Here is a 576,716-nt window from a genome sequence, read left to right on the forward strand (position 1 = left end):
TCTGGTTATCTGTTACTCTAGACTAAAAATTGTAAAATAAAACATCAAAAATACATTTAAAAGTACAGTTGCAATCATAATAACACTGTGTGATAAAAATTATTTAAAAAAATATTACATAAATAAGTTAAAAAGGGCTCAAAGATATGAGTTCAAAAGTATTAGAAAAAAGGACTTCAAAGGGCTTTAACCTAGAGATACATATATACATGTCTAAAATGTGTGTGTGTATATATATATATATATATATATATATCAAAGTCCAGAGTGATCTGCTCTCTCACTATACAATTGGCCAAATACCAGGGTGCTGAGTTAACAGAAATATAAAGCACAAAACAGAACTGCACTCACTGGATTTAGGGTGCACAGGCTTATGTAATCACCCTAGACATATACAAAACACAGAAGGCGACTGCACTCTCAGACTGGACTGGGTACACATCCCATGACCCTGCAACATGCTCAGCCCTGGGTGCTTAATGGCACTCACAGGAAGCTGTGTTGTCACAGGCAGTTATCCCAGACAGGTCTGGGTGCAAGGCCCATAGGAAAAATGACAAAACAAATTAATACAACACACAGAGAAAGTCTAGCACTCACTTACAAGCTCTCAGCTAAGATTAAAAGCAAAAATGGAAGGGTTAGTTACCGCATCTAGCCAAATGGAACAAGCCCAGGTACCACGTCAAGGTCCCTTCAAAAACCTTGGTCCCTAAACCAGCCAAATAATGCAAGCTCTCAATCAAACAAACTGGGAAAGAGTGAAGGGTGCACGGTTTGTTTGATCTAGCACTGCGGAACCTGTTGGCGCTCTACAAATACCTGATAATAATAATAATTTAGAGCTTACATTGTTTGGCTGGTTTAGGGACCCAGGTTTTGGAAGGGACCTTGACGTGGTACCTGGGCTTGTCCCATTTGGCCAGATGCGATAACTAACCCTTCCATTTTTGCTTTTAATCTCATCTGAGAGCTTGTAAGTGAGTGCTGGACTTTCTTTGTGTTGTATTAATTTTTTTTTTAATTTTCCCTATGGGCCTTGCACTCAGACCTGTCTGGGGTGAACTGCCTGTGACTCTGGGGACATCACAGCTTCCTGTGAGTGCCGCTGAGCATGTTGCAGGGTCATGGGATGTGTACCCAGTCCAGTCTGAGAGTGCAGTCCCCTTCCGGGTTTTGTCTGTGTGTATATATATATATATATATATATATATATATACTGTATTTGAGCCCTTTGCTGTCAAGTAGGTGAAAACATGTAAAAGCATATTTATGCAATATTCATATTGAATAAAGTGTTTAACTAAGGACATTGAAATGTTATTATTGCTGGGGAATCCGTTGGCGCTCTACAAATAATTGATAATAATAATAATGATGTCGGGTTAGCACGCGAGTATGGGTGTTAGTTTTTTTTCTACTTTTTGTGCTCCATTGAAGTCTATGGGGGAATATGTTAACGATATTGTTGCGATATTCGAATTTCGGCTTTTTGCACCCATCAGGTTAGTGTTTTACTTTCATCTTTTAATACGCACACTACCCGACACACGCTAAAAGCCTCCGTCTAGGGAAGTTAATGTCCGTGCTGGAGTGCAAATATTACCGCTCCACACGTAATCTAGCCCTAAATATAAAAGTGATTTTTTTAATGAATGTTTTTCATTGGAGCAGGTCATGTTTTATTGCCTAGCCTAATTTATAAGACATTAAATGGATTCACAAACACATTAGTTTGACCTAAATGCCCACTACACAGGTGTTTAGTGTGGCTTTGTCACCACCAATGGACATATACTTAATTAACATACCCTACAGACGACAGTGATGCATGTCTTTGCACTTTATTAAGTAGGTTGTTCAGTAAATTAATCTATCTTTTCATACTTAAGCCTATGATTTTATTTCATTGGGTTCAATGGAAGTCTGTGTACTTCTTTCACAAATTATTAATGCAAGTGATTATAGTGGCTTTAAAATTGTTTTGTATAAAAAAAACGGTAATTATTATTCATTGAATTAAGCAGATAAAAAGTACTTCCTGGTCCCCATTCCAATCCTATGCAAAAGCATTGGATAGTAGCTCAATTGATTTTTTTCTTTCTTTTTTTTTTCTTAGTCATTCCAAACCATTTGAAGAGTTGCAATTTAAATAAGAAAAACTTCTTGAATAAGTCAAAACAAAAGTAAAACATGGCAGTTGATTGGTTGAATAATAATAATGACTGCCTATTGTGTCTAAATGCAGTTTTTTTCCACTTAACCAAATATATCAGTCCATGACATCAACCTGTACAATTTAAAATGTGATTTATTTTGAGCAGTTTAATAATTAACATTTTTTAACATGCAAGCACTTCATTGCAATCATAAATTAACATTTTTATGATCACATTTTATTTGAGAACAAGTTTAAATGTGTGATTTGTTATATATTTTAACTGTTTATTAAACAGAAAAAAAAAATTGTAACACATGAACTGAGCTTGAGCACGAGCAAAACCTTTAGCAGTGAAAAAAGTAATGTGAAGAGCCAATATGTGCTGCGTTAAACAGGCCAAAATAGAATTTTAAAAGCTGAAAGCTGCTGAATTTGAAAAGCAAAAAAAAAAAAAATCCTGCCAAAGAGCTGCAGGAAAAGTGTTTTCTAATTGAACTGTCCACATGCAAATTATAGGGTTGTCTCATGCTACAAATGCATTTGAAAGTGTTTGATAAGTGAGTTTTCACATTGATTGTAGTGGGGCCAGTGTAAGGAATGGTTCCTAAGTATTATGTATATTTATCAACCCCTGCATTAACTATAAGGGCAGTACTCAGGAGAATTACATTTATGCTCATTTATTGAGAAATGAATTAACATTGTACTTGACACACAGTTTCTAAATACCAAATCCTTTTTTTTTTTTCTGCAAGTGTTCTGCATTAGAAACAGTATTGTTGGAAATACATTATATAAAAAATAAGCAATATTATATTGCCAACAGTATAGTATTTATCACTATCATTCAACAGATTACGCTTAATTTACTTTATCAATAATGGATTACTCATAATGCTAACTCAGGCACGTGCTGGAGGGATAGACATTTCGTTCATTTATTATGTAACAGCGTGTACAGTTGTTGTTTAGCAAGGCTAGGAAGAATTGATGATCAAATGGAAGCAGGTGTTTAAACATATACTTCGTAAATATCTTACTCAGAATTACAGTAGGTTTTGTGTTTTTTTAAAGACTTCCATTCAAGAAAAAAGAACAATGTAAGCATGAACAATAGCACATATTTGCTGAAAACATATGGTGACTGCAGTTAATTTTTACTTCAAGTAGTAAAATATACTTTTATTAAACAGACAATAAATGCTTTTGTAGTTAAAAGGTTGCAATGCTGACATCTCCCCATGGGGACTACACAGTGTGTTTTTTTATATAAATATTATTTTCTTAGTGACTAAGGAGATGTATGAAAGTAAATATAAAATGTCTTTTCATACAGAATATATCATTGTTTAATTGGAAGAAAGGTCAAAACTCTGTTTACTAAGCTATACTAGAGCAAAGTTATAGTAAAGATAGTTTGACAATCATGATATTAAAATCCTTATACTGAATATAATATATACCTGTGTTATTGTTGTTGTTTTTTAAATACAATGATTAAAAGCAAATTAGAATATTTTTATTTATTACCAGTAACCCCCTTCTGGTCTCTTTGTGCAAACAGACTTGTTTTCTCCAACATAGGTGTGTCCGGTCCACGGCGTCATCCTTACTTGTGGGATATTCTCTTCCCCAACAGGAAATGGCAAAGAGCCCAGCAAAGCTGGTCACATGATCCCTCCTAGGCTCCGCCTACCCCAGTCATTCTCTTTGCCGTTGTACAGGCAACATCTCCACGGAGATGGCTTAGAGTTTTTTAGTGTTTAACTGTAGTTTTTCATTATTCAATCAAGAGTTTGTTATTTTCAAATAGTGCTGGTACGTACTATTTACTCAGAAACAGAAAAGAGATGAAGAATTCTGTTTGTATGAGGAAAATGATTTTAGCAACCGTAACTAAAATCCATGGCTGTTCCACACAGGACTGTTGAGAGCAATTAACTTCAGTTGGGGGAACAGTTTGCAGTCCCTTGCTGCTTGAGGTATGACACATTCTAACAAGACGATGTAATGCTGGAAGCTGTCATTTTCCCTATGGGATCCGGTAAGCCATGTTTATTACGATTGTAAATAAGGGCTTCACAAGGGCTTATTTAAACTGTAGACTTTTTCTGGGCTAAATCGATTGATTATTAACACATATTTAGCCTTGAGGAATCATTTTATCTGGGTATTTTGATATAATAATATCGGCAGGCACTGTTTTAGACACCTTATTCTTTAGGGGCTTTCCCAAAGCATAGGCAGAGTCTCATTTTCGCGCCGGTGTTGCGCACTTGTTTTTGAGAGGCATGGCATGCAGTCGCATGTGAGAGGAGCTCTGATACTTATAAAAGACTTCTGAAGGCGTCATTTGGTATCGTATTCCCCTTTGGGTTTGGTTGGGTCTCAGCAAAGCAGATACCAGGGACTGTAAAGGGGTTTAAAGCTTAAAACGGCTCCGGTTCCGTTATTTTAAGGGTTAAAGCTTCCAAAATTGGTGTGCAATATTTTCAAGGCTTTAAGACGCTGTGGTGAAAATTTGGTGAATTTTGAACAATTCCTTCATGTTTTTTCGCAATTGCAGTAATAAAGTGTGTTCAGTTTAAAATTTAAAGTGACAGTAACGGTTTTATTTTAAAACGTTTTTTGTACTTTCTGATCAAGTTTATGCCTGTTTAACATGTCTGAACTACCAGATAGACTGTGTTCTGAATGTGGGGAAGCCAGAATTCCTATTCATTTAAATAAATGTGATTTATGTGATAATGACAATGATGCCCAAGATGATTCCTCAAGTGAGGGGAGTAAGCATGGTACTGCATCATTCCCTCCTTCGTCTACACGAGTCTTGCCCACTCAGGAGGCCCCTAGTACATCTAGCGCGCCAATACTCCTTACTATGCAACAATTAACGGCTGTAATGGATAATTCTGTCAAAAACATTTTAGCCAAAATGAACCCTTGTCAGCGTAAGCGTGGCTGCTCTGTTTTAGTTACTGAAGAGCATGACGACGCTGATATTAATATCTCTGAAGGGCCCCTAACCCAATCTGAGGGGGCCAGGGAGGTTTTGTCTGAGGGAGAAATTACTGATTTAGGGAACATTTCTCAGCAGGCTGAATCTGATGTGATTACATTTAAATTTAAATTGGAACATCTCCGCATTTTGCTTAAGGAGGTATTATCCACTCTGGATGATTGTGAAAATTTAGTCATCCCAGAGAAACTATGTAAAATGGACAAGTTCCTAGAGGTGCCGGGGCTCCCAGAAGCTTTTCCTATACCCAAGCGGGTGGCGGACATTGTTAATAAAGAATGGGAAAGGCCCGGTATTCCTTTCGTCCCTCCCCCCATATTTAAAAAATTGTTTCCTATGGTCGACCCCAGAAAGGACTTATGGCAGTCAGTCCCCAAGGTCGAGGGAGCGGTTTCTACTTTAAACAAACGCACCACTATTCCCATAGAGGATAGTTGTGCTTTCAAAGATCCTATGGATAAAAAATTAGAAGGTTTGCTTAAAAAGATGTTTGTTCAGCAGGGTTACCTTCTACAACCCATTTCATGCATTGTCCCTGTCACTACTGCCGCATATTTCTGGTTTGATGAACTGCTTAAGGTGCTCGATAGTGACTCTCCTCCTTATGAGGAGATTATGGACAGAATCAATGCTCTCAAATTGGCTAATTCTTTCACTCTAGACGCCTCTTTGCAATTGGCTAAGTTAGCGGCTAAGAACTCTGGGTTTGCTATTGTGGCGCGCAGAGCGCTTTGGTTGAAATCTTGGTCGGCTGATGCGTCTTCCAAGAACAAGCTACTAAACATTCCTTTCAAGGGGAAAACGTTGTTTGGTCCTGACTTGAAGGAGATTATCTCTGATATCACTGGGGGTAAGGGCCACGCCCTTCCTCAGGATCGGCCTTTCAAGGCAAAAAATAGACCTAATTTTCGTCCCTTTCGTAAAAACGGACCAGCCCAAGGTGCTACGTCCTCTAAGCAAGAGGGTAATACTTCTCAGGCCAAGCCAGCTTGGAGACCAATGCAAGGCTGGAACAAGGGAAAGCAGGCCAAGAAACCTGCCACTGCTACCAAGACAGCATGAAATATTGGCCCCCGATCCGGGACCGGATCTGGTGGGGGGCAGACTCTCTCTCTTCGCTCAGGCTTGGGCAAGAGATGTTCTGGATCCTTGGGCGCTAGAAATAGTCTCCCAGGGTTATCTTCTGGAATTCAAGGGACTTCCCCCAAGGGGGAGGTTCCACAGGTCGCAGTTGTCTTCAGACCACATAAAAAGACAGGCGTTCTTACATTGTGTAGAAGACCTGTTAAAAATGGGAGTGATTCATCCTGTTCCATTAAGAGAACAAGGGATGGGGTTCTACTCCAATCTGTTCATAGTTCCCAAAAAAGAGGGAACGTTCAGACCAATCCTAGATCTCAAGATCTTAAACAAATTTCTCAAGGTCCCATCGTTCAAGATGGAAACCATTCGAACTATCCTTCCTTCCATCCAGGAAGGTCAATTCATGACCACGGTGGATTTAAAGGATGCGTATCTACATATTCCTATCCACAAGGAACATCATCGGTTCCTAAGGTTTGCATTCCTGGACAAACATTACCAGTTCGTGGCGCTTCCTTTCGGATTAGCCACTGCTCCAAGGATTTTCACAAAGGTACTAGGGTCCCTTCTAGCGGTGCTAAGACCAAGGGGCATTGCAGTAGTACCTTACCTGGACGACATTCTGATTCAAGCGTCGTCCCTTCCTCAAGCAAAGGCTCACACGGACATTGTCCTGGCCTTTCTCAGATCTCACGGCTGGAAAGTGAACGTGGAAAAGAGTTCTCTATCCCCGTCAACAAGGGTTCCCTTCTTGGGAACAATTATAGACTCCTTAGAAATGAGGATCTTTCTAACAGAGGCCAGAAAAACAAAGCTTCTGGACTCTTGTCGGATACTTCATTCCGTTCCTCTTCCTTCCATAGCTCAGTGCATGGAAGTGATCGGGTTGATGGTGGCGGCGATGGACATAGTTCCTTTTGCGCGCATTCATCTAAGACCATTACAACTGTGCATGCTCAGTCAGTGGAATGGGGACTATACAGACTTGTCTCCGAAGATACAAGTAAATCAGAGAACCAGAGACTCACTCCGTTGGTGGCTGTCCCTGGACAATCTGTCTCAAGGGATGATGTTCCACAGACCAGAGTGGGTCATTGTCACGACCGACGCCAGTCTGATAGGCTGGGGCGCGGTCTGGGGATCCCTGAAAGCTCAGGGTCTTTGGTCTCGGGAAGAATCTCTTCTACCGATAAATATTCTGGAACTGAGAGCGATATTCAATGCTCTCCAGGCCTGGCCCCAGCTTGCGAGGACCAGGTTCATACGGTTTCAATCAGACAACATGACGACTGTTGCGTACAACCATCAGGGGGGAACAAGGAGTTCCCTAGCGATGGAAGAAGTAACCAAAATTATTCTTTGGGCGGAGTCTCACTCCTGCCACCTGTCTGCTATCCACATCCCAGGAGTGGAAAATTGGGAAGCGGATTTTCTGAGTCGGCAGACATTGCATCCGGGGGAGTGGGAACTCCATCCGGAAATCTTTGCCCAAGTCACTCACCTGTGGGGCATTCCAGACATGGATCTGATGGCCTCTCGTCAGAACTTCAAAGTTCCTTGCTACGGGGCCAGATCCAGGGATCCCAAGGCGGCTCTAGTGGATGCACTAGTAGCACCTTGGACCTTCAAACTAGCTTATGTGTTCCCGCCATTTCCTCTCATCCCCAGGCTGATAGCCAGGATCAAGCAGGAGAGGGCGTCGGTGATCTTGATAGCTCCTGCGTGGCCACGCAGGACTTGGTATGCAGATCTGGTGAATATGTCATCGGCTCCACCTTGGAAGCTACCTTTGAGACGAGACCTTCTTGTTCAGGGTCCGTTCGAACATCCGAATCTGGTTTCACTCCAGCTGACTGCTTGGAGATTGAACGCTTGATTTTATCGAAGCGAGGATTCTCAGATTCTGTTATCGATACTCTTGTTCAGGCCAGAAAGCCTGTGACTAGAAAGATTTACCACAAAATTTGGAAAAAATATATCTGTTGGTGTGAATCTAAAGGATTCCCTTGGGACAAGGTTAAGATTCCTAGGATTCTATCCTTCCTTCAAGAAGGATTGGAAAAAGGATTATCTGCAAGTTCCCTGAAGGGACAGATTTCTGCCTTGTCGGTATTACTTCACAAAAAGCTGGCAGCTGTGCCAGATGTTCAAGCCTTTGTTCAGGCTCTGGTTAGAATCAAGCCTGTTTACAAACCTTTGACTCCTCCTTGGAGTCTCAATTTAGTTCTTTCAGTTCTTCAGGGGGTTCCGTTTGAACCCTTACATTCCGTTGATATTAAGTTATTATCTTGGAAAGTTTTGTTTTTAGTTGCGATTTCTTCTGCTAGAAGAGTCTCAGAATTATCTGCTCTGCAGTGTTCTCCTCCTTATCTGGTGTTCCATGCAGATAAGGTGGTTTTACGTACTAAACCTGGTTTTCTTCCAAAAGTTGTTTCTAACAAAAACATTAACCAGGAGATTATCGTACCTTCTCTGTGTCCAAAACCAGTTTCAAAGAAGGAACGTTTGTTGCACAATTTGGATGTTGTTCGCGCTCTAAAATTCTATTTAGATGCTACAAAGGATTTTAGACAAACATCTTCCTTGTTTGTTGTTTATTCAGGTAAAAGGAGAGGTCAAAAAGCAACTTCTACCTCTCTCTCTTTTTGGATTAAAAGCATCATCAGATTGGCTTACGAGACTGCCGGACGGCAGCCTCCCGAAAGAATCACAGCTCATTCCACTAGGGCTGTGGCTTCCACATGGGCCTTCAAGAACGAGGCTTCTGTTGATCAGATATGTAGGGCAGCGACTTGGTCTTCACTGCACACTTTTACCAAATTTTACAAGTTTGATACTTTTGCTTCTTCTGAGGCTATTTTTGGGAGAAAGGTTTTGCAAGCCGTGGTGCCTTCCATTTAGGTGACCTGATTTGCTCCCTCCCTTCATCCGTGTCCTAAAGCTTTGGTATTGGTTCCCACAAGTAAGGATGACGCCGTGGACCGGACACACCTATGTTGGAGAAAACAGAATTTATGTTTACCTGATAAATTTCTTTCTCCAACGGTGTGTCCGGTCCACGGCCCGCCCTGGTTTTTTTAATCAGGTCTGATATTTTATTTTCTTTAACTACAGTCACCACGGTACCATATGGTTTCTCCTATGCAAATATTCCTCCTTAACGTCGGTCGAATGACTGGGGTAGGCGGAGCCTAGGAGGGATCATGTGACCAGCTTTGCTGGGCTCTTTGCCATTTCCTGTTGGGGAAGAGAATATCCCACAAGTAAGGATGACGCCGTGGACCGGACACACCGTTGGAGAAAGAAATTTATCAGGTAAACATAAATTCTGTTTTAAATGTGATAATGCTGGCTTGGATTGAAAGCATTTGAACAGACAGTAGAGCTTTGCATAGTCTGTAACACCTGTGACTAGGGCTGCCACCTCAGCCATGTTTTCCTGGACACTTATGAGTCACGCATACTCAGACATCCCAACCTGCAAAAACTAATTTCAGGGAGGTGGGTTCACCCGCTACTGCGCCGCCACCCCGACCCCCCCCCCCTCACAGTTATATATTGGACACCTTGAAACCCTAAGTAAGATACAGACGTATCATTAAAGTAGCTTCCCACTAAAGTCACATAAAAAAAAAAGTAGCTTTATTGCACAACCACATACAACAAACCTATTTTCCAGTGATCGTACGCTTGTTGAATGCTTAAATATTTTAGAATACGACGTTTAATTACGTGCAGTAAATAAGGTAGTATTTGTGTTTTTACTTTATTAGAATCAGTGGGGGCTTTTTGGTTACTGATGCATGCATTGAGGGTTCTATAACGTCCCAGCAACTAAAGGCATTCCTTAAAGAAGCACTTTTCTGGATTTGGGTCACATTGGATAATGGTACTTGGAGTTTCAGGGAGATTTCACTCCATTTTCTGGCATCAGGGAGCCGCTATTACAATCAGGGAGACTCCCTGAACTTCAAGGAGAGTTGGGATGTCTGCATACTGCAGGGTGGAATATGTATTGTACCTCTGGACATCACGTGAATAGTACTGAGGAACAGCACAATACGTGTTCCTCCCTGCACACCCTAGAGCATGTGTAACTCATAAGTGGCAACCCTACCTGTGAGTGCTCCCAATGCAAGTATGCACCCATGCCTCTTCACACAAAAAAGGCTGTGCACATGCAGTTTATCAGTCTTCTTCCAAGATAGGCGCAGGTTCTCTTAGATGGAAGAAAAGTCAGCATTGAAAATGATTATTTCTTTCATGTAATTAGCAAGAGTCCATGAGCTAGTGACGTATGGGATATACATTCCTACCAGGAGGGGCAAAGTTTCCCAAACCTCAAAATGCCTATAAATACACCCCTCACCACACCCACAATTCAGTTTTTACAAACTTTGCCTCCTAGGGAGGTGGTGAAGTAAGTTTGTGCTAGATTCTACGTTGATATGCGCTCCGCAGCAGGTTGGAGCCCGGTTTTCCTCTCAGCGTGCAGTGAATGTCAGAGGGATTTGAGGAGAGTATTGCCTATTTTGAATGCAGTGATCTCCTTCTACGGGGTCTATTTCATAGGTTCTCTGTTATTGGTCGTAGAGATTCATCTCTTACCTCCCTTTTCAGATCGACGATATACTCTTATATATATATACCATTACCTCTGCTGATTTTCGTTTCAGTACTGGTTTGGCTTTCTACAATCATGTAGATGAGTGTCCTGGGGTAAGTAAGTCTTATTTTCTGTGACACTCCTAGCTATGGTTGGGCACTTTGTTTATAAAGTTCTAAATATATGTATTCAAACATTTATTTGCCTTGTCTCAGGATGTTCAACATTCCTTATTTTCAGACCGTCAGTTTCATATTTGGGATAATGCACTTGAATCAATTATTTTTTCTTACCTTAAAAATTTGACTTTTTCCCTGTGGCCTGTTAGGCTCGCGGGGGCTGAAAATGCTTCATTTTATTGCGTCATTCTTGGCGCGGACTTTTTTGGCACAAAAAATCTTTTCTGTTTCCGGCGTCAAACGTGTCGCCGGAAGTTGCGTCATTTTTGACGTTCTTTTGCGCCAAAGATGTCGGCGTTCCGGATGTGGCGTCATTTTTGGCGCCAAAAAGCATATAGGCGCCAAATAATGTGGGCGTCTTATTTGGCGCTAAAAAATATGGGCGTCGCTTTTGTCTCCACATTATTTAAGTTCATTTTTTCTTTGCTTCTGGTTGCTAGAAGCTTGTTCATTGGCATTTTTTTCCCATTCCTGAAACTGTCATTTAAGGAATTTGATCTATTTTGCTTTATATGTTGTTTTTTTCTCTTACATATTGCAAGATGTCTCACGTTGCATCCGAGTCAGAAGATACTTCAGGAAAATCGCTGTCTAGTGCTGGAACTACCAAAGCTAAGTGTATCTGCTGTAAACTTTTGGTAGCTATTCCTCCAGCTGTTGTTTGTATTAATTGTCATGACAAACTTGTTAATGCAGATAATATTTCCTTTAGTAATGTACCTTTACCTGTTGCAGTTCCATCAACATCTAAGGTTCAGAATGTTCCTGATAACATAAGAGATTTTGTTTCTGAATCCATCAAGAAGGCTATGTCTGTTATTACTCCTTCTAGTAAACATAAAAAATCTTTTAAAACTTCTCTTTATACAGATGAATTTTTAAATGAACATCATCATTCTGATTCTGATGACTCTTCTGGTTCAGAGGATTCTGTCTCAGAGATTGATGCTGATAAATCTTCATATTTATTTAAGATGGAATTTATTCGTTCTTTACTTAAAGAAATACTAATTGCTTTAGAAATTGAGGATTCTGGTCCTCTTGATACTAATTCTAAACGTTTAGATAAGGTCTTTAAATCTCCTGCGGTTATTCCAGAAGTTTTTCCTGTTCCTAATGCTATTTCTGAAGTAATTTCCAGAGAATGGGATAAATTGGGTAATTCATTTACTCCTTCTAAACGTTTTAAGCAATTATATCCTGTGCCGTCTGACAGATTAGAATTTTGGGACAAAATCCCTAGAGTTGATGGGGCTATTTCTACGTAATTTGTGGAAAAACCAGCGAGACCTCCAGGCGTTAAATCAAAAATTGACTTTATTGGAGAAAACAATAAAACAGCATAAAAGCTTAATGCCCTTGCATAAGGGGTATACTGAACGGGTCCCGTTCAGTATACCCCTTATGCAAGGGCATTAAGCTTTTATGCTGTTTTATTGTTTTCTCCAATAAAGTCAATTTTTGATTTAACACCTGGAGGTCTCGCTGGTTTTTCCACAAATTACGTCTATATACCTTTCCCAGCTTGAGCCTTGGTGTACACCGGAGCAGCAGTGGTTGGATTGGTGTTGTTGATGTGACGTCATTACGCAAAGCAGGGAAGACCGCATCAGGAGGACAGCGTGTGCCACGGTTGGTAGCAAGAAATACGCTAACGCTGATACTCATCCGGCATTTGCATTGAAGAGGTTAGTGCACAGGAGGCCGGCGGAGATGGGATCCTCAGTACAGCTGGGATATACCGGATGATTACTCCGCAACCGCATAGTGGGGCCACGATTACGGCACGACCTGTATGCTGCCGGGTGAGTCACTTTACACATTCTTCCATCTTACCCACAACACTAAAGAGCCTGGAGCTGCAAAGGGAGACGCTACTGGGGCTATTTCTACCCTTGCTAAACGTACTACTATTCCTACGTCAGATGGTACTTCGTTTAAGGATCCTTTAGATAGGAAAATTGAATCCTTTCTAAGAAAAGCTTATCTGTGTTCAGGTAATCTTCTTAGACCTGCTATATCATTGGCTGATGTTGCTGCAGCTTCAACTTTTTGGTTGGAAACTTTAGCGCAACAAGTAACAGATCATGATTCTCATAATATTCTTCTTCTTCTTCAACATGCTAATAATTTTATCTGTGATGCCATTTTTGATATTATCAGAGTTGATGTCAGGTTTATGTCTCTAGCTATTTTAGCTAGAAGAGCTTTTTGGCTTAAAACTTGGAATGCTGATATGGCTTCTAAATCAACTCTACTTTCCATTTCTTTCCAGGGTAACAAATTATTTGGTTCTCAGTTGGATTCTATTATCTCAACTGTTACTGGTGGGAAAGGAACTTTTTTACCACAGGATAAAAAATCTAAGGGTAAAAACAGGGCTAATAATCGTTTTCGTTCCTTTCGTTTCAACAAAGAACAAAAGCCTGATCCTTCATCCTCAGGAGCAGTTTCAGTTTGGAAACCATCTCCAGTCTGGAATAAATCCAAGCCTTCTAGAAAAGCAAAGCCAGCTTCTAAGTCCACATGAAGGTGCGGCCCTCATTCCAGCTCAGCTGGTAGGGGGCAGGTTATGTTTTTTCAAAGAAATTTGGATCAATTCTGTTCACAATCTTTGGATTCAGAACATTGTTTCAGAAGGGTACAGAATTGGTTTCAAGATGAGACCTCCGGCAAAGAGATTTTTTTTTTCCCGTGTCCCAGTAAATCCAGTGAAAGCTCAAGCATTTATGAATTGTGTTTCAGATCTAGTGTTGACTGGAGTAATTATGCCAGTTCCAGTTCTGGAACAGGGGATGGGGTTTTATTCAAATCTCTTCATTGTACCAAAGAAGGAGAATTCCTTCAGACCAGTTCTGGATCTAAAAATATTGAATCGTTATGTAAGGATACCAACGTTCAAAATGGTAACTGTAAGGACTATTCTGCCTTTTGTTCAGCAAGGGCATTATATGTCCACGATAGATTTACAGGATGCATATCTGCATATTCCGATTCATCCAGATCATTATCAGTTCCTGAGATTCTCTTTTCTGGACAAGCATTACCAGTTTGTGGCTCTGCCGTTTGGCCTAGCTACAGCTCCAAGAATTTTTACAAAGGTTCTCGGTGCCCTTCTGTCTGTAATCAGAGAACAGGGTATTGTGGTATTTCCTTATTTGGACGATATCTTGGTACTTGCTCAGTCTTTACATTTAGCAGAATCTCATACGAATCGACTTGTGTTGTTTCTTCAAGATCATGGTTGGAGGATCAATTCACTAAAAAGTTCATTGATTCCTCAGACAAGGGTAACTTTTCTGGGTTTCCAGATAGATTCAGTGTCCATGACTCTGTCTTTGACAGACAAGAGACGTCTAAAATTGATTTCAGCTTGTCGAAACCTTCAGTCACAATCATTCCCTTCGGTAGCCTTATGCATGGAAATTCTAGGTCTTATGACTGCTGCATCGGACGCGATCCCCTTTGCTCGTTTTCACATGCGACCTCTTCAGCTCTGTATGCTGAATCAATGGTGCAGGGATTACACAAAGATATCTCAATTAATATCTTTAAAACCGATTGTACGACACTCTCTAACGTGGTGGACAGATCACCATCGTTTAATTCAGGGGGCTTCTTTTGTGCTTCCGACCTGGACTGTAATTTCAACAGATGCAAGTCTCACAGGTTGGGGAGCTGTGTGGGGATCTCTGACGGCACAAGGAGTTTGGGAATCTCAGGAGGTGAGATTACCGATCAATATTTTGGAACTCAGTGCAATTTTCAGAGCTCTTCAGTCCTGGCCTCTTCTGAAGAGAGAATCATTCATTTGTTTTCAGACAGACAATGTCACAACTGTGGCATACATCAATCATCAAGGAGGGACTCACAGTCCTCTGGCTATGAAAGAAGTATCTCGAATTTTGGTTTGGGCAGAATCCAGCTCCTGTCTAATCTCTGCGGTTCATATCCCAGGTATAGACAATTGGGAAGCGGATTATCTCAGTCGCCAAACGTTGCATCCGGGCGAATGGTCTCTTCACCCAGAGGTATTTCTTCAGATTGTTCAAATGTGGGAGCTTCCAGAAATAGATCTGATGGCGTCTCATCTAAACAAGAAACTTCCCAGGTATCTGTCCAGATCCCGGGATCCTCAGGCGGAAGCAGTGGATGCATTATCACTTCCTTGGAAGTATCATCCTGCCTATATCTTTCCGCCTCTAGTTCTTCTTCCAAGAGTAATTTCCAAGATTCTGAAGGAATGCTCGTTTGTTCTGCTGGTAGCTCCGGCATGGCCTCACAGGTTTTGGTATGCGGATCTTGTCCGGATGGCCTCTTGCCATCCGTGGACTCTTCAGCTAAGACCAGACCTTCTGTCGCAAGGTCCTTTTTTCCATCAGGATCTCAAATCCTTAAATTTAAAGGTATGGAGATTGAATGCTTGATTCTTGGTCAGAGAGGTTTCTCTGACTCTGTGATTACTACTATTTTACAGGCTCGTAAATCTGTATCCAGAGAGATATATTATAGAGTCTGGAAGACTTATATTTCTTGGTGTCTTTCTCATCATTTTTCTTGGCATTCTTTTAGAATTCCGAGAATTTTACAGTTTCTTCAGGATGGTTTAGATAAAGGTTTATCTGCAAGTTCTTTGAAAGGACAAATCTCTGCTCTTTCTGTTCTTTTTCACAGAAAGATTGCAAATCCTCCTGATATTCATTGTTTTGTACAAGCTTTGGTTCGTATAAAACCTGTCATTAAATCAATTTCTCCTCCTTGGAGTTTGAATTTGGTTCTGAGGGCTCTTCAAGCTCCTCCGTTTGAACCTATGCATTCATTGGACATTAAATTACTTTCTTGGAAAGTTTTGTTCCTTTTGGCGATCTCTTCTGCCAGAAGAGTCTCTGAATTATCTGCTCTTTCTTGTGAGTCTCCTTTTCTGATTTTTCATCAGGATAAGGCGGTGTTGCGAACTTCTTTTGAATTTTTACCTAAAGTTGTGAATTCCAACAACATTAGTAGGGAAATTGTGGTTCCTTCATTATGTCCTAATCCTAAGAATTTTAAGGAGAAATCGTTGCATTCTTTGGATGTTGTTAGAGCTTTGAAATATTATGTTGAAGCTACTAAGTCTTTCCGAAAGACTTCTAGTCTATTTGTTATCTTTTCCGGTTCTAGAAAAGGCCAGAAAGCTTCTGCCATTTCTTTGGCATCTTGGTTGAAATCTTTAATTCATCATGCCTATGTCGAGTCGGGTAAAACTCCGCCTCAAAGGATTACAGCTCATTCTACTAGGTCAGTTTCTACTTCCTGGGTGTTTAGGAATGAAGCTTCGATTGATCAGATTTGCAAAGCAGCAACTTGGTCCTCTTTGCATACTTTTACTAAATTCTACCATTTTGATGTATTTTCTTCTTCTGAAGCAGTTTTTGGTAGAAAAGTACTTCAGGCAGCGGTTTCAGTTTGAATCTTCTGCTTATGTTTTTCATTAAACTTTATTTTGGGTGTGGATTATTTTCAGCAGGAATTGGCTGTCTTTATTTTATCCCTCCCTCTCTAGTGACTCTTGCGTGGAAAGATCCACATCTTGGGTAATCATTATCCCATACGTCACTAGCTCATGGACTCTTGCTAATTACATGAAAGAAAACATAATTTATGTCAGAACTTACCTGATAAATTCATTTCTGTCATATTAGCAAGAGTCCATGAGGCCCGCCCTTTTTTGTGGTGGTTATGATTTTTTTGTATAAAGCACAATTATTCCAATTCCTTATTTTATATGCTTTCGCACTTTTTTTCTTATCACCCCACTTCTTGGCTATTCGTTAAACTGAATTGTGGGTGTGGTGAGGGGTGTATTTATAGGCATTTTGAGGTTTGGGAAACTTTGCCCCTCCTGGTAGGAATGTATATCCCATACGTCACTAGCTCATGGACTCTTGCTAATATGAAAGAAATGAATTTATCAGGTAAGTTCTTACATAAATTATGTTGTTCAAAAATATTTTATAGGACACTTACATATAGGGAATACAAATATTGTTTCATCATTTTATACATATTTTCATGGTTATCGGCTGGTAATAAAGACTTTACCCTAGCTTTCAGTTGGCATAAAGAAAAGTTAGCTAGAGATAACTTACCAGCAAATGGGAATTAACTGTAGTTTCTCTTTAACAAAGATTGCTAAATCACCTATATATTAATAGCTGTATATAATAATAACTAGCTGTGGGGAATCCTCTGCTACTAGCAGTTTCTGAATCTTTATTTAAATGACACTTGGCAGTCTATTGTAATGTCGTTGAATCGAAAATTTGAAGGAACTAGGTGAAATAGACTTTAGTCAGTACATTTAGGATCATGGTGAAAAAGTATCTTTTATTTGCTCCTTATTAGTCTCTCCAAGGTGACCTATAATTATGGGTCCCTTGGTTTTCAAACTTATTCTTCAAAACCAAGTTGAGTGTAGTTGTGCCAAAGATAATCCCTATATTTCCAAAAGAAACTGATTATGACTATTTTTTAGATATCCTTTATTGGTTTGTACTTTATATATGTATTTACTCTGCATTCAGATCCTCAGATAGTAACCGTAAAAAAATAAAGGGCCAGAATGCGGAAATGGAAACGGTATGGAGCATTAACATTACTAGAGCGTAGTCCATACTGCTTGCATTTTTGTGCTTCTATAACAAGTCCATAGTTAATATATGCAGCGTGTGTGGTAGTATAATGTGTGTTACAATATTCATGATGAATATATTTTAGGACAGCATAGAACATCCTAAGGATGTTAAGGGGTTACGTTTTTTGTTATACATCTTCCATGTTTTTAAATGCACAGTTAAAAAAGATAACCATTAATACTTGCCCAAGCGCATCACTTAAAGAACCAGTAAATACAGTAGCTTTGCATGATTAACAAATGCATAATAACAAGACAATGCAATACCTGCTTCTTAACTCCTGTTTCCGGCGAGCATGAAGGCGCACGCGGAAACAGGGGGATCAGGGGCCATTCGGCCCTTGATAATTCGGCCCCTCTATCTGAATCATGAAAGCTTAATTTTGACTTGAGTGTCCCTTTAACTGGCAACTTGTGATACAAGCGCAATGAGTGTGCTGCTACCGCTTCCCATTAAAAGTATATGGCACATTATTTATGTAAAAGGTTAAAATGCTGTGTTTAAAATACCTTTGTTTGCCCGAAACAGAGCTCAAAACAATGAGGCGCTTGTTGTAAACTGTGCTCAACTTGTAATCTAGCCTTCACCGCTATATGCACTAGTTTATTGAAATAATTGACTTTCTTTGGGAAATTCTTAAACATGTTCTGCATGTTTATTCTATTACATAAAAAAAAAGTTTTTAATGCAATATAAATGCATATCGTAATTTACATAAATATATAAAGTTAAGCCAAAGACATTGTTATAGTTTTTATTATTATTATTATTATTTATTATTTAATGCTCCAATATATTTATCAGTACTGTACAGGACTTCAATAATGAATTTACAGTTTAAAGAGTAATTTTTGATGACAAAGGGTTAGGAAGCAGCTTAAAGTGTGAGCCCTGAAAGAGAATTTAAAGCTTTGCAAACTGGATCAGAGCCTAACAAACTGAGAGTTACACAAGAGAAGTGCAGTGTAAGAGAATTCCTCAAGGTAGGAGTAAGAGGTGGTAGTTATTGGGCATGCTCGGAACCTGCCTTGGGAAATATATGGAGAGAATGTAAGAGATGTTAAAGGTTTTGGTGTTATCTAGGACTTTGTATGGGGACATTTGATTCTGGAAGGAAAACGGTTGGTTAGGTAGAAGATCCTGGTTGAGCTATTTAGAATAAATTGAAATAAAATGTTTAGCGATATACCGATAATAAGGGAGTTGCTGTAATCAACGCTAAATATGAAAAGTGCAGAATTTTTGTTGTGTCTGGCGGCAAAAAAGTGTTTTTGCAGCAATGTTTAGGTAGGGAGCAATAAGAGATGAACATGGGTGGTGATGGAAGGAGCACGATCACTAATTGATAAAAGATAGCAGACATTAGATGCTGGTGTGATGCTTCAAACTCCTGGCATTGATGACAGGAGGGATTCAATATCATTTCAATCTTTGATTTTGAGGTAATGGAACCATACAAAAAAGGTAAAGAGTGCTATGATTTGAATGGTAGGAGGATATACTTGTACAAGATGTAAAGATCTGAATGTCATCATCTTATTGGTAGTACTGAAATCCAAAGGGACTTATACAATTTCTAATAGATCTATAATTTAAAAAGTAGGACTCCAGGATTGAGCCTTAAAGGGACAGTCAACACCAGAATTGTTGTTGTTTAAAAAGAAAGATAATCCCTTTATTACCGATTCCCCAGTTTTGCATAACCAACACAGTTATATTAATATACTTTTTACCTCTGTGATTACCTTGTATCTACGCCCCTGCAAACTGCCCCCTTATTTCAGTTCTTTTGACAGACTTGCATTTTAGCCAATAAGTGCTATTTCCAGAGTAACTGCATGTGCATGAGCTCAATGTTATCTATATAAAACACGTGAACTAATGCCCTCTAGTGGTCAAAATGCATTCAGATTAGAGGCAGTCTTGAAAGTCTAAGAAATTAGCATATGCACCTCCTAGGTTTAGCTTTTAACTAAGAATACAAAGAGAACAAAGCAAAATTGGTAATAAAAGTAAATTGTTATTATCAAGGTCCAGACAACCAACCTTAAAGAGGAAATAATGAAACCTTTTTATACAGCAGGTTACATTAGTAACGAGGATACATAAATATGGAAGGATAGAGTTTTGTTCAAGTGTTGATAGAAGTGGGCAGGGTGTTATTTTTTTTTTATTGATTTTTTTTTTTATATATTGGAAAATACATGTTGTGGACCGAAGAAAAAGAGTAGAATACTGCATCTTTGTTACAGTTTAAAGACGAAGGGGAATTCCATTGATCGTAGACACACTATTATACTATTCCATATTATTATATTTTTGTATAATGTTGTGGTATATTGTTTGCTTGAACCAAAGAAGGTAATGGACAGGATGATTCATATTTTTGTATAGGAATAGGAATGAGATGAGTATCCTTATGGCATGTGTATTACAAAAACATACAATGTGGATATTGTATTTTTTTTCTTTTCTTTTTCCCTCTGTTGTCTTATGTCCCACAAATGTTTAATAAAAAGATTGAGAAAAAAAAAGTAAATTGGAAAGTTGTTTAAAATTACATTCCCTATTTAAATCATGAGTCGTTTTTTTTATGTGACTGCCCCTTTAAGGTTTCCTGCCAGACAGTTGCATATGGGGTGAAGTAGTATCAGAAAAATAGGTGCTGAAGGTGTGATTAGAAATATATGTTTAAAAAAATGACAGAGCAATATGGAAAATTGTTGAGAGTTTAGGTCAGTGTGGTTGTTTATTTGCATAAAAATTACATTTATACTCAGTTGGTTTTTCAGGACAGAGTGTTTAGGGTATTTTGCGATGAGGGAGGTTGCAGTCAACTTCATTTGTGGTTGGAGTATTGAGTGTGTATGACATTTTTCAGTAGGGGGGGTAACAACTAGGATTATGCGCCAAGGAGTGGTAGATGATTGATGAGTGCCTGTTACAGTTAAAGTGTGTTTGGGGGGGTTAAAGTTAGGATTAATGGGATATTAACATTGATTGGCTGAATCCAAAAAATAACAGTTGTCGCTCGCTGTTTAAATCTTTGCAGCTAACACAATTAATCTCCTCCCCAACTTCCATAAACATCGAAAGCCATAATCATTCCCTGCTCGACTGGATTATCTCCACTTCTCCCGACCGAATCCAGGAGGCAGGTGTTCTCCCTAACAATTTCAGTGACCACTGCTTAGTGTATTGCGTGCGCAAAATAAAGGCAACTAAATCATCTCCCAAGGTTAAAATCACCAGGTTCTTCAAAGTTTTTTTATATTCAATCATTTCTAAATGACGTCAAGAACCTCCCCTGGCACAGATTAAACCTAATCCCAGATCTAGACTCTGCAGTTGAATTCTTTCAGTCTGAACTCCTACAAGTTTGGAATTTTCATGCCCCGCTGCGTAAGGTGAGAGTAAAAGGAGCACACTTGAATTGGATCACAGCTGACCTCATTCAAATGCACCAATTTCGGGATTCATTGTGGTCAAAGTTCAAGCATACTGGCTCTATGAATAATCACTGTGTATATAGACCATGGCGAAATATATGCACTAAACAAACAAAATTGGCCAAGGCCCAATATTTCTGTGAAAATCTGAACATTAACATATCTAACCCTAGAAAGTTTTGGAAACTCGTAAATAACTTACAAAATCCACCAATCCACTCCCAACCCTCCACTGTCAATGTGGATAACCAAAACCTGCAACTCCCCTTAGAAGTAGCAAATGCCTTTAACAATTATTTTGTTGGATGCTCCACCATGCTGATTGACAAACTAATAAATGGCACGCATCCTGAAGCTACAAATGTGGATCAGGCCCCACTAAAACAGCAAAGACCCAATATAGAGAAGTTCCATTTTAGACCTGTACCTATCAATGTCATTAAGAAACACCTTAATAATCTAAAAATGAAAAACCAGTCTGGACCTGATCAAATCCCAGCAATGCTGTTGAAGCTCAGTGCGCCGCAATTGCTAAGCCTGTCACAACCCTAATTAACAAAACCTTGGTGTCTGGATACATACCCAAACTCTGGAAAACTGAAAGAGTAGTGCCTATTCATAAAAGTGGGGGGTTAACCTTGGTTTCTAACTATCGTCCTATATCATTGCTCCCGGTATTGTCAAAAATCTTAGAAAAATTCGTCCATACGCAATTATGCGAGTATTACCAACTTTCTAACTATCTAACCCCTGATCAATCAGGTTTTTGACCAAATCACTCCACTACAACTGCCCTCCTAAAAGTTTGCAACGACATCCAAACTGGCATGGAACAAGGAGACCTAACTGGAGCTATTTTCCTTGATTTTGCAAATGCTTTTGACACAGTAGACCACAACATACTACTGCTCAAACTAAAAAACTATGGTATTGCTGATCGTCCGTTAACCTGGTTTAGAAAATATGTATCGGATCAATCACAATATGTCTCTGTTTCTAATAGTGACTCCCTCCCTCTCCCAGTCACGTGTGGTGTTCCCCAAGGTTCCATTCTCGGCCCCCTACTGTTCACATTATTTATAAATGATCTGCCTTATGTCTGCATTACAAATCCTCAACTGTACACATGTACGCAGACGACACGGTAATCTATGCAAACAAATCTGATCCACCGCAGCTTGAAGCAGTGCTCTAAGACCAGTTCACAGAGGTAGAAAAGTGGATCTCAAAAAACAAACTCTTCATAAACACTGACAAAACTGTCACAATGATCTTTGGAACGGGGCCTAAATTACACAAATTACAAAATTCCCATCTACGCATCAAAACAAAATCCAATTGCACGCTTACCGCAGTGTTTTTGTATTTTATTGCACCCTATTGTATCAATGCAATGTTTTGTGGACCCAGGACATACTTGAAAATGAGAGAAATCTCAATGTATCCTTCCTGGTAAAATAATTTATAAATAAATATAACAACATGGTTCAGAAAGTCCTTGGCAGCTGGATTTAGTGACCAGCCTGCAGGAACCACATTTATTTAGTGACCCACAGCCAGCTGTGTTGTTATTAAACCTATACTTTATGCCAGTGCTGGGCAACAACGGTCATTTAAAGGTTATGTAGCACAAAACCCACACGATGCTTGCCCAGTGCGTGTATCCTTTTTGTTAGTAGTCAAACCCCTGCATATGAGAGAGTGAATTTAGGTGAAAAAGGAATGGATAGTAAGTGCAGCTGTTTTCTAGGTATAATAGAAAATATTTGTTATTAGCAAAGAAAATTGGGAAATATTTCCTGCTTCAGAAGAGCATATGAGGGTTGCAGGTAAAGTTTCTGAAGACTACAAGGACCACCAGATGTCCAGCATTCAGTTATGCTCTCATTAATTTAGTTTTTTTTTGTAGTTTAGAGTTCTAAACATATTCAAAATACAAAGCAATTTAATGTAAACTGAAATTATGTGAGTTTTGCTGTTTATCTATTGTTGGACCTGTGTAAAAGTTAAAAAGAAAAAAAAGATAAAAAAAAAGATGAAAAAAAAAAAGACAAGCAGTATGAGATTTGCCTTTTATAATCTATAATACATTCCAATAATGGACAGAAAATAGTCCTGAATTTTGCATCTAGTTTTGCACCTATTGTGACATTACATTATTGTTGATTGTTTAACTAGAAATATTTCTATTTTACTCTTATATTTGTGAACATATTGGTCTATTATAGAGTAGTGTTATTCACAATTATTAATTTTCAAAAGGTTCCTGTAGAGTAACTGCCTCACAAAAATCTTAAGTACTCCTCACTACATGAAATAAAATGTGCCTGCTTTCTGACCAGTTTCTGTTTGACTGCTTTACTAAAAGGGAGAAACAGTGGGACAAAAAGGAATGATAACAGCTTGCACTCTTAACACTAGTAATAAATGGTCTCTCAGTAAGGATTCAAACACTATAGGAGACAACTAATTAATATGAGTAAGTCAATATTCTGCCCATTTAAAATTGACCTTTCCTAATCTGCTGTGCCCTTTTCATCAGCATTTCTACACAAAAACTAAAAACAAACTAGACTAGATTCAAACGTTTTTGCAATTCCGAAACCCTAATGAATAAATTGAGCTGAAGAAAGACAAACTTATAAATAATATAAAATAAAAAATAAAATTGATTAAGACTGAGACAAAGAAGTCAATGATTATTTTTTCAGAATACAAATTTGGGACTTTTTAAAAAGTATGAGAAGCAAATGATAAATATTTCTTTTTACTTACATAAGGCTGGAAAAATATGGTGCTGAGTTATTTTAATAATTTCTTTTTTATAAAACTAGTGGAGAAAATGTTATTTATTTATTCAGATTTTTTTAAGAATATGGTTTAAATACAAATAAAGATATGAGAGGCATAGAAATCTGATTGTACTTGGTGTGTTCTCGATATGAGGGAGCATTCAGGCTTTATGTACATAACGCTCTACACCCACAAGTTATTTATTAGCTTATCAAGCTTTATGTTGAAACTATTCTGTTGAAATTTTCCTATGTACACATAAAATTTGTATAATGAGTCACTTAAAAGTGTACATAAGATAATAGCTGTAAAATTAGCCTGCTTTTTTCCAGATGAAGATCATAAAAAGTATACAAAAAACGTGCTGTGGTAGTTTTATTGCTTCTTACTTTTTAAATGCAAGGAACGACTGTTATTGTACAGCAACTATATATAATACATAATCATATAATAATTTAATAATAATAAAATATAATCACATATATAACTATGGGGTTGGTATAGTAGTGAACATTATTTAAGGCATGGTCTAGTTTTACCTATAAGCCTGGGAATTAGAGAAACATACATTATTTTACGTGCTTGATGTGGTTGACTGTAACCAATGGTAATTAGCAATTTAAAATAATTTCAGTGGCGTACTTAGGTTTTGTGCTGCCCTAGGCACTCAAAATTCTGCTGCACCCTACCCCCTAGGTTGTTCTTGGGCCACAACATTTTGTGGTCAGGGTATTGTGAGGTTTTTAAGGAAATGTTCACCAGGACTTGCATGTGTGTATGTACACTCAGTATATATTTATATATATATATATATATATATATATATATATATATATATATATATATATATATATATATATATATATATACAGGTGGCCCTCGGTTTACAACGGTTCAATTTGTACCGTTTTCAGAATAACAACCTTTTTTTTCAGTCATGTGACTGCTATTAAAAAGCATTGAGAAGCAGTGCATTGATTAAAATTGTGTTGTAGCAAAGATATGCAAGCCAAACAAGCTGAAATTAATCAGTTTAACAAGACCTGAGCTATTGAGCAGCTTGCAAAGGAACAAGATCTTCCTGTCTATAAATCAGTCCAGATGGGAATGCATAGAAAGAACTGTTTGCAGAAAAATGCTAGTAAAGTCTGTGTTGTGTGATTATTTTATTAGGTTTATAATGCTGTTTAGCAAATGTTTTTGTTCATTTAACTTAGTTTAATTATATATTCTGTGTTGTGTGATTATTTTATTAGGTTTATAATGCTGTTTAGCATTTAAAGTCTTTATTTCAAAGCTTTAAAAATAATGTATTAGGTGTTACTTATGCCAATTTTGAGAGGGGCCTGGAACCTAACTCCCTCACTTCCCATTGACTTACATTATAAACTGGGTTTCAATTTACAACAGTTTCAATTTACAACTATTCCTTCTGGAACCTAACCCCGGCGTAAACTGAGGACTACCTGTATATATAGTTAAAGTTACTGTCTTCACTTCACTGAATTCAAGACAGACTTATTTCTTAATCTAATGCCGCCCTTCTCCTCTGCTATTTTTTTGCCTACAGGCTACACAGTATACACACAAGTGTGTGTGTAACTGTCTGTAGGCAATAAAATAACAGAGGAGGAGGGCAGCATTAGATTAAGCCACACTGACACAGCTAGTACAGAACAGAAACTTGAACACAAGTACTGAGTGAGTCCTCTGACTCTGTCATGCATTCAGCGAACTGTTCAAATTACTGTCTCTTGTCTACAATTCACTCTTAGAGGCCAAATTATCAAGCTCCTAATGGAGCTTGATGTCCCTGTTTCCGCGCGAGCCTTCAGGTTGATTGACACCTCCTGCTAGCCTGCAAGGGGCGGCATTGCACAAGCAGTTCACAAGAACTTCTTGTGCAATGATAAATGCCTACAGCGTATGCTGTCAGCATTTATCAATGTGCGGCAAACATGATACGCTACATCGTATTATGTCCGCTTGCACTATGATAAATTGGCCCCTTAGTCTTTTAACAGTTCAAGACAGACTTAGTTCTTAATCTAATGCCACCCTCCTCTGCATTAGATTATATACGCACAGTCACACACACACAAGTGTGTGTGTAATTGTAGGCAATAAAATAGCAGAGGAGGAGGGCTGCATTAGATAAAGCCACACTGACACAGCTAGTACAGAAAAGAAACTTTAACACAGCTGCCAAATAAAAATAATAGATATGCACGGGACAGGTACTTGCCAAATGCCAACCCTACACATTAACAAAAACCACTCTGTTTAGATGGGAGAAACTTACAAAACTGGCACCGTGGGGGGCGTGACTAGCCGGCGGCCATGATAAGTCGCATATTTTAGCAGCTCTGGAAATACTATAAGAATTTTCTGTATTATTCCTCAAATACTACTAAGTACACTACTTCTGATAGATATAGGGACCGGTTAAACCCTAGCCGCTAAGAAGAGACCAGTGTCTAAAACGTCAGTGCTGTTCACGGAACTAATTTAGATGCAGAGAGTCGCTGGCCTTCTACTTCTATCTCTAATTTTGCTAAACCCCCCCCGGGCATCCGGGTTAAACAAAAACTTTTCACAGCTACTTCATGATGGAGACTTCTTATTGAAACATCTGTTTGCTACTGAGGGAACTCGATAGTAAGCTAGACAGCAGCTTTAATGATCTAAGGAATACTGTTAGAGACACCTTCAAGCAAGATGGCGCCTGGCATCGATCTGAGAACATCGCGAAAAATCCGGTGCTATCAGCAGAAGCACTCACCACTAATATGCGCTCATTATCCGAGAAGGGGAGATCTACACAGGACCTAGGTTTGGTCGCAGGCGGTAGCAGTGTGGGTGGATATGTGAAGTGCTCGGACGATACTTTACCCCTCTACAATGAAATCCCACGGAGACTGTCACAAATGAGCAGCGCGTTAATGGAGCACAAGAACTCTCTCTGGAACTCAAGCTTGCAGTGTCCGCAGCTCTCAGTCTCTGCTACTCCTGATCCTGTTGATGTTCCGATGTTCAACCACTCACCTCTAGACACAGATCAGGGAGAGGGTGTGAACCCCCTAAGGGACATACCACTGAAGATAAGGTCCGCTGGATATGGAGACAACGCTTCTTTGGCAAGATGTACCGTTCTTCTCTGGCTTGGGAGACCCTCCTTGCTTCCCAAGAAAAGCTAAACAAACATTATTATCCACTGTCTAGGCATCGCACTGGAGTTGGTTGATTTAACACACGCCATACCCTTACTCAGTGAGACTTTTTCTCCAATGTTTCCGGACTTGATTTTCAGGATGATGATAACTCTCCTTGCCACACTATAAACAGTATTTGTAACACCTTAGTCCATGTTCTCTTGTATAAGCCTGCTCAGTAAATGTGGATGTCGGTATAATACTATGCCCGGGACCGGCTGCTACAGGATACTTCTTATTGTTTATCTTTGTTAACATATTAAATTCCCTTGTCTTACAGCTGTAATATGTGCATTTTTAACTACTTTAGCCTTTCTAAGTTACAGGATATGCATTGTATTAACTACAGTAATTATATTTACTTCTATATCTAACTCAAACAAGTGGGTATTTAGCCTTCTCCAGAAAGTTTTTAGATCTTTAGACAGAGTGTTATCTCATATTAAGCAAACAAACTGCCATACTTATATAAGCTTTTGTCCCAATGATTATTCACTAGCCCTTAGACTTATTCTGCACTCATGTTCGTATGACCTAGTTTAGGGTGCTCATTTCCTGGGCTTTATGGTTTGTCTACCTGTATGTACTAGCTAATATTTAGATGTGCCCAGCCTATTTACCCCTTGTACAGTTCTACCCATATACGCAATTTGAAAAGTCCCTAAGGGCTCTACTCAATTCTATTTGGTTATCAAACAGTATAAATCTCAATATGGCTTGATATAATTCTTCCTTGGGAGAGCTCCACTCTTCCTTCAGGTTATGTATATATTCTATAGATCTTGCCCACGTACTTATATCCTGATACCTTGTGTGGATCTCACCTATTTTTATTATAAACTTAATTATGGAACCAGAAGTTGTCCTATTATACTGCCCCTTACAGCCTTAGTAATAAGTTGTCGCCTACTTATTATACAGTACTTCATACTTAGCACCTAGCTTTAGCAACCCATTTTCTACTTTTGACCTTTAAATTGCCTACGCTGCACACTCTTCCTTGCTCAGTAATTGTGGGTGCCTTTATAATACTATGTACGGGACAGGCTGCTACAGGATACATCTTATTGTTTACTTTATATATGCCAAACTTCCTTGTCCTCCAGCTGTAATATGTGTATATTTAACTGTTTTAGCCTTTTACTAAGTTACAGGATATGCATTGTATTAACTACAGTAATCATACTCAATTCTATACATAACTCACACAAATGGGTACAGTATTTAGCCTTTTCCTGAAAATATTTAGATCTTTAGATAGTGTTATCCCATATTAACAACCTGCCATACTTATATAAGCTCTTGTCCCAATGATTATTCACTAGCCCTTAGACTTATTCAGCACTCATGTTTGCATGACCTAGATTAGGGTGCTCATCTCCTGAGCTTTATGGTTTGTTCGCATGTGTCTACTAGCTAATGTTTAGATAAACTCAGCCTATTTGCCCCCTGTACAGCCCTACCCATATACGCCCATTTACGCAATTCGAAAAGTACCTAAGGGCTCTACTTAATTTTATTTGGTTACTAAACAACATAAATTTCAATATGTCTTGATATAACTCTTCCTTGGGAGAACCCCCCTCTACCTTCAGTTTAAGTATACATTCTATTGGTCTTGCCCATGTACTGCCTCATGTGGATTTCACCTATGTTCTTTATAGACCCAATTATGCAACCTGAAGTTATTTTACTATACTGCCCCTCACAGCCTTAGCAACGAGTTGTCACCTACTTATTTTACTCCATACTTAGAATCTAGCTTTAGCAACAAATTTTTTATCTTAGCCTTTAAATTCTTTACGCTGCACACTCTTCCTGCGACACCGCATATACTCTAGTCTGACCACCTTAAAGCATAGCGTCCTATTCAGTATCAGGTGTAACGTCACTGGACATTACCAATATTACCTGAGTTCTGCAAAGATTCTTCACCCCCGTGTTATCGTTGGAACCAAAAAATCACCGCTCACCACCTTTCAAAGGATATCCACAGTGAAGTAAACAAGATCCGGTCAGAGGTAACATTGAATTCAAACGCTGTAATTCCAAACAGTGTCGAAGTCGGCAGCAAGCCGATATTGACTGTTGCTACACGTGTTTCACCCTACGTCACAAAGGGCTTTCTCAAGCTGAATTAATCAATATACGGTCTAAAGATTCAGCTCCTATTTAAAGGGACAGTCAAGTATAAATTAAACTTTTAATTTTAATTGACTTTCCAATTTACTTTTATCATCAAATTTGCTTTTTTCTCTTGGTATTCTTATTGTTCTTGGTATTCTGTTGGCACAGGGGGTTATTTAAGATCTAGCACAATACAATGCTAAATTTAAGACAATAGATAATAAACAGCCACAGTCATGTGATCAGGGGGCTGGAAGAAGGTTCCTAGATACAAGGTAATCACAAAGGTAAAAAGTACATTAATATAACTGTGTTGGTTATGCAAAACTGGGGAATGAGTAATAAAGGGATTATCTATCTTTTAAAACAATAACAATTCTATGGTTGACTGTCCCTTTAAGCACAGACCCAACAGGGGAAATAAAACAGTATAAATAATTGCACATATTTTAACAAAACTCAAAAATTATAGCCTCCTTGGCAGAAACAGAATACATGAATTAATTAATATTACATATTGCTACATATGACAACCGTGATGGGCAAGAGTGATTCCAAGTGTATTTGACTTGCCTAATCTCATATATAATAACGGCAAGAAAATGCTTAAAGGTATATACAGTACACATTAATTTAATGACATCCAACCATAGGGATAATAGCCTATATAATTAGCAATAGAACATCAGTATAGTATTATAGCGAGGGGTTGTAAATCCTAACCACTTTTAACTCTATACAATAAATATGCCATATTTAATTTCTGAGTAAAGGGGCGAAATTTAATTCTTCATTATAACTATTGGGCTGCAACGAGTGTAGATTATATATCCATTTACACTCGGATTTTAGTAAAAGATTATCCCAATCACCCCCTCTATCACTGATGTCTATTAGTTCTAGACCCATAAATTTTAGATCATGCACTTTCCTTTGATTCACCTCAATAAAATGTCTTGCAACACCACTGTCTTTAATTTTTTTGTTGAGTATATCTCTCCTGTGTTCCTTCATGCGTTCCCTAAACTCACGATAGGGTTTACCTACGTGGAATCTTGGGCATGAACAGATGGCAACATAGATTACCCCCTCACTGCAGCAAGTGATATGGCTTTTAATTTTATGTGGGTGACCCCTAGTATCAATCATTACCTGGCCCTTAGAGATGTGTTTACACATTTTGCACTTGCCACATTTATGGCAACCATCTTTCTTTTGGTGTTTACCTAACCAATCAGTATTGCCTTTATAATGGCTGTGAACCAATTTATCTTGAATAGAGAGGGCTCGTCTGGCCGTCATCAAAGGGTGATCCCCTACAATTTATGCATGTCAGAGTCTGTGGTGAGAATGTTCCAGTGATAATACTTGAATAGCGAAAAAAGGCACCTTCACAGCTATGCGATTAAAAAAGTCTTGTGTTTATTTTTCGAACAGCAGACAAAATATTCAAATATTCAGATCAGGAAGGAAAGTATGGGATATTTCCAGTGACCCACTGACGCGTTTCAGCTAGCTGGCCATAATCGTAGTGTGGTCTATGTAGCCTCTTTCAGCTCTTTTTAAATCTATAGGCGTTTGCCTATTGGTTAAAACCAAAAACCTGGGAATTAACCCTTTACTTTCCAATTTCATTTATATACTTATGCAAAAATACTATTCTACTTTTACTTTCCATAGACATCAATTCATGTACATTATTAACATCTTTCTATATGACTTGATTTTCTAATTTTAACAATAAGGGATACATTACAGAAAGTAATTACATATACACATACCCTCATATCTAAATTGATATTTTTGTTTCATCAGGAATAATTTATTTATGTTAAAAGCTAATGATGGGCTAGAGGAGATTAATCCAAGAAAGTGTAGATTCGCATTCAGAAAGGGATTGTCTATTGGAAACAGGATTGCTCCCACACAATTGAAATCTGAGATTCCAAGAAGAAGCTCATGGTTAGAACATAGAGGGGTATTTAGATGTAGCAATTTACATTGTAAAGCGTGTGAGAAATTAGACCCTAGACAGGATTTCAAAAGTAGCGTAACAGGAGAGGTATTTGAATTTAAAGGACTTTGCTACATAAGGATACGTGACAGGTGCTAAGCAATTGGTGTATGTCTAGAGGAGCGGCGGATTGCCCGCAATAGCTGGAGCACTGTGGTTATCCCGGAGTATGCAAAATCACTTGAGTGGTGGATTTTTGTGGGAATAATATATCTTTTGTATTTGGAAATAAATGGAACAGCATCTAAGTATGGAGTTAGAAGTTAACAGTGAAGGAACTTTGCAATACTATTCACTAAAACCAACTATGGACAGAGTGAGTGATCGGAGTGATTTGGACTGTGTGTTTACTACGGACTGTTCTATGTTCTTATTAAGCAAGTTGTTTGAGACAATTGAAGATTTGATGATAAAAGAGACCAGGTTGAAATGGGACGTATGGACTCTAGAAAAATATTTGGATGCAGGGTTATTTCCTAGAGGTCTTAGAGTAAACAAATTCCCCACATTTACTGTGGATGATGCTGATTTTGTAAAAAATTGGAACGAGATATTGTCAGAATGTTCTATAAAATTAATGAGAATGTTATTAGAATTTAAACGTAAAGCTTTAAATGAAGTTTCCAATTAAATTTATATTTTACAAATTGAATGCAATCGCAGAAAAGGGGAATTACAATATCCCAAATTTGATAAAATACTACATGATTTTATAGCCGACACAAAACGTACGGTTATGGAAATCAAACATGACAAGTTTGTTAGAGATTCTATAGATTTTTAAACAAATAAGGTATACATTTGGAATAAGAAACAAAGATTCAGTTATTGAAGGGAGAATGATTTCTTTGGCAATAAAGGTAAAAAACAAGGAAAAGGAAAAAACAAGAATAAGAATAGGAAAAACAAAAAGGTCACTTTTTCAGACAGCGAGGGGGACTCTCAAGAGGAGGGACACACCTCAGGGGAAGGGTCTAATTCAGGAGATGAAGATAGACAGTGAATACTGTAGATATGGGAGCTAAACCTATTCTTAGACCCAATTTAACCCAGGAAGTTTCCAAATATCAGCATATATCACCAAATATCAGCAAGAAGGACCCTCTACATCAGGGACATTATCGACTATATCCAATAGAGAAATAGAACAGGAAGTATCGCAAGTTTTTCAGGTAAAAACAAAAGAATCAGAAGGGGGGGGGGGGAGGAGATGGAAAAATAAGGGAGAATCAGCTCCCACCACGGAGAGGGAGGTCACAAACTAAATACAAGTGAACTTGGTAATCAATTTATCCTCCTCAGAATTTTTTGCACATTATTTTCTAATTTCATAGCAATAAATTACTTTGTTGCATTATCGTTGACATCCGTGTATGTGTGTTTAGTTTTGAGATGCTCACATGACGTATATATACGTTTTATTGGGTTAAGTGGTTAAACTTAATACTAAAAAAATGACTAGATTACATGTGGCGATTTAATTATAGCAAGGAATGCGGAAAGCAGTATCGTTTGACCATGCTCACACTTAGGTCCTTGTGCAGATCTATTCCATTCAATCACTATTTTTAGTGAGCTTCTTGAAACTTAATATGGCTTGATTCTGTATACATAGATGTGTAGGGGAGAAATTACATTAAAGGGACAGAAAAGTCAAAATTAAACTTTCATGATTCAGAAAGAACATGCAAGTTTTAACAATGCTCCAAATTACTTCTCTTATCTAATTTGCTTCATTCTCTTGATATCTATTGTTAAAAAGCTTAAATAGGTAGACTCAGAAGCAATGCACTACTGTGAGCTAGCTGCTCTTCATGGTCTCACTCAATGTATTCATCTAGGTCCCAGAAGAGCAATACTTTCCTTCAACAAAGGATACCAAGAGAATAAAGCAAATTTGATAATAGAAATAAATCTGAAATCTGAAAATTGCATGTTATATCTGAAACCCAAAAGTTTTCTTTCATGATTATGTCTCTTTAAGGTCTATTTCTGAACTCTTTATGTTTATTTTATAACATTTTACCATGAAGAAGGGATATGTTTTTTTGCAGACACAAATTCACAGTTTGGAGAACTACAAAACCAATAATATGTGATAATATCTTAAAGATAGAAAAATTGCCCAAAGTAATCTTACAGGGAGAGCATGGCATTGTAAATGGATTAATGGAATTAATTTAACAAAAAATTTAAAACTTTAGATTATAATGTATCTTAAATATAAACTATCTTTAGAAAGATTTTTCGCCAAAAAGCATTTTATTTTTTTAAAAAAACAACCCTTTTTAAAGGACCACTAAATACAGTAGAACTGCATATTGCATTTTGTCACCTAGTGCTTTCTTGTGACGCCTCTGCTGATATGAAATTCCATTTTTATTGCCAAGCCTGTAAGGTCCTAAAGAACACACTTCATTGGTGATCGAACCCCAGTTGCATGATACCTAACAGTTTAGAAGCTGTTTGGGAAATAATCACATTTAGCAGTTTAAACTCATTCCAAGATGTTTGCCATTCAAGGGGCATTGTACACTAGATTTTTCTTTGCATAAATGTGTTGTAGATGATCCATTTATATAGTCCATACAGGGTTTTTATTTGTAAAAATGTTTTGCTTATTTTTAAATAACATTGTGCTGATTTATAGACCCCTAACCAAGCCCCACAGTTTTAGAAGTAGACTGTTGTCTACCTACTCCAGCTTTCTCCTGTTTGTGTAAAGGGTCTTTTTATATGCAGGGGAGGGGGGAGTGTCTGATATTTTTGCTTTCTAGCCCATTTCAGTGGGTGTCCCACCCTAACCTTTTAAACAGTGCTAAACTGGGAGCTTCTAAGTACGTTTTAAAAAAAGGTTTTATACTGGATTTTTAGATCAGTAGCTGTGCATATTCTTCTGTATAGTAGTGTCTATTACATGCAGTTATATGAAAATTGGTGTATACTGTCCCTTTAATTAACACCAGCATCAAATTAAGTACCAGGATAAAGCAAGTCAGATGCTAATTTGGGGTGTCAGAGCCAGAAAGTTTTTTAAAAAGAGAAGAGCAGCAAAGCATAAAAAAGAGAGAAATCATGAACCAGGATGAAGGCCAGGAGTCAGTATCCAGAGATCAGTTCTTACCTGCGCATTTATGGAAGATACTTCCATGGAACATGTTCAGACCAACATTGATCTCTTACATGACCTCAGCACAGAGATGCAGATGGACTTGCACTTGCTTACCTTCCAATGAACATATGTCTACAGCTGGCCAATGTCAGTGCTGCCTACACCTCATCAGTTCAGCCTTATCACTGCCAGCTAGGTAAGCTCAGACAGGGTGGTACTTGTACTGCTGTGTAGGAGACTGTCAACATCAAATCTAAAATTGCCTAATTTAATCGTTTTTTTCCGTAAATACCTTAAATACCCACCTAAAAACACAGTCGTAAAATGTGGAATTAATTAAAATTAATTTGAACTTGAACAGTATGAAGTTTCCTTGAAGTCAAATATCCATCCCAGTAATAAAACCTGCATTCAGATTGCAGACATGAGAAAAGTTCAATGGATCACTGCTAAAAGGTCAAGCAGAAAAATGTAAAACCTTTTACCTATTCACCATTTTCATCCTCCATGTCCTTTGCTGCCCTCTACACAATAGCAATAACTCATTTTGCTTTATTCTTTACATTTGTTTCAAAACAAAAAGAGCAACCCTTTCACAAATGTAAAAAAATAAAAATAAAAGTGCAGCAAAAATGAGTACCTTTGTTCATGTCTTTAAAAGGATATTAAACAGTCTATTTCATTGCTGTACGAAAAAAACGCGGTGGTGTATTCTTAATTTAAGTAATTGCAATAGGTATTTATTATCTATTTAAATGGATACCTTCTATTTTTTTTTTTTTAAGCTTCATTTGTGTAGTGTCCATTACTTCCTGTAATGGCCCTACAAGGAGACTTTGGCCTCCACAGAAAGCTTATCTTGAATGATGTCATAAAACTTCCAGAGGTAGTTTATTATTATGTGAATAGACTAGATAAACAGGGAGATTTGCTCATGCTCAGAATTGGCAGAATGAAACTTTTCACACATTTACAAATTTGTTTTAGTGAAATCAATTACCGTTTCTGGTCAGCAAACATAAAGCTAAATAAACAAGGTTTAGGCAGTTAGGCTAAAGCTGTTTGCTGCTATACTGTTTGTAAATGGTCTTCCATTGTTTCAATATGATGAGTCACAACTGTTTTAGTCCACCTTAAAAAGAAAAAAACGCAAGGAGAAAAATGAAGGTGGGGCCTGCAAGTGAATTTGACAAACAGATACAGGATTTGCTGATTTTGAAATTAAGATATGCGAGGTGAGGGGCTGCGCATGTGCTGTCAGTGTGTGCAAACACCACCGATTTCGAAAAATCCTACCACCTTAATTGTTATGCGCGCAGCATTCGCAAGGAATGCGGGTAGTAATCATCCTACCCTTCGAAATTTCTTACCACAAGGTCTGTACATGCTTCCATTTACGTAATCGCGTTCCACACATTCTTTAGAAGCATATGTGGAGTGGGATGACGTAATTTTCCACATACGCAGAGCGCAGTAGGAAATTTTGACATAACACCGACCCATTTCTGGAGCACTATATGGCACCAGTTTAGCAAGAATGTTATCTATTTCCAATCGCACTAGATGGCAGCACTATTTCCTGCCATGTAGTGCTCCAGATGTCTACCTAGGTATCTCATCAACACAGAATACCATCGGAACAAAGCAAATTTGATAATAGAAGTAAATTGGAAACTTTTTTAAAAGGGTGTGCTCTGTCTGAATCACAAACGAACATTTTTAGGTTTCATATTCCTTTAAAACTTAAATACTCCTCTTACTTTCTGAATTAATTGTAAATAGCCTAAATGTATTTATTCATAAAACTAGAATTGTTTTCCTAATCAAGCAAAAGAAACCGTAAGCTATATACATTTTTAACAATGTGTTTTAATTAGTGGCACTTTATGCTAATAGGTTACGTTGTGGGCTCCATTTTTCATGTGCTGGGCAGAAGAGGTTTTCTATCATGAACCTTGTTTGCCCGTCCTTGCAGCAAGATGGCAGCATCTGCTGCCCGCATTTAACATTGCACAATATTTTACTTGTGCAATGCTGTCCCCCTGCTCCCACGTGGCCAATAGTGTGCACAAGCAGGGGCTGTCAATCATCCTGATCAGATTGGGATGATTGAAATCAGCCACACGAGGAGGCGGATAGGTTAAGTAGCAGCCTGAAACACTGGGGTCCAAAGTTGCATTTGCAGCTTAATAAATGGAGCTTAGTGTCTGATTTTTAGGCTTGTGCATTCTTTTTGTTACAAATGTGAATTTGTAATGAAAATACGGATAGTGAATATACAAACAAATGCACTAAATAATTTGAATGAACAAATACTGATGAAATTAATTTGTATTCATTTGTTTCTTTTAAAGTAGCTAAATACCTCGCTAATCCCGACCCTTCTTTATAGGTCAGGATTAGCGCAGCTTTCCAGTATACTAGAGGGTAAGTTAAAGGCTACAGTTGAACTTTTTCACCTGTAACAAAGGAGCATTTACATTTCTTTAACGAAAATGAATGTAAATGTTTCTCAAATATTCAGTATTCATTTCATTTAAAACAAAAACGAATACCAAAAAGTGCAGCAAACAAATAAATATTCAGATATACAAATTTTTCCCAAATATTCGTTCGAAAGATTAGTTCAAAACAAATTTTTTCCTGTTGCACGTCTAGTCATTTTAGTTAGAGAAAGGATCCACCCAAACAAAGCAAACGATAATATAGAGAGATGCTAATGAACACACGTTTTCTCTACCACAAGATATATCAGTCTTAAAAATAAAGGAACAGTATTTAGTTATTATTTTTTCCAGTAACTTATAAAACCACTTTGCTATTACTCTATGGTTATATCGTTGTTTCAATTGCCTTTAACAAACAAACATTCCCACGTTATATAATAAATACATACATCTATACTATCATATTGCAAAGCAAGTAAAATAACAATCATTTGTATTTGTCTACTACAGTTTTGATCTAAAACTAATAGCTCTTCAATATTTTGGTGCTTTAAAAGAAATGATAAGAACAGTAAAACGTTAATAAACAGCTAAACGTGCCTGCTGCTAATATTGCTTAATTAAACTAAAATGTGTGTCTGCTATAGTTCTAATGACTTAAAGAGGCCAACTACAAAACGGTCAAAGGGATGCTAATTATAATAATTTAAGTTAAAGCAGAGCACTCGTTTGGCGTAACTAACATGCTGTCTTTAGGAAATGAACTTTTTACCTAGATAGTTGTTTTTTCTTGGGTAATGAAATTATCCCATTGGAACAGGCAATGTCTATTGTAAATAAGTAATGCTCATTCAGCTATTGTAAGCTTTGACTATTCATACATTGCAGAACTACAGATACACTTACGTAAGGCCTAACGAACAGTAATTATCTTTTGGCTAAAGAAAAAGCCCAAACAAATGCTAAGCTGCATTATCGCTTGGCTTCTGACATGAGCTGATAATCAGATTTTCGTGTTTAAAACCATGATCCTTAAACAATGCTACTCACTGTCTGTGCTTTCCGATATTACCCTTAATTACAAAGAACAGAAACACAAATCTGAATTATTTGAAAATCTGGTTTATCTGGTCAGTAGTTGAGAGGTTTAACTTTGTTACAAATGAGCCAGGCTTTGGGGAAGAGTGAAAACGGAACCAGAAAATGTAATTGTTGAGTTGTATTATACAAATATGTATCAAAACACAGCAATGCTGACTAAAACTTGTCTATAGTAGCCACATCCCTAGTTTAATGATCCTACATAAATATAATTTGAAAAGGTTCTACAAAATTTAGTAGACAGTAGACTTAGTTCAAAAGTGCTACACCAACAGAATATATTGAAAAAAAAAAATAACTTAAAGGGACAGTCTACTTGAAAATTGTTATTGTTTAAAAAGATAGATACTCCTTTTATTACCCATTCCCCAGTTCTGCATAATCAACACTGTTCTATTAATACACTTTCTACCTCTGTGATTACCTTGTATCTGCCCCCTTTATTTTAGTTCTTTGGACAGACTTGCATTTTAGCCAATCAGTGCTAACTATCTAACTGTGAAAAAAAATGTCAAAATGCACTGAGATAAGAGGCGGCCTTCAACGGTTTCAAAATCAGTTTGAGCCTACCTAGGTTTAGCTTTCAAAAAAGAATATCAAGAAAACATCAAATTTAATGATAAAAGTAAATTGGAAAGTTGTTTTATATTGCATGCCCTATCTGAATCATGAAAGTTTAATTTTGACTTGACTGCCCCTTTAACTGTGGATTGGATCCTACATTGGAGGAAAATGAAATGGTTTTCTCTGCTCAGGATGGGGTGCAGATATTATAGTTACATGAGGGCTTAAGCTTTCTGCATCACATTAGTTATTATTATTAGTTAATATTAGCATTTAATTGGCACATTTTTGTCATGTGCCATTTTGATGGTTTTATTCTAAAAGTCAGGCAATAAATGGGTTACATCAATTGAAAAACTTGCATGGTTGCTTCTTGAGAAAGAGCCTTAATGAGACAAAATGATGGTAGAAAGCTAAACATTTTATTATGGACTTTGCAAGGGATGTCAGTCTCACAGTAATATGTGAACAAGCAATGGTAATTCCTTTCTTTAAAATGAATATACAGTATACTTGATGTACTCTTATTTTAGCTCTTATGAGAACCTCTGTGAAAACATTTAATAAATTCTGCTGCTGCTGTGCAGAGCATCTACTTTAATGATAAATAGTGCTATACAATACTAATAAAATTGTTTCTTTAAAATTAATTTCACATGATATGCAGTGTATTTCCTAAAGAATGACATTCCTATATTTTTTCAAACTTATATTAGACTTATATTAGACATCTATATATGTGCAGTAAGGATGGGCGAATGTTTTGCAACATTCGAAAAATTAAAGGGACACTGTACCCAAATTTTTTTCTTCTGTGATTCAGATAGAACATGCAATTTTAAGCAACTTTCTAATGTACTCCTATTATCAAATTTTCTTCATTCTCTTGGTATGTTTATTTGAAAAGCAAGAATTTAAGTTTAGATGCCGGCCCATTTTTGGTGAACAACCTGGGTTGTCCTTGCTGATTGGACAGCACCAATAAACAAATGCTGTCCATGGTTCTGAACCACACATTTGCTGGCTCCTTAGCTTAGATGCCTTCTTTTTCAAATAAAGATATCAAGAGAACAAAGAAAAATTGATAACAGAAGTAAATTAGAAAGTTGCTTAAAATTGCATGCTCTGTCCAAATCATGAAAGAAAAAATTTGGGCTCAGTATCCCTTTAAATAAATATTAACACATTCATTAGTTTGTTTTAAATTTCGAATGCTTGTACAACATTCTAACATTATTTTAATCTAGTAGTATTTCTAAAGCTTTCTTTAAATGTAATATTCAATTAATTTTTTTCCAATAATTTGATTCGAATTATGCAATATTCTAATTTTAAAAATTTGAATCAATATATTTGTAATACTATTTCTAATGCAATATTCAAAATAGAAGCATTTGAATTTATATATTTGTATCTATTATGTATAAATTTACTAAATTCCTACCACATGACATATTGAACTTCTGAACAGTATTTTTTTAAATTGATTGTTACATTCCAAATTTCAATGTGGATATTCGATCTAATTATGAACATTTGAAAACCATAAATAACATTTGATTACCGAATTTCAATGGATTTTCAATCTTATCAACATTCAATTGCCCAAAACGAAAGTACACAGGGCTATTAGTTCTACATAACGAATTACACTTTCGCCCATCCCTAACGTACAGCCATCAATTGCCAGCTAGCTCCGAGTAGTACATTACTGCTCCTGAGCCTACCTAAAAGTATACTCTTCAACAAAGGGTATGAAAAGAACAAAGCACATTTGGCAATAGAAGAAAATTGGAAAGTTGTTCAAAATTGCTTGCTCCATATAAATCATGAAAGTTTAATTATGACTATACTGTCTTATTAAGGATAACATATGAATGCTCATGATGTACCCATGTTATAACACTGAATAACCATCCTAATATGTTAGTATAATGGATGCATATAGTTAACATTAGGCATCATTTTCAAAATCACATTTAATTATTAAACACATCAAACTAATCCAATATTAACTTTAATGCTAAATATATATATATATATATATATATATATATATATATATATATTTATTGTGGGTATTATTCTTTTGAGTGCTAAGCACTTTACCACCTGAGTGCTAAGATTTTTTAATTTCTTTTTTAATTTTTTTTAAAATTTTATTTTTTAACTTTCCAACGATGGGTCTTGGGGGTCTGTAGCTGCTTAGATGCCTGAGATACAGGCTTCAGTAAAACGTTCATCTAGGTAGTTGATCTATAGGCCTTTATTACTCTTCTTCTTTCTGAAAAGGTAATTTTTCAATTCAAAGTGAACACAATATCACATTTTTGGCTTTTTCCTGTACCCATAATTGAGATTTTGTTTTTTAGTGAAAAAATGCTAAATTTTTACTGTGGGTCCAAAAAGTTCTTGGCGATCACAATCCATTTTCAAGAAACTTTTCATAAATTTTTCATAAATTTTTCAAGACCAATTTTTCTTTATTTCCAAGACTTTTTGGAAACGTTCTGTTACATTGTATTTGTGCAAGACACTAAAATGACCACATGAGACATATTAGAGGTGTATTAGCATATATGGTCTCGACTCATAAAAACTCTATTCATGACTAGTGATTGTCAAGAATTAGTACATATGTCTTTGTAAACTGGTTTTAGAATGGGAATGCGCAATTGTAAGTTCAAAAGGAACATATTACAATCCGATTCTACCTTCACCACTGCAAAATCATCTGAATGCCAATTTTATGTAAGCATAATGGACATACTGGGCAAAATTGCTCCGTCATTATATTGTAACTTGAATATTTTGGAGGTATTGTTTTTAAATGATTGTCTGAAAACAAGAATACTAAAGGTTCCTATTTCATGGTCGTATGCCAGCTGTAAGGTAGCTTAGGGGGTCCCTCCGGTCCGGTTTCGGCTAACACAGAGAGTTCCTCTCTACAGCTACGTATGCTTTAGACTCAGAAGTAAGTTAGGTAAGTAATAACTCAGCTCAGAGGGATGGGCTGGGTGAGCTTTTAAAGGAAATCCCCTGCCTGAGTCCTCCAGGTGGGAGTTCCTATAATTAGTAGATGGCCCCTTTAAATCTAGGGATTGCACGGCCACGTACGCCAAGAGAGCTACAGCCACAGCTGAAAATAGACTGGAATTTCGGCGTCCATCCACATGGGACATTTTTTTTAACTCTTCTTTTGATAACACATTTGTGGCTTCAGGCTTTTAATGTACTGATCCATTATACATTGTGATAATTTGTAAAACACACCAACCAATACGGCCAGAGAGCAAAAAATAATTTATGGAGCAAATTGCAGATAGATTATGATCAACCCCTAAATTAGCCATTCAAGAAATGTCTCTATTTTACAGTGATTTAAAGGGATGTTAGACAGTATGAGATTGTAATATAAAATGTGTTTATGTGTGGTTACAAATCTTTGAAATATACTTTAATAATTATTTTATCCCCTTTTCTTAGAATTCAACTATCAAAATTGTTGGTTTTCTAAATTCCACGAAATCTCTGTAAAGTAATGGACTCTACCATGTTTAAAATAAGTTTCCCTTAACTATCATTCCTGGTGATGACAATTAGTGACAGGTAAAAAAAAAGCAATAAAAGAGGCTGTCCAAACAAGGCTGTATGCAACATAGGATTATATTTAAAGGTTTCCACACAGTCTTGTTTGCACAAACAGCGATAAATAGAAAACTATGGCTACGCCCATAACTTTATAGAAATTAAGTACTTTATAGAAACTAAACCTTTACATTTGTATTTTCAATATTTAAACAAAACAGATAGAGTTGTAAAAAATACATCTACATAATATTCTAAGGCTATCCTTTGCTTTGAATACATCATAATGTCTAGCATGTATTTACTGTTTAACATCCCTTTAAATATTCTACCACTTTTTAATATGTCCAGGAACATGTTCCATTACACTACATAAAAAAACAAAATACTACAATCTAGTGCATGTGAGCATAAATTCCTAAAGAGGTTTAAACATATTACTACCCTTTTTTTTGACACTGTTACCTAAAGTAAGAATTTACTAAAATAAGAGATTTCTAATTTTATACAGACTTAAAGGGCCATGATACCCAAATGTTGAAACACTTGAAAGTGATACAGCATAGCTGTAAAAAGCTGACTAGAAAATATCACCTGAACATCTCTATGTAAAAAAGAAAGATATTTTACCTCAAAAGTTCCTCAGTATCTACATCTCATCATAAAGGACTTCTAAGCAGCAAATAAGTATGTCTGTCCCGGGACAGCTAAGGGAGTGAGCTTTCATGCATACTCATCTTATTTCCCTATTCAGTTTAAGGAAGTTTACTATAAAATCTCATGAGAGTTAAGTGAAATCTCATGAGATCACAGTAAAAGAGTTCATGACCTCAGCACTGTTGATGCTGATTAGCTGCTGTTCATTTCTTCTTTTTTTTTTTACCTACAGCTGGGCAGCAGCTGAGTACAGGTGGCCCTCGTTTTACAACGGTTCAATTTACACCGTTTCAGAATAACAACCTTTTTTTTCCAGTCATGTGACTGCTATTGAAAAGCATTGAGAAGCAGTGCATGTATTAAAATAGCCAGTAGGTGGAGCTGCCCGCTTGTGTTGCAGCAAAGCCAAGCAAGCTGAAATTAATCAGTTTAACCAGACCTGAGCTATCGAGCAGATTTCAAAGGAACAAGATCTTCCTGTCTATAACTCAGTCTAGATTGGAATGCATAGAAAGAACTGTTTGCAGAAAAATGCAAGTGAAGTGTGTTGTGTAATTATTTTATTAGGTTTATAATGCTGTTTAGCATTTTTTTTGTTCATTTAACTTAGTTTAATTATATATTCTGTGTTGTGTGATTATTTTATTAGGTTTATAATGCTGTCTAGCATTTAAAGTCTTCATTTCAAAGCTTTTAAAATAATGTATTAGGTGTCACTTATGACAATTTTGAGAGGGGCCTGGAACCTATCTCCCTCACTTCCTATTGACTTACATTATAAACTGGGTTTCAATTTACAATGGTTTCAATTTACAACCATTCCTTCTGGAACCTAACCCTGGCGTAAACTGAGAGCTACCTGTATAACTTTTTACACAGAACTTACTAATACTTGCCAACTGTCCCGTTTTTGCCGGACAGTCCCGGAATTTGAGACCCAGTCCCGGCCATTTAAATGTCCCGGGCTGTCCTGGGAAGTACTAGCAGTAGAGGCTGCACTGAGTTAAGCTAGCTGCGCTAGTGCGATCATGTGTCAGTCCTCCTCCCAATCTGACAATGAACATGCTCGCTATAAAGGCTGCACTGAGCTAAGTTAACGCAATCATGTATCACTCCTCCTCCCAATCCGACAACATGCTAGCTTTAGAAGTTGCACTGAGCTAAGTTAGCGCGATTATGTGTCACTCCTCCTCCCTATCTAACAACCTCTATCTTGCGATCCGGTCGCACGGTCAAGCAGTGACGTCAGCACGGACGTCACCATCACGTGACCCCGCGTTGCCGCTCAGGCCCTTCTCACATGCTGCAAGTGCGACAGGAGGACACACACCGTAAACTAACTCTGCAGAGCCGATCAGTGGACGAGCCAGAGGTGAGAGTCAGATGCCGGTGTTTCCAGCCAGGAGGCAAGGTAGGACAATCATTGGTTGTTCTAATCTTTCAATATTACTGAACCGGCTCTGCTGCAAAATATGTGCTGCTCAGGTGACCGTGAAGGAATGAATTGCATCATTTTTTTTTTTTAAAGAAAAAAAAACAAACTGTGACTTTCTTGACTTTTTTGCTGCTAGTGTGAGAAGCATTTCTAATTAACAAAATACTTATTGCTTCTATCCCATAAACCATAAACTATAGATGCATGTGACTTCCAGTTCCAAATAGCTTCAAAATAAATAGCTTTACCTTTAAAGGGACAGTAAAGCATGTGAGGCTTATCACATCATTTATGCTTCAAGCATTAAACACCATTTACTAAATTGTAATAATTTATTCACACTAAAGAAAAGCTTGAGGATAATGGGCTCACATGTTTGTTTGTTTTTTTAATTATTTGCAGTTTATCTGAAGATATAGGTGTAAAGTTTTAGTTTAATGGGCACTGCAGGGGCGTATTTAGGTTTTGTGCTGCCCTAGGCACTCAAAATTCTGCTGCCCCCCCCCCACCCCACCCCTGGTTTAAGGCCTTTTTTTAGACATAATATTTTGGGGCAGGGTGTAAAAATTTAAAAAAATGTCTTTTTAAGTAGATGTTCACCAGGGCTTGCATTCACTTTGGTCACACACACACACACACACACATATATATATATAAAGACATTATTTTGCAAGTCAGATGATTAAAGTGTTTATATCGGAAAAAAATATCCTTCACTGTATGATAGTTTGTCAGTAGGTAGTTGTTTAACCTTAAACATCTTCTTTGATGATTGACAGTTATTTAAGCAAAATATCTGCTTGGATAAATATGTAATGAATATACAAACTGGCCTTTAAAAGTACTTAAAAAATACAACAGTAGTTATGATAGGTTTAGGAATTGTATCATAGGGGATAAAGTCACATGATACAATCATAATAAAGTATATACTTGTATTGTTTCTGAATGTATTAAATGCGTACAACATATTTTCAGTTGTGTTTTAAGTCACATAGTTGTATAGATTCAGCAATAAATACTTATTCTTTGCATGTATGACAGATAGACAAACAGTAAATGTACAAGTATTTAGTGACTAATCCGTTTAATTATTTTAATGCCTAATGAAGATGTATTGAAGGGAGAAAGGCATATGCTGTTTCACAGTGGTCACGTTGTAGTGCACACTGCACTGTGTAGTCTGTGTGAGTCTTAATCACGCGGTGGAGCCAGGAAGAATACCGCATTCCCTCTCAGTCCAGGCCAGGCTGCGCATGTGAGCTCCGCCTCCACTGTCACCACGTCATGCGCACCCACATACAATCCCATAGGATAGCAATAGCTGGGCCAGCCATTTAAGTCATTAGTAATTGGTTGATTTAGCCACCCGCCCCTGAGTTCAGTAGAGTGGCCCTAGGGACTCAAAATTCTGCTGCCCCTTAAAAATCTGCTGCCCTAGGCACCGGCCTTGTTGGCCTATGCCTTAATACGCCTTAATACGCCCCTGTAATACGCCCCTGGCCCTGGGGCACTTTACTGTCCCTTTAAAGGTAAAGCTATTTATTTTGAAGCTATTTGGAAGTCACATGTACCTATAGTTTATGGGATAGAAGCAAGAAGTATTTTGTTAATTAGAAATAATATTAACTATCAAAAGTCTTGCTTGACAACTGCTAGTAACATTCTTAGAGATTTGTTACTTCCAGTTTTACAGCTAGAATGTTATCTAATGATATATAGTGTAGAGTAGTATTCAAATTAAATATAATAATCGTGTGCCATGTTTGCACTACTTGCTGTAGGACTCTGTTTAATGGCCACAGTGGGTTAAACACATAGGTAAAATTACAATGGGCAGAGCAAATAGGCGGAGCTACATTATGCTCATTATGTGGGTTTGGCAAAGTGGGCGGGGCTTTAGGACAGGGAGTTTGGTAAAATTTTTCATGCAGGTAATTGATAGCTGCAAAGTGTCCCTGGAAAAAAAATTCAAATGTTGGCAACTATGCTTACTCTGCTGAACTGAGGAAGTTGTGAGGTAAAATATCTTACTTTTTTACATAGAGATGCTCAGGTGATATTTTCCTGTCAGCTTTTTACAGTTATACTGCATTAGTTTCAAGTGATTTAGCATATGATTATTATGTCCCTTTAAATATAACACTACAATTTAATATGTTTTATCACACATTTTTCCTTTTTAAAGAGACAGTTAAGGGATATAAAATTGTATAGGCTAGATTATAAGTGTTGCACTATTTATTGCTTTCGGTCAGATGCAAACACTGCCAGAAGTAAAGTTGTAACACACGCGGGTTAGTGTATAGCATATACCTTTTAAACGCTTAAATATTTACATACATAATTTGTATCAGATAGTGTTTATATGAGTGTAACTTTAATTTTAAATGCATTTATGTTGGGTTTTCTGCAACTTTTTTAATGCACTATCCTTTATGCAAGGGTTCCAGTTGCGCTAACCCAACGAGCGTAAAATGCGATTGTGCTCTTGTGATGACGTTTACTTTCAACTTGTAATACGCACACTATTTCCGACGGGCACAACAGTTAGCTAACCCTTAACTGGACAGATGGCAACCCTATGGTGATGGTTCAGTACGGATGTGGGACCATGTGATAAGCGTAAATTCAGGAAATCCAGGACACTTGAAAATTTTGGGACAGAATTCCCAAAATCTGGACTGTTCTTGAAAACTTGAGACAGATGATCAGCTTGGTGTTACTGTATACCAATAGTATATAGGAGCATATCTGAACGTAGAGGTCTGTTTTGTGTGATATGGTTGTATTTGAGTTTGAGTTGCGTAATGTACTTAGTAGAGGGAGGCTATATTGCTGCCATTTACCTATAGTATACAGTGTACTCATATTGCTTCTTAAATATGTATAATTTGCTGCCATAACATAAATGGTCTATTCCCCTTTTATATTTTCTTTTATGTAATTGGCAAGAGTCCATGAGCTAGTGACGTATGGTATATACTATACTACCAGGAGGGGCAAAGTTTCCCAAACCTCAAAATGCCTATAAATACACCCCTCACCAAACCCACAATTCAGTTTTACAAACTTTGCCTCCCTATGGAGGTGGTGAAGTAAGTTTGTGCTTGATTTTCTTCTGTGATATGCGCTTCGCAGCATTTTGAAGCCCGATTGCTCTCAGAGTACAGTGTTTGTCAGAGGGATGTGAAGAGAGTATCACCTATTGATTCTATGTTTTTTCCTCATGGGAAATATTTTCACAGGTTCTCTGTTATCGGTCGTAGAGATTCATCTCCTACCTCCCTTTTCAGATCGACGATATACTCTCATATTCCATTACTTCTACTGATACTGTTTCAGTACTGGTTTGGCTATCTGCTATATGTGGATGGGTGTCTTTCGGTAAGTATGCTTTCATTACTTAAGACACTCTCAGCTATGGTTTGGCACTTTATGTATTAATATAAAGTTTTAAATATATGTATTGTACTTATATTTGCCATGAGTCAGGTTTATGTATATTTACTTTTGCAGACTATCAGTTTCAAAATCGGAAAAACATATTTAGGAAGTTATTTTTTCTTACCTGGGGTATAGTTCTTCAAATTGATTGCTTTTTCATTAATTTTCGCGGGCAAAATTAGGCTCGCGAGGTCGCAAAATGCTGATATTTATTGCATCATTCTTGGAGCGAGAATTTTTTTGGCGTGAAGGTACGTTCGGTGACGCAAATTCGTCATTTCCGGCGTCTTAGTTGACGCCAGGTTTCTTTGCACAAGGTTGCGTCTGCCATGACGAGAGTTGCGTCATTTCCGGATGTTGTTAGCGCTAAAAAATTTCATTTTGCGTTATGCGTCATACTTGGCGCCAAATTTATTTATTTCAACCCCACTTCCTATATGCCTCTTGCTTTTTTTATGCTCAGAGGGCTATGCTGTTTGCATTTTTTTCCCATTCCTGAAACTGCCATATAAGGAAATTGATATTTTTGCTTTATATGTTGTTTTTTTCTCTTACATTTGCAAGATGTCTCAATCTGATCCTGTCTCAAAAACCACTGTTGGAACCCTGCTGCATGATAACAGTTCTACCAAAGCTAAGTGTGTCTGTTGTAAGTTAGCAGAGATTATATCTCCAGCTGTAGCATGTAACAGTTGTCATGATAAGCTTTTACTTGCAGAGAATGTATCCATCAGTACTAGTACAATGCCTGTTGTTTTTTCAACATCTAATGTACATGATATTCCTGTGAATATAAAAGATTTTATTGCTGGTGCGATTCAGAAGGCTTTGTCTGCTATTCCGCCTTCTAATAAACATAAAAAGTCTTTTAAAACTTCTCATAAGGTTGATGAAAATTGACCGACAACATACTGAATTATCCTCCTCTGATGAGGATCTATCTGGCTCAGAATATCCTACCTCAGATATTGACACTGACAAATCTATGTATCTCTTTAAGATGGAGTATTTGTTCCTTGTTAAAAGAGGTGTTGATTACTTTGGATATTGAGGAAACTAGTCCTCTTGATACTAAAACTAGTAAATGGTTAAATTCTGTTTATAAACCTCCTGTGGTTACTCCAGAGGTTTTTCCAGTTCCTGATGCTATTTCTGATATGATTTCAAAAGAATGGCATAGGCCTGGTACTTCTTTTATTCCTTCTTCTAGGTTTAAAAAGTTGTATCCTTTGCCAGCAGTTAGATTGGAGTTTTGCGAAAAAATCCCCAAAGTTGATGGGGCTATTTCTACTCTTGCCAGACATACTACTATTCCTATGGAAGATAGTACTTCTTTTAAGGACCCTTTAGATAGGAAACTTGAATCTTATCTAAGGAAAGCTTGTTTATTTTCTGGCTACATTCTTAGGCCTGCTATATCCTTGGCTGATGTTGCAGCTGCATCATCTTTTTGGTTGGAAAGTTTAGCGCAACAGGAAACAGATTCTGAATTGTCTAGCATTGTTCGCTTGCTTCAACATGCTAATCATTTTATCTGTGATGCTATTTTTGATATCATCAATATTGATGGTAAATCTATGTATTGAGCTATTTTAGCTAGAAGGGCTTTGTGGCTCAAATATTGGAATGCTGACATGGTATCTAAGTCTAGATTACTATCTCTTTCTTTCCAAGGTAACAATTTATTTGGTTCTCAGTTAGATTAAATTATTTCAACTGTCACTGGGGGAAAGGGAGTTTTTTTACCTCAGGATAAAAGATCTAAGGGTAAATCTAAAGCTTCTAATCATTTTCATTCTTTTTGACAGAATGAGGAACAGAAAGCCAATCCTTCCCCCAGAGAATCTGGTTCCAATTGGAAACCTTCTTCAAGTTGGAATAAATCCAAGCCTTTTAAGAAACCAAAGCCAGCCCCCAAGTCCGCATGAATGTTCTGCCCTCAATCCAGCTCAGCTGGTGGGGGGCAGATTCATTTTTTTCCAAAACATTTGGCCATATTCTGTCCAAAATCAATGGATTCAGAGCATTGTCTCTCAAGGGTATTGAATAGGTTTCAGAGTAAGACCTCCTGTGAGAAGATATTTTCCCTCACACGTTCCAGCAAATCCAGTGAAGGCTCAGGCTTTTCTGAAGTGTGTTTCAGATATAGAGCTTTCAGGGGTAATCATACCAGTTCCGTTTCAGGAACAGGGTTTGGGGTTTTATTCAAATCTATTCATTGTCCCAAAAAAAGAAAATTCATTCAGGCCATTTTCTGGATCTGAAAATTTTGAATCGTTTTGTAAGAGTGCCAACTTTCAAAATGGTGACTATAAGGACTATTCTGCCTTTTGTTCAGCAAGGTCATTATATGTACACGATAGACTTACAGGATGCATATCTTCATATTCCGATTCATCCAGACCACTATCGGTTTCTGAGATTCTGTTCTCTAGACAAGCATTACCAATTTGTCGCTTTTCCATTTGGCCTAGCGACAGCTTCAAGAATTTTTTCAAAGGTTCTCAGTGCCCTTCTCTCTGTAATCAGAGAACAGGGTATTGCAGTGTTTCCTTATTTGGACAATATCTTGGTACTAGCTCAGTCTTTACATTCTGCCAAATCTCACACAAATCAACTAGTGTTGTTTCTTCAAAGACATGGATGGAGGATCAATTTACCAAAAAGTTCCTTGATTCCTCAGAAAAGTGTTACCTTTTTAGGTTTCCAGATAGATTCAGTGTCCATGACTCTGTCTTTAACAGACAAGAGACAAATAAAAAAAATTTCAGCCTGTCGAAACCTTCAGTCTCAGTCATTCTCTTCAGTGGCTATGTGCATGGAAGTTTTAGGTCTCATGACTGCAGCATCGGACGCGATCCCCTTTGCTCATTTTCATATGAGACCTCTTCAGCTTTGTATGCTGAATAAGTGGTGCAGGGATTATACAAGGATATCACAATTAATATCCTTAAATCCCAATGTTCGACTCTCTCTAACTTGGTGGTTAGATTACCATTGTATAGCTCAAGGGGCCTCTTTTGTTCGTCCAACCTGGACTGTAATCACAAAAGATGCAAGTCTTTCAGGTTGGGGAGCTGTCTGGGGATCTGTGACAGCACAAGGGGTTTGGAAATCTCAAGAGGCGAGGTTACAAATCAATATTTTAGAACTCCGTGCTATTTTCAGGGCTCTTCAGGTTTGGCCTCTGTTGAAGAGAGAATAATTCATTTGTTTTCAGACAGACAATATCACAACTGTGACATATGTCAATCATCAGGGTGGGACTCACAGTCCTCTAACTATGAAAGAAGTATCTCGGATACTTTCTTGGGCAGAATCCAGCTCTTGTCTAATTTCTGCGGTACATATCCCAGGTGTAGACAATTGGGAAGCAGATTACCTCAGCCATCAGACTTTACATCCGGGGGAGTGGTCTCTCCATCCAGATGTGTTTTTTCAGATTGTTCAGATGTGGGGTCTTCCAGAAATAGATCTGATGACTTCCCATCTAAACAAGAAACTTCCCAGGTACTTGTCCAGATCCAGGGATCCTCAGGCGGAGTTGGTAGATGCGTTAGCAGTTCCTTGGTTTTACCAACCTTCTTATATCTTCCCGCCTCTAGTTCTTCTTCCAAGAGTGATCTCCAAGATCATCATGGAACAATCGTTTGTGTTTCTTGTAGCACCAGCATGGCCTCACAGGTTTGGGTATGCGGATCTTGTCTGGATGTCCAGTTGCCAACCTTGGCCACTTCCGTTAAGACCAGAGCTTCTGTCACAAGGACAGTTTTTCCATAAGGATCTCAAATTGTTAAATTTCAAGGTATGGAAATTGAACGCTTAGTGCTTATTCATAGAGGTTTCTCTGACTCAGTGTTTGATACTATGTTACAGGCTCGTAAATCTGTTTCTAGGAAGATTTATTATCGAGTTTGGAAGACTTATATTTCATGGTGTTCTTCTCATAAATTTTCCTGGCATTCTTTTAGAATTCCTAGAATGTTACAGTTTCTTCAGTATGGTTTGGATAAAGGTTTGTCTGCAAGTTCCTTGAAGGGACACATCTCTGCTCTTTCTGTTTTATTTCACAGAAAGATTGCTAAGCTTCCTGATATTCATTGTTTTGTGCAGGCTTTGGTCCATATCAAGCCTGTCATTAAATTAATCTCTCCTCCTTGGAGTCTCAATTTGTTATGAAGGCTTTACAGGCTCCTCCTTTTGAGCCTATGCATTCTTTGGATATTAAACAACTTTCTTGGAAAGTATTGTTCCTTTTGGCTATCTCTTCTGCTAGAAGAGTTTCTGAGTTATCTGCTCTTTCTTGTGAATCTCCTTTTCTGAATTTTCATCAGGATAAGGCAGTTTTGCGGATTTCATTTAAGTTTTTACCTAAAGTTGTGAATTCTAACAACATTAAAAGGGAAATTGTTGTTCCCTCTTTGTGTCCTACTCCTAAGAATTCTTTGGAGAGATCCTTACGTTCTCTGGATGTTGTAAGAGCTTTGAAATATCATGTTGAAGCTACTAAAGATTTCAGGAAGACTTCTAGTCTATTTGTTGTCTTTTCTGGTCCTAGAAAAGGTCAGAAAGCTTCTGCCATTTCCTTGGCATCCTGGTTAAAGCTTTTGATTCATCAGGCTTATTTGGAGTCAGGTCAGGCCCCACCTCAGAGAATCACAGATTATTCTACTAGATCAGTCTCCACTTTGTGGGATTTTAAGAATGAAGCTTCAGTTGATCAGATTTGCAAAGCAGCAACTTGGTCTTCTTTGCATACATTTACTAAATTCTACCGTTTTTATGTATTTGCCTCTTTGAAAGCAGTTTTTGGTAGAAAAGTTCTTCAGGCAGCTGTTTCAGTTTGATTCCTTTGCTTATGTTTTAAGTTTTTTTCTTTTCAATTATGAGAAAAACTTATTTTTTGGATGTGGATTTAATTTTTTTCAGCGGAAAATGGCTGTTTTTATTTTTATCCCTCCCTCTCTAGTGACTCTTCTGTGGAGTTCCACATCTTGGGTATTACTATCCCATATGTCACTAGCTCATGGACTCTTGCCAATTACATGAAAGAAAACATAATTTAAGTAAGAACTTACCTGATAAATTAATTTCTTTCATATTGGCAAGAGTCCATGAGACCCACCCTTTTTATGGTGGTTATGTTTTTTGTATAAAGCACAATTATATTTCCAGTTCCTTTTTTTTTATGCTTTGTACTCCTTTTTCTATCACCCCACTACTTGGCTATTCGTTAAACTGAATTGTGGGTGTGGTGAGGGGTGTATTTACAGGGAGTGCAGAATTATTAGGCAAATGAGTATTTTGACCACATCATCCTCTTTATGCATGTTGTCTTACTCCAAGCTGTATAGGCTCGAAAGCCTACTACCAATTAAGCATATTAGGTGATGTGCATCTCTGTAATGAGAAGGGGTGTGGTCTAATGACATCAACACCCTATATCAGGTGTGCATAATTATTAGGCAACTTCCTTTCCTTTGCCAAAATGGGTCAAAAGAAGGACTTGACAGGCTCAGAAAAGTAAAAAATAGTGAGATATCTTGCAGAGGGATGCAGCACTCTTAAAATTGCAAAGCTTCTGAAGCGTGATCATCGAACAATCAAGCGTTTCATTCAAAATAGTCAACAGGGTCGCAAGAAGCGTGTGGAAAAACCAAGGCGCAAAATAACTGCCCATGAACTGAGAAAAGTCAAGCGTGCAGCTGCCAAGATGCCACTTGCCACCAGTTTGGCCATATTTCAGAGCTGCAACGTCACTGGAGTGCCCAAAAGCACAAGGTGTGCAATACTCAGAGACATGGCCAAGGTAAGAAAGGCTGAAAGACGACCACCACTGAACAAGACACACAAGGTGAAACGTCAAGACTGGGCCAAGAAATATCTCAAGACTGATTTTTCTAAGGTTTTATGGACTGATAAAATGAGAGTGAGTCTTGATGGGCCAGATGGATGGGCCCGTGGCTGGATTGGTAAAGGGCAGAGAGCTCCAGTCCGACTCAGACGCCAGCAAGGTGGAGGTGGAGTACTGGTTTGGGCTGGTATCATCAAAGATGAGCTTGTGGGGCCTTTTCGGGTTGAGGATGGAGTCAAGCTCAACTCCCAGTCCTACTGCCAGTTTCTGGAAGACACCTTCAAGCAGTGGTACAGGAAGAAGTCTGCATCCTTCAAGAAAAACATGATTTTCATGCAGGACAATGCTCCATCACACGCGTCCAAGTACTCCACAGCGTGGCTGGCAAGAAAGGGTATAAAAGAAGAAAATCTAATGACATGGCCAACTTGTTCACCTGATCTGAACCCCATTGAGAACCTGTGGTCCATCATCAAATGTGAGATTTACAAGGAGGGAAAAAAGTACACCTCTCTGAACAGTGTCTGGGAGGTTGTGGTTGCTGCTGCACGCAATGTTGATGGTGAACAGATCAAAACACTGACAGAATCCATGGATGGCAGGCTTTTGAGTGTCCTTGCAAAGAAAGGTGGCTATATTGGTCACTGATTTGTTTTTGTTTTGTTTTTGAATGTCAGAAATGTATATTTGTGAATGTTGAGATGTTATATTGGTTTCACTGGTAAAAATAAATAATTGAAATGGGTATATATTTGTTTTTTGTTAAGTTGCCTAATAATTCTGCACAGTAATAGTCACCTGCACACACAGATATCCCCCTAAAATAGCTATAACTAAAAACAAACTAAAAACTACTTCCAAAACTATTCAGCTTTGATATTAATGAGTTTTTTGGGTTCATTGAGAACATGGTTGTTGTTCAATAATAAAATTAATCCTCAAAAATACAACTTGCCTAATAATTCTGCACTCCCTGTATAGGCATTTTGAGGTTTGGGAAACTTTGCCCCTCCTGGTAGGATTGTATATCGCATATGTCACTAGCTCATGTACTCTTGCCAATATGAAAGAAATTAATTTATCAGGTAAGTTCTTACATAAAATATGTTTTTCTTGTAATCTTTTCTAAACAGAAATTAGAACTATTTATTATTATTTTATTTGTAATTGATTTATTATTTTTAACAAAGCAGTACTCAAAATTCAAAGTGAGTCTGTACCAGCCTGAAATGTATTTTTCTTTTACAAGATATGACGAGTCCACGGATCCCTGTAGCTTCTGATGCTTTGATGGCTATCTCTGATGTACCCTCCCAGGCCTCTGAATTGGAGGGTAAGGAGATTTTGTCTGAGGGGGAGCAGTCTGACTCAGGTAGTGCATTGCCCCAAACAGATTCGGACGTCATGCCCTTTAGATTTAAACTGGAACACCTCCGCCTGTTACTTCGGGAGGTTTTAGCGACTCTGGATAATTGTGACTCTATTGTGATCCCTCCAGAAAAATTGTGTAAGATGGACAGATATCTAGAAGTCCCTGCTTACTCAGATACCTTTCAGGTTCCTAAGAGAATTTCAGAGATTGTCACCAAGGAATGGGAAACACCGGGTATCCCGTTCTCCCCTTCCTCTATGTTCAAGAAAATGTACCCTATAGTTGACACCGTGCGGGATTCGTGGCAAACAGTCCCTAATGTGGAGGGTGCTATTTCTACCCTAGCTAAGTGTACAACTATTACTATTGAAGACAGTTGTTCTTTCAAAGACCCTATGGATAAAAAATTGGAGGGTCTGCTAAAAAAGCTTTTTGTTCATCAAGGTTTCCTCTTGCAACCGACGGCCTGTATTGTACCAGTTACAACTGCAGCTGCTTTTTGGTTTGATGCTTTGGAAGAATCTCTGAAGACTGAGACTTCCTTAGAGTAAATAATGTATAGGATTAAGGCCCTAAAATTGGCTAATTCCTTTGTCACTGACGCCACTTTTCAGATTGCTAAATTAGCGGCTAAGAATGCAGGTTTTGCCATTCTAGCGCGCAGAGCCTTGTGGTTAAAGTCTTGGTTTGCTGATGTGTCCTCCAAATCCAACCTTTTGTCTATTCCTTTCAAGGGGAAGACTCTATTCAGACCTGACTTGAAAGAGATTATTTCTGACATTACAGGAGGTAAGGGCCATCTCTTACCTCAGGATAAAACATCTAAGCAGAGGGGTAGACAGAGTAATTTTTGTTCCTTTTGAAATTTCAAGGGAGTCCCTTCCTCCTCTTCCGCTAAACAGGAAGGGAACTTTGCACAAGCCAAGTCCGTCTGGAGACCCAACCAGGCTTGGAACAAGGGTAAACAACCCAAGAAGCCCGTTGCTGCTCCCAAGACAGCATGAAGGGACGACCCCCAATCCGGGACCGGAACTAGTAATGGGCAGACTTTCTCTCTTTGTCCAGATCCTTGGACACTGGAAATCATGTCTCAAGGGTATCAACTGGAGTTAAAAAATTCCTTCCCAAGGGGAAGGTTCCTTCTTTCACGATTGTCTGTAGACCCGATAAAAAGCGAGGCGTTCTTACGTTGTGTAAAAGACCTCTCCACTATGGGAGTAATTTGTCCTGTTCCAATTCTGGAACAGGGGCAGGGGTTTTACTCAAATCTTTTCGTGGTTCCCAAAAAAGAGGGAACGTTTTGACCCATTTTAGATCTCAAGAGTCTAAACAAGTTTCTCAGAGTCCCATCCTTCAAGATGGAGACTATTCGGAGAATTCTTCCATTGATCCAGGAGGGTCAATATATGACTACCATGGACTTAAAGGATGCATACCTTCACATTCCTATCCACAAGGATCATCACCAGTTCCTAAGATTTGCCTTTCTAGACAAACATTTTCAGTTTGTGGCTCTACCCTTCGGGCTGGCCACGGCACCCAGAATCTTCACGACGGTTCTAGGGTCTCTGCTGCCGGTTCTCAGACCGCGGGGCATTGCAGTGGCGGCGGTTCTCAGACCACGGGGCATTGCAGTGGCGCCTTATCTGGATGATATTCTGATCCAGGCGTCGTCTTATCATCTAACAAAGTCTCATACCAACATGGTTCTGTCCTTTCTAAGGACTCACGGGTGGAAGGTGAATGTAGAAAATAATTCACTAATTACACAGACAAGGGTTCCTTTCCTGGGAACTCTAATAGATTCTGTATCCATGAAAATATTCTTGACGGAGGTCAGGAAGTTAAAGATTTTGTATACATGCCGAGCCCTTCAGTCCAATCCTTGGCCTTCAGTGGCCCAGTGCATGGAGGTAATTGGATTGATGGTGGCTGCAATGGACATAATTCCGCTTGCTCGTTTTCATCTCAGACCTCTACAACTGAGCATGCTCAGACAGTGGAATGGAGATTATGCAAATTTGTCTCCTCAGATAGATCTGGATCAGGAGACAAGAGACTCTCTTCTTTGGTGGTTGTCCCAGGATCATCTGTCCCAAAGGACGTGCTTCCGCAGACCCTCATGGATGATAGTGACAACGGATGCCAGTCTTCTAGGTTGGGGTGCAGTCTGGAATTCCCTGAAGGCTCAGTGTGGACTCGGTTGGAGTCTCTACTTCCAATCAATATTCTGGAGTTAAGAGCGATATTCAATGTGCTTCAGGCTTGGCCTCAGTTGGCTTAGGCCAAATTCATCCGGTTTCAGTTGGACAACATTACGACTGTGGCTTACATCAATCATCAGGGAGGAACAAGGAGTTCCTTAGCGATGACAGAAGTATCCAAGATAATTCGGTGGGTGGAGGCTCACTCTTGTTATCTGTCAGCAATATACATCCCAGGAGTGGACAACTGGGAAGCGGACTTTCTGAGCAGGCAGATGTTTCATCCAGAGGAATGGGAACTTTATCCGGAGGTCATTGCCACTCTGATTCTCAGGTGGGCAGACCGGAATTGGACCTTGATGGCGTCTCATCAGAATGCCAAGCTCCCACGATATGGATCCAGATCAAGGGATCCTCAGGCCGAACTAATAGACGCCTTGGCAGTGCCTTGGTTGTTCAGCCTAGCTTATGTGTTTCTACGGTTTGCTCTTCTTCCCCGGTTAATTGCTCGGATCAAACAGGAGAGGGCTCCAGTAATTCTAATCGCTTCTGCATGGCCATGCAGGACTTGGTATGCGGATCTGGTGGACATGTCCTCTCTGCCACCGTGGAAGCTTCCATTGAGGCAGGACATTCTCTTTCAGGGACCCTTCCTTCACCCGAATCTAGTTTCTCTGCAGCTAACTGTTTGGAGATTGAACACTTGATTTTATCCAAGCGAGGGTTCTCTGATTCGGTCATTGATACTTTGATTCAGGCACGAAAGCCTGTTACTAGAAAGATTTACCATAAGATATGGCGTAAATATCTTTATTGGTGCGAATCCAAGGGCTACTCATGGAGTAGGGTTAGGAATCCCAGGATTTTAGCTTTTCTCTAAGAAGGATTGGAGAAAGGGTTGTCAGCAAGTTCCTTAAAGGGACATATTTCTGCTTTGTCTATTTTGTTACACAAACGTCTGTCAGATGTTCCAGACGTTCAAGCTTTATGTCAGGCTCTAACTAGAATTAAGCCTGTGTTTAGACCAATTGCTCCTCCTTGGAGTTTGAATTTAGTTCTTAAAGTTCTACAAGTTGTTCCGTTTGAACCTATCCATTCCATAGATATTAGGTTATTATCTTGGAAAGTTTTATTTTTGGTTGCTATTTCTTCTGCTCGCAGAGTTTCTGAGCTTTCGGCTTTACAATGTGATACACCTTATCTTATTTTCCATGCTGATAAGGTGGTGTTACGTACCAAACCTGGTTTTCTTCCTAAGGTTGTTTCCAACAAGAATATTAGTCAGGAAATTGTTGTTCCTTCATTATGTCCTAACCCTTCTTCTAAGAAGGAGCGTATGTTACATAACTTAGATGTAGTTCGCGCCTTAAAGTTTACTTGCAGGCGACTAAGGATTTTCGTCAAACATCTTCATTGTTTGTGGTTTTTGCTGGGAAACGTAGGGGTCAGAAGGCTATGGCTACCTCTCTTTCTTTTTGGCTGAAGGGTATCATCCGTTTGGCATATGAGACTGCTGGACAGCAGCCTCCTGAAAGAATTACGGCTCATTCCACTCGGGCTGTGGCTTCCTTATGGGCTTTTAAAAACGATGCTTCTGTTGAACAGATTTGCAAGGCTGCAACTTGGTCGTCCCTTCATACTTTTTCCAAATTTTCCAAATTTGATACTTTTGCTTCTTCTGAGGCTGTTTTTGGGAGAAAGGTTTTTCAAGCAGTGGTGCCTTCTGTTTAGGTCCCTGTCTTGTCCCTCCCTTTCATCCGTGTCCTATAGCTTTGGTATTGTATCCCACAAGTAAGGATGAAATCCGTGGACTCGTCATATCTTGTAAAAGAAAAGGAAATTTATTCTTACCTGATAAATGTATTTCTTTTACGATATGACGAGTCCACAGCCCACCCTGATATTTTGTTAAAGACAGGTTTTTATTTTTGTTAAACTTCAGTCACCTCTGCTCTTTGGCTTTTCCTTTCTCTTCCTAACTTTGGTTGAATGACTGGAGGGGGAGGGAAGGGAGGGGCTATATATGCAGCTCTGCTGTGGAGCTCTTTGCCACTTCCTGCTGACCAGGAGGCGATATCCCACAAGTAAGAATGAAATCCGTGGACTCGTCATATCGTAAAAGAAATAAATTTATCAGGTAAGCATAAATTTCCTTTTTGCTGCTTCACTGTGTGTCAACAAGACCCCTACATATATTTTTCCTACAGTATACCCCTCATTTAAGTAGTAGTTCAATTGCTTATTTTTGCTTATGCGATGTATAATTTACGACTGTGATAATTGCCACTTCTCAGGCTATTTTTCCTGTTTGTACAATTTTTTTTTTTAAAATAAGTATATGTTCATTATCTTAAGATGGATCCATCCCCTGGCAAAAAGAAAAAAAAACTCAAAACAACACATTAATAAAATAACTGTTAGCAAAAAGAAAAAAGTACTAGCTAAATATACAGTATATAAAAAATATCTTTTTAACCTTGGTATCCCCACCCATAATTGGATTTAAACTGCTACTTTCATTCAAATCAATTTAAAATAATGAAAACAAGCCATGCTAACGAGTTTACATTGTATTGTACATGTCTCAGTATCTGTATCCACAATAGTTGTATTTTTATAGTACTTAACAAGTATGGTGTTTTCTTTTTACCCAAAGAAAAAAAAAATCTTTAGTTGCTACTGTACTTAAAAAAAAAAAAAAAGATATAAAAAGCATTTTCTAAAACCACAGAAAATTTGGCAAACACACAATTGAAAAGTACAGGTGCGAGGAGTGTGCTAAGACTCAAAGCAAACACCACTGGCTTTTGTGCTTTTAAATGAAAGAAGTCACCTTTCTGTCTGAGAAATTTATTACCTTTAAATATTTGCAACCCTCAACCCACGGTGCAGAATGCCACTTTGCATTATTTCCGGACAAAAGGGTTGGCTTGTGGTAACAAGCAGATGCTTGAGTTGTCTGCATGGCATAAGGTATACCAATCAATCAAGAAAATCAATATTTGCTGTACTGGTATCTTTGTGGTGTACATTTGCTTTGCTTGTAAATTGGGCTGAGTACAATAACATATTAGACTTTTCTTACTGATATTACTTAATCGTTTTAAAAGTAGTGAATGATTGGAAGGTCCTAATTCTTTGTATTATGAATCACTTATGGCTAAAATGGCCCGTTTCTTTTACTGTTTATACTGATGAGTTTTTTTTTTGGTAAATTTGTATTATTGTATTATTTTCTCTGATAACAAACATTGAAATGATAACTTAAGTAATATACGGCTAGATTTGGAGTTTTGTCGGTAACGACCCGAAAAACTAACGCCGGCTTTTTTCTGGCCGCACCATAAAAATAACTCTGGTATTGAGAATCCACATAAAGGCTGCGTTAGGCTCCAAAAAAGGAGCGTAGAGCATTTTTAACACAGCTTCAACTCTCAATACCAGAGTTGCTTACAGACGCGGCCAGCCTCAAAAACGTGCTCGTGCACGATTCCCCTATAGGAAACAATGGGGCTGTTTGAGCTGAAAAAAAACCTAACACCTGCAAAAAAGCCGCGTTCAGCTCTTAACGCAGCCCCATTGTTTGCTATGGGGAAACACTTCCTACGTCTGCACCTAACACTCTAACATGTACCCCGAGTCTAAACACCCCTAACCTTACACTTATTAACCCCTAATATGCCGCCCCCTCTATCGCTGACACCTGCATTTTATTTTTAACCCCTAATCTGCCGCTCCGTAAACCGCCGCTACTTACATTATCCCTATGTACCCCTAATCTGCTGCCCCTAACACCGCCGACCCCTATATTATATTTATTAACCCCTAATCTGCCCCCCACAACGTCGCCTCCACCTGCCTACACTTATTAACCCCTAATCTGCCGAGCGGACCTGAGCGCAACTATAATAAAGTTATTAACCCCTAATCCGCCTCACTAACCCTATAATAAATAGTATTAACCCCTAATCTGCCCTCCCTAACATCGCCGACACCTAACTTCAATTATTAACCCCTAATCTGCCGCCTGGAGCTCACCGCTACTCTAATAAATGTATTAACCCCTAAAGCTAAGTCTAACCCTAACACTAACACCCCCCTAAGTTAAATATAATTTACATCTAACGAAATTAATTAACTCTTATTAAATAAATTATTCCTATTTAAAGATAAATACTTACCTGTAAAATAAATCCTAATATAGCTACAATATAATATAATAATTATATTATAGCTATTTTAGGATTAATATTTATTTTACAGGTAACTTTGTATTTATTTTAACCAGGTACAATAGCTATTAAATAGTTAAGAACTATTTAATAGCTAAAATAGTTAAAATAATTACAAAATTACCTGTAAAATAAATACTAACCTAAGTTACAATTAAACCTAACACTACACTATCAATAAATTAATTAAATAAACTACCTACAATTACCTACAATTAACCTAACACTACACTATCAATAAATTAATTAAATACAATTCCTACAAATAAATACAATTAAATAAACTAGCTAAAGTACAAAAAATAAAAAAGAACTAAGTTACAAAAAATAAAAAAATATTTACAAACATAAGAAAAATATTACAACAATTTTAAACTAATTTCACCTACTCTAAGCCCCCTAATAAAACAACAAAGCCCCCCAAAATAAAAAATGCCCTACCCTATTCTAAATTACTCAAGTTAAAAGCTCTTTTACCTTACCAGCCCTGAACAGGGCCCTTTGCGGGGCATGCCCCAAGAAGTTCAGCTCTTTTGCCTGTAAAAAAAAACATACAATATCCCCCCCAACATTACAACCCACCAACCACATACCCCTAATCTAACCCAAACCCCCCTTAAATAAACCTAACACTAAGCCCCTGAAGATCATCCTACCTTGTCTTCACCTCACCAGGTATCACCGATCCTTCCTGGCTCCAAAATCTTCATCCAACCCAAGCGGGGGTTGGCGATCCATCATCCGGTGGCTGAAGAGGTCCAGAAGAGGCTCCAAAGTCTTCATCCTATCCGGGAAGAAGAGGCGATCCGGACCGGCAACCATCTTGATCCAAGCGGCATCTTCTATCTTCATCCGATGACGACCAGCTCCATCCTGAAGACCTCCACCGCGGACCCATCTTCTTCCGGCGACGTCCAACTGAAGAATGACGGTTCCTTTAAGGGACGTCATCCAAGATGGCGTCCCTCGAATTCCGATTGGCTGATAGGATTCTATCAGCCAATCGGAATTAAGGTAGGAATATTCTGATTGGCTGATGGAATCAGCCAATCAGAATCAAGTTCAATCCGATTGGCTGATCCAATCAGCCAATCAGATTGAGCTTGCATTCTATTGGCTGTTCTATTCAGCCAATCAGAATATTCCTACCTTAATTCCGATTGGCTGATAGAATCCTATCAGCCAATCGGAATTCGAGGGACACCATCTTGGATGACGTCCCTTAAAGGAACCGTCATTCTTCAGTTGGACGTCGCCGGAAGAAGATGGGTCCGCGGTGGAGGTCTTCAGAATGGAGCCGGTCGTCATCGGATGAAGATAGAAGATGCTGCTTGGATCAAGATGGTTGCCGGTCCGGATCGCCTCTTCTTCCCGGATAGGATGAAGACTTTGGAGCCTCTTCTGGACCTCTTCAGCCACCGGATGATGGATCGCCAACCCCGCTTGGGTTGGATGAAGATTTTGGAGCCAGGACGGATCGGTAATACCTGGTGAGGTGAAGACAAGGTAGGATGATCTTCAGGGGCTTAGTGTTAGGTTTATTTAAGGGGGGTTTGGGTTAGATTAGGGGTATGTGGGTGGTGGGTTGTAATGTTGGGGGGGGTATTGTATGTTTTTTTTTACAGGCAAAAGAGCTGAACTTCTTGGGGCATGCCCCGCAAAGGGCCCTGTTCAGGGCTGGTAAGGTAAAAGAGCTTTTAGCTTGAGTAATTTAGAATAGGGTAGGGCATTTTTTATTTTGGGGGGCTTTGTTGTTTTATTAGGGGGCTTAGAGTAGGTGTAATTAGTTTAAAATTGTTGTAATATTTTTCTTATGTTTGTAAATATTTTTTTATTTTTTTGTAACTTAGTTCTTTTTTATTTTTTGTACTTTAGCTAGTTTATTTAATTATATTTATTTGTAGGAATTGTATTTAATTAATTTATTGATAGTGTAGTGTTAGGTTAATTGTAGGTAATTGTAGGTAGTTTATTTAATTAATCAATTTATTGATAGTGTAGTGTTAGGTTTAATTGTAACTTAGGTTAGGATTTATTTTACAGGTAAATTTGTAATTATTTTAACTATTTTAGCTATTAAATAGTTCTTAACTATTTAATAGCTATTGTACCTGGTTAAAATAAATACAAAGTTACCTGTAAAATAAATATAAATCCTAAAATAGCTATAATATAATTATTATATTATATTGTAGCTATATTAGGATTTATTTTACAGGTAAGTATTTATCTTTAAATAGGAATCATTTATTTAATAAGAGTTAATTAATTTCGTTAGATGTAAATTATATTTAACTTAGGGGGGTGTTAGTGTTAGGGTTAGACTTAGCTTTAGGGGTTAATACATTTATTAGAATAGCGGTGAGCTCCGGTCGGCAGATTAGGGGTTAATAAGTGTAGGCAGGTGGAGGCGACGTTGTGGGGGGCAGATTAGGGGTTAATAAATATAATATAGGGGTCGGCGGTGTTAGGGGCAGCAGATTAGGGGTACATAAGGATAACGTAGGTGGCGGCGCTTTGCGGTCGGCAGATTAGGGGTTAATAAGTGTAGGTAGGTGGAGGCGACGTTGTGGGGGGCAGGTTAGGGGTTAATAAATATAATATAGGGGTTGGTGGTGTTAGGGGCAGCAGATTAGGGGTACATAAGGATAACGTAGGTGGCGGTGCTTTGCGGTCGGCAGATTAGGGGTTAATAAGTGTAGGTAGGTGGAGGCGACGTGGTGGGGGGCAGGTTAGGGGTTAATAAATATAATATAGGGGTCGGCGGTGTTAGGGGCAGCAGATTAGGGGTACATAAGGATAACGTAGGTGGCGGTCGGCAGATTAGGGGTTAAAAAAAATATTCGAGTGTCGGCGATGTGGGGGGACCTCGGTTTAGAGGTGCATAGGTAGTTTATGGGTGTTAGTGTACTTTAGAGCACATTAGTTAAGAGCTTTATAAACCGGCGTTAGCCCAGAAAGCTCTTAACTACTGACTTTTTTCCTGCGGCTGGAGTTTTGTCGTTAGATGTCTAACGCTCACTTCAGAAACGACTCTAAATACCGGAGTTAGAAAGATCCCATTGAAAAGATAGGATACGCAATTGACGTAAGGGGATCTGCGGTATGGAAAAGTCGCGGCTGAAAAGTGAGCGTTAGACCCTATTTTGGGTGACTCCAAATACCGGCGGTAGCCTAAAACCAGCGTTAGGAGCCTCTAACGCTGGTTTTCACGGCTAACGCCAAACTCCAAATGTAGGTCATAGTGTCTTGAGATAAACAATATAACAGTTATTAACACAAAGGGCTAGATTACAAGTGGAGCTCTAATTTATCGTGCGCCTGCAAACGGGAAAATTTGCCAGTTTGCGGGCGCACAGTAGATAACCAGCCATTACAAGTGGCTGGTTATTGTTACTGTGAGCTTGCGGTAACAATTAGCGCTTACAAAATTAGCCAGAGATCAGTAGCATTTTAAAAAAAACAAAAACTGGACTTAGCAGTACAGTCGCGACTCCTGATAGTCAAGGCAGATTCTCAATATTTTTACAGAGCCGTTATTGCTTGTGTCCTGATGAACTGTATAGCCCTGGGAAAAAGACCACAGATTCCTCTGGTGTTATGCCGCTGCACACAGTCTGTAAAATGTTCCCGGGGCTGGATCTGTTATCACAGGTACTTAGAGGAATCCGCTGCCTTTTTCCCAGGGCTATACCGTTCATTAGGACACACGCAATAGCGGCTCTGGGAAAATACTCAGAATCTGCCTTGACTATCAGGAATGGCGACTGTACCCGGAATATTTCAGAATAACAACCTTTTTTTCCAGTACTGTGACTGCTATTGAAAAGCATTGAGAAGCAGTGCATTGATTAAAATAGCCAGTAGGTGGAGCTGTCTGCTTGTGTTGCAAATTAATTAATTTAACCAGACCGGAGCTATCGAGCAGATTTCAAAGGAACAAGATCCTCCTGTCTATAAATCAGTCCAGATTGGAATGCATAGAAAGAACTGTGTGCAGAAAAAATGCAAGTGAAGTCTGTGTTGTGTGATTATTTTATTAGGTTTATAATGCTGTTTAATAAATGTTTTTGTTCATTTAACTTAGTTTAATTATATATTCTGTGTTGTGTGATTATTTTATTAGGTTTATAATGCTGTTTAGCATTTAAAGTCTTCATTTCAAAGCTTTAATAAAATAATGTATTAGGTGTTACTTATGACAATTTTGAGAGGGGCCTGGAACCTAACTCCCTCACTTCCCATTGACTTACATTATGAACTGGGTTTCAATTTACAACGGTTTCGATTTACAACCATTCCTTCTGGAACCTAACCCCCGGCGAATACTTGCGTGTGTTTTTCTGTGCAGAATTAACCTGCTTAAACTTCACTTTTGCTGCCACATCATTTTGATTTCTTCATATTTTCATATTTAGAACATTTTGTTTTGTGGGCTCAAAGCTGAGTATAAATGAATATGCCGTTTTCCATTTCACAATAATAGTGCATAGCGAGCAAGCACTTGGTCTTTTTACACAGGTGATATGTGTTCACAAATGGCCTACCTATAAAAATAATGTCCCCTAAAGCACAAAAAAATAATAATAAATGTTAGCCCTGCATTTAGCTCTGCTGTGCATTAATGTACCTGTGTTTTTGTACCAAGACACACATACAGGATCGCACACTTTTTGAGTTTCCTACAATAATACAAGATTAAAATCGTCTCTGGTTCCATCACATCAGCATTTGAATTGGAGAGGCAAGTAAAATACATTATGGGATCGGCATTGAGACCCTCTCCTTGCATTCAGTTGGACAAATTTGGTTTCTCAAAAGGGAACAACAATATATGTAATGAAATTATTATCAATAGGGCTGACTTTCAATTCCTGGTTCTTATTTAGTTCAAGAACATACTGCAATTCTATACAAGGGGTTAGAGGTAATATATTTATGCCATAATGACTATTTTATTCTGTACATATTTGTGTACCTCCTACATTAGTTGAACAGTGGACACAGTGTCATAGAGCCAGTATATGATAAAGTCCAGAAAACACAATAGTGTAAATGATATATTATTGCATTAAGCAACATTTGAAGAATAGACTGATCCAACTTTAGAGCCTAATTTGATTACCTCTAAGCCTAGGTAAAGAAAGCAAGATGACAAATGTTTTGAAGCCAAAGATGATTTTCACCTCAAGCAAACAAGATGTAGTCTTTAAATGTATAATGCTATGAAAAAGGTCCTTTGGCTTTGAAGGTTCACCTTTGTGATGCTGTCATTTTCAAATAAATTGTCAAAATTCTAATCTATCTACTTAGTAATGCAAACAATTGCAAGTAGATCATCTAATATGTGTGTAGCTGTCAACGAACTGTATGATATTGTTAAATGACATGTTATATTAATGTTCCACAAAGCACTGTAGCAAATACAACAAAAGGATATTCATTTAGCAGGTACAATAAGAAAGTATTCCATACCTTTCACTTAAGTCCTTTTATATTTTAGCTAATTATAGATCATGTAAAGGGGAGCCTATGTTTATTTTGGACAATGCATTTAGAATGATAACTTGGTGTGTGATGGAAATTTACAATGTATTATAGTTACACACACACACAAAAATATATATATATATATATAAAGATTATTAATACTATGGGGTAAATTTATTATTGGCTGAATTGGGACAAATCACCCTGTTTCCGCGCGAGCCTTTAGGCTCGCCGGAAACAGGAGTTAAGAAGCAGCAGTCTATAGACCGCTGCAGCTGCTCCTTAACTCATACGCCACCTCTGAGGCTGCGTATAGCAATCTGCCCGATCCTATACGATGGGGCTGATTGACATCCCTTGCTAACGGCCGATTGGCTGCGAATCTGCAGGGGGCGGTATTGCACAAGCAATTCACTAGAACTGCTTGTGCAATGCTGAATACGGACAGCGTATGCTGTCTGCATTTAGCGACGTCTGGCGGACATGATACGCTACTACAGCATATCATGTCTGCCAGACTTTAATAAATTGACCCCTATGACTACACTTTTATGCCATTTACCCAGAAACATTTTCCTTTACTTGTAATTTTACTAGCATATTTGAACTTCAGTAAATTACAAATAAAACCTTGGATTATAGTTGAGTATTTTGGACTAAGGCACAAATATAAACTCTCTCCTTTCTCTCTTTCTCTCTCTCTCCCCCCCAGGCACAAATATAAACTCAAACAAAAATAAAAAAGATAATCAGTGCGCCAACGGTCAAATGACTGTTGTATATATAACAAAAATAATAATAACTGAAATAAGTGACTGTCAAAGAACACTTATTATATGGCAGGAACTAGATGCAATTGCTCCTATAAAGATGATTAAAAGTATAAAAAAGTGGGTTATAGAGAACTCATTACCAAATAAGTTGTAAATGGCAATGAAAAACAAAGTAAGAATCGTATAATGGACAAAGTGTTGTTATGGTATATAAATGAGACAGTCTCAAACACAAAGTCCTAGTATATTCGATGATATTATGGATAGTATCCAAATCACAGATGGCAAGCAGCTTCTTCAAACGAATCCTGTTGGTGACCCAGGGCGAATAACTAGATAGAAAGTGAGATAAAAGAAGGCGCCAACATAGTGCAGAAATCAATGGGGTAGGACACGCAATAAATGTAAGTCGATAATACTCACAAGATTTCAGACACTTGATAAGTGTCACAAGAGCCTCCTGGACCCTCAGAGTCGTCCAGCTAACTCCCACTCCAATGTGGTAAGATGAATCCGCTCGTATATACCGGCTGTGATGGCTCCAATAGTGGTCTCAGCTTCAGACAGTATTTCAAACTGACAAACCTGTGGCCAGCTCAGGATTCAAATATGCGGTCAGTGCTCACCCGTTGAGAGCCAATTAGCAAGACAACTCAACGATGGGTGATGAAGTAGTAAAATAAAGGTTACCAGTTAAGAATAAAAGTTTGTGGCTAAAATCTTAATAAAATAAATAAGACTTTATTAGGCACAACGTTTCTCGGTCTGTACGTGACCGTTTCCTCAGGTGCAAAAGTGTACTGAATAGCGATTTCGTATTGATGGCTACATTTAGTCACCAATAAGCAAGCGTAACCCAGGTTCTGAACCAAAAATGGGCCGGCTCATAAGCTTTACTTTCTTCTTTTTTTTTTATAAAGATAACAAGAGAACGAAGAAAAATCGATAATTGGAGTAAATTAGAAATTTGCTTAAAAATGCATGCTCTATCTGAATAATGAAAGAAAAAAATTTGGGTTTAGTATCCCTTTAAAGGGACAGTCAACACGAGAATTTTTGTTGTTTAAAAAGAAAGATAATCCCTTTATTACCCATTCCCCAGTTTTGCATAACCAACATTGTTTTAGAAATACACTTTTTACCTCTGTGATTACCTTGTATCTAAGCCTATGCAGACTGCCCCCTTATTTCAGTTCTTTTGACAGACATGCATTTTAGCCAATCAGTGCTGGCTCCAGGGTAACTTCACGTGCATGAGCTCAATGTTAGCTATATGAAACACATTAACTAATGCCCTCTTGTGGTCAAAATGCATTCAGATTAGAGGCAGTCTTCAATGTCTAAGAAATTAGCATATGAACTTTCAACTAAGAATACGAAGAGAACAAAGCAAAATTGGTGTTAAAAGTAAATTGGAAAGTTGTTTAAAATTACATTCCCTATTTAAATCATGAACGTTTTTTTGGACTTGACTGTCCCTTTTAGTTAAAGGAATATTATATCCAAATGTTGAAGCCCTTGAAAGTGAGGCAGCATAACTGTATAAATCTGACTATAAAATATTACCTGAAGTAAAAATGGAAGATATTTACCTCAAAATTTACTAAGTATTTACACCCCACTGTAAAGAAACTTTAGTACCAGGACTTCCAAGGAAGTGTGCATCTAGCATGTACAGGCACATTCGTGTTATTTTCCTATTCAGTTTAAAGAAGTTTACTGTGAAATTTCATGAGATTTAAGTGAAATATCAGGAGATCACAGCAAAGCAATGCAAGACCTAAGCACTGCTGATGCTGATTGGCTATTGTGTTTTGTTTTTGTTTGTTTTTTTACTTGCAGCTTTACAGCAGCTCTAATTGTTCACAGAGCACTTACTCTGGTGAGCTGAAAAATTTTGAGGTAAAATATCTTCCCTTTACACATAGAGATGTTCAGGTGATATTTTGATGTCAGCTTTTTGGATTTATACTGCATCACTTTCAAGTGATTTAGCATATGAGTATTATCTTCCTTTAAAGTTTTATATGTTGTAGAGAGATTTGGATGAAATATTTTTTGGTGGGAGTATATAATAAATCAAAAAGTTTTATTAAAGGTGAGACTGCCATGTTTTTGTTTGTTTTTTAAAGACTTTCTATTACATTCTTTAAAGTTTATGTTTAATATGGTGCAGACATTTGGATAAAATAATTGCTTAATAACATAATATATACATAATAATAATCATTGACCGCTAATGTTAAGCTAGCATTTTGCTCTTTCCTCCATGAGGTGTGTCACTGTTTTTAACCTAATCTACTTTACAAGACTACACCACTGTGATTCACCATTATGAAGCACCACAGAGAGTAAAGAGCTCTTGCATAACACAGGGCACCAAGCATGGACACCATCTTCAGTCCTATTCAATACTTTTTAAAAACCATAAACAGAACGCACATGGGTCTGCAAGGACCATGCCTCTGATCTCAGCTATAATTTGGCATTAGGTTTTCATGAGTAAACTATAGGGACCATAAATCTGATATATATATATATATGTTATAGAGTAGGTATAACATTACTATAAACATAGTTGCAAACACAGTAAACACTGCTTCCAGATGGCTAAAGTCACATGCAAGCTCCTGAGCTCACCCAGGATTACTCTTTAACAAAGGATACCAAGAGAACTAAGCAAAATTTATAATATAATTAAATTGTAAATTTGTTTAAAATTCATGCTCTATCCAGTCCATTTAAGTTTATTGTTGACTTTACTCTGCCATGTCTCTCCCTTTCTCCCAGTCTTTCTTCTACAAAGGCTAAGTAGTAGTAGTATTTTCAATATTTGATTGCTACTTCCTAGACCAAAGAAGCTCAACTTTGCAGTGTGCAGAACATTAATCAGTGTCTCCAGTGATGACTAAGTTCAAATGAAACAGAGGCAACAGTATATTCTTCAATAGAAATGTGACTAATACTAAATAAACTGATGGCACATGTGTTCATACTATTTTATTGTTTGTTCCCCTACAGCATAAGCATCATAATGACAGACCTGCAGCACCGTGCCCAAGATTTATTGCTCATATGATAACATCACCAGATGCTGTAGCGCACACAGAAGGACTTAGCAAGTGTGATTATCTTCCAGCGAAAGAAAAATATGAGCTCAAGAAGCCTTTCGCTAAACCTGCTCTCAAACGGAGTACACCAGGTAACATACAGTGAAAAGTATTCAAAGGCATAAAGTAAAATAGGATGTTACAAAATATTGCCCTGCAGATAATATTCCTTTGGCTTTGCTTGTATCTATCATCATTTGCATCTTAAGATAACATTACTATTGATTTTGTAGGCATTCTATGGAATTAAACATCTGTATGGAATCTAAACATTTATTTGCTCTAAGGACTGGCGGAAACTGATGGTACTTTGTAAAAAATAAGCAATATTGAAAGAAGTGCTCTACATATTGTAATATAAAAAAATATTATATTCTTGTTGAAACCAAGGCTTATGTTAATGTGCCTCTATGCATAGTCATACGGTCATGATTTACAGCAAACATAGCAAGCATATATGAACCCATAAAGAAATATGAAAGAGAGAGTATGTCTATTTTTTTTTTCTGCAATGTGTTAAAATAATTGTTTTCAAGGCCATTTTTTCATGATGTCACATGCTCCTTGACAGTCGACGCCACCAATCCTCCATAGCAAACCATTTTTTTTATTGTTTAACCCCTTAGTGACCAGAGCACTTTTCAATTTTCTAACCGTTTGGGACCAGGTTTTTTTTTTACCTTTCTGCTGTATTTGTGTTTAACTGTAATTTGACTCTTACTCATTTACTGTACCCACAAATAGTATATACCGTTTTTCTCGCCATTAAATGGACTTTCTAAAGATACCATTATTTTCATAATATCATATAATTTACTACAAAAGTTTTGATAAAATATGATGAAAAAATAACACACTTTTTCAATCTTTGACCCCCAAAATCTGTTACACATCTACAACCAGCGAAAAACACCCATGCTAAATAGTTTCTAAATTTTGTCCTGAGTTTAGAAATACCCAATGTTTACATGTTCTTTGCTTTTTTTTGCAAGTTATAGGGCAATAAGTGCAAGTAGCACTTTGCTATTTCCAAACCATTTTGTTTTCAAAATATATATATATTTTTTTAGTAAACAACCCAAAGTATTGGTTTATTTTGATGCCACCATTTCACCGCCAAATGCAATCAAATAAAAAGAATTGTTCACTTTTTCACAAACTTTAGGTTTCTCACTGAAATTATTTACAAACAGCTTGTGCAATTATGGCACAAATGGTTGTAAATGCTTCTCTGGGATCCCCTTTGTTAAAAAATAGCAGACATATATGGCTTTGACATAGCTTTTTGGTAATTGGAAGGCCGCTAAATGCCGCTGCGCACCACAAGTGTATTATGCCCAGCAGTGAAGGGGTTAATTAGGGAGCTTGTAGGGTTAATTTTAGCTTTAGTGTAGTAGACAACCCAAAGTATTGATCTAGGCCCATTTTGGTATATTTCCTGCCACCATTTCACAGCCAAATGCGATCAAATAAAAAAAATTGTTCACTTTTTCACGAACTTTAAGTTTACCACTGAAATTATTTACAAACAGCTTGTGCAATTATGGCACAAATGGTTGTAAATGCTTCTCTGGGATTCCCTTTGTTCAGAAATAACATATATATATATGGCTTTAGCATTGGTTTTTGGTAATTAGAAGGCCGCTAAATGCCGCTGCGTACCCCACGTGTATTATGCCCAGCAGTGAAGGGGTTAATTAGGTAGCTTGTAGGGTTAATTTTAGCTTTAGTTTAGAGATCAGCCTCCCACCTGACACATCCCACCCCCTGATCTGTCCCTGACCCCCCTCAAACAGCTATCTTCACTCCCCCACCTCACAACTGTCATCACCATCTTAAGTACTGGCAGAAAGTCTGCCAGTACTAAAATAAAAGGCTTTTTTTTAATATTTATTCTGCAGTGTTGGATCCTCCCTTAGCCCCCAACCTCCCTGATCCCCCCCCCCCCAAACAGTTCTCTAACCCTCCCCCTCTACCTATTTGCCGCCATCTTGGGTACTGGCTTCTGATGATGGCGTAAGCCGAAACGCATCAAGCCCTTTTTCTGACACTTGCAAGTGTGTATTTTATCCTGTGTCCATGCTGCTATATGTAATTAATAAAGTGTCTTTTTTTATTATCCTGAAGCACCGCACTCCAAGTTTTTTTTTACTGGCAGCTGTCTGCCAGTACCCAGTTTGTTAAAAAAATATGCCTTTTTAAAAATAAATAAATAAATAAAACCCCAATGTTCTGTAGTGTAGCTGCAACCCCTCAATACCCTCCCCCCCTCCCCGATCCCTTGCCCAACATTGATTCCCAACTTCCTCCTTTTTTATACAATTGAATACACACACACGTGTTTATATATATATATATATATATATATATATATATATAAATAATTAAATTTTCAAAAATTGTGGAAGAAAAACAAAAACCAGAACCTATCTTTATACAAAGACACAGGAATTTTTTCTCTGGTAAAATTATGTATATATATACCGAATGACTCAGGGTCAGCTGAAATCCAACGTGGTGCAGACCCCTCAAAAATGTATTTAATCCAGTACTTTATAGATAAGAGAAAATGGTAGAGCTATATGAGATACCATAGCTAAAGTAGGGGGTTTCAGCACTCAATTTTATAACCCATTTAAATCCAATTTCTTAGAAATGTAAGAATGCAGAACAGCACAAAATCCAAAAAATGAACTGCACATGCACAGACTTAACCACATGCAAACAGTTTATTGCAAAAAATTACTAACACAAAATAAACAGCTAGAAATTACTTATTATCTCTAGAATACACCACTGCAGTGGATTGTAAATAAAGCATATCAAACATATTGATAAGTCATCACAGATATATAAAAACATATGCAGCAAGCAAAGAGTGGAAACATGCAATTTATAAATTCGTAACTGACAATTGTACTTGAGTAAACATTCATAAAATTCCCCTATGATGAATAGAGAACAAAGTCCTTTTTACAGACCATATAAGTCCTTGATAGAGGAAATCAGATGTTTCAGTTAGTAGCAATTTGTATCAACTTTGTAATCCAACTGAATGAACCATTTTGCAAACATATGTTCAATGATTTATGTTAACCGAGGTAAAAGCGTCCTCTAATGTTAACTAAAACTTAAAACTTGTACAGCTTGATAGCAGATAAATCATCTCTCAGTGGTGAAAAACAGATACAATAAAGTAGACCTGTGTATAAGTATCGCAGCAACATCTGAGAAAACAAAGTCACAGGGCTATTAGCAAACCGACCGGGACATGAGCCTCCGACATCCTTATCTCACCTCTCACAACCGCGTCTCCCTGCTCACTGGGGACACAAACTTGCAGGTGAATTATTTCCCTCTGTGCATAAACCGTATCCAGGCGGTTTGTAGGAACCACTTGATTACCGCAAGATCCAGGCTTGGATTAATTCAATGGTTACCAATACATAAATTGATACAATTTGGCCTACAATATTGTGAAGAAACACTTTTGTTTAGCAACTTACTTACAAGAAACATTGATTGCATGCGAAAAAATCTAATGCACGTTGCAGCTCAGTCAAACTTTATTTCATTGGTTATCTATACCTAGACAAATGGACTTTACATAAATCCCATATTTACTTGAATTCTTCAAATCTGGAATAGTCTTAAAACTTTTAGAATAGTTACAAAGGTTACTGTGGAGGTAGACTTTGACATAAAGACCCATAGCTTTGAAACAAACTAAAGAGAAAATAGAGATTATAATTAATAAAAAAAAATTCTAAAAATAACTAATAGTGTTGCAGCTTCTGAGGAGGGCACACTTATTTATGTTTTATCTATTTACAAAGGAAATGGAGATTTGAATCTCCAGGTTTGTAAGTCATTCTGTGAACCTTTAATTTTATTTTAAAAAAGATGCATATTCAATCCTTTCGTTTAAACCAAAAGGTGACACCGTATTTAACATAAAGGTCCATCTTGCTTCCTTTTTTAATAAACAATTATCCTCATCTCCACCTCTTCCATTTGTTATTCCTCTATCAATCCCTACACATTTTAAAGAAACAGTACTACTATTATGAGCTTCCTTAAAATCACGAGCTACACTTGTATCTCTCCCATAGAGGATGTCATCTCTGTGCTCCTGTACCCTGTCCTTGAATAAACGTTTTGTTTTACCAACATAGAACAGGGGACAGGAGCACCCCAAAAGATAAACAACCCCCACTGAGTTACAATTTGAAAAGCATCTGATAGTATAATTTTTACCTGTATTGGCTGAAAATGTTTTGCTTTTAAGCAAATAGGGACAATAGACACAGTGCCCACAAGGAAAGCTTCCTTTCACTTGTTGTTTAGTTAACCAGTTTGTAACTGGTTCAGACCGAACAAATCTACTTCTAACTAACTTATCTTTAAGATTAGGAGATTTTTTTGCGGTCAATAGTGGTCTATTTCCTATTTTATCTGCAACTTTGTCATCTAGGGTTAGTAAATGCCAATTTTGAGATAGAATATTTCTAACACTTTGCCATTGGCAATTAAATGTAGTAATAAATCTGATATTGTTCTCAGATTTTGTTTCTTTTTGAAAATATAAAAGGTCTTGACGGTTTAACTTACTTACTTTGTTTAGAGTTTTTTTAACCAGGTTATGAGAATAGCCTCTTTCAATGAAGCGTTTACACATTTTCTCAGCATGGTAGTTAAATTTAGTATTTGAAGAACAGTTTCTTTTTAATCTCAACAGTTGACCATATGGAATGCCTTTTTTCAAGGGCTCTGGATGCCCACTCGAGGCTTCCAACAAATTATTGGTTGCCGTATCTTTGCGAAAATTTTCAGTTGAAATACGGCTACCTTCCTTTTTAATACAAATGTCTAAAAAGGGTAATTCCTTATTACTATAGGAATAAGTAAGAAAAATGTTACGATCATTCTTATTTAACTCAGAAATGAAATCATGTAGGCAGGTCAGGGGGCCATCCCATAGGATAAAAATGTCATCCACAAACCTAATCCATAGAGACACATGGGAGTAAAAAATCTTACTTTGCTGATCAAAGACATCCAACTCCCATGCTCCCAAATGGAGACACGCATAAGTTGGCTCACATACTGCACCCATAGCTGTCCCCCTGATCTGCCTATACACTGAGTTATCAAAATGAAAAACATTATTCTCAAGAATGAAATGAAGAAGTTTTATGACAAAGGCCGTATGCATGTCACTGCTTGATCCCCTACTTTCTAAAAAAAGTTTACAAGCACTAATTCCTTTCTCATGTGGTATAGATGAATAAAGACTTTCTACATCTAAAGAGACTAGGATAGTGTTAGGGGAAACAGTTAAGTCGTCTAATTTCCTCAAAAGGTCTGGAGTGTCTTTTACATAAGAGGGGAGAGATAGGAGGTAGGGTCTTAAAAAGAAGTCAACATATTGTCCAATGTGTTCGCTGATGCCGCCAATCCCAGACACAATGGGTCGCCCTGGGGGATGTGTCTTACTTTTGTGGATTTTAGGGATAATATAAAATGTTGGCATAACCGGACACACTGGATTCATAAATTTGAACTCATCTGGAGAGATTAGACCTTCCATCTTGGCCTCTTGTAAGATTCTACTTAATTGTGACTTCATTTGATTGATAGGATTTCTAGGGAGTTTCTCATATTGCAATTTATCTGATAACTGTCTTTTAACTTCGTTTAGGTAAAAAGACTCATCTAATAGAACCAGATTTCCGCCCTTATCGGCTGGCTTAAAAATAACCCCTTTTGCAGAATTCAGCTCCTTTAAAGCTTGTCTTTGTTTTGCTGTTAGATTATCTGCCCATATCCAATCATCTGGCAATTTATGAATTTGTTTTTCGACAGCTTTTACAAACAATGACACTGCTGGAACTTGTGCTATAGAGGGCATGAAAGTAGATTTCAATTTAAAATTGGTTCTAAAAGTAGGGTTAGATCCAATAATGGCCTCACTCTCTTCATTTTCTGACAAGAATGATGTTAATATCTTTAAAGTTTCCTCATCCTTTTGTTGCTCAGAATACTGGGACATAGTGTAATGTAACACTATTTTTCTGGCAAAAAGGTGAAGGTCCTTAATTAGATCAAACTTATTTAATTTGTTTGTGGGACAAAAGGATAAACCTTTCTTTAACACTTCAATGTGAGTCAAATTTAGCCTAAACGAAGAAAGATTAATTATCTGCAATTCATCTGTAACCGTATTTGGAACTAATAACCCTGATAGGGTCTTCTGCATGGTCTCCCTCTGCTCCTGTACCCTTGTCTCAAATTCTCTCCTCTTGCTCTCTGATTTTTGACTCCCATGTGTCTCTATGGATTAGGTTTGTGGATGACATTTTTATCCTATGGGATGGCCCCCTGACCTGCCTACATGATTTCATTTCTGAGTTAAATAAGAATGATCGTAACATTTTTCTTACTTATTCCTATAGTAATAAGGAATTACCCTTTTTAGACATTTGTATTAAAAAGGAAGGTAGCCGTATTTCAACTGAAAATTTTCGTAAAGATACGGCAACCAATAATTTGTTGGAAGCCTCGAGTGGGCATCCAGAGCCCTTGAAAAAAGGCATTCCATATGGTCAACTGTTGAGATTAAAAAGAAACTGTTCTTCAAATACTAAATTTAACTACCATGCTGAGAAAATGTGTAAACGCTTCATTGAAAGAGGTTATTCTCATAACCTGGTTAAAAAAACTCTAAACAAAGTAAGTAAGTTAAACCGTCAAGACCTTCTATATTCTCAAAAAGAAACAAAATCTGAGAACAATATCAGATTTATTACTACATTTAATTGCCAATGGCAAAGTGTTAGAAATATTCTATCTCAAAATTGGCATTTGCTAACCCTAGATGACAAAGTTGCAGATAAAGTAGGAAATAGACCACTATTGACCGCAAAAAAATCTCCTAATCTTAAAGATAAGTTAGTTAGAAGTAGATTTGTTCGGTCTGAACCAGTTACAAACTGGTTAACTAAACAACAAGTGAAAGGAAGCTTTCCTTGTGGGCACTGTGTCTATTGTCCCTATTTGCTTAAAAGCAAAACATTTTCAGCCAATACAGGTAAAAATTATACTATCAGATGCTTTTCAAATTGTAACTCAGTGGGGGTTGTTTATCTTTTGGGGTGCTCCTGTCCCCTGTTCTATGTTGGTAAAACAAAACGTTTATTCAAGGACAGGGTACAGGAGCACAGAGATGACATCCTCTACGGGAGAGATACAAGTGTAGCTCGTCATTTTAAGGAAGCTCATAATAGTAGTACTGTTTCTTTAAAATTTGTAGGGATTGATAGAGGAATAACAAATGGAAGAGGTGGAGATGAGGATAATTGTTTATTAAAAAAGGAAGCAAGATGGACCTTTATGTTAAATACGGTGTCACCTTTTGGTTTAAACGAAAGGATTGAATATGCATCTTTTTTAAAATAAAATTAAAGGTTCACAGAATGACTTACAAACCTGGAGATTCAAATCTCCATTTCCTTTGTAAATAGACAAAACATAAATAAGTGTGCCCTCCTCAGAAGCTGCAACACTATTAGTTATTTTTAGAATTTTTTTTTAATTATAATCTCTATTTTCTCTTTAGTTTGTTTCAAAGCTATGGGTCTTTATGTCAAAGTTTACCTCCACAGTAACCTTTGTAACTATTCTAAAAGTTTTAAGACTATTCCAGATTTGAAGAATTCAAGTAAATATGGGATTTATGTAAAGTCCATTTGTCTAGGTATAGATAACCAATGAAATAAAGTTTGACTGAGCTGCAACGTGCATTAGATTTTTTCGCATGCAATCAATGTTTCTTGTAAGTATGTTGCTAAACAAAAATGTTTCTTCACAATATTGTAGGCCAAATTGTATCAATTTATGTATTGGTAACTATTGAATTAATCTTTAAGATAGACAGGATTGTTCGGTCTAAAATTTTAAAGGGGTGTGTATAAATAGCTATTTTGATTGGCTAAGATAACACCTTCCAGTTCAATGGTGTTGCAATAAAAGCCGAAAATTGGAGGAGATTGACAGTCCTGACGAGGCCCCTGTTTCGCTCAGCATTATGGGGCGAAATGCGCGTCGACCTTTCTAAAAAGCAGCTATCATTGCACCTGTGAATCAAGCAGTTGGCCTGAGCCTGCCCGGGAAATTCAAATCCTAACTGAAGAAGCAAGCCTGGATCTTGCGGTAATCAAGTGGTTCCTACAAACCGCCTGGATACGGTTTATGCACAGAGGGAAAGAATTCACCTGCAAGTTTGTGTCCCCAGTGAGCAGGGAGACGCGGTTGTGAGAGGTGAGATAAGGATGTCGGAGGCTCATGTCCCGGTCCGTTTGCTAATAGCCCTGTGACTTTGTTTTCTCGGATGTTGCTGCGATACTTATACACAGGTCTACTTTATGGTATCTGTTTTTCACCACTGAGAGATGATTTATCTGCTATCAAGCTGTACAAGCTTTAAGTTTTAGTTAACATTAGAGGACGCTTTTACCTCAGTTAACATAAATCATTGAACATATGTTTGCAAAATGGTTCATTCAGTTGGATTACAAAGTTGATACAAATTGCTACTAACTGAAACATCTGATTTCCTCTATCAAGGACTTATATGGTCTGTAAAAAGGACTTTGTTCTCTATTCATCATAGGGGAATTTTATGAATGTTTACTCAAGTACAATTGTCAGTTACGAATTTATAAATTGCATGTTTCCACTCTTTGCTTGCTGCATATGTTTTTATATATCTGTGATGACTTATCAATATGTTTGATATGCTTTATTTACAATCCACTGCAGTGGTGTATTCTAGAGATAATAAGTAATTTCTAGCTGTTTATTTTGTGTTAGTAATTTTTTGCAATAAACTGTTTGCATGTGGTTAAGTCTGTGCATGTGCAGTTCATTTTTTGGATTTTGTGCTGTTCTGCAGTCTTACATTTCTAAGAAATTGGATTTAAATGGGTTATAAAATTGAGTGCTGAAACCCCCTACTTTAGCTATGGTATCTCATATAGCTCTACCATTTTCTCTTATCTATAAAGTACTGGATTAAATATATATAAATATATATATATATATATATATATATATATATATATATATATATATATATATATATATATATATATATATATATAGGTTAAAAAAGTTGCCCAAGAGCTAGTGGTCCCATGAAATTTCTTAGTGGTCCTATTTTTCATGCTTGTATTACACATTTAATTTCTATACACTCAAAATGAAGCTCTAAAAGTGCTTGAGAAAAGCTCCTCCAAGTCTTGCATACCTCTTCAACACCTTTGCTTCAGCACACCTCTATTTAAGCACACGTCTATTTATGCTTTTTTTAACAGTTCCCCTTAAATTAATACAATAAACTTGAATAACCTTTCACTTAATGCCCCTTCAAAGAATTGGAATCCTTCACATTTTTGTGACCCAATTTTGACAGAAAGAGAAAGAAAGAAAGATAGAAAGAAAAAAGAGAGAAAGAGAGAGAGAGAGAGAGAAAGAGAGAGAGAGAGAAATAGAGAAAGAGAGAGAAAAAAAAAAGAAAGAGAGAGAGAAAGAAAGAGAGAGAGAAAGAGATATAAAGAGAGATATAAAGAGAGAGATAAAGAGAGAGAGAAAAAGAGAGATAAAGAGAGAGAGAGAGAGAGAGAGAGAGAGAGGAAAACAATAGATAGAGAGAGGGTGGAAGATAGAGAGACAAATACACAGAGGAAGGGAGGGAGAGACAGACAGAGGAAGGGAGCGAGGGAGAGACATAAGAAGGGAGGAAGGAAGGGACAGAGGAAGGGAAGGAGAGACAGAGGGAGGGAGAGAGAGACAGAGGAAGGGAGGGAGAAAGAGAGACACAGAGGAAGGGAGGGAAGGAAAGATAGTGACAGAGGAAGGGAGATAGAGAGACAGAGGAAGAGAGGGAGAGACAGAGGAAGGGAGGGACAGACAGAGGGAGGGACAGACAGAGGGTGGGAGGGAGAGACAGAGGAAGCGAGGGAGGAAGAGGCAGAGGAAGAGACAGGGGAAGGGAGGGAGAGAGAGAGAGTAGAGGGAGTGATATAGAGAGAGAGCAAGAGAGTGAGAGAGAGAAATAGAGAGAGAGAGAGAGAGAGAGAAAGAAAGAGAGAGAGATAGAGAAAGAGAGGAAAAATAGAGAGAGAGAGACAGAGGGAGGAAGATAGAGAGTCAAACACACAGAGGAAGGGAGGGAGAGACAGACTAAGGAAGGGAGAGAGAGACAAAGGAAGGGAGGAATGAAGGGACAGAGGAAGGGAGGGAGAGAGACAGAGGAAGGGAGGGAGAGAGAGAGACTGAGGGAGGGAGAGAGAAAGAGACAGAGGGAGAGACAGAGGAAGGAAGGGAGGGAGGTAAAGACAGAGAGAGGGAGGGAGGGAGGTAAAGACAGAGAGAGGGAGGGAGGGACAGACAGAGGGCGGGAGGGAGAGACAGAGGAAGGGAGGGAGGAAGAGGCAGAGGAAGGGAGGGAGAAAGGGAGAGACAGAGGAAGGGAAGGAGGGAGAGACAGAGGAAGGGAGAGAGAGACAGAGGAAGGGAGGGAGTGACAGAGGAAGGGACGGAGAGACAGAGGGAGGGAGAGACTGAGGAAGGGAAGGAAAGAGAGAGACAGAGGAAGGGAGGGAGAGAGAGAGACAGAGGAGGCAGGAAGAGAGAGAGAGTGGAGGGAGTGAGGGAGGTAGATACAGTATGCAAAACCTGTTTTGACAGCCCCATTCATTGCTTATATTACTGTTTCCCCACTTCCTCCTTTTTTATACAATTGAATACACACATATGTATATATATATATATATATATATATATATATATATATATATATATATATGGGTTAAAAAGTTGCCCAAGAGCTAGTGGTCCCATGAAATTTCTTAGTGGTTCAATTTTTCACGCTTGTATTACACATTTAATTTCTATACACTCAAAATGAAGCTCTAAAAGTGCTTGAGAAAATCTCCTCCAACTCTTGCATACTTCTTCAACACCTTTGCTTCAGCACACATCTATTTATGCTTTTTTATGCTGGGCTAATCATTTAAAAAAAATAAAAATAAAAAACAAATTGCAATATGTGAAACTGGACGTAGGAAGTACTAATAAGTAAATAAATATATAAATTCCTCCACTGTGGGTTACTTTTAATATATTTATTTACTAATTAATTAATTAAATGTCGGTTTTTAATTTATTTCTATTTTATACAGTATATATTTTTTTAAGTACGTAATATTGAATGTGATGCACGGCATCGCATAGTAAAATTCAGTCACTACATATTTATTGTTTAGACAGCCACTGTACAGCAAAATTACCACTTTCATGAATACCAAGGGAATGCTTAACATAACAAACTCCCCTAACCCATATACACACACACTCTCCAGAGCATACACATGTACACATAAACACACACTCTCCAGAGCATACACATGTACACATAAACACACACTCTCCAGAGCATACACATGTACACATAAACACACACTCTCCAGAGCATACACATGTACACACAAGCACACACTCTCCAGAGCATACACATATACATGTACACACAAACACACACTACAGAGCATACACATATACATGTACACACAAACACACTCATTCCCTCTTACACACACATACTTTACAGCATGCATAATAATATAACCACACTTGGCATAACAAAAAGCACACGTTAAATAAATGACAACTAAATGGCATCTCACAGAATGAATTTAGATGGGGTGTTTTTTTATTTCCAATGAAAATGGAAAAGGCTCTAGTAATCTGTACAGGGGCCAATATTAAAAATACAAAGTATGTGTGCACTGTGCAGTATACTGATGTGTGTCTGACCTGTAAGGGGGGATCCTGACATTTGGGGAGAACAAGATCAGATATGGATCATCTAATCATCAAGCTGATGCTTTTGAATGTGATTCTGGTGTGAGGTTAGCTGGTTAAAGAGATTTAAGGCAGCCAACAGGAGCAAAGCAAGGTAAAGACTGAAGAAGAAGCATGGGGGTGTAGACAAATATATGTTTACTGACTGGAAAACCAGAACTACTATTGTAAGCTGTAAAATCTGAGACAGAGAGAAAACATCTATAAAAATAAACCTTACCTTAATGTGTGAAGTATCAGCATGATATTATACATCAGCCACAGCAGCACATGTCACTTCTCTGCTAGGAACAAGTTCCCTCTCACCCTGCACTAGATGATGCTGCATGGGGGAGGGGCATGTGTGCACTCACTTATTCTTCCCACTGACACATTTCTACAAAGCACTGTTCCCTTAACAAACTTCAGTTAGTTGAGTTGAGGGCCACAGCAGAAAGAGCAGGGCTAAGGGGACAAGCAGACTGGGCCTGTCTGTCCAAGGCTGCAGGGATACAGTGTGAGACGAGTCACACAGCCTCAAGACTGAAGAATGCAGTGTCTGCAGCTGCACAGATGTTCAAATCCTCATGTGCCTGCTGCTCCAGCTTTCTGCTGCATGTGCCTACAGTTAGCCCTACCCTGATCAATCCCCACCACCAGAGCAATTACCTGGTAACAGTGGTAACCCCAGCAGGACCTTTAGTGATACAGTGTGATTGGCTGGATGCAGAGTTAGGGCTTAGCATTCAGTGCTACACAGTGCACACCTAAAACAGTACATGGCACTAGTTTGGCATGTCACATGACACCGGCAAGGTCTGGCACAGTTTCTCATAAAAAATATAAGCAGAGAACTTTTGACTGTGACAGTATTAGGACTGACTGTGAGTGCCCCCCCCATGTCACATGACATCAGCAATCTGGCATGAACAAAAAAAAAATATTTTTTTTAGGACTCAGGCCCCACAACAAAGACTGGGTCCTGGGCAGCTGCCCCTTTTGCCCTGTGTTAAAGACTGCCCTGGCGGCATCCCCGGTCTAATGCTTTTCAGCTGAACCCAGCCTTACTCATAGACTTCTGGTTCAGTCCATGAGTACGGCTGGGTTCAGCTGAATAGCGTTAGACCAGGGATGCTGCTGCCTCTCTTTGTTGTGTTTTTTATGATTTTGCTGTTTTTAGATGTTTAAATAAACTTTCTGCTTTTATTTTAATTCCTGGTTGGAAACCACTCTTTTTTTGGACAGTTGCTCACATTCTCAGCTCAGTTTCACATTCGGCTAGAGATTCTGTTAAAGCTACTACAAGCTACATGGCAACTCAGCACTCCACCCACCACTGACCTCATCATTCAGAAGCCTGTGTGTAGTAATAAATAGTAGTACATACAGCCTGCATGTGGTAATAAATTCAAATAAAAATAATAATAAAAAAACTGTAATATTATTAAATTAGATATTATTAAAAGCTTCTTAGAGCCGCTCTTCCCAAGTCAGTCTCCCCGACCACCGGACATCTGGGTTTTTCAACCTCGGTATATATATATATATATATATATATATATATATATATGCACTTCAGATTTATGTGGATGAATGAAGTATGAAAGCAAACCTTAATAAAAAAAATCAGAAAAACTGTAATATATTTTTTAAATATTGTGCTTTTTATATATTTATTTCATAAATATTGAAAGCAAAGCTACAAAAAGCAAATAACAGCTTTTAAACATTTTATTTTCAACTTAAATAAAAATATACAATTCATACACATTGTAATCGATCGTAATTACAACAACAATAACAAAATAATTATTTAATTAGTTTAACATTTTGATTAATTATGTACTCTTATAAGCTTTACCTTCTTCAATGATAATTCCCAAAATCTTCTAATAAATTTAAAAATCGATTTCTTACATTTTCTTCTAACATTTCAGCATTCTTACTTAAATTTAAATAAAATTTGTTTCTGCTTATTAATATATTGTGCTCTAATATGACCTTCCCACTTTTACAGAAAATTCTAAATTTGTATTTTAACATTCATGAGATAATTAAGAATCACTTAATTGCTTGAACATACAGTGATATTTTTATATTTTTAAAATAATAAACTATACAGATAAATTCTGTATAAAAGCTTTTCCAACTGTAGTAGATTCTAAAATCTGTACAATTATTATAAGAAATAGAGAAGAATATTTGTAATATTGCTGTGTTAAATCCTGAATGTTGATCTTTCATACAAAAAGGGCTTAATCCTATACAAGAAATCTCACATTTTTTAATGTGTAGGTATTCACCCCAGCCCTCCTTCATTAATAAACATATTGATAGTGTCTGAAAAGTGCAGGCGCATTTTACTGGATGAGAGTGTGAAACAAATTATTCACCATATGTTTGCTGCCTCCACAACAATTGTTGGAGTCTCTATAAGAAAAGGGAAGTTCTTTGGCAAATTTCTTTGGGCCGTTTACTCAGTGATGACTCTCTTGACACATGCCATTCATGTGGCCCTTGCATAACAGATGGGCCAAGGCTGGGAACTGAAGGCGAAACATGGCAACCTCTGATATCAGCCCGAGTCTTTTATCCCTCTGAATGACTTTTAAGTCACATGGACCAAGAACATAACAAGTAAGGGATTGTACTCCTAGGATTTCCTTGCTTTTCAAACAGTCTAGGCGTAATTTTGCCTGCCTTTTTGCATTTTGTTTATTAAAGGGATCAGGGCTTTGCCTGAAAGAGATTACTTGGTAGTAGCATAGGCAGTTTTATGCCAATGACCCTATACTCTTTGTTTGCCAAGAGAAGTTAGTTGGCAGTTTGAGGACAGATCACAATATAACAGAGTTTAAATTAAAACTTAAACTCATTTTCTCTCCCTTTCACTTGTAAATTTTTCTGTGCGTGTAAAAAGGAGATCCCTGAGGAATTCATGTATTCAAACATAAAAAGTCTTAAATTAGTGGTTTTAACGTTCTTTAGCAAGTATCAGAGTAAAATATATATGCATTTAGAAAGGAATAAATCAAATGTGTGAAATATATTAAATTCAAAGCTTTTATTGCAATATTCTTCAAAAGGTAGTTTGTTTATACAACTGTAAGTTTGAATATTTGTATTTTACAAGCTGGTTTAGGGTAATATAATTGTTTGAAATTAAAATAAAGCTCTAACAATGTTGCCAAAGCTAACTAAATACAGGTTAGTAATTTTATATATTTATTGATTTGTTTGTTTATTTATTATTTTAACTTATAAAGTTACAAGTTTATGTGCCTATGCACTTAAGTAAAATTGTTATGTTAAATGTATAATACACTGTGGGCCAGATTACGAGAGGAGCACAATATTGCGCGTGATATTTGCGCTCCATGCAGTAATACCATTGCACGTAAATGTGCACTGGTATTACAGTTGCAGCGCAATGCGAACGCGAACTCGTGTTCGCATTGCCGAAAGCCAAGCACTCACAAGAGCGTGCTTCCATAGGCTCCAATGGGAGCCTCGTTTCATTCCAGCAGCCACGGCAAACCACCTAGCGCAGCGCAGGGGGCAAATTGCACAGCATTGGGCAGCAATAAATAAATATATATGTACAGTATATGCTTATATACAGTACATATATATTTATGTGTTTATATGTGTTTATATGCATATTAACACATAAATATATATGTATATAAGCATATACATATATATTTATAGAGAAAATACAGTCCCCTATTGACCTCCGTGTAAAGGACATTTTTTCTCTCAAACACCTCACATCCCCTCACTTTAACCCCTTATAACTGCTTTGTGTAGTTTTATTTTTTTAAATTTTCATATTTATGTTACTTGTTATGTACTGTCCTCTTTATTTTGGGGGCATTTGGGGCAACGTTTTATTTTTAACAAGAGGTCTGACCTCTGGTTAATTGCACTTAGCGCAAAATGAAACTCCGAGATCGCGGTCACATTAACCAGCCACTTGTAATGGCTGGTTATTTAACGTGCGCCCATAAACGGTAAATTTGCCCTTTACATCGAACGTTAAGATATCGCTCCACTCGTAATTTGGCCTTTTATCTCCTACTTTTAAGGCCACTGATTTATTAGAGTGTTTATATTTAAATGGCCATTCATAAGGTACCATTATTTAGGGGTAGATTTATGAAGCTGCATTAACATCTTTTTAGGCAATGTGGAGCAGGTTTGCATAAGCGAGCTTGTTGCCACTTATTTATTCTTCTACCTCTCCGCCACCTCAGAGGTGGCAAGATCAATCACCTTGATAATCTCTCATTCAGGGTGATTGACGTGAGCAGCATTGCAAAAGAAACCAATTGTGCAATGTTAAATTTTGTAGTACAATGCAGCATTGCAGGTGGCGATTGCAGGCGGACGGTTCACTACTTGCAAACCTGTCCGCCTGCAAGGATGATACATTTTGCCTTTAGTATCCTTGCGGAATTCAGCCCGTCATGGCTGAAGTAACTCCAAAGCAAAAAGTACACTGTGGTGACCAAGTGACAATGTATAGCACCACAACTCTATATTCTAAATAGGAACAATTACGAATTAAATTTATAAATAATAATCATAAACAAATCACAAAGTACAAAGTAACAGACAATGAATGTTGATTGCACATATGCTGATTCATTTTTGCATAATTGAAGACTCTTTATTATAGATAGAATACTAGGTATATAACAGCTTGGCTCTATCTTCTGGGAGTGATGCGTCACTCTTCTTTCTGAAGAGCCCAGTTTTTACTATATATAGCAGTATTTAATTGATCAATAAATATTGTGCGCGTTAAAAAGTGCAGCTAATAAATAATGTGGTAAACTACCCATAAGAAAACTAAAATGTCATTTTGTATGATCACTCATAGGGGCCTATCTATCAAGCTCCAAATGGAGCTTGAGGCCCCGTGTTTCTGGCGAGCCAAAGAACGCTGCTCCATAACCTGTCCGCCTGCTCTGAGTACAATCGGGTTGATTGACACCTCCCTGCTGGCGGCCCATTGGCCGCGAGTCAGCAGGGGGCGGCGTTGCACCAGCAGCTCTTGTGAGCTGCTGGTGCAATACTGAATACGGAGAGCGTATTGCTCTCCGCATTCAGCGAGGTCTGGCGCACCTGATCAGCACTGACAGATCAGGTCTGCCAGACCTTGATAAATAGAGGCCATAGTTTCAGGTGTAAAGATAATGAATATGTATACTTAATAGCAAAGCCAATGGAAACACCATGCAAAAATATGAGTCAAAAAACAAAACTTTAAAACTTGAAAATCAAATATTAGCCACCCTAAAAACACCATACAGAACACTAAATAATAACAACTGACTATGCTTTTTAGCATGCCCTCTACACCAACTTCTCACCACCTAATAATCCACAAACAATCTAGTATTATCCTCCCACAAACACAAAACCAATGCAACCTATACACCCCATTCCTTAAACCAACTAAAAAGGCAATGTATGTTAATCTACTCAATACTTCAGCAACCTCAACCCACTACTTCCTTTCCTATACATAAGCCCTTAATGTTCCTATATATAAAACTTTTCCTATCCAGCTCAGTTAGGAATGGAATACAGCTGCTAAAAAATCAGGACACCTTATAGCTAAAACGTTTTGCACTGAAAAGGGCATGAACCTCGTGAATAACCGCATTACATGTTGGCAGACAAGAGGAAGATAGCAAGCATAAAAGGATTACTTTCTTGATACTCTGCATAGGTACTCATGGCTTCCAAGCCTCCAGCATATAAACAAGATAAATAAAAACACGATTCTAAATAAGCCCGGAATGTTTATATGTACCTCTCTCCTCTTAAATATACCCAATGTCCTGTGGTCTTAATAAGCCAACCAACGGATCCCGTTCTCATCTGCTTTCCTTTAAAATCACTGAAAACGTCAGCCACAATCTCAGTTCTTCTGACACTCTGGTGATGTGTTCCTTCTGTCCCCTTCTAACTTGAATGATTTTACATGAAGACTTCCATAATAAATACAGCAGCTCCTGAAAAATTCTCTGGTCCAGCAGATTTGCTTTAGACCAGGAACATTCTGTTTAAACAACCTTAAGCCCAAGAAAACTTAAACAAGTGGTTTGTGTGTTTTTAACCAGCATCCCCAGCATATATTTAGCTAACTCAATGCAACCTTCAGAGGTAAAATGCTTAAAGGGACACTGAACCCAAAAATTTTCTTTCGTAATTCAGATTGAGCATGAAATTTTAAGCAACTTTCTAATTTACTCCTATTATCAAATTTTCTTCATTCTCTTGGTATCTTTATTTGAAATGCAAGAATGTAAGTTTAGATGCCGGCCCATTTTTGGTGAACAACCTGGATTGTCCTTGCTGATTGGTGGATAAATCCATCCACCAATAAAAAAGTGCTGTCCAGAGTACTAAAACAAAAAAAAAGCTTTGATGCCTTCTTTTTCAAATAATGCTAGCAAGAGAACGAAGAAAAATTGATAATAGGAGTAAATTAGAAAGTTGCTTAAAATTGCATGCTCTTTCTGAATTACAAAAGAAAAAATTTGGGTACAGTGTTCCTTTAAAGAAATATCTGTGATAGAACTTCAGGGGGCCCGAGGAACGTACTGTAAGAATATCTTACATTAGAGAAGGTACACTTTTACTTATTAGTATGATTTAAATATTGTTTTTCTATTTGTACTTTTCTGAAACTAAATTGTACATGAAATACATTGTTTACGGTGCACATGAAATACCACTTTTTTTTTTGCTGTGTACTTTTATCAATATCATTTTTAATGTGTACTTTGGCACTACATTGTGTGCTCCATTGTAAGTGATGTCTAACTTTGCTCTGTCTGATTTTCTTGCCATCCATGCATGTATTTACTAGCGTCTGCTTCTGCAGTTCTTTAAGAGGAGATTAAGCTTAATGTTTTGAGCAGCACCACAATACAGCAGATAACTGAAGCCTGTTGCTCTTCTAGGCAGCCTTGGCTTCTAGAGATTCCTAAGCAAATCATCATCTGGCGCTAGCTAGGAGCCAGTGCAGAGTACAGCATTTATAATAGGTGAGTTATGTGCTGTACTTTATATACTATACCTCTTTCCCTGTCTACACAGGCAGATTTAAAAGAAGAGTGGATTTATTGTGTTATACCTGCAGGCCGAGAGAGAAATTTACACTTTACACAGCATGCAGATCTATTTAACTCACTAACCTTGCTTAAAGGGGTAATAACCATTTGTGAATTAAATAGTTTAGAAACAGCTCCTTTACTTTTATTTGTAATTTAAAAGATGTGATTTTGCCTGTTGAAACCACCACATACACTGACATATTCAGTACTGCAGCATTGGCAATAGAAAGTCTATGTAAAGAAGAGGCAGTAAATGAAACCTTATAGTGTGTGGAGGAGGGGGGGGGGTTAAGAAACAGAGAGAGTCCAGCCCATTTGAAACGGTTTTCCCCCAACAACTTTAAATACAATAAAATCTTATCAGCTTCTTGATAGACTACACTTTCCATTTAGTCTCATAGCTGCAGATGATGGCTGCTTTAGACTTTAGTTAACTAGGATTTAACTATGTATGTATGGGGGCTGATTCATCAAGCTCCGTATGGAGCTGTATGCAGCTGTTTCCGTACGATCCTTCAGGTTAGCCAGAAAAAGGAGCTAAGAAGCAGCAGTCTAAGAGACCGCTGCTCCTTAACCCGTCCGCTACCTCTGAGGCGGTGGACAGCAATCCGCCCAATCGCATTCGATCGGGTTGATTGACACCCCCTGCTGGCTGCAGCAAATGTGCAGGGCGGCATTGCACAAGCATTTCTAGTGAAATGCTTGTGCAATGATAAATGCCAACAGCATATGCTGTCAGCATTTATCGATGTGCAGCTGACATTATCCGCTAAAGCGGATCATGTCCCCTTGCACTATAATAAATCGGCCCGTGGTGTTGACTGAAACTGCTGCTTTGAATAAGATGGTGGCTGTTGGTGAGTTGCTTTTCTTAAGGCTTAGCATTGTGACAAGATTTGTGTAAATTAAAGGAGCCCTTTTAAATATATTGCACACAACCTAATAAATATACCCATGTACCCCTAAACTGCCTAACCCCTTCAGAGAAATCGGCCTGAAAGCTCAATCTGAAGACATTTACCATATTGTGGGGGGAGTGCCAGGTCAATCCTGTTAGGTTCCAAAGAACCATCGGCACACCAACAACCCAGTTCTTGTCCACTGAAACATCACAAACCCTAGAAGAAACCAGAGCAGTTTTAATGTCATTCAAATTGTACCTGGACCCAAATGTAAATGCTATGAGGTATGGGAGTTTCTCAGTGGACTACTTGATCCTGATTACCTCCCTTAATAGCTGCCATGGATTGCAGGACCCCCTATTCATTGTCATCCCTCTAGGGGACTCCAGGTGTAAACATTTGCAAAAGATATGCTAAGGCTATAGCGCTGCGGAATCTGTTGGCGCTCTACAAATAACCGATAATAATAATAAGGCAGCAAAATATCTTCTTCAACAGATGCATCTTAATCCAGATCTTCTTGTACATTATGACTCTATCCATCCACCATGTGCAATGAATCTTCGTTAGTGGTTTAGTTGACTTACCTGTCTTATTGCTGATCAGGTCCAGAGCTTCCTGATGATATTACTGTCTGTCACCACTACTTCTTGACACCTGTACATTGTGCCTTCTTTGCTCTGCTACTCACAATAACCTCTGGATGTCTATCTACTCTCTGTCTGGATTACCATGGCGTTTCATCATGATTTATTTTATTCTGCTGGTATAAGTACTTCCCACACCTCAGATGTTCTGGTGGCTTTCTCCTCTGTACTAGGTTGGATCTCTGCTGGAAGCTTTACTCCTCTTCGAAACACAGAATCTCTTCATTGGTGAATCAATTCTGCCAATTATCCTTCAATCTTTGAAAGTGAACCTGCAGTCAGTCTGTCCCTTTCCTCTGATCTACAGATGCCACATTCAACAGTCAATAAGATCTGCCACCTTCATCTGTTAAGGGCAGTGTCTTGAACCTGCAGGAAAAAGATATAACTGTTTTAGTTCAAGGGAACATAAGTAGAAGTATCTATTTGCATGTTCTGGTCATGGGCATCAACAGAAATGTTTCTGGATGGGATTGGGGAAAAAATGCCCTTATCAAAATAATATCATTGGTATCATGTTGTAGGAGAGAGTTGTTTGTTGTACTCATGAGCTGCACATCATTTTAAAAATGATAATTCATTGCCATAAAAAGACTGACTTAATTGTGTGCTTATGCTTTGCTATAAAGAGCAATATTCTGGTGGGGGGGCATTTGCTTCCTCCAGATACCCATGGTTCTGGTCTACAATTAATTCTTAAGCAAAAAGGGATATACTAGGCGCTGCTTAATATTAGATATATAAAGTATCCTCTAATAATTATAAGTATTTACCTATACCTGATGGTGTAAGACTAGATATAGTACACAATAGACATAAATATGTATAAAAACATATAAAAAATAAAAATATAAATATATAAAAAATACGAAAATGTTCTTACAATGCTCAATGTCCATTAAAAGTCCATGTTTGTTGCAGAAATTTAAAAAACACAGGCAGCTCCTTGAAAAAGTCCCAAACGAACTTGATGTAGAAATCTATAAAAACAAAGAAAAAAGAGCGCCCATACGCATCTAAGTGCAGACTGTCTGTACAATATTTATTAACACAAAATACATATATCTCACAATAGGAAATACACTCACAATTTAAAAATTCAAAACACACGATGTATAAAATCACCCAGTGGATCTCTCCTTTCCTCCGGCTCCAGTAGCGTTGCACGTGACGTCAGTGTCACGGCTGTGTGTGGCTGAGTTGGCTTCTGACCAATCAGGCGATAACTTCAGTAAATTCCTTCTCCGCTATTGGTTAGTAGTTACTAATAGTGAGAATGTATTCCCAATATAGCGATTAGTCTCTTTCACACCAGAGTGTATATCATTAGACCATATATTGGCATATAGACACATAAAACATCTATCCTCAGCCCGCTAGGTATATTCCAAACTTGATAGACATACACAACAAATTGCGGCCTCACTGGATATAAGTTATACAACAACTGACAAGGGCAGTGTGAATGCCCCCTCACTCCACTCGACGTACGTTTCGTTCCGTGCTGGAACTTTTTCAAGAGTGTTGTTAATCTCTGACTTCCTGCCTTTTAAGGGGAATGTCAGTCTACTGTTTAACTGTTTCAGTGCATGTCATCAGACTTTGCTAAACTTGTAATACATGTTAAAAGTGCAGCAATATACTATTATTTATATCTGCTTATCATAAATACTGCATTATATACATTCATTTAAATACATGCATTTGAAAGTATAACATAAAATATTTATAAATGCTTACCTATGTACTTCATAAAAAACACACTAATAATGCTGTAAAATACATGGATCATCTAAAAACAAAAAAATATAAAAAACATTTCCATTTAAATATATAAATACATTAGATCGTTAAAAACATAAATATGTAATAAAAAATTATCATGATATTAACACCTACTAATACCCTAAATTAAAAAGGCTTGTATGTCTAAATCAATATTTAACCCTTGTGGGTAAAGACAATCCAACTTTTTTATCCAGAAGGTCTCTCGTTGGCGTAATTTGAGCAGCCTATTAGTGTCCCATATATTAGGAGGGACCCATTCTATAATTTTAATTTCTATCGGCTAGATTTAGAGTTTGGCGGTAGCCGTGAAAACCAGCGTTAGAGGCTCCTAACGCTGGTTTTAGGCTACCGCCGGTATTTGGAGTCAGTGATTAAAGGGTCTAACGCTCACTTTTCAGCCGCGACTTTTCCATACCGCAGATCCCCTTACGTCAATTGCGTATCCTATCTTTTCAATGGGATCTTTCTAACGCTGGTATTTAGAGTCGTTTCTGAAGTGAGCGTTAGAGCTCTAACGACAAAACTCCAGCTGCCTGAAAAAAGCAGGAGTTAAGAGCTTTCTGGGCTAACGCCGGTTCATAAAGCTCTTAACTACTATACCCTAAAGTACACTAACACCCATAAACTACCTATGTACCCCTAAACCGAGGTCCCCCCACATCGCCGCCACTCGATTAAAATTTTTTAACCCCTAATCTTCCGACCGCCACCTACGTTATACTTATGTACCCCTAATCTGCTGCCCCTAACACCGCCGACCCCTATATTATATTTACTAACCCCTAACCTGCCCCCCACAACGTCGCCGCCAGCTACTTACAATAATTAACCCCTAATCTGCCGACCGCAAAGCGCCGCCACCTACGTTATCCTTATGTACCCCTAATCTGCTGCCCCTAACACCGCCGACCCCTATATTATATTTATTAACCCCTAATCTGCCCCCCTCAACGTCGCCGACACCTGCCTACACTTATTAACCCCTAATCTGCTGAGCGGACCGCACCGATACTATAATAAAGTTATTAACCCCTAACCCGCCTCACTAACCCTATCATAAATAGTATTAACCCCTAATCTGCCCTCCCTAACATCGCCGACACCTAACTTCAATTATTAACCCCTAATCTGCCGACCGGACCTCACCGCTATTCTAATAAATGTATTAACCCCTAAAGCTAAGTCTAACCCTAACACTAACACCCCCCTAACTTAAATATAATTTACATCTAACGAAATTAATTAACTCTTATTAAATAACTTATTCCTATTTAAAGCTAAATACTTACCTGTAAAATAAATCCTAATATAGCTACAATATAAATTATAATTATATTATAGCTATTTTAGGATTAATATTTATTTTACAGGCAACTTTGTAATTATTTTAACCAGGTACAATAGCTATTAAATAGTTAAGAACTATTTAATAGTTACCTAGTTAAAATAATTACAAAATTACCTGTAAAATAAATCCTAACCTAAGTTATAATTAAACCTAACACTACCCTATCAATAAATTAATTAAATAAACTACCTACAATTACCTACAATTAACCTAACACTACACTATCAATAAATAAATTAAATACAATTGCTACAAATAACTACAATTACATAAACTAACTAAAGTACAAAAAATAAAAAAGAACTAAGTTACAAAAAATAAAAAAATATTTACAAACATAAGAAAAATATTACAACAATTTTAAACTAATTACACCTACTCTAAGCCCCCTAATAAAATAACAAAGACCTCCAAAATAATAAATTCCCTACCCTATTCTAAATTAATAAATGTAAAAGCTCTTTTACCTTACCAGCCCTGAACAGGGTCCTTTGCGGGGCATGCCCCAAGAAAATCAGCTCTTTTGCCTGTAAAAAAAAACATTCAATACCCCCCCCCCCAACATTACAACCCACCACCCACATACCCCTAATCTAACCCAAACCCCCCTTAAATAAACCTAACACTAAGCCCCTGAAGATCTTCCTACCTTGTCTTCACCATCCAGGTATCACCGATCCGTCCTGGCTCCAAAATCTTCATCCAACCCAAGCGGGGGTTGGCGATCCATCATCCGGTGGCTGAAGAGGTCCAGAAGAGGCTCCAAAGTCTTCCTCCTATCCGGCAAGAAGAGGACATCCGGACCGGCAAACATCTTCTCCAAGCGGCATCTTCGATCTTCTTGCATCCGGTGCGGAGCGGGTCCATCTTAAAGCAGGCGACGCGGATCCATCCTCTTCTTCCGTTGTCTCCCGACGAATGACGGTTCCTTTAAGGGACGTCATCCAAGATGGCGTCCCTTGAATTCCGATTGGCTGATAGGATTCTATCAGCCAATCGGAATTAAGGTAGGAAAATTCTGATTGGCTGATGGAATCAACCAATCAGAATCAAGTTCAATCCTATTGGCTGATCCAATCAGCCAATCAGATTGAGCTTGCATTCTATTGGCTGATCGGAACAGCCAATAGAATGCGAGCTCAATCTGATTGGCTGATTGGATCAGCCAATCGGATTGAACTTGATTCTGTTTGGCTGATTCCATCAGCCAATCAGAATTTTCCTACCTTAATTCCGATTGGCTGATAGAATCCTATCAGCCAATCGGAATTCAAGGGACGCCATCTTGGATGACGTCCCTTAAAGGAACCGTCATTCGTCGGGAGACAACGGAAGAAGAGGATGGGTCCGTGTCGCCTGCTTCAAGATGGACCCGCTCCGCACCGGATGCAAGAAGATCGAAGATGCCGCTTGGAGAAGATGTTTGCCGGTCCGGATGTCCTCTTCTTGCCGGATAGGAGGAAGACTTTGGAGCCTCTTCTGGACCTCTTCAGCCACCGGATGATGGATCGCCAACCCCCGCTTGGGTTGGATGAAGATTTTGGAGCCAGGACGGATCGATGATACCTGGATGGTGAAGACAAGGTAGGAAGATCTTCAGGGGCTTAGTGTTAGGTTTATTTAAGGGGGGTTTGGGTTAGATTAGGGGTATGTGGGTGGTGGGTTGTAATGTTGGGGGGGGGGGTATTGTATGTTTTTTTTTACAGGCAAAAGAGCTGATTTTCTTGGGGCATGCCCCGCAAAGGGCCCTGTTCAGGGCTGGTAAGGTAAAAGAGCTTTTACATTTATTAATTTAGAATAGGGTAGGGAATTTTTTATTTTGGGGGTCTTTGTTATTTTATTAGGGGGCTTAGAGTAGGTGTAATTAGTTTAAAATTGTTGTAATATTTTTCTTATGTTTGTAAATATTTTTTTATTTTTTGTAACTTAGTTCTTTTTTATTTTTTGTACTTTAGTTAGTTTATGTAATTGTAGTTATTTGTAGCAATTGTATTTAATTTATTTATTGATAGTGTAGTGTTAGGTTAATTGTAGGTAATTGTAGGTAGTTTATTTAATTAATTTATTGATAGGGTAGTGTTAGGTTTAATTATAACTTAGGTTAGGATTTATTTTACAGGTAATTTTGTAATTATTTTAACTAGGTAACTATTAAATAGTTCTTAACTATTTAATAGCTATTGTACCTGGTTAAAATAATTACAAAGTTGCCTGTAAAATAAATATTAATCCTAAAATAGCTATAATATAATTATAATTTATATTGTAGCTATATTAGGATTTATTTTTCAGGTAAGTATTTAGCTTTAAATAGGAATAAGTTATTTAATAAGAGTTAATTAATTTTGTTAGATGTAAATTATATTTAACTTAGGGGGGTGTTAGTGTTAGACTTAGCTTTAGGGGTTAATACATTTATTATAGTAGCGGTGAGGTCCGGTCGGCAGATTAGGGGTTAATAATTGAAGTTAGGTGTCGGCGATGTTAGGGAGGGCAGATTAGGGGTTAATACTATTTATGATAGGGTTACTGAGGCGGATTAGGGGTTAATAACTTTATTATAGTAGTGGTGCGGTCCGCTCAGCAGATTAGGGGTTAATAAGTGTAGGCAGGTGTCGGCGACGTTGAGGGGGGCAGATTAGGGGTTAATAAATATAATATAGGGGTCGGCGGTGTTAGGGGCAGCAGATTAGGGGTACATAAGGATAACGTAGGTGGCGGCGCTTTGCGGTCGGCAGATTAGGGGTTAATTATTGTAAGTAGCTGGCGGCGACGTTGTGGGGGGCAGGTTAGGGGTTAATAAATATAATACAGGGGTCGGCGGTGTTAGGGGCAGCAGATTAGGGGTACATAGGGATAATGTAAGTTGCGGCGGTGTACGGAGCGGAAGATTAGGGGTTAATAATATAATGCAGGGGTCAGCGATAGTGGGGGTGGCAGATTAGGGGTTAATACGTGTAAGGGTAGGGGTGTTTAGACTCGGGGTACATGTTAGGGTGTTAGGTGCAGACATAGGAAGTGTTTCCCCATAGGAAACAATGGGGCTGCGTTAGGAGCTGAACGCTGCTTTTTTGCAGGTGTTAGGTTTTTTTCAGCTCAAACAGCCCCATTGTTTCCTATGGGAGAATCGTGCACGAGCACGTTTTTGAGGCTGGCCGCGTCCGTAAGCAACTCTGGTATCGAGAGTTGCATTTGCGGTAAAAATGCTCTACGCTCCTTTTTTGGAGCCTAACGCAGCATTTGTTTGAACTCTCGATACCAGAGTTAATCTTATGGTGCGGCCAGAAAAAAGCCAGCGGATCGTTAACAGCCCTTCTACCGCCAAACTCCAAATCTAGGCCTAAGTCTTTAGGATCACAACTATGCACCTGTTTAAAATGCTGAGAAACACTATGAGTTTCAAGCCGTTTGTCAATATTATTTAGATGTTCCCTGAAACGATATTTTATTTTTCTCTTCGTTCTACCTACATAGATATAATTGCATTTACACTTGAGATGGTATACCACATGGGTACTCATACAGGTACACCTATCCTTATTAAAAAACTTTTTGGAATTGTCAAAATTTTCAATCACATTGTGGTTATTCGGTATATGGGGACACATTACACAATCTTTCTTTTTACATTTAAATGTACCTGTACTCATTCCCCAATCTGACATCTTTACTGGTGGTTTACTCCGGAGTTTACTAGGGGCTAGAATGTTTTTTAAATCCTTATTTTTCCTAAACACCATTTCTGGCTTTCACTCTTCTCACTTTCTACCTCTTTCTAGTCTGACATAACCTGTCCACAACTCCTTCACAAACCTCAGTTTGCTATGAAACAGATGTGTTTTAAATGTTCATAATTTGGTCTCGCTGCAGCCACAGATTGGCTGATCTGCTGGTATCCCTTTGTGGGCACGATTTGATACATAACAGGTGCACTCATTTTAGTTTTCTTTTCTAATATAAAGAAGTAACTCAGCAAACCAGGAAGGGGACTTTGAAAAAAATAAACTGCTATAGTGATATGAAACTCTTTATTTTTTGTTTTGTAATATAACTGAATAAAGGCATATGTCCATAGGATCTATTTATCAAAGCTACTTTACTTAGATTAGAAAATAAGAAAACATCCTATTTTTATCTTACAGATTTATATATCAGTGTCACTGTTTATGATTAATAATCTTCATAAAACAACATAAGAAGTTGTCTTGTTTATCTTAAATGAGGTGCATAAGAAGCTTTCATGATTATGCTACTTTTTTTTTCTTCAGATTTATATCCTGTCAGAAATGTGTCATCTCAGATGCTGACTATGACAAAAAATAAAAATAATATCTGCTTTTTTAACCATTTCTTCCCAGGCACTTGATTTTGGAGAGCACATTTGTAAAGAATATCAGTGTTATTGTCATTCTCATATGTTATGGAATATGACTAATGTATTGGTTACAACTGCGAGCACACAAATGATCTGTTATTTATATTGCAATACACTATTTATGTTGTTATCTAGGACAATGTTTAAAAAAGGAATAGCCCCATATCACTGCAAATATTCTTATATCTTACAGACATTCTATGTTTCTCTTGAAATTATTTTTAAATATTTTATTTTCTTATCAAACACCCTTCCACGCGAATCTTTGTACCAATGTATGCACTCATTTGCATAAAAATGTGATAGGCACGTTCGCTGCTTGGAGATTAGTCATTCTGTTTACACACAGAATTTGTACATTGATTAATATCTGATTGATAAATGAACATATGCAAAAATCACTGGATAAAATACAATGTAAAAACATTTATCTGAAGCTGGTATCTACATGTAAAGCTGAAAAGAGTGATAAGCTTAAAATGAGTTTCATTTATTATTTTGTTGGCAACCAAACAGCTTTATTACCAGTCATTAGGAAATGTCAAACAGACAATAGTTTGGAATAAGCATTTATTTCTATGAATACGTCTTGTTATAACTTTTATTTAGACTGTATATACAGATATAAATTAAACCTCTGATTAAGGGAGTGGTGGTAGGATTTGTGTATAGCTAAATCATTTTAAATGAATTAACATTTAAGAGATGTTGTTAGAACATTAATAAATATTATATAAATTATAAAAATGACAGAATTTTCTGTGTTTCTATTTACTTATTATCTATCTATCTATCTATCTATCTATCTATCTAGTTATCCATCTATCATCTATCTCTATCTCTACATTTACACATGTCTATTGGTTTCTTTGAATATAGCCTGCTAAATACAATGTGGTTTTAATTAAAGATTTAAAGGGATACTAAACCCACATTTTTTCTTTCATGATTCAGAAAGAGCATGCAATTTTAAGCAACTTTCAAATTTACTCCTATCATCAATTTTTATTTGTTCTCTTGCTATCTTTATTTTAAAATCAGGAATGTAAAGCTTAGGAGCCAGCCCATTTTAGGTTCAGCATCCTGAAGTGCTTAGTTATTAGTGGCTACATTTAGTCACCAATAAGCAAGCATAACCCAGGTTCTGAACCAAAAAAATCTGTTCTCTTGCTATCTTTATTTGAAAAAGCAGGAAAGTAAGCTTAAGAGCCTGCCCATTTTTGGTTCAGTACCTGGGTAGCGCTTGCCTATTGGCGGATAAATGTAGCTACCAATCAGCAAGTGCTACCCACGTGCTAAACCAAAAATGAGCCGGCTCCTAACCTTATAATTCTGCTTTTTCAAATAAAGATAGCAAGAGAACAAATAAAAATTGATAATAGGAGTAAATTAGAAATTTGCTTAAAATGACATGCTCTATCTGAATCACGAAAGAAAAAAAAATGGGTTTAGTGTCCCTTTTAGCATTTGGATTTGCAAGTGCAAGTTTTTGGCTTAAGCTGAGCTCTCACCCAAATATTATATTTTTTTACTTTCCACTGTGAATTGATTTCTAAAAAAGAATTCAGATTATGTACTATAGGGGGAATTTCCATGTGGCAGCCATGATAGGACACTAAATTGTGTGCTCTATTGTAAGTGATGACTAACTTTGATCTGTCTGATTTGCTAGCTATCCATGCATGTATTTACCAGTGTCTGATTTTCCAGTTCTTTAAAGGATTACTTTCTGTTATAATTTTTAAGCTAAACAACTAACATATTAAAGTTAATAAACATTAATTAAAACCTACTGACCTATATTTTCTCCAAAACGAAGTTTCATAACGTTCTAAAAGTTATATCTTTTATTCGCTGATGATGTCACGTTATCCTGCCAACTATTTTCATTACTGCATGTTCAAAATACTTAAACCAATAACTTTGTGTTTAAAGCGCCATTTTGAAACCTAGGTATTGTAAACGGATTGGTACAGAGCAAAGGATACCCACAGAGTGGGTTTGGAAAACAATTAAATTTGCAGACAAGATTTCTGATATACGGTAGAGATATGTTAATGAAATGCTATTGATAAAAAGCGTATTTGGGGTAGTTAGTAACAAGCATAGAAAATATTTACTTACAGTGGCCCTTTAAGCTTAAAGGGACACTGAACCCAAATTGTTTCTTTTGTGATTCAGATAGAGCTGCAATTTTAAGCAACTTTCTTATTTACTCCTATTATAAATTTTTCTTCGTTCTCTTGCTATCTTTATTTGAAAAAGAAGGCATCTAAGTTTTTTTGTTCAGCACTCTGGACAGCACTTTTTTATTGGGGGATGAATTTATCCACCAATCAGCAAGAACAACCCAGGTTGTTCACCAAAAATGTTATGCTCTATCTGACTCACGAAAGAAATAAAATTGGGTTCAGTGTCTCTTTAATGTTTTGAGCATCAAAAGAAGCTTGTTGCTTTCCTAGGCAGCATTGGCTTCTAGAGATTTAACCTTCTTAAGCAAATCATCATCTGGAGCTAGCTGGGAGCCAGTGCAGAGTACTGCTTAAATTATTGTGATTACGCTGCTTTACATCATTTATAATCGGTGAGTTGTGTGCTGTACTATATGTACCATATAGTACATATAGTATATATATATATATATATATATATATATATATATATACCAGATGCCTGATGAAACAGCCCATGCTGGGGCTGAGAAACGCGTTGCATCATTTGTAACCTTTGATTGTTACTGTTTTATATTTTGTTTTTAATGAACTAACTTGTTATATAAAAGCTCTGGTTTTCCCCTTCTTGAGCAGTGACCATTGCTGCTACTGACCTATTGTTCACACTGAGTGTGGCAGGATTCCCCTGCATCTATCACCCTGTGCCTGGATAGGGTTAGCTGGTACACCCTTAGTTACCAGCCTGCTTCTACCAGTACATAAGTGTACTCGGGCTAAATGTGAGTATCCATTTGGCTTATCCCATCTGATTGATATTATCTGACATACTGATACACACATGAGGCGCCCCTCTTTTCTCCTGTTTCTTTCATATGTGCTGTACTATATGTACTATAACTTAGGCCTCTCTTCCCCCAGATTTATAAAAGGAGTGGGTGTTCTATTGTGTTATACCTGCAAGCCACGAGAGACCTTTTGACTTAACGCAGCATACAGATATATTTAACTCACTAACCTAGCTTAAAGGGGTAAAACCATCTGTTTTGCCTCCTGAAGTGAATTAAATAGTTTACAAAGACTCTTTTACTTTTAGTTTGTTATTTAAAATAGTTGATTTTGCCCATTGAAACCACCATGTATACTGAAATTTTCAGTACTGTAGTATTGGCAATATAAACCCTATGTACATAAGAGGCAGTAAATTAAATCAACCTTATAGTGTGTGTGTGTGGGGAGAAACAGAGAGAGCCCAGCCCATTTGAAAGGGCTGGGCTCTCTCCGAATACAATAACATCTTATGGTGTCTTAGCTGAGTAAATTGTCCCTATACGTCTCATAGCCGCAGATGTGAAGATATGATGATGGCTGGACTTTAGTCAAGTAGAATTGAACTATGTCTGTATCGTTGGTGACTGAAGCTGCTGCTTTGAATGGAGGCTGTCTGTGAGGACCTTAAAATGCTTATAGGGACGCTGAACCCAAATTTTTTCTTTCGTGATTCAGAAAGAGCATGAAATTTTAAGCAACTTTCTAAATTTCTCCTAGTATCAAATGTTCTCTTGGTATCTTTTTTTGAAATGCAAGAATGTAAGTTAAGATGCCGGCCCATTTTTGGTGAACAACCTGGGTTGTTCTTGCTGATTGGTGGATACATTTATCCACCAATAAAATAGTGCTGTCCAGAGTTCTGATCTAATAAAAAAGCTTAGATGCTTTCTTTTTCAAATAAAGATAGCAAGAGAACGAAGAAAAATTGATAATCGGAGTAAATTAGAAAGTTGATTAAAATTGCATGCTCTATCTAAATCACAAAAGAAAAAAATTGGGTTCAGTGTCCCTTTAACACTGCTTTGCTTCAGGCTAAGCATTGCGGCAAGATTTGTGGACTCTGTTGAACTTTTGTTTGGAGCCTGCATAAGTTTGGACTGTCTGATGACCCTGGAAGTGGCTGAGGCAGGGAGTTGGCTTCACTGAATAAAGCTCATGATCCCTGTCTTTATTATTATTGCTTCCCAGGCCCCTGATCACTGTCATCAGTTTTTTTTACAATCTACTGCAGTGGTCATCTATGGAAATATCAAAGTTTGGTTATCTCCCATTAATCCAACCGTCTTTCATTCAGCCCTTCTTTAATTTCATGGTTTTCACTGCTGTTTGAAATATTGTGTTATCATTTATCATACGTGCCCCTCTGTATGTGGTAGTGATTTATACAGGTATAGGAGGACGACTTGGGGGATAATTGCCTTATAACAAATATATTTGTATAAATGGCTCCTGACTCACAGTTTTTTTGGCATAGGTGGTTATTTGAATCTTTCATTATCTTACAGCTGAATTGGGATTTTGGGGCTTCTTCCTATAATTTTGTAGTAGCAATTCTGTGCTTTTCCATGGTCTGATTATCATTCCCACAGTGCTCTTCTGTGCTCATATTAGAGCACTGGACCTTGTTCTTTTCTAGCTGTTGAGATATAATTAATGATGTTTTATTGTATTGGAATGCAGTGAAATCTAGATTTTGAACATTTTAGAACATTGCAGCATCCATGACTAAAGCGAGGTGGGGAATAACCTCCGTGATATGTTAATGAAATGTATACAGTGTTTTATGTCCCCTTAATGCTTGTTCACAACTGATATTGCTGAATTAGTGATCACTTACTGACAGGGAAAGCTTCTATAGCTCTCTTGATAAGAGAGGAACAAGGCTCCAAACACCTGATACGCAATAACCTTACGGCTACAATGCTCTGTTGGTGTAAAAGATAAGCTTCAACAAGCCTGCCATACAAAGGTTGCTTTCTTTAGCTCAGGAACATCAACCTTTGAGTACATTGTTCCTTTATAGGAATTAAAGGAGCAGTCTACTCCAAAATTGTGATTGTTTAAAAACATAGATAACCCCTTTATTACCCATTCCCCAGTTTTGTATAACTAACACAGTTATATGTGGTTACCATGTATCTAAGCCTCTGCAGAAGCCCTTATCTCAGGGCTGTTTGCGACTCAGCCAATCAGTCCAGTTTAATTTATAACTCCACAAGAGTGCGCACAATGTTATTTATATGACACACATTAACTAGCTCTGTCTTGCTGGGAAAATGTATGTAATTGACTGAGATAAAGGTGTCCTGCAGAGGCTTAGAGACAGGCAGAGATTTAGAGTTTTAGATGTTATAAAGTATATTAATATAACAATATTGGTTATGCAAACCTTGGGAACGGGTAGTAAAGGCGTTATTTGTCTTTTTAAATAATAAAAATGTTGGTGTAGACTGTCTACAGATACCATATCTGAATATGTTCAACAACTGTAAAAAAAGAAAAGAAGATATGTACTTTTGATCTTATTTAAATATATTTTAATGGCATTTTTCATTAAAGCTTTGTTGATTTAGCATAATAGTGCCAACAAAGGGCCAGATTACGAGTGGAGTGCAATATTGCGCTTACGCGAGCATGATATTTGCACTACTCTCGTAATACCAGCATACACAATTGCTAGGAAGCTATGTGCTCAATAGAGTGCGCTTCCATAGGCTCAGAGAGACAATGCATGAGAACTAGCACAGCGAAGGGGCTAAGTCGAGCAGGGATGGGCAGCTGATTGTAAATATATATGTATATGAATATATGAATATATACGTATATATTTATGTGTTAATAGTTGTATATACACATATTAACTCATAAATATATCTTTATATAAGCATATATATATATACTGTATATATTAACAGGGAACACACAGTTCCCATAGACCGCAATGTAAAGGCACTATTCAGTGCCTTTTTTTTTTTTTCAAACACCCCACACCTGACAATTTTAGCCACCAAAAACTGCTTAGTGCAGTAGTTTAAAAAAAAAAAAAAAAAAGCCACATTTTTTTTTAATAAAGAAACATTTTACCTAATTTTGGGGCCAATTGGGGGACACTTGTAAAATTAACCAGCGGTAGCAATAACCAGCTACTTGTAATAGCTGGTTATTTATCGCACAAATTTGTCCATTTGCAGCCGAGCGACAAATTAACACTCCACTTGTAATCTAGCCCAAAATATATACAAATAGTTATAACCACATTGATCTAAAGCTGTTGAAACAAAACTGAAGAAAAAAGAGTTAACAGTTCAGAAACAAAAAGGTGGTACTCATTACCGAACAAATAAAAAGGTATTTTAGCTCTGTAAATATGAGGCAAGTTCTACATAGAATAACAAGGACTTATATGTTATGGTCACAAAACATGGAATGTTCTGTAAATGGGTGTATAAGGAGGTAGTAAGTACGTAAAAGAGTAATGCATGCACAGAATGAATGGGTTAATTGGGAGAAAATTGCAGACAAGGCAGACTGGTGTCTTATTAAGAGTTTTGAGTCAGGGACAATATTTTAAATTTCATTCTGGAATATACAGGTGACAAAATGACAGAGCAATGTAGCAGATAATATAGAAAATGCGTCTAGCATGGTAGGATTATAATAAGTGAGCGTATTGTATCTGTGTCTCATGACTTATTTTTAGATGAAAAAATGTCAGATTTCAGCCAGGGACATAAAAATAGTACAAAGCGATGTGATGTGATCTGAAGTAAAGAGGGCCACAGTGAAGGTGGCTAAAGTAGTTGATATCTGAATGATTTTGATAATCGAAAGGGGGTTTTTAGTTTAGTTTTAGATATGTTGAGGCTTAGATAGCAAGAAGATGAAATGCTGACTTGTGAAACATACGTTTTATAGGGGTTCTTGTATTCAGGAACAGTTTATTGGTGACACATTAATAACAAACCATATGTTACAATATTTATCTAAGTAAAATAAATGAAATAATCAGGTACAAGTAATTATGCCCATTTCTGATTTTATTGCCTTTGTCTAAGAGCAATGCCTCCCCTTCATTTGCAAAGTTTTGCTAACATTTTGAATCCAAATCTAGAGGATTTCTTTTTTTAACATAAAATTACTGTATCATTTTATACTTGTGTGTGATCTTATTTCTAATGATTCATAGGTTGCACAATAATGGGGAACCTATTTTCATGCATTGTTTTGCCTCCATTTCTGGTCCATGAAAATTCATTTATATAGTGAAAGTGATTTATCAAAACTGCTTTCCCTTTCTGTGTCAGTAGACATCTGTATGCATATGACAATGGTAGATTTTGACAGAATGTTTGCTGCGTTTTTCCTATGATATTAGATATGATGAATGTACCATACGGATGACCTATATCTCAGACTGCATGTAAATATTCTGGACTTCCTTTTGTTCTTGTTGAACAAAAAAAACTCACTTTGCCAATATGCCCCTCTGTGAGGATGCTGGAATATTCCTGATTGGTCACCAGGAAGCATCCATGTGGTATTGATAGAAATGACATGGAAGATGTATGGTCAAAGTGCTGCACTCAGCACCACTGCTGTGACTTTAAGAAAACCACTGTGACCCAAGCAGACCTGTACTCAAACAATGTCGCACCAACCAAGACAACATATTGAGAAGAAAAATGCTTGTAAACGGGGTGTGCTGGAAGATGTATTGGTCAGACAGCCATAGGCCAATCTTTGAACTATTGAAATCTTTAGAAATATTGTCTAGTTCAGTAACAATACTTACAAACCTAATTAATCAAGCATAGATGGTTATTTTACAGCCTTACATACTGAATCATTTAAACACTACAATAGAGCTGTCAAACGGGACTTGCTGACCACTTTACAGGTGCAGAATAATCAAATGAAACGTTGAATAAATATTTATGTCTATAACTCAACTGGTTTGGTCTTTTGTAAATTGTAATCGTTATTCTGCTATTGCCGCTTGTATAAAATGATAAAAAGTATAACAGGCACGATAAACCAAACTGATTTTGACCTCATTAATATTAACTAATCTCAATAAACATATTTATTAAAACAAATATTTTCTGATCTTAATAAATATTATTTCATATATTGTTGTATTAGAAAACACTTAATTTATAACCACACATTGCACTCTTTAGAGTTTGGTTGGTCAATATATGAATAGTAAAGAACTATCTCATCTGGATTTCATTATTAAGCCCCAAATGTTTCTTTTGTGATTCAGACACAGCATTTAAAAAAAAAAAAAATGTGTTTACTTCTATTATCCAATTTGCTTTGTTCCCATGGTATTCTTTGTTGAAGAGATACCTAGGTAGGTATCTGGAGCACTACATGGCAGGAAATAGTGCTGCCACCTAGTGGTCTTGAAAATGTATAACATTCCTGCAAAACTGCTGCCATAAAGGGCTCCAAACACATGCACTCTCCTGAGCTTGCATCCCTGCTTTTCAACAAAGATACCAAGAGAACGAGGAAAATTTGATTATAGAAGTAAATTAGAAAGTTGTTTAACATTGCATGCTCTATCCGAATCAACTTACGAGTGTCATGCAAGTAATATGGGGTATTTTGCGGCTATTTGCATGCGACAGAAATAGCACTTATATTATGAGTTGAAAGTAAACGCACTCGCTAACACTCATCCGGTTAGCGTGACTGCAGAGCTTTGGTTAACTGTTACGAAAGAAAAAAGTGCCACATAATGCAGAGGTTTCTTCCAATAGTTCTTGTCATTTAAACTCATATAAACACAAACATAATGTTAGATGTTGTAGCCTTCATGGCAATACATAAGATCTTGCAGTGTAGAAACTTCATATTTAGCTCAGGAGATTTTTACCTTCCTCTTCTAGTGCATTCTGATTTATTAGATTTATTAGAAGCAGCTTTCATGTTTAAGACACCTGACTTACAGATGTGATTTAACCTGAATAATAGATTGTCTCACCCTTAAATTTACTCTTTATATAAGCATGCAAAACATTAAAAATCTAATTTATAAAATGTGAAAAATAGTGAAATTCACCAGCTATTTTAAATCACACATTATGCAATAAATATCACACGTGCTGCCATGTCGAGAATATCTCCCCAAACATATTAAAGGGACAGTCAAGTCCAAAAAAAACTTTCATGATTCAGATAGGGTGTGTAATTTTAAACAACTTCCCAATTTACTTTTATCACCAATTTTGCTTTGTTCTCTTGGTATTCTTAGTTGAAAGCTAAACCTAGGAGGTTCATATGCTAATTTCTTAGACCTTGAAGACTGCCTCTAATCTGAATGCATTTTGACCACTAGAGGGCATTAGTTCATGTGTTTCATATAGATAACTTAACATTGAGCTCATGCACGTAAAGTGACCTAGGAGTGAGCACTGATTGACTAAAATGCAAGTCTGTCAAAAGAACTGAACTAAGGGGGCAGTCGGCAGAAGCTTAGATACAAGGTTATTACAGAGGTAAAACGTGTATTATTAACTGTGTTGGTTGTGCAAAACTGGGGAATGGGTAATAAAGGGATTATCTTTCTTTTTAAACAACAAAAATTCTGGTGTTGACTGTCCCTTTTAATTGATGTATTTCTGCTGGTTTTAGGAAAGTTTAAGGCAATAGATTTTACATTTTCTCATGTTAAATCATAAAGATTATTGATGGGTGTGGTACTGTAGTTGTCTTCAGACATTCCCTCTAAGTACTGCTAAACCCCAGCAATAAAATGGTTTGCATTGGGATGTAGTCAGAGTTTGTACCTATATGACTTAAAGGGACAGTACACTGTAAAATTGTTTTTCCATAAATGTATTTTAAATGACTTGTTATACCAACTGCAGAGTATAAAATATTTGAGAAATTGCATTTTCGGGTTTATTTGTGTATCTGAAGTAGCTGGTTTTGTGCATTGAAACCACTGCCTATTACAATGGGTTGAGCTTCAGGTAATATCAGATCTCATTATGTTATCACTTTTATGTACACAGACTTGCTTCCTTATCTTATATTTGTCTGGAACACCAAAGCTCAAAACATAGAGAGAACAATGGAAAATTATCATTTTATTACTTAACTATCATGCCCCCCACTGAGGGTGTAATTTCTTCTGCTGGCTGTGTTTACTTAGGCTTGTCAATAGCGTATACGCCAGTATCAAAACTTTCAGTATAGGTTGGGAAACCACAAGCTAAATCAGCTATTTCAAATGCTGAAATATGAGTAAAGGAGCTACTTGCAACCAATTTAATACACTCTAGCAGGTAAAAAGGATCATTGGGAATAATTTAAAGAGGAGAAAGTTTTTGGGTGAACTGTCCCTTTAAGCTATACATGCTGAGGAATATACTTACTTATTTCTTAATCACACCTACCATGAGATTGATATTGTCTGATGCCTGCTGTCCTGTGGAAAGCCATCCCTCTTTGGTATAATCAGGATCTGTTCTACAATAAGATAATCCAGACAGTTGTCTTAATACATAACAGTAAAAGGTATCAAACTGCAGGCAGTAAACATGGATTTCATTAACAGAAAAAAAGTAATGCTGTTATTTCGTTCAGCTATGTTTATGATATCAGAAAAAAGAGATATAGAAAATAGGAAACATGACACATATGGGACAAGAAGGAATAAAATTGAAATAGGTGAAATGGATAATGAGGCAAGATGTAGCAAGTGGAGAAAAAGGAGACGGGGGGAAAGAGGAGACAAGGAGATATGTAAAGAAGTTGTAAGAAGATGAGAATTTAAACAGTATGTAAAAGAGGTTATAGAGTAGGTACTGTGTCTAAAGAGAAAGGGTAAAGATGATAAAAGTGGAGAGAGGGAGGAAAAATATGAAGATCCATGGGAAGTATTGAGAGAGAGTAATAGAAGGGAGATAGGCAAGGAGAATTAGTAAAGTGAAGAGCAGGAAAAAGAGTTAAAAAGGGTAACGAGAGCGGAGGAAGGAAAGAGAAGATAAACACTGCTAATAAGTCTCTCCCGTGCTGCAGAGTCCCTCAAAGAATTTGAGAAAAGCAAATTTTAGCTTGAGGGCTGTTTATCTTGCTGTGCAGAGTTCTGGATGTGAGACATACATTAAAAAACAATGCTCAAAAAAGCCCCCAATGATTTTGTGTGATTTTTCTCCATGGGCGAGATTACATACTGTATGTGGAATAAGTTTCAGCGTAACTGCTGAAACCCCCGTCACCCGTAAGTTCACCTTGCACATCGGGTGAATCACATAAACCGTGCCGGCAGACGCTATACTGCCGTAAGTCGGATAAACTGGCGAGGTTCAGAAATGAGCGCAACTACACATTTCCAGCGTTGCAAATGACTTACGCCAGTATAGCATGTTCAAATCAACCAATAGGATGTAAGCAGCTCTCACCCTATTGGCAGATTGGAAATTTTCAGCCAATAGGAATGCAAGGTACCCCAATATAAAAGGTGTACCTTGCATTCAATCTTCAGTGTGCGGCCGACGATCGCATGAAGAGGACCTCCACGTTGGATGTCCGCACCGCCTCCGCTTTGCCTCCGTGCCACCAGGATGAAGATGGAAGATGCTGCCACGCTGGAAGAAGACCTTTGCCACCTGGAATAAGACCTTCGCCGCCTGGAAGAAGATGGATGTCCGGGCTTCATCAATGGTTAGTACCAATTTCGGGGTTAGTGTTAGGTTTTTTTTAAATTTTTGGGGGTGTTTTTTTTTTTAGTTTAGAGATTTTTTTTTATTTTCATGTGTAGTAAAAGATCTGATTGCCCTTTTAAGGGCAATGCACATACACATGCACCTTCAGGGGCAATGGGTAGGCTAGAGATTTTTTAAGTTAGTTCTTTTTTTTTCCGGGGGGTTGAGTGGGTGGTTGTACTGTTAGGGGGCACTTTGTATTTTGTCTCCTAAAAGAGCTGTTATCCTTAGGGCAATGCCCTACAAAAGGCCCTTTTAAGGGATATTGGTAGTTTATAGTTAGATTCTGTTTTTTTTTATTTTTGGGGTGGCTTTTTTGTTTTTAAGGGGGTATTCGATTAGGAATAACTTTATTTATTTTGGATAATTTACTTCATTTTCTGTAATGTTAAGTTTTTTATTTTTTGTAATCTTAGCTTTTTTATTTTTAGTAAAAATGATTTTTTATTTTTCTGTAATGTTAGGATTTTTTATTTTGTGTAATGTTAGGTTTTTGTTAAAGTCGTTTAGGTTTTTTATTTTTTGTTATTATAATTTAATTGGGGTTAATTTAGGGGTTGTTAGCTTAGGGGGCTTAGTTATTAAATTAATACTTTGTGTTTTGGGGGGGATTGGCGATTTAGGGATTAATAGGTTAATTAGTTGTTTGCGTTGTGCGGGGTTGTTGGTTTAGGGGTTAATAGGTTAGTTGTTTGCATTGTGGGGCTTGGTAGTTTAGGGGTTAATAGTTTTATTAGATACTTTGCGTTGTGGGGGCTGGCAGTTTAGGGGTTAAAGGTTAATTAGTTGTTTGCATTGTGGGGGTTGGCAGTTTAGGGGTTAATAGGTTAATTAGGTACTTTACGTTGTGGGGGTTGGCGGTTTAGGGGTTAATAGGTCAATTAGGTACTTTGCATTGTGGGAGTTTGGTGGTTTAAGGGTTAATATGTTAGTTAGTTGTTTGCGTTGTGGGGGGTTGGCGGTTTAGGGGTTAATAATTTTATAAGATACTTTGTGTTGTAAGGGGGGTTGGTGGTTAATTGGTTAAAAGGTTAATTAGGTACTTTGCTTTGTGGTGGTTGGCGGTTTAGGGGTTAATAGGTTAATTAGGTACTTTGGGTTGTGGGGGTTTGTGGATTAGGGTTTAATACTTTTATTAGTTATTGTGATGTTGGGGGGATGTTGGTTTTAGAGGTAGATATTGCACATGCGTTAGGTGTTTGTTAAGGCTTCCAGGGAGTTACGGAAGTTCCATACTCAGCGCAAGGCTTGTGACGCCGGTTTTTGTTAGTTTATGGGAGTAAAAACTGCGGGCGACGGGTAAAATATACGCGCATAACTTGTATGCAGGTTTTGCGCCAGACAACGCATATGTAATCTCGCCCTATGACTGCAAGTATTTGATTATCAGGCCCAGAGGGCTAGATCTTATGCCCATTGCTTAAAGGGACATGCAACTTAAAAGTTTTATTTCCTGATCAGATAGATCATAAAAAAAATTTAAACAACTTTCCAATGTACTTCTAATATCTAATTTGCTTAATTTTCTTGATATCCTTTATTGAAGGATCTGCAATGTACTGCTGGGTACTTGCTGAACACATTGGTAAGCCAATGACAAGAGGCATATATGTGCAGCCACCAATAAGCAGTTAGCGCCCAGCTCCTGACTGAGCCTACCAATGTATGCTTTTAAACAAATGATACCAAAGGATAGATTTATCATATGTCGAGTGGACATGATTTGCTATAGCGAATCATGTCCGCTTGACATCGCTAAAAGCTAACAGCATATGCTGTCCGCATTTAATACTGCACAAACATTTCTGGTGAAATGCTTGTGCAATGCTGCCCCCTGCTCACTGGAGGCTGATCGGCCGCTAGCAGGGGCTGTCAATCATTCGGATCGGGATGATTTCAGGTGGACAGATTAAGTAGCAGCGGTCTTATGATGGGCCTGTGAAGCAGCATCCGCTGCTTAATAAATGGAGCCCCAAGAGTACAAAGAAAATTAGATAACAGAAGTAAATTGGAAAGTTGTTTAAAATTGTATTTTTGGGTTTCATGTCCCTTTAAATTGAGCTACAGTAAAAAAATCTATATGCAGAAATAGCAATCACACTCTGATTAGTATAATTTGGTGATGAATGCTATTCATGTGTTACTAATGTCAGCTCTTAAAGGGACACTAAATCCAAAATTTTCTTTCATTATTCAGGTATAGAATATAATTAAAAAAAAACATTCCAATTTACTTCTATTATCTAATTTGCCTTATTGTTTAGTTATCCTTTGTTGAATAAATAACAATGAACATGGGTGAGCCAATCACACAAGGCATCTATGTGCAGCCACCAATTAGCAGCTACTGTGCCTGTCTAAATGTGCTCTTCCGCAAAGGATATCAAAAGAATTAAGCAAATTAGATAGATAGTCGACTCTTAAAAAGCATCTGCAATTTATAAAAAGATATCTAAATACTTCCTCCTTGCTGTTTCCACTGTCCAAAATGTTATTAAGAAATGGAAATTAAGTGGAGCTGTTGAAGTCAAAACAAGAAGACTATGAACATTGTACAATCTCAGAGTCTCATAGGGAATTGTTCTTGATTCCATTCTCTTTTCTCTTTATACACCTCCTTAGTTTGAAAATAAATCCAACCATAATTCATATAGTACCACATTTATATTAATTATTGATGATGCACACATTAATATTAAAGGGACATTGAACCCAAATTTTTTCTTTCATGATTCAGATAGAGCATGCTATTTTAAGCATCTTTCTAATTTACTCCTATTTTCTAATTTACTCCGGAAGGTGATGCCCATTTTTGGTTGAGAACCTGGGTTATGCTTGCTTATTGGTGAGCAAATGTAAGCCTCCAATAAGCAAGCACTATCCATGGTGCTGAACCTAAAATGGGATTGCTGCTAAGATCTACATTCTTGATTTTCAAATAAAGATAGCAAGAGAACAAAGAAAAATTGATAATATGAGTAAATTAGAAAGTTGCTCTATCTGAATCATAAAGAAAAAAATGTAAGTTTAGTGTCCCTTTAATTGTTCTTTTCCCAAACTCTGATAATAATTACCAGACTTTATGCTATCTTATCCTGGATATTCCATTGTTACCTCCATCTTACACATGCAAAAACTTCCAAAATATCTTCTGTCCCAAACATACCAAACCTACTCACTAAACATCAGAACACAACAATTATATTTATTTTCAGTCTGCTGCATTTGACCTTTATGTATTTTCATACAATTACTAAGAATTAGTACCTCTGCTCTTTTGAATGCTCTCTTTTAGGGCAGGATTACATATGTGGCGCAAGCTTCAGCGTAACTGCTGAAACCCACGTCGCCCGTAATTTCCCCTTGCACATTGGGGAATCACATAAACCCCACCGGCAGTTCATAAACTGCCGTAAGTCGAATAAACTAGTGATGTCCAGAAATGTGAGTAAATACATATTTCTGGAGTTGCCAGAAACTGCCGGCACATTAATTTTTTTTTTTTTAAATATCCCGTAAAAGTCTAACACGCCTCCCAAAAATAAACCCGTCACGTCAAAACCCCTGTATCCGCAATCCCCCCCACATCGCAACTAATAATAAAAGTTTTAACCCCTAAACTGCCAACCCACCCACAACGCGTATACCTAATTAAACTATTAACCACTAATCCGCCATTCACCTACATCACAATAAACCTAATTAAGCTGTTAACCCTTAAACCGACAACCCCACACAACGCAATAAAGCTAATTACACTATTAACCCCTAAACCGCCAACCCCCCACATTGTAATAAACCTAATTAACACACTACATAGAATCATAATACAACTCATATGCTTTTACCATCTTCTAGACATGTGGCAATTGACAGATAAAAGATGGGAATGATACATCTACATTTACTACTGTTAATAATAGCCCCTTTTATGTTACTTTGTTACAAAATTCTGTTAAAAATGAAATAATATAGGGAACTATTTTATAATAACCAGAGCTAGTGGCATTTAATATGTGGATTATTTATATTGGCATGAAATTATTTGCATTTATCTTTTGAGTTAGCTGTGAAAATGTCTGTATGCGAAAAAGTCTTATTTGTTGAAATGATCTGAAAACCATTAAATGTATACCCCATGTATAACAATAAGTGATACCAATACAGACCAGATGAAACAATCATACACTTTATATAGTGCTATTAACACAGAAGAAGAAGCTATATATTCAGCTTGTAGTTTTATAGTGTATTACTTTGCTGGGTTTATATTACATTTGTTTGAATATCTTCACTCAGCGCCTAATTGTGTATTACTTATCAGCTGGGCTTGCTTGTCACTTTATCTATATTTTCTGGAGAAGGTGATTTGCAGAAAAAAACCCCAGCTGCATATACAACTGTCAACACATCTGACAATTACTCATATGTGGAGAATAAGCCTAAATGGTTTGAAGACACCATGTTTAAAAGCACCCATTGATACTTATATTAATTGAAAGAAATGTATTACATTTAGAAACAAATATAAAACAGATGCATACATAAATAGCAATCACATTGTGTATAGATCTTTCCATTGCATACTGTTATGAAAAAAGGTCAAAGATCAATGTTAAACAAACATTATGTGTTCTTACATACGTAACCAGAGGAGATGCTCATCTTGTATTAGTTGAAAAATTAATGTCAAAGATGAAAAGAATACTAAGAGCGTTAAATATCTGATGTATGCTGAGGAAATAAATACATGCAGTTGGGTACAAGTAAGGGCAGATGTTCATATGATGAAGAACAATAATGAACAGGTGAAACATAACATAGGAAGCACTTCTTTGTTTTTATATTAAAGGGACAGTATACTATAAAATTGTTTTTCCCTTAATTTGTTTCCAATAACTTTTTTTACCAGATGCAGAGTATAAAATGTATGAGATTTGCTTTTTTAAGGCTTATTTGTGTATATGAATTAACTGATTTTGTGTTTGAAGCCACAACCTAATAAAATGAGCTTGTAGGTATAATCAGATTTAATTACTTTAACACATTGTGTACATATACCTGCTTCTTTATCTTTTATCTGTCCATAAACCAATACTTGGAGAGAGCAATGGAAAATTAACAATTTTTTTTACCTTATCTCTTCTATAACCCACTGGGAGTGTAATTTTTTTCTACTGGCTGTGTTAACACAGCTTGGCCTTGAGGCCAAAAACTTTCAGTATGGGTGTGGATACCACAGGCTAAATAAACTATTTCAAATGCCAATATAAGGGTAATGGAAATACTTGTAAACAATTTAATACACTCCAGCAGGTAAAGTGGATTATTGGGAATAAATTAAAGGGGAGAACATTTTTGAGTAAACTGTCCCTTTAAGTTAAAGCAATGGTTTTCAAACCTGTCCTCAGGCCTCCCTAACAGGCCACATTTTGAGGATATCTGAACTGGAGCACAGGAGAAAAAAATCAGCTGATTAGTAAACATGGTTATTTTACCTGCTCTCATAAAAGGTAATCCTGAAAATCTTGCCTGTTGAGGAGGCCTGAGAACAGGTTTGGAAACAAGTAAGTTAAAGTGAGAAGGAATTGGTTATAGAATTAATTTTAATATGAATTGATATCATATGTATAAAAAAGTCTCTAATACAGTATGTATTTACAGTACTGATGCTCTCATAGATCTATTTCTACCAATAACTTGACAGTATACTATCCAATGCATATGCATGCCTGCAAAGAAAGCCATATACTATGCTGTATATCTCATCTTATGGTAATATTATGCCAGAGCTCAGTCACAGAGCCTCATCAACTAATAGGATGAATGCAGAGGTCATATATCCATCCTCCAGTGCTTTAATTATGTTTTTGTACTTAAAGGGACATGAAACACAAACATTTTCTTTAACGATTCAGATAGAGAATATGATTTAAAATAAGTTTCCAATTTACTTTTATTATCAAATTTGCTTCATTCTCTTTTTATTCTTTGTTGAATAGATATCTAGATAGGTAGCATGCACCTTTCTGGAGCACTACATGACAGGAAATAGTGCTGCCATCTAGTGCTCTTGCTAATATATAACATTGTTGCAAAACTGGTGCCAAAGAGTGCTGCAGACACGTGCACACTCCTGATCTTACCTTCTTGCTTTTCAAAAAAGGAAAATGCCTATAAATACAGCCCACACCACACCCACAACTCGGTTTTACAAACTTTGCCTCCTATGGAGGTGGTGAAGTAAGTTTGTGCTTGATTTTTTATGATTTCTTCTATGATAAGCGCTTCTAAGCATTCTGAAGCCCGGTTCCTCTCAGAGTACAGTGAATGTCAGAGGGATGTGAAGGAAGTATCACCTATTGATTTTATGGTTTCCCTCATGGAAAATCTTTTCATAGGTTCTCTGTTATCGGTCGTAGAGATTCATCTCCTACCTCCCTTTTCAGATCGACGATATACTCTTATATTCCATTACTACTGATAACCGTTTCAGTACTGGTTTGGCTATCTGCTATATGTGGATGGGTGTCTTCAGGTAAGTATGTTTTTTATTACTTAAGACACTCTCAGCTATGGTTTAGCACTTTATGTATTAATGTAATGTTTTAAATATACAGTATGTATTTTACTTGTATTTGCCATGAGTCAGGTCTATGTGTATTTCCCTTTGCAGTCTTAATAGTTTCAGTATAGGAATCATGTTGGGAAGTTTATTTAAACTTTTTTCTTACCTGGGGTTCAGTCTTTTTCTAATTTGACTTTCTTTTTTTCGCGGGCAAATCTAGGCTCGCGAGGGCGCAAAATGCTGTTTTTATTGCGTAATCCTACAAAAAAATTTGCCGCAAAGTTTGCGAGTTGTGTCATTTCCTGCTGTTTTGCGCCAATTTTTTTTTCTTTTTGTGTAATACGTCAGTTTTGGCACCACGTTTTAGTTATTGTATCCCTCTCCCTCTATTGCTCGCTGTTTTCATGAACTTTGAAAGCTATTATGCCTGCTTTTGTTTTTCTCTACTGAAACGGTTACATTGTGGAAATTGAATGTTTTGCCTAATGTTATTTTTCTTTTTCTGTTACATTTTGCGAGATGTCTCATTCTGATCCTGACTCTGATGTTACTCTAGAAACTATAATGCCCTGGAACACAATTCTACAAAGCTAAGTGTGTTCTTTTCATTTTTTAAGCTGTTGTTATTTCTTCAGCTCAATTATGTGGCATTTATTTGTTATGTTTTATGCTAGCAATGTTTCTACATGTACAATAACATTTACTGTTTTTTACATATTCAATTCATGTACTTGATTTCATCTGCAAACATCACATGTTGTTGCTTATATCATAAAAGGTTATGACTGCTATTATGCCTTTAAGTAAAGTAAAGTTCTGACCGACAGCATATTTAAGTTTATTCTACTGATGAAGGTTTCTTTGGCTCAAAGGTTCCTGTATCAGACAGTTTGTTAAAAATTCTCTTTATTTTTCATTTGAACATTTTTTGTTCTTTGTTAAAGAAATTTTTCTGTTTATAGCTTTTATTAGTCTAGTCCTCCTATTAACTATCGGCTAGATTTCGAGTTTTGCGTATGAGGGGTGTGTTGCTAACTTGCACGTTATTGTCACCGCTCACTTACCTACAGCGCTGGTATTACAGATTTTCAGAAACCCGGCATTATTAGGCAAGAAGTGAGCGTAGAGCAAAATTGTGCTCCATACCGCACTCCAATACCAGCACTGCTTAAGTCAGCGGTGAGCTGGTTGTACGTGCTCATGCACGATTTCCCCATAGACATCAATGGGGAGAGCCAGCTGAAAAGAAGCCTAACACCTGCAAAAAAGCAGCGTGAAGCTCAGTAACGTAGACCCATTGATTCCTATGGGGAAACAAAATTTATGTTTACATCTAACACCCTAACATGAACCCCGAGTCTAAACACCCCTAATCTTACACTTATTAACCCCTAATCTGCCGCCCCCGACATCGCCGACACCTACATTATATTTATTAACCCCTAATCTGCCGCTCCAGACATCGCCGACACCTACATTATACTGATTAACCCCTAATCTGCTGCCCCCAACATCGCCAACACCTACATTATATTTATTAACCCCTAATCTGCCACCCCCAATGTCGCCGCAACCTACTTACACTTATTAACCCCTAATCTGCCGCCCCCAACGTTGCTGCCACTATAATAAACATATTAATCCCTAAAATGCCGCACTCCTGCATTGCAAACACTAGTTAAATATTATTAAACCTTAATCTGCCGTCCCTAACATCGCCGCCACTTACCTACATTTATTTACCCCTAATCTGCCACTCCCAACCTCGCCGCCACTATAATAAATTTATTAACCCCTAAACCTAAGTCTAACCCTAACACCCCCTAACTTAAATATAATTAAAATAAATCTAAATAAAACCTACTATCATTCCCTAAATAATACCTATTTAAAACTAAATATTTACCTGTAAAATAAACCCTAAGCTAGCTACAATATAACTAATAGTTACATTGTAGCTAGCTTAGGGTTTATTTTCATTTTACAGGCAAGTTTGTATTTATTTTAACTAGGTAGAATAGTTATTAAATAGTTCTACTATTTACTAACTACCTAGTTAAAATAAATACAAATTTACCTGTAAAATAAAACCTAACCCGTCTTACAATAAAACCTAACCTTACACTACAATTATATAAATAAATTAAATGCAATTACCTAAATTACAAAAAAAACAAACACTAAATTACACAAAATAAAAAACAAATTATCAGATATTTAAACTAATTACACCTAATCTAATAGCCCTATCAAAATAAAAAAAAACAAAACCCTTAGGCTAAACTAAACTACCAATAGCCCTTAAAAGGGCCTTTTGCGGGGCATTGCCCCAAAGAAATCAGCTCTTTTACCTGTAAAAAAATGCAAACAACCCCCCAACAGTAAAACCCACCACCCACACAACCAAACCACCCAAATAAAATCCTAACTAAAAAAAAACTAAGCTCCTCATTGCCTTGAAAAGGGCATTTGGATCGGTATTGCCCTTAAAAGGGCATTTAGCTCTATTGCTGCCCAAACCCTAATCTAAAACTAAAACCCACCCAATAAACCCTTAAAAAAAACCTAACACTAACCACTGAAGATCCACTTACAGTTTTGAAGAGCCGACATCCATCCTCAACCAAGCCGCGAGAAGTCCTCAGCAAAGCGGCAAGAAGTCCTCAACGAAGCCGGGAGAAGTCTTCATCCAAGCCGGCAGAAGTGATCCTCCAGAGAGGCAGAAGTCTTCATCCAGATGGCATCTTCTATCTTCATCCATCCGGCGTGGAGCGGCTCCATCTTCAAGACATCCGGCGGGGAGCATCCTCTTCTTTCAATGTCTTCTTCCTGAATGAATGTTCCTTTAAATGACGTCATCCAAGATGGCGTCCCTTGAATTCCAATTGGCTGATAGAATTCAAAGGTGAAAAATTCCTATTGGCTGTTCCAATCAGCCAATAGAATGCAAGCTCAATTGCATTGCATCAGCCAATAGGAATTTTTCACCTTTAATTCCAATTGGCTGATAGAATTAAAATATATGGACTTTTCTTTTTGTGGAATCCCTCATGAATCAACAAAGTTTTGTTTCTTCAAGACGTGGTTAGGGGATTTTATTTACCAAATAGTTTTCCTCAGACAAGGGTCACTTCTTTTTGGGTTTCTAGATGGATTCTGTGTTCATGTTTTTGTCTTTATCAGACATAAGTCAATTGTAAGGGGCGTTAGCCTGTCTAACTTACAGTCTAGAACATTTCTTTCAGTGGCTATATGCATGAAAGTTTTAGGTCTCATAACTGCAGCATCGGGTGGGGTTCCCTTTGCTAGTTTTTCATCTGATATCTCTTTTTTTGCTTTGCATACTGAATCAATGATACAGGGATTGTTTTTAGATATCACAGTTGATATTTTTAAATCCTAACACTCTACTCTCTCTGTTTTGGTGATTAGTCTATCATCATTTTATTCAGGGGGCCTCCTTTTGTTCATCCTTCCTGGACTGTATTCTTAATGGATACAAGTCCTACAGGTTGGGGAGCATTCTGAGGGTCTTTTGACAGCACAAGGGGCTTGGAAACTTCAAGAGGCGAGGTTTCCAATCAATATTTTAGAACTCTGTGCTATTTTTTCAGAGCTCTTTCAGGCCTGGCCTCTTTTAGGTGAGAACTTTTTCATTTTTTTTATTTCAGACAGACAATATCACAAATGTGGCATATGTCAATCAACAATAGGGACTTGTAGTTCCTTAGCAATTAAGAAGTATCTTGAATATGTTCTTAGATGGAATTCATCTCCTGTCTATTTTCTATGACTTTAGATATTTGGGTGGTGGATTATTTCTAATTCCCAGGTACCTTTTCAGGTTCAGGTTTCCTCAGGTGGAGATGGTGGATGCATTTGCAGTGTCTTGGTTTTGCAACCTGTCTACATCTGATGTCCAAGATCATATTGGAACAGTGTCATGTGTTTCTGATAGAATCAGCGTGGCCTCACAAGTTTGGTACATGGATCTTGTTTGGATGTCCAGTTGCCATCTTTGGCCACTTTCTCTTTGGCTAGCCTTCTTGTTTTAGGAGCTATTTTTCCATCGGGATCTCAAATTACTAATTTGGGGGTATGGAAATTGATTAGTGTTGAGTCATAGAGGTTTCTTTGACTCAGTTTTTATCGCTATGTTGCAGGCTTTAAGTTTGTTTCAAGGAACCTGTATTATCAGGTTTGGAAAACCTATATTTTATAGTGTTCTTCTCATAAATTCTTTTGGCATTCTTTTAGAATTCCTAGGATTTTACAGTTTTTCATGATGGTTTGGATAAGTTTGTCTGCAATTTTTTTGCTGGGACAAATCTCTGTTCTTTTTGTTTTCATTTAAATAAAGCCTGTTTAACCTTCCTGATATTCACTGTTTTGTTCAGGCTTTGGATGGTTTCAAACCTGTTCATTTATTAATTTCTCCTTTTTGGAGTCTTATTTGGTTTTAAGATTTTACAGGCTCTTTTGTTTGGAGCCTATATTTTCTTTGAAGATTATCTACTTTCTTGGAAAGTGTTGTTTCTTTTGACTATCTCGTCTGCTACAAGAGTTTTCTGATTTATCAGCTCTCTCTTGTAAGTCTCTTTATCTGATTTTTTTCATCTAGATAAGTTGTTTTGTGGACTTCTTTTTTTCCTAAGGTTGTGAATTTGAACAACATTAGTAGAGAAATGGTTGTTCTTTCTTTCAGCTAGATTTAGAGTTTTGTTGGTAAAGACCCGCGTAGCTAACGCTGCTTTTTTTCCCAACGCACCCTTAAGACAACGCTGGTATTTAGAGTTGTCTGAGGGGCTGCGTTAGGCTCAAAAAAGGGTGCGTTGAGCCTAATTTAGCTCCACTTCAACTCTCAATACCAGCGTTGCCTAGGGTAGTGGTAAGATGGGAAAATGTGCTCGTGCACGATATCCCCATAGGAAACAATAGGGCTGAGCTGGCTGAAAAAAAACCCTGCAAAAAAGCAGCGTTCAGCTCCTAACGCAGCCCCATTGTTTCCTATGGGGAAACACTTTCTAAGTCTGCACCTAACACCCTAACATGAACCCTGAGTCTAAACACCCCTAACCTTACACTTATTAACCCCTAATCTGCCGCCCCCGCTATCGCTGACCCCTGCATATTATTATTAACCCCTAATCTGCTGCTCCGGACACCGCCACAACCTACATTATCCCTATGAACCCCTAATCTTCTGCCCCTAACACCGCCGACCCCCATATTGTATTTATTAACCCCTAATCTGCCCCCCCCCCATGTCGCCTCTACCTTACCTACACTTATTAACCCCTAATCTGCCGACTGGAACTCACTGCCACTATAATAAATGTATTAACCCCTAAACCGCTGCACTCCCGCCTCGCAAACAGTATAATAAATTGTATTAACCCCTAATCTGCCCTCCCTAACATCGCCGCCACCTACCTACAATTATTAACCCCTAATCTCCCGCCCGCACCGTCGCCGCTACTATAATAAAGTTATTAACCCCTAAACATAACCCTAACCCTAACACCCCCCTAACATAAATATAATTTATATTAAACAAAATAATATTCCTAAAATTAACTAAATTATTCCTATTTAAAAATAAATACTTACCTATCAAATAAACCCTAATATAGCTACAATATAATTAATAATTACATTGTAGCTATTTTAGGATTTATATTTATTTTACAGGCAACTTTGTATTTATTTTAACTATGTACAAAAGCTAATAAATAGTTAATAACTATTTAATAGCTACCTAGTTAAAATAAATACAAAATTACATGTAAAATAAATCCTAATCTAAGTTACAATTAAACCTAACACTACGCTATCATTAAATTAATTAAATTAATTATCTACAATTAAATATAATTAAATAAACTATACTATAATACAAAACAAACAAACACTAAATTACAAAAAATAAAAAAGAATTACAAGCAGTTTAAACTAATTACACCTAATCTAAGGTCCCTAATAAAATAAAAAATCCCCCCAAAATAAAAATAGTTTTCCTGCCCCAAAGTAATCAGCTCTTTTGCCTGTAAAAAAAAATACAACTCCCCCATCATTAAAACCCACCACCCACATACCCCTACTCTAACCCACCCAAACCCCCCTGAAATAAACCTAACACTACCCCCCTGAAGATCTCCCTACCTTGAGTCGTCTTCACCCAGTCGGGCCGAAGTCTTCATCCGATGGGGCAGAAGAGGACATCCAGACCGGCAGAAGTCTTCATCCTATCCGGGCAGAAGAGGACATCCGGACTGGCAGACATCTTCATCCAAGCGGCATCTTCTATCTTCATCCATCCGACGAGGAGCGGCTCCATCTTCAAGACCTCCGGCGCGGAACATCCTTCTTCACCGGCGATTACCCGACAAATGAAGATTCCTTTAAGGGACGTCATCCAAGATGGCGTCCCTTCAATTCCGATTGGCTGATAGGATTCTATTCTGATTTGCTGGTGCAATCAGCCAATCAGATTGAAGTTCAATCGTATTGAACTTGCATTCTTTTGGCTGATCTACCTTCATTCCGATTGGCTGATAGAATTCTATCAGCCAATCGGAATTGAAGGGACGCCATCTTGGATGACGCCCCTTAAAGGAACCTTCATTCGTCGTTAGTCCGTCGGTTGAAGAGGATGGCTCTGCGTCAGCTCCGTTGAAGATGGCTCCGCTCCACTCCGGATGGATGAAGATTGAAGACGCCGCCTGGATGAACACGTCTACCGGATGGAGGACCTCTTCTTAGCCACTTGGATGAAGACTTCTACTGGATCAAGGACCTCCTCTGCGCACCTTGGATGAAGAATTTGGCTCGGCTGGGTGAAGACGACTTAAGGTAGGATGATCTTCAGGGGGTTAGCGATAGGTTTATTTAAGGGGGGTTTGGGTGGGTTAGAGTAGGGGTGTGTGGGTGGTGGGTTGTAATGTTGGGGGGGTATTGTATTTTTCTTTTCAGGTAAAAGAGCTGATTACTTTGGGGCAATGCCCCGCAAAAAGCCCTTTTAAGGGCTGGTAAAAGAGCTGATTACTTTTGTATTTTAGAATAGGGTAGGGAATTTTTTATTTTGGGGGGCTTTTTTATTTTATTAGGGGGCTTAGATTAGGTGTAATTAGTTTAAACTGCTTGTAATTCTTTTTTATTTTTTGTAATTTAGTGTTTGTTTGTTTTTGTATTATAGTATAGTTTATTTTATTGTATTTTATTTTAGCTATTTGTATGTAATTTATTTTATTAATTTAATGATAGTGTAGTGTTAGGTGTATTTGTAACTTAGGTTAGGATTTATTTTACAGGTAATTTTGTAATTATTTTAACTAGGTAGCTATTAAATAGTTATTAACTATTTAATAGCTATTGTACCTAGTTAAAATAAATACAAAGTTGCCTGTAAAATAAATATAAATCCTAAAATAGCTACAATATAATTATTCGTTATATTGTAGCTATGTTAAGGTTTATTTTACAGGTAAGTATTTAGTTTTAAATAGGAAGACTTTAGTTAATAAGAGTTAATTTATTTCGTTAGATTAAAATTATATTTAATTTAGGGGGTGTTAGGGTTAGGGTTAGACTTAGCTTTAGGGGTTAATACATTTATTATAGTAGCGGCGAGGTCCGGTCGGCAGATTAGGGGTTAATACTTGAAGTTAGGTGGCGGGGACATTGGGGGGGGGCAGATTAGGGGTTAATAAATATTATGTAGGGGTCGGCGATGTTAGGGGCAGCAGATTAGGGGTTCATAGGGATAATGTAGGTGGCAGCGATGTGCGGTTTGCAGATTATTGGTTAAAAATATTTATTATAGTGGTGGCGATGTGGGGGGACCTCGGTTTAGGGGTACATAGGTAGTTTATGGGAGTTAGTGTACTTTAGAGCACTGTAGTTAAGAGCTTTATATACCAGCGTTAGCCCATAAAGCTCTTAACTACAGCCTTTCCATGGGCGTTAGGAGTCTTGTCGGTAGAGGGTCTACCGCTCACTTCAGCCAAGACTCTAAATACCAGCGTTAGGAAGATCCCATTGAAAAGATAGGATACGCAATTGGCATAAGGGGATCTGCGGTATGGAAAAGTCGCGGCTTGAAAGTGAGCATTAGACCCTTTCCTGCCTGACTCTAAATACCAGCGGGCGGCCAAAAGCAGCGTTAGGACCCCTTAACACTGCTTTTGACGGCTAACGCCAAACTCTAAATCTAGGCGTTTGTGTCCTGATCCTAAAGAATTCTTTGAGAGTTTTTTTACATACTTTGGATGTGATAAGAGCTTTATAATTCTATATCAAGGTTACTAGGATTTCAGTAGACTTCTATTCTATTTGCTATTTTTCTGGTTCCAGAAAAGATTAGAAGGCCTCTGCCATTTCTTTGGCATCCTGATTAAAGCTTTTGTTTTTCAAAGCTTATTTCGAGGCAGGGCAGTCTCTGCCTCAGAGATTTGCATCTCATTCTACTAAGTTCAGTCGGCATTTGTTGGTCGTTTTTAGAATGAAGCTTAGGTTGATCAAATTTGCAAATCAGTTATTTGGTCTTCTTTGCATACTTTTATTGTTTTTACTATTTTTATGTATTTGCTTCTTCTGAAGCAGTCTTTGGTAGAAAAGTTCTTCAGGTAGCTGTTTCAGTTTGATGCTACTGCTTTTGATTTAAGTTTTTTGAGAAAAACTTAATTATTGTGTGGATTTAATTTCTCAGTGGAAATAGCTGTTGTTATTTTATCCCTCCCTCTCTAGTGACTCTTCTGTGGTCTTCCACATCTTGGGTATTTCTATCCCATACGTCACTAGCTCATGGACTCTTGCCAATTACATGAAAGAAAAGATAATTTATGTAAGAACTTACCTGATAAATTAATTTCTTTCATATTGGCAAGAGTCCATGAGGCCCACCCTTTTTATGGTGGTTATGATTTTTGTATAAATTCACAATTATTTTTCCAGTTCCTCTTTTTGTATGCTTTTTTACTCCTTATTTTATCACCCCACTACTTGGCTATTCGTTAAACTGAATTGTGGGTGTGGTGAGGGGTGTATTTATAGGCATTCTGAGGTTTGGGAAACGTTGCCCCCTCCTGGTAGGAATGTATATCCCATAGGTCACTAGCTCATGGACTCTTGCCAATATGAAAGAAATGAATTTATCAGGTAAGTTCTTACATAAATTATTTTTTTTTTGGTTTTATGTCATTTCAATATTTGTTGTTTTCTTAATGAACTATATGAAGTTTTCTGTGGTCTGTGGTTTTCCAATGCCAGATCATTTAAATCCATAAGACAATACAGAGGCTCAGGATTCTCAGAGTTTTATAATTCCCATTACAATCTCCCTTCAAAACCTCTTATAAAACAAAGAAGTAGAATTGCATTAAGGCCAAATCACCTAACAAGTCATTTGAAATAAACCAGTAGATTCATGGGTGATTACATAGGATTTTTAGCTTGAGGCTGGATAATTATTTTTGGGAAGTATTATATAATGTATTCTTTGGACTCTAGTCTAGTCAATATCCTTGATTTCTACATTTCAAGAGTACCAAAACATACTTTAAAAACTATTGTAAGATAACTAGTCAAAAAGAGTTTTTGGTAGTTTGCCCTAAACTCTTTTATATTTCCAAAAAAAGGAAGGACAGTTCAGAACAGTTTTTTTTTTTCTCTCAAAGCCCTTAACAAATTTGTGAAATATTTTTGCTACATATCAAAACGAAATTTTAACTACTTATTTCAAGGTATTTTTTCCACCATTAGTATCTAAGAGTAGCATAGAGGAAAAACATTACCAGTTTACAGCAGCTATTTTTGTCTTGCTTGGTATTCAGGGTATTCACAAATTCCTGGGAGATTTCATTTTTCGAGTTCATTATGTAGACATTTCTGTTATTTCTTTCCTGGGTGGGGCAGTGGATGGACATTTAGTATTTTTGCTATAAGTGAGGTCTACTTTATTTACTAGAATGCAATTACACAGATCTTAATTTGAGCAAAATTATTTCAGTTATTTAAGCCATTTATATTCAATTAACCGTAGGGAAACAGAATCCCTTAGTGCCCAACAGCTACATCTGGGAGAATAAACTTTAAAAAGGGAGATTTTAGGGTGGATAAAAATCCAGGACTTCATAATAAGGAAAAAATGTGAATTTCTCTTCTTTTATAGAAACCAGGGCAATATCCTGGGTATTTAGATATAGTTATGCCAAAACATTAGCAAGACATGCAGAAAACAATCATGCTCCATCTTAGTCACACAGAATTGCTTTATTAAATATGATAAATTTGCTAAAACGCAGAAGTCTCAGAACCCCAGAATATAGGGTTTTATTGAATGCTGCAGTCTGTTATTAGCTTTGGCGAATAACAAATCTTGTTATAGGAGCCTTACACCATATAGTGAAATACATGTTATACATTATACTATAATGATCTCTGTTTTTGATCCTTTGAGATGTTTTCCTTGGAATATGACACTGTAGACAATCTTTCGGCTGTTGCAAAGAATCATTAATAATAATTGGGTTATTATCAGCATCATGTGATGCTGAGAACACTTCCCTGAAGCTATAATGGCTACAAAATGTAGGTACCATGTTTCTTTAGAAACTAGATATTTTATTTCATTTCTTTTGTCCAAATTCATTTTTTTAAAGGGACAAAGACTTCAAACTCTAGGCTTGGTACAATTGGACATATTTTTGCGAGCACTAATGTTTCTGCATAGTCAGCTTTGTTAATATAGATTGTAGTGTACATCATCAAGGCTTACCAAGTTCTAAATAAGCTGGTACTTCTGGACTTGAGAGCACACTATACAGAGGCAGTGTCTTCTTCATACCAGCAGAAACTAACCTCTACAGGTTGGTAAATACCACATAGCAAGATAAAATAGGTATCTGTGTTTACTCTTATGTAATTTATGGCTTTGAAAGCCTTAATTTTGTTTTGCAAATTAACATATGCTTCATGCATTATCTGGGGTGTTTCTCTTTATTTAATTATCTGGTATTTTTTTTTTTCTTTTGCAATGGTGACCCGAATGAAGGTTATTTGTGTTGTCTGTCTTTGAACTATCTGATAAATAATAATGGCAACAGGATCTTGTTGATAAATCTGCTGTATTAAGTTGACATAAAGGGCGAGATTTCATATGCAGCGTCGGGCGCAAAACCCGGCGTCGCCAATTTTTTATTGGATCTAGCGATCACATATACGCGTAACATAAAAGTTACGTGCTTATATTTTTTCCCGTCGTCCGCAGTTTTTACTCCCATAAACTAACATAGAACCAGCGTAGCGAGTCAGTATCACATTTTCAGCGCAAGGTCTTACACGCCAAGAACAGAGAAACTTTACTCCATATTCACCTCGCCAGACATAGGCAGGTGCAGCAAGCCTTGCGCTGAGTATGAAACTACCATGACTCCCTAGAAGCCTTAACAAACACCTAACACGCGCACAATATCCACCCCTAATCCACCACCACCCACATCGCAAAGTCTAATAAACTTATTAGCCCCTAATCCACCTTCCCCCACATCAGAAATTACCTAATAAACCTATTAACCCCTAATCCACCATACCCCCGAAACGCAAACTACATGATTAACATATTAACACCTAAACCGCCAAACTCCCACAATGCAAAGTATCTAATTAAACTATTTACCCCTAAACCAACAACCCCCACAACACAAAGTATTAAAGGGACACTCAAGTCAAAATTAAACTTTTATTATTTAGATAGAGCATGCAATTTTAAACAACTTTCCAATTTACTTCCATTAACAAAAAGTGCACAGTCTTTTTATATTTAAACTTTTTGAGTCATCAGCTCCTACTGAGCATGTGCAATAATTAGAATAAGTGTGTATGCATTTGTGATTGGCTGATCGCTGTCACATGGTACGTGTATGCATTTGTGATTGGCTGGGCTGATGGTTGTCACATGGAACAGGGGGAGTTGAAATAGACATAACTTTTAAAATTGGCAGAAAAAAAACTAATTTTTGTAAGAACTTACCTGATAAATTAATTTCTTTCATATTGGCAAGAGTCCATGAGTTAGTGACGTATGGGATATATAATCCTACCAGGAGGGACACAGTTTCCCAAACCTCAAAATGCCTATAAATACACCCCTCAACACACCCACAATTCAGTTTTAACAAATAGCCAAGTGGTGGGGTGAAAAAGAAAGGAGTAAAAAGCATCAACAAAGGAATTTGGAAATAATTGTGCTTTATACAAAAAAATCATAACCACCATAAAAAGGGTGGGTCTCATGGACTCTTGCCAATATGAAAGAAATGAATTTCTCAGGTAAGTTTTTACATAAATTATGTTTTCTTTCATGTAATTGGCAAGAGTCCATGAGCTAGTGACGTATGGGATAGAGATACCCAAGATGTCGAATTCCACACAAGAGTCACTAGAGAGGGAGGGATAAAACAATAACAGCCATTTTCTGCTGAGAAAATTAAATCCACAACCAGAAAAATAAGTTTTTCTCAAAAATGAAAGAAAAAAACTTAAAACATAAGCAGAGGAATCAAACGGAAACAGCTACCTGAAGAACTTTTCTACCAAAAACTGCTTCTGAAGAAGCAAATACATCAAAACAGTAGAATTTAGTAAATGTGTGCAAAGAAGACCAAGTTGCTGCTTTGCAAATCTGATCAACTGAAGCTTCATTCTTAAAAGCCCATGACGTAGAGACTGATCTAGTAGAATGAGCTGTAATTCTCTGAGGCTGGGCGTGACCCGACTCCAAATAAGCCTGATTAATCAAAAGCTTTAACCAAGATGCCAAGGAAATGGCAGAAGCCTTCTGACCTTTCCTAGAATCAGAAAAGATAACAAATAGACTAGAAGTCTTCCTGAAATCTTTAGTAGATTCAACATAATATTTCAAAGGTCTTACCACATCCAAAGAATGCAAGGATTTCTCCAAAGAATTCTTATGATTAGGACACAAAGAAGGGACAACAATTTCTTTATTAATGTTGTTAGAATTGACAACTTTGGATAAGAAGTCCGCAAAACTGCCTTATCCTGATGGAAAATCAGAAAAGGAGATTTACAAGAAAGAACAGATAATTCAGAAACTCTTCTAGCAGAAGAGATGGCCAAAAGGAACAACACTTTCCAAGAAAGTAGTTTAATGTCCAAAGAATGCATAGGCTCAAAAGGAGGAGCCTGTAAAGCTTTCAAAACCAAATTAAGACTCCAAGGAGGAGAGATTGATTTAATGACAGTCTTGATACGGACCAAAGCCTGTACAAAACAGTGAATATCAGGAAGCTTAGCAATCTTTCTGTGAAATAAAACAGAAAGAGCAGAGATTTGTCCCTTTAAGGAACTTGCAGACAAACCTTTATCCAAACCATCCTGAAGAAACTGTAAAATTCTAGGAATTCTAAAAGAATGCCAGGAGAATTTATGAGAAGAACACCATGAAATTTAAGTCTTCCAAACTCGATAATAAATCTTCCTAGAAACAGATTTACGAGCCTGTAACATAGTATTAATCACTGAATCAGAGAAACCTCTATGACTAAGCACTAGGCGTTCAATTTCCATACCTTCAAATGTAATGATTTGAGATCCTGATGGAAAAACGGACTTTGAGACAGAAGGTCTAGCCTTAATGGAAGTGGCCAAGGTTGGCAGCTGGACATCCGGACAAGATCCCGCATACCAAAACCTGTGAGGCCATGCTGGAGCTACCAGCAAAACAAACGATTGTTCCATGATGATTTTGGAAATCACTTTTGGAAGAAGAACTAGAGGCGGGAAAAGATATAAGCAGGTTGGTAACACCAAGGAACTGCTAACGCATCCACTGCTTCCGTCTGAGGATCCCTGGACCTGGACAGGTACCTGGGAAGTTTCTTGTTTAGATGGGAAGCCATCAGATCTATTTCTGGAAGTCCCCACATCTGAACAATCTGAGAAAACACATCCGGATGGAGCGACCACTCCCCTGAATCTAAAGTCTGACGGCTGAGATAATATGCTTCCCAATTGTCTATACCTGGGATATGAACAGCAGAAATTAGACAGGAGCTGGATTCCGCCCAAGCAAGTATCCGAGATACTACTTTAATGGCTTGGGGACTGCAATGTCCCATCCTGATGATTGACATATGCCACAGTTGTGATATTGTCTGTCTGAAAACAAATGAATGGTTCTCTCTTCAACAGAAGCCACACCTGAAGAGCCCTGAAGATAGCACGGCGTTCTAAAATATTGATTGGTAACCTCGCCTCTTGAGGTTTCCAAACCCCTTGTGCTGTCAGAGATCCCCAGACAGCTCCCCAACCTGAAAGACTTGCAACTGTTGTGATCACAGTCCAGGTTGGACAAACAAAAGAGGCCCCTTGAACTATACAATGGTGATCTAACTACCAAGTCAGAGAGAGTCGAACATTGGGATTTAAGGATATTAATTGTGATACCTTTGTATAATCAATGCACCATTGGTTCAGCATACAAAGCTGGAGAGGTCTCATATGAAAATGAGCAAAGGGGATCGCGTCTGAGGCTGCAGTCATGAGACCTAAAACTTCCATGCACATAGCCACTGAAGGTAATGACTGAGACTGAAGGTTCCGACAAGCTGAAACCAATTTAAATCATCTCTTGTCAGTTAGAGACAGAATCATGGACACTGAATCTATCTGGAAACCTAAAAAGGTGACCCTTGTCTGAGGAATCAAATAACTTTTTGGTAAATTGATCTTCCTACCATGTCTTTGAAGAAGCAACACTAGTTGATTTGTGTGAGATTCTGCAGAATACAAAGACTGAGCTAGTACCAAGATATCATCCAAATAATGAAATACAGCAATACCCAGTTCTATGATGACAGAGAGTAGGGCACCGAGAACCTTCAAAAAGATTCTTGGAGCTGTCGCTAGGCCAAATGGAAGAGCGACAAATTGGTAATGCTTGTCTATAAAAGAGAATCTCAGAAACTGAAAATGGTCTGGATGAATCGGAATATGAAGATATGCATCCTGTAAGTCTATTGTGGACATATAATGCCCTTGCTGAACAAAAGGCAGAATAGTCCTTATAGTCACCATTTTGAAAGTTGGCACTCTTACATAACGATTCATAATTTTCAGATCCAGAAATGGTCTGAAAGAATTTTCTTTCTTTGCGACAATGAATAGATTTGAATAAAACCCCAGACCCTGTTCTTGAAACGGAACTGGTATGATTACCCCTGAAAACTCCAGGTCTGAAACACACTTCAGAAAAGCTTGAGCCTTTACTGGATTTACTGGGATGCGTGAGAGAAAAAAACCTTCTCACAGGAGGTCTTACTCTGAATCCTATTCGGTACCCTTGAGAGACAATACTCTGAATCCAATGATTTTGGACAGAATCTGCCCAAATGTTTAGGAAGAATCTTAATCTGCCCCCTACCAGCTGAGCTGGAATGAGGGCCACACCTTCATGCAGACTTGGGGGCTGGATTTGGTTTCTTAAATGGTTTGGATTTACTCCAACTTGAAGAAGGTTTCCAATTGGAACCAGATTCTTTGGGGGAAGGATTAGGTTTCTGTTCCTTATTTTGTCGAAAGGAACAAAAGCGATTAGAAGCTTTAGATTTACCCTTAGGTCTTTTATCCTGAGGCAAAAAAACTCCCTTCCCCCCAGTGACAATTGAAATAATCGAATCCAACTGAGAACCAAATAACTTATTACCTTGGAAAGAAAGAGATAGTAATCTAGACTTAGATACCATGTCAGCATTTCAATATTTAAGCCACAAAGCTCTTCTAGCTAAAATAGCTAAAGACATAGATTTAACATAAATTTTGATGATATCAAAAATGGCATCACAAATAAAATGTTGAAGCAAGCGAACAATGCTAGACAAATCAGAATCCATTTCCTGTTGCGCTAAACTTTCCAACCAAAAAGTTGATGCAGCTGCAACATCAGCCATATAAATGGCAAACCTGAGGAGATGACCAGAATATAAATAAGTTTTCTTTAGATAAGATTCAAGTTTCCTATCTAAAGGGTCTTTGAAAGAAGTACTATCTTCTATATCAATAGTAGTACATTTAGCAAGAGTAGAAATAGCCCCATCAACTTTGGGGATCTTTTCCCAAAACTCCAATCTAACTGCTGGTAAAGGATACGATTTTTTAAACCTTGAAGAAGGAATAAAAGAAGTACCAGGCCTATTCCATTCCTTAGAAATCATATAAGAAATAACATCAGGAACTGGAAAAACCTCTGGAGTAACCACAGGAGGTTTATAAACAGAATTTAAATGTTTACTAGTTTTAATATCAAGAGGACTAGTTTCCTCAATATCCAATGTAATCAACACTTCTTTTAACAAGGAACAAATATACTCCATTTTAAATAAATAAGTAGATTTGTCTGTGTCAATATCTGAAGAAGGATCTTCTGAATCAGATAGATCCTCGTCAGAAGAGGATAATTCAGTATGTTGTCAGTCATTTAAAATTTCATCAACTTTATGAGAAGTTTTAAAAGACCTTTTACGTTTATTAGAAGACGGGATGGCAGACAAAGCCTTCTGAATCGCATCTGCAATAAAATCTTTTAAATTCACAGGTATATCTTGTACATTAGATGTTGAAGGAACAACAGGCATTGTACTATTACTGATGGACACATTCTCTGCATGTAAAAGCTTATCATGACAACTATTACATACCACAGCTGGAGATATCTCCACAAATTTAAAAACAAATGCACTTAGCTTTGGTAGAACTGTTATCATGCAGCAGGGTTCCAACAGTGGTTTCTGAAACAGTATCAGATAGAGACATCTTGCAAATGTAAGAGAAAAAAACAACATATAAAGCCAAATGATCAATTTCCTTATATGGCAGTTTCAGGAATGGGGAAAAAATGCAAATAGCATAGCCGTCTAACATAGAAAAAGGCAAGTGGCACATAGGAATGGGGTTTTAAATAATGAAATTTTTTGGCGCCAAGTATGACGCACAACGTAACTGAATTTTTTTTGGATCTAACAACATCCGGAAATGACACACTCGCATCATTGATGACGCAACCTTGTGCAAGAACTCAGCGTCAACTAAGACCCCAGAAATAATGAATTTGCGTCATCGGACGTAACTTCGCGCCAAAAAAATTCACACGCCAAGAATGACGCAATAAACTTCGGCATTTTGCGCCCTCACGAGCCTAATTTTGCCCGCAAAATTTAATAGAAAACAGTCAATAGAAAAAAGACTATACCCCTGGTAAGAAAAAATATTTTCCTAAATATGCTTTTCCCAAATATGAAACTGACAGTCTGCAAAAGGAAATATACATAAACCTGACTCATGGCAAATATAAATACAATACATATATTTAGAACTTTATATTAATACATAAAGTTCCAAACCATTGCTGAGAGTGTCTTAAAGGTACATGAAACTCAAAATTCTTCTTTCATGATTCAGAAAGAGAATACAATTTTAAACAACTTTATAATTTACTTCTATTATCTAATCTGTTTCATTCTCTTGGTATCATTTGTTGAAGGTGCAGCACTGCACTACTGGTTTCTAACTGAACACATGGTGAGCCAATCACAATCGATATATAAATGCAGCTACCAATCAACAGCTAGAACCTAGTTTATCTGCTGCTCCTGAGCTTGCTTAGATAAACCTTTCAGCAAATTAAATAATAGAAGTAAATTGGAAATTTGTTTAAAATTGTATTCTCTATCTAAATCATGAAAGAAAATTTTTGGGTTTCATGTCCCTTTAAGTAATGAAAACATACTTACCAAAAGACACCCATCCACATTTAGCAGATAGCCAAACCAGTACTGAAACAGTATATCGTCGATCTGAAAAGGGAGGTGGGAGATGAATCTCTACGACCGATAACAGAGAACCTATGAAATAGATCTCCCATGAGGAAAACCATTGCAATCAATAGGTATACTCCCTTCACAACCCTCTGACATTCACTGTACTCTGAGAGGAATCAGTCTTCAAAATGCTGAGAAGCGCATATCAACGTAGAATCTAGCACAAACTTACTTCACCACCTCCATAGGAGGCAAAGTTTGTAAAACTGAATTGTGGGTGTGGTGAGGGGTGTATTTATAGGCATTTTGAGGTTTGGGAAACTTTGCCCCTCCTGGTAGGATTGTATATCCCATACGTCACTAGCTCATGGACTCTTGCCAATTACATGAAAGAAAAAAATCTACTACTCATTTGAAGTTCAGACTAAGTGCTATTGCATTGTCTTGTTAGCTTGCATTTGTTGATTATGCAAATCTACTGTGTTGACTGGTCCTTTAACCTAATAACTAAGCCCCCTAACCTAACACCCCCTAGGTTAACCCCAATTACAATACACTAGCATAAAATACTAATTAAATTAAAAAATAATAAACATATATAAAAAATAAAAAAATAAAAATTGCTAAAAAAAACTAATATTACTGAAAATAAAAAACTACCCTTACTCGAAATAAAAAAACCTAACAGTACACAAACAAAAACACTAAAATAAAAAATAAAAAAGCTAACATTACAAAAAATAACAAATGAAATTATCCAAAATTAAAAAAAGTTATTCCTATTCTAATTCTCCCTTAAAAACAAAAAAGACATCGCAAAATAACCCCCCCCCCCATAATCTAACAATAAACTACCAATAGCCCTTACAAGGGCCTTTTGTAGGGCATTGCCCTAAGTTTAACAGCTCTTTTCCTAAAAAAATAAATAAAAAGTTCCCCTCTAACAGTACAAACCCCCACCCACCCGACCCCCAAAATAAAAAAGAGCTAACTAAAAAAAAAACAACTAATCTACCAAAAAAGACCCCTCTCTACATCGGTACCTCTGTCCGTCTATTATTGCACTGCCCCACTGCGGCATTGAGAGGCCCAGGACTGCAGCGTCCTTAAGGGCTTAAGGGTACGGCGCTAGTCGTTAAGGGGTTAAAGAGAGCATTAGAAATACTATTACAAATATATAGATTTTAATTTTTTAAATTAGAATATTGCACAATTTGAATATTACATTTATAGAGAGCTTAACAAATACTATTACAAATATAAGGATTCGAATTTTCGAATTTGAATATTGCGTAAATTGAATCAAATTATTAGAAAAATTCAAATAAAATATTACATTTAAAGAAAGCATTATATTTACTATTACATAAAACAAATGTTAAAATATTATGTAAACATTCGAAATTAATGTACAAATGTGTTAAAATTCGTTCACATTTTCGAATGATGCAAAACATTCGCCCATCCCTATTTATTTGATAAGGGATTTTTATTTCTTTTTTTTTAATATGGGAAGATATTGGGATCTGAATTTTGACAAAAAATATATTACCCAAATGCCATATTCCTAGTTTGATACATTTGGGCCTATATTCTATGCATGCTTATAAGGTTATGGAAATTTCTGAGCAATTCACAGCCAGTATCAGAGGTCTGAGAACCCCTTAAGTTAATGAATAAGTCAGAGAGACATTTGCTTACTTTAATACAATGCATATATTGATATAAAGGAACATTCTAATGCTAGAGCGGCATGCTCTAATTCAATAGAGTGTGTTATGTTTGTATTAGTGAGCCTGAAAAACTTAAATCCATTTAAGGTAGTAGTAAAAGCCCACTCCAAGGCTGTGCGCTTTGTAACCCCCGAGCAGAACATAACCAGTGATTAGTGGGGATTGCATGACTGCTGCTACTGACTGGCTCACAGCTCCAGAGCTGGACTTTACCTATGTTTTAAATCATTTTATGGTTGTAATTAAACCCATAGTTATCTGGCCTCACAAATGCATGAACTACAGGCTGTTGCAAATGTTGTATTACAATGTCCCTTTACTGTGTTAGTATCTATTTAAAAAAAAACAAAAAAAAAAAAAACAACAAAATAGCACACAGTAACAAACAGGATTGTGAAGTCATTACGCATTTAAAGGTGCAGATAAAACAAACAATCTTAACAACTTTCCAATTTACTTCTATTATCAAATTAGCTCTTGGTATCTTTTGTTGAAGGAGTATCAGTGCACCTGTGAGCACCAGCTGAGAACATTGGTTCAGCCAATTACAAGAATCATATATGTGCAGCCACCAATCAGCAACTAGCTCCCATCATCGCATTGATGCTTCTGAGCCTACCTAGGTTTGCTCTTCAACAAACAATACAGAGAGAACCAAACAAATCAGATAAAAGATCATTTGATAAATGGAAAGTTGTTTACAATTACATGCTCTATCTGAATTGTGAACATTTAATCATAAAAGTTTTAATCTGACTGCTGGTAATTCAATGTTTTATGTTAATATCTATATGATTACTGTAGTAATAATGGTATTTTCATATTTTTTTAGTTTTTATAAGAACAAGGAAAAGAGAACCAAAATGGACAACCTTCCATAGAAAGCCTTCACATCATTCTACAAGGAAGCATGTACCAAGTATCGCTTCCAGTGATGATGAACTGGATGACGTTGTTGTTTCTGAGAATGGTTCAACAATAAAAAGCAGAAAAACTCCTGTTCCTTTAATCCCTGCACAAAATGAAGAGAACGAATGGAAGAAGAAATCTACACATTTATTAAACAGTTCAGAAGCTGAAAGTTACTCTAAACCTGATGATATAAATATATTTGGAAACCAACCATCTCCCTGCAGTTTTGAAAATTTGGAATGTATAGATCTTTCAAAACCTTGTGTAAATGATGTTAGCAGCCAATATGGATGCAGTGAAGATTCAGGTATTCATAAATGAAGTAAAGATCAACTTGTGCCTTGGAAAATTAATATTTTGATGTACCAATATCAGTGTTAATGGATATTTGGATTTCTAGTTCTTCAAATAATTATACTTTTTAACAACTGCACACTCACTTAACTCTCATTATAATGAGAAAATAGGTAAAGGTTATCCTCCCAAGCATGTCACTACACATCTTTTTCCAGTTCTTAATACCTTGCCACCCTAATCGAAATACAATAAAATAAGTATGATGTGTAAATAAAAAAACATACTTAGTGTATATGTGATATTAAAGGGATTGTCTACTCCTAAATGTTTATTGTTTAAAAAGATAGATAACCCCTTTATTACCCATTCCCCGGTTGTGCATAACCAACACTGTTATATTAAAGGGACATTCAAGTATAAATTAAACTTTTAATAATTCAGATAGAGCATGCAATTTTAAACAACTTTCCAATTTATTTCCATTAACAAAATGTGCAGTCTTTTTATATTTACACTTTTTGAGTCACCAGCTCCTACTGAGCATGTGCAAGAATTCACAGAATGTATTTATATGCATTAGTTATTGGCTGATGGCTGTCACATGATACAAGAGGATTGGAAATATACATAACTTTGAAAGTCAGAAAACAAATCTATTACTCATTTAAGAGCTATTGCATTGTCTTTTTATCATGCATTTGTTGATTGTGTAAATCTACTGTATTTGCTGGTCCCTTAACACACTTTTTACCTCTGTGATTACCTTTTATCTAAGCCTCTGAAGACTGCTCCCTTTAATTAGTTATTTTGCCAGACTTGCAATTTAGTCACTCAGTGCTAACTTATAAATATCTCAAAGGCACATTGTTATCTATAAGGCACATATATGAACTTGCAGTGTCTAACTGTGAAAAACTGCCAACATAAGAGTCTAAGCCTACTTAGCTTTTAGCTTTCAACAAAGAATACCAAGTCAACAAAGCAAATTTGCTGATTAAAGTAAAATGCAAAGTTGTTCAAAATTGCATGCCCTATTTGAATCATGAAAGTTTAAGTTTGACTCGACTGTCCCTTAACTTTTTGCATGCGTCCGGTATCGCATGTACTAGAAGTTAAAAGTTAAACTTTTGTGCACAAATAAAGCTAAAAGCTTCAGATATCGGGACTGCGTTAATGTATTCTCCACATAGGCTTCAATGGACCACGCAAACGGAAAACAAAAATTAACACCTATACACTCACGCTGGACTCTACTGAGCTATTAATATTACACATACCAATGGTTCTTCACATTGAAATGTATGTTATATTTATATCTAAAATATATATTTCTATATACATCTGTATAAACACCTGTATATATTTATATAGATATCAAGGAGCCAATTTATCATCCCCCAAATGCATTTTAATGCATCTGTTTCTGAGCGAGTCTTCAGGCTCGCCGGAAACAGGAGTTAAGAAGCAGACCTCTGAGGCGGTGAACAGCAATCAGCCCGATCAGATAAGATCGGTTGATTGACACCCCCTGGTAGCGGCCGATTGGCTGTGAATCTGCAGGGGGCGGTATTGCACAAGCATTTCGCAAGAAATGTTTGCGCAATGATAAATGCTGACAGCAGACATGATCCACTACAGCGGATAATGTCCGTCTGCACAATGATAATTCGTCCCCCATAGTTTTATATATATATATTTAAAGAAATATTCATATATATACAGAAATATATTGAGAACTATAAATATTTCATTTATTGCAATGTGAAGAACACTGGAATGTACAATATTCAAATCGCGAATCAGGTTTAGCGCTGTAGGTCTAAAGCAGTCTTGGGTTAGAGCACTTAAAGACATCTTAAGACGCATCATGTAAATATTAAATATAAAAATAATGTAATAAATAATATTTTTTAATAATTATTAAAGAGATTCTAAAAGTTCATTATAATAACATTATTTTTATATTTAATATAAGATAAGATAACTGTTCAAGTGAGCTAAACCAGATTCACAATTTGCATATTTTACATATTTTACATTCCAATGTTCTTCACATAGAATAAAATGTTCCATTTATAAAAAAATATATATATATGATTATTATTTTGTAAAATATATATCTATACCTAAAAAACAATGTGATATACTTTCAAAAAAGTCCCAAATATTATTGCTGGCAGATCTAGGGGGTACCTCATTTAAGAAAGAAAGTTGCAAATAGTGAAGTCCTACAACACATTAAGAGGTGGTAATGAAGGGCTAATGTACTCACATATTCTAGAGCCTAACATCAAGCCCTAGATATAAAGGCTCTTTGAAACTCCAAATGGAGACACAGAAGTGGCACTCACAACAGATAAAGGAAAAACAATTTATTGTTAAAAAGTTATATTACCTGGCATTTACTAGAGAATGTTCCATAGCAAGAGCCTCTGCTATCACGGACCAATAAGATGTCTCTGAGATGCGAGTATTAGATTCAGAAGGATAGTCTCCGCCTATTTGGTGACATCACTGCGTTCCAGGTCACCAAATAGGAGCGAGCAAAAAGCAAGGAAAAAAAATGTTAGCGTGCCACTTGTAATCTAGCCCTATGGTTTAGATTTATTATGCTGCAAATGCAGCTGTTTCCCGCCGGGAACTTAAGTTAAGAAGCAGCGGTCATAAGAGTTAACTTAAGAAGCATACAATCAGAATGATTGACCCCCCCCCTGCTAGTGGCCGATTGGCCGTGAATGTGCAGGGGACGGCATTGCACAAGCATTCCACCAGAAATGCTTGTGCAATGTTAAATGCCGACAGTGTATGCAGAGATGATCTGTTACAGCGGGTCATGTCCTTTCGACATTTACTAAATCTACCCCCTTGAATCAGCTCATCTTTCCAAAACACAACATTTCTGATTTAATATTTATATTGCTAAATAACAATTGATCATTGAAAATCAGGGAATAAAAAGTGTTATATTATTTCCACTTTGCACCATCTTGCAATTTATGCAGAAAATGATGAGGTCTAAAATATCTAGCAATAAAATATTAGATACATTTTAAAATTTCACAAAATTCTGATTTTCAAGAGCGGTGGCTCTATCTATATTAACAATCTATGCATATAAAAAAAAATAATTAAAAAACAAATATAAAATTTTTGCATTCAATATATCCTATATAGGGCCAGGTTAAGAGTTGAGCGCAAAATATCGCTTACACTAAAGCGATATTTGCGGTCAACTGAGTAATACCAGCGCATGCGATGTGCGCTCGTATTACAAGTTAGGTGCAATGCGAAAGTAACCTCAAGTTCACATTGCACGGAAGCATTGCTTTTATAAGAGCGCACTTCCATTGGCTCCAAGTGGAGCCTCGTTCTGATGCCGTCGTGCAAGGAACCAAAGCGCAGCAAAGGGAGAAAGTAGCGCAGCAATTTTAAATATATATGTATATGAATAAATACATTTATGTGTTAATATGTGTATATACACATCTTAAAGGGCCAGTAAACCTACAAAATAATATATAATTCTGCACATAGTGCAGAATTAAATAACATTAGCTTAGGGGAAACTTTATAAATCAAAAGCTTTCAGAGATGTTTTATTCTTAAATTGAATTGACCTGAACTCCGGTCCAGGCTCTACTGAGTGGGTCTTGTTTTTCAAAAGTGCTTCATGGGCGCACTGTCTAGTCACAGCGTGCCAGATCGCGCCATTAAACTGAATGTAGCTCGCTCCCACTCTGGTCTGGTAGCGGGAGCGAGCTACATTCAGGTTAATGGCGTGACCAGGTGCAGCTAGATGAACATGTGCCCTCTCATTTGAAAGATGGGGACATCTGCATTCAAACTAAGGCGCAGTCATGCAATAATGCTACAGTAGGAAGCAATATGAAGCATTGATAGACTGTCCTAAAATTACCATGAAACTTGATATTACAAGTCCATAGTAAAACAGGTTTACCAGAGAAGGTTTAGTGTGGCCGACATCACTGTAGTGCACCTATTACTTTCAATGGATATTGTGACCGAGCTAAATAGTGCTGATATTACAAGTTGAAAGTTAAGGGTTGCATTTGAGTGAAAGCCCAAATAGCACTAGAAGAAATAATGCAACCTGAAGTAAAGTGTAAGGGTTAATACAAATGTTTTACAAAACACATGCAAAACCAAATCTGCATCTTATTGATTCATGCAACTCCTCATTTGAAAGAAAAGATTCTCTTCTTTGAAACATGTTTTTTTTGTCCTTGTACGTAGTATGGGTGCACAGATTTAAGTGGTTTTGGGGCTGGACGGCATAGACTCACTAAGTAACAAGCAATCCCTAATTCAGCATGGATTTCCTTGTATCCTGTGATGCAAACATGAACATGGTAGTGTCACAGGCAGTTCTGACTTCAGTTTCCAATGGGGAAGGAGACTGCAGGATGGGGAGGGGGGGTGATATAGATCAAAAGGGAGACCCCCAGGAAGATGATACATTGTCCTCTGCAGGGATGGCTTAGTTGTCATCTGCATTCTAGAGGTTAAAGTTAAACTTGCTTGTAAGAACTTACATACATTACTACTCATAAATACATGCCTAGGGGATCTGGTGGTAGTATCACCATTACATTTTCATGTACCACAATATTGCCATTATAATCTCATAGCAATAACCACAATATCACCTGGTAGTGTAGGTTACCATTATATATAGGTGTTAGGGCTCAGAGTTTGCTGTATGGGATTTACTATCAAAATGTTAGCAAAATGCCATCTGTGGTTTCTACAAATGTCAATATTGTGACAGGAAATATTGTAGACTATAATTCATAGATAGCAGCTCTTAAACATTTAGAATTATAAATACATAAGACAGACATTTACATTTACACCAAGATGTATTTTGAATCTATAAAATGGCCCATAAATTCTATGGAGATCCTGTAGGTAATTTTTTATGATAAGCTTTTCAGTAAGTATTAAATTTATGTCTTTTATTTCAACGTATTACCTAATTTTATTGTAGGCCTATCACAGTTTTGTCATAGGTATATTTTAACTGCAGTAACTTTAACTCTCCATATCCTTATGGTATTGAACATGAACTGTAGATGGAAAAAAAAATTAAAGTTTCATAATTTAGACAGAGGGCCGATTTATCTAAAGACCGCTGCTCTGAGGCAGCGGACAGAAATCAACCAGATCGAATACAATCGGGTTGCTTGACACCCCCTGCTAGTGGCCCCCTATATCCCCCTCTCTTTTGCGCTCTCTCCCCCCTCTCTTTTGCGCTCTCTCCCCCCTCTCTTTCTTTCATGTAATTAGCAAGAGTCCATGAGCTAGTGACGTATGGGATATACATTCCTACCAGGAGGGGCAAAGTTTCCCAAACCTCAAAATGCCTATAAATACACCCCTCACCACACCCACAAATCAGTTTTACAAACTTTGCCTCCTATGGAGGTGGTGAAGTAAGTTTGTGCTAGATTCTACGTTGATATGCGCTCCGCAGCAGGTTGGAGCCGGTTTTCCTCTCAGCGTGCAGTGAATGTCAGAGGGATGTGAGGAGAGTATTGCCTGTTTGAATTCAATGATCTCCTTCTACGGGGTCTATTTCATAGGTTCTCTGTTATCGGTCGTAGAGATTCATCTCTTACCTCCCTTTTCAGATCAACGATATACTCTTATATATATATACCATTACCTCTGCTGATTTTCGTTTCAGTACTGGTTTGGCTTTCTACAACATGTAGATGAGTGTCCTGGGGTAAGTAAGTCTTATTTTCTGTGACACTCTAAAGCTATGGTTGGGCACTTTTTTATAAAGTTCTAAATATATGTATTCAAACATTTATTTGCCTTGACTCAGGATGTTCAACATTTCCTTATTTCAGACAGTCAGTTTCATATTTGGGATAATGCATTTAAATATATCATTTTTATCTTACCTTCAAATTTGACTTCCCTGTGGGCTGTTAGGCTCGCGGGGGCTGAAAATGGTTCATTTTATTGCGTCATTCTTGGCGCGGACTTTCTTGGCGCGAATTTTTTTTTCTGTTTCCGGCGTCATACGTGTCGCCGGAAGTTGCGTCATTTTTGACGTTTTTCGCGCCAAAAATTTCGGCGTTCCGGATGTGGCGTCATTTTTGGCGCTAATAGCATTTAGGCGCCAAATAATGTGGGATTCAATTTTGTCTCCACTTTATTTAAGTCTCGTTATTTTTTGCTTCTGGTTGCTAGAAGCTTGTTCACTGGCATTTTTTCCCATTCCTGAAACTGTCATTTAAGGAATTTGATCAATTTTGCTTTATATGTTGTTTTTTCTATTACATATTGCAAGATGTCACACGTTGCAACTGAGTCAGAAGATACTACTGGAAAATCGCTGCCTGGTGCTGGAACTACCAAAGCTAAGTGTATCTGCTGTAAACTTTTGGTAGTTGTTCCTCCAGCTGTTGTTTGTATTAAATGTCATGACAAACTTGTTAATGCAGAAAATATTTCCTTTAGTAAAGTACCATTACCTGTTGCAGTTCCATCAACAGCTAATGTTCAGAGTGTTCCTGATAACATAAGAGATTTTGTTTCTGAATCCATTAAGAAGGCTATGTCTGTTATTCCTCCTTCTGGTAAACATAAAAAGTCTTTTAAAACTTCTCTTTATACAGATTAATTTTTAAATGAACATCATCATTCTGATTCTAATGATTCTTCTGATACAGAGGATTCTGTCTCAGAGGTTGATGCTGATAAATCGTCATATTTATTTAAAATGGAATTTATCCGTTCTTTACTTAAAGAAGTCCTAATTGCATTAGAAATTGAGGATTCTGGTCCTCTTGATACTAAATCTAAACGTTTAGGCAAGGTCTTTAGATCTCCTGTGGTTATTCCAGAAGTTTTTCCTGTTCCTGGTGCTATTTCTGAAGTAATTTCCAGAGAATGGAATAATTTGGGTAATTCATTTACTCCTTCTAAACGTTTTAAGCAATTATATCCTGTACCGTCCGACAGATTAGAGTTTTGGGACAAAATCCCTAAAGTTGATGGGGCTATTTCTACCCTTGCTAAACGTATTACTATTCCTACGGCAGATGGTACTTCCTTTAAGGATCCTTTAGACAGGAAAATTGAATCCTTTCTAAGAAAAGCTTATCTGTGTTCAGGTAATCTTCTTAGACCTGCTATATCATTGGCTGATGTTGCTGCAGCTTCAACTTTTTGGTTGGAAACTTTAGCGCAACAAGTAACAGATCATGATTCTCATAATATTATTCTTCTTCTTCAACATGCTAATAATTTTATCTGTGATGCCATTTTTGATATTATCAGAGTTGATGTCAGGTTTATGTCTCTAGCTATTTTAGCTAGAAGAGCTTTATGGCTTAAAACTTGGAATGCTGATATGTCTTCTAAATCGACTCTACTTTCCCTTTCTTTCCAGGGTAATAAATTATTTGGTTCTCAGTTGGATTCTATTATCTCAACTGTTACTGGAGGGAAAGGAACTTTTTTACCACAGGATAAAAAATCTAAGGGTAAAAACAGGGCTAATAATTGTTTTCGTTCCTTTCGTTTCAACAAAGAACAAAAGCCTGATCCTTCATCCTCAGGAGCAGTTTCAGTTTGGAAACCATCTCCAGTCTGGAATAAATCCAAGCCTTCTAGAAAAGCAAAGCCAGCTTCTAAGTCCACATGAAGGTGCGGCCCTCATTCCAGCCCAGCTGGTAGGGGGCAGATTACGTTTTTTCAAAGAAATTTGGATCAATACTGTTCACAATCTTTGGATTCAGAACATTGTTTTAGAAGGGTACAGAATTGGTTTCAAGATAAGACCTCCTGCAAAGAGATTTTTTCTTTCCGGTGTCCCAGTAAAGCCAGTGAAAGCTCAAGCATTTCTGAAATGTGTTTCAGATCTAGAGTTGGCTGGGGTAATTATGCCAGTTCCAGTTCTGGAACAGGGGCTGGGGTTTTATTCGAATCTCTTCATTGTAACAAAGAAGGAGAATTCCTTCAGTCCAGTTCTGGATCTAAAAATATTGAATCGTTATGTAAGGATACCAACATTCAAAATGGTAACTATAAGGACTATCCTGCCTTTAGTTCAGCAAGGGCATTATATGTCTACAATAGATTTACAGGATGCATATCTGCATATTCCGATTCATCCAGATCACTATCAGTTTCTGAGATTCTCTTTCCTGGACAAGCATTACCAGTTTGTGACTCTGCCGTTTGGCCTAGCTACAGCTCCAAGAATTTTTACAAAGGTTCTCGGTGCCCTTCTGTCTGTAATCAGAGAACAGGGTATTGTGGTATTTCCTTATTTGGACGATATCTTGGTACTTGCTCAGTCTTCACATTTAGCAGAATCTCATACGAATCGACTTGTGTTGGTTCTTCAAGATCATGGTTGGAGGATCAATTCACTAAAAAGTTAATTGATTCCTCAGACAAGGGTAACCTTTTTGGGTTTCCAGATAGATCCAGTGTCCATGACTCTGTCTTTGACAGACAAGAGACGTCTAAAATTGATTTCAGCTTGTCGAAACCTTCAGTCACAATCATTCCCTTCGGTAGCCTTATGCATGGAAATTCTAGGTCTTATGACTGCTGCATCGGACGCGATCCCCTTTGCTCGTTTTCACATGCGACCTCTTCAGCTCTGTATGCTGAACCAATGGTGCAGGGATTACACAAAGATATCTCAATTAATATCTTTAAAACCGATTGTAAGACATTCTCTGATGTGGTGGACAGATCACCATCGTTTAATTCAGGGGGCTTCTTTTGTTCTTCCGACCTGGACTATAATCTCAACAGATGCAAGTCTTACAGGTTGGGGAGCTGTGTGGGGGTCTGTGACGGCACAAGGGGTTTGGGAATCTCAGGAGGTGAGATTACCGATCAATATTTTGGAACTCCGTGCAATTTTCAGAGCTCTTCAGTCTTGGCCTCTTCTGAAGAGAGAGTCGTTCATTTGTTTTCAGACAGACAATGTCACAACTGTGGCATACATCAATCATCAAGGAGGGACTCACAGTCCTCTGGCTATGAAAGAAGTATCTCGAATTCTGGTTTGGGCGGAATCCAGCTCCTGTCTAATCTCTGCGGTTCATATCCAAGGTATAGACAATTGGGGAGCGGATTATCTCAGTCGCCAAACGTTGCATCCGGGCGAATGGTCTCTTCACCCAGAGGTATTTCTTCAGATTGTTCAAATGTGGGAACTCCCAGAAATAGATCTGATGGCTTCTCATCTAAACAAGAAACTTCCCAGTTATCTGTCCAGATCCCGGGATCCTCAAGCGGAAGCAGTGGATGCATTGTCACTTCCTTGGAAGTATCATCCTGCCTATATCTTTCTGCCTCTAGTTCTTCTTCCAAAAGTAATCTCCAAGATTCTGAAGGAATGCTCGTTTGTTGTGCTGGTAGCTCCAGCATCGCCTCACAGGTTTTGGTATGCGGATCTTGTCCGGATGGCCTCTTGCCAACCGTGGACTCTTCCGTTAAGACCAGACCTTCTGTCGCAAGGTCCTTTTTTCCATCAGGATCTCAAATCCTTAAATTTAAAGGTATGGAGATTAAACGCTTGATTCTTGGTCAAAGAGGTTTCTCTGACTCTGTGATTAATACTATGTTACAGGCTCGTCTGGAAGACTTATATTTCTTGGTGTCTTTCTCATCATTTTTCCTGGCATTCTTTTAGAATTCCGAGAATTTTACAGTTTCTTCAGGATGGTTTAGATAAAGGTTTGTCCGCAAGTTCCTTGAAAGGACAAATCTCTGCTCTTTCTGTTCTTTTTCACAGAAAGATTGCTAATCTTCCTGATATTCATTGTTTTGTACAAGCTTTGGTTCGTATAAAACCTGTCATTAAGTCGATTTCTCCTCCTTGGAGTTTGAATTTGGTTCTGGGGGCTCTTCAAGCTCCTCCTTTTGAACCCATGCATTCATTTGAGATTAAATTACTTTCTTGGAAAGTTTTGTTCCTTTTGGCCATCTCTTCTGCCAGAAGAGTCTCTGAATTATCTGCTCTTTCTTGTGAATCTCCTTTTCTGATTTTTCACCAGGATAAGGCGGTGTTGCGAACTTCTTTTGAATTTTTACCTAAGGTTGTGAATTCCAACAACATTAGTAGAGAAATTGTGGTTCCTTCATTATGTCCTAATCCTAAGAATTCTAAGGAGAAATCGTTGCATTCTTTGGATGTTGTTAGAGCTTTGAAATATTATGTTGAAGCTACTAAGTCTTTCCGAAAGACTTCTAGTCTATTTGTCATCTTTTCCGGTTCCAGAAAAGGCCAGAAAGCTTCTGCCATTTCTTTGGCATCTTGGTTGAAATCTTTAATTCATCATGCCTATGTCGAGTCGGGTAAAACTCCGCCTCAAAGGATTACAGCTCATTCTACTAGGTCAGTTTCTACTTCCTGGGCGTTTAGGAATGAGGCTTCGGTTGATCAAATTTGCAAAGCAGCAACTTGGTCCTCTTTGCATACTTTTACTAAATTCTACCATTTTGATGTGTTTTCTTCTTCTGAAGCAGTTTTCGGTAGAAAAGTACTTCAGGCAGCGGTTTCTATTTGAATCTTCTGCTTATGTTTTCATTAAACTTTATTTTGGTGTGGATTATTTTCAGCAGGAATTGGCTGTCTTTATTTTATCCCTCCCTCTCTAGTGACTCTTGCGTGGAAAGATCCACATCTTGGGTAGTCATTATCCCATACGTCACTAGCTCATGGACTCTTGCTAATTACATGAAAGAAAACATAATTTATGTAAGAACTTACCTGATAAATTCATTTCTTTCATATTAGCAAGAGTCCATGAGGCCCACCCTTTTTGTGGTGGTTATGATTTTTTTTTTTTTTTGTATAAAGCACAATTATTCCAATTCCTTATTTATATGCTTTCGCACTTTTTTTCTTATCACCCCACTTCTTGGCTATTCGTTAAACTGATTTGTGGGTGTGGTGAGGGGTGTATTTATAGGCATTTTGAGGTTTGGGAAACTTTGCCCCTCCTGGTAGGAATGTATATCCCATACGTCACTAGCTCATGGACTCTTGCTAATATGAAAGAAATGAATTTATCAGGTAAGTTCTTACATAAATTATGTTTTTGCTCTCCCTCTCCCCCTCTCTTATGCTCTCCCCCTCTCTTTTGCTCTCTCTCCCCCCTCTCTTTTGCTCTATTTCCCCTTTCCATTTAGGCGCTCTCTCCCCCTCTCTTTTGCTCTCTCTCCTCCCTCTCTTTTGCTCTCTCTCCTCCCTCTCTTTTGCTCTCTCTCCACCCTCTCTTTTGCTCTCTCCCCCTATCTCTTTTGCACTCTCTCTCCCCTCTCTTTTGCTCTCTCTCCCCCCTCTCTTTTGCTCTCTCACCCCCTCTCTTATGCTCTCTCTCCCCCCTCTCCTTTGCTCTCTCTCCCCCCTTTCTTTTACTTTCTCTCCCCTTCTCTTTTGCTCTCTCTCTCCCCTCTCTTTTGCTTTCTCTCCCCCTCTCTTATGCTCTCTCTGCCCCTCTATTTTGCTCTCTCTGCCCCCTCTAATTTGCTCTCTCTCTCCCCTCTCTTTTACTCTCTCATCCCCTCTCTTTTGCTCCTCCCCTCTCTTTTGCTCTCCCCCCCACTCTTTTGCTGTCTCTCCCCCCTCTCTTTTGCTCTCTCTCCCCCCTCTCTTTTGCTCTCTCTCTCCCCTCTCTTTTGCTCTCTCTCTCCCCTCTCTTTTTCTCTCTCTCCCCCCTCTCTTTTGCTCTCTCTCCCCCCTATATTTTGCTCTCTATCTCCCCCTCTTTTGCTCTCTCTCCCCCCTCTCATTTGCTCTCTCTCCCCTCTCATTTGCTCTCTCTCCCCTCTCATTTGCTCTCTCTCCCCTCTCATTTGCTCTCTCTCCCCCTCTCTTTTACACTCTCTCCCCCTCTCTTTTGCTCTCTCTCCCCCCCTCTCTTTTGCTCTCTCTTCCCCCTCTTGTTTGCTCTTTCTCTCCCCCTCTCTTTTGCTCTCCTTCTCCCTCCTCACTTTTGCGCTCTCTCTCTCCCTCTCTTTTGCGCTCTCTCTCCCCCCTCTCTTTGGCTCTCCCTCTCCCCTCTCTTTTGCTCTACCTCTCCCCTCTCTTTTGCTCTCTCTCTCTCCCCTATCATTTGCTCTCTCTCTCCCCTCTCATTTGCTCTTTCTCCCCCCCTCTCTTTTGCTCTCCCTCTCCCCTCTCTTTTGCTCTCTCGCACCCCTCTTTTGCTCTCTCCCCCTCTCATTTGCTCTCTCTCCCCTCTCATTTGCTTTCTCTCCCCCTCTCTTTTGCTCTCCCTCTCCCCCCTCTCTTATGCTCTCCCCCTCTCTTTTGCTCTCTCTCCCCCCTCTCTTTTGCTCTATTTCCCCTTTCCATTTAGGCGCTCTCTCCCCTCTCTTTTGCTCTCTCTCCTCCCTCTCTTTTGCTCTCTCTCCACCCTCTCTTTTGCTCTCTCCCCCTATCTCTTTTGCACTCTCTCCCCCTCTCTTTTGCACTCTCTCTCCCCTCTCTTTTGCTCTCTCTCCCCCCTCTCTTTTGCTCTCTCACCCCCCTCTCGTATGCTCTCTCTCCCCCTCTCTTTTGCTCTCTCTCCCCCCCTTTCTTTTGCTTTCTCTCCCCTTCTCTTTTGCTCTCTTTCTCCCCTCTCTTTTGCTTTCTCTCCCCCTCTCTTATGCTCTCTCTGCCCCTCTATTTTGCTCTCTCTGCCCCCTCTAATTTGCTCTCTCTCTCCCCTCTCTTTTACTCTCTCATTCCCTCTCTTTTGCTCCTCCCCTCTCTTTTGCTCTCCCCCCCACTCTTTTGCTGTCTCTCCCCCTCTCTTTCGCTCTCTCTCCCCCCTCTCTTTTGCTCTCTCTCTCCCCTCTCTTTTGCTCTCTCTCTCCCCTCTCTTTTTCTCTCTCTCCCCCCCTCTCTTTTGCTCTCTCTCCTCCTCTTTTTTGCCCCCACTCTTTTGCGCTTTCTCCCCCTCTCTTTTGCTCTCTCCCCCTCTCTTTTGCTCTCCCTCCCCCCTATCTTTTGCTCTCTATCTCCCCCTCTTTTGCTCTCTCTCCCCCTCTTTTGCTCTCCCTTCCCCCTCTCATTTGCTCTCTATCCCCTCTCATTTGCTCTCTCTCCCCTCTCATTTGCTCTCTCTCCCCCTCTCTTTTGCACTCTCTCCCCCTCTATTTTGCTCTCTCTCCCCCCCTCTCTTTTGCTCTCTCTTCCCCCTCTTGTTTGCTCTTTCTCTCCCCCTCTATTTTGCTCTCCCTCTCCCTCCTCACTTTTGCGCTCTCTCTCTCCCTCTCTTTTGCGCTCTCTCTCCCCTCTCTCTTTTGCTCTCCCTCTCCCTCCTCACTTTTGCTCTCTCTCTCCCCCCTCTCTTTGGCTCTCCCTCTCCCCTCTCTTTTGCTCTACCTCTCCCCTCTCTTTTGCTCTCTCTCTCTCTCCCCTATCATTTGCTCTCTCTCTCCCCTCTCATTTGCTCTGTCTCTCTCTCTCCCCCCTCTCATTTGCTCTCTCCCCTCTCATTTGCTCTTTCTCCCCCCTCTCTTTTGCTCTCCCTCTCCCCTCTCTTTTGCTCTCTCGCACCCCTCTTTTGCTCTCTCCCCCTCTCATTTGCTCTCTCTCCCCTCTCATTTGCTCTCTTACCCCCCTCTCTTTTGCTCTCTTTCCCCCCTCTCTTTTGCTCTATCTCCCCCTCTCTTTTACTCTCTCCCCTCTTTTGCTATCTCTCCCCTCTCTTTTGCTCTCTCTCCCCTCGTTTTTGCTCTCTCTCTCTCTCTCTCTCTTTCCCCTCTCGTTTGTTCTCCCTCTCCCCTCTCTTTTGCTCTCTCTCCCCCTCTCTTTCTCCCCTCTCTTTTGCTCTCTCTCCTCCTGTCCTTTTTTTTTTTTAATTAGGGCACTCTCACTGCCTCCCCCTCCCTGCTGAGCTGCCCACTCGCCACCTGCCCACACCTCCCACCTGCACCAGCAGAGGATTGCTACAAACGGTGACACACACAGTGTCGCCGTCTGTAATGATCAGGCATCTGGCCTCATATGAAGGCGGAGCACCGATCGCGCTCCGGCTCCATATGCGGCAGATGCCTGAAGCTTCAGAAGCTCCAAGTCTAAGCCGTTATATTACAGCTGAGAGTTTGAGCTCCTGAAGCTATCTCTTCGCTACGAGGTGGCTAAACTGCCGACGGCGACACACATTACAAACCAAATTATAGTATAGATATTATATAAATATGTATAATATACCTACAATCCACCAGATCATGTAGGTTTCTAACTAAGGTTTTTTTCTTTATTAACAATGGTGATCATGCATGTACTGTGAAACTTAGTTTACATCAAGATTATTTCAACAATTATAAAACAGAAATCACTTTTATATTTACATACTGCCCATCATATATTACAAGGTATTGGACTGGAAAGGGCTCATTTGTAGATATGTGTGTTTGTATGTATGTGCACATACATACATAAACATATATACATATAGACACACATATACACCTTGGAGCTTATCCCACAACAAAACCATGTCATATTCCATATAAACATTGAATGAAAAATATACACTGTATATTTCAATAGAAAATTAAATTTTAAATGTTAGTGAAGAACACCACTATTTAGAGTTGCCACCTCAGCCATGTTTTTCTGGACACTTATGAGTTACACATGCTGCATGGTGTGCAGGGAACAATATGTATTGTGTTTCTGGACAGCACTATTCATATTCCTCCCTGCACACCCTGCAGCATGTGTAACTTATACGTGTTCTGTATTTTAAGGGACGGGTGGCAACCCTACCACTATTTGACCTTTGACTTGATGCACCTTCAGGTTAGCACACCTTCCGCTAAGCACTCAAGTGATAGCTTAAATTAGTTTTTCAGCGCAAGCCCATAGAAGTTTATTTTGTGAGTGATTTAGTGCACTCATGCTATCCCACATTCAGATATTAATGCACCCTGGGATTTCACTCGAGCACTAATATTTTACTTTGACCTTGTAATGTGAAAGAAAAAATGGAAGTGCTTTGGATTGCGCTCTAGTGATGTTAGACCACCATAACATTTTTGCTCTCCACTGTAATCTAGGGCATGATATTTTACAATTTTACATCATATTTTGGGGCAGACAAAATGGTAGCATTAAAATGTTCCTGTTAATTAACTGACAAATTATCTGTCCAACAACTCAAAATGTATATAAAATAATATTAACATTGTAATAAAGTCAACTACTCTTTAAAGTATATGTAAACTGAGACATTTAGAAATAAAAAGTACCTATTTTTTTAAAATAACGTGAAAATAGTGACTTTGCAGTGTCCTGAAAGCTGATATGCTTGTTAAAATACTGCTGTGTAAGTAAATTCATCAGGTGCAGCAGGAAAAAATAATGCATCTTTAAAAAGAATATTAAACACTTTCTCCCTAGAAAAGCTAATTCAGTATCCTGGATTGTCCTCAGAAAGCTATGTGACTGTTAGAGCAGTGGACACATAAATTTACAGCTAGCCATAATTTGCCACAGTTAAAGGGACAGTCTAGTCAAAATTAAACTTTCATTATACAGATAGGGCATGTAATTTTCAACAACTTTCCAATTTACTTTTATCACCAAATTTGCTTGATTCTCTTGGTATTCTTAGTTGAAAGCTAAACCAAGGTAGGCTCATATGCTAATTTCTAAGCCCTTGAAGGCCGCTTCTAATCACATGCTTTTTTATTTGCTTTTCACAACAGAAGACTGCTAGTTCACGTGGGCCATATAGATAACTTTCACCTAGATTACGAGTTTTGCGTTAGAGGCTATGCGGTGCTAACGAGAAGTTTATGCTTACCGCTCACTTACAGACAGCGCTGGTATTACGGGTTTTTACAACCCAGACAAGAAGTGAGCATTGAGCAAAATTTTGCTCCTTACCGCACTCCAATACCAGCGCTGCTTACGTTAGCGGTGAGCTGGTGTAACGTGCTCGTGCACTATTTCCCCATAGGAATCAATGGGGAGAGCCGGCTGAAAAAAAGTCTAACACCTGCCAAAAAGCAGCATAAAGCTCCTTAACGCAGCCCCATTGATTCCTATGGGGAAATACATTTTATGTCTACACCTAACACCCTAACATGAACCCCGAGTCTAAACACTCCTAATCTTACACTTATTAACCTCTAATCTGCCGCCCCCGACATTGCCGACACCTAAATTATATTATTAACCTCTAATCTTCCGCTCCGGACACCGCCGCCACCTACATTATACTTATGAACCCCTAATCTGCTGCCCCCAACATCGCCGACACCTACATTATATTTATTAACCCCTAATCTGCTGCCCCCAATGTCGCCGCCACCTACCTACATTTATTAACCCCTAATCTGCTGCCCCCAACGTCGCCGCCACTATAATAAACATATTAACCCCTAAACTGCCGAACTCCCGCCTCGCAAACATTAGTTAAATATTATTAACCCCTAATCTGCAGGCCCTAATATCGACCCCACCTACCTACATTTATTAACCCCTAATCTGCCGCCCCCAACATCGCCGCCACTATATTAAAGTTATTAACCCCTAAACCTAAGTCTAACCCTAAACCTAACACCCCCTAACTTAAATATAATTAAATATAATTAAAAGAAATCTAAATAAAATTACTATAATTAACTAAATTATTCCTATTTAAAACTAACTAATTACCTATGAAATAAACCCTAAGCTAGCTACAATATAACTAATAGTTACATTGTAGCTAGCTTAGGGTTTATTTTTATTTTACAGGCAAGTTTATTTTAACTAGGTATAATAGTTACTAAATAGTTAATAACTATTTACTAACTACCTAGCTAAAATAAATACAAATGTACCTGTAAAATAAAACCTAACCTAAGTTACATTTACACCTAACACTACAATATAATTAAATGAATTCCCTAAATTAAATACAATTAAATAAAATTATCTAAAGTACAACCCCCCCCACTAAATTACAGAAAATAATAAACAAATTACAAGATTTTTAAACTAGTTACACCTAATCTAATCTCCCTAACAAAATAAAAAAGCCCCCCCAAAATAAAAAACCCTACCCTACACTAAATTACAAATAGCCCTTAAAAGGGCCTTTTGCGGAGCATTGCCCCAAAGTAATCAGCTCTCTTACCTGTAAAAAAAAATTACAAATCCCCCCCCCAACATTAAAACCCTTACCTTACCGGGAGAAGTCTTCACACAACCGGGCCGAAGTCCTCAACGAAGCCGGGAGAAGTCTTCATCCAAGACTGGCGAAGTGGTCCTCCAGACGGGCAGAAGTCTTCATCCAGACGGCATCTTCTATCTTCATCCATCCGGCACGGAGCGGGTCCATCTTCAAGACATCCGACGCGGAGCATCCTCTTCAATCGACGGCTAACACAGAATGAAGGTACCTTTAAGTGACGTCATCCAAGATGGCGTCCCTTCAATTCTGATTGGCTGATAGAATTCTATCAGCCAATCGGAATTAAGGTAGAATCAGCCAATAGGATTGAGCTCGCATTCGATTGGCTGATTGGATCAGCCAATAGGATTGAACTTCAATCCTATTGGCTGATTGCATCAGCCAATAGGATTTTTTCTATCTTAATTCCAATTGGCTGATAGAATTCTATCAGCCAATCGGAATTGAAGGGAAGCCATCTTGGATGATGTCACTTAAAGGTACCTTCATTCTGTGATAGCTGATGATTGAAGAGGATGCTCAGTGTCGGATGTCTTGAAAATGGGCCCGCTCCGCGCCAGATGGATGAAGATAGAAGATGCCGTCTGGATGAAGACTTCTGCCGTCTGGAGGACCACTTCACCCAGCTTGGATGAAGACTTCTCCTGGCTTCATTGAGGACTTCGGCCCGGTTGGGTGAAGACTTCTCTCGGTAAGGTGATCTTCAAGGGGTTAGTGTTAGTTTTTTTTAAGGGGGTATTGGGTGGGTTTTAGAGTAGGATTGGCTGTGTGGGTGGTGGGTTTTAATGTTGGGGGGGGGATTTGTCATTTTTTTTACAGGTAAGAGAGTTGATTACTTTTGGGTAATGCCCCGCAAAAGGCCCTTTTAAGGGCTATTTGTAATTTAGTGTAGGGTAGGGCTTTTTCATTTTGGGGGGGCTTTTTTATTTTGTTAGGGGGATTAGATTAGGTGTAATTAGTTTAAACATCTTGTAATTTGTTTATTATTTTCTATAATTTAGTGGGGGTTTTTTTGTACTTTCGATAATTTTATATAATTGCATTTAATTGTATTTAATTTAGGGAATTAATTTAATTATAGTGTAGTTCTAGGAGTAATTAAAACTTAGGTTAGGTTTTATTTTACAGGTAACTTTGTATTTATTTTAGCTAGGTAGTTATTAAATAGTTAATAACTATTTAATAACCATTCTACCTAGTTAAAATAAATACAAACTTGCCTGTAAAATAAAAATAAACCCTAAGATAGATACAATGTAACTATTAGTTATATTGTAGCTAGCTTAGGGTTTATTTTATAGGTAAGTATTTAGTTTTAAATAAGAATTATTTAGTTAATGATAGGGATTTTATTTAGATTTATTTAAATTATATTTAAGTTAGGGTGGGTTAGGGTTAGACTTAGATTTAAGGGTTCAAAACTTTAGTATAGTGGCGGCGACGTTGGGGGCGGCAAATTAGGGGTTAATAAATGTAGGTAGGTGTCGGCGATGTTAGGGATGGCAGATTAGGGGTTAATAATATTTAACTAATGTTTGCGAGGCGGGAGTGCGGCGGTTTAGGGGTTAATATATTTATTATAGTGGCGGCGATGTTCGGTTCGGCAGATTAGGGGTTCAAATTTAAATTTTAGTGTTTGCTATGCGGGAGGGCCTCGGTTTAGGGGTTAATAGGTAGTTTATGGGTGTTAGTGTACTTTTTAGCACTTTAGTTAAGAGTTTTATGCTACGGCGTTGTAGTGTTAAACTCTTAACTACTGACTTTAAAATGCGGTACCAGTGTTGAAAGGAGAGGGTCTACCGCTCACGTTTTGGCAGACTCGTAATACCGGCACTATGCAAGTCCCATTGAAAAAAGAGGATACACAATTGACGTAAGTGGATTTGCGGTATTTCCAAGTCTGGCCAAAAAAGTGAGCGGTAAACCTGTACCTGCAAGACTCGTAATACCAGCGGGCGTTAAAAAGCAGCGTTGGGACCGGCCAACCTTGCTTTTTAAGCCTAACGCAAGACTCGTAATCTAGCTAATTGTGATTACGCTCGTAGAGTTATCTAAGCGTTAGTACAACACACTACTAAATGCAAATCAATAGATAATAAAAAGTCATGTGATCAGGGGGCTGTCAGAAGATGCTTAGATACAAGGTAATCACAGAGGTAAAAAGTATATTAATATTACTGTGTTGGTTATGCAAAACTGGGGAATGGGTAATAAAGGGATTATCTATCTTTTAAAACAATAACAATTCTATGCTAGACTGTCCCTTTAAGGGAGAAATGATCAACATGATTAATAAAATACTTTTCAAATATGTATTTTATATCTACAGGGAGTGCAGAATTATTAGGCAAGTTGTATTTTTGAGGATTAATTTTATTATTGAACAACAACCATGTTCTCAATGAACCCAAAAAACTCATTAATATCAAAGCTGAATAGTTTTGGAAGTAGTTTTTAGTTTGTTTTTAGTTATAGCTATTTTAGGGGGATATCTGTGTGTGCAGGTGACTATTACTGTGCATAATTATTAGGCAACTTAACAAAAAACAAATATATACCCATTTCAATTATTTATTTTTACCAGTGAAACCAATATAACATCTCAACATTCACAAATATACATTTCTGACATTCAAAAACAAAACAAAAACAAATCAGTGACCAATATAGCCACCTTTCTTTGCAAGGACACTCAAAAGCCTGCCATCCATGGATTCTGTCAGTGTTTTGATCTGTTCACCATCAACATTGCGTGCAGCAGCAACCACAGCCTCCCAGACACTGTTCAGAGAGGTGTACTGTTTTCCCTCCTTGTAAATCTCACATTTGATGATGGACCACAGGTTCTCAATGGGGTTCAGATCAGGTGAACAAGGAGGCCATGTCATTAGATTTTCTTCTTTTATACCCTTTCTTGCCAGCCACGCTGTGGAGTACTTGGACGCGTGTGATGGAGCATTGTCCTGCATGAAAATCATGTTTTTCTTGAAGGATGCAGACTTCTTCCTGTACCACTGCTTGAAGAAGGTGTCTTCCAGAAACTGGCAGTAGGACTGGGAGTTGAGCTTGACTCCATCCTCAACCCGAAAAGGCCCCACAAGCTCATCTTTGATGATACCAGCCCAAACCAGTACTCCACCTCCACCTTGCTGGCATCTGAGTCGGACTGGAGCTCTCTGCCCTTTACCAATCTAGCCACGGGCCCATCCATCTGGCCCATCAAGACTCACTCTCATTTCATCAGTCCATAAAACCTTAGAAAAATCAGTCTTGAGATATTTCTTGGCCCAGTCTTGAAGTTTCAGCTTGTGTGTCTTGTTCAGTGGTGGTCGTCTTTCAGCCTTTCTTACCTTGGCCATGTCTCTGAGTATTGCACACCTTGTGCTTTTGGGCACTCCAGTGATGTTGCAGCTCTGAAATATGGCCAAACTGGTGGCAAGTGGCATCTTGGCAGCTGCACGCTTGACTTTTCTCAGTTCATGGGCAGTTATTTTGCGCCTTGGTTTTTCCACACATTCTTGCGACCCTGTTGACTATTTTGAATGAAACGCTTGATTGTTCGATGATCACACTTCAGAAGCTTTGCAATTTTAAGAGTGCTGCATCCCTCTGCAAGATATCTCACTATCTTTGACTTTTCTGAGCCTGTCAAGTCCTTCTTTTGACCCATTTTGCCAAAGGAAAGGAAGTTGCCTAATAATTATGCACACCTGATATAGGGTGTTGATGTCATTAGACCACACCCCTTCTCATTACAGAGATGCACATCACCTAATATGCTTAATTGGTAGTAGGCTTTCGAGCCTATACAGCTTGGAGTAAGACAACATGCATAAAGAGGATGATGTGGTCAAAATACTCATTTGCCTAATAATTCTGCACTCCCTGTATATAGACAGCCACGTTAACTTCCCAATAGTTGTCTTTGTATGTGAAAAACATTTATGTGTTTTTAACCTCAAACATTGCTTGTCAAGGTCTGGGGATGTAAATTATTTCTACTGTAAAAGTATGTGAATGCAGATGACAAAAAAAAAGGTTTTAGTAATAATGATTTGTTGAAATGTATAAACAAAAATGGCTAAAACTACAAAACAAGTCTCAGCAGACATCACAAATATATTTTATATTTTTAAAAAAGGTTTATTAGATATAAGTAATTCATGTTAACATGATTTTTTTTCTTTTTCTTTTAACAGATTTGTCTGGAAGAGTTTCTTTTTGCAGCACCATCTACAGATCTTGCGGTACACCTCTTTCACAACTGCGTTCATCATCCTTATCTCTGCCTGTGGGAGATTCTGCAGAATCTGAAGAAGAGTTTGGAAACTATTCCAGAAAAAACACAGAGCACAAAAGCTCTCTTTTGGCAGGCAGTGGATATTGCAGCAGTATTTTGAATCCTGTCCTATCCAGTTGCAGTAACTATGGTAATGCAGACCTTCCCCAGGCCTTATCAAATTCAATGAGAAAATGCTCAGAGGCCGCAGGGCTTGCATCTTCTTTCCTTGAAATTTGGCATGACCATCTTCGTCCCCATTGGCCTGTACTTCCACCGATCTCCCCACAAAGAGGTTAATAAATGTTTATTTTTTTCTACTCCTTCTTTCTGATTCCATATGGCTTGTTCACAGACCTTTGCTTGTGAGAGTTTGAATGCGCGCTTGCCTAGACTGCTGTGAGGGAATTGTTCCACTATTGCTGGCCATCCTCAAATCAATGCCTGCACACAACAACAGAAACTGACTCAGATGTAGTGGTTTCCACAGAACCATTGTTAGGCTTTTGTCAAACATTTTTGAACCTAATAAATAATGTCAAAAGCCTCTATCATGGCCAAAAATGTTCCTTTTCAAACATTTCTAATAGTATTTTTGTTCTGTCATGTCTCCCAGTGTTACAAAGAATTTGTGTTGCACAATAGGAATGTGCTGTATCGCGTGCCACGCGGGGAATTTGCCCTTTATCTTTATTCAAACAAAATAACTGCCATTGGCTGTATTTTTTTAGTATTAACTGCATTTATAAATTTGAGCAACTTTGTTTTGCTACCACAAAAAGAGTAATGAGAAATGTGAGTAGGTGTAAAATACAATTTGACAGAAAAAAGACATATAAATTACCAATTTTGTATTGAATATATGTATTTTTATATATCTATATATCAACCTTAAAAAGTTCAAAACTGCTGAACTTTGTCGCTAAAGAATTGGGGCACTTGCTTACCCCCACTGGGTAATTATTTTGTGCTGAAAAATAAATTTTCAGCTGCATATACATTCAGTTTCATGTAATACCTATTGAAACTGATTGCAAGTTCCTAAAATTGAAATCATTTTAAGATAATATTTAAAATTCATTAGTAGAATATTACAATTTCAATATATGGAGGTAGAGTAAAAAATTCCCAGAACCATGTATCATTTCTGTTCCTATTATACTGTAAAATGTATTTTTAATACATACACTAAAGTTATTGATCACTTACCAGTGATTACATTGCCTTACTATCTAGTCATGTGTGCTTTATGTTTTGTTTTTGTTTTCAACAAAAGGACAATTAAATATAGTAGAATTGCATAATCAACACATGCATAATAAACTACAATGCAATAGCACCTACTTTGACTTTCAAATGAACAGTAGATTTTTTTCTGACAAATTTCAAAGTTTATTTCAATTTCCCAGCCCATTGTAACATGTTGCAGCCATCAGTCAATCAAAGACTCATATACATATACAGGGGCCTATTTCTTAAAGCGTCAACTGAAAATACGCTTGAATTCCTCGTCGTATTTGTCGCGAGATTGATCCATCGTAGTTATCAAAGCGCCAAGATCGGCAAATGTTGAAATTTGTGACATGATATACGATCCTGCAATCTCAATCCGACGCAGATCGATGCTTGCGTCATTACAGATGTTTCGAATTCAGATTCGACTCTATTTGAGCCTTTTCCAAATTTATCAAACATTTAACAGGTGTGCTCGCGTGTATTCCGATGCAGCGTACCTAGTTTTCAATCCGCCACCCTTAAGGTCGCGGATGCCATAGAACTCAATGGGAGTCTGAAAACACAGAAAGCTTATGTTCAATGCTTCAAGAGAATGAAGTATATTACATAATAAAAGTAAATTAGAAACTCTATTAAAATTGTATACCCTTTCTAAATCAAACAATATTATTGCTCCACATTTGGTGCACTAGTAGATATAGGGATAAAAATGAGACATTACTACTTATGGATTATGCTACAAATTTGGCTCTCATTACAAAGCAAGGGTACAATATTATTTCTACAAATTTGTTGAAAAGTTTTGCCCCAAACTTGTCACACTAATAGATATAGAGATAAAAATGAAATAAATACACAACATAATATAGCTAACTTCCTTTTTATTTTTGTGAAACATCTATGTGCACCATGTTTAAACCATGTAATACAAGTCTCACTCTCCACTTTGCACCAATTTTGACGCAACACTTTTCGTACCAATTATGACACAAACTCCTAAACAACCCACACACTAGTAAAATTTTCAACCACTTTTGATTGGAATATGCATAATCACATGATTTATGACATCTGACAATCTGATTCAAATATACATTTTAAACTATCACTAACGAATCAAATTGCTTGATACTTGTGTCATTGATCACTCATCAGAATTTGTAAGTGCCATTTGTTACATTGTGTATTATACTTTGAAAGGATGTACTGTATATGTGAAATTAGTATTAAAGATAAACATTGATGCTGACATTAGGACACACAGTGTAATATTTTAGACAATGATTTTAAAAATCGATTGATGTTTTATTCAATATAATCTAAAGCTGATAGCTCAAAGGGATAGCCCACCTAGCATTAAACTGTCATGATTCAGATACATCAGAAATTAAAATCACTTCTTTACTGTCATGCTATTTTCAGTGTATTTCTTCCTTCTCTTGAATTTCTTTTTCAGTAAGAAATGTCATCTTATATGCCAGCCCATTTTATAACACCTGTGTAGGGTGCTTTTTAAAACTAAATTGCAATCAGGAGGGGTTGCACAGGTACAGAGAGAAAATTGGCCCAGCTCTTAAAATATCCATTAATTACAAATAAATACATATGATACCCTGATGACATGTTATATTTGAAATTATTCCTGCTCAGAATAATAATAAATGTGTACTATATACATATAGTGGTATAAATAAACACAGAAATATGATAGACAACATTGTTTAGAACAAAAAAAGGAACTTTGGGACATGTAAATATGTTTGCAGAAGATTTCTGTCATAACACACACACACACACACACACACATATATATATATATATATATATATATATATATATATATATATATACACAAGTATGTGCAAAGATATGTGTACAAATTCTAATATTCATTTATAAAAAAAAGCCTGAGATAAAAGCATATCATGACTTCTAGAAATACAAATACACATTAATTTATGTGAAAGTATCATATAACAGATTTTTTTGTATAACAAATAAATATAAAAATAACTTTCTATAAGATATTTTTTGTTGAGGTATAAATCTATCTATTTCTTGGACATTAACAGATGTGCTTTTTCACGGACAGTAATAAAATGGTATAAAGTTAGGAAAAACCCTAATAACCTCGTCATCGATGACTGTTTGTTATCAACAGTCCGATGCTTATCGCTCCCTACTAAGTGTTTTTGGTGGTATTTTTGATAAATAAGGGGATCTTATGTGGATCCGCGTCAGCGATGTCTGGCAAGTGTACTGATGCCGGCGAATGCACTGAGATTGACGCTTTGATAAATATGCCCCACACTGAACTCTTGCACATGTTGGTGCCTCAAAAAGTGTGTATATAAAAACAATGTGCACAATTTGATAATGAAAGAATATTGGAAATTTCCTAAAACTACACTCTCTATCGAAATCATGAAAATTTAATTTTGACTTTAGTATCCCTTTAAAGGGCCTCTAAGGTCAAATTAAAGTTTCATGATTCAAATAAAGCTTGCAATAAAAAAAAAAAAAAAACACATTTCAAATATACTTCCATTATCAAAATGTGCATATTATTTTTATAAGTAGACTTTCTGAGACTCCGGCTCCTACAGAGTATGTGCAAAGTGCACAGTATATATGTATATGCATTTTGTGATTGGCTAATCACTTTCACATGATATAGGGGAAGGGAAAATTGAATGAATTTCATAATTTGCTAGAAAATAATCTACTGCTCATTTCAAATTCAGAGTAAGTGCTATTGCATTGCCTTTTTATTGTGTATTTGTCAAGTATTCAATTCTACCCTATTTATTGGTCCTTTTAAAGACAAGCTAGGTATTTGTTTTTAGGCATCTTTGGAATATATCAGAGATTTAGCACTGCAGTGTACCGATCTGCCTGAAAAATAAATATTACATTCATTTGCAGTTATGACTGAACACAATTTGCAGATATTTCTAAATGTAAAGTAGGACATCTTCACATAGTGCAGAATTATGTAACATTATCTTAGCGATAGCTTTAAAAATTAAAAGATTTGATAGATTTTAGCCCTCAAAGTTGCACTTACCTGGTCCTATCTCCAGGCTCTTGTGATTATGTCTTCTTTTTCAAAAGCGGTTTGCGGGGGCGCTGTCTAATCACATTGCGCACAATCGCACTATTGAGCTAAATGTAGCTCACTACCAGACCAGAGTGGGAGCGAGCTATATTCAGTTCAATACCGCTTTTGAAAAAGAAGACATGATCAGAAGACCCTGGAGAGGAGACCAGGTAAGTGCTAATTTGAGGGCTAAAATCTATCAAATCTTTTCATTTTTAAAGCTGTCGCTAAGATAATGTTACATAATTCTGCACTATGTGCAGAATTAGGTAACATATTTACATATTTTTTCCCATATATTTTAAACTCTGCAACTGGCATAACAAGTCATTGGAAACACATTAGGGGAAAACCAAGTTCACAGTACACAGTCATTTTTAACTATTTCTGCAAAAAAAAAAAAAAAAAGGATCATCCAGAGCACTGTTGCTATTACAGTATTGTGGCTAACAGCTAGCTATGAATTTTAATGTAAATTACAGAAAAAGAATGCAATCTTTCTGACATAATGTATTCCAAATAAAATCAAACACTTTATGGAAAATGACTTAGGTATTTTGCTGTCAACACATTTGTAGATATTCATTTAGGTGAAAAACCAGAGCTACAGATCATCCTGCATTTTGTGAGAGTCCCTCAGGATTGCAGTAGAAGACAGTGATGAGATGTGCTGCCGGTAGTGTGTCCACTCTTTGGAATCCATTTCTGTTCAAACCTCAATCAGTATGAGGTAAGGTGCTGCGATCCTGAGGGACTCTCCATGCACTGTGCGGCACTTACCTCATACGATTGAGATTAAGGAGTGTAAGTAGATTTCCAAAGGGATCCGTTGTTTTATGCTTATTCACCTTCTGCTACTTCTCACAAGACTTTGTGGATTTAATCTACTATGAACTTTGTTAGCGACAAGTATTACTACTAATACAACGTCTGAATTACTATGTGTAGAACTTGAATGGACTTTGAATATTAATTTATTCTTTTATTAACACTGTACTTGACTAGTATAGTATCACTTTTAAGTTTTAGGTTTTAAGTTTAAATTGTAACTATTATATTACACTATTAGCATTATTACTGTAAGGTTATTTTTTATTTACATAGTTCTATATTGCAGTACAGTTATATTCTCTAGTGTAGACAAGTATTGACTTTTTTATCGTATCACTTGGCTGGTGTTTTTTATATATATCTTTGTACTAAGCCTCTAGATATATTACACTGATTTTCTGTGCGCTTCTAAGACGCACAGACTATACTAGGTATTTTTTACTTAAAGCTAGTACTGATTTTAAGGACAAAGTGAATGCAGGGATTTATCGATACTGGTTTATCTATCTCTTTTCACTGGCTTATCAATTTGAAATTGATCTTACACAGCTTTATCGATTTTTACAAAAATATTTTTTTTTATAAGTAATTTATTCTCAAAATATGGGGCATTAATTTATGATATAATGTTTGCGCCATTGGTTTTCAATCCCCCTTTTTTCCAATATATATATATATATATATATATATAAAAGTGCATTTGCAGTAAGGTCGATGAAAACATATTTATGCAATATTCATTTTTAATAAAAGTTTTAACTATGTATTTACTGTAAATATTTCACATTCCAATGTTCAGAATAGCAGAATATGTAGTATGTATTTTTAATAGATATTCCTATATATTCCTGTATATATATATACATACTTTATATATATATATATATATATATATATATATATATATATATATATATATATATATATATATATACCAATAGATTATCATCTATGTATATAGGTATAGATATATATTGTACCAAAATACCATCAGCTATATAGTGAAATATGTATTTTTGAATAAATAGAACGTATTCTTCTATGTGAAGAACATTGGAATGTGAAATACTCATATTTTCTTGTCTGGTTAGCGCTCATGAGAATATACAATCGGGTTTGCGCACGAGTTGGGTGTTGACTTTTTTGGGGAAATATGTGAATTTGAATGCAATATTCTAACTTTGGCTTTTTGTGCTTGTCGGGTTAACTCCATGCCCACAAAATGTGTGCTCCACTTGTAATCTGGCCCATTATGTATAATATTTTTCCTTACAACTCTCAAATTAAATGTGTACACTACTAATCATAAAGAGTTAAAGCCACTTTAATAGTACAATTATGAATTTAAAGTTAATTGTGAAAACCCAGATTACATGTTGTATGATTAAGAACACCTGTACATAGATATTTTTGTAATATATTTGTCTCTCCACATATGGGTTATGACTCATTTTGATAGTTATATATATATTTTTTATATATATGTATAGTTTACTAAAATCATTGTGAAAACATGGCAAATAACCTTGCAGTAGACAGTGAATAATCAGTTCAGCTTCCATTGCTCACATTGGTAGTATGCTAGTGCTTCATAACTAGCAATAAGGGGTACTGCAGACTTTATTGTGTGTGTTTTTGTAACACTTTTTTGTGCTGATATGCGCACGGTGCACAATTGCTTGTTGACCCATTTTAACCTTTTTTTCAATATCATCTTTAAAGTGTAACTGTCCTTGACAATGAAGGAGACCTTCCCATTGTCCGATCTCTTTAGGCAATCTTTAACATGGAGTTAAATGGCGTTCACATGGGGGAGTTGGCTGGAGGAAGGAAACAAAGTGGTCTGTTGTTTTTGAGTGACTTTGCTAGAGTTTCCCCTTTCATTCAGACAACGATGCACTTCTATAGAAGATGACAGACATTTTGACAGGTGCAATATGCTTTGAACTGTCTTGCCACATCGTGCTTTTGTCTTGAATTTTCCCAGCAGACTAGCACATCTCCTTGGGATGCTGATATACATATTGTTTGCTTTTCATCTTGTTTCGGGGCGGCCCTCTTTCTCCGTTCTCAGCATTTTTTATTCTATATGATAAGCAAGACAAAACTGTTAAGATTTTTTATGCTATATTTTGAAATACATTTGGGGTTACTGGAAAACTTATGGATTCATTTTACTTTAATTGAAAAGTATACCATGAGGACTCATTCATTGATTTCTTTTTTAGTGAAATATAAAAAGATTATTATGTGGCATTTCTGAGTCTCAGGTTTATAGCATATGTTTGTAACCTGGTTTTGAGGATAGTCTGTAATTGTTTCAGATTTAAAAAACAAGGCCTTCTGGAAGTATTATTCAGTTTGTGCCATCCTATCATTGCTATTTTACAGCTCTAGGACTGAATGTCAGCTTTAAAGGGACAGTGTACTGTAAAATGTTGTCCCCTTTAATGTGTTTCCAGCAATCCATTTTAGCTGCTGGAGAGCATACAATTATTAATAATTCACTCATTTACCTTTATTTTGTCATTTTAAGTAGTTGTTTTGCCCTCTGAAACTGCCATCTACAATAAAAAGTTCAATACTGCCGAAAAACCTATGTAAAAAGATAACAAAATATATCTACTTCCCAGTGGGGGTAGTGCTAAAATGCTAATTTTCAATTTTTGTCTCTAAATATTGGATTTAAAAATACAGAAAAGATAAAAAGGTCTGTAAATTCAGCCTATTTGATTGGGTTGTGGCTTCGAAGAACAAAAACAGATATTCATATACAAAAATACATGCTATACTCTGCAGCTGGAATATCTAGTTTTTAAAAATACATTAAGGTGAAAACATTTTTACACTGTCCTTTAAAGCAAGAGCTTTGTAGTTTATCTTCAAATTTGAGGAATTAAGCTTTAACTCTGAGTTATTTTCTAGTATCTACAGACTCATCCACTTTTACATAGTGTTACATTTATGTATTTAAGTTTTTAGGTTTTTTTTGTATAGAAATAAAAACGCTTAGAGAGTACTTAATGTGAAAGTATACTACAGTATGCTAATGTTGTATAACCTCAACATGCCATTTTAAATAACTAGCACTATTTGATTGGCTGGCACCATTTGCACACCCCTTGTGCTAATCTCAAGGTAAAAGAGCTGCTGATTGGTCTGTTTACCCTGTGCATGCGCTTGGCATATTTTGCATGGCATATTTTAACAGGCTGAAGGGCCTCCATGTTGAACTAGACTCACAATTTGAAATATGAGATTCTGAGGGATCAATATTTGGAGTTTCTTTAGCTACTCTGAAAATGTGTCTCAGACTATTTAGGAATTTGTTCTTAGGTCAGAAATAATGGATTTTTATTTGCAGATTAAAGGGACACTGAACCCAAATTTTTTCTTTCATGATTCAGATAGAAGATGCCATTTTAAGCAACTTAATTTACTCCCATTATCAATTTTTCTTCATTCTTTTGCTATCTTTATTTGAAAAGCAAGAATGTAAGTTTAGAAGCCGGACCATTTTTGGTTCACAACCTGGATTGAGCTTGCTGATTGGTGGATAAATGCACCCACCAATGAACAAGTGCTGCCCAGGGTCCTAAACCAAAAATTGCCTGGCTGCTTAGCTTAGATGCCTTCTTTTTCAAATAAAGATAGCAAGAGAACAAAGAAAAATTTATAAAAGGAGTAAATTAGAAAGTTGCTTAAAATAGCATCTTCTATCTGAATCATGAAAGAAAAAAAATTGGGTTTAGTATCCCTTTAATGAAACTAGGTGTTTATTATCCAGCATGTACATGTTTTGAAACTAGAAGGTGAGATACACAATATCCCAAAGATGCAGTTGTGAGAAAGTGATATGTCTCTCTTTGTGACAGATATTTATTTGCAAGGGTGATCCTATACATACTTTATACAACAAATCAAATAACTGTATGTAAAACAATGAAAAGCATGTAACGAAAGGCTAGAAGGCCTTCTAATATATTTAATTTGCTTTGTGGTCTTAGTGTCCTTTATTGAGAAGAAAGCATACCTAGGTAGGCTCATGAGCTGGGAGATAGCTGCTGATTGGTGGCTGCACATACATACCTCTTATCATTGTATTACCAGTGTGTTGAGCTAGCTCCCAGTAGTGCATCGCTGCTCCTTCAATGAAGAATAGCAAGCGAATTAAGCAAAATTGATAATAGAAGTAAATTGGAAAGTTGTCTAAAATGATATGCTCTTTCTGAATCATGAAAGAAAACTTTTGGGTTTCATGACCATGTAATGTCCCTTTAATATTATTAGTAGGAATACTTTAATAGATGAAGATGTGTGTATGAAAGGAGTTAGGTACTTTTACACAGTTTAATGAGATATTATAATTATTTCTTTCATTATGGTTCAGAATAAATATTAGTGTATAATATAAAGTTTAACATAGTGTAGAGCCAGCGGGGCATATGTATTAAGCTCCGAATGGAGCTTGATGCCCCGTGTTTCTGGCGAGCCTGCAGGCTCACCAGAAACAGCAGTTATGAAGCAGCGGTCACAAAGACCGCTGCTCCATAACCTGTCCGTCTGCTCTGAGCAGGCGGACAGATATCGCCGGAAATCAACCCAATCGAGTATGATCGGGTTGATTGACACCCCCCTGCTGGCGGCCGATTGGCAGCGAGTCTGCAGGGGGCGGCGTTGCACCAGCAGCTCTTGTGAACTGCTGATGCAATGCTGAATACGGCGAGCGTATTGCTAGCCGTATTCAGCGAGGTCTTTCTGACCTGATCCGCAATGTCGGATCAGGTCCGACAGACCTTGATAACTTGGGGCCAAAGTATCCATTTCACAACCTACCTGTGGGTTTGTACTACAGATCAAGTGCTGAGATACATATTTTCTTTCACAAGTGTAGTCACTTTAAGTCTAAAAAAATAAGTAATAACAATATTATTAGCATTTGTAGGTATGAAAAAGGTTAAATTGATCTGGGAACAAATCTGTGTACAATTCATCGCTAGAGACCGATTGGTCACTGACTTTTTAAATCACATTTCTCAGGTTTGTTAATCAACAGTGAGATGTTCTACCACAATAAAAACAACTTATGCTTTTATTTTTTAGACATAAAACATCCATATAAAAAACACATTTAAAAAGTTGCCTTCTTTTAGGCATAACAAATAAAAAAAGAAAATGTAAACAAATTAAAGCTTATAGCCTATCATTTTTGCTTTAGAGTGAGGTCCATCCATGACTACGACAGATTTGAATGAAACATTTTTCTATACTGTTTATGTAATATAATGGAATTAGATTACAGGAAGATGATCACAATACTACAATGCCAGGACTATGAATCTCTCACACTGTTTTTAAAACTATTGCTTATTTGTTTAATTTAAAAGAGCTATTTTTCAAGTGCTGTGTAATTGATTTACATTTTTTGCTTAATTTGTTATTATTGCCTTGTTTCCTAGATTTCTCAAATGGTTCCAGTGATAATGAGGAGGATAGAAGATCCCAGAGCTCTGTAGTAAGCACTGGTACTCAGGATGCATTTGATGAACTTGAAAACATTGTACAATTTACTGGATCTACTTCATCTCTTGAGCAAAGAGAACATACAGAGAATCTGTTTAATAAGGACTTCCCATCAGTCTCAGGTATTTGCATTTTTAATAATAAACACATTTTTTTTTAAAAGGGTTAAAACTTCATAAATTCTACAGCAAAAATATACAAACTGACTATACAATAAATCTGATAGTCTAATAATGCAGTGCACAGTGGCACATTAAAGGGATATAAAACCTAATTTTTATCTTTCATGATTCAGATATAGTATGCAATTTAAAGCAACTTTCTAATATACTTCTATTATCAATTTTCCTTTGTTGTCTTGGTATCTTTATTTGAAAAAGCAGAAATGTAAGCCGGCCCATTTTTTTGTTCAGCATTCTGGGTAGTGCTTGCTGATTGGTGGCTACATTTCCTAAGTTTGCCTTTTAGCGCTTGTTGGGTTAGTGAGTGAGCAAGCGAAAACAGTTTACTTTTAACTCATGATATGCGCGCAACCTGATGCTGACAAAAAGCTTACTAGTTGCGCAGTTAACGCTCGAGCGGGAGCATTAAATAGCTCTCCACTTGTAATCTGGCCCAATATGTTGTTTACTGCACTAAATAACTACCGAATAAGGCCTAGTTTCCATTGACATGGTACATTTTGGAGACTGGTGATAAAAACATTTATCTTCATTAAAGTCTATGGAGAATTTTTATGTTACCACTAGTTTCCAAACTTTACTACCTCAATGGTAACTAGGCCTTACCCTGGTCAGAATTCCAATTAAAAGCAAAAAGCTTTTATATCAGATTAAGTTAATTTGTTAATGGATTTTAAAGTAATTCCAATCAATAAAGTTCCTGTTTAAATTGGAAAAAGTATTACATTATTAAACAGCAATCAATAAATGAAAACCAAAGAAAATACTATAATAAACAGATTTATTACAAGGATTTTCACAGAGATGTATCAAAGCAATAAATATACAGCCTACATGAAAGTAAAACAAGTCAGCTAATAGATTTGGCTAAAATAAAAGTTGCACCTAATACAACATAAATACATTAAAATAAACAGTTACACTCATATAAACATTATCGGATAAATATTATTCATAGAAAAATGTATAACTTTGTTTCAATAAGGGTTCAAATGTATATGCTATAAGCCCATGTATTTGATTGCAAGGGGCTATAATATATATATATATATATATATATATATATATATATATATATATATATATATATATATTCAACTCCCATCGCACTTAAGGGATACTAAACACCTTTCTTTCATGTAATTGGCAAGAGTCCATGAGCTAGTGACGTATGGGATATACAATCCTACCAGGAGGGGCAAAGATTCCCAAACCTCAAAATGCCTATAAATACACCCCTCACCACACCCACAATTCAGTTTTACAAACTTTACCTCCTATGGAGGTGGTGAAGTAAGTTTGTGCTAAGATTTCTACGTTGATATGCTCTTTTCCTCTAAGAGTACAGTGAATGTCAGAGGGATGTGAAGGGAGTATCACCTATTGAATGCAATGGTTTTCCTCGCGGGAGATCTATTTCATAGGTTCTCTGTTATCGGTCGTAGAGATTCATCTCCTACCTCCCTTATTCAGATTGATGATATACTCTCATATTCCATTACCTCTACTGATAACTGTTTCAGTACTGGTTTGGCTATCTGCTTTATGTGGATGGGTGTCTTTCGGTAAGTATGTTTTCATTACTTAAGACACTCTCAGCTACGGTTTGGCACTTGCATTAATATAAAGTTCTAAATATATGTATTGTACTTATACATAAACCTGACTCATGGCAAATATATTTCCTTTTTGCAGACTATCAGTTTCATATTAGGGAAAAAACATATTTAGGAAAATATTTTTCTTACCTGGGGTATAGTCTTTTTTCAATTGACTGCTTTTTCATTAAATTTTGCGGGCAAAATTAGGCTCGCGAGGGCGCAAAATGCCAAAGTTTATTGCGTCATTCTTGGTGCGAGAATTTTTTTGGCGCAAAGGTACATCCAATGACTCAAATTCGTCATTTCTGGCTAAGTGCATCTGTTGTAAATTTGTGGAGATTATATCTCCAGCTGTGGTATGTAATAGTTGTCATGATAAGCTTTTACATGCAGAGAACGTGTCCATCAGTAATAGTACAATGCCTGTTGTTCCTTCAACATCCAATGTACATGATATATCTGTGAATATAAAAGATTTTATTGCTGATGCGATTCAGAAGGCTTTGTCTGCCATTCCACCTTCTAATAAACGTAAAAGGTCTTTAAAAACTTCTCATTTATTTAAAATGGAGTATATTCGTTCCTTGTTAAAAGAGGTGTTGATTACATTGGATATTGAGGAAACTAGTCCTCTTGATATTAAAACTAGTAAACATTTGAATTCTGTTTATAAATCTCCTGTGGTTACTCCAGAGGTTTTTCCAGTTCCTGATGCTATTTCTGATATGATTTCTAAGGAATGGAATAGGCCTGGTACTTCTTTTTTTCCTTCTTCAAGGTTTAAAAAATCGTATCCTTTGCCAGCAGTTAGATTGTAGTTTTGGGAAAAGATCCCCAATTTGATGGGGCTATTTCTACTCTAGCTAAACGTACTACTATTCCTATAGAAGATAGTACATCTTTTAAAGATACTTTAGATAGGAAACTTGAATCTTATCTAAGCTTATTTATATTCTAGCTATCTTCTTAGGCCTGCCATTTCTATAGCTGATGTTGCAGCTGCATCCACTTTTTGGTTGGAAAGTTTAGCGCAACAGGAAATGGATCCTGATTTGTCTAGCATTGTTCGCTTGCTTCAACATGCTAATCATTTTATCTGTGATGCCATTTTTGATATCATCGAAATTAATGTCAAATCTATATCTTTAGCTATTTTAGCTAGAAGAGCTTTGTGGCTCAAATATTGGAATGCTGACATGGTATCTAAGTCTAGATTACTATCTCTTTCTTTCCAAGGTAATAAGTTATTTGGTTATCAGTTGGATTCGATTATTTCAACTGTCACTGGGGGAATGGAGTTTTTTTGCCTCAGGATAAAAGACCTAAGGGTAAATCTAAAGCTTCTAAACGTTTTCGTTCCTTTTGTCAAAATAAGGAACAGAAACCTAATCCTTCCCCCAAAGAATCTTGTTCCAATTGGAAACCTTCTTCAAGTTAGAGTAAATGCAAACCGTTTAAGAAACCAAAGCCAGCCCCTAAGTCTGCATGAAGGTGCGGCCCTCATTCCAGATCAGCTGGTAGGGGGCAGATTAAGATTCTTCCAAAACATTTGGGCAGATTCTGTCCAAAATCAATGGATTCAGAGTATTGTCTCTCAAGGGTACCGAATAGGATTCAAAGTAAGACCTCTTGTGAGAAGATTTTTTTCTGTCACGCATCCCAGCAAATCCAGTAAAGGCTCAGGCTTTTCTGAAGTGCGTTTCAGACTTGGAGCTTTTAGGGGTAATCATACCAGTTCCGTTTCAGGAACAGGGTCTGGCGTTCTATTCAAATCTATTCATTGTCCCAAAGAAAGAAAATGTATTCAGGCCAGTTCTGGATCTAAAAATTTTGAATCCTTATGTAAGAGTGCCAACTTTCAAAATGGTGACTATAAGGACTATTCTGCCTTTTGTTCAGCAAGGGCATTATATGTCCACAATAGACTTACAGGATGCATATCTTCATATTCCGATTCATCCAGATCACTATCAATTTCTGAGATTCTCTTTTCTAGACAAGCATTACCAATTTGTTGCTCTTCCATTTGGCCTAGCGATAGCTCCAAGAATCTTTTCAAAGGTTCTCGGTGCCCTACTCTCTGTAATCAGAGAACGGAGTATTGCGGTGTTTCCTTATTTGGACGATATCTTGGTACTAGCTCAGTCTTTACATTCTGCAGAATCTCACACAAATCAACTATTGTTGTTTCTATAAAGTCATGGTTGGAGGATCAATTTACCAAAAAGTTATTTGATTCCCCAGACAAGGGTCACTTTTTAGGTTTCCAGATAGATTCAGTGTCCATGACTCTGTCTCTAACAGACAAGAGACGATTAAAATTGGTTTCAGCTTGTCAGAACCTTCAGTCTCAATCATTCCCTTCAGTAGCTTAGTGCATGGAAGTTTTAGGTCTCATGACTACAGCATTGGACGCGATCCCCTTTGCTCGTTTTCATATGAGACCTCTCCAGCTTTGTATGCTGAACCAATGGTGCATTGATTATACAAAGATATCACAATTAATATTCTTAAATCCCAATGCTTGACTCTCTCTGACTTGGTGGATAGATCACCATCGTATAGTTCAAGGGGCCTCTTTTGTTCGTCCAACCTGGACTGTGATCACAACAGATCAGCAAGTCTTTCAGGTTGGGGAGCTAGGGATCTCTGACAGCACAAGGGGTTTGGAAATCTCAAGAGGCGAGGTTACCAATCAATATTTTAGAACTCTGTGCTATTTTCAGGGCTCTTCAGGTTTGGCATCTGTTGAAGAGAGAACCATTCATTTGTTCTCAGACAGACAATATCACAACTATGGCATATGTCAATCCTCGGGGTGGGACATTGCAGTCCCCAAGCCATGAAAAAAGTATCTTGGATACTTGCTTGGGCGGAATCCAGCTCCTGTCTAATTTCTGCAGTTCAAATCCCAGGTATAGACAATTGTGAAGCAGATCTCGGTGTAAGGTTCAAGTAGAGTTACTGTTATCAAGTGTAAGCATGCAACCTATTTCTCCCGCTCAGTCTCACAGCAAACCTGTGACTCTAGATGAAATCAGAGTCAAGTTTTTGCTCATAGACTGAGGGGACTGTAAGCAGTCAGAAGAGTGTAAGGTAGAATGAGTTTAGGCAGGAATGTGTAGCAGAGCTGTGTTTAGGTTATAGTTAATTTAGCAGATATGATAGGCTAGGTTATGGAGATCAGCTACTTTAAGTATGCAAGGCTGATGTCAGATATCACGCTAGAAGAGTATGTTGTTTAGTGAGACTTAGTATTGCCCTTTAAGGCTAGCGTGTTAATCACAGAATCCAGCTGACTAGGTACTACACAGAGTTTTCACTAATACTGAGTACCTGCTTATCCAGTAGTCAGTTCAAGAGTACCTTCACTGCTGAAAGCTCTAATGAGTGTTTTAAGGTACAAAGAAATCCCTGCTTGACTAGGACAATTTCTGCTACAGAGAGAGAGAGACCTGGGCGTGATGGCTTCCTCGCTAGTGTGCGGCGGGTCTGTGTGAGACCAGTAGGCGTGGCAGTCAGTGTTAGTGTGAACGGCAGAGCCGCGGCTGCTTGCCTGTGCTTCAGAGGCTGATCCGGATCACAGCTGAGTGACGTCACAGACAGCGTGTGCTTAGAGAGGAGACAATGTTGCGATTCAAGTTGTAGCAACGTAGAGACCTGGTTGTTAATATTTCCCAGAAGAGATGTGAGGAGTTCCCCTCAGGGTTGAGAGTAGAAAGGCGTTTAGATTCCAAGTTGAAATCCGTTTCTTTAGAAGGCTAAGCTGAGTTGCTTCAGAGCGGTGTGATGAACCCTGTTGAGACAAAATACTTAGCCCCGAGGAGGAACAGGAGGATCCTTATATAGAGTCTGATAAGAGTCTTAAAGGTATACCACAGAACCTGACACTTAGATACTTGCTTGAGCAGAATCCAGCTCCTGTCTAATTTCTGAGGTTCATATCCCAGGTATAGACAATTGGGAAGCGGATTATCTCAGCCGTCAGACTTTACATCCGGGGGAGTGGTCGCTCCATCCAGATGTGTTTTCTCAGATTGTTCAGATGTGGGGTCTTCCAGAAATAGATCTGATGGCTTCCCATCTAAACAAGAAACTACCCAGGTACCTGTCTAGGTCCAGGGATCCTCAGGCAGAAGCGGTGGATGCGTTAACAGTTTCTTGGTGTTACCAACCTGCTTATATTTTCCCACCTCTAGTTCTTCTTCCAAGAGTGATCTCTAAAATCATCATGGAATAATGGTTTGTGTTGCTGGTAGCTCCAGCATGGCCTCACAAGGTTTGGTATGCAGATCTTGTTCGGATGTCCAGTTGCCAACCTTGGCCACTTCCATTAAGGCCAGACCTTCTGTCTCAAGGTCCGTTTTTTCCATCAGGATTTCAAATCATTAAATTTGAAGGTATGGAAATTGAACGTCTAGTGCTTAGTCATAGAGGTTTATCTGACTCAGTTATTAATACTATGTTACAGGCTTGTAAATCTGTTTCTAGGAAGATTTATTTTTGAGTTTGGAAGACTTATATTTCATGGTGTTCTTCTCATAATATCTCCTGGCATTGTTTTAGAATTCCTAGAATTTTACAGTTTCTTCAGGATGGTTTGGATATGGGTTTGTCTGCAAGTTCCCTGAAGGGACAAATCTGTGCTCTTTCTGTTTTATTTCACAGAAAGATTGCTAAGCTTCCTGATATTCACTGTTTTGTACAGGCTTTGGTCCGTCTCAAGCCTGTCATTAAATCAATCTCTCCTCCTTGGAGTCTTAATTTGGTTTTAAAGGCTTTACAGGCTCCTCCGTTTTAGCCTATGCATTCTTTGGACATTAAACTACTTTCTTGGAAAGCGTTGTTCCTTTTGGCCGTCTCTTCTGCTAGAAGAGTTTCCGAATTATATGCTATTTCTTGTGAATCTCCTTTTCTGATTTTCCATCAGGATAAGGCAGTTTTGTGGACTTCATTTAAAATTCTACCTAAGGTTGTGAATTCTAACAACATTAATAGAGAAATTGTTGTCCCTTCTTTGTGTCCTAATCCTAAGAATTCTTTGGAGAGATCCTTACATTCTTTGTATGTGGTAAGAGCTTTGAAATATTATGTTGAAGCTACTAAAGATTTCAGGAAGACTTCTAGTCTATTTGTTATCTTATCTGGTTCTAGGAAAGGTCAGAAGGCTTCTGCCATTTCCTTGGCATCTTGGTTAAAGCATTTCATTCATCAGGCTTATTTGGAGTCAGGTCAGGCCCCCGCCTCAGAGAATTACAGCCCATTCTACTAGATCAGTCTCCACTTCATGGGCTTTTAAGAATGAAGCTTCAGTTGATCAGATTTGCAAAGCAGCAACTTGGTCTTCTTTGCATACATTTAATAAATTCTACCGTTTTGATGTATTTGCTTCTTCAGAAGCAGTTTTTGGTAGAAAAGTTGTTCAGGCAGCTGTTTCAGTTTGATTCCTCTGCTTATGTTTGAGTTTTTTCTTTTCATTATGAGAATAAACTTATATTTTGGGTTGTGGATTTATTTTTTTCATTGGAAAATGGCTGTTATTTTATCCCTCCCTCTCTAGTGACTCTTCTGTGGCGTTCCACATCTTGGGTATTACTATCCCATACCTCACTAGCTCATGGACTCTTGCCAATTACATGAAAGAAAACATAATTTATGTAAGAACTTACTTGATATATTCATTTCTTTCAGATTGGCAAGAGTTTATGAGACCCACCCTTTTTATGGTGGTTATGATTTTTTGTATAAAGCACAATTATTTCCAAATTCCTTTATTGATGCTTTTTACTCCTTTCTTTATCACCCCACTACTTGGCTATTTGTTAAACTGAATTGTGGGTGTCGTGAGGGGTGTATTTATAGGCATTTTGTGGTTTGGGAAACTTTGCCCCTCCTGGTAGGATTGTATATCCCACACATCACTAGCTCATTGACTCTTGCCAATATGAAAGAAATGAATTTATCAGGTAAGTTATTACAAAAATTATGTTTTTAAACAGTCTTAGACAAGTTGTCTGGGATATACATGGTTTACGGCGGACGTAGTGGGATTATATTCAGCCACTCCCCACTATTTCGGTTTAGAGGCTATCAGGTATGCTCTTAATCAATTCAGTAATTATGACACAAAATTAAAGGATTATGTTTTTAGAGTTTTGGGTTTTCTACTTACTCACAATTTTTTCAAATTTGAAGGTGATTTCTACCTCCAAAGGCGTGGAACTACAATGGGGGCTAAATTTGCCCATCCTACGCCAACCTCTTTATGGGTTGGTGGGAGGCGTCCCATGTCTTTGGAGGTAGCAATCCCTTCCATGAATGCATCAAGATGTATAAAAGGTATATGGATGATCTTCTGTTCCTTTGGACAGGGGATCAGAATGATATTCCTAATTTTGTCAAATATCTTAATTCCAATCATGTCAATTTATCATTTACATACTCTTCTGACCCTGTTATCATACCATACTTGGATGTGAATTTGATTGCGAATCATGATACCTGTATGATCCATACTACTCTCTACCATAAGCCAATAGCCTCCAACTCGATTCTATATGCTCGGAGTTGCCACCCTAGGCATGCTGGGTTTGGAGTGGCCAAAGGCCAATTTATCCGCATTAAGTGGAATTGCACAAATGAGAGCGATTGTGCTAAATAAAGCAAAACTCTAATTTTCCATTTGCTTGAGAGGGGCTCCTCTGAGAAGACGGTTAGAAGAGCATACTTGGAGGTCTCCAGATTAGATAGAGAGTCTATACTGAATGATACTAAGGTTCCTGAAAACAAAAAGGGAAATAATTTTGATCAATCTAACCCTGTATTCATAACCACCTATAGTCCTCAGTTTACACAGATTTGTGGCATAATCAATAAACATTTGCCAATACTCACTGCTGAGGATAGCCTTAAAGATTTTGCCTCAACAGGTTGCAAGTTTGTTGCCAATAGGGGTTGTACTTTGGGCAATATAGTATCACCAAGTAGATTAAGGCCCTCAGGATCAAATATGAGTAGTTGGCTTAGTGTTAAAGGACATTACAAATGTCACTTTAGCTAGCGCTGCGGAATCTGTTGGCGCTCTACAAATAACCAATAATAATAATAATAATAATAATTAGAAACTGTATTTCTTGTGGTTTCTCTGAGATAACCAGAACCTTTCAATCAAAAACTACACAGAAGGTCTATGACTTATTTAGCTGCACAAACTGCCGTACCACCTTTGTGGTATACCTGGTGGAATGCACCCAATGTGATAAACAATACATTGGATGCACCTCCAGGGAAGCACGCAGCAGAATTAGGGAACATCTTAAAAACATAGAGAATGGATTGGAATATTCTTGGTAAGACACTTTATCTATGTACATAAACAAGATTTGACTAGTTTCAAATGGCAGGTTATAGAACAGGTACGTCCTACTGTGAGAGGAGGCGATAGAACAGATATGCTTTTTCATCAAGAATCATTCGAGATCTTTAAGTTGAAGACCAGAAAACCCTATAGCTTCAATATATCAGAGACATTATTCCTTTTTGGTCCAATAAGAAATAGTCATGCTCTGTATAATAGGGGTGTATATCTATTCTTAATAAAGTGAGTCAGGAGTTTCTGCCTGATCTCCCCCTATTGTAATAAAAGTTCTTCATCTCCTTTTTGTCACTAATTCCCTAATAAGGGGCAGTGATTTTTTTGTTTTTCTCTTTCATAAGTAATAACACTGTGGCCTAGATTTGGAGTTCGGCGGTAAAAGGGCTGCTAACGCTCCGCGGGCTTTTTTCTGGCCGCACCATAAATTTAACTCTGGTATCGAGAGTTTAATCAAATGCTGCGTTAGGCTCCAAAAAAGGAGCGCAGAGCATTTTTACCGCAAATGCAACTCTCGATACCAGAGTTGCTTACGGACGCGGCCGGCCTCAAAAACGTGCTCGTGCACGATTCTCCCATAGGAAACAATGGGAGTTTGTTTGAGCTGAAAAAAAAACCTAACACCTGCAAAAAAGCAGCGTTCAGCTCCTAACGCAGCCCCATTGTTTCCTATGGGGAAACACTTCCTACGTCTGCACTTAACACTCTAACATGTACCCCGAGTCAGCCAATCAGAATCTAGTTCAATCCGATTGGCCGATCCAATCAGCCAATCAGATTGAGCTCGCATTCTATTGGCTGATCGGAACAGCCAATAGAATGCGAGCTCAATCTGATTGGCTGATTGGATCAGCCAATCGGATTGAACTTGATTCTGATTGGCTGATTCCATCAGCCAATCAGAAAATTCCTACCTTAATTCCGATTGGCTGATAGAATCCTATCAGCCAATCGGAATTCGAGGGACGCCATCTTGGATGACGTCCCTTAAAGGAACAGTCATTCGTCGTTCAGTCGTCGGTCCGGATGGATGTTCCGCGCTGGATGTCTTCAGGATCCTGCCGCTTCGCTCCGGATGGAAGAAGATCGAAGATGCCGCTTGGAGAAGATGTTTGCCGGTCCGGATGTCCTCTTCTTGCCGGATAGGAGGAAGACTTTGGAGCCTCTTCTGGACCGGATTATGGATCGCCAACCCCCGCTTGGGTTGGATGAAGATGTTGGAGCCAGGACGGATCGGTGAACCTGGTATGGTGAAGACAAGGTAGGAAGATCTTCAGGGGCTTAGTGTTAGGTTTCTTTAAGGGGGTTTGGGTTAGATTAGGGGTATGTGGGTGGTGGGTTGTAATGTTGGGGGGGGTATTGTATGTTTTTTTTTACAGGCAAAAGAGCTGAAATTCTTGGGGCATGCCCCGCAAAGGGCCCTGTTCAGGGCTGGTAAGGTAAAAGAGCTTGTAACTTTTTTAATTTAGAATAGGGTAGGGAATTTTTTATTTTGGGGGGCTTTGTTATTTTATTAGGGGGCTTAGAGTAGGTGTAATTAGTTTAAAATTGTTGTAATATTTTTCTTATGTTTGTAAATATTTTTTTATTTTCTGTAACTTAGTTCTTTTTTATTTTTTGTACTTTAGATAGTTTATTTAATTGTATTTATTTGTAGGAATTGTGTTTAATTAATTTATTGATAGTGTAGTGTTAGGTTAATTGTAGGTAATTGTAGGTAGTTTATTTAATTATTTTATTGATAGGGTAGTGTTAGTTTTAATTATAACTTAGGTTAGGATTTATTTTACAGGTAAATTTGTTATTATTTTAACTAGGTAACTATTAAATAGTTCTTAACTATTTAATAGCTATTGTACCTGGTTAAAATAATTACAAAGTTGCCTGTAAAATAAATATTAATCCTAAAATAGCTATAATATAATTATAATTTATATTGTAGCTATATTAGGATTTATTTTACAGGTAAGTATTTAGCTTTAAATAGGAATACTTTATTTAATAAGAGTTAATTTATTTCGTTAGATTTAAATTATATTTAACTTAGGGGGGTGTTAGTGTTAGGGTTAGACTTAGCTTTAGGGGTTAATACATTTATTAGAATAGCGGTGAGCTCCGGTCGGCAGATTAGGGGTTAATAATTGAAGTTAGGTGTCGGCGATGTTAGGGAGGGCAGATTAGGGGTTAATACTATTTATGATAGGGTTAGTGAGGCGGGTTAGGGGTTAATAACTTTATTATAGTAGCGCTCAGGTCCGCTCGGCAGATTAGGGGTTAATAAGTGTAGGCAGGTGTCGGCGACGTTGAGGGGGGCAGATTAGGGGTTAATAAATATAATATAGGGGTCGGCGATGTTAGGGGTAGCTGATTAGGGGTACATAGGGATAACGTAGGTGGCGGCGATTTGCGGTCGGAAGATTAGGGGTTAATTATTTTAAGTAGCTTGCGGCGACGTTGTGGGGGGCAGGTTAGGGGTTAAGAAATATAATATAGGGGTCGACGGGGTTAGGGGCAGCAGATTAGGGGTACATAAGTATAACGTAGGTGGCGGTCGGCAGATTAGGGGTTAAAAATTTAAATAGAGTGGCGGCGATGTGGGGGGACCTCGGTTTAGGGGTACATAGGTAGTTTATGGGTGTTAGTGTACTTTAGGGTACAGTAGTTAAGAGCTTTATAAACCGGCGTTAGCCAGAAAGCTCTTAACTCCTGCTATTTTCAGGCGGCTGGAATTTTGTCGTTAGAGCTCTAACGCTCACTTCAGAAACGACTCTAAATACCAGCGTTAGAAAGATCCCATTGAAAAGATAGGCTACGCAAATGGCGTAGGGGGATCTGCGGTATGGAAAAGTCGCGGCTGAAAAGTGAGCGTTAGACCCTTTAATCACTGACTCCAAATACCAGCGGGCGCCCAAAACCAGCGTTAGGAGCCTCTAACGCTGGTTTTGACGGCTATCGCCGAACTCCAAATCTAGGCCTGTGTGAGCAGTGATATGCTTCTTTGAGATGTAGAAGAAATCATAATACTACATAGTGCAGATATATAAATTTTTATAATAAGTTGGCAGTTAATTAATTTTCACCCTAATAAGGCTTAGGTGGCTTAAATATGTGCACCCTGTTAATTGATGTAGCATCATAGCATTCCTCCTACCCTATGAACTGTTGATAACATGCATTTAAACTTTTTCATGCTAAATGTTATGTCCAACAATATATGTTCTTACAACATTAAGGAGGTCAACAAGTGATGTTCTGTATATACGGCTATATGTAAAATATGTGGTTAAAAAAATAATAATTCCATAACATATGTATGTTTGCCCTCTTTAAATATGTCCGCTGAGCCCTCCTTAGTGTTTCTAAGTGAGATTCAATGTTTGTTCCTTTAAAAATACACAGCATCTTTTCAATTAATAATTATTATAGCTATATAAGTCTAGCCATTCATTATGACCATATGTCTATGATTAAGGCACAGGTTTTCCGAAACACGTAAAACAAGTGAAAAGTCATGTTGCCATGTTTCTAAATTGGATTTTAATACCTTTTTTACCGTGATGGTTTATGTGACCGAATAAAGTTGGTTTTAACTTTTCCTTTGTGCCTGGATGTTCGTTGGTTTCTTGACTGTTTATATATATATATATATATATATATATATATATATATATATATATATATATATATATATATATATATATATATATAAATAATAATTCTATAATAATGTTGTTTACTGTGTATTTACTGTAAATATTTAGCATTCTAATGTTCTTATTATAAGGGAAAATGTTAAATGTATTTTTAAATTGATATTCCTATATATATCTGTAAGGCCCGTTATTTAAAACATTGAACAAATATTAATAATAATTATTAATAATATAGATATTGTAAAATACACATGTATATTCTATGATTTTTTTTAGAATATTTTAGCACAACTATAATAATAATTTAATTATTAATATTTTTCAATGTGTACAGTCAATATGTTATATGTAATAAATGCATAACACACCTTAATATAACTCCTGTATATTCTCCTGTTGAACTTATGTGCGCAAACCCAACAGAAGTACACTAATTATTCATGTGTGCCAACCGGACATGAGTTATATTAAGGTGCATTATGTATTTATTAAAGATAACATATTGAAAAATATTAAACATTAATGTAAATAATTATTACAGAGGTACTAAAATATTCTAAAGAAAATCCATAGAATATATATGTATATTTTACAGTAATTCTTATTATTGTTAATTCTTTTAAAATATTTAATATTTACATAATGCATCTTAAGAGAACTAATTCTTCATGTGCACTTACTCGACACCGTGTTAGACCTACAGCGTGCAACCCGAAGTGCGTTACGCATATTTTACTTTTCCAATGTTCTTCACATTGAAATTTTATTTCTTGTAATTGTATTCAATTTGTGTACAAGTTGCATAGTTTTAGAGTGGCTTTCAAACAATATTAGTGTCTTTATTTAACAAAAAATAAATAATAAAAAAAGGTTCTTATTAACATGTTATTTAGGTATGCACAAGAGTATTAGCAATTGGAAAAAGGCACTGCAGACATCTAAGAGAAATGACACTTAAATACAAAAATGTGTTGTTAATAGGTCCATGGTGTTATTTGAAAAGTTAAAAAAATCTTTCAAAAGCAGTTATTTTAAATGGGTTATCAATGGGGAAAGGTTTAGGATAGTTTTTTTTTAATAAACAATTTGGAATGGACCCACATTAAAAAAAACATCATGACATACCACATAATGCAGATTCTGACCAATTGGAATGAGATTCCAAATGTTAATTAGATGTGTTGTGGATATCATCTTAGTTTCCACTCTTATACAAGCTTTGTCAATAGTGACAGTCAAAAACGTAAAAACGTTTAGTAACACAGCTAAGGAAGATTATAGAATGTTACCAAATGACAAAATAATGCAAAATATTTCCAGGATTTATCACTAGAGAATCTCTAGTAGAGGTGTATAATTCAGGTCTGATAGAAAATACAATTGTAATCTACTAACATAGCTGCAATTTCTGTCCACATTATGAATGATATTAAAAAATTCCCATAAATGTATGATTATTTTCTTTTCTCATGGCTGCTCTTGACATTTTTTAATTGATTACTGGTTACTCATGGCTGAACCTCATCAGTGCATGTCAGTATCTTGTTGCAACTCTTGTAGTTCCCTGATGTTTCCAAAATCCTATACTTTCTGTATTATCTATATGCACTAATAGTTAAGTTAGACAGATGAAAACTTTAACATTTTTAATTACATAGGGGTATAATACAAGTGGAGCGCTATATATCTCTTTCATGAAAGCGATATTAGCGTTCCACTTTGTAATAGCAGCGCACGATACATGTGTATACATATTCATGTGTTTATATGTATATATATATCTGTAAATACATAAATTCACATATAAATACATATGTACATACACATATATACTTTTTAATGTATTTTTTTTAATAATAATATTATCAGTGATATTATGAGTGTAACTGTACTGTTAAAATTATTTTTGATGTGTTTTGTGCAACTTGTTATTCCAGCCGAACAATTAACCAGAGCTTTGAAGTTGTAGTAATCATTCTAGCTTAAATCACGATTATGCTCATGCGTTCGCATTTACTTTCAACTTGTAATGCAAGTGGAATTTAACTTGCTTGCAAACGACCTTGAAAACCCAACAACGCTTGCAGGCCAACAATAGCGATCTACTCGTAATCTAGCCATAACATGTAAGACACTATTATGCTAAAATTAGCTCATTTTTTTTTCAATGTTTGTTTTATAAATTATCAATAAATTAATTTATGTTAAATTATGCAATTAATTTGTGCTTTGGATAGCTTAAAGGGGCATTAAACCCACATTTTTTCTTTCATGATTCAGATAGAGAATACAAATTTTTAAAAGTTTCCAATTTAATTCTATTATCAATTTTATTTCATTCTCGTTTTATTCTTTGTTGAAGAGATACCTAGGTAGGTAGCGTGCACATGCCTGGAGCCATACATGACAGGAAATAGTGCTGCCATCTAGTGCATCTGCCAATGTACAGTATCTCACAAAAGTGAGTACACCCCTCACATTTTTGTAAATATTTTATTATATCTTTTCATGTGACAACACTCAAGAAATTACACTTTGCTACAATGTAAAACAGTGAGTGTACAGCCTGTATAACAGTGTATATTTACTGTCCCCTTAAAATAACTCAACACAAAGCCATTAAACCGTTGGCAACAAAAGTGAGTACACCCCTAAGTGGAAATGTCAAATTGGGCCCATTTAGCTATTTTCCCTCCCCGGTGGGACTCGTTAGTGTTACAAGGTCTCAGGTGTGGATGCCTAAAAATTGGTGTTATCGCTCTCATACTCTCTCATACTGGTCACTGGAAGTTCAACATGGCACCTCTGAGGATCTGAAAAAAAGGAATTGTTGCTCTACATAAAGATGGCCTAGGCTATAAGAAGATTGCCAAGACCCTGAAACTGAGCTGCAGCACAGTGGGCAAGACCATACAGTGGTTTCACAGGACAGGTTCCACTCAGAACAGGCTCGCCATGGTCGACCAAAGAAATTGAGTGCACATGCTCAGCGTCATATACAGAGGTTGTCTTTGGGAAATAGACGTATGAGTGCTGCCATCATTGCTGCAGAGGTTGAAGGGGTGGGGGGTCACCGTGTCAGTGCTCAGACCATACGCTGCACACTGCATCAAATTGGTCTGCATGGCTGTCATCCCAGAAGGAAGCATCTTCTAAAGATGATGCTCAAGAAAGCCCACAAACAGTTTGCTGAAGACAAGCAGACTAAGCACTTGGATTACTGAAACCATGTCCTGTGGTCCGATGAAACCAAGGTTAACTTATTTGGTTCAGATGGTGTCAGCGTGTGTAATGGCAACCAGGTGAGGAGTACAAAGACAAGTGTGTCTTGCCTACAGTCAAGCATGGTAGTGGGAGTGTCATGGGCTGGGCCTGCATGAGTGCTGCTGACACTGGGAAGCTACAGTTCATTGAGGTAACCATGAATGCCAACATGTTCTGTGACATACTGAAGCAGAGCAGGATCCCCTCCCTTTCCAACATGATAACGACCCCAAATAAGCTGAGGGTAAAGGTGATGGACTGGTCAAATATCTCTCCAGACCTAAACCCTATTGAGCATCTGTGGGGCATCCTCAAACGGAAGGTGGGGGAGTGCAAGGTCCCTGACATCCACCAGCTCTGTGATGTTGTCATGAAGGAGTGGAAGAGGACTCCAGTGGCAACCTGTGAAGCTCTGGTGAACTCCATGCCCAAGAGGGTTAAGGCAGTGCTGGAAAATAATACTGGCCACACACAATATTGACATTTTGGGCCCAATTTGGACATTTCCACTTAGGGGTGTACTCACTTTTGTTGCCAACGGTTTAGATATTAATGGCTGTGTGATGAGTTATTTTGAGGGGACAGCAAATTTACACTGTTATACAGGCTGTAAACTCACTACTTTACATTGTAGCAAAGTGTCATTTCTTTAGTGTTGTCACATGAAAAGATATAATAAAATATTTACAAAAATGTGAGGGCTGTACTCACTTTTGTGAGATATTGTATATCATTGTTGCAAAACTGCTGCCATATCGTGCTGTAGACATGTGCACACTCTTGAATTTACATTTCTGCTTTTCAACAAATGATAACAAGAAAACAAAGACAAATTGATAATAAAAGTAAATTAGGAAGTTATTTAAAATGATATTTTCTATCTAAATCATGAAAGAAAAAAATAAGGTTTTATGACCCTTTAAGTAACATTTATAAACAGAAAATGTTATAATATTGCAAAGTATTACACTGCCCCCACTGGCTACTTCTTAATGATATCAGGCTGGCAACATTTTCTGTAGACAACATTGCACCTTAAAGGAAATTTATTTTTTGCACTACTTTTGGGGAAATCTGTGTGTTTAACCCTCAACATGGGTTAAACACATGGTTAAAGTCACACTCAGAAGCCACAAGCAATGCAGCTCCCAAGCTGACCACAGGAGGTGATTGGTGCAGTTGTGTGACTGCTGCTGATTGGCTCTTTGTCTGTTTCCTGCTCACGACCAGCAGTACACAAGGACTTTATTTATGTACACATACATTCCATGGTGACTAGTGCAAACATTGCATGTTCTAACAAATCAGGGCATGTTATTTTTAAAGTCCCTTTAAAAACTAGTTTGCCTCCAGCCCTTGAGGACTAACTCTGGACAGCTCTGATATACAGCTTTTCTATTTTTGTTTATTGAAGTTTACTAGAAGCATTAATCTTTTTTTACAGTTAAAGGGACATTAAACCCACATTTTTTCTTTAATGATTCAGATAGAGAATACCATTTTTAACAACTTTCTAATTTACTTCTATTATCTAATTTGCTTCATTCTCTTGATAATCTTTCCTGAAAAGCATATCTAGATAGGCTCAGTAGCTTCTGATTGGTGGCTGCACATATTTGCCTTATGTGATTGGCTCACCCATGTGCATTGCTATTTATTTATCAAAGGGTATCTAAAGAACGAAGCAAATTAGATAATAGAAGTAAATTGTATTATCTGTCGGAATCATGAAAGAAAATGTTTGGGTTTAATGTCCCTTTAAGAAATAACATTAAACTGTATGTACAGTATATAGTAATTATTTAATTTCTTTAGAATTCACTGTATTGGTTCTAAAGGTTAAATCAGAAATGTTTAATGAAATCACAAGTCCCTCTTTCAATAAGCAATCATTGCAGCAGCAGCCTCTCTTGAACTGAATATGCCAATGTACAATATATTATTCCTTGGTTTCTAATAAATAAAGCAGTGTCTTTTCATTTCAGATATATGCAAACAAACAGCATCCCTAAACCTTGGTTTCAGTGATAATGAAGAAGTATCACTGGCTGATTTACGACTAGCCCTCTTAGATCAAACAAGCTTTGGAAGGAGGAATCATCCTTATGAAGTAAATGGAAGTGAATGGGATAATAGCATTTCAAGGAGCACAATGGAAAAAACAAGTGCATATACCATGATCTATACTCAAGGTAAAATTGTCTTGCTAAAGTAAGGGCTTGATATATTATTGTTTACACTAATCTAGCAGCAATCATCTGAAGTGATATATACCGGGCCTGAAAATTCTCTCCATCACTAGGAATCCCTTCTGATGAATGGGGAATGGATATAATGATGACATGCAACCTATATAATATCCTAGCACAGCTGATATTCTCTGCTTTTCAGTGGGAAAAAAAAATCACTATTGTTTCTCAGAAAATAGAAAATATTTATTTATGCTATTGGAGTTTTTCACACAATCTGTAATTATGAACCTGTGTCACACATGAAAAAAAGTATTATTTAGTAAAAAATAAATAAATTATGACTTACATAAAGACAAACAATTTAGAGGACCAAAATCATCATGGTTTTACTTCAGGGGGAATAATGTCAGACTATTCTATTTGACTTATTTGATTATGTAACTAAAGTATTAGAACAGGGTGGAGCATTTAATGTAATTTATCTAGATTTCATCAAAGCATTTTACACCGTCCCACACAGCAAACTAATCCACAAACTGTATCTCTTTGGTCGGTCTAGACTCAAAAATTGTGAACTGGGTGTCTTAGCATTTATGGTGTTCCTCAGGGGTCAGTTCTGGGGCCTGTTTTGTTTAACATGTTTAACAGAGATATCAACAAAGGGCCACAGGTAAAGTATGTCTGTTTGCAGATTATACAAAAAAATTGTAATAGAGTAGAGATTCGGGATGGGTGTGGGGGGGGGGGCGGGGGTTCGGTGAGTGGACCAAATGAGAAGTGATATAAAAAAATTGGACAAATGACTGGGAACTACAGTTTAACACTGCGGCCTGCTCTCGGTGGTACAGTCACATACTACATCAAGTGATCCACAGCATATCGCGGAGGTTAACTCCGCGATCTAAACAGCAGAGCATTAGAGACTACCAAGGGCTGAAATAGCGCAAAAGTGTATACAGCCCCACCGTGACCGAACAATTCCATTACCAGAGCCAAGATTGAGATAGGGAGTTGCAGAACGCAGTCATATCGTATGCTGTAAAGCCAGCCTCAAACACAGACCCTGGAAGAGCTTCATCATGGAGGAGTTGGGGAAAATATTTCAGGATAGAATTGTTACTGCTGCACGACTGAGGAGTGACCTGATCTGCAATGCAGTGCATAGACGAACGGCAGAGGAAACGGCTGCAGCAGATATAGGTGCTATCCACTTACAGACGGGGCTGATACCTACTTTGCCACCCCCAAAGTCTTCATGTGGGCTTAGTGCAGAGGAAGAAGGTACTCCAGAGTGTATATTACAGAGGACCCCAGCAGGTTTCTCTAGTTCAGTGATTTTTAACCTTTTTTTTGCCGTGGCACACTTTTTTACATTAAAAAATCCTGTGGCACACCACCATCCCAAAATTTTAAAAAAATCACACATTGTAGCCTAATATATATATATATATATATATATATATACACACATACATACACACAAACACATACTGTATGTATTGTGCTGTTATGCCATGCCTCCTACAAACTACCCTTGCACTGGGAGTAAAAAACAAGCAAAGTTTAAAAAATATGTCACACTGTTGTCAGTCTGCCGCAGCACACCTGAGGATCTCTTACGGCACACTGGTTGAAAAACACTGCTCTAGTTCAACTACAAAAAACTGGAAGTTAGGCCTCCTCAATATACCGGAAGAAGTAGGTGGAGGGTTTTGCCTTTCATACTTAAGCGGGAGATAGACCATGTACCTACTGTATGTGTGAAAATCCGGAACGACGGGCTGGTGTTTGCACCTGAGAGTGCGGCCGACTCCCATGTGTGTGACGCCTCTGCCTTCAATGCCCTGCTGAAGCTTCTTTGTCAGAGAATTACCCTTCCCACACCTACATATGAAGACATAATATTTTGGCGCAGAGGTGAGGACTGAATATTGGGGAACATTTGGCAGCAGGAGGCATAGAGATTGACCCTTCCCAGGGCCTAACAATTAGTTTGTACCTGCGGTCTTATCACTCAGAACTGTGGTAATTCTACATTTTTGGATAAGTAGTGGTGTCTGCTGCACAGAGACTTTGTAAAACGGGCTACTGTAATGCCATTCTATTTTTTACTATGACTTAATGAGGACCTTGTGGTCTGATGTACTGTCATTGCTTAGCTACAGTCCTATATAGTTACCACAATTCTCCCTAGTGTGATGTGCTTCTTAATATAATACTATGTATAACACTCCGGTTGTATATATTTTTTTTATTTTTTTCCTGGTCATTTGAACAATATATTTGTCATTATGTTTGCCTCCCCATGGCTGGTCTAAGCTTTGGTAATATAGGTGCCTAGCATAATATATCTAATTAGGCGAGACTCATGGGCCTTGTTCGTGGGATTGCTACACTCAAGCAGTTTGATCCTCCTTATACGGAATAGGATTTGTAAAATTTGTGTGTGTGCAGGTCACGGGGGAGGTCGGTGCTTTGCTTACATTGTAACTTTTCGAGGCTCACTTATATTTACCTTAAAACATACATAGAGTTTATGGGGTCATTACTTGGAGCAGTACATTGCTATATACACCCAATGTGTTCAAGGCGACATATATATGATGCTTTAACTATGAAATTCTGACCCCGGTCTAAAGACCTTAAGCCAGGTTTTTAATAAACAACCTCTGCAGGTCACTTAAAAGTAAAAACCATGGCTCTTTGCACCTAAGTGTAGTAATACTATTAATGTGGAGTCATTTAGTACACAACTGAATTGCCTTATATCACTTATATATATGTGAGAAATGTTAGTTAATTTCCCATCCCTTTCCTAAGATGGCTCTTGAATAAGCACTGTTGTCTGTGCAGCTCTGTGCTGAATTAAATACTATATAATTTAACTTTTAGCACTAGAACAATAAGCCATAATATCTGTGTACTGTCGGCTAGATTACGAGTCTTGCGTTATGAGGGGTGCGGTGCTAACGTGCAGTTTTTTCTCACCGCTCACTTCCCTGCAGCGCTGGTATTACAGGTTTTTAAAAACCCGGCGTTATCAGGCAAGAAGTGAGCGTAGAGCAAAATTGCGCTCCACACTGCACTCCAATACTAGCGCTGCTTAAGTGAGCGGTGAGCTGGTTGTACGTGCTTGTGCACGATTTCCCTATAGACATCAATGGGGAGAGCCGGCTGAGAAAAAGTCTAACACCTGCAAAAAAGCAGCGTAAAACTCAGTAACGCAGCCCCATTGATTCCTATGGGGAAACTAAAGTTATGTTTACACCTAACACCCTAACATGAATTCTATCAGCCAATCGGAATTAAGGTTGAAAAAATCCTATTGGCTGATGCAATCAGCCAATAGGATTGAAGTTCAATCCTATTGGCTAATCCAATCAGCCAATAGGATTGAGCTCGCATTCTATTGGCTGTTCCAATCGGCCAATAGAATGCGAGCTCATTCCTATTGCAGATTAATGTACATTTGATTCACTATTTGACTTAACGGGACATTGTACTGTAAAATTTGTTTCTACTTAATGTGTTTACAATGAATTGGTATACCATTTACAGAGTTTAAAATGTATGGGAAATTGTACCTTTTGGTATTATTTTGTATATGTAAGAAGTGCTTACTGCTAATTAAAACCACAACCCAATTAAATGGGTTGAGCCAGCAGGTAAAGCAGACTTCATTATCTTATCTGTCTTATTATTTAAACAAGTCCTCATTATCTTCTTTATTACTGCTTACTCAAGGACAATACTTAAAGGGATAGTAAACCCAAATATTTTCTTTGATGATTCAGATAGAGAATGCAATTTTAAGCAACTTTCTTATTTACTCCTATTATCACATTTTCTTTGTTCTCTTGCTATCTTTATTTGAAAAAGCAGGAATCTAAACTAAGGAACCAGCCCATTTTTGGTTCAGCACACTGGACACCACTTGCTGATTGGTGGATACATTTAGCCACAATCAGCAAGCGCAAACCAGGTGCTGTACCAAAAATTGGCTGGCTTCTAAGCTTACAGTCTTGCTTTTCAAATAAAGATAGCAAGAGAACAAATCAAAATTCATACTCTGAGTAAATTAGAAAGTTGCTTAAAATTGCATGCTCTATCTGAATCATGAAAGAAAAAATATGAGTTTACTATCCCTTTAAAGGGACAGTCTACAATAGAATTGTTATTGTTTTAAAAGATAGATAATTCCTTTATTACCCATTCCCCAGTTTTGCATAAGCAACACGGTTATATTAATATACTTTTTACCTCTGTAATTAGCTTGTATCTAAGAATCTTCTGACAGCCCCCTGATCACATTACATTTTATTTGTATTATCTATTGACTTGCATCTTAGCCAGTTAGTGCTGTGTTGTGCTGAATCTTAAATAACTCAGCGGGCGTGAACACAATGTTATCTTTATGGCTCACATGAACTAGCAGTCTCCTGTAAAAAAAGCAAATAAAAAAGCATGTAATAAGAGGCTGTCTTTAGAGGCTTAGAAACAGGCAAAAATTTAGAGGTTTAAATGTTATAAAATATATTAATATAACAATGTTGGTTGTGCAAAGGTGGGGAATGGGAAGTAAAGGCATTATCTATCTTTTTAAACAATAAAAATGTTAGCGTAGACTGTCCCTTTAAAGCTTGATATTCAAAACCTCGCGGCTCAGGCGAGATATTATAAGAAGTCTCGGCGGTTACGGCAATGCCCTTTAAAAAAAACTAAGAAGCACAAATTTTATCTTGAGATATTTTTATATTGCTATGTAGTGTACTTTATGTGAAACAGACTTGTACATTACAATACAAAGTCTAAAAAGATTTTGTGTTATTTCTCTCCATGCGAGGTTTTGAATATCGGGCCCTTAGAGAGAACAATGGAAAATTAACATTTTAGTACCTCTGTCACAGACACCAACATTATTTTATCTAAATCTTCTTTTTTACATATTTGTTGTGTAACCAGAAATACAGTTCAGAAATGTTTAGTATGGGTGGGGAAACAATAGACAAAATCAGCTAGTTTAAATGGACATATGTATTTTTGTGTTGCACCTAAAGAAGGACATTTTTGTTTTGGAAAAAAAAATCAATGATGTTTTTATGCCTTTGCCACCTATCACTGTCCACCCACAGAGTTGATCTACTTAGTTATCAGCCACTAAGCCACCTAGCGATGAGTTGTGCACACACATGCACATCCTGTTAGTTTCAAAATCAAGGTTATGACTTCTTACAAGGACTGTCTGACCCCAGCCATGATGAAAAAGTGATGAAATAAAGCATAGGTGCCAATGCAGTCATTATATACCCTCTTATAGATGAAAATGACATTCTTGTATTGAAAGCAATATTATACATTGTGTACAATGCTAGAATCTTGTTTAACCCCTTACCCTAATTGGAAGTAGATCTACATCATGTAGTGTAAATCCCAGCGTACCACATATTGTAGATCTATGTCAAAATGTTGGAAGCTCAAGCAGTCTCGGTTGTCAAGTGACAGTAGAGACTTGCTGTTTGTGGACTTCAGGTATCTGCCTTCATATGATTACCATATGGTTACCATATGATCCGGATTGCCCGATCATTACAGATAGTGACATTGTCTGCGTCACTGTGTGTAACGACCATCTGTTGGTGGAGGGTGTGGGTGGAAGGGCGAGTGGGTAGAAAGGGGTGGGTCCCTACACTATGAAAATATGTTTTGAAGGGAGAGGGAGGGATGGGTCACTACATTACAGAAAAAGTTAAGTTAGAGTGGGTCCCTACATAATAATTGTGGGACGGGGGGAGGTGGGCAGGGTGAGGGAGGAGCCCTACACTACAGAAAAATTATTTATAAATAAATACAACTAAATAAAAAGGAGGTGTCAGGTGGGAGGGTAATCCCTACACTGCAATACTATTACCCTTACCTGCTAATTAATTAACCACTTCACTGCCGGGCATTTCAGAAGTTTGGTGCGCATCTGCAATTAGTGGCCTTCCAATTACTGACAGGCAACAAAAAAGGATCCCAGAGAAGCTTTTACAACCATTTGTGTTATCACTGCACAAGCGGTATGTAAATAATTGCAGTGAAAAACCCAAAGTTTGTGAAAAAAAGTTAACAATTTTTTTATATGATCACATTTGGCAGTGAATTGTTGGCTTTAAATATACCAAAAATGGGCCTAGATCAATACCTTGTGTTGTCAACTTAAAGAATATATAGTTTTGATAGGTAAATAAAAATAAACATGGCTCTATTTCTTTTTAAATGGAGTGATAGCAAAAATGCTACAAATTCTCTGGTATTGTGGGCAAGATTTTCTCTCAAATTCCCTGTAGCGAAGGAATGGCCTACATTTGACCTGACACTGGGGAAATCAGTGTTGGGATCTTGCCTTGTATATACTTTGTCATGTGTGCTAGCAGTTGGAGGATGTTGGTGGTGGGGAAGCAGTAGGTCATTAGTGAATATTAGCAGAGAGGAGCGGTTAATGATGGTGTTACAAGCATTTAGCTAATGTTGACCCAGATTACAAGTTGTGTGGTACAGCTTTACCGCTAAAAAATTATTAACCCCTAAACCGCCAATTTGAACTAAGGGCTTAATAGCTTTATTTAGTGTTGGTGATGTGGGGAGACAGCGGTTTAGGGGTTATTAGACTAGGGGCTTATGTTACAGTGTTAGGTTTTTACAAAACTTTCTTTTCTCCATAGACTTTAATGGGGAATGCGTTAATGTGATTGCTATTTCGCAATCGTAGGTGTTTTTTCCGAAACTTTTCAAGATTAATCTTTATGGGGGAATACATACACGAGCATGCCAACTCAAAGCTTTTTTACCGCACCATACCACCCGACAAAAGAAAGTTTTAGGGTGACTTGTAATATCGGCGGTATAGAAATAGCAGTATGGCCCTATTTTGCGCGGTGTGTACTCTATGGCTATACCGCATAACTTTGAATCTCGGTCATAGATATTCCAAATAAAAGATAAATGCATTAGTACATGTCTTAAGAAATGTTGCTATTTTTAATAAAGGGGAAAAACTTACGGCTAGATTACGAGTCTTGTGTTAGCCTTAAAAAGCAGCGTTGAGAGGTCCCAACGCTGCTTTTTAATGCCCGCTGGTATTATGAGTCTTGCAGGTATAGGTGTACCGCTCACTTTTTCGGCCAGACTCGAAAATACCGCACATCCACTTATGTCAATTGCGTATCCTATATTTTCAATGGGACTTGCATAGTGCCGGTATTACGAGTCTTCCAAAAAGTGAGTGGTAATCCCTCTCCTGTCAAGACTGGTACCGCATTTTAAAGTCAGTAGTTAAGAGTTTTACACTACAACGCCGTAGCATAAAACTCTTAACTAAAGTGCTAAAAATTTCACTAACACCCATAAACTACCTATTAACCCCTAAACCGAGGCCCCCCACATCGCAAACACTAAAGTAAAATTTTTAACCCCTAATCTGCTGAACCGGACATCGCCGCCACTATAATAAATATATTAACCCCTAAACCTCCGCACTCCCACCTGTCCCTAACATCGCCAACACCTACCTACATTTATTAACCCCTAATCTGCCGCCCCCAACGTCGCTGCCACTATAGTAAAGTTATTAACCCCTAAATCTAAGTCTAACCCTAACCCCAACACCCCCCTAACTTAAATATAATTTAAATAAACTTAAATTAACTAAATTATTCCTATTTAAAACTAAATACTTACCTATAAAATAAACCCTAAGCTAGCTACAATATAACTAATAGCTACATTGTAGCTAGCTTAGGGTTTATTTTTATTTTACAGGCACAATAGTTATTAAATAGTTATTAACTATTTAATAACTACCTAGTTAAAATAAAGACAAATTTACCTGTAAAATAAAACCTAAACTGTTACAATTACACCTAACACTACACTTCAATTAAATTAATTCCCTAAATTAACTACAATTAAATACAATTAAATACAATTATCTAAAGTACGAATAAAACCAAACACTACATTACAGAAAATAATAAAATAATTGCAAGTTTTTTAAACTAATTACACCTAATCTAATCCCCCTAATAAAATAAAAAAGCCCCCCAAAATAATAAAAAGCCCTACCCTATACTAAATTACAAATAGCCCTTAAAAGGGCCTTTTGCGGGGCATTGCCCCATAGTAATCAGCTCTTTTACCTGTAAAAAAGTACAATACCCCCCCCCAACATTAAAACCCACCATCCACACACCCAACCCTACTCTAAAACCCACCCAATCCCCCCTTAATAAAACCTAACACTAACCCCTTGAAGATCACCCTACCTTGAGAAGTCTTCACCCAACCGGGCCAAAGTCCTCAACGAAGCCAGGCAAAGTGGTCTTCATCCAAGCTGGGAAGAAGAGGACCTCCAGACGGGCAGAAGTCTTCATCCAGACGGCATCTTCTATCTTTATCCATCCGGCGCAGAGCGGCTCCATCTTCAAGACATCCGACGAGGAGCATCCTTCCTGGCCGACGACTACCCGACGAATGAAGGTTCCTTTAAGTGACGTCATCCAAGATGGCGTCCCTCCAATCGGAATTAAGGTAGAAAAAATCCTATTGGTTGATGCAATCAGCCAATAGGATTGAACTTCAATCCTATTGGCTGATTAGAACAGCCAATAGGATTGAGCTCACATCCTATTGGCTGTTCCAATCAGCCAATAGGATTGAAGTTCAATCCTATTGGCTGATTGCATCAGCTAATAGGATTTTTCCTACCTTAATTCCGATTGGCTGATATAATTCTATCAGCCAATCGGAATTGAAGGGACGCCATCTTGGATGACGTTACTTAAAGGAACCTTCATTTGTCGGGTAGTCGTTGGCCTGGAAGGATGCTCCACGTCGGATGTCTTGAAGATGGACCCGCTCCGCGCCGGGTGGATGAAGATAGAAAATGCCGTCTGGATGAAGACTTCTGCCCATCTGGAGGACCTCTTCTTCCTGGCTTGGATGAAGACTTCTGCCGTCTGGAGGACCACTTCGTCCGGCTTCGTTGAGGACTTCGACCCGGTTGGGTGAATACTTCTCAAGGTAGAGTGATCTTCAAGGGGTTAGTGTTAGGTTTTATTAAGGGGGAATTGGGTGGGTTTTAGAGTGGGGTTGTGTGTGTGGGTGGTGGGTTTTAATGTTGGAGGGGTATTGTACTTTTTTTTACAGGTAAAAGAGCTGATTACTTTGGGGCAATGTCATGCAAAAGGCCCTTTTAAGGGATATTTGTAATTTAGTATAGGGTAGGGCTTTTATTATTTTGGGGGGGCTTTTTTTATTTTATTAGGGGGATTAGATTAGGTGTAATTGGTTTAAAAAACTTGTAATTATTTTATTATTTTCAGTAATTTTTCTGGGGTTTTTTCCCGTACTTTAGATAATTTTATTTAATTGTATTTAATTGTGGTTAATTTAGGGAATTAATTTAATTGTAGTGTAGTGTTAGGTGTAATTGTAACTTAGCTTAAGTTTTATTTTACAGGTAAATTTGTCTTTATTTTAACTAAGTAGCTATTAAGTATTTAATAACTATTCTACCTAGTTAAAATAAATATAAAGTTGCCTGTAAAATAAAAATAAAACCTAAGATAGCTACAATGTAACTATTAGTTATATTGTAGCTAGCTTAGTGTTTATTTTATCGGTAAGTATTCAGTTTTAAATAGGAATAATTTATTTAATTGTAGTAATTTTATTTAGATTTATTTAAATTATATTTAAGTTAGGGGGGGTTAGGGTTAGACTTAGGTTTAGGGGTTAAGAACTTTAATATAGTGGCGGCGACATTGGGGGCGGCAGATTAGAGGTTAATAAGTGTAGTTAGGTTGCGGCGCCATTGGGGGTGGTAGATTAGGGGTTAATAAATATAATGTAGGGTTTCGGCAATGTTGGGGGCAGCAGATTAGGGGCTAATAAGTATAATGTAGGTGGCGGCGGTGTGCGGAGCTGCAGATTAGGGGTTAATAATGTAATGTAGGCTGCGGCGATGTCGGGGCAGCAGATTAGGGGTTAATAAGTGTAAGATTAGGGGTGTTTAGACTCGGGGTTCATGTTAGGGTGTTAGGTGTAGATATAAAATGTATTTCCCCATAGGAATCAATGGGGCTGCGTTAGGAGCTTTACGCTGCTTTTTTGCAGGTGTTAGACTTTTTTTCAGCCGGGTCTCCCCCATTGATTCCAAAGGGGAAATTGTGCACGAGCATGTTTAGCCAGTTCACCGCTACCGTAAGTAGCGCTGGTATTGAGGTGAGATGTGGAGCAAAATTTTGCTCTCCGCTCACTTTTCTGCGGCTAACGCCGGGTTTGTAAAGACTCGTAATACCAGCGCTGTCTGTAGATGAGCGGTGAGCATAAACTGCTTGTTAGCACTGCACCCCTGTTACTGCAAAACTCGTAATCTAGGCGTTAGTGTTTTTGCCTGGTGAACAATTTAATTAATGTAACATTCTCTTATTATCAGGAACACCATATTTTTATATTTAGATGGAAAACGCTTGTTTTCGAATTTAGAGGTTATTGCCAAAAATGTTAATGACCATATTAGATAGATTATTTGCATTCTTTCCTTTATTAGACCAGTTGTAAAAGTGTAAAAGGTATAGGAGATTACATACACACAATTTTCCTTCAATAGACTGCATTAGTATTTTTCTCCATTAAAAATGAATTACAAATTATATATATTTATTTCAGAAACAGGGGTGTAACTAGACCCACAGGGCCCTAGGGCACATGCTGTGGCAGGGTCCCATTTCAGCAAGGATTTTTCGGGCGTTTTCTAGACAAGGTGGATGGTTATTGCGAGTAAACCATCCACCTTGTCTAGTTCCCACAAGAAACTTCTTGTACAAATAAGGTTCCAGGTTTTTCTGTACAGAAACACTTTGATGGGCATCCTAGAATCCCTGCTGACATATTTGTAAAAGAAAATCCAGATAGGCCCCTAGATGTGTAGGTCCAGTCTCATTTGAGACCTCTGAGATAGCTATGCCCTTGGTCAGAAATTATATTTTGATATTGATTTCTCTAAAATGATAAATGTTTACGAGCTGTCTTCTTTTCAAAGCAAGACGGAATAAGTAGTAAGTGACACATGAAGGAGGTGATGATTGGCTGATTTTGTAAAGCTACCAAACATTAATATTACAAGTTGCATCCAGTACTTCAAGCATGTAACTCCAGTAAATGTTTTCTCTAAAGATAACTTTTTATAGACAATTTTAACTGTTTTTACGATTTCAGGATAAACTTAAGCATTCTTAATAAAAAAAAAAATGGTTCATACTGTTATATACAGTAACTCAGGCAAACTATAAAAATATTTCTATAAATTAACCTTAATTCCAACTGAATCACTTATTAAACATAACACAGGAATTATACCAGAACGAGTTATAATTAGCCAGCAACACTTAGTCCAATGCTAAAATATGGACTACTAAGTTAACAGTACTTAGTTAACAATATAACAAGATACTTCAACACAAATCTTACCAAATCTCAATTAATCTAAGAGAACTTTCAGAAAAAATATAATTAAACTATTCAGCCCGCAAATGGTTCTACATAATTTCAATTAAACCACTAGAGATTTTTACACAATACTACCAATTCAACATCGACCAATTAATCTAGCATGAAATAACTTCTAACCTTTTTATAGCAACTACAAATCAATTTCCAAAGCATAAAATACAAAATCTCTCTTTTCCTCTATGGTCAAATTACTTAACTTTGAATATGATTATTCGTACCTAATCTACCCTAGTCTATGCGATGTTAATTTATAAATACAAAATACCCTTTTAACCCACAGCTACAATTTAACTATAGCTTTAGAATACATTTGATTTAAAATATTAATATATTTAACAATCGCGTATACTTTAACAGCAACCAATATGAAAATGTAATATCCAGATGTGTCTATTGGAAAAGAATGAAGCCCAATAATCTCTTATCCACAAAGAGGGTCTTACAGAAAACTGTGTTTGCACACTCCTGTCTCTCTTGTTATCAAAATGGCAGCAAGGGAGGATTGCAACAGGTCAGGTTCAGTCAGTCACCAAAAGAAATTCCAGCAAAAAAGGGCCATTTCTCTTTGTGCAAGGAGCTTTTGTCAGAGACCAAACTCCTCCCCTTTTCTTAATCACCCAATAAACTTGGATACATGCTTTTCTCTGATTTGTTACTGGGAATGCCATTCTCTTAACAGCCAAATACCTTTGGCTGTCATCATGTCAATATGTAATGTAAATGATGCCTGCCTGGGGGGCGGGGTCTGCGAGGGAGACGGGTCTGAGGTACTGGGCCCGTCTGGCGGTTACCGGGAGATGGCGAGGTGCTGAGTAGACAGGGAATGGAAAGATCCCACGGCGCTGCTGAAAGGTAAGCTAGCAGTGTCTAAAAGGCGCTATGAGGCAGACACTGATAGATACTAACTAAGTAGTTTGAGGGTGTTCCAATCAGCCAATAGGATTTTTTCACCTTTAATTCCGATTCATTAATTCCTATCAGCCAATCGGAATTCAAGGGACGCCATCTTGGATGACATCATTTAAAGGAGAATTCATTGTTCAAGAAGACGTCGATTGATGAGGATGCTCCGTGCCGGATGTCTTGAAGATGGACCCGCTCCTCGCTGGATGGATGAAGATAGAAGATGCCATCTTCATGAAGACTTCTGCCCAGTTGGATGAAGACTTCTGCCCGGTTGGATGAAGACTTCTGCCTGGTTGGATGAAGACTTCTGCTGCTTTGTTGAGGTCTTCTGCCACATTGTTGAGGACTTTTGCCGGCGTCGTTGAGGATGGATGTCGGCTCTTCAAAAACTGTAAGTGGATCTTCGGGGGTTAGTGTTAGGCTTTTTAAAGGGTTTATTGGGTGGTTTTTTTTTTAGATTGGGGTTTGGGCGAAAAAAGAGCTAAATGCTCTTTATTTTTAGATTAGGTTTTTTAGTTAGGATTTTATTTGGGGGGTTGGTTGTGTGGGTGGTGGGTTTTACTGTTGGGGGGTTGTTTGTATTTTTTTTACAGGCAAAAGAGCTGATTTCTTTGGGGCAATGCCCCGCAAAAGGCCCTTTTAAGGACTATTGGTAGTTTAGTTTAGGATAGGGTTTTTTTATTTTGGGGGGGCTTTTTTATTTTGATAGGGCTATTATATTAGGTGTAATTAGTTTAAATTTCTTTTTTTATTTTGTGTAATTTAGTTTTTTTTTGTAATTTAGTTAATTGTATTTAATTTATGTAATTTACTTAATTGTAGTGTAAGGTTAGGTATTAGTGTAACTCAGGTTAGGTTTTATTTTACAGGTAAAATTGTATTTATTTTAGCTAGGTAGTTAGTAAATAGTTAATAACTATTTACTAACTAGTCCACCTAGTTAAAATAAATACAAACTTGCCTGTGAAATAAAAATAAAACCTAAGCTAGATACAATGTAACTATTAGCTATATTGTAGCTAGCTTAGGGTTTATTTTATAGGTAAGTATTTAGTTTTAAATAGGAATTATTTAGTTATTTATTAGTGGCGACGTTGGGGTGGAAGATTAGGGGTTAATAAATGTAGGTAGGTGGCGGCGATGTTAGGGACAGCAGATTAGGGGTTAATAATATTTAACTAGTGTTTGCGATGCAGGAGTGCAGCGGTTTAGGGGTTAATATGTTTATTATAGTGGCGGAGATGTCCGGAGCGGCAGATTAGGGGTTAATAATTTTATTTTAGTGTTTGCGATGCGGGAGGGCCTCGGTTTAGGGGTTAATAGGTAGTTTATGGGTGTTAGTGTACTTTTTAGCACTTTAGTTATGAATTTTATGTTACGGCGTTGTAGTATAAAACTCATAACTACTGACTTTCAGTTTACGGTATGGATCTTGACGGTATTGGATGTACCGCTCACTTTTTGGCCTCCCAGGCAGACTCGTAATACCGGTGCAAAGGAAGTCCCATTGAAAAAGGACTTTTTGAAAGCTGCAGTAGTTACGTTGCGTTACAGCCAAAAAAGTGTGCGGTGCCCCTAAACCTGCAAGACTCGTAATACCAGCGGTAGTGAAAAAGAGCCTTAACGCTGCTTTTTCACTCATACCGCAAAACTCGTAATTTAGCTGTTAATATTTTGTATGTATGTCACACACACACATATATATATATACTCACACAGACACACACACACTCACACAGACACTCACATATATGCACACACACACACACACATAGACACACACAGAGACACACACACACACACAGACACACACATATACACATATACACACACACATATACACACACATACACAGTTGTAGGCTAAAGACTTAGCAGCGGCGGGGACGCTTTCTACCTGTATACTATTAACTATTTACATGCCTGATCTATGTTTCTGACTGACATTAATCTCGGAGGGGCATGGCTAAGCTGAAAGGGGGGGGGGGGGGGGTTGACTCAGAGGGGGGCTTGGCTGGGCTGGGCTGGGCCGGTCTGATTTCCCAGTCCTGCCCTGTATACACACATATATAGAAACGTATTTAAGAATAAAAAGTACATTATCCTGTAAGTGAAGAACAATTGAATGTGAAATATGTACATTAAAACACATATAAACACAAAAATACATATGTATACACCAGGGGCGTATCATGGCCTAGGCCAACAAGGCCGGTGTCTAGAGTGACAGTTTGGGAGGGGCAGCAGATTTGGGAGGGCAAAGGCGTGTTTGATTTTCCTATGCACGCTTGCGCTGCGCACATTGAAAGGACTAAACTTAGAAACTGAGACGGCGTGCATATAGGTAAGTGTCCCCCTGACACCAATACTATTGTCTACTCTCAGTCTGCTACATTTCTCACGCTGTGCCGATTTATAGCATGGTGATGTTGTCATAAAGTAAATTAGCCGACTTGCTGCAGCCACTAATTTGTTTCTTGATAGACTGAGGAGTCACTGAGTCTCAGTGAGTCCTCAGTCTCTCAAGAAACAAATTAGTGGCTGCAGCAAGTCGGTTAATTTACTTTATGACAACATCACCATGCTATAAATCGGCACAGCGTGAGAAATGTAGCCGGTCATCTCACAGATCAGTCAGGCTCAGTGTAATAATATAATCATCAAACTGGAAGCCGCAGCATTAGCGCCATAAGAAAAAAATGAGTGGCTCACGGTCCCGCCTCCAGCAAAGGAAAGAACAAGAAAGTAAGAAACTATATAAAGTTAAGTTGAAGCATTTATGTACTTGAAAGTCCGTTAACGCTTCATTTTAACTTTATATAGTTTCTTGTTCTTTCGTTTGCTGGAGGCGGGACCGTGAGCCATTCATGTTTTTCTTATGACGCTGCCGCTGCGGCTTCCAGTTTGATGATTACATTATTACACTGAGCCTGACTGATCTGGGAGACGACCGGCTCCATTTCTCACGCTGTGCCGATTCATGGCATGCCGGTGATGTTGTGTGTTGTATACTACTTACTACTTGTGCATAAACTACAGTGTCAGACTGTCAGTAGTATCAGTCCACTCCAGTAGTTACCAGAGATTCATAGAATGCTGAGAGCAGTGAGAGGGGAAGGGAACGTTAAGCAGCAGCAAGATGGGATAAATTGAAAAGTTACTGTAAGTATGCTGCAATCCTCTTTTTAGTGCACAAATCCCTTTTAAGGCAGAAAGTCCATATGTACTGATTTACAGCTAGAAATTGACTGTGTACTGCAGTATACAAACCACAGATATATTACAATATAGCCTTCCTCCATTTAAAAAAATAAAATACAGGGACATTGCATTTAACTAATGCTGCAGACACTTTTTTTTTGTATCCCTTAATTGGGGGGGGGGGGGGGGGGGCAGCAGAATCTTGAGTGCCTAGGGCAGCACAAAACCTAAAAATGCCACTGGTATACACATAAAGACATACATATAAGTGCATTGGAGCCCTTTGCCATTAAGTAGCAGAAAACATGTAAAATCATTTTTTTGCAATATTCGTATTCAATAAAGTGTTTATGTATTTGCTGTAAATATTTCATATATAGGTATAGATATATATTTTACCAAAAAACATCAGATATATGTAGAAATATGTATTTATGAATACATAGAATATATTCTTTTATATGAAGAACATTAGAATGTGAAATAATATTTCATGTAGGGTTAGCGCACTTGAGAAAATGTGATCGGGTTTGCATGAGAGTAGGGCGTTAGTTTTTTTTCTCACACTTTTAACGCTTTATTAAAGTCTATGAGAGAATATGTTAACGCGATATTGTAACTTCGTCTTTTTTGCACTCATCAGGTTATCGCATGAGCGAAAACCTTTTACTTTTAACTTACAATACCCACGGTATCTGATGTGCAATAAAAGCCGAAGTCGAGCGCAGTAAGCACACACGTGTGGGAGTGATAATTATTGCTCCACTTGTAATTTAGCTCACAATCTGAAATGCATCTTGCATGCTTAGTGATTGCTTGATCAGAGAAGGAGCACTTTTATATCTTTTCATAATTGACTATAGCAATAAGCATAAGAAAAAAATACTCAACCCAGCTTTTGACGGATTATGTTCCTGGACTGTAAAACAATGAAAAGTTTTCATGCGAAATCATTTTAAAACATTTATTTTGCCTGTAGATCATTTTCAGTGCAGTTTTCAATTGCTACACATACTTTGTATGTATATATATATATATATATACTTTGTATGTATATATATATATATATATATATATATATATATATATATATGTAAAAATTCACTTTAATGTTACTTCAAATTGGCCAAGAATATGTCTTTTAAATGCTGTATTGAATTGAGGGCTACGTGCGTCTTGCTATAAAACTGTCTAATGAGTATAGAAAAGATATTTAAATTGTCTTACATTTCTAGGTTACTATCAGTTAACCTTTAGGTTGAACTAAGCTGATTTAGTGTAACCAGCTAAATGGCTATTCATCATCTTTCTTGGCAGGTCCCTCGCTGCCTTCTGCACCTGCCATACTGAATGTAACCAAGACATCTGATACCAATTCAAATAAAGGAATAGAAGATCAGCAGAATAGCTACACAATAGTAAGTTGTGCCGAATAAATGAACAACTTTTTGTGTATTGTTTATGGTATTCAGCTTTATGATTTATTATATCCATGTCTTGCGGTATTGTTGATCGTCTTAAACTGGTGGAATTGATGCTTGAATACGATACATATTTTACTTCTTTTCTATAGCTTATTCAGTAATGCTTTTTTTTTTTCTTCTAAGTCCCATTCTTTTGCTTCCGATAAATTTAAATGCAATAAAAACTAAGCAATGTCTGCATTCATCTTTGATACAGATAAATAGATGTGACAGCCCCTAAAGAGTAGACCTGTCCATCAGCACAGGCACAGAAAAGATGTGTAATAAGTATCAAGGCTTAGTTAAACTGGTATAATAGGAGCTGTAGCTCAGATAAATGATTTCATTATTTAAATATAAATAAGTGAGGCTACTACGGATCTACTTCATCTCTGCAGTGTCACGGATTACTAGACAATAGCTCATTAAGCGTAATATTCTGAAGTATTGATTTTTGAATTGGAGTCTGATATTATACACTTTTTTTTAAATTGAACTAAATTACATTGAATTAAATCTGATAAGGTACAGATAATTACATATTTAGTACATACTCCTGCTTTAGTTTTAGACTTTAGACAACAAGTGGAAAATAAGAAAATCTCAAGAATTAAGAACTGCAATTTTTTTCATCATACATTCAAATACATACAAATAGATCAACTGGGTTTATTTAAATGTATGTACATTTATTGTTCCATTGTAATCTTGTATATCTATTGTATACAAACATACAGTATATACTCACATACAGGGCCGCAAAGCTGTTACTATAGTTTACTAATTAGGGTAGAAAAGTTAGTTATTATTAGTCCACTTAATGAAAAAGAGAGAAAAAGGCTGTTTTTTTAAATTATTTTCTTAGACTATTGCCTTTGAGAGACTCAGTGTGTGTGTGTTTGTATCTATCTATCTATCTATCTATCTATATGTATATATATATATATATATATATATATATATATATATATATATATATATAAATGTTGTTTAAAGAAGAAGTTGTTTTAAATTGCATGCTGTATCTGAATCATGAAAATTAAATTTTGAGATTTGAATATATACATATATACAGTATATATATATATATTATATATATATATTATATATATTATATATACACACACACGCACACACACACATATATATATATATATATATATATATATATATATATATATATATATATATATATATACACACATTTGAAAAAAGTACCCAAAAGTTATTTTTACTATCATAAATGTCGCTACGTATTTTAAAACATCCTGCATTTATTTAACCAAGCCATTTCCAGAATAGACAGTACGCTATACAGAGCCTTGTTTTTACTAAACAATTATTAACAGGGCCTCTCTGGAGGTCTCTCCACAGGGATAAAAGTATGAATAACTAAGGTTACCAGATGGCTTTAGGTCATCAGAGACAAATGAGTGAATTTTCATTAACTACCAGTATATTGGGTTATGTAATGCAATTATAAGTAAAGGTGCCTTCACTATCAGATATAGAGATTATTAGTATGCTGATCGCTCATTGTTTTTACTGGCAAATGCACTTTTATTAGTTGTACTTTGTGTTGTGTACTCTACAAGTGTTCTGGTATCAGTGCAACTTATTATGTAATAATAAATTAAAACAAAAAGTATAAGTGATTTAATGATGTTGTTAAATTAATATAAATGGTGTTTTATGAACTTTTGATTTTCCAATACCTTACAGCACCAGTGAGTGCTGATATTATATATTTATTTATAGATTATTTTATTTAGCACAGTTGGTTGATTCTATTGGACCTATTTATCATGATGCGAGCGGACCTGATCCGATATTGCGGATCATGTCCGTTGCACATCGATAAATGCCGACACTAGCATATGCTCTCAGCATTTATCATTGCACCAGCAGTTCTTGTGAACTGCTGGTGCAATACCGCCCCCTGCAGATTCGTGGCCAATCGGCCGCTAGCAGGGGGTGCCAATCAACCTGATCGGCTCACCAGAAACACGGTGCATCAAGCTCCGTTCGTAGCTTGATAATTCGGCCCCTATGATACAAGTTTGTTACTTCACACACACACACACACACACACACATATATATATATATATATATATATATATATATATATGTGTGTGTGTGTGCGTGTGAATAAGAATGTGTGTGTGAAATAAACAAAATTTGGACGTTATTTAAAATACTGATACAAATATGATATTGCATAATGCTACAGGGTCCAATTATCTTAAAGGGATATTCCAGCCAAAATTGAAAATCACATGGGTGCATTTCTGTATTGAACATAAGCAATTTTGTAATATACATGCGTTAGCAAAAATGCTTCTAATAAAAGCTATAGCTGTTTCAAAAGTGTATTTAAGCATGCACTGTGCACCAGCATTTTAAACACAACACTTGTTCGGAGAGCCTATGGTGCTTGTACCATCTGGTAATAACTCAATTTGTTAATTGCTGACATGATACAAGCCCCACTTTTGATCTGAGCAGCTGCATTATTTTAAATGTGGGTGCAGTGACAATATCTAGCTATGCTTCACATGCACACGCAGAAAAAAATGTTAACACTAAAACAGTGATAACTCTTTTGCCAATACATGTATATTGAAAATATGTTTCTATTCAAAGATGCAATAAATCTATGTGCATTTATATTTTGACTGGAATGTCCCTTTAAGGATAAATGAGCAGTTTGCTGCATCAAATCTCTTAAACAGAGTGTTTGTGTCATGGAAAGGTCAAGCTTGGAAGACCATAGAGAAGGGCGCTTAAGAGAAAAATAACTTGCTCCCCAGCCTCTCTTTCACACCATGACAGTTAACCAGCCCATTTCTCATAGCATTAGTTAAGGCTTGTGTTCTTTATAAATAAGAGGAGGGACACACATGGTGGGTGTACTCGGTGAGACACGCTAAGAATAAAAACAGAAAAAACAAACAGATGTTTTACCACACGTATAATTCTTTTTTTTTTTTTTAAGGATTATTATACTTTTTGAGAGTACAATACCAATATTTCTTAGAAAAAAATGTACTTTCAATCATCCAGACAAGAAATAACTCTGTTTTTTTTAAATAATAATATTAAATAGCTACAATGGATCTTTTAAGCTCTTGCCTATCTATATATCAAGTACAATCGAGTAGTTTAAAAATGTGAATTCTAAAATAGTGAGAGTGAAATGGAGACTAAACATAAGTACATTTGAACGGCAAATTTTTAAGACTTTTAAGTATGAATGTTCTTGTTCATCATAGAATGTAAAACAATTATTAAGTTAAACAATTATTAATACTCGGCTAGATTACGAGTCTTGAGTTATGAGTAAAAAAGCAGCGTTAAGCCTTATAACGCTGCTTTTTTACTACCGCTGGTATTACGAGTCTTGCAGATTTAGGGGCACAGCACACTTTCTTTCATGTAATTAGCAAGAGTCCATGAGCTAGTGACGTATGGGATATACATTCCTACCAGGAGGGGCAAAGTTTCCCAAACTTCAAAATGCCTATAAATACACCCCTCACCACACCCACAAATCAGTTTTTACAAACTTTGCCTCCTATGGAGGTGGTGAAGTAAGTTTGTGCTAGATTCTACGTTGATATGCGCTTCGCAGCAGGTTGGAACCCGGTTTTCCTCTCAGCGTGCAGTGAATGTCAGAGGGATGTGAGGAGAGTATTGCCTATTTGAATTCAATGATCTCCTTCTACGGGGTCTATTTCATAGGTTCTCTGTTATCGGTCGTAGAGATTCATCTCTTACCTCCCTTTTCAGATCGACGATATATTCCTATATATACCATTACCTCTACTGATTCTCGTTTCAGTACTGGTTTGGCTTTCTACTACATGTAGATGAGTGTCCTGGGGTAAGTAAGTCTTATTTTCTGTGACACTCTAAGCTATGGTTGGGCACTTTTATATAAAGTTCTAAATATATGTATTCAAACATTTATTTGCCTTGACTCAGGATGTTCAACGTTCCTTATTTCAGACAGTCAGTTTCATATTTGGGATAATGCATATGAATAAATCAATTTTTTTCTTACCTTAAAATTTGACTTTTTTTCCCTGTGGGCTGTTAGGCTCGCGGGGGCTGAAAATGCTTCATTTTATTGCGTCATTTTTGGCACAGACTTTTTTGGCGCAAATTTTTTTTTTCTGTTTCCGGCGTCATACGTGTCGCCGGAAGTTGCGTCATTTTTTGACGTTTTTTTGCGCCAAAAGTGTCGGCGTTCCGGATACGGCGTCATTTTTGGCACCAAAAGCATATAGGCGCCAAATAATGTGGGCGTCTTTTTTGGCGCTAAAAAATATGGGCGTCACTATTGTCTCCACATTATTTAAGTCTCATTATTTATTGCTTCTGGTTGCTAGAAGCTTGCTCACTGGCATTTTTTCCCATTCCTGAAACTGTCATTTAAGGAATTTGATCAATTTTGCTTTATATGCTGTTTTTTCTATTACATATTGCAAGATGTCCCAGATTGACACTGAGTCAGAAGATACTTCTGGAAAAACGCTGCCTGGTGCTGGATCTACCAAAGTTAAGTGTATCTGCTGTAAACTTGTGGTATCTATTCCTCCAGCTGTTGTTTGTAATGAATGTCATGACAAACTTGTTAATGCAGATAATATTTCCTTTAGTAATGTTACATTACCTGTTGCTGTTCCATCAACATCTAATACTCAGAGTGTTCCTGTTAACATAAGAGATTTTGTTTCTAAATCCATTAAGAAGGCTATGTCTGTTATTCCTCCTTCTAGTAACCGAAAAAGGTCTTTTAAAACTTCTCATTTTTCAGATGAATTTTTAAATGAACATCATCATTCTGATTCTGATAATGGTTCCTCTGGTTCAGAGGATTCTGTCTCAGAGGTTGATGCTGATAAATCTTCATATTTATTCAAAATGGAATTTATTCGTTCTTTACTTAAAGAAGTCTTAATTGCATTAGAAATAGAGGATTCTGGTCCTCTTGATACTAAATCTAAACGTTTAAATAAGGTTTTTAAATCTCCTGTAGTTATTCCAGAAGTTTTTCCTGTCCCTGATGCTATTTCTGAAGTAATCTCCAGGGAATGGAATAATTTGGGAATTCATTTACTCCTTCTAAACGTTTTAAGCAATTATATCCTGTGCCATCTGACAGATTAGAATTTTGGGACAAAATCCCTAAAGTTGATGGGGCTGTCTCTACTCTTGCTAAACGTACTACTATTCCTACGGCAGATAGTACTTCCTTTAAGGATCCTTTAGATAGGAAGATTGAATCCTTTCTAAGAAAAGCTTACTTATGTTCAGGTAATCTTAGACCTGCTATATCTTTAGCAGATGTTGCTGCAGCTTCAACTTTTTGGTTAGAAGCTTTAGCGCAACAAGTAACAGATCATAATTCTCATAGCATTGTTAATTTTCTTCAACATGCTAATAATTTTATTTGTGATGCTATCTTTGATATCATTAGGGTTGATGTCAGGTATATGTCTCTAGCTATTTTAGCTAGAAGAGCTTTATGGCTTAAAACTTGGAATGCTGATATGTCTTCTAAGTCAACTTTGCTTTCCCTTTCTTTCCAGGGTAATAAATTATTTGGTTCTCAGTTGGATTCTATTATCTCAACTGTTACTGGAGGGAAAGGAACTTTTTTACCACAGGATAAAAAATCTAAAGGTAAATTTAGATCTAATAATCGTTTTCGTTCCTTTCGTCACAATAAGGAACAAAAGCCTGATCCTTCACCCACAGGAGCGGTATCAGTTTGGAAACTATCTCCAGTCTGGAATAAATCCAAGCCTTTTAGAAAACCAAAGCTAGCTCCCAAGTCCACATAAAGGTGCGGCCCTCATTCCAGCCCAGCTGGTAGGGGGCAGATTACGATTTTTCAAAGAAATTTGGATCAATTCAATTCACAATCTTTGGATTCAAAACATTGTTTCAGAAGGGTACAGAATCGGCTTCAAGATAAGGCCTCCTGCAAAGAGATTTTTTCTTTCCCGTGTCCCAGTAAATCCAGCGAAGGCTCAAGCATTTCTGAAATGTGTTTCAGATCTAGAGTTGGCTGGAGTAATTATGCCAGTTCCAGTTCTGGAACAGGGGCTGGGGTTTTATTCAAATCTCTTCATTGTACCAAAGAAGGAGAATTCCTTCAGACCAGTTCTGGATCTAAAAATATTGAATCGTTATGCAAGGATACCAACATTCAAAATGGTAACTATAAGGACTATCCTGCCTTTTGTTCAGCAAGGGCATTATATGTCCACAATAGATTTACAGGATGCATATCTGCATATTCCGATTCATCCAGATCACTATCAGTTTCTGAGATTCTCTTTCCTAGACAAGCATTACCAGTTTGTGGCTCTGCCGTTTGGCCTAGCAACAGCTCCAAGAATTTTTACAAAGGTTCTCGGTGCCCTTCTGTCTGTAATCAGAGAACAGGGTATTTTGGTATTTCCTTATTTGGACTATATCTTGGTACTTGCTCAGTCTTCACATTTAGCAGAATCTCATACGAATCGACTTGTGTTGTTTCTTCAAGATCATGGTTGGAGGATCAATTTACCGAAAAGTTCATTGATTCCTCAGACAAGGGTAACCTTTTTAGGTTTCCAGATAGATTCAGCGTCCATGACTCTGTCTCTGACAGACAAGAGACGTCTAAAATTGATTTCAGCTTGTCGAAACCTTCAATCACAATCATTCCCTTCGGTAGCCTTATGCATGGAAATTCTAGGTCTTATGACTGCTGCATCGGACGCGATCCCCTTTGCTCGTTTTCACATGCGACCTCTTCAGCTCTGTATGCTGAACCAGTGGTGCAGGGATTACACAAAGATATCTCAAGTAATATCTTTAAAACCGATTGTACGACACTCTCTGACGTGGTGGACAGATCACCATCGTTTAGTTCAGGGGGCTTCTTTTGTTCTTCTGACCTGGATTGTAATTTCAACAGATGCAAGTCTGACAGGTTGGGGAGCTGTTTGGGGGTCTCTGACAGCACAAGGGGTTTGGGAATCTCAGGAGGTGAGATTACCAATCAATATTTTGGAACTCCGTGCAATTTTCAGAGCTCTTCAGTCTTGGCCTCTTCTAAAGAGAGAATCGTTCATTTGTTTTCAGACAGACAATGTCACAACTGTGGCATACATCAATCATCAAGGAGGGACTCACAGTCCTCTGGCTATGAAAGAAGTATCTCGGATACTGGTATGGGCGGAATCCAGCTCCTGTCTAGTTTCTGCGGTTCATATCCCAGGTATAGACAATTGGGAAGCGGATTATCTCAGTCGCCAAACGTTATATCCGGGCAAATGGTCTCTTCACCCAGAGGTATTTCTTCAGATTGTTCAAATGTGCGGACTTCCAGAAATAGATCTGATGGCTTCTAATCTAAACAAGAAACTTCCCAGGTATCTGTCCAGATCCAGGGATCCTCAAGCGGAAGCAGTGGATGCATTGTCACTTCCTTGGAAGTATCATCCTGCCTATATATTTCCGCCTCTAGTTCTTCTTCCAAGAGTAATCTCCAAGATTCTGAAGGAATGCTCGTTTGTTCTGCTGGTGGCTCCAGCATGGCCTCACAGGTTTTGGTATGCGGATCTTGTCCGGATGGCCTCTTGCCAACCGTGGACTCTTCCGTTAAGACCAGACCTTCTGTCACAAGGTCCTTTTCTCCATCAGGATCTCAAATCCTTAAATTTAAAGGTATGGAGATTGAACGCTTGATTCTTAGTCAAAGAGGTTTCTCTGACTCTGTGATTAATACTATGTTACAGGCTCGTAAATCTGTATCTAGGAAGATATATTATAGAGTCTGGAAGACTTACATTTCTTGTTGTCTTTCTCATCATTTTTCCTGGCATTCTTTTAGAATTCCGAGAATTTTACAGTTTCTTCAGGATGGTTTGGATAAAGGTTTGTCTGCAAGTTCCTTAAAAGGACAAATCTCTGCTCTTTCTGTTCTTTTTCACAGAAAGATTGCTAATCTTCCTGATATTCATTGTTTTGTACAAGCTTTGGTTCGTATAAAACCTGTCATTAAGTAAATTTCTCCTCCTTGGAGTTTGAATTTGGTTCTGGGGGCTCTTCAAGCTCCTCCGTTTGAACCTATGCATTCATTGGACATTAAATTACTTTCTTAGAAAGTTTTGTTTCTTTTGGCCATCTCTTCTGCTAGAAGAGTTTCTGAATTATCTGCTCTTTCTTGTGAGTCTCCTTTTCTGATTTTTCATCAGGATAAGGCGGTGTTGCGAACTTCTTTTAAATTTTTACCTAAGGTTGTGAAATCTAACAACATTAGTAGAGAAATTGTGGTTCCTTCATTATGTCCTAATCCTAAGAATTCTAAGGAGAAATCATTGCATTCTTTGGATGTAGTTAGAGCTTTGAAATATTATGTTGAAGCTACTAAGAATTTCCGAAAGACTTCTAGTCTATTTGTTATCTTTTCCGGTTCTAGGAAAGGTCAGAAGGCCTCTGCCATTTCTTTGGCATCTTGGTTAAAATCTTTAATTCATCATGCCTATGTCGAGTCGGGTAAAACTCCGCCTCAAAGGATTACAGCTCATTCTACTAGGTCAGTTTCTACTTCCTGGGCGTTTAGGAATGAAGCTTCAGTTGATCAGATTTGCAAAGCAGCAACTTGGTCTTCTTTGCATACTTTTACTAAATTCTACCATTTTGATGTGTTTTCTTCTTCTGAAGCAGTTTTTGGTAGAAAAGTACTTCAGGCAGCTGTTTCAGTTTGATTCTTCTGCTTATAATTTCAGTTTTTTTCATTATAAGATTTAAACTTTATTTTGGGTGTGGATTATTTTCAGCGGAATTGGCTGTCTTTATTTTATCCCTCCCTCTCTAGTGACTCTTGCATGGAAGATCCACATCTTGGGTAGTCATTATCCCATACGTCACTAGCTCATGGACTCTTGCTAATTACATGAAAGAAAACATAATTTATGTAAGAACTTACCTGATAAATTCATTTCTTTCATATTAGCAAGAGTCCATGAGGCCCACCCTTTTTGTGGTGGTTATGATTTTTTTTGTATAAAGCACAATTATTCCAATTCCTTATTTTTTATGCTTTCGCACTTTTTTCTTATCACCCCATTTCTTGGCTATGCGTTAAACTGATTTGTGGGTGTGGTGAGGGGTGTATTTATAGGCATTTTGAGGTTTGGGAAACTTTGCCCCTCCTGGTAGGAATGTATATCCCATACGTCACTAGCTCATGGACTCTTGCTAATATGAAAGAAATGAATTTATCAGGTAAGTTCTTACATAAATTATGTTTTTTTGGCCTTACCGCAAATCAACTTACGCAAAACTGTGTATAGTCTATTTTCAATGGGACTTCCATAGCGCCGGCATTACGAGCTTGTCCTGGGAGGCCAAAAAGTGAGCAGTACACCCTATCCCGTCAAGATTCGTACCGAATTTTAAAGTCAGTAATTATAAGTTTTACACTACAAAGCTGTAGCATAAAACTCATAACAGAAGTGCTAAAAAGTACACTAACACCCATAAACTACCTATTAACCTCTAAACCGAGGCCTTCCCGCATCGCAAACACTAAAATAAAAATATTAACCCCTAATCTGCCACTCCCGACATCAACACTACTATAATAAACATATTAACCCCTAAACCACCCCACTCCGGCCTCACAAACATTAAATATTATTAACCCCTAATCTGCCGTCCCTAACATCGCCGTCACCTACCTACATTTATTAACTCTAAGTCTAACCCTAACACCCCCTAACTTAAATATAATTAAAATAAATCTAAATAAAACCTACTATCATTAACTAAATAATTCCTATTTAAAACTAAATACCTGTAAAATAAACCCTAAGCTAGCTACAATATAACTAATAGTTATATTGCATCTATCTTAGGGTTTATTTTTATTTTACAGGCAAGTTTGTATTTATTTTAACTAGGTAGAATAGTTACTAAATAGTTATTAACTATTTAATAACTACCTAGCTAAAATAAATACAAATTGACCTGTAAAATAAAACCTAATCTGTCTTACACTAACACCTAACCTAACCCTACAATTAAATAAATTCCCTAAATTAAATACAATTAACTAAATTCAATAAAATTAGCTAAATTACAAAAAACAAACAAACACTAATTTGCAGAAAAACAAAAACAAATTACAAGATTATAAACTAATTACACCTAATCTAATAGCCCTATCAAAACAAAAAAAAGCCCAACCAAAAAAATAAAGACCCCTAGCCTAAACTACCAATAGCCCTTAAAAGGGCCTTTTGCGGGGCATTGCCCCAAAGAAATCAGCTCTTTTACCTGTAAATTTTTTTTACAAACAACCCCCCCAACAGTAAAACCCACCACCCACACAACCAATCCCCCAAATAAAACCCTAGCTAAAAAAACTCCCCATTGCCCTGAAGTTTTGAAGATCCGACATCCATCCTCAACGAAGCCGGGAGAATTCCTTATCGAAGCGGCAAGAAGTCCTCAGCGAAGCCAGGAGAAGTCTTCATCCAAGCCAGGAGAAGTGGTCCTCCAGACGGGCAGAAGTCTTCATACAGATGGCCTCTTCTATCTTTATCCATCCGGCGTGGAGCGGGTGCATCTTCAAGACATCTGCCGGGGAGCATCCTCTTCCAACGACGACTACCCGACGAATGAAGGTACCTTTAAGTGACGTCATCCAAGATGAAGTCCCTTAGATTCTGATTGGCTGATAGAATTCTATCAGCCAATCGGAATTAAGTTTGAAAAAATCCTATTGGCTAATGCCAATCAGCCAATAGGATTGAGCTCGCATTCTATTGGCTGATTGGAACAGCCAATAGAATGCAAGCTCAATCCTATTGGCTGATTGGATCAGCCAATAGTATTGAAGTTCAATCCTATTGGCTGATTGCATTAGCCAATAGGATTTTTTCAACCTTAATTCCGATTGACTGATAGAATTCTATCAGTCAATCAGAATCTAAGGGACGCCATCTTTGATGACGTCAATTAAAGGTACTTTTATTTGTCGGGTAGTCGTTGTTGGAAGAGGATGCTCCGCACCGGATGTCTTGAAGATGGACCCGCTCCACGCCGGATGGATGAAGATAGAAGATGCCGTCTGGATGAAGACTTCTGCCCGTCTGGAGGACCACTTCTCCTGGCTTGGATGAAGACTTCTCCCGGCTTTGTTGAGGGCTTCTTGCCACTTCGATGAGGACTTCTCCTGGCTTCATTGAGGATGGATGTTGGATCTTCAAAACTGTAAGTGGATCTTCAGGGGGTTAGTGTTAGGTTTTTTAAGGGTTTATTGGCCGGGTTTTATTTTTAGGTTAGGGTTTTGGGCTGTAATAGTGCTAAATGCCCTTATAAGGGCAATGTCCATCCAAATGCCCTTTTCAGGGCAATGGGGAGCTTAGGTTTTTTTAGTTAGGGTTTTATTTGGGGGGTTGGTTGTGTGGGTGGTGGGTTTTACTGTTGGGGGGGTTGTTTGTAATTTTTTTTAAAAGGTAAAAGAGCTGATTTCTTTGGGGCAAGGCCCCGCAAAAGGCCTGTTTAAGGGCTATTGGTAGTTTAGTTTAAGCTAGGGGTTTTTGTTATTTTGGGTGGGCTTTTTTATTTTGATAGGGCTATTAGATTAGGTGTAATTAGTTTAAAGATCTTGTCATTTGTTTTTTATTTTCTGTAATTTAGTGTTTTTTTTTGTAATTTAGCTAATTTTATTGAATTTAGTTAATTGTATTTAATTTAGGGAATTTATTTAATAAAAAAAAAAGGCAAAAATCTTAGCACTCGGGGGCAAAGTTAAAAGCCAAATATCTTTATTAAAGTGTGAATAAAAACTGCATCTCAATGCAGGTGAACAAGGACAGCAATCCTGACGCGTTTTGTGCCCCCTAGTGGCGCTTAGTCATAGGAGTGTATGCTGAAGGTGTCTACAGTGCTCTTAAGGGGACAACCAACCAATCACTAACCTGTAACAGGTGTAATTGGACGCTGCCCCAAACAGAACACTGACAGCACCTTGAAAATATTTAAAACAAAATTTGTATAATAAAAATGAAGGTACAAAAAATCCTTGTATGCATACTGGCAGGCTCATTAAGATTAACAAATAATAATTTTTCTATTTATGTATATGTGTCCTGTGTATTGCTGTGAAAAAAATCAAGAAAAATGCCTAATTAACAATCTGAGAAACAAATCCATAGCTGACAAAAATTAAGCCTAGGACGATATGTGTCTATTACAAATAGTCATACAGGCATGGTAGCAAAATCAGGAAATTTAAGAATTATTCTTACAGGATTATGTGTTTAGTAGACCAATCTTATTATTAAATAATAAACTATTTACAATTGTGAGAACAAAACTATGAATGATCATTTAGTAAGCAGTATAATGTGCTTATGTGTGATGTAAATGATGTGAAAAGAATACATTAATCTATAAAATAGGAAATATCCCATTCTAAATTGATACCCTTAGGATGTCTGGTGTCTAACTTCAGAATCCAGAAAAGTTCCCTTTTTGTGAGGAGTTTATGTCTGTCTCCTCCTCTGGTAGGTTTGTGTACCACCTCAATGATCTGCACTCCAAAACTGGGAACACCAGTTAGGTGCAGCCCATTGAAGTGTTTAGCAACTGCTGAGTTTTTGTTGAAATTCTCAACATTTTTCAGGTGCTCCCTGACCCTATCTCAGAATTCTCGAGAGGTTTGACCTACATACTGCTGTTTGCAAAGGTTGCAGTTGAGTACATACACAACCCATTTGGTTCTGCAAGTAGCATAGAAATGAATTTCAAATGTTTTCAACGTGCTATTGGAATAAAAATTATTACCAATAATGATAGATTTACAAGCTTTGCAGTTGAAGTTGTGACACTTGAAATTACCTCGTTGGTTGCTATGCAGCCATGTTGTAGAATTGGAATTGTTGTTTGTATCATACTAGGGGCTAATCTGGAGCCCAAAGTTTCCGGCTTTCTAGAAACAAATTTGAAGTTGATCTGTGAATTTGATAATGAAGGGTCATGGTTAAGTAATGAAATATGTTTCTTTAGGATATTGACTACTTCATTATACTGATTAGAGTAGGGGGTACTGAACACTACTGAATTTTCTGAAAAGGTTTTATGCAATCTTTTAGGTTTGGCTATACATTCAACCTTAGCTTCATGCTGAGCTTTTTCCAGGAGACTCAAATCATATCCTCTGGCTAGCAATTTTTTAGATCATTGGATTGGTTGAAGTAAATCTTATCACTATTAGTGTTTCTTTTAAATCTTTGACTCTTTGGAATAGACCTGAGGAGGTGGGGTGGATGTGCTGACTGGGCATGTAGAATGGTGTTGCCCGCAGTAGGTTTTCTATATGTACTAGATATAATAGTACCATCTTCCACCACTCCTAGTGTAAGATCCAAAAAGTTAACTGTAGAGAGATTAGATTCACCTGTAAATTTGAGTTTACTGTTATTGATGTTCAAATATTCTAGAAAATCTGTAAGTGAGAAACCCCTTTCCCCCTTGTTTTCAATTATGAAGATCATATCATCAATGAATCTGTTGTAAAAGATGATATCATGTATATATGCATTTTGATGAGAGGGGGCGAATTTCGCCCCCATTGCTGTTCCACAAAGTTGGAGATAAAACTCCTTATCGAAAATAAAATAGTTGTGGGTTAGTAAGAACTCCAAACAATCACAAACAAAAATCTTTTCTTCCTGTTTATAAGTTGTATCTCTATCCATGAACCATTTCATGGTTCTGACTCCCTGATCGTGGGGGATGCATGAATACAAAGATTCAATATCTATGACCACCCAGTTAAAGATGTCCTTCCATGTTATACTTTTTAAGTTGTCTAATAAATGACTGGAGTCCCTGAGATAGCTATACAAATTAACAACTAATGGCTGTAGAATGGAATCTAACCATTCAGACACAGGCTCCAAAAGGGAGCCTATGCCTGAAACAATTGGCCTACCAGGAGGAGAGAAGACATCCTTATGAATTTTGGGGACATGGTGGAAGATGGGTATGACTGGGATCTTAGGTATTAAAAGTTCAATGTCCTTTCTTTGTACAATTCCCAGAGCCAAACCATCCTCCAACAGGTCCCCAAGACTTCTTTTGAAAATGTTGGTTGGATCTGAAGGCAGTTTGCGATAAGTAGATGTATTCGCAAGCTGTCTATTGGCCTCTGTTAGGTAAGAGCTCTTGTTCATAAGAACAATGGCACCACCCTTGTCTGCATTTCTCACTACCAAATTTTTATTAAGTTGTATTTTTTTCAGGGCAATGGATTCTCTATGTGTCAAATTAGTGTGGTGTTGATGTCTCCTTTCTTCTGTTTTACTAGCCAATTGTAACAGATCTCTTTCAACACTTTGTTGAAAGGCAACAATGTATGGCCCTCTGACTTGTATGGGATAAAAATCCCTGTTTTTTGTTATAGGATGAGTTATGAAATGCGTTCCGAGACCATGGAATTGATCCCCACTGCAAGATAAATCTCTCATAACCTCCAGATTGCAACAATCTTTAAAGTCCTTCAGTTCTTCATGTTGGCCCAGATATGATTTGGGCTCCAAATTGATGTTAGCTTGACTGCTCTGCTCTGAGGATTTATCTAGGAAGAATTTTTTGAGCGTTAGTTTGCAGACAAACTTATTTACATCCAAGATGGTCTCAAAGACTGAGAACTTATTGGTTGGAGCAAAGCCTAGTCCTCTTTGTAAGAGAGATTTTTCTTCATCTGTTAGTTGATAATCCGAAAGATTGACTATATTCAAATTGTTGTCTGTTATTTCTTGGTTTTGCGAGTGGATTTTTTGCCGGTTGTTCCGCCTTTTTGATCTTCTTGTCCTGCGCCTAAAGGGCCACTCTTCTTGACAATAGTTGGTACTACATTAGTTGGTGTTTCCTCATCTGAATCTTCTATAGAGGAAACTGAGGTAGAGCCGCTATCAGGCGCTGAAGAACTGATGGAATTGGATTCCTGTTCTGAGGATTCCTGATCTGTAGAAGAGAAAGACACTTTCTTTTCCTTATTTGTGTGCTTGTTCTTCAGTATAGACTTTGGAATACCTTTGTCTTTGGCTTCCTTCCTTTGTCCTGTTTGGCGCCTGTATCTTCTATTGCCATGTTGAGGCCAAAAATAAACTCTATTATTCTCTTTGCGGTCTCTAACAAACTTATTTCTTTTGAACTCAGCCAGTTCAGCATCCAATTTTTGAATATGTTCCTTCATTTGGACCTTTAAATTAGTGTAAGCTTCATTGTTTTCATGGCTCTTTAGTGCAACCTTATCAGTTAAGATGGTGTCTTTTAGTTTGTCCCTTCTTCTCTGCTTGTCTTTGATAAGGATTTTTATGAGAGAGTTGGAGCAGAGGGTAAGAGTGTCATTCCACTCATCTATGAGGTCCTGGTCTTCCAGCTGATAAGCTGGGAATTTTCTTAATCGCAAGCCTCTGGGGATTCTGTTAGACTCAAGATAATCATCAAAAGTAACAATGTCCCACATGAGTCTTAAATCTGTGGATAGCAATTTTTCATGGGTAGTAAACTGTGATTTAATGTCTGAAATTGATTCTGTTTCATTATTTTGTTTATTGAAAACAGCATTAAAGTATTCCTTTCCCCCTCTTATGCCAACTTGTATGTGGGTTGGTGGGAACTCCAACACATTTACTCTCATCAAAATGCATATATACATGATATCATCTTTTACAACAGATTCATTGATGATATGATCTTCATAATTGAAAACAAGGGGATAAGGGGTTTCTCACTTACAGATTTTCTAGAATATTTGAACATCAATAACAGTAAACTCAAATTTACAGGTGAATCTAATCTCTCTACAGTTAACTTTTTGGATCTTACACTAGAAGGAGTGGTAGAAGATGGTACTATTATATCTAGTACATATAAAAAACCTACCACGGGCAACACCATTCTACATGCCCAGTCAGCACATCCACCCCACCTCCTCAGGTCTATTCCAAAGAGTAAATTTTTAAGACTTAAAAGAAACACTAATAGTGATAAGATTTACTTCAGCCAATCCAATGATCTAAAAAATAGATTGCTAGCCAGAGGATATGATTTGAGTCTCCTGGAAAAAGCTCAGCATGAAGCTAAGGTTGAATGTATAGCCAAACCTAAAAGATCGTATAAAACCTTTTCAGAAAATTCAGTAGTGTTCAGTACCCCCTACTCTAATCCGTATAATGAAGTAGTCAATATCCTAAAGAAACATATTTCATTACTTAACAATGACCCTTCATTATCAAATTCACTGATCAACTCCAAATTTGTTTCTAGAAAGCCGGAAACTTTGGGCTCCAGATTATCCCCTAGCATGATACAAACAACAAATTCCAATTCTACAACATGGCTGCATAGCAACCGACAAGGTAATTTCAAGTGTCACAACTTCAACTGCAAAGCTTGTAAATCTATCATTATTGGTAATAATTTTTATTCCAATAGCACGTTGAAAACATTTGAAATTCATTTCTATGCTACTTGCAGAACCAAATGGGTTGTGTATGTACTCAACTGCAACCTTTGCAAACAGCAGTATGTAGGTCAAACTTCTCGAGAATTCCGAGATAGGGTCAGGGAGCACCTGAAAGATGTTGAGAATTTCAACAAAAACTCAGCAGTTGCTAAACACTTCAATGGCCTGCACCTAACTGGTGTTCCCAGTTTTGGAGTGCAGATCATTGAGGTGGTACACAAACCTACCAGAGGAGGAGACAGACATAAACTCCTCACAAAAAGGGAACTTCTCTGGATTCTGAAGTTAGACACCAGACATCCTAAGGGTATCAATTTAGAATGGGATATTTCCTATTTTATAGATTAATGTATTCTTTTCACATCATTTACATCATACATAAGCACATTATACTGCTTACTAAATGATCATTCATAGTTTTGTTCTCACAATTGTAAATAGTTTTTTATTTAATAATAAGATTGGTCTACTAAACACATAATCCTGTAAGAATAATTCTTAAATGTCCTGATTTTGCTACCATGCCTGTATGACTATTTGTAATAGACACATATCGTCCTAGGCTTAACTTTGTCAGCTATGGATTTGTTTCTCAGATTGTTAATTAGGCATTTTTCTTGATTTTTTCACAGCAACACACAGGACACATATACTTATATAGAAAAATATATATTTTATTCTTATGTGTTAATCTTAATGAGCCTGCCAGTATGCATACAAGGATTTTTTGTACCTTCATTTTTATTATACAAATTTTGTTTTAAATATTTTCAAGGTGCTGTCAGTGTTCTGTTTGGGGCAGCGTCCAATTACACCTGATTGGTTGGTTGTCCCCTTAAGAGCACTGTAGACACCTTCAGCATACACTCCTATGATTAAGCGCCACTAGGGGGCGTGAAACGCATCAGGATTGCTGTCCTTGTTCACCTGCATTGAGATGCAGTTTTTATATACACTTTAATAAAAATACTTGGCTTTTAACTTTGCCCCTGAGTGCTCAGATTTTTGCCTTTTTTTGGATCTTCATGTTAGCGTTTTTTGTTCCTACCGCACCTCTGAAGCACCGCACTGCTGGTAATCTAATCCTATTCTGTGAATTTACCTGCCTAGTACATCACGACTGAAGCCAGCGTTTCTTCTGCATCGGATCGGTCTCTCCGCTTCCTGTTGCGGCAACCGCTCATGACGTCACCCGCCGGAATTTATTTAATTGTAGGGTTAGGTTAGGTGTTAGTGTAAGACAAGTTAGGTTTTATTTTACAGGTCAATTTGTATTTATTTTAGCTAGGTAGTTATTAAATAGTTAATAACTATTTAGTAACTATTCTACCTAGTTAAAATAAATACTAACTTGCCTGTAAAATAAAAATAAACCCTAAGCTAGATACATTGTAACTATAAGTTATATTGTAGCTAGCTTAGGGTTTATTTTACAGGTAAATATTTAGTTTAGGTTTAAGTTAGGGGGTGTTAGGGTTAGACTTAGGTTTACGGTTTAATAAATATAATATAGTGGCGGTGACGTTGGGGACGGCAGATTAGAGGTTAATAAATGTAGGTAGGTGGCGGCGATGTTAGGGGCAGCAGATTAGGGGTTTATAATATTTAACTAGTGTTTGCGATGCGGGAGTACGGCGGTTTAAGGGTTAATATGTTTATTATAGTGGCGGTGACGTTGGGAGCGGCAGATTAGGGGTTAATAACATTATGTAGGTGCCGGCGATGTTGTGGGCAGCAGATTAAGCGTTAATAAATATAATGTAGGTGTCGGCGATGTTGGGGGCAGCAGATTAGGGGTTCATAAATATAATGTAGGTGGTTGCGATGTCCGGAGCGGCAGATTAGGGGTTAATAAGTATAATATAGGTGTCGGCGATGTCGGGGACGGCAGATTAGGGGTTAATAAGTGTAAGATTAGGGGTGTTTAGACTCTGGGTTCATGTTAGGGTGTTAGGTGTAAACATAAAATTTGTTTCCCCATAGGAGTCAATGGGGCTGCGTTACTGAGCTTTACGCTGCTTTATTGCAGGTCTTAGACTTTTTCTCAGCCAACTCTCCCCATTGATGTCTATGGGGAAATTGTGCACGAGCACGTACAACCAGCTCACCGCTGACTTAAGCAGCGCTGGTATTGGAGTGCGGTATGGAGCACAATTTTGCTCTACACGCACTTCTTGCCTTTTAACGCCGGGTTTAGAAAAACCTGCAATACCAGCCCTGTAGGTAAGTGAGCGGTGAGAATAACATCCAAGTTAGTACCGCACCCCTCATAACGCAAAACTCGTAATCTAGCCAACTATTAATAAATGAAATAGGTTAAAATAAAATTAATACAACACAATGAAGTCTGAAAGAAGTCCTATAGGAGACTTCTCCCTCTGTGTATGGTGACTAAAAAGATCAAAGAACAGTACCTTAAAGGGATACTAAACCCAATTTTTTTCTTTCATGAATCGGATAGAGCATGCAATTTTAAGCAGCTTTCTAATTTACTTCTAGTATCAATTTTTATTCGTTCTCTTGCTATCTTTATTTGAAAAAGCAGGAATAAAAGCTTTGGAGCCGGCCTATTTTAGGTTGAGAACCTGGGTTGCGCTTGTTGATTGGATGGCTAAATGCAGGCACCAATCAGCAAGCCCTATCCAGGGTACTGAACAAAAAATAGGCCAGTTCCGAAACTTTCATTCCTGCCTTTTCAAATAAAGATAGGAAGAGAACAAAGAAAAATTGATAATAGGAATAAATTAGAAAGTTGCTTAAAATTGCATGCTCTATCTGAATCTTGATAGAAAACAAATTGGATTCAGTATCCCTTTAAGATGCACCTTAAAGGAAATTGTACAGTAGAATTTTTTTTCATAAATGTTTTGTAGATAGTCCATTTATATAGCCCCTACAGGTTTTTTTTTAAATGTAATAGTTTTGCTTATTTTTTAGAGAACATTGTACTGACTCCTAACCAAACCCCAATGTTTTAGATGTATATTGATGTCTACAGACTTCAGCTTGCTTCCTGTTTGTGCAAAGAGTCTTTTCATATGCAGGGGAAAGGGGAGTGGCTGCTCTTTTTGCTTTCCAGCCCATCTCAGTGGGTGTCCCAGCTTAACCTTATCAACAGTGCTAAATTGGGAGCTTTTAAGTTTTTAAAAGCTTTTATACTGATTATTTATATTATAATCCGTGCAGTTTCATCTTTAAAGTAGTGTTTATTACAAACTGGTGTATACTTACCCTTTAATGAATAAAATTGTGTACAAACAGATTCCCTATGCAATCATTAGGGTTCCATGTACTATATTAACTTCAAAAACACACACCAGTCTTTAATCTTATATTTAAACGTATGACTGTTCTTGCTATTGTAGAACGCAGGCAAAACTTTTGCCGTGGACACAACTGAACACACCTCTATTACTCCACTCCCTACATCTCAGGTCACATGGGTGCAGGAGGTGTAGCTGGCAATCCGAAATGGATACATTCGGTATGCAATAGTAGCCCCAATGAGATACAAAATTGTACGGCTCCTCGTGCACTCCTAATAGTTTAACAGCCTGTATGGTGATACAAGCACTCCACAGGGGGATTATTAGATGGCTGGAGCTATTAATAAAAAAGGTTAATAATAATATAAAATCCCTTCTACTTCGTATATGCAAAGTTCCTCAAGGGGTTAATTATAAGTGAAGAAAGTACATCCACTTAGAACACCTCAATGTTTTAGTTTTGCAGGTTAAGTCTCTCTCAACATGTGTAGTTACAGATGCAAGCAGTGTTTCAATCTCCCCTGCTGTTCTATGATTGGATTGCCATTTTTAAAGACACAGTCCTCTTTTTGTGCTTAAAGGGAAAGTAAACACCAAAAATGTTATTGTTTAAAAAGATAGATAATCCCTTTATTTATAATTCCCCAGTTTTGCATAACCAGCACTATTATAGAAAAATACTTTTTACCTCTGTGATTACCTTGTATCTAAGCTTCTGCAGACTGCCTCCTTATCTCAGATTTTTTAACAGACTTGCATTTCAGGCATCTAGTTTTGACTCTTAAATAACTCCACATGCATGAGCACAATGTTATTTATATGAAACATATGAACTAACACCCTCTAGCTGTGAAAATCTGTCAAATACATTCAGTTAAGAGGCATCCTTCAAGGGCTTAGCTTTCAACTAAGAATACCAAGAGAACAAAACAAATTTGATGATAAAGGTAATTTAGAAAGTTGTTTAAATTGACATGCCCCATTTGAATCATGAAAGTTTAATTTGGACTCTCTTTTGGACTTTACTATCCCATTAAAGGTATGTTGACCCTTTTGGTAACTGAAACAATTTTGCTTAGAGATACAAACAGTAAAAACTATTTTAACAAGTCTTTAAAAATGCTTTTTAAATGTATCTTCATTTTAAATCTTTAATAGTAAAGTATGCCTTAAGCCAAATATTACAATATTATAGAAATGCTAAATATAAAATCACTTCCAAAAACAATAATTTTATTAACAATAAAAACTGTTCATTTCAAGTTCCGAATTTAGACCTGAAGGGTTTAGTGTTTTATGTTTATATATTAATTCAATTTCCTTTTTTAAAGCTACCCCCTCTCCAATTATTTTGTCTTGATAGATTCCTCAAAAATGAAAATCTTTCAGATTATTATTGTGCACCGCTCTAGCATGTTCATGAAAGTGTGTGTCCTAATCCCCTATTTCTATATTACATAGGTATTCACGTATCCTCTCTCTTAGGGATCTTACTTTGCAAACATCTAAAAACCAAATTTGTGCTCTCTCTCCCCCTCTTTTTTACGCTCTCTCCCTCTCTCTTTTGCGTTCTCTCTCTCTTTTGCGCTCTCTGTCTCCCCCCTCTTATGTGCGCTTTCTCTCTCCCCCTCTCTTTTGCGCTCTCTCTCTCCCCTTCTCTTTTGCACTCTCTCTCTCCCCCTCTCTTTTGCGATCTCTCTTCCCCTCTCTTTTGTGCTCTCTCTCTCCCCCCCTCTCTTTTGCACTCTCTCTCCCCCTCTCTTTTGTGCTCTCTCTCTCCCCCTCTCTATTGCTCTCTCTCCCCCCTCTCTTTTGCTCTCTCTCCCCCTCTCTTCTGCTCTTTCCCCTCTCTTATGCTCTTCCCCTCTCTTTTGCTCTTTCCCCTCTTTTTTGCTCTCTCTCTTCCCCTCTCTATTGCTCTCTCTCCCCACTCTCTTTTGCTCTCTCTCCCCTCTCTTTTGCTCTCTCTCCCCGTCCCTCTCTTTTGCTCTCTCTCTCCCCTCTCTTTTGCTCTCTCTCCCCCCTTTCTTTTGCTCTTTCCTCTCTCTTTTGCTCTTTCCCCTCTCTTTTGCTCTCTCTCCATCCCTCTCTTTTGCTCTATCTCTTCCCCTCTCTGTTGCTCTCTCTCCCCACTCTCTTTTGCTCTCTCTCCCCTCTCTTTTGCTCTCTCTCTCCGTCCCTCTCTTTTGCTCTCTCTCTCCCCTCTCTATTGCTCTCTCTCCCCCCCTCTCTTTTGCTCTCTCTCCCCCTCTCTTCTGCTCTTTCCCCTCTCTTATGCTCTTCCCCTCTCTTTTGCTCTTTCCCCTCTTTTTTGCTCTCTCTCTTCCCCTCTCTATTGCTCTCTCTCCCCACTCTCTTTTGCTCTCTCTCCCCTCTCTTTTGCTCTCTCTCCCCGTCCCTCTCTTTTGCTCTCTCTCTCCCCTCTCTATTGCTCTCTCTCCCCCCTCTCTTTTGCTCTCTCTCTCCCTTCTCTATTGCTTTCTCTCCCCCTCTCTTTTGCTCTCTCTCTCCGTCCCTCTCTTTTGCTCTCTCTCTCCCCTCTCTATTGCTCTCTCTCCCCCCTCTCTTTTGCTCTCTCTCCCCCCTCTATTTTGCTCTCTCTCCCCCCTCTCTTCTGCTCTTTCCCCTCTCTTATGCTCTTCCCCTCTCTTTTGCTCTTTCCCCTCTCTTTTGCTCTCTCTCTTCCCCTCTCTATTGCTCTCTCTCCCCACTCTCTTTTGTTCTCTCTCCCCTCTCTTTTGCTCTCTCTCTCCATCCCTCTCTTTTCCCCCCTCTCTCCCCTCTCTATTGCTCTCTCTCCCCCCTTTCTTTTGCTCTCTCTCTCCCTTCTCTATTGCTTTCTCTCCCCACTGTCTTTTGCTTTTTCTCCCCTCTCTTTTGCTCTCTCTCCATTTCTCTCTTTTGATCTCTCTCTCTCCCCTCTCTATTGCTCTCTCTCCCCCCTCTCTTTTGTTCTCTCTCCCCCTCTCTTTTGCTTTCTCTTTCCCTCTCTTTTGCTCTCTCTCCCCCTCTCTTTTGCGCTCTCTCTCCCCCTCTCTTTTACACGCTCTCTCTTCCCCTCTATTTTGCGCTCTCTCTCTCTCCCCCTCTCTTTTGCTCTGTCTCTCTCTCCCCTTTTTTTTCTCTCTCTCCCCCTCTCTTTTTCTCTGTCTTCCCTCTATTTTGCTCTTTCCCCTCTCTTTTGCTCTCTCCCCCCTCTCTTTTGCTCTTTCTCCTCTCTTTTGCGTTCCCTGTCTCCCCCCTCTTTTTCTCTCTCTCTTTTGCGTTCCCTGTCTACCCCCCTCTTTAGCGCACTCTCTCTCCCCCTCTCTTTTGCGCTCTCTCTCTCCCCCTCTCTTTTGCGCTCTCTCTCCCCCTCTCTTTTGCGCTCTCTCTTCCCCTCTCTTTTGCACTCTCTCTCCCCCCCTTCTCTTTTGTGCTCTCTCTCTACCCCTCTCTTTTGCTCTGTCTCTCTCCCCTTTTTTCTCTCTCTCTCCCACTCTTTTTCTCTCTTTCCCCCCTCTCTTTTTCTCTCTCTTCCCTCTATTTTGCTCTTTCCCCTCTCTCTTTTGCTCTCTCTCCCCCCTCTCTTTTGCTCTTTCCCCTCTCTTTTGCTTTTTCCCCTCTCTTTTGCTCTCTCTCCATCCCTCTCTTTTGCTCTCTCTCTCTTCCCCTCTCTATTGCTCTCTCTCCCCACTCTCTTTTGCTCTCTTTCCCCTCTCTTTTGCTCTCTCTCTCTGTCCCTCTCTTTTGCTCTCTCTATCTCTCTTCCCTCTCTATTGCTCTCTCCCCCATCTCTTTTGATCTCTCTCCCCCTCTCTTTTTCTCTCTCTCCCCCTCTCTTTCTCTCTCTCTTTCCTCTATTTTGCTCTTTTCCCTCTCTTTTGCCCTTTCCCCTCTCTTTTGCTCTCTCTCCATCTCTCTCTTTTGCTCTCTCTCTTCCCCTCTCTATTGCTCTCTCTCCCCACTCTTTTGATCTCTTTCCCCCTCTCTTTTGCTCTCTCTCCCCTTCTCTTCGTTTGCTCTCTCTTTTCCCCTCTCTTTTGCTCTCTCTCTTTCCCCCTCTTATTTTCTCTCTCCCCCTCTCTTTTGTTCTCTCTCTCCCCCTCTCTTTTTCTCTGTCTTCCCTCTATTTTGCTCTTTCCCCTCTCTTTTGCTCTCTCCCCCCTTTCTTTTGCTCTTTCTCCTCTCTTTTGCGTTCCCTGTCTCCCCCCTCTTTTTCTCTCTCTCTTTTGCGTTCCCTGTCTACCCCCCTCTTTAGCGCACTCTCTCTCCCCCTCTCTTTTGCGCTCTCTCTCTCCCCCTCTCTTTTGCGCTCTCTCTCCCCCTCTCTTTTGCGCTCTCTCTTCCCCTCTCTTTTGCACTCTCTCTCCCCCCCTTCTCTTTTGTGCTCTCTCTCTACCCCTCTCTTTTGCTCTGTCTCTCTCCCCTTTTTTCTCTCTCTCCCCCACTCTTTTTCTCTCTTTCCCCCCTCTCTTTTTCTCTCTCTTCCCTCTATTTTGCTCTTTCCCCTCTCTCTTTTGCTCTCTCTCCCCCCTCTCTTTTGCTCTTTCCCCTCTCTTTTGCTTTTTCCCCTCTCTTTTGCTCTCTCTCCATCCCTCTCTTTTGCTCTCTCTCTCTTCCCCTCTCTATTGCTCTCTCTCCCCACTCTCTTTTGCTCTCTCTCCCCTCTCTTTTGCTCTCTCTCTCTGTCCCTCTCTTTTGCTCTCTCTATCTCTCTTCCCTCTCTATTGCTCTCTCCCCCATCTCTTTTGATCTCTCTCCCCCTCTCTTTTTCTCTCTCTCCCCCTCTCTTTCTCTCTCTCTCTTTCCTCTATTTTGCTCTTTTCCCTCTCTTTTGCCCTTTCCCCTCTCTTTTGCTCTCTCTCCATCTCTCTCTTTTGCTCTCTCTCTTCCCCTCTCTATTGCTCTCTCTCCCCACTCTTTTGATCTCTTTCCCCCTCTCTTTTGCTCTCTCTCCCCTTCTCTTCGTTTGCTCTCTCTCTTCCCCTCTCTTTTGCTCTCTCTCTTTCCCCCTCTTATTTTCTCTCTCCCCCTCTCTTTTGTTCTCTCTCTCCCCCCTCTCTTTTTCTCTCTCTTCCCTCTATTTTGCTCTTTCCCCTCTATTTTGCTCTCTCCCCCCTCTCTTCTGCTCTTTCCCCTCTCTTCTGCTCTTCCCCTCTCTTTAGCTCTTTCCTATCTCTTTTTGTCTCTCCCCCTCTCTTTCTATTTCTCTCCCCTCTGTATCGAGCTGACCACACCCGACCACGTCCCGTCCTGCCCACGTCCCCTGGCCACGCCCGGTTACACCGCCCATACCCACGCTCCTGTCTGGCCACGCCCACTTTCGCCCCAACGCTGCAAATTGCATGTCAGCAAAGGCCAGGTGTGTTTGTCCTTGTGCTGTCTCTACTGCGCATGACAGCTTCGGACAAACACACTTGGCCTTTTATATTATAGGATATAGCCAAAAGTATATGGACACCCCTAGTAATTACTAAGTGCAGGTGTTTGAGCCACACCCATTGATAACAGGTGCATTAGCTCATAGCCATAAAATCTCCATAGAAAAACATTTGCAGTACAATGGGTCATACTGAAGAGGTCAGTGACTTTAAACATGGCACTGTCATAAAATGTCACCATTGCCACAATTCAGTTCTTGAAGTTTCTGCCCCGGGCCAACTGTATTATTATTTTTATTTGTATTTTATTATTGTGGAGAGGAAGCATTAAGGACCAACAACAACCCAGCCATGAAGCGGTAGATCATCTGTTGCATCACTCACTACAGAGTCCCAAACGTCCTCTGGAACCAACATCAGCACAAGAACAGTGGTGCTTGGAACCCTCTCTATGTATCTAAATCTAGGTATCTGTTTCTAGGGGGTGTTTGCCCCATATAATTTTACATATAGATGTTATTGGGGTGGCAGGGGTTGTAGGTAGAATTAATAAGGTGGCAGGTGGTCAGGAAAAGAGTATTCCCCATTGTATAGGGAGAACATTAATGACTATGTAATATATGTACCAGTGTTAACTCTGTATGATGGATCATATAAGTGATTAAAAAAACTGCCTGATAATCTCTGTGTCCTGCTTTTCTATAGATTTCTGAAACAAACTCCGGAATTCAGGATGAGCTGTGCAATCGCTGTGAAACACGTACAGATCAAAACAATACAATGCTTTGCCCTGAACCTTTTCGCCATGAAGTGTATTCACCAAACCATTTAAAAGGTATTATACATAACTACTAAATGCAGGCTGGCTGCAGTGTATATTGAGTAAAGTACGTGCCTGCATAGCCTCAATTATCTTGTACTCAGGGCTGTTTCTAAAGAATCTGGCTCCCAGGGCAAAATTCCAAAATGTGCCACCCTCATAGATTCTAAAGTCCCCCTACCTAGACCTTGCATGTCACTCTGTCATTTAGTGGTCAGCTCCAAAGCAGCAGTGCACTACTGGGACCTAGCTGAACACATCCGGTGAGCAAATGACAAGAGACAAATGTGTGTTGCGGCCAACCACCAGTTATCTCCTAGTAGTGCATTGCTGATGCTAAGGATATGCACATATGCTTTTCAACACTGGATACCAAGAGAACAAAAATAATAGAATTGTCTTTTAGGTGTACCGCACACTTTTTTGGCCGTAACACAACATAACTACTGCAGCTTTCCAAAAGTCCTTTTTCAAAGGGACTTCCATAGTGCCCGTATTACGAGTCTGCCTGTCCGGCCAAAAAGTGAGCGGTATACCCTATACCGCCAAGATCCATAACGTAAACTGAAAGTCATGTAGTTATGAGTTTTACGCTACAAAGCTGTAACATAAAACTCATAACTAAAGTGCTAAAAAGTACACTAACACTCATAAACTACCTATTAACCCCTAAACCGAGACCCTCCCGGATCACAAACACTAAAATAAAATTATTAACCCCTAATATGCCATTCCCAACATTGCCGCCACTATAATAAACATATTAACGCCTAAACCGCCGTACTCCCGCATCGCAAACACTAGTTAAATATTATTAACCCCTAATCTGCTGTCCCTAACATTGCCACAACCTACATTACTGTTATTAACCCCTAATCTGCTGCCCCCAAAATCACCGCCACTATACTAAAGTTATTAACCCTTAAACTAACCCTAAGTCTAACCCTAACACCCCTAACTTCAATGTAATTAAAATAAATCTAAATAAAACTATTAATAACTAAATAATTCATATTTAAAACTAAATACTTACCTGTAAAATAAACCCTAAGCTAGCTACAATATAACTAATAGTTACATTGTAGCTACCGTATCTTAGGTTTTATTTTTATTTCACAGCTAAGTTTGTATTTATTTTAACTAGGTAGACTAGTTAGTAAATAGTTATTAACTATTTACTAACTACCTAGTTAAGATAAATACAAATTTACCTGTAAAATAAAACCTAACACCTTACACTAACATCTAACCTTACACTACAATTAAATAAATTGCATTAATTAAATACAATTAACTAAATAAAAACAAACACTAAATTACACAAAATAAAAAATAAATGATCAAATATTTAAATTAATTACACCTAATCTAGTAGCCCTATCAAAATTAAAAAGACCCCACAAAATAAAAAAACCCTAGCCTACAATAAACTACCAATAGCCCTTAAAAGTGCCTTTTGCAGGGCATTGCCCCAAAGAAATCAGGTCTTTTACCTGTAAAATAAAACACAAACACCCCCCAACAGTAAAACCCACCACCCACACAACCAAACCCCACAAATAAAAACCTACCTAAAAAAACTAAGCTCCCCATTGCCCTGAAAAGGGCATTTGGATGGGCATTGCACTTAAAAGGGCATTTAGCTCTTTTTCTGCCCAAACCCTAAGCTAAAACTAAAACCCACCCAATAAACCCTTAAAAAAAACTAACACTAACCCCCGAAGATCCACTTACAGTTTTTGAAGACCCGACATCCATCCTCAACAAAGCGGCAGAAGTCCTCAGCGAAGCCGACAGAAGTCTTCATCCAAGCAGGCCAAAGTCTTCATCTAAGCCGGCAGAAGTCTTCATCCAGACGGCATCTTCTATCTTCATCCATCCGGTGCGGAGGGGCTCCATCTTCAAGACATCCGGCGCAGAGCATCCTGTCAGTAATAGACAGAGATATGCACTCACAGACAGTAATAGATAGATACATGCACTCACAGACAGTACAGTGAACTAAAAAACTGAACATAGATAGCAGCGCTTCACAACAGATGCATGAATATAGAAATAATATACCGTAAACAGTCTTACTGCACAGTGAACCCCTAGGGTGTATTGGGGGACATAACCAATTCCAAGGGTGGAGATAACGAATAATGTCAGTTTCAGTGGATCCTAATGCAGCCGCTCTTTGTCCAGTGCCTTTCTCCCCACACAGGATAGGTTAGCAATGCGAATCAACTGTGAAAGAGGGAACAGCGCAAAAGGACCGATTCAAGGTAGTAGTTTATTCATATAGAAAATGACAAAACAACACAGATTCTACTTACAAGAAGTAAGTTAAAATTCGCCTTTCACAATCAATGATGTGAACTTATGTAGTCCAAGCAGGAAACTCCACAGCTGACTCGCACGTCTCACCGGCAATCTTTCAACCGCACACAGCTGAGACCGCAGCAGGGAACTTCCTCCAATCCTTCCTTTGGTCCAATGAGCTTGACGCGTTTCCCCCGGAGTACGCCCGGGCTTTTTCAAGAGCAGAATATGGACTGGAAGGTAGTGTCACTATTTCAAGCCTATACTCCTTCCTGATTGGATATTATGGCTCACCAATTAGGTTGCGCTAAACACACACACCCTTATTCTGGCGAGAGTACATTTGCCAACAATACAATACATAGATAGATAGAACAAATATCTTAAGGCAATATTCAGAAACAATTTAAAACCCTAATCAAGGTAATAACACAAAAATAATGATTGCAATAGATACTAAACAATATTGTTAAATCTGCATTTCCAATACAGTGTTTTTACACATACGGCATATATAATTAACTTGTACAATGTTATAACATATAAAATAAAACACATTACATTTTACATTTGAGCCAATATTTAAAAACATTTGTAAAACCATTTTAAAACCCAAAAGCGAGGGTGCACATAAAATAATCACAACAAGCGATAAACAATGTTATTCAATCTGCATTTAAAATACAGAATTTGTATAAATATGGCTAATACAAAGGTTTTTTTAAAAATTATTTATATTTGGAAATAACAAATTCATTTAATTTTAAAATTCATTATGTTTAAAATTCATTGTGTTTAAAATTCATTCGGCTAGATTTAGAGTTTTGCAGCCAAAGGGGTGCGTTAGCTACGCATGTTTTTTTTTCCCCCGCACTTTTTAAATAACGCTGGTATTGAGAGTTCTCTGAAGGGCTGCGTTAGGCTCCAAAAAGGAGCGTAGAGGCATATTTACCGCCACTTCAACTCTCAATACCAGCGTTGCTTACGGTAGCGGCTAGCTAGAAAAATGTGCTCGTGCACGATTCCCCCATAGGAAACAATGGGGCAATTTGGGCTGAAAAAAAACCTAACACCTGCAAAAAAGCAGCGTTCAGATCCTAACACAGCCCCATTGTTTCCTATGGGGAAACAGTTTCTAAGTCTGCACCTAACACTCTAACATGTACCCCGAGTCTAAACACCCCTAACCTTACACTTATTAACCCCTAATCTGCTGCCCCCGCTATCGCTGACCCCTGCATTTTATTATTAACCCCTAATCTGCCGCTCCGGACTCCGCCGCAACCTACATCATACCTATATGCCCCTAATCTGCTGCCCACAACATCGCCAACCCCTATATTATATTTATTAACCCCTAATCTGCCGCCCCAACGTCGCCGCTACCTTACCTACACTTATTAACCCTTAATCAATATTATGTAGGTGTCGGCGATGTTAGGGGCAGCAGATTAGGGGTTCATAGGGATAATGTAGGTGGTGGAGGTGTGCGGTCGGCTAAAAAAAATTATTATAGTGGCGGCGATGTGGGGGGTCCTCGGTTAAGGGGTACATAGGTAGTTTATGGGTGTTAGTGTACTTTAGAGCACAGTAGTTAAGAGCTTTATAAATCGGTGTTAGCCCATAAAGCTCTTAACTCCTGACTTTTTTCTGCGGCTGGAGTCTTGTCGGTAGGGGGTCTACCGCTCACTTCAGCCAAGACTCTAAATACCGGCGTTCGGAAGATCCCATTGAAAGATAGGATACGCAATTGGCATAAGGGGATCTGCGGTATGGAAAAGTCGGGGCTGGAAAGTGAGCGTTAGACCCTTTCCTGACTGACTCTAAATACCAGCGGGCGGTAAAAAGCAGCGTTAGGACCCCTTAACACTGGTTTTGACGGCTAACGCAGAACTCTAAATCTAGGCGATTGTGTTTAAAAATAATATTATATCTGGACATCCATACATGATTATTTAATCATACAATTATATACAAACACACACTTAACAATACAAATACAAATACATGGCATAACCTTTGAGCATAATTTCATAAAAGAGACCTGATAACACATATATACAAGTATACATCCCTAATGTATTTATAGAATATTTTCTAAAACGGTATAAAGAATTGATAGAATTTTTTCCTGAAACAATATAAAAAGAGACATCAATTAATTATCATTATGATACAATATACAATTATACAATAAGCCCAAAGGTACATAGTTTAACCATAAGATACATTGAGAACAATGAGCTACAAAAAAGCTTGTACATCTAGATCAATGTTAAGTCCAGAAGGATTAAAACTTTTCAATTTAAAGATCCATTCTGTTTCTCTTTGTCTCAATACTCTAAGCCTATTGCTATTGTTAGGTGGTATCCAGTCTATTATTTGAACCTCAAGACCCCTAGGATCACTACCATGAACTAAAGAAAAGTGGTTTGGTACACAGACAGTAATAGATAGATACATGCACACACACACACACACACACACACACACACACACAGACAGTAAAAGACAGAGACAAAAACACACAAGCAGTAACAGACAGAAGCATGCACTCACAGGCAGTAATAGACGAAGACATTCACACACAGGCAGCAATAGGCATGCACTAATAGGCAGTAATAGACAGAGACATGCACACACAGGAAATAATAGGCAGATACATGCACACACGGACAGTAAAAGACTGAGACATGCACACACAGACAGTAAAAGACAGAGACATGCACATACAGACAGTAAAAGACAGATACATGCACAGACAGGTAGTAATAGATAGAGACATGCACTCACAGGCAGTAATAGACAGAGACATTCACACACAGGCAGTAATAGACAGAGACATGCACTCACAGGCAGTAATAGACAGAGACATTCACACACAGTCAGTAATAGACAGAGACATGCACACACAGGCAGTAATAGACAGAGACATTCCCACACAGGCAGTAATAGACATAGACATGCACACACAGAAAATAATAGGCAGATACATGCCCTCACAGGCAGTAATAGACAGAGACATGCACACACAGGCAGTAATAGACATAGACATGCACACACAGACAATAATAGGCAGATACATGATTAGGCAGATACATGCACACACAGGTAGTATTAGACAGAGACATGCACACACAGGTAGTATTAGACAGAGACGTGCACACACAGGCAGTAACAGACAGAGACATGCACACACAGGCAGTAATAGACAGAGACATTCACACACAGGCAGTAATAGATATAGACATGCACACACAGAAAATAATAGGCATATACATGCACACACAGACAATAATAGGCAGATATATGCCCTCACAGGCAGAAATAGACAGAGACATGCACACACAGGCAGTAATAGATAGAAAAATGCACACACAGGCAGGGATAGATAGGCATACACACACAAAGGCAGTAATAGGCAGATACATGCACACACAGGTAGGGATAGATAGGCAGATGCATGCACACACAGGCAGAGATAGATATGCATACACACAAACACTCAGGCAGTAATAGGCAGATACACACGCTCAGGCAGTAATAGCAGACACACACACAGGCAGGGATAGATAGGGATACACACACACTCAAGCAGTAATAGGCAGATACACACAGGCAGGGATAGATAGGCATACACACACACACACACACACTCAGGCAGTAATAGCAGACACACACACAGGCAGGGATAGATAGGCATACACACACACTCAGGCAGTAATAGGCAGATACACACACACAGGCAGGGATAGATAGGCATACACACACACACTCAGGTAGTAATAGGCAGATACACACACAGGCAGGGACAGATAGGAATACACATACACACACTCAGGCAGTAATAGCAGACACACACACAGGCAGGGATAGATAGGCATACACACACACTCAGGCAGTAATAGGCAGATACACATACACAAGCAGGGATAGATAGGCACACACACACACACTCAGGCAGTAATAGCAGACAAAAGTACTCACATGTGAGTTTGTGAAAACTTGCCATTGTCATTATGGAGTAAATGACACATACACACACCCATCACTATTAAGCATTTGTAAACAATAACGGCTAGATTTAGAGTTTTGTCGGTAACGACCCGCGTAGCTAACGCTGGCTTTTTTCCCCCTGCACCTTTTAAATACCGCTGGTATTTAGAGTTCACAGAAGGGCTGCGTTAGGCTCCAAAAAGGGAGCGTATAGCATATTTACCGCCACTGCAACTCTCAATACCAGCAGTGCTTACGGATGCGGCCAGCTTCAAAAACGTGCTCGTGCACGATTCCCCCATAGGAAACAATGGGGCAGTTTGAGCTGAAAAAAAAACCTAACACCTGCAAAAAAGCAGCATTCAGCTCCTAACGCAGCCCCATTGTTTCCTATGGGAAAACACTTCCTAAGTCTGCACCTAACGCCCTAACATGTACCCCGAGTCTAAACACCCCTAACCTTACACTTATTAACCCCTAATCTGCCGCCCCCGCTATCGCTGACCCCTGCATATTTGTTTTAACCCCTAATCTGCCGCTCCGTACACCGCTGCAACCTACGTTATCCCTGTGTACCCCTAATCTGCTGCCCCTAACACTGCCGACCCCTATATTATATTTATTAACCCCTAATATGCCGCCCCCAACATCGCCTCCACCTACCTACAATAATTAACCCCTAATCTGCCGACCGGACCTCACCGCTACTATAATAAATGTATTAACCCCTAAAGCTAAGTCTAACCCTAACACTAACACCCCCCTAAGTTAAATATAATTTAAATCTAACGAAATAAATTAACTCTTATTAAATAAATTATTCCTATTTAAAGCTAAATACTTACCTGTAAAATAAACCCTAATATAGCTACAATATAAATTATAATTATATTGTAGCTATTTTAGGAATAATATTTATTTTATAGGCATCTTTGTAATTATTTTAACCAGGTACAATATCTATTAAATGGTTAATAACTATTTAATAGCTACCTAGTTAAAATAATTACAAAATTACCTGTAAAATAAATCCTAACCTAAGTTACAATTAAACCTAACACTACACTATCAATAAATTAATTAAATAAAATACCTACAATTATCTACAATTAAATCTAACACTACACTATCAATAAATTAATTAAATAAAATACCTACAAATAAATAAAAATAAATAAACTAACTAAAGTACAAAAAATAAAAAAGCTAAGTTACAAAAAATAAAAAAATTAATTGCAAACATAATAAAAATATTACAACAATTTTAAGCTAATTACACCTACTCTAAGCCCCCTAATAAAATAACAAAGCCTCCCAAAATAAAAAATGCCCTACCCTATTCTAAAATACAAATAGAAAAGCTCTATTACCTTACCAGCCCTTAAAAGGGCCTTTTGCGGGGCATGCCCCAAATAATTCAGCTCTTTTGCCTGTAAAAAAACCCATACAATATCCCCCCCAACATTACAACCCACCACCCACATACCCCTAATATAACCCAAACCCCCCTTAAATAAACCTAACACTAAGCCCCTGAAGATCTTCCTACCTTATCTTCACCACACCGGGTATCAGCGATCCGTCCAGGCTCCGAAATCTTCATCCAAGCCCAAGCGGGGGCTGGAGATCCATCATCCGGCTGAAGTCTTCTATCAAGCGGCAAGAAGAAGTCCAGAAGAGGCTCCAAAGTCTTCATCCTATCCGGGCAGAAGAGGAGATCCGGACCTACAACCATCTTCATCCAAGCGGCATCTTCTATCTTCATCCGATGACGAGCGGCTCCATCTTGAAGACCTCCGGCGCGGATCCATCCTCTTCTTCCGACATCCTAAGTCCGAATGAAGGTTCCTTTAAATGACGTCATCCAAAATGGCGTCCCTCGAATTCCGATTGGCTGATAGGATTCTATCAGCCAATCGGAATTAAGGTAGGAAAAATCTGATTGGCTGATGAAATCAGCCAATCAGATTCAAGTTCAATCTGATTGGCTGATCCAATCAGCCAATCAGATTGAGCTCGCATTCTATTGGCTGATCGGAACAGCCAATAGAATGCGAGCTCAATCTGATTGGCTGATTCAATCAGCCAATCAGATTTTCCCTACCTTAATTCCGATTGGCTGATAGAATCCTATCAGCCAATCGGAATTCGAGGGACGCCATCTTGGATGACGTCATTTAAAGGAACCTTCATTTGGACTTAGGACGTCGGAAGAAGAAGATGGATCCGCGCCGGAGGTCTTCGAGATGGAGCCGCTCGTCATCGGATGAAGATAGAAGATGCCGCTTGGATGAAGATGGTTGCCGGTCCGGATCTCTTCTTCTGCCCGGATAGGATGAAGACTTTGGAGCCTCTTCTGGACTTCTTCTTGCCGCTTGATAGAAGACTTCAGCCGGATGATGGATCTCCAGCCCCCGCTTGGGCTTGGATGAAGATTTCGGAGCCTGGACGGATCGGTGATACTCGGTGTGGTGAAGATAAGGTAGGAAGATCTTAAGGGGCTTAGTGTTAGGTTTATTTAAGGGGGGTTTGGGTTAGATTAGGGGTATGTGGGTGGTGGGTTGTAATGTTGGGGGGGGTATTGTGTTTATTTTTACAGGCAAAAGAGCTGAATTCTTTGGGGCATGCCCCGCAAAAGGCCCTTTTAAGGGCTGGTAAGGTAAAAGAGCTTTTCTATTTTAATTTTAGAATAGGGTAGGGCATTTTTTTATTTTAGGGGGCTTTGTTATTTTATTAGTGGGCTTAGAGTAGGTGTAATTAGCTTAAAATTGTTGTAATATTTTTATTATGTTTGTAATTAATTTTTTTATTTTTTGTAACTTAGCTTTTTTTATTTTTTGTACTTTAGTTAGTTTATTTAATTGTATTTATTTGTAGGTATTTCATGTAATTAATTTATTGATAGTGTAGTGTTAGATTTAATTGTAGGTATTTTATTTAATTAATATTTTTGATAGTGTAGTGTTAGGTTTAATTGTAACTTAGGTTAGGATTTATTTTACAGGTAATTTTGTAATTATTTTAACTAGGTAGCTATTAAATAGTTATTAACTATTTAATAGCTATTTTACCTGGTTAAAATAAATACAAAGTTGCCTGTAAAATAAATATAAATCCTAAAGTAGCTACAATATAATTATACAGGTAAGAATTTAGCTTTAAATAGGAATAATTTATTTAATAAGAGTTCATTTATTTCGTTAGATTTAAATTATATTTAATTTAGGGGGGTGTTAGTGTTAGGGTTAGACTTAGCTTTAGGGGTTAATACATTTATTATAGTAGCGGTGAGGTCCGGTTGGCAGATTAGGGGTTAATACTTGAAATTAGGTGTCGGCGATGTTAGGGAGGGCAGATTAGGGGTTAATACTATTTATTATAGGGTTATTGAGGCGGGAGTGAGGCGGATTAGGGGTTAATAACTTTATTATAGTAGCGATGAGGTCCGGTCAGCAGATTAGGGGTTAATAATTGTAGGTAGGTGGCGGCGACGTTGGTGGCGGCAGATTAGGGGTTAATAAATATAATATAGGGGTCAGCAGTGTTAGGGGCAGCAGATTAGGGGTACATAGGGATAACGTAGGTGGCGGCGGTGTGCAGTCGGCAGATTAGGGGTTAAAAAAAATTATTAGAGTGGCGGCGATGTGGGGGGGGCCTCGGTTTATAGGGGTACATAGGTAGTTTATGGGTGTTAGTGTACTTTAGAGCACAGTAGTTAAGAGCTTTATTTTAGGGGGCTTTGTTATTTTATTAGTGGGCTTAGAGTAGGTGTAATTAGCTTAAAATTGTTGTAATATTTTTATTATGCTTGTAATTAATTTTTTTATTTTTTGTAACTTAGCTTTTTTTATTTTTTGTACTTTAGTTAGTTTATTTAATTGTATTTATTTGTAGGTATTTCATGTAATTAATTTATTGATAGTGTAGTGTTAGATTTAATTGTAGATATTTTATTTAATTAATTTATTGATAGTGTAGTGTTAGGTTTAATTGTAACTTAGGTTAGGATTTATTTTACAGGTAATTTTGTAATTATTTTTTACTAGGTAGCTATTAAATAGTTATTAACAATTTAATAGCTATTTTACCTGGTTAAAATAAATACAAAGTTGCCTGTAAAATAAATATAAATCCTAAAGTAGCTACAATATAATTATAATTTATATTGTAGCTATATTAGGGTTTATTTTACAGGTAAGTATTTAGCTTTAAATAGGAATAATTTATTTAATAAGAGTTAATTTATTTCGTTAGATTTAAATTATATTTAATTTAGGGGGGTGTTAGTGTTAGGGTTAGACTTAGCTTTAGGGGTTAATACATTTATTATAGTAGAGGTGAGGTCCGGTCGGCAGATTAGGGGTTAATACTTGAAGTTAGGTGTCGGCGATGTTAGGGAGGGCAGATTAGGGGTTAATACTATTTATTATAGGGTTATTGAGGCGGGAGTGAGGCGGATTAGGGGTTAATAACTTTATTATAGTAGCGGTGAGGTCCGGTCGGCAGATTAGGGGTTAATACTTGAAGTTAGGTGTCGGCGATGTTAGGGAGGGCAGATTAGGGGTTAATACTATTTATTATAGGGTTATTGAGGTGGGAGTAAGGCGGATTAGGGGTTAATAACTTTATTATAGTAGCGGTGAGGTCCGGTCGGCAGATTAGGGGTTAATAATTGTAGGTAGGTGGCGGCGACGTTGGTGGCGGCAGATTAGGGGTTAATAAATATAATATAGGGGTCAGCGGTGTTAGGGGCAGCAGATTAGGGGTACATAGGGATAACGTAGGTGGCAGCGGTGTGCGGTCGGCAGATTAGGGGTTAAAAAAATTTATTAGAGTGGCGGCGATGTGGGGGGGGCCTCGGTTTAGGGGTACATAGGTAGTTTATGGGTGTTAGTGTACTTTAGAGCACAGTAGTTAAGAGCTTTATGAACCGGCGTTAGCCCAGAAAGCTCTTAACTCCTGACTTTTTTCTGCGGCTGGAGTTTTGTCGTTAGATTTCTAACGCTCATTTCAGCCAAGACTCTAAATACCAGCGTTAGAAAGATCCCATTGAAAAGATAGGATACGCAAATGGCGTAGGGGGATCTGCGGTGTTGAAAAGTCGCAGCTGCAAAGTGAGCGTTAGACCCTTACCTACAAGACTCTAAATACCAGCGGTAGCCCAAAACCAGCGTTAGGAGCCTCTAACGCTGGTTTTGACGGCTAACGCCAAACTCTAAATCTAGCCGTAAGTAAATAAATACAACAACAAAAAGGCATAATGTCAAAAAGTTTTTTTTTCTAAATTTAACAGTCCTTAATAGAAAACCTGTTCCTTAGTATGACCCGATTTTTATAAAGCACCTTTTTTAATTAGCTCAGTAAAACGAAAAAATATGTACATATCATTATGTAAAGACCATGAATAATTTGTCATATGCATAAAACATTACCTCTTTAGTGACAGAGATCAGTGACATAGGAGTCTGCTTTCCTCAGGGTGATTCCTCTCCTTTTTACTTTCAGTTTTAGCTCTAAGTAGTTATCTGGTCTTAACACGCCCCCACTGTAATCTAGTTGTTACATTAGTATGATTGACATCCAATGCAGCCAATTTTCATAACAGCTTCCTTATATATATATATATACAAATCCAGTGCCGTTGAAATTTTGGCAAATATACTTCTTATTTTATTGCTTGTTATTTGCAGGGGAAATATGATGACAAATCATTACAGACTTTAATAAAGAAATGTTATAAGCATTTTCATTTGAAAAGAACTTACTAATCTATTTTATACAAGAGGTGCACTCCTATTTATTATGCACCATTTACTAGTATAGTAGTTTATTACATTGTAATGTTTTGATTGAACTAATTCTGTGGAAATATTACAGAAATTGATCAATACTAGATTTGTTGTACCTGTGTCTGGTTGCTAGTAGTGTATGTCATTACCCATGAGAGCAGAAGCTCCCTATATTTCTAAAAATTGTATTATTTATGTCAGTGATGGCCAACTTCCTAACATATGGGGTTGCAGATCAACATTTTAGAAGTCTTAAAGGGACACTCTACTTTGATATGGGGGGGGTGACAAATTAAGGGATTTTTTGAAGTTTGTTAGAAATGCTTTTACTTTGTTTTTTTTTATTATGCATGTGTTGATTATGTTATCCTAATGTATTTATTTGTCTTTTAAAGGACTACTAAATAGTTGCATTTAATAATTTCCAAATACACAATAAACAGACAACATAATAACACTTACTTTGAATTTGAATTTGAAATGAGCAGTAGAATATTTTCTGGCAAATTTCAAGGTCATTCCAAGGAACATGAAATCCAAAAATGTTCTTTAGTAGTTGAGAGGGAGCACACATTTCTTAAAAGGTTTCCAATTTGCTTATTTTATCAAGTTTGCTTTGTTCCTATAGTATTCTTTGTTGAAGAGATATCTAGATAGGTATCTGGAGCACTACATGGCAAAAAATAGACTACTGTGCATTTCAAATTTTTCTTTTATGTCCCTTTAAAGGGACACTCAACATCGGCTTAAGATTTTCTGAACTAACTGTTTCAAGAAGACTCCTCATATTTTCTATGCTTATCCACAGCTTGTGTTTTCCTATGTACGGTGCCATCTTGTAACGTACGTTACACACAGGCACTGCAGTCACATGACATTTGTGCACCCAATCATGTGATGCGCACGGCAGCTTCTCTCACTGATGTTATAGAAGGCAGGCAAATCGTCAATGCTAATTCACTGTAATGCAAAGCATGCATTGCAGTATATGAGGATAAAGATCAATTTTATATTTGTAATACAGTAATTGCATCTTCTTTTATCGAATATATTTTAAACGTTTTATGTATGGAACAGATCCACAGTCTGTATGTCTGTATCACATGACTTGGGTTCACACATGTTACAAGATGGCACCATACATAGGAAAACAAGCTGTAGATAAGCATAGAAAATATGAGGAGTCTTCTTCAAGAGTTTGTAGTAAGATGATCATACATCATTGAGAACAGTGTTTTAGTTTATTTTGATTCCTCAGAAAAAGTTTAGAACATTTTCAGCAGGTGTTAAGTGTCCCTTTAATAATGATGCTTACAAGAACAGTTGAATAAGGGAATTTATAAGTTCACTTGTATATAATTCTCTCCTACATTTATTAGTAACATTTAGTTTAGCATTACTTCAGTAGTGGACATACTCAACAAAGGGCCCTGTGCAATACTTTGTTGGGGCCCCCCAACTCGGTAGAAACCAATAGTAATAATATACATGCTGCCATGTATAATAATTTTGAGGATAGACAGAAGGACTTGTAATCTGCACTTATAAAAGGCTCCCCTGCATTAGGATTATACACATTCTGCACATGCATTTGTATATGCTGGTTGTTATGGGCCCCCTCCAGCTCTTGGGCTCTGGTTGCACTGCACCTGCTGCAACAATGGTAGTTCCGCCCTTGGCATACTTCTTTGCCAGTCTGAGTTCCTGCCTACAGTATGTATTGCCTTTATGTTTGCTATTCTACTGGATATGTGGAGTTCTGAGCTTGCAGATAAAGGCAAGGTTCTCAATAATTTAAATATGTATATGCATTTAATAGATATATATATGTGATATCTTATACTGTTAAGGAGATTTAGAAATTGTGTTTAGCAATCCCGTTCATAAAGGAAGAGTAAACACCTTGTAATGACAAGACATTTCTGTTGTGTTTCTATAGAATAACATCTCAGCCAAGTCTTAACGTTTTTGCAACAAAATAACAATTTTTTTTTTTAGTAGACAAATTCCACCCACCATTTGCCTTATGTGGAGAAGCCAGGCTTTAGTGTGCAGACAACAAGGCTACCCATAATCATAAAGTTCTTATAAAGTACTTTGTTTTGATTTGTTTTCAGATAAAGCCTATTTGGGACAGATATACAGGGAGTGCAGAATTATTAGGCAAGTTGTATTTTTGAGGATTAATTTTTTTTATTGAACAACAACCATGTTCTCAATGAACCCAAAAAACTCATTAATATCAAAGCTGAATAGTTTTGGAAGTAGTTTTTAGTTTGTTTTTAGTTATAGCTATTTTAGGGGGATATCTGTGTGTGCAGGTGACTATTACTGAGCATAATTATTAGGCAACTTAACAAAAAACAAATATATACCCATTTCAATTATTTATTTTTACCAGTGAAACCAATATAACATCTCAACATTCACAAATATACATTTCTGAAATTCAAAAACAAAACAAAAACAAATCAGTGACCAATATAGCCACCTTTCTTTGCAAGGACACTCAAAAGCCTGCCATCCATGGATTCTGTCAGTGTTTTGATCTGTTCACCATCAACATTGCGTGCAGCAGCAACCACCGCCTCCCAGACACTGTTCAGAGAGGTGTACTGTTTTCCCTCCTTGTAAATCTCACATTTGATGATGGACCACAGGTTCTCAATGGGGTTCAGATCAGGTGAACAAGGAGGCCATGTCATTAGATTTTCTTCTTTTATACCCTTTCTTGCCAGCGACGCTGTGGAGTACGCTGATGGAGCATTGTCCTGCATGAAAATCATGTTTTTCTTGAAGGATACAGACTTCTTCCTGTACCACTGCTTGAAGAAGGTGTCTTCCAGAAACTGGCAGTAGGACTGGGAGTTGAGCTTGACTCCATCCTCAACCCGAAAAGGCCCCACAAGCTCATCTTTGATGATACCAGCCCAAACCAGTACTCCACCTTCACCTTGCTGGCGTCTGAGTCGGACTGGAGCTCTCTGCCCTTTACCAATCCAGCCACGGGCCCATCCATCTGGCCCATCAAGACTCACTCTCATTTCATCAGTCCATAAAACCTTAGAAAAATCAGTCTTGAGATATTTCTTGGCCCAGTCTTGACGTTTCAGCTTGTGTGTCTTGTTCAGTGGTGGTCGTCTTTCAGCCTTTCTTACCTTGGCCATGTCTCTGAGTATTGCACACCTTGTGCTTTTGGGCACTCCAGTGATGTTGCAGCTCTGAAATATGGCTAAACTGGTGGCAAGTGGCATCTTGGCAGCTGCACGCTTGACTTTTCTCAGTTCATGGGCAGTTATTTTGCGCCTTGGTTTTTCCACACGCTTCTTGCGACCCTGTTGACTATTTTGAATGAAACGCTTGATTGTTCGATGATCACGCTTCAGAAGCTTTGCAATTTTAAGAGTGCTGCATCCCTCTGCAAGATATCTCACTATTTTTGACTTTTCTGAGCCTGTCAAGTCCTTCTTTTGACCCATTTTGCCAAAGGAAAGGAAGTTGCCTAATAATTATGCACACCTGATATAGGGTGTTGATGTCATTAGACCACACCCCTTCTCATTACAGAGATGCACATCACCTAATATGCTTAATTGGTAGTAGGCTTTCGAGCCTATACAGCTTGGAGTAAGACAACATGCATAAAGAGGATGATGTGGTCAAAATACTCATTTGCCTAATAATTCTGCACTCCCTGTATAGTAGCGTTAGCCTTGTTTAAACATGATTTCTAATGACAATCGTGTCACTGTGATCAGTATTTAAACGTTTGCTATTCCTTCTTTTTTTGTTTGCAACAGAGATCTTTTGCATGGGGTTTAAAAAAATAACAACAGAAGGATCAAAAATCGTGTTTTTCATAATCATAATATACCATATGTAGCACATCATGATGTCATCTTCTTACAGTAATAGAAATATTGTTCCACAAGACAAGTGTTGTTCTATACAGTCAGGTTAAAAAAAATTGTCAAGTAACTTTGCGGTTTCATGATTTACAGGATAAGAGCTATTAAAATGCATTATAGGAGATATCAGTTGTCATTTCTTAGAGAAACTCATTTTCTGCACTGTTTTTCTTGATTTCAGATGAAAATCTCACCAAATCAGAAAACAGTGTTTTCTCAATCAATGAGACACTTAAAAAATACTTTTTATATATTAAAAGCAAAAAATTATGCCCATATACAAATTGCATTCAGATTGTTTAACAATTATCAGGACAATTAATTTTAAAACACGTATATATGATTACGAAGAGGTCAATCCAAACAACACAATTTTTTTCAGATTTTTTTTTGGACTATTTTTCACATCATTTTGAACCCTCTTTGTGCTTTACCATCTCCTTTAGTGATACATAAGTTTTGAGCAAAGTTTAACAGGGGTAAAACAATACTTTGTAAAGTATATAAATGTGGTGTAAAATATTGTTTAGTCGATTTTACTGATTTTAGAATAGTAAACCGTTACCAATGTTTAGGAAATGATGGGGGCCTGATATTCAAAACCTCGCCACTCAGCTGAGATATTCTAAGAAGGCTCATCATTATGACAAGGCCCTTAAAAAATAAAAAACACAAATTTTATCTTGAGGAATGTTTATGTTGATATGCAGAGTTCTTTATGTGAAACAGAGACTCCAATATTACAATACAAGGTCTAAAATTATCCCAAAGATTTTGTGTGATTTCTCCACATTCTGGCAAGGTTTTTAGTATCAGGCTCTAAGTGAGAAAAATGTGTAACCTGACGAGAAACATTAATGGTAAATAGGAAAGAAATTGTGATTAAGGGTTAACAATGATTCATTACTGGCAACTACTGTATGTAAATTCAGCTTACGGACTTTTTTAAAGTCTAAAGTTCAGAGAGAAATCATAGTGCAATCTTCAAAGAGGGAATAACTCACTGAATTTTCTAACAAAAAGAGTGAAACATGGAAGTCTAAAAGAGATGAGAGTTGACTCCCATAGAAATTGATGAGGCTCACTGGAATAGAGGCACTGATATATATTCTTAGTTTGCAGCAAATACAAATGAAACTAAAATGTTTCTACTACAATTTAACATGAATTTCTGTCTAGTATAGTATACATTAATTTCTGCCAGTTAAATAAGTGTGTTGTGAATTTTGAGAAAATGTCACCTGTATAGACCTGCTGAGAGAAATTGGTGAGAACTGTAGGTGTAAAATAGTTAGAGAATATAGAGGTGAGAGAAATTTAGAAACACCCAGGTAACGCTAATTTCACATAGAAACAAATAAAGTTGAATGCAATTTATAAAATATACCACATGATTAGACAGCGTGATTTTAATTTGTTAAAGTTACACAGTAACATCCAGAACACAATCAGAATTTGTGAAATCACAACCCTAAATACATTTCTGTACACAAAAGCTAAATGCATTAAAACACAAAAAATAAAGTAAAAAAAAAACATAAAAGGACATTAACCCCAAAATATTTATTTCATAATTCAGATACTGTACTTGTTTCTCCTTCGTGTCCAAAATTAAAGCAAAATGCGTCTTTCTAGAATCTTGTGAGAGACCATATAGTGCTGGAAGGTCATTTTAGACATTTTCATCTGAGTTGGGTGCTTTAGAGAATTTGGCCCTAAAACAGACTAACTTATTAGAAAAAGGGTAAGAGACAAAGAGATCGACAACCATATGTTTATGGTTAAGGTTATGGCTTCTTTGGACAGATGAGGTTTCATGAAAAAAAAATTTTTGTGTTTGTCTGACTGAATGAGGTTATGAAATACATAGATTAGGAACATTCCAAAAACAATCCATCAAAGGAACATTAAAAAAAATTCACGGTTGCATCTAAGAGTATTTTAAAATATAGTGCAAGTTTTAAATGATCTTTGTGCAATTGAAAGAATTTCTTTATTAATAATTAATTCTTTATTAATAAGATGACTTTTATCATGTTACAACTTTTTATTTTTTGCTAATATATTTTTATTTTTATTATATAAATGTATTCTATGTTTTTAAAAGGTTTGCCTCTGTCCATCAAAATTGATGGAGTTCTTTTTACTACCCAGTGAGCAGTTGCCACAGGGTTCTCAGCTGAGACTAAACCTACACTACCAGTAACCAATCAGTAGTGGCATCACTGCAGGGGAAAATGGGGGATCTAGAGTCCACATGCAACATAAGACCCAGCTGTGTCCCTTCCTGAAAAACAAGACTCACAGTCTTTAGCGATATGATGGCAGGGTTCCCAAGTTGGCCATCACAGTGTTGTTGTACAATATATGTTCAGAAAGTGTTTATAGCCAGTTGTAGACTAACCGAGGGGGAAATGATGACTGTCACAGAGAAGCAACTCCTCTTGCTCCTATATGACTACCAGAAATTAAACACAGCGAACGCTATATTCCTGGAACATTCCCATTCTGCTCCAGTGACTGCCCAGTGTATGGCGCATACCCCCATTTACCCACCAGCTGTATCCCTGTGGCACAGGAGCACAATTTAAATATGTATTGAATCCCTTTAAAAGAGTTCAGCTTTCATAAATTCATAAAAATAAATTAATTTGTTTTAAACAGAATGCTGTAACAAAATAGGACATTGCATCTTTCACAGTAGACTATCCCTTTAATAAAATGAGGTCGATAATTTTCTTTCTAGAGATGAACACAAAATTGTAACATCAAAACACACCAAGAGTATGTTACTTTGGGAGCATGTCAGTGTTTCATTTTTCTATTCTAGTTGGAACTGTCTTCATGATTTTATAAAACAAGAAAGCAACTTATAATGATAAAAAAGAAAGAAAAAGAAAAACTCTTGTTATAAAAGAGCAAAAAAGAATGCTAACTGCTGTGCTGCAGTGGGATTGTTACAAAACACAAATAACAAATGTGACAACAACTATTGAGGTTATGTTATGACTAAGACATACTACATAGCATACTATGTGAACAAGTGGAAAAATAGCTGCTTTACAAAGGACAGCAGATTTAATACTGATAAAATAGATGGCAACACAAAGACTTGCTCAAACAACATCTCACGTGTCACAACATACATGCTCAGTGCTACACAGGCTTATAGATTCACTTGCACTATAAATCTTATAGATGCAGACTAGAACAAAACAACTGATTTACTGATGTGCTCACAAAGTAAATAAACATGCAAAGTAACCTATAGGAACACAAAGAACGGCAAGTGCATCCCAAAAGCCTAAACTAAAAGTAGCTTAATATAGCATAATATGCTTCATTTTGTCCAAATGCCAATCCATTGCCTCATTTTAGAATTTTGATTAAAAAATGAAACCCAAATTTAAAAAAATTTACTTCTGCTATCAAATTTCCTTTATTTTCATGGTATTATTTGTTGAAGAGATACCTAGGTAGATGTTTGGAGCACTTCATGGCAGGAGATAGTGCTGCCATCTAGTAAGATGAGCTTTCGTCCTTGATTTTCAACAAAAGATACCACGAGAATGAAGAAAATTTGATATAGAAGTAAATAAATAAGTTGTTAAAAATTGCATGATCTATATGAATAATGAAAGAACATTTTTTGGGGTTCGTTTTCCCTTTAATAATAATACATTTTAGAATTTTTCAACTAAAGTTACTTATATTTATTGGGTAGGTTTGCAGAATTCCATGCTTATATTATTGTACATTAAAGGGACATTGTGATGTAGAACTTTCACCCCTTTAATGTATTCCTATTTAACTATTTTACCTATTGAAGTGTATTAAATTGTATTCAAATAGATCTATTACTTTTGTTTGCTATTTTAAATGAATATCTGTTGAAATCACCACCTGTAATAATATTTCAATGCTACAGTATTGGCTATATAAAAGCTATTTAAAATCTAAACAAGAGGCAGCAGCATAAATCAACCAGTCAGCAGGAGTCATGGGAGAGATTGAGCACACTCTATTTCGGTCATGCTATTATGCATAAACTTTTCAAGTTTTCTTTCTTCGTTCTATCTTTTACTATTTAACTTAATATTATCATTATGTTTAAAGCAAGTCTGTCTCTAATCCATCATAAATTGACCATCTAGGAGCAATTGATTACACTTTCATAAATTAGCAATATTCTTCTCACTACTTCTTTCTGTTATGCTTGTACAAATACTTATTGGGTAAGGGACATAATGGTCTAGAATGTCTACTAATTATAGCTATAGCTTCTCACTAAATTTGACACACACAAGGTTCTATGGCTCGATATAACAATAGGTGGGTGGACAAGGTTCACCGTTTTGAACCTTGTTCGTCCAGACTCGTGGGGAGCCGGCAGCAGTACACTGCCCGCATTTAAAGGGACATGAAAAGCATAGCTAAATTGAATTGTTTGAAAGCATATCTAAATAGGCTCAGTAGCTGCTAATTGGTGGCTACACATAGAAGTCTCGTGTGATTGGCTGAACCATGTGTAAAGGATATCTAAAGAATGAAGCAAATTAGATTATAGAAGTAACTTGGAATGTTGTTTAAAATTGTATTCTCTATCTGAATCATGAAAGAAAAATTTGGGGTTTCATGTCTGTTTAACATTGCACAATCTGCTGATTGTGCAATGTTGCCCCCTGCTTCCACGTGACCAATAGCATGCAAGAGGGGGATATCAATCTTCCTGATCCGATCTTTAGACTGCTAGATGTGTGGTGATGTGAGAGTAGATATTACTTGTAGACAGACCCTATGGGGCAGTATTATCAACCGGCGGACGGACATGATTCGCTGTGGCAAATCATATCTGCCCAACATCGCTAAATGCCGATAGCATTAAGAAATGCTGACAGCATGGAGAAATGCTTGTGCAATGCCATCCCCTGCACATTTGCGTTAAATCGGCCTCTAACAGGGGTGTCCACATCAGAGGTGGAGGATGAGTTAAGGAGCAGCGGTCTTATGACCGCTGCTTCTTAACGTAAGTTTCCGGTGAGCTGGATTGCAGCATCCACTGCTTGATAAATCTACCCCTAAATGTCTATTTCTTTAGGGAGGGAATTAATTGTCCCTATTTCTTGCAATGATAGAAAAATGGTAGAACCTCAATAACTGTGCATGATACAGTAATGTAGTATGAACAAAAGCCAGAAAGGCTTTGTTGATGAAAACACTGATCGCAAGACTATGGGGCATATTTATCAAGCTCCGAATGGTTATGAAGCAGCGGTTATGAAGCAGCGGTCACAAAGACCTCTGCTCCATAACCTGTCCGCCTGCTCTGAGCAGGCGGACAGACATCACCGCAATTCAACCCGATCAAGTACGATCGGGTGAGTCTGCAGGGGGCGGCGTTGCACCAGCAGCTCTTGTGAGCTGCTGGTGCAATGCTGAATACGGAGAGCGTATTGCTCTCCGTATTCAGCGAGGTCTGGCGGACCTGATACGCACTGTCGGATCAGGTCCGCCAGACTTTAATAAATAGAGGCCTATATATTCATGTTAAATCAGGTAATAGAGAAGGAAATAGAATATTATTAAACATTCTTTTGACCTTATAAATGACATAGTTATATTATTTGCTTTGGTCTAGGGAGGAACATAAAGAAATGAGGTGCTTAGTGTAGATTTTGTGAGAGTATTGGCAAACCGCACATGCTTTATCTATCTATTTTAACAAGATTCATGTGGAATTATCTTTCCATGTGTTTTGGCTTTGTATCACCTACATAATAGTATTGTTTTCAGTACAAGGTTCTGATCTAAAGTTAGTTCTGAAAGAATTAAGCAGATCATAAGTAGGGCAAACTAGTGTTGTATGTTGATAGCATAATGTATTCTCTTTTTTTTCACTCAAATAAACAAATCAATAATTACAAGAACAAAATCAGAGTAAACTTAACATTTCCCTTACCAAGGTTTAACAAAGCAGTGTTAAATATTCCATCTGCATCCACAGATAAGACAGGCTGGATTAAGCAAATCACAAAAAAGAAGCTCAGCTGATAACTTTGTATTATTCATTGACACCCAAACACTTTTGAATATTTGCTCTGTTTAAAACTGTTTTAGTAGATTAGTGGGCACAGTTACTGCTCATTGCCGCATGTACTCAATTTCATTAGCATTTCAAAATGTTTTAAATATGCATCAAAGAAGTCTGTCTTACACTTCACATTTTGAACAGTTATTTATTCATTTGTTTTGATAGTTTTGCTCTAATAAACTTAATTCATTTACTGCAGTTGCATCCAAGTCAAATTAAATGCTAGTTTACAGTAAAGGGCCGCTGCGCCATAACTTGTCCGCCTCCTCTGAGGCGGCGGACAGAAATCAACCCGATCGAATACGATCGGGTTGATTGAAACTCCCTGCTACTGGCCGATTGGCCGTGAATCTGCAGGGTGGCGGTATTGCAGAAGCAGTTCTGGTAAACTGCTTGTGCAAATATAAATTGCATACATTTATCGATGTGCAGCAGACATGATACGCTACATTGTATCATGTCCGCTCGCACTTTGATAAATATGCCCCATAGAGCATGCATGTTCTAGACTAAGGAATAAAAGTTGGCTAGGCAATGCATAATAGGATCAACACCACTCAAAAACACACACACACACACACACACTAGTTCCCAAAAAATGGATGAACCATACACCACACATGATGTAAAATATGTCGGCCTTCCCAAAATACAATAAAACAAAGCCTTTATTAATCATATTTAAAAACAGTGACTTGGCCCACACACAACTAATTCAGTTAAGCTATATGCCTTAATCATAGATGCATTATAAACAATAAAAAGCCCCCCCATCACCACTGTATCTATTCTAATCTGATTTTGGTATATAACATTTAAGGTGGAATAAAACAATTATTTTGCTTCACTTTATACATATGATATGGAGCTATATAAACACATACAATTCTTCAACTGGAACCTTAGCAAATATTAGTAACTCATATTATATTCAAGCACAGCATATAAACCTGCCAACTATGGGCCAGATTATGAGTGGAGCTTGCAGTAGCCATTAATGTTCGTAAAATTAACTAGAGATTTATAATCATAATGGTTTAATTAGAGAGGCTGCTTAAGCTGGTAGAACTAGAGAGTATGGTGAGGCTGGTTGAATTAGAGAGGCTGGTGAGGCTGGTAGAACTAGAGAGTATGGTGAGACTAGTTGAATTAGAGAGGCTGGTGAGGCTGGTAGAACTAGAGAGTACAATGAGGTTGGTTAAAAGAAGGCCTTCTTAGATCCTTGCACCTGAGCCCTCCCGGCCCTGTGGTTTCTAGTTACTCCTCTGTATGTATGTATGTATATGTATATATATATATATATATATATACTTATAAAAACACATAAATACATATGAGCCCTTTGCAGTTAAGTAGATGAAAACATGTAACAACATATTTTTGCAATATTAATTTTTAATAAAGGTTTTAATTATGTATTTACAGTAAATTTTCTTCTTAAATGAAAAGAGTCCACAGCTGCATTCATTACTTTTGGGAAATAAGAGCCTGGCCACCAGGAGGGGGCAAAGACAACCCATCCAAAGGCTTAAATACTCCTCCCACTCCCTTCATCCCCCAGTCATTCTTTGCCTTTCATCCCAGGAGGATGGCAGAGGAGTGTCAGAATTAGTAGTACTCTTCGTGGGACAGGAGTTTTAAGTAGTCCTGTCAGTCTCTCAGTGAGGGCTTGGATGAAAGTTAGAGTCTGGAGATGCAGGGAGTTTCTTTCTGCGAAACCATCCCGACTCATATTAACAGCTCCTCAAGCAATCGGCGTTGTCAAACCTTGCTTCACTGCCTGCTTTCTTCTCTCAAGTTCATGGCGGAGTCAATGCTACTATCCATCACACTTGAAGGTTCCTGTTCCACGGCGTAGATTCCGGTAAGATCATTTCATTTTACTTTATTTGCAATGTACTGTAATTTGAATGTTTCCCGAGGGGCTACCACCTTGCGGTTTTAACTTATACATAAGTGTCTCAGTGAGTCTCTTTCAGGATCTTGGAATTGAGGGTTAAAATCTCCTGAGGGGGGTTATTGAACAGGGGGTTTATAATCATGTTTGTTATGTTATTCAACTGCTTATATGCAATGTTTACTGGGCTCATGGTTGGAACATTGAGGCCTTTGGAAGTGACGCAGCCTTTTGGTTGAGTACGCTTTTTTGGGACTGTACGGTTCACCTTGTTTTCGGCCGTGGCTATGTTCCGTTTTTCCATTACCGTATTCCTGACCGCGTGGCGAAGGAAATTTTCTAGTCCGCAGGGGTCTGGTCATAGGAGGTGGTGAGTGCCCCAGCCATTGGGGGTGTCAAGTGCCGTTTTAGTTTTTACTACCTTAGTCCATATTTGTATATACTCTATCCAGTTATGGAGGATTCTGATGCTGAGACTGTGTTAATTTCAGATTCAGTTACAGAGGATTTTGATACTGAGACTATTTTGATTTCAGATTCAGATTCTGTGTCTGGTGATGAATCCGGTGTGGCCTCGTTGACACCTGTCAACCAGTTTTGTTCCGTATGCCATTTCAGAGTGCCTGGTTCCTTGGGCTCAGGGAATCAAGGGACTGCTGAGCCATCTGCCTCTGGGGGTCCTGTCCTCCGAGAGGCGAGTTCCCTACCAAATCATACTTCTGCACATGCGGCTAACCCAGTTTATGGTTCTTCCATGCGAGGTGGTGTGTTTCCCCCGGAGGTTGCAGCACGTTTTCGCTTCCACATAATGTTGGCGATTGTTCATCTGCAGAGTCCAGACGTTTATTTGAGAATGTGCTCGTGCCCTATTGTCCCGGGCCTTCCGCCTTGGGGAGAGCCTCTACAGTTCCCCTGCGGGTGTAACTGTCCCTGAGTGTTGTGCCTTCTGTTACAGGATTGTGAGCCTTCATGTTTTGCTCAGACATGTTTTTCAGTTATTGAATGACCCTATTGTTACCAGATACGGGGGCTTTCAGTCTGAGAATTCGAAAAGGTGCACCTCATTAGACATGTGGGGATGAAGTAATCTCCTGATTGTTATATTTTTGAGATCTTTCCCAGTTTTGTGAGATAGGGCTCCATTTGGCTTGTCCTGCAGGTAGGCCTGCGTCTTTTTGCTCGTTAACCTCCGGGTTGCCTTATATTTTATTTATATCCAATGGGATGTCTTTGTTTTTGTTTCCTTCAGGAACCTTCTGGGATTGATACTCTTTATTACTTCTTCGGAAGTTGTTTGGACATGTTAGTCCTCTGTTAAAAATGTCTGTTATCTGTTTTTTCCTCTATGAGGGAGAACTTAGCAGCTTGACGGTTGGGACCCTAGGTGCAGGCTGGTCCTGTCGGGTTTGTTCGGTTTTGCGGATGTTCAGACACGTGGTGCTGTTTCTGCTCGGCTGGTTCGGTAGAAGTGCTGAGTGCTCAGGTTATCATTGTTTTTTCATGTTCAACTAAGCATTCGAGAAGACCTGTGGGTCCGTGAGGTGGGAAGCGTTGTTTCAGTCCTTATAGCCTTCAGTCATAGAGGCCTTCAGTCATAGAGGACCAGGCAGGGGAGTTTTTCCGCTGCGTCACTCTATTTGACATCTGATTTCATCAGAACTTAGAGTTTCTCCCCCATGTGGTGGAGGGTGGGAGGGCTTAATGCCCCTTACCACTATTGAGCGATTTTGCCTTCATTTTTAGGCCTCTGGATTTGTCCTTTTGGGCTTGATCCAACAGCTTGTGCAGATAGCTGTCTAGCATGTGGAAGGTTTGCAGTTTGAAACCTGTTGCAGCTCTTGACACCTTGCAGGTGTCCGCATAAGCTTTTTCCAGTGTATCTAGATGCAGCTCTTGCTCTTGGCTGAGTTACAAGAGGCCTTTGGGTCTTCTTCCATCGTCTCCGGGTGAGTGGATCTCCTTTTATGGATCTGTGTTTCCTGATGTTTGTTGTTCCCTGCGGGGACTTTGTTTAGCTCAGGGTTTTCCAGAGCTGGGTAGGCTTAGTGCCTTCTCTTTCTTGTGTCCTCGGCTTGTGCGGAGGTGTTAGGGAGACTAGTCCTGTAAGTAGGATTTTATTTACCTCGAGTATCCCTTGGTCGTCCTGAGGCTCTGAGAAGTATCGTCATACGACTTCTAGCCTTGCTCCTTGGAGCGTTGGACTTTAGCTAAGGGGTGGTTCCTTCCTTTGGTTGGCGCTTTCGAGTTCTCTCGCTATCCAGATTTCTGGATATGCATCCATACCCTTGAGTTTGGCTTTTTGACCAGTTGGGGTGTTTAGTTCTAGGGTAAGGTTTGCCTGAACTATTGGGTACTCGGACCTGTTTTTCTCCCCGAGACTTCCAGTTTCTGAGCTTCGCTTGGCCTTTTTTCTGACTGAGTTTTGGGTGGTTTTGGAATCTTGAATCTCAGGGCTGGTCGGTGTTCCACGGTAGTGGGAACTTGGGCTATGTCCTTGCTCCATCTACCTAACCTGGTTATGGTTGGCCAGGATTTCAGAGTATTTTTTAATCTTTGCTTCAGAGTGCCCCATGTCATCTGGTGGTTAGCCGTGTGACTTGAGCCTCAAAGATGGTTGGTTCATACCCAGCTGCTGGCGTTCGATGTCCAATTTCTGGTGCGCCTTAGGGTGGCATTCCCCTGATCAGCTTGCCAGTGTTCCAGTGGATTCCCTGCTCTGCAGGTGAATGGGTTGGCTGTGCCACTGCTTGGCAAGCTACTTGTAGGGGGGTCCTTTTCTAGGACATCTGTGTTGGGAATTTCTCTTCCCATTAGCCGGTGACTTCGGACCGTGAGGACAGTTGTTGCCCTTACGGCATCATCCCTTTTCTTAGGGGTTATTCTCCTCCCTATGAAGATAGAGTCCTTGTTTGAGGCTTCTCCTGGATGGGAGGCAGAAGGGTGGGATTGGTTCCCACTGGGGTCTTGATAGCTCCAAGCAGACTTGTTGGGCCTTTATTTTGATAGATCCTTAGGCCTATGGACTTGTTGTCGGTCGGGTTGTACTTGTACTCTGTGGGGATGGCTGTGCTATCCTTACGCTTGTTCCTGTACCTGTTTTGGGATTCTTTTGTTCCCCTGTTTTGGATCCCTGAGGCTGTGTTGGTTCAGCTGGATGTGGGTCTGCAGGTCAGGATTGCTGAGCGGTCTATGGAGCTGTGTTCGGTCGCAGTCTCCTCTGGATGTATGAGCTTTGTTGAGTCTTTCCTGTTAGCTTAGTCTGCTAGGGTATAGATTTTCCTTTCAACTGGCTCCATTGATTTCAGAAGAGAGTTTACTCTTCCTTCAGGTTCTGAGGGTGTATACTCCTTCTTGGGGGGCCTTGATTGAAGTTTTGTATTCCCCTTTTTAGGGACCTGTGTGTAGGTCCGGCGACTAAGGTTGCCTGGAGCGTGCCCTCTGTCTGGGGGTTGGTTTTGCGGTCTGTTTCTTACTTGACTACTTCTTCCGTGCAAGTATCCTCTGTGTCGTCCTGTTATGGACTCTGTGCTCTCAAACTTGGGGTTTCTCACCTGGGTGTATTACACGCTTTCTCATGGTCGAATGCCTTGGTATTCTTGACACTGGGAGGACTTTACCTCTTCAATTGCAATCCGTGCTTGTAGGATGTTGGAGAGACTATGTTCTGTCTCTGTGCCCGGTCTTATCCTGGGTTTCGCTTGGTATAGGCGTGGCCTCCTTTCCCTGTTGGGCCCCTTTGGGTCTCTGTGAGCTGGGCTCACTCATGGAGGTGTTCTTTTTTGTATTAGGGGACCTTTCGGTTTCCTTGGTTTTCCTTTGCCTTGTTTTTGGCTGATGTCTCCTTCATTTGTGGAGATGAGCGGGGGAGGACTGTTTGTTGGGCGACGGTGTCTCCTGGAGGACTGTTGGCTCAGTCGAGTCCGTTTGCGGTCTCTAGTTTGGCTTCTGGACAGACTGCAAGTCAGTGTCATTGAGGCTTTTCTCGGCTTCAGACAAAGTGGGGTTTTTTATTAGGTAGAGGTTCAGGCTTGGTGCCCTCAGTATGGGCCGCCTATTGTACCCTCCCGTCTTGGCATTCAGTGTGCTCTATAGCTTGAGTATTGTATATTGTATTATATATTATATTGTATATTTCTTCTACTGTTCCTTGTTTCTCGTCAGAATGACTGGGAGATGAGGGGAGTGGGAGGAGTATTTAATCCGTTGGCTGGGTTGTGTTTGCCTCCTCCTGGTGGCTAGGTTCTTATTTCCCAAAAGTAATGAATGCAGCTGTGGACTCTTTCCATCAGAAGAAAAGGAAATTTTCAGGTAAGCATAATTTGTTATTTCACATTCCTATGTTCTGCACATAGCAGAATATGTTCTAAATAGATATTCCTATATATAGTTATGCATATATATATATATATATATATATATATATATATATATATATATATTCTTTCATACAGGTGGTGAGAGTATACAATCCATTACTCAATGGATTTCCAAACCCCAAGAGCTCTATAAAACCCCTCCCACCTCACACATACCTTAGTCTTTACTTGGCCTCCGTTGGAGATGGTTGAAAAATGAAGATGTGCATATGATTCTTTAGAGAAAGGGATTTTCAGTCTAGGTTTAGGCCTCAGAGTACAGTGCTTGTCAGAGGGATGTATTTGGGGTATGGTTTATGATACTCTATAATTGGCCGCAGGGATGTGTCTTCAGCCTCCCTTTATGGATCTACAATATACTCATATTCCATATCCTCTGCTGATATGTTTCAGTACTGGTTTGGCTGTCTGCTACTTGATTGCTAGCGGACGAGTGTCTATTGGTAGGTATCTTATTATTTTAACATTTAGACAATCATATAGCTATGTTATGGACATTTTTATATTTTAAAAAAAGTTTATATATGTTGTTATATATGGCCCTGGGACGGATCTTTTTCACTATTACCTTGCTTTTTTGGCACTCTTACACCTAGATTACAAGTTGCGGTACGGCTATACTGCAGAAAAATTGTCTTTTGTGAGCGGAATATTCAGCTCACCCGTTTTACAAGTTGCAGCGGTATGGCTATACTGCTAGCATTTTAGCCTATACTGCAACTCTCCATTCTGCACTCAAAAAATGGCTTTTGAATGGGGAATTTCTTTCATGTAATTAGCAAGAGTCCATGAGCTATTGACGTATGGGATATACATTCCTACCAGGAGGGGCAAAGTTTCCCAAACCTCAAAATGCCTATAAATACACCCCTCACCACACCCACAATTCAGTTTTACAAACTTTGCCTCCTATGGAGGTGGTGAAGTAAGTTTGTGCTAGATTCTACATTGATATGCGCTCCGCAGCAAGTTGGAGCCCGGTTTTCCTCTCAGCGTGCAGTGAATGTCAGAGGGATGTGAGGAGAGTATTGCCTATTTTGAATGCAGTGATCTCCTTCTACGGGGTCTATTTCATAGGTTCTCTGTTATCGGTCGTAGAGATTCATCTCTTACCTCCCTTTTCAGATCGACGATATACTCTTATTTATATACCATTACCTCTGCTGATTTTCGTTTCAGTACTGGTTTGGCTTTCTACAAACATGTAGATGAGTGTCCTGGGGTAAGTAAATCTTATTTTCTGTGACACTCTAAGCTATGGTTGGGCACTTTATTTATAAAGTTCTAAATATATGTATTCAAACATTTATTTGCCTTGACTCAGGATGTTCAACATTCCTTACTTTCAGACAGTCAGTTTCATATTTGGGATAATGCATTTGAATCAATCATTTTTTCTTACCTTAAAAAATTTGACTCTTTTTTCCCTGTGGGCTGTTAGGCTCGCGGGGGCTGAAAATGCTTCATTTTATTGCGCCATTCTTGGCGCGGACTTTTTTGGCGCAAAAAATCTTTTCTGTTTCCGGCGTCATACGTGTCGCCGGAAGTTGCGTCATTTTTTACGTCCTTTTGCGCCAAAAATGTCGGCGTTCCGGATGTGGCGTCATTTTTGGCACCAAAAAGCATTTAGGCGCCAAATAATGTGGGCGTCTTATTTGGCGCTAAAAAATATGGGCGTCGCTTTTGTCTCCACATTATTTCAGTCTCATTTTTTCTTTGCTTCTGGTTACTAGAAGCTTGTTTATTGGCATTTTTTCCCATTCCTGAAACTGTCATTTAAGGAATTTGATCAATTTTGCTTTATATGTTGTTTTTTCTCTTACATATTGCAAGATGTCTCACGTTGCATCTGAGTCAGAAGATACTTCAGGAAAATCGCTGTCTAGTGCTGGAACTACCAAAGCTAAGTGTATCTGCTGTAAACTTTTGGTAGCTATTTCTCCGGCTGTTGTTTGTATTAATTGTCATGCCAAACTTCTTAATGCAGATAATATTTCCTTTAGTAATGTACCATTGCCTGTTGCAGTTCCTTCAACATCTAAGGTGCAGAATGTTCCTGATAACATAAGAGATTTTGTTTCTGAATCCATCAAGAAGGCTATGTCTGTTATTTCTCCTTCTAGTAAACATAAAAAATCTTTTAAAACTTCTCTCTCTACAGATGAATTTTTAAATGAACATCATCATTCTGATTCTGATGACTCTTCTGGTTCAGAGGATTCTGTCTCAGAGATTGATGCTGATAAATCTTCATATTTATTTAAAATGGAATTTATTCGTTCTTTACTTAAAGAAGTACTAATTGCTTTAGAAATAGAGGATTCTGGTCCTCTTGATACTAATTCTAAACGTTTAGATAAGGTATTTAAATCTCCAGAAGTTTTTCCTGTTCCTAATGCTATTTCTGAAGTAATTTCCAGAGAATGGGATAAATTGGGTAATTAATTTACTCCTTCTAAACGTTTTAAGCAATTATATCCGGTGCCGTCTGACAGATTAGAATTTTGGGACAAAATCCCTAGAGTTGATGGGGCTATTTCTACCCTTGCTAAACGTACTACTATTCCTACGTCAGATGGTACTTCGTTTAAGGATCCTTTAGATAGGAAAATTGAATCCTTTCTAAGAAAAGCTTATCTGTGTTCAGGTAATCTTCTTAGACCTGCTATATCATTGGCTGATGTTGCTGCAGCTTCAACTTTTTGGTTGGAAACTTTAGCGCAACAAGTAACAGATCATGATTCTCATAATATTATTATTCTTCTTCAGCATGCTAATAATTTTATCTGTGATGCCATTTTTGATATTATCAGAGTTGATGTCAGGTTTATGTCTCTAGCTATTTTAGCTAGAAGAGCTTTATGGCTTAAAACTTGGAATGCTGATATGGCTTCTAAATCAACTCTACTTTCCATTTCTTTCCAGGGTAACAAATTATTTGGTTCTCAGTTGGATTCTATTATCTCAACTGTTACTGGTGGGAAAGGAACTTTTTTACCACAGGATAAAAAATCTAAGGGTAAAAACAGGGCTAATAATCGTTTTTCGTTCCTTTCGTTTCAACAAAGAACAAAAGCCTGATCCTTCATCCTCAGGAGCAGTTTCAGTTTGGAAACCATCTCCAGTCTGGAATAAATCCAAGCCTTCTAGAAAGGCAAAGCCTGCTTCTAAGTCCACATGAAGGTGCGGCCCTCATTCCAGCTCAGCTGGTAGGGGGCAGGTTACATTTTTTCAAAGAAATTTGGATCAATTCTGTTCACAATCTTTGGATTCAGAACATTGTTTCAGAAGGGTACAGAATTGGTTTCAAGATGAGACCTCCTGCAAAGAGATTTTTTCTTTCCCGTGTCCCAGTAAATCCAGTGAAAGCTCAAGCATTTCTGAATTGTGTTTCAGATCTAGAGTTGGCTGGAGTAATTATGCCAGTTCCAGTTCTGGAACAGGGGATGGGGTTTTATTCAAATCTCTTCATTGTACCAAAGAAGGAGAATTCCTTCAGACCAGTTCTGGATCTAAAAATATTGAATCGTTATGTAAGGATACCAACGTTCAAAATGGTAACTGTAAGGACTATCTTGCCTTTTGTTCAGCAAGGGCATTATATGTCCACAATAAATTTACAGGATGCATATCTGCATATTCCGATTCATCCAGATCATTATCAGTTCCTGAGATTCTCTTTTCTGGACAAGCATTACCAGTTTGTGGCTCTGCCGTTTGGCCTAGCTACAGCTCCAAGAATTTTTACAAAGGTTCTCGGTTCCCTTCTGTCTGTAATCAGAGAACAGGGTATTGTGGTATTTCCTTATTTGGACGATATCTTGGTACTTGCTCAGTCTTTACATTTAGCAGAATCTCATACGAATCGACTTGTGTTGTTTCTTCAAGATCATGGTTGGAGGATCAATTCACCAAAAAGTTAATTGATTCCTCAGACAAGGGTAACCTTTCTGGGTTTCCAGATAGATTCAGTGTCCATGACTCTGTCTTTAACAGACAAGAGACGTCTAAAATTGATTTCAGCTTGTCGAAACCTTCAGTCACAATCATTCCCTTCGGTAGCCTTATGCATGGAAATTCTAGGTCTTATGACTGCTGCATCGGACGCGATCCCCTTTGCTCGTTTTCACATGCGACCTCTTCAGCTCTGTATGCTGAATCAATGGTGCAAGGATTACACAAAGATATCTCAATTAATATCTTTAAAACCGATTGTACGACACTCTCTAACGTGGTGGACAGATCACCATCGTTTAATTCAGGGGGCTTCTTTTGTGCTTCCGACCTGGACTGTAATTTCAACAGATGCAAGTCTCACAGGTTGGGGAGCTGTGTGGGGATCTCTGACGGCACAAGGAGTTTGGGAATCTCAGGAGGTGAGATTACCGATCAATATTTTGGAACTCCGTGCAATTTTCAGAGCTCTTCAGTCTTGGCCTCTTCTGAAGAGAGAATCGTTCATTTGTTTTCAGACAGACAATGTCACAACTGTGGCATACATCAATCATCAAGGAGGGACTCACAGTCCTCTGGCTATGAAAGAAGTATCTCGAATTCTGGTTTGGGCGGAATCCAGCTCCTGTCTAATCTCTGCGGTTCATATCCCAGGTATAGACAATTGGGAAGCGGATTATCTCAGTCGCCAAACGTTGCATCCGGGCGAATGGTCTCTTCACCCAGAGGTATTTCTTCAGATTGTTCAAATGTGGGAGCTTCCAGAAATAGATCTGATGGCGTCTCATCTAAACAAGAAACTTCCCAGGTATCTGTCCAGATCCCGGGATCCTCAGGCGGAAGCAGTGGATGCATTATCACTTCCTTGGAAGTATCATCCTGCTTATATCTTTCCGCCTCTAGTTCTTCTTCCAAGAGTAATCTCCAAGATTCTGAAGGAATGCTCGTTTGTTCTGCTGGTAGCTCCGGCATGGCCTCACAGGTTTTGGTATGCGGATCTTGTCCGGATGGCCTCTTGCCATCCGTGGACTCTTCCGCTACGACCAGACCTTCTGTCGCAAGGTCCTTTTTTCCATCAGGATCTCAAATCCTTAAATTTAAAGGTATGGAGATTGAACGCTTGATTCTTGGTCAAAGAGGTTTCTCTGACTCTGTGATTAATACTATGTTACAGGCTCGTAAATCTGTATCCAGAGAGATATATTATAGAGTCTGGAAGACTTATATTTCTTGGTGTCTTTCTCATCATTTTTCTTGGCATTCTTTTAGAATTCCGAGAATTTTACAGTTTCTTCAGGATGGTTTAGATAAAGGTTTATCCGCAAGTTCTTTGAAAGGACAAATCTCTGCTCTTTCTGTTCTTTTTCACAGAAAGATTGCTAATCTTCCTGATATTCATTGTTTTGTACAAGCTTTGGTTCATATAAAACCTGTCATTAAGTCAATTTCTCCTCCTTGGAGTTTGAATTTGGTTCTGGGGGCTCTTCAAGCTCCTCCGTTTGAACCTATGCATTCATTGGACATTAAATTACTTTCTTGGAAAGTTTTGTTCCTTTTGGCAATCTCTTCTGCCAGAAGAGTTTCTGAATTATCTGCTCTTTCTTGTGAGTCTCCTTTTCTGATTTTTCATCAGGATAAGGCGGTGTTGCGAACTTCTTTTGAATTTTTACCTAAAGTTGTGAATTCCAACAACATTAGTAGAGAAATTGTGGTTCCTTCATTATGTCCTAATCCTAAGAATTCTAAGGAGAAATCGTTGCATTCTTTGGATGTTGTTAGAGCTTTGAAATATATATATATTTTGAAGCTACTAAGTCTTTCCGAAAGACTTCTAGTTTATTTGTTATCTTTTCCGGTTCTAGAAAAGGCCAGAAAGCTTCTGCCATTTCTTTGTCATCTTGGTTGAAATCTTTAATTCATCTTGCCTATGTTGAGTCGGGTAAAACTCCGCCTCAAAGGATTACAGCTCATTCTACTAGGTCAGTTTCTACTTCCTGGGTGTTTAGGAATGAAGCTTCGATTGATCAGATTTGCAAAGCAGCAACTTGGTCCTCTTTGCATACTTTTACTAAATTCTACCATTTTGATGTATTTTCTTCTTCTGAAGCAGTTTTTGGTAGAAAAGTACTTCAGGCAGCGGTTTCAGTTTGAATCTTCTGCTTATGTTTTTCATTAAACTTTATTTTGGGTGTGGATTATTTTCAGCAGGAATTGGCTGTCTTTATTTTATCCCTCCCTCTCTAGTGACTCTTGCGTGGAAAGATCCACATCTTGGGTAATCATTATCCCATACGTCAATAGCTCATGGACTCTTGCTAATTACATGAAAGAAAACATAATTTATGTAAGAACTTACCTGATAAATTCATTTCTTTCATATTAGCAAGAGTCCATGAGGCCCGCCCTTTTTTTGTGGTGGTTATGATTTTTGTATAAAGCACAATTATTCCAATTCCTTATTTTATATGCTTTCGCACTTTTTTATCACCCCACTTCTTGGCTATTCGTTAAACTGAATTGTGGGTGTGGTGAAGGGTGTATTTATAGGCATTTTGAGGTTTGGGAAACTTTGCCCCTCCTGGTAGGAATGTATATCCCATACGTCAATAGCTCATGGACTCTTGCTAATATGAAAGAAATGAATTTATCAGGTAAGTTCTTACATAAATTATGTTTTTCAGGTCACCCGTATTACAAGTTGTGTGGTCCGGCTATTCCGCTAGCATTATAGCTTATACCGCCACGATCCATTCTGCAAAAAAAGACCAGTAGTTATGAATTTTGCGAAACAAAAATGTTCGAATCAGCCAAAAGGATTTAATCAGCTCTCATCCTATTGGCTGATTTGAAAATTTCAGCCAATAGGAGTGCAAGGTACCCCAATATAAAAGGGGCACCTTGCATTCAATCTTCAGTGTGCGGCGGAGATCGCATGAAGAGGAGGCTCCATGTTGGACGTCCGCGCCGCCGGCAAACCAAACCTGATCTGCGACACCACAGCTCCGCACCACCGGGATAAAGAAAGAAGATGTCCCCACGCTGGAAGAAGATGTCGCTGCCTGGATTAAGACTTTTCAGCGCCTGGAAGAAGATGGATGTCTGGACTCCAGGAACTGTGAGTACATTGTTTGGGGTTAGTGTTCGTTTTTATTTTTTTTATGTTTTAGGGTGTGTTCTTTTTAGATTAGGGCTTTTTTATTTTTAATGGGCACTAAAGAACTGATTGCCCTTTTAATGCCCATTTTTTATAGTTAGGTTTTTTTTTTTATTTTGGGGGGTTGGGTTAGTGGGGGGGTTACTGTTAGTGGGTACTTTGTAATTTTTTAATGTAAAAGAGCTGATTGCTTCAGGGCAATGCCCTACAAAAGGTCCTTTTAATGGCATTTGGTAGTTTATTGTTAGATAAGTTTTTTTCTTTGTTTTTATTGGGGTATTAGATTAGGTTTAATTTGTATTATTTTGGATAATTCTGTTCGAATTTCGTTATGTTTTGTAATCTTAGATTTTTTTTATTTTTCATAAATTTAGACTTTGTTTTTTTTGTAATTTTAGTTATTTTTTTTCCGTAATGCTAGGATTTTGTAATTTTGTAATTTAGGTTTTTTATTTTTAGTTTATTTTAGTTTTTAATATAGTAATGTTAGGATTATTTATAGTTTAAGCTTTTTATTTTACAGGTACGTTTTTATTTATTTTAAGGTAGTTATATTCTAATTTTAATTTAAAGTTAGCGGGTGTTCGGTTAAGGGGTCAATAGTTTAATTTAGTTTGTTGCGATATGGGGGGTTGGCGCTTTAGGGGTTAATAGGTTTAACCCTATTAACCATGTTGCAATGTGAGGGGAGGTGGATTAGGGGTTAATAGGTTTATTGTAGTGTTGGCAATGTGGGGGGTCGGCGGTTTAGGGGTTAAAACGTTTATTTAGTGTCTCCGATGTCTGGGGTCAGCGGTTTAGGGGTTAATAGGTTTATTTAGTGTCGGTGATGTTGGGCGGTGGTTTAGGGGTTAATAACTTTATTTAGTGTCGGCTATGTCGGGGGCAGCAGATTAGGGGTATTTAGACTAGGGGTTCATGTTAGGGTGTTTTTTAAATAACTTTCTTGTCCCCATAGACATCAATGGGAATCGCAGGTGTTAGGTTTTTTCTAACACATTTTCTCCATTGATGTCTATGAGGGAAAATGTGCACAAGCATGTCAAGTCTGGACTTGGCTTTTGTGTGGTATGGAGCTTATCGCACCATAGCAGCGCTATGGAAAGTGCGGTACCGTTACATTTTTAGCGTTATTTACACACCAGCGTTAGTGCATAACTTGTAATTTAGGTTGGCCTAGTTTTTGCACGTTGTGATTTTGCACGTCGGATTTACAATCATTGGGCTAGTGCACGTCCCCTAGTCTCTATAGGTTTTGCCTATCAGATAAGCACGATGGGTTAGTGTACATTCGCTCGGTTATGCGCATGTCAGGTTTTTGGCAGAAGCAATTTCTTTTTTAATAGTCAGTCGTTTGGTGCATGTTTGGAGGAAATGTGTTTTTCTCCTGTTTTTTCAGCTTGGTTTAGCGCGCATTATTCCTGTTAAAGCTGCTTAGTAGGGGGTATATGGTTTCCATTCCTCAAGAGATATTCTAGGTGGTTTAATAGTGTTTTTTATTTGCTTTGTCGTAAACTTTAATGGAGCAGCAGGATTCTATCCCAAAATCTACCCCAGAAACTGAGTCTCCTAAACGCCTTTCTACCATTGTTAGGTGTGCTTATTGTAAGAAAGCTGAAGTGCCTTCTTCAGCTCATTTATGTACTCATGTTTAGATTTGTTAATGCAATCAGACCAATCTAATGCTGTTTCGTTGGGTACTAATGCACCTACTCTTTGTTCATTACAGGTAAATGCTGAGGTAGTTCCTCCTGCCATGAAAACTTTTATGAAGGCTGCATTTTCTGAAGCGTTGGCTGCTCTCCCGCCTTCAAATAAGCGTAAAAGGTAAGTTCAGATTTTACCTTCTACAAGTGCTATGTGCCCTGAGACCAGGGATACTGTTTATTCTTCAGATGGTGAAGTTTCTTATGGGGATGAGGATTCCTCATCTGAAGTTGAATCAGATATTTCCTCTTTTTTTGTTTGAAGTTGAATATGTTTTATCTCTTTTAAAAGAGGTCCTTGTTACTTTAGGGGTTAAAGATTCTATAGTTTCTGATGATAAACCTTGTAATCATTTAAATTCAGTTTTTAGGACTGTTGTTAACCTCCTTGAGGTATTCCCTGTGCCGGATGCTGTCTCAGACATGATTTCTAGGAAAGGGTCTAAGCCAGGTATCTCTTTTACGCAACTGGGTTTGCTTCAGAGTGCTAATTTTTTTATTTGTGATGCTGTGTTTGATATTATGAAAATTAATGTAAAAAGCATGTCATTAGCAATTCTTGCCAGGAAGGCCTTGTGGCTTAAATCCTGGTCTGCTGATATGGTGTCTAAATCTAGATTATTGTCTCTTTCCTTCCAGGGAAAGAAGTTATTTGTTTCTGATTAAGATTATATTATTTCAACTATTAATGTAGGTAAAGTGACTTTTCTTCATCAGGACAGAAAGTCTAAAGGGAAATCCAAAGCTTCTTATAGTTTTCCTTCCTTTCATCAAAATAAGGAACAAAAAACTGACTCCTCTGCTCAAAAGCAAGGTTCCTTTGGTTTATTATTATTATTATTATTATTCTTTATTTATAAAGCGCCAACAGATTCCACAGCGCTGCCCATGGGTACAAGGATAACAGTACAATGGAGAAACAATATAATAAAAGACAAAAATTTACAGACAAAATATAGGGGGAATTTAGGGCCCTATTCCCGTGGGAATTTACAATCTAGATGGGTAGGAGGATGGGAAATAGGAGGTGGGGACTGCAAAGGTGAGAATGATATTAGTGAGGCGATAGAGGGCAACTGTTAGTTAAGCGAAGTTAGTTTGTTAATAAGTCGGGTGATAAGCTTCCCTGAACAGAAAGGTCTTTAGGTAACGTTTAAAGGAGGAGAGGTTAGGGGCAAGTCTGACAGCACGAGGAAGTGCATTCCAGAGGGTTGGTGCCGCACAAGAGAAGTCCTGTAGTCTAGCATGAGAGGAGGTGATGGTAGAGGACGCAAGAAGCAGGTCATTGTTGGATCTTAGGGGCGGGCAGGAGTATATTTGTTGATAAGTGAAGACAGGTAGGGTGGGGCAGCATTGGTGAGGGCTTTGTAGGTCAGGGTAAGAATTTTGAATTTTACTCTGTTGTTAATGGGGAGCCAGTGAAGGGACTCACAGAGAGGTGCAGCAGAAACAGAGCGTCGAGAGAGGTGGATTAGCCTGGCAGATGCATTTAGGATGGATTGGAGGGGAGAGAGAGAGGAGAGAGGGAGGCCAGTTAGTAAGTTGTTACAGTAGTCAAGTCGGGAAATTACCAGGGAGTGTTTGGTTTAGTCTAGAGACCTAATGATAACGGGAACAAAGCATGGTAAGAAAACTATCCCTACTTCCAAAACCGTGTGAAGGTGCGGCCCCCAATCCAGTGGTTCTGGTAGGGGGCAGATTAAGCCTCTTTCACGAGGCTTGGTTTCAATCTGTTCCAGATCCCTGAGTTTAGAATTTTGTTTCTCAGGGATATTGAATAGGATTCAGAGCAAGGCCTCCCAGAAGAAGTTTTTTTCTGTCCAATTTTCCAAGTAATCCAGTAAAAGCTCAAGATTTTCTTCAATCTGACTCAGAACTGGAAGATATGGGAGTGATTATTCCAGGTCCTTTGCCGGAACAGGGGATGAGATTTTATTCAAATCTCTTAATTGTTCCAAAGAAGGAAGGCACTTTCAGACCAATTCTGGATTTAAAGGCTCTGAACAAATTTGTAAGGATTCCATCTTTAAGAATGGAAACTATCAGGACTATTCTGCCCTTTATTGAGGCAGGTCAGTTTATGTCAACAATAGATTTAAAGGATGCTTACCTTCATGTTCCAAATCACACAGAAAATTTACAGTTTCTAAGGTTTACTTTTCTGGACAGGCATTTTCAGTTTGTTACTCTACTATTTGGTCTTGCTACAGCTCCAAGAATATTTACAAAGGTTCTGGATGCCCTGTTGTCTGTGATCAGAACTCAGGGCATTGCAGTGTTTCTTAACCTGGATGATATCTTGGTTCAAGCTCTATATTTTTCTTTAGCAGAAGTTCACACCAACCAACTCTTGTTGTTTCTTCAAAAACATGGTTGGAGTATTTATTTTGCAAAAAGTTCTTTGGTTCCTTGGACAAAGGTAACTTTCTTGGGTTTCCAAATAGACTCAGTATCCATGAGCCTCTCTCTAACAGAGCAGAGACAGTTACGATCTGTGTCAGTTTCTCTAAACCTTCAGTCTCTCTCATTTCCTTCAGTGGCTTTGTGTATGGAAGTATTAAGTCTAATGATTACAGCCTCACATACAATTCCATTTGCTTGATTTCACATGAGGTGCAGGGATTATACTCAGCTGTCCCAAAATATATTTTTGGATCCCAGTACAAGTCAGTCTCTAACTTGGTGTCATGATCATCAGTGTATTATTCAGGGGGCTTTTTTTTCTCATCCTACCCGGACTGCGATCACTAGAGATGCAAGTCTCTGGTGTCTGGGGGTCTCTGACTGCACAGGGGGTTTAGAATCCTCTGGAGGTGAATTTATCAATCAATGTTCTAGAACAGGGCCCTTCAAGTTTGGTCTATGCTGCAAAGGGAGTCTCATCTCCGTTTTCAGACAGACAATGTCACAGCAGTGGCTTATATCAACCATCAGGGGGGAACTCACAGTTCCCTGTAATGAGGTGTCTCAGATTCACTCTTGGGCAGAAGCCAATTCTTGTCTAGTGTCTGCAATTTACTTCCCAGGAGCTAACAATTGGGAGGCAGACTTTCTCGGTTGTCAGTCTCTACATTCAGGGGAGTGGTCTTTTCACCCTGATGTGTTTAATCAGATTGTGGATCTTTGGGGTCTTACCAAGTCAAACCAGACCCCAAATCAAGCTAAGTTTTACATAATAATATTATAGTGCATTAATGCATTAGCAACTGTTTGTTAATGTTATTAATCCTATCCGTGGATCCTTCTTGAGTGGCTTGCTAAGGTTGTTTTATTTGAACTAATTTGAAGGGAATTTAAGGTACAGTCTAATTGAAAAATGTTATTCTTTAAAAAGATAGAAAAACCCTTTATAAACCATTCCCCAGTTTTGCATAACCAACACTGTTATATTAATACACTTTTTGTTATCTATGTGATTACCTTGTATCTAAGCCTCTGCAGACTGCCCCCTTATCTTTACGGGAGTGAGCACAATGTTATCTATATGGCACACACAAACTAGGACTGTATAGCTGTGAAAAGCTAATAAAATACACTTAAATAAGAGGCATGCCCTATATGAATCATGACTTTACTGTCCATTTAAGGTCTGCTCTTTATGTGGTTTTCACAAAGGGCTAATTAATGCAGTGCATTACCTGACAGACAGATCTCTTACTGCTTTATATATGGCTATTACTTTGCCTGTGGCTTTCAGAAGGGGTAACTTATTGTTAGGGATGGGCAAATGTTTTGCAACATTCTAAAAATTAAAATAATTTTAACACATTCGTTTAGAATTTCGAATGTGTGTACAACATTCTAACATTTGTTGAATGTTATAGTATTTCTAATGCTTTCTTTAAATGTAATATTCAAATTATGCAATATTCCAAATAGAAACATTCACATTGCTATAGTTGTATCTAGTATGTATCAATTTTCTAAATTCTCTACCTAGCTATTGAACTTCTGAATAGTATTTGTTAAGTCAAATGTTACTTTGAAAATTTCAAATGTGGATATTCGATCTAATAATGAACATTCAAAAACTGAAGTAACATTTGAAAACCAGAAATAACATTTGATTACTAAATTTTAATGGATTTTCATTCTTAAAAAACATTTGATTGTCCAAAATGAATGTCCACAGGACATTCTACCAAACAAATTACTCTTTCAGTACATTTGACCATCCCTACTTATTGCTTTATACGACACTGACAAAAAGGGGTTAACCTTTGCTCTATGTGTAAATGTCATTAAGGAGATAAGAAAATGCCCTTATGTGAGAAATCTATATGTGGCACTTATAACACAAAGTGCCAGATTAATGCGATATTTCCTCTTAACCGAGTAATACCAGTGCACACGAATGCTCGCTGGTATTACGAGTTAGGTGCAATTGCTTTCATGGCTCCAATTGGAGCCTCTTTCTCATGCCGTCAGACACGACATGAGAACTAGTGAAGAAAACGGGGTAAGTCGTGCAGCAATGGGCAGCATATTGTAAATATATTTGTATATGAATATATTCATATATATGTATATGTTAATATGTGTATATACACTTATTAACACATAAATATATATGTTTATAAGCATATACAAATACATTTACTGGGAACACACAGATCCCATAGACCACAATGTAAAGGCACGTTTTAGTGCCGTTTTTTTTCTAATACCCCACACCTGCCACTTTTAACCCATAGAAACTGCTCTGTGCAGTATTTTTTTATGAAAAAAAGCATAATATATGTTTGTCATTAAAAAGGAAAAGATTCTTTATTTTGGTGCCAATTGGGGCACTTTTAGAAAATTATCCAGAGATCTGATCTCTGGTTAATTTTCTGAGAGCTAATTGCAAACTTGCGGTATCAATAATGAGCCACTTGTAATGGCTTGTTATTTAACGCGCCTACAAACGGGCACATTGGGCGATAAATTATTGCTCCACTTTTAATCTAGCCCAAATCGTTGGAAGCACAAATCTTAGTTGTCATTAAAATTTACAAAAAATAAATCATAAATGTTTAAAACTAAAGTAAATTATTTGTTCCAATCACTATTCATGATAACTTCTTACATTCCATTACTATTTTATCTTGGATAAATATAATTAATATTGATTTGATGTTAATAGCGTTGCATTACTAGTTATTACTAGGTAACTCATTAACTACTAAGATGTATAAGAATTGGGTTGGTAGTTTAGGTTCTAATCATGCAATACTTCTACTGTCTGAGGAGGTGCATTGCTGGAAGCAGTGTTTTAATACAACTTCCTCTTCTGCCCAGTTGGGTTGAGCACAGTGTTAATTCAAACTGCTAGTAATATACTATTATATATATTTTACTTTAATATACTAATACTATAAATATAGGTTAGGTTGCATGTAAGCACTGTGCAACAAGAGTTAATGCCAGTATTGAATTATTTTCTTGTAGTTTTTTAGAAAAAAAGTGAGGTGGGAAATGTTTTACTGTAGCATCAATTTGGGTGATAGCTTTGCTTTTTGAACATTTGGTGGCAGAATCAGCTCTGTATTTGGTTGGATGCTGGTGCTTGATCATATGTGACACAATCAGGTTAAGAAATAATATTAACAAACAGATGAACTGGCAGAATCACTTTTGGCATTAAATGTGCCCATCTTCTATTTTCGTTACTGACTATCGACTAGATTGCAAGTTTTGCGGTATGGCTATACCGCTGAAAAATTGGCGTGGAATGGCCGGGATCGCATCTTACGAGTCGCGGCGGGATAGCTATACCGCAAGCATTTTAGCCTGTAACGCAACGTCCATTCTGCACTCAAAAAAAGAGTTTACAACAAAAAAAGAGTTTCCAACAGCTGTTATGTGTCACTCAAAACAGAATACTGTTGTCAGATTTTCTCAAAGTAAAGTATTGGTTATGTTAATAATTTCAGTCAAATGGATTGCAATGGCTCTAATTTGAAAACTCTGGAAAAAATAAAATGAAATAAGGGAAGGTCTTTGTACAGGTTTTCTAATAGAATGGAGGTATCCTCATCCACTATTATTGAGCAAAACCTGTTTCAGAACCAGACATACACATTTAGAATAGCAGTGTCAATATTAATCATATCAATATTACAATGTATTTGTTGTGAACGTTATTTGCAACTCATATTGTGATGTCAATGCATCGGAAAACAGATTATCCATATCAGAATGTACATATGTTATTGTGCACTTATCCTAATAAGCTAATACCCTTGCAGTTACATTAAGTTGGTGCTGTGTGCAGATTCTAGCTTGATTTATTTCCTTTCCAACTTTTTAACTTTATTTTATTAGCTCTCCAAACGTTAATGTTGCATGTTTATAATCTCACTTTAGCAAAACACCACCAAAAAACCCAAAATGCTACACTTAGCCTGGGCTTGTTGAAACCAAATTTTCCCTTTTTTTGAGATGCATTTTGTTACCGCTTGCATGTTTCTTTTTTATTTTTTATTATTATTGTGGCTAAATTTCTTGCAGATGTTCAATTCACAATATTTTGTGTTAATAATAAAAAAAGATATAATTTTTTTCACATTTTTAAATATGTAGCTTGTACACAAATTAAATTCAATCATCTGCACATTAATTTTGATTAAAATTTAGTGTTTGGATAATTATAACATTTCTCCAAATTATATAAATGCATTAATTTCACACATTATGATAAATTAGGAGAAAAAGCCTGCATTCTAACACATTTGTCACTTACCCTCAATATTCATGTAAATAACTGCCATGTTTTATTTTTACTTTGACTACGTATATATTTTTCTTCCATGAAGGTATCTAAATATCCTTGTAAAAAGCCAATTGAAAAACCTAATATTCCAGTTTATTTTAGTTTTGTATATATATATATATATATATATATATATATATATATATATATATATATATATATATATATATATATATATATATATATATATATATATATATATATACACACAGTGTATATAAAAAGTCTACACACCCCTGTTAAAATGTCAGGTTTCTGTGATGTAAATAAATGAGACAAAGATAAATCATTTCAGAACCTTTTCCACTTTTAATGTGACCTATAAACTGTACAACTTAATTGAAAAACAAACTAAAATATTTTAGGAGGAGGTAAGTAAACAAACAAAAAAAACTAAAATATGGTTGCATAAGTGTGCACACCCTCTTATAACTGAAGATGTAGCTGTGTTCAGAATTAAACAATCACATTCAAAATCATGTTAAATAGGAGTCAGTACACACCTGCCATCATTTAAAGTGCCCCTGATTAACCCCAAATAAAGTTCAGCTGTTCTAGTAGGTCTTTCCTGACATCTTCTTAGTTGAATCCTATAGCAAAAGCCATGGTCCGCAGAGATTTCCCAAAGCATCAGAGGGATCTCATTGTTAAAAGGTATCAGTCAGGAAAATGGGTACAAAAGAATTTCCAAAGCATTAGATATACCATGGAACACAGTGAAGACAGTCATCATCAAGTGGAGAAGATATGGCGCAACAGTGATATTACCAAGAACTGGACGTTCCTCCAAACTTGATGAAAAGATGAGAAGAAAACTGGTCTGGGAGGCTGCCAAGAGGTCTACAGCAACATTAAAGGAGCTGCAGGAATATCTGGCAAGTACTGGCTGTGTGGTACATGTGACAACAATCGCCCGTATTCTTCATATGTCTGGGCTATGGGGTAGAGTAGCAAGACGGAAGCCTTTTCTTACCAAGAAAAACATCCAAGCCTGGCTAAATTTTGCAAAAACACATCTGAAGTATCCCAAAAGCATGTGTGAAAAGTTGTTATGGTCTGATGAAACCAAGGTTGAACTTTTTGGCCATAATTCCAAAAGATATGTTTGGCGCTAAAAAAACAACACTGCATATCACCAAAAGAACACCATACCCACAGTGAAGCATGGTGGTGGCAGCATCATGCTTTTGGGCTGTTTTTCGTCAGCTGGAACTGGGGCCTTAGTCAAGGTAGAGGGAATTATGAACAGTTCCAAATACCAGTCAATATTGGCACAAAACCTTCAGGCTTCTGCTAGAAAGCTGAACATGAAGAGGAACTTCATCTTTCATTATGGCAATGACCCAAGGCATACATCCAAATCAACAAAGGAATGACTTCACCAGAAGAAGATTAATGTTTTGGAATGGCCCAGCCAGAGCCCAGACCTGAATCTGATCGAAAATCTGTGAGGTGATCTGAAGAGGGCTGTGCGCAGGAGATGCCATCGCAATCTGACAGATTTGGAGTGTTTTTGCAAAGAAGAGTGGGCAAATCTTGTTATTGTTTGTGTTGTTCTTGTTCACTCGTTTAACTCACTAGTCTGATTTACTTTAGTTAGACATCAATTGAAAAATCTCTAAGTATTTACTGGCTCGTGATGATAATGTAAACCTCATAGGCCTCTAGTACCTGCCTTCGCCGGCCCCAATACGCTCGCCTAAGCTCGCCTCACATCGCCGCCGCGGACCTGAATACGCTCGCCAAAGTTATCAATAAATCTGTCAAAAAGCCACGCACCAAGTACGGGGCGATGAGCAGCGGACTGTGATAGTTATCAATCATCAATCTCGCTGCTCTTCGGCTTTTTTACAGCTTTATTGATACTCCTGTCACTAAGCACTCACACTATACTATACTGTTCTACCCCCTATACCGGTGCCCCCGGAGCCCCCCGCAACTAAATAAAGTTATTAACCCCTAAACCACCGCTCCTAGACCCAGCCGCAACTATAATAAATATATTAACCCCTAAACCGCCGCTCCCGGGCCCCGCCACAACTATAATAAATATGTTAACCCCTAAACCGCCGCTCCTAGACCCCGCCGCAACTATAATAAATATGTTAACCCCTAAACCGCCGCTCCTGGACCCCGCCGCCACCTACATAATACCTATTAACCCCTATCCTGCCCCCCCTATACCGCCGCCACCTATAATAAATTTATTAACCCCTATCCTGCCCCCCTACAACGCCGCCACTATAATAAAATTATTAACCCCTAAACCTAAGTCTGACACTAACCCTAACACCCCCCTAACTTAAATATTAATTAAATACATTTAAATAATAGTACTCTTATTAAAGGGACACTGAACCCAAATTTTTTCTTTTGTGATTCGGATAGAGCATGCAATTTTAAGCAACTTTCCAATTTACTCCTAATATCAAATTTTCTTCCTTCTCTTGGTATCTTTATTTGAAATGCAAGAATTTAAGTTTAGATGCCGGCCCATTTTTGGTGAATAACCTGGGTTATTCTTGCTGATTGGTGGATAAATTAATCCACCAATAAAAAAGTGCTGTCCAGAGACCTGAAACAAAAAAGAAGCTTAGATGCCTTCTTTTTCAAATAAAGATAGCAAGTGAACGAAGAAAATTTGATAATAGGAGTAAATTAGAAAGTTGCTTAAAATTGCATGTTCTATCTGAATCACGAAAGAAAACATTTGGGTTCAGTGTCCCTTTAACTAAATTAATCCTATTTAAAACTAAATACTTACCTATAAAATAAACCCTAATATAGCTACAATATAACTAATAATTACATTGTAGCTATTTTAGGATTTATTTTTATTTTACAGGCAACTTTGTATATATTTTAACTAGGTACAATAGCTATTAAATAGTTATTAACTATTTAATAGCTACCTAGTTAAAATAATTACAAAATTACCTGTAAAATAAATCCTAACCTAAGTTACAATTAAACCTAACACTACACTATCATTAAATTAATTAAATAAATTAGCTACCAATACCTACAATTAAATACAATTAAATAAACTAAACTAAATTACAAAAACAAACAAACACTAAATTACAGAAATAAAAAAATATTACAAGAATTTTAAACTAATTACACCTAATCTAAGCCCCCTAATAAAATTAAACCCCCCCAAAATAATAAAAGTCCCTACCCTATTCTACATTACAAGGTAATCAGCTCTTTTACCAGCCCTTAAAAGGGCTTTTTGCGGGGCATGTCCCAAAGTAATCAGCTCTTTTGCCTGTAAAAAAAAATACAACCCTCCCCACACAACATTAAAACCCACATACCCCTACTCTAACCCACCCAAACCCCCCTTAAAAAACCTAACACTAACCCCCTGAAGATCTCCCTACCTTGAGTCGTCTTCACCCGGCCGGGCCGAAGTCTTCATCTGATGGGGCAGAAGAGGACATCCAGACCGGCAGAAGTCTTCATCCTATCCGGGCAGAAGAGGACATCCAGACCGGCAGAAGTCTTCATCCTATCCGGGCAGAAGAGGACATCCAGATCGGCAGACATCTTCATCCAAGCGGCATCTTCTATCTTCATCCATCCGACGAGGAGCGGCTCCATCTTCAAGACCTCCGGCGCGGAACATCCTTCTTGCACAACGACTACCCGACGAATGGCTGGTCCTTTAAATAACGTCATCCAAGATGGCCTCCCTCAAATTCCGATTGGCTGATAGGATTCTATCAGCCAATCGGAATTAAGGTAGGAAAAATCTGATTGGCTGATGCTCCTCGTCGGATGGATGAAGATAGAAGATGCCGCTTGGATGAAGATGTCTGCCGGTCCGGATGTCCTCTTCTGCCCGGATAGGATGAAGACTTCTGCTGGTCTGGATGTCCTCTTCTGCCCCATCGGATGAAGACTTCGGCCCGGCTGGGTGAAGACGACTCAAGGTAGGGAGATCTTCAGGGGGGTAGTGTTAGGTTTATTTAAGGGGGGTTTGGGTGGGTTAGAGTAGGGGGTATGTGGGTAGTGGGTTTTAATGTTGGGGGGGTTGTATTTTTTTATACAGGCAAAAGAGCTGATTACTTTGGGGCATGCCCCGCAAAAAGCCCTTTTAAGGGCTGCTAAAACAGCTGATTACTTTGTAATGTAGGATAGGGTAGGGACTTTTATTATTTTGTTTTTTTTATTTTATTAGGGGGCTTAGATTAGGTGTAATTAGTTTAAAATTCTTGTAATATTTTTTTATTTTCTGTAATTTAGTGTTTGTTTTTTTGTAATTTAGTTTAGTTTATTTAATTGTATTTAATTGTAGGTATTGGTAGCTAATTTATTTAATTAATTTAATGATAGTGTAGTGTTAGGTTTAATTGTAACTTAGGTTACTTAGTTATTAACTATTTAACTATTTAATAGCTATTGTACCTAGTTAAAATATATACAAAGTTGCCTGTAAAATAAAAATAAATCCTAAAATAGTTACAATGTAATTATTAGTTATATTGTAGCTATATTAGGTTTTATTTTATAGGTAAGTATTTAGTTTTAAATAGGATTAATTTAGTTAATAAGAGTACTATTATTTAGATTTATTTAATTAATATTTAAGTTAGGGGGGTGTTAGGGTTAGTGTTAGACTTAGGTTTAGGGGTTAATAATTTTATTATAGTGGCGGCAGTGTAGGGGGGGCAGGATAGGGGTTAATAAATGTAATATAGGTGGCGGCGGTATAGGGTGGGCAGGATAGGGTTTAATAGGCATTATGTAGGTGGCGGCGGGGTCCAGGAGCTACGGTTTAGGGGTTAACATATTTATTATAGTTGCGGCGGGGTCTAGGAGCAGCGGTTTAGGGGTTAACATATTTATTATAGTTGCGGTGGGCTCCTGGAGTGGCGGTTTAGGGGTTAATATATTTATTATAGTTGCGGCAGGGTCCGGGAGCGGAGGTTTAGGGTGTAATAAATTTATTTAGTTGCGGCGGTGTAGGGGGGGCAGATTAGGGGTGTTTAGACTCGGGGTACATGTTAGGGTGTTAGGTACAGACATCTCCCATAGGAATCAATGGGATATCGGGCAGCAGGGAACATGAGCTTTCCCTATGGTCAGACTCCCATTGATTCCTATGGGAACCGCTGCCTCCAGGGCGGCAGATTGAAATCCAGGTACGCTGGCCCGGAATAGTGGCGAACATAGCTAGTAGTAGTTTGATAACTACCAAAAGTAGTCAGATTGTGCCGAACTTGCTTTCGGAACATCTGGAGTGACGTAAGCATCGATCTGTGTCGGACTGAGTCCGGCGGATCAAAGCTTACGTCACTATATTCTACTTTTGCCGGGCAGTAGGGGTTGATAACTAAGGCGAATCAGCCTCGCCACAAATACGCTGCGGAATTCCAGCGTATTTGCGGTTGACGGCTTGATAACTAGAGGCCAAAGTATTATAAATTTATGCTGGACAGCAGATTTACATGGACTTCCTTTTCCTATATTATACTGAACTATCCGAAATCAAACTGTATTGGAAAGAACTGCGTATCTGTAGTCTTTTATTTTGAGTTATGTATGCTATAATAAGAGCGATTATTTCTTTATGTTTTCCTTTCGCTATGTCAAATGTCAATAAAGACAAATAAAAAAAAGATGTACACACATATCTCTATTACTTTGGAGCACATCAGGTTAATAGCACATAATCCGCTTGTTATCATCACTACACACTATTAAAATAGATCAATCTAAATACAGGCCCTTCACTCTTTGATGAAATCAGAAATCAAAACTAGAGTGCTGTTTTTTTAAAAACATATACAAATTCTTGCACTAGAGCTGCAAGCTTTGCAGATCCCGAGCAGGTTATGTTTAAACCTTTTTTGTGTAAGAATATCTCTTTAAATTTCTACAAAAATGTTCAATAACTGTTCAAGACAATTGCACATTACTTCCATACTCCTCATTAATCCCTGGATCATTTTCTATTATACTCTGTATTCTGCTTATTAAAATGTTGTCACCTTCATTGTTTATATGATCGGTCCAGTTATGTAGCATTTACTTTCTCATGTATTGAAACCAATTCATTTCCATGTGACTACTACTGTGTTCTTTATTGAATTTAAAAGGAAATTGAATTCATTATAATGTCCACATTTTTACATATTTATTAAATAAATATTTAAAAAAACTTTTTTTTTGTTGGCATCAAAATCTGCATTCCAGGAACTTGCAGTGTGGAATTCTTCTTTTATTCATTAGAAAACAATTTCTATATCTTAGTAGGAAAATGTTGTGATTATTAGGGATGGGCAAATGTGGTGAAAGTATAATGCACTTGATAGAATGAACAGTCCTTTGAACATTCGTTTTGGACAATCGAATTTTGATAAGAACGGAAAATCCATTCAAATTCGGTAATCAAATGTTACTTTTGTTTTCAAATGTTTAAAAATCCATATTCGAAATTTTGAATGTAACATTTTGATTTAACAAATACAATTCAGAAGTCCAATATTTCAGGTGGTAGGAAATTTAGTAAACTGATACATGATAGATACAAAAATAATGATTTAAGTTTTTCTATTTTGAATATTGCATAATTTGAATATTACATTTAAAGGGATATGAAACCAATTTTTTTTTCTTTCATGATTCAAGCAGTGTATTCAATTTTAACCCATTAACGATCAAGGACGTGCCAGGCATGTCCTACAAAAAACGGTTATTAACGACCTCAGGGAGTATGAGTGCTAGAAGTGCTATGATACAGAAAATTAAAAAAAATTACTGTCAGTGAGTGGGAAGGAGGGAGGGGGAATCCAATGTTGGAAAGAGATCTGGGAGGGGGTTAGGGTAATAAGGGGAGCCAGCTACACTACATAATTTTTTTTTAATTTTTAATAAAAATATAGCAAAATTTGCAGCAAACTTGGTACTGGCAGACAGCTACCAGTACCTAAGATGGCGCCTCATAGGTAGAGGGGGGAGGGTTAGAGAGCTGTTTGGGGGGATTAGGCAGGTTGGGGGGATCATACACTGCAGAAAATATATAAAAAAATAAAGCCTTTTATTTTCCTACTGGCAGACTTTTTGCCAGTACTTAAGATGGAGTTGACCATTGTGGGGTGGTGGAGGAAAGAGAGCTGTTTGAGAGGGATAAGGGGGTGGGATGTGTCAGGTGGGAGTGTAATCTATACACTAAAGCTAAAATTAATCCTACAAGCTACCCAATTAACCCCTTCACTGCTGGACATAATGCAAGTGTGGTGCGCAGCTGCATTTAGCGACCTTCTAATTAACAAAAAGCAATGCCAAAGCCATATATGTCTGCTATTTCTGAACAAAGGGTATCCCAGAGAAGCATTTACAACCATTTGTTCCATGCACAATTGCACAAGCTGTTTGTAAATAATTTTATTGAGAACCCTAAAATTTGTGAAAAAGTTAATGATTTTTGGAGGTGAAATGGTGGCATGAAATATACCAAAATGGGCCTAGATCAATACTTTGGGTTGTCTACTAAATACAAATATATAGTTTTGAAAGGTAAATATAAAAAAGGCTTTATTTCTGTTTAAATTGAGTGATAGCAAAAATGGTCTTTTGGGGAAGTTTTAGTCTGAAATTCCCGGTCCTTAAAGGGGTTAAGGGGGTAAACATTGGGTATTTCTAAACTCAAGACAAAATTTAGAAACTATTTAGCATGGATGTTTTTTGGTGGTTGTAGAGGTGTAAGAGAGTGAGTAAATTATAAGATATGAGGAAAATAATGGTATTTTTAGAAAGTCAATTTAATAGCAAGAAAAATTGTATATAATATGTCTGGGTACAGTAAATGAGTAAGAGGAAAATTACAGCTAAACACAAACACCGCAGAAATATAAAAGCAGCCCTGGTCCTTAACGGTAAGACAATTGAAAAATAGTCTGGTCACTAAAGGGATAAGTAACTTTTTAATTGACTTCTATTATAATTTTTTCTTCTTTCTCTTGGTATCTTTATTTGACAAAGCATAAATATAAGCTTAAGAGCCTGCCCATTTTTAGTTTAGCACCCTGGGAACCACTTGCTCATTGGTGGATATATTTAGCCACCAATCAGCAGATGCTACCCACGTGCTAAACCAAAGATGGGCCGGCTCCTAAGCTTACATTCCTGCTTTTCAAATAAAGATACCAAGACAACAAAGAAAAATTGATTATAGTAGTAAATTAGAAAGTTGCTTAAAATGACATGCTCTGTCTGAAGCATGAAAGAAAAAAATTGGTGTTTCATATCCCTTTAAAAAGACCATTAAATATACTATTACATTAAACGAATGTTAGAATGTTGTGCAAACATTCACAATTCAAAATGAACAAATGTGTTAAAATTTGTTAATTTTTTAAATGTTGCAAAACATTCCCCCCATCCCTATTGATTAGTTTAGTGATAGAAGTTTTAGACTATAGACTTGACATTTAACTAACTCTGCCAAGCAGATTCAGATGCCTGAAAAGTAATTAAAGCACATAGGGCATGTTATACAGTGTGGTATGCACACATCCCCTAAGTTATATTGTATATTACCTACTTACTACATTGTTTGATGTTTTTTTTATTATTATTATTATTTTAATAAAGTGAGAAATACATCATTTTAATGACTATATTCCCTTATAACTTAGCTGTGCCCTTTTGTACTGACAGATGCTGGTTGCTGGTGGCCTATAAAGCTATTAACACTCCATGAAACACTGCTACCTATGGAATTACTTATAACACGTCAAGTGCAAGACACAATGACATACATTTCTGGGCTTGCTAATGAAGAAAGCACTCATATTTGTATTCTTAGATTAGACATAATCTCATTAAAATAGGCTTACAGAAATATTTTTTTCAGTGTTCCTCCAATAATTAGAAAAGGTACCACAGAGAAAGTCAAAGTGTATTTACTTAAAACATGATATATATATATATATATATATATATATATATATATATATATATATATATATATATATATTACTAACATATACCTTAACACTAGTGATGTCGCGAACCTAAAATTTTCGGTTTGCGAACGGCGGACTCGAACTTCCGGTATTGTTCGCGAACCGCCATTGACTTCAATAGGCAGGCGAACATTAAAACCTACAAGGACTCTTTCTGGCCACAATAGTGATGGAAAAGTTGTTTCAAGGGTACTAACACCTGGACTGTGGCATGCTGGAGGGGGATCCATGGCAAAACTCCCATGGAAAATTACATAGTTTATGCAGAGTCTGCTTTTAACCCATAATGGGCCTAAATCAACTAACATTCCCAAATTGTTTGCAATAACGTGATTTAAAACATCAGTTATGATGTCGTATCTATCAGGTAGTGTAAGGGTTACGGCCGCATCACAGTGACAGAGCAAACTCCAAGTGTTACGCACCGCAATCAACCGCAAACAGTCCACTTGCACAACCACGAGATAGATAGATTTGATAGATAGATACATAGATTACATAGCTCAATCGATGCAATATACATATGATCGATACACTGAACATAGCTCAATAGATGCAATATACATTCGATCAATACGAATTACATTGATCAATAGATGCAATATACATTTGATAGATACGAATGTTATCGAATCAAAGATGCAATATACATTTTATAGATATGAATGACATCAACCAAAATATGTAATATACATTTTATAGATACGAATTACATCGATCAATAGATGCAATCTACATTTGATCGATACGTTTGATAGTTCAATCGATTTGATATATAAATAAATTGATTTGAAATATATATAATTTCCCTGACAGAGTATAACAATAAGACATGTGGTCTGTGACCCGTGGTGTGTTAAGTAGTAATATTCTTAACATTTTACTACAACCTGTTACTCCCCCTATCAGATGAGGTCTATATGGCCTTCATTTGTGGAACCGGGAGATGGAAGAAGATGATTTTTCTGTCCTCCTACTTCAAATTTGTCAGAAACACAAGTGGCTGTCTCAAAACATCCCGGACAGAAGATAGATTGATAGATAGGATAGATATACATAGATTGATAGTTAGATAGAATCGGGGAATAATTAGCTAGGTGGGCCTGGCACACAGCAGGCTGCAAGGCAGGAGGAAAGTGCAATTCAATGGCACGAGCAAACTGAGGATTCAGAACAACTATTACCAAAAATTTAAATTTTTAATTATTAAGAATACTGTGACAACAAATATGATTGGTGTAAATATTTTGAAAGTAGGCCTGGCACACAGGCTGGCAGACAGTAGAAAAGTGCAATTCAATGGCACGAGCAAACTGAGGATTAAGATCAACAATCAAAAAACTTTTAATTTTAATTAGTAACTATACTGTGACAACAATTATGATTGGTGTGAATAGTTGGCAAGACGGCCTTGCACACAGGCTGGCAGGCAGGAGGTAAATGCAATTCAATGGCACTAGGAGACTGAATATTTGCAGTCCAAAAAATTATGATTTTTATTTTTTTATATACTGTTGAATTACAATTGGTTCCACTAATTGGCTAGTTGGGCCTGGAAAACACGCTGGCAGGCAGGAGGAAAGTGCAATTCAATGGCACGAGCAAACAGGAATCACAAGCGATCAATTTGGAATTTTAAAGATTAACAATACTTTTACAACAACTAGGATTGGTGGCACTAATTGGCTAGTTTGTGCCTGGCACACAGGCTGCCAGGCAGGAGGAAACTGCAATTCAATGGCACTAGTAGACTGAATATTTGCAGTCCAAAAAATTATGATTTTTAATTTTTTTGATACTGTTACAAGAATTATGATTGGTGCCACTAATTGGCTAGTTGGGCCTGGCACACAGGCTGACAGATATGAGTTGTGGATGGTAGGTAGGGCAGCAATTTAACACAGTATGCTGTGTAAGTGACAAAAACACAGGCCTGATAGAAAATTAAGTTAGATTACACTAGCAAAATATTTTAAAATTTTAGATTTTAATATTAAAATTATGTTAAGAAGTGCAATGCACATATGAGTGGTCGCACTGGCTGGCTGCTACGTAGGGCAGCAATTAACAACAGTATGCTGTGTAAGTCAGATAGACAGTTAGACACAGGCCTGATAGAAAATAAAATTAGATTACACTAGCATAATGATTTAAATACTTTTTTTTGGGAATTTTAAGAAAAAGGTTAAGCACATACAGTCGTGGCTGATAGCCTTGGAAGGGCAGCTATTAAAAACAGTAGGCTCTGTAAGTCAGATACACACACGCCTGATAGAAAATACTATTAGATTACACTAGAAAAATGATTTAAATTATTTTTTTTGGGGGGGGGGAATTAAAAAAATGTTAAACACATATGAGTCGTGGCTCATAGACTAGGGAGGGCAGCAAGTAAACACAGTAGGCTCTGTATGTCAGCAAAACACACAGGCCTGATAGAAAATTATATTAAATTACACTATCAAACAAATTTAAACTTTTTTTTTATATTTAAATTAAGGTGAAGAAGATATGAGTGGTGGGTGGCTGCCTGGCACAGACCAATTAACCAAAAGACTGAAAAAAATGAGGTATATTAATGCTGAGTGAGCCTGACAGACACAGGCCTGATAGTAAATGTAATTAGATTACACTAGAAAAATGATTTAAATAAAAAAATGTAAATTTAAAATAATGTTATAAACGGATATTAACACTGGTGGCTGGCACAGAGCAATGAACCAGAGTATATGCTGTGTGATACAGGCCTGATAGAAAATGAAAAAAAATTACACTAGCAAAATAATTTAAATTTTTGGTTAGTTAAATTTAAACTAATGTTGTTAGGGAGATATCAGTGGTGGCAGTAATCACAGCATATGCTGTGAGCCTTAAACACACAGGCTGAAAGCCAGGCAAATGCTAATAAAAAAAATACGAAAAAAAAAAAACGTCACGAAATATAGCCCTAAAAAGGGCTTTTTGGGGTGCTGTGCTTGCAGCAGAGATGAGTGGAGTCCTTCTGGACTGTAGTGGACACTAAATACACTAGCCTAGCTATGTTTTTCCTATTAATGTCAGGAGCAAAAACACAACACGTCCTCTCATTAAGAAAGCAAGGTCGTTATGAGTCTAAAATGGCGGATTCCGAGTAGCTGGGAGGGTCTGTGAGGGAGTGTCTGATGTTGATTGGCTCTAATGTGTCAGACGACTGTGACATACAGGGTCAAAGTTTCCTCAATGATGACACATAGGGGCAGATCGAACATAGCCATGTGTTCGCCCATAAACGCGAACGCGAACAAGCTATGTTCGCTGTGAACCGTTCGCGGGCGAACAGTTCGGGACATCACTACTTAACACGAGGTGGTTAGTTGTTCAAATAAAGTTATATAAAAAACAAACAAGCAAATTAAATGTTCAATAAAGTATAATGGGCCAGACTACAGGTGGAGCACTATTTAGTGCTTTCACTTACGCGCAAATACAGTCAGAAGAAAAAGTTTATATTACAAGTTAAAGGTAAAATGTATGCGCGTGAGCGGCAGCCAACATACGCTAACTTCAGGACATAGGATATCGCGACTGTACTAACTACTTTTTCCCATAGACTTTAATGAACAGCAAAATCTTAACACTTATCGCTAATGCGCTAAACCGTACACAGCTAACCCAAAGGTAGTTATGAATATTGTACATTCCAATGTTCTTCACATAGAAGAAAATGTTCTTTATATTTGTAAATATATTTTTCTATATATATCTGATATATGTTTTATAAAATGTCTTTCTATCTATCTATCTATCTATCTATCTATCTATCTATCTATCTATCTATCTATCTAGGAATATAGAGAGATGTATAGGAATATCTATTTAAAAATATACAGAATATTTAAAATTTCCCTTATGTGAAGGACATTGGAATGTAAACACATTATTAAATAATAAAATTGAATACAAATTATTTTTTATTGTTTTTAGGTATTTGAATGAAATGGGTTCCAAAGTATATATACATATGTACATATATGTATACATGTGTATATACAGTATGTCTTTATCTGTGTTCATATACATATATATATATATATATATATATATATATATATACAGTACATATATATATATATATATATATATATATACACACATAATCACAAATACAGATGTATACACATATGTACATATGTATATACATACATATATGTATTCATATGTACATTATAGCCCTTTCTATTTAAATACCTTGTCATACACCATATATCTTTTAACCCTTATAACTTTTTTTAATATTTGTATGATTAATTTTGTATTATATAGTGTATATATGAGTGTAACACATTTATCTCAATGTATTTATGCTGTGTTTAATGCAACTTCTTCAGTCATGCTAACCTTACGAGCACAAATCTAGTTCATGTGGTAGCATTTTCTTTCAACTTGTAAAAAGCCTTCAAGTTAACACGGGCACGATATTTAATTATTGCACAAGCACTAAAGTTATTGTGCCTCTTGTAATCTAGTCCTATGTAGGGAATGATGGTATTCTCTGTTGACCATGCAACTAATTAATATTGATTTCAATGCTTTCAAGACTCAATGAGGCTGCAGATCATACATAATGAATCACTGTAAGTACAAGTTGCAAACAAAAAGTAAGCTATACATTGCCATATTTTCTATTTTCAAAGAGTGCTTGTAGTTATGGTATAATCATTGGTTGTGCTGGCATTAGCTTTTTAATGGAGAAGCTGACAATTTGTTTCCCGTAGGCTGAAGAGGAAGAAAATCAATTGTTTGAAGTTTAATTCTAACAAACATTTTTAAAAATGGTAGACTATGGGCTATTTTCTTTATATAATGAACTTCTACAGGGGTGTGCACTAAAATTCATGTTGGATAAAAAAAATCCACTCAGGTGGGGAAGGTTTTTTATTTAGTCCTGTGCTACATAATTTAAATGAAAATTAAGCATGATATTCTTCACACATACATACATACATACATATAAAGGCATTTATATACATGCATAAATACATATAAAGACATTTATATACACACATAAATACATACATATAAAGACATTTATATACACACATAAATACATACATATAAAGACATTTATATACACACATACATACATACATACATACATATAAAGACATTTATATACATACATACATACATACATACATATAAAGAGATTTATATACACACATACATACATATAAAGGCATTTATATACACACATACATACATACATATAAAGACATTTATATACATACATACATACATGAAGACATTTATATACACACATACATACATATAAAGACATTTATATATACACATACATATCTATCTATTGGGTACTTATAGAGCGCAAACTAATCACCCATGAGGGTCTCAAGGCACTAAGGGAAACGGATAGGAGGGGGGGGGATGGATGGGCGTTCAGTCGAAGAGCCAGGTTTTGAGGTCCTTTCTGAACTTTGTAAGGGAGGTGGATTGAGGTGCAGCGGGAGGATGCTCCATGTGTTTGCTGCCATGTGGGAGAAGGATCTTCCTCCCACTGTGGATTTGCTGATGCGGGGGATGACTGCGAGTGCTTGGTCAGCCAATCTGAGTTGTCTGACGGGGCTGTAGACATTTACGCAGTGGTTGATGTATTCGGGTCTGATGTTGTGTAGGGCCTTGATCGCGTGGGTAAGGAGCTTGAAGGTGATTCTCTTGTTGATGGGGAGCCAGTGAAGGTTTGTTAGGTGCTCGGTTATGTGGCATTGGTGAGGGATGTTCTGGATACATTGGAGTCTCTTTTGGAGTTTGATGGTGGCGCCAGCGTAGAGTGTGTTGCCGTAGTCCAACCGGCTGCTGACGAGGGTGTGGGTGACTGTTTTCTTTGTTTCGGTAGGGATCTACTTGAAAATTTTCCGTAGCAGGTGGAGAATGTGGAAGCATGTTGGGGTGATGGCATTGATTTGTCGGTCCATGGAGAGTTAAGAGTCCAGGATGAAGCCTAGATTTTGTGCATGGTCAGTTGGGGTTGGAGGGTGACCGAGGGCTGTGGGCCACCAGGAGTCATCCCATGCAGATTTATTGGGTCCAAGGAGGAGGACTTTGGTTTTGTCTGTGTTCAGTTTGAGCCGGTTGTCATTCATTCTGGTGGCGACTGCTGTCAGGCCTACGTGGACCTTCTTTTTGGTGGTGGTGGGATCTCGGGTGAGTGAGATGACTAACTGGGTGTTGTCGGTGTAGGAGATGATGTAGAGGTTGTGGCGTTGGACGATGGCAGTGAGAGGGGCCATGTAGATGTTGAAGAGGGTGGGGCTCAGCGAAGAGCCCTGTGGCACACCGCAGTTGACTGGTGCGGGTTTGGAGGAGAAGGGTGGGGGTCTGACTTTCTAGCTCCTGCCTGTGAGGAAGGAGGTGATCCATTCCAGGGCTTTGCTGCGGATGCCGGCATCGTGTAGGCGGGTGTGTAGGGTGTTGTGGTCAACAGAGTCGAATGCTGCTGAGAGGTCTAGGAGGATGAGGGCGGCAGGTTTATCCTCTGTCAAGCATGGTGTGGATGTCGTCTGTGGCGGCGAGGAGGGTGGTCTCGGTGCTGTGGTTGCTTCTGAACCCGGATTGGGAGTGGTCCAGGGTGTGGTAAATAAGTTGCAAGTTGAAGGACTTCTCTATAACTTTGGCCGGGAAGGGGAGTAGAGAGATGGGGCGGTAGTTATTCGGGTCCATGGGGTCTGCCGGGGGTTTCTTCAGCAGGGGTTTCAGTTCTGCGTGCTTCCAGACATCCGGGAAGGTGCCGGTTTTGATCGAGCAGTTGATGGTGCTGCAGAGTTCAGGGGCGATGGTGTCACTTGCTTTGTTGAATATGTGATGGGGGCATAGGTCCGAGGGTGCACCAGAGTGGATGGATTTCCTGATTCTAAAGAGTGTCCTCTGTATTGCTATTGTGTGTGTTAGAGTTGATTCTGTCTTGGATGGCTGTTTTTTTGGCGGTTTTTATGAGGTTGTGGTGGTGGGTGGTGACTGCTTTCTTAAAGGCAGCTTTTTCAAGAAGGGTCTTGCTGGATCTCCAGGTTCTTCCCTATAGTCTGCAGTGGCGTTTGGAGTCCTGAAGGGCCGGGGTGAACCAGTTGGCCTTGTTGATGGTTTGGCGGCTGGACGGTTTCTTGAGGGGGGCGAGGGTGTTGGAGCAGTCTGTGATCCAGCGGTGTAGGTTGCGGGTGGAGGAGTTGGCATTTGTGTAGGTAGGTGGGGAGGATTTGTTTAGGGTGCTGTGCAGTTGGTCTTGGGTGATGTTGTTCCAGTTTCTGCGGTGCAGGTGGTACTGGTGTTGGGGTTGACCTGGATCTTGAAGTGTAGGTGTTCCAGGCCTGGTGAGTGGTCGTCGGAGCTGGTTGTGACTTGGATGGTGTGTTTGTGGATGATGGTGATGCCATCATCCACATTTGTATACACACATAAATACATACATATAAAGACATTTATATACACACATACATACATACATATAAACACATTTATATACACACATACATACATACATACATACATACATATAAAGACATTTATATACACACATACATACATATATATAAAGACATTTATATACACACATACATACATACATATAAAGACATTTATATACACACATACATACATACATATAAAGACATTTATATACACACATACATACATACATATAAACACATTTATATACACACATACATACATACATACATACATACATACATACATATAAAGACATTTATATACACACATACATACATAAATACATATAAAGACATTTATATACACACATAAATACATACATATAAAGACATTTATATACACACATACATACATACATATAAACACATTTATATACACACATACATACATACATACATATAAAGACATTTATATACACACATACACATACACCCAGTCCTGTCCCTTGTCATATACAATATCCTTTTAATTGTTCAACAAAACCTTTTATTTTTTTAATTTATAAACCTCTGTTTCCTATGTATTGAAGGGGCATGAAACCCAATTTTTTCTTTCAGAATTCAGATAGAAAATGCAATTTTAAACAACTTCATAATTTACTGCTACTATCAAATTTTCTTCATACTCTTGGTATCTTTTGTTGAAAGCTTAGGAGTATGCACGTCTTGAGCACTATATTGCAGCAGTTTTACAAGAATGTTATCTATTTGCAAGAGCACTGAGTGACAGCACTATTTCATGCCATGCAGTGCTTTAGCCACCTACCTAGGTATCTCTTCAACAAAGAATACCATGGGAACAAAGCATGTTTGCTAAGCAATCTGAACATACTCAACCTCATTTATAGAACCATGTGCGTGGTCTGTCTACCCTTTAAGTGAGATTCAGTCCAGAATTATATTTTTCATATTTTCTGCCTCAACTGGAGTTTATATATAGGGCATAAAGAGGATGCTTTTATTTTTAAACAATTTGGGCTGCTAAATTAACTTTTGAGTTTGACTTATTGTAAATGCTTTTCAGTCACAAAATATGTTTGTGGAAGAACAAAAACTGGAGTCATAAAGCCCCACTTTTATCTCTCTACTAATAAATATCAGTCTCTAAATATGATCAGACTCATCTTTAGCCAGTCTAGTCATATGTATGCCTATTTCTGTGTCAGCTCTAAAATCAACTGTTTGAGTCACCATTAATATAAGAATATTCCAGTTTTGGAACCTTAAAAATGAATCACTGGAGTTTGAGGTGACAGAGGAGCTGGTGTTGATATCTTCTAGTATAGTAACTATGTATATATATATATATATATATATATATATATATATATATATATATATATATATATATATATATATATATATATAGGTTTAACAGACATTTATGTATTATTAGAAATGCAAATTGACAACAAAGTACTCTAATCTATGTTGACCTACAATTTGTTTAGCATCTCTAGAAGCAATGGAGAGATTACATTCAACAAATGATGCAACCAGCGGGGCAGAGATTAAAAATAAAAAGAGGAAAAGACCCTTTTCCACAGACCACACACTAATAACAGATCTTCCTGCAGTAATTGTTAGACAAAGGTTTGTCTTTATTTTACCCCCCCTTTTAAAACCCCTTGGTAACAAAATGTTTGACTGACACTTGTCATGGGGCTGATAGAGACAAAGATGCTCGGGAAAAAGCTACAGAACTGTTATGTCAAAGTTTCTAGAAGAATACGAGGACTCCTTTTTGTGCTTTGTCTGATTAGTTTATTTAAATGTATAATGTTCAAAGATGACATTTTGACACAGATTAAAGGATTGCTTTACTAATGAGCCAACACATTTTGCCTAAAATGTATAAACAAACACCCTGAGCACTATAAACTCTTTTTTTTTTTTTAAATTTAAGTTAACTTTTTCAATTTTTTTAAAGTTTTTCTTTTATGTTGAGTAAGTTTTTATATTTTGAATTACAGAAGCATTTAAAGAAAAAATAAATATATATATATATAAAGAAATATTTCATACAAAACTGTTTCTTATTAAGTAATTCAACTCAGATCTATTGCAACGTTATGCTAGATAAAGCATTTACCACTTTTTAAAACAAAATGCAGAGGAGACCATAGATTAGAACAGAGCAATGAAATGTTTCAACTATATTAACAATATATAATATTTACTTCTTTAGATGATTAATTATAAGAGTAATATCTGAAAAAGCTATAATTTTTCATAACACAGATAAAATTGTCATTATCTTAATTTAGAGCTAAATTACGAGTGGAGCTCTATCGTTTGCGTGCAGGCAATATAGGGCATTTTGAGGCCGTTTGTGCACAAGTTAAATCCCGACCATTTAACAAGTTGAAAGTAAATGCAAAGGCGTGAACACAATTGCAATTTACGCTATACAGATTACCGCAACTTCAAAGCTCTGGTTAACTATTACGCGTGTTAAAAAAGTGTCACAAAACAAATCAAAAATACATTTAAAAGTACATTTACACTCATAATAACACTATGTAATGAAAAGTATTAAAACATTTCAATAAAGAGTAATCTAAAAATGACCTATATCGTTACGTAAAGTAATTTTTGTTATAAATGTAATATCAGGAAAGTGATAACCATAAATGTTCAGGTATATTGCTTGTTATCTCAATAAAAGATTATGAGAAAAAATGGAAAAAAAAATTACAATAAAGAGTTATGAGGTCTCAGGTGTTAGAAAAAAAAGTATTGCAGAGGTCTTAAACATTGAAATACATACATACACATGTCTAAATATGTATATGTTTGTATGTATATATGTTTAGATGTGTGTACATATGTATTTCTGTATTTACACGTATAAACACAAATACATATGTATAATATATATATTTTATATATGTATATATATGGGCATTGGAGCCGTTTGCAATCAAGTAGATGAAAACATGAAATATCATATTTATGCAATATTCATATTTAATGAAGTGTTATACTCTGTATGTGCTGTAAATATTTCACATTCCAATGTTATTCACATAGGGGAATATGTTCTATGTATTTTAAATAGATATGCTTATATATCTATACAGTATATCTGTATATGTCTATACCTATATATAATCATGTATATAAATAAGTATAAATATATATTTGAGCAAAAATCCATCAGTATATATTTAAATATCTATTTAAGATGAAGTAGATCATATTCTGCTATAAGCAAAACATTGTATAATGAAATATGCAATATTATCATCTTATGTTGCACTTTTAAATAAACGCAATCTTGTTTGCGCAACTTGTGGGCATTAGATTTTTTCAACATTTTCAGCTCCATTGAGGAATGGGATTTTGTGTTTGCGACTTTTAAAAGTCTGTTACCGCTAATTTGCAAATGCGAGAATGACAACCTTTTACTTTCATCTTGTAATTTGAGCACGAACCTCAGAGCGCAAAGAAAAAAATTATAGCGGTTTTGACGCTCAAGCGTGAGCGCAAGCTACCGCTCCACTTGTAATATAGCCCAAATAAAATATGTTTGTATGCATAGTTTTGGCTTTAACATGTCAAATTATGGTATTTTTCCAAAAAACATATGGCTAGCTTTAATGTTTAACCAATTAAGCTTAAATTGTACTATAAGAAAAAAATTATTATGAGTCGTAGTCAAACAGATGAAAAGTGTATATATAGGCACAAAACCCTTTATCCAAACTGATTTGGACTGGAAAAGGTTTGTATAAATAAAAATAGGACAACCTAAAGGTAGTTTTATATTAAAACAATTTTAATACTTTTGTATATAGATTACAAATTACCATCAGAAAGAAAGTACGGTACTGTAATCAGAAAGGTAATAGTTGTTTTAAATAAATATAGACTATTGTTTGAATTTTAGAACACACCAAAAAACAAAAACAAATCAATGATACAGGCAGAGAAGATTAGGCCTTACTGGTGGTTAAAGGGAAATATTTTTTATAAATTTATGTTTACAATAATATTAAAATAAAAAGTCTGAATTTCAGAATGATTCCGGATTTTAGAATTCTAGATTTTTTTTTTATTTTTTTTTTGCCTGTATGTATATATAAATATATTGCATATAGCTGTAAGATAACTATTCTTTAAGAGATGATGCCGTCTATGGAAAGTGGTAAAATTAGGGCATATCTTCAATTTACTAGCTGTGGTTCTAGTTCAAATATGAAATAATGTATGACACTTGGTCCTAAAACTACAGGCATTCACTTTTGACCTACATAGAAATTCTAAATTAACTGTGTGAATAATACTGTTCCTACTTCCTGCCTCTTATGTGTGCAGCCAGCCTGAATGATAAGTGAGGATGAGGACAATGAATATATCCTTTGTGAGGGGTGGTCCAGACATGGTCACTAGGTTGCTAAGCAAAAGTATGAGCATCTCAGAAAACGTTAAAGGGTAGGGAGTGCTAGAATTCATTAAAGTGGGTTTATAAAATGTAGTTTCTATTGTTTCCACTAATTAAAATAACATTCTGCTGATAGTACAACAAGATGGTACTAGAATACATTATATGAAAGCTTTAGAGTCCTATGATCACTACATTACAACTCTGTGATTGGGTCAGAAAGGGGACCATAAATAAGTCAGTATTTCTCATCATTTAGAAACCAACTGACACTATCTGTTATATGTATTGTAAACACTGGACTTCTTCCACCAAACCCTATGTGAAAATATTGTGCTGCAGCTCTTTTTTTTGGGGGGGGGCAGGGTTATGCTGCTTTTTATCAGGCATTTCAATTAATTAAAAAAGCTTCTATTTCAATTCCAAAAGAAGCCTATTACTTTTAGTAAACAACAATAGAACAGTAAATTGCTGTTAAAGGGACAGTATACTATAAAATAGTTTTTCCCTTAATGTGTTTCCAATGACTTTTTTTTTACCAGCTGCAGAGTATAAAATGTATGAGATTTGCTTTTTTTAAGGCTTATTTGTGTATATGATTTAGCTGATTTTGGGCTCCATGTACTAAGCAGTCAGCGAGCTACCCGCAACAAATCTCGCGTCAAAATTCGCAAACTGATATGTACAAAGCCGTCAATTATGTTAAAACTCGCATCTTTAAAATTGCGAGCGTACTTATCCGCCAAACCTCGCTACCGCTCCATTTTTCACTGTAATTAGACACATTTGACCACCAACTCGCCAAAAACGAATGTACTAAAAAATCTATTTGTCCGCTCGCTACAATTTCCGCTCCCACCTCGTTATTTTTGCCTCGCTACCTTTTAGGTGGCGGGCAAGGTACAAAACAATAGGAAAGTCAATCTAGACGCCAGTCTAGACATATATAAAAGGCAGTAATATCAGCATTGTACTTACAGCATAACTGGCGTCTAATTTGTCTCTCATTTCCATGTACATAAATTGCGCCCAATTTGTCGACTGTAATTAAAGAGTAATCTATATTTTAAATTTGTATTGTATAGTTGTCAATCTTTATAATTATTTTTATATTAATATTTATATATTATCAGATCCAGATGAAGCCATATCCAAATTGTAAATAAATATTACAAAAATAACGCTCTGTTATCACTCTTCAAAAAATTTTGAACAATAATAAATTTGTTTAGATAAGTTGAACTTTTATAGGAGCAAAATTCTATTCCCGTGACTACTATGATGTTCGTGACACCTTGCATGTCACGTGTTAATAATTGGCCAGACAATTCAACTGAAAGTTAAGTACATCAGCTTAGTCGCGGCGAGCGAGGCGTCAAATTTATCAACAATCCGCAACTGCTCGCGGCGGGCTAGACTTGTCTATTTATTGGGGGAATATTAGTACATAGCGACAGCGGACACCATTTCGCCCGCGGCGAGTAACGGCGAGTTTATCCGCGTCTACAATGACGGATGAATTGACGGCTTAGTACATGGAGCCCTTTGTGTTTTGAAGCCACAACCTAATAAAATGGGTTGAGCTTGTAGGTATAATCAGATCTCATTACTTTATCACATTGTGTACATATACCTGCTTCTTTATCTTATATCTTTCCATAAACCAATCACCAATACTTGGAGAGAACAATGGAAAATTAACATTTTATTACCTTATCTCTTCTATAACCCTCTGGGAGTGTAATTTCTTCTACTGGCTGTGTTAATACAGCTTGGTCTCGTGGCCAAAAACTTTCAGGATGGGTGAGGATACCACAGGCTAAATAAACTAATTCAAATGCCAATATAAGGTTAATGGAAATACTTGTAAACAATTTAATACACTCCAGCAGGTAAAGTGGATCATTGGGAACAAATTAAAGGGGAGAAATATTTTGAGTAAACTGTCCCTTTAAATAATAATGGTATTGCAGAATGTTCAACAGAATTTGTGCAATGAAGTCTCAAACCTTCACAAATGTGAAAGATTCTACAAGTGAAAATAAAACATGACAGCTAATTAACTCAATATTGATGATATCTGTATAATATGTTTGAATACGCTCAAAAATCAATGTCACTTCATAAAAAGTGTGCAATTATAACTTTGTTCTCATATTGCTTAACTGTTTAATTAAATGTCCAAACACTTCATGGCAATTGTTAATGAATGTTCTGAATATCAATTGTCATTTGTATACACATGTCATGGTTTAAAGGTGTGCTCTGTATTATATGTTAAACATTTTATTTAATACATTAACAGGAAAATGCTGTATGGAACAGGTAAAAACGGGGTTTCAGCAGTTTCAAAGTAGTAGTAGTATCTACAAATCCTGCAAATCTGTGTTTGAAAAGTGTTTTCAGATTAACTAAAATACAGATTGCTCGTTTACAATGTAAACCTGACACGTGAGTTATAGAAAGGATTATTGTAATATATATGAATTTGAAAACCCCATGGAAAGTCATTGGATCAATCATTTTTGCATGAGAACTATGATGACTGAGATGGGCCGCAATAACTGTGAAAATGAAAGTTCCAGTGAATACAGTAGATTTGCATAATCAACAAATGCATGATAAAAAGACAATTCAATAGCACTTAGTCTGCACTTCAAATGAGTAGTAGATTTTTTTTCTGACAAATGTCAGTTATGTCTATTTCCACTCTCCTTGTATCATGTGACAGCCATCTGCCAATCACAAATGCATATAAGTATATTCTGTGAATTCTTGCACATGCTCAGTAGGAGCTGGTGAATCAAAAAGTGTAAATATAAAAAGACTGCACATTTTGTTAATGGAAGTAAGTTTTAAAGCTGTTAAAAACTGCATTCTCTATCAGAATCATAAAAGTATAATTTTAACTTTAATGTCCCTATAAGGGAAGGGTTTGAAGCTAATTATGTGGTCACATAATTTCTATATAATTTCATCATTCTGCTCCAAATGCAGCCACAGATGAGATCTCCATTTAATGCATTGATTTAAAGCCTTCTCAGAGAGAGAAGAAAAAATAGAAAAGGGGGTTTTAAAAGTATTTTCCGATAGGTTGGATTAGCAATGTCCTCATGCAAGGTACAGAGAGTGTTATAGCACAACAAACACAAAAAGCTCATGATAAGTGAGTGATCATGGGGTCTTCAGATGCACTGGAAAGGCTTCAAATTTGAAAACATTGTAAAAAAAAGACATGCCAGGCGCTTAACACAGGAATTCTAATGGGTTAAAATGGCGACCATAGTTAGATAATGTTTAGAGTGATCTGTAAAAAGAAACTACAAATAGTGCCTCATGCATATTCTATTGGGAAACTTGACAACTCTATTGCCATTGTCAAAATGTTGACAGAAACAAATACTCAAAAGAGGACATAAATTATCATTGAGGCAATGGCCCCTATTTATGAAAGGCCTGTCGGACCTGATCCGACATTGCAGATCATGTCCGACAGACCGCGCTGAATGCGGAGAGCAATACACTCTCCGCATTCAGCATTGCACCAGCAGCTCTTGTGAGCTGCTGGTGCAACGCCGCCCCCTGCAGATTTGCAGCCAATAGGCCGCTAGCAGGGGTTGTCAATCAACCCGATCGTATTTGATCTGGATGAATTGCGGCAATCTCTGTCCGCCTCTTTAGACCGCTGCTTCATAACTGGTGTTTCTGGTGAGCCTGAGGGCTCACCAGAAACACAGGGCTTTAAGATCCATACGGAGCTTGCTAGATATGCCCCTGTTCATCTAATTATATTTTGGTGCTAGAGATTTTAGAACCTTATTATTGGTAAAAAAAAAAAAGGCTTCAATGATGTGGTAATCACTATGGCCCTCACTGGTGCTATTTACATTGAAGCTTTAAGGGATAGTCTAGTCAAATTAAACTTTCATGATTCAGATAGAACATGCAATTTTAAGCAACTATCTAATTTACCATTATTATATTTTTTTCTTCATTCTCTTGCTATGTTTATTTGAAAAAGCAAGAATGTAAGCTTAGGCGCTGGCTAATTTTTTGTTCAGCACCTGGGTAGCGCTTGCGGATGTTTAAATGTAGCCACCAATCAGCAAGCACCACCCCGGGCGATGAACCTCAAGTGCAAAACATAACTCACAGCTTGTAGTTTGAACAATGATCTTTCAGTTTTACCATGGACTTGTAATACTAGATTGCGTGCTATTTTTAGCGAGGGCCCGCAATATTGATAGTGCACCATATTGTAGCAATAGCACTCAATGTGTAATTTAGGCCTTTGTAAATTACAATCACAAAATTGTTTCTGGTTCCTTTAAATGGGTGAAATGGGCCTGAGTGACTCCATGCTGTTTCATTTTACAAATAAGAATTCCCCTCATATGCTTTGACGGGGAAACACCTAATTATTGTTGTTGTTAATTTGTGCATGTTTTGATCTGTGTTATGGTTTTTAGTATACCCTCTGTGAATGTGATGGTTGTCAGGGAGCAGTGGGGTTAATTTTAATTCAGGGATAGAGTTTGTGCTTGCTGGTACAAACTATGTTAACAGGGTAATACAAAGGCATGTGGAGGAGATCTTTGTTGATGTACGTAAATGTTGCATAATAGACTTAAGTAAGATGCCAGCACCAAACTGGACCTTTAGTGATTACCAGAAAGTAGATTTTCTTCTATTAACCAAAAATAACAGATTAACAATAATAAAAAAAAAGAGAAACAAATAGCAAATATAACTATTAACATCTGGAATGCAAAATTGCAAACTAATGTTCTACGACTTCTCAAATTAAAATATAAATTCATGCGTTGCTTCTTCTGTAAAATATTTAGCCTGTGATGACATTCATAATTCTTTATATTATCTCGTTAACCTTTCCCAAAGAGCACTTTCAAAGACTTTTTATAAATAGCTGTTTTCTGGATTGTACCTGCTCAGTGTGAGAGTGTGCTGAGTACAATTTTCACCCTTTAAGCATAATTGAATATTCTGTATGATAATTACTTTCCGCGGTGTCTATTATGAGTAAACGCTGTTTTTGTAATCTCAGTACTTAAATGTTTCTATTTTCTATCCTAATTGGCACCGATCACTTGTTTCATTTTTTGTTTTTTTGTTTGAGATTTGAGTCATTAGCCTCTAATTAAATTGCCAGGTGTGAGCGGAAGACATCTTGAGTACACTATTAGCTGTTGAATACTAAATTATGTAGTCAGCCACCAAGAAGTAAACTAGAGATAATCAGACTTTTAAATTAAGGTTGTCAGACTGTGGACTGCTAGATATTGTCTTTAGCTCATTCTAAAACATCCGTAACTGCTTGACAAAAGAAGACATTGTATATGGCTGTTTACATCTCTGTACTTTCTTACTTTTATTGCTCTTTTTTAAGATACATTTATATTAGTATTTATTTCAAAATGACTATTGTCAGTGTATAATCTTTAATTTGATATTCCATCAAAAAAAAATCCCATTGATAAACAAAATAGTTAATTATTAGGAACATTTTAAATAAAAAAAAACAACCATATGGAAGCACAGATTCTTTGGCAACTCTTTGCAGACCAAGGCTCTCCAAATAAAATGCAACCCCACATTCAAGCAAATCCTAAAGCAACAGATTACTTTAATCTAGATTTAATCAGAATCAATTTTATTGATAACCGATGTATGCTATTTACCTACAAGCATGATTCAGAATGAGATTGGACAACTGTGAACATAGCTATAGCCCCCATCAGGAGTGTGCAGACTTAAAGGGACACTGTACCCAAACATTTTCTTTTGTAATTCAGAAAGAGCATGCAATTTTAAGCAACTTTCTAATTTACTCCTATTATCAATTTTTCTTCGTTCTATTGCTATCATTATTTGAAAAAGAAGGCATCTAAGCTTTTTTTTTGGTTTCAGTACTCTGGACAGCACTTTTTTATTGGTGGATGAATTTATCCACCAATCAGCAAGGACAGCTCAGCTTGTTCACCAAAAATGGTCCGGCATCTAAACTTACATTCTTGCATTTCAAATAAAGATACCAAGAGAAAGAAGAAAATTTGATAATAGGAGTAAATTAGAAAGTTGCTTCAAATTTCATGCTCAATCTGAATCACGAAAGAAAATTTTTGGGTACAGTGTCCCTTTAAGCAATCAGGGAGTTGTTTTTTTATTTAAAATGTTCCCAATAATTAATTTTTTTTCCCACTCTGGATATTTGTTTCTTGGAAGATCACATTATAGATAGAAACAATCCATCATTGTTGTTATTTCTGTAATTTACAATTAACAAATCTGTAATTTCATATGGGTGTGTAGAATTTTTTTATCCACTGGTCCATCTTGGAGGCTCAAATCACAGTAATCCCAAAAACAGGTAAATCACCTTAAAGAACTTCTGGCCAATTTCAAATCTTAACAGAAACGTCAAAGTATTGGAGAAAATACTGGCCAACAAGGTAGGCTTCATACCACGTAGGGTGCTAAGGGATCATTTGAATCTGTTCAGCTAGCAGGACAGCCGCTGAAGTATAACTGTTCACAGAGCACTTACTCTGGTAAACTGAAGAAATGTTGAGGTAAGAAATGCTTACTTTTTACCTAGAGTATTATGTCCCTTTAAGTTTTTTGTTTTATTTACAGCATATTGAACCAGGGCAAAATCAAATCAAATCGCAATAAACCTTATTAACCTATTAACCTCTAAACCGCCAACCCCCCACATTGCAATAAACCTAATAAACCTATTATCCTCTAAACCGCCAAACCCCCACATCGTAATAAACCTAATTAACCTATTAACCCCTAAACCACCAAACCCCCACATCGCAATAAACCTAATTAACCTATTAACTCCTAAACCGCCAACCCCCCACAACGCAAATAACTAATTTAATTACTAAGCCCCCTACCCTAAAAAACAAAATAATTTTTTTAAACCTAATCCCTATAAAAATAAAAAAGCCCCCCAAAATAAAAACACCCCCTAATCTAAACTAAAATACCAATAGCCCTTAAAAGGGCCTTTTGTAGGGCATTGCCCTAAGTTAAACTGCTCTTTTACATGTAAAAAAAAGTCCCCACTAACAGTAAAAACCCCCACCCACCAAACCCCCCCAAAAAATACTAAGTTACAATTAAAATAAAAATCCTAAATTTTGTAATTTAATGTTAGGTTTTATTTTAAAATAAAACCTAACATTAAATTACAAAAAAATTATCTAAAATTACAAAAAATAAAAAAGTCTAAAATTACAGAAAAAAACAAAATTATCAAAAATAATTTTTTTTAAACCTAATCCCTATAAAAATAAAAAAGCCCCCCAAAATAAAAACACCCCCTAATCTAAACTAAAATACCAATAGCTCTTAAAAGGGCCTTTTGTAGGGCATTGCCCTAAGTTAAACTGCTCTTTTACATGTAAAAAAAAGTCCCCACTAACAGTAAAACCCCCCACCCACCAAACCCCCCCCCAAAAATACTAAGTTACAATTAAAATAAAAATCCTAAATTTTGTAATTTAATGTTAGTTTTTATTTAAAAATAAAACCTAACATTAAATTACAAAAAAATTATCTAAAATTACAAAAAATGAAAAAGTCTAAAATTACAGAAAAAAAACAAAATTATCAAAAATAATTTTTTTAAACCTAATCCCTATAAAAATAAAAAAGCCCCCCAAAATAAAAACACCCCCTAATCTAAACTAAAATACCAATAGCCCTTAAAAAGGCCTTTTGTAGGGCATTGCCCTAAGTTAAACTGCTCTTTTACATGTAAAAAAAAGTCCCCACTAACAGTAAAACCCCCCACCCACCAAACCCCCCCCAAAAAGTAACACTAAAAAAACCTAAAGGGGCATTTGTATGGGCATTGTCCTTAAAAGGGCTTTCAGCTCTTTTATGCCCTTAAAAGGGCAATCAGCTCTTTTACAGCCCAAAAAACCCTACTCTAAAAAAAAAGCCACCCCAAAAAGTCTAACCCCCAAATAGGTACTCACCTTTTCTGAAGTCTGGCAGAGACAGTTATTCTTCCAGGCAGTGAAGTCTTCTTGGAGGCGGCGACATCTTCTTCCAGCACGTGGACTTCTTTTAGCTTCATCCAAGACCAAGGCAACACGGAGCAGAGGTGACCGTGGAGCAAGACCGGCGACTGCGGAGCCATCCAGTGTGGAGATCCTCTTTGTACGGTCACCGCTGCACACTGAGGATTAAATGCAAGGTACCCATTTAAAAATGGGGTACCTTGCATTCCTATTGGCTGACATTTTCAAATCAGCCAATAGGATGAGAGCTACTGAAATCCTATTGGCTGATTTGAACAGCCAATAGGATTTCAGTAGTTATAATCCTATTGGCTGATTTCAACATTTCTGCCAATAGGAATGCAAGGTACCCCAATTTGAATGTGGTACCTTCCATTCAATTTTTAGTGTACGATGGAGATCGGATGAAGAGGAGCCTCCACGCAACTGAGGACCGCCACCGCTGAAGACCGCCACTGAGAAGTGCCGCTGAAGATCTGCGCATCCAGATGAAGATAGAAGATGATGGAGCCATCTGGAAGAAGACCTTCAATGCTGGACTTCAGGAACGGTGAGTACCTATTTGGGGCTTAGTCTTAGGCTTTTATTTTTTTGGGGTGGCTTTTTTTTTTATAGATTAGGGTTTTTTGGGCTGTAAAAGAGCTGATTGCACTTTTAAGGGCAGTAAAAGAGCTGAATGCCCTTTTAAGGCCAATGCCCAAACAAATGCCCCTTTAGGGGCAATGGGTAGCTTAGGTTTTTTTAGACTTAGTTTTTTATTTTGGGGGGGTTGGTTGTGTGGGGGGTTTACTGTTAGGGGGTAATTGCTTTAGGTAAAAAAGATGTTTAACTTAGGGCAATGCCCTGCAAAAGCTCTGTTAAGGGATTTTGGTAGTTTAGTATTAGATTAAGGGGTGTTTTTATTTTGGGGGATCATTTTTATTGGATTAATAGTTTAGGTTTAATTTATTTTATTTTGGATAGCTTTGTTTATTTTTTTCTGTAATTTTACATTTTTTATTTTTTGTAATATTAGCTTTGAGTTTTGTATTTTTTTAAAAATAGACTGCCCTCTGGGCGGGCTTGTCGTCCAATTATTAAATAAAAACAAGTAAGATAGAAATGCATGAGATGATGCTGCAATCATGATAGAGTAATGATTAACCATATGACAGATTAACATGTCCTGTGTATGCCATGAATCCTCTTTGTCCCCTTTCTGCTCTGTAGACCTCCTTACTCTCCTCTCTTTTTTCCCTCTCACCTTATCATTTCTTTATTTATTTTTCCCTCCTAATCTCGATAAGCCTCAAAGGCAAAAAGTCCTATTTAAATAACACATAAATTAGGATATCTTTGTGGATTTACCCTAAACAGATTATTCCATGAACTACTTTATTTCATGCTTTAGGTTTAAGACCTGAAAAATTACCTAAATTACCTCAGTGGTTGTTTTTTTATGCATAGGTTATTTGTAAGATTTCTTTAACTGTGTTGAAATTTATTCAAATATTAAGAGAAGGGTAAATAAAAATAAGAACGTTAAAGGGCAACAAGCCTGGAATGGGGAGCACTGAGCCTTAGAAAATAAGATGCTTTTTGTCATGCATTAAGATACAGTGGACACTATCTTTTGTGCGACCTCGTACAAAGAATAACAGACAATCTGGTATTACAAGTGGATGGTTAAATATTTTAATCAAAGCATCTTAAAGCAGCTGAAACTTTTTAATTGTGCCCTATACTTTAAATAGACAGTGCAGAGAGAAATATTAGCACACTTGTTGTACTCGTATTGGTGAGTTAAGTGTTGCGTTTAAGTACAATCCAAAGCACCACTCTACAATTTAGAGCTTCGTTAGACAGTGATCTGAGCATTTAAAACAATGCTTGGATTTACTATCACTAAAAATAAACAGGACTTTCAGTCATCAGTTTGTAAAAAAGGTACTAAACTTACCCTTTCTGTGCCACTGCCTCCTTGCTAAACTCAACAGCTCCAGCTGCCCACGGTACAGTGCTTTTTTTCCAATGAGGTAACGTTTTCACCTCAAAACCAATAGTCATGCTAGCATACAGAACACTGTCAGATGACTAGCACGGTTATTGGACAACAGGAGCCGCTGAGTTTAGAGAGGAGGCAGCGGCACAGAAAGGGTAAGTTTAGTACCCTTTTTACAAACTTTTCAAATACTGATCACTGAAAGTCCTGTTTATTTCCCAAAAATACTCTGCTCTCATGGATATCAAACAATTGGCAACACAACACAGGTTTATCCAAAAAATAATCTTTGTTACATATATGTGTGGCACAATTGGCACTGAGAAACATATATTTGAAGTACATTCCCATTGATATTTTACATGTTTTTAGTACACCTGGGTGACTAGGAACAGTTGTTCAACCATGACTTCCTGTTTTCACAGGGGTATAAATATGAGGTAACACATAAAGCAAAATAGTCATTCACCACTATGGGTAAGACTAAAGAATATAGCTGTGGTATGCGGCAGTCAACTGGTAAAGTTATGAATCAACCTGGAAGAGGACGTGTATCAAGACACTACTGTAACTTCAAATGGGATCAGGTTCTATGGCCAGATGAAACCAAATTAGAGCTTTTTGGCAATATACACCATAGGTGGGTTCGGCGCACATAGGGTAGCCATAGAGGTAGCCATATGGAAAAGTACCTCATGCCCATAGTTCAATATGGTGGTGGTTCTTTAATGTTTTGGAGCTATTTTTCTGCCAGAGGACCTGGACATTTTGTTAGGATATGTGGCATCATGGACTCTATCAAATATCAACAAATAATAAATGAACACCTCCCTGCCTCTGTCAGAAAGCTTAAAATAGGTTGTGGTGGGATCTTCCAGCAGGACAATGATTCAAATTTTTATTAAATCAACACAGAAATGGTTTACTGTGCACAAAATTAAGGTCCTGCCATGGCTATCCAAGTCCCCTGACTTGAACCCCATAGAAAACCTGTGGGGTGAACTGAAGAGGAGAGTACACCAGCATCAACCTCGAAATGTGAAGGATCTGGAGAGATTCTGTATGGTCTCAGATCCCTTGCCATGTATTCTCTAACCTCATCAGCCATTATAGGAGAAGACTTAGAGCTGTTACCTTAGAAAGGGAGGTAGCACAAAGTATTGACTAAAAGGGTGCAAATAATTGTGGCACACATATATTTAACAAAAAATAATCTTTTATAAACCTGTGTTGTGTTTGCAATTGTTTGATATCCATGAGAGCAGTGTATTTTTGTGTATTTTTTGAACAAAATATCAAAAGCTTAATCAATAAATAAAAAAATTCACAGCCTTCTTTGCTCATGTTTACCAAGGGTGCCAATATTAGTGGAGGGCACTATATATATTTATATATTGCGCTTCACAGATATTGCTCTCTTTTCAATTGAAGGTTTGTAGCAACCCTGTGTTAAGCAAGTCTATTTGCACAATTTTTCCAACATATGTACACATATAAACACATAAATATACATTAATACACATACAGTATATATATATATATATATATATATATATATATATATATACACCACCAAAAAAAAAATTGTGACTCACTGAAGGCTCAGATGATGGTTATCATTTTTTTAATCAATAGTAAAAAAAGAAGGTATGTACTTTGTTTTTTTTAGACATAATGTAATTGCACATTTAATAGACTACTGTATAGTGTATATATAACTTTTATAAGCACTGGGAAACCAAAATGTTAGTGGGACTCCCTTTATTGCTATATTCACTTTACTGCAGTGGACTAGAACTGAACCCACAATATCTTAGAGGTACACCTGTATATATATATATATATATATATATATATATATATATATATATATACAGGGAGTGCAGAATTATTAGGCAAATGAGTATGACACTTGTCTTGTGGAACAATATTTCTATTACTGTAAGAAGATGACATCATGATGTGCTACATATGGTATATTATGATTATGAAAAACACGATTTTTGATCCTTCTGTTGTTGTTTTTTTAAACCCCATGCAAAAGATCTCTGTTGCAAACAAAAAAAGAAGGAATAGCAAACGTTTAAATACTGATCACAGTGACACGATTGTCATTAGAAATCATGTTTAAACAAGGCTAACGCTACTATACAGGGAGTGCAGAATTATTAGGCAAATGAGTATTTTGACCACATCATCCTCTTTATGCATGTTGTCTTACTCCAAGCTGTATAGGCTCGAAAGCCTACTACCAATTAAGCATATTAGGTGATGTGCATCTCTGTAATGAGAAGGGGTGTGGTCTAATGACATCAACACCCTATATCAGGTGTGCATAATTATTAGGCAACTTCCTTTCCTTTGGCAAAATGGGTCAAAAGAAGGACTTGACAGGCTCAGAAAAGTCAAAAATAGTGAGATATCTTGCAGAGGGATGCAGCACTCTTAAAATTGCAAAGCTTCTGAAGCGTGATCATCGAACAATCAAGCGTTTCATTCAAAATAGTTAACAGGGTCGCAAGAAGCGTGTGGAAAAACCAAGGCGCAAAATAACTTCCCATGAACTGAGAAAAGTCAAGCGTGCAGCTGCCAAGATGCCACTTGCCACCAGTTTGGCCATATTTCAGAGCTGCAACATCACTGGAGTGCCCAAAAGCACAAGGTGTGCAATACTCAGAGACATGGCCAAGGTAAGAAAGGCTGAAAGACGACCACCACTGAACAAGACACACAAGCTGAAAGGTCAAGACTGGGCCAAGAAATATCTCAAGACTGATTTTTCTAAGGTTTTATGGACTGATGAAATGAGAGTGAGTCTTGATGGGCCAGATGCATGGGCCCGTGGCTGGATTGATAAAGGGAAGAGAGCTCCAGTTCGACTCAGACGCCAGCAAGGTGGAGGTGGAGTACTGGTTTGGGCTGGTATCATCAAAGATGAGCTTGTGGGGCCTTTTCGGGTTGAGGATGGAGTCAAGCTCAACTCCCAGTCCTACTGCCAGTTTCTGGAAGACACCTTCTTCAAGCAGTGGTACAGGAAGAAGTCTGCATCCTTCAAGAAAAACATGATTTTCATGCAGGACAATGCTCCATCACACGCGCCCAAGTACTCCACAGCGTGGCTGGCAAGAAAGGGTATAAAAGAAGAAAATCTAATGACATGGCCTCTTTGTTCACCTGATCTGAACCCCATTGAGAACCTGTGGTCCATCATCAAATGTGAGATTTACAAGGAGGGAAAACAGTACACCTCTCTGAACAGTGTCTGGGAGGCTGTGGTTGCTGCTGCACGCAATGTTGATGATGAACAGATCAAAACACTGACAGAATCCATGGATGGCAGGCTTTTGAGTGTCCTTGCAAAGAAAGGTGGCTATATTGGTCACTGATTTGTTTTTGTTTTGTTTTTGAATGTCAGAAATGTATATTTGTGAATGTTGAGATGTTATATTGGTTTCACTGGTAAAAATAAATAATTGAAATGGGTATATATTTGTTTTTTGTTAAGTAGCCTAATAATTATGCACAGTAATAGTCACCTGCACACACAGATATCCCCCTAAAATAGCTATAACTAAAAACAAACTAAAAACTACTTCCAAAACTATTCAGCTTTGATATTAATGGGTTTTTTGGGTTCATTGAGAACATGGTTGTTGTTCAATAATAAAATTAATCCTCAAAAATGCAACTTGCCTAATAATTCTGCACTCCCTGTATATATATATATATATATATATATATATATATATATATATATATATATATATTCCAGTTTTCGGATCCAATTACTAACTGTAAGTTGAGTTGCCTGGGTGCACTCTATGGTAGATAGGCAGCATCTTTCATGAAGATAAGAGGCACACACAGGGCTTAATTAACACAAAATGTATTAATAGTTAATTAATTCAGTCAGTCAACGTTTTGGTCCTCACAGGGACCTTTATCAAGACTGTTCTCCGTAGGAGGATGTGTATAGTTCTCAGCGCTGAGAACTATACACATCCTCCTACGGAGAACAGTCTTGATAAAGGTCCCTGTGAGGACCAAAACGTTGACTAACTGAATTAATGAACTATTAATACATTTTGTGTTAATTAAGCCCTGTGTGTGCCTCTTCTCTTCATGAAAGTTTATATATATATATATATATATATATACTGTATATATATATATATATATATATATACTGTATATATATATATATATATATATATACTGTATATATATATATATATATATATATATATATATATATATATATATATATATATATATATATATATATATATATATATATACAGTAGACTCTCAGTTATCCGGAACTCAAGCAACCGGCACTCTCAAGCAACCGGAAAAAAAAGGAAACATGTTAGAACATAATTTTGTTCTATAACAAACAAATAGTCCGTATCTTGTAGATAGACCAATTGACAGGCACAGTAATTGTTGTTTCAGGACTCTTTTCTGCTACACTAACCCTTGTATGTATTTAAATATTAATACAGTATCAAGTAAATACAGCGTTTATAGTAAAATCTGGGTTATAGAACTAGTTAGGCCTATTTTTAATAGTGACTCTCAAGCAACCAGAAATACACTTATCCGGAAACTACCAATCCCCATGGGTGCCGGTTAATTGAGAGTTTAATGTATATATATATATATATATATATATATATATATATATATATATATATATACTGTATATACTGTATGTATATATATATATATATATATATATATATACAGTATATATTTATATCTCAAAAGTCCTAAGCTACTTTGCAGGCCATAATGTCACTCGCCACTTTTTGATCCCACCTACACCACACCCACTACCGCCTCCCCTCTTTGCATATGCTTATCCATTGTGAAACAATTTATAGTGCAGTAATTTTTCCTATTTTTTTATTTTAAACCATATAAAATAAAAAAGTAAGTCCTTTTAGTACAATTATTACAAATGTATGCATTTGCTGGTCATTTTGCACAGTTTATAGACAGAATTTATCCTTAGCTCTACTCACCCCAGTATAATTTCTACTTGTCCAGGGCGAGTGGGAAAGTGGAAATTTTGAGCTCTGTTTGTATGTATATATTCATGTATATAAATATTAGTGTGTGTGTTAGGTGTACCCCAATGTCATAACCAATTCAATGGCACATATTTTTCTTTTGGCTGAATCAATAATTCACAAATTTTAGATTTATAGGTAAATACTAAGGTCCCCATTTATTAAGCCGTCAGCTTATGATTTGTGCTTCATCTTACATCAAAATCTGTATGTGATATTATAATTTATTTAAAACTACTTATACCATATGTCATTCCATATGATGTTTTTCAAATTATCATTATCTTTTCAAATTGTCTTTAATTTAATCATGATGTTTGTGTGTATATTCATATCTAAATGTGCTACATACATTCGACAGCTTTTAGGTTGCAGACACAATAGAAATCATTAAGGCATCCAGACAGACATCTTGAATATCAAAGTATGCATTTGCCTCGGGCCAATATAATAATTCATCATAATACTTTATAAATTGTGGTTGTGCTTATTATAAGGGATACTATCATTAGAGACTGATTAGTTTTATAAAAATGAAAAGCTCAAGAGGACAGGTAAATTTGTCTACTACAAATGCTACTAAACAACAGACATCTTTAAAAAATATTTACATAAATGTAGAGGTATACATGCATACAATGAGCAGAGAGTTTCTCCCTTGCAAGTATTCAAACACGTTTTGCAGTGTTCCATATTCTTTTTATGTGGGCCTTGGAAACTGAGATTGGAGGTGATTTCTAACATGATACTTGAGGTCTGTTTTAAACACAGACTGTACTGCGCTTGAACTAAGTTATCACGTATTCCTTGCTCGTCATGTTGAATTTCATGAGATGAGATGAGGTTCAACAATTATAAACAACTTTAACTGTTGAATGCACTTCCATGACTTATGAACAACGGCAAATATAATTAATTACAGGGAAGAAAGCAAGATGACATTTTGTTAAATAAATCCCTGAGGTTATAGTCTTCAGTGGAGTTTTCTATAGTACCACAGGCACAGTATATACAACTTACTAGACAAAGATCAGACTCATGTCTAATTCATCTCTGAGGAAGCGCATGTGAACATGCGCGAAACATGTCAGATGGTTTGTGTTGTCCCTGTCATCTACTACCTTGCTAATAAACTCTAACTGCACTGGCTACCTGTCCGGCTATGATTACGGCTCACAGCCGAAACACGTAAGCCAGTTGTGCTGTGTTACACTGATGTATGTCATTTGTATGCTGTGCTGTTGTTCTCCGGATATTAACATGGATTTTCAATAAAAGTTACTTTTTATGAGCTGGGTACTACCTTCATTTGTTTCGGCATCTTCTCAACATACTCTTCTTTTTTTCCAGGGCCAAAATATGACAAAGAAACATGTAAGAAAGAAGGTGTCCGAATTTTAAAGACTGAAAAAATTGAAGACCAACCCTCACCAGTAAAGAAGAGAAGACCTGTAAAGCTTGATCATAGCGTTATACGAGAAATGGAAATGCAGATCATAGCTGAAGAAAGAAGAGCAAAAGCTGTTTATATGTACTCAATGTTAAAGAGCACCAGATCAACAACAATTCGGGGAACTCAGCCAATGAGTATTTCAAAGTTTGAAGATTGTAAGTAGGAAATCAACTTTGTTTTAATTTTTCATATGTCCCTAAGAATCTGATCTTCGCTTACGTTCTTCATATCCACCTAACCACTAGTTTAGCAGGGCCAACCTAGCCAAAAATGTTTTTCTTCAGTGTCGTGTCCTAGCTTTATTGACCCTACTATGCAGAGTACATTTTACAGGAAGTCTTGCAGAGTAAATACATGTTATGGGTCTCATTGCAGGAACTCTAGAACACAGGCCTTGTTATTTCTTTATTTAACATCAATTTTAGTGGGGGAGGATCAGAGGGAAGAGATAATTGTGGTTATCATGGAACTATAATGGTAAGTTGTATGTTAATTCTAAAATATGAAGTATAAATAGTTTAAAAATGATGAGTCCAGGTAATCAGAGAGGAGTAATATGAAAAATCCAATGATAGAATTTTCCCATGAAAAAAGCGATTTAATTGGAGCTCTATGCCAATAAGCAATAACATTGTGAGAAGAGAGGGGGAGATGGTGAGACATGGGGAATATATAATAATATACCACATCCTCACACTTCTACCTACATAACTATAAAAGAGATATCAGAATTAGAAGATATATTTATGCAATTACAACACAGGGCCAGATTACAAGTGGTGCGCTATTTAGCGCTTTCACTCTTGCACAAACACTGCCAAAAGAACAATTTTAAAGCTCACAGGTTTTTGCGCATATTACAAGTTGAAAGTAAAATGTTTGCGTGAGAGTGAAAGATGACCTGTGCTAACTTCGGATATCGCTATTCCACTTAAAGTGAATGTAAAGTTTAAGGAATTAGTTCCCTGTATCTAAAAATAAACTTAAAAACAGGGGCACTTTAATTCATTAAACTTTACGATGACGCTTCTTTTTTAAAATACTTACCATTGCATTATGGAAAACATACCGCTGATCCATCTCCTACTGTAGTTAGAATATCGATGACAAATCCGGCTTCCTCCAATTGTTGCATGCTTCACAAACTCGACGCTAAAAGTGGCATGCAATGATTGGAGAAAGCCTTTATATACAGTATATGTATATATACCTGTATATAATAATGTATATATATATATATATATATATATATATATATTGTACCAAAATACAATCAGATATATATAGAAATATGTATTTATGAATAAATAGAACATATTCTTCTATGTGAATAACATTGGAATGTGAAATAATCATATTTTCATGTTGGGTTAGTGCAAATGAGAATACGTGATCATTTTTATTTCTCCATTGACTTCTATGGGGAGGGGGGTTTGTGCTCATCAGGTTAGTGCGAGAGCAGAAACAGTTTAGTTTCAACTTCTAATACAAGAGCAACTAGACTAGCACAAAAATCTTACTTCTAGCGCAATTAACTTTCATGCGGTAGTGTTAATTTGTGCTCCACTAGTAATCTGGCCCATAGTGTTGAATGCAACTTTTGCCCTAACCCTTTACACGAGGTCTTCAGTTGCGCTAATCCAACAAGCGCAAATTTAGTTTGCACTCATGTAGTCGCTTTTACTTTCAAATTGTAATACGCTTGCAAGTTAACATGGGCGTGATATTTTAATCTTACGTTAACACGTCGCTTGTAATCTAGACCATAATAAGTTAGTTTCTACATATTGCACTATGCCTTCCTAGGTTTGATCCCATTTAAGCATACTCATGACTGTTCAGTTTGTAAAACCCACAAGTTTGATTAAAGATTATGCTAAATTAAGACATTAATACCATAACCTTTATGTTTGGAAGCTGAACTACAGACAATTGTGTCCCTGCCTATGAAATTTTGAATGCAATCTATAGAAGGAATATTATTTGACCTAAGGAACATTATAAAAATGGTCACATTTTGTATATGATAACATAACATATGTACTTTGTATATGATAACATAACATATGTACTTTGTATATGATAACATAACATATGTACTTTGTATATGATAACATAACATATGTACTTTGTATATGATAACATAACATATGTACTTTGTATATGATAACATAACATATGTACTTTGTATATGATAACATAACATATGTACTTTGTATATGATAACATAACATATGTACTTTGTATATGATAACAAACAATCTCAACTGTTGCCTGGGTCATAGATTCGCATGATCTGGAAATACCTATACATCACAATAATAGTGTCTGCTCAAACCCTCAACAAATGTTATCAGCTTCTAAGAGCTGCCCACCAAAGCATTGATGGCCAACTTCATATGTGGCCAGAGGTCAACATTTTAGAAGTTTCAAGGGCTGCAAAATAATAGCTTTTAAATCATAGCCATATGATATTGGCCTAAAATGATACAATTTAATACAGGATAATGATAAAACATAACATTCTAGTGAAAATATGTGAACAGTCATAGGATTTCATAAATATTCAAAATCAACTTCATGAAGTTAATGAAAGGTGGAACAAATTACGAGGTGCTCAACAATCCGTCTATTTTGGGTGCAGCTTGATGGAGCTTCCTTTTTTTTAGTATAAAAACATTTTAGTGGATGCCATCCACGTGCAGTTATAGTATGTGCCAAACACTGCATGCAACACTAGACATTGAGCTCCCACATCCATTAGTGCAAAACACTGGGTTTATGAGGTAGCCACACCTACTCCTTAAAGCAACCAATCATAAGTTCCTCACACACATCTCAGTCAGACCTGCACTGTGTGGTGGAAAATATGAAGTGTGGCCATTTGATAATGTGAGAACTGCAAACCTGTCCCTCTTCTGGATAAGCATTGATCATTGCACAACAAAAAAAGTTTTTTTCTTTCATATAGGTGGCAAGAGTCCATGAGCTAGTGACATATGGGATATACATTCCTACCAGGAGGGGGCAAAGTTTCCCAAACCTCAAATGTCTATAAATACACCTCCCACCTCACTCATACCTCAGTTTTACAAACTTTGCCTCCTTGGGAGGTGGTGAAGCATGATGTGCTTGATTTCTTCTGTGAAAGGAGCTTCTAAGCATATTGAAGCCCAGTTCCTCTTTAAGTACATTGTTTGTTTGAGGGTTGTGAAGGGACTATTGCCTGATGATATCATGTTTTCGCCTATGGGAAATCTATTCTAGGGCTCTCTGTAAATTCGGTCGCAGAGATTCATCTGCTGCCTCCCTTTACAGATCGGCATTATACTCCTCTAACATTACCTCTGCTGATATGTTTCAGTACTGGTTTGGCTGCCTGCTATATGTGGATGGGTGTCTTCTGGTAAGTATATATAATTTTTAAGACTCTTTCAGTTATGGAAGGCAGATAGAGTTCTTAATGTATATTGCATATATTAGCCTTGAGTCAGGTCTGCTAATATTTCCCTTTGCAGTCACAGTTTCAGAATGGAAATTATGTTTATGGGAGAATTTACTTTTTTTTTTCTTACCTGGGGTTCCGGTTAGCTGCTAACACGGAGTCTGTTTTTTAAATTTTTCGCTGGCAAATTAGGCTCGTGATGACGCAAATTGTATGATTTTATTGCGTCATTTTTGTCGAAAATATTTTTTACGCGAAATCGTGCATGCTGTGAGGTGAGTTGCGTCATTGCATTGCGTCATTTTTGGCGCGAGGATGCGTCTGTTGTGACGCAAGCTGCGTCTTTTCATTGTGTCATTTTTGGCGCAAAGTCGTACCTGTTATGACGCAAGTTGAGTATTTTCAGTGCGTCGTTCTTGGCGCCAAAATTTGTTATATTAAGTCTCTCCCTCCAATGCTCGCTGCTCTCATTATATTATAGAGCTATGATGCTTGCTTTTGATTTTACTTTTTGTATAAGAATTTTATCATAAGCATTTTTTCCCATTCCTGAAACTGTTATATTGAGGAAATTGGATATTTAGTTTAAATGTTATTTTTTCCTTTTTGTTACATTTTGCAAGATGTCTTAAACTAATTGTGACGGAACCTGGCTACCCCGACTGGGTAGCTCCGCCAAAGGATCTCTCCAACACCTGGAACCTGCCGCTAGAAGAGTGATTATAGCAGGAGCCCACCCAAATAACTAGACAGACTAGCATTTAGGTGAAACAAGAACTAACTTTTATTTGGAAAACACACAGTTTATATACACAATCTCATCAAGATAAGAGCCTTATCAGTCCCCTAAATCTCCCGCCGTTCCCTCCCCTCCAGACAGGCTGGCACCATACATAGAGTCCATTGTCCCATAGTGTCCAGCGGTACAAGGATGGTGGTTCTGGGGTGATCCAGAGGGAGCAGTGGCACTTCCATGGTGTCGTTGGGCAGCCCTTGGTCCCCAGCTGCTATAGTCCAAAAAGCGACGTGATCCATGGCTATGGGCTGGAGCTATGGGTGACTAAACGTTCACAGAGAAGGCCACTGGGGAGTGGTGGTTGCAGAGAGGGGTCCGGAACCTCCAGTTCCCAATGGAGCTCCCCTCTGGCAATCACCCCACCTCTTGCCCTCCCCAAGGGGTAACAACAGAGTGGAGCTCTGGGACAAGGGACCGCTGGAGCGACCAGGGGTAAGGGACACTGGAGAATGCGGGACTATGAGGCCAACCGGCAGTTCCAGGGGCCCAGTCGGCTGGATAGGGACTAGGCGGACTTGGACCAGCTCTTTCCTAATGATGTGTGACCCACAAACAAAGTAAATCCAAGGTCTGGGAGTTCACGGTGGCTCTCAAAAAGCCCTAATCCGCTTAGAAACAGGACCCCTGCAGCGTGGTATCCGTGACACTGATCCTGCCTCTGATGTTACTGTATGAACTAAGCTGCTGAACACAATTCTACCAAAGCTAAGTGTGTTTGATTTAAACAAGCTGATCTTATTTCTTCAGCTCAATTATGTGGCATTTGTTATGACAAATGATTACATGCTGATAATGTTTCTATGAGTCCAAATACATCTACTGTTATTCCTTCTCAGTCTAATGTACCTAATATTCCTGCAGGTATGAAACATGTTATTGCTGCAGCCATAGAGAAGGCTATGACTGCTATTCCACCTTCAAATAAACGTAAAAGGTCTTTCCAAACTTGTCATAGATCTAATGAATTTTGTACTGACCAGCAGCATACTGAAATATCCTCTACTGATGGGGTTTCCTCTAACTTAGAGGATCCTGCATCAGAGACAGAAATTGACAAATATTTTCTTCTTTTCTATATAAAATTGAACATATTCGTTTTCTATTAAAGGAAGCATTGTTTACTTTGGGTATTGAGGAGTCTAGTCCTCCTGATAGCAAAGCTAGTAATCATTTAAATTCTGTATTTAAGACTTCTGAGGTTACTCCTGAAGTTTTTCCTATTCCAGATCTCCAATATGACTGCTAAAGAATGGTCTAAACCTGATACCTCTTTTAACCCTTCTTCTAGGTTTAATAAGTTGTATCCGTTACCTGTGGCTAGTCTAGAGGTTTGGGAAAAGGTCCCTAAGTTTAATGGGGCTATTTCCACTCTTGCCAAATGTACTACTATTTCTATGGAATATAGTACTTCTTTTAGGGATCCTTTGGATAGGAAGTCTGAATCTTACCTTAGAAGAGCATATTTACATACATATTTGCATACTGGCTATATTCTTACACCAGCTATTTCCATGGCTGATGTTGCTGCATCTTCAACTTTTTGGTTGGACAGTTTAGTGCAGTTATCAGATCCTAAACTATCTAGCATTGTTCTTTTACTTATGCCATTAAGATTAATGTCAAATCTATGTCTTTAGCTATTCTAACTAGAAGAGATTTATGGCTTAAATCTTGAAATGCTGACATGGTATTCTAAATCTAGATTATTATCTATCTTTTCAGGGTAATAATTTGTTTGGTTCTCAATTGGATTCTTTTATCTCCACTATCACTGGGGGTAAGGGAGTTTTTCTGCCTCAAGACAAGAAATCTAAGGGTAAATTTAAAGCTCCCAAATTATTTTTGTTCCTTTTGTCAAAATAGAGAACAGAAAACCTATCCTTCCCCTAAGGCCCTCTGGCTCTAATTGGAGATCAACTCTGGATTAGAATAAATCCAAGCCTTATAAGAAACCAAATCCAGCCCCTAAGACTGCATGAAGGTGTGGCCTCAAGCCAGTTCTTCTAGTGGAGGGCAGACTAAAGTTATTTCAAGACATTTGGACAGATTCTGTCCAAAATCAGTGGATTCAGAATATTGTTTCTCAAGGGTATCAAATAGGTTTCAGAATAAGACCTCATGTACCAACAAACCCTGTGAAGGCTCAGGATTTTCTAAAGTGTGTTTCAGACCTAGAGATTTCAGGAGTGATTGTACCAGTTCCTCAGCAGGAACAGGGATTAGGTTTCTATTCAAATCTATTCATTGTCCCAAAGAAGGAAGATTCTTTCAGACCAATCCTGGATCTGAAATTTTTAAATCGTTTTGTAAGAGTCCCAACTTTCGAAATGGTGACTATAAGGACTATTCTGCCTTTTGTTTAGCAAGGTCATTTCATGTCCACAATAGACTTACAGGATGCTTATCTTCATATTCCAATTCATCTAGACCACTATCATTTTCTGAGATTCTCTTTTCTAAACAAGCTTTACCAATTTTTTGCGCTTCCATTTGGCCTAGCAACAGCACCAAGAATGTTCTTGAAGGTTCTAAGTGCCCTTCTATCTGTAATCAGAGAGCAGGGTATTGCAGTGTTTCCTTATTTGGACGCTATCTTGGTACTAGCTCAATCTTTTAATTTTTCAGAATCTCACACAAAACAACTAATGTTGTTTCTTCAAAGACATGGTTGGAGGATTAATTTACCAAGGAGTTTCTTGATTCCTCAGATAAAGGTCACCTTCTTAGGTTTCCAGATAGATTCAGTGCCCATGACTCTTTCTCTAACAGAGAATAAAATTGGTCTTAGCTTGTCTAAACCTTCAGTCTCTATCATTTCCTTCAGTGTCTATGTGCATGGAAGTTTTAGATCTCATGACTGCAGCATCGGACGCAATCCCCTTTGCTAGTTTTCATATGAGACCTTTACAGCTTTGCATGTTTCACCAGTGGTGCAGGGATTATACTCAGATTTCACAGTTGATATACTTAAATCTCAACACTCAACTCTTCCTGACTTAGTGGTTAAACCATCACCTTATTGTTCAAGGGGCCTCCTTTGTTCGTCCTTCCTGGACTGTGATCACAACAGATGCAAGTCTTACAGGTTGGGGAGCTGTCTGTGGGTCTTTGACAGCACAAGGGGAATGGAATACTCAAGAGGCGAGGTTACCAATCAATGTTTTAGAACTCTGTGCTCTTTTCAGAGCTCTTCAAAATTGGCCTCTATTGAAGCGAGAACTTTACGTTTGTTTTCAAACAAACAATATCACAACAGTGGCATATGTCAATCATCAGTTTCTCTGATACTTTCTTGGGTGGAATCCAATGCTTGACAAATCTCTGCAAATCATATCCCAGGTGTAGACAATTGGGAAGAGGATAATCTCAGCCGTCATTCTCTACATCCGGGGGAGTGGTCTCTTCATCCAGATGTGTTTTTTCAACTTGTACAGATGTGGGATCTTCCAGAAATAAATGGCCTCTCGTCTGAACAAGAAACTTCCCAGATACCTTTCCAGGTCCAGGGATCCTCAGGTGAAAATGATGGATGCTCCAGCAGTTCCCTGTTTTTACCAACCTACTTACATTTTTCCGCCTCTGGTTCTTCTTCCAAAGGTGATCTCCAAGATCATAATGGAACAATTTTCTGTGTTTCTGATAGCACCAGCATGGCCTCACAGGTTTTGGTATGCGGACCTTGTCCGAATGTCCAGTTGCCAGCCTTGTTTACTTCCTATAAGACCAGACCTTCTGTCTCAAGGCCCAGTTTTCCTTAAGGATCTCAAATCTCTATATTTGAAGGCATGAAAATTGAACGCTTATAGTTCTTAGTCATAGAGGTTTCTCTGACTCAGTAATTAACACTATGATACAGGCTTGTAAAACTGTTTCAAGAAAGATTTATCATAGGGTTTGGAAAACCTATATCTCATGGTGTTCCACTCATGATTATTCTTGGCATTCTTTTAGAATTCCTAGGATTCTACAGTTTCTTCAGGATGGTTTGGATAAAGGTTTGTCTGCAAATACTTTGAAAGGACAAATCTCTACTCTTTCTGTCTTATTTCATAGAAAGATTGCTAAGATTCCTGATATTCACTGTTTTGTTCAGGCTTTGATTCATATCAAACCTGTTATTAAATGTATTTCTCCTCCTTGGAGTCTCAATTTGGTTTTGAAGATTTTGCAGGCTCCTCCTTTTGAGCCTATGCTTTCTTTGGATATTAAACTACTTTTTTGAAAAGTATTATTTATTTTGGCTATCTCCTCTGCTAGAAGAGTTTCTGAATTGCCTGCTCTCTCTTGTGAGTCTCCTTATCTGATTTTTCATCCAGATAAAGCTGTTTTGCGGATTTCGTTTAAATTTGTACCTAATGTTGTGAATTCTAACAACATTAATAGGGAAATTATTGTTAATTCCTTGTGTCCTAATCCTAAAAATACTCTTTAAAGGTCTTTACATTATATGGATGTGGTAAGAGCTTTGAAATATTATGTTGAGGCTACTAAAGATTTCAGAAAGACTTCTAGTCTATTTGTTATTTTTTCTGGTTCCAGAAAAGGTTAGAAAGCCTCTGCCATTTCCCTGGCATCTTAGTTGAAGCTTTTAATTCACAAAGCTTATTTGGAGGTGGGGCAGTCTCCACCTCAGCAAATTACAGCTCATTCTACTAGATCAGTCGCTACATCTTGGGCTTTCAATAATGAAGCTTCAGTTCAAATTTGCAAAGCAGCAACTTAGTCTTCTTTGCATACATTTACTAAATTTTACCATTTCGATGTGTTTGCTTCTTCGGAAGCAGCCTTTGGTAGAAAGGTTCTTCAGGCAGCTGTCTCAGTTTGTTTCTTCTAGTGCCTATGATTAGAGTTTTTTTAATATTTTTAAGAAAACAATTACTTTTTTGGATTTAATTTCTCAGCGGAAATAGCTATTTTTATTTTATCCTTCCCTCTCTAGTGACTCGTGGACTTCCACATCTTGGGTATTATATCCCATACGTCACTAGGTCATGGACTCTTGCCACCTATATGAAAGAAAACATAATTTATGTAAGAACTTACCTGATAAATTAATTTCTTTCATGGTGGCAAGAGTCCATGAGATCTACCCAATTTTTGGGGGGTTATGATTTTTTTTTATATAAAGCACTTTATTTATCCTGTTCCTCTTTTTTTTTTATAATATCATTTTTATTGAGGTCAAAAACACATAACAGTATATAAAAGATATTTCACAGCCCATATGAAAACAAAAATAGAACGGAAGGCACCTGGATTCGATACAGTACAGATCATATTATGGTCATACATCAATTCGATGGAAATACTCAACCTTAAAGGGGCAGACCTCAAAATGAGGTTTCTATTTTTCGTATTTTGGGAGTTTGACCAGTTATAAGGAAAGAAAGATATTTCACAAAATTTAGAGAACAGAGTCTAAGGTAAAACTATTAACCAGTTATGTTTGCGAGCATAAAGACAGACAGAGTTCCAAGTGGAAAACCTCTAACTGAATTCCAAGGGGGAGTAGTAGGGTAAATGAGGAGGAGGAGAAAACAAAACAAAACAAAAAAAAACAGGGGGGGGGGGAGGGGGTATAGCCCGAGCGGGGCCAAGCGCAGGAGAGGGGGAGAACGACAAAGACCCCCTCCATGTGGCACCACCCTCGGCTAAGGCTAGTTACAGACTCAGTTACCTTCCATTTACATAGAGGAAATTGAGCTCTCTCCCAGTGAGTCCCAGGGCTCCCAAATCATAAAGTACAGATCTATTTGCTGACGGGAGCTGTATACATAACTCTCCATGGACCGGAAATATGAGATGAGTTGGATCAGAGCCTGCCAGTTAGGGGGATTAGGTTTTTTCCAGTTTCTGGCAATTGTTAGTTTCGCCACCATCATGATCGTTATCAGGAGAGCACGTTTAGGTGGTGAGAGGGGTCTGAGGCCTACATGAGCCAACGCCATTTCGGGGTAAGGGACGACACCAAACCCAGGCGGCAGCACAAGACTTCCAATTTACTCCACAAAGGGGTAATGATGGGGCAGGTCCACCAAACATGTTGGGGGTTGCCTACCTGTTGGCAACCTCTCCAGCAGAGGGGGGGGCTGTCTGGAAACATCTTGTGAAGTTTCGCGGGGACATAGTGCCACCTCGTAAGTATCTTGAAGAACAGTTCATAGAGCGTAATGCAGTGTATTGATGACTTAGTATGTTGAACTGCATCAGCCCACATCTCTATTGAAATTTCCCCTTTCCAGTCTCTCTCCCACTCCCCCATTTGTCTGTTTTTTGTTAGTTTTGAAGAATCAAGAAGAATTTGATAATGAAAGGACAAGGGGGAGATGTGCTGGAGATCAGTAGTTATCCGCCTTTCCCAGGGTGTCAGCTGTCTAGGAGGGGCGCTCATGAATCCCCATGACTTCAATATGGATAAGAGCCTTAATAGGTCAAATCTAAATTTTGGTTGAATGTCGTGGAAGTGAGCCAGATCCCCAGGGGATACTTGATTTCTGTCCATGAAGAGATCCGTGATTTTATGGGTGGAGAGAGCCCGGCGCACCGCCGGGCCTGCAAGAGGAAGGCCAAGCAAGAGGCCTGTCATAGAATGACATGGGGAGAGATGTGGGGAGTCCAGATTGTTATGGCAAAGATGTAACTAGGAGTTCTTGCGGTGCAAAACAATTTTCTTATGTATCGGAAAATACGAGTAGCAGTGTGAGGGGATCCAGATAAGGTCCATCAATGTCAGATGGGTTGGTAAGGAGCATGCAAGCAAAAGAAATACACTGCGATCCTCCAAAGTAAGCATACGTAGTTTAATGTCCATATATAGATTAAAACATCTTGATAGGCAACAGAGTAGTTAAAATCAAAAGAATAGGCAGAACATTTTCAGGAACTGGTCTGTCCTACATGTTTCGGTCAATTCCTTAATCATGAAGGCCTGCTCAAGTTCCAACCAGCGGGGAATAGCCTTTTTTGTATTCCACTCTGAAATATGAGTAAGTAGGGCAGCCTCATGGTATAGCCTTATGTTTGGGAGACCTAGGCCTCCGGCGAGCCCTGGGCATTGCAGCAAAGATGCTGCAATTCGGGGTCTCTTCCCATTCCATATATACCGGTTAATTATAGCTTGGAATTTGGTCAGCAGGGACAGTGGTACTTTAATCGGTAAACAACGAAAAAGGTAAGTTAATTTGGGGAGCTGCATCATTTTGACTGCGGTTATTCTCACAAACCAGGAGATCTCGTCATATCTCCTGGAGCAGAGGTCAATTTGGAGTTGGGATAGGAAGGTGTGAAATTTTTTAGATAGAACCTGATGAAACGACCGGAAGGTCGAGAAACGCGTTGCTGTTTCTTTGTATTTTAAACAGTTTTAAATTCAATTTTATCAATAAAAATTTCTTTTATGATACCCCCGCTCTCATCGTCTACTATCTGATCCTATGTGTGGAGCGGTATCTTGCCACTTACACTAAGGACTCTGAGCCATTGATCCTCCCACAGACGCTGTGGGCCTCTGACGTCTGTTTTTGTCCGCCATAGCGGATTGGACCACTGGAACGCTAGAGCCTTCCTCCTATTGGACCGTCTGGCGGGCGACTAAGGTTCCGTCCTGTCTAGTTTGGCATACGTTTATGCCGTCTCACTTGTGAGTATTCTTCCATTTGTGTATGCTGTTTGTCCCTACCTGCTCTATAGCGACACCACGATACTGTCCCATAAGGCGCCTCTTTCTGTTCTCTGCTCCTACAGATATCTAGATAGAACCATACCCGTATCATGAGAGAGGAACACCCCTAGATGTTTTAGTCCTGAAAGGGACCATTGGAAGTGATATTTTTTCTTGAGTAAGCATAATTCCGAATCGGGTAATTTTAAGGGATATGCTCCTGTTTTACCTATGTTCAGTTTGTAATAAGAGATGCCTCCAAACTTTTCTAGTAGGTCAAAAAGTGCAGGGAGTGATTCCTCAGGGTCGGTAATGAAAAGGGTCAAGTCGTCCGCATAGAGGGCTAGTTTCTGAGGGGTGTCATGGAGAGTTAGACCTTTCACCTGTGTTGAGGTCTTGATTGCCGTAGCTAGCGGTTCTATGGTTAGGGCAAACAACAGGGGAGACAAGGGGCAACCTTGTCTTGTGCCATTAGTGATCTGAACCCTGGAGGAGCAGAAGTCTAGTCCTCTCACTCTTGCTGTGGGGCAAGAGTATAAGGATCTTACTGTGGTAATAAAGGGCTCTGGGAGACCAAATGCTAAAAGCGTGGAGAACATGTAGTCCCATCTCACCCTGTCAAATGCTTTCTCGGCATCCATCGACAGGGAAAGAAGGGAGACTCCCATGTCCGCCGCTTTCGTGAATATATTTAAGAGGCGTCTCGTGTTGTCTGGGCCCTGTCTGCCTGGAATAAATCCAACCTGATCAGGATTGATTAGTTCTGGGAGAAATCTATTCAATCTCGTGGCCAGTATTTTCACAAATAGTTTTATATCCACGTTTATGAGGGAAATCGGCCTATAACTCTCGCATAGGGAGTGGTCTTTACCGTCTTTGGGCAAAGTTATAATGGTGACCTCTTGGAATTCTGGGCGGAGCTCGTCTGAATTAAATGTGAAATTGAAAAACCTGGAGAGGAGGGGTATCAGTTGTGGGGCGTACGTTTTGTAGAATAGAGTGGTAAACCCATCTGGTCCAGGGGCCTTATCCAGTTTAAGCGAGGAGATCACTAGTTTCAGTTCCTCAATTGTCACCGGGAGAGATAGAGAATTGGTGTCTTCCGTTGATAAGGTTGGAAGAGGGAGGGAAGACAAGAACTGAGCTATCTGCTGTCCTGAGGCTCTGAGGCTCTCAGGGGAGGAGTCCAAATTATATAAAATGGTATAGTAGTGAGCAAATGTCTTGGCTATGTCCTTAGGGGCACATACAAGCCCCTTTTGGGTTTTAATATGAGGAATCCGACTTTGTTGCGTGCGGATTCGAAGCTTATGGGCTAGGGGTCGTTCTGCCCTGTTACCCTTATAGTAATACAATTGTTTGAGGGCCAGAAGGTTCGATTGCACCCTCTTTCCCTAAATTTCATTAATTTTGGATCTGATGGTTGTAATTTGCTCCGCAATTTGTCTTGAAGTGTCACCTCTATTGTGGGATTCTAGAGAACGTAACTCCGAATATAACTGAGCTAAGGATTTACCCATGAGGTTGCGGTTTATTGAAGCCTGTTTTATAAAGTGTCCTCTCAAAAAGACCTTCAGGGTTGCCCACAATACTGGGTCGTTGGTCATTTTATTGTCATTGGTGGCCAGGAAGTCAGCTATTACATTGGAGTTTTCGACTCCGGCCGGTCCGGAAATTAGTGAGGGGTGTAGCCTCCAGCTAGAGGAGGAAGGACCCTGAAGATGTGCCCCTGTCAAAGCTATGGAGACCATGTCATGGTCCGACCATGGGCAAATCCGAATGGAAGGGTTAGAAAGATTGTCTAAGAGGGGGGAGCGACATAGCAAGTAGTCGATTCTGGAATAGCAAAGGTAGGGGTTTGAATAGAAAGTGAAGTCCCTCTCCGATGGGGATAAGCACCACCAAGCATCGTACACGCTGTACTGGTACATTAAGGACCTGAACTGGTTTGAGGCTTGTTTGGCTACAGGGTCCAGAGTTTTGTGCTTAGGGGATTTCCTGTCCAAGACAGGGTCCCAAACTATGTTTAGATCTCCCCCTATCAGTAGATTACCTCTGTTCAGTTGATCTTAGATCTATTAAGGGAAGAACTGAGTTTAGAAAGGAGAGTTGACCAGTATTCGGGGCATACAATGAAACAAGGGTGTATTGAGCCCCATCCAGAGTACAGACCACCAGAAGGAACCTGCCTTCCGGATCTCTCTCCACATGCTGAATCTCACATGCGACTGACTTATGGACCATGATGGCGACACCTCTTTTTTTGTTGGGTATGAGGGCGACAAGCAAATTGGGAAAAGTCTAGAGTTCTGCATGAAGGAGGAGCCCTGAGGCCAGTGGGTTTCTTGGAGCAAGGCAACTTTCACGCTATTTTTCAAAAGATATCTAAGGAGAAGGCTCATTTTTGTAGGAGAATTCAATCCCTGGGTGTTTAAGGTGGCAACTTTAAGAGCCATACTGGAGAGAATTTCTCCAACATTGGTGTGTCCGGTCCACGGCGTCATCCTTACTTGTGGGATATTCTCTTCCCCAACAGGAAATGGCAAAGAGTCCCAGCAAAGCTGGTCACATGATCCCTCCTAGGCTCCGCCCACCCCAGTCATTCTCTTTGCCGTTGCACAGGCAACATCTCCACGAAGATGGTTAAGAGTTTTTTGGTGTTTAAATGTAGTTTTTATTCTTCTATCAAGTGTTTGTTATTTTAAAATAGTGCTGGTATGTACTATTTACTCTGAAACAGAAAAAGGATGAAGATTTCTGTTTGTAAGAGGAAGATGATTTTAGCAGACAGTAACTAAAATCGATTGCTGTTTCCACACAGGACTGTTGAGATGAAGTAACTTCAGTTGGGGGAAACAGTTAGCAGACCTTTCTGCTTAAGGTATGACTAGCCATATTTCTAACAAGACCATGTAATGCTGGAAGGCTGTCATTTCCCCTCATGGGGACCGGTAAGCCATTTTCTTAGTTAAACATAAAAGAATAAAGGGCTTCAAAAAGGGTTTAAAAACTGGTAGACATTTTTCTGGGCTAAAACGATTGCTTTACTAGGCATATTATGCAGATTCTAACTAATAATTGTTATTATAATCTTGGGGAACGTTTAGAAAAACGGCAGGCACTGTGTTGGACACCTTTTTCAGATGGGGGCCTTTTCTAGTTATAGACAGAGCCTCATTTTCGCGCCATTAATGCGCAGTTGTTTTTCGAGAGCAAGGCATGCAGATGCATGTGTGAGGAGCTAAGAATCACTGAAAAAGCTTATAGAAGGCGTCATTTGGTATCGTATTCCCCTCTGGGCTTGGTTGGGTCTCAGCAAAGCATATAGCTGGGACTGTATAGGGGTTAAATGTAAAAACGGCTCCGGTTCCGTTATTTTAAGGGTTAAAGCTCTGAAATTTGGTGTGCAATACTTTTAATGCTTTAAGACACTGTGGTGAAATTTTGGTAATTTTTGAACAATTCCTTCATACTTTTTCACATATTCAGTAATAAAGTGTTTTCAGTTTGAAATTTAAAGAAACAGTAACGGTTTTATTTTAAAACGTTTTTTGTGCTTGATTGACAAGTTTAAGCCTGTTTAACATGTCTGTACCATCAGATAAGCTATGTTCTATATGTATGAAAGCCAATGTGTCTCCCCATTTAAATTTATGTGATAAGTGTGCCATAGTGTCCAAACAAAGTAAGGACAGTAATGCCACAGATGATGATATTGCCCAAGATGATTCCTCAAATGAGGGGAGTAAACATGATACTACATCATCCCCTAATGTGTCTACACCAGTTTTGCCCACACAGGAGGCCCCTAGTACATCTAGTGCGCCAATACTTATTACCATGCAACAATTAACGGCTGTAATGGATAACTCCATAGCAAATCTTTTATCCAAAATGCCTACTTATCAGAGAAAGCGCGATTGCTCTGTTTTGAACACTGAAGAGCAGGAGGGCGCTGATGATATTTGTTCTGACATACCCTCACACCAATCTCAAGGGGCCATGAGGGAGGTTTTGTCTGATGGAGAAATCTCAGATTCAGAAAAAATTTCTCATCAAGCTGAAACTGATGTTGTGACATTTAAATTTAAATTAGAACATCTCCGCGCACTGCTTAAGGAGGTGTTATCTACTCTGGATGATTGTGACAATTTGGTCATTCCAGAGAAATTATGTAAGATGGACAAGTTCCTAGAGGTTCCGGTGCCCCCCGACGCTTTTCCTATACCCAAGCGGGTGGCGGACATAGTAAATAAAGAGTGGGAAAGGCCCGGCATACCTTTTGTTCCCCCCCCTATATTTAAGAAATTATTTCCTATAGTCTACCCCAGAAAGGACTTATGGCAGACAGTCCCCAAGGTCGAGAGGGCGGTTTCTACTCTAAACAAACGCACTACTATTCCTATCGAAGACAGTTGTGCTTTTAAAGATCCTATGGATAAAAAATTAGAGGGTTTGCTTAAAAAGATTTTTGTACAGCAAGGGTTCCTTCTACAACCAATTTCATGCATTGTTCCTGTCACTACGGCAGCGTGCTTCTGGTTCGAGGAACTAGAAAAGTCGCTTAGTGGAGAATCTTCGTATGAGGAGGTTATGGACAGAGTTCAAGCACTTAAATTGGCTAACTCTTTTGTTTTAGATGCCGCTTTGCAATTAGCTAGATTAGCGGCGAAAAATTCAGGGTTTGCTATAGTGGCGCGCAGAGCGCTTTGGCTAAAGTCTTGGTCAGCGGATGTGTCATCCAAGACAAAATTGCTTAACATTCCTTTCAAAGGTAAAACATTATTTGGACCAGATTTGAAAGAGATTATTTCAGACATCACTGGAGGAAAGGGCCACGCCCTCCCACAGGATAGGTCTTTTAAGGCTAAAAATAAGCCTAATTTTCGTCCCTTTCGCAGAAAGGGACCAGCCTCTAATTCTGCATCCTCTAAGCAAGAGGGTAATCGTTCACAACCCAAACCAGCCTGGAAACCAATGCAAGGCTGGAACAAGGGTAAGCAGGCCAAGAAGCCTACCACTGCTACCAAAACAGCATGAAGGGATAGCCCCCGATCCGGAACCGGATCTAGTAGGGGGCAGACTCTCTCTCTTTGCTCAGGCTTGGGCAAGAGATGTTCAGGATCCTTGGGCGCTAGAAATAGTTTCTCAAGGTTATCTTCTGGAATTCAAGGAACTACCCCCAAGGGGAAGGTTCCACAGGTCTCAATTATCCTCAAACCAAATAAAGAGACAGGCATTCTTACATTGCGTAGAAGACCTGTTAAAGATGGGAGTGATACATCCAGTTCCAATAAAAGAACAAGGAATGGGATTTTACTCAAATCTGTTCGTAGTTCCCAAAAAAGAGGGAACATTCAGACCAATTTTGGATTTGAAGATCCTAAACAAATTTCTCAGGGTTCCATCGTTCAAAATGGAAACCATTCGAACGATCCTTCCCACCATCCAGGAAAGTCAATTTATGACCACCGTGGATTTAAAGGATGCGTACCTACATATTCCTATCCACAAGGAACATCATCAGTTCCTAAGGTTCGCTTTTCTGGACAAGCATTACCAGTTTGTGGCACTTCCATTCGGATTAGCCACTGCTCCGAGAATTTTCACAAAGGTACTAGGGTCCCTTCTAGCGGTTCTAAGACCAAGGGGCATTGCAGTAGTACCTTACTTGGACGACATCCTAATTCAAGCGACGTCCCTGTCAAAAGCAAAGGCTCATACGGACATCGTCCTAGCCTTTCTCAGATCTCACGGATGGAAGGTGAACAAAGAAAAAAGTTCTCTGTCCCCGTCAACAAGAGTTCCCTTCTTGGGAACAATAATAGATTCCTTACAAATGAGGATTTTTCTGACAGAGGTCAGAAAATCAAAACTTCTAAGCTCTTGTCAAGTACTTCACTCTGTTCCTCATCCTTCCATAGCGCAGTGCATGGAGGTAATAGGTTTGATGATTGCAACAATGGACATAGTTCCTTTTGCACGAATTCATCTAAGACCATTACAACTGTGCATGCTCAAACAGTGGAATGGGGATTATACAGACTTGTCTCCGATGATTCAAGTAGATCAAAAGACCAGAGATTCACTCCGTTGGTGGCTGACCCTGGACAATCTGTCACAAGGAATGAGCTTCCGCAGACCAGAGTGGGTCATTGTCATGACCGACGCCAGTCTAGTGGGCTGGGGCGCGGTCTGGGAATCCCTGAAAGCTCAGGGTTTATGGTCTCGGGAAGAGTCTCTTCTCCCGATAAACATTCTGGAACTGAGAGCGATATTCAATGCTCTCAAAGCTTGGCCTCAACTAGCAAAGGCCAAATTCATAAGGTTTCAATCAGACAACATGGCGACTGTTGCATATATCAATCATCAGGGGGGAACAAGGAGTTCCCTGGCGATGAAAGAAGTGACCAAGATAATTCAATGGGCGGAGGATTACTCCTGCCACTTGTCTGCGATCCACATCCCAGGAGTGGAAAATTGGGAAGCGGATTTTCTGAGTCGTCAGACATTCCATCCGGGGGAGTGGGAACTCCATCCGGAAATCTTTGCCCAAATAACTCAATTATGGGGCATTCCAGACATGGATCTGATGGCGTCTCGTCAGAACTTCAAGGTTCCTTGCTACGGGTCCAGATCCAGGGATCCCAAGGCGACTCTAGTAGATGCACTAGTAGCACCTTGGACCTTCAACCTAGCTTATGTATTCCCACCGTTTCCTCTCATTTCCAGGCTGGTAGCCAGGATCAATCAGGAGAGGGCCTCGGTGATCTTGATAGCTCCTGCGTGGCCACGCAGGACTTGGTATGCAGACCTGGTGAATATGTCATCGGCTCCACCATGGAAGCTACCTTTGAGACAGGACCTTCTTGTTCAGGGTCCATTCGAACATCCAAATCTGGTTTCCCTCCAACTGACGGCTTGGAGATTGAACGCTTGATTTTATCAAAGCGTGGGTTTTCAGATTCTGTAATAGATACTCTGATTCAGGCTAGAAAGCCTGTAACTAGAAAAATTTACCATAAAATATGGAAAAAATATATCTGTTGGTGTGAATCCAAAGGATTGCCATGGAACAAGATAAAAATTCCTAAGATTCTATCCTTTCTACAAGAAGGTTTGGAGAAAGGATTATCTGCAAGTTCTCTAAAGGGACAGATTTCTGCTTTATCTGTCTTACTACACAAACGACTGGCAGCTATGCCAGATGTTCAAGCATTTGTTCAGGCTCTGGTTAGGATCAAGCCTGTTTACAGACCTTTGACTCCTCCCTGGAGTTTAAATCTAGTTCTTTCAGTTCTTCAAGGGGTTCCGTTTGAACCCTTACATTCCGTAGATATTAAGTTACTATCTTGGAAAGTTTTGTTTTTGGTTGCAATCTCTTCTGCTAGAAGAGTTTCAGAGTTATCTGCTCTGCAGTGTTCTCCTCCTTATCTGGTGTTCCATGCAGATAAGGTGGTTTTGCGTACTAAGCCTGGTTTTCTTCCTAAAGTTGTTTCTAACAAAAATATTAACCAGGAGATAGTTGTACCTTCTTTGTGTCCGAATCCAGTTTCAAAGAAGGAGCGTTTGTTACACAATTTGGACGTTGTCCGTGCTCTAAAATTCTATTTAGAGGCTACTAAAGATTTCAGACAAACATCATCCTTGTTTGTTGTTTATTCTGGTAAAAGGAGAGGTCAAAAAGTGACTTCTACCTCTCTTTCCTTTTGGCTTAAAAGCATTATCCGTTTGGCTTATGAGACTGCCGGACGGCAGCCTCCTGAAAGAATCACAGCTCACTCCACTAGGGCTGTGGCTTCCACATGGGCCTTCAAGAACGAGGCTTCCGTTGACCAGATATGTAAGGCAGCAACTTGGTCTTCACTGCACACTTTTGCCAAATTTTACAAATTTGATACTTTTGCTTCTTCGGAGGCTATTTTTGGGAGAAAGGTTTTGCAAGCTGTGGTGCCTTCCGTTTAGGTGACCTGATTTGCTCCCTCCCTTCATCCGTGTCATAAAGCTTTGGTATTGGTTCCCACAAGTAAGGATGATGCCGTGGACCGGACACACCAATGTTGGAGAAAACAGAATTTATGCTTACCTGATAAATTACTTTCTCCAACGGTGTGTCCGGTCCACGGCCCGCCCTGGTTTTTTTAATCAGGTCTGATGAATTATTTTCTCTAACTACAGTCACCACGGTATCATATGATTTCTCCTATATATATTTCCTCCTGTCCGTCGGTCGAATGACTGGGGTGGGCGGAGCCTAGGAGGGATCATGTGACCAGCTTTGCTGGGACTCTTTGCCATTTCCTGTTGGGGAAGAGAATATCCCACAAGAAAGGATGACGCCGTGGACCGGAAACACCGTTGGAGAAAGTAATTTATCAGGTAAGCATAAATTCTGTTTTTTTTTTATTGAATTAGGTATGTGGTAAAAAAAACACAGCCAATATCTGCGTTGTGTTTTCCTAAACAGAAAAGACCAACGCAGATAAGAAAGTGGGGGAGGAGCACTGGAGGTGCCGGGAGCAGGTTAGATTGGACCAATTACAACAGGTCTGGGGCCATAAGTGCCCAAGGGGGTGAACCAGAGTTTTTTGTATGGGCATTAGAAATTGTCAACTAGTATAGCAACATTAACAATCTGAAAACGAGAAGATAAAATGAGAGTAACAGTAAAAAATTCCTTACTGGGGTTTAGCAGTAAATGTATGTAGCGGCATGTAAACAACAGGAGGGTAAGCACAAATGGGATAACATTGGTTTAACAGTTAAAACATTATAGTGTGATTATGAAGCCCCATATTCTAAGTCCCCACCCTCCGCTGTTTGGGGGTAGTGAGAAAGAAGGGAGATCCTTAAGCTAAGTGGGAAGTGGAGTGGTGCTGGGGAGGCTAAGTTTCGGGCCATTAGACTAAAATACTGCAGAGAGGGGTTAAGAAAGCCCCTTGCACCTCCTCTATATCCCTCTTTCTTTGGTGGTTACCCTGAGGGGACTATCAGTCTTGTCGAGGGGTTATGTCTATGGGGCGTGGTTATTGGGGAAAAGCTATCGGTTAAAGAGAAGACAAGGTCATGCCGTGCCACACCCAGTGTCAAGTGCAACCAACTGAAGACATGAGGGAGGGGGTTATGTTAAAAGCCCAAGGAGTGTGATTTAAGGCCCCTTAACCATATACAACATTTAACTATGTCACTAACACAGGGGATCCATTAGAACACATCTGAAATAAAATTAGGGAGGGGCGCTGAAATCAGCGAATCCCCCTTCTTAAACATGTGGTGTCATGACTTTGCCCAGCCTAGCGTACAGAACATGTCGAGGTTCTTGAAGTGTTCTGGAACAATGTACCTAAGGAGAGAAAAAAGAAATGAACATGCACAACAAAAACAGAAACAAACACATTTATAAATGCAAGGTCCATTTTACCCATGTCTTTAAGTTAGGACCAAAATGTCCACTCATAATTACTCGGGGATCAAAATATGGACAGTCAGAAAAGGATACAGAGTGTAAGGTGTGGGACCTTCCAGTATGGAGAGGCCGGAATTCAAATACCCAGGGTCGGGGAAGAAGGTGCACCAGTTCAGTAAGGCACAAATGAAAAGAGACCAGATAAGTATTCCTTATGCCTCAGACCGCTTCAAGATTAGAAAGCGAGGCTTTGGAAGAGCGAGTTTGTGTGGAACTTCTGTTATTGTCCCTAGGGGGGAGTTGTTTCCACGGCGGTTCCTCTTCTCTCAAGTCTCCTGTGGAGGTTTTGGAAGTTGAGGGGGGTGGTCTATCCAATAGAAGATCCCATTTAGTAAGGAGGTTCCTGGCCTGCTCTGGAGAGGTAATAATGTGTTGGATGTCATCTTTGGTAACAAAAAGTCTTACTGGAAAGCCCCACCTATACTTGATTTCTTTATCCCTTAGGATTCTTGTAAAGTCCCGAAAAGTTTTTGATGTTGTAGGGTATGTGGGGAGAGGTCTGGAAAGATCTGAAGGTCTGCAAACCTGGAGGTCTTCAAGGTCCCAGAAATAACTGCTCTCAGAAATTTGTCCCGGAATGTGAAGTAGTGCAGTCTTACCACCACATCTCTCGGCTTGTCATCAGATATGGCTCTTGGCCTAATTGCCCTATGGGCCCTATCAATAAGAGACTCAGGATCTTGTAGGGGACCCAGTGCAACTGTGAATAATTCTGCAGATAAGCCTGTAAGTCCTTAGGAAGAACACTCTCAGGAATGCCCCTTAGGCGAACATTGTTGCGCCTGGAGTGATCTTCTAAGTCAGCCAATTTGGATTCCAATGCTGAAATTTGCCCGGCCAGGCACTCTGAGTATGAGACCAAGTTGGTATGGTCGACCAAGAGATCTTCCTGCTTACGCTCCAGGGTATCTGTGCATTCTCCGATTGCAGCTATGTCCTTCTTCAATTCCGAGCATGATTTATCAAACCTTTTGCAGATAGACTCATGGTGCGACATTAACATGGTTTTTATCTGGTCCATCATGTTGTTATTAGCTTCAGCTATATGCACTAGGCTTGCTGGATGAGAAGTGGTGTTGGGGTCTCTCTCATTACTTGGTTCTGAAAGGCATGTTGAGTCAGATAATTCGTCCTCGGAGCACCGTTCCAAGGCTCTCCTTGAATGCTGAAAGTGTTCTTTCATCGTTCTTTTCTGACCTATTAGGCCCTTTGTTTTCTTCTTCTGTACTTGTACCATCCTCCCCACTTGGACAGGCTTTAGATTATGGTGCTGCGATAAGGTGTGGAGCCCCCCAGCATGTAGTTTGACAGATGATGTGGGTTGGGAAAGGTGTTCTTGTTGCCATAAAGATACTCTCGTCCACCCCCCGGCCCAAGCCCTAGAGCATCTGGTTTTCTAGCCAATTACCATTTTTTACTGCAGTGCAGACCTGATCCAGGTGGGGTAGGATGTTATTTTCCTGCGTCTTATAGTATTGCACCCAGTGTTGAAGAGCGATTGACCACTCACAACTGTTATGATAACTTGGGGCAGAAGGAACACCCCTACACGCAACTCCCCAGGGAATGTGCCCTCACAGGGCGATCAAGGGCAAGGAAAGTGGGCTATGACCCGCTGTCACTGTGGGCAGTGGGAAAGGGGGGGGGAGAGCATGTAGCTGCAAGCTGTGTCCAGAATGAGGGGGTGTCCTACAGACGGTTGCTAAGGCAGTGGTTACTCTGTGGGTGATTGAATGGTCCTCCTTTTCTCCTTCGTCTATGGAGTGACAATGCAGGTGCACTGTGACTATAGGGTTGTAGTCTCTCTGTTGAGGGGGAAGCAAGGGTTTTATAGGGCTCTGAGTGATTTCGATTTTTATAATACAGTCTGTGGCCCAGAGTTAAGATCTGTTGTGGAAGGCTTTTCCCAGAGATTGATGTAAGCCCATATGCCCCTTCTCAGCTTGCCTACAGTTAAATATACCCAGCCCTGCTTCAGGGTTCTCTGTAGTGGGGCCCTTAAAAAAGGCCGATGAGTAGTGGGGCTCAGGGAGGCTCTTGTGTGTATGCACAGTGTAATACCCAGGCTTGCTTTATGTATTGTCTCCCCCTGAGGTGCCGGGATGTTACCTGTAATGAGTTTGCTGCATGTGAGCAGCAAGAGCTTGCTGTAATCCGGCTCTCAAACCTCCTGATCCTCTCTTTGCAAAGAGTTGTGGTTAAGGCGGACTTAGCCCTCTCGGATGAAGCTACGGCTTGCTTTGCTTTAGATGAGCCATAGACAAGATGGCGGCCATTCGCGCCACTGTCCCCTTCACAGTGGGCCCTGGAGCAGGCAGTAGTACACAGACTGGAGTGACTCCCGGGATGCGAGAAAAGGTGTTGGAGATAAGGGGTGAGTCTCGGAGCCTCTTCTATGGCTAAATAATACTGCAAGGGTGTTGCGGCTATTAGGCCTCTATGTGTCATGCGTGTCCGGGTCTGGATGCACTTCTTTGTGAACCCGGGACTGCAGGAACGGCTCCGGAGCAGAGCCCCGACCCTCCGGAGTCGTAGATAGACGGTTAGCAGCCAATTGTTGTCCGGGCAGTTGTTTTTAGATCCGGGAATAAGCGGAGGTCAGGCAAGCCAGAAAAATCAAAGTTGGTGATTCCGATTTAATTTTTTTTTTTTTTAAATAGACTCTGAGGTGTTGGATCAGGTTATTAGGCACCTTAAAGAAAGTGAGCCCTAAAATTTGCTAGCAATAACTGTTGTTTTTTGCCCAAAACTGCTAATTATCACCGGAGCTCTGCAATATGCTTCTAAACAGCTCGATGGTTAGCTCCGCCCCCTGTTCATCTTTTTTATGCTTTTACACCTCACTATCACTTACATTACGAGTCTTGCGTTAATTAAAAAAAACTATTATTTTTAGATTAGGGTTTGGGCTTTTTTAAAAGAACTAAATGCCTTTTTAAGGGCAATGCCCATACAAATGCCCTTTTCAGGGCAATGGGTAGCTTAGGTTTTGTTAGAGTTAGGTTTTTTATTTTGGGGGGTTGGTTGAGTGATGGGTTTTACTGTTAGGGGGTCTTTGTATTTTTTAACAGTTAAAAGAGCTGATTTATTTAGGGCAATGCCCTACAAAAGGCCCTTTTAACGGCTATTGGTAGTTTATTGTAGGCTAGTTTTATTTTTTTTTATTTTTTGGGGGGGTGCTTTTTATTTGTATAGGGCTATTTTTTTAATGTGTAATTTAGTTTATTTATTTGGTAGTTATTTTAATTTTAGTATAATAGTTATGTTAGGTTAATTGTTAGTTTAAGCTTATTTTTTTTAATTTCACAGGTAAGTTTTTATTTAATTTAAGAAAGGGATATTGTAATTTTAAAGTTAGTGTTTTTTTAGGTTTAGGTGCTAATAGTTTAGTTTTTTGCGATGTGAGGGGCTGGCGGTTTAGGGGTTAATAAGTTTATTTAGTGGCAGTGATGTGGGAGGCCAGAAATTTAGGGGTTAATAACTTTATTTAGTGGCAGCGATATTGGGGATCGACGGAATAGGGGTTAATATCTTTATTATAGTATCAGCGATGTTGGGGTGTGGGGGAATAGGGGTTAATAACTTTATTATAGCAGCAGCGATGTTGGGGAGCGGCGGAATAGGGGTTAATAACTTTTATTAGTGGCGGCGATGTTGGGAGCGGCAGATTAGGGATTAATAACTTTATTTAGGTATCGGCGATGTCGGGGCAGCAGATTAGGGGTGTTTAGACAACGGGTTTATGTTTGGTTTTAGGTTTAAACTTAACTTTTTTTCCCCATAGACATCAATGGGGTTGCGTTACGGAGTTTTCTATTCTGCGCTTCAGGTGTTATTTTTTTTTGTAACACACTCTCCCCATTGATGTCTATGGGAAAAGCCCGCACGAGCGCGCATTCTCAGCCCTTGGATTTTGTGCAGTATGGTATGGAGCATATCGCCACCATATCACACGCACAAGGCGACTTTTTAGAAACTTGTAATGGCAGCGCTATGGAGGGTGAAATAAAGCAAATTTTGTTCCGTTCGTTCTCTCCCGGTCTGGGTTGGATGCCGAGCTACTCATGTCCCGTTCCTCGTCCTCAGTGATCTCACTGAAGGTATCTTCTTCCCCCCAGCCACGTACAACACCACGGGTACCAGATAGGTGACAACGAGCACCCTGGGATGCCTGTTGTGGTTGGTCTTCCTCTTCCTCCTCAAAGCCACATTCCTCCTCTGACTCCTTTTCCTCACAATCCTCTTCCAGCATTGCCGCAGGTCCAGCAAGCGATGCTGATAAGGCTGTTTCTGGTGGTGATGGTGACCACAACTCTTCCTCTTCCTCTTCATGCTCATCTATGGCCTTATCTAGCACTCTTCACAGGGCACGCTCCAGGAAGAAAACAAATGGTATGATGTCGCTGATGGTGCCTTCGGTGCGACTGACTAGGTTTGTCACCTCCTCAAAAGGAAGCATGAGCCTACAGGCATTGCGCATGAGCGTCCAGTAACGTGGCAAAAACATTCCCAACTCCGCAGAGGCTGTCCTAGCACCCCGGTCATACAAATAGTCGTTAATGGCTTTTTCTTGTTGGAGCAGGTGGTCGAACATTAGGAGTGTTGAATTCCAACGTGTCGGTCTGTCGCAAATCAAGCGCCTCACTGGCATGTTGTTTCGCCGCTGGATATCTGAAAAGTGCGCCATGGCCATGTAGGAACGCCTGAAATGGCCACACACCTTCCTGGCCTGTTTCAGGACGTCCTGTAATCCTGGGTACTTATGCACAAAGCGTTGTACGATCAGATTACACACATGTGCCATGCACGGCACATGTGTCAACTTGCCCAAATTCAATGCCGCCACCAAATTTCTTCCATTGTCACAAACCACTTTGCCGATCTCCAGTTGGTGCGGAGTCAGCCACTGATCCACCTGTGCGTTCAGGGTGGACAGGAGTGCTGGTCCGGTGTGACTCTCTGCTTTCAGGCAAGTCAACCCCAAGACGGCATGACACTGCCATATCCGGGATGTGGAATAGTACCTGGGGAGCTGGGGGGGTGCCGTTGATGTGGAGAAAGATGCAGCAGCAGAAGAAGACTCAGCCAAGGAGGTTATGGAAGAGGATGGAGTAGGAGGAGTAGAGGAGGTGGCAGCAGGCCTGCCTGCAAGTCGTGGCGGTGTCACCAACTCCTCTGCAGAGCCACGCATTCCATGCTTGGCAGCCATCAGCAAGTTTTCCCAATGCACAGTGTAGGTGATATACCTGCCCTGACCATGCTTTGCAGACCAGGTATCAGTGGTCAGATGGACCCTTGCCCCAACACTGTGTGCCAGACATGCCATTACTTCCTTTTGCACAATCGAGTACAGGTTGGGGATTGCCTTTTGTGCAAAGAAATTTTGTCCGGGTACCTTCCACTGCGGTGTCCCAATAGCTACAAATTTTTTGAACGCCTCAGACTCCACCAGCTTGCATGGTAAAAGCTGGCGGGCTAAGAGTTCAGACAAGCCAGCTGTCAGATGCCGGGCAAGGGGGTGACTTTGTGACATTGGCTTCTTACGCCCAAACATGTCCTTGACAGACACCTGACTGTGGGCAGATGAGCAGCAACTGCTCAAGGCGAGACACGTAGTGGCGGATGGTTGAGAGGGGGCAAGGAGGACAGCAGTGGTTGACGTGGCTGAAGATGCTGGACCAGGAGGAGGATGGCAGCTTTGAGTTTGTGTGCTGCTTGTACTCATGTGTTGATCCCATAGGCGTTTGTGATGTGCGATCATGTGCCTTCGCAAAGCAGTTGTACCTAGGTGGGTGTTGGACTTCCCACGTCTCAGTTTCTTTTGGCACAGGTTGCAAATGGCATCGCTGTTGTCAGAGGCAGACACACAAAAAAATGCCACACTGCTGAGCTCTGCAATGACGGCATTCTGGTGGTGGCAACAGCATGCGTTGATTGGCGTGCTGTCTGGCTGACCCCGGGTGGCGATGCATGCTGTCTGACTGTGCCACTAGCTCCTTGCGACGACATCCCCCTGCTTCCAACTCGTCTCCTCCTCCTCTCTGTCTCCCCATCTGAACTTTCCCCCTCTTGTTCTTCTCTTCTAGCGGGAAACCATGTGACATCCACGGACGCATCGCCATCATCAACCGCTTCACTTGTATCTGACAACTCAGCAAAGGAAGCAGCAGCGGGTACAACATCATCATCATCACACCGTACGTCCATGTGTGTAATGCTGCCTGACTGAGACATATCCCTGTTATCTACATCCTCTGGCAATAATGGTTGCGCATCACTATCACTCATTTCTTCCAACTGATGTATAAATAACTCCTCTGACAGATCAAGTGAAGCGGCTGTGGTGCTAGTGTTGGTGGTGGTGGCAGGCGGGCGAGTGGTATCTTGAGAGGTGCCTGAAGCTAAGCTGGAGGAGGATGGTGCGTCAAGGTTCCAAGCGGAAGCTGTAGAAAATTGGGTGCCCTGTGTTAGCCAGTCAACTATGTCCTCAGAACTGTTCGAGTTCGGGGTACGTGGCCTCTGAACACTGGGCATTATTCTAGGGCCAAAGGGAATCACAGCACCACGAACACGACGACCCCTGCGGGGTGGCCTGCCTCTGCCTGTAATTTTTTTTCTGATTAGTGGTACTATGCGTGCAAGCTACTGTGACAACAGATATGAGTGGCACTGTGCACTGGCAGAAGTTGGCAGAGTAGATGCTGTAGGCCTGACACACACGCTTGCAGACAACTAACTGCTATTCAATCTATTACAGTCAAAATTGTATTTTTTTTTTAAATGTACACTACTGTTACACCAGATATGAGTTGCACTGGTGTGACACTGTGCCCTGGAAGGCACTGAAACGCACACGTGTGAAGGAAACTGACACTGCTATTATTTCACAGTCAAAAAAGTGTTGTTTTTTTTTTTAAATGTACACTACTGTTACACCAGATATGAGTTGCACTGGGGTGACACTGTGCCCTGGCAGGCACTGAAACGCACACGTTTGAAGGAAACTGACACTGCTATTATTTCACAGTCAAAAAAGTTTTTTTTTTTTTTTTAAATGTGCACTACTGTTAAACCAGATATGAGTTGCACTGGGGTGACACTGTGCCCTGGCAGGCACTGAAACGCACATGTGTGAAGGAAACTGACACTGCTATTATTTCACAGTCAAAAAAGTGTTGTTTTTTTTAAATGTACACTACTGTTACACCAGATATGAGTTGCACTGGGGTGACACTGTGCCCTGGCAGGTACTGAAACGCACACGTGTGAAGGAAACTGACTGCTATTATTTCACAGTCAAAAAAGTGTTGTTGTTTTTTTTAATGTACACTACTGTTACACCAGATATGAGTTGCACTGGGGTGACACTGTGCCCTGGCAGGCACTGAAACGCACACGTGTGAAGGAAACTGACATTGCTATTATTTCACAGTCAAAAAAGTGTTGGTTTTTTTAAATGTACACTACTGTTACACCAGATATGAGTTGCACTTTGGTGACACTGTGCCCTGGCAGGCACTGAAACGCATACGTGTGAAGGAAACTGACTGCTATTATTTCACAGTCAAAAAAGTGTTGTTTTTTTTAAATGTACACTACTGTTACACCAGATATGAGTTGCACTGGGGTGACACTGTGCCCTGGCAGGCACTGAAATGCACACGTGTGAAGGAAACTGACTGCTATTATTTCACAGTCAAAAAAGTGCTTTTTTTTTTAAATTTACACTACTGTTACACCAGATATGAGTTGCACTGGGGTGACACTGTGCCCTGGCAGGCACTGAAACGCACACGTGTGAAGGAAACTGACACTGCTATTATTTCACAGTCAATAAAGTGTTTTTTTTTTTTTAAATCTACACTACTGTTACACCAGATATGAGTTGCACTGGGGTGACACTGTGCCCTGGCAAGCACTGAAAAGCACACGTGTGAAGGAAACTGACATTGCTATTATTTCACAGTCAAAAAAGTGTTGTTTTTTTTAAATCTACACTACTGTTACACCAGATATGAGTTGCACTGGGGTGACACTGTGCCCTGGCAGGCACTGAAACGCACACGTGTGAAGGAAACTGACTGCTATTATTTCACAGTCAAAAAAGTGTTTTTTTTTTTAAATGTACACTACTGTTACAACAGATATGAGTGGTGGCACTGGGGTGACACTGTGCCCTGGCAGGCACTGAAACACACACGTGTGAAGGAAACTGACTGCTATTATTTCACAGTCAAAAAAGTGTTGTTTTTTTAAATGTACACTACTTTTACAACAGATGAGTGGTGGCACTGGGGTGACACTGTGCCCTGGCAGGCACTGCAACGCACACGTGTGAAGGAAACTGACTGCTATTATTTCACAGTCAAAAAAGTGTTGTTTTTTTTTAAATGTACACTACTGTTACAACAGATATGAGTGGTAGCACTGAGCAAGTGGGCACAGTATACGCTGTGAGCCTGACACACACGCTGGTAGGCAGGCAACTGCAATTAGATTACACAGGAAAAAAAAAAAAGCAGACTGCTGTTCTAGCCCTAAAAAGGGCTTTTTGGGGTGCTGTCCTTACAGCAGAGATCAGATGAGTCCTTCAGGACTGTAGTGGACACTGAATACACTTTCCCTATTAAATCAGCAGCAGCTACACTGTCCCTCCTCTCACTAAGAATGCAGCTTCCGAATGAATCTAAAATGTATGCTGTCCAGGAGGTAGGAGGGTCTGGGAGGGAGGGTCTGCTGCTGATTGGCTGGAATGTGCCTGCTGACTGTGAGGTACAGGGTCAACGTTTTACTCAATGATGACGAATAGGGGGCGGATCGAACATCGCATATGTTCGCCCGCCGCGGCGAACGCAAACATGCTATGTTTGCCGGGAACTATTCGCCGGCGAACTATTCGCAACATCACTAGAAATAAGCTATTGGAAGCGGAGAAGGATGGCTTGGGGGACTAAAAGAGGCAGGCAGCGGAATAGATACATGATTTTTGGGAGTATCATCATTTTGACGGCGGCCACTCTCCCAAGCCACAAGACCTCCTCATATCTCTTCAACCCAAAGAGGGAGTCTATTTCTTTCAGCAAGGAGGAGTAGTTGCCTGTCATTATTGTGTTTCTGTCATGGGAGAGATAGATACCAAGATGTTTAATTCCCCTAACTGACCACCTAAAAGGGTAATTTCTCTATGGAATAAGCTTCTGTTTTTTTATACATTCATTTTGTTATAGGACAGAGTACTGAAAAAGTCTAGCAAATCTAGCAGGGGGGGGGGGTAGGGAGGTTAGCCGGTCCGACAAAAAGATAGTAAGATCATCGGCAAATAGGGCCAGTTTCTGCTCCAAGTCATGGATTATAAGGCCCTGGATCTCTCTCCTTAACCTGATGGATGCCGCCAGGGGTTAGATGGATAGTGCATAAAGGATGGGGGAGATTGGACAACCCTGTCTTGTTCCATTTGTGATCAAAACAGGTGGAGAGGTAAAGCCCAACCCTCGCACTCTGGCCGAGGGGCTGGAGTACAATGCATCTATGGCTCTGCAGAGTGACATTGGAAGTCTGAAAGCTTTTAAGGTCAAGAACATATAGTCCCACCTCACCCTGTCGAACGCCTTCTCCGCATCAACTGACAGGGTGAGGAAAGGAAGGCCCATATCTGCCGAATCCATATATAGATTCAAGAGTATACGTGTATTGTCAGATCCCTGTCGGCCTAGAAAAAAACCCACCTGGTCCAGATGGACCAGGGAGGGGACGTAACTTGCAAGTCTATTACCTAACACTTTTGCGTACACCTTGATATCAACATTAATAAGTGATATCGGTCTGTAGCTTTCACATCGGGTCAGGACCTTGCCTTCCTTGGGGATGGTGAGGATACTAGCCTCCAGGAATTCCCCCGCTAGGGAGCCTGAGCTCCCCAACTCATTATAAAATCTTGTGAGGGTTGGGATTAGCTCAGGGGCATAGGACTTATAGAACGGTTCTGTGAAGCCATCTGGTCCCGGGGCCTTCCTTGATTTAAGGGATCGTACTGCTGTGATGATCTCCTCACTGGAGAGCGGGAGTGCAAGGTGAGCCTCTGCTTCCGAGGTTAGTCATGGAAGTTTAACGGAGTCCAGGAATTTCTGGATTTCCACCGTGCATGCCTGGGGGTGTCAGGGTTATCTCCCAGATTGTACAGGAAGTGGTAGTAATTTGCGAAGGCTATATATCTATGTCCTTGGGAGCATAGACTGAAGAGCCCACAGCCTTAATGACCGGAATGCACCTCTTTTGGGTTTGGTATCATAGCTTGTTTGCGAGGAGTCTATCAGCCTTATTACCTTTGTAATAATAAAGCTGTTTTAGTCGTAATAGGAGGGAAGGGGGAAGGGGGGGAAAGGGAGGATGAGGGAAGGAGTTGAGGGACAGGCAGGGTAGGGGAGGGTGGGAGAAGAGGAGGCAAAGTAGTAGGGAGGGAAGTCACTGGGGATGCAGGTCAGGGAACCCCGGATATGGGCCCCAAACAGAAAAATGTGTAGCTCCCAATCTCTCATGGAGTCTCCTCCTAGGTTATCTATCTCTATCTCTATCTCCACTTTATGTGAAGCATTAGATTAATGACGACATCATAAGGGAGTAAAAAAAGGTATTGTAATGCAAATCAACAAAGCAGGCATTACAATTCAACAATATAAGATACTTTACGGCATTGAAGCCCAGTCCACATGTTCTCCGCTCTCATGGGAAGAGGTTTCCACAGTTCCGGTTTATGCAGCCTGTCCTTCTAAGGGAAAAAGCAAACCAATACCTACAGGCTAAAGGGAGAGTGAGAATCGACAGAGGAAAGGTTGAAGGAGGGTAGGAGGAAGGAGGGGGAAAAAGGGGGGGCTGGAACAGGAGAGAGAATGAGAGAGGGACCTGAAGCGACTGATATTACGGAGGAGCCGTTATCAGTTCTGTGTAAGCAGGTGAGGATCTTCAGCTACAGTGCATCTCTTATTGGGCAAAGGGAGCCTCTGTGGAAGGGGCCGCCACTCTGCTGCTTATGCTCTCAGGTTCTGTTGGGGAGTCACTTTGGGAGGAGCCAATGACTCGTTGGGGAGGAGGTCCCATCTCTGCAGGAGTTCCCTGGCCTGCTGGATTGATGAGGCAATAAACTGCTGGCCATCTTTGGTAATGAATAACCGGACAGTAAATCCCCACCGGTATTTTATGCCATTGTCTCTCAATCTCTTAGTGCAAAACTGGAAGTTCCTCCACTGTTGGAGAGTGTGCGGGGAAATATCTGGAAAGATTTGGAGATCTGTAAACTTATTTGTGAGCACACCCTCTTTTGCTGTCACCCTCAGGAGCTTTTCCCTAAAGGTAAAATAATGGAAGCGGATAATGACATCCCGGGGCTTATCCCCCTCCATGTTCCTTGGCTGCAGAGCTCTATGTGCCCTGTCCATTAGTGACTCAGAATCATTTGTAGGGCCTAGGATGGTTGTAAAGAGTTCCAAGAGATAGTCCTTTAGATCTTGAGGGCCTATTGTTTCTGGAATTCCTCTGATCCTCACATTATTTCTCCTGGACCTGTCCTCCAGGTCGGCCAGCTTGGACTCCAGGTCAGAAATCTGGTTTGATAAATTTTGGGAATAGTCGAGGAGGCTCACATGATCTATTGCCAGGTCTTCCTGTTTTCGTTCACGAGTGTCAGCTCTGTCACTAATAACAGTGATGTCCTTTGTGAGTTCAGCATGACTCCTGTCAAATTTTTTGGAGAGGGAATTGTGGTGACTTGACAAAAGTGCTTTTATAGAGTCCATGGTAAGGGGTTCACTTTGATGTAGAGATTCAGGGCGATTCTTGGTTGCTGGGAGGTTTTGAGAGGGACTAGCATCGAAAGTCTCCTGACCTTCATCATCTGAGAAGGTATGAGTAGACATGGCTTGACGGCGGAAGTATTCAACTACTGTGCATTTCGGTGCATTAACACCCTTTAGTTTTCTTTTAAATGCCTGAGACATAGCTGTAGTAGAGAATAAAGTAGATCCAATGAATTATCTAGGGATAGGTTCTGCCTTATGACTATGTTTCTTCCCAGAGAGTAATGCGTTTCAGGGTCAGCGGGGCCTAGGCATAAGGATTTACCCCATGGTTAGGGATAGGCACATCTGGTCAGAAAGAAAAAAGAGCCAAGATAAAGACTTCCTGATGGGCATATAAATGCCAGATGTTCTTGAGAGTTGTGGGAATGTGACAGCCAAGAGGGGAAAGGGCTCCCAGCTGTGAAATCCTTGTGTGAGTGGGGAGCAAACAGTGGCAGGTGAGCACAGATGTGGGCGTACCCCCACTTTTTGAAGTGTAAAGAGTGAGCAGGGTTTGGGAGAGTCCCTTGTGAAATGCTATGAGTCACTGTAGCCCCACCACCCTTAATCTCACAGGCAACAGGTAGTAGGCCTAGAAGGAAGCAAAAGAATGAGGGCTCACTTGGAGGTGTGCACTTCAGGCCCAGTACCAGTGGTCTGCAGAAAAAAATGTGAGGCCTATTAGGGATATATTGTGGCTTGTCCTGGGGGTATAGCTGTGGTTGATGTGTATTATTGGGGGTCCGTTTCCCCAAACACTTCCCCCCAGGTGGCAAGGCTGTGATACAGTTCGTATTAGGACAGTCTGAGGGTACTAGGCTCTTGGCAGCTGGAGACTTTATTAACAGTCCCCTATGGTGATGTGCACTCAGCACTGGAGCGGAGCCACGACCCTCCGGTGCTAAAGTCCTGTGAGCTGGCCTGGTCTGACCTGTATTAGGGCTAAGATTTCACTTTCTGACTTTAATTTGGGCCCTGCACTTGTGTTCTGCTAGGTGTGTACTCCTGAAAGCTTTCTCTTCCCCATTAAGGCTGCCCACTAGCTAAAGATCTGAGGCCTCTATTGCCTCCGAAGTGGAGGCCCAAACTCCGGAGGTAGCAACACTGCGGCCCTCTATGTGGATGTGTGCAGTGCGTGAGGCTCGGTGTATTTTCCCCCCACCACTGCTCCGATAGAGGCATCCACAGAAGATGCAGAGAGTGTCTCTCTCTGCATCGGAAGGCTAAAAATGTTATTGCAGGATGCCTCGAGAAATCTTGGAAATTCAGAAATTAAACACCCAAATAATTTCAAGGACCAGTAAAGTCAAAATTAATCTTTAAAGAAAGGAACTTTCCAACCAAAATTGGAATCCACATGGATGCATTTTTGTAATATACAGTACATGTGTTAGCAAAAATCCTTTGAATAAAAGCTATAGCTGTTTCAAATGTGTATTTAAGTTTGCACCGTGCACCAGCATTTTTAACACAGCACTGATAATGACTTAATTTATTAATTGTTGATATTATACAAGCCCCACTTTGGACAGCTTCAGTATTTAAAATGCTGGTGCACTGAGAATATCTAACTATGCTTCACGTGCATGTGCAGAGAAAAATGCTAACACTATAACAGTGATAACTTTTACTTTAAGCATTTTTGCCATAACATGTATATTGCAAATATGTTTCTATTCAAAGATTTAATTCATCTACTGTATGTGCATTTAAAGTTTGACAAGAATGTACCTTTCATGGTTTATATAGAATGTGCAATTTTAAACAACTTCCCAATATACTAGTATTATCAAAATTGCTTTGTTATCCTGCTATCCTTTATTGAAGAATACATCTAAGCAGGCTTATAAAGCTCAGTAGAGTGCACGTGTCTTTAATACTCTATGGAAGCAGGATTTTGTAATATTATTTGTAGCTTTGTTATACATTGTTGCAAACACTTCTGCCATAGACTACTAAAGACAGAGCTCTCATGAAACAAGAGAAGAGAAAAGGGGCACCTTATAGCGTAATCTTTGTTTTGTTTCTTTAGATTTTCTTTTTGCAGTCGTTGCTCAGATTAAGCTTGAGCGCCCCTAAAACAGTGTTGTTGCTTTAGAAATTGTTAACTGAGCTCTCATGAGCATGTCTAATTTTAATCTTCAAAAAAGCATGCCAGAAGAACAAAGCACATTTTCATGATAGAAGTATACTGGAAAGTAGTTTAAAACTGCATTCTCTGACAAGAAACATCATTTGCGGAGTTCCGGTTGGAGGAGGAGCCTGTGAACAAGCAGCAGCTCCGGCGTGTGTTCGCCGCATGGACGAGAGACGCCACAGTTACAGCCCTCAGCACGGACCATAGGCTCCAGTTGTGGATGCCGGGTCAGGACCAGGTGATCCAAGTGCCGGAAGACGCGTAAAAGTCCTCTACATCAAGGAGGTGAAGAAAAAGGGAAGTCCCGTCCCTATGGTTGTAAGCCGAAAGAGTCTGGATCCACAGAGTCGGTGTGTGGATGGTAATTACAGGGGATATTGTCAGGCTTGAGTGAGAAGCTTGGATTCCTGCCCTAGAGAAGCCTGGATCTTCTTGGAGTTTAACCTGTGGGTAAGCGATTCCCGCACACCGGATAAAGTGGTGTACCCCCTGTCTTGGAATAGGAGGCGTCGGGGGGGGGAAGACAGCTACTCTCCAAGACCCTGTAAAAATGAATACATCTTAAAATCTTGCAGCGAGAGAGAAGTTGCCCGATACCTCATCTGGAAGGATAAGCTGAAATGCATGACACTTGGTGGTAAGGGAGTAAAAACACCCAGGTAACTTTTTCACTTGTTCTGTTTTTTTTTTGCCTAGCCTGAGGCCTTTTCAGCTTGCTGGGGGACTATTTTACCACCATGGAAAACATGATTGCTATTGACTGCTTGTGAATTTCTTAAAGACCAATGGGGACAGTCTATTAAGATAGTTCTTCAAGACCCTTTTGCAGCCATATATGTACTTAATTATTGTAAATACCTCTCTCTTTTGAGTGTGCCCAGCATTGCCCTAAACTTAACCTGGACGAGAGAGGGGACTAAGACCCTGACTAAGGTATCTCTGATGAAATAACAGACGCTGTTTAAGCAGGGCTGTTCTTTAAACAGCATGCTAAAGACAATACTAATCACTGTTGTTTAAGGAAGATACATTTGCTACTGGCTGTTTGTGGGCCTCTCAAGGCCATCAGGGACATTACATCAAGTTTTTCTGTATTTATATATGTTTCTAACCATTGCATATTGATGTGAATACCTTGTGGGTGCATGCTTAGTACTGATTTAAATATAACCTGAATGAATAAGGGTATTCAGATCTTCAGCTAGGTACTCTGGAGGAAATAACAGATGTTGCCTGTGTGAGGCTGCTTATTAAATAGCAAGTTAAAAAACAATGTTGTGTTAAAAACAATGGCACAATTGGCCAAGACACATAGATGTACATAATAGCAAGGTTTAAAGGCAGCGCCTGCCACTAAAGCCCTTTAAAAAAAAAAAATAAAAAAATAAAAAAAGGGAAGGAAAAAGAGAAAGAGAAGGGAAAAGGAAAAAGAGAAGGGAAAGGGAAGGAAAAAGAAAATAAATAAAAAAAAAAAAAAGAAAAAAAAAAGAAATATCTCTCCTATGAAATGTGCAGCGCAGATTAGAATACTTGTGAATACAATATCCTGTACAAAAAAACAGCACATACGCATTAGAGGTTATTTGACCCCAGGTGCCTGGGTGGATGCACTTTTGCCTATGATAATGAAGTAGATAATGGTGTAGATGGTATAGTTGAATCTTATTTAGACAAAGTAAGTAGGACTGACATATAGGTTACATATTCAATAGTGGAAACTCTTTTGAAGAGACCATGAAGGTTAAAAGGAGGTCTTATTATATAACTTTTACTGAACTGGGATCACTAATCGTTAAAACCACAGTTAAAATATTTGGAGGGATATATAAGCTATTATCTCTGATGAATAATAATTATTGCACACCATATCAAGCACATTGACACATTGGATTTTACATACCTGATTCTGTCTGATCTCGGAATTAAGTGCAGGTCTTGCTTGACCTAGTAAGAATATGTGTCTTTTTCATTTGTTAAAAATACACTGACACATTAGATTAAAATTTAGGCTTACATCATCTTACATTTGTACTCTTGAGCCACTGGACATTAAGGCTGTATAAGGTTGGCCTGCGCAGGTTGGCATTTGTCTAAAATATCCTAGAGGTGAAACAACAGGATAAAAGGTGACATTCTCCATAGGAAACCATACATGGATAAATTTATATCACAACATAAAAGTAAATCCCCAGTTATGGCAGCAAGGAGTAGGGATAAAAGAAACAAAGGGGGCACTGATACGGTTCCTGAAAACCTTAATGAGAGTAGCAACCCATTAGATATACAGACATTAACTAAAACGATGTCGGATATTTTCCTACCACAGTTTAAATTGATTAAATCTGAGATATCAGGACTGGCCAATGAAGTAAGACAATTCTACAAAAGATTAGGGGAGGCAGAGCAGCGTATATCAGACCTGGAGGATAGAGTAGAAGGTCAAGGTCTGAGCAGCTCAGAGACAAGAAAGGATGTAGATAAATTATTGCAGAAAGTAGACGAGCTAGAAAACCGCGCACGCAGAAACAATATAAAAATGATTGGTTTATCAGAAATCACACAGTTTAAGGACTTAAACCTGTTTATGTCTGACATTCTACCTAGAAAGCTGGAAATACCCCCTACACAGCTACCCTTAATAGTATAGAGGGCACACAGGTTAGGGCACAGAAGGGATGATGTTAACATTGATAGGCCTAGGCCAATAGTGGCCAGATACCTCAATTTTCAATGTTAAAGTATTAAAATATTACAGGAAAAAAAGAGATATAGAAATAGAAGGGAAAAAGATCCTCCTTTTTAGACATGTGCATGGCGAAAAAATTCGGTTCGGTTCGGATCGATTCGGAATTTTTCGAAGTTCGGTTCGGATCGATTATAATTCGGAAAATTCTGAATCGATTCGTTTCGGATTCGTTTCGGATTCATTCGGATTCGAAGAAATTCGGCTGGATTCGGTTTGATTCGGTTCGATTCGGTTCGTAAATTCGGCATTTCGGTAAGTGTTAGGTGGGATTAGACTAGTATTATACTGTATATTAGGTGTTAACCTAACATACTGTACAATACTAGTGTAATCCCAATGGCCATCCGAATTTACGAATCGATTCGGTTCGATTCGGTAAGATTCGGAAAATTCGGCAGAATTTTAATTTGGAAATTCGGTTCGATCCGAATCGCCGAATTTGCTGAATTTTCCGAATTTCCGAATCGAACCGAAATGAATTGCACATGTCTACTCCTTTTCCAGGATTTTTCGGCAGATGTATCTAGTAAGAGGAAAGTAATGGCCCCCATATGTACGCAACTAATTAATAAAGGCTATAATGCCACATTAATCTACCCTGCTAAAATACGCATACAAGGAACTGAAGGGAACAGGTTTTTTGAAAATGTTAGAGATGTGGAAGCCTTTATGAGGGAGGAGGTAATATAACAGAATATGACAGGAGAAGGATTGTACATACTGATGGATAAGACACAAGAAAATGTAGAGCTCTATGGGGATTGGGTACAGTGTTGTTTTATGTGGGCTATTGTGTTAATTTTTTTTTTGTCTTGTTTTGTTTTGTTTTGTTTTTGTTTTCCTTTCTTCTTTTTTTTTTTCCCTATGCCATTCACGCTGGGGCAACAACATTTTTTAGTACTTAGATGATGAATCAAGTTAGGTGTGTCTCGTGGAATGTGGGTGGTATTACATCGCCGATAAAAAGAAAAGCAATCCTGAGACAACTTAAAAACATGAAGGCTGACATAGCTCTCATCCAGGAGACACACCTAAAAGAACAAGAACTTTTGAAATTAAAATTTGATTGGGTGGGAGAAGTAGTTGGTACTCCTTGTTGTAAAAAGAAAAAAGGAGTTGCAATTCTCTTGAACAAAAAACTTCAATATACAATTGTGTCTCTGTACTTGGACCCAGATGCAAGGTATCTGATTTTAAAATTGGAAGTAGAGAAAAAACTTTTTACCATATGTAATGTCTATGGTCCTAACGTCCATACTCCAACTTTTTGGTCAAACTTACAAACTCAGTTATTGGAAAAGGCAGACGGGGTTCTCATAATTGGGGGGGACTTTAACATGGTGTTTCAGATCCCATTAGACAGGTTAAGGAAAAGTACCAAGGTAAAGAAAACTAATAGAGACAAGCTTGAGGCTAAGATTTACTTCTAATTTAAAGATAAAAGATATTTGGAGAGAGCTTAATCCGATTGGAAGAGAATACACCTGTGCCTCTAAGGCACACAATACACTCTCAAGAATAGACATGTTCCTGATCTCAGACAAATTATTTGGCCTAGAAGCAGAGGTAGAGATTAAAGAAATACTGCTTTCAGATCATGCCCCTATAATTCTTAAAATCCAAATGAGTAGTGGTCACCCCCCCATGAGAAGATTCTGGTTCCCTAATTATTTGATCAAGGATCTAGAATTTAAGAATATGTTGATGCAAAAATGGCAGGACTTTTATACAAATAAAAAAACAGATATATTTTGGGAAGCATCAAAAGCGGTACTTCGAGGTGAAGTTATTGCTTTTCTGAGTAAAAAAAGGAAAAAACTAAAAATTGAAGAGAATGAGGTGATTAAGAGGTTATCCTCCGCATATAACAAATACCTGGATGCACCAAACAATTTAAATTGGCAAAATTATATACAGGTGAAGGAGGTCAGAGATATTTGGCTCTTAAAAAAAACCACTCAACAAGAGCTTAGATTGGGTGCAAAGTTTTATAGACACGGAAACAAAACGGGAAAATATTTGGCTAAATTAGCAAAAAGAGCGAAAGGACATAACTATATTAGTGCTATAAACTTGAATGGAAAGATTGAAAATAGAACGGAGGATATATTAAATTAATTTAAGGATTATTATCAGAAGGTCTATAGCCTGGGGAAGTTGGACATTGAAAAAAAAAAAACGATTTCTGGGCTAAAACTAAGACTCCAAAACTTAAAGATGAGGAAATAAAAAAACTTATTAGACCAATTTTAGAAGAAGAGGTTACCAATGTTATTAAAAATCTAAAAAATAACAAAGCTGCAGGTCCTGACCTTTTACCGAATGAATATTACAAAATATTGTTAGATTGCATAGTTCCTACTCTAACTCTGCTATTCAATCAATATTTAACAAGAGGGAAGGAGATGTCATCCCATTTCACGGAATCATGGACTACTCTAATATTAAAACCACATAAAGACCCAATGCAGCTTGAATCATACAGACCCATATCTTTGCTAAATTCAGATTACAAAATTCTAACATGTATTATTGCAAATAGATTCCAGGTAGTTCTAAGATCGATAATCCATGCTGATCAGACAGGATTTATGATAGGAAGAAATTCAGCTTCTAACCTTCGCAAGTTATTTCTGGTGTTAGAGCATACTAAAAACATGAAACACAATCAGAGAAATAAAAATAGAAATAGGAAAGACAATAGTCCCAGTTCAGCCATACTCTCCCTCGATGCACAGAAAGCCTTTGATTCCGTGGAATGGGATCACTTATTCACTTCACTGTTAAAATTTGGTTTCCCAGAAACAATAATACAATTAATTAAAAATATATATAGTAAACCCCAAACTGCAATAATAGTAAATGGACAAATATCACAAAACTTTCTCTTAGGCAGAGGTACTAGACAGGGATGCCCTCTCTCACCGTTACTATTTAATGTAGTGATTGAGTCTTTAGCTATAACATTTAGAGAAAGAATCCAGGGTATAATAGTAGGTAACTACGAGTGTAAGGTTTCCCTATATGCTGATGATCTGCTATTATATATTCGTAATTTAAAAGAAAATATTCCGATAATTTTAGAAACTTTAGCAGACTTTGGTGCCTTTACAGGGTATAAGATCAATGTAAGTAAATCCGAAATGATGATAATTAAGGAGGATGAAACCATTAATCTAGGAAACTATTTTAAGCGAGCCACAGAGGGTATAAGATACCTAGGAATTGTAGTCTCAACTCAAGAGGATACTTGGTATTCCTCGAATTATGAACCTTTACTTAGGAAGATTAAAGAGAATCTAAAAACATGGATTAATTTACCTCTATCAATCACCGGTAGAGTTAATATATTCAAGATGATACTGTTTCCAAAAATGTTGTACCTAATTCAAAATATACTTATCCCAATGTCCAAGAAAGACATAAGAGAGATCTCCGTGGCTCTAAGACAATTTCTCTGGAATAATAAGAAACCTAGAATAGCACTGACTAAATTATACCTACAAAAAGAGATGGGGGGTCTTGCTCTCCCCAACTTAGAAAACTATAACCGAGTTATGCTAGGTAGAATTTGTAACACAGTGGTTAACAGGTACTTCATACTTCACGATTCCAGAGTTAGAAAAGAATACTTGTGCACCACACAATTTATTAAACCTTATACATATTCAGTGGCAAAAACTTCAAAAGAACATTAAAAACCTTAAAACAATTATTAATCCCATAATAGCTTGGCAAAAGTTATGCAAGAAATTGGGAATAGAATATGGACTATCTAAATATTTATCGATACAGGACAACCCGTCCTTCCCAATGGGTTATAATTCTATTCTTTTCAAGAATTGGGAAGTTAAAGGGTTGAAATTTTTAAGTCAGATATTAGATATAGACGGAAGAATTGTTAAAACATTTGACTCTCTGAAAAAGGACTTCTTATTAGAGAACTCAGACTTCTATGCTTATCTCCAGATTAGGCATTATGCGCAGCAACTTATTAGGGTTAATGGCTGGAATTTGGGATGGGAGAAAATAGAACCTTGGTTAAAAATGACTACACAGGGTATATGTTCTATTTCACCATGGTACAAACTTATCTCCGGTCATGAAGGCCAAATTAATTTAGATAATCTATCATACAAATGGAGACCCTTTATTATAGAAATAAATGTGTCTAGTGACCAGATAAAGGAATCAATCTAGCAAGTGCTTAAAATAACAATTTCTGAAACATGGAGAGAGGCTCATTTAAAACTACTACATAATATTTATTATACCCCAGAGAAGGGTTTCAAGTGGGGCAATACACAGTTTAATAAATGTCCGAAATGTAGTAAAACAGCAGTTAATCTAATACATATGATTTGGGAGTGTCCTATAGTCAAACAATTTTGGTGTAAAATTGAATATTGGCTAGATAAGACTATAAGGAAACCTAATAATTTCAAGTTAAGACATATAGTGCTCTTATCAGGATTCAAGGAAATGGGAGCAGACTGGAAATTTATAAATATCTCGGTCATGGCAGCCAGATGTATAATCTTTAGAAATTGGAAGAATAGTAAAAAACTTAATTTTATAGAATGGAAAAACTATTTAATAAAACAAGCAATTATAGAACAATATGATATTCAGGAATTGAATGAGTATACAAGCAATGTATACAGGATGAAGTGGGAAAAGCTTATACATTCACTCCCAGAATCTGCACAGAATCAATTCTGGCACCCCTTTAGGGAGATAGCTGGAAATATGGCTGGAGATAGAAGGTGAAAGGCATGAGGGGAAATTGTTGTTTTTTTTTTTTTTTTTGTGTTTTGTTTTGTTTGTTTGTTTGTTTGTCTTTTGTTTTTTGTTTCTGTATAGTACTGATTTGTCTTGTATGTAAGGAAAAAAGTTAAAATTCCAGCAATGTGTAGAAATATAAATACACACTGTTAATAACTTGATTATGTATAACAGTCTTTCTACTCTCTATTCCTTTTTTTTTTCTTTTTCTTTTTTTTTTCTTTTCCAAGTATGAAATATAGTACTCAGCCCTGCGTGGCGTAAAAGGAAAAGAATATGTGGTAAATGTATACATTGCTGTTCATAAATAAATAATAAAAAAATAAAAAAAAACTGCATTCTCTATCTACATCAATGTAGTTTAATTTTCCATCCATTTAATAATATAATATAATAATAATACATTATTTGATTGGGGGAAATTCATTTTGTAATTCCTATGCTTTTTATTGTTTGATAAGGAACTTTGGTGAAAACTGTTCAGTTTAAAGAGCTCTTTGATATTGGAATTAGAAATATTCGATCCCTTTCCAATATGTTATTTAGGATTTTATCAGAGAGGAAGTGGACTACTTCTAATATTCCCTCTACTATCAGTAAATATTCATGGAAGAGCGGTAGATTTGCAAATTGCTTTTTTATTAAGAGCATCAATGTAAATAAGTCATACAGAAGACATCTTCCTCTTTCACAACAGTAAGTCTAGCTGCTTGTGGGTGGGAAATGTAATTAAGTGTTAGAATATGATCAGATAAAGCTAGTTGTTTGGTATTAGTGTGCTAGCTTTGTCATAGTCCTAGCATCTTCAATAAGGCAAATCCTTCCCTTCATTTGTCACCCTAGCGCACCTTTTGTGTGGATAATTTCCCATTGGTATTACCCAGAGCTTGGAGTCGATTGCCGACTAGCCTTTTGGCTTGTTCCATTATTTCCAGCAGGCTTGATACATCTGCAATAAATCCGGGAGGATTTGTGTGTTGGCTGAGGAAGTCTGACATACAGAATGAGCTGATAAGGTCTCAGTCAACAGAAACAAAAGACTCTGTCCATTTTATTCTTAAGAGTCACTGCCCTTCAATTGATTTGATTTGATCAGGTTTTTGCCAGCTGCCTCTGTGGAGTTCAAACAAGCTTACAGATAAATCTAATGTACTGTGCAACTTTTCTATTAACTGGTATAATAATAGAAATATATTGTTTGAGTATATATGATATTTCTTGTTTTTTGTTAATTAGGTAGATTTTAAAAACAAAATACATATTAAATTGATCTGCAAAAATCTAATGAACATTAGTTTATAGTGCCTTTCAAAATTGTTTTGTTTAAGTACAATCACTGATACAAAGTATGTGGTCAACAAGCAAGTGTAGTTACAATGTCCAGAGGCAGATTAAAAGTCCAGTGTATAATTAATGACCATATTTGGATTTTTCCTCTGGTATGGCAGGTTGTTTGTCATCAATTAGCTAATAAAGTCCAGTGATTTTTTTTCCAAGAATACAAAAAGGAACAAAATGAGAAACAGGGAAAGGAAGCAGACATTAAAGGGGAAATATAACATAGTTGTGGTGCAATGTGTCTGGACTTAGAAGAAAAGATGGCTAGAAAGTGAACGAGGGCAAAATGTTTTAGAGTAAAGTTCTGAGGAGAGACCAGGGAGAGGTAGCGTGGGCATTTTGATGTGATAGTGTTGGAGGAAGGTTTGACTATGGTTGAGATGGACAAAATTATTTTGCTTTTATTTATATTCCAGAGTTTTATACAAAGTGTAATAATGAGAATGACTATATATGTCTATATACATAGGCTGACCATATTGCCGCTTTAAAAAGGGACACATATGAAAAATACATACAGGTATACCCCGTTCATACAGCGGGTTAGGGACCGGAGCCCCGCTGTAAAGTGAAAACCGCCTTAAAGTGAAACAAGGTGGTTTTAGCTTTGTTTCCACTTGCCAGTGTGTTTAAAAACTTGAAAACATGTTTGAACTAACATATATTAGGGGTGCAATAGTGCTATATTTAGTTTAGCACAGCACAGTATTTAATTAGTAAATAAATATCTGTACCTGTAAAATAGTGACAATTACTGTAGTAAAACTTGCCAGACTACAGCACTGAGACACAGATAGCACTGTAATGATGTAAACAGAGTGAACTGTGCATAACAAAATGGAGCCAGTCACCTTTCTCTCAATCTCACAAAGATTACAGCACTGTTTCAAAATCCATGGAGGGTGAACTTCAGCTCCACAAAGCGCTGTATTAGCGAAGCGCTGTAAAGTGAAGCACTGTAAAGTGAGGTATACCTGTATGTCAGGGCTGTTTTCAGGGCTGTTTACAGAAATGGTTTTGTATAAGAACCGTCACATATGTATTTTTCATATGTGTTCCGTCTTAAAGCGGCAATATGGTCAGCCTATATATACACCAACACAAATAGTGAATAATGAGGCTATGATATAATTGATTAAGCCACAAATGAGTTTAATGAGAACAAGACTAGTTTTAGCTCTGTGAAAACAATACACCTCAAGCCATTTTTAGTGCCCAGATTTAAATGGCGCTGATGTTAATCTTTATCTTTTTTTTCTGTTGTTGGATAAATGCGAATGTCCTTTTTTTTCATTAACAAAGTGATCACAATCTTTTCAAGTCAAACACAGCTGAAATTGTTTACTCACGCGAGATTACCTTATCAAACATATTTTATACTCTTGGTATCCTTTGTTGAAGGAACAACAATGCACTGCTGGGAGCTGGCAGTACATTGCTGCAACTGAGCCTACCTAGGTATGCTTTTCAACATAGGATACCAAAAGAACAAAACAAATGAAATAATTAAAGTTTAATTATGACTTTACTGTCCCATTAATCAATTTCTTAAATGACAGCAGCTGCTATTGTCACAAGCAAATCTTGACAACTGGACTATTTTTTATTACCAGAACAGAATGACTTATATCACACTTTAAAATTATAAAAATCTGAACTTGATATTAATTTTGGAAGTTATTCATGGTTTTGTATTTTAAATTGGACTGTAGTGCATTTCAGATGTATAGTTTTTTTTAAGGTAGACAGACTTCAGACAGCTCAAAATTTAAAATCAGTCTACTTTGTGTGGCCTATAAATGTAGATTGATTTTTTTTAACTGCAATAAAAAACACTTATTTTCAAATAGGGAGTATAGAAGTGTTACAAACAACAATGTTTCACTTACTAAAGTCTTTTGTGTTTGTAGTCTAATAGGCAGAATCACAGCCGCAGCTCCTGCAGGTTTATAATGATAAAAGTGAGCAAGTATATGATGTGGTAATCAAATAATACTATCTCATACATAATGATATTGTGTATCTCAGTTTTATAGTTTTTGAATGTATCCGTGGTTTAAGTGTAAGAATGAAACCTAGTAACAAGACTTAATGTTAAAAGTATCATAAACTGAGCTTTTCTCCAACATTGGTGTGTCCGGTCCACGGCGTCATCCTTACTTGTGGGATATTCTCTTCCCCAACAGGAAATGGCAAAGTGTCCCAGCAAAGCTGGTCACATGTTCCCTCCTAGGCTCCGCCCACCCCAGTCATTCTCTTTGCCATTGCACAGGCAACATCTCCACGGAGATGGTTAAGAGTTTTTTGGTGTTTAAATGTAGTTTTTATTCTTCTATCAAGTGTTTGTTATTTTAAAATAGTGCTGGTATGTACTATTTACTCTGAAACAGAAAAGGATAAAGATTTCTGTTTGTAAGAGGAAGATGATTTTAGCAGACAGTAACTAAAATCGATTGCTGTTTCCACATAGGACTGTTGAGATGAAGTAACTTCAGTTGGGGGAAACAGTTAGCAGACTTTTCTGCTTAAGGTATGACTAGCCATATTTCTAACAAGACCATGTAATGCTGGAAGGCTGTCATTTCCCCTCATGGGGACCGGTAAGCCATTTTCTTAGTCAAAAACAAACAGAATAAAGGGCTTATTATGGGCTAAAAAACTGGTAGACATTTTTATGGGCTAAATCGATTGCTTTATTTGTGCATATTATTCAAATTTAGGCTAACAATTGACATTTATAATCTTGGGGAACGTTTATAAAACGGCAGGCACTGTATTGGACACCTTTTTCAGTCAGGGGGCCTTTCTAGTCATAGACTGAGCCTCATTTTCGCGCCACTAATGCGCAGTTGTTTTTTGAGAGCAGGGCATGCAGATGCATGTGTGAGGATCTAAGAATCTCTGAAAAAGCTTTTAGAAGGCATCATTTGGTATCGTATTCACCTCAGGGCTTGGTTGGGTCTTAGCAAAGACTGTATCTGGGACTGTATAGGGGTTAAATTGAAAAACGGCTCAGGTTCCGTTATTTTAAGGGTTAAAGCTCTGAAATTTGGTGTGCAATACTTTTAAGGCTTTAAAACACTGTGGTGAAAATTTGGTAATTTTTGAACAATTCCTTCATACTTTTTCACATATTCAGTAATAAAGTGTTTCTGTTTGAAATTTAAAGTGACAGTAACGGTTTTATTTTAAAACGTTTTTTGTGCATTGTTGATAAGTTTAAGCCTGTTTAACATGTCTGTACCTTCAGATAAGCTATGTTCTATATGTATGAAAGCCAATGTGTCTCCCCATTTAAATTTATGTGATAATTGTGCCATAGCGTCCAAACAAAGTAAGGACAGTACTGCCACAAATAATGATATTGCCCAAGATGATTCCTCAAATGAGGGGAGTAAACATGATACTACATCATCTCCTACTGTGTCTACACCAGTTTTGCCCATGCAGGAGGCCCCTAGTACATCTAGTGTGCCAATACTTATTACCAAGCAACAATTGACGGCTGTAATGGATAACTCCATAGCAAATATTTTATCCAAAATGCCTACTTATCAGAGAAAGCGTGATTGCTCTGTTTTAAACACTGAAGAGCAAGAGGACGCTGATGATAATTGTTCTGTCATACCCTCACACCAATCTGAAGAGGCCATGAGGGAGGTTTTGTCTGAGGGAGAAATTTCAGATTCAGGAAAAATTTCTCATCACGCTGAACCTGATGTTGTGACATTTAAATTTAAATTAGAACATCTCCGCGCACTGCTTAAGGAGGTGTTATCTACTCTGGATGATTGTGACAATTTGGTCATTCCAGAGAAATTATGCAAGATGGACAGGTTCCTAGAGGTTCCGGTGCCCCCCGACGCTTTTCCTATACCCAAGCGGGTGGCGGACATAGTAAATAAAGAGTGGGAAAAGCCCGGCATACCTTTTGTTCCTCCCCCTATATTTAAGAAATTATTTCCTATGCTCAACCCCAGAAAGGACTTATGGCAGACAGTCCCCAAGGTCGAGGGGGCAGTTTCTACTCTAAACAAACGCACTACTATTCCTATCGAAGATAGTTGTGCTTTCAAAGATCCTATGGATAAAAAATTGGAAGGTTTGCTTAAAAAGATTTTTGTACAGCAAGGCTACCTTCTACAACCAATTTCATGCATTGTTCCTGTCACTACGGCAGCGTGGTTCTGGTTCGAGGAACTAGAAAAGTCGCTCAGTAGAGAAACTCCATATGAGGAGGTTATGGACAGAGTTCACGCACTTAAATTGGCTAACTCTTTTATTTTAGATGCCGCTTTGCAATTAGCAAAATTAGCGGCAAAAAATTCAGGGTTTGCTATTGTGGCGCGCAGAGCGCTTTGGCTAAAGTCTTGGTCAGCGGATGTGTCATCCAAGACAAAATTACTTAACATTCCTTTCAAAGGTAAAACTTTATTTGGACCTGATTTGAAAGAGATTATTTCAGACATCACTGGGGGAAAGGGCCACGCCCTTCCACAGGATAGGTCTTTTAAGGCTAAAAATAAGCCTAATTTTCGTCCTTTTCGCAGAAATGGACCAGCCTCTAATTCTGCATCCTCTAAGCAAGAGGGTAATGCCTCACAACCCAAACCAGCCTGGAAACCAATGCAAGGCTGGAACAAGGGTAAGCAGGCCAAGAAGCCTGCCACTGCTAACAAGACAGCATGAAGGAGTAGCCCCCGATCCGGGACCGGATCTGGTGGGGGGCAGACTCTCTCTCTTTGCTCAGGCTTGGGCAAGAGATGTTCAGGATCCTTGGGTGCTAGAAATAGTTTCTCAAGGTTATCTCCTGGAATTCAAGGAACTACCCCCAAGGGGAAGGTTCCACAAGTCTCACTTATCCTCAAACCAAATAAAGAGACAGGCATTCTTACATTGTGTAGAAGACCTGTTAAAGATGGGAGTGATACACCCAGTTCCAATAAAGGAATGGGATTTTATTCCAATCTGTTCGTAGTTCCCAAAAAAGAGGGAACGTTCAGACCAATTTTGGATTTGAAGATCCTAAACAAATTTCTCAGGGTACCATCGTTCAAAATGGAAACTATTCGAACGATTCTACCCACCATCCAGGAAAGTCAATTTATGACTACCGTGGATCTAAAGGATGCGTACCTACATATCCCTATCCACAAGGAACATCATCAGTTCCTAAGGTTCGCTTTTCTGGACAAACATTACCAGTTTGTGGCTCTTCCATTCGGATTAGCCACTGCTCCAAGGATTTTCACAAAGGTGCTAGGGTCCCTTCTAGCGGTTCTAAGACCAAGGGGCATTGCAGTAGTACCTTACTTGGACGACATTCTAATTCAAGCGTCGTCCCTGTGAAAGGCAAAGGCTCATACGGACATCGTTCTAGCCTTTCTCACATCTCACGGATGGAAGGTGAACAAAGAAAAGAGTTCTCTGTCCCCGTCAACAAGAGTTCCCTTCTTGGGAACAATAATAGATTCCTTAGAAATGAGGATTTTTCTGACAGAGGTCAGAAAATCAAAACTTCTAAGCTCTTGTCAAGTGCTTCATTCTGTTCCTCGTCCTTCCATAGCGCAGTGCATGGAAGTAATAGGATTGATGGTTGCAACAATGGACATAGTTCCTTTTGCACAAATTCATCTAAGACCATTACAACTGTGCATGCTCAAACAGTGGAATGGGGATTATACAGACTTGTCTCCAATGATTCAAGTAGATCAAAAGACCAGAGATTCACTCCGTTGGTGGCTGACCCTGGACCATCTGTCCCAGGGAATGAGCTTCCGCAGGCCAGAGTGGGTCATTGTCACGACCGACGCCAGTCTAGTGGGCTGGGGTGCGGTCTGGGAATCCCTGAAAGCTCAGGGTCTATGGTCTCGGGAAGAGTCTCTTCTCCCGATAAACATTCTGGAACTAAGACCGATATTCAATGCTCTCAGAGCTTGGCCTCAACTAGCAAAGGCCAAATTCATAAGGTTCCAATCAGACAACATGACGACTGTTGCTTATATCAATCATCAAGGGGGAACAAAGAGTTCCCTGGCGATGAAAGAAGTGACCAAAATAATTCAATGGGCGGAGGATCACTCCTGCCACTTGTCTGCGATCCACATCCCAGGAGTGGAAAATTGGGAAGCGGATTTTCTGAGTCGTCAGACATTTCATCCGGGGGAGTGGGAACTCCATCCGGAAATCTTTGCCCAAATAACTCAATTATGGGGCATTCCAGACATGGATCTGATGGCGTCTCGTCAGAACTTCAAGGTTCCTTGCTACGGGTCCAGATCCAGGGATCCCAAGGCGACTCTAGTAGATGCACTAGTAGCTCCTTGGACTTTCAACCTAGCTTACGTATTCCCACCGTTTCCTCTCATTCCCAGGCTGGTAGCCAGGATCAATCAGGAGAGGGCCTCGGTGATCTTGATAGCTCCTGCGTGGCCACGCAGGACTTGGTATGCAGACCTGGTGAATATGTCATCGGCTCCACCATGGAAGCTACCTTTGAGACAGGACCTTCTTGTTCAAGGTGCATTCGAACACCCAAATCTGGTCTCCCTCCAACTGACGGCTTGGAGATTGAACGCTTGATTCTATCAAAGCGTGGGTTTTCAGATTCGGTGATAGATACTCTGGTTCAGGCCAGAAAACCTGTAACTAGAAAAATTTACCATAAAATATGGAAAAAATATATCTGTTGGTGTGAATCCAAAGGATTCCCATGGAATAAGATAAAAATTCCTAAGATTCTCTCCTTTCTTCAAGAAGGTTTGGAGAAAGGATTATCTGCAAGTTCTATAAAGGGACAGATCTCTGCGTTATCTGTCTTACTACACAAAAGACTGGCAGCTGTGCCAGATGTTCAAGCATTTGTTCAGGCTCTGGTTAGCATCAAGCCTGTTTACAGACCTTTGACTCCTCCCTGGAGTTTAAATCTAGTTCTTTCAGTTCTTCAAGGGGTTCCGTTTGAACCCTTACATTCCATAGATATTAAGTTACTATCTTGGAAAGTTTTGTTTTTGGTTGCAATTTCTTCTGCTAGAAGAGTTTCAGAGTTATCTGCTCTGCAGTGTTCTCCTCCTTATCTGGTGTTCCATGCAGATAAGGTGGTTTTGCGTACTAAGCCTGGTTTTCTTCCTAAAGTTGTTTCTAACAAAAATATTAACCAGGAGATAGTTGTACCTTCTTTGTGTCCGAATCCAGTTTCAAAGAAGGAACGTTTGTTACACAGTTTGGACGTTGTCCGTGCTCTAAAGTTCTATTTAGAGGCTACTAAAGATTTCAGACAAACATCTTCCTTGTTTGTTGTTTATTCTGGTAAAAGGAGAGGTCAAAAAGCGACTTCTACCTCTCTTTCCTTTTGGCTTAAAAGCATTATCCGATTGGCTTATGAGACTGCCGGACGGCAGCCTCCTGAAAGAATCACAGCTCACTCCACTAGGACTGTGGCTTCCACATGGGCCTTCAAGAACGAGGCTTCTGTTGATCAGATATGTAAGGCAGCGACTTGGTCTTCACTGCACACTTTTGCCAAATTTTACAAATTTGATACTTTTGCTTCTTCGGAGGCTATTTTTGGGAGAAAAGTTTTGCAAGCTGTGGTGCCTTCCGTTTAGGTGACCTGATTTGCTCCCTCCCTTCATCCGTGTCCTAAAGCTTTGGTATTGGTTCCCACAAGTAAGGATGACGCCGTGGACCGGACACACCAATGTTGGAGAAAACAGAATTTATGCTTACCTGATAAATTACTTTCTCCAACGGTGTGTCCGGTCCACGGCCCGCCCTGGTTTTTTTAATCAGGTCTGATGAATTATTTTCTCTAACTACAGTCACCACGGTATCATATGGTTTCTCCTATATATATTTCCTCCTGTCCGTCGGTCGAATGACTGGGGTGGGCGGAGCCTAGGAGGGATCATGTGACCAGCTTTGCTGGGACTCTTTGCCATTTCCTGTTGGGGAAGAGAATATCCCACAAGTAAGGATGACGCCGTGGACCGGACACACCGTTGGAGAAAGTAATTTATCAGGTAAGCATAAATTCTGTTTTTAATCTTTTCAATAGACAGTGGTATGAGACACAGAAGGGAATGTCAGCTGTTATCCCTTGTAACTACCATTAGTCTTAGGAAACAACCAGATATCAATGGTTACAGTAGTGAAAAGTTTAAAGGGACAGTCAAGTCCAAAAAAACCTTTAATTTTTCAAATATGGCATGTAATTTTAAACAACTTTCCAATTTACTTTTATCAACAATTTTGCTTTGTTCTCTTGGTATTCTAGTTGAAAGCTAAACCTAGGAGGTTCATATGCTAATTTCTAAGCCCTTGAAGGCCGCCTCTATTTTATTTACTTTTCACAGCAGGGGAGAGCAAGCTCATGTAGGCCATATAGATAGCATTGTGATCACGCCCGTGGCTAGTGGCAGACACTGCACTAATTGGCTAAAATGCAAGTCAATAGATAATAACTAAAAGTCATGTGATTAGGGGTGGTCAGAAGATGCTTAGATACAAGTTAGTCACAGAAGTAAAAAGTGTATTAAAGGGACAGTAAAGTAAAAAAAAATATTTCATGTTTTAAATAGGTTTTATATAGGGCATGTAATTTTAAACAACTTTCCTATTTACTTTTATTACCAATTTTGCTTTGTTCTCTTGATATACTTAGTTGAAAGCTAAATCTAGGAGGTTCATGTGCTAATTTCTTAGACCTTGAAGACTGCCTCTAATCGGAAAGCATTTTGACAGTTTTTCACCACTAGAGGGCGTTAGTTCATGTGTTTCATATAGATAACATTGAGCTCCGGCACGTGAAGCTCCTAAGAGCAAGCACTGATTGGCTAAAAATGCATGTCTGTCAAAAGAACTGAAATAAGGGGTCAGTTTGCAGAGCCATAGATACAAGGTAATCACAGAGGTAAAAAGTATATTATTATAACTGTGTTGGTTATGCAAAATTGGGGAATGGGTAATAGAGGGTTTATCTACCTTTTTAAACAACAAAAATTCTGGTGTTTACTGTCCCTTTAATATAACAGTGTTGGTTTTGCAAAACTGGGGAATGGGTAATAAAGGGATTATCTATCTTTTTAAACAACAGCATTTCTGGTGTTGACTGTCCCTTTAAGTACCGTGTTAACCTAGAGACAAGTGATGAAGTGTATACATGTGGTATAGTAGATGCTTTCCAGAGAGTTGTAAACGCTGTTGGAGACCGGCTTCTGTGAGAGTACAGGCAGCGGTGACGTCACACTGCCGCACAAGGTATTTGGAACACTCGCAAGATGAAAAAAGGTCCGTAGAGCAGCAGTGCTGCAGAGGTACTCGAGGTGAGAATGGTAATGCTTTTGGTTAGTTTAGGTCTGAGCAGTGAACACACAGGTAGCTTGGAGACAGGAAGTTCCGGATCACAGGAATCAAATCAAGCAAAAGATTTCAGATGAAAATGCTATTTATGAATTGTTTATAATCAATTATCAAGAGATAAAGGCACAGTAACAAGATATTTACAAGACAAGGTTACAATTGTAATGAATAAGTGTTACAAGAAGTTTGGGTATTATAAGAGTTGACTGGATAATAAAAACTGTTTTTTTTTGTGCATGCAATAAGGAGAAATCATTTTTGGTTAAAGATATTTTACACAGAAAACTATCTGTTAACACATATCAACTGTATCTATGATGGACCAAGAGTTTGTGATCTCCGGTTATCAACGAAAGGAAAGAAGGCAGCAATCCAGCAAATGCAAAATCATGCAAGTCAGTGCATACAGGACATATTGCAACTCCATATAGTGCAACAAACGTGCCTCTTACGCGTTTCGTGTGAATGAATACACTTCGTTAGAGAGGTGTGGTAATACAGGTGTGTTGTTTATTTATACTGGAGTTAATTGTATTAACCCTTTGTGTATAGGTGACATAAGTGATACATTAAAAACACTTGGGCCTAGATTTGGAGTTCGGCGGTAAAAGGGCTGCTAACGCTCCGCGGGCTTTTTTCTGGCCGCACCATAAATTTAACTCTGGTATCGAGAGTTTAATCAAATGCTGCGTTAGGCTCCAAAAAAGGAGCGTAGAGCATTTTTACCGCAAATGCAACTCTCGATACCAGAGTTGCTTACGGACGCGGCCGGCCTCAAAAACGTGCTCGTGCACGATTCCCCCATAGGAAACAATGGGGCTGTTTGAGCTGAAAAAAAACCTAACACCTGCAAAAAAGCAGCGTTCAGCTCCTAACGCAGCACCATTGTTTCCTATGGGGAAACACTTCCTACGTCTGCACCTAACACTCTAACATGTACCCCGAGTCTAAACACCCCTAACTTTACACTTATTAACCCCTAATCTGCCGCCCCCGCTATCGCTGACCCCTGCATATTTTTTTAAACCCCTAATCTGCTGCTCCGTAAACCGCCGCAACCTACGTTATCCCTATGTACCCCTAATCTGCTGCCCTAACATCGCCGACCCCTATATTATATTTATTAACCCCTAATCTGCCCCCCTCAACGTCGCCGACACCTGCCTACATTTATTAACCCCTAATCTGCCGAGCGGACCTGAGCGCTACTATAATAAAGTTATGAACCCCTAACCCGCCTCACTAACCCTATCATAAATAGTATTAACCCCTAATCTGCCCTCCCTAACATCGCCGACACCTACCTTCAATTATTAACCCCTAATCTGCCGACCGGAGCTCACCGCTATTCTAATAAATGTATTAACCCCTAAAGCTAAGTCTAACCCTAACACTAACACCCCCCTAAGTTAAATATAATTTTTATCTAACGAAATAAATTAACTCTTATTAAATAAATGATTCCTATTTAAAGCTAAATACTTACCTGTAAAATACATCCTAATATAGCTACAATATAAATTATAATTATATTATAGCTATTATAGGATTAATATTTATTTTACAGGTAACTTTGTAATTATTTTAACCAGGTACAATAGCTATTAAATAGTTAAGAACTATTTAATAGTTACCTAGTTAAAATAATAACAAAATTACCTGTAAAATAAGTCCTAACCTAAGATATAATTAAACCTAACACTACCCTATCAATAAAATAATTAAATAAACTACCTACAATTACCTACAATTAACCTAACACTACACTATCAATAAATTAATTAAACACAATTCCTACAAATAAATACAATTAAATAAACTAGCTAAAGTACAAAAAATAAAAAATATCTAAGTTACAGAAAATAAAAAAATATTTACAAACATAAGAAAAATATTACAACAATTTTAAACTAATTACACCTACTCTAAGCCCCCTAATAAAATAACAAAGCCCCCCAAAATAAAAAATTCCCTACCCTATTCTAAATTAAAAAAGTTACAAGCTCTTTTACCTTACCAGCCCTGAACAGGGCCCTTTGCGGGGCATGCCCCAAGAATTTCAGCTCTTTTGCCTGTAAAATAATAAATACAATACCCCCACCCCCCAACATTACAACCCACCACCCACATACCCCTAATCTAACCCAAACCCCCCTTAAATAAACCTAACACTAAGCCCCTGAAGATCTTCCTACCTTGTCTTCACCATCCAGGTATCACCGATCCGTCCTGGCTCCAAGATCTTCATCCAACCCAAGCGGGGGTTGGCGATCCATAATCCGGTGCTCCAAAGTCTTCCTCCTATCCGGCAAGAAGAGGACATCCGGACCGGCAAACATCTTCTCCAAGCGGCATCTTCGATCTTCTTCCATCCGGTGCGGAGCGGGTCCATCTTGAAGCAGGCGACGCGGATCCATCCTCTTCTTCCGATGTCTCCCGACTAATGACGGTTCCTTTAAGGGACGTCATCCAAGATGGCGTCCCTCGAATTCCGATTGGCTGATAGGATTCTATCAGCCAATCGGAATTAAGGTAGGAATTTTCTGATTGGCTGATGGAATCAGCCAATCAGAATCAAGTTCAATCCGATTGGCTGATCCAATCAGCCAATCAGATTGAGCTCGCATTCTATTGGCTGATCGGAACAGCCAATAGAATGCGAGCTCAATCTGATTGGCTGATTGGATCAGCCAATCGGATTGAACTTGATTCTGATTGGCTGATTCCATCAGCCAATCAGAAAATTCCTACCTTAATTCCGATTGGCTGATAGAATCCTATCAGCCAATCGGAATTCGAGGGACGCCATCTTGGATGACGTCCCTTAAAGGAACCGTCATTAGTCGGGAGACATCGGAAGAAGAGGATGGATCCGCGTCGCCTGCTTCAAGATGGACCCGCTCCGCACCGGATGGAAGAAGATCGAAGATGCCGCTTGGAGAAGATGTTTGCCGGTCCGGATGTCCTCTTCTTGCCGGATAGGAGGAAGACTTTGGAGCACCGGATTATGGATCGCCAACCCCCGCTTGGGTTGGATGAAGATCTTGGAGCCAGGACGGATCGGTGATACCTGGATGGTGAAGACAAGGTAGGAAGATCTTCAGGGGCTTAGTGTTAGGTTTATTTAAGGGGGGTTTGGGTTAGATTAGGGGTATGTGGGTGGTGGGTTGTAATGTTGGGGGGGGGGGTATTGTATGTTTTTTTTTACAGGCAAAAGAGCTGAAATTCTTGGGGCATGCCCCGCAAAGGGCCCTGTTCAGGGCTGGTAAGGTAAAAGAGCTTGTAACTTTTTTAATTTAGAATAGGGTAGGGAATTTTTTATTTTGGGGGGCTTTGTTATTTTATTAGGGGGCTTAGAGTAGGTGTAATTAGTTTAAAATTGTTGTAATATTTTTCTTATGTTTGTAAATATTTTTTTATTTTCTGTAACTTAGTTCTTTTTTATTTTTTGTACTTTAGCTAGTTTATTTAATTGTATTTATTTGTAGCAATTGTGTTTAATTAATTTATTGATAGTGTAGTGTTAGGTTAATTGTAGGTAATTGTAGGTAGTTTATTTAATTATTTTATTGATAGGGTAGTGTTAGGTTTAATTATATCTTAGGTTAGGATTTATTTTACAGGTAAATTTGTTATTATTTTAAATAGGTAACTATTAAATAGTTCTTAACTATTTAATAGCTATTGTACCTGGTTAAAATAATTACAAAGTTGCCTGTAAAATAAATATTAATCCTAAAATAGCTATAATATAATTATAATTTATATTGTAGCTATATTAGGGTTTATTTTACAGGTAAGTATTTAGCTTTAAATAGGAATAATTTATTTAATAAGAGTTAATTTATTTCGTTAGATAAAAATTATATTTAAGTTAGGGGGGTGTTAGTGTTAGGGTTAGACTTAGCTTTAGGGGTTAATCCATTTATTAGAATAGCGGTGAGCTCCGAACGGAAGTTTAGGGGTTAATAATTGAAGGTAGGTGTCGGCGATGTTAGGGAGGGCAGATTAGGGGTTAATACTATTTATGATAGGGTTAGTGAGGCGGATTAGGGGTTAATACATTTATTATAGTAGCGCTCAGGTCCGCTCGGCAGATTAGGGGTTAATAAGTGTAGGCAGGTGTCGGCGACGTTGAGGGGGGCAGATTAGGGGTTAATAAATATAATATAGGGGTCGGCGATGTTAGGGGCAGCAGATTAGGGGTACATAGGGATAACGTAGGTGGCGGCGATTTGCGGTCGGAAGATTAGGGGTTAATTATTGTAAGTAGCTGGCGGCGACGTTGTGGGGGGCAGGTTAGGGGTTAATAAATATAATACAGGGGTCGGCGGGGTTAGGGGCAGCAGATTAGGGGTACATAAATATAACGTAGGTGGCGGTCGGCAGATTAGGGGTTAAAAATTTAAATCGAGTGGCGGCGATGTGGGGGGACCTCGGTTTAGGGGTACATAGGTAGTTTATGGGTGTTAGTGTACTTTAGGGTACAGTAGTTAAGAGCTTTATAAACCGGCGTTAGCCAGAAAGCTCTTAACTCCTGCTATTTTCAGGCGGCTGGAATTTTGTCGTTAGAGCTCTAACGCTCACTTCAGAAACTACTCTAAATACCGGCGTTAGAAAGATCCCATTGAAAAGATAGGCTACGCAAATGGCGTAGGGGGATCTGCGGTATGGAAAAGTCGCGGCTGGAAAGTGAGCGTTAGACCCTTTAATCACTGACTCCAAATACCAGCGGGCGGCCAAAACCAGCGTTAGGAGCCTCTAACGCTGGTTTTGACGGCTACCGCCGAACTCCAAATCTAGGCCTTGGAAAATAACTGAATATGAAAAAAAAATTACAACTAAATTATATTAAATTACATGTTTGAACCACATATAATATTTGATAACAAAATATAAAAAACAAGAACAAAAACCAAAACCTAAGATTAATAATTCATGATGAAAAAGAAGAAACTCTATGATTGAAATACTCAAAATGAAATATAAAAAATGAGATAAAAATAATATATAAAAAAAGTTATTTTTTTTTTTTTTTTTAAGAAAAGGGCATTGATATAAATATCAAATAGGTACAATAATTGTATACTTATAAAGTCTGAGAGCTCCAATTATGCAGCAGTTGCTGCTTTGGAGGCCAATCATTTAAGGCACGCCAGAAACGTAAGTTAAGAAATAATTCTTTAACCTGTCCGCCACCTAAAAGGTAGCAGATTGAAATCCTCCCAATCCGATACAGAGCCAGATTACGAGTGGTGCGCTAACTGCTGCGTGCAAGTGATATTGTGGCTTTTTGCACGTCTTAAGTCGCAAATTACAAGTTGAAAGTAAACGCATTCGCTCGAGCACAATTGAATTTAGTCCTCAGACCTCTGGTTAACTGTTACGTTTGAATAACAAGTTGCATTAAAAACATCAAAATTACATTAAAAAGAACAGATGCACTCATAATAACACCATCTAATAAAATGTATTAAAAAATAAAATTGCATAAAAAAGTTATAAGGGCTCAAAGATATGAGGCAGGCAAAAGGCTTTAACATAGCTATACATACATGTACATGTCTAAATATGTGTGTGTGTGTATATATATATATATATATATATATATATATTTATATTTATAAATATATATTTATATATGTGTGTACATATGTATTTTCAGACATATATACACATATAAACACATAAATACAAATAAACACATATATAGACATGTGAATTGGAGCCCTTTGCTGTTAAATGGACACTGAACCCAATTTTTTTCTTTCATGATTCAGATAGAGCATGCAATTTTAAGCAACTTTCTAATTTACTTCTATTATCATTTTTTTCTTGTTCTTTTGCTATCTTTATTTGAAAATAATGCAATTTTCTTCACATAGGGGAATATGTTCTAAGTATTTATAAATAGATATACCTAAATATATCTGTTTGTCTATATATCAGTACACGCTACAATACAGTTATTTTTTATTTTACCAGTATGCACAATATTTATTTGTGTTTTTGTTTTCTCCCAAAATGTTATATCGCAAATTTAGGGCATGATTACATATGGAGTGCTAACGTTTGCATGAGAGCGATATCGGGTTTTCGCATTTGCGCTCATATTAGTTGAAAGTAAATGCAAACGCGTGAGCACAATCTCAATTTACGCTAGAATGATTACCACAACCTCAGTGCTCTGGTTAATTATTTAGTGAAAATAAAAAGTGTCACAAAACATCAAAAATACATTACAAAGTACAGTTACACCCATGATAAGAAAATGATTTAAAAAAATATTGCATATAAAAGTTATAAGGGCTCAAACATATGAGATCTCAGGTGTTAGAGAAAAAAAAGGTAGGTAAAGATTAACATAGAGATACATACATATACATGTTTAAAGATGTGTGTGTGTGTACATATGTATTTATATGTGTATATAAGTATACACATATAAACAAATACAAACTGTACATATGCACACATATATAGGCATATATATAAGTGCATTTGAGCTATTTGCAGTCAAGTATATGAAAACATGTAAAAGCACATTTATGCAATATTTATTTTTAATAAATGTTTTAAGTATGTATTTAATGTAAATATTTCACATTCCACTGTTCTGCACATAGCACAATATGTTCTAAGTATTTTTAAATACATATTCCTATATATATCTTTCTATATCTATACCTATATATAATCATCTTCATATATATAGGTATAGTTATATATTGTACCAAAATACCATCAGATATATGTAGAACAATGTTTTTATGAATAAACATATTCTTCTATGTGAAAAAACATTGAAATGTGAAATATTCATATTTTTATGTTGGGTTAGCACTTATGAGAATATGCTTTCAGGTTACCGCGCAAGAGGGGTGTTTTCCACTTTTTAGATTTTTGTGCGCATCAGGATAGCGCATGAGCAAGAACTTTTTACTTTCAACTTATAATATGGGGGCAACCTGAAGTGCGCAAAAAGTTTACTTCTAGCGCAGTTGTGAGCGAGTGAAAGTGCTAAATAGCGCTCCACTCTTAATCTGGCTCTAAGCATTTCCACAAAAACATTTTTTCTTCTAATATTTTTTTTTCTACCTAGAATCATACTCAAGAGCACACATCAGATCCACGTTTTAAATGTTTAATGTGCCTTTAAAAAAAAGTAATACGCAAACTGAACCAACATTTCTCTAAACTCTTAATCAGTATCAAATTCTCCCCTTCCCTTTTTACTCCACACACTTGAAGGTTATTTACTACTTTATTCTACTTCTTTGCTTTATGAAAAAGCTTTGTGGTCTCCTATCTTTTGAACTTCATTTTTCTTTTATTGGCGTGTCTGATATGAGCCTCAGCACCTGCAAGCTGCATACTCATGTTACAGTGCATACATTTTGACACCCTAAATAATCCTGCAAGGTTTTTGATGCACCTGCTTCACAACATCTAATTTTCTTGGCAGACGGAGGCCTTTTCTTTAGTTCAAGTATTTATGTTTTGGCACTAATTCTTAGTGACAAATCTGTAGCTGTGATCAAGATTAGGAAACATGCAGTATCAATGTTATATTACTGGCATGTAAAACTTTAGATTTTGGCAACTGCGTTAATTCATGATTTAGATCATATACTTTAGTATAAAGTCCAGTCGACTTTTTTTTGGGCATCATGCCATAGATATAATCATTTTAAAGGATTAAGTATATGCATCAATGTTGACAACAGTTTAGTAGCTTAGTGAAGCCGAATGAGTTTATTGCTTAGAAACGTATAGCTGTGTTAGTGCAATAAGTCAGTATAGCAGTTTATTTTGTCAAGGCAGTGATCATCACAGATAAAAAATAGTTATGTAATATATTTTGGATGAAATACCAAGATTTATTTATTTTACTGATATACAAATAAAGAAAATCATGTTCTAATCAAATTCCACCAAATTTCACCATTTGTGAAAATAGTAACGTGACATATATTATAATATATATATATATATATATATATATATATATATATTAGATGTGTTGTTTTAGCAATGGTATAATGACCATATATAATTATTTATCAGTCTCTTTATCAGAATACAAACAGAAAATACAGGATATTTGTATGCAGTATTAAAAAAACTAAAAAAAATCAGAAAAAAAACTGCTTCTATAGGCTAAAGTGGCAAGTATTCAGTGTGACCCCCCCTTACATTTGAGCAATAGCAGGAACCTGGCTCTCAATGGCTCTCATAAACCTAAATGGAATGGAACCCTACTTAATGTCATTGGTAACATCTGTATTTGTCCTACTATTTCATGTCAAAATGACTGCTGGTATGAGTTTAATTCATTGGAATCTTGCTAATAAGACCAACTTTCAATCACATTATTCCATTCAAAATGCCAAATATCACATATTTGACAAACATAAAATCATACTTTTCAATCAGCAAGGCCACTCTCAAAGGGAAATCAGCAAACAAACTAGATACTCAAGATGTGGTATTCAAGTTGTTATAAAGAAATTTTAAGAATCAGGAGTGGTCAAGGACAAAAAAAGGACTGGAACTTTCAAAATCTGATGAGAAGTTTCTCAGAGTCTCTTCTTTGAGAGACCAGAAGAAGTCCAGCAAGGACCTGGCCCAGCATTTAGCAGCTTTATCGGGATGCCAAGTTGACCCTTCTACAGTCTGAAGAAGCTTTATTTGTCAAATTTGGAGCTTCGGATTGATTCGAATTTCTGAATTACCGTCGAATTATGGACTAATCACAATTACACTAGTATTGTACAGTATATTAGGTTATATCTCTCTGCTATGGGTTACACCTAATATTGCAGTATATAATAGAAGTCTAATACACAGCACATCCCACCTAACATATACCGAACTTCTGAATTTACAAATCAAATCCAAACCGAATACATCCAAATTTATTTGAATCCGAAACAAATGCATTCAAATGTATCCGAATTAGAATTGATACGAAAACGAATTTTTTTTAGAGGCTTCTAATGTGGGCCACACCATGTCGTACTGTCTTCTTCCTAGAATTGAACTCTGGGCCAATCTAGCCGCTTGATAGTAATCCCACAAGTTTGGGAACCCTACTCCCCCCTAGCTGTCTGTGCCGTGTAAGAATGAGGCCTTAAATAGGATAACAGTTGTGATTGTAACATGTCTAAATCTTTTTTGTGTACTTTAATCGGCAGTGTTCTGAAGAGGTATAGTAGTCTGGGCAATATATTCATGAGGTGAGTTTTCCATACCATGAAAAACCAGAGTGTTGCCATTTAGATATGTCCTTCTTTATAGTTTTGAATAGTGTAAGATAATTAGCCTGATATAATTTATCGAAGTCTGGTGTTAATCTCACTCCTAAGTACTTAATAGAGTCCTTCACCCATTTAAAGTCAAAGTTAACCTCAATAAGCTTTATTGTGTGTTTGGGGATGTTGATAGGAAGGGCTTCGCATTTATCCGCGTTAATTTTGTATCCTGAGATAGTGGAAAATGTATTTAGAATGTTATATAGAATAGGTAGGGAAGTCAGTGGACTGGTCAGGGTCAACAGGACATCACCTGCAAATAATGTTACCTTTTACGATCTCCCTCTCACCTCTAGGCCCCTGACCTTGACCTCTCTACGGATGGTCTTGGCCAGGGGTTCTATACATATCGCAAAAAGCAAGGGGGACAGCGGGCAACCCTGCCGTGTTCCATTTAAAATATCAAAGGTATGTGATTGATGGCCAATCGCTCTAACAAATGCAGTTAGGGAGGAGTATAGTGTTTTTATTGCGGAGACAAAGGGCCCACAAAATCCCATCTCACTCAGGACAGCCAACATGTACCCCCAGTCTATCCAGTCGAATGCCTTCTCCACGTCCAGAGAAAGGAGCAGAGAAGGCACTCCATGAACTTTAAGATAATCTAACACCGACACCATCCTCCGCACATTGTCTGGGGCTTCCCTATCCTTAATAAAACCAACTTTATCGGGATGTATAATATTGGGGAGTATATGTTTCAATCTGTTGGCTAAACGTTTTGTGACAATTGTAATGTCCTGGTTTATCAGGGAGATTGGTCTATAGCTAGAACAGTGTTTTGGGTTTTTCCCTGGTTTCGGGATAACCACGATTTTGGCTTGAAGTAAATCTTTAGGCAATGGTTTGCCCTCCAAGACATGATTTGCAAATTGTGTGAGGTGTGGAACCAATGTACTTGTGAATAGCTTATAGTACTCTCCAGGCAAGCCATCTGGCCCTGGAGCTTTCCCTGGTTTAAGCTCTTTGATTGCCTGGATAATTTCAGTATGAGTGATCGTGGAATTTAGCATTTCTCTATCTGTATCTGTAATTTTCCTCAATTTCGCCTTAGTGAGAAAGTCATTAAGTAATTCCCTAGTAGGAGTGCTATTGTCTATCTTTTTGCCATCGTATAATATTCTGTAAAATGAAGCAAAGGCATCTACTATTTCTTGAGGGTGAGTTGTCTCCCATCCTCTCTATGTATAGTGGGGATCGATATAGCTGTGTAATTGTCCCTATTTTTTTTGGCTAAATATTTGTCTGGTTTGTTGGTGTATAAAAGATACTGTGTTTTCATTCTATGTGCATATTTTACAGATTGAGCCATGAGAATCGTGTTAAGCTGATGCCTTTTTTGTTGTAACTGTTTTAAAATGGCAGTGGCCGATGTTAGTTTATGTCTCTTTTCCAGCATCTCAATATCTTTAGTTAGATTATCCACCATAGAATTTCTTTTCTTTTTGAGTGTCACTTTCTCTTTTATAAGTATACCTCTAATGGCTGTCTTATGAGCCGCCATACAGAAATCGGATTATCAGTGGTTCCCTGATTAATGTTCCAATATTCCCCCATAACCTGTGTTGTGTGTGCCTTTGTTTGTGGGTCCCTAAGGCAAGACGGATCAAATGTCCAATTCTGGGTTCTATTGAAATCTTTTATGCCCTGAAGTAGGACCTGAGTGATGGAGTGATCCGACCATGTGCAAACATGAATATTGGCGGATATGAGTAGGGGGACTAGGATCTGGCTAATCATAATGTAATCTAACTTAGAGTAACTATTGTGTGCTGCTGAGAAAAAAAGTTGAGTCCGTTGTGACTCCATATAAAGATTTCCATGTATCAACCAGAGTGTGTGGGGACAGGGAGCTCAGGACCGCAGTAGCCGTTGATCGTAATCTAGCCTGTTTTTTGGAAGGATGTAAGTTTAGTGGGTACTTAAGTGCCTGGATGTCAATATTAAAGTCTCCTGCCATTATAATTTGGATATGTGACCAATCTGTCAGCAGACATGTGATGTCTTGGAAGAATACATCTTGCCTCTCATTCGGGGCGTAAACATTACAAACAGAACATCCACTCCCTGAATCTGACCCTGTAACAACAAGTATCTGCCCTCTTTATCTGATATAGTTCTGGTATGAACAAAATGTAGTGAGGAATGCCCCAGTATCGATATCACCCTTTTCTTTGTCTCAGGAGTGGAATTATAATGTTGCTGGAAGCCCCTGGACCAATATTTAGGTATGAGTGGTTTAATGAAGTGGGTTTCTTGTAAGAAAATCACATTTGCATGTAGTTTTCTGTATTGGTGAAGTGCTGTGCGTCTTTTGGGGTCTGTGTTCAGCCCTCTCACATTATGTGAGACTAGATTAATTGTGGGGAGAGCCATAAGTGTGTATTGTGTCTGTGTGGTCTGATATCATTAGAGGACCTCAAACGGGGTTTAGTCAAGGGAGGATGTCAGACAAGCTGTAGCTCTGACCTAGGGATGGTATTTAAATAAGCAGAAGGGGTAAAAGAGGAGGTAGCAAGTGGATCGTCCTATTCACAGTGACCAGCAAAAAAACAACAAAATAATAACAAACAAAACAAAAATGTACATCGAACAATAATACTGAACTGGGCAGCTAGGTGTCCATGCATTTGTGCAAAATCAACATAGGTAAATGCAGTGTAGTTAGAATAAGCATGTCAAAATACGACTTTTGAACATTATTGCCATAAACAGCCTAAAGGTTGTCGCGAGAGCAAAACACCAGTCTCTGCTAGGTCTCACATTCCACACATCAACTTTTACAACATTACCCATAGGAACAGTTCAGGTCTTGAATTTTTTCTTCTTCGTTACTCTGGTCCATCTGGCTTTCCTCGTAGACGTATGTGGTTCTTGAGAATCAGAGTGTTGTGGAGGGGAGGAATCTTGTGGCATATTAGGTGGATCCAAGTTCAAGTATTTACAAATCTCTGGGATATCTTGCTCTGATTTAAGAGTGAATAGCTTGTTATTGTAGGATATGTGTAAGGCAAAGGGGTATCCCCATCTGTATGGGATGTTATGTTTCCTTAGTAATGAAGTGAGAGGCCGGAGAGTGTACCTTCGCTGAAGAGTGTGAGCACATAAGTCCTGGTAAAACTGGACAATGGATCCCTGGAATTTAAAAGGCTGATGTTTTCTAGAGGCTGACATGATAGTTTCTCTATCAGGGAATCGCAGCATTCTAACGATGACATCCCTTGGTTGGAGGCCTTCTTTAGGCTTAGGCTTCAAAGCCCTGTGGGCTCTTTCAATCGAGAAATCAGATTCTCCTTCTTCATCTGTAATAGCCTTAAAGAGACGTGTTAGATAGGAGAGCAACTCTGTGGTATCTATGCTCTAAGGTACCCCTCTGAACCTAATGTTGTTTCTTCTATTTCTTCTAGAGTACATTTAGTGTGGATTTGTCTCTTTTTATGTGTTTTTCACATTTCTATAAAGAGAGAGGTTTTTTAATGACTTTCCAGTAACTGCTTGGTATTCATGTTTCTTCACTGTGTTCCTGTACAACAGAATTAAATTATCCCCTGTATTTTATTGCATTAACTAAACAAAACTAGTGAATCGAAGGTGCAGAATAAAATGCATATTCTTAAAAATGAATAGTTTAAAATATTGTGTTTGAAGAGCAAAGACACAGCTACTCACATTTTTTAAATCGAAATTGCATTAAAAATAAATAAATATATGTATATATACAAAAAGGAAGATTTATTCTCTGACAAGTTTATGGTGTTTTGCTTGGCTAAAACCTTTTAAAATGCTTGGTCTTTTGATCTGACACTAATAAAGGTGTCTCGCAAAGGACAGTAATTTCAGACAATTTATTGCAGTTTAATTCTTAATTAAAATATGCTTCATCTGACAAATACAATGGAAACTTGAGAAACATAAGAACTTTTTTTTTTTGTATTCAAGCCTATTTCCAGAATAACTACAATTTGTGCTTTAGTTCTATACACTGCTGATCTTTTTGGTGGAATTGTAATACAACTCTTGTTTCCCTCTCACAGCAAATCAGCAAGAAGGAAAAAATAAAATAAAAAAAATCTGATTTCACAAATCATTCTTAAGAGCTGAACAATTTTCTTGTGTTTTAAATGTTAAAACATCCTCTCTACTGAAAACTGAATTTGTCTTAATGTTCTAAGCCAGGTGAAAATATTTCCTTGCAAAGTTGAATCAAAATTCTACCAAAAAGAGGGCAGTAATTCCTTGCACAAGTCTGAATTGCTGTCCTCATAATGAACTCTGCAATGCAAAAGGATGTCTTTATGTAAAACAAAATGCATGTTAAAAGGAAAAAAAAGGTTCCTTTATTGCTTATTGCATACTTTTTTGTCCTCTTTTTTCAGTCGACTTTTTGGCAAAATACTGCATCTTCAGCCAGGAGAAGTTGGCTGAGTATAAAAGGGCTTTTGAAGCGGTAAGTGTAAATTCAGACTTCTTTTATTTCTTTCTCTTATCCCTCCCCCTTTACTCCTCCTATGTCTGTAGACAGTTAAGCAGAAATAATAAGCGCCGCTGCTAGTGGTACAGGTCCCATGAATTACTCGAACATCAAATGTAACTTTAGAATGTAGGCACGCTTTATTCTTTTGCTAGAACTGTTCCCCAATCCATTCTTTATTTACGTGTCGTGAGCCGGAGCGATGCACAGCCTTTTAGAACACACACACAAAAAAAAAAAGAAGAGACCATTAAATAAATTAAAAGGGACGAGGATGACTAATACAGTACTCTTGGAATCTGCAATTTGATTAGTCTTAATTTAATACACAAAAGCTGCTCTAAATCAGGAGGGGAGCAAAAATCCTCTATAATAACCTACCACAATTAAATTATGTTGATGAGTTTCCTATGCTGGGATTTGAGAAAGTTCTATTTTATAAAGTGATAGGAGAAAAACTAAGTTTAGATAACAATTTTGTAGTTAAATTGAAATATGATAGGTTTAATCTCTAATACACACATACTTAGATACGATACATAAATGTATACATAGAATACATGTTAGCAGTTAACTGTTAAACAGCTTTATTAGCATTACTGTACAACTACTCTTAGGGCTAGATTACAAGTGGCATGCAAATGATTGAGCTAGCGTTTTTTGCAATTGTTTGCGCCCCCTTTCAATTGCGCTGATATTACAAGTGGAGCAAAATCGTGATTTAGCTAGTGCAATCTATATTTACACTCGAATTCTTACCACGATATCAGAGCTTTGGTTAATTGTTTTGTGAAATTAAAGTGTCACAAAACACTTAAAAAATTAAGTACAAAGTACAGTTACACTCATATTAACACTGTCTAATAATTATTTACAAAAAAATATTGCACACAAAAGTTTTGAGGGCTCAAAGATATGAGATCTCTGGTGTTAGAAAAAAAAGCTGCCAAAGGGCTTTAACATTGAGATACTTACATATACATGTCTACAGATATATATATATATATATATATATATATATATATATATATACGGTAGGTTTTTTCCTACTTTTTTTGCTCCATTGACTGCTCTGGGAAATGCAAAAACGCGATCGCAATATTAAAATTTTGACTTTAACAGGCCCATTTATCAAGCTCCGTACGGACAGGAATCGCCGTAAATCAAGCCGATCGAATACGATCAGGTTGATTGACACCTCCCTGCTAGCGGTCGATTGGCCGCAAGTCAGCAGGGGGCGGCGTTGCACCAGCAGCTCTTGTGAGCTGCTGGTGCAATGTTAAATGCGGAGAGTGTATTGCTCTCCGCATTTAGCGAGGTCTTGCGGACCTGATCCGCAGTGTCGGATCAGGTCCGCAAGACCTTTGATAAGTTGGGGCCTAAGCGTGATTTGGGTTACCCCTGGAGAATTTTTTTTTTTCTTTCAACTAAAAATGAATTTCCTAGCTGAGTTTTCGCTTATTTTGAAAATGCAAAATACTGCTCCACTTGTAATCTAGCCCTTAATATAATCTAATACATCGCACTTAAAGGGACATGAAACACCAAAAATTTCTTTCATGATTCAGATAGAGAATAAAATATTACAATTTACGTGTATTATCTAATCATTATTTAGGTATCCTTTTCCTGAATAAATAGCAATGCACATGGGTGAGCCAATAATACGAGGCATCTATGTGCAGCCACCAATCAGCGGCTCCTTAGCTTGTTTAAATATGCTTTTCAACAAAATATATCAAGAGAACGAAGCAAATGAGATAATTTAAGTAAATTGGAAAGTTGTTTAAAATTGCGTGATCTCTCTGAATCATGAAAGAAAAAAAATTGGGTTTCATGTCCTTTTAAGTCTGTTTGCTTTTTAACTACTATTGTTATGTCCACGTATACACATAGGATTTGTTCTGCCTGTGACTGTAACCTCAGCAACTCATGTGCATTTTACTATTTATCACCAAACAGTTCTAGCTTTTGTATGATTTTTTTTGTTTGTTTTTGCAGTAGGATATAAAAATGCTTATAATATTAATGTTTAGTACTGTTTCCTATTCACTCCATTTGAAGAGTTATTTGAAAAGATCATAGAATATATGCATAGAATGTTCATAACATACTAGGGTAATATTTGGCTTGGTTTTATATGTCTTTTCATTCTTTTTAAATATCTGTCATTTTATTTTTTTTAAAAATGCACAAGTTGTGTGTATGATATAACAGGACAATCTGACTGAACACATAAAATAACTGATAATCAGGCATTTCAAAGGGTGTTTTAAACGTGAAGGCTAATTGATTTAATAATAATGATGACTGCCTAATATTTGAATGCAGGTTTTCACTTAACCAATAATATTAATGCATGACATGTGTACAATTAGCATTTTGAGAAATGTTATAATTAACATTTTCAAATGTCTATACACTTAATTACAATAATAAATGAGCATTCTGGAGATTGTACTTGATGTGTACCAGTTTCATGTTTAAATGCATTTAACTATTTTTTTATAAACCATTATTACTTGAAAGAACTCTATTTACTAATCAGCAGTTGAAGAAGTTTCCCAGCCAAAGAACCTGTCCACCTGCGTTTGGGATGCTGCCCACATTTCTGATTGCATAACCAGTTACTTGTGCAGCCTGCCCCTTCTTTCATGCAGACAATCACATCACATCAGAGCAGTGCTTGTCAATCACTCTGGATTAGTGAGTCTGGTTTACCACCAACAAGGTGGTGCAGAGATTGCTGTCTCTTAGCCAGCAGTTAGCAGACTAACACAAGTGAATGTGCATCTCAATCTCCAAAGCTGCATCTATAGCATTGCAGTTTTCTAATGTTTTTTTAAATTTAATGGAATAGCCCAATAGAAACCTTGCTCAATATTATCACAACTCGTCTTATGAATTCAAATAGGTTCTTATATTTCATAAAATAGTTATTTAAGTCCTTAGATTTTGAGGGCAAACACTACTTATTGTGCAAAATTTAGTTAGTACATGGGCAAATCTTTAGTATTCACGTGCAGGTCTACATAAATAACTTAATTAAGTTTACAAACCTTACAAGATCTAGACTTTTTAACTCTCAAAGAGCTTGTTCTTGAAAGCTGAGGTGGCAATCAAGGTCTAAGCCAGAGGTCAGGAACCTTGGCACCCCAGATGTTTTGGAACTACATTTCCCATGATACTCAGCCAGCCTAAAGAGTGTCTGAGCATCATGGTAAATGTAGTTCCAAACCATCTGGGGGGCCAAGGTTGCTGATCCCTGCTCTAAGCAGATGAAAAGATCATGAAGAATAGTTTAAAGCTAACAATCACAGCTGCGTTTTTTTTAATTTTTTTTATTGAGGTTAATGCAAGCATATTACATGTAAAATACAGTCCATTGTTCCAAAAAGTCATGTACAAATTTTTTTTTAACAATCATGAGTTATCTATTATCCATCAAATAGAAGATTCAGGAGTACAGTCACAAGGTGAAATATAGCAATATTTACATCGAAACAGCCTATCATATAATACAATATCTCCTCGACATTATTGACTTTACTTATATAGATGTCATAATTTGGGAAAAAGAACCTATAGAGACAATACCTCATTTAAAATGTTATAGGGTGTGAGGGGGTATATCAAAAACTTCTATGAATAATTACATTTAGACATAGTTGAAGGGATTTTCATATGGGGTCTGTGCCCCTACGCTTAACCAGTAAGCTATATATTGGGGGAAACGGAGCAGATTATGATACAGAGGGTCTATAGCATGTTTTTTTTTTTTTCTGCAGAGCCTGCAACTTTTTTGATAAACACCATAGAACTTTAATTTACATAAACCCTCTAATTAACTATTCAGAACAGACAAATAATTATACAGAGTTACGCAGGACATCAGCCATAATATATCCACTGGGACTTTTAAAACTTACATATCGTAACCCACTCCACATCTCTGAGGCTGAAATAAATTCACCAAGATTCCTTCAGGGAAACAAATATGTCCAAAAGGTTGCAGCAGAACTCTACACAGTTCACCCAACTAGGCTCTCCATAGATATAACCTTACAAGTCCCTTGAGAGGTAATAGATACTTAAGGTAATCCTATAAACTATAAATCTGTCGCGAAGGCACGGGCCCTATGCCCCCACAACAGAAATAAACCCCCAGTAGCTATAACAATGCACTGTATGTACCCAGTGAGATGCTAATGTCCCCTCTATCTAGGGGAAAAAACAGTCTAAGAGATCCCTAGAAATATACATATATTAAATGGAACCAGACTTATAATATGCAAATTGTTAACCTATTGAAGTTGTCAGAACTGGAATATTGTCCAGACTTGGTATGAAAATGAAGGGACTTAGATCTAATAGAATATATTTAACATTTTCTATAGTGCAACCGTGAGCAATCTTTTGGGAATGGGATTATATAACCAGTAGCTATGAAAACAGATCATGAAAATAACATTCTAAAAAGGATTTTAGCTTCTTTTACTAACTTATATCAAGGATGAAAAAGTCAATTAACAACGTCTGTAACTCAAATCCAGTATAAAAGTTAATAAGGGTAGATCTGTCCTTCATGAGGTCAGTGAAAGATGGCATTAGCCTACTCCTATTTTCATCCCAGATGGCTGCCATAGTCTCAAATGATCCGGAGACCGCAATTGCAAGGCAGGGATCTTGAACTCATTATGTTTTAAGTGGCTCCGCTCAGTCTCACGAACGTGGAAACTCCCGGGGGCATAACTCAGCAAAGAGGACAAATGACCCCAGTCACTGCAAAGAGTCAAGGGTTCTTGCAAGCCATTAGATTTAAAGTTAGCAGACTCAAACTTTATGTACCTGTCCACCGACTCCACAGCAGTACTTATTAGAGATGGTATCTCAGATTCGTGGGAACAACTCAGAAGGATCCCTCCAAACATTCCCAGCGGTTTAGGTGGATCGCCCCGAGTTAAGGATGTCCAGCGGGAGACACTGACTCCACTATAGGGAGGCATAGCAGCTGTCTGTGAGATTGCCTCCTTAGGCTGGGTTAGCTGTATCGCGGAGGTTGTCAGAGCAGCGTTGTTTAGGTGAAGCTCTGAAGCAGATAGCGGTGATTCAGCAGCCCTACTGCCTATCCGTTCAAACTGAGAGGTGATCTCCATTATTAGGGTCTGTTCAATTTTCTGCAGACAAAGTTCAAGCTCATGACGCACTTTCGCTCCCCATGTACATATCTCCGCCATCTTGGTAATGCTGTCCGCTGTATCCAGTCTCTGTATTTAGTTTGTAGCCAAACTTAGACGGGTTGCAGTCGGTTTATCCGCTCCTTTAAACTGCATAGATCATTGAGTCTCACAAAATGCGATGTTATATCGCTTCAGTATCAAAAACTTAGGGTAAATAACTTAGAAAAGCTATCTTAGAGAGAGGAGCTTCATGAAGACACGTCCTGTCTTTTCAAAGGCTAGCTCCGCCCCACAGCTGCGTTTTTTTTTTTTTTATGTTCATGGGGCCATTTTATATTAGACTAATTTATTCTGGATATCATAAATAATTATTCAGTAGAACTTATAAAGATTCCTTATTAATGTCACCTCAAAACAAACTTATTTTCCATAAACAGATTCTAATTAGTAAATCATGAACAACAGCATCTAAGTGAATTTTAATAAAGTACTTCTTAGATCTCTGTTGTTCATTAGCAACATTCTGTGTTATAAAAAAAAAAAAAATCAATTAGGTGTAGTAATAACTATAAAAACTATAACATTTTTTGCACTTTTAAGTACTTCAAAATAGAGGAAAATATCCAAAAGATTGGCCTTCTGCTTCTTTGGGATTGTCTTCTAAGGCCTAGTTTATTTTCTTTAAACATTCATATCTTAAGATTTCTATTGACCCCGAACACAAATATTTTTTTAGTGCATCAGTTAATATATCTTCCTTTAAAGGGACAGTGTACTGTGAAATGTTTTGCACTTTAATGTGTTCACAATGACCCATTTTGGGGCAGATTACGAGTTGGATTAATAGTTACATGAGCGCAAAGGGGTTTATTGTGGGTACGCATTTCGGGTTTAGCACTTGTATTACAAATTGAAAATAAATGCACAATTGCGATTTACGCTAGAATAATTACCGCATCATCAGAGCTCTAGTTAACTGTTTTGCAATCCAAAAAAAAGTTGCACAAAACACATCAAAAATACATTACAAAGTACAGTTACACTCATCATAACACTAATATATATATATATATATATATATATATATATATTTTTTTTTTTAAATAAATATGCACAAAAGTTATAAGAGGTCTCAGGTGTGTTAAAAAATGTTTAAATGTGTGTACATATGTATTTATAAGTGTATGTATGTATTTACAGACATATATACACATATAAACACATTTATACTATAATCGCGTTTGTAACGCATCTGTCAATGACGCCAGTTGCACACGCATCCTCAAAGGAATGTTGGCTGCACGAGACAGCCGAAAGAATTTTGGCTGCATGCGCAGCCAAAAGAATCCACCTGGATCCTTACACCACCCTGCTATTTTTAGATTTCCATCTAGATGCAGCGTAGGCAACCCCGAAGCCTTAAAAAAAAAAAAAAAAACACACACAACCGCCCGCAAGAAATAAATAAAAAACATGTAACCGTCCGCACGAAGTATAACAAAAAAACCTACCTGCCCGCACAAACTATAACAAAAAAACCCTAACCTCCTGCACAAAGTATAAACAAACACCTAAACCGCAAACCGCCACATCACAAAATAATAAAGTAATTAACCCCTAATCTGCAAATAACATAATTAAAATATTAACCCTTGAACCGCCAACCCCTTACATCACAATAAACCTAATTAACCTATTAACCCCTAAACCAACAAACCCCCACATTGCAATAAACCTAATTAACCTATTAACCCCTAAACTGCCAAACCCCCACATCGCAATAAACCTAATCAACCCCTAAACTGTCAAACCCCCACATCACAATAAACCTAATTTACCAAATAACCCCTAAACTGCCAAACCCCCACATCACAATAAACCCATTAACCCCTAAACTGCAAATCCTCAACAGCGCAATAAACTTGATTAACCTATTAACCCCTAAACCGCCAACCCCCCCACAACGCAAATAACTAATTTAATACTAAGCCCCCTAACCTAACACCCCCTAAATTAACCCCAATACCAAGTTACACTTAAATAAAACCCAACATTAAATTGCAAAAAAATAATCTAAAATTACAAAAAATAAAAAACTCTAAAATTACAGAAAAAAATTAACAAAATTATCAAAAATAAAAAAAATTAAACCTTATCCCAATGAAAATAAAAAAGCTCCCTCAAAATAAAAACACCCCTAAACTAAACTACCAATAGCCCTTAAAAGGTCCTTTGTAGGGCATTACCCTAAGTTAAACAGCTCTTTTACATTTAAAAATTACTAAATCCCCCCGCCCTAACAGTAAAACCCTGCACCCACCAAAATTAAAAAAACTAACACTAAAAGAACCTAAACTACCCATTGCCACTAAATGGGCATTTGTTAGGGCATTGCCCTAAAAATGGCATTCAGCTCTTTTACTGCCCTTAAAAGGGCAATCAGCTCTTTTCCAGCCCATTAAATCCCTAGTCTTAAAAAAAAAAAAAAAAAAAAAAAAAAAAAAAGAATCCTAGCACTAAGCCCCAAATAGGTACTAACCATTCCTGAAGTCTGGCAGAGAAGGTCTTCTTTCAGGCGGCTCCATCATCTTCTATCTTCATCTGGAGCATATGCAGCGCGGATCGGAGGTGTGGAGCTGGCTTCCCCAATGCGTGTATCCTCAGCGGCGATCCTCAACGGCAGCGGTCCTCGGCGGCGTAGAGGCTCCTCTTCATGCGATCGTCCGTTGCACACTTAAGATTGAATGCAAGGTACCCCATATTTATTGGGGTACCTTGCATTCCTATTAGCTGACATTTTGAAATCAGCCAATAGGATGAGAGTTACTGAAATCTTATTGGCTGATTTGAACAACCATTAGGATTTCAGTAGCTCTAATCCTATTGGCGAATTTCAAAATTTTAGCCAATTGGAATGCAAGGTACCCCAAATTGATTGCGATACCTTGCATTTAATCTTTAGTGTACCACAGACATCGGATGAAGAAGAGTCTCCATGCCACCGAGGACAGCCACCGAGGATCCACGCGTCGGGGAAGAAAGCTCCGCACCTCTGTTCCGTGCTGCCATTGAGGATCCACAGCTCTGCACCTCCACTCTGCGCCACCTTCACTCTAGATGATTTGTTTAGGTAAAAGAGCTGTTTAACTTAGGGCAATGTCATAAAAAAACCCTTTTAAGGGCTATTGGAAGTTTAGTATTAGATTAGGGGGTGTTTTTATTTGGGGGGGGATTTTTTATTTTTATAGGGGTATTAGTTTAGGTTTACATTTTTTATTTTGGATAGTTTTGTTTATTTTTTTCTGTAATTTTACATTTTTTATTTTTTGTAATTTTAGCTTTGGGAGTTGTAGTTTTTTTTTTAAAATGGACTGTCCTCTGGTATGTCTAGATATATATTGTACCAAAATACCACCAGATATATGTAGAAATACTTTCAACTTGTAATATGCGCGGTACCCGACACGCACAAAAAATAAACAAAGTCAAGCACAGCTAATGCACAAGCAGGAGCAATAATTAGAGGTCCACTCTTTTTTTTTATTTAATTTTTTTGCTGCTTTGACTTCTATGGGTTAATACAACAGCTGTTTAACTTAGGGCAATGTCATAAAAAAACCCTTTTAAGGGCTATTGGAAGTTTAGTATTAGATTAGGGGGTGTTTTTATTTGGGGGGGATTTTTTATTTTTATAGGGGTATTAGTTTAGGTTTACATTTTTTATTTTGGATAGTTTTGTTTATTTTTTTCTGTAATTTTACATTTTTTATTTTTTGTAATTTTAGCTTTGGGAGTTGTAGTTTTTTTTTTAAAATGGACTGTCCTCTGGTATGTATAGATATATATTGTACCAAAATACCACCAGATATATGTAGAAATACTTTCAACTTGTAATATGCGCGGTACCCGACACCCACAAAAAATAAACAAAGTCAAGCACAGCTAATGCACAAGCAGGAGCAATAATTAGAGGTCCACTCTTTTTTTTTATTTAATTTTTTTGCTGCTTTGACTTCTATGGGTTAATACATTAAAATGATCACGATATTCAATGTTCGGGTTTTTGCTCACATCAGGCGTGCAAGTAAAAAAACATTTTACTTTCAACTTGTAATACAAGCTCTACCCGATGCACACAAAAACCTTACTTCTAGAGAAGTTAGCATGCGAGTGGGAGCAGTAAATAATGCTCCACTTGTAATCTGGTCCTTTATCTGCTTGAGTGTGCTACATTGTTTACAAAGTGGTCCTTTATCTTTATGTTGTCATTTTAAATATTTGTTTTTGACTGATGAGATCACCACCTGTACTGCTATAATGCAACTGTGTTTTCTGTAGAGACAGAAGCATAAATGTTACCTTCCAGTAAGGGGTGGGGGAGAAATATTTTTATTTCTGAATTAGCTGGTTTGCTTATTGAATCATCACCCATAATTTTTGTATATATATAGAAAGACAACATGAGCAGGCCTGCTCTTTCTTTAGGGTCAGACCATTTAAATATGCATTTCGTTGAGAACAATAGGTGATGTTTTCATTTTACAGTATAGTGTCTCTTTAAGCTTTAATTAGGGCTATATTACTACTGTTGGAAAAAAAGAGCACTGTTGCGCTCTAACAAGTTAAATCAAATTACATTTTTATTTTTGCTCATATTACAAGTTGAAAGTATTTTTTTTAGCACTCAAGTTAAAGTCTAGGGCATGCTAACATCTGGATGTCGGATAGCATGGGTGTGCTAAATCCTTTCCATAACACATGTCTGTGGGGGTGCACTGAAAAACTCACGGCAGCTATCAATTGTGCGCTAAACCCCTGCTCAAGTAGTGGAATTCTTTACATAGTGCAGCTAAAAGCTATGGTGTTGTATTGAAATGTAACACATACATATACTGTACATATATACACACACACATACAAATACACAAACATATATACATATACAGACACACACACATATAGATATATACACATACAAATACACACACTTACATATATACCCAAATATACGTATATACACACACATACACACACATACATAAAGTACATATATACAGACACATATAGATATATATATACACATACAAATACACACACATACATATATATATATACACATACAAATACACACACATACATACATATACACACATATACATATATACACATACAAATACACCCACATATACATATATACATATATATATATATATATACATATACACACATACATATACTGTATATACATACATAGACATACATATACACTTTTGAGGCTTTCCTAGTCCAGCACTTTGTCAGACAGTTACCATATCCCTTTACATTACTGTTGTAACATTTTTTTCAGTAATAAACCTTTATTTTACTTTTAATATGTGAAAATATAAGTTTAAAAAAAATATTTTAGGGGGCTGAGCCAACTACCTAAGTGGCCGGATGTGCACTGCAAGAGCTCCGGTTCTCAATCCTGATATTAGGGGTAAAATCATAATTTCACAGCCTTACTGAAGACTCCTACAAGATTCCTTAATAAATCATCCTGCTAATCAAGTCTGGGCATCTGCATAGCACATTTAATCCTAACTTAAGCCTTATAACGCAGCCACAAAGGTACAGACTGCAGGCGTAGTCACTGGAAGACCAGAGATAGCTATAGCAATTAGCAGCCCATAACACCCACACGGCGGCTCACTATTTGCACCCAGCCTACTGAACTAAGCTATTGAAGCAGCCTTAGAAGCCATACCAGTTGCGGTATTGATTTCTCTAAAAAGGAAAATGGCGGCTGTTGAGGACTGGGAGTCACTAGCTTTGGGCTTTATCAAGACCTCCTTCCGGCTTCTAGAGGCGCAGCTGATCAGGGTTTTTGCTGAGACAACCCATAGCTGTTTTCTAACTACCCAGGCTGTACAAGGATGAGGAATACATAACATGGGAGAAGTTGTACTGGACACAGCTGCTGACACGTATAATGCCAGTGCGGAGGCACTACTCCAAAACGTAAAGCCGTACCAGCAAATTCAGGCCACAAGAGGGAGGATAGTGGACCAGCGGAAATCCTGTTTCTCTCTTGTGGAGCGGCATTACGCTGCATTACTCATTAACCCCAGAGGAGGCATTGTGTGAGCCCCAGAACACTTGCAGTAGCGAGATTACCTTTTCCCTGATCGCACAATCAGATCTGCCTATGGAGTTCTGTGGTGGACACAATTGGTTTGCTTCTATTAACACTGCATTTATTTTCTTAACATTTCGATTGTTCTTAAGGATAAATCATATTGCTATTCTCCATTTTTAGTGTGTGACATTATGTGCAAAACTCATACCCTGATGTTATGGCCATCGCTATACTGTGGCGCGTAGCTTTACTTCAAAGCATCTGACATGCTTCTAGCGCAGGCTGGACCTGCACTACTGCAATTATTTATGGTCTCCCTTACTCATAATATCTTAAATGAGCTACATAAACCATATGAAATCCATGAGTTTAGAACTTAAGACTCCACTATGCCAGGTATATCATCAGCCCAGCATGTAATCAGCTCATTTATATTTTCCCACTAGTAACTCATATGCTCATGAGACTTTCTACATGGATATGTCGCTTTGTAATGTTGAGGCTTGTTTATTTTGAGTCATGATGCAACAGTTTACCTTGTCTTTATATAGAGGCACAATTTTTAGTACATGCTACCTATCACACTTAAATAACCCCCTCCCCCCCTCCCCACATAATAAACCTCCTAGATTAGGAGGACTACCTATGCGGTTTATCTTGTCTATACCGCAACCCTAACTATTCTTTTCATAGTAAATCTTACATTATAACATAATGTTGACCTTATTTTCCCTACCTAGTTAAGCAAGACTGATCAGAATTGCATACAAGTTGAGTTTAAAATCTTAAATCCAATAATTCATACTTACATATTTCATCATACCACACATACATAAGAAAACTTGTTTTGTTGCCTTTTGACTACTGCCTACCATGCTTTTTGTTTATGAGTGTATCCTGGTTTTTCTTTTTTTTTGTGCAAAAAACAGTAGTATCCAGCACTGAAACCCAGGAAACAGGAGACCGGTGCAAGTAACTGCCAACTTGCAAGCAATAGTATTAAAAACAAACAAGGTGGTCTCCTTGCAAAATTCCTTATTTTATTGTGTACAAAAGGGACAGGAACAAACAAAGTTTTCTTTTTTTTTTGTTTATATTGCTCCTTGATGTATTCCTTAAATGCATGTCAGTTTGTTTTTTTTAAAACTCAATACTCGTGTTTTTTTTAAATTGAGGATTGTTAACACAAATGTACAAACCTATTCAAATATGCCTTGAATATGTATTATGTCACCCTCAATTTGTTTTGTAATATGAATTTACTTTTCCCTCAATAAAAATCAGTTTAAAAAATTAAATTAAAAAAATATATTTTATTATATTTTCCATGTGTTTTTTATGCATATTTTTAAGCATTAAAGGGACAGTATATACCAATTTTCATATAACTGGATGTAATAGACGCTACTATAAAGAATAAGATGCACAGATACTGATATAAAAATCCAGTATAAAACTGTTTAAAAACTTACTTAGAAGCTCTCAGTTTAGCTCTGTTAAAAAGGTAGCTGGAAAGCCCACTGCAAGTGAGAAATAAGACACTCCCCTCCCTCTTCTTTTGCATATGAAAAGACCCTTTACACAAACAGGAGCAAGTTGGAGTAGGTATCTGACGGTATTCTCCTAAAACTTTGGGGCTTGGTTAGGAGTCTGAAAATCCGAGCAATGTTATTTAAAAATAATCAAAACTATACATTTAAAAAATATAAAATCTTTATGGGCTATATAAATAGATCATCTACAAAACATTTATGCAAAGAAAAAATGAGTGTATAATGTCCCTTTAACACTTTACTATGTCAGGCTCCAAAAGAGTAAAAATGTTCAGCAATATGTTGTGTTGCACTTGAGCTCCCTTCACCATGTGTAAAAAGTATAGAATGTCCTATAAAAATGGCTACGGGTTAATATTCTCTGGTTAATCATTTTTACCATCTGCTTATAATACCAGATTGTGTGCTATGCTTAGCATATGCCAGAATGCAAGATAACACACCCTACATTATTGATAGTGCTCCACTTGTAAGTAAGCGCTTTATAATCCACCCAGGTATTAAAAAGTTTCATTACTGTACAAGGTACTTAAGGATAGTAAGGGTACTTGAATGATATTTTTAGTATATGCAAAATTTTAAATTGGCCAGATTAAGGGGGAGATTTAATAAGTAGTGGATGCTGCTTTCTCCGCCTGATGTTTCTGGCTCGCCGAAAACATAAGTTATGAAGCAGCAGTGGTAAGACCACTGCTCCTTAACTTGTCCACCACCTCTTAGGTGGCGGACTGCAATCACCTTGATTAGATATGATCGGGATGATTGACACCCCCTACTAGCGGCCAAATGTGCAGGGAAAGCATTGCAAATGCATTTCACAAGAAATGCTTGTGCAATGTTAATTGCTGACAGCGTATGCTGACGGCATTTAGCAATGTCGGTCGGACATGATTCGATACAGCGAATCATGTCCACCAGCCATTTAATAAATTGGCCACTTAGACTCAACAAAGCTTTAGCAATTCGTCTAAGCACTAGTTCATTTTCAATTTATCCTGTTTTTGGGTTTTAAGAAAGACTCAAACTCAGCTCCATTAAATCATCCTTTTTAAAATGCTAGGATTTACCAGTGCTATAAATAAAGGGTGCACGTTCAGTCAGGAAGTATAAAAAACTTCATGCTAAAAGTACCTTTAATTGCCTGCATGTTTATGCTGAGCTGAGTGCCTCTAGCTGCCCACGTCAAAACTCTATTTTTCCAATGATTTGACATCTCCACCTTTTAACCAATATCCTAGCTACAGTAGAGTTTTAAGGTTCACTTGAAAAACAGGGGAGAGTCTTGTGGAGTGAGGCAGAGAGTTCCACAAAATAGGGGCCAGTCTGGAGAAGTCTTGTAGACGGGAATGTGAAGAGGTAACAAGAGATGAGGAGAGAAGGAGGTCATGAGCAGAGCAAAGGGGACGGGAGGGAGAATACCTGGAGACTAGGATGCAGATATAGGAAGGAGCAGTGATATTGAGAGCTTTAAAAGTTAGAGTCAGGATTTTGTGTTTTATTCTGGAGATTAGAGGAAGCCAGGGAAAGGACTGGCAGAGAGGTGCAGCAGATAGGGAGCATTGTGTAAGGGAGATCAGCCTGTCAGAGGTATTTATTATGGATTGTAAGGGAGATAGACTGCAGCTAGGGAGGCCGGAGAGAATGGAGTAAGTTGCAATAATCAAGGCAGGAAATGTTAAGAGAGTGGATAAAAATCTTAGTTGTGTCTTGTGGGAAGAAGTGGCAAATTTTGTAGATGTGTTTAAGGTGGAGGCAGCAGGAATTGGCAAAAGGCTGGATGTAGGGAGTGAAAAAGAGATCTGAGTCAAGTGTGATCCCAAGATATTGGGCATGCGGGGTTGGGGTAATGATGTTATTATCAACAGTTAGAGAAAGTTGTTGGGTAGGGATTTTGGAAGAAGGGTGGAAAATAAAAAGCTCAATTTTGGAGAGATTTAGCTTTAGGTAGTGAGAGGACATCCAGGATGAAATATTAGAAAGACAGTTAGTGACACAAGTTAATAAGGAAGGGGATAGATCTGGTGCAGATATGTAGATTTGGGTATCATCATCATACAAATGGTATTTAAACCCATGGGACTGTATTAAGGAACCTAAGGATGATATATAAATTGAAATGAGAAGGGGACCAATGGCAGAGCCTTGTGGTACCCTAACAGAAAATGGTAAAGGGTCATAGGATGTGCCAGAGAAGGTTACAAAAAGTTTTTTTTTAATCGAAATACTTAAAATAATTTTGTTCTTCACTTATAAGAAAATGCTCACTTTATTTATTATTTAGTATCTATCTATCTATCTATCTATCTATCTATCTATCTATCTATCTATCTATCTATCATCTATCTATCAATCAATCAATCAATCAATCAATCTATCTATCTGTCTATCTATTCATCATTTGTCTATCATCTATCTATCTATCTATCTATCTATCTATATATCTATCTATCTGTTTATCCATCATCTGTCTGTCTGTCTATCATCTATCATGTAGATATATAGCTATAGATATATTATATATATATATATATATATATATATATATATATATATATATACACAAATAACTATGTAGATATACATTAAATATTTAAAAATAAAAAGAACATTTTCTACTAAGTGATGAATAAAGGTGTTTGTATTTCTTAACGCATCTTCGGCTTTAGTACAGTTGTCCTTGTGCACCTTTGGGTTAGCTAATGAAACACTAGTGAAATCCATGACGAGGCTTTTTTAGTGTGTCCCATAGAATTCTATTGGGAAAGCGGGTTAACGTAGCTATGCTTTCCGACCTCCAGATGTCAGAGTACCTGAGTCTTTCACTCACATGCTTACATTTTCAACTTGTAAGACCAGCGCAAGAAGAGGAGCGATATTGACTTAATTTCAGCAGTGTTAACACTCAACAGCGCTAATATTTTGGCACTTCCCTTGTAACATAGCCCTAAATACATTTTAAAACTTAGTATTGAGTATATTCCTTCCTCTCTCCAGTCATGGTGCCGCCAAGTTTAAATCTATCTTTGACTACATTCCAGTGATTACCTGTATGCACATGTGCAGACACTTTTTTTAGATATCTGCAGTGTAACCTAAGTACGATAATGGCAGCACCCATGATTAGGAAGGTGCATGAAATGTATTTAGTGTTTAGTGTCCCTTTTACAAGGTCTGGTTAACTTTTGGTATTCATTTTATATAAATTAAAGGTGTAATAGCTCCATTGTAGTTGGCCATATTTTTTTTTTATATTACAATTTTTAATGTATTGGCCTTAAAGGGACAGGAAACCCATTTTTTTTTCTCTTGATTTAGAGAGAATGTAATTTTTTTTTTTTAATTTTAATTTTTATTGGTATTTCAATTCAGGGTACAGAAAAACGAAGGGAACAATTAAGAAAAGAAAAAAATAAGAGCATTTTCTTATATTTACATATTTGGGGGTTATTTACATGTTCATTTTTGTCCATCATGACTCACTTCCCCAGTAATAAGAAAAAAAAGAAAAAGAAAAAAAGGAATTGGCAGGTTAACATTTTGCTCCATCACGTCTTCCTATTGATTACCCTAATAATTCCCTTTCCTAAGTACCCATCATCTTTATTCCATCTGATTAAGAGAAATCAACATCCCGTCTAGGGCTAGGCAGCCCATTCTGAGCAGGACAAAAAAGAGAAAGAAGAGAAAAAAGAAGAAGAAAAAAAGGTCAATCACCATATCCCTAATAAAATTAATTCTGTGTTTCTGAACGGATATATTAAATATTCGATCTCCCTAACAGGGAGAGTTTTTATAAATACAGACCACTTTGAGAAAAACCTCTTCACATCCCCATCATTTTGCAGATCAGTATCTACCTGTTCAACAATGCATTGTTTCTTTAAACAATTTTTAACTTCTTTTATACTCGGAATTGCTTTGGTTTTCCACTTTTTTAAGATTAAATATCTGCCAGCTAAAATGATCAGATTAAAATTTTTAGCGTTATTCGGGGATAGTTCCTGATCATGAACAAAGAGAACTACCTTCAGTGGTGAAAAAGACAGGGAGGGAACACCCAACGTATTAGCTAGCCAAAATTGTATCTTCAACCAAAAATTTCTTATTTTTGGGCACTCCCAAAGCATATGCAGCAAATTAGCCGAAGGCAAAGAGCATTTTGGACACTTATTAAATCTGGCATCCTGACACTGTGACCCTTTTCTCGGTGTAAAATAAGACATGTGCAGAAGCTTGACATGCGCCTCTCTCCAAGATGCAGAGAGAGTTACCCGGGAGACCAGTTGTACTGAGGAAGTGAGTAAAGTGAGGTCTAGAGATTCAGATCTTAACATTTCGGCCCATTTATCTCAAATTGTTCCCATTATCTCTGGGCCTTTAATTGTGGCCAGATTTTGATAGATATAAGAGATTGATGTAAAACCATTTTTGACTAATAAGAGCCAATTCTCAATATTCCCCAAGGACCAATCCCACCCGTAGTCCGTTATCAACCTAGTAGCATAATGTCTTGCTTGTAGGTAACCAAAGACATTTTTATTAGGGATATGAAATTCTTCCTTTAGAGAGTCAAAGGTCCTGATGCATCTGCTTTCAAAATCTATTAGTTGATGAACCTGACCTGAAGCCCTTGAATCTCCCATTGCGAAAAAAGAGCTGATTGCATCCCAGCTTGGAATTGAGGATTATTTAATAATGGATTATATCTTGATGTCCTAGATTCTATAGATAATGAGCTACATACCCTCTTCCACATTTGAAATGGGTTATAAATTGATCTTATTTTTTTTAATTCAGGAGGGTACACATTATTATTACAATGTATTAATGCCCTTAGATCAATTGGATATGTAATATTAGTGTCCAATTCAAGATTCGTAGAGAGAATGTAATTTTAAACAACTTTCCAATTTTCTTCTAATTTGTTTTGTTATCTTGGTATACCTAGGTAGACTCAAGAGCTGCTGATTGGTGGCTAAACATATATTTCTCATGTTATTGGCTCACCTTTGTGCATTGATGTTTCTTAAACAAAGGATATCAAGAGATTGAAGCAAAGTAGATGACAGAAGTAATTTGGAATCATTAAACAAAAAAAATTAGGTTTAATGTCCCTTTAAATAGAAATTTAGGCTCAAACAGTTTTCAGCTTAACTAATCCTCCTTTCTATAATTTCTTTTAGGAGAGTCTCACATGTTAAAGCACTAGATATATCTTTACCTCAAAGAGTATTCATCAATGTTGAGAGGAGTTCCATAACTAATAGAACACATATGTCATAGCCTGATCGAAACATCAACCTCAATTTGAGCCCTTCCTATATTGCTCAATTCTTATGAGAAGTCTTAGCCTAAAGGTGTTTATAAGAGAAGCAGCAGCTTTGTAAAATGATGCAGTTCATAATATTTGAAATCAGGTGATTGTGTTTCCTTTAATGTCTTCAGAAGTTGAACACACAGCCTTGAGGGCAGCTTCTGACGCATTTTGGGTTACACCATAGTCATAGGATAGCCCTTTATCACCACCAATCTTTTAAAAAAAAAAACTTTAAAAAAAAAACCTGATTGGATAATAAACAGAACTTGATTAACCCTTTCAGGAAGTTGTTCAACATACAATATTTTAGCAATGCGGTTACTTGATACAGGTTATTAAATGTAACTGTTGAACTATTTAGTTTAATCAAGAAACTTTTTTTTATACTGTAAACATCATGTTATACATATGAAAAAAAAACTCTTTATATATCTATGATAGCATATATTATTCCCATAAAATAATTAAATTCCATTCTGAATTTAAATCATTCAGTAAGAGAGTTTTCATTTCTAAGATCCAATACAAGAAGTGTTTTCAGTACTGAACGTTATCTCATATAATCGAAAGGCAAATTATAGCTTAAAAACTAATTAGCTCCTTATGGAATGTTCTGAAAGTGAAGGACGACTACATACAATATAGTGCTAAAGAAACAAAGATCCTGTGTGATTTCTCTCATTGCCAGGGTGTATTTGACCTATAATCATAAGGCCCCTGATGTTTTGTCTTTTAAATGAAATGTTAGTCTAATAAAAATGTATCCCTAAATACTACATGAATCAGAATGACTAAACTACTAAATATATAAATGTATATATGAACACATGTGAGAAATAATTTTTCTCACACTTTCACACACTGAGTGACAACCACTTAATATTCTTTAGAACTCAGTGAGACATATATACAAATGATGTGTTGTCTTTATGCTTGAGATCTTAAAACAAATACTTGTTTTTCAGTGACCATAGCACTGAACTCCAAAAACCCATTTGTTTATTTTTTTTTTTTACATGTTTTTCCTTACAAAAGGCAGATGAAGACAATGATGGCTTCTTAGATTGTCTGCAGGTCTTAATGGCTTTAAAGGAAATTGTTCCACCTAATGCCTTAAGTGATGCTGAAGAGCTGTATGTTTGTAGGGTAAGTGAATTATCTTTACAAAACATGTTTGCTATGTGTACAATAATGAGTAGTGTTGAAGTGGAAAACTTTATGCAAATTAATTATATTTTGATGAGTGTTTGCAAATAGGTCAGTAGTCAGCAATTGTCTAAGATTAAATTTGCTAAATGATTACTTTCATAGAAAAAGAAAAAAAATCATGACATTAAATTAGTCATCCTTCTGGCTTTTACCACTGCATAAAGTTAAAAAGTTTCTTAAAAGCTTGTATTGATGGTTTTCTCCTGTAGTTTTTATTGATGATTTTGTTTATGTTTCTTCTCCATTAAAATAAATGATTTTTGCTCACAAGCTAACCTAAACCTTATTTCCAGGGCAAAAGCATTATTCATAGAAGCATGAGATTAAAATCCTCCATTTCATAAAAGTAAAATCCATATAATTATTATTATATAGGCAATTAGCACATATAGGCAAGTATCCCTGCTTGGTTTTGTGCAGAAGTACTTTGTATACATTGTTACTAATGCATCAAAGGATTCTGGGTAAGATATACATATTATATATACAATATCCCATGCTTTTTGCTTCCAATACGGTGTTGACCAAAGTGATCCCATTATGGGGTAGGTGCAGCAAAAACAGAACCACTCCTGGACAGTTGTTTTAAAGGGACATTGAACCCAATTTTTTTCTTTTGTGATTCAGATAGAGCATGCAATTTTAAGCAACTTTCTAATTTACTCCTATTATCAAAATGTCTTCATTCTCTTGGTATCTTTATTTGAAAAGCAAGATTGTAAGTTTACATGCCGGACCATTTTTGGTGAACAACCTCGGTTGTTCTTGCTAATTGGTGGATAAATTCACCCACCAATAAACAAGTGCTGTCCAGTGCTCTGAACCAAAAATTATCTGGCTCCTTAGCTTAGATGCCTTCTTTTTCAAATAAAGATAGCAAGAGAAAGAAGAAAAATTGATAAAAGGAGTAAATTATTAAGTTGCTTAAAATTGCATGCTCTATCTGTATCACAAAAGAAAACATTTGGGTTCAGTGTCCCTTTAAGCTTATTAGCTCTCATCAGCAGAAGATAGGTTTGATTTGCTGGTAATTGAAGCTATATATATATATATAGATTATTTTTTTAAAATATATATCTAATCTATAGAGATAGATAGGTATAGATATTTACATTTGTTTAAAATGTATATTTGCTATCGAGGTGCTTAACTAAGAAGAGCTTAAAAGTGTATATATACATAGTATATGTGCATATTTATGTATACATGTATATGTATGTATGTGTGTACATATATATGTAAACATAAAATCACTTATATACATATATATAAATATATATATATACATCTATACACATATACACATACAAATATAATACAAATATATAAATATATATATATATACGTCTTTTCACATATACACATACAAATATAATACAAATATATAAATATATATATATACTGTACGTCTTTTCACATATACACATACAAATATAATACAAATATATACACACACACACACACACACACATATATATATATATATATATATATATATATACACACATATCAATAATAAACAAACATTTTATATTTATTATGTGTATATATTTGAGTGTAATACTTTATTTTAATATGTTTGAAATGTGTTTTGTGATACTTTTGTTCTAGCCTCAATACTTCACATTTCAAGTCAAGCTAACTTTTTAGCACTATTATGTGTTGCACTCAAGCACAACACAGAACTTTCAACTAGTATTATGAGCGATGTTTAGCTTGGTCGTGATATTCATTAAAAGTATAGGGCTCGCTAAAGGGATGTCAGCAGAGCAAAACATTCTCTGGTAATTATTTTCACTCGGCTAGATTACGAGTTTTGCGTTATGAGTGAAAAAGCTTCATAACGCTGCTTTTTCACTACCGTTGCTATTATGAGTCTTGTAGGTACAGCTGTACCGCACACTTTTTTGGCCATCACTCAACGTAACTACCGCACGACTTTCATAGCACCGGTATTACGAGTGTACCTGTCCTGCCAAAAAGTGAGCGGTACAGCCCATAACTACAAGATCCGTACCGTAAACGTCAGTAGTTATGGGTTTTATGCTGCAAAGCTGTAGCATAAAACTCATAACTAAAGTGTTACAAAGTACACTAACACCCATAAACTACCTATTAACCCCTAAACTGAGGCCCTCCCACATCGCAAACACTAAAATACAATTATTAACCCCTAATCTGCCGCTCCGGACATTTCCGCCACTATAATAAACATATTAATCCCTAAGCTGCCGCACTCCCGCATCGTAAACACTAGTTAAATATTATTAACCCCTAATCTGCTGCCTCCAATGTCGTCGCCACCTACATACAGTTATTAACCCCTAATCTGCTTTCCCTAACATCACCGCAACCTACATTACTGTTATTAACCCCTAATCTGCTGTCCCCAAAATCGCCGCCACCTAACTACACAAATTATTCCCTAATCTGCTGCCCCCAATGTCGCCGCCACTATACTAAATTTATTAACCCATAAACCTAACCCTAACGTAATCCTAACCCTAACACCCACTAACTTTAACATAATTAAAATAATCCCAAATAAAAATTACAATTAATACCTAAATTATTCCTATGTAAAAATAAATACTTACCTGTAAAATAAAACCTAAGATAACTACAATATAACTAATAGTTATATTGTATCCAGCTTATGTTTTATTTTTATTTCACGGGTAAGTTTATATTTATTTTAACTAGGTAGACTAGTTAGTAAATAGTTATTAACTATTTACTAGCTACCTAGTCAAATAAATACAAAGTTACCTGTAAAATAAAACCTAACCTGTCTTACACTAAAACCTAACATTACACTAAATTAAATAAATTAAATTAACAAAATACATTTATCTAAATTACAAAAAATAATAAAAACTAAATTACACAAAATAAAAAAGAAATGATCAAATATTTAAACTAATTACACCTAATCTAATAGCCCTATCAAAATAAAAAGCCCCCCAAAATAAAAAAAACCCTAGCCTACACTAAACTGCCAATGGCCCTTAAAGGGCCTTTTGTGGGTCATTGCCCCAAAGAAATCAGCTCTTTTACCTGAAAAATAAAATACAAACAACTCTCCAACAGTAAAACCCACCACCCACACAACCAAACCCGCCCAAAAAAAAATTACCTAAAAAACCTAAGCTCCCCATTGCCCTGAAAAGGACATTTGGATGGGCATTGCCCTTAAAAGGGCATTTAGCTCTTTTATGTTGCCCAAAGTCCCTAATCTAAAATTAAAACTCACCCAATAAACCCTTAAAAAACCTAACACTAACCCCCGAAGATCCACTTACAGTTTTTGAAGACCGGGCATCCATCCTCATCCAGCCGGGAGAAGTCTTCATCCAAGCGGCAGAAGTCTTCATCCAGACAGCATCTTTTATCTTCATCCTTCCGATGCGGAGCGGCTCCATCTTCAAAACATCCGGCGTGGAGCATCCTCTTCTTTCGCTGGCTATTGAAGAATGAAGTTTCCTTTAAATTATGTCATCTAAGATGGCATCCCTTGAATTCCGATTGGCTGATAGAATTCAGCCAATCGAAATTAAAGGGTAAAAAAATCAGCCAATAGGATTGAGCTTGTATTCTATTGGCTGTTCCAATGTGTGCGTGTGTGTATGTGTATGCACGTGTGTGTGAGTGTGCGTATGTGTGTGCATGCGTGCGTGTATGTGTGTGCGTGTGTGTATGCGTGTGTGTATGTGTGTGTATTGGGCCTTGGTATAAATTGTAATGGGCTGTAGTTTCAAAAAACAAAATCAGCTCTTTCATATACACAAGTAACACTAATACATTTTATACACTGCAGCTAGTATAACAAGTCATTGGGATTGCATTAAGGGGAAAACAGTTTTACAGTACAGTGTCCCTTTAAGCATGCAATTAAATCTGCTCTCCTGTGACTCCAGATAATGATATGGCCAATGAATGGAACATGTATGGCTGCTTCTCATCTGCCCATCTGTAGCAGCTCATAAGCATACCTTTAACTATGTGTTTAACCATTTTGATGGAGTTAAACACATATTAAAGAAGGGAATTGGATTAAAATATGTTCTGAGTAATTTACACTAGAACATGCCTTTAATCATAAGACATGGCACAAGTTCACTATTTTGCCTATGATCTTTTCTCATCTATCAATCTTATGAGTCTTGTAGAGAGTTCCAGTGTGAAGGAATTAAATAAGTTTTTTCACTTATATATTAGGCTGTAGTAAACTATTTGTGCCTTCTTGCATTTACATGTTTGGCATCTTTCTTTTTTCTTTTTTCTTTTGTTGGCGTATGGTTTTGAATTTTAAATCCAGACAGGCTTTTGTCACAGAACACTGAAGAGATATCAGAAGATATTTTTGCCATAATTATTTTGTAATTGATGCTTCTATTTTTAAGCAGCAGAATGATACAGGCATCAGAGATACACACAAGATGAAGGGTGAACCAGAAATAGGGAAACAATTGTAAGTTTGAATAAATCAATCAGTTTTCGGATATCAATCTTTAAAGTCTAGGTCCTAAGCTTGCTGATAAAATTGAAATGAGAAAACAAAATCTTGCTGATCGTTATTGTTTAATTAGATTTCACTAAATCATGGCTCCTTATGTCTGGTCACTAATTAGCCCCACACTATACAACCCCCTAACACAAGAAACCTAATTGTCCCTTTTTCTTCACCCCGCAGAAATAGACTTTTCTAAAACCTAATTAACCCTCTGCACAATCTCCCTAATGAAAAATACCCCCACTCTAACTAACCTTCCTCCACTACAACCCAACATGTAATTAGCTTCCTCATATAGGATCCCACACTGGAAGCTACATCCCAACATCTAATTAGCTTCCCCATATATAATCCCACACTGGAAGCTACATCCCAACATCTAATTAGCTTCCCCATATATGATCCCACACTGGAAGCTACATCCCAACATCTAATTGGCTTCCTCATGTATGATCCCACACTGAAGGCCACATTCCAACATCTAATTATTTTAACCATATATAATCCCACACTGGAAGATACATCCCAACATCTAATTAGCTTGCCCATATATTATTCCACACTGGAAGCTACATCCCAACATCTTATTAGCTTCCCCATATATGATCCCACACTGGAAGCTACATCTTAACATCTAATTAGCTTCCCACATATTATCCCACACTGAAGATACATCCCAACACCTTATTAGTGTCCCACATATTATCCCACACTGGAAGATACATCCCTACATCTTATTAGCTTCCTCATATATAATCTCATACTAGAAGATACATCCCTACATCTAATTAGCTTCCCATATATGATCCCACACTGGAAGCTACATCTTAACATCTAATTAACTTCCCACATATTATCCCACACTGAAGATACATCCCAACATCTTATTAGCTTCCCACATATTATCCCACACTGGAAGATACATCCCAACATCTAATTAGCTTCCCACATATTATCCCACACTGGAAGCTACATCCCTACATCTAATTAGCTTCCCAAATATTATCCCATACTGAACATACATCCCAACATCTAATTAGCTTCCCACATATTATCCCACACTGGAAGATACATCCCAACATCTAATTAGCTTCCCATATATTATCCCACACTGAAGCTACATCCCAACATCTTATTAGCTTCTCACATATTATCCCACACTGGAAGATAAATCCCTACATCTTATTAGCTTCCCACATATTATCCCACACTGGAAGATACATCCTTACATCTTATTAGCTTCCTCATATATAATCTCATATTAGAACATCCCTACATCTAATTAGCTTCCCATATATTATCCCACACTGGAAGATACACCCCAACATCTTATTAGCTTCCCCATATATGATCCCACACAGGAAGCTACAACCCCAATTCCAAAAAAGTTGGGACGGTATGGAAAATGAAAACACATTCACATAGATTACAAGTTTTGCACTATAGAGGGTGCGAAACGAACGCAACAAACGTTGCGTTATTTCACCCTCCATAGCGCTGCCATTACAAGTTTTTGAAAAGTCGCCTTGTGCGTGCTATATGGTGGCGATGAGCTCCATACCGCACAAAATCCAAGGGCTGCTTTGCTTTCCCCATAGACATCAATGGGGAGAAGGTGTTAGAAAAAAAACTAACAACTGAATCGTGGAATGGCGATCGCCGTAACGCAACCCCATTGATGTCTATGGGGGAAAAAAAAGTTAAGTTTAAACCTAACAAGCTAACATAAACCCCAAGTCTAAACACCCCTTATCTGCTGCCCCCGACATCGCCGACACCTACATAAAGTTATTAACCCCTAATCTGCCGCCCCGACATCTCCAACACCGAAATAAACTTATTAACCCCTAATCTGCCGCTCTCAATATCGCCGCCACTATATTATAGTTATTAACCCCTATTCCCTATGATATAATACTATATTAAACCTATTAACCCCTAATCTGCCGCTCTCAACATCGCTGCCACCAATTAAAATTTATTAACCCCTATTCCGCCGCTCCCCAACAAGGTCACCACTATAATAAAGTTATTAACCCCTATTCCCCCGCACGCCAACATCGCCGCCACTATAATAAAGATATTAACCCCTATTCCGCCGCTTCCCAACCTCGCAGCCACTAAATAAAGTTATAAACCCCTAAACCTCTGGCCTCCCACATCACCGCCACTAAATAAACCTATTAACCCCTAAAACGCCAGCCCCCCACATCACAAAAAAATAAATTGAACTATAAACCCCTAAACCTAACAACCCTCTAACTTTAAATTAAAATTACAATATCCCTATCTTAAAATAAATAAAAACTTAGATGTAAAATTAAAAAAACCTAAGTTTAAACTAACAATTAACCTAACAACTATTATACTAAAATTGAAATAACTATCACTTAAATAAACTAAATTACACAAAAAAACTAACACTACTAAAAAAAAAATAATTACAAAATTACAAAAAATAAAAAATACTAAATTACAAAAAATAACAAGCTAACGGCTAGATTACAAGTCTTGCGTTATGAGTAAAAAAGCAGCGTAAAAGGGTCACTAAACCCAAAATCTTTCTTTCATGATTCAGATAGAGAATAGAAATTTAAACAACATTACCATTTACTTCTATTATTTATTTTGCTTCATTTTTTAGATATCCTTAGTTGAAGAAAAAGCAATGCACATGGTGAGCCAATCACACGAGGCTTCTATGTGCAGCAACCAATCAGCAGCTACTGAGCATATCTAGATATGCTTTTCAGCACAGAATATCAAGAGAATAAAACAAATTAGATAATATAAGTAAATTAGAAAGATGTTTAAAATTGCATTCTCTTTCTAAATCATGAAAGAAAAAATGTGGGTGTCATGTCCCTTTAAGCCTCATAACGCTGCTTTTTTACTACCGCTGGTATTAGGAGTCTTGCAGATTTAGGGGCACCGCACACTTTTTTGGCCTTACCGCAAATCAATTTGCGTATAGTCTATTTTCAATGCGACTTTCATAGCGCCGGTATTACGAGCTTGTCCTATTTTTAGGTTAGGGCATTGGGCCGCAATAGAGCTAAATGCCCTTCTAAGGGCAATGCCAATCCAAATGCCCTTTTCAGGGCAATGGGAAGCTTAGGTTTTTTTTGGGGAGTTGGTTGTGTGGGTGGTGGGTTTTACTGTTTGGGGGTTGTTTGTATTTTTTTTTTAGGTAAAAGAGCTGATTTCTTTGGGGCAATGCCCCGCAAAAGGCCCTTTTAAGGGCTATTGGTGGTTAGTTTAGGCTAGGGTTTTTTTATTTTAGGGGGGCTTTTTTTATTTTGATAGGGCTATTAGATTAGGTGTAATTAGTTTAAAGATCTTGTAATTTGTTTTCTATTTTGTGTAATTTAGTGTTTGTTTGTTTTTGTAATTTAGCTAATTATATTGAATTTAGTTAATTGTATTTAATTTAGGGAATTTATTTAATTGTAGGGTTAGGTTAGGTGTTAGTGTAAGGTTAGGTTTTATTTTACAGGTAAATTTGTATTTATTTTAGCTAGGTAGTTATTAAATAGTTAATAACTATTTAGTAACTATTCTACCTAGTTAAAATAAATACAAATTTGCCTGTAAAATAAAAATAAACCCTAAGGGTTTATTTTTATTTTACAGGCAAGTTTATTTTATAGGTAAGTATTTAGTTTTAAATGGGAATTATTTAGTTAATGATGGTAGGTTTTATTTAGATTTATTTTAATTATATTAAAGTTAGGGGGTGTTAGGGTTAGACTTAGATTTAGGGGTTAATAAATTTAATATAGTGGAGGTGACGTTGGGGACGGCAGATAAGGGGTTAATAAATGTAGGTAGGTGGCGGCGATGTTAGGGACAGCAGATTAGGGTTTAATAATATTTAACTAGTGTTTGTGATGCGGGAGTGTGGTGGTTTAGGGGTTAATATGTTTATTATAGTGGGGGCGATGTTGGGGGCAGCAAATTAGGGGTTAATAAGTGTAGGTAGGTTGCAGCGACATTGGGGGCAGAAGATTATGGGTTAATAAATATAATTTAGGTGTCGGCGATGTTGGGGGCAGCAGATTAGGGGCTAATAAGTATAATGTAGGTTTCGGCGATGTCCGGAGCGGCAGATTAGGGGTTAATAAATATAATGTAGGTGTCGGCGATGTCGGGGGCAGCAGATTAGGGTTTAATAAGTGTAAGATTAGGGGTGTTTAGACTCGGGGTTAATGTTAGGGTGTTAGGTGTAAACATAAATTTAGTTTCCCCATAGGAATCAATGGGGCTGCGTTACGGAGCTTTACGCTTCTTAATTGCAGGTCTTAGAATTTTTCTCAGCCAGCTCTCCCCATTGATGTCTATGGGGAAATCATGCACGAGCACGTAAAACCAGCTCACCGCTGACTTAAGCTGCAGTGGTATTGGAGTGCGGTATGGAGCACAACTTTGCTTTACGCTCACTTCTTGCCTTTTAACGCAGGGTTTGTAAAAACCTGTAATACCAGCGCTGTAGGGAAATGAGCAGTGACAATAACGTACAAGTTAGCACCGCACCCCTCATAACGCAAAACCCGTAATTTGGCTATAAATGATCCAAAATAAAAACAATTACACCTAATCTAATAGCCCTATAAAAATAAAAAAAGCCCCCACAAAATAACCCCCCCAGCCTACAATAAACTACCAATAGCCCTTAAAGGGCTTTTTGTAGGGCATTGCCCTAAAGAAATCAGCTCATTGCCCTGAAAAATTCAAATCAGCCAATAGAATTTTAGTAGCTCTCATCATATTGGCTGATTTGAACAGCCAATAGGATTTCAGTATTTCTAATCCTATTGGCTGATATGAATTTCAAAAATCAAATCAGCCAATAGGAATTCAAGGGACGCCATTTTGAAAAGGCTCCCTTGTATTGAAGATTCAGTGTATGGCGGCGACCGTATGAAGAGGACGCTCCGCGCCGGATGTCTTGAAGGATGGACCCGCTCTGCGCCACCAGGATAAAGATAGAAGATGCCAGGATGGATGAAAACGCCGCCTGGATGGATAAGGACCTCGCCGCCTGGATGAAGACTTCTCTCCGCATGGATGTCCCGACTTCAGAAACTGTAAGTGGATCGTCGAGGGTTAGTGTTAGTTTTTTTTTTAGTTTTTTTTGTGTGGGTTTTTTTTTCAGATTAGGGTTTTTTTTTTTTAAAGAGCTAAATGCCCCTTTCAGGGCAATGCAAAAGAGCTAGATGCCCTTTTAAGGGCAATGCCCATACAAGTGCCCTTTTCAGGGCAATGGGTAGCTATTAGTAGTTTATTGTAGCCTAGGGTTATTTTTTATGTTGGGGAGCTTTTGTATTTTTTATAGGGCTATTAGATTAAGTGTAATTATTTATATTTTGGATAATTTTGTTTGTTATTTTACGTAATTTAGTGTTTGTTATTTTTTGTAATTTAGTATTTTTTATTTTTTGTCATTTTAGAAGTAATTTTTTTTAGTAGTGTTAGTTTTTTTAATGTTTAATTTAGTTTATTTAATTGATAGTTATTTTATTTTAGTATAATAGTTGTTAATTGTTAGTTTAAACGTAGGTTTTTTTTAATCTCACAGGTAAGTTTTTATTTATTTTAAGATAGGGATATTGTAATTTTAATTTAAAGTTAGGGGGTTGTTAGGTTTAGGGGTTAATAGTTTAATTTAGTTTTTTGCGATGTGGGGGGCTGGCGGTTTAGCGATTAATAGGTTTATTTAGTGGCGGTGATGTTGGAGGCCAGAGGTTTAGGGGTTAATAACTTTATTTAGTGGCGGCGATGTCGGGGAGCGGTGCAATAGGGGTTAATAGCTTTATTATAGTCTGGGCGATGTTGGGGTGTGGGGGAATAGGGGTTAATAACTTTATTATAGTGGTGACGATGTTGGGGAGCGGCGGAATAGGGGTTAATACATTTTAATTGGTGGCGGCGATGTCGGGAGCAGCAGATTAGGGGTTAATAGGTTTAATATAGTATTTGCTATGTGGGAGGGTGGAGGTTTAGGGGTTAATAGGTAGTTTATGGGTGTTAGTGTACTTTGTAACAGTTTAATTATGAGTTTTGTGTAAGAGTTTTGTTGTGCAAAACTCAAAACTACTAGTCTCAGATGGTGGAATGGATTGTGTCGGTATAGGCTGGAACGCAAGCATTTTAGCCTCACCACACAACCTGTAATACCAGCGTTATGTAAATCCCACGCAAAAACGTAATTTTTTTGAGTGCGGGATTGATGTTGCGTTACAGGCTAAAGTGCTTGCGGTATAGCTATACCGACAAGACTTGTAATGGCTGTGTTCCGTTTTTTACGCTGAAATGGCCATTTTTTCAGCGTTAAAACCAAAACGCAAAACACGTAATCTAGGTGATTATTAACACATAATTTTATGTTTTACTTTGTGAATTTGATGTATTTTTGAAAATATACATTCATTTCAAATCTGATGACTGCAACACATTCCAAAAAAGTTGGGACGGGGCAATTTAGGACTAATAATGATGTGACAAATTGAAATAAGAAGGTGATGTTAAACAGGTGAGGCAATCGTGTAAACATAGCATTTAAGGAACCTCCAAAAAAGACCTAGTCCTTCAAGAGTAAGGATAGGTTGAGGCTCGCCAATCTGCCAACAGATGCATCACTTTGACAACAACATTTACCCAAAGACAAATCAGGATTTTGGGCATTTCACCTTCTTCAGTGTACAATATAATTAAAAGATTCAAGGAATCCGGTCAAATCTCGGTGCATAAAGGGCAAGGCCGAAAAACACTTATGAATGTGAGTGATCTCCGATCCCTCAGACGTCACTGTCTCAAAAACTGTCATGAGTCTGTAATGAATATCATGACATGGGCTCAGGAATACTTTGGTAAACCCTTGTCAGTCAACACCATGCAACGCTGCATCCACAAATGCAAGTTAAGGATTTACTATGCAAAGCAGAAGCCATACATCAACACTGTCCAGAAGTGCCGCCGACTTCTCTGGTCTCGGTCTCATCTGAGATGGACAGTAGCACAGTGGAATCATGTTTTGTGGTCCGACGAGTCAACATTTCAAATAGTTTATGGAAGAAACAGCCGTCGTGTTCTCTGGGCCAAATAGGAAAAAGGGCCATCCAAGCTGTTATCAGTGTCAGGTTAAAAAAACAGCATTTATCAATCATGGTATGGGGGTGTGTCAGTTCCCATGGCATGGGTAACTTGCACATCTGTGAGGGCACCATTAATGCAGAAAGATATGTATACATTTTGGAGCAACATATGCTGCCATCCAGACGTCGTCTTTTCCAGGGATGTCCCTGCATTTTCCAGCAGGACAACGGCAAACATATTCTGCACTGATAACAAGCACATGGTTGCATAAGTAGAGAGTGCAGGTGCTAGCATGGCCTGTCTGCAGTCCTGACCTATCTCCGATTTAAAATGTGTGGCACATTATAAAGCACAAAATAAGGCAACTAAGACCCTGTACAGTTGCGCAGCTGAAGACATGCATACTGAATGAATGGGGGAAAACTCAGCTTGCTAAACTTAACCAACTGGTGTCTTTAGTGCCCAAATGCTTAATAAGTGTTATTAAAAGAAAAGGTGATGTTACACAGTGGTGAAAAGTGGACTGTCCAAACTTTTTGGAGTGTATTGCAGTCATCAGATTTGAAATGAGTGTATATTTTAAAAAAAACCCATTAAATTCACAATGTAAAACATCAAATAATGTGTTAATAATGTATTTTCAATATAGTACATGGGGAATTGATTTTTTTTTTTTTTGTTGTTTTGCATTTTACATACTGTCCAGCTTTTTCATAATTGGGGTTGTACATCCCAACATATAATTAACTTCCCCATATATGATCCCACACTGGAAGCTACATCCCAACATCAAATTAGCTTCCCCATATATGATCCAACACTGGAAGCTACATCCCAACATCTAACTAGCTTCCCGATATATGATCCCACAATGGAAGCTACATCCCTAAATCATATTAGCTTCCCATATATGATCTCACACTGGAAGCTACATCCCACCATCTATTCAACTTCCCCACATAAGAAGCCATACTGGAAGCTACATCCTAACATCAAATTTACTTTCCATATATAATCCTACACTGAAAGCTACATCCCAACATCTAATTAGCTTCCACATATGTAATCCCATACTAAAAGCTACATCCCAACATCTATAAGTTTACCCATATATGATCCCACACTTGAAGCTACATCCCAACATTTAATTAGCTTACCCATATATAATCCCACACTGGAAGCTACATCCCAACATCAAATTAGTTTCCCCATATAAAATACATAACTAGACGCTACATCCCAACATCTAATTAGCTTCTCCATATATGATCCCACACTGGAAGCAACACCCCAACATCTAATTAGCTTCCCCATATATAATCCCACACTGAAAGGTACATCCCAACATCGAATTAGCTTCCCCATATATAATCCCACAATAGAAGCTACATCCCATCATCTAATTAGCTTTCCCATATATAACCCCACACTGAAAGCTACAGATCAACATCTAATTAACTTCCCCATATATGAAGCCACACTGAAAGCTACATCCTAACATCTAATTAGTTTTCCATATATAATCCCACACTGGAAGGTACATCCCAACATCTAATAAACTTCCCCATTTATGATCCCACACTGGAAGCTACATCCCAATATCTAAGTAGTTTCCCCATATATAATCCCACACTGGAAGATACATCCCAACATCTATTAGCTTCCCCATATATGATCCCACACTGGAAGCTACATCCCAACATCTAATTAGTTTCCCCATATATAATCCCACATTGGAAGATACATCCCAACATCTAATTAGCTTCCCCATATATAATCCCACACTGGAAGCTATATACCAACATCTAATTAGCTTCCCCATACATGATAACACACTGGAAGCTACATCCCAACATCTAATTAGCTTCCCCATATATGATCCCACACTGGAAGCTACATCCCAACATCTAATTAGCTTCACCATATATAATCCCACACTGGAAGCTACATCCCAACATCTAATTAGCTTCCCCATATATGATCCCACACTGGAAGCTACATCCCAACATCTAATTGGCTTCCTCATGTATGATCCCACACTGAAGGCCACATTCCAACATCTAATTATTTTAACCATATATAATGCCACACTGGAAGATACATCCCAACATCTAATTAGCTTGCCCATATATTATCCCACACTGGAAGCTACATCCCAACATTTAATTAGCTTCCCTATATATAATGCCACACTGGAAGCTACAGTACATCTCCCATCTAATTAGTTTAGCATTATATAATCTCGGATTTACATATTTTTATCCTCCCCTTTATATGATCCTACCTACAGGTTAAGCCCCTAAAATATAACTCCATACATGATCTTGTTTCCCATCACAACCCCCACCCCCTAACATCTAAACACCTAATTGCTTAACTCTGCAAAATAATTAATACCTATTTTTTTAAATAAAAAAAAACAGGGCTCAAAATTTCCATATTGGCGAGTAGAAAGGTAATGGTGGCAAGTGAAAGTTAATTAATGAATGTTGAGTCTGAAGTCTGGTGGCATAATGTAAGTAGCAAAATTGCCACATTGCATTTGCAGAATGTATTCCTATTGCAGCACTGACAAACACACATTTTTGGCTATGTGCTAAAACTATTGTCTAAAGGGATATTATATAGCCATGAAAGTGGAAGGAAATGTTATTTGTTTAGGGCTATAGGGACCACATTATTGCTTAGACTGTTACTTTTGAGAGGGTAAACAGGGCAGAGAGAGAGAGACTGGAGAGTGAAAGTGGAGTTATGACAGAATGGAGAAATATAGAGTGAAGATATATGAGAGAGGGGAAAGAGTGTAAAGAGACGATATGGGGACGATTTATTAAGATGCGGGCCGACATGATCCACTATAGGGGATCATGTCCACCAGACATCGCTAAATGCCGACAGTATACGCTGTCGGCATTTAACATTGTACAAACATTTATAGTGAAATGCATGTGCAAAGCCGCCCCCTGCAGATTTGCGGCCGATAAGTTAAGGAGCTGTGGTCTTAAGACCGCTGCCTCTTAACTTCTGTTTCATTTTCAGCATGTTAAATCAGCCCCATGGCCTGAGATAGAAGGGAGAGAGTAAAAAAAGAGATTGAAGAGAGGAGGGAGTTGATCAAGATAGTTAAGCGCGAGAAGTGAGAGATGATAATTAATAATAAAATTTAAAAAAATCCAGGTCTGCTATGACCTTCCATGATTGTCAGCACTCTCTGTGTATTCTCTCAGTAAATCAACTTCCTTTTTCTATTCAGCTGTTGTCCCCCCCAGAACCTCTAGTTGATGTTTCTAACTGCTATAACTTATTTTTGTTAATTTATTACAGTATGTAGTATTATTTAATTTATTATGATATCAAATAAAAACAATAGTACAGCAAGTTTCACAACTGATAAATATATGCAAAGAGGGGGGGGGAGTAGTGGTTGTGGAGTGGGTGGGATTAGAAGAGGCAAGTAACATTTTGTCCTGGCTATTAGCTAAGGACTAGAAATTTTGAGCCCTGTGTGTGTGTGTGTGTGTGTGTGTGTGTGTGTATATATATATATATATATATATATATATATATATACGGTATATATACTGTATATATATTACTACTAATTGTATTTTTGCATTATAGAATAATATATGTATTGTTAATAAAATTATTTGCCTGATGCCTAAATGGTTTATTGCTTTTAAGGCATCAATGAAAAGTAAATCCCAGTAATCTCAGACGGTTCATGGGGGACCCTGGTGTATAGAGCGGGTGAAGGGCACCAGGGTGTAAACAATCCGCATCCAGCACAACACAGGCAGCAATGACATTGTTGTCAATAATAAATTATCAGCAGCAGTTAAATGTTCATTTCTCTTTTTTAATGCTTAATGGGAAATTAAACCCAAAATGTTTCTTTCATGATTTAGATAAAGTTTACCATTTTAAAGAATTTACTTCAATTATCAAATGTGCTTAATTCCTTTGTTATACCTAAATAGGCTCAGGAGCAGCAATGCACTACTGAGAGCTAGCTGCTGATCTGTGGCAGCACATACAGTATATGCCCCTTGTCATCATTAGATCACCTGATATGCACAGCTAGCTCCCAGTAGTGCATTGCTGCTCCTTTAACAAATGATACCAAGAGAATGAAGCAAATTTGCTAACAGTAAATTGGAAAGTTTTTTAAAATTGTAATCTGTATCTGAAAGATCATGAAAGAAAAAAATTGAGTTCCATGTCCCTATGTCCAGGCATAGGGTCCTAACAGGGTCAGGGCCTTTAGTTTCCAGCTGTAAGTGCTGCACTAGTACATTTAACCTTTTAGCTGTGACTGTGAGCAGAAGCAGTGCACCAGGAGCCACTTCAGGATTACTGGAGGGGCCACAAATGGTGACACAACATGCAGTGCCCCCAATATCAGGTCCCACGTACATGCCAGGCCTTCAGTCTAGGTCCTATTTGTCCAACTGCTCAGTATAATTACATATACTAATATATGATTTAGTTGGGAGATGATCACACTAAAGTCTTGATTTCCCCCACGTTGTGCTTCATATTCCAGTATTCTTATTCCCATTATGAGACACACATTCAGTTGTACCTGAAATTATGCTTTATTGACTCTATCAGATCCACTTTGTACAGAAATTATGTACACTACATGTGCGCACACTACACGTGCACACACTACAGGTGCACACACTACAGGTGCGCACACTACACATGCACACACTACACGTGCATACACTACACATGCACACACTACCCATGCACACACTACACATGCACACACTACACGTGCACACACTACACATGCACACAATACATGCACACACTACCCATGCACACAATACATGCACACACTACACATGCACACAATACATGCACACACTACACATGCACACACTACACATGCACACACTACACGTGCACACACTACACATGCACACACTACACATGCACACACTGCACATGCACACACTACACGTGCACACACTACACATGCACACAATACATGCACACACTACCCATGCACACAATACATGCACACACTACACATGCACACAATACATGCACACACTACACATGCACACAATACATGCACTCTACACATGCACACGATACATGCACACTTCACGTTTTTGAAACAAAAGGAAAGTGTATGTTTGTGCACAACATATTGAAGATACAGAAAAAAATGAGAAAGCCCCCCTAAAGCACTCTTGCCTACTGCCAATGTCAAAATCAAGACAACCATTTATTATGTGTATATATATATATATAAAATTCATTGTAAGATATACAAAACACTTTTACAAAATAATAAAAGGTAGCGACATATATGTTATGCACCGTGTCTGAGGAGAAAGCATAGGCTATAAACTGAATAAATCCTACTACAGGATAGAGCATTGGACCACAGAGGCAGCTAAAAGAAGCTAGTTTGCAGGTGAAAGCAGCACTTAAATATTAGTAGAGCTCAATGCAAGTAATATTCCTAGCCAAAGAAGTAAATGTGTACAACATATATATCAATAGCAAAATAGATTCCAGACACCCCAACAAATAATTGTAAAATGTTAGTGCGCATCACGTTTTGCTCTTGCGCTAATGTTTTACTTTTAGCTCATAATCAGCTAGATTACGAGTTGTACGTTATGACGCAAATAGCAAGATTATGGGCCATAACACATAATTTTCTCTAACGCAGCCATTACAAGTCTTGTTGGTATAGGTGTACCACAAGCCTTTTAGCCTGTAACGCAACGTCAGGACCGCACTCTTAAAATTACGTTTTTTAATGGGATTGCCATATCGCTGGTATTGCAAGTTTTGCATTCTGGCTAAAAAATAGGCATTACAGCCTAAAACGACAAGATCCGTAACGCCATCTAAAGTCAGTAGTTGTTAGTGTTACGCTACAAATCTGTAACATAAAACTCAGAACTAAACTGCTACAAAGTACACTAAACACCCATAAACTACATCTTAACCCCTAAACCGAGGCCCTCCCTCATCGCAAACACTATATTAATTTAATTAACCCCTAATCTGCTGCTCCCGACATCGCAGCCACTAAAAAAATGTAATAACCCCTATTCTGTCGCTCCCCGACATCGTCACCACTATAATAAACTTATTTACTTCCTAAACCGCCGCCCTCCCACATCGCAAACACTATTTAAATATAATTAAACCCTAATCTGCCGTCCGCCCACATCGCCCCCACTATACTAAAGTTATTAAGTCCTACACTATAATAAACATATTAACCCCTAAACCGCAAGCCCCCCATAACAAAATATACTAATATAAACTATTAATCCCTAAACCAAAAGCCCCCCACATCACAATAAACTAAATTAAACTAGTAACCGCTCTAAAATTACAATTTCCCTATCTTAAATGAAATAAAAATTTACCTGTCAAATTAAAAAAACTAACGCCTAGATTCCGAGTTTTGTCGGTAAAGACCCGCGGTGCTAACAAGCCTTTTTTTCCCAGCACACCCTTAAGACAACACTGGTATTACGAATTGTCTGAATGGCTGCGTTAGCCTCAGAAAAGGGAGCGTTGAGCCAAATTTAGCTCCACTTCAACTCTCAATACCAGCGTTTCTTACGGTAGCGGTAAGATGGAAAAACATGCTCGTGCACAATATCCCCATAGGAAACAATGGGGCTGAGCTGGCTGAAAAAAAACCTAACACCTGCAAAAAAGCAGCGTTCAGCTCCTAACGCAGCCCCATTGTTTCCTAGGGGAAACACTCTCTAAGTCTACACCTAACACTCTAACATGAACCCCGAGTCTAAACACCCCTAACATTACACTTATTAACCCATAATCTGCCGCCCCCGCTATCGCTGACACCTGCATTTTATTATTAACCCCTAATCTGCCGCTCCGGACACCGCCGCAACCTACATTATACCTATGAACCACTAATCTACTGCCCTAACATCTCCGACACCTATATTATATTTATTAACCCCTAATCTGCCCCCCCCACATCGCCGCCACCTACCTACACTTATTAACCCCTAATCTGCCGATCGGACATCGCCTCCACTATAATAAATGTATTAACCCCTAAACCGCCGCACTCCCGCCTCGCAAACACTATAATACATTGTATTAACCCCTAATCTGCCACCCCTAACATCACCGCCACCTACCTACAATTATTAACCCCTAATCTGCCGCCCCCAACGTCGCCGCTACTATAATAAAGTTATTAATCCCTAAACCTAAGTCTAACCCTAACAGCCCCTAAATTAAATATAATTTAAATTAAACTAACTAAATTTAATAACATTAAATAAATTATTCCTATTTAAAACTAATTACTTACCTATAAAATAAACCCTAATATAGCTACAATATAACTAATAGTTACATTGTAGCTATTTTAGGATTTATATTTATTTTACAGGCAACTTTGTATTTATTTTAACTAGGTACAATAGCTATTAAATAGTTATTAACTATTTAATTGCTACCTAGTTAAAATAATAACAAAATTACCTGTAAAATAAATCCTAACCGAAGTTACAAATACACCTAACACTACACTATCATTAAACTAATTAAATAAATTACCTACAATTATCTAAACTAAAATACAATTAAATAAACTAAACTATAATACAATAAAAAACAAACACTAAATTACAGAAAATAAAAAAAACAAGAAGTTTAAACTAATTACACCTAATCTAAGCCCCCTAATAAAATAGAAAAGCCCCCCAAAATAATAAAATGCCCTACCCTATCCTAAATTACAAAGTAATCAGCTCTTTTACCAGCCCTTAAAAGGGCTTTTTGCGGGGCATTGCCCCAAAGTAATCAGCTCTTTTACCTATAAATAAAAATACAATACCCCCCCCAACATTACAACCCACCACCCACATACCCCTACTCTAAAACCCACCCAAACCTCCCTTAAAAAAACACTGATCGGAACAGCCAATAGAATGCGAGGTCAATCCAATTGGCTGATTGGATCAGCCAATCGGATTGATCTTCAATCTGATTGGCTGATTTCATCAGAGTAATCAGATTTTTCCTACCTTAATTCCGATTGGCTGATAGAATCCTATCAGCCAATCGGAATTTGAGGGACGCCATCTTGGATGACGTCATTTAAAGGAACCGTCATTCGTTGGGAAGTCGTCGGCCAGGATGGATGTTCCGCGTCAGAGGTCTTCAGGATGCTATCGCTCCGGATGGATGAAGATAGAAGATTCCGCTTGGATGAAGACTTCAATTGGATGGAAGACCTCTTCTGCCCCGCTTGGATGAAGACTTCAATCGGATGGAGGACCTCTTCTGCCCCGCTTGGATGAAGAATTCGGCTCGGCTGAGTGAAGACGACTCAAGGTAGGGAGATCTTCAGGGAGTTAGCGTTAGTTTTTTTAAGGGGGGTTTGGGTGGGTTTTAGAGTAGGGGTATGTGGGTTGTTATGTTGGGGGGGGTATTGTATTTTTATTTACAGGTAAAAGAGCTGATTACTTTGCGGAAATGCCCCGCAAAAAGCCCTTTTAAGGGCTGGTAAAAGAGCTGATTACTTTGTAATTTAGAATAGGGTAGGGCATTTTATTATTTTGGGGGGCTTTTTTATTTTATTAGGAAGCTTAGATTAGGTGTAATTAGTTTAAACTTCTTGTAATTTTTTTTTATTTTCTGTAATTTAGTGTTAGTTTTTTTTTTGTATTTGTATGCGACATTGGGGGCGGCAGATTAGGAGTTAATAATTGTAGGTAGGTGGTGGCGATGTTAGGGGGGCAGATTAGGGGTTAATACAATTTATTATAGTGTTTGCGAGGTGGGAGTGCGGCGGTTTAGGGCTTAATACATTTATTATAGTGGCGGCGATGTCTGATCGGCAGATTAGGGGTTAATAAGTGTAGGTAGGTGGCGGCGACATTGGGGGGGGCAGATTAGGGGGGTAATAAATATAATATAGGTGTCGGCGATGTTAGGGGCAGCAGATTAGGGGTTCATAGCTATAATGTAGGTGGCGGCGATGTCCGGTCGGCAGATTAGGGGTTGAAAAAATTTATTATAGGGTTTGCGATGTGGGGGGGGGGGCTCGGTTTAGGGGTTCATAGGTAGTTTATGGGTGTTAGTGTACTTTATAGCACAGTAGTTAAGAGCTTTATGTTCCGGGGTTAGCCCATAAAACTTAACTACTGACTTTTTTTTGCGGTTGGAGTCTTGTCGGTGGAGGCTCTACAGCTCACTTCTTCCAAGACTCGTAATACCGGCGTTAGGCAAATCCCATAGAAAAGATAGGATACGCAATTGACGAAGGGGATTTGCGGTAGCCTCGAGTCGCGGAAAGAAACTGAGTGGTAGACCCTTTCCTGCCTGACTCGTTATACCAGCGGGCGTTAAAAAGCAGCGTTAGGACCCCTTAACGCTGCTTTTTAACCCTAACGCAGAACTCGTAATCTAGGCATAAGTTTAAACTAACAATTAAACTAATATAATTATTAAACTAACTACCAATTAAATTAAACTAAAATACACATTAAAAAATCCTAACACTATAAAAACGATCTAAATACAAAAAATAAAAAAGACTAAAAAATAACAAACACTAAATTACGAAAAATAACAAACGAAATGATCAAAAATAAAAAAGAAATACACCTAATCTAATAGCCCTATCAAAATAAAAAAGCCCACCCAAAATAAAAAAAAACCCTAGCTTACAATAAACTACCAACACTAACCGCCGAAGATCCATTTACAGTTTTTGAAGTCCCGCTTGAACGGGACTTCAAATGCCCTTTTCAGGGCAATGACAAGCTTCGGTTTTTTTAGATAGTTTTTTTTATTTTGTGGGTTTGTGGGGGTGGGGGTTTGTAATGTTAGTGGGTATTTGTATTTTATTTTTCACAAAAAGAGCTGATATCTTTAGGGCAATGCCCTACAAAAGGCCATTTTAAGGGCCATTGGTAGTTTATTCTAGATTAGGTTTTTTATTTTGGGGTGTTTTTTTGAATTGGTATTAGAATAGGAATAATTTTTTTTTTTTTTTATAATTTGTTTGTTATTTTATTTAATGTATTTTTTTAGGGGGTGTTTGTTTTTTGTAGCAAAAGAGCTATTTAACTTAGGACAATGCCCTACAAAAGGCCCTTTTAAGGGCCCCCAAAAGACCCTTTTAAGGGCCCTTGGTAGTTTGGGGGTGGGGGTTTGTATACTGTTGGGGGTGTTTTTTTTTAGCAAAAGAGCTGTTTAACTTAGGGAAATGCCCTACAAAAGGCTCTTGATAATTTATTATAGAATAGGGTTTTTTATTTTGGGGTGTTTTTTTTTTTTAAAACAGGGTATTAGAATAGGAATAATTTTAATTTTTTAGGATAATTTCGGGGGCTTTTTTTGTAATGGTAGATTTTTTTATTTTTTGTAGTTAATAATTGTAAATTTAGGGGTGTGTCCAGGCAGCGACTCTGTGAAGTCGCACTCTTCTGTAGCTCTAGGAGAAAAATCAGTAATCCGCCGGTTATTGCTTTAACTCTACAGCATCTAACACTACTACGAGCTGCAATATGACTCCCAATAAGGTTAAAACTTTGGTTGCTGTATTAATGATCCCAGAGGCGGAATAGGACGATCAAGGCCTGTAGCGGTGGCAACCTTACAGGCAACGTTCCCCCACCTGGATCCCAGGGGTGTATAGCCAGAACTGGTTGTCTCAAATACCTACAACAATATTGCAAACTATTAATAGCCTTTCTTATTACAAACAGGCTTAATCCCTTAGGCATCGCAACTACACAGTGAACGCTGACGCCGACACCAGCTAGCTATAATGGGGGTCAAAGATTCTTCTATTGCTTTAGATCTCCAACTAGCTAAAATAGAAGCCCTGCTGCAGACAATGATAGATAAAGCTCCTTCGGAGCAAGAAATACAATCTCTCATGGAAAAAATAGGAGCTCCTGAAGTCGCAGAGCCAACACTACAGCAACTCGGGATGAATGAGCCTGATTTAGTTATGAAGCCCGGGAAAGACAGGCCAACTAACAAGCTGGGGAACAGAGTACCTATACAGTCAGGCGGCTGCTCTAATATAACCTCCTCACCGACAACCACAGGTAATAAATGCAGAGCGGTGGACACACTGTACCGGCACAACATGCAAGCTATATGCCCTTTCCTAAAATCGGATTTGCCAAGCATGAGATACAACGCCACTTATCCTAAAATGGCGCTTGGAACAATATCGAGCCATCCCCAGATGGAGAAATTGAGCTTAACAGATACGATTGTCAATATTAGCAAGCAGAAACAACCTCCTAATATTTATATGCCTATCGATTCCACCGGCTTAGCAAGATCCCATCTACGGGCAGGACAGGACTCAGAGCTGCCGTGGTCGCCACGTGGGCATTGGGGGAGCCGGAGGTGGACGCAAACCTGGAGACTTTAAATCCACCTACTTTAATTATGCTTCCAGATGGTAAGATAGACGGTACATGGTATGTGGAGGATCTTGATTTATGGTATAACTCTCCTGGGACTATGAACTACTCTATAATATCTTTTGACACTATCACTGACAGACATTCAAAGCCACTGAGGGGAGAAGCCCAACCTTGCCCAGCTATCCTTTTTGAAGGTGCTACTGCTTTGTTTGACATGCGAATATATTCTGGGGGCTGACAATACCCCTTCATCGCACATTTACCAATAGACCTTACATGGGACAATTTTGATGTATCAATTAAAAGGTTTGCTGTGTTGTTTGGTTTTGCAATGGTTTGGATTTGTTGCTTTATGGTTTAGAATGTATACTCAAAGCATGTATGTTTTACTATTTCACCATGTAGTTGCTGAAATTGCAGCATAGGAGAGGTCATCCATACCATTTTATTAATTTTATCACCACCCTTTAGCGGCTCCTGACATATATGGTTGTTGGGGGCGGAGGGAGATAACCATTTCTCTAGTTCATAACTCTCAGGTTATATATTGTATTATCAATAATGCTAATGACGAACATATTACACACACTCATTGTTGCCTCAACCGCGGCTGGCGGCTGCAGTAGCGGGTGGGGGGGTATGCATATATTAAACAGGTGGGGAGCCGTCACTTATTTGTCATTAAATGCTCCTGGCAGCCCCAACATTGAATCTTTCATTGCCCACAATACCCTGTCTATGTTACTAGTCAGCTGAACGTTGTTTCTTATAACCTACTGCTATAAACCCATTAAGTGCTGCAGGGTTCTGATATTGCAGGATGCAATCACCTTTCCCTTTACTCCTAGAATGTAAATTTTTCCTTCTAGTATGGGCATATTTTCCTAAAGATGGTCTGAATAAACTTGCGGTGAAGCCTACCCAAATGTATCTAAGGCTTATTATAACGCCTATTTACCTTAGTCTTACCTTCTCCACTTGAACATAATAGTTGTGGGTATTTCCAAATATAAGAATGACATATTTTCTGGTTAGTTGTGTCTCTACTTTTTTATAATTTAATAACCTCTACCAGCACCATTGCTTTTATCTTGAGAAACAAGTTCTTCTGTGTTGCTTGTTTTAAATGTTAATCCCTATTCGCGCATACCCCCAAAACTGTTTATAAATGACTTTGCTTATGACCCAAGAGAGGTCTGAAATACTAAAATTGGGGAGTAGAAAGATGTACACTGAATTAGAACATGTGTTTTTAAATATCGGTCCCCATCTTTAAGTATCAATGGTAGACTGTCAACATTATGCATTATTTGCTCCATGTTTTCTAACAGTCAATATAGGGGTTCAATTCAATGATTTAATGATATATTGTATGATAACATTTCTGTCGTGTGCTATGTGCATTCATTTTATGACGTGTACTTTTGTTTGATACAAATAAAGCTTTTTTGAAAAAAAAAATAAAAAAAAAATAATTGTAAAATTAATTTAGATCTATTTTAATTATGTTAAAGTTAGGGGGTGTTAGGGTTAGGGTTACGTTAGGGTTAGGTTAGGGGTAGGTGTAGGGGTTAATAGTTTAATTTAGGTTGTTGCGATGTGGGGGGCTGGCGGTTTATGGGGTTTATAGGTTTATTTAGTGGTAGTGATGTGGGAGGCCAGAGGTTTAGGGGTTAATAGCTTAATTTAGTTGCGGCGATGTCGGGGAGCGGTGGAATAGGGGTTAATAACTTTAATATAGTGGCAGCAATGTTGGGGTGTGGAGGAATAGGGGTTAATAACTTTAGTATAGTGGCGGCGATATCGGGAGCGGCAGATTAGGAGTTAATACCTTTTTTTTTAGGTGGTGGCTATATCGGAAGTGGCAGATTAGGGGTTAATAACTGTAGGCAGGCATCGGTGATGCCTGGGACGGCAGATTAGGGGTGTTTAGACGTAGGGTTTATGTTAGGGTGTTTCTTTTTCAATATAGACATTAATGGGGCTGTATAACGGAGCTTTTATTTCCGTGATCGCAGGTGTTAGACTTTTTTCTGACCCACTCTCCCCATTGATGTCTATGGGGAAAGCGTGCACGAGCATGTCAAAACAGTGCTTGTTTTGTGTGCGGTATGGAGCTTAAAAACCCCATATCGCACATACAAGACAGTTTTTTTAAAACTTGTAATGGCAGCGCTATAGGGGATTAAATAACGCCACTTTTTTTGCGTTCGTTAATTTCCCTATAGCGCTCAAAACTCTTAATCTAGGCCCATGTTAAAAGTTTATTTTCAGGGATGTTAGCGCACAAGCGAAAAATATATTTAGCGCGCCACTTGTAATCTGGCCCACAATATTACATTTGTAACATGTCACTTATTTTGTTTATAAAAAGATATATAAATAAACCATTATATTGATAAATATATTTGAATTTAACTATTTGTATTGATGTAGTTGATGGCAACATTTAAATAAATGATGAATCCATTATTTATTTGCACTGCTTTGTCCCAGTATGATATATGAAGAAAACTGTTATGCTTCAAAGGTTAAAAATTAAAGCTATTTGCAGTGCAATTTGCGCTACATTTTTAGAACAAAACCATGTGTAACTTAACAAATTTGGACTTCAGAAATGAAGGCTCAGCATCTCATTTCTATGTACCAGAAAATCATATTTTGTTACCTTCCAAGCATAAAAAAGTCTGTAATTACCTTTGTAGATCCCTTGAGCTTTATGTTAATTATTTGAGTATATATATATATATATATATATATATATATAGAGTTTTGTTGTATTATTCAAACATACAGTCAACATTTTCTCTCCATTTACATTTCTCCCTAGGTGCATAATGGCATGTAGCCAAGGGCACCCAATGTGTGCTATAATAGGCATGTAAAGCAATCCCTGTGGTATCTTAATTCTTAATTATGCTGTTATGGCAAAGGCTGAATGCTATTCAGACATCAAACAGATATCAGATTACCACAAGTTGGTTTAATTTTAGTGTACTCAGATATGATCCAGTTGGGAGGTGATCACACTATAGCCTTGATTTGGCCAACTTTTCTGCCTCATAGTCCAGTATTCATATTCCTATTATGAGATAGCAATTCAGTAATACCTGCCATTGTTGTATAACTTTATTGACTCTATCAGATCCATTTTGTCTATCTGTCAACGTTATTGTTTTCCGTTCCTCAATCAGACTGAAAGAGGGTGCATTACACTATAGGCTTTGACCTTGATTCATGAATGTCCTTCCTGTAAAATAATAATAATAATGAATTTGTAAAGTTCTTTATTGCATGTATTATTGTGTGTTTGCTTTGTCTGTGGTTTCTTTTCTTATGAAATGTGAAACCACAAAGGTAGCCCAGGACGTTTTTTTTCTACCTTGTACGTGTGCCTCCAATAAACATTCTTTTTATTCACTAGTACCATGTTTTGTTTTGCACATGAAAAAAACAAGTTAAACAAAGTTTTCAAAGAGCAGAAAGAAAAAGGATGAGGGTACCCATGGCAGAATACATATATCTGTCTAAATAGACATCACCTGAGGATAACAAAGTTGCAAAGAACACTTTGTTGTGTAAAGGCCTGGAGAAGGGAGACCAGAATTCTGTGGGTTTGTATTCAATACTTGAAACACAAAGGCATTTGGCTGGTAAGAAAACGATTTTTGTTTGCGAAACAAAGCTTTGTAGGTCACAACCATAGATTTTTTTTCTCCATAGAAAGGATGCATTCAGAGCAAAAGATATGAAAGGGCCTTTAATTAAACTTAACATAATACTAATTCTAATACTATTTTAAAGTACCTTGTACAAAGTTGATGTGAATGTTCTTAATAGACTTTCATGCAAGAAGACAATTAATTGTAATGAAAGCTGGAATAGTGGGGTATTTAGGAGATGTGAAATTAAAGTTTGTTCTTTAGCTTTTTCCAACCTAATTTTTCCAGTAACATAAGCAACTATGTACAGATATATAGGGGTAGATTTATCATAGTGCGAGGGGACATGGTACGATGTAGAGTATCATGTCCACTGCACATTGATAAATGCCGACTGCATACACTGTCTGCATTTATCATTGCACCAGCAATTCTTGTGAACTGCTGGTGCAATGCCGCCCCCTGCAGATTCGCAACTAGCAGGGGTGTCAATCAGCCCGATCAGTGTGTCTTTTACATGAAAACATTGGTTATAAACTGTTATTTCAAATAAAATATACCATATTTTATTTGAAAACATTGGTTATAAACTGTTATTAATAGGGCAGTAAGTGAAAATTATTTATCCTATTTAGGGCTATATTATGAGTGCCAATAAGGGGTTTATCGCGGGGCTTTGTTGCTCGTAGGGCTTACTGCTGGTATTATGAGTTGAAAGTAAATGCAATTGCTTGAGCGCTATCACCATTGATTACAGCGACTTTAGAGCTCTGGTTAACTGTTCCTGAACCATAAAAGTTGAACAAAACACATCAAAAATACATTACAAAGTATAGTTACACTCATAATAGAGATACAGAAATATACATGTCTAAATATGTATATGTATATATATATATATATATATATATATATATATATGCATATGTATTTATGTATTTATATGTGTATATATGTATTTACAGACATATATACACATATCAACACATAAATATATATATATATATATATATATATTGTTTATATATATATATATATATATATATATATATATATATATATATATATATATATATATATATATATATATATATGTTTATAAGTGCATTGGAGCCCTTTGCAGATAAGTAGATGAAAACATGGTAAAATATATTTATGCAATATTTATATTTAACAAAGTGTTATACTGTGTATTTACTGTTAATATTTCACATTCCAATGTTCTGCACATAACAGAATATGTTATATTAATTTATAAATAGATATTCCTATATATTTCTTTATATATATATATATATATATATATCTATATACCTGTATATAATTATGAATATATAATAGGTACTAATATGTATTGTACAACAATACCATCAGATATATGTAAAATTATGTATTTAAGAATAAATAAAAAAATATTCTGCTACTTGAATAAAATTAGAATGCGAAATATTAATATTTTCATATCTGGTTAACACAAATGTGAATATGCGATCGGGATTGCGCGAGAGTGGGGTGTTAGTGTTTTTTTCCACTTTTTTTTCCCTTCGACTTCTATGATGGAATACATGAACGTGCACGCAATTTTCTAACTTAAGCTTTTTTCGTTTGTCATGTAACTGCAAGAGCAAAACCATTTTACTTTAAACTCAACCCGACGCATGCAAAAATCTTACTTCTAGCGCAATTTACACACAATTAACGCTCAATTCATTTGCGCTCCACTTGTAATCTGGTCCTAGGAATTGTTTAAAAAAGTACTGCCTTTTTAAATTATGCTCAGAAATGCTTGCTTACTTTTTAATTGCGTTTATGGAAGGCTCCACAGACTAGACCAAGGGGCCGATTTATTATTGCCTGAATGGTGCCTAATACACCTTCAGGCTCACCGGAAACAGAAATTAAGAAGCAGCGGGCTTAACTCATCCGCTGCCTCTGAGGCTGTGGACATTAATCCACCCAATCGTGTACGATCGGGTTGATTGACTCCCCCCTCTAGCGGCCGATTGGCTGTGAATCTGCAGCGGGCGGCATTGCACAAGCAGTTCACCATCAGTTGTTTCATATGTCACCATTTGGAAAGTCTGACCAGATTTCCCTCCATGACAAATGTCCCAGTTTCCTGAGTGAAACCAGACTGCCCTGGCTCCACCAAAGGTCGTCCAATCCCATCCAGTGCACATATGTCCCCCCAGCATTCCCATTTATATGTTACAAAAGACCAGTGGCTGCTGCCCATGAGTTTCCCTTACTTATCAATCGTGGATAGCCTCGGGGAAATCTTGAGAGGTATTAAATAGTACACTGTATAAAATGGGTGCACAATCTTATTGTAATCACATAAATCAAATGGAATTTAAAGGGATGTTAAGGTCAGAAATTTCTATTAATTTTCATACAGTATAAATGTATTGAAAAAGTTTACCAAATACCTTGCACTGCGCTTTCTTAGCCGTTCATCATCTTTTGTGGGCAAAAAATATGTAGATTTCCAAACCCACCGTGAGGCTAATTTGCATTAGCCAATCACGGTGGGCAACCTGGATTCTCTTGTGAGGTTATTGTCGAAAAAGAAAATTTGACCAAAAGATGCATCTGAATAGCACTTCTCACTCCCCTTGTATATTTTCCCACCTCAAATTCTCAGGGGTATGGTTCGGTAGTTTATTAAAAATTAACTTTTAATTGAAACATTAAAAAAACACAACAAAAACAAAATGTATATTTTAAAAACACAAATAGATTCCTGACTTTTCAGATTATAAATTGTAAGCATTTAAGAAATCCTAATCTGGATAACCTGGAAGGTATACCCTTGTCATTTAATTGTATATGATCCAATAGTGGATATTAAATGAGTGTTTCAAACTTAACTCAATGTTGGGGTTCTCTGTATCACTATTATTCACTGGAAGTATAAATATTTAAGGAATTTAGTTTCTGTATTATTAGTGCTTTCCACTAGCTGTTTAACTTTAAATGGAAGAGATGTATATAATTATACAGTGATGTGTTTTTATACAGAGATGTAATATGATTACCATAGAATATATATGATGCACGGAGTTGTGCAGAACACTCTATCACCTAGATTACGAGTTTTGCGTTAGAAGCTGTGCGGTGCTAACGAGCAGTTTATGCTCACCGCTCACTTGCAGACAACGCTGGTATTACGGGTTTTTAGAAACCCGGCGTTAACCGCAAAAAAGTGAGCGCAAAATTTAGCTCCACATCTCACCTCAGTACCAGCGCTGCTTACGTTAGCGGTGAGCTGGCTAAATGTGCTTGTGCACAATTTCCCCATAGGAATCAATGGGGGAGAGCCGACTGAAAAAACCCCTAACACCTGCAAAAAAGCAGCGTTCAGCTCCTAACGCAGCCCCATTGATTCCTATGGGGAAATACTTTTTATGTCTACACCTAACACCCTAATATGAACCCCGAGTCTAAACACCCCTAATCTTTCACTTATTAACCCCTAATCTTTCGCCCCCGACATCGCCGACACCTACATTATAATATTAACCCCTAATCTACCGCTCCGGACACCGCCACCACCTACATTATAGTTCTGAACCCCTAATCTGCTGCCCGCAACATCGCCAAACCCTACATTATATTTATTAACCCCTAATCTGCCGCCCCAAATGTCGCCGCAACCTAACTACATTTATTAACCCCTAATCTGCCGCCCATAACTTCGCCGCCACTATAATAAACATATTAACCCCTAAACCTAAGTCTAACCCTAACCCCCTAACTGAAATATAATTTAAATAAATCTAAATAAAATTACAACAATTACCTAAATAATTCCTATTTAAAACTAAATACTTACCTAAAAAATAAACCCTAAGATAGCTACATTATAACTAATAGTTACATTGTAGCTTTCTTAGGGTTTATTTTTATTTTACAGGTAACTTTGTATTTATTTTAACTAGGTACAATAGTTATTAAATAGTTATGAAGATAGAAGATGCCATCTGGAGGACCACTTCTGCCCGGTTGGGTGAAGACGTCTCATGGTAGGGTGATCTTCAAGGGGTTAGTGTTAGGTTTTTTTAAGTGGGGATTAGGTGGGTTTTAGAATAGGGTTGGTTGTGTGGGTGGTGGGTTTTAATGTTGGGGGGTATTTGTACTTTTTTTTTTACAGGTAACAGAGCTGATTACTTTGGGACAATGCCCCGCAAAAGGCCCTATTAAGGGCTATTTGTAATTTAGTGTAGGGTAGGGCTTTTTTATTTTGTTAGGGGGATTAGAGTAGGTGTAATTATTTTATTATTTTCTGTAATTTAGTGGGGGTGTTTCTGTACTTTAGATAATTTTTTAAAATTTTAATTAATTGTATTTAGTTTAGGTAATTAATTTAATTATAGTGTAGTGTTAGGTGTAATTGTAACTTAGGTTAGGTTTTATTTTCCAGGTAAATTTGTCTTTATTTTAACTAGGTAGTTATTAAATAGTTAATAACTATTTAATAACTATTGTACCTAGTTAAAATAAATACAAAGTTGCCTGTAAAATAAAAATAAACCCTAAGCTAGTTACAATGTAACTATTAGTTATATTGTAGCTATCTTAGGGTTTATTTTATAGGTATTTCATTTTAAATAGGAATTATTTAGGTAATTGTAGTAATTTTATTTAGATTTTTTGTAATTATATTTAGGTTAGGGGGGTTAGGGTTAGACTTAGATTTAGGGGTTAATACATTTAATATAGTTGCGGTGACGTTGGGGACGGCAGATTAGGGGTTTGAGATGCGGGAGTGCGGCGGTTTAGTGGTTAATATGTTTATTATAGTGGCGGTGATGTCCGGTTCGGCAGATTAGGGGTTAAAAATTTTATTTTAGTGTTTGCGATGTGGGGGGGCCTCGGTTTAGGGGTTAATAGGTAGTTTATGGGTGTTAGTGTACTTTTTAGCACTTTAGTTAAGAGTTTTATGCTACGGCGTTGTAGTGTAAAACTCTTAACTACTGACTTTAAAATGCGGTACCAGTCTTGACAGGAGAGGGTCTACCGCTCACTGTTTGGAAGACTGGTAATACCGGCGCTATGCAAGTCCCATTGAAAAAATAGGATACGCAATTGACGTAAGTGGATTTGTGGTATATTTCCGAGTCTGGCCAAAAAAGTGAGCGGTACACTTGTACCTGCAAGACTCGTAATTCCAGCGGGCGTTAAAAAGCAGCGTTGGAACCTCTCAACTCTGATTTTTAACCCTAACGCAAAACTCGTAATCTAGGTGTATGTTTTTATCTCGTGCATTGCACAGAACGTGGGGTAATGTACCTTTAATATTACAGAGTGAGGAAGATTTTTTTCTCTTCTTATCCTAGAGTATTAGCGGTATTGAAGTTAGGGAGAGGTGATGATAATTGTATAGAAACTTTACACTGTTGTGAAAGCGGTAAAAAGAAGTTACTCTTTTTTCTTATTTTTTATCTGACATTTAACAGTATGGTATGTATCGAGTGTTATGTATATTCAAATATATATACATATACTTTGTGCGGTTGTAACAGAGCTGCACTCCTAAATCTAATATTTTTTACAGTTTTGATCAGATATATTAGTAATTCTTGGTGTCTCTTATATATTCATTCCAGAGTTTTTAGATTAGTTGTACTAGCGTGATTATAGTGGTGTGCCCTTTTAAACAAAACGGGGAGTTTATTAGACCATAAGGTAATTCGGATATGTGAGTATGTATACATGGACACTCAGAGAATTTCACATTAGATTGCGTTGTGCATTGTTGAAAGAATTTGCCTTCTTAGGAGAATATATATAACAAGTAACTTAAAGGGACACTGAACCCAAAAATTTTCTTTTCGTGATTCAGAAAGAGCATGTAATTTCAAACAACTTTCTAATTTACTCCTATTTTCTTCATTCTCTTGTTATGTTTATTTGAAAAGAAAGAACGGAAGTTTAGATGCCGGCCCATTTTTGGTGAACAAACTGGGTTGTCTTTACTGATTGGACAGCACCAATAAACAAGTGCTGTCCATGGTTTTGGAAAAAACATTTGCTGGCTCCTTAGCTTAAATGCCTTCTTTTTCATTAAAGATAGCAAGAGAATGAAGAAAAATTGATAATAGGAGTAAATTAGAAAGTTTCTTAAAATTGCATGCTCTATCTGAATCATGAAATAAAAAATTTGGGTTCAGTGTCGCTTTAATCAATTATTACATGTGTGTCCAAGTATCTATTTGTTGTGTCAATTTTTGTCTTACTGCACACACGTTTTCTTGTTACTGCTGTCGCTCAGTATATTACACAGGGCAATGCTACGTGCATTTGTGGTGGGTTCAGAATAATTTGACAAATGTTTTAATGTTTATATCCCTAGTGGTATACACATATTAGTATTTATATCACACTGTTCATGATATCTCGGTCTACAATGATTTGATTATATTAATGTTTGTAACCTACTCGGTGGATACATTGAGTGTTAATATTGCTCCCCTAGTCTGTGCATTGCACTTAGCTGTTTACCAACCCCTAAATTGTCCCAATACTTAGTATTACTATATTGTCAACAGTCAAAGTAACTGTGATGTTAAAATGCTAAACTTGATCTAAAGGCTTAAATAATTGTTTGTCAGAAAGAAATATACTAATTTGAAATTCAAACTAAGTGCTTTTGCATTGTCTTTTTTATTATTTGCTGATTATGGGCCAGATTGTGAGTGGAGCGCCGTTTGTGCCCAAGCAATAAGGGGTTTATTGCAGGGTTTGTGCTCACCAGGCTTCCCACTGGTATTACAAGTTGAAAGTAAACGTCATCACTTGAGCGCAATCGTGATTTATGCTAGAATTATTACCACAACTCTAGAGCTCTGGTTAACTGTTTTGCGAAACATAAAAGTTGCACAAAACACATAAAAAATACATTACAAAGTACAGTTACACTCATAATAAAACCAATGACAAATGTTAAAGTTAGTTCTATTTCAATTTCCACTGCATCATGTGGCAGTCATAAGCCAATCACAAAATGCATATAAGAATATTATGTGAATCTTGCACATGCTCAGTAGGAGCTGGTGCCTCAGAAAGTGTGCATACAAAAATATTGTGGACATTTAGATAATGGAAGTGAATTGGAAAGTTGTTTAAAATTGAGTGGCCTATTTGAAATGTAATTTTGACTAGAGTGTCCCTTTAACAGTTTGTTTTTTTCTTTGCTTTGGTAATGAACAGATATAAATTTGCTCATGTACTAAGTCTGCCTCCTCGGCCATGTTTTCATGGACAGTTATGAGTTACACATAGTGCAGATAGGAAAGGGTTACCAAATTGCAGCTTTAAATGAGGACATGAAATATAGGTATGTCAGGGCTGTTGAAAGAAATGTTTGAATAATTTTCCATTATAAGATCCCTGACATATGTATTTTTCATAAATGCCCCCCCCCCCCTTAAAGCGACAATATGGCAACCCTAAGGGAGGAATTTGGAATAATACTGTTAAGCAGCACTATTTGCTGTTCAGGGGCATAATGCATGTTAAAGGGACACTGAACCCAATTTTTTTTCTTTTGTGATTCAGATAGAGCATGCAATTTTAAGCAACTTTCTAATTTACTCCTATTATCAAATTTTCTTCATTCTCTTGTTATCTTTATTTGAAAAGTAAGAATGTAAGTTTAGATGCCGGCCCATTTTTTGTGAACAACCTGGGTTGTTCTTATTGATTGGTGGATTAATTTACCCGGCCAATAAACAAGTGCTGTCTAGTGTCTGAACCAAAAAATAGCTTAGATGCCTTCTTTTTCAAATAAAGATAGCAAGAGAACAAAGAAAAATTGATAATAGAAGTAAATTAGAAAGTTGCTTAAAATTGCATGCTTTATCTGAATAACAAAAGAAAAGAAATTGGGTCCAGTGTCCCTTTAAGCCCTGCACTTGCTGCAGCATGTGTAGTTTTTAACTGTCCAGGGAAAATGGCTGAGGTGGCAATCCTACCCTGTACATATCAAGCAATCACTTTGTAGCAGGCAGGAGAACCTAGGTACAGAATTCTATGGAATACACAGCGCCCTTTCTGGGGAGGTGTAAAAAGTACAATATTTTTTAACTGTGAATTATTATACACTTTAAGGGGAATTCAAAGTGGTATTTATAGTATCTTAAAATATATTATTCAGGCAATAGAAAGTAGTACAAAACACAATTCCAGTTCTGCCATATGGAAATGCCCTGAAAAATATGCCCTGAAAAATTATATTACCATTTTGTTTTATATTTTTATATTTCTTTCTTAAAGGAACATTACACACTTTGAGATGGTAATATAAAATAATAAATTTTATATATAAATAAAACTCTTCAGTATACTTTCATTATTTATTTTGTTCCTTTATTTTTATTCCTTTTCCTGTAATTCCATTCTAAAATCGTGAGCATTTCAGTTCCTGTTAGAAATGAAAGTGCAGAACACTGTTATATTCCACACAGCCATTGGCTGCACACTCTAGTGACCTATTTATAACTGGCAGAGAAAGTATCCTAAGTTTCAACATTGCAGCCCCCATTGTATTATACACACTAAAACTTTACACTTATTTTGTCAATATTTAAACAACTAATGAAACTTTAAAAAAAATACTTCCTTATGTTATTTTAAGACTAATCTTTTCTTTGACTGCATCATTCTAGTGTTTAATGTCCCTTAAAGGTGGTGAGAGTCCACAATTCCTTACTGTTGGAAATGTATCACCTGGCCACCAGGAGGATGCAAAAACACCCTACACCAAGAGCTTTAAAATCCCTTAAAATTCCCTGTACTTTCCAGTCTTTCTTTGCCTCTCTAATTGCAGGAGAAGACAGAGCTCGTCAGGATTTTGTTCAAGAAGTTAAGGGATTTTTGATCCCACATTCCCCTCAAAAGGTGAAAATTGGAAGAGAGGGTTATAGGAGACTCCTGCAGGATTTGTGGTCACAAGCCTTAGGTGTCATTGCGACTGGTCCTTCATCCTCCTCTTGTCAGGCCATATAGATGTTCTCTCTCAGTATATCATCTACTGTCTAGTACAGTAATGGATGGGCTCTCTACTGTAGCCTCATGATATATCAGGGTAAGATCAGTGGAATGGGCGTTTGTAAGTACCTGCATTTCTCACACAGCCCACTACCTATCAGTAGATAACTTTCACCAGTGTACATCATTGCCAGATTACAGCAGGACAGTGGCCCAACTGAGTTCACAGCCACAATATTTCAGGCTAAGCTCTCTTAAAGTCACATATATTATTGTGTTTATTGCACTGCATATTTTATTTGACATGTCAGGTTGCTTAATGTGTTTGTGTTTATCTGGTGTTGCCCCCATAAATTTGATTATGAGGTTTCTCCTTGACAGTTTTTTTTTTTACGGCTCTTAGTTTATTACACTACAAAGACTAAATTATTTAGGTTCCAGAGTACAGAGTCAGTGATATCAAGATGTCAGAGGGAGAGTTATACAGCGCACAGTACAGGCTTCCTTTGAGCACAGTGTGGGTGTTTCTCTCTGGAGAAGAGAACATTAAGCTGCTTTTCCTACCTTACAGCCATTTTTTGCATGCTCACCACTCCAGTCTCACTCTGCTGGCAGCCGTCGTTAGCATCAGTTACTCTGATCTTCTCTGCAGGAGCAAGGGGCGGGGCATTTTTAAGGGCTGTACCCACTTTATTGTTGTGGCAACAAGTTTTGGAAACATTAAACAACCTGTATATAGTAGTAATTTGCTTGATACTACTTTACTGCAGTCCACTTTAGCACTATAAGGATCCTTGCACTGTCGCTTGTCAGTGCCTGACATTAACTGTGTTACTATGTGCTGTCTATTTTACTGTAATTAGTAATGGATCTGACTAGAACTGTTCCTCCTGGGTTAGACCCTTTAGGGGGTAGATCTACAGATTTATTTTTTCCAACAAATAAGTGTATGCTTTGCAAATTGGTTTATTTGTCCTCTAGCTCAACTTTGCAGTACCTGCTTAAATTCTGTATTTCAGTCACACATGTCTACTACTACTCCAGGCGTGGCAACTTCAACACCAGCAGATCCACCAGCTCCTACCAGAAGACTAGAGCAGCAGCATCCCCACCCTACTAATAGCAGTGGCCTAGTAGGTAGCAGTAGTACCACCAGAGGTCGAAGTGAACACAGTTGCACCCCGCTCTGGGAACAGGGTCAATCTATTAGTGGTAGAATTGCTCCTTATTTTAAATTGTTTGGGTCTAAATGTGAGCAACAGAATGTTTCCCGCAAACATTTTGTTACAATCAAGAATCCCTATGAGCAGCAGCAGCCTTAACATCCTTGGCCACAACCCCTAGTGCAACAGTATCAGTCAGCACAAATAGCCCACTCTTATTTCATAGCATTAGTGAAGGAAAAGGGGCAGTAGTAGTAGCTAGCATATATGAGCAGCAGCAGCAGGGCGGGGCCAGAATGTCAGGAAGAACATCCAAGTCTCGTGTTGACTTCACTGGCCAAAATAGACATAGATGCCAGCTTCACCCCTACCTAAAAACAAATTTGTCAGGACATAGCATTTGTTCTGGATAAGCAGGAACTGGACCATGATCCAGATTTGCAGAGATCAAGCATCCCCACTGAAACTTCTCCAGTGTCTCCCACTGTATTCCATGTTCTTCTCTTTCTCAGAGTTCATCTGCTGCTCACTTAGTGGTGCACATCACTTTTTTAAGATATGGAGAGCACCTAATGCACAGCATTCTTCCTTGTTTTTGACAGCTCACTGGTGGTAACCTGATGTCTTTGTGGAGATAGAGGTACAGCTGCAGGTTCTTTAAGTGAGGGGAGGTTTAGCATTAGACACCTGCCTTAAAAACTTGGGTATCCCTGTTTTCTACTCCATGCGGAAGTTATGGACAAAGTTTATACCTCAGCCAATATTTCATCCACCCTCAAAAAACTTATAGCACAATTTGTTGAACAGGCAAGCAATAATGTTGAAAGTGGCGGCGCTGTGTCACCTCTAGGGAACCAAACTGCCCACGTCCTTTGAGTCAACCTTGTTGCTTATTTTAACTGCAATCTTGTCAGTATATCCAGTTTGTGCGCCTACCATAATCTGCTACACTATTGTGAGCACTTTTATTTTGGAAGTGAAAGCAACAAGGTTGACTCAGAGGACGTGGGTAGTTTGGTTCCCTGGAGGTGACACAGTGCCATCACTTTCAACACTTTCTGCTTCTATACACAGTTTGGGAGAACCGGGACTGGCAGCGAGCACCTGAAGGGAAGTGCTAACATTGCTTCATACTTTATCCTTTCTATTAAGCAATAATGTTGAGATGAACTTTATGGTGACTGATGGAGCACTAAATATGGTGAGAGTTATTTGAGACAGTGATTTAGTTGCTGTGCACTGTGCGGCACACATTCTCCATCTTGTAGTGAGGACTTAACTTCCTGACAGACACAGCAGCAGCCTGTCAAACCTGCTAGTGTTTTGCCATAAGATTTTCAGCCACTTCCCCTGCTGTGTAACGTCCATCCATGCTCTGAGGTTAGTACAATAGAGGGAAGGCCTACCCTATTATTGTCTCCACCAAGATGTAGTCACAAGGTGGAACTCCACCTTTGAGATGTTGGAGAGGCTATTGGAGCAGCAGAGGGCACTGCACTAAATGTCTTCTTAGCAGAACATTAGGGAGCAGTGTCCATTGGGTATGATGAATGGACAACTATAGGTCAGATAGTGACAGTCATTTAGGGATGTAAGTGAACACCTCAGTCAAGCCACAACCAGCTTCAGTCAAATAATTTCTTTGTTTACTTACCTGGTTGAGAAAATGGACTCCTTCCAACCAACCTGGTGACAGGTTGTTTGTTGATATCGCAGCACTCATAAAAATATTAAATCAAAGCTTAAACTCTGCTTGCGTAATTTGCTGGACATAGACAACTGCCGGAATCACATAACATAGACATAAACAACTGCCTGAATTACATACTGGCTAACTGGAGTGACCCAAGGGTAAAGGGCAGTGTGACTGAGAAGGCAAATACTCTGGGAGTGTTTAAAGAAAAAGTCACCAAAATAATTATTTCTTTCCAAGAGGGGTATGTTAAGACAGTTAGAAGGTCAGGAAGATGGAATCCCCATGAAGCTGTCAGCAGTGGAGCCAGCAGGACCTCCATACAAATGACTTACCCCTAATCCTCTACAGCTGTCAATGGACACTGTTCATCATGCAAGAGCGGAGCACCAGCATTTTGGGCAGAGGCTTTGGTCGGGAGAAACATTGCACACAAAAAATAGAGTAGTGTTTCTGAAATGGTAGAAGGCTACCTAGCAGAACCTCCAACATCTAATCCCTTTTTCAAGTACTGGAATGAGTGTCTGGCCTGCACTCACAGTGGTTGCCCAGCAGCTGCTATCATTACCCCCATCAGCATCCAATGCAAGAGAGTGTTTTCTGTCACAGGCAATATCCTAAACCCTCAATGTTCACAGCTCTCCTCACACCTAGTTGAGAAGACGGCCTTTCTAAAATGCAATGTGCCTCAGTGATTTTAATTTTTCAGTCAAAGCCTCACTCAATACTTTGTCAGCTACGATATAATAATAAGCATGCAAAGACTCAGTAAGGTGTAGGTAGCCCAAACCAATCAATGCCTTGCAATCAACGATCCCAAGTATGGCTCAGAACAGGAGATAATTATAAAAATAAGTATATTTAATAAAAAACAGTAAAAACAATTAAAATAAAATTCTCACAACGCGTTTCTCGGATTTACAATTTCATCAGGTGAGATGTTGCACGTATCATGTTCTGAGACTTAAATGCCTTTCATCAGCATACTTTATTACCTAGAGTGCATGTCAGGAAACAACCTATCAATATCGGTTTAGCAAGGACTGGCAAAGAATGACCTTTAATATGATCAGTTTTACCCAACGTACTCTGGGTCAGAAGAATCAACCTACACTTAACCAAATGTCTTTAGTCTAAAATAACACTTATATATATTAAAAATGCGTAATATGTAAAACATTGACAAGTGTAACATTCTACAAAGATGCCATATATAAAGATGGCGATATCCGTTATCGTAGTTATCGTAGGGCAAAAAATATAGCAAGAGAACAGCTTTTGCTCCCAAAAAACAAAATACCAAGGGATTACAAAATGGATAACAGTATAAGGTTCATTACCAAATATAATAACAATCATCAAGTTATTAGGAACATTCTAAATAAACACTGGCTGTTTTTAACTTGTGATTCCACTTTTTGGAACATATTAGAAAAATCACCCCTGTGTACCTTCACCAGAGCACCGACTCTTAAGAATATGTTAGCACCTAGCAAAGTAGTTACCAAAATTATGCCTAATAATTCCTTAAAAAAATAACAATAATTACAAAGATAATCATACGATGGGATTAGGGAAGAGAGGTGTTTATAAATGTAGTAAGAAACTATGTAGAATGTGCTGTCATGTTAGGGGAGGTGTGGACCACTTTGATTCCTATATTACCAAAGAAAATTTTGAAATCAAGTCCCGTATTACATGTGATATACAGTATGTGGTCTATCTCCTAAATTGTATTTGTGGGTTTCAATATATAGGTCGCACCTATTAAGAAAATATTGGGGGAACATCGAAGAAACATTGATAACACCATGTTAAAACACAGTATACCCAGACATGTGGTTTGTAAACATGAAGGCAACAAGGATTCCATTATTATCATCCCTATAGAATCCATACCTAATTCCTGGGGTTCCAATAGATTTATACATCTTCGACAGAGAGAGACCTTTTGGATTTGGAGGTTACAAACATTAACTCCATCTGGGCTAAATGAGAATATAGACATGGCTGCCTTCAATAATTAAAAGTGAATGATATTGGTATTATTCTTATACCAATTCTTATTTTTATTTATCTATATATAGTAGCTTTTTGTAGTCAGGCATTATAGTAGGATTTCATATCTCTCCATTTTTTTGTATTATCACATCTATCTCATGGCCTTTAGAAGATACTTTTTGTCATAGCAATATTGGTAAAAATATGTTTCAAACTGATATATCCATTTGTATTATTGTTAATTTGTGGCATTAAGTTATAACATAGCAACTCAATGTGGTAATATTTAGTTTTTTTATCTAGACACTTCTGTTGGTTATAGTTTTTATATTAGTTATTCACGTCATTTTAATATGTGACTATTAATGAGTAGCATTTTTTTTTCTTTAACATATACTTATTCTTGTAGCCATATATAACTGTATTGATCTGATGAGGGTGTCCGCTCTGGTGGATAGGTAGGATTGACATCGGTATCCCTTGAGTCTATAGACGATCACAATACGTATTATGCACTTTCATATGGATTGGCTAAGCACAATTGTAATTGTTGCACATGCGATACACCTTTCAGTGCATTCATCATGCTTATGTTTTGGGTTTCATGAAATGCCATGCTCTACACACATGTGCTTCACTTGCAAGTTTAACATTTGACACGCATGCTATTGTTACAGTCCATGATGAGAGGGGACCGAGTCACATGACACTGAGTAGATATCACCATCTTTATATCTGGCATCTTTATGGAATGCTACATTTGTCAATGTTTTACATATTACACATTTTTAATGTATGTAAGTGTTTTTCTTTGGAGTAAAGACATTGGGGCCTATCTGTCAACCTCCGGATAGAGCTTGAGGCCCCGTGTTTCTGAAACACCAGTTATGAAGCAGCAGTCTAAAGACCGCTACTCCATAACCCTGTCCCCCTGCTCTGAGCAGGCGGACAGACATCACCGCAATTCAACCCGATCGAGTGCGATCGGGTTGATTGACACCTCCCTGCTGATTGGCCGCGAGTCAGTAGGGGGTGGCGTTGCACCAGCAGCTTTTGTGAGCTGCTGGTGCAATGTTAAATGCGGAAAGCGTATTGCTCTCCGCATTTAGCGAGGTCTTGCGGACCTGATCCGCACTGTCGGATCAGGTCCGCAAGACCTTTGATAAATAGGGGCCATTGGGTTAAGTGTAGGTTGAATCTTCTGACCCAGAGTACATGTTGGGTGAAATGTATCTTATTAAAGGACATTCTTTGACAGTCCTTGGTCAACCGGTATTGATAGTTTGTTTCCTGACATGCGGTCTGGGTAATGAAGTATGCTGATGAAAGGTATTTAAGTCTCAGAACATGATATGTACAACATCTCACCTGATGAAACGGTAAATCCGAGAAACACGTTGTGAGAATTTTATTTCAATTGTTTTTACTGGTTTTTATTAAATATACCTATTTTTTATCATTATCTTCTGTTCTGAGCCGTACTTAGGATTATTAATTGCAAGGCACTGATTGGTTTGGGTTACCTTCACCTTACTGAGTCTTTGCATGCTTATCATTATATTGTAGCTGACAGACTTAGGAGAACAAGTTTGCTGGGTGATTTCCAACGGTGCAGCATGCCTATTATACACTTGTGAAGTGCCTGCCAATTTGTGAGCACATTTCTTTATTAAGAGTAGAGGGGTGTGCTGAGTGCCTAAATAAAAGGCTTGGGTGTCTTGTAAGTCTAATGTAATTTCTAGTGAAGCAAACCGCAATACCAGATTGCACATGGCGCCTAGATGAAGGCCTAAATAAAGGTTGGGAGTCTGATAGGTCTAATGTAATTTCTGGTATTAGCGTACAGCAATATCAGATCAAGTATAAAGAAATAAACTTTAATATAGTATTATATCAAGTAAAAAAACAACAAGTTAAAAAATCATGGATCCATGATTGCAATAAAGGCTAAAATCAGTTTAAAATTCAGAGTCCAGATAACATACTCAGATGAATTATCCAATAATCAAATGTTCAAATAGATCAGCAGTTGAATTACATAAATGAATCTCTATGAAATTTGCTGAAATGTCTTTATGTCAGGAATGATAAGCACAAACAAATGTCAGCAAAGTGAAAATCCAAATGTAAAAACAAAAACAAATATAAAAATCAAAATAAAAAATCAAGTCAGTGTTTGATGTTAAAAGGTAAAGAAGGTAAAAAATGTGTCAAACTTGTTTTCCTGATGGTGAGAATCCTCGTGATGTGTCCAAAGTCCTGGGTATCCTGTGGAATTCAAAAATAGATAGTGCAGATAGTCTCTGAAAACAATATTAGTAAAAAAAAATGCTTACCAGCTAGAAGTTGTCAACGCGTTTCAGCCTAATAGAGGCCTTTCTCAAGAGTCTAGTCTTGAGAAAGGCCTCTATTAGGCCGAAACACGGTGACTTCTAGCTGGTAAGCATTTTTTTTATACTAATATTTAAAGGGATATGAAACCCATTTTTTTTTATTTCATGATTCAGACAGAGCATGCAATTTTAAGCAACTTTCTAATTTATTCCTATTACCAATTTGTCTTTGTTCTCTTGGTATCTTTATTTGAAAAAGCAGGAATGTAAGCTTAGGAGGCAGCCCATTTTTGGTTGAGCACCCTGGGTAGTGCCAGTCTCAGGTGCTAAACCAAAAATGGGCTGGCTCCTAAACTTTTTCACAAACTTTGGGGTTCTCACTGAACTTATTTACACACAACGACCGCACTCATAGGAGAAATGGTTGTAAAAGCTTCCCTTTGTTCACAGATAGCAAACATGCATGGCTTTGCCATTTAGTTTTTTGGTAATTAGAAGGCCTAAATCCCTGGCAGTGAAGGGGTTAATAAAGTAGCTTGTAAGATTAATTTTAGCTGTAATGTAGAGAGTCCTATTTGATCCTTTCCAAACAACTCTCAACCCTCCCTCACCACCCACTGGCAACCCCCATTTTAGTTACTGGTAGATAGTCTGCCAGTATGCAGTGTAGTAATGATAGTTTTTTTTGTTTTTGTAGATAACTCTCCTCACCTAGCCACTACCACCCCCTAAACAGCTCCCTAACCCTTTCCCCCCTCAGTAGCTGATATATATATATATATTTTTTTTTTTATTAATATTTACAGTTGTTTTTTTTTTCTGTAGTGTAGGGGTCCCCCTCCCCCACAACTAATTGTCACTAAGACCCCCTCCCATCTCACTCACCCATTTTCCATAGTGCAGCCGCGTCCTGTCCCTCCCTCTCTCTCCCATTATTTTTTTGTAATGTAGGACCCATCCCACTTCCTCCCTCCAACCTCCACTGCTAGTCCACCCATCCGCCTCCCACCTTCCCTCCCACACCAACTTCCGGCCACAACGGAGATCGTTATGGACAGTGACACAGACCTTGTCACTGTCTGTAACGATCTGGCTATCTACCTTCATATTGTAATGGAAGCATGATCAGCGCTCTCTTACCATATGAAGGCAGACGCAGCATGAGGCAGAAAGTAGGACATAGCTAGTTTGTTCACAGGGTACACTGGGTAAAGTACCATGTGACATAGTAGCTATGTCCAGTTGGCTTTATGTGTTAAAGGGACACTATACCCAATTTTTTTCTTTCATGATTCAGGTAGAGAATAGAATTTTAAACAAGATTCCAATTTACTTCTATTATCTAATTTGCTTCATTCTTTAGCTATCATTTGTTGAAGAAATAGCAATGCACATAGGCGAGCCAATCACACGAGGCATCTATGGGCAGCCACCAATTAGCAGCTACTGAGCCTATCTATTTTCAGCAAAGGATATCAAGAGAATGAAGCAAATCACTTTCTACATCCTGCCGCAACCATCTATGCAATATTTCCAAGATTCGCCCTTTTCTGAGCACTGACACCAGAAAGCAAATAATCCACTCCCTTGTTATTTCCCGACTTGACTACTGCAATAACCTACTCGCTGGCCTTCCTCTTTCCCGCCTCTCCCCCCTTCAATCCATCGTAAATGCCTCTGCCAGGCTGATCCACCTTTCCCGTCACTCTGTTTCTGCTGCACCTCTCTGCGAGTCCCTTCATTGGCTCCCTATTCACAGCAGAAATAAATTCAAAATTCTCACCCTTACATACAAAGCTCTCACCAACGCCACTCCCCTTTACCTATCCTGTCTAATAAACAAGTATACTCCAGCACGCCCACTAAGATCCAACAATGACCTGCTCCTTGCATCTGTGACTATCACCTCCTCTCATGCTAGACTGCAGGACTTCTGTCGTGCAGTACCTACCCTCTGGAACACTCTCCCTCGTGCTGTCAGGCTTTGCCCTAATCTTTCTTCCTTTAAATGTTCCCTGAAGACTTTTCTGTTCAGGGAAGCCTACCACCCAACTCAATAATACATTAATTTCACTTACCTAATATTTCCCTCATCTAACTCTGTATTAACATCTTTCTCAGTCTTGCAGTCCTCACCTCATGTTTCTCAACCTCCTACCACTCTAGATTGTAAGTTCCCACAGGAATAGAGCCCTCAATCCCTCCTGTATGTGTTTGTAAATTTTGTCCTGTCTCTTACAAGTCTTATATTGTTTTATTTAAATTAATTGTATCCATGGACAGCGCTGCAGAATATGTTGGCGCTTCATAAATAAAGTATAATAATAATAATAGAATTAGATAATAGACGTAAATCGAGCTATAAATTGCAGAATAAATGTTTTAAAATCAGTTAAGACCATCATATCATTAGTACAATTTACAAGGTTTTGCAAATGAAAAAAGGAATTCAGAAATACACTTTATGAAATGTCTTGTGGAATCCATGTTTCTGGTCCTTTTCTCTGGCCATTTAGAAACAGATGTAAATAAGTTTGTGGCCAGCACTAATCATTCACTGTGTACATTGTTGCAGGCACAGGTAATTGTTATCACAGCTAAAAGGACATTAATACATTTCATGCACCTGCCGCCATTTTGAACCTAGGTTTCTCTAGAGGTATTGGAAGGAGAGATTATGCACATGTGCAAACACATCAGCACTGGAATAAAGTGAAAACTAGATTTCAACATGGTGGTAATCATGACTAGAGGGAGGTGGGGAATAACCTCAATAATATGCTTATAAAATGCATTTCATGTTGGTTAATCTCATTTTATGTATGATGGAGGCACTGTGAAGTTTCCTTAACTACACATTTTATGTGGAAATTATATGCAGTTTACTTTCCCTTTAAAACATTAATAAAAAAAAATAAAAAATAAAAACACCTTAGATGTACACTGTTTATGTGTGCAAGTTCAAACTAATTGGAATGGAGGCCATTGTTTTCTTATGTGTGTTGCTATGTGAATAATCTAAAAAAATATGCACTGGCAACATACTTCTATACCAGTATCAACTGCCATTGTACAAAAATACTTGATGTGTTATGATAATTTGAATACAAGTGAATCAAGTCCATACAGAGGTCATTAAGATCAATCAATATTATAGAAGCCTTCATCATGCTACCAACAATTTGCTATTTCTACTGCTTGGATGAGATCAATTTAAAGCTTGTTTTGTTTGCTATGCTAATATAGCTTGTGTTTGTAACAATCAGAGCTCATTATCCCTCTCTCCAAGCACAGCAGCAATCTGCTCTTTTTGAATCCTTCATCATTTCAGCTCTTTCCATGTCTTCTTTACCAGATTTTAGAGATTGTGGACTATTATGTAACAGATGGCCTAACAGACCTTCGACTCTTCGCTGTGATGGCTAGCTTGGCGCAGAAAATAGCAGCACTGGAGTGAGTATTCAAAGGCATGGACGCTCATGAATTTTAACTCATTGGTGACAAAGAAATTAGATGGTGAATAAACTGCTTCATCACTGTAAGGAGTAATTAAGAATTGGATGACTCTCCACTGCTAAGTATCTCTTCTCTGGCAAGAGAAGCTGTCTCTTAATGGCAGATTAATCAATCCCAGCTTTCATTGGATCTTAATTTACAGAAATAAAGATTTAATATAGAAAATAAAAATAAGGAAATATTAAGAAACACATAACACTCAATAATAGACATATATATATATATTTATGTGTGTGTGTTTATCTATCTAAAATAATTTTAAGAATAGCATTAGTTTTGTCTGATAAAAAAGATCTATCTAAAAGAAATGTATTTTTAAGAATCCTATTACATTTGTTTGAGAAAAAGATCTATCATTTTATCTATCTATCTATTTATCTATATATCTATCTATCTGTCTGTCTCTCTTTCTGTCTATCTGTCTACCTACATATCTGTCTGTCTTTCTATCTTTCTGCCATCTATGTCTCTTTCTCTCTTGAAGAGTGGGTGTTATTTAGAATATAAGTGTAAGAAAGCAGGCTACATATCCACAGATCAAGTCATGTTGTAGTAGTAAGATGCTACCACTATGTGACTTCACTTCTACAACAGGACAAACATTCTGTTGGACCATGCATATAAGGAGCATTTTATTACAAAATAACCAGTTACTGATAACCAGTTAGTGAGATGCCACTTTAACAGTTGCTTAATAAGCCTATAGAGAATTGTGCGTGTAACCTATAGTTAAACATAGAATTTGGCGGTAGATAAGAACCAAAAAGGCCTATCAAGTCTACCCATATTACATGTTACTTTTTCCTTAGGATAGCCTTATGCATGTCCCAGGCATTTTTTAATTCCTTTACAGTCTTTGAGGCCCATTTATCAAGCTCCGAATGGAGCTTGAAGGGCCGTGTTTCTGGCGAGTCTGGCAGCAAATCTGCAGGGGCGGCGTTGCACCAGCAGCTCTTGTGAGCTGCTGGTGCAATGCTGAATACGGAAAGCGTAATGCTCTCCGCATTCAGCGAGGTCTTGCGGACCTGATCCGCACTGTCGGATCAAGTTCACGAGACCTTTGATAAATTGCCCTCAATGTGTTTACCACCTCAAATGGAAGCTTATTCCATGAATCCACCACCCTTTCGGTAAAAAAATGCTTCCTCAAATTTCTCCTGAATCTGCTACCCTCTTTAGATTGTGACCCCTTGTTTTGGCATTTATTTTTTTGTGAAAAATGCTTCAAGCTTCTATTTTATTAAGTCCCTTCATAGTTGTAACAACCAGTTGAAGAAGGTAGATTTTAAAATGCTTTTTTGAATATTTAAATAAAGTTTTACATAGTTGAATTTATTACAAAATACTTTCTGCCATTCAAGTTCCATTTTTTTTCCATTAACAACCATTACCCTTTTTACAAGTTTTATAAATAAATAATCATTTGTATGAGACAGTATGAATAGAAATAGGAAATAATAGTCATGAAATCCTGTGATTGATAAATAATTCAGTTTAATAATTGACAAATCACACAAAAGAAAATGTTATGTAACATCTTCCAAGTACCTTCAAAGCTGTGCAAAAACAGAACCTACTAAACTTATTCTATCATATGCTTTACTATCTCTTTTCCAAACACATAAAAATAAAAAATGTTTTGAAGTACATTTGGCAACAAATGGTATACTTGGGTCAATGACATGGTATCATGTAGTCAGTAAAGGAAAGTACCCAGTGTTCCTGAATTTTGTGCCTACTGAATCTAACTTTGAACTGTTCAAATGAATTTATTTATGGGGTTTTTTTTTTATTGAATGAGGTTGTAGATACATGGGAAAGCCTTGCTGCAGAAGTGGTAGGGATAAATACAGTTAGTTAAGAATGTCTTGTTTTTGTACAAGACTATCCAAGGATTAAGCAAACTTGAGAACAATGAGCAGATTTAAAAGAACCAATTTTGTCTTTATTATAATCCTTAGCATTTCTTTCCAAAATGTTTGTGTCTATAAGGTCATTTACATGCAAACTGTCAAGATCTCCAAAGTGAACTAGCTGTGTTAAAATTAAAAAGTAAAGTAAATCACAGTATTTATAAGGATGGCAATTCAAAAAGAAAATAAACCAAATGCATAGCTTTCGACATGTACTATATATGTGGTGGTAGCAGCATTATTAAAGGAACAGTGTACTGTAAAATGTGTTACCAATCATCTATTTTATCTACTAGAGTGTATTAAATTATTTACAAATAGCACCTTTACAGGGAGTGCAGAATTATTAGACAAGTTGTATTTTTGAGGATTAATTTTATTATTGAACAACAACCATGTTCTCAATGAACCCAAAAAACTCATTAATATCAAAGCTGAATAGTTTTGGAAGTAGTTTTTAGTTTGTTTTTAGTTATAACTATTTTAGGGGGATATCTGTGTGTGCAGGTGACTATTACTGTGCATAATTATTAGGCAACTTAACAAAAAACAAATATATACCCATTTCAATTATTTATTTTTACCAGTGAAACCAATATAACATCTCAACATTCACAAATATACATTTCTGACATTCAAAAACAAAACAAAAACAAATCAGTGACCAATATAGCCACCTTTCTTTGCAAGGACACTCAAAAGCCTGCCATCCATGGATTCTGTCAGTGTTTTGATCTGTTCACCATCAACATTGCGTGCAGCAGCAACCACAGCCTCCCAGACACTGTTCAGAGAGGTGTACTGTTTTCCCTCCTTGTAAATCTCACATTTGATGATGGACCACAGGTTCTCAATGGGGTTCAGATCAGGTGAACAAGGAGGCCATGTCATTAGATTTTCTTCTTTTATACCCTTTCTTGCCAGCCACGCTGTGGAGTACTTGGACGCGTGTGATGGAGCATTGTCCTGCATGAAAATCATGTTTTTCTTGAAGGATGCAGACTTCTTCCTGTACCACTGCTTGAAGAAGGTGTCTTCCAGAAACTGGCAGTAGGACTGGGAGTTGAGCTTGACTCCATCCTCAACCCGAAAAGGCCCCACAAGCTCATCTTTGATGATACCAGCCCAAACCAGTACTCCACCTCCACCTTGCTGGTGTCTGAGTCAGACTGGAGCTCTCTGCCCTTTACCAATCCAGCCACGGGCCCATCCATCTGGCCCATCAAGACTCACTCTCATTTCATCAGTCCATAAAACCTTAGAAAAATCAGTCTTGAGATATTTCTTGGCCCAGTATTGACGTTTCAGCTTGTGTGTCTTGTTCAGTGGTGGTCGTCTTTCAGCCTTTCTTACCTTGGCCATTTCTCTGAGTATTGCACACCTTGTGCTTTTGGGCACTCCAGTGATGTTGCAGCTCTGAAATATGGCCAAACTGGTGGCAAGTAGCATCTTGGCAGCTGCACGCTTGACTTTTCTCAGTTCATGGGCAGTTATTTTGCTCCTTGGTTTTTCCACACGCTTCTTGCGACCCTGTTGACTATTTTGAATGAAACGATTGATTGTTCGATGATCACGCTTCAGAAGCTTTGCAATTTTAAGAGTGCTGCATCCCTCTGCAAGATATCTCACTATTTTTGACTTTTCTGAGCCTGTCAAGTCCTTCTTTTGACCCATTTTGCCAAAGGAAAGGAAGTTTCCTAATAATTATGCAAACCTGATATAGGGTGTTGATGTCATTAGACCACACCCCTTCTCATTACAGAGATGCACATCACCTAATATGCTTAATTGGTAGTAGGCTTTCGAGCCTATACAGCTTGGAGTAAGACAACATGCATAAAGAGGATGATGTGGTCAAAATACTCATTTGCCTAATAATTCTGCACTCCCTGCATTTTGGCATTTGAAATAACTGCTTTTGCCGGTGGTATCCCTACATACACTGAAAATGTAAATACTCAAGCTTTTAATGACAAAATAGAATATGAAAACAGTCAGTTAGAAATGTGTCAGACATTTTCCTTATGCTTATGTATATGTATATAAATCAAGTGTTATATTTTAATGAAATTAATACAATTTGAGTCTTTTGGATTTCTTCCAGATAGCTTCATTTTCTTTGGGGCAATTTATTTTAGTTGCATTTGTTAGACAAGTATAAACTTCATGGTCATACGTCTCAAGGGAAGATATGTCCTTTGGATCTTGGAGTATTGGGGACCGATCCTCTACAATTTTTATAAAACAAAACCTTGACAGTGATGGATTTTCCTGTGTGCCAAATGTTTTTGATTCAGAGTTATATTTTGCATTACTATACCCCATTCCATTACTGCAAATAGCACCTCTCTCCTCTCTTTCCAGGATTTATTTTACCGCATACTTACAGAAATGGAGCTTAGAGAGCTTATTAAAGTGTTGCAATGCCAATACACAGGCTCGGCCAGCTTATTTTAGTGCTGTGTTTCTCAACATCATGCTTGTCATGACTATGACACCCACATTCAGTTTACTCAGTGTGAATGTCTCCCTGTTATTATATTTGGATCTGTCCTTGCTTTTATTGACAGCGGAATAAAAGTTATTTTTTAAACTCCAGCAGGACTGCTATCTTTTTTCCTTATCCTTTTGACCAGTTGGGTCCCGCTTCTCTCTTCAATTACTTTTTGAAACCGGACAGATTACTTCCTTCCCCCATGTATACTATCAATTATAATATATAAATATAAATATAAAACCTTGAGTCACTTTAATACATTGTTATAACATCAACAGTTACACCAATAATAATAATGGTGGTGATACTATTAAAGATCTTAGTACCAATTTCACTTATAATGATAAGAATAATGATAATAGTGATAATAGTAGTAAACATAAATAAAAGCCCACTTTGTTAACTCACATTCATGACTCTGGGAGTATTGGTAGATACTTTATGGGTAGAGCCAAAGCTCCTATAGGTTGAATGACTTCTCCCTTAGTGACAAATCTTTGGTGCAGCTTCCACATTCACTGAGCACAAAAGGGTTCTCAGGCTTTAAATACACTGAAAGATAAGAACACAAAGCACATCCAAGATTCAAGGTAAAAACGTATATAACTTTAACTAGTGCACACAATCTATTGCACTTAGAAGAGATAAAACAAATAAATGCCTTTTTAAAAGCCTTGGTACACTCTTTCCAAGAGTTCAGCTCCACATGAATCAGTAGGTAGCGACCACTGCTTCCCTTGTGTCTCTGTATACCAATTGGCAAGTTCATAAAAAAATTATAAAATCCTCCTTTTAAAGTGCAGAGTTTGTAGTCAGAGGTTGACCCCTCCACTAGGAACTTATCTAAAATAAAATACACAACACAAGTATGGGGTACAAAGGCCGCAGCTTTTATTTTACAACATATAACTTATAACTTACACATTTAAATCCTCACAATCCCAGCTTGCCCATAGCAGAAACATAACTCCCTTACTACCAAATCCCATTCCATTCACTCCTGCCTTCAGGAGGTACCATAACTGCTATCCCCCCGGGCAAACTCTCCGCCACAGGCAAAGGCATCACTGCCGTGCCCGCCCACCAACTCCAAGGCCTTTGCAACCCCTTCTTTTATATTAAAATTAAACAAATGCAATCCTATTTCGTTTAAGTGTACCCCGTCTCGAAGGAAAAAGCATCTACCCGACTCCCCTTCAAATTCTACATGTCGTAAGGACAACCCACCATGCTTCTGTACAAACCCACTCATCATCCTGTTAACCTTCCTTCGAGACGTCTCCAGCCTTTTTATATCCCATGCTGCCCTCCACGTCAATCGTGGTTCAATTTCAGACCATAAAATGATCATTCCTGGGAACAACTCCCCCAGCCTCACAATATCCCTTTTCATCACTTCCACTAAATCTTTTTGGGACATAAGGCCCAGATCATTCCCCCCAACATGAATAAACAGTATATCAGGCGGGCAGTACAGCCTGGCATATTCTATGACCTTAACAAGCAACTGGCCACACCTCATGCCTCTGAAACCAAGCCAACGGATGCGGACCTCTTCTGGTGACCACCCCAACTGAAACCCTTGCTCCTTAACCGCTGCTGCTTTTCGAGCCCAGTAAATGTAAGAGTGTCCCAACAGCCAACAATTAACCGAACCTGTGTAAACAAAATAACAACAAAACCACTATTACAATAAAGCTGTCCTCACGTAAGACAAATAACTGTTAGAAACCCATTTCCCTATCCTCTTAATTCCCGCAGCCCCCAATGCCTGTGCCTCTGTAGCCGCCCCTATCCTGAATGAGTGTGTCCCAAATTCAGCCGGCTGTAAACCCACCAAACCCACACATTTTTTGAATACCGCCTGAAACTGGAAACGGGACAATGAGGTCCCATCCTTGTGTAAAAACAGCGGCCCCCCCAACTTTGGCCTTACCCCCATATATTCCTTAAAACTGTGCAACGGGCAGCATTCACCCCCTTTTGCTCTCAGAGATATCTGGCAACCCTTCCCCACCTGATCTGTCTTGGACTTCCTTAACCAAATTGTCAACACATCCCCCTCCCCCCTGACATCCGCCATTTGTAACCCCCCTTTATCTTGTCTATTAAAACCCACCAACTCAAAAACCCGGAAGGCCCCGAAAAAGGTCAATACAAAAGCTAATCTGAACAGCTAATATTCGAAATCCGCCACACAAACACCACTCAACTTCTCAACTATACTCGATAAAACTGCGTACACTACTGGCCTCCTGCCGTCCGGCACCCTTTTTCCCTTACACAAACTCCTCGTGGCCAGCCTGACCATGAACTTCTTTGAGACGTCTTCCCACCCCATTAGCTGGAACAAAAAGGCCATTGCCGCTAATCGCCTCTTAACCATAGAGTGAGAAACCTTCACCCTCTGCCAATCCATCATCCAGTCTATCAGCGCCTTGGCCCTCCCCTCGGACGTCGTCACCTCAGCCCGCCCTTGCAAGAATTGTAACCACAAAGCCCATACCTGCGTGTATGACCTCCATGTCCCGGGCGTTACCGCCCCCCTCACCAAATTCAGTCTGCCACGAATGCTCTCTTCCACAAAGACTCCGGACACCGATCCCCTTCCTCCTCGGCTCCCGGCACCAGCTCCCGAAACCGATCCCACTGTAAACGGGAAAGAGCATCAGCAATACTGTTTTCTTTACCCGACACATGAATTGCCCTGAATGATACATTGCATCTTAAGCATTGTAACACAAATAGTCTTAACAAATGAATCACCGGCTTTGATGAGGCTGTCAGTCGGTTAATTGCTGACACAACCCCCATGTTATCAGAATGAAAGATGACCTTTTTATCTGCCAGGATATGGGGCCAAACTTCCAACGCCACCACCAGTGGAAACAACTCCAAAAATACCAGATTTTTTGTTAACCCCCTCTCATGCCATGCCTCTGGCCACTGCCCCACACACCACTTACCATTCAAAAATGCTCCAAACCCAACTGCCCCTGCCGCATCCATATACAAGTGTAACCCCGGACCCACCATCTCCTGCATCAAGGCTCTCCCATTGAATTCCGCCAAAAACCTCCTCCACACTTCCAAGTCATCCCGGAGCTCCTTATTCAAATGGATCCTGTGTGATGGCACCCCCACCCCTGCCGTCGCCAATGATAATTTCTCTTGTTAAGTGTATCCAGTCCACGGATCATCCATTACTTATGGGATATTAACTCCTCCCCAACAGGAAGTGCAAGAGGATTCACCCAGCAGAGCTGCTATATAGCTCCTCCCCTAACTGCCATTACCAGTCATTCTCTTGCACCCAACGAATAGATAGGATGTGTGAGAGGACTGTGGTGATTATACTTAGTTTCATACCTTCAATCAAAAGTTTTTTATTTTATAATAGCACCGGAGTGTGTTATTCCTTCTCTGGTAGAATTTGAAGAAGAATCTACCTGAGTTTTTCTATGATTTTAGCCGGAGTAGTTAAGATCATATTGCTGTTTCTCGGCCATCTGAGGAGAGGTAAACTTCAGATCAGGGGACAGCGGGCAGATTAATCTGCAAAGAGGTATGTAGCAGCTTATTATTTTCTGACAATGGAATTGATGAGAAAATTCTGCCATACCGATATAATGTAAACTCAGCCTTAAATGCAGTAGCAGCAACTGGTATCAGGCTGTCATGTATGTATATTTTACACTTCAGTATTCTGGGGAATGGCACTTCACTGGAATTATACTGTATGCATAAAACTTTAGCCTAATTTGCAGGGACTAGCAACAGGCTTTTTAATAACACTCAATTTATTAATGTTAAATGTTTTTTGCTGGCATGTAAAATCGTTTAATTTTCTGAGGTACTGGGTGAAAAAATGTTTTGGGCACTATTTTTTTCCACTTGGCAGTCGTTTTATTTAATTTATGACAGTTTACTGATCTCTCTCACTGTTATGTGTGAGGGGGAGGGACCTTTTTTGGTGCTTTTGCTACGCATCAAAAAATTCAGTCAGAAGTTTATTGTCTTCCCTGCATGATCCGGTTCATCTCAAAGGGAAGAGTTACAGAACTCAGGGGTCTTCAAAACTTGTTTTGAGGGAGGTAATCACTCACAGCAGAGCTGTGAGATTGTAGTTGACTGTGATAAAAAAAAAAAACGTTTATTTCTGTATTTTTTTTTTTTTTTTTTTTTTTTTTTCTGCTATCAGGGTTAGTTATCCTTTGCTAATGGGAGCAATCCTTTGCTAAAATTGTGTTTTTTACAAAGATTTGATGCTATAACTTTTCAGTTTATTAATTTTCAACTGTCATAACTTTTTCTGTGCTTCTTATAGGCACAGTACGTTTTCATATTATAGTAAATTACTTGAAAAGTATTTCCAAGTTGCTAGTTTATTTGCTAGTGTGTTAAACATGTCTGATTCAGAGGAAGATATCTGTGCTATATGTGCTAAAGCCAAAGTGGAGCCCAATAGAAATTTATGTACTAACTGTATTGATGCTACTTTAAATAAAAGTCAATCTGTACAAATTGAACATATTTCACCAAACAACGAGGGGAGAGTTATGCCGACTAACTCGCCTCACGTGTCAGTACCTGCATCTCACGCTCGGGAGGTGCGTGATATTGTAGCGCCGAGTACATCTGGGCGGCCATTACAAATCACATTACAGGATATGGCTACTGTTATGACTGAAGTTTTGGCTAAATTACCAGAACTAAGAGGTAAGCGTGATCACTCTGGGGTGAGAACAGAGTGCGCTGATAATATTAGGGCCATGTCAGACACTGCGTCACAATTTGCAGAACATGAGGACGGAGAGCTTCATTCTGCGGGTGACGGTTCTGATCCAAACAAACTGGATTCAGATATTTCAAATTTTAAATTTAAGCTGGAAAACCTCCGTGTATTACTAGGGGAGGTGTTAGCGGCTCTGAATGATTGTAACACAGTTGCAATACCAGAGAAAATGTGTAGGTTGGATAAATATTTTGCGGTACCGGCGAGTACTGACGTTTTTCCTATACCTAAGAGACTTACTGAAATTGTTACTAAGGAGTGGGATAGACCCGGTGTGCCGTTCTCACCCCCTCCGATATTTAGAAAGATGTTTCCAATAGATGCCACCACACGGGACTTATGGCAAACGGTCCCTAAGGTGGAGGGAGCAGTTTCTACTTTAGCTAAGCGTACCACTATCCCGGTGGAGGATAGCTGTGCCTTTTCAGATCCAATGGATAAAAAGTTAGAGGGTTACCTTAAGAAAATGTTTGTTCAACAAGGTTTTATATTGCAACCTCTTGCATGCATTGCGCCTGTCACGGCTGCAGCAGCATTTTGGTTTGAGTCTCTGGAAGAGACACTTGAATCAGCTCCATTAGATGAGATTACACACAAGCTTAAAGCCCTTAAGTTAGCTAACTCATTTATTTCAGATGCCGTAGTACATTTAACTAAACTTACGGCTAAGAATTCCGGATTCGCCATTCAGGCACGCAGAGCACTGTGGCTAAAATCCTGGTCAGCTGACGTTACTTCTAAATCTAAATTGCTTAATATACCTTTCAAAGGGCAGACCATATTCGGGCCCGGGTTGAAAGAAATTATCGCTGACATTACAGGAGGTAAAGGCCATGCCCTGCCTCAAGACAGAGCCAAACCTAAGGCTAGATAGTCTAAATTTTGTTCCTTTCGTAATTTCAAAGCAGGAGCAGCATCAACTTACTCTGCACCAAAACAGGAAGGAGCTGTTGCTCGCTACAGACAAGGCTGGAGACCTAACCAGTCCTGGAACAAGGGCAAGCAGGCCAGGAAACCTGCTGCTGCCCCTAAGACAGCATGAATCGAGGGCCCCCGATCCGGGAACGGATCTAGTGGGGGACAGACTTTCTCTCTTCGCCCAGGCTTGGGCAAGAGATGTCCAGGATCCCTGGGCGTTAGAGATCATATCTCAGGGATACCTTCTAGACTTCAAATTCTCTCCCCCAAGAGGGAGATTTCATCTGTCAAGGTTGTCAACAAACCAAATAAAGAAAGAGGCGTTTCTACGCTGCGTACAAGATCTTTTATTAATGGGAGTGATCCATCCGGTTCCGCGGTCGGAACAAGGACAAGGGTTTTACTCAAATCTGTTTGTGGTTCCCAAAAAAGAGGGAACTTTCAGGCCAATCTTGGATTTAAAGATCCTAAACAAATTCCTAAGAGTTCCATCGTTCAAAATGGAAACTATTCGGACAATTTTACCCATGATCCAAAAGGGTCAGTACATGACCACAGTGGATTTAAAGGATGCTTACCTTCACATACCGATTCACAAAGATCATTACCGGTATCTAAGGTTTGCCTTTCTAGACAGGCATTACCAGTTTGTAGCTCTTCCATTCGGATTGGCTACGGCTCCGAGAATCTTCACAAAGGTTCTGTGTGCTCTTCTGGCGGTACTAAGACCGCGAGGAATTGCGGTAGCTCCGTACCTAGACGACATTCTGATACAAGCTTCAAGCTTTCAAACTGCCAAGTCTCATACAGAGTAAGTACTGGCATTTCTAAGGTCGCATGGATGGAAGGTGAACGAAAAGAAGAGTTCTCTCTTTCCACTCACAAGAGTTCCCTTCTTGGGGACTCTTATAGATTCTGTAGAAATGAAGATTTACCTGACAGAAGACAGGTTAACAAAGCTTCAAAATGCATGCCGTGTCCTTCATTCCATTCAACACCCGTCAGTAGCTCAATGCATGGAGGTGATCGGCTTAATGGTAGCAGCAATGGACATAGTACCCTTTGCACGTCTACATCTCAGACCACTGCAATTGTGCATGCTAAGTCAGTGGAATGGGGATTACTCAGACTTGTCCCCTACTCTGAATCTGGATCAAGGGACCAGAAATTCTCTTCTATGGTGGCTTTCTCGGCCACATCTGTCCAGGGGGATGCCATTCAGCAGGCCGGACTGGACAATTGTAACAACAGACGCCAGCCTACTAGGTTGGGGCGCTGTCTGGAATTCTCTGAAGGCTCAGGGACAATGGAATCAGGAGGAGAGTCTCCTACCAATAAACATTCTGGAATTGAGAGCAGTTCTCAATGCCCTTCTGGCTTGGCCCCAGTTAACAACTCGGGGGTTCATCAGGTTTCAGTCGGACAACATCACGACTGTAGCTTACATCAACCATCAGGGAGGGACAAGAAGCTCCCTAGCAATGATGGAAGTATCAAAGATAATTCGCTGGGCAGAGTCTCACTCTTGCCACCTGTCAGCAATCCACATCCCGGGAGTGGAGAACTGGGAGGCGGATTTCTTAAGTCGTCAGACTTTTCATCCGGGGGAGTGGGAACTTCATCTGGAGGTCTTTGCCCAAATACTTCGACGTTGGGGCAAACCAGAGATAGATCTCATGGCGTCTCGACAGAACGCCAAGCTTCCTCGTTACGGGTCCAGATCCAGGGATCCGGGAGCGGTTCTGATAGATGCTTTGACAGCACCTTGGACCTTCGGGATGGCTTATGTGTTTCCACCCTTCCCGATGCTTCCTCGATTGATTGCCAGAATCAAACAGGAGAGAGCATCAGTGATTCTAATAACGCCTGCATGGCCACGCAGGACTTGGTATGCAGATCTAGTGGACATGTCATCCTGTCCACCTTGGTCGCTACCTCTGAAACAGGACCTTCTGATCCAGGGTCCCTTCAAACATCAAAATCTAATTTCTCTGAAGCTGACTGCTTGGAAATTGAACGCTTGATTTTATCAAAACGTGGTTTTTCTGAGTCAGTTATTGATACCTTAATACAGGCTAGGAAGCCTGTTACCAGAAAGATTTACCATAAGATATGGCGCAAATACTTATATTGGTGCGAATCCAAGAGTTACTCATGGAGTAAGGTTAGGATTCTGAGGATATTGTCTTTTCTACAAGAAGGTTTAGAAAAGGGTTTATCCGCTAGTTCCTTAAAGGGACAGATTTCAGCTCTGTCCATTCTTTTACACAAACGTCTGTCAGAAGTTCCGGACGTTCAAGCTTTTTGTCAGGCTTTAGCTAGGATCAAGCCTGTGTTTAAAACTGTTGCTCCACCATGGAGTTTGAACTTAGTTCTTAATGTTTTACAGGGGGTTCCGTTTGAACCCCTTCATTCCATTGATATCAAGTTGTTATCTTGGAAAGTTCTGTTTTTAATGGCGATTTCCTCGGCTCGAAGAGTCTCTGAGTTATCTGCCTTACATTGTGATTCTCCTTATCTGATTTTTCATTCAGACAAGGTAGTTCTGCGTACTAAACCTGGGTTCCTACCTAAGGTGGTCACTAACAGGAATATCAATCAAGAGATTGTGGTTACATCTTTGTGTCCTAATCCTTCTTCGAAAAAGGAACGTCTGCTACACAATCTAGATGTAGTCCGTGCCCTGAAATTTTATCTACAGGCAACTAAGGATTTTCGACAAACGTCTTCCCTGTTTGTCGTTTATTCTGGTCAGAGGAGAGGTCAAAAAGCTTCGGCTACCTCTCTCTCCTTTTGGCTTCGTAGCATAATACGGTTAGCCTATGAGACTGCTGGACAGCAGCCTCCTGAAAGAACTACAGCACATTCTACTAGAGCTGTGGCTTCCACTTGGGCCTTTAAGAATGAGGCTTCTGTTGAACAGATTTGCAAGGCTGCAACTTGGTCTTCTCTTCATACTTTTTCCAAATTTTCCAAATTTGACACTTTTGCTTCTTCGGAGGCTGTTTTTGGGAGAATGGTTCTTCAGGCAGTGGTTCCTTCCGTATAAAGAGCCTGCCTGTCCCTCCCGTCATCCGTGTACTTTAGCTTTGGTATTGGTATCCCATAAGTAATGGATGATCCGTGGACTGGATACACTTAACAAGAGAAAACATAATTTATGCTTACCTGATAAATTTATTTCTCTTGTGGTGTATCCAGTCCACAGCCCGCCCTGTCACTTTAAGGCAGGTAATTTTTCCATTAAACTACAGTCAACACTGTACCCTATGGTTTTCCTTTCTCTGCATGTTTTCGGTCGAATGACTGGTAATGGCAGTTAGGGGAGGAGCTATATAGCAGCTCTGCTGGGTGAATCCTCTTGCACTTCCTGTTGGGGAGGAGTTAATATCCCATAAGTAATGGATGATCCGTGGACTGGATACACCACAAGAGAAATAAATTTATCAGGTAAGCATAAATTATGTTTTTCTAGAGAAAATTCTCCCCACCGGGATGATCCTACTGGCAAAGTTCAATTTTCCGATTAGCGATTGCAACTCCCTCAATTTTATTTTTGGCTTCCCCAAGGCCCTTTCAATCGTTCCAACCAAATCCGTCACCTTATCCTCTGGCAGCCGGCACTCCATTCGAACAGTATCAGTCTGTATACCCAGAAAACTCAGACAGTGGGTAGGGCCCTCTTGTCAGCTGCCACCGGGATCCCAAATTGGTCTGCTACCTGCATGAAAGCTTCCATCAGGATCTCACAGTCTTTTAACCCCTCCGGGCCGACGAACAGAAAATCGTCTAAATAGTGGACCATCGAGTTCATACCTGCCGTTTGCCTGACCACCCATTCCACGAAACAACTAAACTTTTCAAAGTAAGAGCATGAAATGGAACAGCCCATAGGCAAACATAGATCCACAAAGTAAAATCCCTCAAAGGAACACCCCAGTAGATGGTGACACCTAAGGTGAACTGGCAACAGCCGAAAAGCAGCCTCCACATCCACCTTTGCCATTCTCCCCCCTCCCCCTGCCGCTTGAACCAACTCTACAGCCTTATCAAAGGAAGCATACTTAACCGCCACCTCTGGGTCAATCCCGTCATTTACCGACCCTCTTTCGGGTAGGATAGGTGATGAATCATCCTAAACTGCCCCGCGACCTTCTTGGGGACCACACCCAATGGAGAAACCCTCAAATTGACCAACGGAATATCTTTGAATGGGCCCGCCATCCTTCCCAATGCAACTTCCTTCCCCAACTTACCCCTAACCACCTCCGGAAATTCCCTGGCTGACTTCAAATTCCCTCGAGCCCTAAACCCTTCACCTTCAACAAAAGGTATCCAAAATCCTGAGCTAAACCCCGTCAGCAATAACTCCGCGTCCTCCCTCCTTCTCCGACCTCTAGCGTGCCGTCTTAACCATGGTACCATCCTTCCGACCCTCACCGTTGTCCTGGCCCTGTGTACCCACCTCCCCTGATCTGACAGGGAATTTCCCTTTCTTGAAGCATTTTTCGTAGGCGTGAGAGCCACCACACCCCGAGCACTCGTGCTTAAACTTACATGTATTCCCGAATCTGCATTGTCCATCGTTGAACTGGAAGCAGAGGCCTTTTCGCATGGCCGCTGCTGCCCCAGCCCCACCTGCTCCCGTCCCTGTTCCCCCAAGCCCCCGAAAGGACTGCCCCCGAAGTGGAGTCATCATCTCCAGCCATATCCCCATGTCTCGCTCGTCCCACCGCATGTCCAGCCTCACTGCAATCCTCTGTCGGAACTGCTCATCGTAGCGCCACCATGCCATACCCTCATACGTCCGATAGACCGCCGATATTTCATCATATTAACAGAACAGAGCCGAACCTTGTTCTGTGAACTTCTCTGCCATCACACTCGCCAATATGCAAAACGCCCTGGACCAATTCCCGAATGTCTTTGGCAACTTTCTATATCTCTTCGTGCGTTCCTCCTCTTTTTTTCCTTGCTCCCCCTTAGTATCTTCTTTTATCTCGACAAACTGTTCCAACGGAAGCAACGAAAATATCTCTAGAAATTCCCGCTTCCAAATCTTCTCCTTTATGTCCTGGGTCAGGTGTAGGCCCAGAGGGCCAATTGTACATAGGCATGGCTTGGACAAGGCCACCTCTGCCACCTTAATGGATCCACCCGCCGCCGTCCCCCCTGTTGCACCCTGCCCCACCTGCTGGCCCCACACCCCCGCCATGCCCGTACTGCACTGCCTCTCCACCTGAGCCACCAAATCTTTCAAACCCTTCAGGAAACCCGCCACCCCTTCATTCACAGTCCCCACATTGCTATTGGATGTAATTGTGTTCCCTAGTGCTGGTTGTGGCACCTCACCTGTGCTGGTAGCGGCCGTGGCCTGTCCCGAGTTGGCGCCGCCTTGTCTGCCATCTTCGATTCTCTCTCTCCGTCTGCTCACCGACCTCCTATCTTCACGCTCCACTTCATCCCTTCGCCTCCCTGCGGAACTGGTGGTGCCTCTCTCCCTCTCTCCAGCACCCCTCCGCCTGGGGGACCTCTCCAGCCTGCCCCACATCGGGGATGAACGTGAAACTCTCCGTCTGTCCTCATTCACTGGGGAGCGGGACCTCCCCCGCCGTCTATCTGCTCCTGCTGCGCCACCTCTTTGACTTTTCGTTCTACAGCCGTGCTCTGCTCCCGCCTGTAACGATAATACACCATCAAGGTCAGTCCTCCCAGACCACCCCGTATTAGTCCTGCTCCCGCTAGCTGCCGCCCTCGGGCCCCTGGTCCCACTACATCCTACACACACTCCACTTTCTATCCCAGCGGACCCAGGCAATATCAACTGTAGCAGCTGAGCTAACACTCTCGTGTCTCCTACCTGGTCTGTTGCTACTGGTCCCGCCACACTTGAACTCTCCTGCTGCTCCTCATCAAATTCATTAAATGAGTCCAGAAAGATTGTATCCATGTCCATGTCATTGAAATCAGGTTCCCTCTGGGGCGTCCCCTGCACTGCAGGTACACGTCTCTGCTCCCGCTCCTCCTACTGAGACACAAGGCAAAGGACAGCAAACCCACTTTTATTACCACTCACACCACAAACCAACAGGGGGGGGGGGGAGGAGGAAAGAGGAGAGAGAGGTAGGGGAGATTCACACACTATTAACCACTCCCATGGAACCCCACACCCCCCCTACCAATCACCCCTTCCTTGTCTACTATAACAAGGTATGCCCCTACCTGGACCCCACAACTACCTATCAACTTCCAATCCTATACACCTGTTAAGCAGGCCAGCTACCCCAAAACTACCTAACTAAATTGCCCCCCTTTGGACCTAATTACTTTTACCTCCTCCCCATCGCTAAAGGCCTTCATCCCCAGGCCATGTAACCCCCTTTCCCCCACTTTTATCTCCTTTTGTCCCGCCCGTGCTTATCCCCGCACGGGCCCCACCATCTCAGATGCCCTATTCCTTTATATGCCGCAGCAGGACCCTCCCCTCCCATCTCCCCTTCATTACCCCATATCCCCTTTCATGGCCGTTCCCTGGCCCCCGCCTCCAACACACTTGCCTCCTTGATCCCAGCCTCCGCTACCGCCACACCCCTCACTTCACACCGCCACACTCCAGCACCTGGTACTTTACCCGCTACCACTGTCCCTGGCCTCCGCGACTCCTCTGTCATCTGGCTCCTCCCACTCCGTCTTCCTGTCCGCTGGGCCCCTTCTGCTGCTCCGGCCCCGCTGCCCGACTGGTGCACCTCCGCCACCGTTACCACTTCTCTTCTGCCTCCAACTTGCTGCACTTCATCCTCCATTGCGGCCGCTGCCGCCGCCACTCTCGCGCTGCTCCTCCTCTTCTGGCATGGCCCCTGCGTCCTGGGCCTGCTGTTGATCTCTGGGCTAAGACGCTCCGGCGGGCGGGCCCTCCTGGCAGGCCTCCCCCCAGAGGGCCGTGCTGCTCTCCCTCTCGACGACGCCTCTTGACTCCCCCTGGGCACGGAACCCATCGCAGCAAGCTGTTGCTGCACCCATCCGGAGCCTCTGGCGTTAGCCAAGGCCGTGACAGAGGCCAACAGGTCCTGGAGCGCTGACATCTCTTTGCAAGGTACGTGCAAGACACACAGCTTCTACCCACATGTATCTTGCAAAGGGATTTCGCGCTCTTTTGCTGGGCTACCCCCCTTATATAGGCTCCCCCCATAACCCACCTCTTCTCACATCTCATAGGTCCCAGGCTAGGGGTCACCCGCCCCTCCATTCCAGTGCGTTCCTCCAGGGCTCCGTAGACCATCCTGTCTACGCATTTCGTTTGGCCTTAGCAAACTTCTTCAAGACGCTGTATGTAATGTATAGTTCATCTGAGGATCCCCTTGCTATATGAAGCCGTATAAGCTCTGCCCCTTCCTGCTACGTGTCTGGGTACACGAAATGTAAACACAACACGCCCAGTAGCAATGGGCTGCTGCGGCGTGGTTACTAACCCCTCATGTTACTTGAGTCCTTATTGGTGTAATCAGCAATATGGGCATGTTATCGCACATACAGGCATATTCACAATACAGTTTCTCAATGTCCATAATTAGTTTAAAATAATACATGATTAGTGCATGATTATACACGGTCATATTTACAATACAATTTTTCAATGTCCACAATTTGTTTAAAATAGTGCATAATTAAATACACACCCTGATACCCAAATACCCAAACATCTTAATTAAAATCATACATAAGATATATATATATATATATATATATATATATATATATATATATATATATATATATATATATATATATATATATATATATATAATAAGAGAGAGATCTGTTTAGAAATACAAAGAACATTGGAACATAAAATATTTACAGTAAAACATAATAAAAAATATTACAATTTAATAATTTTACGTATCAGGGCATAATAAAAAGCATCTGGTCCTTAGCAGGTCTTAAAATTAGGTAAATACAACCTCAGATAAACAATAACATGTGACATATTACACCGTGTCATGATTTATTTAACAAAAATAAAGCCAAAATGGAGAAGCCATGTGTGAAAGACTTTGGGGCCTATTTAACAAATGTCTTGCGGACCTGATCCGACAGTGTGGATCAGGTCTGCAAGACATCGCTGAATGTGCAGAGCAATACGCTCTCCGTATTCAGCATTGCACCAGTAGCTCACAAGAGCTGCTGGTGCAACGCCGCCCCCAGCAGACTCGCGGCCAATCAGGGGGGTGTCAATCAACCCGATCGTACTCGATCGGGTTGAATTACGGTGATTCCTGTCCGCCTGCTCAGAGCAGACGGACAGGGTTATGGAGCAGCAGTCTTTGTGTCCGCTGCTTCATAACTGCTGTTTCTGGTGAGTCTGAAGACTCGCCAGAAACACGGGCCGTCAAGCTCCGTTCGGAGCTTGATAGATAGGCCCCTATATATAAACTATATATATAGACAGTTAGACACACACACAATAGTTTATTTTAATGTATTTATGCTGTATTTGGTGCAACTTTTACCCTTACACTTTATGCTAGGGGGTCGATTTATAAAGCAGTGGCTGCTGCTTCCGACCCACTCTGCTTCAGTTGTGCCTGAAGCGGAAGTTAAGAGGTGGCGGACAGCACCTCTAAGGTGGCGGACAGCATTCAACCAGATCGAATATGATCGGGCTGATTGACATCCCCTGCTAGCGGTATTGCAGGGGGCGGTATTGCACCAGCAGTTCACCAGAACTGCTGGTGCAATGATAAATGCCGACAGCGTATGCATTTATCGATGTGTGGCGGACATAATACGCTACATCGTATCATGTCCGTCAGCAAAATAGTAAATTTACCCCCACATCTTCACGTGCGCTAACATGAGATTTTGCGCATGACTATTTATATTTTTTATTGAATTGCCGTTATACGTAATAGGCTTTATTGTTTGTGAATGTGCTTTGGTGACACGTATAGAGCGAGTGGGAACGCTCTATACGTCATTGTCTCTATAATAAGGAAATGGCTGTTGGGAGGAGTAAGAAACAAAACGGAAGGGAAAAATAAAACTTATTTATTATATAATTATAAAATCCTTTGAGGAAAAAAAGTTAGCGATTTAGTAATTTAAAATATGACTAATGCATTAGTGTATACGGATAGGTAAAACTTTACCTTCACTTTAAATAGATATTTGAAACTGCAATATTTTATTCTATTGTGTCGTATAGGTTCTTATGAACTACTACACTTTTTCTGCATTAACCCATTGAGCATATTTTTAATTCTATTTTTTATTTTAATTGGGATGCCTTAAATTTACACAGATTTGTGCTGTTCTTAAATAAAACTAAACATTAAACAATAAACATATTTCTATTTTATTCTATTAAAAAGGGACAGTCAACGCCAATAACCATTGAATCAATTATAAATTAATGTATAATTTTAATCACAATGCAGCCTACTATGCTTACCCATCCTTATGTGTTATCGATCAAATGTTTCACTGTTGGTCTTTTCTTTTTCCAATCAAAATGGCCTCCAAACTCCTCCTCCCTCTTCCTTCATTCAAATTTTTTTTTTTTTCCGTCTGTGCATGATATTGACAGTGACGTCACTATGCCGGTCGCTGTTGAATGCGCATGCGCATTGTCGCTATACTCACAGGTTAAAAGTGCAGAGGAAAGTTTTACGAAGCGCAACGATATTATATTGTTTTACTTCCCGCCCAGTGCTGTATAAAACTAGAAATACTAGTAATTGATAACTTTGCCTCTCCCTTTACAATATAAGTGTTGTTTTGCAAAGACAGATATAAATATGCTATCTTCACTGCAAAATAATGTCTATATTGATCAATTTAAATATGATTAGCAATGAAAAATAGTATTTCGTGATTTGAAGTCAGTATAATTTATCAACAGCACTATGATATAAGTAATTTTAATAATGCTATTCAAGTTTTAAATAATTTTGTTGTAATATAATAATATTAAAATTAAAGAACAATATTATAAATAAATGAAGATACATTAATTTACATTAAACATGTTTTGAGCAATGCACCCTTTCAAATTTATATATTAAAATACAATAAATATGAATTGATTGCAATTTTCTCAAAGTATATTATGAATTTATAAACATTTTGAGTGTGTACTCTTATTCGGTGCCGTTATGCGCAATCTGTTTGCGCAGGTACTATCACATAAAATGTTATTAGCTCTGAAACAAGGTTCCAAGTAAAGAAATTGACTAGGAAGAAAAAGCACATGTGCAATTTTCGGACATGCATGCGCAATCTGCGGGCGCGTTCACATCAAGTTTTACCGTGGAGTTGGATTTGATTGGTTGTGATCGAATCCTCTGATTGGAGAAGAAATGATGGGGAGGAAATTCACGGCCATTTTCAACGGTCAAGATACACTTTGGATTGCCAGATAAGTCACACAAGACGGAGTCTGAATTGTGAAGCAGTGATACGCTTCGTTTCGTATGGGGGCAATAAAAAAATGTAGGTAATATTATTTTCAGTGTTTACTGTCCCTTAAAGGAACAAAAATGGTGGCTGTATACAAATACTCTATAATCTTTAATAGTATTAAGCAAAGTATTATGCTCTACATATTAAATATGTTTCTACTATTCAGTAAAATTGTTTCTAAGATTAATTAAAGGGACACTAAACCCCAAAAATTTCTTTCATGATTCAATTAGAGAATACAATTTTAAACAACATTCCAATTTACTTATATTATCTATTTTGCTTCATTCTTTAGATATCCTTTGTTGAAGAAATTGCAATGCACATGGGTGAGCCAATCACACGAGGCATCTATATGCAGCAACCAATCAGCAGCTACTAAGCCTCTCTAGATATGATTTTCAGTAAAGTATATCAAGAGAATGAAGCACATTAGATAATAGAAGTAAATTAGAAAGTTGTTTAAAATGAGATGCTCTTTCTAAATCATGAAAGAAAAAAAATGTGTGTTTCCTGTCCCTTTAACTTTGCTGTTCTTATCATACTAGTTTTAAATTCTACTAAGGGCTAGATTTATCAAGCCCCTACGGCAGCAAGTTCTCACAAGAACTTGCTGACCGTGATTTATCAAGCAGCGGTCACCAGACCGCTGCTTCTCTAAACTCTTCGCCACCTCTAAACTGGCGAAATTCAATCTCCTCGGTCGAGTCCAACCGAGGAGATGGACAGCTCCTGCCCGCATGTGATTGGCTGTGCGCGGGCAGGGGGCGGGATTGCACACGAGCGCAAAATTGCGCTTGTGTGTAATGCCAAATACCTGTGGGTAATTTCGCCCCGCCACAGGCGAGCTGAGGCGTATAGGGGCGCGTATACGCGCCCCTGTATGCCCCAGCTATAATAAATCTAGCCCTAATACTTTTTCACTACTCACAGATATTCAAAAGCATAGTTCTGTCAATAGTTTCATTTAGATAATTTACCCCTATTCTGTACTTGAAGTTTTTCAAATTTGCACTGGCAGCATTAAGAGAGAGTGTTTGAAGTTGCAGCTCATATTTAAGAGGAGTTTAAAGACACAGTAAATACCTTGAGATTTTTAAATAAAATGTTTAGTTTTGCAGAATGAAACAAATTTGCAATATATTTTAATTATTTATTTTGCCCCCTGTTCCTGTAATATACCTTTGAAATAGAGTAATTTCTACTTTTCAGAACATGAAAAGCACCCTTCTTACTTCTCAATGCTAACTCTGTTACATATCTTTCACTAATTGGTTTTAACTGCTAACAACTGCATAAAGGAGTACTTTATACTAACTTTAGCCTTGTTGTCTGTAGACTAAAGCCCAGATTGGCTCCTCCAAATAAGGCTAATGGTGGGTGGAGTTTGGCTATTAAAAAAATATGTTAAAGGGACATGAAACCCCAAAAAAATATTTCATGATTCAGATAGAGAAAACAATTTTAAACAACTTTCCAATTTACGTCTATTATTTAATTGTCTTCCTTCTCTTGTTATCCTTTGCTGAAAGGTTTATATAGATAAGCTCAGGAGCAGCGAAGAACCTAGGTTTTAGCTGCTTATTGGTGGCTTCATACATATACCGATTGTCACTGGCTAACTCATGTATTCAGCTAGAAACCAGTAGTGCATTGCTGCTCCTTCAACAAATGTTACCAAGAGAATGAAACAAATTAGATAATAGAAGTAAATTAGAAACGTGTTTAAAATTGTATTCTCTATCTGAATCATGAAAGAAATTTTTTGGGTTTCATGTCCCTTTAATTTGTTTTTAAATAGTATATATTTGGTTGATATGTTTTTCTATAGCAACACAACAGAAATGTCTTGAAATTGCAATATGTTTACTGTCTCTTTCATGTCTTTTTTTTCTTTGCTACAAATTAAAAAAAGAAAGAAAAAAAAAAAAAGACTTTTAACATTTTTTTTAGATTTTTTTTTAGATCTGTGAAGTTTGGTCATTTGGGAGTTTGTTGTGGCCCAGTGGGTCAGAAACACAATACAGAAATTCCCCTTCCTATCAGCTGTGCGACTCTGCCCATCTGTTCTTCTTTAGCCATATGGTGTACAATAAGCTGACTTGAGAAATTTTGCTTTCATGTACGTGAATGTTATAAACGTCATTGGAAAGCTACATGGATGCCATTCCATTGAAGTGCTGCCTGCCATTTGCATTTATATTGCATTTTCATGCTCACTTATACTCAGCGTGACATGTTTTATATACTAGTAAACAACATTTAATTCTACACATATATTTGCCTTACAGAGGTTATTCTCAGACTATACTTATTTTAGTTTATCTTTTTATTTTTATTAATATTTGTATTGAATTTTTTTAAGAATATGTATAAAATGCAAGGTTAAAGACTGGATGAAAACAATTATAATTTATTTGGAGCTATATAAGTGAATTCTATAATATTTTGAAACTATTTTTAGTTTATATATATTTTAACAATATGTATTTCCTTATCATTTGCTGCAGTAAATCCCTAACCCCAGCCAACTCCACCACAAATAAGGATACATTAAAAAAAACTCCACCTTGCTGTGTGATCACATCACCTCAATTAACATTAACTGTGACCAACAGCAAGTAACTCTCAAGGTTGACCTATGCTTCCCTCCTGTAGTTAACCCTATTTCTGACTTCCCCAACCACAAAAAAAACAACAACCACTCTCTCCCAATCAGCTCTAACTGTGACCTCTTTCCACTACAAATACACATCCACACCATAGCTACCTATACTGATCTTATCTCTCCCCTACCACAATTAATCAAAACCATGACCTCTCCTGCCCCTACCCAAATAACCCCTGTGACTAACAAAATCCAAAATCAATTCATCAATAGTTAACCATAACACTACCTCTCCCCACTGCAAATAGCCTGTATGACTTCATGAATCCCGTACTGTAGTTAACATTAACAATGCTAGAAGCCTCAATGGATGACCCCAATCTCCTCTCTACTACTAACCATGTGGGCTCACCATCACTATTACCCAAAGTAGCTGATGTAAATACCCCTTTAACTGCAAACATTCCCTGGTTAACCAATATGGTGAACACATTTTCCCCATTGACATCCCACTTAAAGTGCCCAAACTATTCTACTCTCTGTAGTTAATTCTAATTAATCAACTGCATATAATCTAAAAAAATGTACTCTGTTAACATTATGGGAAAACTAATGCATCAGCATAAGACACCAAAAGGAAGCAAAAAGTGTTCAAATCTAACTTTTATTGTGAAAAATAAAAAAGGAAATACCAGCTATGGAGCGTAAACCTGACATGTTTACTTGTGTAAACGCCTTACACAAATATTTCATAATTATGCTAAGTTATGGAAAATATTTATCCAAGTGGTGTCAATTACTGGTTGGGCGGAAGTAAGCTTTTATGTACTGTCTATTATTATTATTAATTCTTTATATATAAAGCACCAACAGATTCCGCAATGCTGTGCATGGGCTCAAAGATAAAAGTACAGTAAAGTACAATATAAAAGACACCAGACAAAGTTTAACAAACAAACAAATACAGGGGGAATTGAGGGCCCTGTTCCCATGGGGGGACTGCAAAGGTGTGAATGATGTTAGGTGCAGCACAAGAGAAGTCCTGTAATGTTGGTGCCGCAGGAGAGAAGTCCTGTAGTCTAACATGGGAGGAGGTGATGGTAGAAGATGCAAGGAGTAGGTCATTGTTGGATCTTAGGGAGCAGACTGGAGTTTATTTGTTGATGAGTGAGGACAGGTAGGTAAGGGCTTTGTACGTCAGGGTGAGAATTTTGAATTTAATTCTGATGTGAAAGGGGAGGCAGTGAAGGGACTTGCAGAGAGGTGCAGCAGATACAGAGCGTCGGGAGAGGTGGAATAGCCTAGCAGAGTCATTTAGGATGGATTGAAGAGGAGAGGGGGGAGAGAGGGAGGCCAGTTAGTAGGTTATTACAGTAGTCAAGTCGGGAGATTACCAGGGAGTGGATTAGCTGTTTAGTAGTTTCAGCACTCAGAAATGGACGAATTTTGGAGATATTGCGTAGGTGGTTGGGACAAAATGAAGAGAGCAATTGGATGTGGGGTATGAAGGACAGATTGGAGTCAAGTGTAACTCCTAAGTAGCGGAATTAGGGTGATGGGGAGATAGTGGTGTCATCAATAGTGATTGAAAAGTTAGAAACCGGGCTAGAATTTAGAGGGGGGGATTAAAAGGAGCTCAGTGTTGGACATGTTGATTTCTTCTGTTATGTGTGATCAGTCCACGGGTCATCATTACTTCTGGGATATAACTCCTCCCCAACAGGAAATGCAAGAGGATTCACCCAGCAGAGCTGCATATAGCTCCTCCCCCCTACGTCAGTCCCAGTCATTCTCTTGCACCCAACGACTAGATAGGATGTGTGAGAGGACTATGGTGATTATACTTAGTTTTTATGACTTCAATCAAAAGTTTGTTATTTTAAAATAGCACCGGAGCGTGTTATTACTTCTCTGGCAGAGTTTGAGGAAGAATCTGTCAGAGTTTTTTACTATGATTTTAACCGGAGTAGTTAAGATCATATTGCTGTTCTCGGCCATCTGAGGGAGGTAAAGGCTTCAGATCAGGGGACAGCGGGCAGATGAATCTGCATTGAGGTATGTAGCAGTTTTTATTTTCTGAATGGAATTGATGAGAAAATCCTGCCATACCGTTAAAATGACATGTATGTATACACTTCAGTATTCTGGGGATGGTATTTCACCGGAACTACTCTGTTAAAGGTCACTAATCCTTTTTAATAACTATTTATCATGTTAAACGTTTTTGCTGGAATGTAGAATCGTTTACATTGCTGAGGTACTGTGTGAATAAATATTTGGGCATTATTTTCCACTTGGCAGTTTTTTTGCTTTAATTGTGACAGTTTCGTTTCTCTTCACTGCTGTGTGGGAGAGGGAGGGGCCGTTTTTGGCGCTCTTTGCTACGCATCAAAAAATACCAGTCAGTTACTTTTATATTTCCTGCATGATCCGGTTCATCTCTGATAGATCTCAGGGGTCTTCAAACTTCTTTGAAGGGAGGTAAATTCTCTCAGCAGAGCTGTGAGAATTCTTATAGTGACTGTGAATAAAAACGTTGCTTTGTATTTTTTATGTCAAATTTAATTATTGTTATTTTACTAATGGGAACAAACCTTTGCTAAAAGTTTTGTTGTTTTAAAGTTTGATGCTATAACTGTTTTTCAGTTCATTATTTCAACTGTCATTTAATCGTTAGTACCTCCTTGAGGCACAGTACGTTTTTTGCTAAAAAAGATTATAACCAAGTTGTAAGTTTTTTTGCTAGTGTGTTAAACATGTCTGACTCAGAGGAAGATATCTGTGTCATTTGTTCCAATGCCAAGGTGGAGCCCAATAGAAATTTATGTACTAACTGTATTGATGCTACTTTAAATAAAAGTCAATCTGTACAATGTGAACAAATTTCACCAAACAGCGAGGGGAGAGTTATGCCGACTAACTCGCCTCACGCGGCAGTACCTGCATCTCCCGCCCGGGAGGTGCGTGATATTTTGGCGCCTAGTACATCTGGGCGGCCATTACAGATAACATTACAAGATATGGCTACTGTTATGACTGAAGTTTTGTCTAAATTACCAGAACTAAGAGGCAAGCGTGATCACTCTGGGGTGAGAACAGAGTGCGCTGACAATGCTAGGGCCATGTCTGATACTGCGTCACAGCTCGCAGAGCATGAGGACGGAGAGCTTCATTCTGTGGGTGACGGTTCTGATCCAAACAGATTGGACTCAGATATTTCAAATTTTAAATTTAAATTGGAGAACCTCCGTGTATTACTAGGGGAGGTCTTAGCAGCTCTCAACGATTGTAACACCGTTGCAATACCAGAGAAACTGTGTAGGTTGGATAAATACTTTGCGGTACCGGCGAGTACTGACGTTTTTCCTATACCTAAGAGACTAACTGAAATTGTTACTAAGGAATGGGATAGACCCGGTGTGCCGTTCTCACCCCCTCCAATATTTAGAAAGATGTTTCCAATAGACGCCACCACTCGGGACTTATGGCAAACGGTCCCCAAGGTGGAGGGAGCAGTTTCTACTTTAGCTAAGCGTACCACTATCCCGGTGGAGGATAGCTGTGCTTTCTCAGATCCAATGGATAAAAAATTAGAGGGTTACCTTAAGAAAATGTTTGTTCAACAAGGTTTTATATTACAACCCCTTGCATGTATCGCGCCGATTACGGCTGCGGCAGCATTTTGGATTGAGTCGCTTGAAGAGAACCTTAGTTCATCTACGCTAGACGACATTACGGACAGGCTTAGAGTCCTTAAACTAGCTAATTCCTTCATTTCGGAGGCCGTAGTACATTTAACCAAACTTACGGCTAAGAACTCAGGATTCGCCATACAGGCACGTAGGGCGCTGTGGCTAAAATCCTGGTCAGCTGATGTTACTTCTAAGTCCAAATTACTTAATATACCTTTCAAGGGGCAGTCTTTATTTGGGCCCGGTTTGAAAGAGATTATCGCTGACATTACAGGAGGTAAGGGCCACGCCCTACCTCAAGACAAAGCCAAAGCTAAGGCTAGACAGTCTAATTTTCGTCCCTTTCGGAACTTCAAAACAGGAGCAGCATCAACCTCCACTGCACCAAAACAGGAAGGAACTGTTGCTCGTTACAGGCAAGGCTGGAAGCCTAACCAGTCCTGGAACAAGAGCAAGCAGGCCAGGAAACCTGCTGCTGCCCCAAAGACAGCATGAACCGAGAGCCCCCGATCCGGGACCGGATCTAGTGGGGGGCAGACTCTCTCTCTTCGCCCAGGCCTGGGCAAGAGATGTTCAGGATCCCTGGGCACTAGAGATCATATCTCAGGGATACCTTCTAGACTTCAAATTATCTCCCCCAAGAGGGAGATTTCATCTGTCAAGGTTGTCAACAAACCAGATAAAGAAAGAAGCGTTTCTACGCTGCGTACAAGATCTGTTAATAATGGGAGTGATCCATCCGGTTCCGCGGTCGGAACAAGGACAAGGGTTCTACTCAAACCTGTTTGTGGTTCCCAAAAAAGAGGGAACTTTCAGGCCAATCTTAGATTTAAAGATTCTAAACAAATTCCTAAGAGTTCCATCGTTCAAAATGGAAACTATTCGGACAATCTTACCCATGATCCAAGAGGGTCAGTACATGACCACAGTGGATTTAAAGGATGCTTACCTTCACATACCGATCCACAAAGATCATCACCGGTATCTAAGGTTTGCCTTCTTAGACAGGCACTACCAGTTTGTAGCTCTTCCATTCGGATTGGCTACGGCTCCAAGAATCTTCACAAAGGTTCTGGGTGCCCTTCTGGCGGTACTAAGACCGCGAGGGATTTCGGTAGCTCCATACCTAGACGACATTCTAATACAAGCTTCAAGCTTTCAAACTGCCAAGTCTCATACAGAGTTAGTTCTGGCATTTCTAAGGTCGCATGGATGGAAAGTGAACGAAAAGAAGAGTTCTCTTTTTCCTCTCACAAGAGTTCCATTCTTGGGGACTCTTATAGATTCTGTAGAAATGAAGATTTACCTGACAGAGGACAGGTTAACAAAGCTTCAAAATGCATGCCGTGTCCTTCATTCCATTCAACACCCGTCAGTAGCTCAATGCATGGAGGTGATCGGCTTAATGGTAGCGGCAATGGACATAGTACCTTTTGCACGCCTACACCTCAGACCTCTGCAATTATGCATGCTAAGTCAGTGGAATGGGGATTACTCAGATTTGTCCCCTACTCTGAATCTGAATCAAGAGACCAGAAATTCTCTTCTATGGTGGCTTCATCGGCCACACCTGTCCAGGGGGATGCCATTCAGCAGGCCAGACTGGACAATTGTAACAACAGACGCCAGCCTACTAGGTTGGGGCGCTGTCTGGAATTCTCTAAAGGCTCAGGGACTATGGAATCAGGAGGAGAGTCTCCTTCCAATAAACATTCTGGAATTGAGGGCAGTTCTCAATGCCCTTCTAGCTTGGCCCCAATTAACAACTCGGGGGTTCATCAGGTTTCAGTCGGACAACATCACGACTGTAGCTTACATCAACCATCAGGGAGGGACAAGAAGCTCCCTAGCAATGGTGGAAGTATCAAAGATAATTCGCTGGGCAGAGTCTCACTCTTGCCACCTGTCAGCAATCCACATCCCGGGAGTGGAGAACTGGGAGGCGGATTTCTTGAGTCGCCAGACTTTTCATCCGGGGGAGTGGGAACTTCATCCGGAAGTCTTTGCCCAAATACTTCGACGTTGGGGCAAACCAGAGATAGATCTCATGGCGTCTCGCCAGAACGCCAAACTTCCTCGCTACGGATCCAGATCCAGGGATCCGGGAGCGGTTCTGATAGATGCTTTGACAGCACCTTGGAACTTCGGGATGGCTTATGTGTTTCCACCCTTTCCGCTGCTTCCTCGATTGATTGCCAAAATCAAGCAGGAGAGAGCATCAGTGATTCTAATAGCGCCTGCATGGCCACGCAGGACTTGGTATGCAGATCTAGTGGACATGTCATCCTGTCCGCCTTGGTCTCTACCTCTAAGACAGGACCTTCTGATACAGGGTCCATTCAAACATCAAAATCTAACTTCTCTGAAGCTGACTGCTTGGAAATTGAACGTTTGATTTTATCAAAACGTGGTTTTTCTGAGTCGGTTATTGATACCCTGATACAGGCTAGGAAGCCTGTTACCAGAAAGATTTACCATAAAATATGGCGTAAATACCTATACTGGTGCGAATCCAAACATTACTCCTGGAGTAAGGTTAGGATCTCTAGGATATTGTCTTTTCTACAAGAAGGGTTAGAAAAGGGTTTATCAGCTAGTTCATTAAAGGGACAGATTTCAGCTCTGTCCATCTTGTTACACAGGCGTCTGTCAGAAAATCCAGACGTCCAGGCTTTTTGTCAGGCTTTAGCTAGGATCAAGCCTGTGTTTAAAGCTGTTGCTCCGCCATGGAGTTTAAACTTAGTTCTTAACGTTTTACAGGGTGTTCCATTTGAACCCCTTCATTCCATTGATATAAAATTGTTATCTTGGAAAGTTCTGTTTTTAATGGCTATTTCCTCGGCTCGAAGAGTCTCTGAGTTATCAGCCTTACATTGTGATTCTCCTTATCTGATTTTTCACTCAGACAAGGTAGTTCTGCGTACTAAACCTGGGTTCTTACCTAAGGTGGTCACTAACAGGAATATCAATCAAGAGATTGTTGTTCCATCCTTGTGTCCAAATCCTTCTTCAAAGAAGGAACGTCTTCTACACAATCTGGATGTAGTTCGTGCCCTCAAGTTCTACTTGCAGGCAACTAAAGATTTTCGCCAAACTTCTTCCCTGTTTGTCGTTTATTCTGGACAGAGGAGAGGTCAAAAAGCTTCTGCTACCTCTCTCTCTTTTTGGCTTCGTAGCATAATACGTTTAGCCTATGAGACTGCTGGTCAGCAGCCTCCTGAAAGAATTACAGCTCACTCCACTAGAGCTGTGGCTTCCACTTGGGCCTTTAAGAATGAGGCCTCTGTTGAACAGATTTGCAAGGCTGCAACTTGGTCTTCGCTTCATACTTTTTCCAAATTTTACAAATTTGACACTTTTGCTTCTTCGGAGGCTATTTTTGGGAGAAAGGTTCTTCAGGCAGTGGTTCCTTCTATATAATGAGCCTGCCTATCCCTCCCGTCATCCGTGTACTTTTGCTTTGGTATTGGTATCCCAGAAGTAATGATGACCCGTGGACTGATCACACATAACAGAAGAAAACATAATTTATGCTTACCTGATAAATTCCTTTCTTCTGTTGTGTGATCAGTCCACGGCCCGCCCTGTTTTAAGGCAGGTAAATATCTTTTAATTTATACTCCAGTCACCACTTCACCCTTGGTTACTCCTTTCTCGTTGATTCTTGGTCGAATGACTGGGACTGACGTAGGGGGGAGGAGCTATATGCAGCTCTGCTGGGTGAATCCTCTTGCATTTCCTGTTGGGGAGGAGTTATATCCCAGAAGTAATGATGACCCGTGGACTGATCACACAACAGAAGAAAGGAATTTATCAGGTAAGCATAAATTATGTTTTTTAGGTGGTGAGAGGCCATCCAAGAAGAAATGCCAGATAAGCAGATACTGGAAAGGATAGAAGAAGAGAGTGCAGGGGTGGATAGGTAGATTTGAGTATCATCTGAAAAAGCGGAGACAAAAAGAGAGGCGCACAAATGTGTGTATCGATTGGAATAAAGTCAGCACACACTCCAAATGCTTTGTACACAGGGTACTCACACTTTAGCACAGCACACCAGTGTGCTTGTGGAAGCAGGCTGGCAATCAGAGCTGACCAGTTGGCTCTCTCTGGCTCTTCTGAGATATACAGCGGCCCTCCAATAGATAGACTGTCTGGTAGTGGTATGCTTGTATTCAATCTCCAGGCTCAAGTTTAGTTAAAACAAACTTAAAACTTTTATTGCACAATGTTTACAAGCAAAAAATGAATTAGTACAGGTTAAAAATTGCTATGCGTTTCTCGGCTCTCCTGGCTGTTTCATCAGGCATATTAAAATGTATTTAAAACCGGCTTTTTATTGCCGCCACTACCAAACATTTGAACGTTCACTCCCCTTTCTTGGTGGGTGTGTACAGGTGAACCAATCTACCAATAGTAACTTCATAAGAGCGGGTATAAACCTCTATTTGATACAAATGTTTAAAATTGTTATCACAGATATCTATTTGTACCAAAAACGCTCATCCATGATAGCGAAACATGCACATTATACATACATTGATGGTAATATTGTAATAGAACAGGTAATCTTATATTGAAGAAATTCTTAGAGGCCCTTCAATAGGTGTGTTGTCAGACCAATCATATAGCTGTATTTCGGTGGAATCAGAACACACCCCTATTTGTTTTCTTGCACCAAACATAACCAACGCCAATCTATCTACAGTGATGACAGCGTTACCACATCTACTCAGCAGAAATGTAATTTTTAACATCATGACAATCATATATAGTGGGGAAAATTACAAAAAGCGCCCTAATGTCAGTGACACGTCTAAATATAAAATAATACAAGCATTAATAGCGTGATTCACCCTAAATCTTTTGACATAATTCTAGTTAATTCTGGATATGCACTTTGTATATAACAATATTGGGACCACGATAAACATCTTTATGTGTCCAATCATTAATTTCTACTTTTTACCTTATTGCCTCAATAAAGTTGCTTGACTGACCTAAGTGCAAGCATAGTGACATATACACATGCATACAGATTATGATAATATGTGATCAATAATGTGGTTGACCTTTTTATTACTACATACTTTAACTTGTGACTAATAAATTCAAAATGTACTAACACAATTGATATTGGTCAGTAGACCAATGTGTCTATATTGTGAGTTAAAATTATAAAATTTTATAAGATCATAATTTACAACATTGCTATTGTTTGACAGTCTTACCAGCTGTAGTCCAAACCTTGTGAAGCTCTAGTGCTTGAATTCATATAGCTAACTTACATATGTAAAGTCAGCGTCAGCATTCAGTAATATCTAGATTTTCTAAATTCATATAGTGCAAAAGCTATCTATAAACACATTTATTTTTACAGGCTTTTTACAGTCAATACAGAAGCAAAATATAAGCATCCTGGGCTATTGTTGCTCAACTTTACCATAATAACACTTATTGATGACTGGGGCAGTACGACCCTTTGTACAGTCTTTCTTTATCACTTTGCGGCTATGAGCTGGATTTTGTGCACCCGGTTGCTGCTGAAGCAACTGAACTCAATAATTAGTAGGGGCGTTCACATTCTTTTGGCTATATAGTGTATGTTCTTGTCCTGACAAAATGCATTCTTGTCATACTTACAGAGGCTTGTACCTCTGCACCAATAAATCAAAGGCAAAGTACAAAAGCCATACTGAAAAATTTGTTTAAATTTAAAGTTTTTGCTTTACTTATTGCTACATAATTCAGACCAAATTATTATTTTCAACATGGATAAATTCTGCATATTAGAATTATTTGAGTATAATGTCCCTTTAATTGTAATTATGAACACATATTATTATGTTAACTTGTATTTGTAAACATGGGTCATAGTTTAAATGTGTGATTGATTCACTGTTGTATTATTTAAAGGAATAAGGAAATTCATTTTCAACAGGATGAAGGTCTTGAAAAATATTTTTTTAAATAAAATGGAAAAAAAGGTGCCTTGAGAGTTTCATGATAGACTGGAATAGGGATGGGGACTTCAGTGATAGGATTTTTATGGCTTAATCTGTTTCAGTCTTAAAAAAAAAGTTGATGGATTTAAATTATATTAAATATGAAAAAGGATAATTGCATCACATTAAAGGGACAGTAAAGTCAAAATTAAACTTTCATTATTCACATAGAGCATATAATTGCAAACAACTTTCCATTTCCAATTTATTTCTGTTATTAAATTTGCTTTGTTCTCTTGGTAACTTTTATTGAAGAGTAAAACTAGGTTGGCTCATAAAAGCTCAGGAGTGTGCCTGTGTTTAGTACTCGATGGCAGCACTGTTTTTCAACATAATTTGTAGCATTGTTATACAATGTTGCAAAACACTGCTGCCATAGAGTACTAAAGATATGTGCACACTCCTGAGCTCTTATGAGCCTACCTAGTTTTACTCTTCAATAAAAGATACCATAAAAAAGCAAATTAGTGGTGGCTCTTTAATGTTTTGGGGCTGTTTTTCTGCCAAAAGACCTGGACATTTTGTTGAGATACATGGCATCAAATATCATCAGATATTAATAGAACACCTCTGCCAGAAAGCTCAAAACAGGCTGTGGGTGGATCTTCCAGCAGGACAATGTCAAGTATTGACTAACAGAGTGCCAATAATTGTGCCACACATATATTTCACATTTTTTTTTTATAAACCTGTGTTTTGTTTGCAATTGTTTGGTATTCATGAGAGCAGAGTATTTTTGTGTATTTTTTTTAACGAAAGATACAAAGGTTAAACAATAAAGACGATTTCTTTTCAATGCATGGAGAGTCCACAAATCTATTCAATTACTAGTGGAAATTTAATTCCTGGCCACCAGGTGGAGGCAAAGAACACCCCAGCAAAGCTTCAAATATCCTCCCATTACCCACAATCCCCAGTCATTCTTTGCCTATGTAACATTGTAAATCGCCATAGAACTAGCTAATGAGCTGTTGGTCATTCCTGGTAGAGCTCTTCTCTCTTTGTATGCAAATTAATATAACCCTGGGGAAGTCTCCCTATGGGTGATGGGGGAAGCCAGACGTGGACTCCTTTTCCCAGTGTGCTTAGAGGAATGTGGCTGCACCTCACTGACGAGGCCCATAGGAGGCCGAAAAGATCGTCTGGGGTTGTCATGTTCCTTGTTCAGAGGAGAATTGCCTGGTATTTTGGGGCTGGACTGACCTTACTTGGCGGGATCAGACTAATATACTTCAGGAAAGTTTTCCTCTGTGAAAAGCACACTGGTCTAAAAGAGGCTACCTCCGGGTGGTAAATCGCCATAGAACTAGCTGATGAGCTGTTGTTCGTTCCTGGTAGAGCGCTTCTCTCTTCGTATGCAAACATTGTAGGTTATGTGCAAAGAAGCTGTCTGAAGAAATCAAGTTGTTAATCCTTTAATGGGTACTTCTCCCTTCAAGCAAGGATTGGGGATATGATGTGTCCATGTAATTCTCTTTAGTAAGAGTATTCGTGGCTTTTAGCAGTTGGAAGATGGCGAGGTGGTCTTTGTTTACCTTCCAAAATTTTTGCTACCCCTATATAGAAAACCAGGGTTGGTTACTCTGTTTTTCCAATAAAATGAATAGAGTTTTTGATGTGAAACCTAAATCTGTGGAAGTTTTTCCTGTTCCAGATCGAATGTCTGACATTATATCTCAGGAATTGGAGAAGCTAGGTGTTCCTTTTAACCCATCTCCTGTGTTTAAAAAGATTTTTCCTGTGGCTGATTCAGTGTGATATCTGTGGCACACTGTTCCTAGAGTAGAGGGCACTATATCTACCTTAGCCAAGAGAACTACTATTCCTCTCAAGGATAGTTCCTCTTCTATGTATGGATAAGAAACTGGAGGGTTATTTAAGAAAGATATTTCTTCATCAGGGTTTGTAGTGACAACCAGTTGCTAGTATTGCTCTAAGCTGGCTAATACTTTTATCTGTGATGCCAGTATGCAAGTTATTAGGCTGGGAGCCAAGATTTCTAGTTTCACTATATTAGCCCGCAGAGCCTTTGGTTAAAGTCTTTGTCTGCGGATGTGACTGCTAAATCCAAGCTTCTGTCTCTACCTTTTAAGGGTAAGACTTTATTTGGTCCTGGTCTAGCAGAGACCATTTCCATGGTTACTGGTGGAAAGGGAGTTTTTTTACCACTGGATAAGAAGAATAAACCCAAGGGTCATCAGACTTCTAATTCTCGTTCCTTTCGTAACTTCGAGGGACAGAGATCTTCCTCGTCTTCTAAATCTGAGCAAGAAAAGACTTCTTGGAGAGCTAGCCATCCCTGGAACAAGGGTAAGGAATCCAGAAAGCCTTCCCCTGAGGCTAAGTCATCATGAAGGGGCTGCCCCCGATCCAGTTCTGGATCAGGTAGAGGGCAGGCTTTCATTTTTTCAGCAGGCTTGGATTCACGACGTTCCAGATCCTTGGACAGTGGATGTAGTCTCCTAGGGATACAGGATAGCATTCAAGTATTGTCCCCCCCCAGGGACAGATTCCTATTATCAAGATGATCTGTAAACCAGGTAAAGGGAGAGGCCTTCTTAAACTGCGTAAGGAATTTGTCCTCTCTGGGAGTGATTATCCCAGTTCCTCTAGCAGAATAGGGTCAGGGATTTTATTTAAATCTTTTGTAGTTTCCATAAAGGAGGGAACTTTTCAGCCCATTCTAGACTTAAAGTCTCTCAACAAGTTTCTCAAGGTCCCGTCCTTCAAAATGGAGACTATTCATTCTATTCTCCCTCTAGTTCAGGAGGGTCAGTTTATGACCAATATAGACCTAAAAGATGCGTATCTTCATGTGCCTATCCACAAAGAACATTTTAAGTTCCCGAGGTTCGCTTTTTTGGATCAACATTTCCAATTTGTAGGCCTGCCTTTTGGCCTCACCACTGCTCCTCGAATCTTTACGAAGGTTATAGGGGCTCTTTTGGCTGTGGCCAGATCTCTAGGGATTGCGGTGGCTCCTTAGCTGGACAATACCTTGGTCCAGGCATCATCTTTTCAGTTGACAAGATTCCATACTATTAGCTATTCTCCACTCATGGGTGGAAGTTGAATCTAGGGAAAAGTTCCTTGGTGCCAAGTACCAGGGAATGTTGCAGGGGACAATCATAGACTCAGTATCTATGTAGATTTTTTTGACATAGGTCAGAAAACTCAAGCTTCTGGAGGCCTGTCATTCTCTTCAGTTCTCTGTTTGTCCATTGATGACTGTTTGCATGGAAGTAATTGGTCTCATGCAGGCATCCATGGACATTATTCCATTTGCTCGCTTCCATCCGATACCTCTACAGTTATGTATGCTCAATCAATGGAACAGAGACCACTCGGATCTCTCTCAGAGGATAGTTTTAGACTCTCAGACAAGGATGTCTCTGTGTTGGTGAATCTCCCAGGACCATTTGTCTCAGGGCACTTGTTTCCTAAGATCTTCTTGGGAGATTGTGACCACGGATGCCAGCCTGATAGGCTGGGGAGCAGTTTGGGGGTGCCTAAGAGCTCAGGGACTTTGGACTCAGGAGGATTCTGCCCTCCCTATAAATATTCTAGAATCAGCTTTAGTCCAGTTTATCAGATTTCAATCTGACAACATCACTTTGGTGGCATATATCAACCACTAAGGAGGAACTCTGAGCTTGTTAGCTATGAAGGAGGTGACTCACATTCTTCAGTGGGCAGAGTCTCCCAATTGTCATCTCTCTGCCATTCATATCCCAGGGGTGAGGGGTGGACAACTGGGAAGCAGATTATCTGAGCAGGCAGACATTTCATCCAGGGAATGGGCTCTCCATCCGGAAGTTTTCTCAATGTTACTCCTCAAGTGGGAATTGATGGCATATTGTCTAAATACCAAGCTTCCAAGAGATCCTCAAGCAGCTCTGGTGGACACCCTGGCAGTGCCATGGAATTTCGGTCTAGTTTATCTGTTTCCTCGGGTTGCCCTCCTTCCTCGGGTGATAGCTCATATCAAACAGGAGCAGGCTTCAGTGATTCTAACAGGACTTGGTTTGCGGACCTAGTGAGGATGTTATATCCCCCATGGAAATTTCCTCTGAGGAAGGATCTTCTACTTCGGGGTACCTTCCTCCATCCGAACTTAGTGTCTCTGAAGCTTACTTTTTTGGAGATTGAATGCTTAGTCTTGTCAAGACAAAGTTTTTCTGTCAAAGTTATTGAGACTATGATTCAGACTCGTAAGCCTGTTACTCGCAAGATTTATTATAAGGTATGGTGTAAATACCTTCATTGGTGTGGATCTAGGGGTTTTTCTTGGAGTCAGGTGAGAATTCCCCATATTCTGTCCTTTCTTTAGGAGGGCCTGGAGAAGGGTTTATCAGTCAGTACCCTAAAGGGTCAGATTTCGGCTCTGTTGATTCTTCTGCAGAAGCGTCTGGCAATTTTGCCAGATATTCAATCTTTTGTCCAGGCTTTGGTTAGAATCAGGCCTGTGTTTAGGTCAATTGCTCCTCCTTAAAATCTTAAAGGGACACTGTACCCAAATTTTTTCTTTTGTGATTCAGATAGAGCATACAATTTGAAGCAACTTTCTAATGTACTCCTATTATCAAATTTTCTTCATTCTCTTGGTATGTTTATTTGAAAAGCAAGAATTTAAGTTTAGATGCCGGCCCATTTTTGGTGAACAACCTGGGTTGTCCTTGCTGATTGGGCAGCACCAATAAACAATTGCTGTCCATGGTTCTGAACCACAAATTTGCTGGCTCCTCAGCTTAGATGCCTTCTTTTTCAAATAAAGATATCAAGAGAACGAAGAAAAATTGATAATAGAAGTAAATTAGAAAGTTGCTTAAAATTGCATGCTCTATCTGAATCACAAAAGAAAAAATTTGGGTACAGTGTCCCTTTAATCTGGTTCTTAACGTTCTGCAGCAGGCTCCATTTGATCCTATGCATTCTGTTGATATCAAGTGATTGTCCTGGAAGGTTTTGCTTCTGCTGGCAATTTCCTCTGCCCATAGAGCTTTGGAGCTTTCAGCTCTACAGTGTGATTCTCCTTATATTATTCTTCATGCAGATAAGGCAGTTCTCTGTACTAAATTAGGATTTCTACCTAAGGTGGTCTCGGAATGCAATATTAACAAAAAATGGTTGTTTCTTCATTTTGTTCTAATCCTTGCTCTAAGAAGGAGCAGTTATTGCACAATCTGGATGTTGTGCGTGCTTTAAGCTTCTATTTACAGGCTACAAAAGATTTTCATCAATCTTCTGCTCTTTTTGTTGTCTTTTCTGGTAAACGGAGAGGTCAGAAGGCCACTTTTTCTACTCTCTTCTTCTGGTTGAGAAGTGTTATTCGATTGGCTTATGAGACAGCTGGAGAGCAGCCTCCATAGAAAATTATGGCTCACTCCACTAGGGCTGTCACTTCCTCTTGGGCCTTTAAAAATTATGCTTCTATGGAACAGATTTGAAAGGCAGCCACTTCATCATCATTGCATACTTTTTCCAAATTTTTCAAATTTGATGTTTTTGCCTCAGCTGAGGTTTCTTTTGGGAGGGAAGTTCTTCAAGTGGTGGTGCCTTCTGTTTAGGTTCACCTGTCTTGTGTATCTTTCCCGTTCCATTCTGTGGACTCTAGCTTTGGTATTGGTTCCCACTAGTAATTGAATGGATTTGTGGACTCTCCATGCCATTGGAAAGAAATCATAATTTATACTTACTTGATAAATTATTTTCTTTCCTGGCATGGAGAGTCCACGATCCGCCCTTATTTTTAAGACAGATTTTTGTAAACTTTATGCACCCCTTTAAATTTCGGCCTTTGGGTCTGCGCATGTTGGGATAGCATTCATGAGCGCTTGGGATTGCACTCATCAGAATTTTTTTTTTTATGGGGATATTATTGTTTATTCTATTGTAAGTTCAATGCTATAATGGAGTGTTCTGAATTTGTCCCTAAATCTACCTTAGAATCTAAGTCCACTTAACACTTTCCTACCAATTCTAAGTAGACACTTTCGTAAATATTTCTCCAGTCACAAACTATAGAAATGATCCCTGAAAGTATAGTTTTTAAGTTAACAATATAAAAATTTAAAAGCATAGGTGTTTTTGGAAACAATTTTTTGCAGCATTTAAAAATGTTTACTTTCTTTGCAAGTAGATGGGAGTCAGTACCACCTGTTTTGTGTAACTATTTGATCTCATTGGCAGCACTCCCAAAGATGTATTTAAACTCTATTTTGTAAGATGTGCTAAACCAAACTGTAGATTTGTATTTAGAAAATAAAAAGGGAGACTGACCATTGGTTACAACACCCCTCCCAAGCTCAGGTGTACTCATAACAGTGTATTGAAGTGTATATATGTTCAATGACAGTGTAGTGAGGTGTATATACAATATGTATAATGACAGTGTAGTGAAGTGTATATTTGTATAATGCCAGCGTAGTGAAGTTTATATATGTATAATGACAATGAAGTAAAGTATGTATATATGTTCAATGACAGCGTAGTGAAGTGTATATATGTATTATGACAGCGTAGTGAAGTGTATATATGTATCATGACAGTGAATTGAAGTGTATATATGTATAATGACAGTGTAATGAAGTGTATATATGTTCAATGACAGTGTAGTGAAGTTATATATGTATAACGACAGTGTAGTGAAGTGTATATATGTATAACAACAGTGTAGTGAAGTGTATATATGTTCAATGAGAGTGTAGTGAAGTGTATATTTGTATAATGACAGTGTAGTGAAGTGTATATACAGGGAGTGCAGAATTATTAGGCAAGTTGTATTTTTGAGGATTAATTTTATTATTGAACAACAACCATGTTCTCAATGAACCCAAAAAAACTCATTAATATCAAAGCTGAATATTTTTGGAAGTAGTTTTTAGTTTATTTTTAGTTTTAGCTATTTTAGGGGGATATCTGTGTGTGCAGGTGACTATTACTGTGCATAATTATTAGGCAACTTAACAAAAAACAAATATATACCCATTTCAATTATTTATTTTTACCAGTGAAACCAATATAACATCTCAACATTCACAAATATACGTTTCTGACATTCAAAAACAAAACAAAAACAAATCAGTGACCAATATAGCCACCTTTCTTTGCAAGGACACTCAAAAGCCTGCCATCCATGGATTCTGTCAGTGTTTTGATCTGTTCACCATCAACATTGCGTGCAGCAGCAACCACAGCCTCCCAGACACTGTTCAGAGAGGTGTACTGTTTTCCCTCCTTGTAAATCTCACATTTGATGATGGACCACAGGTTCTCAATGGGGTTCAGATCAGGTGAACAAAGAGGCCATGTCATTAGATTTTCTTCTTTTATACCCTTTCTTGCCAGCCACGCTGTGGAGTACTTGGACACGTGTGATGGAGCATTGTCCTGCATGAAAATCATGTTTTTCTTGAAGGATGCAGACTTCTTCCTGTACCACTGCTTGAAGAAGGTGTCTTCCAGAAACTGGCAGTAGGACTGGGAGTTGAGCTTGACTCCATCCTCAACCCGAAAAGGCCCCACAAGCTCATCTTTGATGATACCAGCCCAAACCAGTACTCCACCTCCACCTTGCTGGCGTCTGAGTCAGACTGGAGCTCTCTGCCCTACCAATCCAGCCACGGGCCCATCCATCTGGCCCATCAAGACTCACTCTCATTTCATCAGTCCATAAAACCTTAGAAAAATCAGTCTTGAGATATTTCTTGGCCCAGACGTTTCAGCTTGTGTGTCTTGTTCAGTGGTGGTCGTCTTTCAGCCTTTCTTACCTTGGCCATGTCTCTGAGTATTGCACACCTTGTGCTTTTGGGCACTCCAGTGATGTTGCAGCTCTGAAATATGGCTAAACTGGTGGCAAGTGGCATCTTGGCAGCTGCACGCTTGACTTTTCTCAGTTCATGGGCAGTTATTTTGCGCCTTGGTTTTTCCACACGCTTCTTGCGACCCTGTTGACTATTTTGAATGAAACGCTTGATTGTTCGATGATCACGCTTCAGAAGCTTTGCAATTTTAAGAGTGCTGCATCCCTCTGCAAGATATCTCACTATTTTTGACTTTTCTGAGCCTGTCAAGTCCTTCTTTTGTCCCATTTTGCCAAAGGAAAGGAAGTTGCCTAATAATTATGCACACCTGATATAGGGTGTTGATGTCATTAGACCACACCCCTTCTCATTACAGAGATGCACATCACCTAATATGCTTAATTGGTAGTAGGCTTTCGAGCCTATACAGCTTGGAGTAAGACAACATGCATAAAGAGGATGATGTGGTCAAAATACTCATTTGCCTAATAATTCTGCACTCCCTGTATGTATAATGACAGCGTAGTGAAGTGTATATATGTATCATGACAGTGAAGTGATGTGTATATATGTATAATGACAGTGTAGTGAAGTGTATATATGTTCAATGACAGTGTAGTGAAGTGTATATATGTATAACGACAGTGTATAAGGACACACACATATATATATATATATATACATATATATATATATATATATATATATATATATATATACACGCATATATATATATATATATATATATACATACACACACACACATATATATAACCATAGTGATCCTCAATAAACAAGAACTAGCTTGTTAATACTTTGTTATTTTTGTATTAAATACAACATCATCTGAGCTTTATACAAGCATGTTTTGTATAGTAACTAACCTGTATTCTATAAGTAACAGTGAAACACATTCTCAATCTAATGATGTGAAGTGCAAAACATATATAGCATAATCGTGTATATCACCTATGTGTCCCCTAACACACTTAATAGCTAGTGAACATAACAAATATAGTGCCTAGTATTTTATTGCATCATGTCAGCCAATCAGCCATATGTTATGTATTAACGGATCACTTACGGTCCTTAACATAACATTGAGATGCGTATTGCATATTAGACTATTATATCCCCTCAGTTTAGGTAAAATCAAAAAATCTACCTGTTATAATCCTGGAGAGGAGGTCCGATTACTATAAAGTGCTGCCACATTGTGTCTAAGTGGCGTGCTGCTCGACGTCTCGTACTGACGTCATCTAAGGGGGACCTACCCCTGCTACAGTGTAGTATGGTTGCTATGTCAACCGTTAACAAAAACATATACACTGAAAAAGCCGGTGTTGGCTATGTAAACAGAAAGCACTGTCCGCATATTAAGTGAGCTTAGAGCTATATACCGGCCAAACTATTCATGATTAAGAAGCAGGTAACCGCAGTCAGGACCCATGGTCAGTGGTGACAAAACTGTGAGTGGTAAAAAACCAATATCCAGAAACAAATAATAATAGAGGGGGAATCTACAGTAAGGTATAACCAATTATTGGCAGCATTTATCTGGCGATATAGGGGCTGTGATCATAAAGGCTATCACCAAGACTCACTACCCCAGTGACATTACATGTGTGACTCCAGAGCCAGACTCACCACCCCAGTGACATTAGATCATGTGTGACTCCAGACTCACCACCCACCCCAGCGACATTAGATGTGTGACACTCCTGAATCACTCACCACCCCAGCGACATTAGATATTTGACTTGCAATGGCGACCCCCGACTGCAGTAGTTACGCCCCTGCCTCCTCCCACACACACAGTCAGCTCTTAGTGTGCGAGTGTCACGTGACAGCTGGCTCTTGCACACTAAGAGCTGTGCGGTTAGGAGACCTATGGGCTGGCCTGTAGGTGGCGCTGCAGTTAATGCAGTTTTAAAGTGGAAAGTACTTTTGCCTATACTTCTATCTATCTCACTGCACAGCATGTGCGATAGATAGAAGTATTAGGCAAAAGCCCATTCCACTTTCAGCCTAAAGATTAAAAAAAAAACTATTTTAATGTTTTTTATTCAAAACTGCAGTGGAGCCTGGAGGATTTTTTTTATTTATTAAACAAAAAAAATTTTTTTATTTTTTTTTATTTCTCACTCTTTTTTAGTTTTTTTTTTTGGGGGGGGGGTTTCACATGCTCAAGTGCTCCTATAGAGGAGCCTCCACTGGTTCAATGTCAGTGTAGTGAAGTGTATATATGTATAATTACAGTGTAGTGAAGTGTATATATTTATAATGACAGTGTAGTGAAGTGTATATATGTATAATGACAATGTAGTGAAGTGTATATATTTATAATGACAGTGTAGTGAAGTGTATATATGTATAATTACAGTGTAGTGAAGTGTATATATGTATAATTACAGTGTAGTGAAGTGTATATATGTATAATTACAGTGTAGTGAAGTGTATATATGTATAATGACAATGTAGTGAAGTGTATATATGTTCAATGACAGTGTAGTGAAGTGTATATATGTATAACAACAGTGTAGTGAAGTGTATATATGTATAATGACACTGTAGAGAAGAGTATATATTTGTTCAATGACAGTGTAGCGAAGTGTATATATGTATAATGACAGTGTAGTGAAGTTGTATATAAAATTCAGGGAGGTTCTCATTCTATTTTAAAGAGAAAAGTAGCAATGAGTCAGCCCATAAAGGCAAAGTATTGGGAAACCTTGTAAGCTGGTGACTGGCTAAGAAGAATATGGCCATCGGTGATTTTTGCAGGCAATTTTTGCAGAATTTCAAAAATTTTTTTTTTTTTGCAAGTGAATGTGTGTGGTACCCAGTTTGTGTGTGTGTGTATATATATATATATATAATAGTGAATGGCTAGGACTAAATAGCCTAGGCTAAAAACTGCATAAACAAAAAAATAAATAAGTCCCTGCACTCAATTGTAAGTATTTAAATTTAAGTTTTATTTAGTACAAAAAATAGAAAGTGTTTGGCAATACTCTGTAGTACCTTTAAAAACACATTAAAGACAGGGCATTCCCAGTCTAGTTAAAAATACAGTGCTAGCAATAACCATATGAGTTAATGCAGTGTAATGTCTGCAAGCTAACTGAGCTGAAATAACATGACAGTACAAACAAACACCTAGATTAAGAGTTTTGCACTATAGAGGGTGCGAAACAAATGCAACAAAAGTTGTGTTATTTTACCCACCATATCGCTGCCATTACGAGTTTCTGAAAGCCTCCTTGTGCATGCGATATGGTGGCGATAAGCTCCATACCGCACAAAAGCCAAGGGCTGAGAATACGTGCTTGTGCACGCTTTCCCCCATAAACATCAATGGGGAGAAGGTGTTAGAAAAAAAACTAACACCTGAAGTGCGGAATGGCAATCGCCGTAACGCAACCCCATTGATGTCTATAAGGGAAAAAAAAGTTACGTTTAAACCTAACACCCTAACATAAACCCTAAGTCTAAACACTCCCCTAATCTGCCGCCCCGGACATCGCTGATACCGAAATAAAGTAAATAACCCCTAATCTGCCGCTCCCAACATCACCATCACTAATAAAAGTTATTAACCCCTATTCCGCCGTTCCCCGACATCACCGCCACTAATTCAAGATATTAACCCCTATTCCGCCGCTCCCCGACAACGCTGCCACTATAATAAATGTATTAACCCCCTCTGGCCTCCAACATCACCACCGCTAAATGAACCTATTAAACCCTAAACCGCCAGCCCCCCACATTGCAAACAAACTAAATAAAACTATTAACCCCTAAACCTATCAACTCCCTAACTTTATATTAAAATACAATATCCCTATCTTAAAATAAATAAAAACTAACCTGTGAAATTAAAAAAACCTAAGTTTAAACTATAAATTAACCTAACATAACTATTATACTAAACTATAATACTAAAATTAAAATAACTACCAAAAAAAAAAATTACACATTAAAAAAACTTATCATTACTAAAAAAATTAAGTATAAAATTACAAAAAATAAAAAATACAAAATTACGAAAAATAACAAACGAAATGATCAAAAATAAAAACAATTACACCTAATCTAATAACCCTATCAAAATAAAAAAAGCCCCCCCCAAAATAAAAAAGCCCTAGGCTACAATAAACTACCAATAAACTACCAATAGCCCTTAAAAGGGCCTTTTGTAGGGCATTGCCCTAAAGAAATCAGCTCTTTAACCTGGAAAAAAAATACAAAGACACCCCAACAGTAAAACCCACCACCAAACCAACCCCCCAAAATAAAAAGCCTAACTCTATCAAAAACCTAAGCTACCCATTGCCTTTGAAAAGGGCATTTGTATGGGCATTGCCCTTAAAGGGCATTCAGCTCTTTTACATTGCCCTGAAAAGGGCATTCAGTTCTTTTACCTAAAGTCCAAGCCTTAATCTAAAAAAAAAAAAAACACACAAAAAGATTTTAAAAAATCCTAACAATAACCTCTGAAGATCCACTCACAGTTTCTGAAGTCCGGACATCCATCCTCATCTAGGCGGCGAGAAGTCTTCATCCCAGTGGCATCTTCTATCTTCATCCCGGTGGCGTCTTCTATCTTCATCCCAGAAGCGCGGAGCGGATCCATCCTTGAAGACATCCGGCCAGGATTGTCGGCCAATAGGATGAGAGCTAATGAAATTCTATTGGCTATTCAAATCAGCCAATAGAATTTCAGATAGGATGAGAGCTAATGAAATTCTATTGCCTATTCAAATCAGCTGACAGAATTTAAGTAGCTCTCATCCTATTGGCTGATTTGAACAGCCAATAGGATTTCACTAGATCTCATCGTATTGGCTGATTTGAATTTCAAGAATCGATTTCAAGAAGATCCAGTGTACGGCGGTGACCGTATGAAGAGGACCCTCCGCGCCGGATGTCTTCAAGGATGGATCCGCTCCAAACCGCCGGGATGAAGATAGAAGACACTACCGGGATGAAGACTTCTTGCCACCTGGATGAAGACTACTCGCCGCCTGGATGAGGATGGATGTCCAGACTTCAGAAACTGTGAGTGGATCTTCGGGGGCTTTAGGTAAAAGAGCTAAATGGCCTTTTCAGGGCAATGTAAAAGAGCTGAATGCCCTTTAAGGGCAATGCCCATACAAATGCCCTTTTCAGGGCAATGGGTAGCTTAGGTTTATGTTAGAGTTGTTTTTTTTTATTTTGGGGGGTTGGTTGGGTGGTTTGTTTTAGGGGGGTCTTTGTATTTTTTTCCAGGTTTTCCAGGCTGATTTCTTTAGGGCAATGCCCTATAAAATGCCCTTTTATGGGCTATTGGTAGTTTTTTTTTTTGTAGGCTAGGGTTTTTTTTATTTTGGTGGGGGAGCTTTTTTATTTTTAAAGGGCTATTAGATTAGGGGTAATTGTTTTTATTTTTTATAATTTCGTATTTTTTGTAATTTTAGACTTAATTTTTTTAGTAGTGTTCGCTTTTTTTTAATGTGTAATTTAGTTTTTTTTTATTATTTTAATTTTTAGTATAAAAGTTTAGTATAATAGTTATGTTAGGTTAATAGTTAGTTTAAACTTAGGTTTTTTAATTTCAAAGGTAAGTTTTTATTTTTTTTAAGATAGGGATATTGTAATTTTAATTTAAAGTTAGGGGGTGATAGGTTTAAGGGTTAATAGTTTAATTTATTAGTGGTGATGTGGGGGGCTGGCAGTTTAGGGGTTAATAGGTTTATTTAGTAGTGGCGATGTAGATGCTGGCGGTTTAGGGGTTCATAGGTTTAGTTAGTGGCGGCGATGTTGGGAAGCAGCGGAATATGGGTTAATAACTTTCTTATAGTGGCGGGGATGTGGGCAGATGGCAGATTAGGGGTTAATAAGTTTTAAATAGTGTTTGCGATGCGGGAGGGCCTCGGTTTAGGGGTTAATATGTAGTTTATGCGTGTTAATGTACTTTGTAACAGTTTAGTTATGAGTTTTGTGAAACATTTTTGTTACACAAAATCGATAACTACTGCTCTCAGATGGCGGTATAGATCGTGTCGGTATAGGCTGTAACGCAAGCATTTTAGCCGAAACACACAACCTGTAATACCGGTGCTATGGAAATCCCACGCAAAAATTACATTTTTTTTGAGTGCGAGATTGACGTTGCGTTACTGGATAAAATGCTTGCTGTTCAGCTATACCGACACGACTCGTAATGGCTGCGTTAAAACCGTAACTTACAATTCGTAATCTAGCCGAAAGTCAATAAAGGAATATTCATTTTACATGAACACTAGATGGGTCCTAATTGTAATCATAGATGCAATCAAATGGCACAAATTAGTTTCTATCAACAGAACCGTATGTCCACCATAAATTTCATGTAAGTCCAATGCATCAGCTATACTGACAGTAACTGGTGTAACCATGTACCTAAAATATTTACAAAGTCCTTACTGAATATAATGCAATCAGGCTTTTAAGGAATCCTCCAAGCCTGTTTTGAGGACCTATAAAGATAGTTCTTTGTGAATGTGAAGTAAATTATGCTAATGTACACCATTTCATGCATAAAATGTATCACAATAATGCACTTTATTTTTCAACCAAGTGCAAAAAGATAAACCGTGGCACTTGATGGACTAAACCTGCCGCATATACAGTCACATAAGCCTCAGTGTGGATCAAAAAGTTATCACACTATATATTGGAGCGATCTTACCCATTAGCTGTGGGTTCTGTCAACTAATTTCTCTAATGGAGCCAAGTGTGATATATATATATATATATATATATATATATATATATATATATCTATATATATATATATATATATATATATATATAGATATAGATATAGATATAGATATATATAGATATATATATAGATATATAAAATGGAAATTAAAGTGTTGGACTAGGAAGAGCTCAAAGGTTTATATCTATGTGTGTGTATTTTGTGTAGATATGTGTATGTGATGTGTGTGTACTGTACATATGTATGTATGTGTATAGTGTTATAAAAATATATTACAATACTATATCAAAGTTTGGCAACTTTCTGGAGTAATATTAATATTTACAATGGGCAAGAATAGGGCTATCACAAGTATAGCTAAATATTTTTTCCTCCCTACTTTTGTTACATTCTTAACATTTTAAATTTGAAAATACAACCCATTAATATATATATAAAGGCCTTCAAACATATAGCGCATTTTTGTCTTAGCGCACCTTCAGGTTAGTGCTTGACCGAAATGAGTTTTTCACCACACCCCCTTAGCAGTCTATTATGTGAGCGACATCTAGAACTTGTAATATGAGCGCAAAAATAGAAGTGCTATTGATTTAACTTGAACTGTTGTAGCGCATAATAAAGCTAATATGCAAATTGTAGTCTAGGCCATAGTTTTTATAAAGAATTGCTAATTGTAATACAGGCAAAATCCTTAACATGGATATTTTATTTGTTGACAACTGTCGGTTTATTATACAGGGAACTTTTTTACCTTTAGACTAATGATTTGTAGATACTGCAGGTCGTGCTTGTCTGGCACGTGCTGGTGGCGTCAGTGAGCAATGTATCTGTGCTACAGATATCAACCAATAAAGATAATGACTTCCTGAGCTGGGGGACCATCTGAAGTGTGCCAAAAACCTTCTTTTCTGTGCTGAATTTTGAGTCATAGCTATCAATACTCCGCATTTTGAGCACAGCTGCCTTCAGTGCTCACTTCTGACAGCTGCTGCTGTATGTCTCTGTTTTCCGAAATTAAGAAGTGAACTGTGATTGATCGTAAATGGACTCATGATATTTCTATAGTTGGATGATGGCCATTTCTGTTTTGGGTTAATTATTACTTGGTGTACGATTGTGCAGATGCTATTAGAAAAAAAGCAAGCCAATGTTTATCTGTTTAGTGGGATTAAATGATAATTAGAGTCTGTTATACTCTTTACTGTAGTAATATGGTGTAGCACTCATCAACAAGTGCAGAGAGAAATTCACATAAAAGAAACTGATAAGATATGACTTGTTCTTGTGTAGCACCGACACTGTCATAAAAGCTAATGATTAAATCATTTAATAACACACATATAATTAAGGATTGATAAGGTACTACAAGACATATGCAATCTGATCCTACCACTCATTCAAATGATATCTAACCTGCATGCTGTTACAGGTTAAAGGCTGTTTATAGTACACATACTACAGCCTAGTTACTTCTTTGATTTAAATTTTTGTGTTAACATTTCAAAATCATTAAAACCACCGATGTTTTCCAAAAAGGAAACAAATGTTTTATGAGTACAGGTAGCCCTCAATTTACGCCGGGGTTAGGTTCCAGAAGAAACCGTTGTAAATTGAAACCCAGTTGATAATACCTAATACATTATGTTTAAAGCTTTGAAATGAAGACTTTAAATTCTAAACAGCATTATAAACCTAATAAAATAATCACACAACACAGAATATATCATTAAACTAAGTTAAATGAACAAAAACATTTGCTAAACAGCATTATAAACCTAATACAATAATCACACAACACAGGCTTCACTTGCATTTTTCTGCAAACAGTTCTTTCTATGCATTCCAATCTGGACTGATTTATAGACAGGAAGATCTTGTTCCTTTGAAATCTGCTCGATAGCTCAGGTCTGGTTAAACTGATTAATTTCAGCTTGCTTGGCTTTGCTGCAACACAAGCGGACAGCTCCACCTACTGGCTATTTTAATAAATGCACTGCTTCTCAATGCTTTTCAATAGCAGTCACATGACTGGAAAAAAAAGGTTGTTATTCTGAAACGGTGTAAATTGAACCGTTGTAAACCGAGGGCCACCTGTACTTTAAATCCTTGCATTCAGCTTAAAGGGATAGGAAAGTCAAAATTAAACTTGCATGAGTCAGATAGAGCATGTCATTTTAAAACACTTTTATATTCACTTCTATTTTCAAATGTGTTTCGTTCTCTTGGTTTCCCTCTGTTGAAAAATAATACTCACATATCGTACACTAGTGGGAGCTAGCTGCTGATTGGTGCCTGCACACATATTTTTTCTTGTGATTGGCTAACTAGATGTGTTCAGCTTCCTGTCAGTAATGCAATGCTGTTCCTTCAGCAAAGGATAACAAGATAATGAAGCACATTTAATAATAGAAGTAAATTGGAAAGTTGTTTAAAACTGTATGTCCTATCCAAATAATGAAAGAAACTGTTGGGGTTCCTGTCCATTAACATAGATTGTTTGGTAAACAGATAAACAGAAGCTCCTCCTTATCTGTCCATTTTCAAATAGCAATATTAAGCTTTATATCATTATTGGGATAGTCTTATTGAAATTTCAGCAATATTTGATTTCCTCTATTGTGTATGTTCCTATAACTTAAACAGACATAACTATATTCACTTTCCTTTTTGAGAATATATTACCCATTACCTATGCTTATATAAAGGAAAATTTTGAGATGATGAAAATGTTTAATTTTGCTTAGTAAAACAACTTTTCTCCTGTAGTGAAAACTCTGAATATTGTGGGTTTCCAAAGACCCCAGCAATTGTTCCCCTTTAACCCTATTCCCATTGCCTAACGCACCACACAGACACAGACAATTGTGGTATAAATTGGCCACAGCTTTATTAAACCTTTTAATAAACAAACCTTATGTAATTTCAAATAGTCATCACCAAATACTATCTTTGTTAAACCTTTAACGACCATGACATACCCTGTACATCGCTGGTCATTATGTTTTTTTTTTGCTTATAATAGCGTAGGTCCAACCGCCCAGCAAACCTTTACAAACCTTATCTGTTCCTAAAAGGCCTGAGCTGATATGGTCATGTTAAAAGGACAGTAAAGTCAAATATTAAACTTTCATGTTTCAGATGTAACATTCTGTTATCTAAATTGTTTTGTTCTCTTGGTATCTTTTGTTTAGAAGCATAACTAGGTAGATCAGGAGCAGCAACACACTAGAGGGAGCTAGCTGCTGATTGGTGGCTGCACATATGTGCCTCTTGTCATTGGTTCATCAATTATATATATATATATATATATATATATATATATATATATATAATTAAACTAAACTGCGGTGATCGGGGGGGAGGAATGATGGAAGCAAGAGAGCAGTTTGGGAGGGATCAGGCCGGGACCAGGGGGTTGGAGGGTAATCTCTACACTACAGCAAAAAATAATCTTACAAGATACTTTTTAACCCCTTCACTGCTGGGAATTTCAGAAGTGCATGTCTGTTATCTCTGAACAAAAGGGACCCCAGGGAAGATTTTGCAACCATTTGTCCTATGACTTCAGTAGTTGGGTGTAAGGTGGGAGGGTAATCTCTACACTACAGCTAAAATTAACCTTAGAAGCTACCCAATTAACCTCTTCACTGCTGGGAATAATAGAAGTGTGGTTACGCAGCTGCAATTTGCGACCTTCTAATGACTAAAAAGCAATGGCAAAGCCATTTATTTCTAATATTTATGAACAAAGAGGACCCCAGTGAAGCTTTTACAATCATTTGTGTCATGATTGCACAAGCGGTATTTAAATAATTTCAGTGAAAAACCCAACGTTTGTAAAAAAGTTAACAAATTGTTTTATATGATTGCATTTGGCAGTGAAATGGTGGCATGAAATATAGCAAAATGGGCCTAGATCAATACCTTGGGTTATCTACTTAAAAAATATATATATATATAGTTTTGATAGGTAAATAAAAAAAAATTCTATTTCTGTTCTTCTCTGAAATTCACTGAAGCGAAGGGGTTAAACTTGAACCACATATGCTTTCCACAGTAAATGCCGTAAAGAACAACAGTGATGTATTACATAATGTTAATTTCAGTTTATATATGTGAAATACTCAACAACCTCCTGAAATATACTAAAAAGTTTAAAGCAGATCCATAAAGTTAATTAGTGGCCACTCATGAACCACCAAAACTAGAATTGCAACATAAAGGGGTATATTAGGGGCTAAAACAAGAGGGCCACTTTTGGACCCACTATAAAATTAGAATCATATAGAATCAGAACACAATATCATGTGTAAGATGTGTATGGGTCTAAGATATATGAAGATATACACGTAGGCCGATGGGGAAAATCAGTATCAAGGGTGGTCAGTGTTGACTTTTCCCTCTCATAGTAGCAGAAACTGTAAAACACCTCTTGACACCTAAATGTTTATATTCATTAAATTCCATACTTTAAGTACCATATTGTACCAGTTTAATATATAAACCTAGCCAGCATTTCATTAACTACTTAAACAATACATTTTACAGAGCCTACTAGATGTAAATCAAAACCCATTATAGTGGACAAAAGGAGAATCTCAATAAACAAGGCCAAGCCCCAAATGATAATGGTAACCATACATAGAATTAAGGACTATATGTATTTTATCTGTAGAAATAAACCCTTTGTTTTAAACTAAGCAGGTTTTGTCATATTAACACATAAATACATATGTATTTAAGCATATACAATTATATTTAAAAATGCTGCAATTGATGCGCTTAGGTTCTGATCCCGTCTCTGACAGCATCAGAACGAGGCTCCCATTGGAGTCTATGGAATCGCGCTCTCGTGAGGGCGATGCTTTTGTAACAAAAATGTAAATGTTTGATGAAAACTTGATTTTCATTTCATTTTAAACTAATGAAAACAGAATAGTGCACGGAATGAATATTCGGGGAAATGAATTTCCTTGAATTTTCGGAACAAAAAGTTTGTCCGAAGCAAAATTTTCTTCCCTGCACATTTCTAATAGAGATACATGCATGTCTAAATATGTATATGTATGTATATATACAGTATCTATCTATCTATCTATCTATCTATCTATCTATCTATATATATATATATATATATATATATATATATATATATACTCTATATATACTCTATATATACTGTGTATATATATATATATATATATATATATATACATATACAGTACATATATGTTTATGTGTGTGCATATGTATTTATATCTGTTTATATGTATTTACAGACATATATTCACATATAAATACACATGGACAATATATATATATACATATATATATATATAGTCAAGTAGCTGAAAACATGAAAATCATATTTATGCAATATTCATAGAAGTGTTTAACTGTAAATATTTCATATTCCAATGTTTTTCACATAGAGGAATGTGTTCTATGTATTTATAAATAGATATTCCTATATATATCTGTAAATATCTAAACCTATATATATATATATATATATATATATATATTACCAAACAATCATCAGATGTTTAAACATAGAAATATAATTTTTATATATAAATTTTATTAAATAGTGTTATCAGGGTAACTGTATTTGTAAATGTATTTTTGATGTGTTTTGTGATACTTTTTTGTTTTGCAAAACAGTTAGCCAGAGCTCTGAGGTTGCGCTATCCTTTCAACTTGTAATACGAGTGATACATCTCAAGTGTGCGCAAATAGCCGTGATATACCCGATATCGCTCGGGCATAAATGTTAGCGAGACACTCGGAATGTGGCCCTTAATCAGGTGTTCACAATGTTAAAAAAACTTTGTCATCAATCCAATTTGTTATATTACTATAACCTGTAATAATAAAACAAATCTTTAATGCATTTTTTCTTAGATTTTACCTAATTTTTAGCATTCCAATTTATATGTTTTGCATCATAAATAAAATATATAAATAAAACAGCATAAGCATAGAAATAAACATAATTTGGATTGTTATCTTGTCACAAGGAATCAAGGAGAAATGTTATCTGTTCTAAAGTTTAATAAAAGATCATTTAACTTTACTGTCACTTATGTTTAGGTCTGAGTATTACCAGTTGATTTTTTTCATTTGGTCATCCAATAAGATCTTGGGAGGTCATTCATGCATGGCATTGTCCTAGTAGCTCTGGACTTATAGTGTCCCAGTTTAATAGGGCATTCAGAGCTCATTAGCAGGGAACGACATCAGCACTGACCGCTGCAGTGCCACACGTTGCAGCTAATAGCCTCAGAGAACAGAATCGTTTCTGTTTCTGCTCACTTGTTGTGAAATCTTTTCAATGTCAACAAGTGGTCATGTCGGCAGGAGCCCGCCATTCGACCGAACAGTTTTATCCGTTGCTGTCCTTAGCCAAACTTGTGTCCTCATTCTTTGTGTGCTCCACAATGCATCCTGAACAATTACAATGGCATCACAGCGATTCATCATCAGCTCACAAATTTATCCTGGAACATTACCCGCCAAAATTTCTACCATTTATAGATATATTGTGAAATAGCTCTTTGCATAAAATGTCATTAAACTGTTCTATTATGCAGTCTTGCTAATAATATCCAAACATATGAAATGAGGGTCCCTTGAGTATATGAAAAAGACTATACCTGTGGCTGCTAATATGTGGCATTAAAGGGACAGTTCACTGTGATTCTTTTCTCTTGTTTAATGGCATTCCTATGATTTTACCTGCAGGAGTGTATTAAGTTTTTTTACATATATGTCTTTATCTTGATGTTATTTGCAATAGCTGTGTTTGACTGTTTTATTCCTGCCTATACTGAAAATTTAAAAACTTAAGTAACAGCTATAGAAAAGCTATGTAAACGAGAATGTTTTGGGAAAAACCACACTCCCTGTGGGGAGTTTGACAGAGAGGTACTAAAATGTTAATTTTCCTTTTTTCTCTTTAAGTAATGTTTTCACTTAGTATATTAAGAAAAGGAGGATTTTGTTATTCAAAATAGCTTTTTTTGACTGTTGTATCCCCGCCTATACTGAAAATGTAAATACTTAAGTCATGGTCATAGAAAAGATATGTAAACAAGAATGTTTAGGGAAAAATCATGCTCCCTGTGGGGACTTGGACAGAGAGGTACTAAAATGTTCATTTTCCATTTTTCTCTCTAAGTATCGTAAAAAATTACTAGTATTTTGCTATGGCGTAAACATAACTATGGGATAAATTATGAGTGGTGGGCTAACTGTTGCGCGCAAGCGGTATCGGGTCTATCTCAGAAGGAACATGCGAATTATGAGTTGAAAGTAAATGCGAACGTGAGAGCCAATCTCAATTTACGCTCATCTGGTTAGCGTAACTTCATAGCTCTGGTTAAAAGGACAGTATAGTACAAAACAAACTTTCATTATTCAGATAGGGCATATAATTTTAAACAACTTTAGTCACCAATTTTGCTTTGTTCTCTTGCTATTCTTAGTTGAAAGCTAAATCTAGGTAGGCTCAAATGCTAATTTCTTAGACCTTGAAGGCCGCCTCTTATCCAAATGCATTTTTACCGTTTTTCACCACTTAAGGGCGTTAGTTCATGTGTGTCATATAGATAACATTGTGCTCACACGTGGAGTTACTATGAGTCAGCACTGATTGGCAAAAATGCATGTCAGTCAAAAGAACTGAAATAAGGGGGGCAGTTTGCAGAGGCTTAGATACAAGGTAATCACAGAGGTAAAAAGTATATTAATATAACCGTGTTGGTTATGCAAAACTGGGGAATTGGTAATAAAGGGATTATCTATCTTTTTAACCCCTTAATGACCGAGGACGTACGCCACACGTCCTCAGAAAAAAGGCAGTTAACGCCTGAGGACGTGTGGCGTACGTCCTCGGTTTGGAAAGCAGCTGGAAGCGATCCTCATCGCTTCCAGCTGCTTTCCGGTTATTGCAGGATGCCTCAATATCGAGGCATCCTGCAATAACAATTTGTACCCCTCCGGTGCAGAGAGAGCCACTCTGTGGCCCTCTCTACACCGGCCATCGATGGCCGCAATCGTTGGTGGGTGGGAGCTGCAGTGGGAGGCGGGTGGGCGGCCATCGATGGCTTCAGATTCACAGAGGGGGGGCGGGATCGGGGGCGGGAGAGTCAGGGGCGCGCACAGACACGCGCGCGTGCACGGGGGATCGGCGGGCGGGCGCGTGCACGGGAGGGAGCGGGTGGGAACCACTTACACTACAGAAATAATTATGTAGTAAGTGGGAGGAAGAGGGGGAGTAAATGCCCCCAAAAACTAATCTAAGGGATCTGGGAGGGGGTGGGGGTAGGGGTTGGTCGTGGGGAAGCTACACTACAGCAAAATGTAAAAAAAATAAATACAAAAAGAGGAAAAAATATTGTTAACTGGGTACTGACAGACAGCTGCCAGTACCCAAGATGGCCCCCAATAAGGCAGGGGGGGGGGTTAGAGAGCTGTTTTTGGGGGGGATCAGGGAGGTTGGGGGCTAAGGGGGGATCCTACAAAGTAGCATATGTAAATATGCTAAAGATGTATTTTTTTTTAAAAAAAAAAAACTTTTATTTTAGTACTGGCAGACTTTCTGCCAGTACTTAAGATGGCGGGGACAATTGTGGGGTGGGGGAGGGAAGGGAGCTGTTTGGGAGATATCAGGGGGTCTGATGTGTCAGGTGGGAGGCTGATCTCTACACTAAAGCTAAAATTAACCCCGCAAGCTCCCTACAAACTACCTAATTAACCCCTTGACTGCTAGCCATAATACATGTGTGATGCGCAGCAGCACTTTGCGGCCTTCTAATTACCAAAAAGCAACCCCAAAGTCATATATGTCTGCTATTTCTGAACAAAGGGGATCCCAGAGAAGCATTTACAACTATTTGTGCCATAATTGCACATGCTGTTTGTAAATAATTTCAGTGAGAAACCTAAAATTGTGAAAAATTTAGCGTTTTTTTTTAATTTGATTGCATTTGGCGGTGAAATGGTGGCATGAAATATACCAAAATGGGCCTAGATCAATACTTGGGGTTGTCTACTACACTACACTGAAGCTAAAATTAACCCTAGAAGCTCCCTACATGCTCCCTAATTAACCCCTTCACTGCTGGGCATAATACACGTGTGGTGCGCAGTCGCATTTAGCAGCCTTCTAATTATTAAAAAGCAAAACCAAAGCCATATATGTCTGCTATTTATGAACAAAGGGGATCCCAGAGAAGCATTTACAACCATGTATGCTATAATTGCATAAGTTTTTTGTAAATAATTTCAGTGAGAAACCTAAAGTTTGTGAAAAAAATTGTGAAAAAGTGAACATTTTTTTTTATTTGATCGCATTTGGCGGTGAAATGGTGGCATGAAATATACCAAAATGGGCCTAGATCAATACTTTGGGATGTCTTCTAAAAAAAAATATATACATGTCAAGGGATATTCAGGGATTCCTGAAAGATATCAGTGTTCCAATGTAACTAGCGCTAATTTTGAAAAAAAGTGGTTTGGAAATAGCAAAGTGCTACTTGTATTTATGGCCCTATAACTTGCAAAAAAAGCAAAGAACATGTAAACATTGGGTATTTCTAAACTCAGGACAAAATTTAGAAACTATTTAGCATGGTTTTTGTTTGGTGGTTGTAGATGTATAACAGATTTTGGGGGTCAAAGTTAGAAAAAGTGTGTTTTTTTCTATTTTTTCCTCATATTTTATAAAAAAATTTATAGTAAATTATAAGATATGAGGAAAATAATGGTATATTTTGAAAGTCCATTTAATGGCGAGAAAAACGGTATATAATATGTGTGGGTACATTAAATGAGCAAGGGGAAAATTACAGCTAAACACAAACACCGCAGAAATGTAAAAATAGCCTTGGTCCCAAACGGACAGAAAATGGAAAAGTGCTGTGGTCATTAAGGGGTTAAACAACTAAAATTCTGCTGTTGACTCTCCCTTTAAATAACTTGATCACAACTAGTCGTGATCTTTTTTCATGTTTTTGTGCTTTTTTCCAGGCTTTTCTTGCTCTTTGGGTGATGTATTTACATATGCTCTTGTATAATTTAAACAAAGTAAGATTATGAAACATATTTTTAAAGGGACAGTAAAGTCAAAATTAGAAATTCTTGATTAAGATAGAGCAACACAAGTTTCCAATTTATTTATATTATCTAATGTACTTGGTTCTCTTGAACCATATTTGAGTCTAGTACTTACAGGAAAGGGATCAAGGACATTCTGTATGTGCTAGTTTTGGTCAAAAACTTCTTGCACATTGATTAAGTGATAGTATTTACAGTTCCTATAAAACATTCCTTTATCTTGAATGAGCCTATAGTTGCAGTCATTACACATTCCAACCCATACATAAAAGTACTTTTTGAAATTATGCCCAGAGGTATTGTAAAAAGAAGCAAACCTCTTGAAATGTGTCTCCTTAGTATTCAGGAAACAGCCTGGCCCTTTAAATATTTAGACAGAGCCAAGATTGTTATTACCCTTGGGTGATTGAAAACTGCTACTTCATGTAGCATCTAATTTTCCACAAAAAAAGAATCTATGTTTCTAATGTCTTCCTTCTGAAAAGTCTATTTGTACGTTTGTGTCATGTGTGTAGTTGTGTGCAATTAACCTGTTCAATATAATTTTGTATCAATATGTTGTATATATCTGTTTTCATAACATCAAAAGACTTAAATGCATTCATTTTCTATGTTAATGTTTTATTTGTGAACAGGTTTTATAAATAAAAATGTGTTTTGATTGCTATCTTGACATTTAAATAAAATTCCAAGAAGTGATAGTGTTTGACATTTGAACTGAGAATGCACAAGAATAGAAATTTAACAAGTCAGCAAAAACTCTAGATGCTCTTTGCAACAAGAATAAAAATAATTTATACCTGGCAATCCTTCTCTGAACAAGGAACATGGAAACAACAAGTGATTGTTTGGGCCTCATTGGTGAGGTGCAGCCATATCCCTCTAAGCACATTGGGCAAGGAATCCACGTCTGGTTTCCCCATCACCCTTAGGGAGACTTCCCTAGGGTCATATTACAAATACATACAGAAAGAAAAGTGCTCTCTCAGGAATTGAAACAGCCTCTTTTAGCCCAATTATACTTGTCACAGAAGTTTCCAGAAGTATATCAGCCTGATCCCACCTAACATTCTTTTATTAAAATTGAATCATTTAAACATACCTTATAGTTGTCAAGAAAGCAAATACAAATTCAAAATGTAAAATAATATACATCTTAATTATAAGTAAACCCTAAGACAACTGCTACACTCTCACTTTCAGTCAAGCTACTTACCACTATCTCTTTCTCCTTTTCTCGATAAATGATCCTCAGCCTCTTGCTCAGCCTAAGAAACATATGTACAGAGCTTCTGTAGCCACACGATGAACTGAGCCTCAAAAAAAAAAAAAAAAAAGGGTTGTACAAGTGAACAATGACAATAGTTCTTCTTGGTCTCTCCCTAACAATATTATGGACCACATTGTCACCCTGCAAAGCTGGATCAGCACTACTCTTTCTGGCCCAATGGAAGCAAGTCACAGCACCATTCTCAGTATAGAATGTGACATTAAAGATCCCTTGTTAGAAAAAGGGCATGACACAAAATAAACTTGGCCTTGGCATCTTCAAGATCCCCTCTAACACATCAGTCTGCATGTGAGCCAATTTCACCACAATCCTCTTTACCTCCAAGATATACAGCCAAACTGTACACTTCACCTCAGGAGCCGGGAACTCAATCACTGCACCTCTTTAACCCCTTAATGACCGGACCATTTTTCAATTTTCTTACCCTTAATGACAATGGCTATTTTTACATTTCTGCAGTGTTTGTGTTTAGCTGTAATTTTCCTCTTACTCATTTACTGTACCCACACATATTATATACCGTTTTTCTCGCCATTAAATGGACTTTCTAAAGATACCATTATTTTCATCATATCTTATAATTTACTATAAAAAAAATGTAAAATATGAGGAAAAAATTGAAAAAAAACACACTTTTTCTATCTTTGACCCCCAAAATCTGTTACACATCTACAACCACCAAAAAACACCCATGCTAAATAGTTTCTAAATTTTGTCCTGAGTTTAGAAATACCCAATGTTTACATGTTCTTTGCTTTTTTTGCAAGTTATAGGGCAATAAATACAAGTAGCACTTTGTTATTTCCAAACCACTTTTTTTCAAAATTAGCGCTAGTTACATTGGAACACTGATATCTTTCAGGAATCCCTGAATATCCCTTGACATGTATATATTTATATTTAGAAGACATCCCAAAGCATTGATCTAGGCCTATTTTTTTATATTTCATGCAACCATTTCACCGCCAAATACGATCAAATAAAAAAAAAACTTAAATTTTTCACAATTTTAGGTTTCTCACTGAAATTATTTACAAACAGCTTGTGCAATTATGGCACAAATGGTTGTAAATGCTTCTCTGGGATCCCATTTGTTCAGAAATAGCAGACATATATGGCTTTAGCGTTGCTTTTTGGTAATAATAAGGCCGTTAAATACTGCTACGCACCACACTTGTAATATGCCCAGCAGTTAAGGGGTTAATTAGGTAGCTTGTAGGGTTAATTTTTAGCTTTAGCGTAGAGATCAGCCTCCCACCTGACACATCCCACCCCCTGATCCCCCCCTGACCCCCTCAAACAGCTCTCTTCCCTCCCCCACCTCACAATTGTCACCGCCATCTTAAGTACTGGCAGAAAGTCTGCCAGTACTGAAATAAAAATAATTTATTATTATTTTTTTATTTTTTTTCATACAGTCTGCAGTGATGGATCCCCCCTTACCCCACAACCTCCCTGATCCCCCCCAATACATCTCTCTAACCCTCCCCCTCTACCTATTTGCCGCCATCTTGGGTACTGGCAGCTGTCTGCCAGTACCCAATTTGCCCCCCAAAATAGTTTTTGTTTACTTTTTTATACTGAAATACTTGTTTTCTGTAGTGTAGCTGGCCCCCCTAAATGATCTACATCCCTCCCCCTCCCAGATCCCTTACTAAAGAACTAAGATCCCCCTGCATCTATATCGTTTTTTTTTTTTTTACTTTCACATTCATGCATAATTTGCGTGCACCCGCCGCCCCACCCCCCCACCGCAACCAGCCCTCCGGTCACAACAATCGACAATGTCAGATCGGTTTGGCAAACTGAGGGTGATATAGCCAAAAGATGCTCCCACCCACCAACGAATTTGTTAGCATCAATGGCCGATGCAGAGAGGGCCAAAGAGTGGCTCTTTCTGCATCTGTAAGTAAAATAGTGGATTGCAGTGATGCCTCAATATTGAGGCATCACTACAATCCCTTGGAAGCAGCTGGAAGCGATCATGATCGCTTCCAGCACTTCAGACAACAGAGGACGTACCAGGTACGTCAATTGTCATTAAGGGAGTTTTTTTCTATGACGTACCTGGTAAGTCCTCTGTCATTAAGGGGTTAAGCAAGCTTTTAGTGAATCTCCCTCATAGCAGTATAGAGGCTTAAGGCTAAGGGAAATGCTCCAGGGCCAAGGGGATAGACCTAATCACCTTTTGACAAATGCCTATGGAGCATCCACCCCACCCAATCAAAGCAGGAGCCCAACCAAAGCAGGAAGGACCCCAGGCCTGAAGGGATTGGTCTTTAGGCAACAAGCTTCCAACCAATAACAAGTGAGCAAACACATGATTCTAGCCAACAACCTGAGAAGTAACTGCCTTCTTTGGGTCTTGTCTTTCCTAGGGTTATATTACAAATACATATAGAAATAGAAGTGCTCTCTCAGAATTGAAAAACAGCTTAGTAGCTTAATGGCAATTTTACTACATGGGAGCAGCCTCTTTTAACCCACTTGTGCTTTTCACAGAGAAGAACTTTCCCAAAGTATGTCAGTCTGATCCCGCCTTAAAAGGTCAGTACAGCTCTGAAATTCCAGGCAATTATTCTCTGAAAAGGAACATGGCAACCCCAGACAATCATTTCACCCTTCTTTGGGCTTTTGTCAGTGAGCTGCAGACATATTCCTCTAAGCACATGTGATGCTGCACCTCACTGATGAGGCCCAAAGAAGGCTGAAACAATCATCTGGGATTGCCATGTTTCTTGTTCAGAGGAGGATTGCCTAATATTTCAGGGCTGGACTGATCTTGTTAAGCAGGATCAGACTGATATATTTCAGGAAAAGCACAATTGGGCTAAAAGAGGCTGCTCACAGTTATTAACTCGCCATAGAACAAGCTACTGAGTGTTGTTTTGTCTTGGTAAAGTGCTTCTCTTTTTCTCTCTCTGTATGTGTGTGTGTGTGTGACACATACACATACATATCATATATATAGGTAAATGATTTGTTATTTCCTTGGTCTGTGACATTGGCAATTTTGAATTGCCCTCTACTTGTAACTGTGTTCCTCCCTTATGTATGGTTCCTAGAGAGTAATTTAATTCAATTGAATTTAAAATGGCTTGGAGGGCGGAGCTATCCAGCAACTGGAGCAGCAGCATTTTGGAGGAGCTCTGTATACATAGTGTAAATTTAAAGTCTTTTTGCTACCCTTTGGGAGCACAGGAATCAAAATACAGCTCCTAACCACAACTAAAACTAGTGGGAACCCGGCAAAGTCAAGTTGAAACAGTTTTAAGCGAGTGCTCCATGGACAGGAGCGCCAGGACCGGATCATTTCTAGGAAAGTCCGCGGCTGTGGCCTTCCCCGGACCTCTCGGCTGCGTTAATAAGGGACAAAGCAATCCAGGATCCTAACCTCAGCTTTCGCTCAGCAAAGGACAACAGAGAGGGCTCAGAGGTAAGGGACTGTAGGCTACATTAAGCTACCAAGAGCAAAGAGTAACCCTGAGGCCTGAGGCCCTAACACCAAGCCCTAACACCAACACCTTTTTATGGGAGACAGTTGGAGGTGGAACACAGTGTTTTTAGGTTGTTAAAGTATCCTAGGACGGATTGGAGGCACTAAAGTGGCCACAGAGAATAAAGCCTGAGTTATGTGGTTCCCTGGAGAAGGGTAAGTGGCGGGAAAATCGCCATCTTGAATGAAAACCCCGACATTTAGACAGCAGATGTATTAAAAGCATCCCTTGCTTCACACTTTTATGAGTAGGGTACTAGTTCCAAATGCCTGTATGAGATAACTGCAGCCCTGTCAAAGACGCTTAGTATTGAAAGACCCTATACTGTCCTCCCATTCAGAGGCGCACCAGCTTCAGGCCGATAAGAACGTTCACCCAGAGAGGTTGCACAGAGCAACAAAACCCATTTAGGAGCCTGCTTGATTGTCATCAGTGTCACCCTCCAGTTATAACGACATAGCTCTCTCCCCTCCCTTTTCCCACCACCCAGTGTGTTGGCGGGTCATACTCTAAGTTCCCTGTACCAGCATCATCCTGTGAGGACACTATCCCCGGGGAGAGGGGCTGTGTGGGCTGTTATGCACACTTGACTTTTTGTACCAGAAGGGGTGTAAATCGCAGTTAAGGGAATTTGCACAACCTGTCCTCTCCCTGGACCTGGGGTTTCATCTTGGGCCTGGGACACCGAGGGAGACTTACCAAGAAGTCTAAGAACTGCCACCCCGATGTCCACTACTAATCTCAAGGTCAGAATTGACTGAGCCTACAGCAATGACAGTATAAAAGTAACACTGTATCAGCAGACTTGGGGGGATCCCCTCCTTATGTACCCTCTGTAACACTTGCCAAACTGGTGGTTCCATAGTGACCTGATCCAGATTTCTGCCCTACTTAGCCATATACAGCTTTATTCTTGCAATGAAGGGGGTAATCAATCTGTTAAAGACTGCCTTTCAAGGTCTCAGCTCAAAAAGATGCAAGGCGCTGGGGACCTTTCTCCTGATGGGGAGTCCCAGCAATCTTCTCCCAAAAGTCCTCCTACAGCACCGACTGTGACCTCATCAAATGGTGAGCTCCTGCAACAAATAAAGAAACTATTTCAAGAGGGGATGAGGGCTGCTCTCTCTGAATTAAAGCAGGACATTTCAGACATAGGAGACAGAACTGCTTCTCTAGACAGAGTTGATGACATTTCCGATGAGATAACAAATCTCCATTCAACCATACAATAACAGCAAGAACAGATTCAAAAGCTGGAAGATTCTTTAGAAGATCTTGAAAATAGATCCAGGAGATCAAGCATCAGAATCTGCAACCTTCCTGAATCTTACGACTTATCTGATACACTTATAAAGCTCTTTAAACAAATACTGCCGGAAGTGGATCCCTCACTATTTCTCATGGATGAAGTGCACAGGGCACTTGCCAAGCAACCTACACCATCAGCTGCAAGGGATGTGATCACCAAGCTACACTATTTCCATGTCAAGGATCACATCATGCAGGCAGTGCGCAACCTATCCAAAGTCACCTTTGAGGGCCACAACCTGCAACTATTTACAGACCTTTTGCCAACAACTCTCAGGAGGAGAAGGGAACTCAAACCTGTTGTTTCGGTTCTGATCAAGGCACAGATTAAATACAGATGGGGGTGCCCATTTAAGCTTGTCTTCATGTATGAGAAAACACCTTACTCTTGCTCGTCCTTCTCTGAGGGTCAGACCATTCCAGGAAAACTGAATCTAGATAGAACTCCTGCAGAGGTGTCTTCTTCCCCAAAACCACAGCATAAAGCTATTGCAAGAGATTGGACACCAGTGAGCAGAAATGCAAGAACCCCAGATCCAGACAGGAACAGGAAAGCCCCACATGAAGATACCCTTTGGGGTCATAGTGGTCACTGTTGATATGACTTAAGTTGCTGATCCCCTGGCTGTGGGGATACGAGGAAGGGGTTGTGATCGCTCTTGCGCATTCCTTAGGTTTTTCACTAAGTTTGGATATGATTATGGTTCACTGCTATCTTATTCACTAACCCTTCCCCCTTTCCCTCCCCTTCCCTCCCCTCCTTTCCCTTCCCCCCATTGAGTCTGCTAAAGTTCTCAAATATCTCTCACTAATTTAAGGGAGACATTAGGTCACCCGCTGTTTCAAACTTAATTAGCTCGAGTATCTGGTTCTATATGTTATTGGTTATTTTTCTTGTTCTAAGGTTAATCAAATTTGTTGGCAATGTTCAACTTTCTTACTCCGACAGGTCAAGTACACGACAACAACCAGGTCCCAGGTACCAATCATATTTACACTCTCGACAAAGTATTACTGTGGTTTATTGTTTAAGATGTTTGAGTCCGTATATGCTGTCTTATAAAAATGTTTTACTGATGCATGTAGAAGTGTTCCGCAATATTTTTATGCAGGAAGCAACCTTTGGTCAATACCCTTAATGACACTCGATGTAATAACGCATAATGTTAGGGGACTCCACTCCAATGATAAAAGGCGCAAGGCCATAGGCACCTATAAATCCCTGAACACCCACATTATATTTATGCAGGAAATGCATTTTACTAAATCCTTAACCCCCAAATATTGGGATAAAACATATTCCCTACAATACCATGCTACAAGCCAAAAAAAGAGATGTGGAGTCTCTATACTTTTTCAGTATTAACTTTCAGGAGGAGGAATCCTTTATAGACAAACAAGGTTGCTATATAATTTTAAGAGGTAAAATTCACGATACCCTGGTAGTCATTGGAACTGTATATGCCCCCAATGAGTCCCAAGATCTATTTTTATCTAAAATAAGAATTGACATATTGAAAACAATATAGATTAATTATTGGAGGAGATTTCAACTTAGTGGTAGATCCAGGACTAGATAGGTCTGGTGTTGGACTCTCTTCCCAGCCCCAAAATACTAAAAAGATACTATATGATTTCCTACTGGACCATAATCTACTCGATAGCTGGAGGGTACATAATGGCAACAATAGGGACTACACTTTTTACTCCACTCAAGAATCGACGATATCCTGGTAAGCCAGACCTTAGTGCCTTTAATTATAGATTCCGACATTGTAGTCAGTATCTGGTCAGATCATAATTTAGTGTTAACCAAACTATTGGGTCTAATAGACCCTCTAAGAAACAAAAGTTGGACTCTGAACTCCTCTCTGTTCAAGGATAAAATATTTCTCCAGACTTTAAAAAAAGAAATTGGTGGATTCCTACAGGTTAATCCCCAAATCAGTAGAGAACCCTGCTTTTACATGGGGGGCACTTAAAGCGTTTACTAGAGGACTGTTGATCAGAGAATCTAGTGTTAAGTTAAAAGCAGCACAAACACTCATTGAAAGACTCAGAGAGGAAACCAGGCAATTACATATACAACACTGCTCCAACCATAGTAACACGACACTCCGAACGTTAACTGCCAAGAGAGCAGAGCTTGATAAGCTATTGTCCCAGGAAGCTGCCAGATCCCTTAAAATAGTTGATACACAATATTTTATTTATGCCAATAAGCCTGACAAAATGTTAGCTAATAAGTTAAAAGATTTAACGAGGCTCACAACAATTCCACAATTACAGAAGCCGGATGGGTCCACTTCTAATCACCCAGAGATAATAGCAGACACATTTGCCACATATTATCAGTCTTTATATGCCCTACCCCGAAATTGCTAGCAGCCTTACTCATACAACTCTATGGATTTCTTGAATCAATGTAATTTGACCAGACTAGATACAGTCGATCTTGACAGTCTGAAAGCACTGATTACCCTTGATGAAATCAGACAGACTATCAAAAATTTAAAAGCTAACAAGTCCCCGGGTCTGGATGGATACTCTAGTGCTTTTTAAAAACTATTTTTGGATGAACTGTGCCCCTTATTGGTGATTGATTTGATACATTTTGCATCAGTGAATGGGGTGCCTTCTCTGTTCCTCTCCCTGGATGCAGAGAAGGCATTCGACCGCATGAACTGGGATTATTTAGATAGGGTTCTTGTCACAATGGGTATAACGGGTAATTTCAGGAAGGCAGTCTCCACTATTTATTCCCACCCATTAGCGTTTGTAAAAATAGCAGGGTATAAATCAAAGCCTATAGATATCGCAAATGGAACTAGACAGGGATGCCCTCTCTCCCCATTGCTTTTTGCACTTTGCATTGAACCCCTTGCAGCCCATATACGACAAAACACAGATATAACAGGAGTAACTGTAAATTCTAAAGAATATAAGATTAGTTTATTTGCGGACAATGTTATTCTTTCCATAACCAGGCCCCTAATCTCCTTACCCATAGTATACTCCACTATTGCTAAGTTCGCTGAGATCTCAGGTTACAAAATTAATAATGAGAAATGTGAGACCATTAGTGTTAATTTGCCTTCACATACAAAAAAACTTGTAGAACTCAGTTTTTCTTTTTCATGTGTGGAGGGGGGAATGCGCTATTTGGGAGTTATGCTTTCGGGCGATGTGGACTCTATTTACAAGAATAATTTCCCACCCCTGATCTCTCAAATTAAAAATTTACTCCGGAAATGGGGAAAAATTACAATGTTGCTATATGGCGGAATAATAGAAATCAAAATGTCAATTCTCCCAAAATTACTGTATCTCTTTAGATCCCTCCCAGTGACGATTCCAACTCAAGCTCTTACCCAACTTCAAAATCATATAAATTCCTTTATCTGGCAGGGAAAGAGACCAAGAACTAACAAACGTACAGTTTGCAGGGGTAGGGGTGGGGGAGGTATGGGACTCCCAGATCTTTTGGCATATTATCATGCGGCACGAATAGCTCAGACAGCCTTATGGCACAAAAAATCTGATAACATCCAGTAGGTTGAACTGGAATCTGATATGGTCAGGGTACATCCAATCTACAAACTCCTTTGGTCCAATAAGTCTCACAGACCTGCAGTCTGGAGAACCTTCCTCTCTATCTCACACTCTATTACATTATGGGACTTTCTAACTACTAAATTAAAGCTTATTTCAAATGCATCTAAGACAACTCCTTTAGCCACTTTCTCTACCACAATTGACACAGGCCTTCAAGATAAATGGGCTAATAGGGGACTAGACAGAATTGCGGACACTTTGCAGGGTCAGAATTTTATAGACTTTAACACATATGCTAGCCTTAATGAACAGAACAAACCCAGTTGGTTTCACTACTTACAACTTAGGGCGAGAGTCATTGGTGTGATAGGTAGCTCATACAAAGGGAACACCACTTATCTAGAACAAATATGTCTAGCAAAGCAGAGAACATGCGGTACTGCCTCTAGGTTATATGTCCTTTTTAACTCACCATTAACAGCACTCAAACTTCCATTTATGCAGAAGTGGGAGGAAGAATTTAATTTTACTTGGTCACTTGACAAATGGAACACTATTGTATAAAAAGGGACCTCGTTCTCCTTATGTGCACATTCAGGTGGTATTTTCACCCCTCTAGATTACATAACTTTGAGCCGAACAAAAGAAGGTGCTTGAGGGGGTGTGACGAACATGAAACATACTCATATATGTGGTGGTATTGCCCACAGGTCCTTAGCGTCTGGTCATAAACATCCACCCTGTTAAGTGATATTTTTGGGAGCCCCGTAATGGTGACCCCCACTCAGGCCCTTCTGCATGAGCCTATACCTGGGTTTAATAAGGCAAGAAACAAGTTTATTTTTATTATCAGATTGACTATAGCCCAATATTGGAAAACAGTGGTTCCCACCTTTCAGATTATTAGAAACAAAATTGAATATTATTACCAAATGAGCAGTAATGCAGCCAAATTGTTGGATGCCAGGGAGCAGATCATATCCATCTGGGAACCGTGGATCATGTTTTCTGAGGCTAAACCTAAGAGACAGTTTGATTCACATACTGTATTATCCAGCACACCTAACTAAAATATATTGCCCAGGGTTCTAGGTTTTGATACAGATTTTATTAATTTGTTGATAGAAAGATTCTCTGGGATTATGTGTATAGGAACATGATGTTTGAATATTGCCTGTCATTTTGTATTCCTATGTTTTAGATAATGTCATGGACTAAATTTCATGCCTCCCGGGTCAAGGCATTAGCAGTATCGACATAAACTTTATTTCCCTTTTCAACATCTCCAGCATATCTGTTCAGCATACTGCTGGATATCTGTATTGTATTGTTTCCACCTTTATTGCAAGTGTGACCTTCCTTTGCAAGCATTGATAACTTTCATGTTATGTTGTTATGATTTTTTCTTTTGTACAACTGAGGACAAAATAATAAAAATCTTTTTCAATTAAAATGGCTTGAACATTAAAATTGAAATGGCTCAAACATTTTAATAATTGTTCTTTTGATTTAGTGTGAACAGGAATGAACCAAATAAACTGTTTTGCCATCTCTCTCATGACATAAGTATATGTAGTTAACTATATAACTGATCTCTGAACACATTTCAGACATTTAAAAAATATATTATGCTACTTTATAGATCAGTGTTAGACATCAAATAGAATCAGAATCAGTTCATTTGGGGGGGTTACTACAATTGGGGATTTTGCATAATTTTGGCAAAAGCGCTTACATTCCTCTTAGGCAAAATCATGGGAAATTGTCTTCCTTTTATAGAATAGAGTAGTGTAAGTTTTAAATATCTTCAAATATGTTACTATAATATTTTTTTTTTTATGATTCGGATAGAACATGCAATTTTAAGCAACGTTCTGATTTACTCCTATTATCAATTTTTCTTTGTTCCTTTGCTATCTTTATTTGAAAAAGCAGTAATGAAAGCTTAGGAGCTGGCCCATTTTTGGTTCAGAACCATGGAAAGCACTTGCTGATTGGTGACTACATTTAGCCACCAATAAGCAAGTGGTACCCAGGTGCTGAACCTAAAATGGGCTGGCTCCTCAGCTTTCATTCCTGCTTTTCAAATAAAGATACCAAGAAAATGAAGAAAAATTGATAATAGGGCCATATAAAAAAGTTGCTTAAAATTGCATGCTCTATACGAATCATAAAAATTGGGTTTGGTATCCCTTTAATATTAGGAAGACATATACCTATCTCTTGTTACACTCCAAATAAAAAGAGGAATGTTACTTACGTTGTACATAGGTGGTAGCTTATTTGTTAGATAGCACATACTGCATAATATTTACATTTTATAGTACTTTCTAAAGGCTCATTTCCATTTAGCCGTAATTTGGTTTGCGCAAGGTTGCAAACCAATAAATATGCTGTGCATTATACTAAAATTTCAGCAGCTGGGGTCCTTCCAATGAAAGCGCAAACAACAGAGGTTGTTGATACATTAGAGAAAATTACACCCAGCTCAACTAGATGTAAACGAGGAAAACATAGCTTTTTGAGGCCTAGTTGCCATTGAAATTTTAAAACTTGTAAATAATGCAAGTGTTTAAATTTTTTTTTTAATATTTATTGTTGTCTCATGTAAAGGAATAGTTGCACTTATGTTCTTATGACAATATCAGTATGTATTTACATATATAAATATATGCAAGCACATATCACCACAATTAAAACTAGACCTATGCCTAGGGCAGCAATTAATATTACATTTATTAATATTGAAAACATGTAATTATAATCCTAAATGTACTACTTTATGCAGAATCTAAACACATTAGAATTCAAAAGAGATAGTGCAAATCTTAAATGTAATACGTTAAAGTACAATATCTGAAGTAATATACAATACAAAGCACAAAGTGTAAATTTAACAAAACTCTTATGTTATGCTGTGCTATCTTGCCCAGGAATTGTCTTTCCTTTACATCCAAAATGTGGGAAACCCCCTTAGAGAAGTAGAGGGATCTAACAGTGCTGGAGAATCATTTTAGATCATCTTATCTGATTGGAGAGCTTTAGATCAGCAGGCATAAAGTAAAGGGAAGAATAATTACATCTCCCCTAGATGGGGGGATCAAGCTACAGTGCAAGTGGAGGTGTATATCAAATTGGTATTGGACATAATAACTGGGTGCAGGGTACACCCCATATGGCCTTAGTAGTATGCAGAGTTTTATTAGACAAAGCGGCAAAAACATACATACAAAAGATAAATAAAAATGATTTATTCCTAATTAATGAGATTTTATTTATAATTGTTATGATGTTTTGCAGCACCTTCATGAGATCTTTAATTGACCACTTGGACTTTAAAGCTCTGGAACTAAAATTGTACAAAGCAAAGGTAAGGTCATGTGAACTATTATTTATTTATGCATTAATACTGCAGTAAATGTGTAAATTAATCTGTGACTTAACAGCTTTTGTATTACAATAAATGGTTCTAATTTACACAGCAAAGAGCAATCTGAGAGCTATATACAGCAAACCAGTATATGGTTTAAAAGGGACGTGAAATTCAAATTAAACTTTCATGAATTAGATAGAGCATGTCATTTTAAAATACTTTTAGATTTTCTTCTATAATGAAATTTACTTGGTATCCTTTGTTGAAGAACACACCTAGGTAGGCTCGTGAGCAGAAATGCATCATTTTTATTGGCTTACCAGACGTTTTCTGCTAGGCCCTAATAGTGCATGTGATGCTCTGGAGCTAACTTTCACTACATGTTTAGACCTTCTTCCTTTTGCACTTTTATGTCCTTTTAATACTCATTTTATTGGCATAAATGTTTGATGTTAACAAATGACTAGCTTTGAAATGTTTTGCTTTTGTTGAGAAATCTTTAAATCTATAATAAAAACATGATGCTTTTAATATTGCTTTGATTGAGAGACATGTACTACAATAAATCTATCTGCAGATAAAATTTAAAGATTTACAAGGATTCTTCCTTGTAAATTGTCATATGGCATGGCCTACACTGAATCGTATGAACATTATCTTTAAAGAGTTCTGAAATCTAATTATATCACACATATCACATTGTACATAGTGTTCACATGTAAGGAATTCAATCTTCTTTTATAAGAAATCCTTCACTGATTTTGGACTAATTTCACTTGTATCAGAGTGCAAATATTTCCTCTTCAGACTATTTTCTTGCTTTATAAATGTTTTTATTTATTTTAAATTTCATTTTTTACTTTTAAAAAATCTTACTTTGCATTTGTGAAATGTGATTGCCAAAGTTTATCATCTGGGTGATGTATAGTGTATATATAAAGTTATTTCAAAATGGCATCTTTATTAGAGATGGGCAAATTTGTCGAAAGAACAATTCGATTGGTCGAACAAATAGTCATCTGAACGTTCATTTTGGACAAAAAGGACAAAAACTTGTTAAAATTCATTAAAAGAATGTTATGTCCGATTTCTGAATGTTACTTTTGTTTTCAAATGTTTAGATTGAATAGCCACAGTCAAAATTTTGAATGTAAATTTGATTTAACAAATTCTATTGAGAAGTTCAATAGTTCATGTAAAAGGGAATTTAGTAAATTGATACATAATATATTCAAATATACTGATTACATTTTTTCTAATTTAAATATTGCATGATTGGAATACTACATTTAAAGATAGCATTAGAAATACTATTACATGAATGTTAGAATATTGTACAAACATTCCAATTCTAAACGAATGAGTGGATGTTTTAAAATTAGTTTCATTTTTCAAATGTTACAAAACATTTGTCCATACCTATTCTTCATGTGTCCTTGGCCTTGAGTTGGAGAAAAACATAAGGCAAATATGAGCTAAAATTGTTGGGGTGAGTGTCTGCAGGGCATCAGACCTCAGACCTCCCATTGACTAGGGCGACCCAAAACGTAAATACAACACCAATATAGATATGGGAGTTGTTCGCATAAGCCAGTGAGCAATCTGTTCCTAGGAATGAGTTTTGCACAAACATGCACTGCCTATTAGTTTCAAAATCAGTTTACAAATTTTCTAATTAATCCTTTGCACACACAAAAACATAATTTTCACAATTAAATTGTGTTCTTTCATATGCACAGCAGTAATTGAGTTTAAGGTCCCCTTAAGTCATGACAAATTGTAGCATCAGCAGGTAGTTGTTTTAAAATCTCAAGTTGTGCATACAAACTTCCTATATAAATAGCACTGGCAAAACCGTGCTATGTAGCATATGAGACCGAAGAGCATTCCTGCCTAATATTATGCATGCTGTTCTCTGGCATATGCTTTTTGTCTTGGAATCATGCTGCTGTCACAATGAGAAGGGTGCTTGGCAGCCTTTAAACAGCTTTTTTTGTGTGTATGTGTGTGTATGTGTACTTTGTTGGGGGAAGGGAATGGGGACAGAGGCAGGAGACAAAAGCGGCATTTAAACTGATTTCCTTGGGGAGTTTTTCAAAGGCAAATTTAATTGTTTAAATTAAATTTGAGGCCCTGTCTCGCATCTTTACCTTGTCTTATTCCTCTAGCATGTTGTTCTGCAGACAAATTTTGCTCAGTTCTTATGTTTATAATGCTTAGGTAAGTAAAATGTGTGTTAGAATTCTTAAGAGTGTATATATATATATATATATATATATATATCTTTTAAATTCAATTTTAGATATAGAAAATAACACAAAATAACATGTTGGTTAAAAACAGCAGGCAATTAATGTTATCCACAATAATAAAACCGCTCATAAAGTTTACCTTAAAATTAAATTCACTAAAGGCAAAGGCGCATTATTTTTCTCCTCTTCTTTTGAACATTAATTGTTGTAATGCAATGATTAGTTCATTGAATTGCCAGTTGAACTGAGACTGATGTCACACATGTACACAAACACGCACGCAAGCACACATGCTTATATATATACAATTTTTTACTTATCCATTTCTTTCTTACTTATATATAAATAGTTTTCCGTATTGAAAAAAAGTTTTACAGTTAGTTGGTATTTAAAACAGAAGTTACATTTTCACTTACAATGAGATTGGTCTATGACAATAATGTAATGGAAAAGGAAATATCATATAACTATGTAAAACATATTATTTTAGTTTTGATAATTAAATTATCGCTAGACCCTTTTCTATGAAAGCCCATGCAGGGTGAACGGTGGATGTGACATCATCACACTGTGCATGATTACATTATGTGGGATAAGCAAGTATCAAGGGGTGGAGGCACTTCCTCACTGGTGTTGGGGGCATATTTATCAATGTGCGAGCGGACATGATGCGAAGTAGCGTATCATGTCCTCTGTACATCGATAAATGCTGACAGCATAGTATGACATAGAACTTCAGAGCTCTGGTTAACTGTTACTCTCAAATAAAAAGCGTCACAAAACATATTAAAAGTACAGTTACACTCATAATAACACTATCTAAAAAATTATTTTAAAAAAAGCAATAAAAAGTTATAAGGGCTCAAAGATATGAGGTCTGAGGTGTTTAGAAAAAAAAGGGCTTTATCATAGTGATACATGCATACACATGTCTAAATATGTAAATGTATATGTGTATATATATATATATATATATATAAATTGGTGTAAATGCACTCTTACCAACTCTTGCAATTTGTCAGGGTGCTATGAAAGTAATTGCAGAAATGTAGAAAAGAAGCACTCACTGAACTTATAGTTCTATACAGTATATACAGTATATATATATATATATATATATATATATTATATGGGTGTGTGTATATATATATATATATATATATATTTAAGCATATAAATTTGTATATATGTATTTACAGACATATATTAACATATAAACACATAAATACATACAGTATGTATACATATATAGACATATATAAGTGCTTTGGAGTCCTTTGCAGTTAAACATATTATGCTATGTCTATCTAGAACATTGGAATGGGAATTAATATTTCATATCGGGATAGACCCCTTGAGGTTTGAGCGACTTGGGTGTTAGTTTTTTTTCGCACCTTTCACGCTCTATTGAAGTCTATTGGAAAATAAAAATGTTTTACTCTTATAGGGATATTCCAGCCAAAATTGGAAAACACATGGGTGCATTTCAGTATTAAACAGAAGCAATTTTGTAATATACATGCATTAGCAAGAATGCTTCTAATAAAAGCTATAGCTGTTTCAAAAGTGTATTTAAGTATGCAACGTGCACTAGCATTTTAAACCCAGCACTTGTTTAGAGAGCCAAAGTGCTTGTACCATCTGGTAATGACTCAATTTGTTAATTGCTTACATAATACAAGTCCCACTGATGATCTGAGCAGCTGCAGTATTTAAAATGTGGGTGCAGTGAAAGTATCTAGCTATTCTTCACATGCACATGCAGAGAAAATTACTAACTAAAACAGTAATAATGTTTACTAGAAGCATTTTTGCCAATACATGTGTATTGCAAATATGTTTCTATTCAAAGATGTAATAAATCTATGTGCATTTAAATTTTGACTGGAATGTCCATTTAACTTGTAATACAAACAATAGCCAACGTGCGCAAAAAGCCGAAATCGAGTGCAGTTAGTGCGCATGCAGGAGCAATAAATAGAGCTCCACTCATATTCTAGCCCTTAGTAAGCCGCATTATTAATTATTTTTTTTTACTTTTCTATTAGCATGCTGAAATAGTACTAAAAAATGAAACCCTAAAGAGGTCTTCTAGGTTAGTGAATATGTGGTTTTGCTTGTGTTGGATATTCTAATGCAAAATGGCACACTCATGAGTTTCTCAGGCGTTCAATTTCACTTCTATTATCTAAATTTCTAAATTACAGTCTTTTTCATATGCACACTTTCTGAGGCACCAGCTCCTACTGAGCATGTGCAAGGGTTCACAATATATATGTATATGCATTTGGTGATTGGCTAAAGGCTGCAATAGGGAAAAGGTAAATGGAACTAACTCTGATATTTGTTGTCCCAAGGGTAGAGTTAGGGTAGGCATTTAGAGCATAACTAGGCAGGAGGGGACAGCGTCAAGATGGGGCAATTTTCACTCTCCTCCTCAACCCAAAACAGCCCAATAGAGATGCTTATTTGTAAATTATTTGTAAATAACGTGCTGATTTTCAGACTCCTTTTTTTTTTTTTTTTTTTTTTTTTTTAAATTCTTGTATTAAACCAGTTCACAGAACATAAGGGAGAAAATTACATACACTTCATGCCCTTAAAACAGGTGACATGTTTATACAAGAACAGTAGATAAATACATAAACCACAGAAAAATAAGTGTAGACCACATGTCTTTCAATAATTTGGCCAAACTGAAATTCACAGAGGTTACCCTGATTTTAAAGTTTCCCAAACCAGTACAGGGCAATTTCTGTTTATTGTACCCCTATATCTATTGACACTTATAAAAAAACAAAAACTATCAAGCCTGTAAACCATACAATTTTTCCTCCCCCCCAAAAACGTAAAATAAACATACAACAAACAGAAAAAAAAAAAAAAAGAATTATAACCATAAATGAGTCACTCCATCCCTCTATAACATTACTAGCTTTAACACAGTCTTCAAATTACTGTGCTACTAATAAAGTGGGTATCCAAGAAAGAGGAAACAGCCTCGTTTTAGCTGCTGATATAAATGGTTTGGTGTTGAATAATGGAGATAATTGTTTTTGAATCACCAATGTTTGTGCTTTGATCAATGGTAGCCATTTGTCCAAGAATTCCTGCGTCTTATTATCATTTTATAAATTAATGTTCTGTATCTTGAAGTAATATGTTGTAGCAGGGTACTTATAAAATTAGAAAACCTAGGTGGAGATGTATCCTTCCACTTCTTCAATATCAAGTATCGCATTATCATTATCAGCGTACAATAGCTATTGTAGTAATTTGGTCTAATGATTGGCGAGTCCGACAAGAAAAAAATATATCTACCATTAATCTTGAAATGATCAGAGAAAAGTTTGTTGTACCAAAAAGCTAATTGGACCATAATTGTGATATTTTTGGACATTTCCAAAATACATGTAGAATATCTGCTTTGTCTAGATGGCATTTAGAACAGTAAAAATCATTTTTAGGAAAGAATTTTGCCAATTTAGAGGGAGAGAAATAAACATTATGAGGCCCATTTATCAGGCTCCGAATGGAGCTTGAGGGCCCGTGTTTCTGGCGAGTCTTCAGACTCGCCAGAAACAGCAGTTGTGAAACAGCGGTCTAAAGACCGCTGTTTCATAACCCTGTCCGCCTGCTGTGATAAGGCGGACAGAGATTGCCACAATTCAACCCGATCGAGTTGATTGACACCCCCCATTGGACACGAGTCTGCAGGGGGCGGCGTTGCACCAGCAGCTCACAAGAGCTGCTGGTGCAATGCTGAATACGGAGAGCATATTGCTCTCCGCATTCAGCGATGTCTGTCGAACCTGATCCGCACTGTCGAATCAGGTCCGACAGACATTTGATAAATAGGCCTCTATAAATCAGTTTGACATGTGATTCTTGGAATATAGAAATGAACTAGGGAGCGCTCCAACAAGGGAGCTAAAGTGTATATATAATGGATATACAAAAAATGTCAAAAGAACAAAAAATAATGACTAGCAAATTAAAACTAAATGTGGCCAATGTAGAAAATAAACTGCAATGGCTAGGTTGCTAGAAAAAACATACCTATTATCTCTTCAATATAACAGAATGTAGAAAATTAACCGCAATGGCTAGATAGCTAGATAAAATACACTTAATTATCTACTCTTTGTAACAGAATGGTGCGGGTTACAATATTTGTATAATAATTTAATACATCATTTTTTATTTAAAACAAAATCCCCAAAAAATAATATGCAAGTGATATTGAATATCGGAATACAATACAAATAACAAAAATAAAATAAAGTACAATTGATGTGAGTGAACACTTTGATATAAAAAGACAGAATTGACTAAAAAGGGACAATAATATAGTTCATAACCAGTACTTAGTCCCAAAGGAGATCCTTTTAAAGAAACAGAGTGGAATGTCCCATTCACTGTCTGCTTTAGGTAGACGTATATAGCGTAAGTGTCCTCCTACGTATAAAGAGGGGAATTTCTTTTAATGTAATATCACAAAACACAGGCGAAAAAAACCAATCCATACTCACAGTAAAGACTGCTGAAGTTAGTGTTTGGGCGCACTGTCAGATCCGTCCCTGTGTCAAGCTATGTGTCCACTGTATAAAACGTTTTTCGTTGGATCTCCGTATTCTTAAGATGTGTAGTAAAGTTCTACAAATATAACAAGCGACAGACCTAATGGCTGCAGATGTAAACGCTGACTGATAATGAAATGTCCAACGGATCTAAATCGTCAGTTGTGCCGTAGCACCATTAAACCTGCACCACTACCCAGAGTCGTGTCAGCCAATCAATCAAATATCAGGTGTGCTCCACTGTGGGGTCACGTGAGCAACACGTTTCAAAATTAGTTTCTTTGTCAAGCTCAAGATGATTAGTGAGATCCTTATTACTAGTTGGAGTTTGTGTTAATAGTTAATTTTGGCGCTGGTCACTCTTTTGACTTTTTTGACATGTGATTCTTTCCAACCAATGGCATTTGTAAGCTTTTATATTAACATACAACTATGTCTAATATTTATAGAGTCTACTGCTGGAAAGTGCAATGCCCAAAACACTTGAATTTTATTTAAATATAACTGACCCTGTTTGGAAAGCAAAATATCATATAGTAACGATATAGAACATTTGCCTACAGAAAATTTCCTGATAGATTGATCTCGGACCATAGACACAGTAGCTCAATTTTTCAACTTTTAGAATTAATAAAATGATGTATCTGAAAATATGCAAACAGATCATTCCTGAGTATTTGGAACATGCGAATAAAGTTATTAAAGGAAAGTAAATGTCCGGTAGAAGAGAACAATTGATGCAGGTATATCAACCCCTTTTGAGACCATGATTTAAAAACTGCTTGTTGAATTCCTGGTATAAATTCTGGATTCCCACATATTGGAAGAAGGGAAGAGCATTTAAAATCTATTCCTAGATTGAAACAAATATTTTGCCATGCAATGATAACATTCTTAAAGGTAATTAAATTTGTTAAAATACTAGGGAGATTCCCTATTGGACAATGCAAAATCGCCTTAAGAGAAAATGGTGAGATTATTTCTGTTTCAAGTTCAATAGAGGTGAATTTACATAGGTTTGTTAGCCAGTCCATTGTGGTCCTTGCTAACGTTACAATATTGTACAGTTTAATATCTGGAAACCCCAGCCCAGCATTCTCTTTTTTTTTTAGTACATTTGCTATTGATATGCAGGCTTTTTGCTTTTTCCATAGAAATTGTGAGCATATTGAATAGAATTTATTTATTTGCTGTTTGAAAATAAAAAGTGGTAAATTCTGTAACAAATACAGAATTCGAGGAAATATAATTGTTTTGATCACTGTAATTCTGGCTGACAGAGAAATGGGAAGATCCATCCAGTTTTTAAGATCTGAAATAGATTTACTAAAAACCTGCGGAAAATCCATCTCATACCAGAATTTCGGATTTTTATGGAGTTGTATCCCCAAATATTTTATATAATCTGTTGTTTTAAAAGGATGATGTATATAGCTATCTAACTTCTTCATGATCCACATTAATTCGCTTTTTCCCAGGTAAAGATAGTGAGCATATCTAATAATAAAGGTATAGATTTTTTTGAATTTTCCCAAAAAAATAGCAAGTCGTCAGCATACAATAGTATTTTAATCTTCTCAGTACCAAATTTCATCCCTATCAATTCAGACCGAAGCCATATAGCGAAGGATTCTATAGATATATTGAACAATAACGGAGAGAGGGGGCATCCTTGATGGGTCCCACGACCTAATAAAATTCTAGCTGAGGGGTTACCATTAATCAATAGATAGGAATAGGGATTTGTATATAATTTCCGAATAAAACCTGCGAAGTTACCGGTGAATCCAAACTGGAGTAATGAATCTAGAAGATGATTCCAAGAAATGGAATCAAAAGCTTTCTTTGCATTTAATGACAGCAGAGCCAGAGCTGTGTCAAACAACTTCTTTTTATTGGATTTTTTAGGTAATTGTTGGGGGATCATATTCCAAAAATAATCCAAAATGACTTCCACTTTACGCAAGTTTAAAGACATATTCCTTCTCTGTATAAAGCCAGTTTGGTCTGGATGTATTATTTTATACAGAAATTTGTTTAACCTGTTCGCCAAGATAGACGTGAGAATTTTATAATCAGCATTTAAAACAGAGATTGGCCTATAGGATGCTGGCTCTTCTGCATCCTTGCCTTTTTAATGCATAAGAGTAATAACAGCTGCTGAAAAATAGCTTGATATTGGCATATTGGTAATATAATACGCATTAAAGAGTTTAGTGAGTGTATATTTAATATCTTCTACTAAGATTTTATAAAACTCTGCCGGAAGCCAATCTGGGCCCGCTGCCTTATTCAGTTTGGATTCACCGATAGCCTCACATATCTCATCTACTGAGAATGGTTTATTGATCAATTCAAGATAATTTTGTGTAACCTTGGGAGGTGACATTTTGGACCAAAAAATAATTCTTATTTTCAGACTCCTAACCAAGCCCCAAAGTTTTCAATGTATATTGATATTTTCATTCTGATTTTCAGACTCCTAAGCAATCCCCAAAGTTTTAGATGTATATTGATGTCTACAGATTCCTGTTTGTCTAATGAGCTTTTTATATGCAGAAGTGAAGGGGGGTCTGATATTCATGTTTTCTCTGTCCATTTCAGTGGGTGTCCGAGCCTAACCTCATCAATAGTGCTAAATTGGGAGCTTCTAAGTAAGTTTTTAAAAGGTTTTATACTGGATTTTTAGATCAGTATCTGTGCATATTCTTCTTTATAGTAGTGTCTATTACATGCAGTTATATGAAAATTGGTGTATACTGTCCCTTTAATTGCAAGATAAATAAAAAAGGTAGATATCTTCTCAGAAATTCAGGGAGCTATTCAAATAGGGATATGACTGATTGTAATAGTTTGGGATATGTTCAGGCTGTTTTAAAAATTTAAAAAATTGGCAAAAAATTATATGATTTATTTATGTCTGAAGCCTGGAATCCATTTATACATTATTTTGTTTGTGTCTTTGTGATGTATACTCATTATCTGAATTAGTTAAATTATTAGCTGTTATCAAGAACATTGATGACCTTTTTAGATAATCCTGAGTGGATTATATCTCAAAACCACGGGCTCTTTCATTACTATACATAATATCTCTATTAGAGAACAGGTGTCTTGCACAAACATGGACCAAACAGGAACAGCTTGATGCCTGTCGTAGCCATTTACTGTGCAGTTAACAGGATTATATAAATATGCTATGTTATATAAACAAGTAATAACTAAGCAAATATACTAAGGCAGATAAATCTTTGCTATTTTACTGAATAGAAAAGAAGAGTAAACAATTTTTTTATCTGTGCATATCATCTAGAAGTATGTTTATAACCCCTAATTTGAGAAACAATTTGCTTATTATTCCATTCCAACCCATTAGAACAGTCACTATTTGAATTGGTAAAACTTCTCAAGTTGTTTATACACCAGTCCTATACTGTCCTAACTGCTTTATTATGAAATAAAAATTAATCAGTATTAGAGATTATTAACCCTGGAAACACCAGTTGTCACAGAGATCGTACCTGATTTGTTAGGGTAACAGGATGTTTCCCATCATTTACCAAGAGATTACTCCTAGATGTCCAAGTGGGGCATGAGCCTCACATGATAAATACATTTACTTATACCTCTCAACCAAATTTATGTGAGATAAGTAGCATAGGAACCCAGGCAAGTAATCCTGAGTATCCATAATTACCTAATTTTGATTTTTCTTTAGGGACCAGCTAATAACACAGAGAGGGATGCATTTCGTAAGACTGTGAGACTTTGGTTAAACAATATTTTTTGGTGAACTCATAAGGGATGCATGGTAGATACTCCTGTTTTCCATAAGTTCCCATAGTTGTATTTGTTTACCACTGCTCCTGTTAATTCATTTTGCCATCCAGATTGGCATGTCTGAGTGATCTCATAAGCTTAGTGAACTCATACATTTGTAACATATGTGCATGATTAAAACACATTCATATATAGAAGTAGGCTCCTGGGCCTTACAAGTTTACTTCTACTGGTGTTTGCGTGCGAGCAGAAGAATATATATAATATATATAAGAGAAATATTTATATGATGATTTATGTGATAATAGGGAACACCAAACACACAGAAGCAACCAACTCGAGAAAATAAAATCATCTAAAATTGTTACAATTATTGACCGTAAGTACTTACAGAAGCACTTCGTCAAATCTAATCATTGCAGATTTTTTGTGCAAGACAGCTTCATATTTTGCATTCTTTTCTGCCTTACCAACAGAAGCAAAAGAAAACAAAAATGAGATCAAACTAGTATATAACAACCAATAAGAACACAATCATCCACTTTTTGTTGCCTCATTCCCATTATTAATATCCGTGATCTTTTTCTTAATCTGTTTTTTTAATGTACATTTAAACAATAACAGTTTAATGTCAGCTTCCCATTCTGTTAACTCTTAGGTTTCCGCTAGATATTTTATTTTCAATTATATATTTTTGTTAAGTGCTTTTGTAACCTGCTCTATTTGTTTTACAGTGTCTGCTGATTAAGACCTATCATGCTTTTCTTTTCAACAGCAGAATCTCAGCTGCCCTTTACAATGACTTGCTGTGAGCTTTTTTCCCCTGGTCTTACTGTCTGTGATTGTCTGACAAACTACATTGTTGCTCTAGTAAAGTTATAGTGATGTAGGTGAGCTCCCACTTTCCAAGCTGGGACATCATATTGAAACCAGTACAGAGAACCTTAAAGGGACACTGAACCCAAATTTTTACTTTCGTGATTCAGATAGAGCAAGCAACTTTCTAATTTACTCCTATTATCAAATTTTCTTTATTCTCTTGGTATCTTTATTTGAAATGCAAGAATGTAAGTTTAGATTCCGGCACATTTTTAGTGAACAACCTGGGTTGTCCTTGCTGATTGGTGGATAAATTAAACCACCAATAAAAAAAATGCTGTCCAGAGTTCTGAACAAAAAAAAAGCGTAGATGCCTTCGTTTTCAAATAAAGATAACAAGAGAACGAAGACAAATTGATAATAGGAGTAAATTAGAAAGTTGCTTAAAATTGCATGTTCTATCTGAATCACGAAAGAAAAAATTTGGGTTCAGTGTCCCTTTTTTTTTTTTTAAATATATTTTTTATTGAGATGTTAGAGAATTACAGTACAAAACTTTTGTCCGGTTACAATAACAGTGAATGTACATGGGATATGCAGGTTGATATAATCCAAGATAAGCCATACAATAAACTTGTGCCCCTTATGAGAGGTACGTTTGTGATGATGCCTTTTAAGGGAATAGACAAAAATATTGAAGAATAAGCACCTGATTGAAACATCTCTATATATGAGGAACTATGACTATGTATTAGGATATGAGTAAACATTTTCAATTACAGAGCTACTAAAAGCATACCCATTGATCAACTAGTGAATAAGTAAGTGGACTGAACTTCAAGGAATCTCTTTTTTATGATAGGGTCAGGATTTAGCATGTAATAGTAAATAAAGTAAATGAAGAGTTGGGGAGATATCAGCAGACAAAAGCTGCTCGAGAGTTAAAAGGAAGAGGGGAAGGGGGGGCGTGGTCCGGGGTTGTTAAAGTTAATGTTATACAGTGGCTTATGGATATGTAGTTTCCTCTTGGTGACAATATACAGCCAGTGACATGCATACCTTATAAAGCTAAAACACGTTTGAGCGACATAACATGAGGAACCCTAGACCAAAAAAAAATATACAACATTATATTCTGTTACCTAAAATATGGGTTATGTATCATTAATACATAGGTACATGAATAATTGCCTAGAAAATATTAACAGTAAGCTCCTTTATAAAGTGTGGTAAACACATAGTACAATAGCCCGATATCTAACTCTTAACAAGCCTGTACAGTGATGTCACTAAGTTAGCGAGTAAGCAGGCATAACTAAAACCCCAGTTATTCCAGTATATGTTCCTCGAGTAATTAGAGGACTCCTCTTGGACATAGTTAAGCTATGAGTATGGGCAAAAGGCCCTGATATAGTAGTATAATTAAATAGTGTGTTGAAGGGGTATAGGTATCTGTTAATTATAGGTTTACTTACTCCCAAGGTGAAGTGTAAGTTTGAATGCCACTGAAGTTTATTACAATTATGCAGAAGTATCTAATGGCTATCATTAAAAAAAAAAGCGAGCCTCTAAAATAGTTATCCCTTCAGTTGTTGACATATTTAATGTGAGTAATTATAATTACATGGTGCAGTTTGTCTGTGCCAAGGGTCTAGGACTAGCCAAGAGCTAAATGGATAGTCCACAGATGTAATTAGGCAGAGTAAAAATAAAGGAAAACCAGTGGCAAATGTATATATGTACAATATCAGGAGTTACATGGAGCTAGAATCTAACTGTAAGTACCATTCAGTGTAGATAAAGCATACTCAGTTATAGAAAGCAAAATAGAAGGGTCAGGAGTTCAAACATAAGACTCTAACAGTATAACCAAAAAGCAACACAGAAATATAAAACATTTGGAGAACTGTGGATTACTAATATCCTTCAGGTGCAGACTAAGTAATGTAAGTAACATATATAGTCCAGACTCTTATATAGGCCACCAGAGTTTGCATGTCCCTTATAAAACAGAGCTTACATAATGTCTATGTAGATTCAGATGGGAACAGAATCTAAAAGTAGCGCTTTAGTAACAGGCCCTCATTATGGATCCTATAGGAGTCAGTCATATGGCCAGGCAAAGGAATACTTAGGGGCAGACCGTGGACATGCAAGAAATAAAATTAGCGTTTGGTATAAGTTTAACCCACTCCAGACCTGGATTTCCATTCACTTCCGAGAGATTGTAGCGGCCAGTGCAAGGGTTTGTAAGCATATTTAAGCCGCTTGGATATTAGGGGAGTAAATGTGCAGCTACAGCTACGATCTTTTAGTAACCTTAGTGGCGGTGTCTCAGAAAAAGTGTAGCTACCCTCTAAGTTGATATCCATGTCTTCTGCTCCATGTTGTGAGCAACTTCCCCCTTGACCTCTCTCCTGCTTCTTAAAGTTAGCTGCGCTCAGTTCGTCATGCTCCTTTATGGATATGCAGGGAACTGTGTTCTCACACGTGGCGTGGCTGAGTTTTTCTATACCGCCGTCTTCTTGTGATGACTGACTTCGCACCTCTAGCTGATCTAGAGCCTCCATAGGGACAGAGTGTACAGTCTCTGAGGCAGTGGGATGGAGGTTCTCCTCCTCAGCTTCTAGACCATGTACAGGGAGTGCAGAATTATTAGGCAAATGAGTATTTTGACCACATCATCCTCTTTATGCATGTTGTCTTACTCCAAACTGTATAGGCTCAAAAGCCTACTACCAATTAAGCATATTAGGTGATGTGCATCTCTGTAATGAGAAGGGGTGTGGTCTAATGACATCAACACCCTATATCAGGTGTGCATAATTATTAGGCAACTTCCTTTCCTTTGGCAAAATGGGTCAAAAGAAGGACTTGACAGGCTCAGAAAAGTCAAAAATAGTGAGATATCTTGCAGAGGGATGCAGCACTCTTAAAATTGCAAAGCTTCTGAAGCGTGATCATCGAACAATCAAGCGTTTCATTCAAAATAGTCAACAGGGTCGCAAGAAGCGTGTGGAAAAACCAAGGCGCAAAATAACTGCCCATGAACTGAGAAAAGTCAAGCGTGCAGCTGCCAAGATGCCACTTGCCACCAGTTTGGCCATATTTCAGAGCTGCAACATCACTGGAGTGCCCAAAAGCACAAGGTGTGCAATACTCAGAGACATGGCCAAGGTAAGAAAGGCTGAAAGACGACCACCACTGAACAAGACACACAAGCTGAAACGTCAAGACTGGGCCAAGAAATATCTCAAGACTGATTTTTCTAAGGTTTTATGGACTGATGAAATGAGAGTGAGTCTTGATGGGCCAGATGGATGGGCCCATGGCTGGATTGGTAAAGGGCAGAGAGCTCCAGTCCGACTCAGACGCCAGCAAGGTGGAGGTGGAGTACTGGTTTGGGCTGGTATCATCAAAGATGAGCTTGTGGGGCCTTTTCGGGTTGAGGATGGAGTCAAGCTCAACTCCCAGTCCTACTGCCAGTTTCTGGAAGACACCTTCTTCAAGCAGTGGTACAGGAAGAAGTCTGCATCCTTCAAGAAAAACATGATTTTCATGCAGGACAATGCTCCATCACACACGTCCAAGTACTCCACAGCGTGGCTGGCAAGAAAGGGTATAAAAGATAATGACATGGCCTCCTTGTTCACCTGATCTGAACCCCATTGAGAACCTGTGGTCCATCATCAAATGTGAGATTTACAAGGAGGGAAAACAGTACACCTCTCTGAACAGTGTCTGGGAGGCTGTTTTTGCTGCTGCACGCAATGTTGATGGTGAACAGATCAAAACACTGACAGAATCCATGGATGGCAGGCTTTTGAGTGTCCTTGCAAAGAAAGGTGGCTATATTGGTCACTGATTTGTTTTTGTTTTGTTTTTGAATGTCAGAAATGTATATTTGTGAATGTTGAGATGTTATATTGGTTTCACTGGTAAAAATAAATAATTGAAATGGGTATATATTTGTTTTTTTGTTAAGTTGCCTAATAATTATGCACAGTAATAGTCACCTGCACACACAGATATCCCCCTAAAATAGCTATAACTAAAAACAAACTAAAAACTACTTCCAAAACTATTCAGCTTTGATATTAATGAGTTTTTTGGGTTCATAGAGAACATGGTTGTTGTTCAATAATAAAATTAATCCTTAAAAATACAACTTGCCTAATAATTCAGCACTCCCTGTATAATGGTGCCAAAAACAGCTCTAAATTTGCTGGGAGAGCCCGATGTAATGCACATCTAGAGAATTGCTCAGTCTCTGTAGGTGAAATTGAATAAAATTCTCCATGTCCTAAATGGTTATGTTCCGGCAGTCAGAATATGTAAATAGAGCCAGCGTAGCTCAGATCACTGGGGAAGGTGCTAATGTCCATGGAGCGGTTGTCAGAGATCTCGGTCATCCAGTGCAGTGCTCAAAGCATGAAAATACATTATAGACTGTGCTGATAAATATTCCAGAGTATAAGGTGCTCCGATAGGTATGATGTAACCATGTATGCAGCTGGGATCTTGAGGTACATAGCATTAATCTCAGGCTTCACCTCGAGCTCGTAATTTTTGCAACCATTTTGGTCTCTGCCTGGCCACGCCCACCCGGGTTCAGTGTCCCTTTAAACAGAGCTCCATTTCTATTCCTCGCCATCAGCTGCTTTAAGCAGCAATTATCTTAAAAATGAGCACTTGTACAGCTTCATAACTAAGAACATTACTAGGTGATTTTTTAGAAGCCTTTTAATCTCTTTCTGGTTATCCTTTGCCAAAAGTGAGCTCTGCAATCTGTATTATTATTATTATTCAGTTAAAACTTGATAAATTAATTATTTATTTTCCTCTGTTACAATAATAAAGTTGTCTTAAAGTTACTACCACAGTTAATATTGTCTTATAGAACCTAAGTCTTGTGATTAACATTGAGACGTTTATGAGAACTTCTCCTTGTCAGGTGGAATGTCTTGGTTTCATTCTTAGACCAACTTACCCTCATTCAAGAGTAAATCTCTGGCATATAAAAGAAGAGTCAGGATACATTATTTGCATCTCAAAAGACAGTTGGCAAGTACCATTGGCCGTCTGTGTGGTTTTCATTAGGTTATTTCTACTGCCTCCCTCTATTACAGGGTAGGGCAAAGACTCAAGATTAGGATGCTTCTTCAGACTTATGTGTACTTGCACACCACAACAATTTCCCAAGAAATCAGGCAGGAAAAGTCACAGTGGTCTCAACAAGTAGATGCCTGTAATGGAAGAAAGATGTTGGTTCATCTACAGACCTTGTTATAAAGTTGAATGCTAGCCTACTTGGCTGGGGAGCTGTCTAGAACTTATTGCATGTTTGCTGACACATGTGTGGGTTTTTAAAAGACTGCAAGAACTTTTATAATAATTGTATGTATAGATAGGTGGCACCAGTTACAAGATGCTGACTGATCTCTGTAAACATTTTCATGAAACCTGTCTCAGCCACAGAAATTCTGTTCACATACAGCACAACTAAGGTGACACCAACTGCATTGCAGATGATTACTCTGGTTGCTGGAAATACTCCAGTCAGTGGATGCTAGACCTAGAAGCCTTTTACTGTCTGCAGAAACATTGGGGACCCTTCACCTGGGGGTTTTATTTTGCATTTTCAACACCAAGATTCCTTAGATTTTAAATTGGCTTCAAAATATGTTTGCCCTGGTGATGGACAATTTTCTCCAGAACTTGCTAACTCAGAGAGCCAACGATTTTTGCTGTTTCTCCTTCTTAAAGATTGCCAGCAGGCCTGCAGAGCCTTGATATGCCTTGTTCTGATCACACCATTTTGGCTGGTCTGGCAATAGTTTCTTCTGCTTCTGGAGCTGTCAGTGGACACCCCAAGTGCTTTATAAAGTTTTTATTTCCTTCTGGAGCGTGCTCTGCAAACTTTCCAGCTTCTTCTGTAGCATTTAAGGAAATACTGCTATATCATTTAAGAACTATTGGGCTCAAAACATGAGACACTGTTATGTTTCAATATGGTCAGAATTCTTTCAATTCTGTAAGCACTTTTTTTTTATGCGAATCTGTACGATTAAAGGGACAGTAAACATTGTTCAAGATGTTGACTGTCTAAATACAATGCACCCGATTACACCATTTAACTACATTTAGCATGCTCCTGTGCTAGGTAAAGCAGATAACAGCCTTACCTACTGTAATCTTTTCTCTCTGCGAATGATTATTCCAGTTCCAGTAAAGGAACAGGGTCTAGAGGTAACTTTTCATCCCATGTTAGACTTAAAGTGTCTCAACAAGTTTCTCAGGGTGCTGTCCTTTAAAATGGGGACCATTCTCTCCATTCTTCCTTTGGTTCAGGAAGTTCAGTTCATGACAAACATAGACCTAAAGGACGCAAATCTTCATGTTCCTATTCACAGGGATCATCACAAATTTCTGAGATTCGCTTTTCTAGACAAACACTTTCAGTTTGTGGCTCTTCCGTTTGCCACAGCTCCCAGACTTTGCTCAAAGGTTCTGGGGACTCTTTTGGCAGTGATCAGGTCTCAGGGAATTGCAGTGGTGCCTTACTTAGACAACATTCTGGTTCAGGCACCATCTTTTCAACAAGCAAGCTCCCAAACAGAGATCTTGTTGTCTTTTCTACATTCCCACGGATGGAAAGTGAATCTGGGAAAGAGTTCCCTTGTTCCAGCTACAAGGGTGCTGTTCTTAGGGAAGATTTTTCTGACGGAGGTCAAGAAATCCAAAATTCTCTCTGCTTGCCTCTTTCTTCAGTCTACTGTTCGGCCATCTGTAGCCCAATGTATGGAAGTAATTGGGTTGATGGTCTCTTCCATTGACATCATTCCCTTTGCTCGATTCCATTTGAGAGCTCGGCAATTATGCATGCTCAAACAATGGAATGGAAACCATTTGGATCTGTCCCAGAGGATAGATCTAGACGTGTTAACGAGAGACTCTCTTCCATGGTGGTTTTCTCAGGAACATCTGTCTCGGGCCACATGCTTCCGGAGACCTTCTTGGGTGATCATGACCACGGATGCCAGCCTGCTAGGCTGAGGAGCAGTCTGAGACTTGTTAAATAGCGCAGGGGTTATGGACTCGGGAACATCTTGGAGTTGAGAGCGATTTACAATTCTCTTTTAACTTGGCCTCAGTTAGCTTTAGCCTGCTTTATCAGATTTCAATTAGGCGATATCATCTCAGTGGCTTACATCAACCACCAGGGAGGAACTTGGAGTTCCTTAGCCATGAAGGAGGTGGCATGGATTATTCAGTGGGTGGAAGCTCACAATTGTTGTCTATCTGCCATCCACATTCCAAGAGTGGACAACTGGGAGACGGATTTCCTAAACAGACAGACATTTCATCCCGGGAGTGGGCTGTCCATCCGGAGGGGTTCTCCAGGTTAACCCTAAAGTGGGGGGTGCCGGAGTTGGTCTTATGGCGTATTGGCATAACATCAAGCTTCCAAGGTACGGTTCAAGGTCAAGAGATCCGCAGGCAGCTCTGATAGATGCTCTGGTGGTGCCTTGGGGGTTCGGTCTAGTTTATCTGTTTCCTCCGTTTGTTCTTCTTCCACAAGTCATTGCTCATATCAAACAGGAGAGAGTGTCGGTAATTCTAATAGCTCTGGCATGGCTGCGCAGGATCTGATATGTAGACCTAGTGAACATGTCATCTCTGCCTCCTTGGAGGCTGTCTCTGAGGAAGGATCTTTAAATTCAGGGTCCTTTTTTCCATCCAAATCTCATATCTCTGAAACTGACTGCTTGGAAATTGAACGCCTAGTTTTGTCTAAGCGTGGTTTTTCTGATTCGGTCATTGAGACCATGATCCAGGCTCGTAAGCCTGTTACTCATAAAAAAATTACCATAAGGTATGGCGTAAATACTTTTAACATAGTAACATAGTAACATAGTAGATAAGGTTGAAAAAAGACTGAAGTCCATCGAGTTCAACCTATACAAATCTAAAATACTTACAAAAAGCTCCAGTTAAGCTTAAATAACCCCATTAAAATGTGACCCATTTAATACTAGCAATCATATCCATGAATTTTGTTTATATACAGAAAATTATCCAGACTATTTTTAAATGTATCTATGGTATTGGCATTCACTACCTCCTTTGGTAATGAGTTCCACAATTTTATTGCTCTTACAGTGAAAAAACGTTTCCGTTGCAGGAGATTAAATCTCCTTTCCTCCAACCTTAAATTATGACCTCTTGTCAGAACCAATTTTCTTGGAATAAAAAGAGCTTCTGCCATCTCTGTATAAGGGCCTTGAATATATTTATATAAAGTAATCATGTCACCTCTCAAGCGCCTTTTTTCTAAAGAGAACAGACCCAGTTTGGCTAGCCTCTCCTCATAGGTTAATTTCTCCAATCCCCTTATTAGCTTTGTGGCCCTTCTCTGAACTTTTTCTAGTTCTGCAATATCTTTTTTAGCAATTTATTGGTGTAAATCTAAGGGCTACTCTTGGAGTAGGGTTAGGATTCCTAGAATTTTGTCTTTTCTCCAGGAAGGTCTGGAGAAGGGTTTGTCAGTCAGTACTCTGAAGGGTCAGATTTCTGCTTTATCTGTTTTGTTGCATAAGCGTTTGGTGGTTGTACCAGATGTTCAATCTTTTTGTCAGGCCTTGGTCAGAATCAAGCCTGTATTTAAGTTGGTTACTCCTCCTAGGAGTCTTAACCTTGTTCTTAAGGTTTTGCAGCAGGCTCCGTTTGAGCCAAAGCATTCCTTAGATATTAAATTGTTATCTTGGAAGGTTTTGTTTCTTGTTGCTATTTCTTCTGCGAGGAGAGTTTAGGAACTCTCAGCTTTGCAGTATGATTCTCCTTACCTTATCTTTCATGTGGATAAGGTGGTCCTACATGCTAAGTTGGGTTTTCTTCCTAAAGTGGTTTTGGTTAGGAATAATAATCAGGACATTGTTGTTCCTTCTCTCTGTCCCAATCCTTCTTCTCATAAGGAGCGTCTGTTGCACAACTTGGATGTAGTGCGTGCTTTAAAATTCTATTTACAGGCGACTAAGGATTTTCACCAGTCTTCTGTCCTTTTTGTTTGTTTATCAGGAAAGCGTAAGGGTCAGAAAGCTACTGCTACTTCTCTTTCCTTTTGGTTGAGAAGTATGATTCGTTTTGCTTATGAGTCTGGAGAAAATATACATAGAGGACAGCGCCAAAAGTAAGGACATGTATACAAGCTCACTTTGTGGAAGAACAATAGCCTAACCGTATTGTTCAGACGTGAGTGGTAAATGTGGGAGTGAAGGAACGCCTCAAAATGAGGCTTAAGTATACTTTAGGAAAAACGTTATATCACAAATGTGTGTTTGGAGATACAAGTAAAGAAGATAGAGCTAGTAGTGATAAAATAGATACAATTAGATTATGTTACATTTAGATAAAAGGCTTAAGTTGCGATTAGAAAGATACAGTGTTGCAGCAATCGATAGAGCAGTAGTGATTAAAGAGAGAAAGATTTTGAGTAAAGCTGCTAGAACTTGCAGCGACAAGACCAGTGGAACAGTATTGGCTAATAAGTATACTAATAGCTTAAATGTATGAATTATAGCTGTAGCAAACAGCAACATTTATTGGGATAAAAAGCAGCAATGATAGCTGTAAAAAAGCAGAATATAACATTTAGATCTAGAGAGTAACGAAAGTACTGTTATATACAGTAAAATCTATTGTTTAATGCATTAAAACAAGATAACAAGCAGGATAAGATTAAGCATAGATAATAAATTATACAAACACAGCTAAGTATGAACTGTAAGTCTAGAAAAAAGATTGGCCAATCTGTAAAAAATAGAACAATGGAAAAAAGGGGGGGGGGGTAAAAAAGGGGGCTTGTATGTGAGGAGGTTGGGTGTCCCCAAAAAGAGGGGGAGGCAAAATAGCTGGGAATAGTGTTCTAAAGCAAAGTTCCTGAGTTGGGACTGAATAAAGTGTTCCAAAAAGAAAAGGATCCAAAAGTGATGTCCCCAGTGGGGGGGGGGAGTGTGATCCACTTGATTAAAGTAAGTGCGGTCTGATTCCTGGGGAATCCAAAGGGAGTAAATAGTATCCAATATTCTGTAGGAAGGACCTGTGGAAAAAACAACAACAAATACTGCACAAAGCAATCACAGTAAGATAGTTATATTAGGAAATGCGCTCACCGTTTATAATAGAAACTCGGGCTGGTATGTCATTCACCACGGATGTCTACGCGTTTCAGCCTACAACAAGGCCTTTGTCAAGATCTCGTTGTAGGCTGAACGCATATACATCCGTGGTGAATGACATACTAGCCCGAGTTTCTATTATAAACGGTGAGCGGATTTCCTAATATAGCTATCTTACTGTGATTGATTTGTGCAGTATTTTTTGTTGTTTTTTCCACAGGTCCTTCCCTACAAAATATTGGATACTATTTACTCCCTTTGGATTCCCCAGGAATCAGACCGCACTTACTTTAATCAAGTAGATCACACTTCCCCCCCACTGGGGACATCACTTTTGGATCCTTTTCTTTTTGGAACACTTTATTCAGTCCCAACTCAGGAACTTTGCTTTAGAACACTATTCCCAGCTATTTTGCATCCCCCCTCTTTTTGGGGATACCCGACCTCCTCACATACAATCCCCCTTTTTTACCCCCCCCCCTTTTTTCCATTGTTCTATTTTTTACAGATTGGCCAATCTTTTTTCTAGACTTATTTAACATTGCACAAGCATTTCTTTTTTTGTTGTTGAAGGGACAGGAAACCCTATTTTTTTTATTTCACGATTCAGAGAGAGCATGCCATTTTTTAAAACTTTTCAATATACTTCTATTATCAAATTTTCTTAATTTTCGTATCCTTTGTTAATGAAGCAGCAATGCACTACTGGAAGCTAGCTGAACATATTAGGTGAGCCAATTGCAACGTGCATATTTCGGCAGCCACCAATAAGCTTCCAGTAGTGCATTTCTGCTCCTGACCCTTCCTTTTTTCTTTTTCCAATTTTTTATTTTTATTTTACAAAAAAGAAAGCGTAAATAATGCATACAAGCAACATGCACAAATCAAAATGTCGGATATAACATCTTCAAACTTATAGATTCCATAAAAAAAAAAAAAAAAATCCAGGAGTCACAGCTCCTTCCAGATTACATTCAGTAGTAATACAACTAAATGAATATTTAAATTTCCCTTATAACCGTAGAATAACAAAGCATAACTTTGTAATCAATAGGATCTTGTTACTCATAGGCCCAAATAGTCCTGGTTGATTCAATAGGCTTAATACAGCATGAGTAATTTAATTACTTCCTTCCTGGGGGGAGAGGGTGCAAAGAAAACAACAACAACAACATTTTTTATGAGGTCTCCATATTCAAATCATCTGTAAACCATATACTAGGAAGTTAACCCTCTTTCTAGCTGCTGTTTGACCCAGCTAGATGTCTTAAAAGGAAGAGTAAGTTGGCGCTTTAGGTAGAGAGTTAATATAGTACTTCCATTTATGAAAGAACCGGCCAATTTGTTTGGGGCTGGGGTTTCTTAAATTGAATTGTTCCACTACACTCTGATACTGAACGCTATTGAGGAATTCTGTTAGTTTAGGTCCTTTCTGCCCCTTCCAGCCCTTTAATATTAAATTCCTTCCAATCATTATAAGTAAATTAATTAATCTAACGTTAGGCACCTCCGGAGAGTATTTACGTAAAAAGAATATCTGCAGCAAATCAAATTTGAACCGTGTTCCCAGAATCCTACTACCCCAAAAGGCAACTTTTTGCCAGAATTGATACATTTTTGGGCATGCCCAGAAACAATGTACTATATCTGCCTTTCTTAATCCACACCTAGGGCAATTTTCTTGATCATGTGTCCATTTTGCCATTCTAAATGGGGTAAGGTAGGCCATATTTATTGTTTTCATATGGGATTCTTTCCAACTACTTAAAGCCACTGCTTTAGTAGCTAGTACCGTACTATGCATTAATGTTTCTCTGTCTACATTGACCTTTACGTTACTCCATTTCGCCCTGATATCCAGAATATTGCTTTCCCCACAGAATTTCAGTAATACCTTATAAGTCAGAGAGATGGTGCTCACCCCCTCCCGATAGTCCTTAGCCAATGCCCCTAATTCCCTTGTATCTAGGTCTAGCCCCATTTCTCATCTCAAGTCTCCTATCCAGTGTCTAACCTGAAGATAGGCATACAAATGGACTGTTGGGAGATTGCATTCTTGAGATAGATCCCTAAAAGCCTTCATTATCAGAGTCTTCCCTTCACATAATTGGCATACATGCTTCAATCCCCTCTCAGCCCACAATGAATAGAGAGAAATACCCACTCCAGGGGGGAAGTCCGGATTACCTATCAATGGGAGAAACTCTGATTTGCAGAAGTTTAGTTTAACCTCAGTACATATTTTTTTGCCACGCAATTATAAAATATTTAAATGTGGAGAATTGAGCAATGCTGTTAGGGAGTTTGGCAGCAGGGTAATGCAAAATTACTTGTAATGTAAAGGGCGATATCAGGCTAGCTTCCATTTCATTAAATGTAACCCACTCTTTTTCTGAAATCCAATCTAAAGCAAATTTACAGAGGGCTGCATAGTTGGCTTTTTATTTCTTCTAACACCTGAAACGTCATATATTTGAGCCTTTATAACTTTTGTGTGCAATATGTTTTTAAATATGTTTTATTAGAAGGTGTTATTATGAGTGTAGACTTTGTAATGTATTTCTTATGTGTTTTGTGCAACTTTTATGTTTTGCAAAACAGTTAACCACAGCTCTAGAGTCGTGGGAATAATTCTAGTGGAAATCATGATTTCAACTTGTAATACCAGTGACAAGTGCAAACCCCTGTGATAATCCCCTTATCACTCAGGTGCAAACGTTTGCGCTCCACTCATAATCTGGCCCTTTATCTTTACTGCTGTTAGGAATTAAGTACAGAACCAAACGCAAAACATTTGCCTAAAGTCTAAGGGGTAGATTTATTTAATAGTTGAGCGAACATGATTCGCTGTAAAATTTAACATTGCACAAGCATTTCTAGTGTGCAATGCCGCCCCCTGCTCACTGGCAGCAAGTCGGAGCAGGGGCTGTCAATCATAACGATCGGATCGGGATGATTTCAATCTGCCACCTAAAAGGTGGTGGACAAATGAAGGAGCATTGGTCTTATGAAACGATAGGGCTCCTAAGCAGCATCCGCTGCCTAATAAATGGAGCCCTAAAAGTCTAAAGCCTAAAGTGAAATTTAGATTATTTTGTAACCAAAGTTAAAATAATTGCTATTAAACATTCTTGTGCTTAAATGGAGATAATTGTGTAAATTTGCCTTTGCCGTAATGTGTTTCCAATGACATGTTATACCAGAAGCGGAGTATAAAATGTATGAGATTTGATCATTTATGTTTATTTTTATATTTGAAATAGCTAATTTTGTTCTTTAAAACCACAACACCTCAAACTAGGATGAGCTTGCAGATAAATCAGATTTCCTTTGTTTATCATTTTCTGTAAATACACATGCTTCTTTATATTATCTAAGCCCAATATTTAGAACAATTGAAAATTAACATTTTATTGCTTATCTCTTCTACCTCCTACTAGGGGCGCGATCCGATATACGGCGTTGTTTGCGGTGCAAGCGAGAGAACCCCTGCCGCCCGTAGATTCAGCTCGCAACTCGAGCTATCCTATAAACTCCGCCGGCAGTTGCTAAAGTGCCGTAAGTCGGATAAAGCAGCAATGTCCAGAAATCTGCATAAGTACAAATTTCTGGAGTCACCAGTGACTTACGGCACTTTAGAAACTGCCGGCGCCTACAAAACCTGACTAAAGTCTAAATCTCCTGTACTGTCTAACACGCCTCCCCCAAGTAAGCCCAACACGTCTAACCCTCTATCCGCTATCCCCCCTCACTATCCTAACAATAAAAAATGTATTAACCCCTAAACCGCCGCTCCCGGACCCCGCCGCCACCTAATAAAGTTATTAACCCCTAAACCGCCGCTCCCGGACCCCGCCGCCAGCTATATTAAATCTATAACCCCCTAAAGTGAGCACTAACACCGCCGCCATCTATGTTACCTACTCCCTATTGTGAGCTCCTACCCCGCCGCCAGCTATATTAAACTATATTAACCAGTATCTAATCCCCCTACGAATGAGGAAAAAGGAAAGCTGAGTCTTGAAGTGGATGAAATAAGGTTTTATTTAGGACCAGGCTTCATCAGACACATGGTAAGCTCCTATCTTACGCATTTCGCGCATGGGCACATGCGCTTCATCAGAGATCTGATTGGCTGATTCAATCAGCCAATCAGATTTTTCCTACCTTAATTCCCATTGGCTGATAGAATCCTATCAGCCAATCAGAATTCGACGGACGCCATCTTGGATGACGTCATTTAAAGGTACCTCATTCATCGTTCAGTCGTCGGCCGGGATGGATGCTCCACGTCGGAGGAGCGAAGAAAGAAGATTAAAGATGCCGCTTGATGGAAGATGCTGCCGGATGGAAGAAGACTTTGTTGCCGGGATGAAGACTTCTTCTTTGCCGCTTGGATAAAGAGATCGCCCGGATCGGATGAGAAGTTCGGCCCGGTTGGGTGAAGACAAGGTAGGGAGATTATCAGGGGGTAGTGTTAGGTTTTTTTAAGGGGGGTTTGGGTGGGTTTAGAATAAGGGTATGGGGGTGGTGGGTTGTAATGTTGGGGGGGTGTTGTGTTCTTTTTTTTTACAGGCAAAAGAGCTGTTAACTTGGGGTAAATACCCCGCAAAAAGCCCTTTTAAGGGCTGGTACAGAGCTGGGTATTTTATAATTTATAATAGGGTAGGGCATTGTTTTATTTTTGGGGGCTTTATTATTTTATTAGGGGGCTTAGAATAGGTGTAATTAGCTTAAAATTGCTATAATCTTTTTTTGTTGTAATTTAGTGTTTGTTTGTTTTTGTAATTTAGTTTAGTTTATTTAATTGTATTTTTAGATAGATATTTGTAGTTTATTTAATTTATTGATAGTGTAGGTGTATTTGTAACTTAGGTTAGGATTTATTTTACAGGTAATTGGGTAATTATTTTAACTAGGTATCTATTAAATAGTTAATAACTATTTAATAGTTATTATACCTAGTTAAAATAATTAACAATTTACCTGTAAAATAAATATAAACCCTAACATAGCTACAATGTAATTATTAATTATATTGTAGCTATCTTAGGGTTTATTTTATAGGTAAGTATTTAGATTTAAATAGGAATATTTTAGTTTATAATATGAATTAGATTTATTTCATAAGAATTTAGTTAGGGGTGTTAGGGTTAGATAGAGTTAATATAGTTAATATAAATACTATAGTAACTATATTAACTATATTGACCCTAATATAATTAGGGTTAATATAGTTAATATATATAATGTAATAACTATATTAACTATAATATACTTAGGGTTAATATAGATAATATAGCTGGCGGCGGGGTAGGTAGATTAAATTAGGGGTTAATAATTTTAATATAGATGGCGGCGGTGTAAGGGGCTTACATTAGGGGTTAATACTATTAATATAGGTGGCGGTGGTGTAGGGAGGGCAGGTTATAGGGCAAAAGAGCTGTTTACTTTGGGGCAAAGCCTCGCAAAAGGCCCTTTTAAGGGCTGGTAATAGAGCTTATTACTTTAGGGATATTAGATTAGGGGTTAATAATATTAATATAGCTGGCGGCGGTATAGGGGGATTAGATTAGGGGTTAATAATTTTTATATAGGTGGCGGCGGTGTAAGGGGTCAGATTAGGGGATAGATAAGGTAGATGGCGGCGGTGTAAGGGGTTCATATTACGGGATAGATCAGGTAGATGGCGGCGGTGTAAGGGGTTCACATTAGGGGATAGATCAGGTAGATGGCGGCGGTGTAAGGGGTCATATTAGGGGATAGACAAGGTAGATGGCGGCGTTGTAAGGGGTTCACATTAGGGGATAGATCAGGTAGATGGGTAAGGGGTCAGATTAGGGGATAGATAAGGTAGATGGCGGCGGTGTAAGGGGTTCACATTAGGGGATAGATCAGGTAGATGGCGGTGGTTTTAGGGGTTCACATTAGGGGATAGATCAGTTAGATGGTGGCTGTTTTAGGGGCTCACAGTAGGGGGTTAGTTTATGTAGATGGCAGCGGGTCCGGGAGCGGCGGTTTAGGGGTTAAATACTTTATTAGGGATTGCGGCGGGGGATCGCGGTTGACAGGTATATAGACATTGCGCATGCGTTAGGTGTTAGGTTTTATTTTGCAGGTAGTTTAGGGAGTTATGGGGCTCCAATACTCAGCACAAGGCTTACTACGCCTGCAATTTGTGGCAAGGTGAAAATGGAGTAAGATTTGTCCATTTTCGCCACGTAAGTCCTTACGCTGTATATTGGATACCAAACTGCGCTGGTTTGGTATACCTGTCTATGGCCAAAAAAAACTACGGCAGAAATATACAAGCGTAACTTCTAGGTTACGCCGTATATAGGATACCAAACCCGCGCAGATTTTGGCGTTGCCGGCTTTTGCGGGCGACGATTTATATCGGATCGAGCCCCAGGAGTGTAATTTTTTTCTGCTGGCTATGTTTACACAGGTTTCATTAACCTATACTTAAAGTGATATGAAAACCAATTTTTTTCTTTCATGACTCAGATAGAGCATGTGATTTTTAAAACCACTTTCCAATTTACTTCTATCATCTAATTTGTTTTGTTCCTTTGGTATCCTGTGTTGAAAAATATACCTAGGTAGACTCAGGAGCTGCTGATTGGTGGCTGCACATATATGCCTCATTTTATTGGTGCACCAAATGTGTTCAGCTAGCTCCCAGTGGTCGTATTGCTGCTTTTTCAACAAATGATACCAAGAGAATTAAGCAAATTAGATAATAGAATTAAACTGAAAAGTTGTTTCAAATTGTATTCTCTATCTTAATCATGAAAGAAAAATTCTGTATTTTATGTACCTTTAAGTATAGAAACTTTCAGAATAGGTAGGGATACCACAGGAAAAACAACTATTTTAAATGCGAAATAAAGTAAAAGAAGCTATTTGTAAAATTTGTAAACATTTTAATGCAGTCCAGCAATTAAAATGGATCATTGGAAATAAATTAAAGTGGACAAAAATTTAAAGGGACACTAAAGTCAAAACTAAACTTTCATGATTCAGATGGAGCATGTATATGTACAGGTGGCCCTCGTTTTACAACGGTTCAATTTACACCGTTTCAGAATAACAACCTTTTTTTCCAGTCACGTGACTTCTATTGAAAAGCATTGAGAAGCAGTGCATTTATTAAAATAGCCTGTAGGTGGAGCTGTCCGCTTGTGTTGCAGCAAAGCCAAGCAAGCTGAAATTAATCAGTTTAACCAGACCTGAGCTATCGAGCAGATTTCAAAGGAACAAGATCTTCCTGTCTATAAATCAGTCCAGATTGGAATGCATAGAAAGAACTGTTTGCAGAAAAATGCAAGTGAAGTCTGTGTTGTGTGATTAATTTATTAGGTTTATAATACTGTTTAGCATTTAAATTCTTAATTTCAAAGATTTAAAAACAATGTATTAGATGTTCCTTATGACAATTTTGAGAGGGGCCTGGAACCTATCTCCCTCACTACCCATTAACTTACATTATAAACTGGGTTTCAATTTACAACGGTTTCGATTTACAACCATTCCTTCTGGAACCTAACCCCCGGCGTAAACTGAGGGCTACCTGTATATGTATATGTATATGTGCCTGTGACTGGCTGAAGTCTGTCACATGATATGGGGGCAGCTATTTAAAGTACATTTTTAAATTTGTCAGAAAAAATATAATGATTGTTTAAGTGCTTTTGTCACATATATTTTCTTTTTAGTATGCATTTGTTGATTATGTTATTCTGTTGTATGTAATGCTTCTTTAATTTGGAGGGGACCTTGTAATGCAACATCAATAATAAAGTATAAGCGACAATTTAGCAGTGTTTTACAGTCTAAAGTTTGTTAATGTATTTGTCTATCTCTTTCATATGTATTTGTCTCTTTCATATATATATGTATGTATATATGTATTTATGTATGTATGTATGTATATATGTATATATGTGTGTTTATCTGTATTTATGTATGTATGTATGTATGTATGTATATATGTATTTATGTATGTATGTATATATGTATGTATGTGTGTATATATTTAAGATTACAAGTGGAGTGCTATTTATCACTCCCGCTCGATTGTTAATGGTGCTAGAAGTAAGTTTTTTGTGTGAGTCGGGTTTCTCTCGTATTATGAGAAGTAAACTGTTTTCGCTCATGCACTAACCCAACGAGAGCAAAAAGCATGATATATATATATATATATATATATATATATATAGTGAAGATTGGATTAGCCGTATTAGTCCAGTAGATAAGATGCTCAAAAAACAGAGTATTGCAGTATGCAGTGATACCTTTATTATTGGACTAACTTACGGCTAGATTTAGAGTTTTGTCGGTAAGGACCCGCGTAGCTAACGCCGGCTTTTTTCTGGCGGCACCATAAAAATAACTCTGGTATTGAGAGTCCACATAAAGGCTGCGTTAGGCTCCAAAAAAGGAGCGTAGAGCATATTTAACGCAGCTTCAACTCTCGATACCAGAGTTGCTTACGGACGCGGCCAGCCTCAAAAACGTGCTTGTGCACGATTCCCCCATAGGAAACAATGGGGCTGTTTGAGCTGAAAAAAAACCTAAGAACCTGCAAAAAAGCCGCGTTCAGCTCCTAACGCAGCCCCATTGTTTGCTATGCGGAAACACTTCCTACGTCTGCACCTAACACTCTAACATGTACCCCGAGTCTAAACACCCCTAACCTTACACTTATTAACCCCTAATCTGCCGCCCCCGCTATCGCTGACCCCTGCATATTATTATTAACCCCTAATCTGCCGCTCCGTAAACCGCTGCTACTTACATTATCCCTATGTACCCCTAATCTGCTGCCCTAACATCGCCGACCCCTATATTATATTTATTAACCCCTAATCTGCCCCCCACAACGTCGCCTCCACCTGCCTACACTTATTAACCCCTAATCTGCCGACCGGACCTGAGCGCTACTATAATAAAGTTATTAACCCCTAATCCGCCTCACTAACCCTATAATAAATAGTATTAACCCCTAATCTGCCCTCCCTAACATCGTCGACACCTAACATCAATTATTAACCCCTAATCTGCCGACTGGAGCTCACCACTATTCTAATAAATGTATTAACCCCTAAAGCTAAGTCTAACCCTAACACTAACACCCCCCTAAGTTAAATATAATTTACATCTAACGAAATTAATTATCTCTTATTAAATAAATTATTCCTATTTAAAGCTAAATACTTACCTGTAAAATAAATCCTAATATAGCTACACTATAAATTATAATTATATTATAGCTATTTTAGGATTAATATTTATTTTACAGGTAACTTTGTAATTATTTTAACCAGGTGCAATAGCTATTAAATAGTTAATAACTATTTAATAGTTACCTAGTTAAAATAATAACAAAATTACCTGTAAAATAAATCCTAACCTAAGTTACAATTAAACCTAACACTACACTATCATTAAATTAATTAAATAAAATATCTACAATTACCTACAATTAAACCTAACACTACACTATCAATACATCAATTAAATACAATATCTACAAATAACTACAATGAAATAAACTAACTAAAGTACAAAAAATAAAAAAGAACTAAGTTACAAAAAATAAAAAAATATTTACAAACATAAGGACAATCTTACAACAATTTTAAACTAATTACACCTACTCTAAGCCCCCTAATAAAATAACAAAGCCCCCCCAAAATAAAAAATGCCCTACCCTATTCTAAATTACTAAAGTTCAAAGCTCTTTTACCTTACCAGCCCTGAACAGGGCCCTTTGCGGGGCATGCCCCAAGAAGTTCAGCTCTTTTGCCTGTAAAAAAAAACATACAATACCCCCCCAACATTACAACCCACCACCCACATACCCCTAATCTAACCCAAACCCCCCTTAAATAAACCTAACACTAAGCCCCTGAAGATCATCCTACCTTGTCTTCACCATACCAGGTTCACCGATCCGTCCTGGCTCCAAAATCTTCATCCAACCCAAGCGGGGGCTGGCGATCTATTGAGCTCGCATTCTATTGGCTGTTCCGATCAGCCAATAGAATGCAAGCTCAATCTGATTGGCTGATTGGATCAGCCAATCGGATTGATCTTGATTCTGATTGGCTGATTCCATCAGCCAATCAGAATATTCCTACCTTAATTCCGATTGGCTGATAGAATCCTATCAGCCAATCGGAATTCGAGGGACGCCATCTTGGATGACGTCCCTTAAAGGAACCGTCATTCTTCAGTTGGACGTCGCCGGATGAAGATGGGTCCGCGGTGGAGGTCTTCAGGATGGAGCCGGTCCTCATCGGATGAAGATAGAAGATGCCGCTTGGAAGATGATGGTTGCCGGTCCGGATCTACTCTTCTTCCCGGATAGGATGAAGACTTTGGAGTCTCTTCTGGACCTCTTCAGCCGCCGGAAGATGGATCCCCAGCCCCCGCTTGGGTTGGATGAAGATTTTGGAGCCAGGACGGATCGGTGAACCTGGTATGGTGAAGACAAGGTAGGATGATCTTCAGGGGCTTAGTGTTAGGTTTATTTAAGGGGGGTTTGGGTTAGATTAGGGGTATGTGGGTGGTGGGTTGTAATGTTGGGGGGGGGTATTGTATGTTTTTTTTTACAGGCAAAAGAGCTGAACTTCTTGGGGCATGCCCCGCAAAGGGCCCTGTTCAGGGCTGGTAAGGTAAAAGAGCTTTGAACTTTAGTAATTTAGAATAGGGTAGGGCATTTTTTTATTTTGGGGGGCTTTGTTATTTTATTAGGGGGCTTAGAGTAGATGTAATTAGTTTAAAATTGTTGTAATATTTTTCTTATGTTTGTAAATATTTTTTTATTTTTTGTAACTTAGTTCTTTTTTATTTTTTGTACTTTAGTTAGTTTATTTAATTGTAGTTATTTGTAGGCATTGTATTTAATTTATTTATTGATAGTGTTGTGTTAGGTTTAATTGTATGTAATTGTAGGTATTTTATTTAATTAATTTATTGATAGTGTAGTGTTAGGTTTAATTGTAACTTAGGTTAGGATTTATTTTACAGGTAAATTTGTAATTATTTTAACTATTTTAGCTATTAAATAGTTCTTAACTATTTAATAGCTATTGTACCTGGTTAAAATAAATACAAAGTTACCTGTAAAATAAATATTAATCCTAAAATAGCTATAATATAATTATAATTTATGTTGTAGCTATATTAGGATTTATTTTACAGGTAAGTATTTAGCTTTAAATAGGAATAATTTATTTAATAAGAATGAATTAATTTCGTTAGATTAAAATTATATTTAATTTAGGGGGGTGTTAGTGTTAGGGTTAGACTTAGCTTTAGGGGTTAATACATTTATTAGAATAGCGGCGAGATTCGGTCGGCAGATTAGGGGTTAATAATTGAAGTTAGGTGTCGGCGATGTTAGGGAGGGCAGGTTAGGGGTTAATAAATATAATATAGGGGTCGGCGGTGTTAGGGGCAGCAGATTAGGGTTACATAGCTATAATGTAGCTGGCGGCTCTTTGCGGTCGGCAGATTAGGGGTTAATTATTGTAGCTAGGTGGCGGCGACGTTGTGGGGGGCAGGTTAGGGGTTAATAAATATAATATAGGGGTCAGCGATGTTAGGGCAGCAGATTAGGGGTACATAGGGATAATGTAGCTGGCGGCGGCATGCGGACGGCAGATTAGGGGTTAATAAGTGTAGGTAGCTGGCGGCGGCGTTGTGGGGGGCAGATTAGGGGTTAATAAATATAATATAGGGGTCGGTGGTGTTAGGGGCAGCAGATTAGGGGTACATAAGGATAACGTAGGTGGCGGTCGGCAGATTAGGGGTTAAAAAATTTTAATCGAGTTGCGGCGATGTGAGGGGACCTCGGTTTAGGGGTACATAGGTAATTTATGGGTGTTAGTGTACTTTAGGGCACAGTAGTTAAGAGCTTTATGAACCGGCGTTAGCCCAGAAAGCTCTTAACTACTGACTTTTTTTCTGCGGCTGGAGTTTTGTCGTTAGATTTCTAACGCTCACTTCAGACACGACTCTAAATACCGGAGTTAGAAAAATCCCATTGAAAAGATAGGATACGCAATTTACGTAAGGGGATCTGCGGTATGGAAAAGTCGCGGCTGAAAAGTGAGCGTTAGACCCTTTTTTGAGTGACTCCAAATACCGGAGGTAGCCTAAAACCAGCGTTAGGAGCCTCTAACGCTGGTTTTCACGGCTACCGACAAACTCTAAATCTAGGCCATAATATTTAAAAGACAAGCTTTTAAGAGTATTGCTTCAGACCTGAGGAAGGGAAGAAAACTATTGAAAGCTTGTCTTTTAAATATTATGTTAGTGCAATAAAAAAGGTATCACTGCATACTGCAATACTCTAGTTTTTGAGCATATTATATACAGGTGAAACTCGAAAAATTAGAATATTGTGCAAAAGTTAATTTATTTCACTAATGCAACTTAAAAGGTGAAACTAATATATGAGATAGACTCATTACATGCAAAGCAAGATAGTTCAAGCCGTGATTTGTCATAATTGTGATGATTATGGCTCTAGCTCATGAAAACCCCAAATCCACAATCTCAGAAAATTAGATTATTACATGCAATCAATAAAACAAGGACTGTACATAGAACAATATCGGACCTCTGAAAAGTATAAGCATGCATACAGTATGTACTCAGTACTTGGTATGGACCCCTTTTGCAGCAATTACTGCCTCAATGCGGCGTGGCATGGAAGCTATCAGCCTGTGGCACTGCTGAGGTGTTATGGAAGACTAGGATGCTTCAATAGTGGCCTTCAGCTCTTCTGCATTGTTCGGTCTCATGTCTCTCATCTTTCTCTTGGCAATGCCCCATAGATTCTCTATGGGGTTCAGGTCAGGCGAGTTTGCTGGCCAATCAAGCACAGTAATCCCACGGTCATTGAACCAGGTTTTGGTGCTTTTGGCAGTGTGGGCAGGTGCCAAGTCCTGCTGGAAAATGAAGTCAGCATCCCCATAGAGCTCGCCTGCGGAAGGAAGCATGAAGTGCTCCAAAATCTCCTGGTAGACGGCTGCATTGACCCTGGACTTAATGAAGCACAGTGGACTAACACCAGCAGATGACATGGCTCCCCAAATCAACACAGACTGTGGAAACTTCACACTGGACTTCAAGCATCTTGCAGTGTGTGCCTCTCCGTTCTTCCTCCATACTCTGGGTCCTTAGTTTCCAAAGGAGATGCAAAATTTGCTCTCATCAGAAAAGAGGACTTTGGACCACTGAGCAACAGACCAGGTCTGTTTTTTTTTAGCCCAGGTAAGACGCTTCTGACGTTGTTTGTTGCTCAGGAGTGGCTTGACAAGAGGAATACGACATTTGAAGCCCATGTCCAGGATCCGTCTGTGTGTGGTGGCTCTTGATGCACTGACTCCAGCCTCAGTCCACTCCTTGTGAAAGTCCCCAACACTTTTGAATGGCCTTTTCCTGACAATCCTCTCCAGGCTGCGGTCATCCCTGTTGCTTGTGCACCTTTTTCTTCCACACTTTTCCCTTCCTCATAACTTTCTATTAATGTGCTTTGATACAGCACTTTGGGAACATCCAACTTCTTTTGAAATTACCTTTTGAGGCTTTCCTTCCTTATGGAGGGTGTCAATAATGGTTTTCTGCACAACTCTAAGGTCAGCAGTCATGATTGTGATTCCTACTGAACCAGACTGAGAGACCATTTAAAGGCTCAGGAACCCTTTGCAGGTGTTATGGCTTAATTAGCTGATTAGAGTGGGACACTTTGAGCCTAGAATATTGCACCTTTTCACAATATTCTAATTTTCTAAAATTGTGTATTTGGGGCTTTCATGAGCTGTAAGCCATAATCATCACAATTATGACAAATCATGGCTTGAACTATCTTGCTTTGCATGTAATGAGTCTATCTCATATATTAGTTTCACCTTTTAAGTTGCATTAGTGAAATAAATAAACTTTTGCACGATATTCAAATTTTTCGAGTTTCTCCTGTATATAGGAATATCTTTTTATAAATATATAGAACATATTCTGCTATGTACAGAACACGGAAATGTGAAATATTTACAGTAAATACACAGTATAACACTTTATTAAAATAAATATTGCATAAATATGTTTTTACATGTTTTTATCTACTTAACTGCAAAGGGCTCCAATGCACCTATATATATGTGTGTACATAGGTATTTATATGTTTATATGTGTATGCATGACTGTAAATACATATATACACACATATAAATGCATAAATATATACATATAAATATACATACACACACATACATATACATCTGGAGAGAGCGACCTTGTGTTAAAGTGAGTGTTGCTATATGTTATACATATATTTTTGGATCATAATGTACTTATCAAAATCAGTAAAACCGTTACATTTTCATTGCTCTCATTCTTTCAGCTGTCTGCTAACAAGTATGGCTTCCCGAGGAAAGCTAGCTATGATTATTATCAGTTTAATAGCTCTAATAGGTGGACTGATAGCTCAGTTGGAGAAGAAGATCTTAAATTAGCTTGCAACACCAGATGAATGTATTAGAATTTGTATCCTTTGTTTTCTCTTTTGATTCCCCTGAATGCCTATAATTGTGCCCACACTTCTACGCTTTATTATACTATGGGATTAATTAACTGCCATTTTAGTATGCAAGAATATCTGTAAAGGAGTCATTTTTGTTAATTTAATATTCAAAATGTTACAAGTCGTTGTGGCACACATTTATTTAGCACATATTAAAGGGACATAAAAGGGAATATGATGTTTTTTTGCAATATTCTTGCATCTGCAGCTGTATGTTTTGTTGGTGGAAACAACATAAAAGTTATAACAAAACCAGTGGTAACTTTTCTAGCAATGAGATAGAAAAAACGAGACAGATAAAGACAGAAAAAGACAGAGGTGTATGAGAGACGTTTGTTTCTATTGTGATTGACAGGAAAACATTTTTGCAGGGTATTTTTAATCTTGCATTCTCTGTAGAATGTGTGCCCCTAACAGCTCAAATCACAATGCCTCTTTGGTTTTTAACTCCCTGTCCCACAACCCCACAACTTTTGTACCCTACCCCTGGTCTTTTTTTTTTTATTTGTCACAAGCTGTACCACCTACGTCTTTGAAAATAGTAGAGCAACAAACTCTGTATAGTCAAGCATGACAAATATTAGCAGCTTTTGCCTTTAAAAATAAAATACAAAAAAAATTAAGAGCTGTTACCTGTTTTTTGGATTATTAATTCCCCTTCTTTGGTACAGAACTATCAAGCATTTTTTAACACTTGTGTGACTAAAATCTTACCACCAGATTATTATTATGCTATATTTCTCAAAAGCACAGTATACATGTTACTGTGTTCTTGCAACAAAGATCTATGACAAAATCCTTATGGTCAGGAGCAGAGGAGAATAGTTAGATAGTTCCAAGGCCAAACTTAAATTCTCTACAGAACTGAGGAAAGAGTCTTCTCCTTGGCAAGCTCTCTATGCCAGTAGTTTATTTGCATCACTCAGTTGGGTTGAGTCCCGTTAAGGGAACTGATGTTTCCCTATAGATTATCTTCAGTGGTATTGGGGACACAAGCAAGACAGCAGAGTCTCCCTAAGGGCCTGATTCTTGTAAGCTCTTTGGTCTAGTGAGATACTATAAGATGATTTGTCAGTATTACAAGGCACCTAAGGGATTGGTTTAATACTTACTTTAAATATAATGTTTAATAAAATAAGCTCAGGGACAAGGATCTAATAATGTATATGTTTCTGGTTCTTTTCTCTGTTTGCTTATCACAATGAGTTAACTCCCTTATACTTTCTAAAGGGACCATTCATTCCTCTGAAACATTATTTTATTTTTTGAGCTTTGTAATATATTTTAAAAGAAAGTATTTTTTCTCCAGGTTAGTCTTTTTTACTGACCCATAACACAACCCTAGAGTTTAATTTCACTTTAACATCTATACTATAATCGTTTTTGTAACGCATCCGTCGGTGTCGCCAGTTGCATATGCATCCTTTAAAGGAATGTTGGCTGCGCGTCTCGGAATCCACCTGGATCCAGTGTAGGCAGACCCGCAGCCTTAAAAAAACCATGCAACCGCCCGCACAAAATAACTAAAAAACACGCAACCACCCGCACAAAGTATAACACCTAAATCTTCAACCCCCATATTGCTAAACAATAAAGTAATTAACCCCTAATCTGCAAATAACATAATTAAAATATTAACCCCTTAACCGCCAACCACCCAAATGGCAGTAAACCTATTTAACCTATTAACTCTTAAACCGTCAACCCCCCACATCGCAATAAACCTAATTAACCTAACTAATATTTTAACTCCTATACCGCCAACCCCCCACAACGCAAATAACTAATTTAATTACTAAGCCCCCTAACCTAACACCCCCTAAATTAACCCAAATTACTACTACAATTAAAATAAAAAAACCTAACATTTAATTACAAAAAATAAATAATAATAAGTCTAAAAGTACATAAAAAAATAAACACAATTATCAAAAATAAAAAAAATTATACCTAATCCCTATGAAAATAAAAAAGCCCCCCAAAATAAAAACACCTTCTAATCTAAACTAAAAAACTAAAGGGCCTTTTGTAGGGCATTGCCCTAAGTTAAACAGCTCTTTTACCTCTAAAAAATACTAAGTGCCCCCTAACAGTAAAACCCCCCCACCCACCAAGCCCCTCAAAATAAAAAAAACTAACACTAAAAAACTAAACTACCCATTACCCCTAAAGGGGCATTTGTATGGGAATTGCCCTTAAAAGGGTATTCAGCTCTTTTTACTTATTTGAACAGCCAATAGGATTTCAGTAGCTCTAATCCTGATAGGAATGCAAGGTACCCCAAATTGATTGCAGTACCTTGCATTCAATCTTCAGTCTATGACGGACATCGGATGAAGTGTAGCCTCCATGCCGCCGAGGAACACTGCCGCTGTTGAGAACCGCCACTGAGGATCCAGGCTTCACACTCTGCGCCGCCTTAACTCCAGATGAAGATAGAAGATGATGGATCTGTCTGGAAGAAGACCTTCTCCGCCGGACTTCAGGAACAGTGAGTACCTATTTGGGGCTTAGGTTTAGGCTTTTTTATTTTAATTTTTGGGGTGTTTTTTTTAGATTAGGGTTTTTTGGGGCTTGAAAAAGAGCTTAAATATTTTTTTTAGATTAGGGATGGGCAGTAAAAGAGGTGAATACCCTTTAAAGACAGGACAATGGGTAGTTTAGTTTTTTTTATTTTGGGGGGTTTGGTGGGTGGGGGGTTTTAGTATTTTTTTAGAGGTAAAAGAGCTGTTTAAAGGGACATGAAACCCCAAAAAATTATTTCATGATTCAGATAGAGAAAACAATTTCAAACAACTTTCCAATTTACTTCTATTATTTAATGTGCTTCCTTCTCTTGTTATCCTTTGCTGAAAGGTTTATCTAGGCAAGTTCAGGAGCAGCAGAGAATCTAGGTTCTAGCTGTTGATTGGTGGCTGCATATATATATTGATTGTGATTGTCTCACCCATGAGTTCAGTTGGAAACCATTAGTGCATTGCTGCTCCTTCAACAAATGATACCAAGAGAATAAAACAGATTAGATAATAGAAGTACATTATAAAGTTGTTTACAAATGTATTCTCCATCTGAATCATGTAAGATTTATTTTTTTATTTTATGTCCCTTTAACTTAGGGCAATGCCCTACAAAAGGCCCTTTTAAGGACTATTGGTAGTTTAGTATTAGATTGGGGTGGGGGTATTTTGGCTGGGATTTTTTTATTTTTATAGGGGTATTAGTTTAGGTTTAAATTTTTTATTTTGGGTACTTTATTTTTTTTTCTGTAATTTTACTTTTTTATTTTTTGTAACTTTAGCTTGGGGGGTTGTTGTTTTTAAACATAGACTGTCCTCTGGGCAGTCTTATCGCCTAGTGATACTATAAAATGATTTTTGTTTGTTAATTTTATGGTTATACTTATACAATTTTTTATGACGATTACCCCAACTTTATTCAAAAAATATTTAAAAAAATAAAAAAGAATTCTAACAAAGGCAACAGCAGATCGTAAATGTAATACTTTCAATAAATGTTTATTAGTTGCCCCAGTTCCAGTGTTAAGTAAAAATACTTTTTTTATTTTTTACACATGGTCGGTGAACAAAAGTAACCGTTAAAGTCTGAGTTCAGACTGGATAATGTCACATCTAAATCTGTAGGGGAGCTTAAAATGATTGCTTCTTAGCTGTACAGGTCCTAGTAATTATTCTTCAGCCTAACTAGCATATTATCACACATGAAGATTAATGCCAGAAGATTACCCATCAATTTTAAATTGTATGTAAAAGTGGTGCAAACAGGTGCAGACACAAAAAGAAAATGAAGGCTAAAAAAAGTAAAGGACTAAAAGCTGAAGACTATTAGTGTTAACCACACAGCAAAATTAAAGGTTTCTTCAAATGAGCAGTGTTCTTATATTACCAACTGAACTTGTGCAATTAGGGAAGGCTTTATTAGTAGAAGCCAACGTTCACACTTGCATACACACATCAGTTCTGTTCATTGTGTTCTGTGCTTAGCCAATTTTTCTGTTTCTACATATACTGAATGAATACAAAAATAAGAAAAAAACATAGTGCATGATGGTTGGGTAGGCTTACAATGTAGTGCACGTTGTTATACACATTAATATTGATACAATATCATTTAATAATAAAATAACAATAAGATTGCTAGTAAAAATAACTTTGTTATCTGCAACATATGTGTATCTGTGGTTCCCAGTTAGATCTACATTCACTAAGATTAAAATAAACACCCAGAGAGAGATACCATTCAAATTTCCATGATAACAGTTGATTATGAGCATGCATTACCCTTTAAAGGGACAGTAAAGTAAAAAATTAAACTTTTGTGATTCAGATGGACCATGCAATTTTAAACAACATTCCAATTTTCTTCTCTTTTCGCATTTAATTTATTCAATTGGTATCCTTTGTAGAAGAATAGCAACAACATTGAAACGCTCAAACAAAATACAAATCACAAATAAATGGGTATTGCAGTTGTCCTTAGAGAGAATCTTAATGTGCCCAAAGACTGAGGAGAAAGTGTATGTTAACTGAATATAACGTCCTTGTATATTAAAAGGAGTCCCACTTAAGAAAAGTCCTGTCTTTAAAGCTTTAAACACAATTAGTAGTTGTAGTTGGTAGGTACAGATACGGATAGGCTTTGAAGCAAGAGACTTAAGTATTAGTATGCAGTGTAATGGGTTAATCAGTATAACATAACAAACGAGCCAGTCTGTTTTGTGCAAACTTGTCACCAAACTGTAAAAAGTGATTACGGTAAATTAGTCCTCAAACAGACTATCACTCACATATGCAGCATCCCTCCTTCGGCACGGCTCCGGTTCTTGGGACCGCCCTACTTCAACCCTCTCAATTGAGGCGCAAAGATAGCCATCTGGGTCCTGGGGACAGAGTGCTAGATTACATGTGGCTTGCTATTGTTAGAGCGAGGAGCACAAACACGATCACAAGGTCACTTTTTCCCCCCACTCAAATCCACAAGTTACCCGGTGTTCAATCGCATTTTCAGTTAAAACTTTTTACATGAACTCAAAGCTCATCTAAAGAGTTTTGGCTGAGAAACAAAATATATGTTTTTTACAGCTACGCTATCCACCCACTGCACTATTAACCCACATCCCCCACAGAAAATTACCCCACTACACTATTAACTCCTAAACTGCCACATAGCACACAGCAATAAACTCCCTACACTATTAATCCTAAACCACACCAACCCTCACCACAAATTACCCAGCTACACTATTAACCCCTAAATTGCCAAAAACTGCACTGGAAATTACCCGCTACACTATTAACCCCCAAACCACCACAACCCCCACCGCAATAAACTCCCTACACTATTAACTCCCTAACACCACACTCCCCATTGCAAAATACCCCCAACCTATTAACCCCCTAGCAGCCACACCTCCCAATGCAAACTACCCCCTAACCTATCAACCCCTTAACCACCACAACCCTCATCACAAACTACCCCTTAACCCATTAACCCCCTAACCACCACAACCCTCATAACAAACTACCCCCTAACCTATTAACCCTACCTATTAACCCCCTTACTGTCACATTACCATCTAACAGCTAACCTAAGATCCCCTAAGCTACAAAAAATAAAAAACCCTAGCATTAAAGAAAATAAAAAGAACTAGCATTACAGAAAAACAATTACCAAAAAACAATTAAAAATTAAAAAAAAAAAAAAATTTAAAAATTAAAGCCCCCCCTTTAAAAAACCTTTATACTACAACTTAAACCTACTCTAAAAATTGCCCTGAAAATGGCATTTGTCAGGCAGTGCTCTAGTTGAAGTGATTACCTATTTTGCATAAAAAACCCTATACTAAAAACCAAAATAACCCCTCACACAGCCCAAAAACCTAGATTTTATTTTAAAAAAAAAACTATCCTAAAAAAGATGTCCTGAAAAGGTGATCAGTGATTTAGCTCTTTTGCTTAAAACTCCCCCTGAAATTGTGTGTAATCAATTTAGTATTTGAAAGTGGACAAAATATCTGTTAACTTCAGTTTTTTTTCCAGCAAACAGTTCTCTCCATTGGTGCCCAGGTCATTCCTATTAGATTCAGGTTTATATCTGGAAAAGCAGTTCTATCCCTACTGGCTCTGACCATAAAAACATCTTCTGTGTTGAGTACCAGGTATCACGTGGTTATTCGCGGCCAATGCAAACCCTGTAGTCTTTGGTGTGTATAGTGGAAAAGTGTGCTAGGCTCTGAACCAGAAAGTGATTCATTAAAAATGGTAAACTTTATTGAAGACCATTAAACCAGCCCATGTGTCAGACTACTGCAGACATGAATGAAAACAATAGCTGACCCGTTTCAACAATAGAGTAGTCATAGCCTGTCCTTAGTCCTTTGTTGATGAACATACCTAGGTAAGCTCAGGAGCAACAATGCACTGTTGGGAGCTAGCTGGTGATTGGTGTATGCACACATGTGCCTCTTTTCACTCGTTCACTAGATTTGTTCAGCTAGCTCTCAGTAATGCATTGCTGCTTCTGAGCTTACCTAGATATGTTTTATAACAATGGATACCAAGTGAATGAAGAACATTTAATAATAAAATTAAATTAGAAAGTGTTATTGTAATATGAAAGCAACAAACGTGGATGAAGAGCAGAACCATAGAACAATGGGAACAAAAGTACATTTGCAATACCTATTAAAATATGTGTTAACATTTAACTTGTTTGGCAGGAGACTCAAAAACATAAAATAAATAAATACATAAATAATTAATTTTTTTGTCTCTCTTCTTAAACAGTTAATTTAAAGTAGTTCTAACCTATAATGATTATCTTCTTGGTCAGTGCCCTTAATGTCCCTGTCAGTGAGCTTATTATTATTGGTCTACATGATATATTTACTTGGTTGAATTCCATATATTCTCTATTCAAAGTGTATATATTCTTTACCAATGTGCTCACATTCCAGTCAGCGCAAGGTGTTCTCTTGTTTATTAACCTTGTCCATTATTTCTTGATTATTTTTATTTTGTTCCTTGGTCTATCTGGGCAAAGGTTGATATTATAATTTTCCTTCCTTCTTTCTTTACTTAGTAAAATAGGATTTATTTATTTTTATATTCTGTTTTTCCTTAATATTATAACTTTCCACTTTTGTCTGCTTGTTCTTTTAGATAACTTCTATGTTTCCCCATATACCGCAGTTACTAAATGATATGTTTCTACTCTTTCATGTGCTTATTTCACTTCAGGAAAATGCTTGAATCCTTAAAGGGACACTGAACCCAATTTTTTTCTTTTGTGGTTCATATAGAGCATGCAATTTTAAACAACTTTCTAATTTACTCCTATTATAAATTGTTCTTCGTTCTCTTGCTTTCTTTATTTGAAAAAGAAGGCATCTAAGCTATTTTTTTTGGTTCAGAACCATGGAAACCACTTGTTTATTTGAAGGTGAATTTACCCACCAATCAGCAAGAACAACACAGTGTGTTCACCAAAAATGGGCCGGCATCAAAACTTACATTCTTGCATTACAAATAAAGACACCCAGAGAATGAAAAGAATTTGATAATAGGAGTAAATTAGAAAGTTGCTTAAAATTGCATGCTCTATCTGAATCACGATAGAAAAAAATTGGGTTCAGTGTCCCTTTAATTAATATGACCAGCTTCCATTGCTTACTAAACTGACGTAAAGTAAGAAGAGACCACTGATATTTTAGTAATCATGTTTACAAAAAACTGTAAAATATACAATTTGCAATAATAGAAGTTCTAATGAAATTACTTTATTTTCCAGCAACTCTTTCTATGCAATATTGATACTGAAAGCAAAAGCATCAGTGTGGAACAACTCTTGGTTGAGCTGAAGGCTGGTGGGATTAGCAAGGAGCACGAAGAAGCTGTGCAGCTGGAATTAAATCAGATCAAAAATCTTGATCTTCTGGATTTTCTAACATATTTGCCACTCTTTGTACTTATACATAACTCTGTCATAACGAATCCCTTAGATGATTCCAGAAATATCTGAACAACATACTTTTAACAAAATAGGCTATAGTAAAACGTACTTCTAAGTAATTTGTCTTTTAAAAATATCAAAATACATCAATATTAAAATAATCTATTATCTATTTATTTTGTTATGCTTCATATTCAGTACACCGAAAAAAATGGAAAATAATTTTTGCTGATTTCCTCTAATTACTGATGTGTATGCCAGTAAGTAACTGCAAAACCCCACACACAATTCTGCACATAAAAATGCATACTAGATGCTCATATCATTTCTTATTTGCAATATTTTTCAAGCTTGTAGATAAAACGATCAACAATGCAGTTATTTTTAGATGCAGTTATTTTGTCCTAGAATGTATTTAAATGATTGCAATTATATTTTCTAAATTACTGTGAATTAAAATTGTTTAGTGAAGACAATTCATTGTTCCTTTCTACTGTTATTAAAGGGACATGAAGGTTTATGAGCTATGAGTATTTTTTTATTTATTAAAATCTGATTTAAATTAGCGTACTGCACAAGCTAAAATAATTACAAAATCTAAACATACCATGTTGTTTCCCCTATCTGCAGAAATGATCAGATCATCCATTAACCAGCTGTGGTGATGGGGTTGCCCCTACTATCTTCATGTTTTAATAAATATATATACATGGCTTGACATTTCAAGTGGTCTAGTGGTCCTAGATGGCTTAGAAATTGGACTTTTTCCTATCATTAACATTAAGTGGACTACTAACTTTTTCCCTCCGGGCTAGTAGCTTATAACCTCTGACTAGTAAACCACAGTGATATTTTTCCACCCCTATATATATATATATATATATTATTTTTTTTAACCTTCAAATCCCTTTAATTTAATACTGTAATTTTGCATTGTTTTATAATTCAGGGACATACACCTTCAAAGGCCTAGTGAGTATGATTATCTTGTATTCTTTTCTGTGGCCAATTAGGCAAAGAGATAAATGAACTCCTGCACTGATCATGTAATCTCTGTGTAGAATATTACAGGGACAGGATTCAGGATCCTGCAGGGTGCACTCCAGTCTCTCTAGTAACTGTAGAAAACACAGTTAAATAACATAACTAGTGAGCAAAATAAATAATGTAAGGAAATTGCAACTTTCAGTTTTGAGTTTTTGTGTCTTTAAATATGATTTAATTCACTGGTAAAATAATCTTCCTTTATGGCAGAACAAATTGCATTACAACTAAATGCCGTACAACAAGGGACTATTGTGGTCAACCCTGCTATAAAATACATTCTACGTATGTGTTCTACAGCATTGATTTTGTTTGCAGTTTCTTAACCAAAGAAAGTTTGTATTTGGAATCCTATGACTGAAGTATTTAAAGTATTGATTTAACCTCATTGGACCCTCCAGCCACAGGGAAGCTAGAAGGAACCAACTTCAAAGCAAAAATATTGATTATCTTTCAAATACTTAAAATGTGCTGCTACTTGGCACGGCATACTGTAACACATTTATCAGATTGTGCCTGATAGCTAATGAGGATGAAGTCTACCTGGAGTCTCTGTTATCTTAGGACAGGAGGAACAGGTGGTAATTCTATGTGAAGTCTGAGATTTTTGGAATGGAATGCTAGCACCTGCTTTTTATAATATGCAATTTAAGTAAATATGCTACATATCAAAAAGATTCAGAATAACATTATATACATATAACAGTTTTGAATATTGTTGGACATATTAGTAAGTCTATCCCAGAACCAATGTCTACCGCTCATAAAGTACCAGAATGTTTAAGATGGTCAAGCATGTGCATAAACATGGATATCCCATTAAATTCAAAAACAAAATGCAACAAACGTTCTCATTCATAAATATTTTAGCATATTTAAATAGTGCTCTTTTATATGTACAATTTATTTTTGAGTTGATGATCCTATTACATTAAATAGTTTAAAGGATTTTATAAAAATCTGTATTTGATCATATGCATACTTTAAATCACATTCAGATGATTCCAGAAAGGGTCAGAAAGAGTCACAGCAAAGAAGAAATAGTTATCCATGGAGAAAGTAAAATTGAAGAGTTGAGAAAGCATGTTAAGGCACGTGAGACAATATAAAAGCTATGTAAAGAGAAGCGCTCCAGCCACCAGCAAGCTATCTTTTAAAATACCTTTATTTTCATGGGTTGCATCCAAAAATCAAAGGAAGAACGTTTCAAGCCTGCAATAGGCTCTTAGTCATGTCTTGTCTAGGCTTGAAACATTGTTCCTTTGATTTTTGGACCCAACCCATGAAAATAAAGGTCTTTTAAAAGATAGCTTGATGGTGGCTGGAGTGCTTCTCTTTACATACCTGCTTGGATAACAAAAGATTTGGCAAATCTTACTCCGTGCCCCAACATCAGGTGTGCTGTTCTCCTTCCTTTTTTGATTAATCATACAATATAAAAAGGTAGACAGAGGAAGATAGAGATAAATAAATGTTGAGACTACAGAACAGAGAAATAAATTAATATGCTAGTGAGACACAGACAATAGAAACAGAAGAAAGAAAATAAATAGAAGAAGCAGGAAGGCTAAGAATAAACTGCATGCTGCAGTAAATTGTATGAATATGAGTTATTACAGAAATACAATCTGTTGCCATTCTGCTTTTATTAGGGTAGGCTAACCGGATATATAAACTAATTTTATTTAAAGATGGAGGAAAAATCACAAAGGCACTTCTTGCTTCTATGGGGGTCTATTTATAAAGCAGTGGATGCTGCTTCCGACCCTCTCCGCTTCAGTTCCATCTGAAGCGGAAGTTAAGAAGCAGCGGTCCTAAGACCGCTGCTCCTTAACTCGTCCGCCACCTCTGAGATGGAGGACAACAATCAGCATGATCGAATACGATCGGGTTGATTGACACCCCCTGCTGTCGGCCAATTGGCCTCAAATCTGCAGGGGGCGGTATTGCACCAGCAGTTTACCAGAACTACTGGTGCAATGATAAATGCTGACGGCGTATGCTGTCGGACATGATTTGCTATAGCGGATCATATCTGTCCGCACCTACATAAATAGACCCCTATGTCTTTATTTTACTACACTGCTTCTGCTTCCTGTGTATTTACACTTGTGTTAACATACAATGTACTGTATATAGGCTACAACACTGTAAGAGCACTTTCAATTTTTATCTTAACACCCCCACTTGCTCTCAAGTGTTTAATTTTGCATGTTTCCCCCTTTTAAACATATTCATACATTACATGACTTATATTCCAAACATATAACTCAAAAACCTTTCTAACTTGACTTTTGTTGCAGGTTTAGTCATAATATCTGCTACCATCTTGTTAGTTGGACAATACTCAAGAACTATGTTACCTTCACTGATCACTGATCGAATGAAGTGGTACTTGATGTGTTTACATCTCTGACGGCAAACAGGATTCCTTGAAAGAGCAATTGAACCCTGATTGTCTCCAAAGATTTGCATTGGTTCATAATGATACCCTTTATCCATTCCTTTGAGTAACTGCATAAGGTACAGACTTTCCTGTTTAGTCGGAGCCAATACCATATATTCAGCTTCACATGTAGATAAAGCTACTGTGGGCTGTTTCTTTGATCTCCATGCAATCAGTGGACCATTCTTGGTTAGGCTAAAGCAGTATCCAGTCATACTCCTCCTATCATTCACATCAGAGGCCCAATCGGCATTACTATACGCCTCGAGTTTCAAGTTTTCACTACATTTTCTGTAGCACAACTCATAGTCAATAGTACGCTTTAAGTACCTCATCACATGCTTAGCTGTGGTTAGATGTTGTTCTGTTGGCTCTGATAAGTATTGTGACAGTTTACTGATCACCTAGCTTAAATCTGGCCTTGTACAGGTCATAACATACAGCAAGCTACCTACTATTTCTCAATATTTTCTTGCATCTACAGGATCATTGTGATCATTTTGGTCCAGTTTTTGCTCACATGGTGTCGATCTGGGTTTACAATCTGTTATTACAAACTTCTCCAGAATCTTTGATATCTATATCTTTTGATCCATCTTTACCAAACCATCACTTTGTTCAAAATCAATACCTAGGAAATGTTTGATCTTCCAAGATCTTTCATCTTAAATTTAGCTGTAAGCATTTTCTTCACGTCATTGAGTACTGTTTCTTCATTGGCACCGATAATTAGTTAATCAACCCATATTAACAATATTACTCTGTCATGTCCACATTGTTTGACATATACACAGTGGTCTGCTGGATTTTGTTCAAACCCATTCTCATTTAAATAATTATGCAGCATCTTGTTCCAATTTCTACCCGGTTGTTTTAGTCCATTCAATGACTTTTTTAATTTTAAAACTAGTTTCTCATTTTGTTTGCACTGTACCTCAAAGCCTACAGGTTGTTCCACATAAATCTCACAATCAATTGGGGCATGTAAGTAGGCTGTTTTCACATCCATCTAGTGAAGAAGTAAATCATACTGTGCTGCCAGTTGCATAAAAATACGTACTGATGTAATATTTGCAGTTGGAGAAAAAAAACTTCCTTGTAATCAATTCCGTTTACTTGACTATAACCTTTAGCAATATATCTGTCTTTGTATGTTTCTGATCCATCAACATTGTTTTTTAATGCATATACCCATCGACCCCCCACTGAATGTTTACCTTCTGGTAAAATGGTCAAAGTGAATGTGTCATTCTCTCTCAGTGAATCAATTTCCTCTGTGATAGCATTAAACCAATTTTGGGACTGAGGCGAGCTAATAGCATCTTTAAAGGTTTGTGGTACATCAAACACTCTGTAACAATAATCAATGTTTGTTAGTATCTGATCATCACATTAAAAATCTGAAACATAGTCTTCCAAGTATTGAGGAGTTTTTCTGTCTATTTTAGGGTAACATGTACTATGGTCACTCCCTGCGTGTCCATTGTTCTCGCTCTTCAAAGTTTCTATTTCAGATATTTGGACTATCGCTGGACACTCTGATTAGTCTTTGGTATAGTGGCTGTATAGCCCTCCCTATGGCAATCCTCATCATCATGTAACAGAACAGTTTGAGTCTATCTTTCAACAATTTTCTTTGTGATAAACCTCACAAGCCTGTGTTTAAGGACCTTTGCAGTGTCTGGATAAAACACTAGATAAGAGGGGCTGTTCTTGTAATATCCAATAAAAATCCCTCTCTCACATTTTGAATCTAGTTTCTTTCTGTCATATTTGTATGCAAAACATTCTGACCCAAAAACTTTCATCTTAGAAAGGTTTGGATTTTTGCCAATCAAAAAGTAATAAGGGGTTTGTGCTAAGCTGTTTTAAAGCACCTGTTTAGAATATGAGCGGCATTAATTACTGCATATGCCCATAACTCTTTTGGTAATTTATTCTCAATTAGCAGACATCTTGCCATTTCAAACAGTGTTCTCCAATTTCTCTCAGCAGTCCCATTCTGATGGGGTGAGTAAGGTGCTGCTCTCATGTCTTATGCCTCACCTACTTAGCAGTGACTTAAAACTATTTTCTTCAAACTCAGTACCATTGTCAGATCTTACATTTTAAGACTGCATATGGGGCTGTGTCAACAATAAACCTTTCAGTGGCTAACACTGCATCACTCTTGTTTTTCAGAAAATATACAAATACGGCACCAGAATAATCATCAATGAATGATATTGTATATCTGAAACCTTCTCTAGCTTGTGGTTCTATAGGACTTGATAAATCATTATATACTAGCTCTAATGTAGCTGTGGCTCGGGTTTCAGGTTCTCTGTTCCTACTCTGAACAAATTTTCCCTGAGTGCAAACTTCGCAGTTTAGACTAGACGTCAATCTTACCTTTAATTTTCATTCCTTCTACCACATTTTGTAGTTTTGCAATATCATCATAATTACAGTGACCTAAAATGTCATGCCACATTTGAATATCATAACATCCTTGACAACTGTCATCAATTTTCAACAAAAGTATTCAGATAGTAAAGTCTACTGTATTTCTGGATCGTGAATTTGATACCGTTCTTATGAATGAGTTCATTCTTGTCTTGCAGGAAGTTAACTGATGCTCCACTGTTTGTTGCTGTCTCTACAGAAAAGATGTCTTGAGGGTATGTAGGTATGTACAATGCATTCTTCAGTGTCATCTTCATTCGGTTTCCCTTGCTGTCAAGTAGACAAACCTCTGCATCGCCTCTTCTCAGTGCCACCCGTTGTCTTTTTCCCATCTGCAAGCTCCAATGTATGTTTTTCCGGTTTAAACGTTTTGTCAAAGTTCTTAAACTTTCCAATATCAATAATTATATGGGATGTTGCTCCTGTATCAACCATTAGTCCTTTTGGTATTATCCCATCTAGTTGGTTATCTCTAATTTTGAAAGCAAATGAGTGTCTGTAGTCTGCGTCATCTGTTGCTTGTCTGACATTGTCTCTTTTTTTGCTCCTCCTTCGTGTGTTGAGCTCTTGCAATAGCTACACCACAGTGATTGACCTTTATTTGTATTGATTGAACACTCTCTGGCCCTGTGTCCCTTTTTTGCCACAATTGTAAAAAACAATGAGTAATTTCTCACTTTAAATATTGAAGATATGTTACTCGCTTTTAACACAATGGGGCATATTTATCAAGCTCTGTATGAAGCTTGATGCCCCGTGTTTCTGGCAACCCTTTAGGCTCGCTGGAAACACAAGTTATAAAGCAGCGGTCTAAATAACCTGTCCGCCTGCTCTGAGGCGGTGGACAGACATCACCGGAAATCAACCTGATCGAATACAATCAGGTTGATTGACACCCCCTGCTGGCAGCCAATTGGTCATGAATCTGCAGGGGACAGCATTGCACCAGCAGTTCACCAGAACTGCTGGTGCGATGATAAATGCCGAGAGCACATGCTGTCGGCATTTATTGATGTGCAGCGGACATGATCCGCAATATCGGATCATGTCCGCTCGCACAATGTTAAATCAGCCCCATTATCTTCATTTGCACTAGTGCTGTAAATTGTCTGAATTCAGAGTCCTACATAGGGAAAGCGGATCCTCATTGTCATGGGTAAACGGTTGGCGGGTGAGTGAGGTTAGGCCTACACTATCATTTATATACTCAAATGGCCACAGTACAGGCAAAATACACTACAGCTCTCTTAAGTCTGGCTTTCAAACCTGGCATTCTATATAATATTTCTTCTATACAAGACAACACTTGCTTGTCATTCTTATAATACAATACCAGAGTGACTCAGTAATACTAAGTCTTCCTGACTACTTGCAATAATATACAGTAAAACTTTTTTGCACAGATATTTATTGTGGTGTGGCTGTAGGAACACTACTCTGCAATGTTACCCTTGGCAACCATTTCCATATTATATGCTAGCTTCCTTAAAGGTACAGTGTACACCAATTTTTATATAACTGCATGTAATATACATGGTAGAATATGCAGAGATACTGATCTAAAAAGCCAGTATATAACCTTTTAAAAGCCTACTTTGAAGCTCCCAGTTTAGCACTATTGATGAGGTTAGGCTGGCACACACAGTGAAAGGGGCTGAGAAATCTGGAAGAGCAGACACTCTGCCCCCCTCCCCTGTATATGAAAAATCAGATTACACAAGCAGGAGTCTGTAAACGTGCATGTACTTCTAATTCTTTGGGCCTTGGTTAGGAGTCTGAAAATCAGCACAATTTTTTTTAAAAACTAAGCAAAACTATACATTGTTACAAAAAACCCTCCCAGATTGGCTGTATAAATGGATAATCTACAAAACATTTATGCAAAGAAAAATCTAGTGTACAATATCCCTTTAAATGAACATTCTATTGTAATGATTCTGGTCTAATTGACACCATATTTGAATCCTTCTTGGCAAGTAAGAAACGTTGCTCTTTATTTTGATTTCCTGGAAACAGTGACAGTAAGGTAACCAAGATGCCAATCAGGATGACTTTCTAAGAAGATATTTGTTCAAGCCTATCCTTATATATCTAAAAAAGGGTCCTCTAAGAAACGTAGACAAAGTCTGTCAAATGCTTATGACCAGGACTTATTATTATCCCTAGAAAAATGGCTGATTGTTCTGAATATGATTTAAATGGTTTTGTTCCTTCCCACAGGCTTAGTTCTTCTGTATTTCTGAGGTTAGAAATGGTTATTAATCTAACCAAGGTTTTAGGTTGTCTTGTTCTGTTAGTATGAGGTGGTCATTATTTTTACTTATCTCCAACCCTTCCTTAATTTGTTCCTCCCATGCCTCCCTCTCTCTCTCTTCTTATCCCCCCTCCTTTTTCCCCATCTCTTTCTGAACTGTTTTGCATTCAGTGCTTTAGGATCCAACATGTAGTTTCTGACTGTTACATGTTTTTTTCCCCCTAATCTCTTTATAACCTGGCTATTGTTCTTTGTTCTTTTTTTTAAATAATACATTTTTTGTGGTTGTGTATTTATACATTTATTTATGTTACTAAACAGGTATTCTTCAAACTGGCATTATCATGGTTTATATACCTTATGTTACAGAGAAGGTCTTTCTGCAAGTAAATTTATTAATGATGGGTTTGGCCTCATAATGGTGAGTCGACTTCCTCCCCAATATTTTTTAGCCTTTATTAGTAATTATTTTTTTCTTTCTTGTTTTAGAGCACACTCATAACCCTCACATTTGTAAACCATAATGTAGGGGCCTCCAGTCGCTTGTGAATCATAAAAAAGCCTTAATGGAATATATTAGACTAAAATCTCATTTCATTTTGGTTCAAGAGGCTCTACTAGTTTACTAAATCTACTACACGTAAATATTGGGATTGCACATATTCCACTCAATAACATGCCACAAGCTCTAAAAAGCATTGTGGAGTATCCCTTTACTTCCAAGAAGATGAAGCAATAATTGAACCTCTAGGCAGATATATTATTGTACTTAGCAAGATATATGACATACAGGTAATAATAAGAAATATCTATGCAACAAATGTCTCTTAAAGGGTCTTTTAACTAACATAAGTAAATTACATATTGGAAAAGATATAGGATAATCTTAGGCAGAAACTTTAATTTAGTTATTGATCAAAAGATAGATAAATAAGGTGGGACTAGTCAATCTGGGAGAGAGTCGCCATTTAAAATCCTTTATGATTTTTTTAATTCATCATAATTTAATCAGCATTTGGAGAACTCTTCACAGGAATAAGATGGATTATACATACTACTCCTCAATGCATGCTTCCTACTTGAAAATTGATTATATTTTCGTAAGCTAAATTATGCATCTGCTACTTGCTAAACCAAGCATAGTTAATACATCCTGGTTGATCATGCAATAGTTTGCACGTCCCTTACAGGTATTATTAATCCAAATCCAAATAAATAATGGACCTTTAACTTGGCTTTATTAAGAAACCCATGTTTGCATTCACTTAGAAATAAGCTGACTTTTTTTTATTAAAGTATACAAGAACACCTCCTCTAACCTATTGTATGAGTGGGTGCCTTAAAAGCTTTTGCCAGGGGGATTTTGATAGGTGAATCAAGCAGTTAAAAAAAAGATTTCTTTATGGACCAACTAAATTATTTACAAAAATCTTAGCAGATCGACTAAACCCATTAATTACACAACTTATACACCCAGACCAAGGGGATTTTGTAAAGGACAATAGACGATCAACTTTTCTTCTGTCAGGAAAGTGCCTTTTATGGAGTTACATGTTTGAAATCCTGAAGTTGGTGGGTATACGCTGAAATTTTCTTAAATCGATTTTAGCAAATGCTGTGGGATATATACAGTATATATATATATTAATATATATATTTATTTTTATATATATATATGTATATTTATATATAATTTATGCCCTTTCTACTCAAATACTTTAAAAGTTTAAAACAATTTTTGAACAATTGTAATATTTAATAATGTGTTTAACTGTGTTTTACTGTAAATATTTTACATTCCAATGTTCTTCACTTAGAATGAAATGTTTTTTTATTTTAAAATATTTATTTCTATACATCTGCATATATATAAATATATATATATATATATATATATATATATATATATATATATACCTATATATTCATATAGATACATAGGTATAGATATATATTTTACAAAGAATTAATCATATAAATATATATATTTAAAAATAAAAGAACATTTTCTTCTATGTGAAGAAAATTGGAATGTAAAATATTTATAACTACCTTTGGGTTTAGCCCTGTAGGTCTAACGCGGTGTTGTGTTAGCACGCAAGCGATAAGTGTTATGTTTTAGTTTTTTTTTATATTACTAACCTACACTTACTCACCTTTTTTTTTTGCCGCTAATTAAAGTATTCAATTTTTTTCAACCCAACACTGTTAACTTTTAATTCAGTGTTCTGTTTTTTCCCCAATGCATTCATTCAAGCATATACCGCTTTACTTTCATATATAGATATAACTTTATAGATATGCTGTGCATAATGACTAAAATGAGTGTTCAAGAGAGTAAAGGTTTTGAAAAATATTTTTAGAAAAAATAAGATTGATTTGGGTTTGTGAGAGATTTCAGTTGTAAGTTTCTTAGGAGTTTAGAATTTAGAATGTATAACAGTTCTAAAATCAGTAAAATCAGCTTTACTATAGTATCATCAACCTGGGTGTATTATTTGCCCAACTTAGTGAAAATAAAAATGATTTGATATGTTTAAATGCTTCTATATATTCTAAAGCATGTTGATGTGAGAAGAGGCGAGCAGTAACCTTTCGTAATTATGCTGGAAGTAAATTTAAACCCTTTTGCTATGGCCAATGTACAGGTTGCAGCAGTAAAGCATACAGAAATAGCGAGATTTTGCTGCTGTCAGCAAGACCCATGCTCCTAGAGCCCTAGAAACGCTATGGACAGCTGATGTACAGGGTAGGGAAGCCATTGCGAAGGGGTTAAAAAGTACCTTTCTAAAAGTGATAATGAAGTATCTGAAGCGCTAATGTGGGGCATTGACAGCTTATCTCCTGGGGGAAGGGTGAAACAGTCTATGAGGCCGCTGCTCCATAACCCTGTCCGCCTGCTCTAAACAGGCGGACAGACATCGCCAGAATTCAACCCGATCGAGTACGATTCGGTTGATTGACACCCCCCTGCTGGTGGCCGATTGGACGCAAATCTGCAGGGGGCGGCGTTGTACCAGCAGCTCACAAGAGCTGCTGTTGCAATGCTGAATACGGAGAGCATATTGCTCTCCGCATTCAGCGAGGTCTGTTGGACCTCATCCGCACTGTCGGATCAGGTCCGACAGATCTTTGATAAATAGGCCTCCATGTTTGTACCCCACTAGGTGCTTAGTGATAGCCCACACTGCCAGCCACAGCAACACTTTTTTTTTTACTTTTTGAACTTATAGGTGGGATAGCTATGCAGCTGCCATTTCACTCCATAGAGTATACAGAGCAGGCACTGGATCCTAGACTGTATGAAAGGCAGTGAGTGTGTGCTCTGTGTAACCTATTAGGCAGGTGGTATGTTAGCTGATTGGCTATAAGTCCCATTAGTTTTAAGGGCTGATGGAATGATCTAGCATTGAGCAAATAGCAGGAAACAAAGATAGCTTTTAGGTGCCAGAAGACTTTTGTGCAACGCTTTTAAATCATCACAGAAACAAAAACAGTTCACAAAAACAGTGATTGAAATTGTACAAGAAAGACATTCATATATAAAATTTAAATAACAGCTTACAGAAATGAATGATAAAATAATTGAGTACAATATGTTTATTATCAAATATTATGGGGAAAAGAGGCCATTAGAAGGAAAATTATATGAAAAGGAAACGCACAAGAAAAATAATCTTATGTAAAAGATGAACATTGTTAGTTCTGTTACAGAATGAACTCTACTGAGTAGTGGAAAACAAATTTGGGTAGAAATTAAAATGCTTCTTTCTTACAAAGAAAGAATTGGCAACTTGTCTTCATGTCTTTTTTATGTTAACCAAGAGGGATAGCTGTCTTAATCAGATATCGTGGTCCATTCAGAATATTCACTGAAGAGCCACATGAAAATGCAGATTCATTAATGAACAAAGGCCCTTATTTTTTCAGATTAATGGACAATATCTGAACTCCTAATTATGATTAGATTTTTTTTTTTAAATATGATGCTGACATCCAAAGAGTTCATTTGCAATTATGAGTGGAAAGTATATGGAGATTCTGTTCTAAATATAGCTTCATAATCTACACTTTTTCATTGCACAAATATAATCCATGATATTTTATACTTGACTGAGTGCAGCTTTAGTTTTAAGTTCAGTGATAAAAATGTTTAGTTTTTTTATAACAGGATTTACAGATTCATTATTACTAGCACTGATATGCAATTACTCAAATGTATACTTATATTTATTATAATTTATTTTCTCCTGTACATATTTGAAATGACATTGGTGGTTTTATCATTAATAAATTAATTACAATATTTGATAGCAATACCCAACAATTAGATCATAGTGTTACGTGTATGGATCTAGGAGAATTACTTAAATAGTTTGTTACAGTACCAAATTGCAAGCAAATTATGTTAGGTTTAATATTAAAAAAGAACTTCTGTAACTTGATATGAAAATATAAATACATATACTCAACACTGTGAACCAATCAAATTAAAATATGCATAGATAAAGGGCTTATAAAGTTCACCAACATTCCCATCTCCCCTCTGGCCAAATCAAGCTCAGAAGGTGAGCACTGTTAAAGGGACAGTCTAGTAAAGATTAATCTTTCATGATTCAGATACGGTATGTAATTTTAAACAACTTTCCAATTTACTTTCATCATCAAATTTACTTTTTTTCTTTTCGTATGTTTTGTTGAAAGCTAAACCCAGGTAGGCTCATATGCTAATTTCTAAGCACTTGAAGGCCTCTTCTTATCTCATTGCATTTTGACTGTTTTTCACAGCTAGACAGCGCTAAAACATATTTGCCATATATATATATATATATATATATATAACTATTATATATTGTGCTCACTCTGGAGTTATTTATGAGTCAGCACTGATTGGCAAGTCTGTCAAAAGAACTGAAATAAGGGGGCAGTCGGCAGAGGCTTAGGTGCAAGCTAATAACATAGGTAAAAATTATATTAATACAACCATGTTGGTTATGCAAAACTGGGGAATGGGAATAAAGGAATTATCCTTCTTTTTAAACACTAAAAATTCTGAAGTAGAGTGTTCCTTTAAGGGCGCATATTTGGAAGAAATAATAATGTTAATCCTGATTTTCCATTACAACATAGAACCCTAGAACATGTTTATTTGTGTTCCATTGACCATTTGCATGCCCAGAAATATCTCACAGACGAAAGCCAAGTCATACTGATAAGAGATCAGAAATAACGTATTGAGCTAAAACACACAACATGTAACCACTAACACAGTGTTTAGGATGAGTTGCTGTTTTGGGCTAGTTCCCAGCTGCTGTGTCAGAATATATATATTCTATTACTCATTCTTGTATTGCTGGTGTTTTTTTTGTTTTTAGCAAATCAGACTTTTTCAGTTGTAATGGTTCTAGACCTGTATCTCTGCTACAATAAAAGGAAATTATTACAAAGTTCTTTTTGAAATATCATAGGTTGACTCAAATACATTTCTTTAAGTAGGTTTCTTAATAATAACTCATATTACTTCTATTTCACAGTTGAAATAGGATATTTTGTATTCTGACTATTTTTAAAGTATTTTTTCTTAATAGCTGGCAAATTTGATTTCCCCATAAAAGAAAATAGCATACAGTATATAGCAAAACACTCTACACTGAGCTGCGCACAGGACTGGTGTATTCATCCATTTTTTTGGATACAAGAGGGTTCTCTTACAGGGACCATAAAAAGCGGTAATGCCAAAAACATATTATTAAGGAAAACACTTTCGGCTAGATTTAGTGTTTGGCGTTAGCCGTCAAAAGCAGCGTTAAGGGGTCCTAACGCTGCTTTTTACCGCCCGCTGGTATTTAGAGTCAGCCAGGAAAGGGTCTACCGCTCACTTCCTTTCCGCGACTCCAGGCTACCACAGATCCCCTTACGCCAATTGTGTATCCTATCTTTTCTATGGGATTTGCCTAACGCTGGTATTTGGAGTCTTGGAAGAACTGAGCGGTAGAGCCTCTACCGACAAGACTCCTACCGCCAAAAAAAGTCAGTAGTTAAGAGCTTTATGGGCTAACGCCGGAATATAAAGCTCCTGACTACTGTGCTATAAAGTACACTAACACCTATAAACTACCTATGTACCCCTAAACCGAGGCCCCCCACATCGGCAAACCTCTAATAAAAAAATGTAACCCCTAATCTGCCGACTGGACACCGCCGCCACCTACATTATAGCTATGAACCTCTAATCTGCTGTCCCTAACATCGCCGACACCTATATTATATTTATTACCCCCTAATCTGCCCCCCCAACGTCGCCGCTACCTAACTACAATTATTAAACCCTAATCTGCCGATCGGACCTTGTCACCACTATAATAAATGTATTAACCCCTAAACCACCACACTCCCGCGTTGCAAACACTAGAATAAATTTTATTAACCCCTAATCTGCCCTCCCTAACATCGCCGCCGCCTACCTACAATTATTAACCCCCAATCTCCCGCCCGCAACGTCGCCGCTACTATAATAAATGTATTAACCCCTAAACCTAAGTCTAACCCTAACCCTAACACACCCCTAACATAAATATAATTTAATTTAAATGAAATAATATTCCTATAATTAAATACATTAATCCTATTTAAAACTAAATACTTACCTAGAAAATAAACCCTAATATACAATTAAATTACATTGTATCTATTTTAGGATTTATATTTATTCTACAGGCAACTTTGTATTTATTTTAACTAGGTACAATAGCTATTAAATAGTTATTAACTATTTAATAGCTACCTAGTTAAAATAATTACAAAATTACCTGTAAAATAAATTCTTACCTAAGTTACAAATACACCTAACACTACACTATCATTAAATTAATTAAATAAATTACCTACAATTAGCTAAACTAAAATACAATTAAATAAACTAATCTATAATACAAAAAACAAACAAACACTAAATTACAAAAAATAAAAAAATATTACAAGAATTTTTATATAATTACACCTAATCTAAGCCCCCTAATAAAATAAAAAAGCCCCCCCAAAAAATAAAATTCCCCACCCTATTCTAAATTACAAAAGTAAACAGCTCTTTTACCAGCTCTTAAAAGGGATTTTTGCGGGGCATTGCCCCAAAGTAATCAGCTCTTTTACCTGTAAAAGAAAATACAATACCCCCCCAACATTACAACCCACCACCCACATACCCCTATTCTAACCCACCCAAACCCCCCTTAAAAAACCTATCACTAACCCCCTGAAGATCTCCCTACCTTGAGTCATCTTCACTCAGCCGAGCCAAAGTCTTCATCCAATCCGGGCGATGTGGTCCTCCATCCGGGCGAAGTCTTGATCCAAGCGGCAAAGAAGAGGTCCTCCATCCGGGCGATGTCTTCTTCCAAGCGGCATCTTCTTTCTTCTGTCTTCCAAATCCATCTTCATCCCGCCAACGCGGAACATCCTCCTTCCCCGATGGACTATCGACGAATGAAGGTTCCTTTAAATGACGTCATCCAAGATGGCATCCCTCGGGAGTGCAGCGGTTTATGGGTTAATACATTTATTATAGTGGCGGCGAGGTCCGGTCGGCAGATTAGGGGTTAATAAGTGTAGGTAAGGTAGGGGCGACGTTGGGGGGGGGGCAGATTAGGGGTTAATAAATATAATATAGGTGTCAGCGGTGTTAGGGGCAGCAGATTAGGGGTTCATAGCAATAATGTAGGTTGCAGCAGTGTCCGGAGCGGCAGATTAGGGGTTAATAGTATAATGCAGGTGTCAGCGATAGCGGGGGAGGCAGATTAGGGGTTAATAAGTGTAAGGTTAGGGGTGTTTAGACTCGGGGTTCATGTTAGGGTGTTAGGTGCAGACTTAGAAAGTGTTTCCCCATAGGAAACAATG

General features: G+C 38.0%; 1 protein-coding gene, 1 long non-coding RNA gene and 1 pseudogene across 2 annotated transcripts; 2 read left to right on the forward strand and 1 right to left on the reverse strand.

The window, feature by feature from the left end:
* Nucleotides 1–44,089: 44,089 nt before the first annotated feature.
* On the forward strand, nucleotides 44,090–445,820 carry LOC128664420 (uncharacterized). Its single transcript, XM_053719251.1, has 13 exons — nucleotides 44,090–44,161; nucleotides 70,618–70,798; nucleotides 78,325–78,426; nucleotides 137,493–137,879; nucleotides 159,255–159,629; nucleotides 169,961–170,146; nucleotides 188,082–188,288; nucleotides 205,265–205,365; nucleotides 231,296–231,425; nucleotides 312,661–312,918; nucleotides 380,018–380,088; nucleotides 399,316–399,426; nucleotides 445,719–445,820. The coding sequence occupies exons 1-13, from the start codon at nucleotides 44,090–44,092 to the stop codon at nucleotides 445,818–445,820; spliced, it is 2,283 nt and encodes a 760-aa protein (XP_053575226.1).
* Nucleotides 445,821–484,678: 38,858 nt separating this feature from the next.
* Nucleotides 484,679–484,814, reverse strand: LOC128665309 (uncharacterized; annotated as a pseudogene).
* Nucleotides 484,815–516,387: 31,573 nt separating this feature from the next.
* LOC128665061 (uncharacterized) lies at nucleotides 516,388–560,795 on the forward strand. The gene is made up of 2 exons (XR_008402984.1): nucleotides 516,388–516,455; nucleotides 560,473–560,795. It is a non-coding gene; the product is annotated as an uncharacterized LOC128665061 (long non-coding RNA).
* Nucleotides 560,796–576,716: the final 15,921 nt, after the last annotated feature.

Source organism: Bombina bombina, chromosome 6, assembly GCF_027579735.1.
Source record: "Bombina bombina isolate aBomBom1 chromosome 6, aBomBom1.pri, whole genome shotgun sequence".
In the NCBI taxonomy this organism is placed as follows: domain Eukaryota; kingdom Metazoa; phylum Chordata; class Amphibia; order Anura; family Bombinatoridae; genus Bombina; species Bombina bombina.

Excerpts from the sequence above, each read along its gene's own strand:
- LOC128664420 (XM_053719251.1), top strand. The coding sequence starts at position 44,090 with ATGCTGCAAGTGCGACAGGAGGACACACACCGTAAACTAACTCTGCAG. Across the intron at positions 137,880-159,254 it reads TGGATGCAGTGAAGATTCAG|ATTTGTCTGGAAGAGTTTCT; the intron begins GTATTCATAAAT and ends TTCTTTTAACAG. Across the intron at positions 380,089-399,315 it reads ATAAAAGGGCTTTTGAAGCG|GCAGATGAAGACAATGATGG; the intron begins GTAAGTGTAAAT and ends TCCTTACAAAAG.